This window comes from Pongo pygmaeus, chromosome 18, assembly GCF_028885625.2.
Source record: "Pongo pygmaeus isolate AG05252 chromosome 18, NHGRI_mPonPyg2-v2.0_pri, whole genome shotgun sequence".
NCBI lineage: Eukaryota > Metazoa > Chordata > Mammalia > Primates > Hominidae > Pongo > Pongo pygmaeus.
Window position 1 is genome coordinate 65,354,250 of NC_072391.2, and position 543,273 is coordinate 65,897,522.

Below are 543,273 nucleotides of genomic sequence, written 5' to 3' on the forward strand. Positions count from 1 at the left end.
TAAATAAAAAGAGATGAGCTACTCAGAGGGAACATGGAATAGGGTCCACCTCCTGCCACCGGATTCACCAGCTTTCGTCCAGTGCTGAGCCCAACCACCTGGGTCACCTCGGGCTCCTGTCAACAGTCTTTCCTTGAACAACTGGTGGCTGAAATGAAGGATCCCCCACCAACCACCAGCATTGGGAGACGATGCCACCAGTCCCCACTGCAGAGAAGGAAACTCAGGTCTGGTTCTATGTCCAAAACATTTATTTTCAGGAAATATTTGTGCCTGCACAACAAGGGGAACTTTGTGGGGTGTCTGTGGCTTGCTACAGTGACATCTGGCAGGACTAACTGGGTCATGAGAGCCACAGAATAAGGACTGGGAAGGTGGCCACAACTGCAAGAACTGGGGCCGTGTAGGGGGAGGACTCTGAGAGTGACCAGTTGGCTGATAACTTGGGTGTCCAGTGTATGGGAATCTCAGTGAGTTTCTGGCCTGAAGTCAAATTCTCTCTCTGACGCAGACGTGAGAGGTCAGAGTGGCAGGAACTGCTCAGCTGCTTATCTGGGAACTTGTCCTCCAAGGGGCTTTGCCATTTGTTTTCTTCCTGTACCTAGAGGTGGCAGTCGGTGCTCAGCTTCCACAGCTGTCCTCGACACACCTGTTCAGACCCCTCGGCTACTCTCTTGCCCAGCCCAGAGTACCTTTTCCACTTGTCTGAAGACCCGCAGCAGGTTTCTGCGAAGGACACCCTGAAGCTCTTCCTCACTCCAGCCACGACTCAGCAACTCCTCTATCAGGACCGGGTATGTGGACACGTCTTCCAGCCCCTGAGGGAATCTGTGTGGCCACCAGCCAGTGGGTTTCAGACCTGATTCCCTGATCATGACTCAGAACCACAGTCCAGAGTCTATGAAACCCCAGCCCTGGTCAGGTATGGGAAGTGGAGAGTTGGAGAGTAGGTGATCCTCCTCTGCTCTTCATCCTTCAGAAGGATGCCTCAAAACCTCCTTGAATATTTATCAAAACTTATTGAATCATACTATTAAGATCTATGCGTTTTACTGAATGCAAATGATCCCCCCTACCAACCAGAATTAAAAAGAAGAAAATGGCCAGGTGCAGTGGCTCACGCCTGTAATCCCTGCACTTTGGGAGGCCAAGGTGGGCGGATCACTTGAGGTCAGGAGTTTGAGACCAGCCTGGCCAACATGGTGAAACCCAATCTCTACTAAAAATACAAAAAAAGAAAGAAAGAGGGAGGGAGAGAGAGAGAGAGAAGAAAGAGAAAGAAAAAGAAAGAATGAATGAATTAGCTGGGCATCAGGGCACACACCTGTAATCCCAGCTACTTGGGAAGCTGAGGCAGGAGAATCGCTTGAACTCAGGAAGCAAAGGTTGCAGTGAGCCGAGATCGCGCCACTGCACTCCAGGCTGGGTGACAGGGTGAGACTCTGTCTCAAAAAAAAAAAAAAAAAAAAAAAAGGCCCAGTGAGGTGGCTCAGGCCTGTAATCCCACACTTTAGGAGGCCAAGGCAGGAGAATCACTTGAGTCCAGGAGTTCAAGACCAGCCTGGGCAACATAATGAGACCCCATCTCTGCAAAAAATAAAATTATCTGGGCATGGTGGCACATGCCTGTAGCCCCAGCTACTTGCAGGCTGAGATGGCAGGATTGCTTGAGCCCAGAAAGTCAAGGCTGCAGTGAGCCAAGATTGCGCCACTGCACACCAGCCTGGCCAACAGAGCAAGACCCTGAGAAGAAGAAGAAAAGGAAGGAAGGAGAAGGAGAAGAAGAAAGAAGGAGGAGGAGGAGACAAAGAAGAAGAAGGAGGAGGAGGAAGAGAAGGAGACGGAAAAGAGCTTCTTCAGAAAACAGTGGTTGCAAACACAGCCACTGTGCACAGGGTGGAGAAGATGGTCAGCTCACACCAGACCTTGCTGATGGTCTGCTCAGAGAGAGTGGGTCTATTGGGCCTGGGTGTACATGCAGTGCTGGGCAGATGAGCTCTGTCTGGTGGTTTGGCCAAGTATAATGTCTTAGAGTGGGGTCACTGGGATGAAGACAAACAGGAGAGCCCAGGGAACTGATCCCGGGAGTGTGGTCAAGGCCTAAAGCACATGATGGCTATGGTGACCGTGAAGGCCCCACTGCTGTACAGCTAGCCCAAGACAAGCCACAGGGAAGCACTCACTTGCCGGCCCCATCATAATCTCCACCAATCCCGATGAACTTGGATCCGATGACTGCCTTGATGTGGTCAAAGTGATCTGGGGAGGGGGCAGGTGGAGAGTCGGCTGCGTAGGGCTTCCAGGGCAGGGGGTGCCACTGGGGCTGGATGGCACTGAGTCTCCTTCTTGCAGCCTGTGGGCCAGGCAGGCTAATTCCTTCATGGCCTGCCACATAGCTTGGCAACCTGAGAACCCTGAGGTTTGACCTGAATGGATTCAGCTGGTTCTGGCCTGGATTTCAGGTTTGGAGTGGATCCACAGAGCCACCTGTCTGGGCCATTTCCCATCTAGGATTAAACCTGCCTGTAATCTCTTTGAGAACCTGGTAGGAACCCTTTTCTATGGTTGTGGGAAATGACAGAGGGACAGAGTACAACTGACAAAGACCCCAGAGACCTAAGGGGCCTTCCAGTCTCTTGGCCAGAGGCCGAGGAAGGGTGCTTTGGGGATCCCCTGCAGAGGCGCAGATAGCTAGCACTCTGGTTCTATGTGTGGCTTCCTCCCTTATACCCATCAGGACCGCAGCACTGACTCTGGCTGCAGCTCCGTGTGACCAATGTGCTATGTACTGTCCATCATTGCATTTTTTTCAGTGAAACCACCGGGACAGTCCTGGGGCCCTCCCAAGTCTTCAGGTGCAAATCAGAACTGTTCAGAGAGCCCGGGAGAGGGGGTTACCTGCCACAGTGGACACATTGGCTGATGGGTTGCACTGTATTACTCCCATGGACAAAGACACCATCACAACGCCACCGTTCTTCTTCTGCAGGGGCAGGCAAGTGGACACTCAGCCTGGCCCCTCAGCAAACTGCATTCCCGCCCTGCCACCCTCTGGATCCCTGGAGAGGGTGTTCAGCTCTGGCTTCAGGAGTCAGAGGAAACTTCACCTCTCTGGTTTTGTGTGAATGGAGGAGTCTAGGCCCTGGTCTGGCATAGGTGTCTTGGTACTTGCTTTGAGGAGTAGAGGAATATACATATTTACCATCTAGAACCCCCCACTCCTGGATGTGGACTGTGGGGTTGTGGGGCAAAAGATGTTCAGCCTGAAGTTGGAGGAAGTGGAGGGAGCAGGGCCTCGGGTTCGAAGGCTCCTGTTTTTTTGTTTTTGTTTTCTGTGGCAGGGTCCCACTCTGTCACCCAGGCTGGAGTGCTGTGGCACGATCTTGGCTCACTGCAACTTCCGCCTCCCAGGTTCCAGAGATTCTCCTGCCTCAGCCTCCCAAGTAGCTGGGATTACAGGAATATGCCACCACACCCGGCTAATTTTTGTATTTTTAGTAGAGACGGGGTTTCCCCATGTTGGCCAGGCTGGTCTTGAACTCCTGACCTCAAGTGATCAGCCCATCTCAGCCTCCCAAAGTGCTGGGATTACAGGTGTAAGTCACCGTGCCTGGCCAAAGGGCTCCTGGTTTGAACCTCTTGCTTTAGGTTCCTGGGCTGGGCAGTTTCTCACCAGAAGCTGCAGGATGTCATCAGGAACATTCCGAGCACTGTTGCACACACCCCGGGCAGCTGAGTGGGAGAAGATCACAGGTGCCTTTGACACTTCCAGGGCCCGCCGTGCCACAGCATCTGAGACGTGGGACAAGTCTACCATCATGCCCAGGCGGTTCATTTCTGCCACCACCTTCTGCAGGGACATGTTGGGAGAAGGGTATCAGGGGTGCACATGTGTATACATTTATTTGTAAGAAACAGCTGGGGTGTGCACATTTGTTTGGGGTGGAGTGTGAACCAGGGTCCTCACCTCACCAAAGTCAGTCAGCCCGCTGATGTTGTTGTAGAAGGAGTGGACGCCCTTAGCGGAGCTCTCTGCCCTGCAGGGTGGCCAGGAAGCAGTCTGACTGGTAGCTGTTCCCTGGCCTCAAGAGCCTAGAGGCCCTACCCACCCTCCATCCCTGCAACCCCCTGAAACAAAAACAGGGATCCAAAATGGGCCCTGCAAATGGGCCATGCCTGGCAGCAGGAGGGCCCTGCTGGGTCCAGTCTTTTTTTTCGTTTTCTTTCTTTTTTTTTTTTTTTGCGATAGAGTCTTGCTCTGTCACCCAGGCAGGAGTGCAGTGGTGCAGTGGTGCCATCTCAGCTCACTGCAACCTGCACCTCCTGGGTTCAAGAGATTCTCATGCCTCAGCCTCCCGAATATCTGGGATTACAGGCACGCACCATCACACCTGGCTAATTTTTGTATTTTTCGTCAAGATAGGGTTTCACCATCTTGGCCAGGCTGGTCTCGAACTCCTGGCCTTAAGTTATCTGTCCGCTTCAGCCTTCCAAAGTTTTGGGATTACAGGCATGAGCCACCGCGTCTGGCCAGGGGTCAAGTCGTATTCTGAAAACCAGAATCCCAGCTCCCCTCCCCACTCCAGAGTCAGTGCCAGATCCCATGGGTAAAGCTTGTTCTGGGCCCACAGTGACCTCAGGCAGATCTCTGCCCCTGCCTCAGCGGTCCCACACCATCTGCACAAGGCTCACCAGGGTGTGTTGCAGGTGTGGGTGAGCGTCAGGTAGCGCACTCCCAGCATGTAGAAGGTACGTAAGATGGAGAGGCTATTGTCCAGCGAGTGGCCACCCTCCACACCGATGAGGCAGGCCAATTTCTGAGTGTCGTTCAGAGCTGGGGGCAGGTAGGTCAGGTGATTACTTTCGAGGGCTGGAGTAGCTCAATCAAGTTCCTAACACTTCCCATCAACTTGCCTACCTTTAGCCGAGGTCACAAGTTCCAGCTCAGAATAGGAGGCACACATGCGGCGTATGAGGTCAATCTGCTCCAGGGTGAGGCGTAGGGCATCCCGGTCCTGGGTCTGGCATGGCACATAGGCTGACCAGAACTGGGGGGAAGGCCCAGGGTTTGGCTTGGACAGGGGCTGCTTTGGAGGACCCTGGACTGCTCACAGCCTCCACAGCTGACAGAGCACCCAGTGGGCCAGGAGGCCACATGTAATGTACTGCTTCTTCCATGGGGTCTTTCTGGCTCACTGTAGCCTCTGCAGCCCCTAGCATCCATATCATGACACTTTTTGGGTCACTATGGTAACTGAGTTCTCATGTGACTAACTTGTGATCTCTGGGGTCCCCACTCTCCCCATCATCCCCCAGTAGCCATGCTGTGGCACCTCGTGTATCCCTGTGGTACCTGGGCGCCCACGAGGCCATCTCTAAGCCTGTCCAGGCTGGTCTGGCCGTAGCTGAAATTGCGCAGGTTAACATCCTGTAGCCCTTTCCGGTAAACCTGCCTTAGGACCAGGGGCAGGTCGTTGTGGCTGGAGGGATGTCAAGGCAGGGTCAGGTGGAGAACAGACAGATGGGACTCTTAGCCCTCCAGTTCAGGAAGGACACATCTGGGGATCCCCATCCCTCATTGTCACATGACTATACTGAGACCCCCCTGAGGCCCGGGCTAGGAGTGCCCACCCAAGAGGGGAAGACAGAGGGGAAAGGGTACTCATGCATGGCGGGAGAGAGGGCATCCAGGGGTGGTGTGAGGGAGGCTCCTCCACAGCCCTGCATACTCTGGGACCCTCCCTTGCCCAGGAGTGTGCTCAGCTCCCATCGCCCCCTTGCAGCAATTACGCACCCGTCCACGAGCGGGAAGTCCCGCATCAGGGCCCGTGCCTGCTCTCGCAGGCCCTGGGTTCTGGGACTACTGAGTGTGGTCGAGGGAGCGTAGGTGCCCGGCATGGTGTGGGCTCTGGGGGCGCCCAGCGTGGTGAGGGCTCTGGGGGGGCCTGGCGTGGTGTAGGCGCAGGTTACAGGCTGGAGCAGCAGCAGCAGGAGCAGAAGCAGCAGACTCAGCAGAGGCCACCGACCAAACGTGCCGGCACCCTCGAGGCCCGAGGGCTGCATGTTGTGCAGGGCCGGGCAGGCAGGCAGGGGTGGCAGAGAGCCTGAGAGGGGCGGGCGAGGGGCAGAGCGCGACGATGGAGTCCTGACCCTCGATTCAGGCCACCCGGCGGCGTGGCCTCAAGAGGAGGGTAACGAAGTCACAGGGTCCCGCGAAGGATGTGTGGCGAGCGGCGGCGCCGCCCAGTGCGGCCACCAGGGGGCGCCCAGCCCTCCCGTCGTCATCCCCAAGGGCGCTCCCGCCGGAAGGGAGGATCCCTGTCCTGGGCGCCCACTGGCGGCCTGTCTCAGGCCCCTCCACCCTCCCTTTTACCCCTCCCACTGTCCCCAGGGGGCCGACCCAGGTGGATCCTCTGCTGCCCCTAGGCTCCCTAAGAGAGAGGGCCTGGGGTGCTTCTCCCAAACAGTGACCCTCTGCCCTGCTGTGGGAGATCTGCGGACCACGTCATGTCCCCAACCGCCTGCAATGTGTCCCGGCCACACCCAGGGCCACATGTGTCCCTGTGACCACAGTGCTCTGGGCTCTGGATTTCCTGGTGCTGGGTTGTGTGGGTGGGTGTGGGGGAGGAGATAGGCTCTGGAAATGAGGGGTTAACCCTGTGGACTGGATTCAGGAAGGGTCCCCCTGGCCCTGACCTTCTCTCTCCCGTAACTTAGGCCCTCAAGCCTATACCCTGGGGACTGTCCCAGCTACTAGGACCTGTCAGGAGCACTCCTCCGCCCCCCGCCCCGACCCCACATTCTCCAATCAGCCTTAGGAAAGAGCTCCTTCCTAAGGAGCTGCCACACCTCCCCAGGACCCCAGTGGAGGGATGAGAGCGGAGCAAGCATCTGGCCACTGCCAGGGAACATTCACTCAACAGAGCAGGAACCCACACAGCCATCTGCGTGGAAGGAAATGAAGTCTTGTCTAGGGCAGCAGAGTCCCTGACCGCAGCACCTTCCTCCTAGAGCTTCTGGCTGACCTGCTGGCCAGGATACGTCCTACCTCCTTGAGGAAGCCCCAGCCTCGTCCAGGTCAGGAGTAAGGGGCCTGAGGAAAGGCCTGCCACCTGGGTTCTGCAGCCACACTCCTCTTATCTTGTGGCTCCTGTGGCTTGAGCTCTCACAGAAACCTCCAGGGCTGAGTCCCTTCCTTGACGACAGGCCCCACCCCATTTCTGGCCTGGGGCCCTCAACCTAGGTGCCTCCTCCAGGAAGGACCCCCAACCACACAAGCACACAATCACACATGCACAGGGGATGTGGCTGCTCACAGAAGCCCCACCACCTGAGAGCTTCCGGGACTGTGGCCAAACCCCTTCGTCCTCAGAGACCTTTGCCTCTTCCTGCCCCTCGAGCTCTCAAGACTCTGCTCTGAACCTTGGCACCTCTGGAGCCGCTTCATTTTTGGAGCCTCCCCCACGTGGCAGGGCTGATCAGTGAAGGGGCAGTGTGACCTAAGCCTGATGATGACTAGAGATTCAAGAAGGCCTCCTAAAAAGAAAATGAGCCAACTCTTCCAAAGGGACTGGAGGTCCCAAGCTACCCAGGAGGGGAAGTGATCCCAGCTTTGATGTATTTTAGGGACTGCACACTTGATGTTGCCCAGTGCCTGCTGTCCAGGAGGAAGGCAGATTGATGGCCAAGTGCTCGAGGTGGGTTAACTCTCACGTCTACTGCTGCCGAAAGGGGGCCTTTTTTTGTTTGTTTGTTTTGAGACAGAGTCTCACTTTGTTGCCCAGGCTAGAGTGTAGTGGCACAATCTTGGCTCACTGCAATCTCCGCCTCCTGGGTTCAAGCGATTGTTGTGCCTTAACTTCCCGAGTAGCTGGGACTACAGGCATGCGCCACCACGCCTGGCTAAATTTTGTATGTTTAGTAGAGATGGGGTTTTGCCGTGTTGCCCAGGCTGATCTCGAACTCCTGGTCTCAAGCAATCTGCCTTCCTCAGCCTCCCAAAATGCTGGGATTACTGGAGTGAGCTAGCGCACCTGGGCTTTTTTTTTTTTTTTTTTTTTTTTAAATTAAAGACTGTCTTGCCTTCTTGCCCAGGCTGGTCTCAAACTTCTGGCTTCAAGTAATGATCTCACCTTGGCCTCCCAAAGTGCTGGGAGTATAGATGTGAGCCACTGTGCCCAGCCCTGCTGGAGGGTTCTATAGGGAGGCCCACTGCAGACGGTGAGTCCTCTTGGGCTCTGCTTCAGAGAACAGTAGGGCGTGTCCCAGATCTGGGTGGTTTGGGTACTCCAACACAGGCTTCCCTCCTTCTCTCCATCATCCACTGCTGGTCAGCAGCCCCCCACACCCACTGGAATAGTGAGAGGGAGGAGAAGCTCTTGGATTTGCTGGTCTCCAGGTCAAAGATGTGGGTTTGGGGATAAACAGTTTATTCTCCTGAGAGCCCCAAGAGGTAAGGGGCATAAAGAATGAGGAACTGAATCTGATCATTATGTGTTATATGTATTGAAACATCACTATGGGTGGGGCGCAGTGGCTCACACCTGTGATCCCAGCACTTTGGGAGGCCGAGGTGGGCGGGTCATCTGAGGTCAGGAGTCCGAGACCAGCTTGGCCAGCATGGGGAAACCCCATCTCTATTAAAAATACAAACATTAGCCGGGCTTGGTGGCGCGCGCCTGTACTCCCAACTACCTGGGAGGCTGAGGTGGGAGAATCGTTTCAACTCAGGAGGCAGAGGTTGCAGTGAGCTGAGATCGGGCCACTGTACTTCAGTCTGGATGACAGAGCGAGACCCTGTCTCCCCCCACCAAAAAAAAAAAAAACAAACAACAACAACAAAAATCACTATGTACCCCATGAGTATGTGCAAATTATTATTATTATTGTTTTTGAGATAAGGTCTTGCTCTGTCATCCAGGCTGGAGTGCAGTGGTGCAGTCTCAGCTCACTGCAGCCTTAACCTCTCAGGTTCAATCAGTCCTCCCACTTCAGCATTCCGAGTCTGGGACTACAGGTACTCGCCACCACACTCGGCTAATTTTTTTTTTTTTTTTTTTTTTTAGAGACAGGGTCTCACTATATTGCCTGGTCAATTATTGTCAGTTTGAAAAATTTAAAAATAAGGAAGGGGTAGGTAGGAATAAATAACAGCTAACAGAGTAGGTGGGGAGAATTCAACTTTTGGAATTTTTTTTCTTTTTTTTTGAGACAGAGTTTTGTTCCTGTTGCCCAGGCTGGAGTGCAATGGTGCGATCTTGGCTCACTGCAACCTCCACCTCCTGGGTCCAAGTGATTCTCCTGCCTCAGCCTCCTGAGTTGCTGTAATTACAGGCGTGCGCCACCACGCCTGGCTAATTTTGTCTTTTTTAGTAGAGACGGGGTTTCTCCATTTTGGTCAGGCTGGTCTTGAACACCCAACCTCAGGTAATCCACCCACCTCGGCCTCCCAAAGTGCTGGGATTATAGGCGTGAGCCACCGCACCTGGCCAACTTTTTGAATTTTTTTTTTTTTTTTTTTGAGATGGAGTCTCACTCTGTCACCAGGCTGGAGTACAGTGGTGTGATCTCGGCTCACTGCAACCTCTGCCTCCTGGGTTCAAGCGATTCTCCTGCCTCAGCCTCCCGAGTAGCTGGGACTACAGGCGTCCACCACCATGCTCAGCTAACTTCTTTTTGTATTTTTAGTAGAGATGGGGTTTCACCTTGTTGGCCAGGATGGTCTCGATCTCCTGCCCTTATGATCCACCCACCTCGGCCTCCCAAGGTGCTGGGATTACAGGCGTGAGCCACCGCGCCCGGCCTTGAATTTTTTTTAAGCTTCTCTCCAGAGCCCAAATGTCTGACCTCCTGGGACTTGGGGTACCTGCTAGCTCAGCAGAGGCAGGCTGAGTTGAGCCAGTAAAGGTGAGCACTGTCTCTGTAGGAGATAAGCCAGACAACACAATTTTCCATAATATGCAACTTCAGTCCTCAAACTTGGCCTTGAGGGGACCATACAAAGCGAATCACAGAAACACAAACACACCCAGACTTGTAGTTGCAGTGAGCACTATGATGACACCATAGTATTCCAGCCTGGGTGACAGGGCAAGACCCTGTCTGTAAAAAAATAGATAATGATATTATTATTATTATTATTTTCTGAGACAGAGTTTCATTCTTGTTGCCCAGGCTGGAGTGCAATGGTGCAATCTTGGCTCACTGCAATCTCCGCCTCCTGGGTTCAAGTGATTCTCCTGCCTCAGCCTCCCGAGTAGCTGAGATTACGGGCGCATGCCACCACTCCCGGCTAATTTTTGTATTTTTAGTAGAGATGGGGTTTTGCCATGTTGGCCAGGCTGGTCTCGAACTCCTGACCTCAGGTGATCCGCCTGCCTTGACTTCCCAAAATGCCGGGATTACAGGCGTGAGCCACCCCCGACCCTTGGCCAAATTTTTAATTTTTATATTTATTTATTTTGGGATGGAATCTCGCTCTGTCACCCAGGCTGGAGTGCAGTGGCACAATCTTGGCTCACTGCAAGCTCCGCCTCCCGGGTTCGCGCCATTCTCTTGCCTCAGCCTCCTGAGTAGCTGGGGCTATAGGTGCCCGCCAACACGCCCAGCTAATTTTTTGTATTTTTAGTAGAGACGGGGTTTCACCGTGTTAGCCAGGATGGTCTTGATCTCTCGACCTCATGATCCACTCACCTTGGCCTCCCAAAGTGCTAGGATTACAGGCATGAGCCACCGTGCCCAGCCCAAATTTTTTAAAATGGAAGAAATAGGTATGGCTTTTCTGTAGGGAATGAGCTGGAGGCCAGGAGATCAGGAGGGGATAAGGAATGAAGGGCCTTTACGGGGGAGAAGCAGTGGAAACAGGAAGGAGACATTCCTGGGAGATGTTTGGGGGTTGAACCCACAGGATTTGGAGATGCTTTGAAGCAGGGTTGGTGGGAGACAGTAAGGAGGAATCAGCGGTGACACTTAGGGTCGACTCTGGAGTCAGGCCCTGAGTTTCCCTGCCTCTGCCTTGTTTCCACTCTGCCCACTGCCAGCATCTAGCTAACTTAGACTGTAGCCTCTGACCCCCAAATTATCCCTGTGCTCAGGTCTGTGCCACTGATATTGGCAGCTCCTAAGACAAGACTTCACTAGTGTGTGCTGTTTCCCCTGCAAGGGGGCGGGCACAGAGATGGCTTTGGGTGAGGTTATGGGGAGGATAGGCCACCTCGTTGGCTAACACTTATTTACCTCTGGGGCATGAGTGTTCATGTGAGCCACCATGCCTGGCCTGTTCCTCTTTTAACAAAATCTGGTAGGACACGGTGGCTCATGCCTGTAATCTCAGTAATTTGGAAGGTCGAGGTGAGAGGATGTCTTGAAGCCGGAGGTTTGAGACCAGTCTAGGCAACATAATGAGAACTCTCTCTAAGAAAAAAAAAAAAAGGTGGTGCATGCCTGTGTTTCCAGGTACTTAGGAGGCTGAGGTGGGAGGTTCGCCTGATCCCAGGAGTTTAAGGTTGCAGTGAGATATGATTGTACCACTGCTCCCTAGCCTGGGCAACAGAGTGAGACCCAATCTCTAACAAAACAAAAACAAAATCCAATGCATCCTCCTGCCTAAAGTTCTTCTGTGGCTTCTCATTGCAGAAATCTACCAAATTTCTTTCTTTGGCTTTCAACTCCTGGAGAGTCTGCTCTCACCAGCCTCTCCAGTCTCAGCAAATAGCACAAACCTTCCTGTCCTCCAAAATCTGGCCACCTCGGTGATGCTACGTCCCACCATAGAGCCTTGGCACAACCTCAGCCTCCAACTGGTGGGGCTGTTGAGGCAAGGCCAGGATAGGAAATCTTGCTACCAGGAAGGAGTAGGTGGGTGAACAGCTTTTCCCTCTACTTCCTCTTCTATGCAGTGTTTGCATAAATCAAGACCTGCAGAGGAGGCAGCAGTAGAAACAGTTTGCTCCAAGGACCAAACTTATTCTGGTGTGCAGCTCACTCGTCCCTGCTCATCTCCAGTGTATTTCAAGAGTATGCAGGGAAGGAAAAAGTCAGGCTGAGTTATAGCTGCACAGGCTGCCTCCCATGCTCAGAGGGCAGGGGTGGGGTGCAGCTGGGGCTTACTCAGTATCCAGCAGTGCCCAGATGATGATCATCTGCATCCAAGCCCCTCTGGTCCTGGAGACTCATGCTTCCCTTTGATAGAGCCCTGGATCTGCTCCCATGATGTCTGATACAGACAATTCCCAAGAAACAATAGTCTTCCAAGCCAGAAAACAGCCTGGCCACCGTAGACAAACATCCTCCAATCACCAAGTTGAAGCCACCCTTCCTGAAATGGCAAAGAGCTAACATAACATTTTTCTTCCACAAAAGGAAGTCAATGTTTATCTTTCTAGGAGAAGTGCAATAACCCCAAATGCATCTTTATCTCCTGAATGCATCTAGAACCTTCTCCTCAACCCCTACCAACCCCTACCCCACCAGCCTCTCTGTCCAACATTCCTACATTACTGGGGTGCTTTTTTTTTTTTGGAGTGCGATGGCACGATCTCGGCTCACCGCAACCTCCACCTTCCAGGTTCAAGCGATTCTCCTGCCTCAGCCTCCCAAGTAGCTGGGATTACAGGCATGCACCACCAGGCTGGCTAATTTTTGTATTTTTTTTTTTTTTAGTAGAGATCAGGTTTCACCATGTTGATCAGGCTGGATTGTCTCGAACTCCTGACCTCGGGTGATCCACCAGCCTTGGCCTCTGAAAGTGCTGGGATTACAGGTGTGAGCCACTGCGCCCGGCCTTTTTTCTTTTCTTTTCTTTTCTTTTTTTTTTCTAGACAGGATCTTGCTCTGTTGCCCAGGCTGGAGTGCAGTGGTGCCATCTTGGCTCACTGCAACCTCTGCCTCCCAGGTTCAAGCAATTCTCCAACCCCAGCCTCCCTAGTAGCTGGGGCTACAGGCATGCACCACCATGTCCAGCAAATTTTTGTATTTTTAGTAGAGATGGGATTTCACTACATTGGCCTTGAACTCCTGGCCTCAGGTGATCCACCCACCTTGAACTCCCAAAGTGCTGGGATTACAGGCCTGAGCCACTGTGCCTGGCCCTGGGTTGCTTTTTGATGGAGATGATTGATGACTTGGGTCCCATGTGTACCACTGAGTTCCTCTTGCAGCTGGGCTCTGCCTGATTTCAGGCAGTACAGAGGATCTGGGACACAAGATTGCATGCTATCCCATGTCCTTGAGGTAGTGCCATCAGCTGAGGGTGGGGAGGAGGCTGGAGGGCCCTGGGGTGCAGGAGCTGGATCCAGCAAGGCCTTTAAAAGTATCTCAGGGGACAGGAGGTGGTGGCTCATGCCTGTAATCCTAGCACTTTGGGAGGCCAAGGCATGAGGATCGCTTGAGGCCAGGAGTTCAAGACCAGCCTGGGAAACATGGTGAGACCCCTTCTCTACAAAAAAATTTTTAAAAAGTAGCTGGGCATGGTGGCACATGCCTGTAGTCTCAGCTACACAGGAGGCTGAGGTGGGAGAATTGCTTGAGCCCAGAAGTTAGAGACCACAGTGAGCTATGGTCACTCCACTGCATTCCAGCCTTTGGGAAAGAGCAAGACCCTGTCTAAAAATAAAATACCTTTTCTGAAACATTTTTCGTAAGATTAAAAAAAGAGAAAAAGAAAAAGAAAGGAAGGAAGGAAAGAAGGAAGGAAGAAAGAAAAGAAAAGAAAAATTTTAAAATGTTGGGTATGGTGGCTCACGCCTGTAATCCCAGCACTTTGGGAGGCCAAGGCAGGTGAATTGCTTGAGCTCAGGAGTTCGAGAGCAGCCTGGGCAACATCATGAAGCCCCGTCTTTATAAAAAATACAAAAATTAGCCAGGCGTGGCGGTGCACGCCTGTAATCCCAGCTACTTGGGAAGCTGAAGCAGGAGAATCACTTGAACCAGGGAGGCAGAGGTTGCAGTGAGCTGAGATCGTGCCACTGCACTCTAGCCTGGGCAACAAGAGCGAAACTCTGTCTCAAAAAAAAAAATTCCTTTTAGAGACAGGGTCTCACTGTGTTGTTCACTGAAACTTCAAACTCCTGGGCTCAGGCAATCCTCCTGCCTCAGCCTTCCGAGCTGCTGGTGGAATCTGTGAGAAACATGGTGACTCAGTCAATACCCATGCCCCAGGCAGTTGTGGGGGACAGCCTGTATTCCATGGCGGCACAGAAGTTTTCATCTATGAACATGGCCTCATCATCACCTGCGACCTTAGCCTGTTCTTCAAAAAGCTGCCGCTGCTGCATAGGATCATTTAGATCAGTGTAGGCATTGCTTATCGCTTTCTTTATGACAAATAGCTTAAAGCGCTGGGTCAGACCTTCTTTTGAGTAGTGCCATTTAGCCAAAGGGCTCATTATCTGGGGGTGATCACAGATGAATGTAGAATTGTTGCAAATCACTTCCAGGAACTCCCCCTGCAAGCTTGTCAAGGAGCCTGGCTGTGGTCCTAGGTGGAGGGCACGCAATAGCATTTGCACACAGATATTATCAAGAATTTTGCCAATTGCTTCAGTTTCAAATAGGTTATTTTCTGGCAGCTTCACCCCCAGGGCTTTCTCAAGCTCTTCTATTATGCTGATTCTCCGGAAGGGTAGGGTGAAGTCAATATTGCAGGCTTATCCCTCTGGGACATCTGGGTAGTAGGTGACCTTGTAACTACCTGTATTATGCTTCCCCATCCCTGGAACCATCTTCCCCGCAATTTCCATGAGATTGTGATAGTCTAGGCCATGTATAACTCAGGGGTGCTGAACTCAGGATTTTATGTCAAATCAGTTCCTTCATTCCAGAACTGGAATGCAATTTCATAAATCTGGTCAATGCCACCAACCACTAGCATCTTATGGTAGAGTTCTGGAGCAGTTCATGTGCAGCTTGTTGTGATAAGTGATGAAAGGCTTGGTCATAGCTCCCATGGGATGACGTTCATTCATGGGAGTTTCAATCTCTAGGAATCCCAGCTCATCCAAGAAACTTTTTTTTTTATTTTTTTGAAATGGAGTTTTCCTCTTGTTGCTCAGGCTGGAGTATAGTGGTGCAATCTTGACTTACTGCAACCTCCACCTCCTGGGTTCAAGTAATTCTTCTGCTTCAGCCTCCTGAGTAGCTAGGATTATGGGCACCTGCCACCACGCTCATCTAATTTTTGTATTTTTAGTAGAGGTGGGGTTTTACCATGTTGTCCAGACTGGTCTCGAACTCCTGACCTCAGGCGATCTGCCTGCCTTGGCCTCCCAAAGTGCTGGGATTACAGGCGTGAGCCACTGCGCCTGGCCTAAGAAACTTATTATACATGTGATGATCTTACAGCAGATGATAAATTTCTGCCTCATTCATTCAGGATCAAGTCCAAGTATCTCTGACCGTACCTTATTTCCTTGCCTTTGAGGCCAAAGTGAAGATGAGGTAACATATGCAAGCGAGGCCACAGCAGTGTGATCTCATAGGAAATGAAGCTCAGCGCATCCTTCTTGGTTTTTCCCAGGATTCCCCTAAATTCCAATTATGTTTCCCCAACGCAGTTTGTTATTAATATGAATAAATTATTCTTCCTGAAATTATAATTCCTGAAATTGGCCATGACTTGCAACTTGACCCCTTCTGCTCAAAGATCACAGAAGTTCATGGCCGGGCACTGTGTCTCATGCCTATAATCCCAGCACTTTAGGAGGCCAAGGCAGGCAGATCACCTGAGGTTGGGAGTTCGAGATCAGCCTGACCAACGTGGAGAAACCTCGTCTCTACTAAAAATACAAAATTAACCGGGCGTGGTGGCGCACGCCTGTAATCCCAGCTACTAGGGAGGCTGAAGCAGGAGAATTGCTTAAATCTAAGGTGGAGGAGGTTGCAGTAAGCTGAGATTGTGCCATTGCATACTATCCTGGGCAACAAGAGTGAAATTCCATCTCAAAAAAAAAAAAAAAAAAGATCATAGAAGTTCAGCTTTCCTCCAAAAGCTTTTTTGGCATGGATCCTATCTGCCACATTTAAGGTGATATCAGTCAGGAGATCCCCAGTTTGCAGGTGACAACATTCTGGGATGAAGTCAGTGAGGGAGATGTCTACATGGATCTCGTTGGGGTATGGGTCTTTCCCATTGACCTACCTGACTGCAAATCTTTTTTTTTTTTTTTTTGAGACAGAGTCACGCTCTGTTGCCCAGGCTGGAGTGCAGTGGCTCAATCTCAGCTCACTGCAACCTCCACCTCCCAGATTCAAGCGATTCTCCTGCCTCAGCCTCCCAAGTAGCTGGAATTACAGGCATGTGCCACCATGCCCAGCTAATTTTTGTATTTTTAGTAGAGATGGGGTTTCATCATGTTGGCCAGGCTGGCTTCGAACCCCTGACTTCAAGTGATCTGCCTGCCTCAGCCTCCCAAAGTGCTAGGATTACAGGAGTGAACCACCGGGCCTGGCCTTGGCTGTGGATCTTGTAGTACTGATTTGGGTCCAGGCTCTCCTCCTCAGGACCCACACCATTGTCAGTGGTGTGGTTGGTGGCAGCAGCAGTGACCTGGGCTTAGCTGTTTCTCACTGAGCTCTTACTGCTTGGCTGCCTTCTCTGCCACTTTCTTCTCGGCTTTCAGGTATCTCTTCAGCTTGTTCTTGCTCAGTTTTGACTCACCACCATCCACTTTAACCTTGGCCCCTTGTACTGCAGTCATCTTCCCGGAGGGCCTGACCCAAAAGTCTGTTTTTTTTCTTTTTCTTTTTTTTTTTTTGAGATGAAGTCTTGCTCTGTTGCTCAGGCTGGAGTGCAGTGGCGCAATCTCGGCTCACTGCAACTTCTGCCTCCAGGGTTCAAGCGATTCTCGTACCTCATCCTCCAGAGTAACCAGGACTACAGGCACCCACCACCACTCCCGGCTAAATATTCACATTTTTAGTAGGGACGGGGTTTTGTTATGTTGGCCAGGCTGGTCTTGAACTCCGGGCCTCAAGTGATCCTCCCACATCAGCCTCCCAAAGTGCTGGAATATAGGCGTGAGCTGCTGCGCCTGGCCCTGTTTTTTGTTTTTTTATGTGGCTGTGTACTTAAGGAACCAGCCTTATTGTGTAGGTGAGAAAATTGAGCAGCTGGTCAGATGAGGGGTTCCTTCAATCCCTCCACTTCCAGCTGCTGCCTCTAGGAAAGGCCTCAAATTCCTTACCTCAGCCTCCTGGGATTACAGGTGCACGCCACCATGCCTGGCTAATTTTTTTATTTTTAGTAGAGACGGGGCTTTCTCCATATTGGCCAGGCTGGTCTCAAACTCATGACCTCAAGTGATCTGCCCACCTCAGTCTCCCAAAGTGCTAGGATTACAGGCGTGAGCCACTGCGCCCAGCCTCAAATTCCTTACATCTATCAGTTTGTCCGGGCATCCTTTCCTGATCACCCACTGGTGCTGGCCATTTGCTGGGGTGTGCAGTGAGGTGGCTGGATAAGTCTCCAGCTATCACATGTGCTGGCATAAGCACATGGGGGTGGAGGGTGGGCTCTGTAGGGGCCCCAGGATCCAGGAGCCAGTGCTGACCAAACATCTAGACAACATGTGTGATTTCACATTTAACCTCAAATTCAGACTTGCTGTCTCTTTTGCTTAACCTAGTCTGCCATCCCCGAGGGCTATCAGACCTGTTTCTGCAAAAACACAGTGAAGTCACAGCACACCCTGCCCCGGAGCTCTCTAAGCTTCCTGTTTTTATGCGGAAAGCCTGCTCTCCTGTGAAGCTGACCATGTAAGATCTCACTGACTCCGCATCTGGGTGAATCTGAGAAGCTTAGTTAAAAACAACAACACAAAACTTTTTTTTTGAAACTGTATCTCACTCTGTGGCCTAGGCTGGAGTGCAGTGGTGCCGTCATGGCTCACTGCAGCCTCAAATTTGGGGCTCAGGTGATCCTCTCACCTCAGCTTCCCGAGTAGCAGGGACTACAGGGTGGTGCCACCACACCCAGCTAATTTTTTTTTTTTTTTTTTTTTTTTTGGTAAAGATGGGATTTCACCATGTTGCCCAGGCTGGTCTCAAACTCCTGGTCTCAAGTGATCCTCCCACCTTAGCCTCCCACAGTGTTGGGATTACTGGCATGAGCCACTGTGCCCAGACCAAAAAACTTTTTATAGGGAAAATTGCAAATACATGAGAAAGGAGAGTGAAAAGTGTATTAACTCCCATGTAGCCATCACCCAGTTTCAAAGATTATCAACTGATGGCTCATCTTATTTCATTTATGCTCTCACTCACCCCTTTCTACAGATTATTTTAAAGCAAATCATAGACATCTATTTCATCCATTTTTAAGTATGCCTCTCTAAAAGGTAAGGGCTCTTTTTAGGCTGGGCGCGTGGCTGTTGCCTGAAATCACAGCACTTTGGAAGATTGAGGTGGGTGGATCACCTGAGGTCAGGAGTTGGAGACCAGCCTGGCCAATGTAGCGAACACCATCTCTGCTAAAAATACAGAAATTAGCCGGTTGTCGTGGAGGGCGCCTATAATCCCAGCTACTCAGGAGTCTGAGACAGGAGAACTGCTTGAACCCAGGAAGCAGAGATTGCAGTGAGCTGAGATGGTGCCACTGTACTCCAGCCTGGGCAACAGAGAAAGACTCTGTCTCTAAATAAATAAATAAATAAATGGTAATGGCTCTTTTTAAAAGACAACTATAAGCCAGGTGCACTGGGCCATTCCTGTAGTCCTAGCTATTTGGGAGGCTGAAACAGGAGGATTGCTTGAGCCCAGGAATTTGAGGCCAGCCTGGGCAACATACTAAAACCCTGTTTCTGAAAAATAAAATAAAATAAATAAATATATAAATAAATGGCAATTACCATACCATTATGACCCTTATAAAAGCTAACAGTACTTTTCTTTTAAAATTTGTAGAGACAGGGTCTTTTTTTTTTTTTTTTGAGACGGAGTCTCCCTCTGTTGCCCAGGCTGGAGTGCAGTGGGGCAATCTCGGCTTACTGCAAGCTCTGCCTCCTGGGTTCACACCATTCTCCTGCCTCAGCCTTCCGAGTAGCTGGGACTACAGGCACCCGCCACCATGCCCAGCTAATTTTTTTGTATTTTCAGTAGAGACAGGGTTTCACCCTGTTAGCCAGGATGGTCTCGATCTCCTAACCTCGTGATGCGCCCGCCTCGGCCTCCCAAAGTGCTGGGATTACAGGCGTGAGCCACTGCGCCTGGCCGAGACAGGGTCTTGTTTTATTCCCCAGGCTGGTCTCAAACTCCTGGGCTCAAGCAATCCTCCCACTTTGGCCTCCCAAAGTGCTGTGAGTACAGGCATGAGCCACCACACCCAACCACTTTTTTTTTTTTTTTTTTTTGAGATGGAGTCTCGCTCTGTTGCCCAGGCTGGAGTACAGTGGCGCCATCTCGGCTCACTGCAAGCTCCGCCTCTCGGGTTTATGCCATTCTCCTGCCTCAGCCTCCCGAGTAGCTGGGACTACAGGTGCCTGCCACCACGCCTGGCTAATTTTTTATATTTTTAGTAGAGATGGGGTTTCACCATGTTAGCCAGGATGGTCTCGATCTCCTGACCTTGTGATCCGCCCACCTCGGCCTCCCAAAGTGCTGGGATTACAGGCGTGAGCCAACACGCCTGGCCTTTTTTTTTTTTTTTTGAGACGGAGTTTTGTTTTTGTTGCCCAGGCTGGAGTGCAATGGCGTGGTCTTGGCTTTCTGCAACTTCTCCCTCCCGGGTTCAAGGGATTCTTCTGCCTCAGCCTCCCAAGTAGCTGGGATTACAGGCACGCATTAACACACCTGGCTAATTTTTTTGTATTTTTAGTAGTGACGGGGTTTCATTATGTTGGTCAAGCCGGTCTTGAATTCCTGACTTCATGTCATCCACCCACCTCTGCCTCCCAAAGTGCTGGGATTACAGGCATAAGCCACCATGCCCAGCCCAATTCTTTAGTATCATAAATTATCTATCATGTTCAAATTTATCTGATTGTCCAATTTTTAAATAATTTGTTGGTTTGAACTGTAATGGAGCTCAGACCGCCCACATTGTAAATGGTTGTTATGACTCAATCCGCAGGTTCTTCTTTTTTTTGTCTTCCTTGCAATTTCTTTGTTGAAAAAATCACGTCCTTGTCCGTTAGAGTTTTCCATGTTGTAGAGTTTTCTGATTGCATCTCGTGGTGTCATTTAACATGTTCCTGTGTCCTTGTGTTTTCTATAAACTGGTAGTTAAGGCAAGCTTTTATTTATTTAAAAATTTTTTTTCTAATTCTTTACTTTTAATATTTTTTGTAGAGATGGAGTGCTGCTGTGTTGCCCAGGCTGGTCTCGAACACTTGGGCTCAAGCAGTCCTCCCACCTCAGCCTCCCAAAGTGCTGGGATTACAGCCATGAGCCACCACGGCCAGCTGAGGGGAAGCTTTTAATACTGTGGATTTCTAGGCCGCTACCCTAAAACTTTAGACTGGTGTGGGTGCTGGGGATCACTTTTTTTTTTTTTTTTAAGACCGAGTCTCGCTCTGTCACCCAGGCTGGAGTGCAATGGCGCGATCTCAGCTCACTGCAAGCTCCGCCTCCCGGGTTCATGCCATTTTCCTGCCTCAGCTTCCCGAGTAGCTGGGACAACAGGCACCCGCCACCACACCTGGCTAATTTTTTTTTTTTTGTATTTTTTAGTAGAGACGGAGTTTCACCGTGTTAGCCAGGATGGTCTCGATCTCCTGACCTCGTGATCCGCCCGCCTTGGCCTCCCAAAGTGCTGGGATTACAGGTGTGAGCCACCGTGCCTGACCGGGATCACTCTTTTTTAAGAGCCCCAGATGAGTCTGTTTGTTTCAGCTTTGGGAACTGCCAACCTATCCAGGCCATCCAGGAACCACAAATCTGCTTCAGTCACACCACGGATGAGAGACTCTGGGGGGTTAATGGAGACTCTCACTGGGGACTTTCTGGGAGCCCAGGGCCTGTGCCTCCTTCCTCTAACCCAAGTTAGGAAAACCTATCGGGACCTTTCCTGGCCTCCACAGTATGGGTGTTGGGGGGAGGAGCAACAGTCTTGCTGCTGGGACCCCTAAGGACAAGTGAGTTGCTGACAGTGCCAGCTTTTTCTGGGCTGCTGATACAGGCGGACTTGGGACAAACGTCATGGTGTTTCTTCTCTGCTGACTGCTCCTCTACCCCCCAATCCCCAGCACCAGCTGTCCCAACTGCAGAGAGAGACAGTCCCCCTGGTAACAGCCAGCACCTCACTACCATGGCACACAGCAGTCAGAGGGATCTTTTTAGCATCTACATCAGATTACTTCCCTACCTTATTCAGATTCCTCCATGACTTCCCATTATACTTAAAACAAGATCCACTGTCCTTACCATGGCTGGCAAGGCCCATTATGGTCTGGCCCATGCTTACTTGCTTACTTCCTTACTTCTCCAACCACCTTTTTCTTTTCTTTTTTTTTTTGAGACAAGTCTCACTCTTATCCCTCAGGCTTGAGTGCAATGGCTCGATCTCGGCTCACTGCAAACTTCGCCTCCTGGGTTCAAATGATTCTCCTGCCTCTGCCTCCCAAGTAGCTGGGATTAAGGCGCTTGCCACCATACCCGGCTAATTTTTGTATTTTTTAGTAGAGACAGGGTTTCACCATGTTGGCAAGGCTAGTCTCGAACTCCTGACCTCAGGTGCTCCGCCCGCCTTGGCCTACCAAATTGCTGGGATTACAGGCATGAGCCACCGCGCCTGGCCTCCAACCATCTTTTTTTTTTTTTTTTTTCCTTCCTTCCTTCCTTCCTTCCATCTTTCCATCTTTCCTTCCTTCCTTTCTTTCTTTCTTTCCGACAGAGTCTCACTCTGTTGCCCAGGCTGGAGTGCAGTGGCAGGATCATGGCTCACTGCAGCCTATACCTCCTAAGCTCAAGCAATCCTCCTACCTCAGCCTCCTGAGTAGCTGGGGACCACAGGCATGCACCACCACACCCAGCTGATTTTTTGATTTTTTGTAGAAAGGGCACCTCCCTATGTTGCTAGGCTGGTCTCAAACTCCTGGGCTCAAGTGACCCTCTCTCCTTGGCCTCCCAGCAACCACATCTTTCAGTCTTCTGTATCTTTCTTCCCTGGCCACACTGGCCTTTCTGCTGGCCCTCAAATTGGTCAGTCTTGCAGGCCGGGTGTGTTGGCTCACACCTGTAATCCTAGCACCCTGGGAGGCCAACGCTGGCAGATTACCTGAGGTCTGGTAATCTGAAGACCAGCCTGGCCAACATAGTGAAACCCCATCTCTACTAAAAACACAAAAATTAGCCGAGTGTAGTGGCGTGTGCCTCTAGTCCCAGCTACTCGGGAGGCTGAGGCAGGAGAATCACTTGAACTTGAGAGGCAGAGGTTGAAGTAAGCCAAGATTGCATCATTGTACTCCATCCTGGGAGACAGAGTGAGACCTCACCTCAAAAAAAGAAATAATGGATCAGTCTCATTCTTACCATTATACTTGAAATTTCCTCCAGTAATGCTCTCCCTTCAACTCCTCACGATTCCCTCACATCTCAGCCACAATGTCATCATCTCAGAGAAGCCTTCCCTAACCACCTTGTGTAACACAGCACACCTCATCACTGTATTCTCTTATCCAGTTTCATTTTTCTTTATAGCAGTTATAGTTATCTAAAATTATAGTTTGGGGAGGCTGAGGCAGGAGAATGGCGTGAACCCGGGAGGCAGAGCTTACAGTGAGCCGAGATCGCGCCACTCCAGACTTGGGTGACAGAGTGAGACTCCGTCTCAAGAAAAACAACAACAACAACAACAAAAATTATATTGTTTCTGTAAACAAATTATATTGTTTATGGGTGCCTTGAGGGGAGGGGTTTCCCATTCACCAATATATGCCAAGCAACCAGCACAGTGGCTGGTATGTAAGAGATGCTCAATAGGCCGGGTGCGGTGGCTCATGACTGTAATCCCAGCACTTTGGGAAGCCGAGGCGGGTGGATTGCCTAAGGTTAGGAGTTCGAGACCAGCCTGACCGATATGGTGAAACCCCATCTCTACTAAAAATACAAAAATTAGCCAGGTGTGGTGGCGTGCCCCTGTAGTACCGGCTACTCAGGAGGCTGAGGCAGGAGAATCGCTTGAACTCAGAAGGCGGAGGTTGCAGTGAGCCGAGATCGTGCCACAGCACTCTAGCCTGGGCAACAGGAGAGAAAACTCCATCTCAAAAAAAAAAAAAGTGCCCAATAAATACTTGTTGAATAAATAATGGATGGATGGGTGGATAGATGGAACAGCATCTTCTTAGTCATTTCATCCCTCTCCTAACACTCTCTCAAACACACATGCACACACGGAAACACTCATTGGGCTCTACATTTTTTTGGCTTTTCTTTTTTTTTTTCTTTTTTGAGACAGGGTCTCATTGTGTCACCCAGTCACCCAGACTGCTGAAATGCAGTGGTATGATCATAGCTTACTGCAGCCTTCAACTCCTGGCTTTAAGCGATCCTCACGCCTCAGCCCCCCAAATGGCTAGGACTATAGGTGCACCCCACCATACCTAACTAATTATTTTTATTTTTGTAGAGACAGGATCTCACTAGTTGCCCAAGCTTGTCTTGAACTCCTGGCTTCAAGCAATTCTCCCATCTTGGCCTCCCAAAGTATTGGGATTACAGGTGTGAGCCACTGTGGCCGGCCAGGCTCTGCGTTTCTTTTTTAAATTTTTATTTATTTGGGAGGCCGAGGCAGATGGGTCACTTGAGCCCAGGAGTTCAAGACCAGCCTGGACAACACGGCAAGACCCCATCTTTTTTTTTTTTTTTTTTTGAGATGGAGTCTCGCTCTGTCACCCAGGCTGGAGTGCAGTGGCACGATCTTGGCTCACTGCAAGCTCCACCTCCTGGGTTCATGCCATTCTCCTGCCTCAGCCTCTCAAGTAGTTGAGACGACAGATGCCTGCCACCACACCCGACTAATTTTTTGTATTTTTAGTAGGGATGGGGTTTCACCATGTTAGGATGGTCTCGATCTCCTGACCTTGTGATCTGCCTGCCTCTGCCTCCCAAAGTGTTAGGATTACACGCGTGAGCCACCGCACCTGGCTTTTTTTTTTTTTTTTTCCTTTTTTTTTAGACAGAGTTTCACTCTTGTTGCCCAGACTGGAGTGCAGTGGCATGATCTTGGCTCACTGCAACCTTAGCCTCCCAGGTTCAAGCGATTCTCCTGCCTCAGGTTCCTGAGTAGCTGGGATTATAAGTGCCCATCACCATGCCCGGTTAATTTTTTGTATTTTTTTTTTTTTTTTTGATACGGATGTCGCCCAGGTTCGAGTGCAGTGGTGCTATCTCGGCTCACTGCAAGCTCTGCCTCCCGGGTTCATGCCATTCTCCTGCCTCAGCCTCCCAAGTAGCTGGGACTACAGGCACCCGCCACCACGCTTGGCTAATTTTTTGTATTTTTTAGTAGAGATGGGGTTTCACCGTGTTAGTCAGGATGGTCTCAATCTCCTAACCTCGTGATCCGCCCGCCTCGGCCTCCCAAAGTGCTGGGATTACAGGCGTGAGCCACCAGGCCTGGCCAATTTTTTGTATTTTTAGTAAGATGGGGTTTCATTGTGCTGGCCAGGCTGGGCTCAAACTCCTGACCTCAGGTGATCCGCTGCCTCAGCCTCCCAAAGTGCAGGGATTACATGAGTGAGCCACTGTGTCTGGCTGAGACCCCATCTAAGAAAGAGAGAGAGAGAAAAGAGGAAGAAGAAGGAGGAGAAGGAGAAGGAGAAGAAGAAGGAAGAAGAAAGAAGAAAGAAGAAGAAGAGAAAGAAAGAGGCTGGGCGCGGTGGCTCACGCCTGTAATCCCAGCACCTTGGGAGGCCAAAGCGGGCAGATCTTGAGGTCAGGAGATCGAGACCATCCTGGCCAACATGGTGAAACCCTGTCTCTACTAAAAATACAAAAATTAGCTGGGCGTGGTGGCGGGCGCCTGTAGTCCCAGCTACCGGGGAGGCTGAGGCAGGAGAATGACGTGAACCCGGGAGGTGGAGCCTACAGTGAGCCGAGATCGTGCCACTGCACGCCAGCCTGGGTGACAGAGCGAGACTCCGTCAAAAAAAAAGAAAGATGATCAAGTCAAACACTGTTATGGAAAAATAATTTTTTTAATCTTTTTTTTTTTTCAATTTCAAGTATTCTTTATTCAGAGTTGAAAAAATGTACCATACTGCATTACTGCAAAAATTCACTGGTACAAACCACTTTGCAGCTGGTGAGAAGGCAATAAAATCTTTTTTTTTTAATTGAGCAGTAGGGACCTCACTGGGGCCATAATGGGCAGGAAATAAAGGAACACGTGAGCTTCAGGGGGATGTTGCTCAACTTCCTCCTTATTGTTCTTGCTGTAGGTGGCAGGTCTCCCCAGGTCTCTTTCTTCTACCTCCTGAGATGCCAAGCAGGAGGCTTTCTCCTGTTGTGACTAGCCATGGGCTGCTGCTTCCAGTTTCAGCAAGTCCTGGCCCTCCTGCTTTGTGCTAGTAGTTGCTGGCAGTGACTCAAAGCAAAAGCCCATCTGGTAGACCAGGCCCTTACTGGGCTATGCTGCACTCCTCTGCACTTGACTCCTTGGCTAGCAGAGTGCAGACTATTTCTTTCTTCTCCCCAAAAAGGGACTCTGGAGAGTTGAGTAGAGGAACATCAGGTTTTCTTCCAGGCCGGCTTCAGCCTTGGGACGTTCAAAGCAACCTCTCATTTGAAACCACAGTTTCTGAGGCTCCTTGGCCATGGGTAGTTAGCATGGAAGGGGGCTTCTGGATGAGGAAGGCTTAGGCAGAATGACTCAGGCTCTATCTGCAGTGGTGGGTAGGGGAGGTCACCGCAGAAGAGGCATTAGCTGTCTTAGACAGCTAAACATTTGTCCTTTCTCCCAAATGGCTCAGCCAGCAAGCTTCTGTGGGGTCAGTCTCCTGCCACTATGCTCCAAGCGCCGAATTTTGGGGCTAGAGCAACCCAGGTCTTTATCTGACTCTATCATAGCTTGACGTCTCTTGGGAGCACGGCTAGGGGCTGGCTTCTCTGCTTCAGCCTTTGTTGGGGTGGCCAAAGGAGCATCCCCATAGGCCCGGTAGCCACCAACCAGGCAGTACGTCTCCCCATGCCAGCCTACCTGAGTTTCTCCACACCCTCGGTAGAGAACATGGTAGTGTCCAGGTGTGGGAGGAGAAGTGGCAGGCACTGCAGCTGGAAAGAAAACCAGAATTAGTCACTTTTACCTTATACATTGTGCTGTTACAGTCTCCCCTCTCTTGCGACTCTTCCTAAGAAGTCCTTTCATCTTCTTCGCATCCCAGACACAGCCTTGGCCTATCACCTCTATGTGTCCCTGAGACAGGATGCTGGCTGTGAAAGCAGTTATGTGGAGCCTGTGTCAGCAGCAGGAGACCAGGAGATCCTCCTCATCCCTTCCATGACCAAAAAATACTTAAGGTCTTTCTTAAGGTCTGTCACATCTCAGGCTTTAATGGAAATTATTTTCAAGTTTTGTAAAAAATGATCTACTGTCAGCCAGGTGGGGTGGTTCACGCTTGTAATCTCAGCACTTTGGGAAACTGAGGAGGGAGGATCACTTGAGTCCAGGAGTACTAGCCTGGCCAACATGGTGAAACCCCATCTCTACTAAAAATACAAAAAATTAGTCAGGCATGGTGGCACGCACCTGTAGTCCCAGCTGCTTGGGAGGCTGAGGCAGGAGAATCGCTTGAACCTGGGAGGCGGAGGTTGCAGTGAGCCAATATCGCACCACTGCATTCCAGCCTGGGTGACAGAGCGAGACATTGTCTCAAAAAAAAAAAAAAAAAAAAAAAGGATCTAATATTGTGCCACTGCACTCCAGCCTGGGTGACAGAGCGAGACTAAAATAAAAAGATCTAATACAAATTGGTGGGCCGGGCCAGGCACAGTGCCTCACGCCCGTAATTCTAGCACTTTGGGAGCCTGAGGTGGGCTGATCGCTTGAGCTCAGGAGTTCAAGACCAGCCTAGGCAACATGGTGAAACCCTGTCACTACTAAAAATAGAAAAAATTAGCTGGGTGTGGTGGCGCGTGCCTGTAGTCCCAGCTACTAGGGAGACTGAGTTGGGAGAATCCCCTGAGCCCAGGAAGTTGAGGTTTCAGTGAGCTGTGATTATGCCAGTGTGCTCCAACCTGGACGACAGAGAACCTGTCTCAAAAAAAAAAAAAAAAAAAAAAATTCAGACCAGCCCCGGCAACACAGCAAGACCCCGTCTCAATTAAAAAAAAAAAAAAAAAAAAAAAAAGATGAGAACCTTTCTGAACACCTGCTCAGATGACATTTCACTTGCCCTTAGCAGTGAACAGGAACACTGTGGGTCCCTGAGTGGCCACGCCCTCGATATTACTTATGGCTGGGAAAGCTCTGAGGTGTGGTGGGCCAGCCCAAAAGGAACGTGTCAGCCAGGTGAAGCTGTGGGTACAGCAACGCCTCCTGTATAGATGCCCCCTGTACGCCTACCTGTTGTGCTGCCCTCCCAGGGGACAGAGGACATGTTAGAGAGAATATAGAGGATCCGGTCAGACATTCTCTCTCAGCCAACCAAACAGATTGGTATCTCACAGAGAAATGGTAGGGAGGTTTCCCTAGGACGCAGGTGTGTAGTCACGCTGCCATGGAAACTTTGGAAGCTTGTGAGGTCATCACTACCCTGTGAAGTCACATAAGGAATCTGCGACCTAAGGGGCAGGCTTCGGGCCTTCAGGGTTTTGTGGAGGAGAGCAGGGCAGAGATAGAGAGGAATCCTGCCTGGGCCCTCCCATCCAGCCCTCCCTACAAATGCCTAGTAGCCACTCTGTGGGGCACATCTGTCGGCTGGTACAAGCCCCAGTGACCACAGGAGGGCAAGAGAAACCTAAATTCTGAGATGAGCTGGAGAGGCAAGATTAATCTAAGAGACAGATAGGTAGCCACGCACTGGTGCTAAGCAATCAACAGCAGGAGAGGCAGAGATTGGGATGGACAAAGGGATCATGGAAGGCTCCTTCGAGCTGGACTTGAAGGACTAGTGAGATCTGGACACACGCAAAGTGTAACTCACCAACGGGTTCCCCTTGCCACTGCCTAGACAAAGCTGATTTATCAACACAGGGAAATCGCAATAGAGAAAGAGTAATTTGCGCAGAGCTAGCTGTGCGGGAGACTGGAGTTTTATTACTCAAATCAGTCTCCCTAAGCATTCAGGGATCAGAGTTTTTAAAGATAATTTGGTGGGTGGTGGGCAGTGAGTCCGGAAAGCTGATTGGTTGGGTCAGAGATGAAATCATAGGGAGTCGGCTTGGGCGTGGCAGCTCATGCTTGTAATCCCAGCACTCTGGGAGGCTGACCAGCCTGGCCAACATGGTGAAACCCCTAAAAAAAAAAAAATTAGGCTGGACGCGGTGGCTCATGCCTGTAATCCCAGCACTTTCGGAGGCCAAGGTGGGCGGATCATGAGGTCAAGAGATCGAGACCATCCTGGCCAATATGGTGAAACCCTGTCTCTACTAAAAATACAAAAATTAGCTGGGTGTGGTGGCATGTGCCTGTAGTCCCAGCTACTTGGGAGGCTGAGGCAGGAGAATCCTGAACCTGGGAGGTGTGGGTTGCAGTGAGCTGAGATCCAGCCATTGCATTCCAGCCTAGTGACAGAGCGAGACTGTCTCAACAACAACAACAACAACAACAAAAACAAAAGATAGCCGGGCATGGTGGCGCTGTCTGTAACCCCAGCTAGCTACCTGGGAGGCTGAAGCACTGAAACCCAGCAGGCAGAGATTGCAGTGAGCCAAGATCATGCCACTGCACTCCAGCCTAGGCAACAGAGTGAGACTCCATCTCAAAGAAAAAAAAAAAAAGAAATCATAGGTAGTCGAAGGTATCCTCTTGCCGAGTCAGTTCCTGGGTGGCGGAGCCACAAGATTGATCTGGGTGGTGTCAGCTGATCCATCAAGTGCAAGGTCTTTTTTATTTTATTTATATTTTTTGAGACACAGTCTCACTCTGCTGCCCAGGCTGGAGTACAGTGGTGCAATGATCTTGACTCACCGCAACCTCCCCCTCAAGGGATTCTCGTGTCTCAGCCTCCTGAGAAGCTGGGACTACAGGCGCCTGCCACCACGCCCAGCTAATTTTTGTATTTTTAGTAGAGACAGGTTTTGCCATGTTGGCCAGTCTGCTCTCAAACTCCCCCGTCCTCAAGGGATCCGCCCACCTTGGCCTTCCAAAGGTTGGGATTACAGGCATGAGCCACTGCGCCCAGCCAATCAAGTGTAGGGTCTGCAAAATATCCCAAACACTGATACTATGTCATATATATATAACATATATATGACACACATGTATGTATATATGTGTGTATACACACACACACACATTTTTTTTTTTTGAGACAGATGCCTCAGCTTCCCAAAGTTCTGATTACAGGCATGAGCCACCACACCCAGCCTATGTATATCATTTTAAAAAATTAAAAAATTAAAAAATATGGAATGCTTCATGGATTTGCATGTCATCCCTGCACAAGGGGCCGTGCTCATCTTCTCTGTATAGTTCCAATTTTAGTATATGTGTTGCTGAAGCGAGCATGATCTTAGGTTTTATATAGTGATGTTAACCCCAAGAGCAATTTGGGGAATGGTCAGAATCTTGTAGCCTTGGCCGGGCACAGTGGCTCACGCCTGTAATAACAGCACTTTGGGAGGCAGAGGTGGGTGGATCACCTGAGGTCAAGAGTTCAGGACCAGCCTGGCTAACATGGTGAAACCCGTCTCTACTAAAAATACAAAAAATTAGCCGGGCGTGGTGGTGGGTGCCTGTAATCCCAGCTACTCAGGAGGCTGAGGCAGGAGAATTGCTTGAACCTGGGAGGCGGAGGTTGCAGTGAGTCAAGATAGCACCTCTGCACTCCAGCCTGGGCAACAAGAGTGAGACTCCATCTCAAAATAAAGAAAATGTTATATGGTTATATGGTTATTTAAACTGTTTTTTTGTAAAACAGTTTAATCGTCTCTCCTCTTTCTCGGCTACCGAGTTGGGATAGAAGGCAGAGCCTGAAAATGTACAAGCAAAACTTCTGTTAGTCTACCCTTACTTTTCTGCCAGTACCTTCCAGAGATTTCGCCAAGATGCCCGTTTGTCTTGGGCATTGTTAGTGAGTAACTCTGTCTACTGCTAGTCACATTTCCTTTCCTTTCCCTGGGGGCTTAATGGATACCTTTTTGGGGGCAGGAAATAAAAACTAAATGTTTATAAATTAAAACATCAACTGAAAGAGCCTTTGTCCTAGATGTGGCAGTTTGGGGTATAAGTCCTCAGAAACTACTGAATTCCACCCCAGTGCTAATTATTCTTAGGGGAGGCACATAAAAACATCATTTATTCTTAGAAATCATGACATGATACAAAGTCAAAATCCACTTGTGTCTTGCAAAAGACTACAGAAAGCCATGTTCAGCAGCTGCTTCTCCAATGCTGGCCAGCAGCTTACCTTTCCAAGTCACAAAGCAGTTCATCCCGCCCTCAAGGAGCTGACAGGGCAGCCCAGAGCCTCCCACTGACAAGTGTGGTCACCCACCCAAGATACTGGGAAAGATCCCTGTTCTAGCATCACATTTTAATCAGATTTGTCAAAATCAGGTTGCTGCGGCAAAGGCTCTTTCACCGAGGATGCTAGTCCTGGAAGACTTCTCCTTCGGCGAGCCGCCAGCTCAATCTTCTGAACCAGGCTCACATCCCAGGGATGGGTCACAAAACTGATGACGGTGCCCGGAACCTCGCTCCCCACACGGCCCACCCTCCCTGCTCTGTGGATGTAATCTTGCAGCGTTGGGGGGAAATCATAATTGACAACCAGCTCCACACCAGTGCTGTCCAGGCCCCGAGAGGCTATGTCTGTGCAGAGAAGTATGTCTCGGGAGCTCTTCTGGAAGGACTGGAAGATTCCTACTCTCATCAAGGCTGGCATTTGCCCCTGCAACCTTAGGTGTTGGATTTTGTGGTCATCCAGAATATATCCCAGCCAGTTCACAGTGCTGGAGCTATTACAGAACACCAGAATAGTTCCTGAGGGGCCAGTCCTTTCTGCTCTGTCATGATGCTTGAGGATGTGCACCAGCTCGGCCACCTTATCTGCTCCCTTCAGTCTCAGAAATGTCTGTTTCACATGAGGCATGATACAGTGGAGCTTGGAGCTGGTGATGGTGGTGACAGCATCTGGGCTGGCGACTTTATTCAGCAACTGGCCTACACCTTCGGGAAATGTGGCTCCTACCAGCACTAACTGAGCTTTGGGATTGAAGGGGTCTTCCAAGTCAGCTGGGCCTTCTGCTATGTGGCTCTTCTCTAAGATGTAGTCCACCAGTTCCAGGAAGCTTTCATCCAGCAGTGTGTCTGCCTCATCCAACACCAAGAAGGAGAGTTGCTCCAGACTGATCAGTCGACTTTTCAGGGCCTTCCACACAGCCCCTGGAGTGGCCACAAGCACATCTGCTGAAGGTTGTCTGGACAGTTGCAGCCTGATCCTACGCATGCCGTGGCCTCCCTCCAAGTCCCGCACCAGCAGGCCCAAGGAGCGGCCCAAGGGTTGGGCCACAGCCCGCACCTGTTGGGCCAATTCTCGGGAAGGAACAAGGACCAGGCCTCGGGGCGCGGGGATAGGAAGGGAGTCCAGGCTTGGCTGGCCCAAGAGCCGTTGAAGCAGCGGCAGGAGGTAGCTGAGAGTCTTGCCACTGCCGGTTTCTGCGGCGCAAAGGACGTGGCGGCCGCGAAGTAGTGGGGGGATGGTGCTAGACTGCACGGTTGTGGGCTGAACGACTTCAGGCGCAGCCTCCTGTAGTGCGTGCAGCACACGGGTCTCCAGGCCCAAGTCAGCAAAGCTGCCCTTAGACGAGAGCTTTCGCACCGCTGGCGCCTCCTGTTGCGCGCGCTCGATGGAGAAGTGGTCCCGACGCGCGCGTCGACTCTTCCAGCCTTGAGAGGCTAGCGGCGCGCGCTCCCAACGGCCCAGTGTGAGGCGCGCCGGCTGGTTCAACTCCGGCCGCCGCGCCGAAACCAGCAGCGGTCCGGGTCGAACCAGCACCGGCCTCGGGAGGTTCCGCCGCCTACTCTGCCGCTGTTCCAACTGCCGCTGTAGAGCCACTGGGATGCGCACCACCGGCAGGGGTTCGTCGGGACTGCGGACCGTGAGGCCCCGTCGGGGCGCCAGGAGCAACCGAGCCACGAGGGAAAAGAGCCGCACCGGCCGCGCTAGAGCCATGTTTCCCTTAGGGCGGGAGAGGCGCACATCAGTGACGTCACGGACGCGCCGCGGCCTAGCGTACGGTGGCTGGCGAGGCTCAGTACGGTGTGTGGAGCTGGAGCACCGTGAGGAAGAAGCGAGGTTCTCTTTAAGAGTTCAGCTGCGAGGTCTGTAGCTCCGAATAGGGGATGGCGACATCCAGACCCGGCCATCCTTGGGGAAGGGCGCGTCGTGGAGGCAGGACTGGAGGCTGGCGATACGAGGCGGCAGTGGGGCCTTGACCCAATGGACCATGAGGGCGGAGGGCTTCTGGCGATTGGTTACCTGGTTCCTGGGATTCTATTTAGTTGTTCCTCATTGCCCTGAGATAGCTTGTGCCGTGCTGGTCTCCGAGGTTGCACCTGTTTTCCCAGATGTGTTCCCTGCGCAGGGTCTGGTAATCCGTGTTTATTGAGAGTTTGAATGAATGATCAGGCCTAGGGGCCGAGACAGGGGTCTGAAGTCATAGATCTGGGCTCAACCCCTCACCCTCTCTGTCTGTGAGCCCAGAGTGCAAGCTGATGGCTTTCAGCTTCTTCTCTCTCTCAAGTGGGAGATAAGGTCTTCAGGCTTTATTTCAAGTTGGGTCATCTCTTCTTCACAGTTATTTTCCTTCCTTTTCAGCCAAGGTTCACTCTCTACTCCCTCGTCACTCGTCCCAACTTCTCATCCTGAACCCACCCCTCTTGCAGCCCGCTCAGCTCCACTGGCTTCCCCGTCAGAAACCTGAATTACCTAAATAGTAGTAAGAAGGGTGCTGCGACCCTACAAAGTGATCAAGTACGTGGCTTATCATGTAGCCCTGGTCAGGCAGAATGTTTTACCTGAATTCAGATATTCGGGTTGTAAAAACAAGAACTATACGAGTCACCCTTTTTTTTTTTTTTTTTTTTCTGAGACACGGTCTCGTTCCGTCACCCAGGCTGGACTGCAGTGGCGCAATCTCGGCTCACTGCAACCTCCACCTCCTGGGTTCAAGTGATTCTCCTGCCTCTGCCTCCCGAGTAGCTGAGACTACAGCCGCACACCACCCACGCCCGGCTAATTTTTTCTGTTTTTAGTAGAGACAGGGTTTCACTATGTAGGCCTGGCTGGTCTCGAACTCCTGGCCTCAAGCGATCTTCCCACCTCGGCCTCCCAAAGTGATGGGATTACAAGCGTGAGCCACCATGCCCAACAGATACTTCTTGAACAGATCTGGAAAATGAGTGTCAGATCTTTTCTGTAGTTTGCAGTGCCAGGGGTGGGAGATAAGGTAAATATTTATGGATTAACTCTCTGGGAGGTTCGTAACATCTGGAGAAAACGTTTTAGTTTCATGAAATACCACTGAAAAGATAAAAACTTTGCTTTTTTTGGAATAGTATGAGGAAGAACTTTCACAATTTTAAGTACACTCTACCCTTGTGCTACACAATTAGACTTTCTGGAGCATTACCAGATAAATCAGAGGAAGAGAGGCTTTTTTTCTCCACAAGAAAACATCTGGAAGTAGGAAGAGAAAGTTTTGAGTAGTGATGGGTGAATGAACAGTCATTGGATAGGGTAGTGGTTCTAAAACAAGGGTGATTTTGCCCTTTCCCTCCCACCATATTTGACAATGGCTGGATACTTTTTTTTTTTTTTTTTTTTTGAGACAGTCTCACTCTGTTGCCCAGGCTGGAGTGCAGTGGTGCGATCTCAGCTCACCGTAGCCTCTGCCTTCTGGGTTCAAGGGATTCTCCTGCATCAGCCATCTGAGTAGCTGGGATTACAGGCATGCGCTACCATGCCCAGCTAATTTTTGTATTTTTAATAGAGACAGGGTTTCACTATGTTGGGCAGGCTGGTCTCAAACTCCTGACCTCATGATTTGCCCACCTTGGTCTCCCAAAGTGCTGAGATTACAGGTGTGAGCCGCTGTGCCCGGCCCAATTCTATGCTACTTTTATGATTCTTTCCAAACTCAGGGCTCCTCCTTATCCAAATAGTTCCTTGGGGCCAGGCTCATGCCTGTAATCCCAGCTACTTGGGAGGCTGAGGCAGGATAATCGTTTGAACCCGGGAGGCAGAGGTTGTTGCAGTGAGCTGAGATCGCATCATTTCACTCCAGCCTGGGCGACAGGGCGAGACTCTGTCTCAAAAAAAAAAAAAAAAAAAAAACAAAGGTCCCTTGGATGTTTGTCCCAACAGGTTTCATCCATTTCCATGTGCCACTGTTTTTCAGATATCAAACAAAGAATTACTCTGTACAAGGCCAGAACAAATATATCAAAGTAATCCTCAAGTATCAGAACAAAATAATAGGTATGTATATGCATTTGGGTTTTTGGGTTTTGTTCAAATATCCAGGGTAGGGTAGCTGGTTAATATATAGTTGTTTTCTCATTATGCTTGAGTCCTTACAATATGATTACCTCAAAATTTCACAGGAGTTAGAGCTTGCCTAAGCCTGTCTGCCCATGGCCACTAATTTCTTCTTGTCACATCTCTAGACACTGCCTACCTTTTTTCCCCCTCACTCACAGAAGACATTGATTAACTTCTAATTGTGTTCTTGAGATATTTTTATAAGTAGTGCTTTAGAAATAGGAAAGGTGTCCTTATTGTGAAAAAAATCTAAGCTCCTGAGATCAGGAGCTTGGTGTGTTCCTTGGATCTCAGTTAGTAATGGTACATTCATTCATTCATTCAATCATTCATTCAACAAATACTTCGTGAGCACCATGCATGTGCCAGGCACTGACAGTGAGGAAAACAGCCAAAATCCCTGCCCTTGTGGAGTTTACATTCTGATTTAATTGATTTGGGGTAAGGCCTAGACAGGGTCTTGCTCTGTCACCCAGGCTAGACTTCAGTGGCGCAATCTCGACTCACTGTAACCTCTGCCTCCCAGGTTCAAGTGATTCTTCTGCCTCAGCCACCCCAGTAGGTGGGATTACAGGCATGTGCTACCAAACCCGGCTAATTTCTGTATTTTTAGTAGAGACGAGGTTTTGCCATTTTGATAAGGCTGATCTCAAACTCCTGACCTCAGTTGATCCGCCTGCCTGGGCCTCCCGAAGTGCTGGGATTACAGATGTGAGTCATTGTGCCCAGCTGAGAAATTGGTATTTTTAAAAACCTCTCCAGATGTAACTAGGCTTGAGAATCACAGTTATAAATGAAGCACTTTGGCAATTGCAAAGCATTACAGCAACAAAAAGTGCTATTGGTATTCCTTTATTGTTCCTCCATTTTCCCACCTGTAGCAGGACTGTGCGCAGGTAATCATATTTTCAGTCATTGTCACTATAGTATTCCTGGACCCTTTGACCTTCCTTCTCATCCAGCTCCCTAGCTGCTCCTTGTCTTTTACTCTCTGGTCTACCTTCTGTGTCCCGAGTGATGTTATTAAAGCACAGCTAGGCCTGGTGCGGGGGCTCACGCCTGTAATCCCAGCACTTTGAGAGGCCAAGGCGGGCAGATCACGAGGTCAGGAGTTCAAGACCAGTCTGGCAAACGTGGTGAAACCCCATCTCTACAAAAATACAAAAATTAGCCGGGCATGGTGGCAGGCGCCTGTAATCCCAGCTACTCGGGAGGCTGAGGTGGAAGAATCACTTGAACTCAGGAGGCGGAGGTTGCAGTGAGCTGAGATTGTGCCATTGCATTCCAGCCTGGGTGATAGAGCAAGAGTCTATCTGAAAAAAAAAAAAAGCACAGCTATGGCCATGTTACCCTTTGACTCAAAAGCCATTCATGAATCCCTATTGCCTGCAGATTATTTCCTAATCAGTATCCAGAATTGGGCTCAACCTCTTCTCCTGTTGCTTCCTTATCTGAATCTTGTTCACTCAAGTGATGGCTCCATGCAAGTTGGCCAAAGGGCTTGTAGTCCTTTACTGGGTAAGCCAGAGATTGGAGTAGTCATTCGTCTCCTCTAAAACCAAACTTGAGTGATAACAAAGCACTTTAAATGCACTTTGGCTGGGATAGAGTTCTTCTGTGACCGAAGCATGGACTGGATCATAGCTCTTGTTGCACTTGGTCCATTAACTTCTTGGTTTTTTTTTTGGAGATGGAGTTTCGCTCTTGTTGCCCAGGCTAGAGTGCAGTGGCACGATCTCAGCTCACTGTGACCTCCGCCTCCCGGGTTCAAGTGATTCTCTTGCCTCAGCCTCCCGAGTAACTGGGATTACAGGCATGCACCACCACACCCGGCTAATTTTGTATTTTTAGTAGAGATGGGGTTTCTCCATGTTGCTCAGGCTGGTCTGGTCTCGAACTCCCGACCTCAGGTAATCCGCCTGCCTTGGCCTCACAAAGTGCTGGGATTACAGGTGTGAGCCACCTCACCCGGCTGCCATTAATTTATTTTTACAGCAAGCACTAAGCATGTACCATATGCCAGATTGTATGCTCTCTGATGAGTATCTGGTGATGAACAAGCCACAGTGCCTGTTTTCACCTTACAGTGAAGAAGGCATATTGACAGATAGTTGCTCTTCTATTAATAGTTGCCAGGATAGCTCCATGCCAGGACAGGAATGAGCTCAGAGGTGCCTTTACCCTGTTTTTGGAGGTGTTGGTCAGAGAAGGCTTCCAGGAGGAGGTGATGAGGTTCTAAAAGTCTACAGAGAGTCAGCCAGGTGGAAGAATAGGGACGTGGCCCCTGGGCAGGGGCAGCTTGTTCAGAGACCCCATACTGAGAGAGAGCAGGCCAGGCTGGGGAACTAGAAATATTTCAGAATAGCTGAAGCTTAGCATGGGGGAGTTCTGAGGGCAGGAGGCAAGTGATGAAAGAGGCTTCTATGGAAGGTGGAGACCAGACCTTATATTTACTGTGTTAAAGAGTGTAGACTTAATTTTACAGGCGGTAGGGAAGGCGTCCAGAAATGGAACTGTCATGTTTTGCGTATCATATCTTTGCGTTTGGAAAGAGCCCTTTGGCTGGAAGGAGTATGGATTGGAAGTGATAAGCCTGGAAGCGGAGAGACTGGTTTGGAAACTGTTGTCATGGTTCAGTTGATAGATGATGGCAGTTGTAGAGCTGAGAAGCTCTTAGAGGTTAAGAGCTTAGTGCTTTCCATGTCTTTATACCTCACACACTGCCTTGATCTTAAAAGAGCTAGCAGATGTTTGTCGATATAACAACATACTAATAGACGTTAGAGGCCAGGTGCGGTGGCTCACACCTGTAATCCCAGCACTTTGGGAGGCCGAGGCAGGTGAATCACGAAGTCAGGAGTTTGAGACCAGCCTGGCCAACATGGTGAAACCCCATCCCTACTAAAAAAAAATACAAAAAATTAGCTGGGTGTGGTGGTGGGCACCTGTAATTCCAGCTACTCGAGAGGCTGAGGCAAGAGAATTGCTTGAACCCGGGAGGCGGAGGTTGCAGTGAGCCGAGATCACGCCACTGCACTCCAGCCTGGGAGACAGTACGAGACTCCGTCTCAAAACAAACAAACAAACAAACAAAAAATAGAGTGTTGAAACTGTGAGAGCATGATGAGAGTGGCTAACATTTATTAAGCCTTTACTATGTGCTGAGAACTGTGGTACACCGTGGAATTCACTCTTCACAGCATTTCCTTTGATTCCTATAGTGGAGCCTCATATTCCACAAGGAGAAGCTGAGGCTCAGCTGGGTTAATTAATGTGCCGGAGGCACAGCTGGGATTCAAATGAAGGTCTGTCCAATTCCAGAGCTCAGGATCTTAACTGTGAAATGCTATATCAGGGCTGGGCACAGTGGGTCACACCTGATTCCAGCACTTCAGAAGGTTAGGCAGGAGGATCGCTAGAGGCCAGGAGTTGGAGACTAGCCTGAGCAACATAGCAAGACCGTATCGCTACAGAAAAATTTAAACACAAAATTAGCTAGATGTGGTGGAACATGCCTGTAGTCCCAGTTACTCCTGACGCTGAGATGGGAGGATCACTAGAGCCCAGGAGTTTGGGACTGCAGTGAGCCATGATTGTGCCGCTGCACTCCAGCCTGGGCAACACAGCAAGGTCCCATCTCTAAAAAAAAAAAAAGCTATATCACCTCTTTCTCCTCAAATCTAACAAATCATTTTTACTTTTTGTCATGTGCATATATTTTGTTTTTTGTTTTTAATTTTTATTTTTAATAGAGATGGGGTCTTACTATGTTGCCCTGACTGGTCTTGAACTCTTGGGCTCAAATGATCCTCTTGCCTCAACCTCTCAGTGTTAGGATTACAGGTGTGAGCTACCACACCTGGTGTATTTACACTTTTTTAATTTTTTTGAGGCAGAATCTTGCTCCAGTTTCCAGGCTGAAGTGCAGTGATACGATCTTGGCTCACTGCAGCCTCCACCTCACAAGTTCAAGTGATTCTCCTGCCTCAGCCCCCCAGGTAGGTGGGATCACAGGCCTGCACCTGTGATCCACCATACCCGGCTAATTTTTGTATTTTTTGGTAGAGATGGGGTTTGCCATGTTGCCCAGGCTGGTCTCGAACTACTGAGCTCAGGTAATCTGCCCACCTTGGCCTCCCAAAGTGTTGGGATTATAGGCATGAGCCACTGGACCCAGCCACATGTTCAGATTAGGAAATAGGATAATTCTCTAAATACTTGATTCTAGTTGACTTTCCAAATTTGTATTTTAGAGCTGGATGCAGTGGCTCATGCCTGTAATCCCAACACTTTGGCAGGCTGAGGCAGATGGAGTAGCTAGGACCACAGGTGTGCACCACCATGCCCAGCTAATTTTTTGTAGAGGTGGTGTCTTATTATGTTGCCTGGGCTGGTCTTGAACTCCTGGCCTCAAACGATCCTCCCGCCTCAGCCTCCCAAAGTGCTGGGATTACAGGTGTGAACCACCATGCCTGGCCAGAAATTGCTTTTTAAGCAAGCTTTGTCTTTGGGGAAAATTGACAGGGAAGGGAATGGTAAAGTTTGTTTATACCCATTGTTTTCCCTGAATAGTGTTAGGTTCAATCTGAAAACACTATAATTAATGGGATTATGAAAGTTGCAGATACCAGGATGAAACCGCTTTTGTCAAAATAGGACAAGGAAGGTGTGAAGTAGAGGGAGCTCATGCTTACATGTCCGAGATAAGAACTGTTTCCAAGGATTTTCTAAAAACCCCACTAGAGGCCAGGAGTGGTGACTCACATCTGCAATCCCGGCACTTTGGGAGGCTGAGGCAGGTGGATCACTTGAGGTCAGGAGTTCGAGACCAGTCTGGCCAACATGGTGAAACCCCGTCTCTACTGAAAACACAAAAATTGGCCGGGCATGGTGGTTAATTTTTGTCCCAGCTAGTCAGGAGGCTGAGGCAGGAGAATTACTCGAACCTTGGAGGTGGAGATTGCAGTGAGCCAAGATCACGCCACTGCACTCTAGCCTGGGCGACAGAATGAGACTCCATCTCAAAAAAAAAAATAAATAAATAAATAAATAAATGAATAAAAACCCACTAGAAATCCCTTCATGTTTTTCTTGAATCACCTGCTTTGCATGGCTTGCATGTTTTGCATATGTATATATATTTCTATGACAAAGTTTATCAGTAGACATTTTGTTTTTCTTTTTCTTTTTTTTGGAGACAGGGCCTTGCTCTGTCACCCAGGCTGGAGTACAGTTGCACAATCGTGGCTCACTGCTACATCGAACTCTTGGACTCCAAATGATTCTCCTGCTTAAGCCTCCCAGAGTGGCTGGGACTGCAGTCACCTTCCATCACTCCTGGCTAGTTAAAAAAAAAATATATATATATTTTTGGTAGAGATGGGATCTTGCTATGTTGCCCAGGCTGGTCCCAAACTCCTGGCCTCAAGTGATCCTCTTGCCTTGGCCTCCCAAAGTGATAGGATTACAGGTGTGAGCCACCTTGCCTGGCATAGACATTTTTTAGGACTATCATAATTCAGATAAAATGCTCTGGAAAGAATACTTGCCCAGTAATGGCATCTCCACCAATGAACTGAAGACAGCTCTGGCTTTGATCCTCTAGGAAACTCATGAACTCTTTTTTTTTCTTTTTTTTGAGATGAGGCTCGCTGTGTCACCAGGCTGGAATGCAGTGGTGTGATCTCTCACTGCAACCTCTGCCTCCCAGGTTCAAGCGATTCTCCTGCCTCAGCTTCCTGAGTAGCTGTGACTACAGGCATGCGCCGCCACACCCAGCTAATTTTTGTATTTTTAGTAGAGACGGGTTTCACCATGTTGGCCAGGATGGTCTCGATCTCTTCACCTCGTGATCTGCCTGCCTTGGCCTCCCAAAGTGCTAGGATTACAGGCATGAGCCACTGTGTCTGGCCATGAACTCTGTTTCTAAGCAACTTATATAAATCTCTCCCTTTCTGCCAATAAAAGCTTCCTTTTCCCCTTCTGTCACCAGATGTACTTGTGGCTTGCCCTTCTGTGCATCCTGGATTATAATCTTTTTCTCTCATTCTCAAATAAACTCAACATGTTTGGAGATATTTTTCTTTAATGTCTTTTTTTTTTTTTAAGGTTAACAGGATATTATGTCCATGTAACTGAAGTTAAGGTTACTATTTTTTATTTTTTGAGATGGAGTCTCACTCTCTTGCCCAGGCTGGAGGGCAGTGGTGCGATCTTGGCTAACTGCAACCTCTGCCTCCCTGGTTTGAGCGATTCTCCTGCTTCAGCCTCCCGAGTAGCTGGGATTACAGGTGCACACCACCATGCCTGGCTAATTTTTTTATTTTTAGTAGAGACAGGGTTTCACCATGTTGGCCAGGCTGGTCTGGAACTCCTGATCTCAGGTGATCCTCCTGGCTTGGCCTCCCAAAGTGCTGGGATTATAGGCATGAGCCACCTCACCCAGCCAAGGTTACTGTCTAAGAAATTGGGAGTAATAGAGGAGACCAGCCCTTAAAAGGAAGGGTAGAAGAGATTGGAAATGAGTGACTAAAGTGGTGATGTGGGTGTGATCTCAGGGTGGGGTGAGTGGTAGTGGCAGTAACTGGGAAAGGCGTGGGGGCTGCCTAGTTTTTCTCAGAGCAGAGGAGCCTGCTTAGAGGCAGGGTGTGTCAGGCACCTCTGACTGAGTGCCAGAGGAAGTTGCTAGACCAACCACCCTACAAGAGGCTGTCCTCTCGGCTACCACAGTAGTGAGTATTCAGTCACACCTTATGAAGCAGTCTCTAAAGGCCAGGTACCTGGCTCAGTGCTAGAAATCTGGCAGTGAACTAAGCAGCCACACACCTGTTCTTGTAGAGCTTGTTGTCCTGGTGGTCTCCAGGAGGAGCTAAGGATTGAACAAGAAACTATAGCAGTCAGTGTGGACACATGGAGTGTAACTGAGCTGCAGAGAAATGTAGGGTGTTTGGAAAGCATGGGACCAGGGACCTGAATTTGATTTTCTGTAGGGACGTATCTTCACAAAGGGGGCATTCAAGGACAAGGGGACCTTAGCATGGGCATGCATGACTGAGTTGGGGGAGTATTCCAGACAGAACTGCAAGTGGGCAGGCCCCAGGGCAGCAGACAGTTTGGTGTGGGAGATTTTAAAGGAAGGCCAGGGTGGCCGGGCACAGTGGCTCACACCTGTAATCCCAGCGCTTTGGAAGGCCAAAGTGGGTGGATCACCTGAGGTCAGGAGTTAGCTTGGTGTGGTGGTGGGTGCATGTAATCCCAGCTACTCGGGAGGCTGAGGCAGGAGTCTGAACCTGGGAAGTGGAGGTTGCAGTGAGCTGAGATTGCGCCACTGCACTCCAGCCTGGGCAACAGAGTGAGACTCCATCTCAAAAAAAAAAAAAAAAAAAGGCAATGCCAGGATGGCCAGGGCAGAGAGGGAGGGTGAGAGAGACACAGGTGAGGGTGAGGCTGGAGAGGTACGTAGGGACTGATGATGCAGGGCCTTGCGGGCCATTAGAAAGGTTTAGGATTTTCCTAAAGTCAGTGGGAAGCCATTGAAAGGTATAAACGGGGGAGTGGTATTATCAGAATTGCCTTTTTAGGATTCCATGCTGGCAGAATGGATAGGGAGGGGCAAGTGTAGATTTTGGGAGATCATTTGGGGGCTGTGCTAAAGTCCTGGCAACAGATGAGCGGAGGGTTTTTGGTGTGCAGTGGTGGCCATTGGGATGTAGTAAAGCATGTGGGTTAGAGTTATATTTTGAAGGTTATTTCAATAGAAGTCAATGATGGATTGAATGTGGGGAATGTGGGTTAAGAATGAGTAATTGGGAGACTGGAGATGCTATTAATGAAATGGGAAAGATTTTCTTTCCATGTATTGGACTGGTTAACATGTTCTCTTCCTTTAGACCTTGGATCAGAGATTATTTCTTTTTAAAATTAGTTTTATTTAAAAATTAAAAAAAAATTTTTTTTGAGACAGGGTCTTGCTCTGTCACCCAGGCTGGAGTGCAGTGGCATGATCATGGCTCACTGCAGCCTCAACCTCCCAAGCCCAAGCGATCCTCCAACTTCATCCTCCCAAGTAGCTGAGACTACAGGTGCTAATTTTTTTTTTTTTTTAGTTAGAGTCTTGCTCTGTCACCTAGGCTGGAGTGCAGTGGCATAATCTCAGCTCACTTCGTCTCCTGGGTTCAAGTGATTCTCTTGCCTCAGCCTTCTGAGTAGCTGGGATTACAGGTGCGAGCCACCACGTCTGACTAATTTTTGTATTTTTAGTAGAGATGGGGTTTCACCACATTGGCCAGGCTAGCCTTGAACTCCTGACCTCAAGTGATCCACCTGCCTTGGCCTCCCAAAGCACTAGGATTACAGACGTGAACCACCGTGCCCAGCCCAATTTTTGTATTTTTTGTAGAGATGGGGTTTCACCATGTTGCCCAGGCTGGTCTTGAACTCCTGAGTTCAAGCAATCTGTCCACCTTGGCCTCCCAAAGTGTTGGGATTATAGGCGTGAGGCACCTTGCCTGGCCTAGTTTTATTTTAATTTTCAAACAGTGTCTCACTGTCACCCAGGCTGGAGTGCAGTGGTATGATCTCAGCTCAGCTCGGCAACCTCTGCCTCCCAGGCTCAAGTGGTCTCACCTCAGCCTCCCGAGGAGCTGTTACTACAGGCATGCACTACCACTCCTGGCTAATTTTTATGTTTCTGTAGAGATGAGGTCTTGCCATGTTACCCAGACTAATCTCCAACTCCAAGCTGATCTCCATCTCCAACTCAAGCGATCTCCCCACCATGGCCTCCTTAGTGCAGAGATAACTGGCGTGAGCCATTGCCTGGCTTTTTATTATTTTTATTTTTCTGTAGAGACGGGATTTTGCTATGTTGGCCAGACTGGTGTTGAACTCATGGCCTCAAGCAATCCGCCCACCTCAGCCTCCCAAGTAACTGGGACTATAGGCATGTGCCACCACCCCCAGCTAATTTTATTTTATTTTTTATTATTTTTGGGTAGAGATGGAGTTTTGCCGTGTTGTCCAGGCTTCTCTCGAACTCCTGAGCTCAAGCAATCCAGCTGTCTCATCCTCCCAAAGCACTGGAATTATAGCATGAGCTACCATGCCTGGCCTCTTTGTGACTGTTTAGAGGAGACCATATTTGGTTAGAATAAATCATATTAGGCTGGGCACAGTGGCTCATGCCTGTAATCCCAGCACTTTGGGAGGCCGAGGTGGGCAGATCACGAGGTCAGGAGTTCAAGACCAGCCTGGCCAATATGTTAAAGCCCCATTTCTACTAAAAATACAAAAATTAGCTGGGCGTGGTGGCGCGTACCTGTAGTCCCAGCTACTCGGGAGGCTGAGGCAGAAGAATTGGTTGAACCCAGGAGGTGGAGGTTGCAGTGAGCCAAGATTGCACCACTGCACTCTAGCCTGGGCAACAGAGCGAGACTCTGTCTCAAAAAAAAAAAAAAAAAAGAATACATAATATTAGCAGTAGTTTTCTTTGGGACGTGAGATTCTGATTTTCTTCTTTTTCCTCCTGTTGGCTCTCCCTTCAGAGTATTTCTAGAATGTGACCACTTCTCACCACCTTCACTATCAGCTCCATGGTCTGATGGAGCCACCATCATCTTTCACGTTGATTACAGAATCGCCTTCTCTCTGGTCTTCCTGCATCTGTGCCCCCAGATAGTCCATTCTTAGTGCAGCAGTCATAACGATCATGTAAAAATACGAGACAGTTCATGCAGAGCTAACGAAGTTCTCAGAGTATCCTACAAGGCTCTACATGATCTGACCGTCGTATCCTGTTTTCTTACTGCTGTTAACATTGTGTATCTGACTCTGTTTTCCCTTTTTTTTTTTCTTCCTTTTTCCTTGCTCTGTTGCCTAGACTGGAGTTTAGTGGTATTGTCATATTTCACTGTAACCTGAAACTCCTGGGCTCATGTCATCATTCTGCCTCAGCTTTCCAAATTGCTCTGACCATAGGCACATGCCACCATGTCTGGGTAATTAAATAATTTTGTTTTTGTTTTTGGTAGAGACTGAGTTTATGTCGCCCAGGCTGGTCTCAAACTCCTGGCCTCAAGCAGTCCTCCTGCCTTGGCCTCCCAAAGTGCTGGGATTATAGGCATGAACCACCGTGACTGGTCTCTCTTCTTCATTCTATATATATATATATATTTTTTTTTTTTGAGACATTTTCCCTCTGTTACCCAGGCTGGAGTGCAGGGGTGCAATCTCAGCTCAGTGCAGCCTGTGCCTCCTAGGTTCAAGCAATTCTCGTGCCACAGCTTCCCGAGTAGCTAGGATTACAGGTGTGTACCACCACATCCAGCTAATTTTATACATATATATATATATATATTTATTTATTTTTAAACGGAGTCTTCCTCTGTTGCTCAGGCTAGAGTGCAATGGCGCGATCTTGGCTTATTGCAACCTCCACCTCCTGGGTTCAAGCAATTCTCTTGCCTCAGCCTCCAGAGTAGCTGGGACTACAGGTGTGCATCACCACAGCTGGCTAATTTTTTTTTTTTTCGAGCCAGAGTCTTGCTCTGTCGTCACCCAGGCTGGAGTGCGGTGGCATGATCTTGACTCACTGCAATCTTCCGCCTCCTGGGTTCAAGAGATTCTTTGCCTGAGCCTCCCGAGTAGCTAGGATTACAGGTGCTTGTCACCACGCCCAGCTAATTTTTGTATTTTGAGTAGAGACGGGGTTTCACCATCTTGGCCAGGCTGGTCTTGAACTCCTGACCTCAGGTGATCCACCTGCCTCTGCCTCCCCAAAGTGCTGGGATTACAGGCATGAGCCACTTCACCCGGCCCAGCTGGCTAATTTTTGTATTTTTAGTAGAGACGGTTTCACCTTGTTAGTCAGGCTGGTCTGGAACTCCTGACCTTGTGATCCACCCACCTCAGCCTCCCAAAGTGCTAGGATTACAGGCGCGAGCCACAGTGCCCAGCCTAATTTTTTATATTTTAAGTAGAGATGAGGTTTTGCCATGTTGGCCAGGCTGGTCTCAAACTCCTGACTTCAAGTGATCCACCCACCTTGGCCTCCCAAAGTACTGAGATTATAGGTGTGAGCCACTGCACCTGACCACATTCTATGCTTTAATCACATTGACTTTCTTGCTGTTCCTCTAACACAGTAGGCAATCTCTTGCCTCAGGACCTTTGCATTGGTTATTTCCTCTGCTGTGCATTCTTCTTGAGTAACTCAAATCTTTGCTCAATTTTTTTTTTCTTCTCAGGGGTCTTCATTGATCAAATCTTATCTTCTCATTGAAGCCCATGTTGACTTCTCTATTTCAAATTGCAACCCATCCCCAGCACTTTCAATCTCCCTTCTCTCTGCTCTAGCATTACCAGTTTTCCAACATACTATATAGTTTACTTATTTGTTATGCTTTTTGTTTTTTCGCCTATACTCTCTGGCTAGAATGAAAACTCTGCTTCAGATACTCCAGTGCAGGTATCTGAGTAAAAAAAAAATGATTGAAAACTGCCAGAGCAGGGATTTTTGTCTGTTTTTTTTTCTCTAATGTATCCCGGGAGACTGGGTCAGCGACTGGCACAGACTAGGCACTTAATAAATATTTGTTAGATGAATGTATGTGCATGTATACTAATTTTTATGTTCAGGGAAAAGGAAAACAGGCCAGGTGCAGTGGCTCATGCCTGTAGTCCAGCACTCTGAGAGGCCAAGGTGGGCAGATCACTTGAGGTCTGGAGTTCAAGGCCAGCCTGGCCAATGTGGTGAAACTCCATCTTTTTTTTTTTTTTTTTTTTGAGATGGAGTCTTGCTCTTGTTGCCCAGGCTGGGGTACAATGGTGCCATGTTCTCTCACTGCAACCTCCGCCTCCCAGGTTCAAACAATTCTCCTGCCTCAGCCTCCTGAGTAGCTGGGATTACAGGTGCCCGCCACCATGCCCAGCTAATTTTTGTATTTTTTAGTAGAGATAGGGTTTCACCATGTTGGCCAGGCTGGTCTCAAACTCCTGACCTCAGGTGATCTGCCTGCCTTGGCCTCCCAAAGTGCTGGGATTACAGGTGTGAACCATCGTGCCCAGCTGTAAAACTCCATCTTTACTAAAAATACAAAAATTAGCCGGTCGTGGTGGCAGATGCCCATAATCCCAGTTACTTGGGTGGCAGTGAGCCCTGCCCTGCACTGCACTCCAGCCTGAGTGACAAAGCAAGACTGTCTCAAAAACAAAAACAATCAAACATAAACAACCAACCAAAAGAAAATGAAAACAAACTACTGTGTGCTAGAACCTTGAAGAAGGGAAGCCTGCTCTTGATAACAGGAGAGATTTTTTTCATTTGAATTTCTGACTCTTATTTCCTCTTTTTTTCCAGGCTGTAACAGAGGAGGAAATGATTTTGAATAGCCTCTCTCTGTGTTACCATAATAAGCTAATCCTGGCCCCAATGGTTCGGGTAGGGACTCTTCCAATGAGGCTGCTGGCCCTGGATTATGGAGCGGACATTGTTTACTGTGAGGTAAGGGGCTCTGATTTTCTGGGTGGGCTTCTCCGTAAGTGCAGACTCCTCTTCATTTGTGTGTGGGAGTGGTCAGGAGTTAGTGGGGACAGAATGGGAATTGACTTTATAGGTGTTCACCAAAGGCTGGAGGAGACGAACGTGTGTGATACTGATGAGTCTTGTGAACACCTGCCAAGGTCCAGGAGCCTGCTAGCACAGAAGCGTTCTGGGATGCCCTAGGCCGGGTGGATAGAGAAGTCGCCTGACATGTCTGGGCAACATAGTGGGACCTCATCTCTATTTTAAAAAATAAAAGAGGCCTGGCACAGTGGCTCATGGCTGTAATCCCAGCACTTTGGGAGGCCAAGGCGGGCAGATCACCTGAGGTCAGGAGTTCGAGACCAGTCTGGCCAACACGGTGAAACCTTATCTCTACTAAAAATAGAAAAATTAGCTGGGCGTAGTGGTATGTGCCTGTAGTCCCAGCTACTCGGGAGGGTGAGGCAGGAGAATTGCTTGAACCTGGGAAGTGGAGGTTGCAGTGAGCAAAGATCATGCCACTGCACTCCAGCCTGGGCAACAAAGCAAGACTCCATCTCAAAAAAAAAAGATAAAAATAAAAAATAAAAAGAGGCTAGGCTTGGTAGCTCATGCTGTAATACTAGCACTTTGGGAGGCCAAGGCAGGAGGATCACTGGAGCCTAGGAGTTTGAGACTAGCTTGGGCAATGTAGTGAGACTCCATCTCTTTTTTTTAAAAAATTTATATATTTAAAAAAATAAGCCCGGTGTGGTGGCTCACACCTGTAATCCCAGCACTTTGGGAGGCTGAGGCAGGAGGATTACTTGAGTCCAGGAGTTCGAGACCAGCCTGGGCAACATAGTGAGACCCTGTCTCTACCAAAAAATAAAAAAATAAAAAATATACAAAAGAAAAAGAAAACCACTATATAGAGAGAATGGAAGACTTAAGAGGAGATTGGTGGAAAACATACCCTTATGTACTGGGTATGTGTGTTGGCACATAGGAATTAATGACAGAAGTGGTAAAAGAATGAGAAAAATAGGCAAATTAAAAAGAGTGTAGTGTCAGGGAAGGCAAAAGTCAGGTTTGTTAACCATGTCAGATAATGCAGAGAAATCTAGCTGCAAAAAGACCAAGCAGGTGTTTGACTTGAAAATTAGGCTGAGCAGAGTGGCTCACGCCTGTGGGGGGCTAGGCAGGAGGATCGCTTGAGCCCAGGTATTCAAAACCAGCCTTGGCAACATAGCGAGACCCTGTTTCTTTTTTTTTTTTTCTTGAGACAGAGTCTCGCTCTGTCGCCCAGGCTGGAGTACAGTGGTGCGATCTCGGCTCACTGCAAGCTCCGCCTCCCAGGTTCACGCCATTTTCCTGCCTCAGCCTCCCGAGTAGCTGGGACTACAGGCGTCCACCACCATGCCCAGCTAACTTCTTTTTGTATTTTTAGTAGAGACGGGGTTTCACTATGTTAGCCAGGATGGTCTCGATCTCCTGACCTTGTGATCCCCACGTCTCCGCCTTCCAAAGTGCTGGGATTACAGGCGTGAGCCACCGCGCCTGGCCCCTGTTTCTTGAAAAAAAGCAAGGAAGGAAGGAAGGGAGGAAGGAATGAAGGAGGGAGGGAGGGAAAAGAAAATTAGACTACTGGAGGACAGCTCTAGCACATAGACATGAACACTCATGGAGTTAATGGCTTGAGGAATGAATAGCAGATGAGGGAATAGAAACAGGGCTGCTGACTACCCCTTCGGTTAAGGGAGGTACAGGCAGGCAGCTTGAGGTGGAGGAAGTAGGGTGAAGGGAGTTGTTTCTAGATGACTTGCATGTTTGTAGTATAAGAGGAAGGAAGGCATTAGAAGGAGGCCTGAAGATTCATTTGGGGGATTTGGCGTGATGAGTAAGTAAGGTCAGGGCTTGGAGAGGACAGGAATCTTTTTTTTTTTTTTTTTTTAAGACAGTTTCTCAGTTTGCCTTCCCAGGCTGGAGTGCAGTGGTGCAATCTTGGCTCACTGCAACCTCTGCTTCCCAGGTTCAAGCGATTCTCCCACCTCAGCCTCCTGAGTAGCTAGGATCACAGGTGCCCGCCTCCACGTCCAGCTAATTTTTGTATTTTTAGTAGAGATGGGGTTTTGCCATGTTGGCCAGGCTGGTCTTGAACCCTTGACCTCAGGCGATCCACCTGCCTTGGCCTCCCACAAGTGCTGGGATTATAGGCGTGAGACATTGCACCTGGCCTTAGGATTGTTTTCAAGCCTTTTGGAAGTTTAGGGCCCACGATTTATTTGATTACTTCAGTATGTGACCTTCCTAATTGGGGAAGACTTGGTTTTCCTAGTAAATGTGCGCATTCCTTTCTTCCAGGGTCCTGCTCCTGTAGGGAGCAGAGGAAATATGAATTAAAATGTGTTAGCATTGTTTGATGTGCTCTTCCCTGAGAGAGTCAGTATAACTTACAAATAAACAAAGGGGTATCTACCTAGGCAGAGACCTAAGCCTTCCACCCAGATCTGCCACCTGTGGAGAGCAGACAGGCAGGCAGGTCAACCTGGGTTGCGTAGGTGGCTGGGACTGGGCCCCTGGGCATGGCTGAGTGTGGTGTCTGGTGCCCCCTGGTGGATCCATGGTTGTTTTGCCAGTGAGCTTTGGAGTACCAGTTGCTTGGATGTTCTTAGTGGGGGTGGGAGGGGAGTTGATGTGAGGTGGCCCATCTGTGGGATTAGATAATCAAATGACCTCACCCAGCTCACAGGACCTCGTGCATATCAAGCATGTAGGCACCTCCTTAAAAACCCCACAAAGTCGCCGGGCATGGTGGCTCACACCTGTAATCCCCAGCACTTTGGAAGGCCAAGACAGGTGGATCACCTGAGGTCAGGAGTTCGAGACCAGCCTGAACAACATGGTGAAACCCCATCTCTACAAAAATACAAAAAATTAGCTGGACGCGGTGGTGCACGCCTGTAGTCCCAGCTACTCGGGAGGCTGAGACAGGAGAAACACTTGAACCTGGGAGGCAGAGGTTGTAGTGAGCTGAGATTGCGCCAACTGCACTCCAGCCTGGGCGACAGAATGAGACTCTATCTCAAAACAACACAAAACAAAACAAAACACAACCCACAAAGTCCTCAGCCTCTGGAGGATGAGCCAGTCTGTAAAAGTCAAGGGAGCAGTAGTCTTTCCACATCAGGGTCTGCCAGGAATTTTTGAGGAGTGATGACAGTTTTTGGGAGGTGCTGCAGAGGCCGCATTCCTGTTTCCTTTTATAAGAATGGTGGGATTCTGGTGTTCCGGTCTGTGAAGAGACACTGACCTGCTAGATTTAAACTTCTTATTAAGTAGGATCAAGGGACAAGGCAATGTTCTTAAGAGGCCCAGAGTCCCACAGCCCAGAGGCCCACAGGGGATTGATTTAGGCCAGGCACAGTGGCTCATGCCTGTAATCCCAGCACTTTGGGAGGCCGAGGCAGGTGGATCACCTGAGGTCAGGAGTTCGAGACTAGCCTGGCCAGCATAGTGAAACCCCGTCTCTACTAAAAATACAAATTTAGCCAAGCCTGGTGGTGCACACCTGTAATCCCAGCTGCTTGGGAGGTTGAGGCAAGAGAATTGCTTGAACCCATGAGGCAGAGGTTGCAATGTGCCCAGTGTGCCCTTGCACTCCAGCCTGGGTGACGAGAGCGAAACTCTGTGTCAAAAAAAAAAAAAAAAGAGAGAAATGAATGATTTTTAAAAGTTTTCTTTTCTTATTGTGACAAAAAACATACAAGATTTACTGTCTTAACCATTTGTAAGTGTACTGTTCAGTAGTGTTATAGATATTGACGTTGTTGTGAAACAGATCTCTGGAACTTTTTCATCTTGTGAAACAGAAACCCTGCACCCATTAAACAGCAACTCCCCAGTTCCCCTTCTCCCAGCCACTGGTAACTACCATTCTACTTTCTATTTCTATGAATTTGACTACTTTAGATACCTTATATAAGTGGAATCATGCAGTATTTATTGTTTGTGACTGGCTTATTTCCCTTAGCATAATGTCTTCAAGGCTTACCTATGTTATAGCATGTGACAAGATTTCTTTCCTTTTTAAGGCTGAATAATACGCTATTGTATGTATATATCACATTTGGTTTATCCATCCGTTAATGGCCATTGGGTTGCTTCTATCTCTTTCAATTGTGAATAATGCTGCTGTGAACATGGGTGTGCAAATAATCTCTTTGAGACCCTGCTTTTAATTCTTTTGATTATATATCCAGAAGTGGGATTGCTAGATCATATGGTAGTTTTTAATTTTTTGAGGACCCTCCATTCTGTTTCCCATAACCATAATGGCTGCATCATTTTACAATCCCACTAACAGCACACAAAGCTTCCGGTTTCTCTACATCCTCAAAAATGCTTGTTTGATTGTTGTTTTTTAGACAGAGTCTTATCCTGTCGCCCAGGCTGGAGTGCAGTGATGTGATCATAGTTCATACCAGTCTGGAGCTCCTGGGCTCAAGGGATCCTCCTGCTTCAGCCTCCTGAGTAGCTGGGACTACAGGCTTATGCCACCACACCTGGCTAATTTTATTTTATTTAATTAATTAATTAATTTATTTTTATTTTTATTTTATTTTTATTTTTTTTTGAGACAGAGTCTCGCTCTATCGCCCAGACTGGAGTGCCATGGCGTGATCTCAGTTCACTATAACCTCTGCTTCCTGGGTTCAAGCAATTCTTGTGCCTCAGCCTCCTGAGTAGCTGGGATTACAGGCATGCACCACTACACCTGGCTAATTTTTATATTTTTGGTAGAGATGGGGTTTTTCCATGTTGGCCAGACTGGTCTCGAACTCCTGGCCTCAGATGATCTGCCCACCTCAGCCTCCCAAAGTGCTGGGATTACAGGCATGAGCCACCATGCCCAGCCACATTTGGCTAATTTTAAAATCTTTTGTAGAGACAAGATTTCGCTACGTTGCCCATGCTGGTCCCAAACAGGTGGCCTCAAGTGATCCTCTTGCCTGGGCCTCTCAAAGTGCTGGGATTGGCTGGGCGTGATGGCTCACACTTGTAATCCCAGAACTTTGGGAGGCTGACTCAGGCAGATCACGAGGTCAGGAGTTTGAGACCAGCCTGGGCAACATGGTGAAACCCCGTCTCTACACAAATACAAAAATTAGTCGGGTGTGGTGGTGCCCATCTGTAATCCCAGCTACTGGAGAGGCCGAGACAGGAGAATTGCTTGAATCCATGAGGCAGAGGTTGTAGTGAACTGAGATCACGCCATTGCACTCCAGCTCTGGGTGTCAGAGCAAGACTCCGTCTCAGGGAGAAAAAAAAAAAGTGCTGGGATTACAGGTGTGAGCCACCGTGCCTGGCTCACTTATTGTTTTTTTGGTGGTAGCCATCCTAATGGGTATGAGGTGATATTTCATTGTGGTTTATTTCTCTGATTAGTGATGATTAGTGATGGTGAACATCTTTTTATATGCTTTTTTGGCCATTTGTAGGTCATATTCACCCAGAATAGGTAATTTTTTAAAAACAACAAATTAAAAATTATGTTTTTAAAAATAAATAATTTCTTTTCTTTTTTTTTGAGATGGAGTCTTGCTCTGTTGCCCACGCAGGAGTGCAGTGGCACCATCTCAGCTCACTGCAACCTCCACCTCCCGGGTTCAAGCAATTCTTCTGCCTCGGCCTCCCAAGGAGCTGGGACTACAGGTGCATGCTCCCACGCCTGCTTAATTTAGGTATTTTTGGTAGAGACAGGGTTTTGGCATGTTGGCCGGGCTTGTATTGAACTCCTGGCCTCAAGTGATCCTCCTGCTTGGGCCTCCCAAAGTGCTGGGATTACAGGCTTGAGCCACTGCACCAGGTCTGTGCTCTTGTAAAAAATCAATTAATCATAGATGTTTTGATTTGATTTATATCTGGACTCTCATTTCTGTTACGCTGGTCTGTATGTCTACCTGTATGCCAGTACCGCAGCCTTTTTTTTTCTTTCTTCTTACTGGTGAATTGAGGACACAACACAGTCTTGATTATTGTAGCTTGGTAGGTTTTAAGATTGGGAAGTATAAATTCTCCAACTTTTTCTTCTCTTTCAAGATTGTTTTGTGTAATCTGGGTTCTTTGCAGTGCTATATGAATTTTAGGATCAGCTGGTCAATTCTGCCAGAAAGGCAGCTGGGATTTTGATGGAGTTTGCATTGAATCTGTAGATTAGTTTAGGGATTATTGCTGTCATAACAATATTTAGTATTCCAATCCATGAACATGAGATGTCTTTATTTAGGTCTTCTTTAATTTCTTTTTTTTTTTTTTGAGATGAGGTCTCACTCTGTTACCCAGGCTCAAGTACAGTGACATGATCTCAGCTCACTGCAACCTCTGCCTTCTGGGCTCAAGCCATCCTCCTACCTCAGCCTCCTGAGTAGCTGGGACTATAGCCATGCTCCACCCCACATGGCTAATTTTTGTATTTTTTTTGTAGAGCTAGGGTTTCACCATGTTGCCCAGGCTGGTCTCAAACTCCTGATCTCAAAGTGATCCACCTGCCTAGGCCTCCCAAAGTGCTGGGATTAAAAGCATGAGCCATTGGGCCGGGTCAGGTCTTCTTTAATTTCTTTCAACAGTGTTTCGTAGTTTTCAGTATATGAGTCTCATACCTCTTTTTTTGAATTATTTCCTATGTGTTTTATTTTTGTTTATTTTTATTTTTTGAGACAGAGTCCTGCTTAGTTGCCCAGGCTGCAGTGCAGTGGCACAATCTCGGCTCACTCCAACCTCTGCCTCCTGGGCTCAAGCCATTCTACTGCCTCAGCCTCCCGAGTAGCTGGGATTACAGGTGCCCGCCACCATGCCTGGGTAATTTTTGTATTTTTAATAGAAGTGGGGTTTCACCATGTTGGCCAGGCTGGTCTTGAACTCCTGACCTCAGGCAATCCGCCCAGCTCGGCCTCCCAAAGTGCTGGGATTACAGGCGTGAGCCACTGTGCCCGGCCGTTTTATTCTTTTAGATGTTATTACAAATGGAATTTCTTAATTTCATTTTTGGATTGTTCATTACTAGTGTATAAAATATAATTGATTTTTGTGTATTGATCTTGTGTCCTTGACCTTGCTGAACTTGTTTATTAGCATGTATGTTCTCTTTCTGTCTCTCTCTGTCTCTAGTATGTGTATATGTATGGGTGGGGGAAACTTCCATAGGCTTTCTATATACAAGATCACATTGGCCCGGTATGGTGGCTCACACCTGTAATCCCAGCACTTTGGGAGACCGAGGCGGGTGGATCACCCATGGTTGGGAGTTTGAGACCAGCCTGGCCAACACGATGAAACCCCATCTCTATTAAAAAAAATACAAAAAATTAGCTGGGCATTGTGGTGGACACCTGTAATCCCAGCTACTAGGGAGACTGAGGCAGGAGAATCGCTTGAACCCAGGAGATGGAGGTTGCAGTGAGCTGAGATCATGCCACTGCACTCCAGCCTGGGCAACAAGAGCAAAACTCTGTCTGAAAAAAAAAAAAAATCACATCATCTGCAAATATAGTTTTACTTTTTCCTTTCTAATATGGATACCTTTTATTTTTTTTTCTGCCTAATTGTCCTGGCTGGAACTTTCTTTTCTTTTTTTTTTTTTGAGACAGAGTTTTGCTCTTGTTGCCCAGGCCCTGGAGTGGAGTGAAGTGGCATGATCTTGGCTCACTGTGACGTCTGCCTCCCATGTTCAAGTGATTCTCCTGCCTCAGATTCCCAAGTGGCTGAGATTACGGGCATGAGTGGCTAATTTTTGTATTTTTAGTAGATACGGGGTTTCACCATGTTAGTCAGGCTGGTCTCGAACTCCTGACCTCAGGTGATCCACCCTCCTCGCCCTCCCGAAGTGCTGGGATTACAGGCGTGAGCCACTGTCCCTGGCCTGGGAAACTTTTTAATTTTAAAATTTATTCTTATTTTCAAAATTTTATATTCAGGGGTATATATGCGGATTTGTTACAAGGGTACCATGTGTGATGCTGAGGGTTTGGGCTTCTATTGATCCTGTCACCCAGATAGTGAACATGATACCCAATAGGATCTTTTTTAGCCCTTGCCCCCTCTCTGCTTCCTGCCTTTTGAAGTCTCCAGTGTCTATTGTTCCCATGTTTATGTTCGTGTGTACCCAATGCTTAGCTCCCGCTTATAAGTGAGAACATATGTTATTTGGGTTTGTTTCTGTGTTAATTTGCTTAGGATAATGGCCATCAGCTGCATCAATGTTGCTGTAAAGTACATGATTTCATTCATTTTTTTTTTTTTTTTTTTTTTGAAATGGAGTCTCCCTCTGTTGCTCAGGCTGGAGTGCAGTGGCACCATCTCAGCTCCCTGTAGCCTCCACCTCCCAGGTTCAAGCGATTCTCCTGTCTTAGCCTCCCCAGTAGCTGGGATTACAGGCCTGTGCCATCACACTCGGCTAATTTTTGTTGGTATAAGCCAACTGTGCCTGGCCTTAATTTCTTGTTTTAGGTCTATTCCCATTTTTTATTTCTTGAGTCAGATTCAGTAGTGCGTGTCCATTTCATGTAGGTTATCTAATTTTTTGGCATACAATGGTTTATATTATTTCCTTACAATCCTTTTTATTTCTTTAAGGTCAGAAGTAACGTTTTCTCTCTCATTCTGATTTTTTTTTTTTTGAGACGAAGTCTCGCTCTGTCACCGAGGCTGGAGTGCAGTGGCACCATCTTGGCTCACTGCAAGTTCTGCCTGCCGGATTCACGCCATTCTCCTGCCTCAGCCTCCGGAGCAGCTGGGACTACAGGCGTCCACCACCACACCTGGCTAATTTTGTTTTTGTATTTTTAGTAGAGACGGGGTTTCACTGTGTTAGCCAGGATGGTCTTGATCTCCTGACCTCGTTATCCCCCCGCGTTGGCTTCCCAAAGTGCTGGGATTACAGGCGTGAGCCACCACTCCTGGCCTTTTTTTTTTTTTTTTTCTTTTTTTTTTGAGATGGAGTCTTGCTCTGTTGCCAGGCTGGAGTGCAGTGGTGCGGTCTTGGCTCACTGCAACCTCCGCCTCCTGGGTTCAAGCGATTCTGCTGCCTCAGCCTCCCAAGTGGCTGGGATTACAGGCACGCGCCACCATGCCTGACTAATTTTTGTATTTTTAGTAGAGATGGAGTTTCACCATGTTGGCCAGGCTGGCCTTGAACTCCTGACCTTGCGATCCGCCCGCCTCGGCCTCCCAAAGTGCTGGGATTACAGGCGTGAGCTGCCGCGTCTGGCCTCTCTCATTCTGATTTTAATAATTTTTGTCTTCCCTCTTTTTTTCCACTGGTAGTCTAGCTAAAAGTTTGTCAATTTTGAAATGTTATTGACATTTTCAAATAACAAAGTTTTTGTTGTTGTCATTGTTGTTTTTTCCTGAGATGGAGTCTTGATCTGTTGCCCAGGCTCTGGAGTGCAATGGCGCAATCTCGACTCACTGAAACCTCCGCCTCCCTGGTTCAAGCAATTCTCCTGCCTCAGCCTCCTGAGTAGCTGGGATTGCGGGCATGTACCACCATGGCCAGCTAATTTTTGTATTTTAGTAGAGATGGGGTTTCACCATGTTGGCCAGGATGGTCTTGAACTCCTGACCTCAAGTGATCTGCCTGACTTGGCCTCCCAGAGTGCTGGGATTATAGGCATGAGCCACCGTGCCCGGCGTGTTTTTTTTTTTTTTTTTGAGACAGGTATCACTCTGTTGCCCAGGGTGGCATGCAGTGGCGCAATCACAGCTCACTGCAACCTCAACCATCTGGGCTTAAGCGATTCTCCTGCCTCAGCATCCCATGTAGCTGGGACCACAGGCACATGCCACCATGCCCGGCTAATTTTTAAAAGTTTTTTGTAGAGACAAGATCTCACTTTGTTGCCCAGGCTGGTCTTGAACTCCTGAGCTCAAGTGATCCTCCCACTTCGGTTTTCTAAAGCGTAGGGATTACAGACATAAGCCATCATATCTGGCCAGGGTTTGTTGTTGTTTGTTTGCTTAGTGACTATTCTGAACTAATTTTGTAAGGCCTGTGTTCTTTGCCATGTGTGGCCTATAAAGTTCTCCTGGGTTAGCTTAATTGTTAGCTAATATTTGGATGGAGATTTCCATAAATACTTGGAAACAATAAACTTCCCAATCTTTGATGTGGTACGTGTCTTACTTTTTACTGTTCTAGTCCCTACCAAAGCTCAGTATGGCTACTGAATTTCTTTTTATAAGCACAGGCCATTCAGTGCTTCCTACTTGTCCACTTGCCTTCTTGCCCGTCCCTGCAACTAGGATCACTGGCTACTGGGGCTCTGAGTTGGGCTCTGCCCATCCCTTGGGATGCCACACTGATTCTTGGGGGTTGGATGTCAACCATGTCCATACTGCTTAGTTGTGGTGATTTGTTTGTTCAGGCCTAGTGGTCATCAGATATTTGATGACCTGAATACTGCATGGAGAGAATGGCCACAGAAACACCTAGAGCATTTGTTAATCTGATGGTGGGTATGCTGGGGGAAGTCCCATGGATACTATGAGGATTCTTTGGCCATTGTCCCTAGGTACTCCGATGAGTGAATAGGAGGTCATTGTGCCCACTTGGCTGGGGTTGTGACTTGCTGGGGCTCATAGGGAGTCAGTATGGGGGTTAGTACCAGGAGTAAGCACCTCTTCTTTTCTTTTCTGGACCCCCAGAATCCATGCACATGAACTTCTGGGCAGTGTGACAGGTGTCTGCTGAGACTATGATGGAACAAAGCAGAACAGTCTTGTCTCCAACTAAGAATTAGAGAATCTCAGTCCTCCAGCAGATAGGAGGTTTTCCTCCATTTTTATGATGTGATTTTGAAGAACCCCCCTTTTTCTTTCTTTCCTTAGTCTGTTTGAGTATCTCCAAAGTTGGGGACCTCACCCTTTTCATTTCCACATAGTGTGGCCCATGTTGGATAGGGGTTTTAGACTTTTCTTTCCTGTGTTCATTTCAGATCTTCTTCCCTTTGCTTCTATTCACTGGTTCCAGTTTTGTCCTTGGATATTTCTTGGGAGCCCTTCACTGCCTGCCCTTTGCTTAGGGATAGGTGGGATATTCTTTGATGGGGTGGGCTTCTGCTGAGACCAGTAGGTGAGGAAATTTTCCAAGTGAATACATCCTGGATGATTATTGTCTTTCTGGCTAAATGGTTCATTCATTCTAGGCCCCAAACATCTCCAAGTTTCCTGGGAAGAACAGCTAATTGAGAGTAGCTCACTCTGGCTCCTGCTTGCCATGCTTGGGTGGGGAGGATAGCACTACATGTCCCAAAAGCCGTGGTTTGTTGTTGGTAGTAGGGTGACTGGCCAAGCGATCCTCATTAGGTGTGTGATGAAAATCTTTCATGCCCAGAGCCTACATATTCAGGACTGACAAGCGTCCTCTGATTCCTCTGCAGGAGCTGATCGACCTCAAGATGATTCAGTGCAAGAGAGTTGTCAATGGTGAGTACAGATCTGGCTCCAGAATTACGCATATGCTCTGCTGGGCTCAAGCAGCACTACCACTGCTCTTGCCTGGGGTGACAGTGTCTTGCCTGGCTTCATTGAGTAATTCTGTAGATCACATGCTCCCTTGAGAGCAGTCACTGATCTCCAGAGGCCATGACAAAAAGCCTGAGGTGAAACAGGCTAAGAGTGCCTTTCATTCACAGGCTTGCTGGCATAGAAATCACCATGTATCATAGCATAGGAGGGACTCTAGGAGCCTTGGAGTCAGGGTGGCTTTAGCATTGGCCCTGGCTTGGCCACTTGCTAGGTGTGTGACCTTGGGCAGGTCACATGACCTCTGTCTGCCTTAGTTCCTTTATCTGTAAAATGAAATCATAGTCTTTGCTTTACTTAAATCATAGGGTTGGAATGAGGACTAAATAAGATAAGGTACATGTAAGTACTGTGGACGCCCTATGCTCTGTGCAAATGTGATTGTGATGAATTGTAGTTTTGCTGATACTTTATTGATGAGGCTGATTCTGCTTTGATTAGAGTTGTGGTATATTCCTTGAGGTTTTTGATACATACGTATATGCTTGTGAAATCTTTTTTTTTTTTTGAGATGGAATCTCCCTCTGTTGCCTAGGCTTGAGTGCAATGGCACAGTCTTGGTTCACTGCAAACTCTGCCTCCCAGATTCAAGCAATTCTCCTGCCTCAGCCTCGCGAGTAGCTGGGACTACAGGTGCATGCCACCACACCCGGCTAATTTTTGTATTTTTAGTAGAGAAGGGGTTTCACCATGGTGGCCAGGCTGGCCTTGAAGTCTTGACCTTGTGATCCACCTGCCTTGGCCTCCCAAAGTGCTGGAATTACAGGTGTGAGCCACCATGCCTGGCCGAACTATTTTAAATGTGTATATTTTTTTCCGTGTGATAAAAAATTCAATATTATAGATCTGTGTAACCTAGAAAATGAAAATCCTCCATAATCCTACACCTAAAGAGGTAATCAGAAAGAGGAATAATGTATGTTTTTCTATACATACAGTAAATAATGTATGTGTACAAAATATGACATGTTTATATATATCCCTCTTCTAGGTTGAAGATAAGGAGAAAAAAATGTATCTATATATCTATATCTATATCTATATCTATATTTATCTATCTCCCCACCCCATGAGATCATACAACACGTGTTGTTTTGCCATTTACTTATCTACTAGGTCATTTGCCCATGTCAGTACCTAGGGGCAACTATGTCAGAATTGATTTTACCAGAGCCTTAACAGGGGTTCCCAGTATTTTGCTGTTATAAACAGAGTTGCATTATAAACGCACAAATATTTTGTGGTTCTTCTCTCATACTTCTTCCTGCCAGTCATGAGCTGTCTCTGTCAGTGATCACTTTGATTACCTCTCTCAACATGTCATCACCTTTATCCCACCCTAAAAACCTTCTCATCTGTTTAGTGCTGGATGATAATAACACCGTCCATGTATGGAAATGCTTTAAGTGCATCAAAGATCTCATTTATTTCTCAAGACAGCCTTTGAGGTAGGCATATTCTCCCATCTGCCACATTCAGTCTTTTTCATGTATAGTGGTCTTTGAAAGCTAATAATGGTAGCGCCTATTGTGGAGCTTCTTTAGGAAGCTGACAGGTAAAATACAGTTGCTTCTCATTATGCACAGTTGTTGTTTCTATAAAGTTGCTTTAAACATCAAATGAGCAGATACTGAACCATTGACCCTGGGGGAAACAAAGGGTTAGGTTTGTGCAAGCCTCTGGTCATATTTTCATCAACTCGTCAGTCCATAACTTTGTTTTATGTGTGTTTCTTTGTTTTTGTTTGGTTTCCTTTTTGTGACCAGGTCTCACTCTGTTGCTCAGGCCAGAGTGTAGTGGTGTGACCATAGCTCGCTGCAACCTCAAACTCCTGGGCTCAAATGATCATCCTGCCTCAGCCTTCCAAGTAGCTGGGATTTCAGGTGCACACCTCCATGCCCAGCCAATTTTTTTTTTTGTAGAGATGGGGGTCTTGCTATGTTCCCCGGCTGGTCTCAAACTCCTGGCCTCAAGTGATCCCCCTGCCTCAGCCTCCCAAAATACTGGGATTACAGGACTGAGCCATCACACCGGCCATGTGTTTCTGTTTAAAGGCATATTATTTAATATATACCATTGATTCACTTAACATTGAACCCACTAACATGGGTAATAGTGCTATAATTTCATGCCTAAACAAAGCTTATTAAAGATGTGTATTTTCTCTGTAAGGCCCATGACAGTTTTTTTGTGCTTAGGAACATTAGACAGCATTTCAGCAGTATGGTTGGGACCATTTTATTTTATTTATTTATTTTTTTTGAGATGGAGTCTCACTGTGTAGCCCAAGCTAGAGTGCAGTGGCGTGATCTTGGCTCACTGCAACCTCCGCCTTCCCGGCTCAGGAGATTCTTGTGCCTCAGCCTTCCAAGTTGTGGCGACTACAGGTGTGTGCCACCACACCCGGCTAATTTTTTTTTTTTTGTATTTTAGTAGAGACTGAGTTTCACCAGGTTGCCCAGGGTGGTCTCGAACTCCCTGACCTCAGGTAACCCACCCACCTTGGCCTCCCAAAGTGCTGGGATTACAGGTGTGAGCCACTGCACCCGGACACTTGGGACCATTTTAAACAGTGAGATCACCAACAAAAAGCATAGACATGCAGAAATATGGCATGAAATATACCACAAAAGGGACACTTGTTGACAGTATGAGAGCTGAAAGGAGAAGACAGAGCATCACCTTGTTTGATCTCAGCTGGGAACATGCACATCAGGCAACTCAAAACTTTCACCACTCTGTTCCTGTCCTTGGATGACCGTGAAAACATCACAAGTATTGATTTTGGGGTCGCAAATAAATGTTAGCAAATAGGCACATTTGCAAATATGCAACTATGAATAGTATAGGAGATTGATTGTTATATAGTAACCTTCCACTCATAGCACCTGTCTCACTGTAAGTAAATAGTAAATTTGCTGAACTTCAGAGTGATGTTTTCTGGGAAAATTTGGGCCAAATCTGAAACATAGACAAACTTCCATGTATGGACTTTTTTTTTTTTTTGAGACAGAGCCTCCCTCTGTTGCCTAGGCTGGAGTGCAGTGGCGCGATCTCAGCTCACTGCAATCTCCACCTCCCAGGTTCAAGAGATTCTCCTGCCTCAGCCTCTTGAGTAGCTGGTATTACAGGCACCCTCCACCACGCCCAGCTAGTTTTTTGTATTTTTAGTAGAGATGGGGTTTTGCCATGTTGTGTAGGCTGGTCTTAAACTCCTAACCTCACGTGATCCACCTGCTTTGGCCTTCCAAAGTGCTAGGATTACAGGCGTGAGCCACTGCGCCTGGCTATGTATGTACATTTTGTTTCAACATTTTTTTTTTTTTCGAGATGGAGTCTTGCTCTGTTGCCCAGGCTGGAGTGCAATGGCGCGATCTCGGCTCACTGCAACCTCCGCCTCCCAGGTTCGAGCGATTCTCCTGCCTCAGCCTCTCGAGTAGCTAGGATTACAGGCACACCCCACCACGTCTGGCTAATTTTTGTATTCTTATTAGAGACGGTGTTTCACCATGTTGGCCAGGCTGGTCTCGAACTCTTGACCTCATGATCTGCCCACCTCGACCTCCCAAGGTGCTGGGATTACAGGCGTGAGCCACCATACCTGGCCCTGTTTTAACATTTTAAACATTGCAAAATGTTAACCACCATTCAGAAAAAGTGCATTAAACACAAACATGCGGTTTCACAAGTAATTGCAAAATGAACAACCATCACCCAGGTCAGGAAATAGACCATCCTCATCATCACAGAAGCCTCCCATGTGCATAGTTATTTTTGGTAAGAATAGTATACATTTAGGATCTCTTTCCCCTCGAAGCTTATACTCTGGCTGTGTTTTCTTCCAGGGCTTAGGCTAGGGTTGAACTTGCATCTTCATTGAGTGACCCTATGTGTTTGGGTTTTCTTGCAGAGGTGCTCAGCACAGTGGACTTTGTCGCCCCTGATGATCGAGTTGTATTCCGCACCTGTGAAAGAGAGCAGAACAGGGTAGTCTTCCAGATGGTGAGTGACCCCATTGCTGCATGCCCTCCTGAGGCTCACCATCCCCTGATATTTCCCAACTCATGCCCTGTGCCAGGCCAGTATTGAATACCTGGGGTACATTGTACAACGATGACTTCCTGAAGATTCCGCTTTAATGTTTTCCAAAGAGCCAGTCATGAGTAATTATACTATTGGAGACAGTTTATGGAAATCAAGCTATCACAGTCTTATATGTCTCTAGTTTCAAATTTAATTTACTTACTTGTAGGAATTGTCTGTTTGGCATGATTTCTCTATTTTTTTGTCCCTAGCATTGATTACTCAGATCATAGTCTTTGTTTTTATGTAGTGCGTATTTATTTCTAATAGAAAAAAATTAGGATTTTTCAAGAGTAGTTAAGATTTGTATTTGAGTTGTGATGACTCTATAGTGCTCTTCTCTCGCTTTGGGCATTTCTTGGTGCTTTTTCAGAAACATCCTGAATGATGTTTAGGTTTCTAAAAAATTGATAACAATGGGTAACCATGTGATAAAGCAAATCTAGCAAAATGTTAATTGTAGAATCTAAATGGTGAGTGTTTGAATGGTCACTATAAAATGTTTTCAAGTTTTTTATATGTTTGAGTGTAATCATAGTATAGATAACATTTTCTAGACCTTCCAAGTCCACCTTTTTCTGCTGGCAGTGAGCTAGTCTAGTGGGCTGGCCGTTTAAGAGAAAGCCAGCCTGACTCTGTTGGTGTGTGGGGGGTGTGTGTGTATGTGTGTGCTGCATGGGTGTGTTTGTCAGTGCATGTGTATCTGTGTCAGGGCAGTGGTTGATGCAGCCTCTTGTGTTCCCAGGGAACTTCAGACGCAGAGCGAGCCCTTGCTGTGGCCAGGCTTGTGTAAGTTCCTCCTCTGTCTTTAGCACTGCCTTTACCTCTCCTTTGAGCTGTGAGGGTTTAATGTCCTGGTGACTTTGGAGGTGACTCACCCTTCTGCCTTCTAGCCCATTACCTTCTGTTTCCAGGTTAAGAGTGTCTGGTTTCCGGCCAGGCACGGTGGCTCATGCCTGTAATCCCAGCATTTTGGAAGGCAGAGGCAGGTGGATCATGAGGTCAAGAGATCGAGACTATCTTGGCCAACATGGTGAAACCCTGTTTCTACTAAAAATACAAAAATTAGCTGGGTGTGGTGGCGCGTGCCTGTAGTTCCAGCTACTCAGGAGGCTGAGGCAGAAGAATCTCTTGAACCCGGGAGGCAGAGGTTGCAGTGAGCCGAGATTGCGCCATTGCACTCCAGCCTGGTGACCGAGTGAGACTCTGTCTTTAAAAAAAAAAAAAAAAAAAAAGAGTGTCTAGTTTCCTTCTCTTTGTGGCATCCAAGGGCTGGCCTGGGACTCATGTGTACCCACAGTGCCTAGATCTCAGAGACCCTCTATGCGTATTGGGGGGAGCTGTTTTTTTGTATTTATTCATGAAACTTCCTTTCCAGGGACTCCCATGACTATGAGTCCTGAAGCTTTAAGTATCAAAGTATAGGTAAGACATATTGCTTCCTGAATTAACATAGACAGGAAGCCTGGGGAACATAGGCAGAGCTCATCTCTACAAAAATGGTGGTGCATGCCAGTGGTCCCAACTACTTGGAAGACTAACGTGGAAGGATCACTTGGGCCCAGGAGGTCGAGGCTGCAGTGAGCCTCCATTGTGCCACTGGACTCCAGCCTGGGGAACACAGTGAGACCCTGTCTCAAGAACAAAAACAAAGGCAGGAGAGTGCTATAGTTAATGTGATAGGTTTTGAAGTTAAGACAGACCTGGTTTGGAATTCTGGTTTTGCTACTTGTTAACTGTGTGACCTGAGATAAGTTACTTAACCTCAATGAGAACCTAGTTTTCTCACCTATAAAATAGTGCTACCAACCTCTGGCATAGGGAAGGGTAAATGAAATAATGCATGTAAATGTCTTTGCAGCATGTGGCACATAATGAGATCTTAGTAAGTGTTAGCTATTGTTATAATTACAAAGAGAGTGAGTGGGAACTCAGGCAGTTATTGCTGCTGATCATGGACTATTAACTATGTATTACTATTTAGGTTGGTACAAAAGTAATTGTGGTTTTTGCCATTGAAAGTAATGGCAAAAACCGCAATTACTTTTGCACCAACCTAATACATACCAGAGGACGGAGTGAGGATTCTTTTTACATCTAAGAATTGTTTGGATTAAACCAGTTGTGCAGCCCAGCCAACAAAGGCAGTGCTAGAACTTCCACCAGAAGCTGTCATCTGGCAAAGGGCTCTTAGGCTCATGTCACTTTTCTGCATTGACAAATGGCTTTTACTATTTCAGCCGAGTTCAGTGTGCCCATCTGAGTTACCTGATACAACTCCAAAGTAGCAAAGCCCTCTTCATCTAGCCCTTTATAGATGTGTGCACACATTATGTCTTTTCTCTGGATTTCTGCTCAGATGAGGCAGGTGCACATTTTAGGGATGGGTTTCTTTCCCATTTTTCAACTTCTGTCATTGGGGGTTGGTGTGTTTCATAGAGTCAGGGGCAGGGTAAGAGGTTCATGAGCACAGGCCCATTCATGCCTTTAATTTCACCTTCTTTGCTCTAATTCAATACTTATTACCTTTACTCCTTCATCCTTTTCCAGAGAAAATGATGTGGCTGGTATTGATGTCAACATGGGCTGTCCAAAACAATATTCCACCAAGGTAAACTGGTTTCTTTATACTCCTCATAAATGTAGGATGCAGATTAAGAGGCTGACAAGACATAACTAAGCATAGTACCTAACTCTGGACTGGATTCTGTACTAGATGGGGAAAATGCTCAAAAAGATATTGTTAGATGAACTGACAACATTAGAATAGGGACCATAATATATTAGCTAAATATACTGTATCAATGTAAACTTATGAAGATAACTCTTCTGTGGTTATGTGACAGAATATCCCTATTCTTAGAGAATACACACTGAAATATTTAGGAGTAAGGGGCTATGATATATGTAACTTACCCTCAAGTGGTTTATACATATACACACACACTCATATATCACACACACATACATATATAGATTCATACATAGATTATATATATTTTATTATATATTATATATAAATAATGTTATATATTATTTATATATTATATAATATATAGGTATATTATATTACATATGATATATATTTATTCTATATAATATAATATATAATATATAAAATAAATAGATAATAAATATATATTACATATATAAATGTATATAATTGTGTGTGTGTGTAGAGAGAGATATATATATATAGAGAGAGAGAGAGAGAGAGAGAGAGAGAGAACTCATGCCCAAGTAATAAAGCAATGCAAAGGTACAGAGAAAAATAGAGGGGACAGGGCTGTGTCTTTTCATGAATAAAACTGAGACACATATCCCAGAAAGCCCAGAGGAGGATTATAAAAAAAAAAAAGGGAAAACAACTGAGACATACATTTAAAAAAAAGAGAGGAGGCCAGGAGTGGTGGCCCACACATGTAATCCTAGCACTTTGGGAGGCTGATGCAGGAGTATCACTTGATCCCAGGAGATTGAGATGAGCCTGGGCAACAGAGTGAAACCCTGTCTCTATAAAAATTTTTAAAAGTTTAAAAAAAAAAAAGGCCAGGCATGGTGGCTCATGCCTGTAATCCCAGCACTTTGGGAGGCTGAGGTGGTCAGATCACCTGAGGTCAGGAGTTTGAGACCAGCCTGACCAGCATGGTGAAACCTTGTCTCTACTAAAATTACAAGCAATTAGCTGGGCATGGTGGTGTGTGCCTGTAATCCCAGCTACTTGGGAGGCTAAGGCAGGAGAATCGCTTGAACCTGGGAGATGGAGGTTGCAGTGAGCCAAGATCATGTCACTGCACTGCAGCCTGGGTGACAAGAGCGAAAATCTGTCTCAAAAAAAAAAAAAAAAAAAAGTGGATGCAGTGTAAATGTTCCCATTGTCGTATCAGAAGAGATCAGACTATGGTAGCCCAGAGAAGGGAGTGGAAAGGCAGCCTTTAAACTTGGAATTTGATAGGGAAATATTGTCCTTGGGCTGAGATTTAGGACCCTGTAAGCAGAGGGTGTGGTATAAGCAGGGGCCTGGGGATGAATATGAGGTAGACACAGGGAGGCCTGAGTAGCTCGATTTGACCAGAGGTTTGTCGAGTGGGAGATGATGAAGAAGAAGCAGACTGCAGGATCGAAAACCTTGGTTGGTAAAAGATCAGCTGGACTTGGACTTTAGGTATCTTTGGGCTTTTTTTTTTTTTTTTTTGAGATGGAGTCTCGCTCTTGTCGTGCAGGCTGGAGTGCAGCAGTGTAATCTCGGCTGACTGCAACCTCCGTCTCCTGGGTTCAAGTGATTCTCCTGCCTCAGCCTCCCGAGTAGCTGGGACTACAGGTGCCCGCCACCACACCCAACTAATTTTTTTTGTATTTTTAGTAGAGACGGGGTTTTGCCATGTTAGCCAGGCTGGTCTTGAATGCCTGACCTCGTGATCCACCTGCCTTGGCCTCCCAAAGTGCAGGGATTACAGGCATGAGCCACTGTGCCTGGCGGTTTTGCTGTTTTCTGATTACTTCTTTGTGTTCCTAAATTATGTGAGGAGCAGAGTTAAAATGATCTGGAGGCAGGGTAAGGTGGTATATGCCATTTATATAAGGAGGATAGGGAATGATTATATATATATTTTGTTTATTCAGGGAAGATTTTTGGAGAGACACAGAAGAAACTAGTAACATTGATTTCCTCTGGGGAAGGAAACTTAAGTTTTTATTTGGTTATGCATAGGTAGTAAATTCCCATTACAGGGGTGCTACTGAAAATAATTAACTGGCACAGCACTGGCACTGATCAGTCAGAAGAGATACCAATCAATATGCCACACATGTACATACTAGCTGAATATCTGCTGTGCTCTCATGGTTCAAAAATTGAAGCCAGATAAAAAGCATAGATTGAGGCTGGGCGTGGTGGCCCATGCCTGTAATCCCAGCACTTTGGGAGGCTGAGGCGGGCAGATCACCTGAGGTCAGGAGTTCAAGACCAGTCTGGCCAAAAGAATGAAACCGCATGTCTACCAAAAAATATAAAAATTAGCCAGGTATGGTGGCACACACCTGTAGTCCCAGCTACTTGGGAGGCTGAGGCAGGAGAATCGCATGAACCCCAGAGGCAGAGGTCGCAGTGAGCCAAGATTACGCCACTGCACTCCGCCCTGGGCCACAGAGTGAGACCCTGTATCAGAAACAAAAGAAAAAAAAAAAAGTATAGATTGAAACATTTCCCATTCCTTAGGCAGGGAGACTTCTTACTCGTTACCCATTTGAATCTCTCAAATTTTGAATGTTTTATCTATTCAAAAAAGCAAGTAAGTTTAATAGAAACGAAGGAAGGAAGGAAATTCCATTGGTGAGAAAGCTATTACTGTGGAAGGGGCAGTGAAACTGAATTTTAGGTCCTGTGATTCTATAAGGAAGGGCTGGATACATGTGAGTGGAAGGACAGATGGAGCCAGGGGGAGTGCTGGGACTTCCTCAAGGCCTTCAAGGTTTCTTTTATGACCAATGTAGTCCAGGCTTGGTGGATTTTCCAGTCTACCCATTCTTCTCTAAAATCCAGGCTCAGCCTGGCGGAGTCTGTGGTGGTTTGACGTTCTCTCTGATTCCAATTTGTCATCCTTAAACATGAAATTAAAGTGTAATAACTGAACTTACACCTTCTGAGCACATTCTGTGAGCATTCATTAGTATGTAGTCTTTATACTGGCAGCATATATTTATTGGAATTTTTTTTTTTGCCTTCATCTCACTCTTAATGGATTCAGATTTTTAAAGATCCCCCTCCTCCATTATTAAAGTAATTAATACCATTGTCTAGAAGTTGGAAAATATAGACAAGTACAGAAAAGAGCAGGAAAGTCACCAGTAACTCACAATAAAGAGCTACCACCATTACTATTATCAAGATTCAAGTGGTTGTTTGGGTTGGTAGTTTCCATTTCCTGGGGCTTTTGCTAGAGTTGGGCATGGGTCTGGGCTGGGACATTGTTGCTGGCAGAAGAGAAGGGCCTAGATAAGGTTTGTAAGTTGTGTGCACCTTAGTAGCTTTGCTGGTGGTGTTGATGCCTATGCAAGCATTGAGTATGATAGGAAGAAGGCGCATTTGATCTTACTTCAAATGAAGGATGATTCATTGTTTTTTAAGGGCTTGGGAGATGGTGGGATTTAGTTTATTAAGACACTGAGACCTGGGTTAGGGAGTGGGCAGTCTTGAAAAATAAGTTTTATATAGCCCACTTCTAGATAGATTTGTGGGATTTACCAAGGGGATCAGAATGATGACTTTTTTTTTGTTTGTTTGAGTTGGAGTCTTGCCCTGTCAACCAGGCTAGGGTACAGTGGTGCAATCTCGGCTCACTGCAACCTCCGCCTCCTGGGTTCAAGCAATTCTTCTGCCTCAGCCTCCTGAATAGCTGGGACTACAGGCACACACCTCCACGCTTGGCTAATTTTTGTATTTTTGGTAGAGACCGGATTTCACCATGTTAGCCAGGCTGGTCTCGAACTCCTGACCTCAGGTAATCCACCTGACTCAGCTTCCCAAAGTGCTGGAATTACAGGTGTGAGCCACCACACCCAGCCTATACGTTTTAAAAGTCACCACTCTGATCCGGCCAGCCTGGCCAACATGGTGAAACCCTGTCTCTACTAAAAATATATAAAAAAATTAGCTAGGGGTGGTGGTGCATGCCTGCAATCCTGGCTACTCAGGAGGCAGAGGAAGGAGAATCACTTGAACTGGGGAGATGGAGGTTGCAGTGAGCCGAGATTGCGTCACTGCACTCCAGCCTAGGTGACAGAGCGAGAATCTGTCTCAAAAAAAAAGGAAAAAAAAATTATCACACTTCAGTCCCAGATGTTATGGGCACAGATACTGCTGCCCTCCTACTTGTTTAAAAGAAGTACTGGTTGCCAGTGGGCCTTGGTCCCTTGGAAGTGAGTGCCGGGGTGGCGCTCAGTTGCCAGACCCCATCCCATGGAGAGGGCCATACTGTCTCCCACATGTAAGAAGACCTTTTGTGTGTTTCTTCTTAGGGAGGAATGGGAGCTGCCCTGCTGTCAGACCCTGACAAGATTGAGAAGGTAAGTCCTCCATGAGTGAAAGCAGGGGTCCTCAAATACAGCTCCAAACTAGAATTGTCTAGAACGCCTCCTTCCACCAATACCAGATTTACTGATGTCCACCCAGTTTCTCTCCCTGAGGCCTAGCGATTTCCAAAAAATCTTCCCAGTGATTTTGACATGCAGCCAAGTTTGGGAACCCCTGAGCCAGCCTACAGCAGCCTTGATGTTCCTAAAAAGCCCAGATCCAGAGACATGTCAATGAAGAGCCAGGGGTCCTGAGGACTCACAGAGAACCTCCTCTGTATTTCCTGTCTCCCTTCTGGGAAGGTCTTGAGAGCAGAGGCCAGGCTACCTGTGGTGAGGACGGGCTCAGTGGCCATATGTGTTTGTATGTGTGTGGGTGGATTGGCCTCTCCCAGGGGGCTTGATGAGAGCAGCAGTGGGTCCCCCTATGTCCTGAAAGAGTCTACTCCAGCCCTTGGGCCAGGGTCAGAGGAGGCAAGCTGAAGTTAGTCTCTCTCTGTTCCCCTTTCTTTGGTGATTCTGTAGGCTAGCTTAATGAGGCCCTGGGGACAGGTTTGTGTTCCTCTCCCAGTCTGCCAGCTCTTTCCTTTTAGCTCCTTTGTTTTCCTTTTCATTCTCTATCGCTACTTCCCTGTCTGGGCTTTAAGCCTCATCCTGCTTCCCAGAGGCTAGAGCGACTCGGGACTCAGGCATCACCAATGAGAGCTGCCATCATTGCCAATAAGAGCTGCATGGTTGCTGTGCCAGCAGCCTAACCCTGCATGTTCCTCCAGCCCTGCTGTCTCTGGGACATAGGAAGACCACTGTGCTTGCTGGCTATGTGCCTTCTCGTTTTTCCCATGTGCAGCCAGAGATACTCTATCTATAGTGCACCTGTATAATGTACCTTTCTTTTTTTTGAGACAGAGTCTTGCTCTGTCACCCAGGCTGGAGTGCAGTGGCACAATCTCGGCTCACTGCAACCTCTGCCTCCAGGGTTCAAGTGATTTTTCTGCCTCAGCCTCCTGAGTAGCTGGGATTACAGGCGCCTACCACGACGCCTGGCTAATTTTTGTATTTTTAGTAGAGATGGGGTTTCGTCATGTTGGCCACGCTGGTCTTGAACTCCTGACCTCAGGTGATCCGCCCCCCTTGGCCTCCCAAAGTGCTAGGATTGCAGATGTGAGCCACTGTGCCCAGCCATAATGTGCCTTTCATTTGATCCTGAAACCCCTTGAAGTAGACAGGATTGGCAGTTATCTCCATTTGATCAAGGACAATAATAATGCACAGAGAGAGAAAATAATTTGCTTAAGATCATATAGTAGGCCGGGCGCAGTGGCTCATGCCTGTAATCCCAGCACTTTGGGAGGCTGAGGCGGGCAGATCACGAGGTCAGGAGATCGAGACCATCTTGGCTAACATGGTGAAACCCCGTCTCTACTAAAAATACAAAAAATTAGCCGGGCGTGGTGGCGGGTGCCTGTGGTCCCAGCTACTCGGGAGGCTGAGGCAGGAGAATGGCATGAACCCGGGAGGCGGAGGTTGCAGTGAGCAGAGATTGCGCCACTGCACTCCAGCCTGGGCGACAGAGCAAGACTCCGTCTCAAAAATAAAAAAAAAGATCACATAGTAAATAAGTGGCAGGCAGGGCCAGCTTGTGAGCTGTAGTCTCTTCTGACTCCTAGTGTCAGCACCCTCTCCAGTAGCATCTCAGGTTCAAGGTGCCTGGGTATAGTTTATAAGTGTCAGGTCAATAGGCACCTCAACTTGGAAATCTCCAGTTAAGACACTTGTGTGCAGGGTGGAGTGGAAGTAGACATCTTGGATGTCAAATTGGTTTCCACACCTAGGAGAGGGGCCCCAGCAGGGAGGATGTGGTTCACAACACGAGCACACAGGCATTTTTGTTATCCTCCAGCCTCCTCTCTTCTCAGACCCAGGCTGTTGGCTCTGTCCTCTCTACTGCCCCTCTTTGAATGAGGCAGATTTCATCCATGAGGCAGCAGAGATACACTCAACCTCAGAAGCTTAGTTCATTCCACTACTTCTCTGGTTGGGTACTTAGATGGGCCAGGTTGGACTGATAGATGGGGTTTGCTCCATGGTGGGGAGGTTGCAGGCTTCCACAACAAAGCCAGATGTGGCTTAGGTATAGGGGCTGGATTCAGTTCGGGTCCAGACTGTGCTGGCAAGCTGGGTGACCTGGGTGAGACCTTTGCGGGTCCTTCCAGGCTTGGCGTTTTAGGCCTGTGGTTCCATCTGTGGTACTATCTCAAGACCACCTCTAGAAATTTTCTCAAAATTCTTGTTTGGGGTTATGAAAAACCTTGGAAATACATAACAGTGGTGGTTGTACAACATTGTGAATGTAATTAATGCCACTGAATTATACACTTAAAAATGTTTAAGATGGCAAATTTCATGTTATATATATTTTACCCCAGTTAGAAATAAAGGATGCTGGCCGGGCGCGGTGGCTCACACCTGTAATCCCAGCACTTTGGGAGGCCGAGGCGGGCGGATCACGAGGTCAGGAGATCGAGACCATCCTGGCTAACACAGTGAAACCCCGTCTCTAATCAATAAAAAAAAAAAAAAAAAAAAAAAAAAGAAATAAAGGATGCTATCCGTTGAGAATTCTGCAGACCCTTGGGGTGAGTAGGGGTGGAGAGTGGGATATCAATCTCTTTGAGAAAGCTTCTACCAGGTAACTCTGGTATACGCTCCCTGGATTAAGAACCTCAGTTTTATTTTATTTTTTAAAATATTAATTTATTTATTTTGAAAGGGAGTCTCGCTCTGCTGCCCAGGTTGGAGTGCAGTGGTGAGATCTCAGCTCACTGCAACTTCCACCTCCTGGGTTCAAGTGATTCTCGTGCCTCAGCCTCTGAATAGCTGAGATTACAGGCATGCACCACAACACCCGGCTAATTTTTGTATTTTTAGTAGGTACAGGGTTTCACCATGTTGTTCAGGCTGGCCTCGAACTCCTAACCTCAGGTGATCTGGCCTCCCAAAGTGCTGGGATTGCAGGTGTGCACAGGGCATCCCCCTTGTGTACACTGTACTTGGGCCATGGCTGACAATTGGCAGGGCCAGGACTTGAACTCAGGTCTCACTGCTTTCCAGGCCTATGCTTTCCTATCCTCGTCTGCTGCCTCCCAGAAACCAGGGGAGTGAAGGAGCCTGCTTTTCTTCAGTTGGCCAGTTGGGTCTATTGAGGCAAGCCTGCTTGTAGGTAGATGTGCTGTTCCTCTGCTCAAATATGGACTTGTCTCTCGTTCTTTCTCCCCAAAGACTTGGATCTGGAGAGTTGGTGTCAAGGAGAGTTTCGTGCTAGAGCCTGGCCAGAAGACAATCTCTAGTTGCCATTTCCCCTCAGTGTGACCCTTGCAAGTGCCTAGGGTTTTTGGTTACCTAATTTCCTTCCTAGTCCTTAACACACACATGAAACACACAGAAATACTGAAGAAAGTACTGAGAGCTACTTGGATAAAACATAGCAAAAGGAAGTTCTACAAGACAGAGAATTGGATCAGACCAGCTGGTGTTGCTTAAATCACCAAATGTCAGAGTATTCTAAGTGAGCACTTGTAATGGAACCTTTTAGAGCTGTTGCTTTGAGCATGAAGGATGGGACTAGAGTGAGAATTTTTATTGTATTTCTTGATGAACCTGTCAGGCACCCCCTTAAAATGTAAGTGCCTCTTTAAGGCCTGCCAGGGTGACCTTAAGATCTCAGGCCAAGTCTGCCTCCTGGAGCAGCACCTAGAGACTGTTCCTTCCTGCCAGTCCCTGGCAGTTGGGCCAGCAAGTCCTGTCTTGCTCATGAACTGTCCACCTGTCTGTCAGTCCAGCCTCTTGATCTGATGTCTTCTGGAATGGCCTGCTTCATCCTGTCCCTGATAGGCCTCCGCTACTGGTTTTTGCAACCTGGCTCTCTGCTGCCCCCACCTGTCTAGACTCAAGACTGGCAGCAGCCACCTAGATAGCCCCCTGCTCTGCTAGGCAGAGATCCAGTTCTTGGAAGAGGGTTCTTGGGATCGTCTTTCCTCCAGCTTGCCTGGCCTGAAATTTCTGATGAGGGAAGAAGATAGCAATGACACAGACATGCAGTGTCATCTACACCTCTCTATCTCTGATTCTTGTGTGATCTGGTCTTGCTACCTCCCTGTCACTTTCCTGCGTGACTTCTTGATCTTTCTTTGAAATCTTTTGCAATTGCTATGTGATAAGCACTTTTAAATATGTTGAGTACGTTGTCTTTTCCTTTGCCAGTTTCACTCATATATATCTGACTCCCCTAAAGAGGAATGCAGACCCTTAAGAGGCTTCCTGTTCCCTCACCCTGCAAGTCTTGGAACAACACTCAGGGAAATTCCCTTCACCCAGGAAAGAAGCTGTCCGCCCCCCCGCCCCTCCCCGCTTTTTTTTTTTTTTTTTTTTTAATAGAAACAGGGATGGGCTAGGTGCAGTGGCTCAAGCCTGTAATCCCAGGACTTTGGGAGGCTGAAGCAGGTGGATTGCTTGAGCTCAGGAGTTCGAGACCAGCCTGGCCAACATAGTGGTCCCAGCTACTCTGGAGGCTGAAGTGGGAGGATGGCTTGAGCTAGGGAGGCAGAGGTTACAGTGAGCCAAGATTGTGCCACTGCACTCTAGCCTGGGAAACAGAGCCAGACCCTGTCTCAAAACAAAACAAACAAACAAACAAAAAGGAAACAGGGTCCTGCTGTGTTGCCCAGGCTGGTCTCAAACTCCTGGCTTCAAGCAATCTTCCCACCTCAGCTTCTCAAAGTGTTGGGATTACAGGCATGAACCACCACACCCAGTTAGCAATATGTTCTTTTTTTCTTACTTTTTTTTTTTTTTTTAGCCATGTGTTCTTAACCAAGGCTAGGCCTCAGAATGATACTGAGGACAGGCTGGAGTGTGTTGGGCAGCGCCTTTTGAAAACACACATTCCTAAGCCCTGCCCCTAGAGACTGACTTAGGAAATGATAGTGTGGAATTCAAGAGTTTGTATTTCTTCAGTTCTCCAGATAATTCTGGTATTTGTCCTGGCAAAGGCTCAGTGAGCTGCACACAGGTGTGCACGCATACCCGTTCACTCACTCATTCATTCAGTATATTTGACAAATATGTATACACCACTAGGTGCCAGGCAGGTGCTGGGGCTCCAGTATAGAACAAACGCAGGTCCCTTGCCTCATGGAGCTTATGTGTGTATATGTGTAACAGACACACACATGCATTCACACACACACAAACTGTTCATGCCACCAGAATGCACAGCCTGTAGTGGAGTTAATTAGTACAGGCAGTGTGATGGTTTGTTCCAGAAGACATAGGTGCTCTTGTGTTTTCGTTTCTGCAGATCCTCAGCACTCTTGTTAAAGGGACACGCAGACCTGTGACCTGCAAGATTCGCATCCTGCCGTCGGTAAGGAGGGTGTGTTACATATGAAGGTCCATTCTCTCTGGTGATGTTGGATTTAGGTTTGTGAATGATTCTTGAGGTGCTAAATTAGGCTTGGAGGAGAGAGTAGAGCTGAGCCTACTTTAGAAGCCAGCAGCTGCTCCTTCTGGAGCTTCAGTAACCATCCTGTGTGGTCTTCTTCCTCAGCTAGAAGATACCCTGAGCCTTGTGAAGCGGATAGAGAGGACTGGCATTGCTGCCATCACAGTTCATGGGAGGTGAGTGGTCACCTTTCTAGTGACTGACTGGCAGGGAGGTCCTAACCCATCTTAGGGATCCTTCCTTAATTGATCTGTCACCCCAAGTGACAGCCAATCTCTCTTCTACATATTCAGCCTACCTCTGCCTAGCTCTTTGATATCCTATGAGTCTGGAGGGCAGGCAGACCCTGAATGGGCTTTTGCATTTGCCTTTCTTTCATTCAAGGAGCGCCTACTGAGGGTAGGTACTGAGGTTTAGAGACGCAGAGAGACTAAGAAAGGAGAAACACCTCTACTATCAGGATGTGTAAATGCTAGCGATTGAGTAATTTGCTCAAAATCGTACCATGCAGCCAGTATCTGGTGGAATTCTGACCCTCATGAGAAAAATCTCATTTATTTCCTTCCCTTCCTCCCTCCCTCCCTCCCTCCCTCCCTTCCTTCCTTCCTTCCTTCCCTCCCTCCTTCCTTCCCTCCTTCCTTCCTTTCCTTCCTCTCCTTCCTCCCCTCCCCTCCCCCTCCCCTCTTCTCCCCTTCCCCTCCCCTCTTCTCCCCTCTCCCACCTCCCCTCTCCCCTCCCATCTCCTCCCCTCTCCCCTCCCATCTCCTCCCCTCTCCCCTCCCATCTCCTCCCCTCTCCCCTGCCATCTCCTCCCCTCTCCCCTCGCATCTCCTCCCCCTCCCTTCCCATCTCCTCCCCTCCCCCCTACCCTCTCCTCTCCCCTCCTTTCCTCTCCTCCTCTTTGTCATTCTGTCACCCAGGCTGGAGTGCAGTAGCGCAGTCTTGGCTCACTGCAATCTCCATCTCCTGGGTTCAAGTGATTCTCCTGCCTCAACCTCTCGAGTAGCTGAGATTACAGGTGTGCTCCACCATGCCCAGCTAATTTTTATATTTTTAGTAGAGACAGGGTTTCACCACGTTGGCCAGGCTGGTTTCAAACTCTTGATCTCAGGTGATCCGCCCACCTTGGCCTCCCAAAGTACTGGGATTACAGGCATAAGCCACCAAGCCCAGCCTCATTTTCTTTCTATTATATTGAGCAACGACTTCTCCCTTGAATAATCCCAGACAGACTGCTTTGTTTATTTGTTTTTCATTGTTGTTGTTTTTTGAGACAGTCTTGCTCTGTTACCCAGGCTGGAGTGAAGTGGCACAATCATAGCTCACTGCAGCCTCAAACTCCTGGGCTCAAGCGATCCTCCTGCCTCAGCCTCCTGAGTAGCTGAAACTACAGGCACATGCCACCACACCTGGCTAATTTTTTATTTTTTTGTAGTGACGGGATTTCCTTATGTTGCCCAGGCTGGTCTCAAACTCCTGGGCTTAAGTGATCCTCCTGCCTCAGCCCCTCAAAGTTCTGGGATTACAGGCTTGAGCCACCATACCCGGCCTATTCTTTTAAAGGCTCTGCCTCTCTTGTCTGCATTTGTTGGACTGCCAGCTGTCACAATGACTAAACAAGCCTTCTAGCTGTAGCTAATGTACTCTATCCTGAGAGCTGAGGTTCTGAAGGCCACCCTTGGCTTACCAGTCACACTTGTTCCCTGTGTCCAGGATGTGCTTTTGTACAGCATCTCAGGTCAGTAGACTTGGGCCAGAGGGACCTCTCTTCTCTGAGTGATGTTCCTTTGGGCTTAGGGGTCTTATAGGCAGAGCCCAAGTTGTTGATTGTGCTCTTACAACATTTTCAGAGAAGGGAACCCAGAACTCCCTTCATACAAAGCAGAGCAAAGCAGAGTTGCTTGGGTTGAAGCCAGGAGGGAGGAGTACACACTTGTACACATATGCGCCTTCCCAAGGCAGCAGGCTTTGAATTCAGACTGCCTGGTTTGAGATCCCGGCTCTGCTGCTTGTTAGCTGTATATCCTTGGGAAATCACTTAACCTTTCTGAGCACAATATTCCTTGTTTAGAAATTAAGATAATTTCTACTTTATAGAGTTGTCCCAACGCTTTTATGAGATTGTGAATATAAATTCTTGGCACAGTGCCTGGCATGTAGTATTCTTTCTCTCTTTTTTTTTGTTTTTTGTTTTTTTTTGAGACGGAGTCTTGCTCTGTTGCCCAGGCTGGAGTGCAGTGGCATGATCTGGGCTCACTGCAACTTGCGCCTCCTGGGTTCAAGCAATTCTCCTGCCTCAGCCTCCTGAGTAGCTGGGATTACAGGTGCCTGCCACCATGCCTGGCTATTTTTATTTTTATTTATTTTTTATTTTTTTGTATTTTTAGTAGAGATGGGGTTTCACCATGTTGGCCAGGCTGGTCTCAAACTCCTAACCTTAAGTGATCCACCCACCTTGGCCTCCCAAAGTGCAGGGATTACAGGCGTGAGCCACCATGCCCAGCCAGTATTCTCTTAATAAAGGAAGCTATTATTTTTTACCAGTAGTTGGGAACACTCGGAAGACAGATTTGGGTGAGTTTGAAGAAGCCCTTTGTGACCATCAAAGCTGTTGAGATGGGCTAAAAGTGACCACTGGAGATGTAGGGAGACAGAGGTAGAGGCTAGGTTGACAGGACCCTCTGAGGCCCTGTGGCCCTTGACCCTTTTGTTGAAGAGTATAGCAGAGGGGCCCGGGCACGGTGGCTAATGCCTAGAATCCCAGCACTTTAGGAGGCCGAGGCGGGTGGATCACATGAGGTCAGGAGTTCAAGACCAGCCTGACCAACATGGTGAAACCCCGTTTCTACTACAAAAAATACAGAATTAGCCAGGCATGGTAGCTCATGTCTGTAATCCCAGCTACTTAGGAGGCTGAGGCAGAATTGCCTGAACCCAGGAGGTGGAGGTTGCAGTGAGCCAAGATTGCGCCATTGCACTCCAGCCTGGGCAACAAGAACGAAACACCATATCAAAAATAAAAGAACAAGAGTATAGCAGAGGGGACATACTCAGACAAGAGCTGGACAAGGGCTATCTGGTTGACCGTCTTGCCTGCTTTGTCTCTGAGCACAGCTCAGGTCAGGCCTCACGTCAGCAGCCCTAAAACTCATGCACAAGAACTTGCAGTTGACTTTGGAAGGAGGGGCCCCAGCTTGTGGTCCTGCCTCCTTTGTGCCGTGGTGTGGCAGCCATGGTCCGTGACCTTCCCTGGGTGTGGGGCCTAGCCATTGTCAGGTGCCTCTCCCTAGGATCAGCTGTGCAACTTGGCTTTGGCATTGGCAGCTGTGTGGGAGTGGCCAGTCTGAGCAGCAGCAGCTGTTCCCAGTCCCTTGGAGAGGGCAGGACTGGGACAGTAGGGGCAGCACTCTTATGGCCCTGTCCCTCATCTCTGGCAGAGGCAAAGGGAAGGTAGGGAAAAGCAGCATGACCTTGGGAGCCAGGCCACCCACCTTGCCCCCCTGCAGCCAGGCCTCCCCTGCAGGCCTCCAAGAGCTGGACTTGCCGTCTCAGCATGGATCTGTGCTGCCCCTGCCCCTCACAGTTCTTCTCCAGAGGGCAGGGAGAGCCATTCCCTGGCACCTGTCCTTGATCGCCATATGGCCACCTGACCTTCCTGAGGTTCAGTGGGGAGGACAGTAAGGTTTGGCTGAGGTAACCCTGTGTGAGTGGTGACGTGGCTTTTGGTGCTCAGCCCTCAGCCCCATCTTTCTATCTCCAAGGAAGCAGGAGGAGCGACCTCAGCATCCTGTCAGCTGTGAAGTCATCAAAGCCATTGCTGATACCGTCTCCATTCCTGTCATAGCCAAGTAAGCCTCCTGTCTTCATCATGTACTCTGTGTCCCACAGAGCTAAGGGCTGGGTGGTAGCCAGGCCCAGCCTTCCCTAGAGTGAAAAGTTTTAGGGGTGGCTTGAAAAGGGCAGGGCTTTCCACAAGACCCCAGACCTGTTCCTTCTGCTGCCACCTGAGACCCTCCCCTCTGCATGCCTGTCTCAGGACTGAGGCTGCCGCCTGACTCGTGATGAAATGTATAGAGACAGAGCAGGGGGTCCTTGGAGCAGCAGGCTGCAGGGAGGGGAAAGTATGACCTAACTGGGCCTCCTTCCCTCCTCTTGTCATCACCAGGGTGTCTGTTCCTCTCGCCAGGGTTTTGACTTAGCCCTCAGTGAACATATAAGTGGCTCATTCAGCTTGGGGGTTTTCCTGTAGCCCCAGTAGCTCAGTTATGGACCCATGTCTCCAGATATGGGCTGGCTGTAGCCACTGTTTTAGATTAGGGGCAAGGAAAGTAAATTTCCTGGATTACCTATTAAGTGCCAGGCACTTTACATGTATTATCTCAGTTAGTGCTCCTAACTTCGTAATGGGATATAGATTCTAATATCCACTTTACTGAAGCTCTGATAGCTGAAGGGACTTGGCCAAATTCACATTGTTAATCAGTGGCAGATTTGAGAGCTGACTTTTTCTGAAAATGCTGATAGCTTCCATGATGGGGACACCCCTAACCCTCTGGTTGCTTTTTAGTGGAGGATCTCATGACCACATCCAACGGTATTCGGACATAGAGGACTTTCGACGAGCCACGGCAGCCTCTTCCGTGATGGTGGCCCGAGCAGCCATGTGGAACCCATCTATCTTCCTCAAGGAGGGTCTGCGGCCCCTGGAGGAGGTCATGCAGAAATACATCAGATATGTACGTCTCTGTACTTTTTCAAAACAAGCATTTCTCACTGTCTACCACACTCCTGCAGAGAGCACTTTGTGTGAGCCCCCAGCTGCCCGCCGTGCTTGCTGTTCCTCTCCTTTTCTTTTTAGCTCATGTAGTGTAGCTGCACTAGCTCACTGCTGTATTGGGTCTCCCCAGCTGCAATCCTAAGAGAGGATGCTGGGGGGCATGCCCCTACCATCTCCTAAAGCTTCCAGAGGTTTGCAGGTCATAGCAAGAACCTTCTAGATCCAGGATGCTGTTGGAACCCCAAACACATGATATGTATCTTTCTTTTTCTCACACGCTGCACATACAGAGGCACATGCACATGGACTGTGGGTTCTGCATCATCAAAGGTATATGTGCCTATAGGTTGGCTCAGGAGCAGCCACAGCCAAGAGGAGCAATTGAGAAATTTCTCACCTGATTTGACTCATCAGTCAAAATCACTTCTAAAACTTTTCTATTGCTAATTCCAGAATGCTTTAACCATAACCCTCTACTTAGGATAGCTTACTTAGGGAATAGCTTTCTTTTTTTTTGAGACAGGGTCTCGCTCTGTTGCCCAGGTGTGAGCATAGTGGCATAATCATGACTCACTGCAGTCTTGACCTCCTGGGCTCAAGTGATCCTCCTGCCTCAGCCTCCCAAGTAGCTGGGACTACAGGCATGTGCCACCACACTCAGCTAATTTTTTATTTTTTAATAGAGATGAGGTCTCCCTATGTTGCCCAGGCTAGGAATGGCCTTTTCTAAACCAGTTTCTTCTCATTGAGAGGTTGATGGTAGTGCCAAGGGCATATCCCTATAAAAGAAAATGAAGAGTTCACTTGCCTTATCTCTTTGGCACAACCCTGGAACTCTGTGGGACTCTGATCAGCTGCACATGTCTACAGGGAGAGACAGTGAGTGGTCCTCAAATTCTTCAGTGAATTGGGTCTGAACAGAGGGTGCAGTCCTTGCTCAGAGCAGAGTTCTGCCCTCCTCTTCAGTCCTAGGGTTCATACCTGCCTAGGAGTGCCTGTGGCTGCCATGGAGTGTTTCCATGGCTGTGCAAGCTGGGATGGTAAGATGCCCTGAGGTCTGTGTCCAGAGCTGGGCAGCCTTTGTCCTATTTCCTGTTCAATGCTGCAGCCCTCATCCCCTGGTTCTGGTGTCCTGCTGGGCAAGTTGGTGACCACCAGCTCTCCAGTCATCTGGGATAGCTCCATGGCAAGGGAGGGCTTGCCCCAGCCCAGGTCAGCTGTCCAGCTTTTTGGCCAGCTGGCAAGTCTGTGGCCAAGAAAACGTGCTGAACAGTGCTGAGCTTGCTCACTGGGTGAAAGGTGATGTTATCATTCCTGCTGAGCCATCCCTGGCAGCTCCTCAAGAGGGTGTGCTATCACAGAGAAAGGGAGCGGCTTTCAAGCATAGGCAGGGCTGCTTCTGGTCCAGCCAGGTGCCCTCTTCCCAGACAAGGTGAATCAAGGACTTGCCACCAGTCGGGGCTCCCCGACTTTCTTCCCACTTTGTCCCGAGCGTGCCGTGGCACTTTCCCAGGCACTGAAGTCATAGGCCCATGTGGAGTTACTAGAGCAGCATAGGGGGTGGGGGATGGGAGGGTGTCCTGGAGGGCTGGGGAAGGCCACCTTCACCCACTACTGCTCTCCTGCACTACCTCCAGCCAGCCGACTTCCACTGGGTGTCCCTGGCAGTCGTCTTGCCTCCCTGAGCCTTCATTTCGCAGTCTGTGGAGTGATGGTGACAGTTGCACCTCACACTTTTATAGATAAATGTAGTGATGAGTAACACATGTGAACTAAATGATGCTGTGTTTTACCCATGTAGGGGGAAGTTAGAGGCTATTCAAGATGTGGGAAGGGAAGGTGCCCATTCTCGTTAGAAGGAATAGAAGAATCTCACCCCTTTCCTGGCACTGGACCTGCCATGCCAGAATTTGGTGTGTTTCCCCTCCCTGCCCTGGAAGATACTTGGCAGTAGGTCCTCTGTGGTGGCTGAAGCAGGAAGGGGCTCCCGCACTTCGAGACCTCAGTCAGGCTGTCCAGGAGAGTGTGTTTCTGACCGTGGTCCTTGGCTGTGACCCTCAAGCTTTGTACCACTAGCTGGAGGAGTAGATGACCAAGGTCGAAGTGGCTTTTTTATTTATTTTTATATATTTTTAAATTTTAGATAGGGTCTCACTCTGTTGCCCAGGCTGGAGTGCAGTGGCATGATCATAGCTCACTATAGCCACAACTCCTGGGTGCAAGCAATCCTCTTGCCTTAGCCTCCCTAGTAGCTATGGCTACAGGTGTGTGCCAACATGCCTGGCTAATTTTCTTTTTCTTTTTCTTTTTTTTTTTTTTTTGAGACAGAGTTTTGCTGTTGTCGCCCAGGCTGGAGTGCAATGGCACGATCTTGGCTCATTGCAACCTTCGCCTCTGGGGTTCAAGTGATTCTCCTGCCTCAGCCTCCCGAGTAGCTGGGATTACAGGCACCTGCCACCACGTCCAGCTAATTTTGTATTTTTAGTAGAGACGTGGCTTCACCATGTTGGTCAGGCTGGTCTTGAACTCCCGACCTCAGGTGATCCACCCGCCTTGGCCTCCCAAGGTGCTGTCATTACAGGAGTGAGCCACCGCGCCCAGCCGATAATTTTCTTTTTTTAATTTTTGTAGAGTTGAGTCTTATGTTGCCCAGGCTGCTCTTGAACTCCTAGCCTCAAGCAATCCTCCTGCATTGGCCTCTCAGAGTGCTGGGATTACAGATGTGAGCCACTGCTCCTGGCTAGTGGTGGTTCTTCTTATGGGGGTCACATTGCCTTGGCTGCAGATACATCTCTGGTTCCTTCTTGGAGCCCCTTTCCCTGCCATCAGAGCATAGCCCAGGACTTAGAGCCTGCCTGGGCATCAGGCGAGTTATTTCTTTTCTCAGGCGGTGCAGTATGACAACCACTACACCAACACCAAGTACTGCTTGTGCCAGATGCTACGAGAACAGCTGGAGTCACCCCAGGGAAGGTTGCTCCATGCTGCCCAGTCTTCCCAGGAAATTTGGTAAGAGGCACAATAAGATGTCCATCTGTCCTTGTACGCATTGCCCAAGTTTGACTTTGAGCCCTAAGCTGACTCCACTAGGGGACCAGGGACACAGCTTCTGGATGTAGATGTAGAAGAGTGGAGTGATGGTACAGCTTTGCCTCCCAGAAGGGGATTCTTTGAAAGCTTTGAAACGTCCCATCCCTGGATGGATCAGCAGAGCTCTAGGATCTAGGGTACTAGAAGGATAGAGGAATGCAAAGGAAGGGGGTTTTCCATAAATGGGATGGTCACAGGCCAGGCCCCCAGGAACCAGTGGTCAGGAGAATTGGGCTGTAGCATGGAGCCTCTACCTTGAGCGTGCACTCACATCCATCACCCTGCAGTTTGAGAGACCACCTGTTGATTCTCTAGATCAGGTGCAGCTCTAGCTCAGATGGTTGACAGTTGAGGCCCTTCACAAGCTGGCCTAGCCACTGCCCCCACAGCTCCCTGTCTACCTGTCTGCTTCCAGAACTCCATACCTGTGCTTGTAATGGGTCCTCTGCCTGGAAGGCTCTCTCCCTCTCACGTGAGCTATCTGTAGCCTCCCTCTTTCATAGATGCCTTTCTGAACCACTTTTGCCATTGGGGATCTATCTTCATTTGAGTCTTCCAGCCTTTAAGATGTTTCCTAGAAGGGAAAAACCCTTGCCAGAGCCCTCTTCCCACCCTTGGCTTGTGGCATTGGTTCAGTCCCTACACCACATAACTCTGTAGCTCTGGGTGGTGCCTCAGTGTCAGCTGAGACCCATGTATAACTGCCTGTGGCTGGGCGGGAAGTGGGGAACCACTTAGTGGTCAGGCCTCTGTCTCTTCCTCCCATGGGCCCATGTGCTTGATCAGCATTGGTCAACTCAGTCATGGCTGGCTGGGGACACCATCTGTGTGCTCCCCCTCAGGAGAGAGGCTGCAGGTGGTGGGGGTGACCTTTACAACCTTTGCCACCCAGCCCAGCCTCCCTCCAGTGTCCACGCTTGGGTTCATATTCACTTTCCATCTTCCAGTCCACAGTAATCCCAGGGCTGGGCAGGAGGCACATTCTGATGGCCAGGCCCCGGTGGTGTTTTGGTGTATGTGGTAGAGGAGTTTCTCAGTGGTGGGGCCCTGGGGTCCTGCAGTACCCCGGATGCTGGCTCTGCTAAAGTGTTTGCCCTGATCTGCTGCTTCCTCCTTAGCGAGGCCTTTGGCCTTGGTGCCTTCTATGAGGAGACCACACAGGAGCTGGATGCCCAGCGGGCCAGGCTCTCAGCCAAGACTTCAGAGGAGACAGGGGAGCCAGCTGAAGATACCTCTGGTGTCATTAAGATGGCTGTCAAGTTTGACCGGTAGGTCTCCAGCTTGGCCTCAGCTTGGGCTGGGGCCAGCACCCTTGGGGACCCACTGGGCCAGCAAACTGGCTGCTGTACGTGCTTAATGTCAAACATAGGGACCACAGGTCTTGTTGGTTTGGAAACTTGTTCTAAATTTTCAGCATCCCATAGAAGGTGCTTTCAGGGAAGATAGTTCCTGAAAGGCTGTCCCAGTGGTAACTGAACTCTACTTTTTCCCTGACTTACCGCCTCCCACAACTCAGGGCAGGGGGGGACTTGTCTCCTGTTCCTGAAAGTCTGTGCTTCTCCAAGGCCCTGAGGAGCTGGCTGCTTGCATGAAGCTCCTCAGACAACAGCAGGACCCTAGCCCTCATTTGTCTCTGCAGCCCCCACCCACACCCAGTGCCCCTCACCAGCCCTGTGGTGCCCTCTCAAGCTGCTTATGCCTCAGATTGTGACTCAGCTTTGAATGGTGCCCTCCTGTGGGATCTGAGCCTTTCTCCAGTCCCCAGGACCAGACAGGAGCCAGTCTTGTCTGGCAGAGGTGTGGAGAGGGGGAGCAGGGTGGTGGAGAATAGCTGTTGGGCAGTCAGATGCCAGGGAGAGTTCCAGTTGGGAAGTTGGAATATGACCCCTCCCACCCTGTCACTGTGTCACCCTGTCACAGGCTGACTCTGAAACCAGATTCCAAGTGTCCATGGCTGCAGCAGATGATCATGACACTTGGCAGGCGGAATCAGGGTGGGCGCTGAGCTAGATCCCCAAGACCATTGTCTGGCTACTTCCATTGCCCACCTCCACCCACTCCCTACTGATCTTGAGTGGCAAGCTTCCTTCTTGGATGTTGAAGATTGTTTTTCCAGTCTGGACCTCAGAGTACTGGGAGTTCATTCCCCCTTCTGCTACAATTTCCTGAGCATGCCAAAATTCATCTTCCCTTTAGGGAGAACCCAGGTCCAAGCTGCTGGTAGGACAAGAATGGGAACCTAGGGGAGCAAGTACAGAAGCCTTAAGGCGGCAGCTCGGTGTCTCAGTTCCTCTCATTTCTGCAGCTCCTTTCAGGAGCTGAGTAGTGCCCTGGCTGAGGGAGGGAGTGGTGATGGTGGGTAACCCCAACTGCTTCCCTTCCTTTCCCCAGGAGAGCATACCCAGCCCAGATCACCCCTAAGATGTGCCTACTAGAGTGGTGCCGGAGGGAGAAGTTGGCACAGCCTGTGTATGAAACGGTGAGTTCCTGGCTGTGGCCTGCCCTGCAGCCAGTCACAGCACTCCCATGGCTTATACTGTCAACTCTAGACTGCCAGGCTGGAGCCTGGCCTTGACCTCTGTAGGCATGGCGAAGCTGCTGGTGGCCAGGTCAGTTGCTGATAGCCCCTCCCCTCTTACAGTGGCCTGTTGTCCAGTTCAGCCAGACATCTCTCTTTTTTTTTTTTTTTTTTTTTTGAAACAGAGTCTAATTTTTATTTTTTATTTTTTAGAAATGTGGTCTTGGCTGGGCATGGTGGCTCATGCCTGTAATCCCAGCACTTTGGGAGGCCGAGGCAGGTGGAACACGAGGTCAGGAGTTCAAGACCAGCCTGGCTAAGATGGTGAAACCCCGTTTCTCCTAAAAATACAAAAATTAGCTGGACGTGGTGGTGGGTGCCTGTAATCCCAGCTACTTGGGAGGCTGAGGCAGAGAACTGCTTAAACCTGGAGGCGGAGGTTGCAGTTAGCTGAGATCATGCCACTACACTCCAGCCTGGGTGGCAGAGCAAGACTCTGTCTCAAAAAAAAAATAATAATAAATAAATAAATGGGGTCTTGCTTTGTTGTCCAGGCAGGCTGGTCTCAAACTCCTGTGCTCAAGTAGTCCTTCTTCCTCAGCCTCCCAAAGTGCTGGGATTATAGGTCATGAGCCTTTTTAAAAAATTTTATTCAATTATTATTATTATTTATTTATTTATTTATTTTTTGAGACGGAGTCTCGCTCTGTTTTTTTTTTTTGGAGACAGAGTCTCACTCTGTTGCCTAGGCTGCAGTGCAGTGGCACGATCTTGGCTCACTGCAACCTCCACCTCCAGGTTCAAGCCATTCTCCTGCATCAGCCTCCCGAGTAGCTGGGATTACAGGTGGGTACCACCATGCCTGGCTAACTTTTTTGTATTTTTAGTAGAGGTGGAGTTTCACCATCTTGGTCTCGAACTCCTGACCTCAGATGATCCCCTGACCTCGGCCTCCCAGAGTACTAGGATTACAGGCGTGAGCCACCGCACCTGGCCCAGACATGTTTTTGGATCAAGCCTCAGCCAATGGGGCACAGAATTGAGCCCCAGATGTGGTGCCCCTGGGGTGGAAACCGTGAGATAGGCTTGCTTCACTTCCTTTGGTCCTTGCGGCCATGCCTTCCTTAGGCTGCTCTGCCTCATCTGGACTGGTCTTCCGGCCTTGAGGCTTATACCTTCTGGGGGTTGTGTCTGTGTCCCCACTCCCCCCTACCCCCACTACAGTGACTTTTCCAAAACAAATCTAACTTCTGTCTCCTCAAGTTAGCAGCTCCCCAGTGTCTGAAGGATCAAGCCAGCACCTCAGCATAGAGCCTCAGACCCTTCCACGTGCCTCGCTCCTTCCAGTTTCATCCCTGCAGCCCTTTGCTCCAGCCAAGTCACCTGGTCCCTCTGCCAGGTGTGCCTTCTCTGCTCCTAGCTTGTCCCTTCTCACCCTTTTGGCATCTGGTGACTCCTCATTTTGGGGACCTGGCCTATCCAGATGTCAGCAGGAGGCTCCATAGTCATGTGCAGCTAAGGGCTCTGCTGCGCTTTGCTTAGGTCCGTGACAGCTCCAGACACTTGAGGTCATTGTGTATTTGTGCATCTGCCTTTCTCCACTGGGCACTTTTGCTTGGGAGGAGCATGTGATACAGGCAGCCTTCATTTGACTTAGGTTGGAAATACTTCCTTTTATCTGCCTTTGATTTGACCCCAGCAGGTTGGCCTACAGGGCTCATTTCTCTGGCCATGTGTTTCCTTTTCTCTTTGTACCAGGTTCAACGCCCTGTAGATCGCCTGTTCTCCTCTATTGTCACTGTTGCTGAACAAAAGTATCAGTCTACCTTGTGGTAAGTTTCCTCATCATAGGAGAGTAGGCTTGGGGTGGGGCGGAGAGTGGGCATTCTGCCCACGCATCCAGCATTGTCCTAGGAGGGTTGGGTAGATGGTATATGTGGGCAGTGGCATCCCTGGATGGTGACCCCTTACTCAGTTTTGTCAGAATCTGCCAAGGGTGTGTAGAGTCAGGCCTCACAGCCCTGCACCCTGCCCCTCACCTTATTGCCCTCTGTCTGCCCAGGGACAAATCCAAGAAACTGGCGGAGCAGGCTGCAGCCATCGTCTGTCTGCGGAGCCAGGGCCTCCCTGAGGGTCGACTGGGTGAGGAGAGCCCTTCCTTGCACAAGCGAAAGAGGGAGGCTCCTGACCAAGACCCTGGGGGCCCCAGAGCTCAGGAGCTAGCACAACCTGGGGATCTGTGCAAGAAGCCCTTTTTGGCCTTGGGAAGTGGTGAAGAAAGCCCCTTGGAAGGCTGGTGACTACTCTTCCTGCCCTAGTCACCCCCTCCATGGGCCTGGTGCTAAGGTGGCTCTGGATGCCACAGCATGAACCAGATGCCATTGAACAATTTGCTGGTCTTGACTGGCAGGAGTTAGATGTCCTGGCAGGGGCCATCAGCCTAGAGCATGGACCAGGGGCCGCCCAGGGGTGGATCCTGGCCCCTTTGGTGGATCTGAGTGACAGGGTCAAGTTCTCTTTGAAAACAGGAGCTTTTCAGATGGTAACTCCCCAACCTGACATTGGTACTGTGCAATAAAGACACCCCCTACCCTCACCCATGGCTGGCTGCTTCAGCCTTGGGCATCTTCATAAATGGGCTTGTGTCCTGGCATGATTATTCTACTCCCACCCTCTGTGCAGAGCTAGAGCTTTCCAAAGTGGATCTCCTGCCTATCTCTGTGGGTCTGGTAGAGGTGGGGAATAGGGTATCACTGGACTTGGGCCAAGTTAGGAAGGCCCAAGAAGCCCATTCTACTGATGGTACACCTGACGCACAGGGCATCAATTGTCTGTCCTGATGAGAGGTGATATGGAATCTGGAAGAAAGACTAGGGTAACTGGTGCCCCAGTAAGGGACTAGTCCAGTGGGGTGGGGAGTGTTGGTCTGATCCCCAGAGTCTCCAAGCCTGACAGCTGCCTGGAGTCTCAGACCTGATGAGGTGCCTGCTTTGGGCAGTGGGGCACTGGAGGCGGCCGATGACAGCAATTTGGGGCCCTTATGTTTGGCAGATCACACCACACAGTCCCTCCCGTCCCCCGCCTTCCTCATCCCACTTGGGGCGGAAGGAAGTGGCAGATTCTCTTTAATTTCCTCCTGGCAGTGAGAAGCAAACAAACGGCTACCGCATCTCATGGGGCCTCCCCCGCTTACTGGGAGGGGCGTTCTGACCAAAGGTCCCTGCCCTATCCTGCCCCCGCTTCCTCAGCTGTAAACATGCTGCTTCTCCTCCCTTTTTCCAGGCCCTACTGGGGCAGTGGGGAGGGGAGGAGTCCCTTCTGTGTCAAAGCCGTATTTCCCACATCTCCCCTGTGTCAGAGCCTTACTGTTTTGTGGCATCTTTAACACAGGGTCAGGCACCTGTGCCAGCCAGCAGCCTCTGGCCCTGCTGGCCTCTGAGTCTAGGGTTTGGTGGGTGAGGCCTCTGTCTCAGTTCCAGCACTGCCCACCTCCCCCCTGCCACCCACGCTTGCTTTTCCGTGTGCAGATAAGGATACCGCACTACCCACTGCCTCCCAGAGCTCATTGCTGTTTGACCTTGGGCAACTCACTTCTAGTCCTCTCTGTCCTGAGGTCCCTCCTCTTAGAGGAGATCAGCTGTCCTCTGCCTGTGTGAGGCTGGCCGGAGGACCATAGGCTGGCCCTTTGATAGGACTCTGCTTGGCTAATGGGGTCACTCCATGCCAGGCTGCCCTGACTTCCCAGACCAGTGCTCCCAGAGAAAGGGCTCCACTCAGGAGAAAGACTGAGGCTTGGTCCAGTCTCAGACACCAAGCTTTAGGCACAATTTATTTCTGATTTTTCTTCTTTTTTTTTTTCATAGAGATAGGGTCTTGCTATGTTGGCCAGGTTGATCTTGAACCCTTGGCCTCAAGCAGTCCTCCCGCCTCACCCTCCCAAAGTGCTGGGATTACAGGCATGAGCTACTGCCCCTGGCCTATTTCTGATTTTTCGTACTAAAAACAATCTCAATCAAAGTGCCTCCTTTGGCTGGGCACGGTGGCTCACACCTGTAATCCCCCAGCACTTTGGGAGGCTGAGGTGGGCAGATCACTTGAGCTTGGGAGTTCAAGACCAGCCTGCTGGGCAATGTGCCAAAACCCTGTCTACAAAAAAATATAAAAATTAGCCAGGTGTGGCCAGGTGCGGTGGCTCACGCCTGTAATCCCAGCACTTTGGGAGGCCGAGACGGGCGGATCACGAGGTCAGGAGATCGAGACCATCCTGGCTAACATGGTGAAACCCTGTCTCTACTAAAATTACAAAAAATTAGCTGGGCTTGGTGGCGGGCACCTGTAGTCCCAGCTACTTGGGAGACTGGGGCAGGAGAATGGCGTGAACCCGGGAGGCGGAGCTTTCAGTGAGCCAAGATAATGCCACTGCACTCCAGCCTGGGTGACAAAGTGAGACTCTTGTCTCAAAAAAAAAAAATTAGCCGGGTGTGGTGGTACATGCCTATAGACCTGGCTACTCAGGAGGCTGAGGTGGGTGGATCACTTGAGCCCAGGAGGTTGAAGCTGCAGTGAGCCATGATGGCACTACTGTGGTTCAGCCTGGGCAACAGAGCAAGACCCTGTCTCAAAAAAACAACAACAACAAACAAAAATGCCCTCTTTGCCTTTTCTTATACTCCAACTGGAACTGGTCAGACAGAGGCTGCAGTGGTCCCCGCCCCCACCAAGTCACCGAGTCCTAAGATCTACCTCCCCAGTGGAACTGGGCTTTGATCTCAGGCCACTTCTCCCACCAGTATGGTTTCCCTGGGGAAGCCCCTCCTCTGGCAGGGTCAGGTTCATTTCTGGGCTCTGAGGAAGGAGAGGCAGGGATGCAGGCCTGCTATTAAGATAGAGGCTGTAATGTGGGGGCTTTGAGGGCCCTGGGAAGCACTGGGGAGAGAATCCTTTACAGGGGAGGAAGGTGGGGTGGGTCTACTATATATTCTGTGACTGAGGATGTCTGGCAGAGATCCTGGTTGGATATGTTAGTCCTCAAATGATCTTACTTTAGCATACCTCAGTGTTGCCTTTCCTGGTCTCAAAGTGACCTGCCCAAGGATGGGACTGACTGGGGGGTGGAGGGGGACAGTCAGGCCTGAAAGCTCTGCCCATTGTTCTCACCATGTCCACCTTAAACTAGGCCACTTAGACTCCCAAACCTCTCCCTGGGCTAGTAGCCACAACACTTATCCATCCATTCCAGCCAGCCTGATTGAGGATTTCCCCTTAGCTCATCACATTTGGGGGACAAATGGTTTTGATATGAGCATGAGAGGAAGGGATGAGTAAGGCTGGAGAGGGTGGCAGGTCTCTCAAAGGCCACAGCAAGAAGACTGGGCTGTGTGCAAAGAATCTCTTCCACCATCAGTTCTGGATACTTGGGTCCTTCCAGGTGTTACTCTGCTCAGAACTGTTCCATGGGTCTCTTAAGTCTGCTCTCTGGACCAAGTCCAAACTCCTCAGCCTGGCATTTGAGGACAAAGTGCTGACCCTGTCTTCTCAGCACCCTGTGCTGACTTCAGCAACTAACTTTCTGAGATTGTAGTTGGCTGGTCTTATCCTCTTCTCCCAGATTGGGAGCTGCTCAAGGGCAGTCCTTGTGTCCCCTGTGGCTACCTTGGCATGGGTCTGGGGACTAGGCACAGAAGAATCAAACCAGAGCTTGGGATGAGGGGGATGTTTGGCATGGAGAGGAAGAACTTTTCTAAACTCTGAATTTCCTCAGAGGCTCCTGTTTTGCCTAATGGGGAACAAGGGACTGGGGTAGGCTAAACTGTACCATCCCATGGCTCAGAGGGCACTGAAGAACTTCAACAATGGGTGCTTGGGAACAGTCCTGTGGCAGCTGATGATAATGATGGCTTTCCCTAATTCCCAGTCTTGGGTGGCATTCATACAGGAGACAGTGGTTGTACAGTGACCCACATAGCCCTTGTCCACCCTGGGGTTCCACCTACTGCACTGGTCCTGTGGGCCTCCTGGTTTCACAGGTCTCTCAGAGGGCTGGAGGTGGGCCCAGATGACCTGCAGGAGCTTTGGAACTGCCTGAAGAAGAGCTCACGGGGGGACATCCTGGCCCTAGCTGGGGAAAAGGGCTGAAAGAGTATGTACATATCGGTGTGTGTGTGTGGTCAGGCCCCTTCACAGGCTGCAGTTCCCAGCCGTTGCTGACTTTCTTACACACGTGGTGACTCTCTTCCTGCAGCTGGTGCCCGTCCCTGTCCCAGCCCTCACCATTCCTTGGTAGCTTTTCAGCTTACCCCAGATCAGAAACCCTCCCTAAAATGTAATCTGTTCTAAGTGTTCTCCAGGTGCTCAGTGGCTGGGAACACAGATGCATAGCTGAGCATTTGATGAGTGGTTGAATTTTTCAAGCCATCTACAGCTTCTTTGTGGTCCCTTCCCAGTGGAGGGGCTGACCAGCCCAGGGTCTCCCTCCTGCCTGCCGTCTGGTCTGACTATGGCTGATCCCATGGTTTAGGTGAAGTCATGTCTGGAGGGACTTCATATGAGCTGGCCAAGCCTCTGGGACCTTATACTGTATCAGGATCCTGTTACATGTGGTACAAATAGGTGGGCCAGCAACCTGCCTGAGGCAGAGGGCTCTAGAGCTGATGTGGCATTTGGGCCCCAAGTTCCACACTCAGGCCCTCAAGGTTGGAGATTTGCAGACAGGACAGGTTATTGGGAAGGATAGTCCACCCATCTAATGCCAGTTGTTCCCTCTCCTTGACCACATTATCTTCTCCCTCTAATTTCATTCACCCCTGTCCCAGTTGAATCTAGTGATCCATCCAGAATTCTGACCATGTAAATCCCCTGCTCTAAGTCCTTCCACTGCTCCCTACTGCCGTCAGGATAAAGTCCAGACACTTTGCAGTGGCCTGCAGCATTCTGCCCACTCATCCGGCCCCACCTTAGGCTTCTGCCCACTGCAAGTACTTTCTGGTTATCAAGTCTTTGGAAATCTGTTCTCTGCCTGGAATGAAACTTGCTCACTTCTTGCCTGTCACTCCAGTTCCTACTAACCCGTCAAGGCCCTGCAGCTAGCAGGCTTATGAACTGTCTCTGAGCTCCTGGCATAACCCTCATCTCTTTGTACAGTAATTATAGATTTGCTGGTCCCCTCTCCCCTACCCCTGAAGGGAGACTTTCTCTCTGAATCCCCAGGAACAGCACAGGTACCGGTACAAAACACTGGGCAGAAATGAACCAATACAAGATGAACGTCTTGGATGCTCTGGACATTCCCTGTCTTCCTGACCCAAGGTCTAGTTTGGCTCCCTCTAGGGCTCCCTGGTAGCTCAAGTGTCAGTCCAGACATTGAGACCTCTGCAAAGAGCTTCCCTTTACTCTCTCTTCCCACTGGCCTTTGTGGGCGGTGTGGAATGTGCTGTAGGCCTTGTGAGAGTGGCATTTCTTTTTTTTCTTTTCTCTCTCTCTGTTTTTTTTTTTAAAACAACCTATTGTAGCCTCTGAGAGGGCAGCATTTTTGGGCGCACCTGCACCCAAGCCTCTGACAGCGCCCTAGGTTCCTCCAGCAACGCGCATCTAGGGATGCTATGCCCTGTGGGCCCTGTGCCCGGGGCACGGAGCTAGGGGAGGCGGTCACCCTACTTCTCTCACCTCCCTGTCCACCTTGCGCCTCAGCGGAGCCTTAGGTAAACAAGCCAGGCTCCCAGTCCCCAAGGACGGCCTTCACCCCAGACCCCAGGAGGAGGCGTCTTGGGCCATCTCGGGAAGGCTAGCTTGCTCGGGAGGGGCAGATCACGAAAACGGTTCTTTGGGCGGTGTCACTTCCTCTCCACTGCCAGCCACCCAATTTGGGCGGCTCCATCCCTCCCGCTTTCATGGATATGCACCAGGATGCAGAGAGCACAGAGCTGTGATTGGCACGAGCTCACAACGGGCTTTCCCGCTCAATCTACTCAACTTCCAGCAAGGGACAGGCCCTGCCCATTGGGCTTCGCCGAGGCCTCAAACGCGCACGCTGTCAAGGGAGCAGCTGCGGGGGCCCGCTAGTGGGGACAAAGGCGCAGCCACCGGGGCGCAAGCTCCGTCCCGCAGAGGGTGGGCCTGCGGCGACCGCGAGCTCGGAGTCTGGACTTGTCGCGCAACCTGTCTCCTTCGGTTCCACCCCAACCTAGCTGGACTCTCGGTCCGGTCCCCGCCCTCTGGAGACTCAGCCATTAAAGTTGAGGTGGGGGGATGAGGATGTGGGCGGCGTCCAGGTAACCCTGCGAAGCCCTGATGAGCCTTCCCTAGAGCCAGCCATCAGGAGTAACACGATGCGCCCCCACATCACCGAACCCAGAACCTCAGTGCTTAGGCACCCGTTCCTCGACATGAGCTCCGCCCAATGAGGAAAAGGGTCTTCTCCACTGGCCGGTGGTTGTCCCCTATCCAATTAGAGAGGCTATCGGCCTTCTCTCGTCTGGTTTAGAAGGAATCGCAGGGGGAATACAGGCCAAACTACAACTCCCGAGAGGTAGCTGGGGGCTGGGCTCTTCGGGGCGGGGGATGGTGGTGGTGGTGGTGTTGGTAGTGCTGCGTGTTCACGTGACTTCCTTCTCGCGGAGACCTAGTTACGCGATAGGCCTGTGAGGGGGCGGGGCCCGGCGCCTGTTCGCCGAGTTATAGTGGCCAATCGGCAGCCAGGCGGGGGGGGCGCGCGTAGGGGGCGGGGCCGGGCGCGCTGCAGGGCGCGAGAGCGCGCCCGCGGCGGCGGTGGCGGCGACTGTGGGGGGGGTGTGGGGAATATTGGCTAAGGCGACAGTGGAGGCTTAGGCACCGGTGGCGGGCGGCTGCGGTTCCTGGTGCTGCTCGGCGCGCGGCCAGCTTTCTAGTTCGGAACGGAACGCTCGGCGTCGCGGGCTCCGCCCGGAAAGTTTGCCGTGGAGTCGCGACCTTTTGGCCCGCGCGGCCCGGCATGAAGCGGCGTTGAGGAGCTGCTGCCGCCGCTTGCCGCTGCCGCCGCCGCCGCCGCCGCCGCCGCCGCCGCCTGAGGAGGAGCCGCAGCACCCTGGGCCACGCCGATGACTACTGCAAACTGTGGCGCCCACGACGAGCTCGACTTCAAACTCGTCTTTGGCGAGGACGGGGCGCCGGCACCGCCGCCCCCGGGCTCGCGGCCTGCAGGTGGGTGCCGGGCCAGGCGGGACCGTGGAGCGACCCCGCTTCTCGCTCGCAGGATCTCTCGCCCCCTCCCTGTTTCCTTGGATGACCGGAGACCGATAACCCTGTGTGTGTGCGCGCGCGTGTGTGTGTGGTGAGTTAAAAACGGATTTAAATCGCTGAGGAGGCGTGTGGATCGCTGCGACGTGAAAGTGGTGGCGGGCTTGGATGGAAGCAAACTAGTGGGGAACTCGACTCCGGGACGATCGGGGTTTGGAGGCCCAGGGTCCGGGCTGCTGCCCAAGTGGCGTCTGGTTGTCGCTGCTTTGCCAGTGTGTTGCAAGGAAAATGTTGTCCCTGTGAATTGTTAGCGCACTGGATTTTTCATCTATTCTAGGTCGTTTCTTGAAATTTTCATTTGAAAGATGCTTGTTTTTCAACGGTAGGACCCATCTAAAAATCACGCACATTTTTTTAAGTCTACTTTGCTAGAAGAGTAATGCTTTCGAGTTAACGTCCACTCGTGCGAGTTTATGACCCACAATTAATTAGAAGTGTAACTGTAACGGGACTTTTCTGGAAACTGGATTTCCTTACTTGAATAAAATGTTCCGGAAGATTTTTTTTTTTTTTAAATAGTGGGTTGCTTTTTTCATAATTTTCCTAGAAAGTTCTAGAAGTCGCTTTTTATTTAAAGAAAAACCTCTCCTTGGAAGATATTTTAAAGGAAATCTTGAATTCGGAAAGCTGGGCACCATCATGCTGGCAGGTCAGACCAATCAGGAAATAGAGACAGGATGACTGGGGACTTAGAGCTCTTTTGTGACCTGGTTTGGAATACTGTGGTTCATTAAGTTCAGTTTCCCTGTTACATATGCATACGAACTTCAAAAAGGAAATGGGTAAGAGTAATCCCTATTTTTTCTTGCCTGGTGTGAGGTGAATTTCTTAATGTTCATATTTGATGTTCAATAGACTGTTCTGTAGAGTTGCATTGAAAAACATACCTGAACGTGAGGCATGAGGATTCTCTAGGCGGTACTTATTTTATCGGTCCTTTTAATCTTCATATGCTAGATGTCTTTTTCACTGTAGTACATAATTTATAATAGTTATGTGTTGGCTGCGTTTATTTTCAATTCCATTAACATAATTTGAGCACCTATTACGTCGAACCACTCTTACGGACCTTGTAGTGTTATGATGATGCAGAGGACTGAGGCTTCTCAAGGAGTTTGGGAAATAGTTGGAGGAGACACATAGTCCAAGTAATAACTGTACTACTAGGAAGTCTGTGAATGGTGATGCATTTTATAGTAGAGGAAGAAACAGGAAAAGTGGTATTTGTGGAGAGTTGTAGCATTGAATTGTACCTAGATTATCGGGACTTGAAAGAAAAACAGCTTGTTTGAATGAGTATTTTTATTGTAAAAGAGATAAACAGTTGATGATGTCAGCAAATTTTATTGGGCACAACTTGATTAGAGCATATATACAAATATATGATCGATAAGGGTGTTAACCAAACATATGAATAATAAAGGAATTGTGTGACTACATAAGTAGGAATTGTATATACAACCAAAATACTGAATAACATTTCAAAGCTATGAAAAATTTTTTAATGATCTTTACTATACCTTTTAAAATAGGTCTAAAAGGAGTTATCTGTAACTTGATTTATAACTGAAATTTCAAAAGGTAAACATCAGCAGTTTTATTTGTCACAAGAAGTCCGCTTTAAAATATTTTAAGCAGGTAATTTTTTAAAAGTTTTTTTAATATTAAGGCAAAATACATATGAAAAAACAAACCTTCTTAAAGTGAACAATTGAGTGCATTCAGTGTTGTGCAGCTACTGCGTCTGTCTGCTTCTAAAACATTTTCTTCATCCAAAAGAAAACTCAGTACCCATTAAACAGTTGCCCCATATTTTCCCTTCCCTCCTCCCAAACCCTAGCAGCCACCAGTGTGGGATCTGTCTCTATGGTACCTCTTCTAGATATTTTATATAAATAGGATAATATAATATGTGACCTTTTGTGTCGGACTACCTCATTCCTTTCTATGGCTGAATAATGTTCCATCGTGTGTGTGTGTGTATAAAGGAACACAATTTGTTCACCAATTGATGGACATTTGGGCTTTTTCTGCCTTTTGGCTATTGTGAATAGTGCTGCTATGAACACATAGCAATTAATTTTAAATTCCGTTGAGAATGTGTTATATATTCACAGCTAAGTTTTCAGAATTATTTGTTCACAAAGTAAGTTTTCATTTTACTAAGCATAATTATGAGTATGTAGTTTGAAGGAACAAAGTGGATTCACTGAAATGATTTTAGGATAATATATGCAGTAAAGTGGAAAATAAGAATAAAATTGTTGGTAGAATTCAGATCCTTGCTGGGTTATATCAGTGTGTTTGCCAAATGTATTTTTGGATTCTCTTCCTCACTGGAATGGAAGTTCCTTGAGGTCGGAGATAGTGTCTGTATCTTTTTCAGTTATATTATCAGTGCCTAGCACAGTGCCTTTACATAGTAGGCACTATATATATAATATATAACATATATTATATATAACACATATATATTTACATATATAATGTATATTTCATATATAATATATAATGTATTATATACATTATATACTCATATACAATATAATATATATTATATATAAAATGCATATAATTATATATAATATATGTAATGTATATAATATGTATTTATATATAATGTATATAATATGTATTATATATAATGTATATAATATGTATTTTACATATATAATGTATATAATATGTATTTTACATATAATGTATATAATATGTATTTTACATATAATGTATATAATATGTATTTTACATATATAATGTATATATGTATTTTACATATATAATGTATATAATATGTATTTTACATATATAATGTATATAATATGTATTTTACATATATAATGTATATGATATGTATTTTACATATATAATGTATATGATATGTATTTTACATATATAATGTATATGATATGTATTTTACATATATAATGTATATGATATGTATTTTATATATAATACATAATGTGTATATAATATATTTTATATATTATATATAATGCTTATTATATAGATTATATATATTTTTTCTTTTTTGAGGCAGGGTCTCGCCCTGTCGCCCAGGCTGGGGTGCAGTGGCATGATTTCAGCTCACTGCAGCCTCGACCTCTGGGGTTCAAGCGATTCTCCCGCCTCTGCCTCCTGAGTAGTTGGGATTACAGTCGTGCGCCGCCACAGCTGGCTACCTTTTGTGTTTTTAGTAGAGACGGAGTTTCACCATGTTGGCCAGGCTGGTCTCGAACTCCTGACCTCAAGGGATCCTCCTGCCTCAGCCTCCCAAAGTGGTGGGATTACAGGCGTGGGCCACCACACCCTGCCCAATATATATATTTTTAAATAGAGATAGAGGTCTCACTATGTTGCCCAGGCTAGTCTGGAACTCCTGGGCTCTCCTGCGTTGGCTTCCCAAAATGCTGGGATTACAGGTGTGAGCCACTGCACATAGCCCCAATATTTTGTTAAATAAGTGAATAAATAACACCTAAGTTTTGAATCATTGCTCACTGCTCTTTTGTGGTAGAGGAAATTGATGAGAATTGTTTCAGTTCTTTGGCTTTTATTGATGAGTTCCATAAATTAGATCTTGGTAATTTGGGGCTGCAGTGGTTTTACATCTCTGAAGGTTTGGAAGTACTTGTATCACAACTAAATTTCCATACAATGAGAAGATTTTTGAAAAATAGTGAGGTGAGTGGATAGAGAGTGAGGACAAGCCAAGGGCTGAATTTAGTGAATGTCCTAAGCAAGCTTGTTAAAGTGCAAATTAGAAGATGTGAGATGGACTTGATAACGCTTGATAATGTTGTATGTTGTATACATTTGTGACTGACGACTGACTTTTTAAGACTACTGTTTGCTGGGTATTTTGAGATTTTTTTCCATTAAAGAAAATTTAAGACCCTAGAGTCTTTAGCTTTCTTATTTATTTATTTTTTTAGACAGTCACATTTAGTAGTGGGGGGTTGTATACCAACTTTAGTGACGCTAATGTTAATACGTTATAATAACTCTCTACCATCAGACCAGCCTACCTTGTTTTTTTTAAATATAAGGTGACAGTGCTATCTCTGATTTCTGCAGTTAAAAATGAACTAAACTTTTTTTAACATTCTTTTACTTAATATCTAACTCTAAATAGATGATATACCTCAGTAGTAAATAGGAAATTTAAAATAGGTACATGTTTAATGTATTCCATTGTTTGCCATTATAAAGGGCAGCCTCTGGTACTCTATTTTAGTGTAGTGATTGTATATCTCTAAGTTTGATGTTATAATAATCTGTACTTTGCAAATTCAGGGTTTCATTTTCAGGGTTCATTACTAAATATTGACTTTCTAGTCCTGAATGAGAGTTACTGGAAGGAATGTGCTATATACTATGTGTAGTATCTTATCTACTACTGTTTTTTCAAAGGGGAGAAATATCTTAGATGCAATATGTATTTTTATAAGAAGTTTACCCGATGATAAGATATGTGTAATTTTTTTCAGATATTCCTTTAATACACAACTTTTTCATATGTCAAGTTGAGGAACTTTTCCTAGAAATTGTCTTAGAATTTAATCTACAATGTTTTTACTTTGTTTAGTGCTTGGAGATCTGATCCAATTTACTGTCTCTTAGATAATTTTATTTTCTCATTTTTCAGTTTTTATTGATCATTTTTAGTCAAGGTTTTTGTTTTGTCTTGTGTAAATGAGATAATGTATTTAAAGCACTTAGCACAGTCCTGGCCCTATTTAAGTGGTGGTAACTAAAATTTTTTTAAACATGCACCCCCCTCCCCCAACATTTCTTTAAACACACACACACACACACACGACACACACACACACACACACGACACACACACACACACACGAATAGGCTAGTTTTTACTTCCTTCTCTTTCCTAGACCCTTCTCCACATGCTAAATTAAAACATTGAGAGGTAGTAGGGCATTTACAAACAGTAACAGTTTAAAAAGAAGAAAAAAAGAGATCAGGGCAGATGAGAGATTCAGCAATTTAAACCTTGCATGAGTTAGAATATTTGGTCTTAAGACATTTTTATCTGTTTAATTCTAGTCTTTTAAATGTTACTTACCTCTTATATTTTATCAAATACTGAAAGTAATACACTTTTAATTATATTTTTCCACTTTCTTGAATTAAGTTCTTAGTACAGTGTGAAAGTTGGTTGATTTGTCGAACATTTAAGTATGTAATTGGATATTTAAATCAGTATGAAAAGGAGGAAGTTGGTTGGTTTCTTGTAGAAATTTAATGGTGTGTTTGTACAGCCCATTAGGAACTGTAAAGGAGGTTTTGGATGCTGCTTAGTAGCTTTATTTTCTTACCTTAGGTCAACGTTTTCTGTAGAGTTGAATGTATTGAGAATATGTATTAGACGACTGAGTTGATGATAAATATTTTAACATTTCATTTGGAAGAATACTACTCTGTTTCTTTGACACATTTCCTGATGTTGAAGGATGCTTCTAGGGGTAACTGGCAGAATTTTGTGGTCTAGATTAGTGAAAAAATGTGTTTCAGCAAGTATGGGGAAAAATCGAGGAAAAATTTCAGCGTCGTGTTTTTGTTAAAAACATTCATCATTGCAAGAGCTATTCCTCTACTTTCTTAGGTGTTCCTATTTGCCAATCCAGAAAGGATACTTTGGCATATATTCTTAACTATTAGTAGAAGTAATACTGTAGTAGTTTTATTAGGTGTTATAAAAGTTAAAACTTGGGTATTATATACATAGCCAAGAAGTTGTGGGGGTTAAGTAAGGCCTGTATCTTAAGTGTTCAAGATAATAATTTAGAGTAAGCTGTAGAATCAACTTATAATAATGACTTGCCTTTCTTTGGCAACCAGTAAACTTTGCCTAAAGTTGTATTTGTTTTTATTGAAGGCATAGTCCAAATTCTGCTTTTGAGGTTTGCTCTATATTTATTTTTTAAATGAAATGGAATCGTAAGGACATTTTTGGTGAGAAAACGTAGTATTATTTTTTCTTCAGAGAAAGTCATAAATAGTGATATATAAAATGGGGACCTTTTAAGAGAAGTTAATGAGTTGTATCACTGATTTCCCTCTCATTATTGCTAGTTGAGTAGTAGATAATTCAGTATGGTAATGTTTTGTTTTAAATAAGAGGTGAGGTTGAAGAAGCCATAATATAGTGAAGGCAGTCACATTACTCTTAAAAGGTAGGAAACCTGAGTAGGTTGAGCATCATTTGATAGTAAGCAGTAGTTTGCTCACAGCAGTAACATAAATAAGGAAGGTGTTGTCTAAAGCTGTCCTGGTGGGTCAGGGGAGTAGACACAGCAGACTTGGCAGTAGGCCTGGCTTCTAAAACAAAATCCAAGTCATCAAATTTGCCCAGGCATGCCATATGAGGTTCAAGTAACAGTGGAATTTAAGAGGAGTGAGTTTGTTCAGAGAGGCTTAGGAGAGTTACAAGCAGGAGCAAGCTTTTTTAAGAGCCATCATTTAAACTCAAACATAATGTGGGTCTGCATATATTTTGGCATTTCTAGTAATGTTTACATAATTATATTGTATGACTTTGACCTGTTGGCAATTGGAGCTCTAAGATTTAAGTAACAGCCTATGAATTGCTAGTTTACCAACAGCTGAAATTTAATCTTTGGGACAGTTCTAGTTAATATTAGTTAATATTCATGTGTGAGGCTGGGCGCGGTGGCTCACACCTGTAATCCCAGCACTTTGGGAGGCCGAGGCGGGTGGATCACCTGAGGTCAGGAGTTCGAGACCAGCCTGGCCAACATGGTGAAACCCCGTCTTTACTAAAAATACAAAAAATTAGCCAGATGTGGTGGCAGGCGCCTGTAATCCCAGCTACTTGGGAGGCTGAGGCAGAATTGCTTGAACCTGGGAGGTGGAGGTTGCAGTGAGCTGAGATGGTACCATTGCACTCCAGCCTGGGGGACAGAGTAAAACTCTCTCAAAAAAAAAAAAATAAATAAAAGGCTGGGCACGGTGGCTTACGCCTGTAATCCCAGCACTTTGGGTCGCTGAGGCAGGCGGATCACGAGGTCAGGAGTTCGAGACCAGCCTGACCAACGTGGAGAAACCCCGCCTCTACTAAAAATACAAAATTAGCCGGGTGTAATGGTGCATGCCTGTTGTAATCCCAGCTACTCAGGAAGCTGAGGCAGGAGAATCACTTGAACCTGGCAGGCGGAGGTTGCAGTGAGCTTAGATCGCGCCATCGCACTCCAGCATGGGCAACAAGAGCGAAACTCTGTCTCAAAAAAAAAAAAAAAAAAAGTGTAAAAAGGAACTACAAGTCTATGAAAGCCTGAACATCCCAGGTGTACCAGAGAGAAGTGACCTGAAGGCTTCATTTTCTTTTCTTTTTTCTTTTTTTTTTTTTTTTTTTTGAGATGGAGTCTTGCTCTGTCTCCCAGGCTGGAGTGCAGTGGCACATTCTCGGCTCACTGCAACCTCCGCCTCCTGGGTTCACGCCATTCTCCTGCCTCAGCCTCCCGAGTAGCTGGGACTACAGGCGCCCGCCACCATGTCCAGCTACTTTTTTTGTATTTTTAGTAGAGGCGGGGTTTCACTGTGTTAGCCAGGTTGGTCTCGATCTCCTGACCTCGTGATCCGCGTGTCTTGGCCTCCCAAAGTGCTGGGATTACAGGCGTGAGCCATCGCTCCCAGCCCGTCATTTCCCTGCATAATGTACAGTTTCAGAATGTCTTATGTTACAGCAGCAGGTGAGAATTTTGCATTTTAAAATATGTTTTTCAGTGTCTTAACATTTTGTGTTAATTTTGTATTTATTAATTTTCATCAGCTTTGCTGTTTAATTAGAAAATAGGTAGGATTATTTGACCTCTGAAATTGGATTACATTCAGGTTAATTCTTTTCTCCTAAAACTTTTTCAGTAAGTTGATTTGTATTAAATGTAAAAATGTTTCTAAAAGCATTTTTTTCTCATCAAGGTAATCACTGACTAGAACACTTTAATGGACTGTTTGTGAGTTGTACTTAAATGTAAATATTTTTCAGTATTGCTTTAAAAAAATCTTTCAGTAAAAATTGTTAAAAATGGCATTTAGAAAAAAATGACATTCAGAAATTGTTGAAGCTAGATGATGGGTATGTGGGGGTTCACAATAATATTCTCTGTTCTTTATATATGTTCTTAAATTTCCATAATAAAAACTTTAAAAAATGACATTCGAAAGCTCTTCAAATTCTTTAAGGTACTAGATTAGGATAGGAAAAATATTCACTTTTAAAAATAGCATTATGAAGGCTATAGGATTTGTTGTGTGTAGTTAAAAAAACTGGCTTAACAAATTAACAGAAAATAAAAATTAGCATGATATGTCTGATTTACAAAAGTCATTTCTCCCTTTGATTATGTAGTGTTAACAGTGAGATGGTGGGTGAGTTAGTGGCGCACATAAATAGGAAGCAGACTGATCTTATGCTTTTGAGTAGGTGCTTTAACATTTTAAAAATATTTTCTAATTAACTATATGACGCTAGAAAAATCCATTTATTATCTAGTAATTTAAGGGCTTGAAATTGTTTTAAAAATTTTAATGTTTGATCATGTTGCTTGTATCTGTCAGTCTGATGTTAAGTGTTTGTAATTTCTATGAACTTTTCAGTTTACTCATGATGAAAAGAAGCTAGATAACTTGTTCATGATTTTAAGACTACATTTTTTTATCATTTTTAATTTTTAATCTGCATTTTTAATAATTGGTAGGAACTCACAAAAATAATAGACATGTTTTTTTTATTTGTGAACATTTTAGAACGAACAAGGTCTGAAATTTGTATTCCACATCTTGTCATTTGTGAGATCATATTGAATACTAAAGTTTTTTTTTTTTTTGAGACTGAGTTTCGCTCTTGTTGCCCAGGCTGGGGTGCAATGGTGGGATCTCGGCTCACCGCAACCTCTGCCTCCCGGGTTCAAGCGATTCTCCTGCCTCAGCCTCCTGAGTAGCTGGGATTACAGGCATGCGCCACCACACCTGGCTAATTTTGTATTTTTAGTAGAGGCAGGGTTTCTCCATGTTAGTCAGGCTGATCTCAAACTCCCAACCTCAGATGATCCTCCCAGCTTGGCCTCCCATAATGCTGAGATTACAGGCATGAGCCACTGCGCCTGGCCGAATAATAAAGTTTTAATCTTGTCCTTTACATAAAAGATATCTTTGGGGAAAATATGGAAAGTTTAATCTAAATTTTACTTATTTTTTATTGCACATGAAAGGTTTAAGGAAATTTGATAGCTTCTCTGCTATCAACACTTCTTTATAGTTTTCACTTTCTTTCAGTAAAGGTAGTTCAAATAACACTCAAGAAAAAAGATGGTCAGAAGTTGTTGAGGCAAGATGATAGGTATATGGAGACTCTGTACTTTAGGTATATTTGAAAACTTCCATTATACAAAGTTTTGAGGACTTTTTTTTTTTTTTTTTTTTTGAGACAGAGTCTCGCTCTGTTGCCCAGGCTGGAGTGCAATGGCGCGATCTCGGCTCAACGCAACCTCCGCCTCCTGGGTTCAAGCGATTCTCCTGCCTCAGCTTCCCGAGTAGCTGGGATTACAGGCGCCTGCCACCACGCCCGGCTAATTTTTGTGTCTTTATTAGAGACAGGGTTTCACCGTGCTGGCCAGGCTGGTCTCGAACTCCCGACCTCAGGCGATCCACCCGCCTCGGCCTCCCAAAGTGCTGGGATTACAGGCGTGAGCTGCCGTGCCTAGCCTGAGGACTTTTTTTTTTTTTTTTTTTTTTTTTTTTTTGAGATAGGTTCTTTCTCTGTTGCCCACGCTGGAGTGCAGTGTTGTGATCACAGCTTACTGCAGCCTCAACCTCCTGGGCTCAATTGATCCACCCACTTCAGTTTCTTGAGTAGCTGGGACCACAGGTGCGCCACCATGCCTGGCTAATTTTTAAAATTTTTTGTAGAGGTGAGGTCTCACTGTGTTGCCCAAGGTGGTCTCAAACTCCTGGATTCAAGCGATCCTCTCAGTCTTGGCCTCCTGAAGTGATGGCATTAACAGGCTTGAGCTACCGCACCCGGCCTTTGAGTCCTCTTAACCATGAGCCAGAGCAAGAAATACATTTTGTTTCAACCCAACACATACATACATGTTTATACACACAAACTGAGATAGATGTTTCATGTAAAACAGTGTTTAGCTTTACTGCATGGCATTACTCTGACATTTTCATTACACTAAAAAATTTGTCACAGCTCACTAATAGATCACTTACTGCCTTCAGTTTGAAAAACCGAGCTCTGGGAGATGGTTTCATGGTTCTGATTAAAACTGTTAGTACATCAAAGCTGGGTGCAGTGCCCTGTGCCTGTAGTCCCAGCTACTTGGAAGTATCTCTTGAGCCTAGGGATTCTAGACCAGTCTGGACAACATAAGGATACCCTGTTTCTTAAAAACAAAAACAAACTGTTAGAGCATCGAGTTGTTCTTATTATTCAAACCATATTTCCCATGTCTGTAGTTCTTTAGTATGTTAAACTTCAAAAATTGACTTAGCTTATTGCTATCCTTTTATTGGGTTAGTTGGCTGGTAAATTTTGCCACTTCCTGAAAATGACTTTTGTTTCCCCCCTTCTCTCTGCCCTGTGGCCAAAGTCTTTGTCTCCTTCCATTTGGATTTGTGTATTAATAGTTTTCTCTTTATATTTTCTCCTAATTCAGTTCTGAAAGTCATAGTTGAGGTTATCTTCAATTCCCATTCCTTTTTGTCTGTAACCTGCCTTTCCTCGTAGTTTTTCATTGTGCTCCACCATTTTATATCTGTTACTTCGGATATCAAGCTCATCACCTTTATTCATCTCTTTTCAGTCCCATTGTGAAACCTTTCCTTCCATCCATTTTCCTGATCTGCCGTCAACGTGTTCACCAAAGACTTTCTCTTTTGTGAGACAACTTAACAGATATTTTGATGTAGTACTGAGCTAGATCTGGATTCTAGATTCATTTCTGTTGCTAATTGTGTGATACTGCTAAAAAGCATAGAGTTTCAAGCTAATTCAGTCCTTCCATTTTACAGGAGAGGAAATTGAGACTCAAATTGACCTGCCCAAGGTCATTTAACTGGTTAATATCAAAACAGAGACCCAGTACTTCTGACTCCTAGTCCTTTGGTCTTCTCCAGTAAGTTGCTTAATTTTTGCTTGAAAATCCTACAGTTCCTTCTTGTGGATTAAAAACAACAACAACAACAAAGAAAATCCTACAGTTCTTTTTGCACAACCTATAATTTTGATCATTTTGTAACTTTTTGTTTGTGATACATTAGATAAATATTTAATCCAGTGTTGTTGAGTACCTATTATGTGCAAGGTATTTTTATGTGCATTATCTCATGATAACCTAGAGAGAGGTATTATTTCCATTTAGCGCATGAGGAAACAGAAATGCAGATGGATTTGACCATTTAGAAAGTGGAATTAGCTGGGATTTGAACCTTGGTTTTCTGACCTCAGATTTTGGGCCCTTTCTGCTATGCCTACCTCTTGCCTTGCTATTTTCAGAAAGAGTTTAAGTACAGAAATACTCAGTTTTTCCTATGGTGAAAGCAAGGGTCATGTTGGGCATATGGAATCAAACATATATGAGTCATGTCTTACAAATTACATGTGTTCCTGTGACTAGATTTTCTGCTTTGGGCTCAAAATAGCTACTTGAGGGATGCTTCTTATTCCTGCCTGCTCTAGAAAATTTTAAAGGGTAGCAGCGATACAGTTAGACCAATAGAGGGTACTGTATCGCTATATCGCTAACTGTGCTAGGCCCAAATTTAGCTCTTTTGGGCCTTTTCTCTGCTGCTTTGTGGATCTGGAGGTCAAGAGGTGATATCATTTTAGGTTTTAAGGCAGTTTACTCTAAGGAGGAATTGGCCTTTGTCTTTGGCAGCCCCCCTCTCCGCCCATGTTGTCTTGATTAGGGTCTGATTTGTCATCTTGCAGGCTGCTTTTAAAGTTTAAGGCGTTTAGATCTGTTATCAAAATTGCCCTAAACCTGAATGAGGAAAAATTCAGAATTTTAAAAATGCTCAATTGTCAGGGTAGTTTCATTTTTCAAGGTTAACATTTTGCTTTCACATGTTCAAAAAAAAATGAGTACTATTTATTTGATTGAATTTAGAATGCGAGGAAAACTATTCTACCTTCTATAGCCACTAGGACTGATACACATTTTTTTCCTTGATATTTTGACCAATTTGCCATTTGCCATTTATTCTTATCTCTCAAGATCAGTACTCTTTTGGATTTTCTCTCTCTTTTGTACATACCCAGTTGTCTCTGAGTTTTACCAGAACTCTCCCTTTGAGAGCAAAGGCAAGAAAGCTCTTTTGTCATACATGTTACTTAGTAAATGTTGGCTGATCATGGTTTTAGAACTTCTGTTGACTTTTTAATCATCTGATTACTATTTGAAATAAATAGTAAAATACTCTTAATCTTCTAGTTTAAATATATGCAAAATAGTTATATTTGGATTGATATTTGCTGAGGGGAAGGAATGAGACACAGATGCTGGCTTCACACAGCTCTTTTGTTTTTAAGAGTGATGAAGGACTTTTCCAGAAGCCTTCAGCAAACTTAACCTTGCGTTTCATTGACCAAAACTGGGTTACATTCCCTTTTCTAAATTAGTTACTGGTAAAGATGAGTGGAATTATTCTTAGCCAATCAGGCCTATGCCTTGGCCTGAGGATATGGTTGGCTTCCCCAAAACACAAGGCTGCATGGGAGAGGAGTGGATACAAGGTAGAAAATCTGTTAGGGAGGAAGAAAGAGAAAATGGATGCTGGGAGGGGGTCAATCAAAAGAATTGTCTGTGCTTAGTATCCACAGTATTCTAGCAATTGAGGGACTTAAAAAATTTTTTTTTTTGAGAGAGAATCTCACTCTATTGCCCAGGCTGGAGTGCAACCTCTGCCTCCTGGGTTCAGGTGATTCTCATGCCTCAGCCTCTCAAGTAGCTGAAGTAGCTGGGATTACAGGTGTGCACCACATGCCCGGCTAATTTTTTTTTCTTTTCTGAGACAGTCTCGCTCTGTCACCCAGGCTGGAGCACAGTGGCACAATCTCTGCTCACTACAACTTCCACCTCCCACGTTCAAGTGATTTTCCTGCCTCATGCCTCCCGAGTAGCTGGGATTACAGATGTGTGTTACCGTGCCTGGCTAATTTTTGTATTTTTAATAGAGACAGGGTTTCACCATGTTGGACACGCTGGTCTTGAACTCCCTACCTCAGGTGATCCTCCCGCCTTGGCCTCCCAAAGTGCTGGGATTATAGGCATGAGCCCCTGTGCCCAGCCAGTTGAGGGACTTTATAATGTAAACCTGACTTTTGCTATGCAGTTACTTTTTCTGGCACTTGCTTTTCCGTTTGCTCTGTCAAAGTCCTTGGGGATGGGCATGGGAGTTGATAGAGGTGCCAAGAAAGAGAAGTATGGCTATTGATCTGGATTAATAACAGTGGGATTGGTGTCTGATGGGTGGGAGATCTGGGACACAAAATTCATTTTTGTTGTGTGGTTCAGGTGGAACCTGATGATTATGCAGACATACAGAAGCATAAAGACAATGTCAAATCCTGATTTGTCAAAATTGAGATAGTAAAGTGTTTTTTAAATGCTTATTTTATTTTATTTCTTAAAATTTATTTTGAGACAGGGTCTCACTTTGTTGCCCAGGCTGGAGTTCAGTGGCTCAATCACAGATCACTGCAGCCTTAACTCAGCCTCCCAAGTAGTTCAAACCACAAGTGCTTGCCACCATGCCCAGCTAATTTAAAAAAATTGTTTTTGATAGAGACAGAATCTTTCTGTGTTGCCCAGGCCAGTCTCAAACTCCTGGGCTCGAGCAATCCTCCCACTTCGGCCTCCCAATGTACTGGGATTACAGGTGTGAGCCACCATGCCCACCCTAAAAATTCTTTTTAAAGTGCTTTGTTTCACTCTTTCGAAGGCTAATCTGTAAGAAACTAGCTGTTGTTAAAGGATAAAATAGAAGAATATGTAGAAGAAGAGAAAGTAGTAACCAGAGGGGAACATTGTATGAGATCTTCGAGTAACTGAGCTGGAAGGGACCTCAAGAAAGTCCCCTTCCATTAAGTGGGTAAATATACTAAATAATTTAATCTTTTAATTAAGTTTTGTTAAGTGTCAGTATTATTATGTGCCAAATACTGGTAATACAAATTAAATATAATTCAGTCTATTGGAGTAGACATATAAATGACTACAACAATATTAATATAATAGAGGTACAGAGAAGAGCCTCCGAGCGTATAATGACACAGATTAACTCTGAGTAGAGAGGTCAGAGAAGAGTACAGTTGAGCAGAATCCAGTGAGATGAGTTCACCAGGTGGCTAAGGGAGGACATAACATTTCAGGCCAGTTGATTTTCCCACCCAAAGACAGGTTAAAGAGCATGGTCCTTTAATTTGGAAAGTGGAAGATCAGGATTCTGTCGTGTCCAGATGTGGCTGGAGAGGGACAGACTATTATACTGTATTGAAGAGTTTGGATTTTAGTTTGAAGACAGCAGGGAGCCACTGAAGGATTTCAAATTGGGCAGAAATGTCAGATTTGTAGCTCCATCACTCTACTATACTGTGGGTAATAGATTGACGAAGACAGGAATGGAGGTGGGGACACATGTATTTGAGAAATGATAAGGGTAGAGCAGTGAAGACGACAAAGTGGGAATAGTGCTCAGATAGATTTACAGGAAAGACATCAGTAGGACCTGATATCCATTGAGTAAGGAAAGGGAAGGAGGCAGGATTATTTCTGTTTTTCTAGTTTGAGTCAGTTGTGGTAGGAGAATCAGCTTTGGAGATGGGGAGGGAGAAAGGTGATTCATTTTAATAAAATGTGCTATTACGAAATATCTGTGGAAATAGTGGTGAACAAGACATGGCCCTTACCCTCATGAAGTGCATAGTCTAGTAATTATTAATGTAACTAGTGTCATGAAAGTATAAAGTGCAAAGTATAAAGTGCAATGAGAGTATATAGTAAAAAGGAGTTCAGTTTTGTGCATGTCTAGTTTGAAGCATCTGTAGATTTATTAGGCAATTGGAAATATAAATGTAGAGCTCAAAAGAGAAACTTGCACAAAGGAGATTTAAAAGTTACTGGTCTATAGATATTGATGATAGTTGAAGTCATGGGCATGGATGAAGTCACTGCAAGGGAGTGTGGATTAGAATGTGCAAAGGAGGCTGAGAACAGAACTCCGGAAACAACAGTATTGCAAGGATGGCAAGGAGAGGAGAAGTCTGAGAAGATGCTGTCAGAGAGTTAAATTAGACAATCAAGAGAATGGTGTAGGGAAAGCCAAGGTAGAAGAGGGTTTTATCTATTTCAACAGCTTTATTGAGGTAAAATTGACATTTAATAAACAACATATTTAAAGTGCACAGCTTAAGTTTTGACACATGTAGAGACCCATGAAACTTTTACCAGATTCAATATAGTGAACATATCCACCACCCCCAAAAGAAGTTTGTTTGTGTATCTTTGTAATCACTCCCTCCCACACACCTTTCTCCCTTTCCCAGACAACCGCTGAACTCACTAGAACATTTATATAAGTGGAATTGTAAAGCATGTACTCTTTTTTTTTGGGGGGGGGGTGCTAACTTCTTGTCATTGCTGTTTTGAGATATGTCCATGTTATTGAGTGTATCAGTAGGTCATTAATTTTTATTGGGGAGTAGTTGCCATTATGTATGTATAGTACAATTTATTTTATCCATTCACCTATTGATGGACTTTTGGATTGTTTCCAGGTTTTGGCTGTTACAAATAAAGCAGCGATGAATATTCATGTATTGTCTTTGTATGGACACATCTTTCTCTTTCCCATTCTTACCATACCTAAGAATGTAATGGTTGGGTAATTTGGTAGATGTACATGTAACTTTTTGTTTATTATTATTATTATTATTATTATTATTATTATTATTATTTTTGAGATGGAGTCTCACTCTGTCGCCAGGCTGAAGTGCTGTGATACATATCTCGGCTCACTGCAACCTCCCAACTCCCTCGTTCAAGTTGTTCTCCTGCCTCAGCCTCCTGAGTAGCTGGGATTGCAGGCACACGCCACCATGCCCAGCTAATTTTTGTATTTTTGGTAGAGACAGAGTTTCACCATGTTGACCAGGATGGTCTCGATCTCCTGACCTCGTGATCCACCCGCCTCGGCCTCCCAAAGTGTTGGGATTACAGGTGTCAACCACTGTGCCCAGCACATTTAACTTTTTAAGAAACTGCCAAACTGTTTTCCAAAGTGGTTATATCATTTTAAATTCCCACTAGCAGTGGAAATACATATTTTGACATCCTAACCAACATCAGGTTTAGATAGTCTTTTTAATTTTAGCCATTCTAACAGGTGTGTAGTGGTATCTTCTGTAGGTTTAGTTTATATTTCCCAAATAACTAATGCTCTTGAACATCTTTTTATGTGCTTATTTGCTGTCTATCTTTTTTGGTTAAGTGTCTGTTTAAGCTTTTTACCCATTTAAAAAAGCTTCTTACTTTGAAATAATTAATAGATCCACAGGAAGTTGTAAATAAAATGTAAAGAGGTTCTGGGTACCCTTTACTCAGTTTCTCCCAACGATAGATAGCATCTTGCATAACTATAGTACAATGTTGAGACCAGGAAAATGACATTGGTACAATCCACCGAACTAACTCAGATGTGACCAATTTTACATGCACTGATTTGTGTGTGTTTATGTGTGTAGTTCTCTGCAGTTTTATCATATGTAGATTAGTGTAACTACTACCATGATCAAGATACAGAACTGGGCCAGGCGCGGTGGCTCACGCCTGTAATCCCAGCACTTTGGGAGGATCACCTGAGGTCAGGAGTTCGAGAGCAGCCTGACCAACATGGTGAAACCCTGTCTCTACTAAAAATACAAAAAATTAGCTGGGCGTGGTGATGGGTGCCTGTAGTCCCAGCTACTCGGGAGGCTGAGGCAGGAGAATGACATGAACCCGGGAGGCGGAGCTTGCAGTGAGCGGAGATTGCGCCACTGCATTCCAGCCTGGGCGACAGAGCGAGACTCCATCTCAAAAAAAAAAAAAAAAAAAAAAAAATTAGCCAGGCGTGGTGATGGGCGCCTGTAATCTCAGCTACTGGGAAGGCTGAGACAGGAGAATCGCTTGAACCTGGGAGGCGAGGGTTGCAGTGAGCTGAGATTGGGCCATTTCACTCCAGCCCAGGTGACAGAGTGAGACTCTGTCTCAAAGTAAAATAATAATAATAATAATAATAATAATAATAAATATAGAACTGTTTCATCTCACTAACTTCTTTATAAGCACATACTTTTCCCTCCCTCTTCCCCAACCCAGTCTCAAATTCCTGGCAACCACTAATCTATTCTACATCTCCAAAGAGACCAGCCTGGGCAACATGGCGAAACCCCATCTCTACTAAAAATACAAAAATTAGGCATGATGATGCATGGCTATAGTCCCAGCTATTTGGAAGGCTGAGGCATGAGAAATCGCTTGAACCCTGGAGGCGGGGGTTGCAATGCGCCAAGATTGTGCACTCCAGCCTGAGCAACAGAGCAAGGCTCTGTTTCAAAAAACAAAAAAACAAAAAAAACCCTGCCAAATGTTTTCATTCCCCCCAGCAGGTGTATGAGTTAGCCAGTTTCTCTGCATCTTGGGCAGCATTTGGTATTAACACCTTTTTTTTTTTTAATCATTCTCATGGGTGGGTAGTGATCCCTCATTGTGTTTTTAATTATATTCTTCTCATGACTAATACTGTTGACCATTGTTTTATGTGATTTTTGCCATCCATATATTATTTTTGGTCTGGTGTCTAAGTCTTTGCCCCTTTTTAGATTGGGTTGTTTTCTTATTGTTGAATTTTGAGAGTTCTGTGTGTGTGTGTGTGTGTGTGTGTGTGTGTGTGTGTATGAAACAAGTCTATCAAATATATGCTTTGCAGAGAGTTTCTCTCAATCTGTGGTTTGTTTTTTAATTCTATTAATAGTATCTTTTGTAGAAGTTGTACATTTTGATGAAGTTTGCCTTACCAATTTGTTCTTTCATGGATTGCACTTTTGGTGTTACAGCTAAGAAATCTTTGCCTAACCCATGCTCACAAAGATTTTCTCCTGGATTTTCTTTTCTTTTCTTTTTTTTGAGCCACGGTCTTGCTCATGTTGCCCAGGATGGAGTGCAGTGGCATGATTATGGCTCGCTGCAGCATCAACCTCCTGGGCTCAAGCTATTCCTCCTGCCTGAGCCTCTGTAATAGCTGGAACCACAGGTGTGCGCCACCATGCCCCACCAATTTTTAAATTTTTCGTAGAGATATGGTTCCACTGCATTGGCCAGGTTTGTCTCAAACTGTAGGGCTCAAGTGATCCTTCCTCCTTGGCCTCCCAAAGTGTTGGGATTACAGGAGTGAGCCACTGTGCCTGGCTGCTAGGTTTCCTTTTGGAAGTTTTATAGTTTTAGGTTTTTTTTTTTTTTGAAACGGAGTCTTGCTCCGTCGCCCAGGCTGGAGTGCAGTGGTGTGATCTTGGCTCACTGGAATCTCCACCCTCCTGGGTTCAAGTGATTCTCCTGCCTCAGCCTCCTGAGTAGCTGGGATTACAGGTGCGCACCATCATGCCTGGCTAATTTTTGTATTTTTAGTAGAGACGGGGTTTCGCCATGTTGGCCAGGCTGGTCTCGAACTCCTGACCTCAGGTGATCCACCGCCTCAGCCTCCCAAAGTGCTGGGATTATAGGTGTGAGCCACGGCACCAGGCCTAGTTTTAGGTTTTACATTTAAGTTGATGATCTATTTTGAGTTAATTTTTGTGTATAGTGTGAGGTATGGATCCCCAAGTTCATTGTTTTTACATCTAATTTTTCCAGCCCCTTTGTTGAAAGGCTATCCTTTTTCCACTGCATTGCTTTTGTACCTTTGTAAAAAATCAGTAGACCATATATATGTGAGTGTATTTTTGGACTCTGTTCTGTTCCATTGAGCTATGTGTCTGTCCTTTACTGATGCCATGCTATCATGATTACCGTACCTTTAGAGTAACTATTGAAACCAGATAGTATGATTCTTCCAACTGTGTTTTTCTTTTTGTTCATGTTGTTCTGGCTATTCTAAATGCTTTGAGTTTCCATATAAATTGTAGAATTAGGCCAGCAATGTGGCTCATACCTGTAATCCCAGCACTTTGGGAGGCCGAGGCCAATGGATCACTTCAGGTCAGGAGGATTCCCCCCACGTCCAGCTTTTTATGGTCATTTTGAATTTTGTCCTCCATAGTAACAGCCATTACATATAATTAATACAAATAGTATAATAATTGGAAATGTGGATATATATTGGAAATTTTTACGTTGTTTATTCATAAATAACTTGAAAAGGACAATATCTAAATGTTATCTATGGGTCATTGTTTTCAAAACTACAGTGTACCTACCTAATTGCTACCTCATTTTCCTTGCCAGTTGGTGTGAATATTACATGGCATGAACTCAAAGGCTTATATAAAGGTAGTCGAATGTGATTTTTTCCTAATTGTTTCCCCTTATAGACCACTATAATGGCTATCTTAGGAGAAAAATAAATTATTTTGGCTTTTTATTCTTTTACAGAATTATACTAGTACATATTCTGTGTTCTCTCAATTGACCTTATATATTTTTTCTTACATGTGGATGTTAAACTGTGATTGCAACACCATTTCTATGCTGTTAGTTTTGCACCTATAATTAAGCATAGTTGTGGTTGCTGAATGATTTTCCCGACTTTTTTTTCTGTTTGTAGTGATAATTTATTTGAACAACTGTTCATTATGACTATTTTTCAGCAATGATAGAACCTAAAGTCAGTAGAATTCTTCGCTTTTTAAAAAGCTTGTCTCAGGAAATATTTTCTTTCTGCTTTGTGGGTATATAGTAATTGATCGAGTGTATAATTGAGTACCTGTCTAAAATTCCACATTCATTCTACCACAGTGCTTTTCAGTCTGTTATTGAGTGAAGTGAATTTTGTTGCTTAATGAATTTAAGGTATACATTTAGTTCACTTTCTCCCTTTTTTTGAAAGAGGGTCTCACTCTGTCACCCAGGGAGTGCAGTGGGCGTTATCTGGGCGCACCACAATGCCCGGCTTTTTTTTTTGTATTTTTGGTAGAGTCGGGGTCTCGCCATGTTGTCCAGGCTGGTCTCCAACTCCTGAGCTCAAGTGATCTGCCTACCTTGGCCTCCCAAAGTGCTGGGATTACAGGCATGAGCCACTGAGCCCAGCCTCTCGGCCTCTCTTTGTTTCTTTGTTGCATTATTTTTTTACACTCTAGCTATACTAATAATCTAATTATTAGATTATGCTAATAATCTCATTTTCAACATAGTTTTTTTTTCTTGTATTGTTCTCATTTTCCTTTCTAATTTTCTGAAGAATTTGGGGTTTAGTCAATTGATAGCTTAACTCATTTTCTTACAAAAGTACTATTTTTTTAGTTTTATTGCAAGTATTATCAAAGTTATACATGAACTTTGTTTAAAGTATCAAATAGATCAATAAAGCTTATTGTGAAAAAAGTAGTCCTGTGACTCCAACTCTGTCTTACCTTCCTTTCTCTGCTGCCTAGAGGCAGCTGCTTTCAAATTCTTTTAGCAGTTTCTTTTGGTATTTGCCTTCATCTCTAGATAACTTGCTTATACTGCTGTAGCTATTATTTATTGACTTCTCATTATGAAAAATGACATTTAGCAGACTCTAAACTCTCAACTCTACACAGGCATCGTTCTCATTCCCTAATATGGTTATATCATAATAGGTTTAATGTCAATTTGTTTATATTATTGTCGCATATTGTGTTATTCATAACACACGTAGTATGTTTATATTATTATCGCATATTGTGTTATTCATAAGCCACGTAGTATACTGTACTACTATTTTTCCTTCCTTGTACAATTTAATATTGTTTTAAGAATGAATGATTGTTGTTGTTGTTCTATGTATTTATGAGAATTCGTTTTTTTTTTTTTTGACGGAGTCTCGCTTTGTCGCCCAGGCTGGAGTGCAGTGGCGCGATCTTGGCTCACTGCAAGCTCCACCTTCCGGGTTCACGCCATTCTCTTGTCTCAGCCTCCCAAGTAGCTGGGACTACAGGCGCCTGCCACCACGCCCGGCTAATTTTTTGTATTTTTGGTAGAGACGGGGTTTCACCATATTAGCCAGGATGGTCTTGATCTCCTGACCTCGTGATCCGCCCGCCTCAGCCTCCCAAAGTGTTGGGATTACAGGCATGAGCCACCGCACCCGGTCCCAAAGTATCTTTTAGGTGCCTGAGTCTCAGCATTTTTGACACATCAATTCATGTGTCAATTTTATTTTCTTGGAGACTTTCCTTTCTCTCAGAGCCTTCTAAACTAATCTGGATTAGTGGATACGTAGCATGTTGTACATCTGTCATTGTGAGACCTCACTTCTCTGTCATCTTGAGTTCTTTGCATTTCTGTTATTGTGTTGAGTCATTTGTTCCTTTGCAACTTATTTTGGTGGAGTACTTCCTTCAGTAGCTTACTGATGGTAATAGGAGGTAAATTTTTGTGACCTTATATATTTAAAGGTCTTCACCAGGCGCAGTGGCTCACGCCTGTAATCCTAGCACTTTGGGAGGCTGAGGCAGGCGAATCACAAGCTCAGGAGTTAAAGACTAGCCTGGCCAACATGATGAAACCCCGTCTCTACTAAAAATACAGAAAAATTAGCTGGGTGTGGTGGTGCGTGGCTGTAATCCCAGCTACTTGGGAGACTGAGGCAGGAGAATCGCTTGAACCCAGGAGGCAGAGGTTGCAGTGAGCCGAGATTGCACCACTGCACTCCAGCCCGGGTGACAGTGTGAGACTCCATCTCAGAAAAAAAAAAAAAAAAAAAAGTCTTCATTCTCCCCTCACTCTTAATTTTGGCTGGTTGTAGAATTCTAAGTTAGATATCATTTTCTCTCATAAATTTGAAGGCATTGCTCTCCATTTTCTCCATTTTATTCTATTGTTGTTGAAAAGTCTGATGCCATTCTGATTCTTGATTCTTCATGTGTAACCTGTTACCCTCCTCTGAGTCTTTTAGGTTCTTCTCTTTGTTCTTTGTGTTCTGATTTTTTCAGTTCCGTTGTAATCTCAGGGGACCATTTTCACATACGTGGTCTGTCGTTGACCAAAACATCATTAAGCAGTACCTGACTACCTACAAATGGAATTGCTCGTCATATGGTAATTCTATATTTAAATTTTTGAGGCACCGTCAAACTCTCTTCTACAGCAACTCAGCTGTATCACTTTACATTGCCATTAGTAATATTTGAGGGTTCTTATTTATCTGTATCCACACTTACACTTGTTTTCTCTTTTTGTTTATTTTTTTAAATTAAAGCCATCCTGGGAGTGTGAAATGGTATCTCTCTGTGGTTTTTATTTGCATTACCTAATGACCAGTGATGTTGAACATCTTTTCATGTGCATGTTGGTCATTTGTATATCTTCTTTGGAGAAATGCCTATTCATGTGCTTTGCCCATTTTTTAATTGAGCTGTTTGACTTTTTGCTGTTCAGTTATAAAAACTCTATATATATTCTGGATATTAAAGCCTTATCAGATCTAAGATTTACAGATTTTTTTCCCATTCTGTAGGTTGTCTTTTCACTTTTCTTTTTTCTTCTTCTTCTTTTTAATTAATTAATTTATTACTATTATTATTATTTTTTGAGACAAGGTCTCACTCTGTTGCCCAGGCTGGAATGCCATGGTGTGTGATGTCGGCTCATGGCAGGCAGCCTTGACCTCCTCGGCTCAAGTTAGCTTCCCACCTCAACCTTCCAAGTAGCTGGGACTACAGGTGCACGCCACCATGCCCAGCTAAGTTTTGTATTATTTTGTGGAGATGAGATTTCACCCTGTTGCCCAGGTTGGTCTCAAACTCCTGGGCTCAAATGATCTGCCTGCCTCAGCCTCCCAAAGGGTTGGGATTACAGGTATGAGCCACTGGGCTTGGCCTCACTTTCTTGATGGTGCCCTTTGGTGCACAAAAGTTTTTAATTTTAACAAGTTGTATTAATTGAGTTCTTTTGTTGCTTGTGCTTTTACTATTAAGAATCCATCGCCAAATCTGAAGTCATGACAGTGTACTCCTATTTTTGCTTTTAAGAGTTTTATACTTTTAGCTCTCATATTTAGGTTGTTGATCATTTTTGAGTTAATTTTTGTATATGGTATGAGGAAGGGGTTCAACTTCATTCTTTTGCATGTGATAATCCAGTTTTTCCAGTACCATTTGTTGAAGGAACTATTCTTTTTCCATTTAAAGTCTTAGCACCCTTGTAAAAAATCAATTGGCCATAGATATTTGGGTTTATTTCTGAACTCTCATTTCCATTCTGTTGGTTAATACATCTCTTCTTATGCTAACACCACACTGTTTTGATTGCTGTGCCTTTGTAGTAAGTTTCGGAGTGTTAGTCCTACTTTGTTTTCTTTTTCAATGTTATTTTGGCTGTTCAGAGAATATTCTGGGCCCCTTGCATTTCTGTATAAGTTTGAGGATTGGCTTTTCCGTTTCTCTAGTAAAGCCCGTGAAATTTTGGTAGGGATTGCATTGTACATCACTTTGGAGAGTATTGCATGTTAACATTGTTTTTCAATCCATTTACACAAGAAGTCTTACCACTTATTTAGGTCTTCTTTAATTTATTTCAGCAATGTTTTATAGTTTTTAGTGTGTAAGTTTTTCACATCCTTGGTTAAATTTATTCCTATTATTTCTTTTGGAGGTTATTGTAAATAGAATTTTCTTAATTTCCTTTTCAGATTGTTTATTGCTTGTATATAGAAACAACAGAATTTTATGTGTTGATGTTTTACCCTGCACCTTTAATGAATTCATTTATTAGCTGTAGTTTTTTGTAGATCTTATGGGTTTTACTTTATATAGAATCATGTCTTCTGCAAGCAGAAATAGTTTTACTTCTTCCTTTCCAATTTGGATGTCTTTTAATTCCTTGATTGCCCTGGGTAGGACTCCTAGTACAATGTTGAATGGCAGTGGTGAAAGCATGCATCCTTATCTTGCTTCTCATCTTGGGGGGAAGGCTTTGTTTTACACCACTATGATGTTAGCTGTGGGCTTTTCACAAATGGTTTTTTTGTTTTTGTTTTTTTCTTTTTTGAGATAGAGTCTGGCTCTGTCGCCCAGGCTAGAGTGCAGTGGCATGATCTCTGCTCACTGCAAGCTCCGCCTCCCAGGTTCACGCCATTCTCCTACCTCAGCCTCCCAAGTAGCTGGGATTACAGGCGCCCACCACCACGCTCAGCTAATTTTTTGTATTTTTAGTAGAGACGGGGCTTCACCATGTTAGCCAGGATGGTCTTGATCTCCTGACCTCATGATCCGTCCCTCTTGGCCTCCCAAAATGCTGGGATTACAGGCATGAGCCACCGCATCTGGCCTCACAAATGCTCTTGATCATGTTAAGGAAGTTTACTTCTATTCCTAGTTTGCTGAGGTTTTTGTTTGTTTCAGTCTTAAAAAGATGTTGAATTCTGTCAAATGCTTTTTCTGTCGGTTGAGGTGACTGTGTGGGTTTTTTTTTTTTTGGCTCACTGCAATCTTCACCTCCCAGAGTCAAATGATTCTCCTGCCTCAGCCTCCCAAGTAGCTGGGGTTACAGGCGCCTGCCACCATGCCTGGCTAAGTTTTGTATTTTTAGTAGAGACAGGGTTTCACCATGTATGCCAGGCTGGTCTCGAACTCCTGACCTCAAGTGATCCACCCGCCTCAGCCTCCCAGAGTACAGGCATGAACCAGTACGCCCGACCCCTGACTGTGTGGATTTTTTTTTCTTCACTCTATTAATACGGTATATTGTATCAGTTGATTTTCACATGTTGAATCACCCTTGCATTCCTGGGATAAATCACGTTTGGTCTTTTTTAATGTGCTCTTGGATTCAGTTTGCTAGTGTGTATTTTGTTGAGGATTTTTGTGTTTATATTCATACGGGATATTGGTCTGTAGTGTCTTGCTTTGGTATCAGGAAAATACTGGCCTCATAGAATGTGTTAGGAAGCATTCCCTCTATTTTTTGGAAGAATGTGAGAAGTAGTGCTGTTAATTCTTGTCTAAGTGTTCGTTAGAACTGACCAGTGAAGCCATCTGTTCCTGGGAGAATTTTGACTATGATTCAATCTCTTTACTTGTTAGAGGTCTGAGATTTTCTTTTTCTTTTGAGTCAGTTTTGGTAATCTCTGTATATCTAGAAGTTTGCTCATTCCTTCTAGATTGTCTAATTTGTTGGTGTACGATTGTTCATAGTATTCTTCTTCTTTTTTTTTGAGACAGAGTCTCACTCTGTTGCTCAGACTAGAGTGCAGTGGAGCAGTCTCGGCTCACTGCAGCCTCCGCCTCCTGGGTTCAGGCGATTCTCCTGTCTCAGCCTCCCTAGTAGCTGGGATTACTACCATGCCAGGCTAATTTTTGTATATTTTAGTAGAAATGGGGTTTCACCATGTTGGCCAGGCTGGTCTTGAACTCTTGACCTCAAGTGATCCACCTGCCTCGGCCTCCCAGAGTGCTGGGATTATAGGTGTGAGCCACCGCGCCCGATCCTGTTCATAGTATTCTTATTATCATAGTATTCTTACACATATTTTTGCAAACACCAGTTGTAATACATTCTAACAAAATCCACTTACGTTGTGCTAAAGTAGTGTTTTCTTTTTTCTTTTCTTTCTTTTTTTTTTTTTTTTGAGATGGCGTTTCACTCTAGTTGCCCAGGTTGGAGTGCAATGGCGTGATCTTGGCTCACTGCACCTCCACCTCCTGGGCTCAAGTGATTCGCCTGCCTCAGCCTCCTGACTAGCTGAGAATACAGATGTGCACCATCACGCCTGGCTAATTTTTGTATGTTTAGTAGAGACGGGGTTTCTCCCTGTTGGCCAGGCTGTTCTCAAACTCCTGACCTCGTGATCTGCCTGCCTCGGCCTCCCAAAGTGCAGGGATTACAGGTGTGAGCCACCACACCCAGCCTCTTTTTTGTATTTTTAGTAGAGATGGGGTTTCACCATGTTGGCTGGGCTGGTCTTGAACTTCTGACCTCAGGTGATCTGTCCGCCTCAGCCTCCCAAAGAGCTGGGATTACAGACGTGGGCCACCGCGCCCGGCCGCCTTTTTTTTTTTTTAAATTTAATTTAATTTTAAGTTCTTGGATACATGTGCAGGATATGGAGGTTTGTTACATAGCAAAAATGTGTGCCATGGTAGTTTGCCATACCTATCAAGCCATTACCTAAGTGTTAATTAAGCCCAGCATGCATTAGGTATTTTTCCTGATGCTCTCCCTCTCTCGTGACCCCCACCCCTGGACAGGTCCCAGTGTGTGTTGTTCCCCTCCCTGTATCCATGGGTTCTCATTGTTCACCTACTATTTATAAGTGAGAACATGTGGTGTTTGGTTTTCTGTTCCTGCATTAGTTTGCTGAGGATGATGGCTTCCAGCTCCATCCATGATCTCATTCTTTTTATGGCTGCACAGTATTCCATGGTGTATGTGTACTACATTTTCTTTATCTTGTCTGTCATTGGTGGGCATTTGGGTTGATTCTATGTCTTTGCTATTGTGAATAGTGCTGCAGTAAATATACACATGCATGTATCTTTATAATAGAATGATTTATATTCCTTTGGGTATATACCCAGTAATGGGATTGCTAGGTAAAATGGTATTTTTGGTTCTAGGTCTTTGGGAGAATAATTGCTACACTGTCTTCCACAATGTTTGAACTAATTTACATCCCTACCAACAGTGTAAAAGCCTTTCTATCTCAGCCTCGCCAACATCTGTTGTTTCTTGACTTTTTAATAACTGCCATTCTGGGCCGGGCGTGGTGGCTTACGCCTGTAATCCCAGCACTTTGAGGGGCCAGGGCAGGCGGATCAGTTGAGGTCAGGAGTTCAAGACCAGCCTGGCCAACATGATGAAACCTCATCTCTACTAAAAATAATAAAATTAGCTGGGCGTTGTGGTGCATGCCTGTAGTCCCAGCTACTTGGGAGGCTGAGACAGAAGAATCACTTGAACCTAGGAAACAGAGGTTGCAGTGAGCCGAGATCATGCCACTGCACTCCAGCCTAGGCGACAGAGTGAGACACTGTATCAAAAAATATATATAATAATAATAATAATAATTGCCTTTCTGACTGGTTTGAGATGGTGTCTCATTGTGGTTTTGATTTGCATTTCTCTGATCATCAGAATGTTGAGCTTTTTTTCATGTTTGTTGGGCTGCATAAATGTCTTCTTTTGAGAAATGTCTGTTCATGTCCTTTGTCTACTTTTTAATGGGGTGTTTTTTTTTTTTTTGTAAATGTATTTAAGTTTCTTGTAGACTCTGGATATTAGACCTTAGTCAGATGGATAAATTGCAAAAGTTTTCTCCCATTCTGTCGGCTGCCTGTTCACTGTGATGATAGTTTCTTTTGCTGTGCAGAAGCTCTTTAGTTTAATTAGATCCCATTTGTCAGTTTTTGCTTTTGTTGGCAATTGCTTTTGCCGTTTTCATCAAGAAATCTTTGCCCATGCCTATGTCCTGAATGGTATTTATTGCCTAGGTTTTCTTCTAGGGTTTTTGTAGTTTGGGGTTTTACGTTTAAGTCTTTAATCCATCTTGAGTTAATTTTTGTATAAGGTGTAAGGAAGGGATCCAGTTTCAGTTTTCTGCATATGGCTAGCCAGTTCTCCCAACACTACTTGTTAAATAGAGAATCCTTTCCCCATTGCTTGTTTTTGTCAGGTTTGTCAAAGATCAGATGGTTGTACATGTGTGGTCTTATTTCTGAGTTCTCTGTTCTGTTTCATTGGTCTATGTGTCTGTTTTTGTACCAGTACCATGCTGTTTTGGTTACTGTAGCCTTGTAGTATAGTTTGAAGTCGGGTAACGTGATGCCTCTAGCTGTGTTCTTTTTGCTTAGGATTGTTTTAGCTATACGGGCTCTCTTTTGGTTCCATATGAATTTTAAAATAGTTTTTTCTAATTCTGTGAAGAATGTCAATAGTATTTTAATGGGAGTAGCATTGAATCTATAAATTGCTTTGGGCAGTGTGGCTGTTTTCACAATATTGATTCTTCCTATCCATGAGCATGGAATGTTTTTCCATGTTTGTGTCCTCTCTGATTTCCTTGAGCAGTGGTTTGTAGTTGTCCTTGAAGAGGTCCTTCACTTCCCTTGTTAGCTGTGTTCCTAGGTGTTTTATTCTCTTTGTAGCAATTGTGAATGGGAGTTCATTCTTGATTTGGCTCTTTGCTTGTCTGTTGTTGGCTTAAAGGAATGCTTGTGACTTTCGCACATTGATTTTGTATCCTGAGACTTCGCTGAAGTTGCTTATCAGCTTAAGCTTTTGGGCTGAGGCTAGGGGGTTTTCTAGATAGAGGATCATGCCATCTGCAAACAAAGACAATTTGACTCCCTCTCTTCCTATGCGAATACCCTGTATTTCTTTCTCTTGCCTCATTGCCCTGGCCAGAATTTCCATTACTATGTTGAATAGGAGTGGTGAGATAGGGGCATCTTTGTCTTGTGTCAATATTCAAGGGGAACACTGTCAGCTTTTGCGTATCCAATGTGACATTGGATGTGGGTTTGTCTTAAATGGCTCTTATTATTTCGAGGTTTGTTCCTCCGATACCGAGTTTATTGAGAGTTTTTAACATGAAGCGATGTTGAATTTTATCGAAGGCCTTTTCTGCATCTATTGAGATAATCATGTGATTTTTGTCTTTAGTTCTGTTTATGTGATGGATTACATCTATTGATTTGAATATGTTGAACCAGCCTTGCATTCTGGGAATGAAGCTGACTTGATCCTGGTGGGTAAGCTTTTTGATGTGCTGCTGGATTCGGTTTACCAGTATTTATTTGAGGATTTTTGGATCAATGTTCATCAGTGATATTGGCCTGTAGTTTTCTTTTTTTGTTATATCTCTTTCAGGTTTTGGTATCAGGATAATGCTGGCCTCATAAAATGAGTTAGGGAGTAGTCCTTCCTTTTTGGTTGTTTGGAATAGTTTCGGAAGAAATGGTACCAGCTTCTCTTTGTACCTCTGGTAGAATTCAGCTGTAAATCTGTCTGGTCCTGGGCTTATTTTGGTTGGTAGGCTATGTATTACTGCCTCAATTTCATAACTCATTATTGGTCTATTCAGGTATTCAGCTTCTTTCTGGTTCAGTCTTAGGAAGGTGTATGTGTCCAGGAATTTATCAGTTTCTTCTAAATTTTCTAGTTTATTTGCATGAAGGTGTTCATAGTATTCTCTATGGTGGTTTGTATTTCTGTGGGGTCAGTGGTGACATCCACTTTATCATTTTTTATTGTGTCGATTTGATTCTTGTCTCTTTTCTTCATTAGCCTAGCCAAGCTCCTGGATGAATTGTTTTTTTTGTTTGTTTGTTTTTTGAGACGGAGTCTCGCTCTGTTGCTCAGGTTGGAGTGCAGTGATACGATCTCGGCTCACTGCAACCTCCACCTCCTGGGTTCAAGCAATTCTCCTGCCTCAGCCTCTTGAGTAGCTGGGATTACAGGCACCCACCACCACACTGGGCTAATTTTTGTATTTTTAGTAGAGACAGGGTTTTACCACGTTAGCCAGGCTGGTCTTGAGCTCCTGACCTCAAGTGATCTGCCTGCCTCAGCCTCCCAAAGTGCTAGGATTACAGGTGTGAGCCACCGTGCCTGGCCTGAATTTTTTTTTTTTTTTGAGACGAAGTCTCGCTCTGTCACCCAGGCTGGAGTGCAGTGGCCTGATCTCGGCTCACTGCAAGCTCTGCCTCCCGGGTTCATGCCATTCTTCTGCCTCAGCCTTCCGAGTAGCTGGGACTACAGGTGCCCGCCACCACACCCGGCTAATTTTTTTTGTATTTTTTTTAGTAGAGACGGGGTTTCACTGTGTTAGCCAGGATGGTCTCGATCTCCTGACCTTGTGATCTGCCTGCCTTGGCCTCCCAAAGTGCTGGGATTACAGGCATGAGCCACCATGCCCAGCCTGATTTTTTTTTTTTTTTAAGGGTTTTTTTGTGTCTCTATCACCTTCAGTTCTGCTCTGATCTTGGTTATGTCTTGTCTTCTGCTAGATTTGAGGTTTGTTTACTCTTGGTTCTCTGGTCTTTTAGTTGTGATGTTAGGATGTCGATTTGAGTTTTTTCTGGCTTTTTGATGTGGGCACTTAGTGCTATAAATTTTCCTCTTAACACTGCTTTAGCTATATCCCAGAGATTCTGGTACATTGTCTCTTTGTTCTCATTGGTTTCAAATAACTTCTTGATTTCTGCCTTAATTTCATTATTTACCCAGGAGTCATTCAGGGGCAGGTTGTTCAATTTCCATGTAGTTGTGTGGGTTTGAGTGAGTTTCTTAGAGTTCTAATTTGATTGTGCTATGGTCTGAGAGACTGTTATGATTTCATTTCTTTTGCATTTGCTGAGGAGTGTTGTACTTCCAAGTATGTGATCGAATCTAGAGTAAGTGCCATGTGGCACGGAGAAGAATGTATATTCTGTTTTTGGGTAAGTCTACTTGATCAGAGCTGAATTCAAGTCCTGAATATCTTTGTTAATTTTTTGTCTCAGTGATCTGTCTGATATTGACAGTGGGGTGTTGAGTCTCCCACTATTGTTGTGTGGGAGTCTAAGTCTCTTTGTAGGTCTCTAAAAACTTGTTTTATGAAACTGAGTGTGCCTGTATTGGGTGCATATATATTTAGGATAGTTAGCTCTTCTTGTTGAATTGAACCCTTTACCATGCTGTATGCCCTTCTTTGTCTTTTTTTGATCTTGTTGGTTTAAAATCTGTTTTGTCAGAAAGTAGGATTGCAACCTCTGCTTTTTTCCTGCCTTCCATTTGCTTTGTAAATTTTCCTCCATCTCTTTATTTTGAGCCTGTGCATGTCTTTGCATGTTAGATGGGTCTCTTGAATACAGCACACCAATGGTTCTTGTCTTTTTAGCCAGACACATTTTGTGTCTTTTAATTGGGGTATTTAGTCTATTTACATTTAAGGTTAATATTGTTATGTGTGAATTTGGTCCTGTCATCATGATGCTGGCTGGTTATTTTGCAGACCTGTTAATGTAGTTGCTTCATAGTGTCATTGGTCTGTGTACTTGAGTGTGTTTTTGTAGTGGCTGGTAATGGTTTTTACTTTCCATATTTAGTGCTTCCTTCAGGAATTCTTGTAAAGCAGACCTGGTGGTGCTGAATTCCCTCATTATTTGCTTGTCTGAAAAGGACTTTATTTCTCTTTCGCTTATGAAGCTTAATTTGTCCAGATATGACATTTGGGTTGGAAATTCTTTTCTAAGAATGTTGAATATTGGCCTCCAATCTCTTCTGGCTTGTAGGATTTCTGCTGAGAGGTCCACTGTTAGTTTGATGGGCTTACCTTTGTGGTGACCTGTCCTCTCTCTCTTCCTGCCCTTAACATTTTTTCCTTCATTTCAACCTTGGAGAATCTGATGATGATATGTTTTGGGATTGATCTTCTCATGGAGTATCTTACTGGGTTTCTCTGAATTTCCTGAATTTGAATGTTGGCCTATCTTGCTAGGTTGGGGAAGTTCTCGTGGATGATACCGTGAAATATGTTTTCCAACTTGGTTCCGTTCTCCCCGTCTCTTTCAGGTACTCCAGTCGTAGGTTTGGTCTTTTTTTTTATTTTTTTATTTTGAGATGGAATCTTGCTCTGTCACCCAGGCTGGAGTGCAGTGGCATGATCTTGGCTCACTGCAACCTCCACCCCTCCTGGGTTCAAGTGATCCTTCTGCCTCAGCCTCCCGAGTAGCTGGGACTACAGGCACACACCACCACGCCCGGCTGATTTTTGTAGTTTTAGTAGACATGGGGTTTCACCATCTTGACCAGGCTGGTCTTGAACTCCTGGTCTCGTGATACACCTGCCTTGGCCTCCCAAAGTGCTGGGATTACAGGCGTGAGCCACCGTGCCCGGCCAGGTTCATTCTTTTAAATAATCCCATAGTTCTTGGAGGTTTTGTTCACTTCTTTTTCTCTAACCTTGTTTGCCTGTCTTATTTTAGCAAGATAGTCTTCAAGCTCTGATATCCTTTACTCTGCCTGGTCTGTCCAGCTGTTGATACTTGTGGTTGTATCGTGAAGCTCTCGTGTTGTGTTTTTCAGCTCAATCAGGTCATTTATGTTCCTCTCAAAACTAGCCATTCTGGTTAACAGCTCCTGTAATGTTTTATCATGGTTTTTCGCTTCTTTGCATTGGGTTAAAACATACTCCTTTAGCTCAGCGAAGTTTGTTATTACCTACCTTTTGAAGCCTACTTCTGTCAATTCATTCTTCTCTGCCTCAGCCCAGTTCTCTGCCCTAGATGGAGAAGTGTTGCAATCATTTAGAGAAGAGACACTCTGGCTCTTTGAGATTTCAGCGTTCTTGCATTGATTCTTTCTCATCTTTGTGGATTTATCTGCCTTTGATCTTTGAGGCTGCTGACCTTTGGATAGGGTTTTTGTGGGATCTTTTTTGTTGATGTTGTTGTTGTTGTTGCTTTCTGTTTGTTTTTCTTTTAATAGTAAGGCCCCTCTTCCATAGGGTAGGGCTGCTGCAGTTTACTACGGGACCACTCACAACCTAATTCATCTGCCCCCTCCTGCACCTGGAGGTATAAGCAGTGGAGGCTGCAGAACAGCAAAGATGGCTGCCTACTCCTCTGGGAGCTCCATCCCAGAGGGCACCGAGCTGATGCTGGCTGGAACGCTCCTGTATCAGGTGCCTGGCGACCCCAGTTGGGAGGTCTCACCCAGTCAGGAGGGATGGGATCAGGTACCTGCTTAAAGAAGCAGTCTGACTGCCCCTTGGCTGAGCAGGTTCGGCTGTGCTGGGGAGAATTCCCCTCATCTGGACTGCCAACAGGCAGTAAAGACTAGGTCAGCTGAACCATGAGACCATGACCACCCCTACCCGCAGAGGCTCCTTCCCAGGGGTATCAGAATTCTGTCCATAAACTCCTGGCTAGAGTTACTGCAGTTCCTGCAAGGAGGTTCTGCCTGGTGAAGAGAGAAGGATCTGGGTCCCACCTAAGGAAACAATCTGGCCACGATCTGCCACCGCCACTGTGTTGTGCTGTGGGGAATTCCTCTTTGTCCAAACCGCCAAGTCTCCCCAACACCAGCAGGGGAAAACGGCAGACTGGAGCCACAGTGATGGCGACTGCCCCTTTCCCTGGGAACTTGGTAGTCTTAGGCGGTGTCCAGCCTGCTGCTGCTGGCCACAACCTGAGCAGGTTGCACAGCTCTGTGCTTGGGTCCCAAGGCCCTGGTGGCGTGGGCTCACGAGGGGATCTCCTGATCCATAGGATGTACAGATCTGTGGAAAAAGTCTGGTTTGCCGCGCAGGGTAGCACAGTTACCACCTCCCTTGGTTGGGTGTGGGAGTTCGCCTTTGTGGCTACCAGGTCAGGTTGTCGCTCTACCCTACTTTTCCTAGCTCTGTGTGGATCACACCAATCACATAGTCAGTCCCAGTGAGAGAACCTGGATACCTCAGTTGACGGAGCAGGATTCACTGGCCGTTTTTGCTCTTCTTAGTGGGAGCCGCAGACTGGAGTGGCTTCTAATCAGTCATCTTGGCTCCTCCTGCCTAAACTAGTGTTTTCTTAACTTCTTTGAAAATGTTTTTTCTTGAAGTTGTTTCTTTCACACTATTCATGGAAGCTAATTGTTTAGTCACTTTAAACTCTGCATTGACTCTTTAATAAATAACTGAGCAGATGTTGGTAACATCTGGCAGCACATCAGGGGCCAAGGAAAACCACTTTTTTTTTTTTTTTGAGATGGAGTCTTGCTTTGTTGCCAGGCTGGAGTGCTGTGGTGCGATCTTGGCTCACTGCAACCTCCTACTCCCTGGTTCAAATGATTCTCCTACCTCAGCCTCCCAAGTAGCTGGGATTACAGGCACGTGCCACCACACCCAGATAATTTTTGTATTTTTAGTAGAGTCAGGGTTTCACCATGTTGGCCAGGGTGGTCTCGAACCCCTGATCTCATGATCCGCCTGCCTCTGCCTCCCAAAGTGCTGGGATTACAGGCCTGAGCCACCGCACCTGGCCGGAAAACCACTTTTTAAGGAAATCGTTTGTCTTATTTTGTAATTAACCTATTAATGTTGCTACCATCATCCTCAGTTTTTCTACCAGTTGTTCTTGCTGAAAGGCTAATAGTCTTGTAAGTTTTTCTCTGAACATATTTCCTTGGTTTCTCCAGTGAAACACAATTTAAATAACTCACCATCAGTAAATGACTTTCTTTTTTTTTTTTTTTTTGAGACTGAGTCTCACTCTGTCACCGAGGCTGGAATGCAGTGGCGCAATCTCAGCTCACTGCAACCTCCGCCTCCCAGGTTGAAGTGATTCTCCTTGCCTCAGCCTCCCAAGTAGCTGGGATTACAGGCGCCTGCCACTATGCCTGGCTAAATTTTGTATTTTAGTAGAGACGAGGTTTTGCCATGTTGTCCAGGCTGGTCTCGAACTTCTGACCTCGTGATCTGCCCTGCCTCAGCCTCCCAAATTGCTGGGATTATAGGCGTGAGCCACTGCGCCCGGTCCCAGTAAATGACTTTCTTTACTTTGCTAGCAAATGAGCCATTTTATTTTCTCTTTTTTTTTTTTGAGAGACGGAGTCTTGCTCTTGTCACCCAGGCTGGAGTGCAGTAGTAGCGCAATCTCGGCTTACTGCGACCTCCGCCTCCTGGGTTCAACTGATTCCTCTGCCCCAGCCTCCCAAGTAGCTGGGATTACAGGTGCGCGGCACCGTGCCCAGCTAATTTTTGTATTTTTAGTAGAGACAGGGTTTCACCATGTTGGCCAGGCTGGTCTTGGACTCCCGACCTCAAGTGATCTGCCCCCCTTGGCCTCCCAAAGTGCTGGAATTACAGGCGTGAGCCACCATACCTGGCCGATTGTTTTTTTGTGTGTGTTTTTTTTTTTTTAAATTTTTTTTCTTTTCCTGTGAGTTGGGAGTATTATGATGAATGCATTACTGTGATAATGCATATATATGGCCATAATGTTATTGCACATCTAATTTGATAACAGTATAACCACACTCCACTGTGCTTTAAAAGGGCAACATTCAAAGTCTACTTTTCTTTTTGTGTTATGCACTAGTAAAAAATTTTTTAAAGTCACAGTATATACGTATGCATTGCACTTTTTAGAACTTTGTCACTGCAATTTGTGTCCATCAAGCAGCAATGTGAAGGAATAGGGGTAGTACATGTGGTCCCTTTGACAGTTACTCAGCTCTACCCTTGTGTGAAAATAACCATAGATAGTATATAAATGAATGAGCATGGCTGTGTTTCAATAAAACTTTATTTATGGATACCAGAATTTGAATCATAATTTTTTTTTGTCATGACACAGTTAAAAATAATTTTTTGAAACCATTTGAAACCATTAGTTTGTAGGCTATAGAAAGACAAACTATTGTCTGTAGGCTTTCTATAGCCTACAAACTAATGATTTTAAATGTGGCCTACCACTTGTTGGTGGGCCAAACTTGGCACTTGGACTGTATTTTGCCAACCTCTGCTTCATACTATACATAAAAACATTCATAAGACAACTTGGGTTGTCCAGATTACTGTATGCTTGCATAGGTCCCTCTGGTGGTTGAAGGAACTTGGAACAAGTAATTCTTGAGATGGTGAAATTTCTGAAGCACCTTGAATTTGAGAATTCTAGACTTGGAAATCTGGACCTAGGACTGTTGGTCATAGTTAGATTGTAGTAGCTGCTTATATCATTTCCAGAGGTTGGATACTTGGGAAAAAGATAAAGCAGCATTCCCACAAATTTTGTGTGCAGGTCTCTGCAGCACTTTAAGACATCATTCTGATGTAGAATATGTTTGCTTCATCTACAGTTTATTTGGGAGAAGGGTGTGGTTTTCAGCATTAGTCAACAACTGAAATGGGCTGGTACAATAATTTCATTTGAATAAACTGTAAAATCTTCCATGGGTGACTTTCTGTCCTTTTTTTTTTTTTTTTTCTCAAAGGGTTGGGATTTAATTAATTTTTTCTGTTTAATCAAGTACATTCTTAAGTAAAGGAAAAAGGCAGTTTGAAAATAAGCAATACGATTAGATGAAATTAGTAAAGAACAAGTTGTTCTGGATGACTTCAAGGTGCTATACCCTTTGAACTGTTTGCTTGTTTTTCTTGTCTCTTTCCTTTTCTTTGCAGCCATCTTCTCTCATTTTAGATTTCCTGCTTCTAATCTGTGGACTAGATAAGCATAGAATATTATGGGATCTAAAATTGAGTAGAGAGAATCTGAACAAGGGGCCAAGGAAAATTTCTGTGAGTTAAACACATGAGCTTTTATGCTGTATATTTTGAGTGTTCAGAGGCTTGTTTTACTTCTGTCTGCTTGAGTACCATTTAGATAGGTGACATTGTGAGCTAAGTTTTAGAAAGTTTTAGCTATCATCATAATTCAACAGGCTGATAGCATTGCCAAGAAACATGGTTCAAAAATTCCTAATTGAGGATTTTGCTCCTAAATTTATATCAGATCATACATATCAAATGATGATACTTTTCTGTTTAGAATGCTCCAGTGGTTTCCCATCTCTCAAGGCCTTACTTGACTAGCCTCTCCCTGACCACCCCTAGCTCTCATTATTCTGCCTCCTTACTCAGGAGTAACAGATTCTCTAAGGGAAGCAATTCCAACAACCTTATTTATTTATTTAGACGGTGTCTTTGCTCTGTCACTGAGGCTGGAGTGCAATGGCGCTATCTTGGCTTACAGCAACCTCTGAATCTCAGGCTCAAACGACCCTCCTGCCTCAGCCTCTCAGGTAGCTGGGACTACAGTATAGGCATGTGCCACCATGCCTGGCTACTTTTTGTATTTTTATTTTTGTAGAAATGGGTTTTTGCCACATCGTCCAGGCTGGTCTCGAACTCCTGAACTCAAGCCATTTGCCTGCCTCGGCCTCCCAAAGTTCTGGGATTACAGGTGTGAGCCACCATGTCTGGCCCCAACAACTTGAACAAATGATTTATTATAGACCTAATAAATGTCAGGGACTTACTTGGTAGGTACTGGAGATACAGCAGTTGAAGTTGTTCTCAAATATAATAGAAATCATGTCATTCCCCTTTTTAAAACTCTTACATGGTTTCCATTATTCTTTGAATAAAATCCAAAGCCCTTACTACAGTTCTTCTATGTCTTGGCCTCTTCTACCCCTACCCTTTCAGTTGTTAACTCTAGCCATCTTGGGCGTTTCTTAAAGAAACCAAGGCATTATTTGACTCAGACTGTTTATGCCTATTCTCCTGTGTTGGAACCATCACCTTCTCTCCCCAGCCCCGCTGACTCTCTTTCTTTGCTTGCTGGTTCCTATTTATCTTTCAGGTTTTAGCTTACATGCTACCTTCTCAAAAAGGCCATCTCTGTAATCTCTGTAAAATGAGTTCCTTCTCTAATTCTCTCTTCTACCACTTAGTAGCACTTACCATTTTTAATTTGTGTTTTTGTCAGTCTCTCCTGAGACTGAGACTGCTTAATGAGGGCAGGGACCATATGTGTCTTATTTACTTTTTATGTACCTACCATCTAGAACAGTTTCTATAAAATATTAATCACATTATTAATAGTTGGTGAATGAATGAGCACCTTCTTCACTTGGCTTCTGGGATGCTGCATTCTTTTGGTTATTCTTCCATTTCACTGATGTCTCTTCTAACCTCTTAACTCATTCTTCTTTTTCTCCCTAATCCTAAACTTTGGAGTTCCTTGTGCCTCAGTTGCCTACTTTCTTCTCTATTTATACTAATTTCTTAGTGATCTTTTGGTCTTATGGCTTTAAATTTCATGTATACATTAATGACTCCCACATTTACATAGCTAGCTTGTGTTCTTATGTACGAATATCTACTTGACATTTCCACTTGGAAAGCTTAGTGGACTCTCATATTTAATACATACAAAGTAGAAGTTTTGGTTTCTTATCTCAAGTCTGTCTCACTTTCTTTATTTCAGTAATTGCTGTTCTTTCAGAAATTCAGAAAATTTCAGAAATACTGTGTTGCTTTTGTTATTGTTTTTTGAGACAGTCTCGCTCTGTTGCTGAGGCTGGAGTGCAATGGCATGATCTTGGCTCACTGCAAGCTCTGCCTCCCGGGTTCACACCATTCTCCCACCTCAGCCTCCTGAGCAGCTGGGACCATAGGCACCTGCCACCACGCCCGGCTAATTTTTTGTATTTTCAGTAGAGACGGGGTTTCACCGTGTTAGCCAGGATGGTCTTGATCTCCTGACTTCGTGATCCGCCCGCCTCGGCCTCTCAAAGTGCTGGGATTACAGGTGAGAGCCACCGCGCCTGTCCAATACTGTGTTTTTAATAATAGTTCAAGGCTTTAAACCTTGGTGTCACCCTTGACTGTTCTTTCACATCCAGTCAACAAGTTCTGTCAGCACTACCTTAATCTAAAATCTGACTTCTTAATGCTGCTTCTACTTTTACAGCTCACTACCACTTAGGTCCTGTGTTCCATCTTTTCTCACCTGGATGATTACAGTAGCCTCCTAAATTTATATCAGATCATATATATGAAATGATGATACTTTTCTGTTTAGAATGCTCCAGTGGTTTCCCATCTCGCAAGACCTTACTTGACTAGCCTCTCCCTGACCACCCCTAGCTCTCATTATTCTGCCTCCTTACTCAGTTCAAGTCCCACTGGCCTTGTTGTTTCTCATACAGTACACTTCAACAATGCTCTGCCTCGGGTCTTTGCACTTACTATTATCCTCTGCCTGCATTATGCCCCTAAATTTTTGTATAGCTCAGTTACATTAATATTCTTCTGCTATTTCCTCAAATATTAGAGAAGGCTTTCCAGACTTTCCTGTTAAATTAACATCTTTGCCTCCTCTATATTTTTTCCCGTTTTATTTTCTCTTACAGCAAATATCACTACCTGACATATTTTACTAGAATGTAAGCTCCATGAGGAGAGGACTTTGTTTTGTTTACCATGGTGTTTTTAGTATTCAGAACATGCCTGCTTACATAGTAGTTGCTAAAAAAATTTTTTTGTTAAATGAATAAGTTGAATCATGTTGTTTCCAGTGTAGACAGAATAGGCATATGTGGTTGAAAAATGAACAGCACAAAGTTAGCTCCCCAAAAATGGCAAAGTGAAATAAAGAAACATTTCTGAAGGACATTGTTGAACTGTAATCCCAGCACTTTGGGAGGCTGGGGCAGTTGGATTGCCTGAGCCCAGGAGTTCAAGATTAGCCTGGGCAACAAAACGAGACCCTGTCTCTACAAAAAAAAAAAAAAAAAAATTTGCTGGGAGTGGGTGGCATGCACCTGTGGTCTTGGCTACTTGAAAGGTTGAGGTGGGAGGATCGCTTGACACAGGAGTTTGAGGCAACAGTGAGCTATGAGTGCACCACTGCACTCCAGCCTGGGTCACAAAGCGAGATCTAGTCTCAAAAAAAAAAAAAAAAAAGTCCGGGTGTGGTGGCTCACGCTTGTAATCCCTGCACTTTGGGAGGCAAAGGAGGGTAGATCGCTTGAGGTCAGGAGTTTGAGACCAGCCTGGACAACATGGCAAAACCCTGTCTCTACTAAAAATACAAAAATTAGCCGAGTGTCGTGGCAGGCGCCTGTAATTCCAGCTACTTGGGAGGCTGAGGCTTGAGAATCACCTGAACTTGGGAGGCAGAGGTTGCAGTGAGCCAAGATCGCACCACTGCATTCCAGCCAGAGTGAGACTCCGTCTCAAGGAAAAAAAAAAAAAAAATTAGCTAGGCATGGTGGCGAGTGCCTGTAGTCCCAGCTACTCAGGAGGCTGAGACAGGAGGCAGGAGAATTGCTTGAATCCAGGAGGCAAGATTGCGCCACAGCACTGCAGCGTGGGTGACAGAGCAAGACTCTATCTCAAAAAAACAAACAAACAAACAAAAAAAAAAACAAAGAAAAACCCACTTTTGGAGCTCTCCTACATTGACTTCTTGTTATGTTGGATAATATATACAGGTTGAGAATGCAGATTGTTATGTTGGATAATATATACAGGTCATATTCAAAATCTGGAATGTTCCAATATCCTATACTTTTTAGCTCTGACATGATACCACAAGTGGAGAATTCTTAACACAGACTTTTTTTCATTCACCAAATTATTAAAAAATATTGTCCAAAATTACCTTTCAGGCTACATAAATAAGGTATATATGAAACATAAGTGTATTTCATGTTTAGACTTGGGTCCCATATCAAGTTATCTCATTGTGTATTTGTAAATGGGCCAAAAAAAAAAAAATCCAAAATCCCAAACACTTCTGGCCTCAAGCATTTTGGATAAGGGATATTCAGCCTGTGTCCCCTCCCCCTTTTTCAGCTACGTTGAGTTGGATTCTCTGTTCTTTGCAGCCTAGGAATATCTCATTTCTTTTCTTTTTTTTTTTTCCGAGACGGAGTCTTGCTGTGTCACCCAGGCTGGAGTACAGTGGCATGATCTGAGCTCATTGCTGCCTGTATGCTATGAGTATTTTTTAGAATTATGGATGTGATTTTTTTTTTTTAAATACATTTATTGAGCTGGGCACAGAGGCTCCCTCATACCTGTAATCCCAGCACTTTGGGAGGCTAGGGTGGGAGGATAGCTTGAGCCCAGCCTTGGCAACAAAGAAAGGCCCTGTGTCTACCAAAAATGACAATAAAAAGTAACCAGGAGTGTGGCATGTACCTGTGTCCCAGCTACTCCAGAGGCTGAGGAAAGGATCACTTGAGCCTAGGATGGGAGGTTGAGGCTGCAGTGAGCTATGATCACACCATTGCACTCCAGTCTAGGTGACAGAGTGAGACCCTGTCTCAAAAAAAAAAAAAAAAAAAATCTTTTTCAGAGCATAATGTTTCCTGATTATCTTTTTAGAAAATGTGGACATAAAAAGGAAAAATTACATATGTAATTGTATATGTAATAATCACACATATCTGTGGAAATAACCAGATGCATTGAAAAAACACACACATGCCACCTCTTTAGTGGAGCTAATGACATACATTTTATATCCCACTTTTTTCTCTCAAGATGGTTATTATTTACTTTCTCATCTAGTAATTTATACATCTGAATTTTCTAATTTCTTGTTTTGTTGGGTTTTTTTTTTTGCCTTCCTCCCCATAGATCTTGAGCCAGATGATTGTGCATCCATTTACATCTTTAATATAGATCCACCTCCATCTACTTTAAACACACCACTTTGCTTACCACATCATGGATTACCGTCTCACTCTTCTGTTCTGTCACCATCGTTTCAGCTCCAAAGTCACAAAAACTATGAAGGAACTTGTGAGATTCCTGAATCTAAATATAGCCCATTAGGTGGTCCCAAACCCTTTGAGTGCCCAAGTATTCAAATTACATCTATCTCTCCTAACTGTCATCAAGAAATAGATGCACATGAAGATGACCTACAGATAAATGACCCAGAACGGGAATTTTTGGAAAGGCCTTCTAGAGATCATCTCTATCTTCCTCTTGAGCCATCCTACCGGGAGTCTTCTCTTAGTCCTAGTCCTGCCAGCAGCATCTCTTCTAGGAGCTGGTTCTCTGATGCATCTTCTTGTGAATCACTTTCACATATTTATGATGATGTGGACTCAGAGTTGAATGAAGCTGCAGCCCGATTTACCCTTGGATCCCCTCTGACTTCTCCTGGTGGCTCTCCAGGGGGCTGCCCTGGAGAAGAAACTTGGCATCAACAGTATGGACTTGGACACTCATTATCACCCAGGCAATCTCCTTGCCACTCTCCTAGATCCAGTGTCACTGATGAGAATTGGCTGAGCCCCAGGCCAGCCTCAGGACCCTCATCAAGGCCCACATCCCCCTGTGGGAAACGGAGGCACTCCAGTGCTGAAGTTTGTTATGCTGGGTCCCTTTCACCCCATCACTCACCTGTTCCTTCTCCTGGTCACTCCCCCAGGGGAAGTGTGACAGAAGATACCTGGCTCAATGCTTCTGTCCATGGTGGGTCAGGCCTTGGCCCTGCAGTTTTTCCATTTCAGTACTGTGTAGAGACTGACATCCCTCTCAAAACAAGGAAAACTTCTGAAGATCAAGCTGCCATACTACCAGGAAAATTAGAGCTGTGTTCAGATGACCAAGGGAGTTTATCACCATCCCGGGAGACTTCAATAGATGATGGCCTTGGATCTCAGTATCCTTTAAAGAAAGATTCATGTGGTGATCAGTTTCTTTCAGTTCCTTCACCCTTTACCTGGAGCAAACCAAAGCCTGGCCACACCCCTATATTTCGGTGAGTTGATGGAAATGGCTGCTGGTCATTTTTCATGTTTATGGGTCATTGGTGGCATATAACTACATTATCAGTATATAATGGTTATATAATGGTTTGACCATTTCTCCTCTTCCTATTTTTTAAAAAAATTCTGCCAAATAACTTAATGTTTATTTTCATTTGCATCTTAAAAGTATTTTTAGATAGGTTAAATATAATTTTAAAATATATAGCTAATGAATTGTTGATAATAATAAATTACATTTAAAAATCCTTGCTGGGTTTGGAGGCTTATGCTTTGTATTCCCAGCACTTGGGAGGCTGAGGCAGGAGGATTGCTTGAGCCCAGGAGTTTGAGACTAGCCTGGGCAACATAGCAAAATCCTGTCTCTACAAAAAAAAAAAAAAAAAAATTAACCAGGCATAGTGATATGTGCCTGTAGTCCTACCTAGCTGCTTGGGAGGCTGAGGTGGAAGGATTGCTTGAGCCCAGAACTTCAAGGCTGTAGTGAAACATGATTATGCCATTGTACTCCATCCTGTTTCTACCAAAAAAAAAAGTTTATTGTAAAACTTGGATTATAATATGAATTTAATTACTAAGAAAACTATTTGGGGGCCAGGTGTGGTGTCTCATGCATGTAATCCCAACACTTTGGGAGGCCCTTGAGCCCCGGAGTTCAAGACCAGCCTGGGTGACATGGCAAAACCGTGTGTCTACAAAAAATACAAAAATTAGCCAGGTGTGGTGGCACACACCTGTAGTCCCAGGTACTAGGGAGGCTGAGGCGGGAGCATCGCCTGAGATGGGAGATGGAGGCTGCAGTGAGCTGAGATCGTGCCACTGCACTGCAGCCTGGGTGAAAGCAAGACCCTGTCTGCACCACCCCCCACAAAAAAAAAAAAAAAAAAAAAGAACCTATTAATTACATTTACAGAATCAGTCTAGTCTATAATTGATTAGAAAAGACAACTTTTATGTATTAAATTCCCACATGGAGTTGTGCCTGTTAGGATTTTTGTTTTGTTTTTTGAGACAACATCTTGTTGCCCAGGCTGGAGTGCAGTGGTGCAATCATAGCTCATTGCAGGTTCGACCTCCTAAGCTCAAGCAATCCTTATACCTCAGGCTCCTGAGTGGCTGGGACTATAGGCGTATACCACTACACTCAATTATTTAAAAAAAATTTTTTTTTTTTTTTTTTTTTTTTGGTAGAGACGGGGTCTTGCTTTGTTGCCTAGGCTGATCTCACTCCTGGCCTCAAGTGATCTTCCTGCCTCAGTTTGCAAAGTGCCAGGATTACAGGCAGGAGCCACTGTGCTCAGCCAGGGGTTTTTCTTTTCTTTTTTCTTTCTTTTTTTTTTTTTTTAAGAGATGGAGTCTCGCTCTGTCGCCCAGGATGGAGTGCAGTGGCACGATCTCGACTCACTGCAAGCTCCGCCTCCTGGGTTCACCCACCATTCTCCTGCCTCAGCCTCCTGAGTAGCTGGGACTACAGGCGCCCTCCACCACGCCCGGCTAATTTTTATATTTTTAGTAGAGACGGGGTTTCACCGTGTTAGCCAGGATGGTCTCCATCTCCTGACCTCGTGATCCTCCCACCTCAGCCTCCCAAAGTGCTGGGATTACAGGCATGAGCCACCGCGCCCGGCCTTCTCTTTTTTTTTTTTGAGATGGAATCTCACTGTCGCCCAGGCTCAAGTGCAGTGGTGCGATCTCAGCTCACTGCCATCTCTGCCTTCCAGGTTAAGCGATTCTCCTGCCTCAGCCTCCCGAGTAGCTGGGATTCCAGGCACCTGCCACCATGCCTGGCTAATTTTTTTGTATTTTTAGTAGAGATGGGGTTTCACCATGTTGGCCAGGCTGGTCTTGAACTCCTGACCCCAGGTGATCTGCCCGCCTCGGCCTCCCAAAGTGCTGGGATTACAGGCGTGAGCCACTGCGCCCAGCCAATGCTTTTTTCATTTGTGTGAATCTTTATTTCTCAATCCTGATCTTTAGAAAAATAGAATTATGGTAATGAAGACACCTTTGAACCCATCCCTTTGCTTCTGAAATTCATCTTAATTTTTCTAGTGGTTTGCTTAAGGCTGCAAAACAAATACAGAAGTAACTGAGAGTTGAAGTTGGATTTTTTCAAACTAATAAAAATTAATATCCTTGAATTCACAAGAGTAGGACTTAAAGCTAGGCTGAGGACATGGAAGGAAACAATGAATAATTTAGAAATTGTACTTGACCTGTAGACATATGAAGTTTTTCTTTTATAATCCATGTTTTAATATTAATATATCAAAATGATCCTTTGGGCCTTTAAGCAATTTAAATTGTCTTACTGATAAAAAAAAGTAACATTTAGAGATGCTAGAGTGACGGGCTGTTTTCCAACCAAGCATGTACCGAAATTAAATTTTTACTTCAAATTGCAGTATATTGCTGAACGGAAGCAATTTTTCAGAGAGACAGGGAAAGGCGCAGTAGGAAGGAAGTAGGGAAAGGAGCAATATGGAGGAAGTGCGGGAAGTGATAACTTCAGTAGGTTGACATCCACAGATATGTACCAGGGAGGGAGATAGACATTCTGACACAGAGAGAGATGTTTGGATATGTGGAGAGATACAGATACACATAAACAGAAATGTGCCTCTTTGTTTTAAAAAATCGAATTATTATTTTTTGGTTATTTTTGTTAAGTTCATACACACAGTTGAGAAAAGTTTACAGTTTTATAAATTATAAGAATTTGTCTTTTTCAAAAAAATATGGGAAACCAAAATGAAGATAAGATAGATTTTTAAATTTTATTTTATTTTATTATCATTATTATTATTTTTTGAGACAGAGTCTCGCTCTGTTGGCCAGGCTGGAGTGCAATGGTGCAAGCTTGGCTCATTGCAGCCTCCGTCTCCTGGGCTCAAGCAGTTCTCTTGCCTTAGCTTCCCTAGTAGCTGGGATTACAGGCGAGTTCCACCGTGCCCAGCTAATTTTAGTAGAGATGGGGTTTCACCTTGCTGGCAAGGCTGGTCTCGAACTCCAGACCTCAGGTAATCTGCCCACCTCGGCCTCCCAAAGTGCTGGGATTACAGGCGTGAGCCACCGCACCTGGCCTTTATTTTTATTTTCTAAAATTTATTTATCTTTAAGCATGTACCACCTTTGGGAAATAAAATAGATTTTATTCTAAAGGTGAAATAATTATTTATTAAGCACTCACCATAACCAGAATTATAACTTACTAAATGAAATTTTATTTTGTAATACATTGTTTCAAAGATCAAAGGAAGAAATGTTGGTGCTGGCAAAGAAGCCATTTGAATCATTGCTTGGCAATAATAGCATGGTGACATGCATCTTTGTGTGTTTTGTTTGTAGCACATCTTCATTACCTCCGCTAGACTGGCCTTTACCAGCTCATTTTGGACAATGTGAACTGAAAATAGAAGTGCAGCCTAAAGCTCATCATCGAGCCCATTATGAAACTGAAGGTAGCCGAGGGGCAGTAAAAGCATCTACTGGGGGACATCCTGTTGTGAAGGTATGAGACTTTTGGGACTTGTTTAGCAGATACCATACACCTAGTGATGATTAGACAAGTCTATTCAGTTAGGTACTAGAGAGTACAAAGAGCATAAACTCAAAACTAGAGAGCCTCTGTTGTTTTGGGGGCTTGTTGATGTGACTACACTTCTGCATTGAGTTATATTTGCTAGGCTAAAAGATGTTCTTTCTGGACTGACTTTCCTTCTGGGGAGACTCTGGAGAAAGATCACAGTGGCCAAATAGCTGTTTTTCTGACCAAAAAAATGGCCGTATTATATTTATGAATAAAATATATGCTCATTTAAAATTTAATACAGGCCGAGGCAGGTGGATCACGAGCTCAGGAGTTCGAGACCAGCCTGGCCAACACAGTGAAATCCCGTCTCTACTAAAAATACAAAAATTAGCAGGGCGTGGTGGCGGGCGCCTGTAATCCCAGCTCCGCGGCAGGCTGAGGCAGGAGAATTGCTTGAACCTGGGGGGCAGAGGTTGCAGTGAGCCGAGATTGTGTCACTGCACTCCAGCCTGGGTGACAGAACTAGACTCTGTCTCTAAATAAATAAATAAATAAATAAATAAATAAATAAAATTTAATCAGAAAAATAGGAAGAATAAAGCAACAAATTACCCAAAATCTAACCCTCTCTGAAATAAGCAGTGTTAACATTTGATTAACATTCCAGATAACTCTCTGTGTATATATTTAGTGGGAGACTGAATGGATAGCTAGAAAAATGAATGGATTTTTTTAAGGAAAGAATTTTTTAAGGAAAGAGATTACACCTGTAATCCCAGTACTTTGTGATGCTGAGGCAAGTGGATCACTTGAGCCCAGGAATTTGAAGCCAGCCTGGACAATATAGTGAGACCCAGCCTCTACAAAAAAATACAAAAATTAACTGGGCATGGTGTTGTGTGCCTATAGTCCCAGCCATTCCAGAGGCTAAGATGGGAAGATCAATTGAACCTGGGAGATTGAGGCTGTAGTGAGCCATGATCATGCCACTGCACTCCAGCCTGGGGAACAGAATGAGACCCTGTCTCAAAAAAAAAAAAAAAAAGGAATTCCTAAAATACCTTTCTAAGGTCAAAAAAAGAGATTAAATACATTATTGAGAGATGAAGTTATTGTTTCAGATTTACATGGCATAGATTGACTTCTACTCTGAAAAGTAAGGTAATTGTCTCTCTTAAACTTCCTTCCCCTTTTCTACTCTTTACCTCCTGAATTTTCTTGCTTATGCTATTTTTCCTTTCAAATTTACATCCTCCCTAACTTCTCCCCCAATTAGTTCTCCCCCTTAGTTCTATTTCTAGTTAGATTCAATGCTCACTACTACTATTTTTTTTATTTATTTCATTGTTAAGTTTTTTTTTGTTTTTATGTAAGGAGGGCTTTGGATTCTATGTTCCATGGGTTCTTTCATGTTTGAAAATGTGTTTGTTGCCTTTATATACTAAAATATAGAAATGGCTATAGATAATAATCTCTTAGAACTGTGTAGATATTTTTCCCTCTTGTCTTAATGGTATTTATTGAATACTGTAGTGGAAAAACTAATTACACTGAAGTGATTTTCAACAAAATCTACGAACTGTCATCTCTTTTATGAGCTGTGCTTTATGATTATTATCTGATCATGTTTTATAGTTCTTTACGTATAAAGGTTTACATTTTAGATGGTTTTTTTTAATGATTTGTTATTAAGAAACGCCAGGAAAACAAAACATAAGAATTTTGTCATTTTGTTCGTAAGAGTCATATTTTGTTGTTAAATGAATTTATTTCATTTTGATAAAGTAAGCAGATTTATTGCTTAGTTTTCTATATCTTTTAGTTTTCACAGCAATAAACTAATTATTTACAAGTGTACAAATGAACAAGTCTTTTGGGAGGGTACATGGTTTGTTTCCACAGTTTTCCTTTAATGAAAAAACCGATGCATGTGCTGTGGTCAAAAGAAAAAAAAATGTTAAAAAACATAATTTTAAAAGATTAAAAAAACAAAAAAACTGAGCCAGGAACAGTGGTGTGTGCTTGTAGTCCCAGCTACTGGGGAGGCTGAGGCTTAAGGATCGCTTGAGGCCAGGAATTCAGGGCTGTGGCGTATGATGATTGTGGCTGTAAATAGCCACTGCACTCCAGCCTGGGCAACATGTCTCTTTAAAAAACAAAAGCAGAACTGGTGCTGTGGCACATGCCTGTAATCCAGGTGACATGGTGGGCTGGGATGCTGAGGTGAGAGGATTGCCTGAGGCCAGGAGTTTGAGACTGGGCAACAAATAAATAAATAACATTAGCTGGACATTGTGGCACACACTTGTAGTCCCAGCTACTCCAGAGGCTGAGGCAGTAGGATTGCTGGAGCCGGGAGTTTGAGGCTGCTGTGAGCTACGATTGTGCCACTGCACTCCAGCCTGGGCAACAGAGACCAACCCAGTTTCTACAAAAAATTTGAAAAATAGCCAAGTACAATAAGTAGCATGCGCCTGTAGTCCCAGCTCTTTCAGAAGCTGAGGTGGAAGGATCATTTGAGCCCAGGAATTTGAGGCTGCAGTGAGCTATGATCACACCACTGCACTCCAGATTGGGTGACAGAGCAAGGCACTTCTCAAAAACAAAGACAAAACAGCTGAGTCTCTCCTTAAGGGGAGACTACAACTTCTGGTACCAGCAGTTTTTATTTTTTTCTTGTAAATGACTTTTTGTTTTCTAACTTACTGATTGAAGAATTATTTCATTATACATGAAATAGTTGACTTAACCAGAGTGTGTCGTAGACATACTCTGAAATATTTGACTTAACCAGAGTATGAAATAGTTGACTTAACCAGAGAATGTTAATAGTTCTTTATCAGTCTTTCCCAGTACTTTTGATGCTCCCTTTCAATCTGAGATTCTTTCTTGCTTCATGCCAGAAAAATGTATATATTTCCTTTCCCACTTATTTTGTTGTTTACTTAAGTGACTCTAATTATTACGCAAATGTTGGCTTATCTTAGTTCTTGTTATGTTGCCCAGGCTGTTCTTGAACTCTTGGCCTCAAATGATCCTCCCACCTTGCTCCCCACTCCCCACCTTTTTTTTTTTTTTTTTTTTTTTTAAGAGCTAGGCTCTTGCTCTGTCGCCTAGGCTGGAGTTCAGTGGCATGATCATACCTAACTGCAGCCTCAAATTCCTAGGCTCAGGGCATTCTCCTGCCTCAGCCTCCCGAGTAGCTGGGACTGCAGATGCATGCCACTGCATCTGGCTAATTTTTTAATGTTTTTGTGGAGACAGTCTTGATTTGTTGCCTGGGCTGGTCTCAAAACTCCTGGCTTCAAGTGATCCTCCTGCCTTGGCCTCCCAAAGTACTGGGATTATAGGTGTGAGCTGCCAGGCCTGGCTGATTTCTCTCTTTTCTTGTGGTGGGATAGTATTCAATTGTGTATGTATACCACATTTTAGAAATCCATTCATCCATTGACGAACACTTATTTTGGTTCCATATCTTGGCCGTTATGAATAATGCTGAAAGAAACATAGGAGCACAAATATCTTTTTAACCTACTGATTTCATTTCTTTTGGATATATACCCTGTAGTGGAATTGCTGGATCATATGGTAGTTCTGTTTTTAATTTTTTGAGTAACTCCATACTGTTTTCTGTAATGGCTGTACTCACTCACATTTCCATAACAGTGTGCCAGTATTCCCTTTTCTCCTTATCCCAGCCAGAATTTTCCTTTTTTTTGCATTTTGATAAATAGCCATGCTAACCGGAGTGATATTATATCTCATTGTGGTTTTGATTTGCATTTCCCTGATGATTAGTGAAGTTGAGCATTTTTTCATATACCTGTTTGCCATTTGTATGTCTCCTTTTGAGAAATGTCATTTTAGATCCTTTGCCCACTTTTTGGATTATTTGGGGTTCTTTGGCTGTTGAGTTGTTTGAGTACCTTGTACATTCTTAGTATTAGTCCTTTGTTAGATGAATAGTTTGAAGATATTTTCTCCCATTCTACGGGTTGTCTCCTCGTTCTGTTATTTCCTTTGCTGTACAGAAGCTATTTAGTTGATAGAGTTCTATTTCTCTGTTTTTGTTGGCTGTGATTTTGTAGCATTACTCATAAAATCTTTGCTTAGATCAGTGTTATGGAGCTTTCCCCCTGTGTTTTCTTCTAGTAGTTTTATAGTTTTGGATCTTAAATTTAAGTCTTTAATCCATTTTGAGTTGATTTTTTTGTATATGATGAAAGATGGGTTTCTAATTTCATTCTTCTGCGTGTGGATATCCAGTGTTCCCAGCATATTTATTGAAGAGGGTATCCTTTCCCCAATGTATGTTCTTATTAGCACCTTTGTCGAAAATGAGTTAGCTGTAGATACAGGAATTTATTTCTGTGTTCTCTATTCTGTCACATGGGTCTGTGTGTCTGTTTTTATATCAATACTGTGCTGTTCTTGTTCCTGTCATTTTGTAATATATTTTGAAGTCAAGTAGTGTAATGCCTCCAGTTTTGTTCTTTTTGTTCAGTTAAGCTTTGGCTCTTTGGGGTCTTTGGTGGTTCAATTTAAATTTTAAGATTGTTTTTTCTATTTCTGTGAAGAATGTCCTTGGTATTTTGACAGAGATTGCATTGAATCTGTAGAATGTTTTTGGTAGTATTTATTGATACATTCTTATACAACAACAACTTTTTTTGTTTGTTTTTGTTTTTGTTTTTTTGAGACAGAGTCTCACTCTGTTACACCAGCTGGAGTGCAGTGGTGCGATATTGGCTCACTGCAGCCTCTGCCTTCTGGGTTCAGGTGATTCTCCTGCCTCAGCCTCCCGAGTGCCTACAGGCACGCACTACCATGCCTGGCTAATTTTTTGTATTTTAGTAGAGACGAGGTTTTACCATGTTGTCCAGGCTGGTCTTGAACTCCTGACCTCAAGTGATCCACCTACATCGGCCTCCCAGAGTGCTGGGATTAGAGGCGTGAGCCACTGTGCCCGGCCAACAAAACTTTTAAAAGACAAAACAAAATTGTAAAAGAAACGAGCCAGTAGATACCGAGCACAATCAAGGTACTTTTTTTTTTTTTTTTTAAGTAGAAACAGAGTCTCGCTATATTGCCCAGTTTGGTTTTGAACTCCTGGGGTCAAGCATTCGTCTTGCCTCAGTCTTCCAAAGTGCTGGGATTACAGGTCTGAGTCACTGCACCTGGCCTAAACATACCACATTTATGTGTGAGGCTCAGACCAGTCTGGAATAACTGATGCCTTTCTCTCTCTCTCTGAGAATTTAAAATCCTCAGAATAGTGGAGAAATCTACCAACTCTTCTCAATTGCTGGAGAAGAACCACCTCTGTTAATGGGAAAAAATGTGGTCTCAGAAGTGGGCATATACTGGTATAGTGTTCCATACATTGCACAACTCTACAAATATGTTGGAGTATATAGAATCAGGTATCACTTCCACTTTCCCTTTTAAATGATGTGCTCTCATGTGTACTGCTTATTTTTCTCTCAATATTAGAAAAAATAACTTTTAGATAGAGAGTAAAATGAAGTAGTATCACAATCTTCCCCCAATAATTAACAAAATAAACAAAATGTATGTGTGTGTAGGATGTGAGGAAACAGCCAAAAATCTATGGGTAACACCCAAACAAGCAAAAAAGAACACAAACTTTGATCTATAAACTTCAAAGGGTGGTGATAGAGGATGGAGGGTGGGGTAGGGTGAGGAATGTGTAATAGAAGAGATTCTGGTATAGTATATAGCAGAGCTGCTAACCCACACATACTTTCATCCATCAGGAAGAGTAATAAGTCAAGGAAAAACCCTCAAGAATAAAAGAATGAAAGATCCTTTACACTGCTAGTGGGAATGTAAATTAGTATAGCCATGATGGAAAACAGTCTAAAGGTTGCTCAAAAAATTTAAAAATAGAACTACCATATGATCCAGCAGTTCCACTGTTGGGAATTCATCCACAGAAGAGGAAATCAGTATATCGAAGAGATCACAGTAGCCAAGATATGGAATCAACCTAAATGTCCATCAGCTGATGAATGAATAAAGAAAATGTGACATATATGCACAATACAATACTATTGAGGCATAAAAAAGAATGAAATCCTGTCATTTGTGGCAACATGGATGAACCTGGAGGACATTGTATTAAATGAAATAAGTCAGGCACAGAAAGATAAATACTGCATGTTTTCACTTATATGAAGGGGCTAAAAAATTTGAGCTCATAGAAATAGAATTTTGGTTATTAGAGGTTGAGAAAGGATTGCGGGAAGTAAGAATGGGGAGAAGCTGGTCAATGGATACAAAATTACAGCTAGAGGGGAAGAATAAAACTTGTATTATGTAGCACTGTAGGGTGAATATAGTTAACAAAAATTTATTGTGGCGGGGCGCAGTGGCTCACACCTGTAATCCCAGCACTTTGGGAGGCTGAGGCAGGTAGATCACTTGAGGTCGGGAGTTCGAGACCAGCCTGGCCAACATGGTGAAACCCTGTCTCTATTAAAAATACAAAAATTAGCTGGGCGTGGTAGCACATGCCTGTAATCTCAGCTACTCAGGAGGCTGAGGCAGGAGAATCGCATGAACCCGTGGGTGGAGGTTGCAGTGAGCTGAGATTGCGCCACTGTACTCCAGCCTGGGCAACAGAGTGAGACTCTGTCTAAAAATAAAATTATTGTGTATGTTCACAAAGCTAGAAAGGATTTTGAATGTTAACACAAATGATAAATGTTTGAGGTGATAGATATCTTAATCAACCTGATTTGATTATTATACATTATATACATGTATCAAAATATCACTGTTTACTCCACAAATATGTATAATTATTACATGTCAACTAAAAAGAGGAACAAATATATCAATAAAATATACAAACCTTAAGTTGTACAACACAATGAATATTTAACACGCAAGTATAAATACTCAGAAAAATACCACACAGGTTAACATATAGAATATTTTAAGCACTTCATGAGTCTCCCTTGTACCCCTTCCCAGTTTATACCCCCAACCAAAGATAATCATGCTTCTCAACTCTCATCATCATATATTAGTTTTCTTATTTCTGCATTTTATATAAATGGATGTCCTGCTGTGTATCTAACATCATGTATTCAACATTACAATTGTGGGATTCATCAAATTTTTGTTGTTTATTTTTTTCATTGCTTTGTGTTATTCTAGTGTATGAATTTGCAAGTGTTTATCTGTTATCTTTTCATGGACATTTGATTTGTGTCTAGTGTTGGACAATTAGGAATAAAGCTGCTTTGTGCCCTTTTTTAAAAAAAAAAAACATGACTTTCGATGGACAAAGCATTCATTTACTTGGGTATATGTCTGGGAGTGTAGTTACTGATTTTCCAAAGTGGCTGTACCAATTTATACTCCCAGTCAGCCATATATAAAAGTTCTTGTTTCTCCACATCATCACCAAGTGTTACACTTGTTAGTCTTTTAATTTTAACTATTATTATGAAGACATAATGGTATCTGGCTGTGGTTTTAATTTGTGATTTCTTGATGACCAATGATATTGAACATCTTATATATTTATTGGACATTTGGATATCTTTCATGAAGTGTTTGTTCACATCTTTTGAACTTTTTGTGACAGTGGCACAGTCACGACCCATTGCAACCTCAAACTCATGGGCTCAAGCGATTTTCCCACCTTGGCCTCCCAAGTAGCTGGGACTACAGGCATGTACCACCACGCTTGGCTAATTTTTTAAATCTTTCTCATAGACAGGGCCTCGCTATGTTACCCAGGCCCAGTGTCTGCCACTTCCTTGTTTTCTTGTCTGAAACTCTTGGCTTCAAGTGATTGATCCTCCCACCTCAGCCTCCCAAAGTCCTGGAATTACAGACGTGAGCCACTAGGCCCAGCCAGCTCATCTTCGAATAATAATAGTTTTACTTCTTCCTTCTTAATTTTTATACTTTTCCCCCCCTTTTTCTTGCTTCATTGTATTGACTAGGACTTCTGATACATTGTTGATTAGAGGTGGTGATGGAGGACATCCTTGTCTTTTTCCCAAACTCAGGGCAAAAAAGGATTCATAGTTGTGCCATTAAGTAATTTGCTAGGGTTTGTTTTGGGGGTTTTTTTGGGGGGTGGGGGATACCTTTTATCAGACTAAGGATATTCTTTTATTCTAATTTGTTGGGAAGTTTCTATTTTTATTTTTTGAATTCATGAGTAGGTGTTGAGTGTTGTCAACTGCTTTTCTTGCAGACTTGTTTTCTATTTTAAGAATACAAGAAGCAAACCATGCAGCCAGTATCTGCCACTTGCTTGTTTTCTGTAATGTGGTAACTTAATATTAAAGTAAAATAGAGATAATGTTCTTTTATTATTAAATTGGACTGATACAGTCTCTTTTTTTTATCGTTTATGGTTAGGAAGTATAGAATTATGTAACACTGTTAAGAATCTCCCTCCAAGTTTCCCTTTTTTTGGGGTTTTACATATCCACAATATCTTCGTGTTGGTGGTGGGGGACTTCATAGTGCCCTCAGAGTGCACAAGTGAGAAATAGATGCAATTTAATCTCAGATGAAACTGAATTGTGGCCGGGCGTGGTGGCTTATGCCTGTAATCCCAGCACTTTGGGAGGCCGAGACGGGCGGATCACGAGGTCAGGAGATCGACACCATCTTGGCTAACACGGTGAAACCCCGTTTCCACTAAAAATACAAAAAATTATCCGGGCGTGTTGGTGGGCACCTGTAGTCTCAGCTACTCGGGAGGCTGAGGCAGATTGGTGTGAACCCGGGAGGCGGAGCTTGCAGTGAGCTGAGATCGCGCCACTGCACTCCAACCTGGGGGACACAGCGAGACTCCGTCTCAAAGAAAAAGAAAAAGAAAAAAAAAAAAAGAAACTGAATTGTGTACTTGTTGCTGGGAAACTAATCTTTAATAAATTTAAAATAGTCTTTAATGAATATTTAATCAGATTATTTTACTTTTTAGTTCTTATCTAAATATGGAAGAACTGTCTGTTTAATTAAAGCCAATACCTTTTATTGGAATTACCTGGTGAAAATGCACATTTTCAGTTATTAGAATTGGAAGAGACTTTAGTAGGTCTTAATTTTCTGAATTTTTTTAGATGATTTAATATAGATTATCTGTATGTTTTAAAATGATGTTTGGGTTTTAGAAAAATAGTTTAGGCTGGGTGCGGTGGCTCACGCCTGTAATCCCAGCACTTTGGGAGGCTGAGGCAGGTGGATCACCTGAGGTCAGGAGTTCGAGACCAGCCTGGGCAACACCGTGAAATCCCACTCTACTAAAAATACAAAAATTAGCTGGGCATGGTGGTGCATGCCTGTAATCCCAGCTACTCAGGAGGCTGAGGCGAGAGTATCACTTGAACTCTGGAGGCAGAGGTTGCAGTGAGCCGAGATCGCGCCATTGCACTCCAGCCTGGGCAACAAGAGTGAAACATTCCATCTCAAAAAAAAAAATAAAGAAAGAAAAATAGTTTGAAAGAATTTGCTTTACTGTGAACATTTGTCTAAAAAGTGCTTGAAGACAAAATGCTACTTAAATGACTAATTTCAATGGCATTTTGTAGGTTCGTGCTGCTATTAATTGTAATAATTTACTTTTTGTAGTGTTTTGTAGTTTACAAAATGTTTTCCCAGAGTTTACCTTTTTTTTTTCTTTTTTCTTTTATGAGACAGTGTCTCACTCTGTTGCCGAGGCTGGAGTGCGGTAGTGCAATGTCAGCTCGCTGCAACCTACACTTCCTGGGCTCAAGCAATCCTCTCCACCTCAACTTCTCCCATGGCTGGGACTACAGGGGGACACCACCATGCCTGGCTAATTTTTGTATTTTTTGTAGAGATAAGGTTTTGCCATGTTGGGCAGGCTGGTCTCGAACCCCTAGGCTCAAGTGATCCGCCTGACTTGGCTTCTCAAAATGCTAGGATTATAGGTGTGAGCCACCACGCCTGGCCTCAGAGTTTACATTTAATCTTTACAAAAGTTCTTTGAAAAGGACAAAGCAAGTACAGTCATATGTCACTTAACACCAGGGATATGTTCCGAGAAATGCATCACTGGGCGATTTCCTCGTTGTATGAACACCATAGAGTGTAGTTATACAAACCTAGATGGTATACCCTAATATGTGGTATAACCAATCACAGTGGCACCATGCTTGCAGTCCCAGCTACTTAGGAGGGTGAGGCAGGAGGATTGCTTGAATCCAGGATTTAGAATTAGCCTGGGCAACATGTTGAGAGCTTGTCTCTTAAAAAACAACAACAACAAAGATTTACTTAAGAATATATGGTATAAAATATTAAAAATAGTATACCTGAATAGAGCACTTACCATTAATGGAGCATGTAGGACTGGAAGTTGCTTTGGGTGAATCAGTGAGTGAATAGTGAATGAATGTGAAGGCCTAGGACATTACTGTACACTGCTGTAGACTTTTTTAGCACAGTACTCTTAGGCTGTACTATGTTTATAAAAAATTTTTTTCTTTAATAATTAACTTTTTCACTTTATAAGTGTGAATTTTTAAAAAATCTTTTGTCTTTTGTAGTAACACTTAGTTTAAAACACAGACACGTTGTGCAGCTGTACAAAGATATTTTATTTCTTTATATCCTTATTCCATAAATTTTTTCTATGTTCAAATTTTTTATTTTTATTTTTATTTTTTACTTTTAAAACTTTTTTGTTTAAAATGCTGACACACACACACACACATTAGCCTAGGCCTTCACAGGGTCAGGAACATCAAGATGTCACTAGGCAATAGGACTTATTCAGCTCCGTTGTTATCTGTGGGACCACCATTATATACGGTCTGTCATTTACTGAACCACTGTTATGTAGCTCATGACTGTACATTTTACAGGTGATCTGAGGTTATGTATGTTGTAATTGGCAGAGAGATCTTAAGCCCAGGTCTTTTGACTGTCGTTTCTCTTTCTGTTTTACCATATTACTTCTTACACTGTAATTATCTCATAATTTCTTAGTATATTTCATTTTCTTTTCTTTTCTTTTCTTTTTTTTTTTTTTGAAACAGAGTCTCACTCAATCACCCAGGCTGGAGTGCAGTGGCTCGATCTCCGCTCACTGCAAGCTCCACCTCCTGGATTCACGCCATTCTCCTGCCTCAGCCTGCCGAGTAGCTGGGACTACAGGCGCCCGCCACCACGCCCAGCTAATTTTTTTGTATTTTTTTAGTAGAGATGGGGTTTCACCGTGTTAGCCAGAATGGTTGCGATCTTCTGACCTCATGATCTGCCCTCCTCGGCCTCCCAAAGTGCTGGGATTACAGGCGTGAGCCACCGCGCCCGGCCATATGTTTCATTTTCTAAAACACTTTCACATTATCTCATTTAATTCTCCAAATAAACTCTTTTAGAAAGCCTAGTCTTTGACTTAAAGTCAGATACTCTTTCTCTTACTTTAAAAAAAATTTTTTTTTCTTTGAGACGGAGTCTCATGCTGTTGCCCAGGCTAGAGTGCAGTGGCACACATCTCAGTTCACTGCAACCCCTGCCTCCCGGGATCAAGTGATTCTCCTGCCTCAAACTCCCAAGTAGCTAGGATTACAGGCAGCCACCAACACACCCACCCAGTTAATTTTTGTATTTTTAGTAGAGATGGGGTTTCATCATGTTGGCCAGGCTAGTCTCGAACTCCTGACCTCAAGTAATACACCACCTCAGCCTCCCAAAGTGCTGGGATTACAGGTGTAAGCCACCATGCCTGGCCCCTGATAAAAATCTTAATGCTTGTTTACTATTATTATAGTTCAAGCTCTCCTTCCTTGGATTAATCATGGTAGCCTAACTACTATAACAAATAATCCCCAATTCTCAGTGGTTTAAGACCAAAAAAATTTAAAAAAAGTTTATTTTGCATTTTCTTTCAAATTGTTGCTCAGGAATCCAAGATATATTCATCTTTTGATGTCGTCTTTGATGCACAGCTTCTACTGTCCCTGGGAAAGAAGAAGGTATATGGAAAGCACTCAAGATACTTAACTACATTAACCTGGAAATTACTATCAATTATCACCACTTACAATTTTTTGGCTAGAAGTAGTCACATGGCCCTACTTACATGCAGAAGTACTGGGAAAAGTAGTCCCTGGCTGGGCAGGCTTTCCTCATCAAAACTCTGTATTCTGTGGTATAATATAGAACTCTATACTTAAATCTTTGGTGGTTAGCGTGCCTTCTATGCCACATGCTCCACACAGGAATAAATCATGGCTAAGTCACTAATATGGGCTCTAGAGCCAGACTGTTTCGGTTGAATCCTGGATTTTACTGTATCTTTGACCAAGTAACTTAACCTTTCTTTCTAGACCTTTTATTTAATCGTTCATTGCTTAATTTATTCACTTATCTATCCATTTACTTATTCGATATGTATTTTTTGATTGCTCACTATGTTATAGACAATATTATAGGTGCTAGGGATGCAGAGATGAACAAGACAGACAAAACTCCTGTCCTCAAGGGCCTTTCTCACTTTATACTGAGAGAGACAATGAGTAAATAAACAAAACATTAGAATATAGTAAGTGCTATATTGGAAATTAGTATGTGATGCAATAGGGGTTAATATGAAGAGAACTTTACCTTGGGATTTTTTCTTTATAAAATGAGAATAATGTATAATAATATCACCTACCTAAGAGCTGTTGTGAGGAGTAAATGAAACATTGTGAGGAACATGGCATGGTACCTTGCACATTGTAAATGCTCAGTAAAAGTTAGCTAGTATTATTACTTAGGTTTCATTGAACAGTTTGACCAACACTTCAGCACTGATGAAGAGTATGTAGCAGAATAAGATATCTACATTGACATCCTAGAATTAAGCTAGGTTTGTTACTGACATTTTAAAGAGTTGTGAATTAATGGGCTAGTGATATGTGAAAATGGAAAGTAGAAGGGTACTTAAACATCAGTTATAAAGATCTTCCTGTTATTCTGCAAAGGACAATTTCAAAAGAGCTAAGAAATTTCTGAAATACATATTTTTTGAAATGATGAAGGAATGCAAACTGTGGTGCTATTGGAAAATACCACCTACCTTGTAGCCAACTGACAAATTAACTTTTTCTTTTCTTCAAAATAATTTATCTGATTCATTAATGTGGTCACCAAATAATACATTCAAAGCAGTTTGCTAATGTAGCTGGAGATTCACTGAGGGAAATCAGACATGTTGCCTACTCCCATGAACTTTATTGTCCATTGAGACTTGCAAATAAGATAGTACCAATAAAGTATGATAAACATTTAATGGAGGAAATTCAGATCTTTGTGAGAGCAAATAGAGACCTGAAATTTGATGGAGTTGAATCAGGTACTTATTTTTTATTTCCACAAGAAAGAAGAGGGATTTTTATTTTAAAATTTTTATTATTATTTTTTTTTGAGACAGAGTCTCACTCTGTCACCCAGGCTGGAGTACAGTGGTGCAATCTTGGCTCACTGCAACTTCTGCCTCCCAGGTTTAAGCGATTCTCATGCCTCAGCCTTCCAAGTAGTTGGGACTACAAGGCTCATGCCACCACGCCCGGCTAGTTTTTTTGTATTTTTAGTAGAGTCAGGGTTTCATCATGTTGGTCCGGCTGGTCTCGGAACTCCTGGCCTCAGGTGATCCGCCCACGTTGGGATTACTGGCATGAGCCACTGCGCCTGGCCAGAAAGGGGACTTCTTATTTGAAGATAGTGTCTAGCTAATTAATAAGCAGACATCTAGGGAAAAGGTAGATACTAAGGAGGGAAAAGTATTAAGTAGAGGGAAGGGTTTAGAGCTGCACTGTCCAAAAGTGGAATCCAGAAGCCACTAGCTACACGTGGCTATTTCAATTTAAGTTAAACTGAAATTAAAAATTCAGTTATTCAGTTGCATTGACAACATTCCAAGGTTTAGTAGCCACATGTGGATACTGACTATATTTTCTTTTCAACAGATGATGTCAGAGCAACTGGATATCCATAGACAAGAAAATAAGCCTTGACCTAAACCTTATATCTTATAAAATTAATACAAAATGATCATGGATTTTTAAAAAAAATTTGGATATAGAGTATTTTACCCAAAAGTGTTGAAATAAAAAAAAAAAGGAGTATTTTAGTGACTGCAGAAAGTTGTCTTGGACAGTGCTGGTTTAGAAGCCCATAAGACAGAGAGACTATAGTATGTTAATGAATTATTTATATATTTTATTTCAGTAGCTTTTGGGGTACAAGTGGTTTTTTGTTAAATGGATGAATTGTGTAGTGGTGAAGTCTGAGATTTAAGTGCACCTCTCACCCAAGTAGTGTACATTGTACTCAATATGTAGTTTTCTGTCCTTCACCCCCTCCTATCCTACCCTCTTCTGAGTCTACACTATCCATTATAGCACTCTTTATGCCTTTGTGTACCCATAGCTTTGTTCCCACTTATAAGTGAAAACATACTGATTTTCCAGTGGTATTTGGTTTTCCATTCTACTTCACTTTGAATAATGGCCTTCAGCACCATCCAAGTTGCTGCAAAAGACATTATCTCGTTCTTTTTATGTCTGAGTAGCATTCCATGGTGTAGATATACCACATTTTCTTCATCTACTCGTGGCTGATGGGCGTTTAGGTTGGTTCCATATCTTTGCAGTTGTTAATTGTGCTGTGAATAATGTATGTGTGCAGGTGTCTTTTTGATATAATGACTTCTTTTCCTTTGTATAGATACCTGGTAGTGGGATTGTCGGATTGAATGGTAGGTAGATCTACTTTTATTTTTTTGAGAAATCTCCATACTGTTTTCCATAATTGTATTAATTTATAATTTACATTCCCACCAGCAGTGGACAAGTGTTCCCTTTTCATCACATCAATGCCAACATCTATTGTTTTCTTGACTTTTTAATAATGGCCATTCTGGCTGGAGGAAGGCGGTATCTCATTGTGGTTTTAATTTGCATTTACCTGATGATTAGTGATGTTGAGCATTTTTTTCATACGTTTGTGGGCCATTTGTATTTCTTCTTTTGAGAAGTGTCTGTTCATGTCATTTGCCTACTTTTTGATGGGATTATTTGTTTTTTTCTTGCTGATTTGAGTTCCTTGTAGATTCTGGGTATTAGTCCTTTACTGGATGTATAGTTTGCTAATATTTTCTCCCGTTCTGTGGGTTGTCTGTTTATTGCGATGATTATTTCTTTTGCAGTGCAGAATCTTTTTAGTTTAATTAGGCCCCATTTATTTATTTTTGGTTTTGTTACATTTGTTTTTGGGGTCTTAATCATAAATTCTTTGCCTAGGGTGATGTCCAGAAGTTTTTCCTAGGTTTTCCTCTAGGATTTTTATGGTTTTGGGTCTTTTAAGTCTTTAATCCATCTTGAGTTGATTTTTGTATGTGGTGAGAGATAGGGATCCAGTTTCATTCTTCTACGTGTGGCTGTCCTGTTTTCCCAGAACCATTTATTGAATAGGGTATCCTTTTTTCAATTTATGTTTTTGTATGCTTTGTCAAAGATCAGCTGGTTGTAAGTAGTTGGCTTTATTCCTAGGTTGTCTGTTCTGTTCTATTAATCTACATATCTACTTTTATACCAGTACCATGCTGTTTTGGTTACTATAGCCTTGTATAATTTGAAGTCAGATAATGCGATGGTTCCAGATTTTTTTTTTTTTTGCTTAGGATTGCTTTGGCTATGCAGACTCTTTTTTGGTTCCATATGAATTTTAGAATTTTTTTTTTCCTAATTCTGTGAAAGATGATGTTGGTATTTTGATAGGAATTGCGTTGAATCTGTAGATTGCTTTGGGTAGTGTGGTCATTTTCACGATACTGAGTCTTCCAGTCTGTGAGCATGGGATGTGTTTCCATTTGTTTGTGTCATCTGTGATTTTTTTCAGCAGTGTTTTGTAGTTCTTCTTGTAAAGATCTTTTACCTCTTTGTGTAAGTACACTTCTAGGTATTTTATTACTTTTGTTATAGCTATTGTAAAAGGGATTGAGTTCTTGATTTGATTCTTAGCTTGGTTGTTGTTGGTGGCGGTATGTAGCAGTGCTACCGATTTGTGTACATTGCTTTTGTAACCTGAGGCTGCTGATTAGTTTATCAAATCTAGGAGTCGGCCTGGCATGGTGACTCACGCCTATAATCCTAACATTGGGAGGCGAGGTGGGTGGATCACTTCAGGTCAGGAGGAGTTAGAGACCAGCCTGGCCAACATGGTAAAACCCTGTCTCTACTGAAAATACAAAAATTAGCTGGGCGTGGTGGTGGGTGCCTGTAATCCCAGCTACTTGGGAGGCTGAGGCATGAGAATCATTTGAACCTGGAAGGCAGAGGTTGCAGTGAGCTGAGATCATGCCATTGCACTTCATCCTGGGTGACAGAGTGAGAGTGTCTCCAGAAAAGAAAAAAAAAAAAATCTAGAAGTCTTTTGGGTAAGTCTTTAGGGTTTCCTAGGTATATAATCATATCTTTGGCAGATAGAGATAGTTTGACTTCTTCTTTTCCAACTTAAATGCCCTTTACTTCTTTCTCTTGTCTGCTTGTTCTGGCTAGGATTTCCTATATTAATAAATTACAAGAAATACGTAGTAGCCACATGAAGTGGCTCACACCTGTAATCCCAGTACCTTGTGGGGGCTGAGGAGGGAGGATCACTTGAGGCCAGGAGTTGGAGACCAGCCTGAGCAATAGTGTGAGAACCTGTCTCTACCAAAAAATAAAAATAAAAAATTTAGCCAGGCATGGTGGTACCCACCTTGAGTCTCAGCTACTTGGGAGGATTGCTTGAGCCCAGGAGGTTGAGGCTGCAGTGAGTTATACACTGTAGCCTGGGAAACAGAGCAAGACCTCGCTAAAAAAAAAAAAAAGAAGGGCTATATAGTTATAAAATTGGGTTTTATTTATCTAAAAAATATTAGCATTGTAGGAATTACTTGAGATACATTACTTTTTTCAAAATGTGAAAATCAGCTGGAATTGTCAATTTTTAATTTAAAATAGGTAATAGTAACTCTATGTAACATACTGTTTATAGACAAAGATGAGTATTCTTTAAGAGGTTTTACATTGTCTTTTTAGTAAATAGTGCTGGAGCAATTGGACACCCATAAGGCAAAAGAATAAACCTTAACCCAAACCTCACATCTTTCTCAAAAATTAATTCAAAATGGGTTGTGGATTTAATTGTAAAACATAGGTCAGGAGCGGTGGCTCACACATGTGACCCCAGCATTCTGGGAGACTGAGGTGGGCAGATGACCTGAGGTCAGGAGTTCAAGGCCAACCTGGCCAATATAATGAAGTCCCATCTCTACTAAAAAATAACAAAAATTAGCTGGGCGTGGTGGTGCTCACCTCTAGACCCAGCTAGTCTGGAGGCTGAGGCAGGAGAATTGCTTGAACCCGGGAGGTGGAGGCTGCAGTAAGTTGCTATCACACCACTGTACTCCATCCTGGGCAACAGAGCGAGACTCCATCTCAAAAAATAACGTAAAAAATAAAGCATAAAAGTATAAAACTTTTAGAAGAAAACAGTAGAAAATCTTTAAGATCTCAGGCTAAGCAAAGATCTCTAAAACATGATACCAAAAGCACCATACCTAAAAGAAAAAAATTGATAAATTGGATTTCATCAAAATTAAAAACTTTAGCTCCGTGAAAGATGCTATTACAAGGATGAAAAGACAAGCTACAGACAGGGAGAAAACATGTGCAAAGCATATATCTGTCAAAGATCATGGAATGTATAAAGAACTCTCAAAACTCAACAATAAAAACAATTCAGTTAGAAAATATGCCAAAGACATGAACAGACATCACCAGCCATTAGGGAAATGCAAATTAAAACCACAGTGAGTTATCATTACATACCTATTAGAACAGCTAAAATAAAAAATAGAATACTAAATGTTGTCAAGGATGCACAGAAACTGGATGCTTCATAAACTGCTAGTGAGAGTTAAAATGATACAGCCACTCTGGAATATAGTTTGTTAGGTTCTTAAAAAACTAAGCTTCCCTTATGCCCCACCAATCTCACTCTTGGGCATTTATAACAGAAAAAAAAAATACCTTATGTTTACACAATAACAGGTATACTAATAATATTCGTAACAACTATGTATTATTATCATCATCATTATTTTTTTTTGTAGACACAGTGTTTTACCATGTTACCCAGACTGGTCTTGAACTCCTGAGCTCAAGTGATCCACCCACCTTGCCCTCCTAAAGTGCTGAGATTACAGGCGTGAGCCACTGCGCCTAGCCTCAACTTCATTTTTTTTTTTTTTTAATTTTTTAGATGGAGTCATGCTCTGTCACCTATCCTGGAGTGCAGTGACTCCATCTCAGCTCACTGCAACCTCCGCCTCCCAGGTTCAAGAGATTCTCCTGCCTCAGTCTTACGAGTAGCTGGGATTACAGGTGCCTGCCACCACGCCCAGCTAATTTTTACATTTTTAGTAGAAACGGAGTTTCACCACGTTGGCCAGGCTGGTCTGGAACTCTTGACCTTGGGTGAGGCACCCGCCTCGGCCTCCCAAAGTGCTGGGATTACAGGTGTGAGCCATGGCTGCCTCAACCTGATTAAAAAAATTTTTTTTTCTAGAGATGGCAATCTCACTGTGTTGCCCATGCTGGTCTACAACTCCTAGCCTCAAGTGATCCTCCCACCTTGGCCTCCCTGCCGTGGGATCACAAGCTTGACCCACTATGCCTGGCCTAACAACCAACTTTTCTTTCTCTCTCTTTTTTTTTTTTTTTTTTTTTTGGTGTTGGGGTCTGGCTCTGCAGATTGCAGATCACCCAGGCTGGAGTGCAGTGATGCGATCTCAGCTCACTGCAACCTCAAACTCCCAGGCCCAAGCCGTCCTCCCATCTCAGTCTTCCTAGTGTATGGGACTACAGGTGTGCACCACCATGCCCAGCTATTTTTACGTTTTTTGTAGAGATGGGGTTTCACCATCTTGCCCAGGCAGGCTGGTTTTGAACTCCTGAGCTCAAGCGATTCATCCACTTCAGCCTTCCAAAGTGCTAGGATTACAGGCGTGAGCCTCCACGCCCTGCCACACTTTATTTTTAATAGCCCAAGGTTAGAAACAAACCAAATACATGAATAACTCTGGTATATCCATACAATGTACTACCACTCAGCAATATAAAAGAATAAACTGTTGATACATGCAACAACTTGGACAGTTCTCCATAGACTTACGCTGAGTGGAAAAAAGTCAATATACTATATGATTCTATTGATGTAATATTTTCAAAATGACAGAACTGTAGAGATGGAGAATAGATTGGTGCCAGGAAACAGGTTGTGGGGTGCAAATATGAAGGGGTGGCCCAAGAGAATTTCTTCATATCTTGACTGGAGTAGTAGTTACTTGAATCTGTATATGGGATAAAATTGCATAAAACTATATACACACATACAAATGAATGCATGTAGAACAATGACAACTGAATAAGATCTGTAGTCTAGTTAGCAGTATTGTATCAGTGTCAATGTCCTGGTTTTGATATTGTACTAACTACAGTTCAATATTGTGGGTATATGTACTGTATTATAGTTGGGGGAAGCTAGGTGCAGGGTACATGGGGCTATAGTATCCCTTGTCTGCTTGGGATCAGAAGTCAGAAGTGTCTTAGATTTTGGATTTTTTCAAATTTTGGAATATTTCCAGAATACATACTGGTTGAGCATCCCTGATTCAAAAATTTGAATTCCAAAATGTTCCAGTGAGCATTTACTTTGGGTGTCATATCAGCGCTCAGAAAGTTTCAAATTTTGGAGCATTTTGGATTTTCATATTAGGGATATTCAACTTATAGTACATATACATACTATTTTTGCAACTTCCTATGAGTCTAATTATTTAAGAAGAATAAAAGTTTTAGCCAGGTGTAGTGATGTGATTCTGTAATCCCAGTTACTTGGGAGACTGAGGCAAGAGGATCACTACTTGAGCCCAGGAGTTTAAGGCCAGCCTGGGCAACATAGCAAGACCTTGTCTCCCAAAAGAAAAAAAAAAGGATTTTTTTTAAAAAGCTGATATATTATACAGTGATAAGTTTTATTAAGGTATACATATTTTGAATCTTATCCCAAAAGTTACTGAAATTTGAAAAATGAAGTTTGTATTATTTTTTTCATTTTTATGCATACTTTCATTTTAAGCAATTTATATTATAGAAATTTAATTTTGTATTTTTAGTATTTCTGCAATGTGTTGTCATGGGTCTAATATATTTAGAGCCCATCCCCCCCAACTAATTAGCAGAACTGATAATGGAACTGCTCTTATTGAAGTTGCTGTAGTCTGTCCTGTAGTGACCTTCAGGCTTTAACCCTCCAGCTTTAGTTAAATTAAGCAGGCACAGACCTTTGCTATGGAAACGATACAGAAACATAACAAACAACTTGGCTTACTTTTTTCTGCGAAGCAGAGGGTGGACTGAAGAGAATACCGATACTGGTGAAAGTTTTTAGAGACTAGTGTTAACAGTAGTAGTAATTTATTTATTGCCTACAACATAAATGCTTCTCTGGAAATCAGATGGGATAATAGTCTAATTAGTTTATTTGATCTTCCTTTAAAAATCTCAGATAGAAAGGCATAGCCCTATTTTTCTTATGGTAGTATACATCTGGAACAGATGTTGGTCAAAATATGTGTTATGAAATATATTCCCTTTGAAATCTTATATGAGTGATTACCTTCCCCCAACATCAGTTTATTTTATCAAAGTATAAAAAAGCAAGTGGCTTATGACTTTGCGAAGCTGTTATACATGTCCGCCATCTAATATGACTAGGCTTCTTTGGTATAGAGTACTTGCCAGTATGTTATTTGATATCTGGATAACTTAATAGGTAATAGCAAAATTTTTTATTTGTATTCTCTATTTTAGATTTAACTACCACGTTTTGACCAGCTACTTTAATGCCTATAATTTTTTTGTTTGTTTTGTTTTTTCTTTTTCTATATAAAAGTAAATTGCCTACAGTTCTTTTAAAAATAATGTATTGACTAACTTCATGAGTTATTTTGCTTCACCAAATTGTACTCTGTTATTCTAAAATTTATTCTTTCAACAATGATTGAATGCCTGTAATGTGCTAGGTGCTCTGCTAGGCTCTGGAGATAACAAGATGGGTACTGTCCTCTTCACAGTGCTCACAGGCAAGTGGTAAAGTTGTTGCTGTTTATTTCTCCACTTGATGAACAGTTGGTCATGTAGAATAATTTGTTAAATTTATGATTAAACATGAAAGAGCAACAGGTATACCAAAAAAGAATGACTAATCACTTAATAGAGGAATGTGAGGAAGTTGCCTAATTATTGTTAGCTTCAGATTCTTTATCTGTGAACTGAAAAAACAAAACAAAACAAAAAAAGACATATAGTCCACAGGAGTTTTAGGGTGCAGTGAACTATAACCACTCTCTACCTTCATTTTTTTTACCTCTGGGTATAAATCTGGATGAATCTCATGTGGCATTATTACTTACCCCATCTGCCGCCACATAAACCAAAAGTGTAATGGCTGAAATTTGTTTTTGCACAGATACACATAAAATATATGCCCAAACTTTTCCAATTTCTTTTTAGTTATTGATTTATTTAGGATTTATTTATTTGTTTGTTTATTTAGAGACGGAGTTTTGCTCTTGTTGCCCAGGCTGGAGTGCAATGGCACGATCTCGGCTCACTGCAAGCTCCGCCTCCTGGGTTCAAGCGATTCTCCTGCCTCAGTCTTCCTGAGTAGCTGGGATTACAGGCATTCGCCACCATGCCCGGCTAATTTTGTATTTTTAGTAGAGATGGGGTTTCTCCATGTTGGTCAGGCTGGTCTTGAACTCCCGACCTCGGGTGATCCACCTGCCTTGGCCTCCCAAAGTGCCGGGATTACAGGTGTGAGCCACCGCGCCTGACCTAGGCTTTATTTTTGTTATTGTGATCATATTGGCATTTTATAGTTTTATGGAATAGTTTCCATTAATTAAAGCTTTGAAATTTATAATTTTACACTAAAATGTGTAAAAAAATTACAAATGAGAATACTGATAGATTTCTTGACTACATAAAAATTAAAATATTTACAGAAAATGGAAACATAAATGCAATAAATTGAACATGTTTACTTTCACTAAACATAAGACAGCTGTAGCTTAAGCCTGCTGGCAGGTGAGAAGGAACCAATAAGTAAGCAGCACAAGTCATTTTGCATCTGAGAACTCTGGAAAGGTTCAGGAATTTGACGTACTGGATATCTCTGAAAGTGGGATGTGAGGTGAGACTGAAAACAAGAAGATTGGATAAAAAGTCTATAAAAGAAGGAGTTAAGATTGGGCACGGTGGTTCACACCTGTAATCCTAGCACCTTAGGAGGCTGAGGCGGGTGGATCACTTGAGGACAGGAGTTTGGGACCAGCTGGCCAACATGGTGAAACCCTGTGTCTACTAAAAATACAAAAAAATTAGCCGGGCGTGGTGGCTCATGCCTGTAGTTCCAGCTACTCAGGAGGCTAAAGTAGGAGAATTGCTTGAACCTGGGAGGTGGAGGTTGCAGCGCCACTGCACTCCAGCCTGGGCAACACAGCGAGACTCCATCTCAAAAAGAAAAAAAAATTAAATTGAATTTTAAAAGGACTTAAATTTCCCAGATGTTTCTTTCCTGTGTGGTACAGCCTGGTGATAATGCCTGTCTTACCCTGAGAGAATCTGGTGATTCTATAGAGAGAATGAAGTGGAGGTTCTAGATTCTAGAAGAGCTAAAGGCAAGGCTTAATGATCTGTTCTTAAAATGGGGTCGGGGTGGAAGGGAAGGCATAATGGAAGTCTGCATACTGAATAGTGAGACCTCTGACCATTTTATTAGTTCCCACAATGCTTGCAATAGGTTTATTATGCTCCCTAGGCAGAAGACTGCAGGATGTGTTTTAGGCAAACTCACTGGTCCAGTAGAAGAGACCTGTAGATTCTAAGAAATAAACTTTACTTTTAACATGCTTAAATTACTGTTACTTTGGATTTTTGTTTATGCAGCCAAACTTAATCCTAATATAAAAGGCAATTATTAACTGTAACCAAATAAGTTATATGAAAAAGGAAATATAATTAAAATACACTACATGGCTGAGCTGCAAGTAACATGTATACAGTTATAATGCAAACATTGAAAGTTCAAAAGATAATATATCTAACTTTGAAAAACATTAGGAAATAGCAGTGTTAACATGTTCCTTAGAAATATGGAAGTAAATTCCAAAAGAAACAGTGAAAAGGGTTACAAATGGTTCCCTTTTGAGGGGCAGAAATTGATCCAGAATTGGTGATAAATGGAAAACAAAACCATATTTATAACTTGTAAGGCAGACAAAGGGTTAATATGCTTATTATATCTAAAGGGCTTGTAAAATTGATAATACTAAAATAGAAACAGAAAATGAGCAAATCATATAAACAGCCGCAAAGGGGAAAAGTTGTCTGTGTAGACTATTACCACTTCTCTGTTCTTTGCTTTTTTGATAGGTTAAAAGTGATTTTCTTATTTATTTGATATTTAATAAGATTGAGCATTTTTCAATTTATTTATTAGCTATTTTTTCCTGCTTTATATGCTCTACTTATATCCTTTGAGAAGGGTAGTTGGAATTACGATTTGTCATCTTCCTTGAATCTGGAATTGTTTCTGCAGTATGAATTATAATAAAGAATCTTGCCTGTTGCAAAACATTATTATAAACCTTTGGTGGTTATATCCTGAAGTCTTTGTGCCTCTTTGGTTACAAGTCTTCTAGATCAGTGTTTCTCAGCTCTATCAGACCCAGCCCCACTCTCAAAAAAAGCCCCACATCCATTTTGTAATGCTACTTTATTAACTTGAAATGGAAATTTAAAGATAATACAATTAGGCCAGGCACAGTGGCTCATGCCCGTAATACCAGCATTTTGGAAGGCCAAGGCAGGAGGATCACTTGAAACCAAGAGTTTAAGACCAGCCAGGGCAAACTAGTGGGACTTCTATATCTACAAAAAAAAAATAATAATAATAAGCTAGGTTTGGAGGCACACTCCTGACGTCCTAGCTACTCTAGAGACTGAAGTGGAAGGATCCTTTGAGCCCAGAAACTCAGGGTTGTGTTGAGCTATGATTGTGCCATTGCACTGTAGCTTAGGTGACATGAGACCCTGAATCAAAAAAAAAAAGTGATATAATTGACTACACGTATAATTTTATCAATTATAATGCAGTACTATTAAGAGAAAAATAAATATATAAACTAAATTATAGTTGATGTGGTTTGGCTATGTCTCCACCCAAAATCTCATCTTGAATTGTAATCCCCATAATTCCCACGTGTGAAGGGAGGGCCAGATGGGGGTAATTGAATCATTGGGGGCGGTTTCCCCATGCTCTTCTCTTGATAGTGAGTTCTCATGAGATCTGATGGCTTTGTAAGTGTTTGGTAGTTTTTCCTGTATTCATTCTCCCTCCTGCCACCTTGTGAAGAAGGTGCCTTGGTTCCCATTTACCTTCCACCATGACTGTAAATTTCCTGAGGCCCCCCTAGCCATGGGGGACTGTGAGTTAATTAAACCTCTTTCCTTTATAAATTACCCAGTCTCGGGCAGTTTCTTATAGCAGTATGAGAATGGACTAATACAGTAGTTTAAAAGTATGGCTGGGCATTGTAGCTCACGCCTGTAATCACAGCTACTTGGGTGGCTGAGGCAGGAGGACGTTTGAGTCAAGGAGTTCGAGACCAGCTTAAGCAAAATAGTGGGACCCTATCTTAAAAAAAAAAGTTTCAAAGTGAAAAGGCTTGATAATGACTATAGAAGACACAGTGAAGTAGTTGGACACTTACACCTGCTTGATAATGACTATAGAAGACACAGTGAAGTAGTTGGACACTTACACCTGCATTATCAGTGTGAGCGTTGCCAGGTACAAAGGCAGGTGTGTTGATCATCACCCTAAATTCCCTGAGTGGCATTACTGACAATGACATGATTTTTTGAAATGATGAACTCTTTACATGGTAAGTTGTACTCATGAAAAATTCATGTATCTTAAAATTGCATCATTTGGGGGTATTAATATATACTAAGGAGTTCTAAGTTTATAAACATTTTCCTTATACATGAATGTCTGATGGGATATTCTCAAATTCTGTGAGATGTAGACTATTCACTTTGAAGAACTATAGTTATCCCATGTATTGAGATAAAGTTGAATCTCTGGCCCTTTCTCCTTAAGTACCTGTAGTGCACCCCGCTTATCATGTTGACAACTAAACGCATCTTCACAACATTTAAAAAATGCGTCTGCTCCACCACCACCCTCCCCTGCAGAGGGTGATACTGTCCAAGTTAAGAAATACCATTCAAAGCCGGGTACAGTGGCTCACGCCTGTAATCCCAGCACTTTGGGAGGCCAAGGCGGGTGGATCACCGGAGGCCAGGAGTTCGAGAAGAGCCTGGCCAACATGGTGAAACCCCGTCTCTACTAAAAATACGAAAATTAGCTGGGCGTGGTGGCAGGCACCTGTAATCCCAGTTACTCGGAAGGCTGAGGCAGGAGAATCACTTGAACCCGGGAGGCGGAGGTTCCAGTGAGCCTGGATGGCACCACTGCACTCTAACCTGACTGACAAAGTAAGTGAGGCTCCATTTCCAAAAAAAAAAAAAAAAGGCCGGGCGCAGTGGCTCGCGCCTATAATCCCAGCACTTTGGGAGGCCAAGGTGGACGGATCACTTGAGGTCAGGAGTTCAAGACCAGCCTGGCCAACGTGGTGAAACGCCATCTCTACTAAAGATACAAAAAAAAAAAAAAAAATTAGCTGGGCATGGTAGTATGTGCCTGCAGTCCCAGCTACTAGGGAGGCTGAGGCAGGAGAATCACTTGAACTGGGGAAGCAAATATTGCAGTGAGCCAAGATCACGCCACAGCACTCCAGCCTGGGCAACAGAGCGAGACTCTGTCTCAAAAAAAAAAAAAAAAGAAAAAAGTACCATTCTACTGGATGTTAAAGCATTTGCTTGGAAGAAAAAGAAATACCATTCTAGACCAGGGATTATCAAACTATGGCTTTTATAGGCCAAAATGGGCCCTACACCTGGTGTTTTGTTTTTAAAGAGAAGGAGCCTTACTCTGTCGCCCAGGCTGGAGTGTAGTCGTGCAATCATAGCTCACTGCAGCCTTGAACTGGCCTCAGAGGCAGGAATGATCCTCCTGCCTCAGTCTTTGAGGTAGCTGGGACTACAGGTACACCTTCACATCTGGCTCTACCTGTTTTTGTACAGCTTGTGAACTAGGAGGGGTTTTTATACATTTTTACATGGTTGGAGAAAAAAATCAAAAGAATACTATTTTCTGATGTGAAACCTATGTGGAATTCCAAAGTAACCATCCATAACGATTGTTTTTCATTTATGTATTGACTGATTACTTTTGTGTTACAATGACAGAGTTGAGTAAGACAGAGAACATAAGTGGCACTCTAATCACTTCACACTACCGCTCAGGGCAGTACAAATCACAGTGATGCAGTTAAAACTCAATAGTGTTTCAAGTGCCACAAGTATTGCTGCATTTGGACTTTAAAAAAATAATAGTACATACTCATCATGTCAAAACAAGAAAAAGCAGATATAGAATGTCATTCTTTTGAGCCACAGTGGACTGTGTGTTATCTTGTTATCAAATTAGATAGCAAGCTGGGTACAGTGGCTCACGCCTGTAATCTAAGCACTTTGGGAGGCCAAGGCAGGTGGATCACCTGAGGCCAGGAGTTCAAGACCAGCATGGCCAGCATGGTGAAACCCCATCTCTACTAAAAATACAAAAATTTAGCCGGGCATGGTGGTGCATACCTGTAGTCCCAGCTACTTGGAAGGCTGAGTCAGGAGAATTGCTTGAACCCAGGAGGCAGAGGTTGCAGTGAGCCAGAATTGCGCCATTGCACTCCAGCCTGGGTGACAGAGTGAGACTCTATCCCCCCACAAAAAAAAAAAGTTAGATAGCAAAGCATTGTGTTTATTGTGCCATAGCATTATGGCTGGGCTAAAAGCTTATACATCTTATGTAGCCTCACATTTCCTTATAGATGTCTCACTGTTACCTCGACTACAGTGTGACCAGCATTGACAACATTAATCTTTTTCCAAAATCAGTGACTTCTTCACATTATTATTATTATTTTTTTTTGAGACAGAATCTCGCTCTGTCACCCAAGCTGGAGTACAGTGGCCCGATCTCGGCTCACTGCAAGCTCCACCTCCTGGGTTCACTCCATTCTCCTGCCTCAGTCTCCCAAGTAGCTGGGACTACAGGCACCTGCCACCATGACTGGCTAATTTTTTGTATTTTTAGTAGAGATGGGGTTTCACCGTGTTAGCCAGGATGGTCTCGATCTCCTGACCTCGTGATCTGCCCGCCTCGGCCTCCGAAAGTGCTGGGATTACAGGTGTGAGCCACCGCGCCCGGCCCACATTATTATTTTTTTAAGAGACAATGTCTCACACTCTGTCACCCAGGCTGGAGTTTAGTGGCATAATCATAGCTTACTGTAACCTTGAACTCCTGGGATCAGGCAGCCCTCCCACCTCAGCCTTCTAAGTAGCTAGGACTACAGGAGCACACCACCATGCTCAGCTAGTGTGTGTATGTGTGTGTGTGTGTGTAATGTGGAGATGGGGGTCTCATTGTGTTGCTGGTCTTGAACTCCTGGCCTCAAGCGGTCCTCCTGCCTCAGCCTCCCAAAGTGTTGATACTGGTGTGAGCCATGATGGCCAGCCTTATACTTTGTTTCCTAGTGATACCATCATTCTCCTGGGTACTGAAGCTCAGATCTGACTTATTTGATCCCTCTATTATTCTGTGTTTAGTTAGTTACGAAAATCTCTTTAGGGCCTTCTAGGAAAGATTTATTGCATTCATCCCTTTCCATTTCTATTTTCTATTTATGATCCTGCCTCCACCCTAGTTTAAACTTTCAGCACACATGATTTAAGTGCCTCAGCCCTCTTAACTTGTTTCCATGATTTCATCCGTTCTCTTTCATAGAGGCTTAATTGATTTTTATCATATGCTTACCTGAAGCTCCTGAAAGGGCAATAATTTATTCTTAATATAGGATGTAGGCAAGCACAAGATAAGGAGACTCAGATATTATATTTTAAATATTGTAGTCTCCTCTCAGGGAACTGACCTTTACGTATCTGAATCAAGTCAAGTAACATGAAGATCAGAGGGAATGATGTTTCAGAGGGATAAAATATTAAGTGTGAAAGCCCTGACATTAGGAGTGAGCTTGAGTGGTTCATGCAATAAGGCCAGCAAGGCTAGAGCAGACTGTGGAAAGGGTAAGGCCAACAGTTCAGCCAGGGCCCTAATCACCTTATGCTGTGTAAACCATCATAGGGAATTTGGATTAGTTCTAAATGTGGAGGGAAGCCATTAGAGAGTTCTGAGCAGGGGAGCCAAAGTTATCCAATTCATGTTAACAAGTTTGTTCTGACTCTTGGATAGAGAATGGGCTATAGGGCAACAAGAGGGAAGACAGAGCGCAGTTATGACTATTGCAATAGTCGAGGCTTTAATTGCTTCTTTATAAATGTTACAGGACTGAAAACTATCCTGGGTAAAATTGTATTACCTAATAATAGGCAAAAGTCTTAATGTCTTCTTCTGGGTACAGGGAGGATAACCAATAAATTATGAAGTTGCCTGGTTACAGGTTCTACTGTAAAGCCAACGCCGGGCAAGTAGGCGGGAATAAAACTCACCTGTAAGACTCCACCAAATACAAGGAGGCTATCATCCCAAGGAGGAGGAGGCATGGCAGGAGAACTGAGACCCCCTCACTTCATAGTTTTACCTACTGAAGGCAGAAACCCTTAGGCACTTAGGCTGTCATTTACAAAGACTGAAGTATTATCAGGAGAGCTGAAAGAAGTCTCTCCAAGCCAATCTCAAAAGACCCAAGATCTAGTAACATAGCTGAAGAGAGACCCTGAGGCTCAGAAATAAAGAGCAAGACTGAAGAGCATAGAGAACTCCTCATAGATTAAAAAATCATCAGCCAGGTGGTAAATCAGAGGAAGGTCTTCCAACAGTTTCAAGGACCGGAGACTTGGTTGTGAAGCATAGGTAGATCTCTGGAATCTGGCCAGCTCTCAGATTCCCTCGCCAGGCAGAAGAGAGAGACATTCCACCCGCCAGGCCTTTAAAGCCAGTGCTATACTTAATCAGACTATAGCTTCAGTTAAAGTCCAGACACAGTTTAAGAGCTGTGACCTTACAAAAGAAATAGCGTGCCACTTTCTGTAGGTAAATATTTTCTGCTTGAATCTCTAGACTTTTTTAATACTAAATGTCCATTAAAACAATAAACAACCATACACACACACACAAGAAAATGTGGCCCACATTAAAGAGAGAAAACACTCAATGGTAGCAGACTGAGAGAAGGCTTAGATTAGATATTGGAAAGATACTTTAGAATTACTATAATAAAATTCCTGAATTTTATTCAGGAATTTTAATTCAGGAATAAGGTAATTCCTGAATTACCTTGAGGAAAAGGTGGATTCCGGATACATGAAGAGATGGAGGAATTTCAGTAGGGCAGAGACAGTTTTTTATTTTAAGTCAAATGGATTGGCTGGGTGCATTGACTCATGCCTGTAATCCCAGCACTTTGGGAGAGGGGTGGATCGCCTGAGGTCAGGAGTTTGAGACCAGCCTGGCCAACATGGTGAAATCTCGTCTCTACTAAAAATACAAAAATTAGCCGAGTGTGGTGGCAGGCACCTGTAATCAATCCCAGCTTCTCGGGAGGCTGAGGCAGGAGAATCGCTTGAACCTGGGGGGCAGAGGTTGCAGTGGGCTGAGATCATGTCACTGCACTCCAGCCTGGGGGACAAGAGCAAGACTTCGTCTCAAAAACAACAACAACAACAACAAAAACAAAAACAAATGGATAATGATGGGGACAAAGATACAAGAGAAGAAAACTGCAAACCAATATCCTTCATGAATATACATGCAACAGTCTTCAACAAAATGCTCAGCAACCAAATCTATCAGCACACCGCAAAAGCTTATACACCATGATCAAGTGGGATCTATCCCAGGAAAGCAAGAGTGGTTCAACATATGAAAATTAATCTATTTAATATACCACATTAGTAGAATGAAGAGAAAAACCATGTGGTCACCTCAGTTGATAGAGAAAAAAACCTTTGACAAAATTCAGCAGCCTTTCATGATTTAAAAAAAAGCAAAACAGCCGGGCACAGTCACTCACACCTGTAGTCTCAGCACTTTGGGAGGTCGAGGCGGGCAGATCACCTGAGGTCAGGAGTTCAGATCGGCCTGGCCAACATGGTGAAACCCCATCTGTACTAAAAATACAAAAATTAGCCGGGCATGTTGGTGGGTGCCTGTAATCCCCGCTACTCAGGAGGCTGAGGCAGGAAAATCGCTTGAACCCAGGAGGCAGAGGTTGCACTGAGCAGAGATCGTACCACTATACTCCAGCCTGGGCGACAGAGCGAGACTCCGTCTCAAAAAAAAAAAAGGCAAAACAAAGCAAACTGAAAATAGAGGGGAACTTAGTGTGATTAAGAGGATTCTTGAAAAACTCACACCTAATATTATACTTAATGGTTAAAGACTGAAAGGTTTCCCTCTAACATCAGGAACAAGACAAGGATGCCTGCTTTCACTACTGCAATTCAGCCTTATGCTAGAAGTCCTAGCCAGAGCAACTAGGCAATATAAAAGAAAAAAAAAAGGCATAGAAAACAAAGGCACAGACACATTCTCTCTCTCCTCCTTCTCTCCCTCTCTCTTTCCCGAAGATTGTTGAAATTGTTTGCTTAAGTAGGCATTTAACTTGGTTGGAGTCAGCCTGGAAAACTTGTCTCCCTGTGGTTGGTGGCAGCTCAAAATCTCATTTCAGTTTTAGCTTTAGCTAGGCTGCTTGGACTCTGTAAGTTTATACTTAAAAAATTGTAAGTTTATAATATATGGAATAGGGGTTTTCAGACTCTTTCTACTAAAACAAAGTGTCTCCGATTTAACAGTCTATTAGAGGACCTTCCTATATACCCAAATCTTTAGGTCCGGTCTGAATGGTTAATGTTGCCCAGAGTATAGAATCAGTATTTCTTTGTGTTTTCTACAACAGAGTCAGAAAGCTTTGTACAGTTTTGGTCGATCTAGATATTTATCTTAAAAAAACGAAACCAAACCCACATTCCTTTATGTAACATATTCCAGTGTTTTACTTCTTAAACTAATTTTAAAATTTGGAGGGCTGCTCACTGGTTACTTTTGGTTGTATTTTTTGAAATAACATTTTGTGTATCAATAGTATATGATAGAGATATAATAGACTTACTATTGTTGGCATATTGTAAAATGCATGGATAATGAATTGTGCTTTTCTGTGTTTCTTTTTCCTGATTAGCTCCTGGGCTATAACGAAAAGCCGATAAATCTACAAATGTTTATTGGGACAGCAGATGATCGATATTTACGACCTCATGCATTTTACCAGGTGCATCGAATCACTGGGAAGACAGTCGCTACTGCAAGCCAAGAGATAATAATTGCCAGTACAAAAGTTCTGGAAATTCCACTTCTTCCTGAAAACAATATGTCAGCCAGGTATTTTGAAATATACCTAAAATGTGCAGTTCTTTTTTTCTCTATACTTTCAGAAGAAAAGTAAATATATTTTTGAAAATAAATATAAAATATTGTTCTAAATGGCATTATGTAAATAATGTACATTTAGTACATTTTCTAAGAGTGGTAGCATATTTCCAGAAGGAAAATTCAATTCAGTAAGTGTTTTTATACTATATATTACCAGCCAAGCCATTATCCTAGGTGATAGGGATATAAATACTGTATCTGGACTTTCATCAAATGGCTCACAGTCTATCTAATAGGGTAGACAATAAATAAACAATTATGACACAATTATGATTGTTTTATTTCCTTAAGGAAAACTTTGACTTTACCTCCAGGCATCCACTTGACCCATTTCCAAATAAGATGAGGTGGCCAACATCTGAATGAGAATGCAATAGAGTTTTGTACAAAAGGATTAGTTAGGATTATATATAGTTGCCTGTAATAGAAACCTGATATGCAGTGGCTTGAACAGTTAGAGGTTTAGTGTTTTATCACATAAAAGAAATATACAGATAGATGTTTTAGGGCAAGCACAGTAGCTGCATAAGTCATTAGGGCCCCAAGCAAGTTTTTTCTTCTTTGCCATCTTTAGCATGTGGTTTCCATCCTAAAGATTGTCTTATGATCTAAAATGGCTGCTGGAGCTCTAGCCATGACATCCTTATTACCAGAAGATAATAAGGAGAAAGGTGTGGAGGAAGGGTAAAAGGGAACTTCCATTGGAGTCAAATCCTCTTTTAAGAGCCTTTTCCTAAAACCTTCTTAACAACTTTACATCTCATTGATCATGCTTATATGTAAGGAACACATGGTTATGTTTACCAGAACATTGTCACCTCAAATAATTTAGGGAGGCCGAGCACCATGGCTCATGCCTGTAATCCCAGTACTTTGAGAGGCCAAGGCAGGCGAATCGCCTGAGCTCAGGAGTTTCAGACCAGCCTGAGCAACGTGGCGAAACCTTGTCTCTACTAAAATTACAAAAATTAGCCGGGTGCGGTGGCGCCTGTCTGTAGTCCCAGCTACTTAGGAGACTGAGGTAGGAGGATCACTTGCCCAGGAGGCGGAGGTTGCAGTTAGTCGAGATAGTGCCACTACATTCCAGCCTGGGCAAGAGTGAGATCCTGTCTTTAAAAACAGAAAACAAACAAAGCAATGTAGGGGCCTGTTACTGAGGAAGAAGAAAAGAAAAGGATATTGAGTAGGCACCTATCAGTGGGTGGTAGGCACAACCAGACATGGGAAACTTAGATTTTTATTACAGAAATTGTTTCAAACTACACTACAGACCCTTCTTCTTTTTTTTTTTTTTTTTAATATTTATTTTTTTCGAGATGAAGTCTCACTCTGTGGCCCAGGTTGGAGTGCAGTGGTGCATTCTCGGCTCACGCAAGCTCTGCCTCCTGGATTGATGCCATTCTCCTGCCCCAGCCTCCTGAGTAGCTGGGACTAGAGGCACCCACCACCACGCCCGGCTAATTTTTTTGTATTTTTAGTAGAGGTGGGGTTTCAACGTGTTAGCCAGGATGGTCTTGGTCTCCTGACCTCATGATCCACCCCTCTCGGCCTCCCAAAGTGCTGGGATTACAGGAGTGAGCCACTGTGCCTGGCCCACAGACCTTTCTTAAGGCAGGAATAACATCCATCCCAGGCTATTGCAAGAACTGTCCTATAAAACAGATTTCACTGGGCACAGTGGCTCACACCTATTATCCCAGCACTTTGGGAGGCCGAGGTGGGCGGATTACCTGAGGCCAGGAGTTTGAGACCAGCCTGGCCAACATGGTGAAGCCCCATCTCTGCTAAAAATACAAAAAATTAGCTGGGTGTGGTGGCGGGTGTCTGTAATCCCAGCTACTCGGGAGGCTGAGGCAGGAGAATTGCTTGAACCCCGGAGGTGGAGGCTGCAGTGAGCTGAGATCACTCCATTGCAACAAGAGCGAAACTCCTACTCAAAAAGAAAAACTCCAAAAAATCGGATTTCAGTCTTGAGCTCTCTTCATTTAAATTTATATTTAAATAAACTTTTTAGATGAGCTGAGTGTACCCCCTGAGGACATAGAAACTGATATGTTTCTATTAGGTAAAATAAGAATTGCCTCAATACATAACTTATTTTGGGCGGATCACTTGAGGTCAGGAGTCGAGACCAGCCTGGCCAGTATGGTGAAACCCCAACTCTACTAAAAAATAGAAAAATTAGCTGGGCATAGTGGTCCTGTCTGTAGTCCCAGCTGCTCAGGAGGCTGAGGCTTGAGAATCGCTTGAACCCAGGAGGCAGAGGTTGTAGTGACCCCAGATTGCACCATTGCACTCCAGCCTGGGCGACAGAGTGAGACTTGGTCTCAAAAAAAAAAAAAACAACAAGAAACCTTATTCTGTTAATTACTACCAAAAAATAAAAGTTAATATAAATTTAAATAAAATCTTATTTTTGCATGCTTTGGTTCAGATGGACAGTACTCAAGAACCTAACCCAGCAAATCATTGCATAGGGGCTATGACAGAGTTTTTTCACAGCAAAGGCAGGCAGCTAGCTGATAATCTCTACTCTTAAATTTTTTTTTTAAGACTGTCTAAATCTGTTGCCCAGGCTGGAGTGCAGTGGCACCATCTTAGCTTACTACAACCTCTGCCTCCCAGGCTCAAGTGATTCTTGTGCTTCAGCCACCCAAGTAGCTGAAATTGCACACGTGCACCACCACTCCTGGCTAATTTTTGTATTTTTAGTAGAGACAGGGTTTTGCCATGTTAACCAGGCTGGTCTCGACCTCCTGGCCTCAAGAAGTCCACCCACTTTAGCCTCCCAAAGTGCTGGGATTACAGATGTGAGCCACTGCACCGGCCTTAAACATTCGTGTTCTATAATGTAGAAAGAACTTTGGAATCTCAGCATGTATTTATTCAGATACTCGACCAAAACTTTCTTGAGAAAAATATTGACACCAGGCATCCTATTGGACACATTTTCAAATAAGGTAAGATGCCCAACCTCTGAATGAGAATACAAGTAGGCTTCTTCCCTTTTGTTCTGGGATCTTAATTTTTTATATAGCATCAGAAACATGTGATATGTGATTAGTCAGCTGTAGAGGGAAATTTAAAAATCACCTTTGAACTATCTTTTTCCAAAAACTCAGGAAATTGATCCCTAGATGATAGTTTGCAGGCCATGTTTGCATTCATTCCTCTGGATATTCAAAGCACGATATTCGAATCAAGTTAAAAGAAAAATCACAAGTTTATTCTGTTTCTTAACTTGGCTTGAGGCACAGTATGAGAAATAGCCATAAACATACTTCATAATCTGAAAAACCACTATTAAAGACAGTTTCTCTTAGGTTGATCACTATTACATGCATATGTGCATGCACACACAAACACAGTCCTTTCAACTTAAAGGAAAAAAGTTAGTGTTTCCCGATGGCATGGTAGATTTTGCTTTACCATACAACAAGCGGCCTATAACAACTTTATCACATTTACTTTTTACCTTGGCTTCCAGGAACTTCATAGTCAAGCCCATTTGCAGTAATTATAGTAATTTGTACAACTCTAGACTTGGAGTTTACTTCCTATTGTGTTTTAAAATTTTTTCTATTTATTTTTTCTTGGCTTTATTTGTATGTATATTGTAAAATGCCTCATATCCTTTCTGAAAATAATATATAAACCAATAAATAGAAAAGAGCACATTAATTTATATGAAAAATTATCAAGAAATTGGGAAAGGCTCATATCCCAAATAATATGAAAGAATTGGAGCAGTAGGATCTAAATTAACCTGTCTCCTCCATCATCTTCCATTTACTAGCACATGGAACAAGGGTAATAGTCATAATTTATGTCCCTTCCTCAACCAGATCTAGCATATACTGTGTATTTTAGACCAGAAAGGACCAGGCTGCAGAAATACCACTATGACTAGTAACATACAGCTAGTCCTCCTCCTGCAATCCTACCACACACATACCTAAAACTTCTTAACCATTCTGTCTGCTCTGTACTGGTAGATTGTGGAACAGGAGTTCTGTAGGACCCAAGCGTTATGTATGTTGGAGAAAGGATTAAATAAGGGGCAAGTAGGATGTTACTAAACCTAAGAAACTTTTTTTAGGTACTGTAGTTAACAGGGTAGCTAATGATGAATGAGCCTGTTTACTCAGTAGCTAATTGCTAGGATAAACTAGTATCCTAGTAGCTTATTGAATGTAACTATATTCTTCAGTACAGTGGTTGAATATAATATAGTTTCAGAAAATGGTAGGTTTAAAATTCCCAGGTGATAGATAAGACCATGGTTCAAAATAATTTATGCATAAGTGAGCCTTAAGTATGTATTAAGTGTCTTTACTCTTCTCTTAAGGCAATAAGGTGTGGAAAAATTCGTAGATATTCCCTTGGTTTTGCCTACTAAGCCACGGGCTTGGTTATTTCAAGCCTAATCTCTTTTTTAAGACCATTACACTAACCCATAAGCCACAGAGCTACCCTACAAGATGCTTTAAATCTAGGATGCCAGTATTTATTGCCTTAGCTCTTTGCAGCTCCTCTGTTTTTTAACATTGGATTGATATTGATGTAGCAGTGCTACACTTTGATTTAAAATGGCATGGTGGCTCATGCCTGTAATCCCAGCTCTTTGGGAGGCTGAGGTGGGTGGATCATGAGATCAGGAGATCGAGACCATCCTGGCCAACATGGTGAAACCCCATCTCTACTGAAAATACAAAAAAATTAGCCGGGTGTGATGGTGCACACCTGTAATCCCAGCTACTTGGGAGGCTGAGGCAGGAGAATCCCTTGAACCCGGGAGGTGGAGGTTGCAGTGAGCCAAGATGGCGCCACTGCACTCCACCCTGGCGACAGAGCAAGACTCTGTCTCAAAAAAATTTAAAAAAAATTTAAAAAATAAATAAATGTAGTTTTAAGGATAATTTAATACTTATTTTTACCGCTACATAAGGGTTTTTTTCTTGTTTTATTTTGCTTGCTTTTTTGTTTTTTGCATTTAAGAGTTTTCAGATGTACTTTCTGGTACTGTTATTTCACATCTATTAGGAACTTAGCTTGCTGCTAGAATGCCTTTGCTCAGTACTTAATAACACAGATGATCTCTGCTATTTCCCCTGAAGACCCATGTTGGCATGTTAACATGAATAATCACTAATTTGATATAACTTGATCAATACTGCTTTGAGCTAAAGTGCAGTTGTTCAATATCAGTTATATAATTTGTTATCTATAAATGGCAAATGCTTTTTTAGTTTTCGAAATTGTTGCATTTAAAAAAAAATTCTTCTCCTGTGTCTTTCTGAAGATGAAAAATTTTGAGTGGCTTAATTCCTTTTGGGATTCTGCCTTCTGTTTTACTGGTTGTCTTTTTTTTTTTCTTTTTCTTTTTCTTTTTTTTTTTTTTTTTTTTTGGTGTGGATAGAGTCTTGCTCTGTTGCCCAGGCTGGAGTGCAGTGGCGTGATCTCAGCTCATTGCAACCTCTGCCTTCTGGGCTCAAGCAGTTTTCCTGCCTCAGCCTCCCAAGTAGCTGAGACTACAGGCACGCACCACCATGCCTGGCTAATTTTTGTATTTTAGCAGAGACAGGGTTTCACTGTGTTGGCTAGGCTGGTCTCGAAATACTGACCTCAGGTGATCCACTCACCTTGGCCTCCCAAAGTGCTGGGATTACAAGCATGAGCTACTGCGCCCAGCCGGTTCTTGTCTTGCTATCCTAGTTCTGTAATACATTGTCCTTCAAAGTGACTTCTGCAGCCTCTGTGCAATAAGCATTAGGGTTGGAACTGTTGATAGATCCAGTAAGAGGACAGATAACAAGGAATGCCTTATTAGCAAGGTTAACTAGTATATTTGATCATAATTAGTTATCCATTTGCTTTATTCTTCCAATATGTGAATAACAAAGGTATTTTGTAGCTTCTGTTGTTTCCTGCCACAATAGTGTGTTAAACAGTCATACTTAAAGTTAGCAGATGATGAAACGTTATACCTTAAATGCAGAACCTTCATCTTATATGTGCATTCCTTAGAAATTCAAGAATTTTAGCCTGATGGATTGTTTTTATTAATAAATACATCACTATAAAAGTCTAAATATGCTGTTGATGAATTATTTGTTGTTCTGACCTAGTTACATGTATAGAATTAAAGAGTCTTTATTTCAGCTGTCTAGTTCTAACACTCCAAAAATTTAATGGCTTATAGTCATCACTATTATTTTGCATGATTCTTTGGGTTGACTGAGCTCAGCTAGTCCATTCACATGGTGTCAGCTGGGGTCACTTAAGTACCTGGATTAAGGGGAAGCTCAGCTAGGGTTGAACATCCAAAATGGCTAGGGTGGCTGGAGTGGTTAGGGATTGTCTGGGCCTTTCTCTGCACCATGCTAGTTGGACTTCTTACTCAGGACTCCAAGATAACAAAAGTGGAAGTTACCAGCCTTCTTCAGTGCTAGGCTTATAACTTGCATATTGTCACTTGGCCACACTCCATTTGTCAAAGCAAGTCATAGGCCAGTTCTCAAGGAGAGCAGGCATAGATACTCTACGTCTTAATGGCCGGAGGAAAGGCATGCAAGTACTGGAATGAAGAGGAATTATTAACTTTGCAGACAATCTACTATACTTAGTTTTGCACTTTTATCGTACAAAAATATTTTTAATGCCTAAACTTCAGTTTAGCAGAGAATAACAATCATACATATCTTTCTTTTTTGACCTAATTTTGGGTAGTTTTTTTCTGACAAATTAATTTCTATGTAGTTGAGTTGTTTATAACCATGATTATCAATAAACAAATTAAATTTTTATATTTTTCTCTTTAGTATTGATTGTGCAGGTATTTTGAAACTCCGCAATTCAGATATAGAACTTCGAAAAGGAGAAACTGATATTGGCAGAAAGAATACTAGAGTACGACTTGTGTTTCGTGTACACATCCCACAGCCCAGTGGAAAAGTCCTTTCTCTGCAGATAGCCTCTATACCCGTTGAGTGCTGTAAGTGAGCTTGTGATGATGTTTTAAGATCTTGTGTATAATAGCTTATTTTCTGTTTTACTTATAATGTAATGTATGCGTCTGAAGTGCAAACTGAGGCATACAGTCTGGGTTGCTGGTTTGATTTTCTCATGTGGAAATGAGCTAACATGTTTGGGTGGAAGAGTACTGATCTTGGAATTAGAAAATGGTTTCTCATGATAGTTTGACTAGGTAGCTCTGTGAACTACAGACAAACTCTCTTGACCACAGTTTTCTTGTCTGTAAATGAGAATGGGGGGCTTGATGCCATCTGAGGACCAAATCATGAAGCTATGATTCAGATGCTTTTAAGTATCACTTGGTCATCTTTATTTCATTAAAATGTCAGCCTTCATGCTAGGAGGTACTTCTGTAAGCTGATACTTTAGCTAAATAAGACTTAACAGAGCTTTTGTTCAAATTATTTACAACATCTGATTGAGATAGTGAATGTTTTTTCCTAACATATACAAAACCAAGATAAAAGAAAAGACCCTGCAGCCTGACATGTACTCAATCCTGGGGAACTGTGGATCTTGGGCAGGTTAGCTGGTATGACTTGAAATATTGAGACTAATCCTTGATCTTTAGGACATAATTTAGAATATTCTGATTCCATGTTTTATTTGCATAGGAGGAAACTGAGGAACAAGTATCTCTAGTACTCATTCAGGATTATTTGCTTTTTGGTGATAGAGCTGTGCTGCCTAGAAAACAGGTTTTCTTATACTCTTTTGATTATATAATAATGTTTTATTTCTGTTAACCACATGTGTTTTTTTTTGTTTTTGTTTTTTTTTTGAGATGGAGATTTACTCTTCTCGCCCAGGTTGGAGTGCAGTGGTGTGATCTTGGCTCACTGCAACCTCCACCTCCTAGGTTCAAGCGATTCTCCTGCCTCAGCCTCCCAAGTAGCTGGGATTACAGGCACCTGCCACCATATCTGGCTAAGTTTTTGTATTTTTAGTAGAGGCGGGGTTTCATCATGTTGGCCAGGCTGGCCTCGAAATCCTGACCTCAGGTGATCCACCCATGTTGGCCTCCCAAGTGCAGAGATTACAGGCGTGAGCCACCGCGCCTGGCCAAACACATGTATTCTTTTTTTCGGGTGAGGGGGTTGGGTGTTTTTCGAGACGGAGTCTCAGTCTCTTGCCCAGGCTGGAATGTGGTGGCACAATCTCAGCTCACTGCATCCTCCACCTCCAGGGTTTAAGCGATTTTCTCCTGCCTCAGCCTCCTGAGTAGCTGGGGCTACAGGGGCATGCCACCATACCTGGCTAATTTTTGTATTTTTAGTAGAGACGAGGTTTCACCATGTTGGCCATGCTGGTCTCGAACTTCTGACCTGAAGTGATCTGCCCACCTCAGCCTCCCAAAGTGCTGGGATTACAGGTGTGAGCCACTGCACCCAGCTTGTATTCTTTTATTATTATTATTATTATTATTTTTTAGACGGAGCCTCCCTCTTTCATCCAGGCTCGAGTGCAATGGCGTGATCTCGGCTCACTGCAACCTCCACCTCCCGTGTTCAAGTGATTCTCCTGCCTCAGCCTCCTGAGTAGCTGAGATTATAGGCGTGTGCCACCACACCCAGCTAATTTTTGTGTTTTTAGTAGAGACGGGGTTTCACCATATTCACCAGGCTAGTCTCAAACTCCTGACCTCATGATCTGCCCACCTTGCCCTCCCAAAGTGCTGAGATTACAGGCGTGAGCCACCACATCCAGCCCTGTATTCTTAATTTGGGGCCACATCTGCTATAAAATCTTTCATGCCTTCTTTTGCTGTTTGCTGAATTGGAGTGTTACTTTATCATTTGCCAGTTGACTGTGGGAATCACTGAGTAAATCTGTGGTGAATTAGCTGTAGAACTAATTTTTGTATTTTTAAAATTAAAAAAATATATTCTTTGTATGGATAGAGTCTCACTGTGTTTCTCAAGCTGGTCTCGAACTCCTGGGCACAAGTGATCCTCCCATCTCAGCCTCCCAAAGTTCTGGGATTATAGGCATGAGCTACCACATTCAGCCTATATTAACTTTTTAATGGATAATATAGGTATATGCTACAAAATTCAGAAATATGAAGTACAAGATAAATTTCCAAGTCAACCAGTTCTCTTGCTTAGAAACAGCCACCATTGCCAGCTTCTTAATTATCCTGCTGGAGGGTTCTATGCCCATGTAAGCACAGATCACTCTATTTTAAAGTAAAGTTATTAATTCATTTATTTGAGCAGGGTCTCACTCTTTTGCCCAGGCTGGAGTGCAATGGCATGATCTCGGTTCACTGCAGCCTCCTCCTCCCAGGCTCAAGCAATCCTCCCACCTCCGCCTCCCAAGTAGCTGGGACTACAGGTGTGGCACAAGCCACAACAACTGACTGATTTTTGCATTTTTCCCCATGTTGCCCAGGTTGATCTTGAACTCCTGGACTTAAGTGATCTGCCCACCTTGGCCTCTCAAAGTGCTGGGATTACAGGCGTGAGCCACCATGCTCGGCTGGCAAAGTAATTTAAATAATTTAAGTTCATAGAGTAGTTTGAGTGTTTGAGATGAAGTTACGCTAAAATGATTCTTAATTTTTTTTCTTTTTTAAAAAATAAAATTGGCTAGGCACCGTGGCTCATAACTGTAATCCCAGCACTTTGGGAGGCCAAGGCAGGTGGATCACCTGAGGTCAGGAGTTTGAGACCAGCCTGGCCAACATGGTGAAACCCCGTCTCTGCGAAAAATACAAAAATTAGCTGGGCGTGGTAGCACGTGCCTGTAATCCCAGCTACTCCAGAGGCTGAAGCAGGAGAATCGCTTGAACCCAGGAGGCGGAGGTTGCAGTGAGCCGAGATCACGCCATTGCACTCCAGACTGGGCAACGAGCGAAACTCCATCTCAAAAGAAAGAAAGGAAATGGATGGAGTGGGGAGAAAGGTGGGATGTAGAGAAATTCTAGGAACACCACTGCACTCCAGCCTGGGCGACAGAGTGAGACTCCATCTCAAAAATAAATAATAAAAAATAAAAATAAAATTAACGTGATTATTGAGAATATAGAAAACACAAAATGGGGCTGGGCATGGTGGCTCACGCCTGTAATCCCAGCACTTTGGGAGGCCGAGGTGGGCAGATCACGAGGTCAAGAGATCGACACCATCCTGGCCAACATGATGAAACCCCATCTCTACTAAAAATACAAAAATTAGATTGGCGTGGTGGCGTGTGCCTGTAATCCCAGCTACTTGGGAGGCTGAGGCAAAGGAATCACTTGAACCTGGGAGGCGGGGTTGCAGTGAGCCGAGATCATGCCGTTGTACTCCATCCCTCCATCCTGGCAACAGAACGAGATTCTGTCTCAAAAAAAAAAAAAAAAGCACAAAATGGTACAAAGAATAGTATAATATTAAATTATTTTGTAATATTACTATTTATATGTAGTCAGTATTAACCTTTTCTGGCTCTTCTTTTTTTTTTTTTTTTGAGACGGAGTCTCCCTGTGTGGTCCAGGCTTGAGTGCAGTGGCGCAATCTCGGCTGACTGCAACCTCTGCCTCCCAGGTTCAAGTAATTCTTGTGCCTCAGCCTCCCAAGTAGCTGGGATTACAGGTGCCCGCCACCACACGCAGCTGATTTTTGTATTTTTAGTAGAGATGGGGTTTTACCATGTTGGTCACACTGGTCTTGAACTCCTGACTTAAAGTAATCTGCCCACCTCATCCTCCCAAAGTGCTGGGATTACAGGCGTAAGCCACTGCGCCTGGCCTGGATTTTCTTTTATTGTATTTGTATGTCTTTTTGTAAACACATATACACATACAATGTTTTTTAATTGGGCTTATCTGATACAGTTTTATATCTTGTTTTGCAGTTTTCACTATACTATCATAGACGTTTTCTTCTGTTATTAAATATTCTTCAAAAATATTATTTTCATCACACAAGTAGTTTTTTGGCATGTTTATGCCATCTGTTGAACACATTTTTATTTTTTTTTTGAGATGGAGTCTTGCCCTGTCGCCCAGGCTGGAGTACAGTGGCACGATCTCAGCTCACTGCAACCTCCGCCTCCTGGGTTCAAACAGTTCCCCCGGCTCAGCCTCCCGAGTAGCTGTGATTACAGGTGCCTACCACCACGCCTGGCTAATTTTTGTATTTTTCAATAGAGATGGGGTTTCACCATGTTGGCCAGGTTGATCTTGAACTCCTGACCTCAGATGATCTGCCGGCCTTGGTCTCCTAAAGTGCTGGGATTACAGGTGTGAGCCAACGCGCCCAGCCTGAACACACTTTTGCTGTTACTTAGAATGTACCTGTAATCAGTGTTTGTTTTCAGGCCCCTTCTCCGTGACCTATTTAGAACAGGAGAGACATGAGTATTTTCTGAGATCTAGGTTGGTGCTTGGTACATCCCAAGTAATAATTGATCCTAAATCCCATACCTGTCTTTTTTTTTTTTTTCTTGAGACAGAGTCTCACTCTGTTGCTCAGGCTGGAGTGCAATGGCATGATCTTGGCTAGCTGCAATCTTCGCCTCCCAGGTTCAAGAGATTCTCCTGCCTCAGCCTCCCAAATAGCTGAGATTACAGGCATGCACCACTGCGCTCAACTAATTTTTTTATTTTTAAATAAAGATGGGATTTCACCATGTTGGCCAGGCTAGTCTCAAACTCCTGACCTCAGGTGATCCACCTGCCTCTGCCTCCCAAAGTGCTGGGATTACAGGTGTGAGCCACTACGCCTGGCTGCATACACATCTTTTTTCTTTTCTTTTCTTTTCTTTTTTTAAGATGGAGTCTCGCTATTGCGCCCAGGGGTGGAGTGCAGTGGCGTGATCTCGGCTCACTGCAACCTCCACCTCCCGGGTTCAAGTGATTCTTCTACCTCAGCCTCCAGAGTAGCTAGGATTACAGGCGTGCACCACCACACCTGGCTAATTTTTGTATTTTTAGTAGAGACGAGTTTTCACCATGTTGGTGATTACAGGTACGTTCTAAGCAGCAGCAAAAGTGTGTTCAGGCTGGGCGCATTGGCTCGAACTCCTGACCTCGTGATCCGCCCACCTTGGCCTCCCAAAGTGCTAGGATTACAGGCGTGAGCCACCGCGCCTGGCTCACATAGGCATCTTCTATGAAAGGATTGATTATAATACTCTCTTTGAATCGGGCTGGGGTCCCAATTTATGTACTTTTGTGGCTAGATATTAAATACTTGAGAGCTGTTGTGAGCTGGGAATGGATGCTTTCCTAATGGCATTGCATTTTAAATTTCCTTAAAATACTCTGCTAGCCAAAGAAAACACAGCTGATCTTCAAACCCACTAGTTTTCCCACCCGCATACTAGGAGTAAAAGTGGACCTGTTTTCCAAATGTGAAGAGATATAATTAACACTTTTAAAATTTGTTTTAATTCAGAGAGAAACCTAGGTATCTAGGTATTTGGCAAGAAAAAACCATTAGAGGCCACGTGTGCCGACTCACACCTGTAATCCCAACCCTTTGGGAGGCCTAGGCAGGAGTACTGCTTATGTCCAGAAGGACTGCTTGAGCCCAGGAGTTGGAGACCAGCGTGGGTAACATAATAAGACCCTGTCTCTACAAAAAAAAATTTTTTTTAGTTGTGTATGGTAATGCATTCCAATAGTCCTAGCTCCTAGGAAGGGTGAGATCTGAGGATCACTTGAGCACAGAAGGTTGAGGCTGCAGAGCTGTGATCACGCCATTGCACTTCATCCTTGGTGACAGTGCATGACCGTTTCTGAAATCCAACAAACAAAAACAACCATTAGAGAACCTACACAATGAGAAGAAGTATAATCTACAGTTTGAAACTCAAGCAATTAAAGAAATGCCAGAAATAGAATCTCCAGAAAATGTAGCAAGTTGGAACCAGTCATTATCAGAGAAAGGTGGCACCATAAACACTGTTTATAAAAGTTGATAATGTAAATAGCTGGTCACAGTGGCTCACACCTGTGATCCCAGCACTTTGGGAGGCCAATGTGGGAGGATCACTTGAGCCCAGGAGTTCGAGAACAGCCTGGGCAACAAAGTGAGACCCTATCTCTACAAAAATAAAATATTAAAAATCGGCTAGGCATGGTGGCACATGCTTGTAGTCCCAGCTACTTGGGAGGCTGAGGTGGGAGTGCTTGAGCCTAGGAGTTTGATGCTGCAGTGAGCTGTGATCATGCCACACTGGGCAATGAATAACCTGGGCAACAGAGCAAGACTCTGTCTTTAAAAAAAATAAAAATACAGGCCGGGTGCGGTGGCTCACGCCTGTAATCCCAGCACTTTGGGAGGCTGAGGCGGGCAGATCACCTGAAGTCAGGAGTTTGAGACCAGCCTGACCAACATGGTGAAACCCCGTCTCTACTAGAAATAAAAAAATTAGCCGAGCATGATGGCGCATGCCTGTAATCCCAGCTACTCAGGAGGCTGAGGCAGGAGAATCACTTGAACCTGGGAGGCAGAGGTTGCGGCGAGCCGAGATCACGCCACTGCACTCCAGCCTGGGCGACAGAGCGAGACTCTGTCTCAAAAAAAAAATAATAATAATAAAATGCATTTAAAAAGAAAGGCTTACTTGGTGTTTGTCTAGTAGTAGTTTCCTAGAACTTCTCTTCATTGCACGCAATATAATTATACATCTTTGGACTTACATGCTTTTTGTAATTAGATTTATAGATTTTAACAGATAGTTGCATAGAAGAAACATATTAAGCATTTAAGCAAAAAAGAAAAGCAGATGAGGTAAATGTGTTGGAGTCAGTATGAAGTTGAAGATATTAATGAAGTTTTATTAGTTTCTTTATAGTTGTAGTCTAAGAAAATAATTGGCTGGGTGTGGTGGCTCAAGCCTATAATCCCAGCACTTTGGGAGGCCAAGGCAGGAGGATTGTTTGAAGCCAGGAGTTTGAGACCAGGCTGGACAACAAAGTGAGACCATGTTGCTATTAAAAAAAAAAAAAAAAAGTTTTTTTTTGTTTTTTTTTTTTTTAACAGAGCATGGTGGCATGCATCTGTAACCCCAGCTACTTGGGAGACTGAGATGGGAACATCACTTGAGCCCAGGAACTGGAGGCTGCAGGAAGCTAGGATCACATCACTGTGCTCCAGTTTGGGCAACAGAGCAAGACCCTTTCTTAAATAAATATACTTAGAAATCACATTAATATATCTATTTTGTTTTATAAACAACTTAGTTCTTTTAGTGTGTTTTGTTGCCATTGTCTTGAATTTTAAAAGCCTAAATGAATCCCAAAATTTGCTTCTCTTTATTTTCTTTTTGTAGCTTGAGTTTGTCATTTATGTATCAAAGATTTTTAACTAATATTTTGTTTTTTCTCAACTCTTTAAAAAAATTTAAAACAGCCCAGCGGTCTGCTCAAGAACTTCCTCATATTGAGAAGTACAGTATCAACAGTTGTTCTGTAAATGGAGGTCATGAAATGATTGTGACTGGATCTAATTTTCTTCCAGAATCCAAAATCATTTTTCTTGAAAAAGGACAAGGTAAGTAATATATGAGTTGATTGACTTCAAACTAAGGGGCAAAGGGTAAAATAAATTATTTAGATGTTTCTGTAACAAAAATTACAAAGTAGTTTTCATAAAGCTATGGGTGTCATTTTGCACTCGATTTTATCTTAAACCAAACATTTTTTAAATTTTCATATAGATGTTAAATTATCTTTAAGGAGCTGGGCATGGTGGCATGTGCCTTTAGTTCCAGCTACTCAGAAGGCTGAGGCAGGAGGATCACTTGAGCCCAGAAGTTCTAGGTTACAGTGAGCTCTGATTGTGGCACTTCACTTCTCAGCCTGGGCAACAGAGTGAAACCTTGTTTCTAAATAATAATATAATAATAATAATTTAAGATGTCTGAAAAGTAGAATTCCCCCAGCAACTCTACTCCTAAGTATATACTTGAAAGGGTTAGAAATACATGTCCGTACATGAACTTAGAGACAAATATTTATAGCAACTTTATTTATAATTGCCAAAAAATGGAAACAACCTGAATGCTCACCAGCTGATGAATGGATAAACAAAATGTGATATATCCATACAATGGAATATTATTTGGTCATAAAAATTAATGAAGTACTCATACATGCTACAGCGTGGATAAACCCTGAAAATAGGCTAAGTGAAGGAAGCCAGCATAAAAGGACACATAGTATATGACTCCATTTATATAAAATGTCCAGTATAGGCAATCCAGAAACCAAAAGTAGATTAGTGCTTACCAGTGGTTGGAGGAAGTTGTCAGTAGTGAGTGACTGCTGATGGGAACTGGGTTTCCTTTTGGAGTGATGGAAATGTTCTGGAATTAGATGGTGGTGATGGTTGTACTGCTCTGTGAATATCCCCCAACCCTCTGAGTAGTATACTTTAAAAGGATGGATTTTATAGTAAGTGAATTATACCTCAATTATTTTTAAAGTAGAAGAATTCAATGTTTATCAGGGTGCTTGATTTTGTTCCTTCTTGTGCATATTTAAAACACTTTTATATCAGTTATTTCCTCTCAGTTTTAAAAACATTTAAAACTTATGAAAGACTTTTTTTTTTGAGACAGTGACTTGCTCTGTTGGCTAGGCTGGAGTGCAATGGCACAATCTTGGCTCACTGCAACCTCCTCCTCCTAGGTTAAAGCAATTCTCCTGCCTCAGCCTCCCAAGTAGCTGGGATTACAGGCACACGCCACCACACTCAGCTAATTTTTGTATTTTTGGTAGACACGGGATTTTGCCACGTTGGCTAGGCTGGTTCTTGAACTCTTGACCTCAAGTGATCTGCCCACCTCAGCCTCCCAAAGTGCTAGGATCTATGAGCCAGTCATGAAAGACTTTTTATAAGAATAATATAATATAACAAATACTTAAACCTACTGCCAAGTTTAAGAAATACATTTACCTTTGAAGGCCCCTGGGTCCCCCTTCTCAAATGGAACCATCATCCGAATCCACCCTTGCTTTTATTTTTTTTGAGATGGAGCCTCACTCTGTTACCCAGGCTGGAGTGCAGTGGCACTATCTCAGCTCACTGCAACCTCCACCTCCCGTGTTCAAGCGATTCTCCTGCCTCAGCCTCCCGAGTAGCTGGGATTACAGGCGCCCATCACCATGCCCAGCTAATTTTTGGATTTTTAGTAGAGATGGGGTTTCACCATATTGGCCAGGCTGGTCTCTAACTCCTGACCTCGTGATCCACCCGCCTCGGCCTCCCAAAGTGCTGGAATTAGAGGCGTGAGCCACCGCACCCAGCTGTAACCCTTGCTTTTCAACCATATAAAACTATAATTGCCAAAAAATGGAAACAACCTAAATGCGCAACATCTTTTTTTTTTTTCCGTTTTTGGACTTTGTATGATATTGCCTGTATTCTTTGAAAAATTGTATTTTCAGAGGTCTTAATGTTTTAAGACTGATCCATGTAACTGAAGACCTTTCACTACTATAAAGTTTTTCGTTGTATGAATGTACCACAATTTATTATCCTTTCTCTTACTGGATATTTCAATATTGTCCAGTTTTTGGCACTGCTGTACCTGGTAGGCATAGGCAAGAATATTAAAATTCTTAAATTTTTTTAATCCAATAGTGGTGAAATGGTATTTTGAAATTTGGGTTTGAATTTCCCTGATAACTGTTGAGGTTGTTACGGACCATTCATATTTCATTTGCTGTGCAGTAACTGTGTCTTTGCCTGTTTTCTCCATTGGATCATTTTTCATTTTCTTAGTGACTTAAGGAATTCTTTATATATTCTGGATATCAGAGTGATTTGGGGGAAGTGCCTCTTCTTTTTCCATTCATTAACAGTATCTGTTGAGTACTCTCATGTTCCCTTGCACATGTGACAGAGCTCACCTCCAAAACCTTCTGGACAGGGGACTGTCTTTGTGGGGAGCCATTAACTTGTGATATATTTCTATTTGTGGTTGTAGGACTAGTCAAATTTGTTTCTTCTTGAGTTTGTTCTGGTCGTATATATTTTTCTTTCTTTCTTTTCTTTTCTTTTTTTTTTTTTTTTTTTTTTTAATTTTGAGATGGAGTTTTGCTCTTGTTTCCCAGGCTGCAATGCCGTGGTGCAGTCTTGGCTCACTGCAGCGTCTGCCTCCCGAGTTCAAGTGATTCTCCTGCCTCAGTCTCCCAAGTAGCTGGGATTACAGGCACCTGCCTCTACGCCCGGCCAATTTTTGTATTTTTTTAAATAGAGATGGGGTTTCACCATGTTGGCCAGGCTGGTCTTGAACTCCTGATCTCAGGTGATCTGCCCGTCTTGGCCTCCCAAAGTGCTTGGATTACAGGTGTGAGCCTATGTGCCTGCCTGGTCATATATATTTTTCTAGGACTTTATTCCTTTCCCCTACGTTTTCAAATCTAAGTATTAAAGGCTATACGGTGCCCCCATCACCTCTTTTATAATTTCTCTACCTTTTTCTACTGGATCCTTCTTCTTGGAGTTTAATTATGTTTGTCTTCTCATCCTAAATATTCCCTTTCTCTTAAATCTGTCATCCTCTTAAGCTTTTGTTTCATTTCTCTATCGCTTAGCATCCACCCTCTCAAAAAAGTAGTATCATATGCTTTCATTTCCTTACCTGCTACTCTTTAATCTTTTGTCTTTCGCTTCATTGAAATCATAATACCTAAAAATTTGACAGCCAGCTACTTACTCTCCTTCTTAACACTTTTCCCCTTTGGCTTTGTTGTTATCTGGTTCTCACACATCTTTATTCTTGTTCTTTTTTTATATGAATTTTTCTGGCTCTTAAATATAGATGTTTTCTAAGGTTTTCTATGTGTTTTTCTTCTCATTATTTTCCTTCTTTTTGAGAAATTCTATTAGCTCCCAAATCTCTGTCTGTAGCAACATGTTTCTCTTAAACTTTAATCTGAAATTTAAAATACCCACCGGATATTGCTTCATAAATGTCTCACTGATACTTAAAATATGAAAACATACCTGACTTCACAAACTAGTTTGTCTCTCTGGGTTTCTTAACTTGATTAATAATATCAGCATCTTTGAGCTGGAAGTATGTGGCTGTCTGTCTTCTTCTCCTTTAAAATTAACTTCCCTTCAACCCTGACCCATACCCTGCCTGTCTTCAAAAAACATCAGTTCTGTTTCATAATTTATTAATTCATCAATTATTTATGTAGCAGTGCTATGTGATATAGACACTAGTCTAGGCATTGGGGATATAATGTTGAATACAACCTTCAGGTTGCGTGCTCTGATAGAGCTTACATTGTAGTGGGGGAAGCACCTATAAACAAATAAATGAACAAAATTATTCCAGATAAAATTGTATGAAGAGGTTATAGTGATAGAGACTGAATTGTGAACTGTTTATATCAAGTCATCAAGGAACGTCTTTCTGTAGGTGTCACGTTTTCGGTGAATAAGGAGCATGAGGAAGAGACGGTATCTCAGAGCTGTCCCTTCCTTTCCACTGTAAAAATTCATCTGTGCATGAATACAATTAATAGGTATTATTGAATTCATTTATTTGGCCCAGAGCTTCACATTTAAAAGCTTTTGATTGAAGTTGAATCATGTTAAATGGTGGCAGTTACTGGTTTTAGAGGAGATTGCAGTTGTAAACATGTAACTCCCATTTTAAAAGCACCTTCAGTGATCCCCTTCATTTTCTAGGCTCCTTATTATGGCATTTAGGCCATAATCTGCTGCCAGTCTTTCCAACCCTCTTTCTTACTGCTCGTTGCCTCATACTTTATACAGCATCACAGCTGCTTGTAAGTCTCTATATCTTAGGGGTTCTTGTCATCTTGCCTTTGCTCATGCTGTCTCTTCTGTCTATAATTACCCTTTCCTCATATTATGAGTTCTGTCTCATGTTAAGTCTCAGTTCAAGAGCTCTTCCAGGAAGCCTTCCTTGTCTCACTACCCCTCCCCAAGATTAGGTTAAAGACCCTGATCCCTGTGTTCTTGGTTTATTCAGAGTGTACCTTTATTAATTATTGTACCCAACACATTTTATTATAATGAACTGTTTGCATTTGCCTTTCATCCACAGGCTGAAGGCAGGGCATCCTGTCTCAGTTATCTCAGTAACATGAAGTGTCTGGCACATAAGGATCCAGCAAATGATTGCTGAACTGAGCTGTAATTCTAAGTAGGTGTAGCACTTGCCTGTAGTATCTCTTGTGCAGCAGAAGTAACCATTGTCTAGTTACTGGACTGGAAAATGATGGTTACAACCTGTAAAGCATTTGATGAAATATCTCTTGATAACTTCACAGACCAGATGAAGAAGTGATGCAAGCTGTGTGTGGCTTAGTCACTGGGTGAATGCCCGTGACACAAAAAGAATGCTTTGGAATAATTGTACATCAGTCGGAGAGCTTTAGTAGCAGATAAGGCTGTCTCCAAATGAGTAGTTCACTTAGGATGAAGAGACAGAAAATGTGTTGGCCAAATCTTCAGGTGACAGAAATCTGGAAAGCCTAGGAAACGTTTTTTAGGACCATCAGTATCTGAAAAATATTTTGACAAGTCAAGGGATCCAACAAAATGAAGTCTCCCTGCTGGGAGTAAGTAATGTTCCAAAGGGTTGGGAGAAAAATACCAACTCAGCTGTATAAGTGCACAGTATGGGAACATGGCAGTAGAAAATGTATAGACCCTTGGTCACATACTTAGTGTGAGAGTCAGCATGTGGTGCTCCCAAGAAAGCTTCCCCGCCTGCACCCCAAGAAAGCTTTCATTAACAATGACACAGCATTTCCATGTATGGTGGTTAGAGCCTTAGTCATTCTGTACCATGCTTGGTCATTTCTCACCTAGGTTATTCAGTCCTGGGCTTTTTGAATTTGGAGGAGCATGTTTAAGCAGAGACCGTGAAGTCTAAAGTATTATATAAGGAATAGGCACAGAACTGGGGATGCTAGCCAGTAGGAGAGGAGACACAAGCAGATATAACAACTTTTCAGCATCTGAAATATAATCTCACAGAGAAGCAATCAAATTTTATTTTGTGATGGCAAGGAATAATGTTTAGCCTAGTTGTTGGATACCATAAAGAGACATTTCATTTATCACGAGGAGCTTTCTAGCAGTAATTATTATCCAAGATGGAATGAGTTACCTGGTGAGGAAGTGAGTTTCCTGTCATTTTAGTTGTACAAGCAAAAGTTGGCCACCACTTGATGGGGGTGTTCTCAGAGGGCTTTTATTTATTTTTTATTTTTATTTTTTTTAAATTATGCTTTAAGTTCTAGGGTACATATGCACAACGTGCAGGTTTGTTACATATGTGTAGATGTGCCATGTTGGTGTGCTGCACCCATTAACTTGTCATTTACATTAGGTATATCTCCTAATGCTATCCCTTCCCCTTTCCCCCACCCCACGACAGGCCCCAGTGTGTGATGTTCCCCATCCTGTGTCTCAAGTGTGTTCTCATTGTTCAATTCCCACCTATGAGTGAGAACATGCGGTGTTTGGTTTTCTGTCCTTGCGATAGTTTGCTCAGAATGATGGTTTCCAGCTTCATCCATGTCCCTACAAAGGACATGAACTCATCATTTTTTATGGCTGCATCGTATTCCATGGTGTATATGTGCCACATTTTCTTAATCCAGTCTATCATTCATGGACATTTGGGTTGGTTCCAAGTCTTTGCTATTGTGAATAGTGCCACAATAAACATATGTGTGCATGTGTCTTTATAGCAGCATGATTTATAATCCTTTGGGTATATACCCAGCAATGGGATGGCTGGGTCAAATGGTATTTCTAGTTCTAGATCTTTGAGGAATCGCCACACTGTCTTCCACAATGGTTGAAGTAGTTTACAGTCCCACCAACAGTGTGAAAGTGTTCCTATTTCTCCACATCCTCTCCAGCACCTGTTGTTTCCTGACTTTTTAATGATCGCCATTCTAACCAGTGTGAGATGGTATCTCTCAGAGGGCTTTTAAACATCACTTGGGTAGATGGTTAGAATGAACTCAGTGGGATCTGCTAACCTGGGCAGCCCAAGATCTTTCTCCTTATTTTTTCCCCATTTGTACATATTTACATTTTATTTTCATAATGGAAGTCAGTGGAAAAAAGATCCCCTTTGTTAATAAATTTGTGATACTACATGCATTAGATTTTGTCTGTATACTTTCTGATATGAATTGCTTTTAACTATAAACTCTTTCTTTCAATAGATGGACGACCTCAGTGGGAGGTAGAAGGGAAGATAATCAGGGAAAAATGTCAAGGGGTAAGAAATTTACCTTAATTCTTAAGAAATATTTAAGACACTGAATAGAAAATTGAATAATGCTGCTTTATGGTATGGATGACTCTTTTGTATATTGATTAATAAAAAAGTAAAATTAGGCTGGGCATGGTGGCTCATGCCTATAATCCCAGCACTTTGGGAGGCTGAGGCAGGAGTATTGTTTGAGCCCAGGAGTTCGAGACAAGCCCGAGCAACATGGTAAAACCCTGTCTCTAAAATACAAAAAATTAGCCATGAGTGGTGACGTGTGCCTGTAGTGCCGGCCACTTGGGAGGCTGAGGTGGGAGGATCACCTGAGTCTGGGAGGTCAAGGCTGCAGTGAGCCATGATCATGCCACTGCACTCCAGCCTGAGTGACAGAGTGAGACCCTGTCTAAAAAAGTAAAATTTCTAGCGGTTTGGAAGTAAAATACTTACCTAGTATTAAAGTAAATTAAATTAAAGTTTAGAAAAGATAACCAGTTGGTGTCTTCTTTTCTCCTTATTGTATGTAGGGAAGGAGAAACTAGAAATGAAAGATCATCAGAAGGTTCTTATTGAAATTATCATTAATTTCTCTGAACTCATTTAGGAATAAAAACAAATTCAATAAAGAACATATGTATAGGCCTTCATGGAGAAATAAAAAAGAGAAAGAACATATGTAGTGGGTAAAAGATAGGAGCAAGACAAGTCCTTAGGGAATTGTGTACTTAACACACTATTTCTAACTCTTCAGCTATTTAGTTAAGTCTTCTAGGATTCTACATTGAAAGTTTTGGTCTTGTTATGGTGGTTGGAATGGAGAGACAGAGCATTTTCTGGGCTAGGGAATACCACTTCCCACAGTGCTTTCCAAAGATCTGGAGCAGTTAGGTTGAGGATTGTATTTGGTTTGGGGCTAAAGATTTTCACCTTGGTTTTGTAAAATTATTTTTGATATAGATATACATTTTGTTTAATGCCAGTTTAGAACATTTGGATTATTATTTTTTTAATTTTTATTTATTTATTTTTAGATGGAGTCTAGCTCTGTCGTGCAGGCTGGAGTGCAATGGTGTAGTCTCGGCTCACTGCAGCCTCTGCCTCCCGGGTTCAAGCGATTCTCCTGCCTCAGACTCCTGAGTAGCTGGGACTACAGGCGTGCAATATCATGCCTGGCTAATTTGTATTTTTAGTAGAGATGAGGTTTTAACATGTTGGCCAGGCTGGTCTCAAACTCCTGACCTCAAGTGATCCACCCACCTCAGCCTCCCAAAGTGCTGGGATTACAGGTGTCAGCTATCGCACCTGGCTCCAGTTTAGAACATTTTGAATATAAAATTTAAAATAAGAAATCTAAACTATAATGCAACTTGGGAACCATTAAACCTAATTAAAAATCAGAATGAATTTACTGTTAAGATACATAGTAACATGTAATATTCAGTAGAGTAAAACATCTCACTACATAGTATGTAAGACTTTTTACTTCTGCTACAACCAGAAACCCAATTGGGTGAGTAAAAAGCAATTTCTCTTTTATTGATTAAAGGACTTATCTCTTTCAAGACTGAAGTATCCCTTTAGTAAATCTCCAGATGATGTATATGACTAGCTGATGTGCATAATTATCTATGCTGGAGCCTTGTAGTTAAGACTCATGAGTTGTGATGTGTTTAACAGGTGCATTTCATTTTTAGTTCTGAGTGTAACACAATCTTGCTTTCCATCCTTAGGCTCACATTGTCCTTGAAGTTCCTCCATATCATAACCCAGCAGTTACAGCTGCAGTGCAGGTGCACTTTTATCTTTGCAATGGCAAGAGGAAAAAAAGCCAGTCTCAACGTTTTACTTATACACCAGGTACGAGGAGTCATGATGGTTTACTATAGAGCTTTCTTTCCTAATGAATAAAAAGTTATTTAATGAATCCTATATTACAATGTTTAAGGTAGAGTGCTTATAAACAATGAAAACACCAACAGATGCCCAATCTAAAGTTTTTGTTGACTTTAAATATTAGATGTGGTCTCAGTTGTTATTTTGTAATGATTTATTATAAGGAAATTAGAAGATGGATGGTAGGTTTAAGGTCTTTTTTCAGAAGAGTTTTTATCAAAAATTCCCAGCATTACAGAGGGGCAGGTGTTTGTGAATATGTGTGTGCTTCTGGGTCATGAACTCTCCTTGTACCCTTAGCACCATAAAAAGGCAGTGTGGCCAGGTGCAGTGGCTCATGCCTGTAATCCCAGCACTTTGGGAGGCCGGGGCAGGAGGATCACTTGAGGTTGGGAGTTTGAGACCAGCCTGACCAACATGGAGAAACTTCATCTTTACTAAAAATACAAAAATTATCTGGGTGTGGTGGTGCATGCCTGTCGTCCCAGCTACTCAGGAGGCTGAGGCAGGAGAATTGCTTGAACCCAGGAGTGGAGGTTGCAGTGAGCCGAGATCGCACCATTGCACTCCAGCCTGGGAAACGAGCAAAACTCCGTCACAAAAAAAAAAAAAAAAAAAAAAAAAGAAATGAGCTTTAACAGAAAGGTAACATGATCAGACTTGTGTTTCAAAATCATTTTCCTCATATTTCTTTTCTTTATAAAGTGTCAAGAACCAGTTTAATCTTTTCTGAAATTAGTGACTCTGAGGAGTGAGATTTACATGAGATAAATCCAAGAAGGTGATTCAAACACCAAGAGTGTTTTGAATATACAGACAGAACATCAGTGATGATAAAGAATATCAGGTTTTGGGGACAGATGAGAGGGGATAGGATTTAAAATGGGCCTTAGAGGGGAGAAGGAACAGAAGAGAAAGAAGATAAAGAAGATGGATTAAGATGGATGTAGATGAAAAAAGTTTGTAGATTTAGTAATGGAGAGTTTAGGAGCTTCCATATGATAGCTTTAGGTTTTTTTCGCAAAAAATGACATGAAGTGTCCTGTTGTGAGCGGAGGGAAGTTTGGGTGATTTCACAGTTGGACAATCATGGAGAATGTTTGAAATAGTTTTTGTAGGCCGGGTGCTGTGGCTCACGCCCGTAATCCCAGCACTTTGGGAGGCCAAGGCGGGTGGATCACGAGGTCAGGAGATCAAGACCATCCTGGCTAACATGGTGAAACCCCATCTCTACTAAAAAAATACAAAAAATTAGCCGGGCGTGGTGGCGGGCGCCTGTAGTCCCAGCTACTCAGGAGGCTGAGGCAGGAGAATGGCGTGAACCCAGGAGGCGGAGCTTGCAGTGAGCCAAGATTGCGCCACTGCACTCCAGCCTGGGCGACAGAGCGAGACTCTGCCTCAAAAAAAAGAAATAGTTTTTGTAAAGAGAGAGAAAGTTCTCTACAGAAACCAAGTAGCATTCTAGACTTGATTGAAGGGTACCATTGATGTTGATCATCAATTTACAGATACTATTATAATTAATCCTATAATTAGGGGTTTAATTTTTTTTTTTTTTTTTTTTTTGAGATAGAGTCTTACCCTGTTGCGCAGGCTTGAGTACAGTGGTGCGATCTTGGCTCACTGCAACCTCCGCCTCCAGGGTTCAAGTTCATATTATTTTCCTGCCTCAGCCTCCCAAGTAGCTGGGGTTAGAGGTACCCTGGCTAATTTTTGTATTTTTAGTAGAGACAGGGTTTCACCACGTTGGCCAGGCTGGTCTCGAACTCCTGACCTCAGGCAATCCGCTTGCCTCGGCCTTCCAAAGCGCTGGGATTGCAGGTGTGAGCCACTGCGCCTGGCCCAGGGGTTTAATTTTCTTTTTCCTCCCTTTTTGTTTTTCATACCACTTGGTAACAAGTTGACCTGCTGTTAAACTTTCTTAAGTAGCACTCAAATTCTTCAGGGCGGGTGGTAAGGTATGCATCTCCTCCAGAACGGGGTACGTCCTGTCCAAAGAGGTTATCAAATACTGTTGAGGGATTGTAGACTCTAACCTGAATGAGAAAGAAGAGGGCTTTCCAGATTGCAATAAGGAAAAGCAAAATCAGTCAAGCAGATTAGGGGGTTTGATTACTTACTACCTTATAATGGTAGTAATTGAAAGGCAAACCAGGAGAGTTTGCTGCCTTTCAGCCCATGAGTTGGGAGGACAATAAAAAGGCAGAATCCTAGAGGATATTACATTTGGGAATGGAAATCAGTAGAGCTCTGGAATGGAAAGAAAACATTGGGTTGCACTGTAACTCATCACTAGCCTTATGGTTGATAGATGACAAATCAGGTGGCATACACTAACAGAAGAATAGACACACAGGAATGTTTGTATAGTACTTGTTCTGGTTGGTTACTATCTCTGTAGCATTTAGCTTTTTTCATTTTTTTCTAAAATGACATTTTGAATAAAATTTTTACAAAAGCCAGTACATTACTGTAATTTTTTAAAAAAAAAAAAAGACAGGTGGAAGGACTATATTAAAACATTCAAATTCTTGGCCGGGCACGGTAGCTCATGCCTGTAATCCCAGCACTTTGGGAGGCCGAGGCGGGTGGATCACGAGGTCAGGAGATCAAGACCATCCTGGCTAACACGGTGAAACCCCGTCTCTACTAAAAATGCAAAAAGATGAGCCGGGCGTGGCATCGTGAGCCTGTAGTCCCAGCTGCTGGGGAGGCTGAGGCAGGAGAATGGCGTGAACCCAGGAGGCGGAGCTTGCAGTGAGCTGAGATCGCGCCACTGCACTCCAGCCTGGGTGACAGAACAAGACTCCATCTCAAAACAAAAACAAAACAACAACAAAAAAAACATTCAAATTCTCTTCTATTCTGCAACGATCATTCCAGATTCCTTTGATCCACATATAAACAAAATTAAAAAAAAATGGAAATGGGACTAGCCCATATATAGTTTTGTAACTGAACATTTTTTCTTCATCAACAGACAGAGTTTTACAGAATTGTAATAACTTCTTAGTATTCTGTTGTATGACCTGATCTCTGTTATGTTAGTGTTATTTTGTTTGTTTCATTAATTTGTATGAATACTTTATTTAGAGATTTTATTTTGTTTATGGCAAATAATTCCTTTTAAAATTTTACTTATACAATTTTTAGATAGTCATATTGTTACGGGATCCTTGAGGTGTCACTTTGCCAGTTGAAAACCCCTGTGGCTAGTGGCACCTTTGCCCACAGCCCTTTGGGCCCACTTGGCCTGGCAAGCTGCATTCGGCTCGTGCAACTGGCCTGGATCCCCTGCCTGCCAAGGGTGAGCAGAGTGGGAATGGATGTGTGAGTGAGTGAGCGTGGGGTCCAGCCACTGCTCACAGCCAGGCACGCTGGCTATGGAGGGGCCGGCAGCTCTAGGCGCCAGCATGGGTGGTGGCTCCCTGTGAGGCTGCAGCTGGACCAGGGATACTGCAGGCAGCTTCCATGGCTGGCACTGGGGAACATGGTGGCTCCCAGAAACTTGGAGATGCCAGGAACCTCAGAGCCCCAAAGAGGGTGTCACAGCCCTGGCTCAGGGAGCTCCTAGGTCTGGGCTCCCTGAAGGCCGCAGCTCTTCTCTCCTTGTTGCTGCCAACATAGCGAGCAGGGGGCCTGTTTCAATCCTGTTTGTATTACAACTCTTTCAGCCCCAGTGAGTTCTTGTCGTGTGCCCAGGAAGAATGAGGTACACGGACAAATAGAGGGTGAGCGGGACGAAGAGGAGCTTTTTTGAGCAATAGAAGAGCTCAGAGAAGACCCACAGAGAGTAGCTCCTCTCTACAGCGACGATGTCCCAAGTGTTCAGCCCTCAGCAGAGAGGAAACTCTAGAATGGGTAGCTCCTCTCCACAGGCAGGTTGTCCTGTTGTCTTCTCAGCCCTCAGCAGAGAGGAGACCCTGGGGTGGGTAGCTCCTCTCCCCAGCTGGTTGTCCTGTTTTCTCTTTTTGAGTATGGCTGAGTCCAGGTTTTATATGGGCTTCAGAGGAGAGAAAGTGCATGCTGACTGGTCCATGGGGTGGCCATGGGTGGGCCCGGAAAAAGCACCATAAGTTCGCACCCTGGTCTGTGGGACTGACAGCCCAGCCCCCAGGCTTCAGTCCTTCTCCACCCTGAAGGTGGGGCTTCACTGGCAACCCACCCCTTTCCGCCCAGGAACCTGTCTGCCTCCTGTTGCTGTTCATGGTGCCCAGGTTGTTTCTGTCAAGGGGCGCCTGCAAACCAGGGCTGAGCTGCCCTCAGCCCTACCTCGACCTCCCTCCCATGCTCATCAGTGCCCAAAGTCTGGAGGGGGCTGAGGCGGCAGGGGGCTGGTGTGTCAGCACTGCCCCAAGCATACACACACCCGGCTGGGTTGCAGCGTCACCCAGACTCGGCCTCAACCTCGCTCCAAGATTGAAATGGGCACCAGGAGCAGGGAGGGGCCAGACACCGGGAGCAAGCACCTCTGAGCCTGTTGCGGGAGGGGGGCTTCCTGGGTCTCTCTTCCTAGGCAGAGATGCCTAGGTCAGCAGCCATTGTTTGAGTGGCTGTAGCTGCACCCAGGATGGTGGAGCTTCTTCCTGCTACCGCCCCTCTTCCCCTGCCAAGAGCACAGGGATACCCGGGTCAGCAGCCGCAGCTGGGTGGCCACAACTGCACCCAGGAAGTGCAAGGCTCCCGTCCTGCCAACTCAGAAGGTGGCGGGGCTTCCACCTGTTCTCAGCTCCCACCAGCTCTGTGGAGCACGCAGTCTTGGCTGCACCTCGCCCACTGCAGCCAGTGTCATGGCAGTGGCCACTCTAGATGGGCAACCACTGCCATCAATAGTTGCTTGTTTTTTATTAAGGTATTTCTGAATTTATTACCTTTTTGGCAATCCCCTTGCAATAGGGATCCAACCAATATCAATATCCAGTGGAGGGATGATCATTAATTGCAAATGGCTGGTTCTTTTAGGGTTTTTAAATTTTATTTTTGTTTGAGAGAGAATTTCACTCTTGTTGCCCAGGCTGGAGTACAATGGTGCTATCTCGTTTCACTGCAACCTCTGCCTCCCAGGTTCAAGTGATTCTCCTGCCTCAGCCTCCCAAGTAGCTGGGATTACAGGCGTGCACCACCACGCCTGGCTAATTTTGTGTTTTTAGTAGAGACGGGGTTTCATCATGTTGGCCAGGCTGGTCTCGAATTCCTGACCTCAAGTGATCCTCCCACCTCAGCCTCCTAAAGTGCTGGGATTACAGGTGTGAGCCACTGCGCCCGGCCCCAACTTCATTCTATTACATCTAGTTTTCTCAGCACCATTTGTTGAAAAGACTGTTCTCTCCCCAATTGAGTGGTTTTGGCACCCTTGTTTTTGAAGATTAGTTGACAAATATGTGAGGATTTATTTCTGGACTCTATTCCATCACATTGATTATGTCTATCCTTACGTTAATATCACACTGTTTTAATTATTGTAGCTTTGTGTAGTAAGTTTTTAAATCAGGAAGTCCTGATTTCCTCCACCTCTGTTCTTTTTCAAGATGATGTTGATTGTCCTTGACTCGGGTAGAGTGATGTCTGATTGGTGCTGCCTATCTCGTATAAGCCAGGGACAAATCAATGCCTTATTTATCCCGGCTTGGCTTTTGGTCTGTGCCCATACCTGGTTTATGCCTTGGACACATGGGAAAAAAGATTGTGTTGGCTATTTGAGATCTCTTGAGATTCCATATGTATTTTAGAATGAGTTTTTCTATTTCTGCAAAAACTGTCACTGAGACTTTGATAGGGATTACATTGAATCTGAAGATCACTTTATATGACTCAAGGACTTTTTTTTAAAAAAAAGATCACTTTGGAGAGTGTTGTCATCTTAGCAATATTAAGTCTTCAATCCATGAACCTGGAAAGTCTTTCCATTTATTTAGGGCTTCTTCAATTTCTTTCAGCAGTGTTTTGTAGTTTTCAGTTATAAGTCCTGCCTTCCATGGTTAAATCATTTCTGAGTATTTTATTATTTTTTGATGTTATTATAAATGAAATTGTTGGCTATGCACAGTGGCTTATGCCTATAATCCCAGCACTTTGGGGGGTTGAGGTGGGAGGATTGCTTGAGTGTGGGAGTCCGAGACCAGCCTGGGCAACACAGTAAGACTTTGTCTCTACAAAAAATAAACATGAGCATGGTGGCGCACGCTTGTATTCCAGCTACTCAGGAGGCTGAGGTGGGAGGATCACTTGTTGCAGTACGCCGAGATTGCATGATGGCACTCCAGCCTGGCCGACAGAGTGAGACCCTGTTTCCCAAAAACAAAAAAAATAAATTGTTTTCTGAATTCAGATGTTTATTGCTAGCTTATAGAAATACAACTTATTATTTTTGTATGTTGATTTTGTGTCCTGCAACTTTGCAGAATGTATTTATTAGTTTTTTTGTGGATTTTAGTACTTTTTTTGATCCCCACATGATGGCAGAGGATCAAGTGAGATGCATGTGAGAACCATTGTAAAGCAGAAGTTCTATGAATGTCAGAGTCATGATTTCTGGTATATGATGCAACATGTAAAACCAGATGACTGGTAGGCTTCGGATCAGGGATCCCAAATTCAATACTTAATTAGGCCCTAGGGCTTTGTTTTTTGTTTTAGTTACTTAATTTTGAATAGGTAATAAATACACAGTGAACAACATTCAAAAGACATTAAAAAGTGTATAGTAAAAAGTAAACTTCCTAATTCTGTCCCTTAGTCACCTAGTTTTCCTTCCCAGCAGTGACTCTAGCATAGTTTCTTGTGCCTCTTCCCAAAGATATTCATATTATACAGAAGCAAAACGTGTATGTGTATACATATATATACATCTGCACATACACACAGACATACATGATATTTTATATGAACTGCCTTCCTTGGCATTTGAGTTTGCCCCTCAGCTTATGCTGTAGTTGTGTAACCTAGCATGAAGGCCTGTCATAATAATTTTATGTATTGTATAATAATATTTGGTTTAATCATTTTCTTTTCAGTTTTGATGAAGCAAGAACACGGAGAAGAGATTGATTTGTCTTCAGTTCCATCTTTGCCTGTGCCTCATCCTGCTCAGACCCAGAGGCCTTCCTCTGATTCAGGGTGTTCACATGACAGTGTACTATCAGGACAGAGAAGTTTGGTTTGTTCCATCCCACAAACATATGCATCCATGGTGACCTCATCCCATCTGCCACAGTTGCAGTGTGGAGATGAGAGTGTTAGTAAAGAACGGCATATGATTCCTTCTCCAGTTGTACACCATCCTTTTCAAGTCACACCAACACCTCCTTTGGGGTCTTCCTATCAGCCTATGCAAACTAACGTTGTGTACAATGGACCAACTTGTCTTCCTGTTAATGCTGCCTCTAGTCAAGAATTTGATTCAGTTTTGTTTCAGCAGGATGCAACTCTTCCTAGTTTAGTGAATCTTGGCTGTCAACCATTGTCATCCATACCATTTCATTCTTCAAATTCAGGCTCAACAGGACATCTCTTAGCCCATACACCTCATTCTGTACATACCCTGCCTCATCTGCAATCAATGGGATATCATTGTTCAAATACAGGACAAAGATCTCTTTCTTCTCCAGTGGCTGACCAGATTACAGGTCAGCCTTCTTCTCAGTTACAACCTATTACATATGGTCCTTCACATTCAGGGTCTGCTACAACAGCTTCCCCAGCAGCTTCTCATCCCTTGGCTAGTTCACCGCTTTCTGGGCCACCATCTCCTCAGCTTCAGCCTATGCCTTACCAATCTCCTAGCTCAGGAACTGCCTCATCACCGTCTCCAGCCACCAGAATGCATTCTGGACAGCACTCAACTCAAGCACAAAGTACAGGCCAGGGGGGTCTTTCTGCACCGTCATCCTTAATATGTCACAGTTTGTGTGATCCAGCTTCATTTCCACCTGATGGGGCAACTGTGAGCATTAAACCTGAACCAGAAGATCGGGAGCCTAACTTTGCAACCATTGGTCTGCAGGACATCACTTTAGATGATGGTAAGTTCATCTGTGATATGTTCTTGAAGTAGTGAAGATTCAGGAACTTTATTCTCCCAAGTGTCATGAAAAAGTTTCTATGGATTGCTTATTGGCATATGGTTGGGCTTTTAAATAAGTTGTTATTAGAAATATATGTTAATATATAACTTTGCCAGGCACCACGGCTCACGCCTGTATCCCAGCACTTTGGAAGGCTGAGGCTGGTGGATCACAAGGTCAGGAGTTCGAGACCAGCCTGGCCAACATGGTGGAACGCTGTCTCTACTAAAAATACAAAAAATTAGCCGGGCGTGGTGGTGTGTGCCTATAATCCCAGCTACTCAGGAGGCTGAGACAGGAGAATCGCTTGAACCCGGGAGGTGGCAGTTGCAGGGAGCCAAGATCACACCATTGCACTGCAGCCTGGGCGACAGAGCAAGACTCCATTTCGAGAAAAAAAAAAAAAAAAAATATATATATATATATATATTTTCTTATCTATCCTCAAAGTTCTATATATATATATATATATAGAACTTTGAGGATAGATACGAAAATCCATGCCTTAGCATCTGTTTTACCACTAATATCTGTTGCTGAATATGGGATCTTTTCTTCCAGAATATATAATGAGATCACAGTGTCTAGAGAATGGAATTCAAGGCCATTAGTTCCATAAATATTGCTGAATGCTGTCCTTTTGCAAGATAAAGCTAGATGCTGGGAATGCGAAGAATGAAGATAGAATTCTCGGCCAGGCTCAGTGGCTCACACCTGTAATCCCAGCACTTTGGAAGGCTGAGGCGGGTAGATCGCTTGAGCCTAGAACTTCAAGACCAGCCTGGGCAACATGGCAGAACCCCATGTCTACAAAACAAAATACAGAAAATTAGCCAGGCATAGTGATGTGGGCCTGTAGTCCTAGCTAACCAGGAGGCTGAGGTGGGAGGATCACCTGAGCCGGAGAGGTTGAGGCTGCAGTGAGCTGTGATCATGCCACTGCACTCCAGCTTGGGTGACAGAGTGAGATCCTGCCTCAAATTTAAAAAAAAGATCAGCAGAGATATGTAACAGATTTCACGGGAAGGATTCAGCAAGTCTTCTGTGAGTAGGTGACATTTGAGCCAAGTTTTGGAGGATGAGTACAGTTGGCTTTCTGTATGCATGGGTTCCACACCTTGGATTCAACCATCTGTGGATTGAAAATATCTGGGGGGAAGAAAATGGATGGTTGCATCTGTATTGAACATGTACAAACAGACTTTTTTTTTCTTGTCATTATTCCCTAAACAGTATAATATTACAACTGTTCCCATAGCATTTACATTGTATTTGGTATTATAAATAATGTAGATATGATTTAAAGGGGGGATGTGGATAGATTATGTGCAAATAGTACACTGTTTTATATAAGGGACTTGCGCATTCATGGATTTTGGTATGGGGGAGTTGTATGGTATGGACATAGTCATTTCTCAGTGTACTCAGTGGATTTTAGGACCGCCTGTGTACAACCAAATCATGCATGCTCAAGTTTCACGATCACCCTGTGGAACCCACATGTAAGAAAAGCAGCTGTGGTCTCAGTGCTTTGGGAGGCCAAGGTAGGAGGATTACTTGAGACTAGGAGTTTGAGACCAGCCTGGACAACATAATGAGACCTCATTTCTACCACAAAACCCTACAAAAATTAGCTGGGTGTGGTGGTGTGTGCCTGTAGTCCTAGCTACCAGGAAGACTGAAGTGGGAGGATTGCTTGAGTCCAGGAGTTCAAGGCTGCAGTGAGCTGATCGCATACTATTGCACTCCAGCCTGGGTAGCAGCAAAGTGAGACCCTGTCTCTAAAAAAAATTAAAAAACCCTCCACATATGCAGATTTCACATTCGAGAATATTCTTTTTTAGATCCATGTTTGGTTGAAAAAAGCTGTGTATAAGTGGACCCAGACAGCTCAATGCTGTGTTGTTCAAGGACCACCTGAGTATGTTTTCAGTAAATGAACATCAGAGGCAAGTCAGATAATATAGCAGAAATAGAGAAGAAGGGTATGTTTGTCAGGGAAGGATATGTCTGTGGTGGGGTGAGGTATGGGGTCCAGGGTGGGGGATGGGGGTGATTGGTATGGTACAGGATGGTTTTAAAGCCATGAGGGGACATGCCAGGTCATTTGTGTGTAAACAGGTATATGTGTAAACTAGAGCAACACCTAAAATTGCATAGCATTTTTCTATTTATTATCTTATCTGTTACCATTCCTCAAACTCTGAGGTAGATAGTGACATTTATAGAGTTGGACTTTTGAAAAATCACACAACTAGTAAGCAGCAGAACTGAGACTGGTTCAATCCAGTCTTTTTCTTGTGGCACTACAACTGCCTCCCAGAAACAGCAGGCCATGGTGGTTAGAATAGAACTCTCTACTAAACGGAATCCCACAAGGTTTTTCTAATTCCTGGAGAATATTCTCCAGAAATGCATGTGCACAATTTCACTGCATTAACCCATGTTCACAACTGCATCTGATCTGTCACACTGTTTGGTGTACTTGAGCACTCTGGTATTTAAGCATTTTGCTGTTCTCTGTGCACAGCTGGCATAAGTGTCACTCCCTACTAAATGATGAAACCAAAAGGTAGAGAGCAGGCTGCTACTTTTATGCAAAACAGATTTGAAATAAAGGCTTATGCAAATATTGGCTTTAAAAATGTTGCCTGTTTCTTTTAGCAGTTTTAGACTAACTCTTCTCATTGCTTTTTACCCTGAAACAAGGAGTGAGACCTTGAGTCACTCATTTGTGATATAATTGAAGATAGGAGATTTATTGAGTGAGTCTTTAAGGGCACTTCAGCTCATTTTTTTTAACCAATGAAGATATTTTTTCCTTCTAAAAAGAGCCCAAAGCTAGAACCTTCTCTTTCTAATTTACCACAGGTTGAGAGATTTGGGGGTAGAGGGTCGGATAGGCAACAAATCAGATCTCTAGAAAGATTTTGGGAAAATATATTTCATTATTTGAATATATTAAGATTTGTTGCAAAAACAGAAGATCTGGAAAGGTGAGGGCTGTGAGGGCAACTGTAAAAGCAATTTTATTTTGCTTCCTTTATTATGGTAGGGCATACAAGCAAAAAAGGGGCCAGGTGCCGTGGCTCATGCCTATAAACTCAGCACTTTTGGAGGCTGAGGTGGGTGGATCACCTAAGGTCAGGAGTTGGAGACCAGCCTGGTCAACATGGTGAAACCCTGTCTCTACTACAAATACAAAAAAAAAAGCCAGCATGGTGGTGGGCGCCTGTAATCCCAGCTACTTGGGAGGCTGAGACAAGAGAATTGCTTGAACCTGGGAGGCGGAGGTTGCAGTGAGCTGAGATCGCACCATTGTACTCCAGCTTGGGCGACAAGAACGAAACTCTGTCTCAAAGAAAAGCAAGAAAAAATGTTCCCAGATTGTAGCCCCCCAGAGACTAGCTGTCACATTTGCTCATTGCCACCCCTCAGGGGACTTAATAGAAGCTCAGTGCTGCCAAGCAGTAATTACAGAGGGGGAAGAGCAGGACACAATGGTGTGCACCTGTAGTCCTGACCACTTGGGAATATGAGATGGAAGGATCACTTGGGCTCAGGAGTTCGAGTCCAGTCTTGCCAATATAGTGAGACCCTGTCTCTAAAATTAAAAAAAAAATGGACAGAAAAAACTGAAACGCACTCTTTTTATTTTTTTTGTGATGGTGGTCTCACCCTGTCATCTGGGCTGAAGTGCAGTAGTGCAATCTTGGCTCACTGCAGCCTCGATTTCCTTGGCTAAAGGGATCAATCCTCCCACTTCAGCCTCCTGAGTAGCTGGGACTACAGGCATGTGCCACCACACCTGACCAATTTTTGTTAAAATGCACTTTTGAAAACCTTAGATTATTGGCTGTATAATTTTTGCAAATTGAATTTTGATGCTTAATTTAAGCTCCAAAATGAATTTATTTTTATTTTTATTTTTATTTTTATTTTTTGAGATGGAGTCTCTATCACCCAGGCTGGAGTGCAGTGGTACAATCATGGCTCACTGCAACCTCCACCTACCAGGTTCAAGAGATTCTCCTCCTTCAGCCCCCCGAGTAGCTGGGACTACAGGCGTGTGCCACCATACCCAGCTAATTTTTGTATTTTTTAGTAGAGACGGGGTTTCGCCATGTTGGCCAGGCTGGTCTCGAACTCTTGACCTCAGGTGATCTGCCTGCCTCAGCCTCCCAAAGTGCTGGGATTACAGGCATGAGCCACCATGCCCAGCCTAAAATGAATTTTTGATGTTTCTAATTTGACTCATTTATTATGATATTTGGATTTGCCTTTGAAGGTAGAATTTTTAGATGCTTAGAAAAAAAAGTTCTGCGAACTTTTAATGTAAATTCAAATTAGCTGGGCGTGGTGGTGGGAGCAAATAATCTCAGCTATTCGAGAGGCTGAGGCAGGGAGAATTGCTTGAACCTGGGAGGTGGAGGTTGCAGTGAGCCGAGATCGCACCACTGCGCTCCAGCCTGGGTGACAGAGTGAGAGACTCCATCTCAAAAAAAGAAAAAAAAAAACCTTTTAATGTAAATCCATACAATAAAAATTAAAATGGCTGGGCGCAGTGGCTCACTCCTGTATCTCAGCACTTTGGGAGGCCGAGGCGGGCAGATCACCTGAGGTCAGGAGTTCTTGACCAGCCTGACCAACATGGAGAAACCCCGTCTCTACCAAAAATACAAAATTAGTCTGGTGTGGTGGCGCATCCCTGTAATCCCAGCTACTTGGGAGGCTGAGGCAGGAGAATCGCTTGAACCTGGGAGGCTGAGGCAGGAGAATCGCTTGAACCTGGGAGGCTGAGGTTACGGTGAGCCAAGATCGCGCCATTGCACTCCAGCCTGGGCAACAAGAGTGAAAGTCCATCTCAAAAAATAAGTAAATAAATTTTAAAAACCCCATAAACCTTGAACTCCATAGCACTGGAATATCTCGTTTTTAAATTTTTTTTTTATTTTTTGTAGAGATGAAATCTTGCTAAACTGCTCAGGCTGGTCTAGAACTCATGGCCTCAGGTAATTCTCCCACCTTGGCCTCTCAAAGTTCTGGGAGCCATCATATCTGGCCAAATGTCCCCTTTCTGGTTAGCTTTATTTTATTTTATTTTACTTTATTTCATTTTATTATTCTTGAAGATGGCATCTCACTCTGTCATCCAGGCTGGAGTGCGGTGCTGTGAACACAGCTCACTGCATCCTCAACCTCCTGGGCTGAAGCATTCCTCCTGCTTCAGCCTCCTGAGTAACTGGGACCACAGGCACATGCCACCATGCCCTGCTAATAGTTAACTTTAAAAGTCATAGAGTTGAGCATGGTGGTGTGTGCTTATAATCCCAGCTACTGAGGAAGGCTAAGGCAGGAAGATCACTTGAGCCCAGTTTGAGGCTAGCCTGGACAACATAGCAAGACCCTGTCTCTGAATATTTTAAGTGAGTCATAGAACATACCAGAAAGGATTGAAAGTGACTAAAGTGAACTTTGTAGTTAGCCGAAGCTCAGTTTGTTTTAACTTTTTCATATTATGTTAACTGTTAAGTCCAAAGTAATTTCCACTCTACAACCACAAGACACAGTAATTTAAAAAAATTTTTGCTATACTACTTAAAGATACTTATCCTAATAACTTTTGTTAATTCTGTTTTATATTCAAATTTATATATCCTCTTTTAACCAAATCAAAGATAAAAACACACTTTCTTTAATTTTTGAAGTTTTTAAGTAAGATGGAATCTCTTAGGAATCATTCATGTGTTAGTTGACTGTTACTTTTAGAAATGTGGACATTAACATCAATTTTTTATTATAAATTCAATGACATTTACTAGAGAAGATAGTAATGTAACTCAGCTCAGAATTTCGAGAGTTATAGACTGAGCATGGTGGCTCACGCTTGTAGTCCCACCACTTTGGGAGGCCCAGGCAGGCAGATCAGTTGAGCCCGGGAGTTTGAAAATAGCCCGGACAACATGGCAAAACCCTGTCTGGAAAAGTTACAAAAGTTACCTGGGCATGGTAGCATGTGCCTGTAGTCCCAGCTACTTGGGAGACTGAAGTGGGAAGATTGCTTGAGCCCAGGAGGTTGAGGCTTCAGTGAGCGGTGATCATGCTACTACACTCCAGCCCAGGTGACAGAATGAGACCCTTGTCTCAAAAATAAAGTAGTTATAGAGCTGGAAAATATTCTAATATAGCTCTCATTTTATGGATAAAGCATCTGAATTTTACACAGAGCCTAAGGTATTCATCCAGGATAACACACTTGAATTATGGCAGAATAAAGACTAAAACCTATTTTCTGACTCTAGGAGTTTTTCTAGAATCTGTAATCAAGTTTCTAGTCAGTGTGTTGAGGTTTTAGAATTGGTGTCAAACAAAGAATACATGAAAGAAAATGCCATTTTCTCCATAGAGCCTTGATTGTGAGAGGGACCAGGGTAATCTTAAGATTATAGATTCTAGCCAGGTACAGTGGCTCATGCCTTGTAATCCCAGCACTTCGTGAGGCCAAGATGGGAGGATCGCTTGAGCCCAGGAGTTCTAGACCAGCCTGGGCAATATACCCTGTCTCTACTAAAAATTTAAAAATTAGCTGAGCATAGCTGGGTGTGTTGGCTCACGCCTGTAATCCCAGCACTATGGGAGGCCCAGGCGGGCAGATCATGAGGTCAGGAGGTCGAGACCATCCTAGCCAACATGGTAAAACCCCGTCTCTACTAAAATACAAAAAAATTAGCCAGGCATGGTGGTGCGTGCCTGTAGTCCCAGCTACTCAGGAGTCTGAGGCAGGGGAATCGCTTGAACCCAGGAGGCGGAGATTGCAGTTAGCCAAGATCATGCCACTCACTCCAGCCTGGCGACAGAGCGAGAGTCCATCTCAAAAAGAAAAAGAAAAAAAATTAGCTGATCATGGTGTTGTGTGCCTATAGTCCCATCTACTCAGGAGGCTGAAGTGGGAGGATTGCTTGAACCCAGGAGGCGGAGGTTACAGTGAGCCGAGAATGTGCCACTGCACTGCAGCCTAGGCAACAGAGCAAGACCCTGTTTAAAAAAAAAAACCAAAAAACAAAACAAAAAAAAACTATTATTGATTCTCAGTATTAGATGAAGTGTTTTTTGTTTTGTTTTGTTTGTTTGTTTTTGAGACGGAGTCTCACTCTGTTGCCCAGGCTGGAGTGCAGTGGTGATCTCAGCTCACTGCAAGCTCCGCCTCCCGGGTTCATGCCATTCTCCTGCCTCAGCCTCCTGAGTAGCTGGAACTACAGGCACCTGCCACCACGCCCGGCTAACTTTTTGTATTTTTAGTAGAGACAGGGTCTCACCGTATTAGCCAGGATGGTCTTGGTCTCCTGACCTTGTGATCCACCCGCCTCAGCCTCCCAAAGTGCTGGGATTACAAGCGTGAGCCATTGCGCCCGGCCTAGATGAAGTTTTAAAGGCTCTTCATTCTCTTTCTCGCTGGAGTTCACACTTTGGTATTCTTAATGATAATTATATTCCTCTGTGTCTCTTCCCTAGCTTCTTTGGGACATCTCAGGGCCTTTTGAGTTCTAGCTGCTCTTCTTGTTTCATGTGGGCTCTAATACCTCTAGAATAATTCAGAACATATTTAATCCTTCTTGTATAATAGCCTTCACATGTGTGAAAGCTTGATCTCTTTCCCAGTCTTAAAAACTCTCCAGCAACTTCATCCTTCCCTCGCCAAAATGCAAATTTCCTTCTGCTTGAACCGTGATGTTTAAGTTACCTTTCATAGTGGAGTATCCAGAAGGGAACACACTCTAGCTAGCTTGTTGTAGGTTAAGACTGTCACTTTCCCTGTTCAAAAGACTTTATCAGTATGGCCTGAGGTCAGGGGATTTTCTTAGCTCTGATATGCTGTTGATTTAGTGAGTCATAATTATGCAAAGTTGTGTCCTTTCCCTACATAGGTTCATATATATATATAGAGAGAGAGAGTTATATATATTTTTATTTATATATTTATATATATTTATTTATATATATATTTATATATTTTTATATATTTATATATTTATATATTTATTTATATATTTATATATATTTATATTTATATATTTATATATTTATATATTTATATTTATATATTTATATATTTATTTATATTTATATATTTATATATATTTTATATATATTTATATATATATATGGGGGTTTTTTGGACCAAAGACTAAACTTTATAATTATCCTTGTTCTGTTTCATTGAGATGATTTTGGTGCTTCATATCAACTTTCCAAGCTCAGAAGAATCCCAGAACCATTTCTCAGTCTCAGGCTTCCTGGGGCAAGGCAGATATTCCTTTGGGGGTTACAACAGCAGCACAGTACCGACGTTTCACCAAGTTCTCTTTCAAGTAGTCCCCCTGGAAGGCTGTAATATAAACTTACGCAAACAATTAAGGCATAGTTCATGACTATTTTGCTTCTTGTCTTTATATTTTCTTCACTACCTCCATATATCATCGCACCTCCTTGAAAAGCATGTTCTACGGCTGTCCAATTATCACTGAATTTTACTCATATTTACAATTTGTATGCCTGGAAACGTAATTTTCCATAAACATTTATGTTCATTATGGGTTTTTATGCCGCAGATTTTGGACCAGACAATAAACATTAAAACAATTGATTTTATAACAGATATGGAAACTGTCAAGCTGTTTTTCATTTATTTATTTTTTGAAATGGAGTTTCCCTTGTCACCCAGGCTGGAGTGCAGTGGCGCGATATCAGCTCATTGCAACCTCTGCCTATGGGGTTCAAACAATCCTCATGCCTCAGCCTCCCGAGTAGCTGGGATTACAGGTGCCCACTGCCATGCCCAACTGATTTTTGTATTTTTAGTAGAGACAGGGTTATGTTGGCCAGGCTGGTCTTGAACTCCTGACCTCAAGCGATCTGCCTGCCTCAGCCTCCTAAAGTGCTGGGATTACAGGCATGAGCCAGTGCACTTGGCCTTTTTAAAATTTATTTTGAGACAGGGTCTCACTCTGTTGCACAGGCTGGAGTGCAGTGGCATGATCATGGCTTGTTGCAGCCTTGACCTCCCGGGACTCAGGTGATCCTCCCACTTTAGCCCCCCAAGTAGCAGGGACTACAGGCACACACCACCATGCCTGGCTAATTTTGGGGGGTTTTTGTTTTTGTTTTTTTATTATTTTTTGTTTTTGGTAGAGATGGAGTTTCGCCGTGTTGCCCAGGCTGGTCTCAAACTCCTGGGCTCAAGTGATCTGCCCTCCTTGGCCTCCTAAAGTGCTGGGATTACAAGTGTGAGCCACGGTGCCCGTTTGTCAAGCTGTTTTAAACATTTTAATTAAGAGTTGATTCAGTGTGGTAATTGATACTGTTTTTTTGTTTGTTTGTTTTAAAAAAAAGAAAGATTATAGCGGCCAGACACAGTGGCTCATGCCTGTAATCCCAGCACTTTGGGAGGCTGAGGTGGGTGGATCACCTGAGGTCAGGAGTTCGAGTCCAGCCTGGCCAACATGGCAAAACCCCATCTCTACCAAAAAGAAAAAAAAGAAAAATTAGCTGGGCATGATGGTGCACGCCTGTAGTCCCAGCTACTTGGGAGGCTGGGATAGGAGAATCACTTGAATCCAGGAGGTGGAGGTTGCAGTGAGCTGAGATGGCACCACTGTACTCCAGCCTGGGCAACAGAGTGAGACTCCATCTCAAAAAAAAAAAAAAAAAGATTATAGTATTGTAAAACTAGACTATCTTAGACCTTTAAATACAGGCCCATTTAATTTATGATTGAGTTAACCAAATCCTGTTACAACTTTCCATTAAAGTCCCTCAGTTCCCACTTGTCCTCCTCCTTGTTCACAGACTAACAGAGCCACAGCTGCAGCTCTTCAGCAGAGAAGAGGATGCGTGTTAAATATAGCCTGACCTGATGCTGTGGTGAAAACTGACACTGCCACTTGCAGGCTCTGTGCAGTAACATGCTGATCCTGAATGTAGGGCATTTGGTAGTTCAGCAGTAAACAGGGACTCTAGTCATGACCTCAGCTGCTTCAGTTCTGTATGTAAAAGACAAGCAGAAGAGCCTGCTTTCAAAAAGCAGGTGCTTTTTAAAATCAAGGGAATGATAAACACAACATTCAGGTGGTTACTTGGATGTGGGAAGCAGGAGACTGGTATGGAGGAGGAACAGGAACAGAGAGGTTAATATTGTCAGTGTTCTCTTGCACCTGTTGGTTAGTGGTTTCACTGGTGTCTATTTTATTAAAATAAATAAAACATGGCAAGGCACGGTGGCTCACGCCTGTAATCCCAGCACTTTGGGAGGCTGAGGCGGGTAGATTGCCTGAGGTCAAGAGCTTGAGACCAGCCTGGCCAATATAGTGAAACCCCGTCTCTACTAAAAATACAAAAATTAGCTGGGCGTGGTGGTGGGCACCTGTAATCCCAGCTACTTGGAGGCTGAGGCAGGAGAATCGCTTGAACCTAAGAGGCGGAGGTTGCAGTGAGCCAAGATCGTGCCATTGCACTCCAGCCTGGGCAACAGGAGCAAAACTCCATCTCAAAACAAATAAATAAATAAATAATAAAACTTAAATAAATAAATTAATTAATTAAATTAAATAAAAGACATGCACAGCCAGTGGTGAGAGTGTGTCATCTATGAGGTATAATCACTGGGCACTGGAGTGGAGGGAAGTAGATAATGCTGAAATTTCTCTTTTAACTTGGACACTGGATAACTCATGAATCCTCTTTTGGGAAGCATACATGTGCTATACAGCCTCAAACATGTTTAGGATGAATGATTCCAGAAGCTGAAAGGTCTAGTAAATAATGCCCATGTAGGCTTTAAATCATGGCTTATGCGAGATGGACCACGATGGGGATTCAAGACCTTAGACACAACCACCCTGGGACATACAATAAGAAAAATTGAGTTTTAGGCCTAATGAAGAAAGAACAACAAACATTTGAGAAGATTTTTTATTTTTTATATCAAATGCATCTGTGTATTTCCATGGACATAAATAAGTTGTACCTTTTTTTTTAATGAATGTATTATTTCTGAACAAAAAATTTATTTTAATCAACCTACGTTAAGATTTATACATGACCAGGTACTGTGGCTCATGCCTGTAATCCCAGCACTTTGGGAGGCCAGAGCCGGCGGATCACTTGAGCTCAGGAGTTTGAGACCAGCTTGGGCAACATGGTGAAACCCTGTCTCTATAAAAAAATGCCAAAATTAGGCCAGGTGTGGTGGCATGTGCCTATAGTCCCAGCTACTCGAGAGGCTGAGGTGGGAGGATCGCTGGAGCCTGGAAGGCAGAGGTTGAAATTAGCAGAGATCATGCCACTGCACTTCAGCCTGGGCGACAGAGTGAGACCCTGTCTCAAAATAAATAAATAAAATGCAATTAAAAATATAATTTATGCATAAGCTAGGAAAAGTCCAAGAGAGGCTACCACTAAAGCAGCATATCAGAAGTCTTCAAACTAAGTTCCCCTCAAAATGTGTATTTAAAAATAGTTAATGGCTGGGCGCGGTGGCTCATGCCTGTAATCCCAGCACTTTGAAAGGCCGAGATGGGAGGATCATTTGACATCAGGAGGGAGTTCAAGACCAGCTTAACCAACATGGTGAAACTTCGTCTCTACTAAAAATAGTAAAAATTGGGCCAGGCACAATGGCTTATGACTGCAATCCCAGCACTTTGGGAGGCCGAGGTGGGCGGATCACTGGAGGCCAGGAGTTTGAGACCAGGCTAGCCAACATGGTGAAACCCTGTCTCTACTAAAAATACAAAAATTAGCCGGGTGTGGTGGCACACACCTGTAATCTCAGCTACTTGGGAGGCTAAGGCAGGAGAATCGCTTGAACCTGGGAGGCAGAGGTTGCAGTGAGCTGAGATGGTGCCACTGCACACCAGCCTGGGCGACAGAGCAAGACTCCATCTCCAAAAAAAAGAAAATAGTAAAAATTAGCCACTCGTGGTGGTGAGTGCCTGTAATTTCGGCTACTCATGAGGCTGAGGCAGGAGAATCACTTGAACCTGGGAAGCAGAGGTTGCAGTGAGCTGAGATCAGGCCACTGCACTCCAGCCTGGGCAACAGAGTGATACTCTGTCTCAAAAATACAAAAAAAGGTAATGAATTATGGTTACTGTTTCTTGATAAACTCATTTTTTTTAACACTGTGCTAGGCACTTTGCTAGTAGCTCATTAATTCTTCCCAACCATGTATGAAATGTGAATTATTAGTCTTAATTGTGTATAGATGTGGCTCAGAGACCTTAAGCACATCCCAGTGTTATATGGCCACAAATAATTGGGGCAGGCATTTGAATCCAGATTTGTCTGAAATGTAGATTTTCTCACATGTGTTTTTAGTGGCTTCTAAAATAGCTATAATTGATCACTTATATAATCTCGCTTCTGTAAAGACAATAGCATTGTAACTTTCTAACGTGCTGCCATGTGTAAGATAGCAAAACCTGTCTTAAAGATGTATTCTGTTTTAAAACTGATATCCTTTTTTTGAGTTCCTTCGAAGGCAGATTATTCACAGGAACAAAAAAATTTTTTAATGAGAGATAAATTGTTTAATTTTAGGTTCAGCAGTTAAACAAGCTTTTTGTGGTTTGGTGGCAGTTTTCTGCCTTGGCATTACAAGATTACGTCTTGCTAACAATCATAGCTTTTGATAGACTTAGATAAATGTGCTCAAACAGCTTTTCTCTGTTTGAAGATGCCTGGCTCTTTTTTTTTTTTTTTTTTTTTTTAAGACATTTCCAAAGCCTACGGTTAGCCTCTCTATCTGGGCAAGAGAAAAAGTGTGAAAGTCTCATTTATGCTGGAAGATAGGGTAGGGTTGAGAGTGATAGAGCATTTTAACTTTACATCTACAAGAATGTGGTATAGATTAAGTCCTTGATAATCATGTTGTATATTTAAAAACATCTATAGATGATTTTATGTAGAATGGGAATTTTAACATTTTATTTGTGTTTATTTCTTTGGTGGGGGAACGGAGAAAGGAGTTTGCTGTGTTGATCAGGCTGGAGTGCAGTGGGACCATCATGGCTCACTGCAGCCTCGACCTCTCAGGCTCCAGCAATTCTCCCACCTCAGCCTCCCGAGTAGCTGGGACTACAGGTGCCTGCCACCACATCCGACTAATTTTTAAATTTTTTTGTAGAGGCAGGCTTTCACTACGTTGCTCAGGTTGGTCTCGGCCTCCCAAAGTGCTAGGATTACAGGCGTGAGCCACCATGCCTGGCCTGTGTTTCTTAATATAATTTTTTGAACAAGTAATACGTTCATATGGTTTAAAATGCTAAAGTTACAACATTATACATAGTTAAAAAAAATCTGTCTTCTAGGTAGATACTCCATTGTCCTCTGTAGGGAGAATTGGAGTTACTAGTTTCTTGGCGTCATTGTATGCATTTATAAACAGTTGCATTTTTTTTTCCTTATTTTTACTAGCATATTATGTGTACTAGTTTATACTTTGCATTTCCCATGTAATATAGAATCTTGGGAGATTATTCTATACTGTAACATAAAAGAGCTTCCTTGAAAGATATTCTTAGAATATTCCATAAAATATTCTATAAAATACTGCTTTGAATATTTGTACCACTATCTTTTTTTTTTTTTTTTTTTTTGAGATGGATTCTCGCTCTGCTGCTCAGGCTGGAGTACATTGGCACCATCTCGGCTCACTACAACCCCCACCTCCCAAATCTATGATCTCTGTTCATATTTGCTTACTTTTCTATTAGATTGTTGATCCTTCCTCTTACTGATTTGTAAAAGCCCTTTGTTAGGTTCATTAGCTCATTGAGGTATGAGTTGAATGTACCCAGATTTATAAATTTTAAAAGAGGGATTTACAAAAGTCCTCTAAGTCTTGCTTTTTAAGTTAATGGTTAGAGCTGTGAAAACCTAATTAAGTCATTTCACACAATGTTCTCCCATGAGAAAATCCAAAGTTTGTTTAAAATTTAAAATTTACCATTTTAATCACTTTAAGTATATAGTTAAGTGGCATTAATACATTCACAATATTGTATAACCACCACCACTATCTATTTCCAGAACTTTTTCATCACCCAAACATTACAACTCTATTAAAGTAATAACTACTCATTTCCTTCCCGTCCTTCTAGCCCCTGGTAACCTCTACTCTGCTGTCTCTATGAATTTCCCTACTCTAGATACTTCATAGAAGTGGGATTACACAGTGCTTTTCTTTTTTTGTCTGGCTTATTTCACTTAGCATAATGTTTTCAAGGCTCATCCATATTGTAAGCATATGGAGGAATAATCTATTGGAATATTTTTATATAGCATATTATTTACATATAATATTCTATATGGAGGAATAATATTCAATTTTGTGTGTACACCACATCTTGTTTATCCATTCATCTGGCGAAAAATAATTTGGGGCTAGGCACAGTAGCTCACATCTCTAATCCCAGCACATTGGGAAGCTGAGGTGGGTGGATTGCCTGAGCCCAGAAGATCAGGACCAGCCTGGGCAACATGGCGAGACCCCATGTCTATAAAAAATTTAAAAATTAGCTGGGCGTGGTGGTGTGTGCCTGTAGTTCTAGCTACTCAGGAGGCTGAGATGAGAGGATCACCTGAGCTTAGGAGATGGAGGTTGCAGTGAGCTGAGATTGCACCATGCACTCCAACCTGGGCAACGGAGACCCTGTCTCAAAAAAAGTTGATGAACACATAACATATTAAAAAAAAAAAAAAAATATGGACGAGGCTCGGTGGCTCACGCCTGTAATCCCAGCACCTGGGAGGCTGAGGCAGGTGGATCACCTCAGGTCAGGAGTTCGAGAGCAGCCTGACCAACATGGTGAAACCCCATCTCTACTACAAATACAAAAATTAGTTGGGCATGGTGGTGGTCGCCTATAATCTCAGCTACTCGGGAGACTGAGGCAGGAGAATCACTTGAGCCTGGGAGGCAAAGGTTGCAGTGAGCTGAGACCATGCCATTGCACTCCAGCCTAGGCAACAAGAGCAAAATTCCATCTCAAAAAAAAAAAAAGATAATTTGTGTTGTTTGCCTCTTGGCTGTTGTGAATAATGCTGCTGTGAACACTGGCATACATACTGTTTGAGTCCCTCTTTTCAGTACTTTTGAGTGTTTACCTAAGAGTGGAATTGCTGGGTCCTTTGGTAATTCTGTGTTCAACTTTCTTTTTGAGATGGAGTCTCACTGTGTCACCCAGGCTGGAGTGCAGTGGTGCGATCTGGGCTCACTGAAGTCTCCGCCTCCCGGGTTCAAGCGATTCTCATGCCTCAGCCTCCTGAGTAGCTGGGATTACAGGCATGTGCCATCACGCCCAGTTAATTTTTGTATTTTTAGTAAAAACGGGGTTTCACCATGTTGGCCAAGCTGATCTCAATCTTCTGACCTCAGGTCACCCGCCCTCCTCAGCCTCCCAAAGTGCTGGGATTGCAGGCGTGAGCCACCAAGCCCAGCCTCCATGTTCAACTTTTTGAGGAACCACTATTTTTTTTTTAATCCTACAGCAGCCACACCATTTTACATTTACAATGTATAAGGCTTTCAGTTTCTTTATACCCTTGCCAACACATGTTATTTTCCATTTTAAAAATAATAGGCATCCTACTGGGTATTAAGTGATATCTCATTATAATTTTGATTTGCATTTCTCTACTGACTAATGATGTTGAGCATCTTTTCATGTGCCTGTTGTCCATTTGTATATTTTCTTGTCTATCCAAATCCTTTATTTTATTTATTTATTTATTTTTGAGACGGAGTCTGGCTGTGTCACCCAAGCTGGAGTGTAGTGGCATGACGTTGGCTCACTGCAGCCTCCACCTCCCGAGTTCAAACGATTCTCCTGCCTCAGCCTCTTGAGTAGCCAGGTTTACAGGTGCACATCACCATGCCTGGCTAATTTTTTGCATTTTTATTAGAGATGGGGTTTCTCCATATTAGTCAGGCTGGTCTCAAACTCCTGACCTCAGGTGAGCCACCCGCCTTAGCCTCCCAAAGTGCAGGGATTACAGGCATGAGCCACCATGCCTGGCCTAGTTTTCAGTGTAGAAATCTTATGCCTCTTTGGTTAATTCCTAAGTATTTTATTCTTTTTGATGCTACTGTAAATAGAATTGTTTTTCTTAAGGTTGGGCATGCGGCTCACACTTGTAATCCCAGCACTTTGGGAGGTCGAGGCAGGCGGGTCAGGAGTTCAAGACCAACCTGGCTAACGTGGGCCCACCTGGCCAACATGGGGAAACCCTGTCTCTACTAAAAATACAAAAATTAGTTGGGTGTGTTGGCATATGCCTGTAATCCCAGCTATTCGGGGGGCTGAGGCAGGAGAATCGCTTGAACCCGGGAGACAGAAGTTGCGGTGAACCAAGATCATGCCACTGCACTCCAGCCTGAGACTCCGTCTCAAAAACAAACAAACCAAAAAAAAAAAAAAAAAAACCCAAAACAAGAATTGTTTTCTTAATTTTTTTTGGACCTTTCATTCCAAGTATATAGAAGTACAGCTGAATATTGTGTGTTGATTCTATATTCTGCCACTTTAGTGACTTTATTTGTTAGTGCTAGCATTTTTTTTCTGTGTGGATTCTTTAGAGTTTTATGTTTATACTATCATGCCATTCGTGAATAGAGATAATTTTCTCTCTTCCTTTTTAATTTGGATGGTCTTTATGTATTTATTTATTTTTCTAACCTAATTGCTCTGGCTAGAACTTCTAGTGGTAGGCTGGTAGAAGTGGTGAAAGAGTGGGCATCTTTGCTTTGTTTGTGATCTTAGGGGGAAAGCTTTTGTTCTTTGTTGATAATGATAGGAACTAAGGGTTTCTCATATATGGCCTTTTTCATATTGAGGAAATTCCTTCTATTCTTTTTTTATTGAATGTTTTCATCTTGAAAGAGCATTGAATTTTGATAAATGGGTTGGGCGCGGTGGCTCACGCCTGTGATACCAGCACTTTGGGAGGCTGAGGCGGGCAGATGGCTAGAACCCAGGAGGTGGAGGCTGCAGTGAGCCGTGATTGGGATGCTACTGCACTCCAGCCTGGGCAACAGAGTGAGACCGTCTCAAAGAAAAAGAGTTCTTTCCCTGCCACTGCCGAGTCGAGTGGAGGCAGAGGCTTGGGTGCGTTCAAGATTCAGCTTCACCTGTAGACCACCACCATGGCCAAGGAAGGCGTTGCTGCTGGAGGTGTGGTGGCTGTTAATACTGCTTTACAAGAGGTGTTGAAAACTGTCCTCACCCATGATGGCCTAGCATGTGGAATTCGCAAAGCTGCTGAAGTATCAGGCCCATCTTTTGTGTGTTTGCATCCAACTGTGATGAGCCTATGTCAAGTTCATAGAGGTTCTTTGTGCTGAACACCAAATCAACCTAATTAAGGTTGATGACAAGAAGCTAGGGGGAATGGTTAGGTCTCTGTAAAATTGACAGAGAGGGGAAACCCCGTAAAGTGGTTCGTTGCAGTTGTGTAGTAGTTGAAGTACTTCAAATGCAAGAAATGAACAAATAAAACTCTGGCTTACCCCCCTGCCCCCCAACACACACACACTCACACACTCACAGTCACACTCACTCTGGGCATGATGGCTCAATCCTGTAGTACTAGCACTTTGGGAGGCCGAGGTGGGCAGATTGCTCGAGCCCAAGAGTTCAGGACCAGCTTGGGCAACATGATGAAATCCCATCTCTACTAAGAATACAAAAAATGGCCAGGCATGGTGGCTCGCACCTGTAATCCCAGCACTTTGGGAGGCCGAGGCGGGCGGATCACGAGGTCGGGACATTGAGACCATCCTGGCTAACACAGTGAAACCCCATCTCTACTGAAAATACAAAAAAATTAGCTGGGTGTGGTGGCGGGCACCTGTAGTCCCAGTTACTCAGGAGGCTGAGGCAGGAGAATGGCGTGAACCCAGGAGGTGGAGCTTGCAGTGAGCCAAGATCGTGCCACTGCACTCCAGCCTGGGCGACAGAGTGAGATTCTGTCTCAAAAAAAAAAAAAAAAATACAAAAAATTAGCTAGGTGCTGTGGTCCCAAATACTTGGGAAGCTGAAGTGGGAGGACTGCTTGAGCCTGGGAGGTAGAGGCTGCAGCGAGCCATTATTGTGCCACTGCACACCAGCCTTGGTGACAGAGTGACACCTTGTCTCCAAAACAAAAAAAAAAAGAATTTTTACAAATGCTTTTCTGCATCTATCGAGATGATCATGTGGTTTTTAAATTAATTTTTGTAGAGGTAGGGTCTTGCCATGTTGCCCATGCCAGTCAGGAGTCTGTTTTTTTTTCTTTTGTTCAACTAATTTGGCATATTACTTTAATTGATTTTCATTTGTTGAATCATCTTTGCATTCTGGGAATAAAACTCACTTGGTCTTAATGTATCATCCTTTTAATATGCTGCTGGATTGTGTTAGTGTTTTGTTGATTTTTGCATCTATATTAATAACGAATATTCTGTAGTTTTCTTTTTTTTGTTGTTTTTGTTTTTGTTTGTTTGTTTGTTTGTTTTTTTGAGATGGAGTCTTGGTCTGTTGCCCAGGCAGGAATGCAGTGGTGTGATCTCGGCTCACTGCAACCTCTGCCTCCCTAGTTCAAGCGATTCTTCTGCTTCAGCCTCCTGAGTAGCTGGGACTACAAGCGCGCACCACCATGCCCGGCTAATTTTTTTGTATTTTTAGTAGAGATGGAGTTTCACCATATTGGCCAGGCTGGTCTCAAACTCCTGACCTCGTGATCCATCCACCTTAGCCTCCCAGGTGTAAGCCACTGTGCCTAGCCTTTTCTTTTCTTATAGTATCTTTTTCTGGCTTTGGTGTCAGAGTAAATTCTGGCCTCATAATGAGTTGGGAAGTGTTTCCTGCTCTTTAATCTTTTTGAGTTTCAAAAGAATTGAAACTCTTTTTTCTTTGTTTTGTTTTGAGATGGAGTCTCACTCTGTCGCCAGGCTGGAGTGCAGTGGCGCGATCTCAGCTCACTGCAACCTCCGCCTCCCGGGTTCACGCCATTCTCCTGCCTCAGCCTCCTGAGTAACTGGGATTACAGGCACTCACCACTACGCCCAGCTAGTTTCTGTATTTTTAGTAGAGACGGGGTTTCACCATGTTGGCCAGGATGGTCTCTATATCCTGACCTTGTGATCCTCCCGCCTCGGCCTCCCAAAGTGCTGGGATTACAGGCGTGAGCCACTGTGCCCAGCTGAAACTCTTCTTCTGTAAATGTTTTTGTTGTTGTTGTTGTTGTTGTTTGAGTCAGAGTCTCGCCCTGTTGCCCAGTCTGGAGTGTAATGGCATGATCTCAGCTCACTGCAACTTCTGCCTCCGAGGTTCAAGCAATTCTCCTGCCTCAGCTTCCTGAGTAGCTGGGATTAACAGGCATCTACCACACGCCCAGCTAATTTTTGTGTTTTTAGTAGAGACAGGGTTTCACCATGCTGGCCAGGCTGGTCTCGAACTCCTGACCTCAGGTGATCTACTCACCTTGGCCTCCCAAAGTGCTGGGATTACAGGCATGAGGCACCGTGCCCGGCACGCTTTTGTAAATGTTTGGTCAAAGTTCTTGTGATCAGGAGAGATGAATGAGGTATATTTTGGAGCTCACAAAAATGCTTCAAGGAACTAGAAGGATTTCTGGAGCACTGCAAGTTTTTGTAAAGCACAATCTGAAAGTACCACTGAATTCATCCACTCACAAAAGCTCCCATAGTGTGTGTTGGCCTCTTGCTTTGTTCCTGGGCTGCTTTCTTATGATTTTTATGCTGCTCTACCTGTAATCACATGTTCTATACCTTCAAGTCTGTTTTGGAGGATTCAGTTGTGGAGACTGGGAACCCCCAAAAAGAGTATTTTGATATTTTCGTATTTAAAATACTTTGCACACACTGTAATCTTTAAATCACCTCTGAAAACTAGGTGAGTGATCTCAAATAATAAACAAGCTTAAGTCAGAAAAATTTTGCTTAAGCAAAGGATTTCTGGATTTTGTTTTGTTTTGACCCGTGTAGTGAGGGTGCATTTTGTACAGATTGACTCTTCCTTTATTTTTCTTCTTTTATCTGCTTAAAAGGAAGGTATTAGTGTTCATAGGGACTACATGCAGATTTTTCCCTTCTAAGTAGGTTAGGTCCTTTTACTTGAAGTTGTACAACAGAGGCCAAGAATAATTCCTTATAGGCAAAAAGATGAGAGTTTGCCTATTTCGTTATTGTGTTTTTGACTCTTGGGGCATCTGAATGCTTTAGCCAGTACTGCAAAACTGACCAGTGGTGACTCTTCTTTTGTGCAGTGACTTTCAAACATTTTTGACAGCTTCCTACAATAAAATACAAGGATTATGTTGTGACCCAGTACAGAAAAAATATATACATATACAACTAATGTTAAAGTCTCACAAACCAATTCTTAACCTTTATTAGAGGGAATGCAGCCTGCTATCTTCTATTTTGTTCTATTTCTTTCTCTCTTTTTTTTTTTTTTTGAGACGGAGTCTCGCTCTGTCGCCCAGGCTGGAGTGCAGTGGCATGATCTCGGCTCACTGCAAGCTCTGCCTCCCAGGTTCATGCCATTCTTCTGCCTCAGCCTCCCAAGTAGCTGGGACTACAGGTGCCCGCCACCACGCCTGGCTAATTTTTATTTTTTATTTTTATTAGAGATGGGGTTTCACCATGTTAGCCAGGATAGTCTCGGTGTCCTGACCTCGTGATCCACCCGCCTCAGCCTCCCAAAGTGCTGGGATTACAGGCATGAGCCACCGTGTCCGGCCTATTTCTCTTTTTTAAAATACTAGTTTCAGGGGCCAGGTACGGTGGCTCACGCCTATAATCCCAGCACTTTGGGAGGCCAAGGTGGGTGGATCACAAGGTCAGGAGATCGAGATCATGCTGGCTAACAAGGTGAAACCCCGTCTCTACTAAAAATACAAAAAATTAGCCGGGCGTGGTGGCGGGCACCTGTGGTCCCAGCTACTAGGGAAGCTGAGGCAGGAGAATGGCGTGAACCCGGGAGGTGGAGCTTGCAGTGAGCCAAGATGGTGCCACTGCACTCCAGCCTGGGCGACAGAGCAAGACTGCATCTCAAAAAATAAATAAATAAATAAAAATAAAAAAAATAAAAATTAAAAAAATAAAAATACTAGTTTCAACTTGCTGAATTGATTTCATACATTTCTAATGGATGTGAACTTTAGTTTAAAAAATACTCCTCCAGGCGGGCATGGTGGCTCACGCCTGTAATCCTAGCACTTTGGGAGGCCTAGGCAGGTGGATAACATGAGGCCAGGAGTTTGAGACCCACCTGGCCAACATGGTTGAAACCCCATCTCTACTAAAAATACAAAAAGTAGCCAGGCATGGTGACGGGTGCCTGTAGTCCCAGCTACTAGGGAGCCTGAGGCAGGAGAATCACTTGAACCCGCAAGGCAGAGATTGCAGTGGAAAGAGATTGTGCCACTGCGCTCCAGCCTGGGTGACAGAGTGAGACTCCATCTCAAAAAAAAATACTCTTCCATGACTCCCAGATTTGGCTGTACATATAGTTTTCTAGGCTGCTACCCTTAAAGATTTTGATTTTGTGGTTTGAGTTTATATTTTTATAAAGCATTCAGGAGTTTATATTTTTATCAGTTGCCCAGATAATTTTGATGTAGCCTTAGCCAAGTATTTGGGAACTACTAATAGATGTAATGTAATAAAAACTAGGTTTTTAAAAGCTGAATTTATCCCTTAAAACCACTGAAAACCATAATTGTAACTCTTAAAGTTATTGCCCTTCACATTTTTAAAAGAATCACTTAGTACCTGAGCTATCTGAACTCCAGTATTTATTTTATCTAATAAAATGTGGAGAGCCATTTTATGCAGTGATTGAAAAGTAAAAGACAGTTAAATTCCTTTTGATTATAGAAAAAAAACAGGCTGGGCACTGTAGTAGATTAAGTTCACCCTCTGGTTTGTTCCATTCAGTAGTGATGTTGTCTTCTTTGACACAGACCAATTTATATCTGACTTGGAACACCAGCCATCAGGTTCAGCAGAGAAATGGCCTAACCACAGTGTGCTCTCATGTCCAGCTCCTTTCTGGAGAATCTAGAGGGTGAGTGTTGATTGAAATGTGTCATTGTTTTTGTGCCCAAGTCTGGTATTTGCATGCAGTGGCTGGATTTGCATGTGCTACAGAGGAGGGGGTATGCACGGGCATTTTCTGGTAGGCCCACTCATTATCTTTGGAACTACACTTTGACTAAAAGACTCTGCTTTTTAAACTTAACCACACTCAGGCTCTTACACTTGTGCTTATGATTTTATTCTTGAATGAAAGGCAAGTGTTTACTTAGATTTATTAGAACAAAGCAGAAAGAGGTTTTGTATCTATGAATTCTGTATGGTTTGGGTTGCTGAATAAATTTGGTCGCTTATCAGTTATGTAAGCCTACTCATTCCTGGTCAAGTACTCTTAAGTTTTGATGTGAATGAAATCAGGAAATTTTGTTCGTTTTTCAGAGGCAACCCAGAATATTTATCCCTAGCCTCCCCTGTGGGCCCATGTTTGCACTTCTGGTAGTCCTCTGGGGCTCTACTTGGAAGAAAGCTGTAGTAGTACTAGAGCCAGTGTCTGTGTCTAGGCTTAGGCTTCTAGACCCAGCAGCCAAGGAGGAACGAAGCTTTTCCTTGCTGTCATGTTGGCTCCTTTCTTCAAATACTATCAAAGCCACTTAAGAAAATATGTGGTAGAAATTATAAATACACAGATTATAACTTCCTAAATGCCATTTGAATTTTATTTTAAAATGAATCTGGATTTGGAAGGGGCCTTGGAAATCATGTTCACTACCCAAACCTTTATATTTAGGTTTCTGCAGCCTCCTGATGACCTATCAGACAAGATACCAAAACCCTAACTTCTCCCAGAACTGGGCCTACCCTGGTCTCACATCATTCTTGTCCAACCATGAGAGGAGTGGTGACTTAATTCCTGCATTGAATGTGTATAAAACTCTCAGGAGAGTTATAACCAGAGGATTTAAAATAATTTCCTCATATTGGGGTGAGAAAATAAGTTGCAGAAGGATTAGTTAAGTCACCTGAGTCACATCACAGCCAAACCAAGGCTAAAGCTTACTTCTTCCAGTGTTTAGCCCAATGTGCTTCCCATGTGTGAAGCAACAAGTTGGTCACTAATGATCTTGGTAAGAAGGAAGTATTATGTGGAGTGAAGGGATCGATGGATGACTGAGTGAATAAGAGGTGAGAACATAGAAGAAACAGCAATGTAGACAACTCCTTTAAGATGTTAAGCCATGAAAGAAAGAATTAGATACAGAGGGGAACGTGGGGTTGAGTGTTTTTATTTGCTTGTTTGCTTGCTTGCTTTTTTGAGATAGAGAGATTTGCACTTTTTTTTGGTTTTTTTTTTTTGAGATGGAGTCTCGCTCTGTCGCTCAGGCTGGAGTGCAGTGGTGCGATCTCCGGTCACTGCAAGCTCTGCCTCCTGGGTTGACACCATTCTCCTGCCTCAGCCTCCTGAGTAGCTGGGACTACAGGTGCCCGCCACCACGCCCAGCTAATTTTTTGTGTTTTTACTAGAGATGGGGTTTCACTGTGTTAGGATGGTCTCGATGTCCTGACCTCGTGATCCGCCCGCCTCGGCCTCCCAAAGTGCCGGGATTACAGGCATGAGCCACTGCGCTGGCCGAGATTTACACATATTAAGTGCTGATGAGAAGGATCTGGGGAGACGAGTTGATAGAGACAAAGAAGTGAAGAAAATTGATGCAGCAAGGTGTTGAAGAGGTTCCAGAGCACAGGTAGTGGAATGGGTCCTGTGGATTTTTGGGTCTGGAGCTCAGGTTTGGCCCTTAGAGATAGATTTGGGAGTCAACAATGGACAAGATTATTCAGAGGAAAATGTACAAAATGAGAAAACAAAATAGGGATAAAGGATTCTTCTGATAATTTTAAAATGCTTCTGAGTCCCACATCTTAAGCCAAACTGAGAGAAGTTGTTTATTTTTTTCACATTTCAGCTTTTGCTGATAGAAAAGAGTACATGCTGGTACTTGAATATACTTTCAAGTACCTGTGTACTGTTTACTCAGCTGGAGATTTAATGTTTGTCTTTGTGGAATGTTTTCAGTTAAAAACATTCCTAGAGGAAACATTGTTATGGTATTGATTATAGCATCACATATAGAAGAGGTTTTCTTTTTTTTTTTCTTTTTGAGACAGAGTCTCCCTCTGTCGCCCAGGCTGGAGTGCATTGGCACCATACTGGCTCATTGCAACCTCCACCTCCCAGGTTCAAACAATTCTCCTGCTTCAGCCTCCCAAGTAGCTGAAATTACAGGCACCTGCCACCACACCTGGCTAATATTTTGTATTTTTAGTAGAGATGGGATTTCACAATGTTGGCCAGGCTGGTTTTGAACTCCTGACCTCAAGCGATCTGCCAACCTTGGCCTCTCAAAGTGCTAGGATTACAGGCGTGAGCCACCACACCCGGCCAAGAAGAGGCTTCTTAAAAAGGAAGAAGTCTTAAAAGGACTGATTTTCCCCCTTAGTCCGTTGGGTGGGGAAAAAAGGTATAATAATTTTCCTTTACTAGTATTAGAGCTAATGTTAAAAGTGAATCTCTGATCTATTGCTGGTGAAATTTTTTATATTAAAAAAAGTGAAGGATATCTTCAAATCATTGTGCATGTATTTTTAATCTGTTCAATGGTAGAAAGCTGTCTAGAATTCAGGGTGAAATTTAAGATAACTTAGTTAAAAATCTATCAGTCCACCCCATTGTATAAGGTAAAAAGAAGAAAAAAAATAATTAGGCTTGGATGCAGTAGCTCATGCCTGTAATGCCAACACTTTCGGAGGCCGAGGTAGGCGGATTGCTTGAGCCCAGGAGTTTGAGACCAGCCTGGGCAACATGGGGAAACCTCGTCTTTACAAAAAATACAAAAATTAGCTGGGAATGGTGGCTCATGCCTATAGTCCCAGCTACTTGGGAGGCTGAGGCAGGAGGATCCCTTGAGCATGGGAGGTGAGGTTGCAGTGAGCCAAGATCATGCCACTGCACCCCAGCTTTCAAGATGACGCCACTGCACTCCAGCCTGGGCAACACAGCAAGACTCTAGTCTCTGTCTCAAAAAAAAAAAAAAAAAAATTATTGCATGAAAGAGCTCAAGCTGGTTTTCTTGCTTACAGTACTTAAATATTCTTCCTGTGTTATAATTATGGTGGTAAGTTTTATTTTTGTTAATAGTATTAGCTAAGTTAGTATAATGGAGATCCCAGAGAAATTTCCACATAGGAAATTTCTCTCACACCTCATGATAATTCAGAGATCAAGATTCCTTTCAATTTGTTGTTCCTCTTTCTCCTTAGGTTTTGTCAAAGCAGAGAAACCACTTAGTCATGACTGAGTCTTAGCCCGAGGAAGGGATGGGAAAAGGGGAGGAAGAAGGAAGCCAAGCAAGTGTTGAGGAAGATACATACATCGCTTTTGCTCACATTTCATTGAAGAAAACGAATTGCGTGGGCCATACCTAGCTACAATGGGGAAGCCAGGAAATATACTCTGTAGCTGGGTGTCAGTGTGACTAACTAAACCTCGATTACTGTGGAAGAATGAATTAAGATAATTAGCAGCCTACCATAGATACCTTCTAAATTTTCAGGAACTTATTTCTGTCTGTAGCTTGAAAAATCAAATTAATTTTTTTTGGTTTTTCCCTTTTTTTTGTTTTATTTGGAGACAGGGTCTCGCACTGTTGCCTAGGCTGGAGCTCAGTGGTGCACGATCATAGCTTACTGCAGCCTGGAACTCCCTGGGTAAGTGATCCTCTTGCCTCAACCTCCCAAAGTGCTGGGATTACAAGCGTGAGCCACCACACCTGGCCAAATTAATCAGATTTTGATAAATCCAAATTAATTCCTCAACTCATGCCATAAATAGGTGAATTCAGGCCAGGCATGGTGGCTCATGCCTGTTATCCCAGCACTTTGGAAGGCCGAGGCAGACAGATCACTTGAGTTCAGGAGTTTGAGACCAGCCTGGGCAACATGGCAAACCCTGTTTCTACAAAAAATTTAAGAAAAAATTAGCCAGGTTTGGTGCTGTGCAGGTTGCAGTGAGCCAAGATCGTGTCACTGCACTCCAGCCTGGGCGACAGAATGAGAGCCTCTCAAAAAAAAAAAAAAAAAAAAAAAAAGCTGAATTCAGTATTTTTTCCTGTATTTAGTTTAGATGGTGCTTTTTTTTAATTTTGAGATGGAGTCTCACTCTGTCGCCCAGGCTGGAGTGCAGCGGTGCGATCTTGGCTCACTGCGAGCTCTGCCTCATGGGTTCACTCCATTCTCCTGCCTCAGCCTCCTGAGTAGCTGGGACTACAGGCGCCTGCCACCACGCCCGGCTAATTTTTTGTATTTTTAATAGAGACGGGGTTTCACCGTGTTAGCCAGGATGGTCCCGATCTCCTGACCTCATGATCCGCCCGCCTCGGCCTCCCAAAGTGCTGGGATTACAGGCATGAGCCACCACGCCCAGCCTAGATGGTGCTTTTATAACAATTGCATACATGTAAGCTTCATTTTAAAAATACATTTAGTATTTATTTTATAAAAACAACATCTCGGCTGGGCACGGTGATTCATGCCTGTAATGCCAGCGCTTTAGGAGGCCGAGGCGAGGTGGGAGGATCAACTGAGGCCAGAAGTTCGAGACCAGCCTGGGCAACATAAGACCCTGTCTCTATCCTCCCCAAAAATAAATTAGCTGGGCCAGGCGCAGTGGCTCATGCCTGTAATCCCAGCACTTTGGGAGGCTGAGGCGGGCACATCACAAGGTCAGGAGTTTGAGACCAGCCTGAACGTGGTGAAACCCCGCCTCTACTAAAATATAAAAATATTAGCTGGGCAGGTACCTGTAATCGCAGCTACTTGGGAGGCTGGGGCAGGAGAATTGCTTGAACCCGGGAGGCGGAGGTTGCGGTGAGCTGAGATCATGCCACTGCACTCCAGCCTGGGTGACAGAGCAAGACTGTGTCTCAAAAAAAAATAAATAAAAATAAAAATAAAATTAGCTGGGCATGGTGGCACATGCCTGTAGTCCCAGCTACTTGGGGCAGGGCTCTGAAGCGGGAGGATCACTTGAGCCTAGGAGTTCACAGCTGTAGTGAGCTATGATCACACTACTTCACTCCAGCCTGGGTGGCAGACTAAGACGCTGTCTCCTAAAATAATAATAGTAATAATAATAAATTAACACCTTCATAAAATTGTTTACCCAGGGGATGAATACCTTTAATCTTCAGGTTCAGGAAAAGAATAATGTGACCAAACTTTGGTGAATGTTCATTGCAGCTTCAAGAGGAAATAACATATAAATGGAGTCTAAAAATACCCCGAAATCCTTTACAAAACTGCAAATTAGAAAGGCCCGTTGGGATTTTGTGTATGTGGCAATGTGTATCTACTCCCTTCAAAGAGGGAGCACCCTGGGTTACCTTGTCCCACTCTACCTGGTTGTGAGGTTCCATACTATATACTTGTCAGTTCTAACTTTGAATTCTTAAGCATGGGAAATAGCTCTAAATAAGAGGCCTATTGGTACTCAAGCACCTCATTCTTGTGTGTAGAAATAGCATTCCAGTGGACTGCCAATTTGAACATTTCTTGAATACAAACATTTTTTCTTACAGCAAACATTATTGATAGCTGTGACTCTACTTTTGTTGTGGTGGCACAGGCAAATTCAGGTGTTGGGGTAGTGGAAGTCACAGATGGTGGCTGCCAAAAGTGTGCCAGATCTTGTGACCTACATAACCTGTTAGCACCCTTATTGAGGACTGTTCACTCTTGTTCTAGGCTTTTAATTCACTTTGCTCTTTAAAGGGAGGAAAATGAGGGCCGGATGCAGTGACTCACGCCTGTAATCCCAGCATTTTGAGAGGCCGAGGTGGTCAGATCATGTGAGGTCAGGAGTTTGAGACCAGCCTGGCCAATATGGCAGAAACCTCGTTTCTACCAAAAATACAAAAATTAGCTGGGTGGGAGGCAGCGGTTGCAGTGAGCCAAGATTACACCACTGCACTCTAGCCTGGGCGACAGAGTAAGACTCTTATCTCAAAAAAAATTGGGGGGAAGAAAAATGATAAAATTGTACATTAGGGGCATAAACAATTCCTTACACTCTTATCTTAAATTGGTGAAAAAATAGGAAGCCACCTCACATACTTAGTGGACTAGAGTTTATTTTTCCTTTTTTTTTTTTTAGAGACAAATTGTCCTGGCCGGGCGGGGTGGCTTACGCCTGTAATCCCAGCACTTTGGGAGGTCGAGGCGAGTGGATCACGAGGTCAGGAGATTGAGACCATCCTGGCTAACACGGTGAAACCCCGTCTCTACTAAAAAAAAAAAAAATACAAGAAAAATAATAATAACCAGACGTTGTGGCGGGCGCCTATAGTCCCAGCTACTGAGACAAGAGAATGGCTGAGACAAGAGAATGGCATGAACTTGGGAGGCGGAGCTTGCAGTGAGCTGAGATTGCACCACTGCACTCCAGCCTGGGAGACAGAGGGAGACTGTCTCAAAAAAAAAAAAAAATTGTCACTTTGTTTGTTGACCAGGCTATTCTTGAACTTCTGGCCTCAAACAATCTTCCTGCCTTGGCTTCCCCTAGTGTTGGGATAACAGGCATGAGCCATGGCACCTGGCCTGGATTACAGTTTAAATAAGTCAGCGAATTCATGCATATATCCATTCAAGATGACTTGAAAAATTAAATTGCAAGCATTAGTATTTTTAACAACTTAAAAATTGTGCTTATCAAGATTGCTAATGACTTACATTTACATTACATCATAGATTTGTTTACCAGTAATAATTTTGACTTGCTTCAGTTGAGACCTACGTTTTGGCCAGTCTCAGCAGGAAGATATCTGAGGAATCTAGAGGTGAGAGCCTGAACCCAGAGCCCCCAGCCCGAGGGAGAAGTGAGGGAGAAGGAAAGCAGAGGACTTGCATGATTAACACTCGGCTCAAGTTATTGCTAAAGGTCTGTGAAAGCACTTTGTTGCAGTTCTGACTCACTAGCCTAAAAGTCATATTCAGTGCTCACCTGTAGCAATTACTTGAGCATGATTTTTGTTGTCATTGTTCCAAGTCCCCAAATTGTATTAAAGATTCAGTTGGCAAGTAATTTTATTTAGTACTCAATATATGTAAGCACTAGGGATTCAGGGGAAAACAAAATAGAGAAAGTCTCCCCCATTGGAACTTAAATCTCCTGACTGCTGGTGAATTTATAAATAAGTGAATCCTGTAGTATAATGTATAGTTGAGTATAGTCCGCTTGAGCACTACTTTGTGGAAAATCTTCTGACTTTAACATAGTCTTAAAATCCTGAACTGTCAGGAACTTTCCAGGTTCCTTCAGCTAAGTAAGGTGAGGCACACCAGGCAAAGGAACAGCAGAGCTTTGGTAAGGGGGAGCAGAAATAACACAGCATTGAGCAGGCTTCCATTATAAACAATACCACATGTCTACTTTAGAAAATGGTGGTTTCATCCTTACATAAGTGTACTTGGTAAGCGGACGGACAGTGCTAGATATGGACCCTCATCGTCAGGAAAATATAAGCATTGACTTCTTATAAGACATAGAAGAACAACACCTCGGCTGGGTGCAGTGGGTCACGCCTGTAATCCTAGTACTTTAGGAGGCTGAGGCGGGAGAATCACTTGAGTCCAGGAGTTTGAGACTAGCTTGGGCAACATGGCGAGACCTCATCTCTGCAGAAAAAAAAAAAAAAATCCAAAAATTAGCCAGGCATAGGCGTGGTAGCACATGCCTGTAGGCCCAGCTACTCAGGAGGCTGAGGTGGGAAGATCACCTAAGCCCAGGAATTCAAGGCTGCACTGAGCCGTGATTGTGCCCCCTGCACTCCAGCCTGGGCAACAGAGTGAGACCCCATTGCAAAAAAAAAAAATAGAAAAAAGAAAAAAAGAGAAAGCACATCAGGTGGTTTTTGATGATAAAACGCCATTTAAAATCAGTTTGTAGTTTTAAAACTTGAACAGTGAAATACAGATTGTTAAAAGTGTTTTTCATAGCAGCTTGGAACATCTTTGAAATTATTGCCTTTGGAAGTGATAAATGATAAGAAAAGATGATTTGATTGTGAGCCAGGTGCTTGCTTATATATTTGGCTTTTTGCCACTGCTGTAACGCCTGCCTAAAATACACACTGTGAAAATCAAATAACATGCATTAGTCTTAACATTCTCTGGTCCCCTTCTACCTACCACCTAATGAACTTTCACTGTGCTTGTTCTAAATAGCTTCCAAGTGATTGTATTGAATTAGGGTCCATTTATTTAGTCATCAGGAATGGATGTTTCCTCAGTGGCAAGGTTCTTGCCTTTTGGGAGCTCATAGCCTATTTGGGAGACATAATGATGATGCCTGATGATAATCTAATATGAAGAGGAGGAATGTTAGAAGTCATGCACAGAGATTTGTGGGCCATCCTTGTGCTCCCTCTTAGCACAAGACTAGTTCGTAGAACCCCCAGAATCTACACAGAAAACACTGTTCCTTATATTTTTTGTGGCTTGAAATAACGGGTGCCAAGGGCTGCCTTGCGCTCTTATGCCCACTTTATATTCCCTCTCTATGTACTATATAAGAGGTATTTTTCTTCTCCATTGTACTGATGAGGAAACTGAAGAGAAAAATATATCCTTATGCAAAGCATCCTCACAACTTTTCATTTACAAAGAAATTATTCCAGTGAGTTATTTTTAGAAAGTCAGGAGTAAGTTTAGTTTATATTCTATTATTCTTTGCAGCATCCATTATGAATGGTTAATAAATCCTAGCCTGGCAAATTTACTTAAATATCATCTGACAGGTCAGGCACAATGGCTCATGCCTGTAATCCCAGCACTGTGGGAGGATTGCTTGAGGCCAGGAGTTAGAGATCAGCTTTGGCAACATAGCAAGACCCTATCTCTACAAAAAAAATGTTAAAATCAGCCAGGTGTGGTGGTGTGTGCCTATAGTCCCAGCTATTAGGTTGGTGCAGAAGTAATCACGGTTCTTGCCATTAGAAGTAATGCCAAAAACCACCATTACTTTTACACCAACTGAATACTTCGGAGGCTGAGGTGGGAGAATGGCTTGAGCCCAGGAGTTCAAGTTTGAACTATGATTGCACCACTGCACTCCAGTGTGGGTAACAGAGCGAGACCCTGTCTCTTAAAAAACAAAACACCAGGCATGGTGGCTCACACCTGTAATCCCAGCACTTTGGGAGGCTGAGGCAGGTGGATCATGAGGTCAGGAGTTCAAGACCAGCCTGGCCAAGATGGTGAAACCCTGTCTCTACTAAAAATACAAAAATTAGCCGGGCACGATGGCAGGCACCTATAATCCCAGCTACTTGGGAGGCTGAGGCAGGAGAACCACTTGAACCCGGGAGACAGAGGTTGCAGTGAGCCAAGATTGTGCCACTGCGCTCTAGCCTGGGTGACAGAGCAAGACTCTATCTCAGGAAAAAAAAAAAAAAAAATCTGACAAAGTACTTTATTAATCTATACCTTAAAAAATTGCTTATCACTGGCCAGGCGCGGGGGCTCACGCCTGTAATCCCAGCACTTTGGGAGGCTGAGGTGGGTGGATCATGAGGTTAGGAGATCGAGACCATCCTGGCTAACATAGTGAAACCCCGTCTCTACTAAAAATACAAAAAATTAGCCGGGCACGGTGGCATGCGCCAGTAAAAAAATAAATAAATAAATAAAATAAAATAAAAGCTTATCACTTAGTAATTATTAGCTCACCAGTATTGATTAATCTTCACTGTTTTGTAGAGTCCTTTGGCTTCAAGTCCCTACTTCTTTACTGTTCTATGTTCAGTACTAACCACAGCCAAGCCAAATCTTTTTTTTTTTTTGAGACAGAGTCTCACTCTGTTGCCCAGGCTGGAGTGCAGTGGCACGATCTTGGCTCACTGCAACCTCCGCCCCCCGGGCTCAAGCGATTCTCCTGCCTCAGCCTCATGAGTAGCTGGGATTACAGGCACCTGCCACCGTGCCCGGCTAATTTTTGTATTATTAGTAGAGACAGGGTTTCACCATCTTGGCCAGGCTGGTCTTGAACTCCTGACCTTGTGATCCACCCGCCTCGGCCTCCCAGAGTGCTGGGTTTATAGGCGTGAGCCACTGCACCTGGCCTTTTTTTTTTTTTTTTTTTTTGAGATGGAGTCTTGCTCTGTCTTCCAGGCTGGACTGCAGTGGCACAATCTCGGCTCACTGCAACCTCCACATCCCAGGTTCAAGCAGCTGAATTAGTAAATATTAGTTCCGTCTCCTTATGGCCATATGAGTTTGAGAAATTTTTGTTCTGAACTGTGTAAACTAGAAAAAGATTAGATGTTAATACTTGGAAGATTTTTAAAATGTTTGTTAGTGTTTCTTTGCTGTATGATCACATCAAATTCTAAGTATAGAAAACTTTTTGTTTTGATCTGTTTTTGTTGATAACAGCTGTAATGAGATATAATTCACATACCATAAAATTTATCCTTAAAAGTATACAACTCAGTGGTTTTTAGTATAATCAGAGTTTTGCAACTATTACTAGTATCTACTTTTATTTTATTTATTTATTTATTTATTTATTTATTTATTTTTTGAGACAGAGGCTCGCTCTTGTTTCCCAGGCTGGAGTGCATGGTGCAATCTCGGCTCACCGCAACCTCCGCCTCCTGGGTTCAAGTGATTCTCCTGTCTCACCCTCCCAAGTAGCTGGGATTACAGGCATGCGCCACCATGCCCGGCTAATTTTGTATTTTTAGTAGAGATGGGGTTTCTCCATATTGGTCAGGCTGGTCTCAAACTCCCGACCTCAGGTGATCCGCCTGCCTCAGCCTCCCAAAGTGCTGAGATTACAGGCATGAGCCACCGCACCTGGCTACTAGTATCTAATTTTATAACTCCATTACTCTGAAAAGAAACTCCATACTCATTAGTAATCACTCCCTGTTTCTCCCTTTCCACAACCTGTAATCTATTTTCTGTCTCTATGGATTGGCCTGTTCTGGACATTTCATATAAATGGAATCATATATGACCTTTTGTGTCTGGCCTGTTTCACTTAGCAGACTGTTTTCAAGGCTCATCCATGTTGTAGCATGTATCAGAACTTCATTACATTTCAAGGCTGAATATTCCATTTTATGAATAGAGACAACTTAGGACCGTTTATCCATTCAACACTTGGTAGACATTTGGATTGTTTCCACTTTTTGGCTATTATTAATAATGCTGCTGTGAACATTTGAAAGTTTTTAATGTGGACATATGTTTTCACCTCTCTTGTAAATATGCCTAGGAGTGGAATTAGCGTAGACTCTTTAGTTGATAAGGCAAGGAATGAAATGATGTGAGAACTAAAGGTTCTCATTTGGGGGATTTGGGATGTTCCCTTCTGTGTTAGTTCCGTAAGATGGAAATTCTTTGCTCTGGACCTCACAGAGCACTGTACCTCCCTGAGGTGCTTAGGACATCAGAGAAATTAACAGAAAAGCTAGAGCCTCCAATCAGAAAAGATCACAAACAACAGAAATGCCCCCACATAATAAAGAGTGCTTGTATTAGGATAGAGTAGCAAAATCACCACCACATCACAGTGGTTTATTCTGACCAAAGCATTTATTTTCATTCCATTTACATAGGAGGTGGCATTGTAGAAAATAAAAACTTTCTCAAAGAGATACGAATTAAAGAAAAGTTAGAGTAAGGTGAATGCTTATTTAAACATACCTTTAGAGTGAGGGTAAGCCCCCTTCCCAACCCAAAATGAACTGAATGAGAGGGAGAGAAAAAGAGGTCCAGAGCAGTTTGTGGAGTGATGTTTCCATCTCTAATGCCACTCAGCTCAGGAGCAGGCTTCAGACACTGCCTTTATCTTTACAGAAAGCCATGGGAAGGGAAATGTCTGAGGTAGAGCTCAGCGTTGGGCATCATATGCCTAGTCACTCAGAGGTCACTAATCACTCTCCCTTTTCTTGTTTTTCAGTGAACGAGATAATTGGGAGAGACATGTCCCAGATTTCTGTTTCCCAAGGAGCAGGGGTGAGCAGGCAGGCTCCCCTCCTGAGTCCTGAGTCCCTGGATTTAGGAAGATCTGACGGGCTCTAACAGTGCTCACTGCAGCCTTGTGTCCACCACCAACTTCTCAGCATGTTTCTCTCCTTGGACCTTGGGTTTCCAACTCTGCAGCCTTCAGGTCTGGAGCCGGGAGTGGGACCCACCATTTGTGGGGAAAGTAGCATTCCTCCACCTCAGGCCTTGGGTAGATTTGGCAAAAGAACAGGAGCAGCATAGGCTGTTTGAGCTTTGGGGAAATGAACTTTGCTTTTTATATTTAACTAGGATACTTTTATATGATGGGTGCTTTGAGTGTGAATGCAGCAGGCTCTCTTGTTTCCGAGGTGCTGCTTTTGCAGGTGACCTGGTTACTTAGCTAGGATTGGTGATTTGTACTGCTTTATGGTCATTTGAAGGGCCCTTTAGTTTTTATGATAATTTTTAAAATAGGAACTTTTGATAAGACCTTCCAGAAGCAAAAAAAAAAAAAAAAAAAAAAAAAAAGAAAAGAAAGAAAAAGAAAAAAATATCCCAAGCCCACACCTATGCCTCAGAAAGTCAGCATGTGTCCTGAAGACTTTCATAGATTTATAGGAAATAAAGCCAAATGTAGCTCATACCTCTTTATAAAACTAAACTTTTGTTAAATAAAATGAGAAGAGACCATTCCATCATTGAAGTGTTGGAATATAAAAAGACATTCCAGAGCATAGCCTTTTGGTAACTTTCTAGGTAATCTTGCAATCTCTCCATACTGGCTCCATGTTGAAATTGCTTTTTCCCTCAGGACCTTGGGTAAGATGGCTACATTTAAGGTGACTCTGAATGGTGGGGTTGTAGCTTGGTCACTATTTCTTGCCATCATAAAAACTAGTAGGCTGTGGAGTGCTCTTCCTGTTTGTGTCATCTGGTCCTAGAACCTTTTCCAAACAGAAGCATCTGCCTTTGGCTGTTCTGTGACCTTTGAAGCCAGTCTCACAGTGGTTTAGGCAGCTTTGCAGTTCTAACTCTTCTCTAGAGGCCAGGCTGTGTGCAGAGCTAAAGCACAAATGAGCAGTACATCAGCATGGGCAGAGAAAATACAAGACTCCAGATGGGAAGGTTTTAAGAGTCACACTGGCATGGAAGGCTTATCTGCCATTCTTTTTATAGCCTGAAATGATTCTGGCCTACCCTGTCCTGTCTGTATGATCTAAAAACCAGCCTTTTCCCCAGAAGGCTCTGAGCACATCCAGAAATGATAACCTGACCCTCCACACCAAAGACACCCTGGTGCTGCTGCTGGTGAGACTGGTGTCCAAGGCAGGGCCCAGCAGAAACTGCAGCCTGCTGTCTACCAAAGGAGGTACCCGAGTTGGGTACTTTAAAAAAAAAAAAAAAACCTGCCCTTACTCCTCTCCCTAATGGGATTTTTTTACCTGTTCCTGGGCCCATTACAGAGCCTCTGAAGTTTGCAGTATGCTTTCAAATGAAATAATGTACTTCCATTGATTCAGGAAGATTTTTTGAGTGCCTATATGTGAGACAGTGTGCTGGTTGAAGGCCTGATGCTGTTATTCCAGGAGACTGCAGGCCCTTGATGCCAGGACTCTCTCTACTGAGGCCAGTTCAAGTCTGGGAAAGGGAGCTGGCCTATTGCCCACCACCTGTTGTCAGTAGGGTAGGAGCTGTTGACTCAGAATGAGGAAGTATGGTCTTTAAAAAAAACAAAATATATTTTAGATTTCTCCCCTAAAGTTAGAGAAAAAGGTCTATCCTTCAGCAGATCACTGTGGCCCCTCTTGGAGCTGGGTGTTTTCAAATTTTCTTGAAAAGTGAGTTGTGTCACAGAATGTGGATAGTGAGATTTGCTTCTGGGCCTGTGGTTGGAAGCCCACAGCTTCCTTTGGAGGGGCAAGAAGTTGGCCTCTCAGTTGACATTCCAGAGAAATGGCCAGACTTGCCTCTACCCTTTTGCCCCTGGTGTAGCTGCCTCACATGAGGTTATTGCAAGAGTTCCCCTTGCAATACCCTTTGGGGGCTGCTTTGCTGCCCTCAAGAATTAAAAGCCTCTATGATCCAGAGTTGCTATGCACCAAATTTTGATGCCTTCTAAATACCTTGATGCCTGTAGCACTAGAAATGCTTTCCTATTTAAAATAAACATTAAATTTTAAAATAGAGCTTTGTATACTATGTAAGCAGTTTTATATCAGCTTTGTAAAAGCTTTGGTGTTAAGAGTCAATATTTTTTGGTTTTGTAGATAAAGACTTAAATTTTTGTGCAACATAGTGGTGTTAAAGCACACATCCATTGGACTATGCAAATCAATTTCTAGTAGCAGCACTGAGCAACTGGGCACGTGCTAGTACGCACCCCCTCCTACTCTAACTGTGCTAGCTCTTGGGTTGAGGAATGGAATGAGTAGCCTTCTGCTTACTGGAGATGCACAGAGAAACATGGCTGAAAACAGCTTTAAAAAGAACATGTCTTTGGGTTCATGTGTGGTGCTGCTGCCCGGGTGTAAACTATCCCCACCCAGGGCCAGCCATTATCACCAGACCTCTTCTGCGCCTGGCTGTGAAGCCCTGTTTTTGGTATTCAGAATGGATCTTTAAGGCTCAGATGGGCTCAAATTGAAACCTTGTATTTTATAAAATGGATGTTTAGTAAAGGAACTGGTTCTCAGTTATGTTTACAGCACTTGGAATTGTGTGTTCTTGTACATTTTGTATTTTAAAACCTTTATGGGAGTGCAGTGCTCCTTATACAAATACAAAGGGAAGAAGAGCCAGCAGTTGAGGCTCCTCAGTTTTAGTGCTGAAATAATAAACAGTGACAGGTCAACAGTATCCTTAATCTGTCTGAGTGTTCCTCCGCCTGGGGTTGATGTGGAGCCCCTCACTTTGGGGCAAAGTTAAGGGTCCTGTGTCTTTTAAAAAGTCCATTTGGTCAATAACTTTTCATTTAAGGAAGAGAAGATCGAGTTCCAAATTGCTTCCGAGGCTTCAGTTCTGTACCATTTAATGCGTGCAAAGGACATTCCATGGTGTCTGCTGGGTTCAGGGCAACTGGCTTTCCCAAGGCGTACAAGAAAAGTTGGCAGAAAGTCCCCTTTAAAATTCAAGCCTGAAGGTTTTGTGTGGGGGCCTCCTGCCCCCTAATGTCTTCTGGTGATACTGCAGCACAGTCCATCAAAATAGTTTGTGGTTTTGCCATCTGTTACTCCTTATGCCCACCTGGAGAGGGGCTAGCATCTTTAGGTGGGACCACCCCTGGCACAACATGGTCTCTGAGGTCCAGATATTCTGAGGGTAGGGGCTGGCTCTCTCTGCCTCCCTATCCCCCACCAGAGGGACAGGGGGAGATAGAACATTGGGATCTTTACTCAGAGGCTCAGATGGACCCTTGGTTCTCCCAGGAGTCATACATTGAAGGTACCAGAGCTTCCATTTTATAAAAGCAAGCAAGCCTGCCGTGGACCTGTCAGCCCCACGATATCTGTTGGCATGGGCCACAGCCAGGACAGACTAAAGGGCTCTGCAGGTGTCAGTCAAGATGCCTGGCTCCGGCCATCAGGAGCTGGTTAGCCCCATTCCACCCCCAGCCCTGCATGCAGGGTCCAGCCATTGTCTTTGGGGGAAACAGGCAGAAGAATAAGTGGAGGATGGAGCTGGGGCTTGGGCTCCTCTAGGTACCTTCTGAGAGCTTTGACAAGCCAGAAAGAAGCTACCAGGTTGAGGGTGCTGGTCTTCTGGACTCAGGAGAGACATGTTCGCTGAGGATATCAGCTGGCTCTTACCTCCTGGCTTTCTCTCCTACAAACACACCCATTCCTTGGGGGCTTGTAATACAGTGCGAGGTGGGTCACCAACAGGCATCAGACTGGTGTAGTCATCAGCGGGTAGCTACAGAAGGGACACAGATTTAGGGCAGAGAGCTCAGCCAGACCCGCCAGGCCCTCCGGCCACACAATCTCACCTGGTAGGCCTGGAAGATGCTGAGCAGATCCTTCATACCAGCCGTGTATGGGACACCCTGCATGCGGACCAAGGCTCCTGACTGGGACAACACTGAGGTGGGAGCAGAGGCCAGGGCAGCAGTGGGTGTAGTGAGGTAGCCCACAGTGGTGGGGGAGACTGGGGGGCTAAGGTGGGAGAGACAAGGTTTAGTCATGCGTGCCACCTGTGGCCTAGACCGAGACCTGTTTCCCTCCTCCCTTGTTTCTGCCTTGTGCTTAATTCAGTTCCTCCTCCCTGAAGCCCCAGCCTCTACAGAGTCATCTTCTATCTGTTTTGTAGATGGCATTAGCCAGCTGCCACCTTACTCCCTTGTCATCTCAAGGGAGGAGTTATCTGGTCCAGAAAGGGGATCGTGACCTTTCCCCAGATTGGGACAGGGAGTGGGACTGTGATGTTCTCTTAGCTGCAGGGTACCTTGGGTAGTAGGCTGTGTAGTTCAGGTAGAGTTGAGTGGCTGGCCCTGGATAGTAGGCAACAGGGGTGGGGGCAGCAGGCACCCTGGCAGCTGGGAGCAGTGCTGAAGAGGGGTATAGGGCTGCCGTCTCCGTGGGAATGAGCGTTGGGGTGGCTTGGAAGGTGGTGTAGGTAGGTGGTGAGAGGCCTAGAGACAGAAGTAGAAAGTGCATGTGCACGGAGCCCAGCACTGCCCTGGGTGGGGTAGCCAGAAAGGAGTCCCCGCTATAGAAGGTAGGGGCTTACAACAGCCTGGCTCCCACAGGCCTCCTTCTTCCCTAGCCCCTAGGGCACTCACAGGGCAGCTTGCAGGGCGGAGGGGACATGCCACTGCGGCCCAAGGTGCCCCCCATCAGCACACGGCTCATCTCCTCTGTGGAACAGGGGACCACCTCCACGTAGCGCTCCTTCATCACCTTCTTATGGCAACGCTGAGCAGCAGCTAGGGCTCGCTCTGCTGATGTCATCTGAATGAAGGCATCGCCCGATGGCCGGCCCTGTGCACACCATCTTGTGAGCAGTTTGTCATGTGTAAGAGTGCCTTACCCCTAACACACACCCCTTCCTATTTATGTGTTCCCCCTACCAAGCAGTGGCCTCACCTGCTGGTTGAGCACCATGTGCACACCATGGGGCCGAATGTCAGCTGCTGCCTCCCCCAGAAAGCTCAGGATGTCTTCAATGGTGGCCGTGTAGGGCAGGCCTCGGAGGCGTACACAGTCCCTCCCAGTCCCAGGTGCCAGTGGGAAGGGGATGGGCAGCAGTGGGGCAGTCAGTGTGGGAAGGACTGGGCCGGATGCATAGCGATTCAAGACCTAGTAAGGAAGGCAGCAACAGGCTGGTCATGCCAAGTAGGGCAGGGACACAGAGGGCCGCCCTGGAGTAACAGTACATCTGTGGGTGGGGAGCCCTGGGCGCTCACCTGCTGCACCTCGGCTGCAGTGCTCCGGAAGAGTTCAATGTATCGCTTACCCAGCATGCCCTTGTGCCTGCGCAGTGCAGCCTGTGCCAGCTCCTCACAAGCAAAGAGGGCGAAGGCATCACCAGTCGGCCGGCCGTCAGGATGGCGCACAAAGAGCAGCCCCTCGGCACCCCCAGTCACTGGGCACTCTGGCCCCAGGAAGCCTAGCACGTCCGTTGGCCCAGCCGAGAAGGGCAGTCCCCGCAGCCGCAGGATCACTTGGTCTTCCCGTGACAAGAAACGAGCCACCTCTAGTGATGTGCCTGTGTGGGGGACATGAGAGTTGCCTGCTGACTTCACTCATGCTCCTCCAGACACCCATGCAGGGGAGCAGGCAGGCAAGGGGTGGTGGGGAAGTGAGATGGATCAATAACCAGGGGAGCCAGGCCCTGTTTGCGGTATACTCACCCCCTGCAATCTTTACAAACTCCTCCCCTGTCGCTTTATACACCTGTGGGTACAGAGAGCAGCAGCCCATGGGTCTCAGGCCTGACTCAGATTGGCCCTGCTCCGCTCCCAGCCCAAAGCCCCACCTCAATATAGCGGACGCCCATGTGGTGCTTGTGTCTCTGCAGCGCTAGGTCCCGCTGCTCGCTGTCCACAAAGCGGATGAGGGCCTCGCCATTTCTGCGGCCCTGGGCGTTGAGGCAGAGTGCTACACCACCCCTGTGGAGCCAGTGCTGTTAGTGCCTCCTGGGTAGGCTTGTCCAATTGGGCCCACCCACCCTGCCACACCCACCTGGCCACGTTGAGCCCTTTGAAGAAGCGAGCCACGTCCTGGTCTGATGACTGCCAGGGCAACCCACGAGCCCGTACCACAGTCTCACTGTCCACCACATCAGCCTTACTGCTGTAGGGGCAGGGCACAGTGCTGTCAGAGCTATTCAGCTGTTGTCACCCCCAGCCCCTGCTCCCACACTCACCAAGGCCCCGTCTCGTATTTCTGCTTTATCACCTCGGGCTTCGAAAACAATTGACCTGAGAAAAGATGGCCTGGGGGTCAGCAGGGTCTGGTGGAGAGGGGTCTCCCCACCAAGTTCTGCAAAAAGAGGACAGTTGAGAGAGATGAAGAAATGACAGGCCGAGCACAGTGGCTCACGCCTATAATCCCAGCACTTTGGGAGGCCAAGGTGGGTGGATCATTGAGGTCAGGAGTTCCAGACCAGCCTGGCCAACATGGTGAAACCCCATCTCTACTAAAAATACAAAAATTAGCCGGGCGTGGTGGCAGGTGCCTATAATCCCAGCTACTCTGGAGGCTTAGGCAGGAGAATCGCTTGAACCCGGAAAGTGGAGGTTGCAGTGAGCTGAGATTGTGCCACTGCACTCTAGCCTAGGCTACAGAGGGAGACTCTGTCTAAAAAAAAAAGAAATGACAAAGAGGCTTCCCCCGTGGTCTCTTAGAGAAGGTCACAGTGGGGAGGAGTAATAGGCAGGCATTTGTCATCCCTGAGAGCAGGTGACAGGCAGTGAGGGAAACCTTACTGCTGGGCTCTTTGAGTAGGTGGAGGATAACAGCTACCATTGTCTTGACTTCCCAGACCCCAAAGTCATCCTCTGTGGCATCTGTCTCCAGTCCTAAATCTATGGGCAGAGAAGTGACAGTGAAGACATCTTAGTGTAAGCACTAATCCTGTTTACCCCTGGGCCCAACTTCCCTCCATAGACACATGCTGGAGACCAGCATATACACATTTGTTTTGGCCCAGTTCATGTGTGCACTTACAGATTCCCAGTCCAGACATAGATAGACACATACCCCACATTCCAAACTCATCCTAGCACAGACACAAAGACACGGGTACACTCAGGGACTTCGCAGATAATGCAGTCTTGCATGTGTCCATATTACCCACCCACAGCATGCACATACTCAGACACATATACCCACAGTGGCTTCTCCACCCTAACCCTGCTGGGTCACAGATACCCTGTGCCATGGTGGCCACAGTGAGGTCCCTGGCAGGGCAAGTGCTTGGATGCTGCGTATGGAATTCTCTTCGGAGGTCATAGAAGGAGAAGAACATGTCGGGGAGCACCAGGTTCTGGGGGCACATAGGATTGGGGATGAGTGCCCTGCCCACCCTCAGGACAACAGGGGTCCTGGGAACCTTACTGACCACCCCACCCAGCCCTGTTTTCCTTCAGGAGCATACCTTCCTGGAGGCCTCGGGGTGCAGGACCTGTCGCAATAGCTGCTGCCCATCAGTGCAGAGCATGTAGAGGCCCCCGCCCAGCAGAGCCACATCCCCGTTCACCAGCTGTGAGAACTGGGGATAGGGAATGGGGAGAGAGAAACACACAGATTCACAGCTGGGCAGGCAGGAAGTGAGGCTAGGAGGAGGAAGGAGGCAGGCTGCAAAGCTGGTTCAGCCAGATGTTCAGCCCTATCCTGCCTGGGAAGAAGAGGCCACGCCTGTTGAGCCTAGCCCTATGTCCCTTCCCCTCACCCCCCAACCCTGTTCCAGTCCACTGTCACCTCCTCCAGGCCAAATGAGGGCAATCACACATAACCCAAGCCCTCAACACACACACTCCAGGAGTTTGGAGTGGGGCCAGAGCAAACACCTGGAGTGGGACAAGCAGGTGGGAAGGGGCGGGGCAAAGCAGGTTAAACCTGTCTCTGACCAGGCACCACCCTCAGACAGGTGGGGGAGGCCCAGGCCTGCCTGAGGCCCAGAAGGCTCATGGTCAATGGCAGCCCCGCCTCCAGGTCTGACCAACCGAGGGGCAGAGAAACTCCAAGGACAGAGCTCCACACTTGGACATCAGGGGCAGCATGAGCTTTGACCCACATCCTATTGACCGGCTGGCACTGAGCTGTTTGCTCATAGAGGGGGTGGCACTCCTGAGGCTGCCCAGCCCTCCCCCAGCCTCCATCCCCGCTGGAGAAGTATAAACACTAATCACTGACCCACGAACCCTCCCTGCCAATTCTGTGACACTTGAGGCTGACAGAGCAAGGCAACCCAACTCTCCAGCAAACTCCCCAAGTGAAGGGCCGGGAGCCTTTCTGGAACAGACAAGGAATCATCATCGTGGTGCCTCATCAGGAACCACAAGAGTTGTTTGAAGATGAAAGAATGTGAGCGTATAAAAAGGACTTACACTAATTACATTCAAGAGTCAGACACAGAGTGAGCGCCATGGTGAAGATAAGGAAAAGAAAACAGCAATGGAAACCACCTCCCACTTCAGCTAGGGCAGGAGGCACCCCAGGCCTTTGCACTCAGCAGGCAGATAGTCCCCCAGGACAGCGCCCACGCCTGGCCAGCCGGCCGGGACAGGCCTAGACGAGCAGTTTACACCTGGCGGCGTCTACCTCTAGGGCCGACACCGCCCTACGCCTCCGCTCCAGCAGCTCCCAAGCAGGCCGAAGACGCGGGCGGCGAGGACCGGTGACCTATATGGGCCCCTCGACCCCTTTCGCTTCCGGCTGCGACTCAGGGAGACCTGACCCAGCAGGTCTCCCAAAGGCGTCTCGGCCTCGCTCCCCGGGCGGGAACTGGGGATGGATCCCAAAGCCTGCGTCCCGATCCCTTCGGTAGGAGTAGGTTCCTGCAATGGTTGAAAAGTAAGGCGCCCAGGGGAATGGCCGGCACGCGCGGATGAAAGGGACACGCACACGCGAGAGTCGCTCAAAGTTTCAAACAAGACCCCAGTCCTGCCGCCTGGGCCGGTTGGTTGCGGCACGCCAGGCCTAGCCTCCGGCCGCCACTCCCGCCCAGAAATGTCCTCACGTCCAGGCCATGCCGCCACCCACCCCGGCGCTCACCTGCTGCAGCACCTTGTCCAGCGGCTCTGCCCGCGCCAGGCTGTCGGCGCTCAGGCCGCTCGCCTCACGGCACTGCGTACTCAGTGCGGCCGCCTCGGCACGAACCAGCGATTTGTGCAGCGTCCCCACCTGTGAGCGGCGGGGGAAACCGATCAGCCGCGCCCCTCGACCACGGAAGCTCCCTGGGGACCTCACCGCCTCCTTTCCACCCTACCTGGCGGCTCCGCGGCTCAACCACTTGCCAAACTAGGAGGATTAAGTCGGTCTCGTCCGAGCCCAGGTCCCGTCCCAGCGCACCCGCCGTAGCCCCGAAGAGGACGACCAGTGATCCGGGCCAGGGGCACGGGTCCGCGGTGGGGTCGGCCGCGGGGTCAGGGCCTGGGGGCGGGGGCGGCGGCGGCGGCGGAGTCATGGCCGCAGAGGAAGGGGGCGCTGGGCCAGACACACGCGGACCGACGAGGCGCACGCACGCACCGACCGACCGCAGACGCGGATCAGCTTGGGCGGGACACCGTGTATCGGGGGCGGCACCTGCGGCCCGGCTGGCTCAGTGGGCGCTGCCGAGACCCGCCCGTGGCGCCCCGCGGGGCGGGGCGGCTACCGGCCCACGCCCTCTCCAGGCGAGTTACCTGCCGGCCCCGCCGGCCACGTGACCGGGGCGGCCCCGGGAACCTTGGGGGAGGGCCGTCAGAACCCAACCCAGGACGCAAGAACTCACGCTCCCGGCCTGGGCGCACGCTCAGGATCCGGATTCCTACTTCCAGGGCTGGTCCTGCCTGATTTTGGGGGCTAACCCATTCTTCCGCTCTCTCCCCACTCTTCCCCAGGGGCCGTCAGGCCTCTGCAAAGGAGCGTGCAAGACAGAGGCCTTCTCCAGTATGGAAGTCACCAGGAGGCAGTCTAGGGGCTGTGGGGGTCAACACGGCAGGTCTGGGGTTGATGGAAGTCAAAGGGTCAAGGGGGCGGTGAGAGTTGCCGGGTATCACCCTGTGGGGGGATCACCAGAAGTCAGCTGGGAAAGGGGAGGGGGGCGGGAACATCAGGGTTGTTAGAGCTGTGGGGTGGTCACCAGGGATCACAGGGAAGGGCTTGTCCACGCAGATGCTAGGGCCGAGCGGTAACCTGGCACTGAGAAGTGCCAGAGCGCAGTCGTTGTGGGTTGGAAGTGGGCAGGCCTCAATGTTGGGGAAAGGAACCCCCCAAACCCCAGAGAGCTGCACCCTAGACGAGGCTGAGAGGGGTAGAACGGGCCTGGAGCCTCACTCCTACCCCACGTGTGGGGGCCTGCCTGCTTTCGTCCCTTTCTCGACGATGGAGAAGCTGCCTGGAGATTGCGAGCGCTCTGGCCGATGGGGGGCTAGCGTTGAGCTTGTGTGCGCGCATGCGGGCTGCAGATCCTCCCTTTTCCACCCACACCTACAACCCAATTGACAGTCCCGCACTGGGGGCTCCCATTCCTCCCTTCGCCCAGTGGAGCTTGGTGAGGCTCCTTTATGGCGCGTTTCCCGGCCGTTCCTTACTTTCCCAAACTCTCCCAGGGAGGTGACTGAGAAACTGAATAATCCAGCAGGAAAGAGGGGGCTCCAGCTTGGCGGGAACTGAGTCACGCGGTTGCCTAGCCCGACTCGAGACTGAGACGGGAGCCGCACCAGGCGCTTTCGGACAAGGAGGGTGCTGCGGCCCGGCCCTGGACAATGGAGAGAGCGGGGCACCCGGGCGCATCACCAGAGTTCATGCCCGGGAAAGGGGCGAAGCCCGCGGGGAGAGAGCTCAGCGTAGCTCCATTTGGCAGCTAAAGAAACAGGCGCCCGGGACGGAAATGACTCGCGCCCGGACACGGCGACAGGGAAAGAATGGAAAGTGCTTCCTTCGCCCGGCGGGTTCGAGCGACTAGCACTTTACTTTCTCTACAGGTGGAGGCGGGCCTTAGTGCGCGGCTGTCCATCTCCGGACCGCCCACCCGGGCACTGGCCCATGTGTCTCCTCCCCCGGAAGCGGTAAGCGAATCAGGCGCGGGGGAAGGGAGAACGCTGCTCCTCGGGCCCCCTCCTCCCGATAAGCCTGGAATGTCAAATATTTGTTCGCGGGGCGGGGCGCTACCGCGAGTAAAGCTCCTCCCCCTCCCGCCCGGTAGCGCGCCTGCGCCTGGTGGAGGCGGCCCTACCTCCGGCCACGCCCTTCCAGCCAACTCCCTTAAACCAGTGTCCCTAACCGCCGCATTCCTAAAGCTCTACAGAAGTACTTCGCGTCCTCCTTGGCTCCTGTCTGGGTTCCACTTTTACAGCACAGGGTCACAGCGTCCCCGCCCGGAGATCCGGGCGCTACTCGGTCTCCTTCTCGCCCCTCCTGGCGACCTTATCTGTGCAGCCTCTAGGCCCTTTTTCCTCTTCATCGTGAGTCTCGACACCCGCTCTTCCCGGAAGCCACCTTCGCGAGGTGACTGCTCCATTGTGGCGTCTCTGGCAGTCCTGAGCACTTGCCCATGGAAGACGCGCTTATGCGTGTCCAAGTCGCCCCTGGGTCGTGAACCTGAGGCACGGGCTGGTAGCACAGTGCGGCTCCCCTAAACTACCCCAGGTGCCCATCCGGCTGCCCCCATAGCAAGACAACTCCTGCAACTTAAATTCTTTTATTTTATTTTATTTTTAAATTTTTATTATTCTTTTCTTTGAGACGGAGTTTCGCTCTTGTTGCTCAGACTGGAGTGCAATGGCGCAATCTCTGCTTACCGCAACCTCCGCCTCCTGGGTTCAAGCGATTCTCCTGCTACAGCCTCCCAAGTAGCTGGGATTACAGGCGTGCACCACCACGCCTGTATTTTTTTAGTAGAGACGGGGTTTCACCATGTTGATCAGGCTGGATGGTCTCGAACTCCTGACCTCAGGTGATCCACCCGCCTCGGCCTCCCAAAGTGCTGGGATTACGGGCGTGAGCCACCACGCCCGGCTAATTTTTGTATTTTTTGCAGAGACGGGGTTGCATGTTGACCAGGCTGGTCTCGAACTCCGCCCACCTTGGCCTCCCGAAGGGCTAGAATTACAGGCGTGAGCTACCGTGCACTCAACTCCAACCCTTGGATTCTTCTTTAAAAACCAAGTTCATTTAAATACTGGGCAGGAGGGTGGGGTCCTGTTTTGCTGAGATCCCTTACTCATCTTCAGATGAGTCCTTCCAGATCACCCCATTATTACTAAACAACCCGCACTCCTGACCCCAACCGTCCGTCATTGCTTCTTTCTGCCCCCCCGACCCCCCAACTTAACCAACTTATAACACGATTTATTAATCCTGTATTGTCTCTCCGCTCCATCATCCTATCCTCGAAGATAGAGGCTAACCCCCAACGCCTGTCACTGAATGAATGAACTGTTGTCTAAGGCTAGCTTCTTCTGCCATAGGGTATTTCAGCAATGGTAAGACACAGGCCTTTGCAGTAGGGTCTCATCTGTGCCCTTTCCTCCTCTCCAGACCTTCTCTATCTAGTTAACCCCAGCTCTTCCTCCAGAATTTTTTTTTTTTTTTTTTTTGAGACAGAGTCTCGCTCTGTCACCCAGGCTGGAGTGCAATGGCATGATTGATCCTGGCTCACTGCAACCTCCGCCTCCTGGGTTGACGCGATTCCTCTGCCTCAGCCTCCCGAGTACCTGGGACTACAGGCGCGCGCCACCATGCCCGGTTAATTTTTGTATTTTTAATAAAGATGGGATTTCCCCATATTGACCAGGCTGGTCTCGAACTCCTGACCTCGTGATGCGCCCGCCTCGGCCTCTCAAAATGCTGGGATTACAGGCATGAGCCACTGCTCCCGGCCTCCCTCCAGATTTTCTACCTTCCGCAGGGGTCCCTTCTGTAGTTTGAGATTTCTGTACTTCTCTGAAAATTGTCCCCCACCCCCACCCCACTCCTCGCTCCCCTGGGGTTCATGAATTAATGAATAGGAGATTGGTACGGCAGAGAAGTAAGCAAGGCCCCGACGGCCCAGGCCGCCCGAGGTCAGACGCCTTTCTCAAAACCGCGTGCCAGATATTTGGAAGAAAGAACTGGGTTCCGTGGGCCTCATACTCGCGAAATTTTACCCTCACCTTGGCCCTCAGGCCTGCCTGAGCTGGACTCCTAAAGGCAGCCGGCGCTGTTGCCTCGGGGACATGAAAGCCCGGGCAGATACAGAGTGGAAGGCGGGAAGCGTGGCGGGTTTCCCGGAACCTCCAGGGCGTCTAGGAGTGGTGCGAAAACGCCCTCCCTCCTTCCCTTCGCTGCCACGAAAGATCTCTCAGTGGAAGAGGATTCGACGCTGGGGATCACCGCGGAGATCCACACTCGCCTGCCCAGACCCGTCCCCGCTCTCAGCGACCCTCCTTATGTCCCGGGCCACCCCACTAGCCAGCTCGTTGGGCCCCACCTCCCAGGCTGGGATGCCCGCACCTGTGCAGAGTGGCTGCGGAGCACCCGCCAGAGGGCGCGCTGACTCCGTTGCCAGAACCAGAGTGGGAGGGGCGTGCGCCCGAGGTCGAGCAAAGCACCAGTACAGTGGTGAAAAGGGGGTCCCCTCGATGCCCCCATCAGGCCAATACCCTCTGGCTTTATTTTTATTTTATTTTATTTTATTTTAATTTTATTTTGAGACGGAGTTTTGCTCTTGTCTCCCAGGCTGGAGTGCAATGGTGCGATCTCGGCCTACTGCAACTTCCGCCTCCTGAGTTCAAGCCGTTCTCCTGCCTCAGCCTCCTGAGTAGCTGGGATTACAAGTGCCCGCCACCATGCCCGGCTAATTTTTGTATTTTTAGTAGAGACGGGGTTTCACCATGTTAGCCAGGCAGATCTCAAACTCCTGACCTCAAGTGATCTGCCTGCCTTGGCCTCCCAAAGTGCTGGGATTACAGGCGTGAGCCACTGCGCCTGGCCTATTTTGTTTTATTTTATTTTATTTTTTTGAGACAGAGTCTTGCTCTGTCGCCCAGGCTGGAGTGCAGTGGCACGATCTTGGCTCTCTGCAACCTCCACCTCCCAGGTTCAAGTGATTCTTGTGCCTCAGCCTCCTGAGTAACTGAGATTACAGGCCTGCACCACCACACCTGGCTAATTTTTTGTATTTTTAGTAGAGACGGGGTTTCGCCACGTTGTGCAGGCTGGTCTTGAACTTCTGAACTCAGGCAATCTGCCCGCCTCGGCCTCCCAAAGTGCTAGGATTACAGGTATGAGCCACCACGCCTGGCCTTTTATTTTATTTTTTAAAATTTTATCGAAACGGAGTTTCCCTCTGTCGCCCAGGCTGGAGTGCAGTGGCATGATCTCTGTTCTGGGCCCTTTGCCTCCAGGGTTCTGTTGTGGCTGGATCAGTGTTAGGCATCTCGGGGCTGCAGGGAGACTGGCTGCAGAGGAATGGGGGACTGCTGAGCCATGAGCTTTAGGGAGATTCCAGCGACCTCTAAATGGACTCAGCTCTGGCCACCAAATCAGCCCGGAAACCCTGATCTTAGTTTGGTTGCCTCAAGCCCAGGATCCACCTAGTTCAGGTAGGGGAGCTTGGAGCTTAGGCCAGCGAGAGGGAGTGCAAAGGGCCAGGTAGCAGGAGGGGTGAAGGCTGTTGGCTGTGTGCTCACCCAAGGAAGATACCACAACTGGACTGGCTCCTCAGGCTCTGGATTTATTCTGTTGATGAAAAGAGTCAAACTCTGTAAAATATTTGGACAATTTTTTTTTTTTTGAGACAAGAGTCTTGTTCTGTCTGTCACCCAGGCTGGAGTGCAGTGGCACGATCTCGGCTCACTGCAAGCTCCGCCTCCCAGGTTCACGCCATTCTCCTGCCTCAGGCTCCCGAGTAGCTGGGACTACAGGCACCTGCCTGGCTAATTTTTCGTATTTTTAGTGGAGACAAGGTTTCATCGTGTTAGCCAGGATGGTCTCGATCTCCTGACCTCGTGAACCACCCGCCTCGGCCTCCCAAAAGTGCTGGGATTACAGGCGTGAGCCACCATTCCCGGCCTGGACACTTTTTTTAGATGGAGTCTTGCTCTGTCTCCCAGGCTGGAGTGCGGTGACATGATCTTGGCTCACTGCAACCTCCGCCTCCTGGGTTCAAGTGATTCTCCTGCCTCAGCCTCCTGAGTAGCTGGGACTACAGGTGCCCGCCACCACGGCCAGCTAATTTTTCTAATTTTGTAGAGATGGGTTTCGCCTTATTGGCCAGGCTAGTACAAACTCCTGACCTCAGGTGATCCACCCGCCTCGGCCTCCCAAAGTGTTGGGATTACAGGCGTGAACCACCGCGCCCAGCCCTATTCAGACCTGTGAAAGGTGCTAGATTCTTAACTCTTCAGGTTTGGGAGGGCCTGGAAGAAAATCTAGCTATGTTAATAGAGATTCTTTACAGATGCAAATTTTCCTCCACAAAGGACAGTTTTGCAGGGCCATTTCAAAGTATGGCAAAGAAACATTGTTTTGGAATATTTTGACTTTCTTGTCACCTAATGTTATGCCAGAGTCAGATTGCAAAGTAAGTCCCGATATATAGGATTAAATAAAACCCATCTAATGAGAATTTATGGCTTGTAGGGCAAACCATACAGTTTGAGATAGTAATTTGAGCAAGATAAAAAAAAAAAAATCAGGGCCGGGTGTGGTAGCTCATACCTGTAATCCCAGCACTTTGGGAGACCTAGGTGGGTGGATCACCTGAGGTCAGGAGTTCAAGACCAGCCTGGCCAACATGGCGAAACCCCGTCTCTACTAAAAAATACAAAAATTAGCTGGGCGTGGTGGCTGGCGCCTGTAATCCCAGCTATTCAGGAGGCTGAGGCAGGAGAATCGCTTGAACCCAGTAGGCAGAGGTTGCAGTGAGCCGGGATCACGCCACTGCACTCCAGCCTGGGTGACAGAGCAAAACTCTGTCTCAAAAAAAAAAAAAAAGTGGTGACAGCCTGGTATGTGGAGAACGACCCACAGGAACGAGGGCGTGCATTGGGACATCAGTGACGAGGCTGTTGTGGGAATAGGGGAGTGTGGTTTGGGGAGTGTAGAGCTGGCAAGCCCTTATGACCACCTGAGTTGTGGTTCTGAGAAGCATGGAGGCATCCAGAGCTCAGGATGATGCCAAGACTGCAGCCTGGGGGATCAGGTGGATGGCAGAGTCATTGTGAAAAGGGAGGACCCTCACCTTCTGACCCTTCTCCACAGTGCCAGCATGGGTCATTGCTGACCAGGCCTTGCCACCCTGCCCCTAATGGCTGTGGTTCCTAACACATGCAGGGCCTGTGGGGTTGAAGCACCAGGGAATCCCTCTTGAGGACAGGGCTACCCTTCCAGGGGCCCACGGTCACCTGATGCTGCTGGGCTGGCAAGACATTTAGACCTCGGCCAGAGTCCAAGGTGGCCCAGCACCTCTTGATCCTTCCCTTCCTCCACATAAACTTTGACTGGACTTCTGCCCGTCCCTAGGCCTGCAGAAGAGTCTCTATGGTCTCCCACGCTGGGTTTTCACCAGATGGGTCTTCCCTGATCTTCTGTTGGGTCACGGGTGAAGGTGGGAGAGGCAGGGGCTTTGGGAGTGGGAGTTCTGAGCCAGGGCCTTAGCGGGAGATGGCTGGACCTTAAGAGAGGGTGGGGCTGGTCACAGTGGTACACATCTGTAATCTCAGCACTTTGGGAGGCTGAGGCTGGTGGATCACTTAAGGCCAGGAGTTCAAGACTGGCCTAGGTAACATAGTGAGACCCCAACTCTACAAAAAATAAAAAACTAGCTGAGCGTGGGGGTGTACACCTGTATTCCCAGCTACTCAGGAGGCTGAGGTGGGAAGGATCGCTTGAGCCTGAGAGGTCAAGGATGCAGTGAGCCGTGATTGCGCCACTGCACTTGGGTGACAGAGAGACCTTGTCTCAAAAAAAAAAAAAAAAAAAAGGAAAGAAAAGAAAGAGGGGCCAGGCGCGGTGGCTCATGCCTGTAATCCCAGCACTTTGGGAGGCTGAGGCAGGTGGATCACCTGAGGTTGGGAGTTCAAGTCCAGCCTGACTAACATGGAGAAACCCTGTCTCTACTAAAAATACAAAATTAGCCGGGTGGTGGCGCATGCCTGTAATCCCAGCTACTTGGGAGGCTGAGGCAGGAGAATTGCTTGAACCCGGGAGACGTAGGTTACGGTGAGCCAAGATTGCACCATTGCACTCCAGCCTGGGCAACAAGAGCGAAACTCTGTCTCAAACAAAAAAAAAAAAAAAAAAAAGAGGGAGGGTGGTGGTAGCCCAGTCACCAACATGTTTCACTATAAGAATTCCAGAAGGGCAGGGCAAGATAGTGGCTTCATAGCCAGGTCAGCTGCTTACCAAGAAGAAGGAAGGAAGGGGCAGGACAAATTTCTTGGGACCAGGTGGGATGACCAGGGTGCAGCTGCCCCTTCGAAGGGGTGTGTGTGTGGAGGATCAAGACCTCTATTTCCCAAATACTCTCGTCCCTCTATCCCACAGTGACCTATGGTGCTGGCATATAACCAGCTGTCAGGTCTTTGCCCACTCTGTTCGCCCCTGTTTCCTGGCGCAGGGAGTCCATGTCCTCTCTGGTTCCCCAGGTTTGCGAGAGTGGAGAGGGATCACGAGCTCCCGATGCCTCTCCTGCTCTGCGGGGGAACATGCAGATGGCCCATGGCGCACTGTCGAGACTCAAGCCCACTCCCAACCCCGCGCCCGAACTGCCTGGACTGGCGGGGTGACGCTGCACTCTGCGCCCCTAAAACGAACAGATTAACCCCTCTCTTGGGAACTGAACATGCTGACCTGGCCTCTCCCGGTTCCCCCCGCATCTGTAACCCCGGGGCAGAGTTACAGGGGCTGACTGGCCGAACCCAGGTGCCCTCGGGGCAGGGTGTGCTAAGAATTGGTGTGGGGGCTGCACAAAGGTCCTGGTCAGCTCCTGGTCACCTGAGGCCCAATAAGTGTCCGGGACTCACTTCCTCTCTTCCTGCTTTAACCGGTGTCGCTCAGCAGCGGCGAGCGCTGCACCCCTTATCCTCTCCCGGTCTTGTCCGTTCCAGATCCTCCAGGTCAGGGGGTCGCCAGGTGAGGGCTGCGCAGCGTGGATTTCGGGTACCCAGGGCTGGGCGGGGTACAGCAGCGGCGAGCTAGGTTCCCGGGTGGGCGACTGACAGCCCGGAGCCAGGCGGTACCTCGATCCATCGATGCGCTCGGCGCTCAGCGTGGGCCAGGGAGCAAGGGGTTGAGCAAGGGCGGGGCGGCGAGCTCCTACTGGGAGGGGCATATATGGCGGCGAGTCCCTATTGGTCGGCCATTTGCGGGAGGCGGGCCCTGATTGGCCGGGGGGATGCGGGGGATGCGGGCGGCGGGGTTAAGCGCGTCTCCACCGCCCCCGCCTAGGCGAGAGCCCAGGGAGCTGAACCAGCATCCCGGACCAGCGGCGACCGTCGTACACCATGGGCCTCCACCTCCGCCCCTACCGTGTGGGGCTGCTCCCGGATGGCCTCCTGTTCCTCTTGCTGCTGCTAATGCTGCTCGCGGACCCAGCGCTCCCGGCCGGACGTCACCCCCCAGTGGTGCTGGGTGAGGCTCGGGTCTCGTGGTGGATCTGTCGGTCGGGCGGGACGGGCCGCGGGCGGGGCTACCTTCCCGGTCTGCTTCTGTTCCAGTCACGAAATGGGGGAGCGTATTGGTATCTGTCTTGTCACTTAGGTGATCTAGATCTACCGGCTCTACCGCCATGCTGGGCGCGGGTGTGGTCAGCTCCCCACCTCCTGTCCTGGTAGAAAATGGGGGTGAGTGGGAGAGTTACCATCTGGTTATTCATAGTTCCACCTGTCCGCATCATTCCCAAGCCTTGCCTCCCTTTATCCCATTTTTAAGCTGGAAAGACAGGTGCTTCAGCCCCACTCCTGAGGGATGGTGGGGGTGTGTAGAGTGGCTCCTGAGTTGACCTCTCCATCGACCTGGGCCTGGCTAGGAGGCTGTCACCCTCGACCCCTCCAATGCCACATATGCCAGAAGGCATTGCTGAAAGGAACCTCCTTAGGGAAAGGATTGCTGTCCTAGCTGGCCACCAACTCCCACAACTTATCAGATGTGTGGCATTGCCTGAGGGAAAAGCCTAAGGGAAACTGAAGACAACTGAAGTCAGGGGAAAGGGTTGTGACAATGGCCATGAACCTGTGTCAGGCAACATGCTTGTACTCTTACCCTGCCACACATGCTTGGACTAGACTATGTGGAGGCTAGGTGACCTCCCCTGCCCTCCCCGCTCCTTGATCACAACCCTGGCAACTCTACAACGGCCACAGTATTTCCTTGCAGGGATGGGCAGGAATGAGACCTCTGTCTGGGGGGCCTTGGGTGCCTCATTGAGGCGGTCACTCCCATCCAGAGCTGGCGTGTCCGTGGCCAGCCAGGATTCCCGAAGGCAGAGGCATCTGAGGCATGAGTTACACGTGGAGTCTAGTGCAGTGTGATCTCCGTGCTCTTTCTGCTGAGAGTACTTTAAATGGGGACGATGCAAATCACAGAAGGGTAGAGTTGGCAGGCAGGGTGGTGCCAGGCAGGCCCCACCAGGAGTTCCCAGCCAGGAAATGCTCCAGGGGGATACTAGGCCCAGGTTCACCATGGGATTTGGGCAGACTTGGCCCTGCCTCCCCAAAGCTTGCAGGATAGGAGTGACAGTGATCCCCAGAGAGGAAGTCTGTGTGGGGCAAGCACAGAGAATCCACCAGCCCAGCCTGGATGGGTGGGTGTCAAGTAAGGCTTCCTGGAGTATATAGCTGGAGCTAAGGCCAGGAGAGAGTAATGGGCCGGGGAGAGAGATGAGCATCTCAGGCTGCCTGGGATCGAGTCACAGGAGGAGTGGACTGCACAGGACTTGTGACTGGTTGGGTCATCTGAACTTTATCTTGAGGGCCTCAGGGAGTCCTGGGTGGGCCTGCAGAGTTCTAAGTCTGAGGGGCGTGGCATTAGGAAGCATGTGGTCTGTGGCTGGCACACAGCCATCTTGCCTGGATTAATGCTAACCGCACTCATCAATTCAGTCAGTCTGTTTATCCTTGGTCACAGCAGAAGAGCCTCAGACCCCACCCAGAATCACAGAGCAGCAGGAGTCCTAACGTGCCCAGCTTCTCAGGGAGTGAGGCTGCTGGCCTTAGCCCTGGGAAACCTCACGGTGGGCAGTTGGATAAGCAGCTCCTGGGCACAGAGCAGGGATCTGACCTTGACTGTCAGAGGATCAGAATCCTCTAGGGGTGGGTCCTGAAATGGTGGTGGAGGAAAGAGAGACCAGAGATGTGATACAGAAGACCCTGGGCAAGGGGAAGGGACCATAGACAAGGCCATTTCCACCTCTTGCAGCCTCAGTCTCCCCATCTGTTAAGTGGAAATAGTAAGGCTGTCCCCTCCCAGTGTTACTTGAGGTGAAAGGCATGCGGATGGCTCTTGTCCTAGTTCCAGGCGCAGAGGGGCTCAGGAAGTGGCCACTGGTATTTTTAGAGGCCACACAGCCTGACCAGGACAAGGAGCATCTGAGCAAAGCAGATCTGGTGACTTCCTCTTTTACCATTTCCCTTTTGGTGGAGACAGTGACCAGGGTCTCAGCCCTGCCCTGCCCAGTCCACAGACATGTCATCCAGAGGCTGTCGTGACGGGGACTCCCCCACTCTGCACCCATACCATGAAGGGAGGTGAAGGCATGTGCCACCCCTGCCTCTCATGGCACCCTGAAGACACTGGGATGGTGCCCAGGGAGGGCGTGCCCTGTTCAGGGCTGGATTTACAGTCAGTTCCCAGTGAATGTCCAGGAGAGCCAAGTGCTGGTTTTTCACTCGATGATCATGGACCCTAAACAGGGATGTGTTTGGGAAGTGGCGAGAGCATGGCATGTGGGGGCAGGTGAGGCCCGAAAGGTCAATGGGAGTAACGAGACTGTGAAGGGCTTTGACGCAGTGAGGAGGGATTTGGGTGTCACCAGGGCCCCAGAGTTCTGAGTAGACTGAATAGGATGGCTGGGATGGAGAGAAGTCACCCTAGGGCCCGGACTGTGGTGATAATGGTGCTGGTTCAGGGTGGCTGTTTCCAACACGGGCTCCCAGCCATGCTAGGGCCCTCCAGATGATCTGCTCTCTGGCACCTTACTGGCCTCTGGCGTTTAGTAAGGCCTGGGCCCTTGGTAGGCTGGCGGGTGCCAATGTAAGCTTCTCTCAGCTGTGTTTCTGTTCATTTCCCTCCCACAAGCCTGTCCTGCATACTTTGTCTGGTTGAATTTTAGCTGAGTGGCCCAGGGCTCTGTTCTGTTTCCTTCCTCCTCTCTCAGGGCGAACGGGGCCCTGTCTTCTATGTAGCCTGGGATGGCTATGGGTGGAAGACTTTTGGGTTCAAGCCTCCAGGGTATATATCTTTTTTTTTTTTTGAGACTGGGTCTTGCTCTGTCACCCAGGCTGGAGTGCAATGGCATGATTTTGGCTCACTGCAACCTCTGCCTCCCAGGTTCAAGCAACTCTCCCGTCTCAGCCTCCCGAGTAGCTGGGGTTACAGGTGTGTGCCACCACGCCAAGGTAATTTTTTGTATTTTTAGTAGAGATGGGCTTTCACCACATTGGCCAGGCTGGTCTTGAACTCCTGACCGCAAGTGATCCACTCACCTTGGCCTCCCAAAGTGCTGGGATTACAGGCATGAGCCACTGCGCCCCGCCTCGAAGGTATATATCTAATGACAGGGCCTTGGCCAAACTTTGGAGGTTCTGGAATGCAAAGGGGTCTCCAAGCCCCTCCTCCCAGGCAGAGCTCCCATCAGGGTCCATTAACCACAGAAACCATGTGTAGAGGTGTGTCTGTGTTTGCTGGGGGTGATTCAGACCAAGATCTCATTTAACAGATATGGAAACTGAGGCCTAGCGTGGGGAGTGACTTCAACCTGAACCCCCTTCCAATAATCTGAATGGCCCAGGAGGATGTTCCAGTGAAAATCCAGGAGACTTACTTTATCTGGAGTTGGAGACAATGTTAGGGCCCTTCCCCAAACATGTCAGGCCTCTCCCAAGCCCCCCACAGGCATCTCTGCACCACACAGCAGTAGCAGCTTTTCTGCACAAATATGGTTCCCTGGCCTTTGGGTCAAGGTCCCTGCTCTCTGAATTTCCTGCCACCGGCACTGTGCTTTAATTTGAGGTGTGGAACTGCACGGGTCTGCCATAGTATCTGTGGCTCTTCAGGGTGTCTGCTGCAGACATCAAAGTTCTTTGGAGTCTTGAACCTGCCAGGCCAAGGGCTCACACATGTCCTGTGCCCCCTGCAGTCCCTGGTGATTTGGGTAACCAACTGGAAGCCAAGCTGGACAAGCCAACAGTGGTGCACTACCTCTGCTCCAAGAAGACTGAAAGCTACTTCACAATTTGGCTGAACCTGGAACTGCTGCTGCCTGTCATCATTGACTGCTGGATTGACAATATCAGGTGGGGGCTGGTGCACACAGAGTGGGTGCTGCTCAACAACAGTGCCTGAGAGGCCTCCAGAGCCTGTTCCTTCTATCCTCATCTCGAGGTCACTGACCTCTCTCCTTCCCCAGGTCCTCGGTCTGGTCTGGTCGGCACCACCTCTGCACTCCCAGGCAGAACTAACTTTCCCTTCCTGCTGCCCTTGTTCCTCTACTCTCCAGCCCTGGCCTCTCATGCCTACACACAATTTTTTTTTTCTTTTATTTTGGGACGGAGTCTTGCTGTGTCACTCAGGCTGGCGCCATCTCGGCTCACTGCAACCTCCATCTCCCAGGTTCAAGTGATTCTTGTGCCTCAGCCTCCTGAGTAGCTGGGATTACAGGCGCCCGCCACCATGCCTGGCTAATTTTTTGCATTTTTAGTGGAGATGGTGTTTCACCATGTTGGCCATGCTGGTCTCGAACTCCTGAGCTCAAGTGGTCTGCCCACCTTGGCCTCCCAAAGTGCTGGGATTACAGGCGTGAGCCACTGCGCCTGCCTACACAAAATTTCTGTGCCCCAGCCCCTATTCAGAGCCTCGGCATGGCCCCCACCCCTTTCCTTGTCTGTGCCTCGGCCTCCCCTACCTCTCCAGCTGCTTATTCTTCTTGGACACACCATGTCTTTGCACCTGCTGTTCTTTTGGCCTGGAATCTGTTTCTACACCCTTTGCCTGATAAATGTGCTTCCATTCACTTTTTTTTTTGGAGACGGAGTCTTGCTCTGTTGCCCAGGCTGGGTGCAGTGGCACGATCTCAGCTCACTGCAAGCTCCGCCTCCCGGGTTCACACCATTCTCCTGCCTCAGCCTCCCGAGTAGCTGGGACTACAGGTGCCCGCCACAGCACCTGGCTAATTTTTTGTATTTTTTAGTAGAGACGGTTTCACCACGTTAGCCAGGATGGTCTCCATCTACTGACCTCGTGATCCGCCCGCCTCAGCCTCCCAAAGTGCTGGGATTACAGGTGTGAGCCACCACGCCCAGCCCCATTCACTCTTTAAAACATGACCCTAGGCCAGGCATGGTGGCTCTCCTATAATCCCATCACTTTGGGAGGCTGAGGCAGTCAGATCACCTGAGCTCAGGAGTTGAAGACCAGCCTGGGCAACATGGTGAAACGCCATCTCTACCAAAAATACAAAAAAATTAGCTGCGCATGGTGGCATGCACCTGTAGTCCCAGCTACTTAGGGGGCTGAGGCAGGAGAATTGCTTGAGCCAGGGAAGCAGAGGTTGCAGTGAGCAGAGATCACACCACTATACTCCAGCCTGGGTGGCAGAGCAAGACCCTGTCTCAAAACAACAACAACAAATCAAAAACCTGACCCTGGTCCCTTTGTGACATCTCCCTTTTGACTCCCCAGAGCGGTTTGCCTCTCCTCCTCCCAGGCCCCATGCTTGCTTCCTCTAAACGTCATCACGTGCCCAAATTTGTCTCCAGGCATGTTTCCCCAAATTGCACAGGCACTGTACATTTTATATACTTTCTTTCACTTAATCTTACATCAACCCCATTTTGAAATAGGTGCTGTTTTCTCTTTTTTTTTTACCAGTGTTACTTGCCAACAGGTGGTTTTTAAACCTGCTTTACAACTGCGAAATCTGGAGGCTCAATGAGGTTACAAAATCGCCTGTGCTCACTCAGCTAATAAGTGGTAGAATCAGAATTCAAACCCGGAATGTATGGCTGTGAGCTGAGGTTCCCTCCCAGGCTGAGCTCCATGAAGGGAGGGAGTGTGTGTCTGTTTTATCTTTATAGCAGTAGAACCAGAAACACAGTTGGTGCCTGATAAATGTTTGAGCTGAATGGAGTCTCCCAAATTAAGTTTTTCCCGGTCGGGTGCGGTGGCTCATGCCTGTAATCCCAGCACTTTGGGAGGCTAAGGTGGGCAGATCATGAGGTCAGGAGTTCGAGACTAGTCGGACCAACACAGTGAAATCCTGTCTCTACTAAAAATACAAAAATTAAGGCCGGGCATGGTGGCTCACGCCTGTAATCCCAGCTACTCAGGAGGCTGAGGCAGGAAAATCGCTTGAACCTGGGAGGTGGAAGTTGCAGTGAGCTGAGATCATGCCATTGTACTCCAGCCCAGGTGACAGTACAAGACTCCATCTCAAAAAAAAAAAGAAAATACAAAAATACAAAAATTAGCCGGGCGTGGTGGCACACGCCTCCCAGCTACTCAGGAGGCTGAGACAGGAGAATCACTTGAACCTGGGAGGCAGAGGTTGCAGTGAGCAGAGATTGGGGCACTGCACTCTAGCCTGGGTGACAGAGGGAGACTGTCTCAAAAAAAAAAAAAAAAAAAAAGTTTTTCCCAGAGACTCGCCAGCTGCTCCTCCAGGCGCCCTGGCCTGCCAGCTGTTTGTGATACCCGTTTTGATGACTCCTTCCTCCTCTGTGTGTTGTGTGACCGGGGTTATTTCTGGGCTATTGATGTGCATTTCTATTTTTATACTGGGGACACGGCCTCAGGTGCTGCCAGTTGGAGGTGCCAGCTGATACCAAGAGGGGCCTGTCTGCCTTCACTGCTTCTCTGACCCGTTTAGATTTTCACCCAGTGCAGAACTGCTTTGGTTTTCCAGAACAGTTTTCTGCATTTTGCTATTTGATAATTTATTTATTAGTAGCAACAAGCTACTTTGCTGTGTGGTCATTGGGATAATCTACAAATTGCCCTGGAGAGAATGGGCCTCCAGGACCTGTTATCCGGGTCAGTTGTGGGGATCCTGTCAGCTTTCTGTGGCTGATATCTAAGTGGGAAGGTGGGACTCAGGACCACCAGAAACTCCAGGTTCCTGTGTTTTGGGGGGCACATTTGCTTCTTCAGTGTGAGATGAGGCCAAAGCAAGGCTCCCGGCCTAGCACAAAGCCACGAGGCTTTTCTTCTGGTATAAGGTGTCTCCCCTGGCCCATCACCCTGTTCCCATCATTTCTTCAGGCCTTGACAACCCTCTTCCCACAGGAGATGGTGCAGCAGCCGTGTACTGAGCCCTGAGGCGGGGTCTGTCCTGTCTGGTTCTGTTTGGCACTGCAGCTACAGAAACTATGAGATAACATGTGTGGTGTTAGAAGCTGCTGCGTCTGTGGTAATTTATTACACAGTTCTAGAAAACTAATAGGCTGGGCGCGGTGGCTCACGCCTGTAATCCCAGCACTTTGGGAGGCTAAGGCAGGAGGATCGCTTGAGCCCAGGAGTTTGAGACCAGCATGAGCACATAGTGTGGCCTTGTCCCTACAAAATAAACAAACAAATAAATAAATAAATTAGCCAGGCATGGTGGTGCCTGCCTAGCTATTCAGGAGGGTGAGGTAAGAGGATCACTTAAGCCCAGGAGGTTATGGCTACAGTGAGCTATGATCTCCTCACTGCGCTGCAGCCTGGGTAACAGAGTGAGACCCTGTCTCAAAAAAGAAGAAAGAAAACTAAGAAAGGGCTGTTAGGGGTCTTAAGTCAGTAGCTGGTGGTCCATGTCCTATGTCATGGCGCTTAGGAATTTGCTGGGTAAGCCCTGAGCCTTGTGGTTGCAGTCTGACAAGTGATACAGCCCTGGGGTACTGGGAGGTCATAGGAGCGTGGTTCATTCCCTTCCTCCGTGGAGGATGTGTTTGGAGGTTGGCTGGCTGCTGTGTCCAATGCCCAGAGGAAGTGGGACCCAATTATACCTACCTGGGGCCACACAAGGCCTTCCTCCTGTCTCTCCCCACCAGCTCCCATCATTTCTCTGGGCCTTGCTCCTCCTCCTACCTGCCTCCCCACCCATACAGCAGCCCTGATGCGTGGTGCCTCTCTAGGGTTTGTTTTTGTTTGTTTGTTTGCTTTTTTGAGACAGAGTTTCACTCTTATTGCCTAGGCTGGAGTGCAGTGGTGCGATCTCGGCTCACTACACCTCTGCCTCCCAGGCTCGAGCAATTCTCCTGCCTCAGCCTCCCGATAACTGGGATTACAGGTACACGTCACCATGCCTGGTTAATTTTTGTGTTTTTAGTAGAGATGGGGTTTCACCATGTTAGCCAGGCTGGTCTCGAACTCCTGACCTCAAGTGATCCACGTGCCTCAGCCTTCCAAAGTGCTGAGATTATAGGTGTGAGCCCCTGTGCCTGGCCTAGTGTGTTTTTTTTTTTTTTTTTGAGACAGGGTCTTACCTTGCTTCCCAGGCTGGTGTGTAGTGGCATGATCACGGCTCACTGCAGCCTCAATATCCCAGGTACAAGTCATCCTCCTGCCTCAGCCTTCCAAGTAGCTGGGACCACAGGCCTGCACCACCATGCCTGGCTAATTTTTTATTTTTAGTAGCAACAAGGCCTCACTATATTGCCCAGGCTGGCCTTGAACTCCTGCCCTCAAGCATTCCTCCCACCTAGGCCTTGCAAATTGTTGGAACTACAGGTGTCAGCCACTGCACCCGGCCCCTGTCAGGTTCTGTTGTGTACTGCACTCACCACCTCCTTCACCTGGGATATGTTGGGTGGCAGGAGCTGGATGCAAGGAGATGGAGTGATGGAAAGCTGAAAGAGGGTAGACTGCTTCTTGGGGTCCAGTGTGAAGTTCACGGCAGAATTAGGACTGGCACCTCCTTCTCCCAACCAGGTCCAAGACCCTCATTCTAGAGTAGGGTCACAGGGGAGAGAGGAACGTTGCTTTGACAGGGGTCCTGGGGTCAGTGTTTGGAGTAAGTATGCCTTGGTGGGGTCCTCATTTGGATGTAATTACTCTGATCTGTGCTTTTTATTTTTATTTATTTATTTATTTATTTTTTTGAGACAGAGTCTTGCTCCGTCGCCCAGGCTGGAGTGCAATGGTGTGATCTCAGCTCACTACAACCTCTGCCTCATGGGTTCAAGCGATTCTCCTGACTCAGCCTCCTGAGTAGCTGGGATTACAGTCGCCTGCTGCTACACACGGCTGATTTTGTATCTTTAGTAGAGACAGGGTTTCGCCATGTTGGTCAGGCTGGTCTCAAACTCCTCACTCAGGTGACCTGCCAGCCTCAGCCTCCCAAAGTGCTGGGATTAACAGGCGTGAGCCACTGCACCCGGGCAATTTTTGTATTTTTAGTAGAGACGGGGTTTCACCACATTGGCCAGGCTGGTTTCAAACTCCTGACCTCAAGTGATCCTCCTGCCTCAGCCTCCCTAAGTGCTGGGATTACAGGTGATCTGTGCTTTATCAACCTGCTTTGTTACTTTTGGTCTCTCCTATCCATCTGACCAAACCTGGGCATGAGAAGGGAGTATGACTCAGGACATGATACATTGTTGGGACACACCAAGCTCAGTGTCCCCTGTGGGTCACTGGCTCAATATCCTCTCACAACAGGCTGGTTTACAACAAAACATCCAGGGCCACCCAGTTTCCCGATGGTGTGGATGTACGTGTCCCTGGCTTTGGGAAGACCTTCTCACTGGAGTTCCTGGACCCCAGCAAAAGCAGCGTGGGTATGTAGCCCTTATTCAAGGCCTCCAGGAGCTGGGATGGGGGTTCTGCCGGACTGGAGGTGGAGCTGGAGGAACTCTGCTGGTTTGTAGGGACAGCCTGTGAGCTGTCTCTGATCAGCGTGGGCACAGAGCCCTGTAGCATTCTTCCAGGGACCTGCTAGCTGTCACAGTCTCCATGCTGGGCATAGTGTAGGTGGCCGGCACTAGCTGTATCTTTTCTTATCCTCTGTATTTCTGTCTACAGGTTCCTATTTCCACACCATGGTGGAGAGCCTTGTGGGCTGGGGCTACACACGGGGTGAGGATGTCCGAGGGGCTCCCTATGACTGGCGCCGAGCCCCAAGTAAGCAGGCACTCTCATTCCCTCCCTGAAGTCTCGGGAGGTAGGGGCAAGGTGATCATGGGCACCACAGGCCTTGGGCTCTCCCCTTGTCCTTGGCTGTCTCCTGTCCCTGGGCCTCTGGCATCCAGTCTAGTGGTCACAGCCACCACCTTTGGTCAGTCTTATCCTGTCTTCCATTTCCCACCCTGGGACCTCTGGGCCTCTGAGCCCTGGGGAGAAATATAAGGCTTCCTCCCTTCATGGAAGGCGGGGGGGACCCAGACCACTCTGTTTGAATGTGAGCACCCTCCCCTCCCCCTCTCGTCTTGTGTCTGGCCTGAGAAAAGCTCAGTGGTTCCGGCTCCAGGACCCTTCCCACCTGACCCCTGCCTGGCTCTGGCCTGCAGATGAAAACGGGCCCTACTTCCTGGCCCTCCGCGAGATGATCGAGGAGATGTACCAGCTGTATGGGGGCCCCGTGGTGCTGGTTGCCCACAGTATGGGCAACATGTACACGCTCTACTTTCTGCAGCGGCAGCCGCAGGCCTGGAAGGACAAGTATATCCAGGCCTTCGTGTCACTGGGTGCGCCCTGGGGGGGCGTGGCCAAGACCCTGCGCGTCCTGGCTTCAGGTAAGACCCTACCTGGCCCAGTGTGGGGGGCTGTTGCCAGGAATTCTGCCCTCTCTTCCCTTCCGAAGTGTCCTCCTGGGCCAGCATGCCTCATGTCTGTCCCACGGTGTGTGGGGTCTATGCAAATCTACCCCTAAAAGTCCAAGGAAGAAAGAGGCTGACAAATCTAGTTTCTCAGAGAAAAACAGTTAATAGGGACATACGAATAGAAGCCACGTCTGTGTCTCAGGTGGTGGCAAGACAAGATGGTGGATCCCCACACCATTAGCCCCCAGACCCAGAGCTTATATTCTGTAGGGAAAGGGCAACTCCAATGCGATGTGTTGAATATTGAAGGATGACAACACAGAGGCTGTTTTGATTTATGGTAAGTATGTGCACAAGGAACAGTAGATAAAGTGGAAATCTCAGTGGCCTTCCTGGATCTGGGGTTAATCAGAAGCCAACATGGTGGATTAGTATCCAAAATGGAGTTGCTTTGGTCTCCACAATGACTCTTTTCTTGGGTCAGCCTTCTTTTTTTTTATTTTTATTTTTTGAGACAGAGTCTGGTTCTGTCACCCAGACTGGAATGCAGTGGTACAATCTTGGCTCACTGCAACCTCTGCCTCCTGGGTTCAAGCTATTCTCCTGCCTCAGCCTCCTGAGTAGCTGGGATTTCAGGTGCCTGCCGCCATGCCTGGCTAAGTTTTGTGTTTTAGTAGAGACGAGGTTTCATCATGTTGGACAGGCTGGTCTTGAACTCCTGACCTCAGGTGATCCACTCCCTTCGGCCTCCCAAAGTGCTGGGATTACAAGCGTGAGCCACTGTCCCTGGCCATCCCTCCCTCTTACCCCCATCCTTACTTCTTCATCCCCACCTTCACCGCAGAGGAGGAAGGCTAGAGCATTTTTTTTTTTTTTTTTTGGAGGCAGGGTCTTTCTCACTCTGCCACCCAGGTTGGAGTAGCGTGATTTTGGTTCATGCAACCTCCACTTTCCAGGTTCAAGTGATTCTCCTGCCTCAGCCTCCTGGGTAACTGGAACTACAGGCGCGTACCACCATACCCGGCTAATTTTTGTATTTTTATTAGAGACTGGGTTTCACTATGTTGGCCAGGCTAGTCTCTAAGTCCAGACCTCAAGTCAGGAGGATCTGCCTGCCTCAGCCTCCCAAAGTGCTGGGATTACAAGCATGAACCACCGTACCCGGCCAGATTTTTTTGTATTTTTAGTAGAGATGGGGTTTCACCATTTTGGTCAGGCTGGTCTTGAACTCCTGACCTCAAATGATCTGCCCACCTTGACCTCCCAAAGTTCTGGGATTACAAGGCTGAGCCACTGCACCTGGCCTCTAGACTACAGTTTTTTATTTATGAGTTGCGCCTCCATCTGTGGGCAGCACGGAGCCTCTGTAGGCAACACAGGGAGGAAGCAGGTGCAGATCTGGCTGGGCCTGCTTGCCTGGCAATTGGGAAAGCCACCCATTTTCTGGCCCCTCCCCCGTCTTTTCATGACTGTTGCAGGTCACCAGCTGCAGCTGTAGAGTAGAGCTTCCTCCTCTAGAAGGGAGCTTTCCTCCCTCTGCTAGGACTGGGGGCAGGCTTATGGACCCTCACTTTAGGAGCTATGAGCCAGGGCTGTGCCAAGCATCTCATGAGCTCAAGTCCCTGCCACTGCTTGACCTGCTTGGTCTACTGGCATTGTGATGGGGTCAGGCTCAGTGACTCTGAATTGGCTGGAAGACACTCAGATTTAGTGAGGACTCATTATAGCCACCCCTTCTGTCTAGCCTGGGCCTGGAGGGACGGATGTGGGCATACCCCGAGTTTAGACAGGTAGCCCCGGCCCCTTTCAGAGTTTCTCTGTGAGACCCCTTAGAGCTTTGTTTCAAAGGCTGGAAAGCTGTTCTGTCCTGCCTTGGCAGTCCAGGACTGGGGGTGTGGTGCGGGGAGGTGGAAGTCCGTGCACCCCTACGGGCTTTCCTTGCCTCAGGGGTCCCCCAGCCAGGCCACAGCAGGCAGAGCTGAGGCCCTACAGTCAGTCCGAGAGGCCTCCCTGCTTTCAGATACAGGGTGGGGTGATGGGTGACCATGGATCCTGAACAGGCCAGAGGCCCCTGTTCCCAAGTTGCAATTTTTACTTCCTGGAGGCCTCCCTGGCTGCCGGGTGTTTGTGTTGTTCACATTCCTGTGTACAGGGACTCCGCCTCCATCTGCAGCCTCCCCTCGTGCCCCGTCTCCAGCACGCCTGGCTGCCCAGGTCAGCGCACATGCAAGTGGGTGGAATGAGGCCACGGCTGGCTGAACGCTGGTCTGAGCTTAGGAAAAGAAAAACTGGTACACAGTTCAGTGTCATAAAAGGGAAAGCAGAACATGTCATCCCGAGTTGCCAACCTGCTGACTCACTTTAGACTAGGTCAGTGCCCACAGGCCTGATCAGCACGTGGAGGATGGTAGAGTTTACAGACAAGGAAGCATCATAAATCACCCTGTGGGTATGTGCCGCCTTACTCCCTGGTGAGGAAAGCAAAAGAAACAAAACATATCTTGGATGTGTGGTTCCCAGATGTAGCAAAAATAAAGAGAAACAGTAAAAGCCAAGGCAAGCAACCTTGGCAACATAGCAAGACCCCATCTGTATAAAAAGTGGAAACATTTTTAGCCCGGGCGTGGTGGGACGTGCTTGTAGTTCTAGCTACGCAGGAGGCTGACATAGGAGGATCACTTGAACCCAGGAGGTGGAGGTTGTAGTGAGCCAAGACTGTACCACTGCACTCCAGCCTGGGTGACAGAAAGAGACCCTACCTCAAAAAAAAAAAAAAGGAAAAATTTGCCAGGCATGATGCATGGTGGCACATACCTGTAGTCCCAGCTACTCGGAAGGCTGAGGCGGGAGGATTGGTTGAGCCTGAGAGGTTGAGGCTGCCGTGAGCCGTGATCATGCCATTATACTCCAGCCTGGGCAACAGAGTGAGACCCTGTCTCAAAAAGAAAAAAAAAAGCCAAGGCAGGGATGGGAGTCACAGTGATTACAATGATGACAACAGGGTAGAGATGGGGGACTGTGGACTGGGCCCCTGGCTGGGGTCTGGCAGGGGCCTCGTGGTGAACATGCTGCCCAACCAGCTGGCATTCCTAAGCACAGACTGACCAGAGCCTTCTCCCTGCAGGAGACAACAACCGGATCCCAGTCATCGGGCCCCTGAAGATCCGGGAGCAGCAGCGGTCAGCTGTCTCCACCAGCTGGCTACTGCCCTACAACTACACATGGTCACCTGAGAAGGTGTTCGTGCAGACACCCACGATCAACTACACACTACGGGACTACCGCAAGTTCTTCCAGGACATTGGCTTTGAAGATGGCTGGCTTATGCGGCAGGACACAGAAGGGCTGGTGGAAGCCACGATGCCACCTGGCGTGCAGCTGCACTGCCTCTATGGCACTGGTGTCCCCACACCAGACTCCTTCTACTATGAGAGCTTCCCTGACCGTGACCCTAAAATCTGCTTTGGTGACGGCGATGGTACTGTGAACTTGAAGAGTGCCCTGCAGTGCCAGGCCTGGCAGAGCCGCCAGGAGCACCAAGTGTTGCTGCAGGAGTTGCCAGGCAGCGAGCACATCGAGATGCTGGCCAACGCCACCACCCTGGCCTATCTGAAACGTGTGCTCCTTGGGCCCTGACTCCTGTGCCACAGGACTCCTGTGGCTCGGCCGTGGACCTGCTGTTGGCCTCTGGGGCTGTCATGGCCCACGCGTTTTGCAAAGTTTGTGACTGACCATTCAAGGCCCCGAGTCTTGGACTGTGAAGCATCTGCCATGGGGAAGTGCTGTTTGTTATCCTTTCTCTGTGGCAGTGAAGAAGGAAGAAATGAGAGTCTAGACTCAAGGGACACTGGATGGCAAGAATGCTGCTGATAGTGGAACTGCTGTGACCTCAGGACTGGCTCCACAGGGTGGACTGGCTGGGCCCTGGTCCCAATCCCTACCTGGGGCCATGTGTCCCCCCGACTCCTGTGGGCTTTTCATACTTGCCTGGGCCCTGGCCCTGCAGCCTTCCTATGAGGGATGTTACTGGGCTGTGGTCCTGTACCCAGAGGTCCCAGGGATGGGCTCCTGGCCCCTCCGGTGACCCTTCCCACACACCAGCCACAGAAAGGCCTGCCACTGGTCATGGGTAGCTAGAGCTGCTGGCTTCCCTATGGCTTAGCTGGTGGCCAGCCTGACTGGCTTCCTGGGTGAGCCCAGTAGCTCCTGCAGGCAGGGGCAGTTTGTTGCATTCTTCATGGTTCCCAGGCCCTGGGACATTTCACTCCACTCCTACCTCCCTTACCGCCAGGAGCAGTCAAGCTCTGGATTGGGCAGCAGATGTGCCCCCAGTCCTGCAGGCTGTGTTCCAGGGGCCCTGATTTCCTTGGATGTGCTGTTGGCCCCAGGACTGAAGCTGCCTCCCTTCACCCTGGGACTGTGGTTCCAAGGATGAGAGCAGGGGTTGGAGCCATGGCCTTCTAGGAACCTATGGAGAAAGGGAATCCAAGGAAGCAGCCAAGGCTGCTCGCAGCTTCCCTGAGCTGCACCTCTTGCTAACCCCACCATCACACTGCCACCCTGCCCTAGGGTCTCACTATTACCAAGTGGGTCAGCACAGGGCTGAGGATGGGGCTCCTATCCACCCTGGCCAGCACCCAGCTTAGTGCTGGGACTAGCCCAGAAACTTGAATGGGACCCTGAGAGAGCCAGGGGTCCCCTGAGGCCCCCCAGGGGCTTTCTGTCCGCCCCAGGGTGCTCCATGGATCTCCCTGTGGCAGCAGGCATGGAGAGTCAGGGCTGCCTTCATGGCAGTAGGCTCTAAGTGGGTGACTGGCCACAGGCCGAGAAAAGGGTACAGCTTCTAGGTGGGGTTCCCAAAGACGCCTTCAGGCTGGACTGAGCTGTTCTCCCACAGGGTTTCTGTGCAGCTGGATTTTCTCTGTTGCATACGTGCCTGGCATCTGTCTCCCCTTGTTCCTGAGTGGCTCCACATGGGGCTCTGAGCAGGCTGTATCTGGATTCTGGCAATAAAAGTACTCTGGATGCTGTAAGGTGCCCTGGCCTACACTGTGCTCTGAGCATGAGGGGAGGGAGGTGGTGGAGGTACAAGGTGGCTAGAGAGTTAGGAAATCAGGGGCTGGGCCTTTACAGGAACCTTGACAGGTTGTCTCAGTATCAAAGCATGGTTCCTGTGCCCTTCTGTGGACCTCATCCTCCTGTCCTCTCTCCTGGAATCCAGTTCCCCTCCTGGGACTAAGAACCAGAACCTGAAACATTCCTGTGGAAATGGGGTCCTGTCCTCCCCCTGCTCCTGCCTGGTCAGCAGGCCCTACATGCCACCCAGGAGCTGGGAGCAAGGACAGTCCTGCAGGTCACCCTGGCTACACCCTCCTTCCCAGCCTCTGTCCTCCCTCAGCTTGCAAGTGTCAGCATCCTTTGAACCTAGAGTTCTTTTTAGGATGCCACCCTTCTTTGCGTCTTCAGCTCATCAGCCTGCCATCTGTACCCCTGGGGAGGTACAGATGAGAGACATCAAGGGAGGAAAAGAGACTACTAGGCTGAGACTGGTATGGACAAAGACAGAAACAGAGACAGAGACAGGGAAACATGGATAGGGGATAGGGTCCCAGCCTGAATTTTGTAGTGCAGAGCCCAGCCGGTACCCAGTTCTGTCTTCACTCAGCCCCCACAAGCTGGGGCGCCAGGCTTTGATACACCAGAGGCCACAAGAGGGCGCCCTGAACCCTCTCACTGAACCACCTGTTAGCCAAACCTGGAAGGACGGGGTGACCCAGAGTGGGGTTAAAAATGCCTGTGGTAAAAATACTGGGGTCCAGCTGCAGCTCTGGCCTCAGTAAAAGGATGACAACATGAAAGGGAGCTTCGCCCCAGGCCCTGCCCAACCTGACTCCCTGCTTGGCCCTGATACCCCCCTACTCATGGCACCCCACTCACCCCTGACCCATTTTAGCTTCACCGTCACCCTCAGTTTCATAGCTGCAGAGAGAAAGGACATGGAATCAGAGGAGGCTTTAGGACCAGCAAAATAGGGTTCAAATCTCAGCTCTACTAGCTCCAGCCAAGTTGTCTGGGGAGCCTCCTGACCCTCAGTTTCCTCATCCAAAGAATGGGGACATCTGGGTGCATTGGCTCACACTTATAGTTCCACCTACTCAGGAGGCTAAGGCGGGAGGATCGCTTGAGCCCAGGAGTTTGAGACCAGCCTGGGCAAGACTTTATCTCTAAAGGTGAAATAGGCCGGGCGCCGTGGTTCACGCCTGTGATCCCAGCACTTTGGGAGGCCAAGGAGGGTGGATCACCTGAGGTCAGGAGTTCAAGACCAGCCTGGCCAACATGGTGAAACCCCATATCTACTAAAAATACAAAATTAGTCAGGTGTGGTGGCACATGCCTTGTAGTCCTAGCTACTCTGGAGGCCGAGACAGGAGAATTGCTGCAACCTGGGAGGCGGAGGCTACAGTGAGCCAAGTTGGCGCCACTGCACTCCAGCCTGAGCAAAACAGAGTGAGATACATCTCAAAAAAAAAAAAAAAAAAAAAGGATGAAATAAATCTGTAGTCCCAAGTAGGAAGCTGAAGCAGGAAGATCGCTTGAAACCAGGAGTTCGAGGCTGCAGTGAGCTATGATCACACCTGTGAATAGCCATTGCACTCCAGCCTGGGCAACAGCAGGATCTCTAAAAGCAAAAGAAAAGAATGGTTACAAATAAATGTATCCTGCAGGGTAGTCCTGAGGAACACTGATGGTGTTGGAGAACATCTGATTCAGGGTGTGGTGTACATGGGGCTTTCAGCTGATGGGCTATGTAACTGGGTGTGAGACTGCAAAGCCAGAGGGAGCTGGCATATGTTTTTTTTTTTTTTTTTTTTTTTTTTTTTGAGATGTAGTTTCGCTCTTATCGCCCAGGCTGGAGTGCAATGGCACGATCTCGGCTTACTGCAACCTCTGCCTCCCGGGTTAAAGCGATTCTCCTGCCTCAGCCTCCTGAGTAGCTGCGATTACAGGCATGTGCCACCACACTTGGCTAATTTTGTATTTTTAGTAGAGACGGGGTTTCTCCATGTTGGTCAGGCTGGTCTCGAACTCCCGACCTCAGGTGATCTGCCTGCCTCAGCCTCCCAAAGTTGTAGGATTACAGGTGTGAGCCACCAGGCCCGGCTGAGCCGGCATACCTTATATGAAGCTGTGGCAGGGACAAATGGGCTGGGTGCTGACACAAGTGTCCAGAGCTGTCCTTCTGCCTAGCCAGGGAGGCCGGAGGAACTGATCTGGGAGGCAAAGGGTGCAACTCGATTGATCCAAATATGTAAGTCCACTCACTGACACTTAGGGGAGGTGTTCCAAGCAGAGGGCAGGAGGGCAGCACCAGCGAGGGTTCCTCAAGTATTGTCATCCCAGGCCTGCAGAGAGGAGAATGGAAGGGTTTTAGGCAGAGGAGATACAAAGTCATCGCAATCTGTATTTTAGGAGCATCCCCTACTCTGTGGAGATGGGTTAAGGGGAGCAGGATAGGGATTGGGAAGCCGTTGTGGCTGGGGAGAAGAAAACGAGGTACAGGCCGTGGGAGGAGTGGGGAGGAAGGGTCTGAGGTGCTACCCATCTGACAGGAGCTGGGTCCCTGTCACTGGGTGGCAGGGAGCAGGGTCCTGGGTATGGTCTGGAACCAGAGGACGTGCACTTGTGGTCATAAGGCTGGGGGAAAAGATTCCAGAGCCCTGGAGAAAGTCAGTGCTTGAGGTGTGGACAGGAAATTTCGGAGGAGGGCTCAGACGCCCATGAGGTCAGGAGGCTCTAGACAGAGAGCCCCAGAGCCACCAGAGGAAAAGGAACTTGAGAGAAAGATGGAGGAGTAAACAGAGGGAGGGGAAGGGAGCAGGAAGTGCAGCTCCCCCAAGAGGGGTGGCAGCCCTCTTGGGAAGATGAGGACAGAGCCCCAGGGAGGCCTGGGGTTGGCAAAGGGGGCCTGCAGTTTCTTTGTGGGTGCGGGGGCCTCAAGGGCTGCGAGTCTGAGCTGTGCGTGTGTTTGGACAAGTCCCCAGAGTGTGTGTCTTCCTGGGGTTCCTAGACTGAGAGTGGCAGTGGCCCGGCGGCGGAGGCCGTTTGGATCCCTGTGTGAGCTGTAGGGGGCGCCCTGGGCGTCGGGCCCAGGTCAAGCGCGAGATAGGAACGGGGTGCGGGGGCCGATGAGAGCTCCCCACGGGAATGTCCGGTGTGGACGCCCTCGGAGGCCCCATCTAACTCAAGGGCGGCGAGCGTGGCCAGGCCCAGTTCACGGGCTGCTCGGGCCCTGACGAGGCAGCTGGGGGCTGTCAGGCGTCCACGCTCACGTTTTGGGCCGGCGGACCCCGTACCGGCCAGGCAGTGGCGGCCACGGGGGCCCGGAAGCGCCGCCGCCAGCTGGCCCCGCACGGAACTGTGTCCCGACGCGGCGCGCGCTGTCGCGATCCGGCGGCGGGTGACGTGGCGGGGCGGGGCCTGAGCTGCCGCCGCGGCGGCGGCGCGACCGAGCATCCTGGCGGCGCCGGGCCACTGGGAGGTAACGGGCTGGGCCATGGGCGGGCGCGCTGGGAGCGGGGCCGGGGCTGGGCCGCGTTCTCTGGGAGCCGAACCCTGTGGGTCTTCGCTGCCGCAGTCGGGAGCGGGATGCGGCCCAGAAACAGCGCGGGGCTGGCCGATCGGGGCCGCGCGAGAGGCGCTGCGGGTGAGGGGGGGCGCCACGAGGAGAGCGGAACCTCGAACATGAGGGCCGAGTGTGGGAGAAACGCTGTATGGGTGCGAGCCCCGGAGGCTGATGGTGACCGCGAGGGAGCCAGTCTTGGGGTGTGCTGGCGACGCGGCGAGTGTGAGGGAGACCGGGGATGTGTGTGGAGAGGGAAACCCCAGGTGCGAGGGTGACCGGGACGCTGAGTGCGCGGGCCGCGCCGCGAGCGTGAGACTGTGCGACGGTGACCCTGAGTGGGACTGTGACTGCGCCTCCGACTGCAGGTCGGAGAACCTGTGCTGTGTGGCGGCCGCCGTGGGGCGGAGAAAGACGCGGGCTCAGGACCGCAGGAACCAGGCTTCCTGGGGCTGTCGCAAGAATGACGATTATCATTTTAAAATCAGTCCTTTTACTTTAGAGAATGCCGCAAGGTTTTGTGGCGTGCTGGAGCCTGGAGCGTTGGGCTGCTGGCGCTGGGGAACCCGCGTGCTCCTGGTGATTATGGCTCTTTTGAGCGTCCCTATAGCCTGTCATCTTGTGTGACTATCTCTCCTGAATGTGGGGAGATAGACGTGAAACATTCTGAAAATTCTTCGCTGGGCTCTAAGCAAACATGTTGTGTAATGGTCAGTATAAATAGGAATCAGGGTGTCGGCGAACACGTTTTTGAGTACCTCTTGTATGCCCTGGGCTTGGTGACACAGTTAAAAAGAATTCAGTCTCTGCCCTTGATAGGGGAAAAAGCCAGGGCCAGCTCATCTCGCAGGGCAGCAGTTCAGTGCCCAGCCATCCGGAGCTTATCTCTCAGAGCTGCTCCCAGATTTCATATCTGGGAGGAGCAGACTTGAAAGACTGTGAGTGCTTCCTTATATCAGTTCCACCTCTTTTTGGTGGCGGTGAGGCCCTTTGGGGACCTGCCCAGGCTGCCTGCATTACTCAGGTCCCATGTGTGCTGCCCAGACGGCTTTTGCTTCCCAACTTTGATCTCAGATCGTCATTCAAGTTGTTTCACTGTAGTTTATTTTCCTGGCAAGTGTGTGGAAAACCACTAGCCTGATTTATTTTCCTGGCAAGTGTGTGGAAAACCACCAGCCTGATTTTCTCCTCTCTTCCTCTCTCTCCTTGTCCTCCTTCCCTATTTGGCCATGGATGTATTTTTATTGCATATACCGGTTTTATGATCCCCATCTCCCTGGAAATTCTTAGTAGAAGAAATTTCCTGACCTTTGTGCTTCTTGCTGTAATCTCTTGGATGTATATTAGTTTCTAAAAAAGTTACGCAGGCCGGGTGCGGTGGCTCAGGCCTGTAATCCCAGCACTTTGGGAGGCCGAGGCAGGCGGATCACGAGGTCAGGAGATCGAGACCATCCTGGCTAACACGGTGAAATCCCATCTCTACTAAAAAAATGAGCTGGGTGTGGTGGTGGGCACTTGTAGTCCCACCTACTCCGGAGGCTGAGGCAGGAGAATGGCTTGAACCCGGGAGGTGGAGGTTGCAGTGAGCCAAGATTGCGCCATTGCACTCTAGCCTGGGTGACAGAGCGAGACTCTGTCTCCAAAAAAAAAAAGAAAAAAAGTTATGTAAACGGTGCCCACGGGACCTGGGGCCCCAGAGCTGCCTAGACATGCATGATTTAATGTGACAAGGCCAGTTCTCTGACAGGTTTGGGCTGGCTGCTTCAGTTATACCCACCCTGTGGGTGTCATGGAACCTGCCAGTAATTAGGACTGCCCCTGCCGGGCATGTAAAATTTAGATTTTACAAGCAAATATCATTTTGCTGCTTTCTTGGTTAATTTAAAAAAAATTACATATATATATTTTTATATCAGTTTTCTCAGGTTAAAAGGGTTCATTTTTTGATCAGTTCCCTCCCACTCTTTGTTGCAGAGTTTATGTGGCCAAGGCAGACAAGTGGAATTAGGCCTTGCTGCAGGGGACTTCATTTCCTTCTCAGTACTGGACCCATTTATGAGGAGGTGGCTTATGAAAGTGTGATGTTCACGTATTTCTTGACAGGTGAATATTGTTGCGCTGTCTTTTCTTTTGTTTGTGTGATTTACAAAGAGTTTTTACTTACTTGTATACAGTGTGAATACAATACTGGTAAAGAGAATGGCTTACACATAATTAACAACTCTTTAGTATTACATATTAAGTAACACTGTAATTTATTATAAAAATAAATTATACATTTATTTATATTACAACTCTTTCTAAAGAGTAATTGTGGTGGGTTTTTTCTTTTTTTTTTTTGGAGACATAGTCTTACTCTGTCACCCAGGCTGGGGTGTGGTGGCGCGATCTCTGTTCACTGCAACCTCTGCCTCCTGGATTCAAGCGATTCTCCTGCCTCAGCCTCCCAAGTAGCTGGGATTACAGGCGCCCGCCACCATGCCCAGCTAATTATTGTATTTTTAGTAGAGACGGGGCTTTACCATGTTGGCCAGGCTGGTCATGAACTCCTGAGCTCAGGCAATCTGCCCGTCTCGGCCTCCCAATTGTGGTGGAATTTTTTTTTTTTTTTTTTTTGAGACGGAGTTTCGCTCTCATTGCCCAGGCTGGAGTGCAATGGTGCGATCTCAGCTCACTGTAACCTCCATCTCCCGGGTTCAAGTGATTCTCATGCCTCAGCCTCTCGAGTAACTGGGATTACAGGCGCCCACCACCATGCCCGGACAATTTTTTGTATTTTTAGCAGAGATGGGGTTTCACTATGTTGGCCAGGCTGGTCCCGAACTTCTGACCTCAGGCTATCCACCCGCCTCAGCCTCCCAAAATGCTGCGATTACATGTGTGAGACACTGCGCCTGGCCGTAACTCAGAGAGTTTTATAAGAAAAAGTCTTCTGTGTTTTCACCATAGTTAAGATTTTGATTCAACCAGAGGGGGGAATACAAAGATTTTGATGTATTTCTCTGTGATATAGCAAAATATTTTTTGGTCTTCAGCCCGTTTCCTAGCATACAACTCCTAAAATACTTAGAAAGGTCAAAAGTAATGTCTTTTTGTATGCTGATAACTGGTGGCTGGCAGCCCCTAGAAAGCTTCAGGATGGGGGCTGGTCACTGGAAAGACCAAGTCAGGATTAGAGGGTTGGGACTTTGAGCCCTACCCCCAACCTCCGGGGAGGGGAGAAAGGAGGAGGGTGAGGTTAAGTTGATCACCAATGGCCAGTGGCTTAATCACTCATGCCTATGTAATGAAGCCTCCATAAAAACCCAAGAGGCCGGGGGTTTGGGGAGCTTCCGGATAGCTGGACACGTGGAGGTTCCTGGATGGTACTTCTCCCTGGGAGGACAAGGAAAGTCTGTGACCCTTCCCCCATACGTGGCTCTGCAAACCTCTTCATCTGTATCCTTTGTAATATCCTTTATAATATACCAGTAAACGTAAGTAAGTGTTTCTCTGACTTCTGTGAGCCCCTCTAGCAAATTAATTGAACCCAAAGAGGAGTCTTGGGAGCCCCAACTTGAAACAGTTCGGTCAGAAGTTCAGGAGGCCTGGATTTGTGCCAGGTATCCTGTGGGGGAGGGGCAGTCTTGTGGAACTGAGCCCTTCCGCTGTGGGATCTGATGCTGTCTCCAGGTAGATAGTGTTGGGATTGAACTGGAGGACACTCAGCTGGTGTCCCTGGGGAGAAATGATTGCTTGTTAGTGGGGAACCCTCCGCACCCCCCCACCCCCCCCCCACCCGCCATTTGGTCACAGAACTCTTCTGTGTTGATTGTTGTGAGAGTACACAGTAAAAATGTTTTTGAGTTTTTCCAAACATTCTCAATAGCATTTTTCCTTTAGTCATTACAAAAATTTTGGTTTCAAATCCACTTTGTAAAACTTCCTTTGTAATTGAGCTTTTCCCCCCTTTCATCCCGTTTTCTGATGTAATTGAATTGTGATAAATTCATTTATTCCAAAAATTCTGATGTAATTGAATTGTGATAAATTCATTTATTCCAAAATTTTTTGGAATAAATAAAAAAATTTATTCCAAAAAATGGCAGTCTCGTGGTTAAATTTTCATGGGGAAATTTTAGTAGTCTGTTAAATTCCTTTATTACCTGCTGCAGGAGACTGCAGGAATTTAAAATTTTTTAAAATTTTTTTGTTGGCTGGGTGTGGTGGCTCACTCCTGTAATCCCAGCACTTTGGGAAGCCGAGGCAGGCGGAACACCTGAGGTCCCAGGAGTCCGAGACCAGCCTGAGCAACATGGTGAAACCCCGTCTCTACTAAATACAAAAAATTAGCTGGGTGTGGTGCATGCCTGTAATCCCAGCTACTCGGAAAGCTGAGGCAGGAGAATCGCTTGAACCCAGGAGGTGGAGGTTGCAGTGAGCCAAGATCACGTCATTGCACTCCAGCCTGGGCAACAAGAGTGGAACTCTGTCTCAAAAAAAAAAATTTTTTTTTGCCATGTTGCCCAGGTTGGTCTCAAACTCCTGGCCTCAAGCCATCTTCTTACCTTGGCCTCTCAAAAGTGCTGGGATTACAGGCTTGAGCCACTGCACCCAGCCTAATTTTTTGTATTTTTTTTTTGTAGAGATGGGGTTTTGCCATGTTACCCAGGCTGAGAGAGATTGATATTGTGTGTGATCCTCACATACCAATTTCTCTCTTTTTTTTCTTCGTGGCACCTGTAACTAATTGGAAGTAGCAATTTCTCTTATGAATTGGATAAAAATTGAGGGAAAAGGATAGCCAATTCAGGAGGGTGATCTGGTAGAATTTTGATGACCCTCTCATAATGCCTAGCTGGAGGTAATGTCTTAATAATCGACCTCTTGAATCAACGATTTTCATTCCATTGTTGCAGAGGGTCTACAGATCTACTCTGGGGACAGGATAGACAACACGTCTCACACAGGTACGCACTGCTGTTTTTGGAATGTATGTAACTACTGTTGTGATTAATTAAATGCAAATTCCTTCAAAACCGAGTCTTAGTAGCTTTTTGCCATGATTTATTCTTCTTTATCAATTGTTACCTGAAGAATAAGTACTGTGTCAGAAAATGTCTGATGTTAATACAGCTAGTTCACCTACCTTCCTTCCTCTCTCCTTCCCTCCTTCCCTCTTCCCTCCTTCCCTCCTTCCTTCCTTCTTTCCTTCCTTCCTTCCCTCCTTCTTTCTTTCCTTCCTTTTGTAGAGACAGAGGTCTCCCTATGTTGCCCAGGCTGGTCTTGAACTCGGCCTCAAGTGATCCTCCGTCCCTTCTTGGCTTCCCACTGTGACTGGCCAGACATTTTACTTGTTTTTTTGGAGACACTTTCAGTCTCACTGAAGTGCCCAGGCTGGAGTGCAGTGGTGCGATCTCTCAGCTCACTGCAACCTCTGACTCCCAGGTTCAAGGGATCATCCTGTCTTAGCCTCCTGAGTAGCTGGGACTACAGGCATGCATCACTATGCCTGGCTAATTTTTATATTTTTTGTAGAGACAGGGTCTTGCTGTGTTGCCCGGGCTGGTCTCAAACTCCTGGGCTCAAGTGATTCCCCCTGCCTCAGCCTCCCAAAGTGCAGGGATTATAGGTGTGGGCCACCATGCCCGGCTTGACATTTTTACGTTTAAATATGCTATAATCCCATAATACATTACTACTATTTTTGTTTTGGGTAGTCAGTTATATTCTAAAGTTATTAAAAGTGAGCAAAAATGTGGTTGGATGCGGTGGCTCACACCTGTAATCCCAGCACTTTGGGAGGCGGAGGTGGGCGGATTACCTGAGGTCGGGAGTTCGAGACCAGCCTCACTAACATGGAGAAACCCCATCTCTACTAAAAATACAAAATTAGCTGGGGCCGAGCGTCGTGGCTCACACCTGTAATCCTAGCACTTTGGGAGGCCGAGGCGGGCGGATCATGAGGTCAAGAGATCAAGACCATCCTGGCCAACATGGTGAAACCCCGTCTCTACTAAAAATAAAAAAATTAGCTGGGTGTGGGGGCATGTGCCTGTAATCCCAGCTACTCATGAGGCTGAGGCAGGAGAATTGTTTGAACTTGGGAGGCAGAGGTTGTGGTGAGCTGAGATCGAGCCACTGCACTCCAGCGTGGGCAACGAGCGAAACTCCGTCTAAAAAAAAAAAAGAGCAAAAATATGTATTTAAAAAATATTTACCTACGCTATTTGATATTGTCCCACAGGTTGATGTTCTGTTCTATTTTTTCACTTTTTCCATTTTGACCCTTTTGGTTTTCATCTCACTGCTAAAGTTCCACATTTGTTCTGCATGCTGTTCAACTTTTTCAGTAGAGCCTTAAATGTATCAAACACAATTATTTTAAATTCCTTGTTTGATGTTTCCATTATCTGGGTCATCTCTCAGTATGGTCCTATTGATTACTTTACCTCTTGATAGTGAGTTGTTTTTCTTGCTTTTTTTGTGTTGCTTGTAACTTGTTACTGATTGCCAGATACCGTATGTGGAACAGTAGATACTGAGGTATACAGTATTTATTTTGGGAACTGGGTACAGCTCTTCTTTGCTAGACTGTTTGTATGGGAGTTTGAACTCCTAGTCAGGAGACAGTTGTGTTTGGGTGTTATTGTTGCTATGGTTACGTTAGGTGCACCAATGGCTTCAAATTCTTCTCATGTTTCCTTGCCAGCTTACGGTTGGTTTGCTGGAGGGAGGCTTTTTCTCAGTGGTTATCCTCCATCCATACCCTCAGCTTATTAGCCGGGCATGGTAGTGCACACCTGTAGTCCCAGCTACTCGGGAGGCTGAGGCAGGAGAATCCCTCGAACCCAGGAGGCAGAGGTTACAGTGAGCCAAGATTGTACCACTGCACTCCAGCCTGCGTGACAAAGCAAGACTGTCTCAAAAAGAAAAAAAAGAAAGAAAAAAGGTCTCACTCGGTCATCTCACTCTGTCACCGAGGCTGGAGTGCCAGTAGTGCCATCATGGTTCACTGCAGCCTCCAAACTCCTGAGCTCAAGCTTACCTCTTAGCTTTCTGAGTAAATAGCTGGGGCTATAGGCGTGTGCCATCATGCCTTGCTACTTTTAAATTTTTTTTTGTAGAGATGGGGTCTTGCTATGTTGCCCAGGCTGGTCTCGAACTCTTGGCCTCAAGTTCCTCCAGCCTTAGCCTCCAGAGTAGCTGAGATTACAGGTGTAAGCCACTGCGTCCAGCCACCCTTAGCTTTAGGATTTCTCTGTGCACCTATGCCTCAGTGCACAGTCTCAGTGGTAGACTACTGTTGCTTGTTCTTGGGTGCTTGCTAACCTGGTGGTAGGGAGTAGGGATTTCTCTGTTGTCTGGTTCAGCCTCAGTCTTAGGCAGGCCCTGTTTGTTTCCCTGGGTCTTGGGAGTGGATCTTTCTGGGTGCTCCTGCCCTTTTCCCAGGAGAAAGACACCTCCAGTGGTCTTGCCCAGAATTTCCTGCCCCTCCTCCAGGCATAGAGTTTTTTTTTCTTTTATCCTGCCCCAGCTGCCTCAGGAGTGACAGAGTTTGCTGCCCTTTCCCAGGGGTTTATGGTTTTTATTCTTTAGAGGAGAAAGGTATAGGTTGGCCTTTGTATTTTCCCTCCCATAAGCCAGCACTACCAAGAGAGGTTTTCTCAGGTTACTTGCCCAGTATTTCTTTTGAGTAACCACTGAGGTCTATGGAAAAAACCTGAGTGTCTGTGGCTCTCACTAACCCACACTTGACATTTGGTAATTTTTAAAAAAATTTACTTGAATTCTTCTGACTCACCTAAATGGTGGTCTTATCTTTCTCCCACTGCCACAGGTGAGCCAGACCTTGTATCTCTCTATCTCCTTGGAGGTGGCCATCTTTCCATCAGTTTCAATCTAGTTGGTTGCCCTGTAACTTCAGCTTTCTGATGGCTCCAAGAAAAATTGTTGTCACTGGAGTGAGAATGTGCTATCCATCCTGAGTGGAAGCTGGAAGTTGAGGACTTTCCATTTTATATTAGATTTTTTTTTTTTTTTTGAAAGAGTCTTGCTGTGTCGCCCAGGCTGGAATGCAGTGGCATGATAATGGCTCACCGCAGCCCCGACCTCCTTGGCTCAAGAGATACTCCCACCTTGGCCTCCCAAGTAGCTGGCATGTGCCACCGTGCCCGGCTAATTTTTATATTTTTTGTAGAGATGGGGTCTTGCTGTGTTGTCCAGGCTGGTCTCGGACTCCTGGGCTCAAGCAATCCTCTTGCCTCAGCCTCCCAAAGTGCTGGATTACAGGTGTGGACCACTGTGCCTGGCCTCGTTTTTTCTTATTTCATTTTTTTGTAGAGACGGAGCCTCCCTATGTTGCCCAGGCTACTCCTGAACTCCTGGCTTCAGGCGATCCTCCAGCCTTGGTCTCCCAAAGTACTAGGATTATAGGTGTGAGTCATCATGTCTGGTCCCATTTTATTTGTGCTTTTTGTTGTTTGTTTTTTGAGACAGGGTCTCTGTCACCCAGGCAGGAGTGCAATAGTGTGATCATGGCTCACTGCAGCCTCAACCTTCTTGGGCTCAGGTGATCCTCCCACTTCAGCCTCCTGAGTAACTAAGACTACAGGTGTGTGCCACCATGCCCAGCTAACTTTTGTAGTTTTTTGGTGTAGACAGGGTTTTGCCATTGCCCAGGCTGGTCTCCTGGGCTCAAGTGATCCACCTGCTTTGGCCTCCCAAAGTGCTGGGATTACAGGTGTGCACCACTGTGCCCTGCCAAGGTGAAGTTTAGATATGGACAGAAGGTAAGGGATGGTCTTGGGGTTGTATGTGTAGCTAAGCCAGCCTGGGACTTAGTCATGTGCTCTTGGGAGCTGCTAGGGTTACATCACAATTTTGCTCATAGGTGTTTAGCAAAGAGGTAGGAACTTTAATTACTTTTGCCAAGGACAGGCTCTTGATAACAATTGCATTTTTCTTTTCTTTTCTTTTTTTTTTTTGAGACAGAGTCTTGCTCTGTCACCAGACTAGAGTGCAGTGGCGCTATCTTGGCTCACTGCAACCTCCGCCTCCCAGGTTCAGGTGATTCTCCTGCCTCAGCCTCCTGAGTAGCTGAGACTACAAGTGCATGCCACCACGCCCAGCTAAATTTTTTTGTATTTTTATTAGAGATGGGGTTTCACCATGTTGGCCAGGATGGTCTCAATCTCTTGGCATTGTGATCTGCCCGCCTCAGCCTCCCAAAGTGCTGGGATTACAGGCGTGAGCCACTGCGCCCAGCATGCATTATGTTACTGAATGAAGATAAAGAAGCCTGGCATGGTGGCTCACACCTGTAATTTCAGCACTTCAGGAGGCCAAGGTAGGAGGATCAGTGGAGGCCAGGAGTTCAAGACCAGCTTGGGCAACATAGTGAAACACTGTCTCTACAAACAAATTTAAAAAATAAATACATACATACATACATAAATAAATAGCTGGGCATGGTGGCGAGCACCTTTAGTCCTAGCTACTCATGAGGCTAAGATAGAGGACTGATTGAGCCTAGGAGTTGGAGGCTGCAGTGAGCTATGATTGCATGATTGTACTCCAGCCTGGGTGACAAACTGAGACCTTGTCTCTTGAATAAAAAAGAGAGAGAGAGACTGAAAGAGAAAGAAGTCTTATCTGCCTTCAGTTGTGTGTGATTCTGCTACTCTCCTTGGCTGAAGGAATCCTTAACCTTCCAGCAGGAACCTTATCTTTCATTCAGGTGCTGCGACTGAAATCCTAGGCATGAGGTCTTGTGGGGCTGTGACTGTGCCCCACCTCTCTAAATAAGGCCACTGGGTAGTTTCACCAGTGTATTTGACAAACCTGATAAAGCCATATCAGCGACACCAGTGCCAGGTTTTATGAATACAAAGGGAATACCTAGTAACCCCAATACCTCCTCCCAGCTAGAGTCTGATAGAATAGGGGGAGCTGTATTGGTCACTGGGGTCAGATTTCTCTGCTTGTCTCCGTGTTGACTTGGGTAGAAAAGGCATCCTAGGTCTCTTTGCACCTGGCTCTTATGTGAGACTATAGGCTCCCCAGCTGTATACTGGTTTTGTTCTAATGGATGCCTGGGCTTACCTGACAGGCACATGAAAACAAATATGTTTCCAGGTGCCTGCGCAGGAAACCTGCATGGCTTGGTGCCAGAGTGAGAGCAAAAGTGGTGCTGCCTTAAAGCTCAGCCTCACTGAAGCAGAGGTAGGCTGCCTCCACTCCTGGGACTTGAGAAAGGCTTCACTAGGGCCTGGGAGGAGCTTTTTTACTTGGGCTCAGGTCCGGACTTGAAGGGGTTTGGGACAGGGAAGGCAGGAGTTTTGGGTGGGGACTGTGGAGATCAGCATTTTCCCTAAGAACTACTCACTCTTGACTCTCTGTGGTTTCCTTGCTCTGAGCTCCATGAGGCCAGGTTCGGGCACATCACATACACATTTGTTGAACAGATAAGAGACTTCTGGAAAGATGATGTGCTTGCCGATCCTGTTCCTATTGCTGATTCTTGGAGGTTATCTCTGTGACCTTAAAGGACTAACTGGTGGATTGGAATCAGATGGGCCACCAGATTTCTTCTGAAGATGAGATGGGATCAAGGGATTGGAAGTGTGACTGGCACAGGAGTTGAGGGAGGGAGAAGATCACGCTGGGTGCAGGGTCAGGAAGGTGCTTATTTTCCTTTGATAGATTCTGGGTCCTTCATAGGTAGGTTAATGTGGAATCCAACATGAGGGGCATGCTGGGGGAGAAAGCAAATACGCCAATGGCAAATTAGCCCTGGGTTAGGATGCCCCTGGATGTCCTCTCTCCACCCTGTCTTATTACATAACCCTTCTCTTTTGGGTACTTTGGAAAAAGAAAGATGTGGAATGGGCAAGCAGCAACATGGGAGAGTAAAGTAGGTGTTGCAGACACAGTGATACACAGACGTGTATTTTTTTTTTTTTTTTGAGACCGAGTCTCGCTCTGTCGCCAGGCTGTAGTGTAGTGGCGTGATCTTGGTTCACTGCAACCTCCGACTCCCTGGTTCAAGTGATTCTCCTGCCTCAGCCTCCTGAGTGGGGATTACAGGTATGTGTCACCACGCCCAGCTAATTTTTGTAGGTTTAGTAGAGATGGGGGTTTCACCATTTTGGCTAGGATGGTCTCGATCTCCTGACCTTGTGATCCGCCCGCCTCGGCCTCTCAACATGCTGGGATTACAGGTGGGAGCCATTGCGCCCGGCCAGGTGTGTATTTTCATTAGGGACTTCCCCTTGGTTTAGTCACTACAATGATGATATGCCCCTGTCTTAGCATAATTCCTCACCCTTCCCATCACCTCCTCATGTTCTGTACTGGCCTGAGAGTAGCTGCAGATGTCTCCATGTCTCGCTGGACATTGCAGAAGTCCCAGTTTACGTTTGGGTAGAGGTGAGTGGGCAGGATTACCTGAGTATGGACAGTGAGAAGCCTTTTAGCTGGTGATGACTGTGTACCAGGTGCAGGGACTCTGGTCTTCTCTGCAGGGCAGGTTTGTGGATTTTAAGCTGGTGAGAACAGAGCAGAAATCTATAACTCAAGGAGAATCCAATCGTTGGACAAATTTAATGCTAGCCTACTCTGGGCTGCAAGACAGGTATTTGTCATCGGAAGTCATCATCACATCATGCGTGAGCTCTCATGGCATCTTTCTTGGGAGCAGTGAAGGTCTACCCACTTCAATTTCCCTGTGTCCTATGGTGGGAACTGAGACAGGCCTATTGTCATTAGTGCTGTGTGCATGGCATGCTGTCCCTAAATAGGAAGAGGGCAGAGCCTCACCAGCTCCTGCCCTAGACTGACATACTTGTATTCTTTGCCAGGCCACAGTAAACACAGGTGTGCAGGAACCGTTTGTCATGGAAGCCAGGCAGCCTGGGAGGCCCACACCCACCTACCATCTTGTCCCTAACACCAGCCAGTCCCAGGTGGAAGAAGATGTCAGCTCGCCACCTCAAAGGTCCTCTGAAACTATGCAGCTGAAGAAGGAGATCTCCCTGCTGAATGGGGTCAGCCTGGTGGTGGGCAACATGATCGGCTCAGGGATCTTTGTCTCACCCAAGGGTGTGCTGGTACACACTGCCTCCTATGGGATGTCGCTGATTGTGTGGGCCATTGGTGGGCTCTTCTCTGTTGTGGGTGCCCTTTGTTATGCAGAGCTGGGGACCACCATCACCAAGTCGGGAGCCAGCTACGCTTATATTCTAGAGGCCTTTGGGGGCTTCATTGCCTTCATCCGCCTGTGGGTCTCACTGCTAGTTGTTGAGCCCACCAGTCAGGCCATCATCGCCATCACCTTCGCCAACTACATCATCCAGCCGTCCTTCCCCAGCTGTGATCCCCCATACCTGGCCTGCCGTCTCCTCGCTGCTGCTTGCATATGTAAGTAGGGGCTGAGATTGAGAGGATGTTGGGGGGTGGGGGGGTACCATAATAATGGTACTTTAGGCCAGGCGCGGTGGCTCATGCCTATAATCCCGGCACTTTGGGAGGCTGAGGTGTGGGTTGGGAGCCTCGAGGCTCCCAATTACCTGAGGTTGGGAGCTCGAGACCAGCCTGACCACCATGGAGAAACCCCGTCTCTACTAAAAAAACAAACATAGCTGGGCGTGGTGGCGCATGCCTGTAATCCCAGCTACTTGGGAGGCTGAGGCAGGAGAATTGCTTGAACCCGGGAGGCGGAGGTTGTGGGGAGCGGAGATCATGCCATTGTACTCCAGCCTGGGCAACAAGAGCAAAACTCTGTCTCCAAAAAAAAAAAAAAAAAAAAAAAAGATACTTTATATTTGAATAGCATATTTTGCATTTTGGAGGGGAGGGAGGTTTCTTACCTTTTGAGGAAGTAATTTTACCAGTCATTTGGTCCTGAGAGATAAGTAAGCACAACGGATGGGGATGGGAGAAGTTTGAATCTGTTCATGGCTTTTGGTGCCTCATATTCCTCCTCTCTTGGCTGCCCTTGTTCTGTATTGTGGTCTGTGTGACAGGTTGGGGCATGTCTTTTATTTGTCTCGACAGCTGTTTTGATTGAAGTCAACATCGCTAGTTGTAAGCCCAGAAAAAAACCCCACCAGTGTTGAGGCCTTTATTCTGTTGCTAAAGGAAAAAAAAAAAAAAGAGTTATTTTATTTCCCAGATTTTTATCTTAAACCAGTTAAAGTCATCAGTGAGAAAATAGGCTTCACTAGACTGTGGGAGTCCTACGGTGGTAAACCTCAGGCCCACAGGACCCTTTCCTGTCTGCCGTTGCTGCTCTTTGTGGCTTGCTCTGAGCAGCAGGTACAACAACAAAACACCTTTTCTTCCTAGTGTATCAGACTTCTTTACACTGACTTTGTAAACAAGCTCTGCCTGCGGCCACATTTGAGTTTCTGCAGATAGAACCTGAGAGATCTCAGTTGATCCCTCTTTATTTTCCTTTTTCTCTTACAGGGTAGTAAGAGAAAAGATTGCTGTGAATTTACCCAGCCTTGCAGAACTAGTGTTTTAAATGAGAAAGGCCCAGAATTCTATGTTCCTTAGCACTGTACTGCCAGAGGTACTTAATAATATTCTGTTCTTTCCACATCTCTGCTTGCAAAAGCATTGGCAGTATATGCAGTTTATCCAGTGTTAAAAATAGCCTGAGAGTACCTTGGAGTTAGCAATAAAGGACTGTAGAATACCCATGCCTCTTGACTTTATGGAAATTGTTAAAGACAAATTAAAGGGAAAACCCTCCATATTCCTTGGGATAGTGAGGGGGAAACAGATACCCTTAGGATTAGGGAAGGCGGCTGCTCAGCTATATGTCTGATAGGCTTTGGCTAGGGAGACTCTGGTCTGACTGAGCTTTCTAAAAAAGGGAATAATTTTCTGATTATAAAATATGTTTATTAGGCCAGGCATGGTGGCTCACGCCTGTAATCCCAGCACTTTGGGAGGCTGAGGTAGGAGGATTGCTTGAGCTCAGGAATTTTGAGACCAACCTGGGCAACATGGTGAGACCCTGTCTCTATAAAAAATCAAATTAGCTGGGCATGTTGGTGTGTGCCTGTGGTCCCAGCAATTCAGGAGGCTGAGATGGGAGGATCTCTTGAGCCCGGGAGGTCGAGGCTACAGTGAGCTATGATCACGCCACTGCACTCCAGCCTGAGTGACAGAGCAAGACCCTGTCTCCAAAAAAACAAAACAAAACAAAAAAACCTCACAAAGCATGTTTATTTAGAAAATTAAATTACTCTTAAGTCATCCAAAATCTATCACCAAAAGAAGAGTACTTTTTTTTTTGAGATGGAGTCTTGCTCTGTCACCCAGGCTGGAGTACAATGGCATGATCTCAGCTCACTGAAACCTCTGCCTCCTGGGTTCAAACGATTCTCTTGCCTCAGCCTCCCGAGTAACCGGGATTACAGGCGCCCGCCACCACGCCCAGCTAATTTTTGTATTTTTAGTAGAGAGGGGGTTTCACCATGTTGGTCAAGCTGGTCAAGAAGAGTACTTTTATTTAATTATTTATTTTTGTGAGACGGAGTCTCGCTCTGTCGCCCAGGCTGGAATGCAGTGGCGCTATCTCGGCTCACTGCAAGCTCCGCCTCACTGGCTCACACCATTCTCCTGCTTCAGCCTCCCGAGTAGCCGGGACTACAGGCGCCCGTCACCACGCCCGGCTAATTTTTTGTATTTTTAGTAGAGACGGGGTTTCACCGTGTTAGCCAGGATAGTCTCGATGTCCTGACCTCATGATCCGCCCGCCTTGGCCTCCCAAAGTGCTGGGATTACAGGTGTGAGCCACTGTGCCCGGCCTTGTATTATTTTTTAATTAAAAAAAATTTTTTTTTCAGATGGAGTTTCGCTCTTGCTGCCCAGGCTAGAGTGCAATGGCATGATCTCAGCTCATTGCAACCTCCGCCTCCTGGGTTCAAGCGATTCTCTTGACTCAGCCTCCCGAATAGCTGGGATTTCAGGCATGTGCCACCACACCTGGCTAATTTTGTATTTTTAGTAGAGACAGGGTTTCTCCATGTTGGTCAGGCTGGTCTTGAACTCCTGACCTCAGGTGATCTGCACACCCGGCCTCCCAAAGTGCTGGGATTATAGGTGTGAGCCCCTACGCCTGGCCTATTATTATTATTATTATTATTATTATTTTATTTTTTTTTTTTTTGAGACTGAGTCTTGCTCTGTCGCCTAGGCTGGAGTACAGTGGTGCGATCTCTGCTCACTGCAACCTCTGGCTCACTGCATCCTCTGCCTGCCGGGTTCAAGAGATTCTCCTGCCTCAGCCTCCCGAGTAGCTGGGAATATAGGTGCGCACCACTATGCCCAGCTAATTTTTGTATTTTTAGTAGAGATGGGGTTTCACCATGTTGGTCAGGATGGTCTTGATCTCTTGACCTCGTGATCTGCCTGCTTTGGCCTCCCAAAGTGCTGGGATTACAGGCGTGAGCCACCATGCCCAGCCATAAGTACCTTTTGAGGTCATCTTTTCTTGTAAGTTGTACACTGCTTTATAAAATTAAAAAAAAAAATTAATATTGGCTGGGCATGGTAGCTCATGCCTTTTGTAATTCCAGCACTTTGGGAGGCTGAGGAGGGAGGATCACTTGAGCACAGGAGTTTGAGACCAGCCTGGGCAACAAAGCAAGACCCCACCTCTAAAAAAAAAATAATTAGCCAGGCATGGTGGCGGTGGCAGTGGTGTGCATCTGTAATCCTAGCTACTCGGGAGCCTGAGGAGGGAGGATCCCTTGAGCCCAGAAATTCAAGGTTGCAGTGAGCTATGATCATGCCACTGCACTCCAGCCTAGGTGACGGAATGAGACTTTGTCTCAAAAAAAATTTCATATTTAATCTCTTTCATCAAATACTCTTAGAAAACATGGTTTGAAGATACATAAGCAATCTCCAGGCAGTATAGTATAGTGGTTGGGACTGCAGGCCTCCATGCCAGACTGGATTTAATTTTCAGCTTTATCATTGACCAACTGTTGATCTTGGGGAGTTAACTAATTGCTGCCTCGATTTTCTCTTTTATTTTTATTTTTTGAGACAGAGTCTTGCTTTGTTGCCCAGGCTGGAGGGCAGTGGCTCAATCTTGGCTCACTGCAACCTCCGCCTCCCAGGTTCAAGTGATCCTCCTGCCTCAGCCTCCCAAATAGCTGGGATTACAGGTGCGAGCTACCATGCCTGGCTAATTTTTATATTTTTAGTAGAGATGGGGTTTTACCATGTTGGCCACACTGTTCTCGAACTCCTGAGCTCAAGTGATCTGCCCACCTTGGCCTCCCAGAGTGCTGGGATCATAGGTGTAAGCCTGTAAGTGTGGGCCGGCCAGCCTCTTTCATTCAACATGTACTTTCATCCAGATTCCTCGGGATCTGAATTCCTGCAGGCTTTCTATCCTAGAAGCACTGGCTTTTCCAGAATCCAGGCCTGAGGGCAAGAACTTGCTTGTCATAGTAATGGCTAAGTCATAAAACCATATTCTCTTCCGACTAGGGTAGGCTTTAGGGTTCAGCTTACTTCCCTTCTTGGAACTTAGGTTGCAGTATCAGGCTTTCAACAGAGCTAGGATATGCTGAGAGAGTCTTCTTGAGTAGAGGCGGCAGTGGGAACAACATGGTTTCAGGAGACATAAATTGCATGAAACCAATTAGGTTATTTAGGGGGAAAAAAACGAAAGGTCTGCACTGAATCTAGGGTAAGACTTTGGTAGGATAGGAGAATTAAGTTAGTCTTGAAACTGAGGCATGAGAGGGGTCCGGCTTGTTGGTTGGGAGACTGCGTAAACAAGTTATAGCCATGCCATTCTAGACACTTCCATCCTAGAAGGGATGGCCCAGGAAGTCTGTATATAACCAACTCTAGGGCAGAGGCTGCAAGCTGGTGACCTGTGAGCCAGACTTGGGCCCCAGAGATAGATTTGTTTGGTTTGTGGTGTTGTAAATAATTTTGAATTAGTTGCCAACATTTGAAAATCAGGACTTGCCTTTTCTCTTGAAAAATCAAAAGTTCGGGCATCGTTGGACCCAAATTCCTGCCCAGTAAAATAAGCTGGATTTCAGTAGTCGTAGCTCCTTTAAAAAAAAAAATTTTTTTTTTTGTTTATTTAAAAGGAGTATCCCTATGTTGCCCAGGCTGGTCTCAAACTCCTGGCTCAAGTGATGCTCCCGCCTCAGCCTCTCCAAGTGTTGGGATTACAGGTGTGAGCCGCTGTGGAGGGCTATGGCTTTTTTTTTTTTTTTTTTTTTGAGATGGAGTCTCGCTCTGTCACGCAGGCTGGAGTGCAGTGGTGCGATCTCGGCTCACTGCAAGCTCCGCCTCCCAGGTTCACGCCATTCTCCTGCGTCAGCCTCCTGAGTAGCTGGGACAACAGGTGCCTGCCACCATGCCTGGCTAATTTTTTGTATTTTTAGTGGAGACGGGGTTTCACCATGTTAGCCAGGATGGTCTCGATGTCCTGACCTCGTGATCCGCCCACCTCGGCCTCCCAAAGTGCTGGGATTACAGGTGTGAGCCACCGGGCCCGGCCGGCTGTGGCTCCTTTTAAATGGAGTATGGAATCCCCAATCCACTGTAGTTCTCCACTTCTTGTATTATACCCAGACTTTTTTGCCTTTGCTCACTCATATTACTTTCCTGGCCTCTGAAGGCACTGCACTTTCAGATCCTGGCTTTCTGGCTATACCCCATCCCATTCCCAGGTTATACTGGCAAGGAGATCCAAGCAGCTTTTTGCAGATTTCAGGCTATTTTATTTCACCTACTAATTATCCTAGTACAGTGATTCTCAGCCAGAGGGAAGTTTATCTTCCAGGAGACATTTAGCAATATCTGGAGACACTTTTGGTTGTCACAACTCCTGGGAGGGGGTGCTTTTTGCTTCTAATGGTAGAGGTCAGGGGTGCTGCTGAACATACCACCATGCACAGAACAGCTTCTCACAATAAAGACTTACTTGGCCTAAAATGTCAATAGTGCTGAGGTTGAGAAACTCTGTCTTAAGGGTGCACTCTGTTCATATGTGTCCTGGGGTTTTGGAATCTTATGTGGTGAGGCAGGGCCACAGGCTGCTGACTGAACTCAGTAAGTTTAGGGGCTCATACTCACTTGTGGGACTAATGGGGAGAAATGTTGGTTCTTGAGGTAGGTACATAGGGTCTCCTCTGCCTAGGTGACCAGCAGGATTCACAGTAACCCAGGTGCCCGTATTATAAGAGTACTTGATTTGACTGCAGAAGGGTGATGTTTCTGCCTTGGGTGTTGTCAGCCCATTTAGCTTTGTGGGCTTTGACCTTGGGATCCTCCCTCTTGTGTAGGCTCATACACATCAATGGAAAATATTTGCTTTGAAGATTTCAACATGGAAGTAGTTCATTGCTGACACAGCAGCATCAAAGCCCAGCGCCTGCTCACAGCTGAGACTCCATTCCCCCTGAGTTTGTTTGGCAAGGGTGACAGTGAGCAGGAGGAAGAGAAGGAGGGAGACTGGGAAGGATGAGACTGGAGAGAAGAAGAAACACTGTATGATCCCTGAGTATCCATTGTTTCCATGCTTTCCTGCTCTCTTGGACCCAGGCCTGGTCAGAGTTCTCAGTAGAAAAGATACGCTCCTCATTTTGGCTAGTTGCTATGGACAGACAGCTTTCTTGTTCTGAGAGTGATACGGGGCTAGGGAGGACTGGGTCTTGATCATAGTTGTTTCAAGACTCCAACCCTATATATAGTTTGAATGCTTTCATAATGGGACTAAATGTATTTGTGTAATTAAAAACAAAGACACTGGCCAGGCTCAGTGGCTCATGCCTGTAATCTCAGCAGTTTGGGAGGCCAAGGCAGGAGGATCACTTGAGCCCAGGAGTTCATGACCAGTCTGGGCAACATAGCAAGAACTCGTCTCTTAAAAAACAAAATAAAACAAAAAACCACAAAAAAAAAAAACAAGGATACTTTAAAAAAAGACACATACATTACATATTTATATACATCCTAGGAGGTAGCTACTGATTCTGGGATCCCCATTTGGAAGGGTTTACCTCCTCTGGAGTGTTGGAGAGCATTTCACTCCTGAATGTCTTGTTGTCCCCTCCCTACCCTGCCTTTCTTCCTTTCTTCCTTCCACATTTTTTTTTTTAGATGGAGTCTCACTCTGTTGCCCAGGCTGGAGTCCAGTGGCGTGATCTTGGCTCACTGCAACCTCTGCCTCCCGTGTTCAAGTGATTCTTCTGCCTCAGCCTGCCGATTAGCTGGGACTACAGGCACACGCCACTATGCCCAGCTAATTATTTTGTATTTTTAGTAGAGACGGGGTTTCACCATATTGGCCAGGCTAGTCTCAAACCCTTGACCTTGTGATTTGCCTGCCTCGACCTCCCAAAGTGCTGGGATTACAGGTGTGAGCCACCGCGCCCGACCTTTCTTCCACATTTTTGTTGTTATTTTTTGTTTACAGTTGCATTCCTTTGTCCTTGAATGCCCCTTTATAACATTCAGCATGTCTGGGAGGAATTGGAAGGTTTCCCTCTGCTCTCTGTTGCCTGTGGGAAAAGAGAGTTGTGACTACTGTCAGTGTAGCTGGGAGTACAGCTTCAGATTGCCAGGCCATCTCCTCATCAGAAAGAGAGTATGAAAGGCACAGTTCTGCCAGAGGGTGCATATGTTATTCACTATTAACTTGGGTTTCAGACAACAGAAAACCTTTAGTAGCATGGCTCAAACATGTTGATGTTTGTTTCTCTCACATGTTAAAAGGAGGCAGTGTGGGTTGGATGACTTCAGTTCTTCAGGGAGCCAGGTTTATTCCTTCTTCTGTCTTCCTGCCATCCTCAGCCTGTGACTTCTAGCTGGTAGTCCAGGATGGTTACTGAAGCTCTAGCTGTCATGTCTGCACTGTAACTGACAGAAAGGACAAAGACACTGCCTGCCCCATTTAAAGACACTTTCTGAGGTCTTATGTGAAATATTAGCATACATCCCGGGAGAAAACCTGGTTGCATAGCCATACCTACCTGCAGGAGAGGCTGGGAAATGTCAGCTTTATTTTGGACAGCCATGCCTTCAGCTAAAATTTCTATTACGAAGGAAAAAGGGAAGAACAGATAGAGGAAGATAACTAGCCGTGTCTGCCACAGAGACTTTGGGGATTTGTTTCTGCTTTGGCTTTCAGTCTGGATCTGCCATTTGAGTACTCCTTTCTCAGCAATAAGCTCCCACAGAGCCTTGAAGACCCTCACATGGGTCCCACGCTCATTGGTGCAGGCTTGTCCAGCAAGGAAATGAGATCAGAAGAAGAGGGAAGGCTTGGATGTTTTAACTGTGGTAGCTGAATCTTAGCATCTGGCTTTAAGGCCCAGTTGTTGACTTTGTTTGAACTCTGATAGTTTATGGTAAGCTAGGGGGGCTGGGAGTTCTGGGAAGCAATAGAGGAGTAAGGATCAGATGGTGAAATTTTGTTTCTTAATTAGAATCAGGAGAACAGTCAAGGGACTTGGCTTCTGCTTGACTGTTCTAGGAGCTCTCTGTTCTCTGGCAGGGCTGAGAGTAGGGTGAGGCAAGCGAGGTGCCTGGGGTCAGCGTTGAAGGGCGTACTCACTCTCAGGTTCCGGCGTGTGGTTCCCTGAGAGTGAGTGCCTCCTTAAATTTTGTGCCCTAGGTGCCTCCTAGCTTCACACTGCCCTGGCTCTGCCTTCTGGTGCTACATTGTTGCTAATGAACTACTTTTATTTTTAAACAAATTCTTTTAAAATTTTTCAGGGGCCATGCTAATCTTCTTTGCATCGTTCCAATTTTAGTATATGTGCTGCTGAAGTGAGCACGAACTATTTTTATTTTTATCTAGAAAGAGGTGTATGTTCACAGTAAACCATGGTAAACCACAGAGTGGAAAAAGTCTCCCTCCCTCTCCACAGCTTTAGTCTTTCTCCCCAGAGGAGCCACTCTGACCAGGTGCTTTTGTATCCTTCCAGCTGGTCTATTGGAATGGACTCTGCAGGCATTTCCACAAGCAGCCTTCTTTATTCATTAGTTTAGCACATAGTTGAATTTCCACTGTGTGTAATATTTACCTGTGCACAGGGAGGACCAAACCTGTAGGACATTTATGGCAGGAGAGGAGGAAGGAGAAGGATCAGAAGTGAGACCCAGTGCTTGTTAGTGGGTCTGAGGAGTGTATCAGCTTCTCTTTCCCTGGGAGCTGCAAACCAGAAGCACAGTTAGTACTGCCAGGATATTGTCAGACAGTCTCTTTCTCCATGTTTATTTCCACCTTTTTGTGTTTCTCTCCTTTTGTCCTCCTCTCTCTGTCTCTGCCTCCTTGTCTCTTATCTCTCACCCCTCTGTCTCTGTCTTCTGTGTGTTTTCTCGTCTTTCTTTTTTTTCTTTTTCTTTTTTTTTTTTTAGAGACAAGTTCTCACTCTGTTGCCCTGGCTGGAGTGCAGTGACTATTCACAGATGCTATTACAATGCACTATAGGCCCGGACTCCTGGGTTCAGCAGTTCTCCCACCTCAGCCTCCCACACAGTTGGGACTCCAGGTGTGCACCGCTGCCCCGGCCCCTGTCTGTCTTTTTGTCTAAGCTGCATGCCCTCCCACTTCTGCTTCTTTTTGTGTTCTGCTTCCTTCCTCTACTTACGGTTTCTGTCCCTTTGTTACTAAGGGCTTGTATGTGACTTTGACTTGCTGTAGCTCCTGACCCTTCTGCCCATTACTGTTGGATTCAGTTTCTTGGTATTCCAACTCTGTGTTTCTGGGAGAGGCAATATAACAGGCTCAACTTGGGTCCAGTGTCTGGCTCCATCAGTCATGATAGGGAAGGGGGAGCAATTCCCAAGAAGGAGCTGGGCAGGTACTTCAAAACATGGCTACTGTACTGTATAGGGGCCTATGGATTACTGGCACCTATTAACTAGGTAATCCTTATGTTAGCTGATTGAGGCTTAACCCCATACAGGTAGCTTTGATCATCAGGGTAGGTCCCTGGGAAGACCTGCCAGCAGCATGCATTTCTTTGGGCTGCTTCTTCCCTCCCATTTGACCACTGTCCCCCTACTCCCACATCATGATTGACTAGTAAGCACCTGTGTTAACTTGCCAGTGTACTGAGTGAAAGCTCTTTGAAGCCATTGAGCCTGCCACCTGCCACCTGTGTTCATTTTCACAGGCTGGCCGTAGGCACTTCTCTCCATTTGAATGGAAGAATATCCAACTTTCTGACAATTTGCCTTGCCCCAGGGAATTGGAAGTTAGAGTGAAAATCTTACCACCTTGGTTCCAACCAGGGTTTATCAGTGCCCCTCTTTGCTTGGTGATGAGCTTAAGAAAACAACATGGCCAGGCGCAGTAGCTCATGCCTGTAATCCTAATACTTTGGGAGGCTGAGGCAGGAGGATTGCTTGAGCCCGGGAGTTCCAGACCAGCCTGGGCAACATAGCAAGACCCCTGTCTCTACAAAATATTTTTTTTTTAATTAGCTGGGTGTGGTGGTGTGCACCTGTGGTCCCAGCTAATAGGAGGTTGAGGTGGGAAGATCACTTGAGCCCTGGACATCGAGGCTGCAGTGAGCTGTGATCGCACCCACTCCAGCCTGGGTGACAGAGCAAGACCCTGTCTCAAAAAAAAAAAAGAAGAAGGAGAGAAAGAAAATAAAATGATATACTGCTGTTACCTTCTGAGAATTTGTGATCTTGGGAGAAGCATGACCCAATCACCTGAGGGAGAGACTTGAGACAGGTGTCTACATCACAATAGCATAGACACTAACCTGTGCTAAGAAGCAGGAATGCCATGTGGTTCAGGAGAGAAAGAGCTCAGAGAGGGGCTGGGTGGTGTATTCAGAGAAGGTTTTACAGAGGAAGAGGAAGCGGGGGCTGAACTAGACCTTGAAAGTGGGAGTTGCTGTTGGCTATGGCAGGAAGAGGAGGGGAGGACATTTCTTTTTATGTGTGCGTACGGTGCGAATAAGAGAGAGAGTCTGGCTGAAGGAGAGAGTGCAAAGTGGGTAGGAGTAAGTGGAGTTGGCCTAGAGGATGGGCCCAAAAGATTTTGTAGTAAGATTTGAGGTGCACCTAAAAGTTCTATTTTTGGATGCTAGAGACAGTACTCACAGATGTCACTGCGTTCCTTCCTGCTGGATATTGCTCTTATGTCGTCCCCATGGATCAGTCATTGTTTAGCAGGAGCAAAGTGCCGGGGCTCTCAGCACAGGGCCCAGATGTCACTGAGGTGTGTGAGGAGCTAGAACTTAAGGCCACGTGAGCCTAGGGAGTACTCGAGTGGGTGCACTTCTCCATGGACTTCATTGAGAATTGGGAGGTATAGGTAGGAATGAGGGTGGAAGCGATCAGTGGGCTTGGGAATGTGAACTTAGAAATGGTAGTTAGCTTCTCTCAGCCTCAGTTTCCTCATCCATAAAATGGGAATAGGAATATCTGTATTTTGGAGTCGTGAGAATTGATGGAGAGGTGTATGTGAAATTGTCAGGCATATAACAGACTTTTCTTTTTCTTTTTTTTTTTTTTTTTTTTGAGACAGGGTCTTACTCTGTCATCAGGCTGGAGTGCATGGCTCACTGCTGCCTCAATCTCCTAGGCTCAAGTGACCCTCCCTCCTCAGCCTCCTGAGTAGCTGGGACTACAGGTGTGCACCACCACGCCCAGCTAATTTTTATATTTTTTGTAGGGACAGAGTTTCTCCATGTTGCCCAGGCTGGTCTATAACTCCTAGGCTCACATGATCCATCTGCCTCAGTTTCCCAAAGTGCTGGGATTACAGGTGTGAGCCACTGCACCTGGCCTCATTTTTACACTTAATGCAAAACACTGTCTCTCTAATTTCTTAGATAACCTGCCATCTACATTCAAATTTACCTCACTTACTGATGAATTTCTTTTGGCCATGAAGAGGTCTTGTGTCTCCTGTGGTTTGGAACCTTGGGAGTCTGGGTGGGAAAGAGTGGGTGAAATCACCCATCCCTGGGCCTGGGGGGAATTCCCAGAAATGCTGTTGGCCATCAGGATGTATAAGTATGGGTTCACGCATGCCTTCATATCCTTGAGCGCCAGTAGTGATGGAAGTGCCTGTATGCTGTCAGCTGGGGTGGGTGCAGGGTGTCCCCTCACTTGCCAGTTCGCCTTGTTCTGACTGGTCCATTGGCCCCTTTGCCTTAGGCAGGAAGGGCAGAAAGAGTGCTCTCTGTAAAGGGGGGTTGGGCCCCTGTGCCCTCAACTCAAGCCTGCCAGTGACTTTGTGGTTTTCCTCCTAGGTCTGCTGACATTTGTGAACTGTGCCTATGTCAAGTGGGGCACACGTGTGCAGGACACGTTCACTTATGCCAAGGTCGTAGCACTCATTGCCATCATTGTCATGGGCCTTGTTAAACTGTGCCAGGGTAAGTGGTGGGAAGGGGGGTACCACCAAGAGTTCCTCTGGATTCCCTGAGGAGGACATGGGGACTCTGTTAGCTTCACTGCTCAGCTGTTTCTATGTACATGCTAGCATGTGTCAGTGAGTGCAAGAGATGGGAGTAGATTTCTTTCTGGGCTTTCTGGGCCAGGCTGGCTTGGCCAAGTGGACATGAGTCAGCCTCTCCCTCAGGGCTGGTTTCCTTTGGTGGAGGCTGGGAGCATTGCAGGAAGCCAGCCAAGGGCCTAGGAGCTCCTGAAGCTTGGGTCATGATTGGGTCATAAAAGTAATCTGTGGGGATAGAGTGGCTCCTGTTTGTGGTCTGTGACTGCCAAGCTACAAGTAGGAAGACTGGGCCCTCCTTGAGACAGGTGGCAGGGTATATGGAGCTGGAAGTGGGGTATGGAAATGGGTGGTTATTTTGCAGCCTTTACTTTTCATCTGGGCTTGTGTTCAGCAATCCCTCCTCAAGTCAGCTCTCAGAAAAATATTAAAATATTGTGAAATTGGCAGTGTCTTTCCTAAATGTTGGCTTTAGAAAGCTTTTCATTCCTGGAGCAGAGAGGACTGGCAGTGAGGGTAACAGGCCTACCAAGATCTCATGAGCCCTAGAGAGGTCTTGAGGTGTCTTTAGCCACAGATATCTCAATCATTTCACAGCCCAGTTCTCTAGGTCATCAGTCCCTAAATGTGGCTGTGTACAGTCACCCGGGGAGCTGAGACCCTAATCTCAAATCTATTGGGTCACATTCTGGTTGGTTTGGAGTCTAAAAAGCTGTGCTTTTAAGAATTACCCTTGGCCCGGCGCGGTGGCTCACGCCTGTAATCCCAACACTTTGTGAGGCTGAGGCGGGCGAATCAGCGGGTCAGGAGTTCAAGACCAGTCTGACCAACGTGGAGAAACCCTGTCTCTACTAAAAATACAAAAATTGGCTGGGCATGGTGGTGCACGCCTGTAATCCCAGCTACTTAGGAGGCTGAGGCAGGAGAATGGCTTGAAAACAGGAGGCGGAAGTTGCAGTAAGCCGAGATTGTGCCACTGCCCTCCAGCCTAGGTGACAGAGCAAGACTCCGTCTCAAAAAAAAAAGAAAGAAAAGAATTGCCCTTATTGGGCTGGGCGCAGTGGCTCATGCCTGTAATCTCAGCACTCTGGGAGGCCGGGAGGCTGAGGCAGATGGATCACCTCAGGTCAGGAGTTTGAGACCAGCCTGGCCAACATGGAGAAACCCTGTCTCTACCAAAAATACAAAAAATTAGCCGGGCATGGTGGCGGGTGCCTGTAATCCCAGGTACTTGGGAGGCTGAGGCAGGAGAATCGCTTGAACCTGGGAGGCAGAGGTTGCAGTGAGCCGAGATCTTGCCATTGCACTCCAGCCTGGGCAACAAGAGCGAAACTCTGTCTCAAAAAACAGAAAAAGGAAAAGAAAAAATTGCCCTTGTTGATTCTTAGGCTGCTGGTCTAGCCCGTGTACTTATATCAAGTTAGTAGAGCTAGACACGTGGATGTCCCTGGAGGCTCGGGAGCATCCTGGGGTCAAATTGGGTTTTGAGTAATCCTCCCCTGAAGATCTGTTCCTTAGGGAACCACTGCTGTGTATGAGGATGGACACCCCTGAGGACAGGGGTCTCTATTTTCTCTTCTCTTGCTGCATAGCCAGCTCTTTTTACCACATGAGAGCTGGGTCTAGGCTTTCTTCAGGGTATGACAATGGGGTTCCTTAGAAGTCTGGGTCTTGTTAAAGACCCCAGTGTGTCCAGAGGGGTCTCTGTCCTGGGTAGCTGGGTGCTGTCCCCTGGGCTTTTGTGTCCGCAGTCTCTGAGGCCTCTGAGGAGAATGACAGGCTGGGCTGGCTCCCCAAAGGGTGGGGGTGGCTCAGGCCTAGTGAAAGATAAGGTCTCAGTTCCTCTATAGCATGTGATCTCCCCCATGCAACCATAGCTACCGCAAGTAGAGCAGCAGAGAGTCCTTCCCATGAGGCTGATAAACCGATTGACCAAATTGTGCAGTAGTCTGGTCCAAGAGAGGTAGTTCACAGGAAGGTCTAATTTTCAATGAAAAATGACTCCTTCATGTGAAACGGGGTTCTTGACATAAATAGGTAGAAGAGCTGGGGCTTGCTGTGAGATCATTTGCAGGAAATGGAAATTCTTTAGGGTTTTGGAAGAAGTATTGTCACATCAGAGGGCAGCCAGGAATGTCTTTGGTTTTTTATTGTCTAGTTTTATTAAAGGAATGTGAGCTTTCCTGAGGAAGTGGGTGGGGTGGTAAAGTGTAGGGAGCTAGTGGTTGTTGATCTTTTGGTGTTAAATTATGTTTTTTTTTTCTTTCCCCTACCTTCTTGTTTTTTCTTTCTTGTTCCTCCCCATTCCTCCTTTTTTTCATCTTCCCTTTCTCTTTCCTATTCTCCTTTTGTATCTTTCTCTTACACCTCCCATCTCCTCCTCCTTTCTCCTTTGGCCTGCTCCTTCTCTCTGAACCCCTCACCTGCCTTTGCCCCCACAGGACACTCTGAGCACTTTCAGGACACCTTTGAGGGTTCCTCCTGGGACATGGGAAACCTCTCTCTTGCCCTCTACTCTGCCCTCTTCTCTTACTCAGGTTGGGACACCCTTAATTTTGTAACAGAAGAAATCAAAAACCCAGAAAGGTAAAGGTGGGATCACACTCTCACTCCCCAGCTTGGCTGGAACTCCTGCTGATAGTGGGCGTGCCTGCCCTCATCCTTCTCCTCCTCCCTCCGACTCTCCTCCCCTCTTCTCCCTACTTCCCCCTTCTCCAGCTAGGAGGGGCTGAGGGCTAGAATGGGAGTGAGTGAAGGTAGGAAAGCCTTTGGCTCCCTGTCCTCATGTTCGCACTGGAGGATACACAGGGTCCTTCCTAGAGGAGAGGCCCTTCAGTGGGGAGCAGCAGACCCAGATGGGGTTAAGGGATTAGGAGCTTGCACCTTCAGTGGGGAGCAGCAGGCCCAGCTGGGGCAAAGGAATTAGGACCTCGGACTCTGGTGCTGACACTACAGCCCACAGAACCAAAACTTATTCTGGCCAGCTGGGTCCCCAGCCTGGCATCTAGTCCCCAGGACACTGTTCCTTGCACTGTTCCTCTGAGATCACAGATGCACGAGGATTATGAAACACAGTAGGACCCATTGGTCCTACTGTGGCAAAGATTAAATATTGATCATGCGCTGTCTTCACAGAGAAAGTTGTGTCTTTCTCAATAGAAAGAACCCAGGGTCAAGGGGAAGGTGAGCCTGCCTCAAAGACTTGGAGGCTAGTGAACTGTTAAATGTTCAGAAAATCCCAGTGGAGACTTGATAAACTTTGTTCCCAAGGAGAGGTTGGTTCTAGGTAGTCCTTTCTCACTTGTCCTGACAGAAATTTGCCCTTGGCCATTGGGATTTCTATGCCAATTGTGACGCTCATCTACATCCTGACCAATGTGGCCTATTACACAGTGCTGAACATTTCAGATGTCCTTAGCAGTGATGCCGTGGCTGTGGTGAGTCTCTTGGGATCCCCATTTGTTCATCATCTCCTGATGCTGAGCCACCCTGCACAGCTCAGTCTATCTTACTGCACCCTCCTCAGCTCTGCAGGATGAGGTCATGAGTCTAGGCCAGAGGGTGGGCTGCTTAGCAGTGATTGCATTTGTTCCGAGATTATAGTTGCAGGAGGATTATGAAACCCTGTCCATTTAAGTGCCTTTTCTGTGCCCTGCCCCCAGACATTTGCTGACCAGACGTTTGGCATGTTCAGCTGGACCATCCCCATTGCTGTTGCCCTGTCCTGCTTTGGGGGCCTCAATGCATCCATCTTTGCTTCATCAAGGTACCGTGTCTCTGTGTCACTGATAATAGACCACAATATTTCATTCTCTGGGGCTTAGGCATAAGAGTTCCTTTTTTCTCTCCTTTTCATGGGCATATAGGGGGTGTGTGTGTGTGTGTGTGTGTGTTTGGTATGTGGGCATGTACTTGCCTTTGTGCAAGTAGCACATTTGTATGCTGGTAGCTCATGTTTCCATCTGAGATGAGGACAGATTGTGTGCTGATAGCTCATGTTATGTGTTGATAGCTCATATTTATGTGCTGGTAGATCATATTTTGTGTGCTGGTAGCTCATATTTGCGTGCTGGTAGCTCATATTTATGTGCTGGTAGCTCATATTTTGTGTGCTGGTAGCTCATGTTTTGTGTGCTGGTAGCTCATGTTTATGTACTGGTAGCTCATGTTTCCATCTGAGATGAGGACAGATTGATGAAAGGTATAGGGGAGAAAGGCAACAGCTTGGAGTGGTGACTTGGGCAGGGACCAGATTCTAGGCTCCTTGTGGGTTATGCTGTAGCCCCAGGATTCATTCCTTCAGTAAATGATAACAGCACTTGCTGTGTACCAGGTATTGGTGCTATGTACAGAAAGACTTTCCCCCTCACTTCCCAGAAAACGCCGAGGCCATCAGGTCTCCTGATCTTCTCTCTGCAGACATCAGTAAGTGTGCTGGTCCTTCCTGTTGTTGCAGAGGAAGGAGCGGGTGTGCCTTTCCTGGCAGACTCTGCTACCTGGGCTCGGGGTTCCAGCACTTCCCTTCTTCTTCAGCAGTTTGCTCCATCAGTTGGCCCTTCTCTTTGGTGGGTGCTTACTTGGAGCCAGCTCTCCAATAGCTTCTCTCCTCTCCACTTAGGAGAGTCACAAAATAGCGTTTCGCGTCTCTCCTCTTCCCACTTACTGGATGTACTACTTTTTATTTTTTAAATATTTTTTTTTAGAGATTGGGGTCTCACTATGTTGTCCAGGCTGGTCTCAAACTCCTGGTCTCAAGTGATCCTCCCACCTTAGCCTCCCGAGTAGCTGGGATTAAAGGTGTGCGCCACCATGCCTGGCCCTGGATGCACTTGTGAGACAGCAGTCTGGGCTTCAACTTTCATTTATTTTCCCATCTGTTAAGTTTGGCTTCTACTACCTGAAAAATATTCTTATTAAGGCTATCTCTTTCTTAGCCTATCTTTAGTCCTCATCCTATTGGACCTCTGAAGCAAGTGATGCTGACCACTTTCCAATTTTGAAACAATTCCCATGGCTTCTATGACATAAGATACCCGAGAAGAAAGTTTCTTTCCTGATTTCTCTTCCACTCACCCTATAACTGGTGTTGTCCCCAGGGCCGGGGGTATAATAGTCATCCAATAAATATTTGCCATGTGAACAAACAGAAGCATGAAAAATAAAAGAGAGTTTTGTCACGTTCATTCTTTTTACTGGTTTTCACACACCAGTCCATGTATTGTGCCTCCCTGGGGCAACCAAAGAATTAGAGAAGTCAAGGCCTTGTAAAAGAACATAGTGTCCAGCTGGGCATGGGGCTCACGCCTGTAATCCCAGCACTTTGGGAAGCTGAGGCGAGAAGATCACCTTAGGTCAGGAGTTCGAGACCAGCCTGACCAATATGTTGAAACCCTGTCTCTACTAAAAATACAAAAAAAAAAAAAAATTAGCCGGGCATGGTGGCATGTGCTTATAGTCCCAGCCACTCGGGAGGGTGAGGCAGGAGAATTGCCTGAACCCAGGAGGTTGCAGTGAGCCGAGATCGCGCCATTGCACTCCAGCCTGGGCTACAGAGCGAGACTCCATCTCAAAAATAAAAAACGTAGTGTCATCTTCCCTCTGCTCAGCTTAGTTGTGATAGATGGACTTCTTGTCTAGCCTTTCCGTGACACCCTAGCCTCCCCCTGCTCTAGTTTGCCCTCCAGTCTGGTGTCAAATCCTGTCAGGCCCTTACCTCAAAGCCACAGCTGACTCTCTGTGTTTGTTCAGACTCCACAGTGTGGCCTTGTATGCAGGTTCTTCCCAGCACCCTCTTCTCACACAGCTTGCCCTGGGGCCCTAGGCATTCTACATCAACCTCCAAAGAGGCCACGCTCTTTCATACCTCCACACATTTTGCCTATGCACATGCTCGTTTTCTCCACCTACCGACTTGCTTCTGGAAACTCTTCTTTGCATCTCTTCTCTTGCAAAGCATTTTGGCACAAGCCTCAAGCCTAGCGAGTGAGTGTCGTGTACTCCAAGGTGATGCTGACCATGCTGGGGGGCAGTTCATTTCTGCGCCAGTCTTTTTTTGTTTGTTTTTGAGATAGAGTTTTACTCTTGTTGCCCAGGCTGGAGTGCAATGGTGCAATCTCGGCTCACTGCAACCTCCGCCTCCCGGATCCAAGTGATTCTCCTGCCTCAGCCTCTCGAGTAGCTGGGATTACAGGCATGTGCTACCATGCCCGGCTAATTTTGTATTAGTAGAGACGGGGTTTATCCATGTTGGTCAGGCTGGTCTCAAACTCCCGACCTCAGGTGATCCACCTGCCTCGGCCTCCCAAAGTGCTGGGATTATAGGCATGAGCCACCACGCCTGACCGCTGTACCAGTCTTTTTCCCAGTCGGTAGAGCTCTTTAGGTGTAGAAAGGAAGCCTGGGTTGTCTCTCTGACCCTCAGTCTTGCCTTACATCAGCTCAGGGAAAATATATGGAGGGCATGAACAGAAATCTGGCTGCCCTTTAAAAGCTATTATGTTAGCTATGAATCTGGCATGGATTGGGTGAGCCTGTTAGTGGGTGACAGCAGGGTGAGGCATCTGTTTGATGTTGGTGAGGTATCTGTGGCTGAGAGAAGAGTGGGTGTCTGGGTGATGGTGGGTGGGGCATCTGGGTAGTGGTGAGGTGCCCGGGGATGAAGAGGGAGGGAAAATCTGTAGGGAAGCGGGGGAGCGGGGAGGTTGGACTGGTGATGCACTAAGGACCTGGGATGCTCCTCGGAGGCTGCATCCTGCTTTCCTCGGGGGCTCTGAGCTGAGTTTGTCCAAGTGAGGAGTGTGGCCGTATGGCTGAGTAAAAGGAGTAAAGGATCCTGCTGACACATTTCTCATCCTTCTAGGTTGTTCTTCGTGGGCTCCCGGGAGGGCCACCTACCGGACCTTCTGTCCATGATCCACATTGAGCGTTTTACACCTATCCCTGCTTTACTGTTCAATGTAAGCTTTGCTGGGACCACGGGGCTCGGGAGGATCTGTGCGTTGCTCCTTCTGATTTGTGCTAAGTTGTTAAATAAGAGGGACCCTGAGAAAGGCCTTACTCTAAGATTCGAAAAACAGTTCATTTTTTGTTGTCATTTAGTTCTTTTATGGTTTTATTACGTTTAATTTTGGATTAATCTGGAATTTATATTATAGCATAGTATTGAGAAAGGTGGGGATTCACTTAATTTTTTCTCGAATGGCAGCCAGCTATACCAATATTGCTTACTCAACAATCCATTTTCCCAGTTTTCAAACTTTTATTATAGAAAATTAATAATAGCTAATTTTTTAGGGTCCTTAATGTATGTGCCAATTATTATTGTATGCTCCTTAAATGTGCCATCTCAACTAATCCTCCCCATCAGCACCAAGTCTCCTTGGTTTAGCTTTATACTGACTATCTGAAAACTAAAGAGGGACCAAGGGTACTTCTTTGGTTCCCCCGCCCTTGGAATTTTCCTAGCAATTCTCACATTCGTTTATTTGTCTTGATGAACTTTTCTATCATTTCATCAAAGTAAGAGAAAAATTCTCTTGATATTTTGACAGGGCCAGCATTGAATTTATAAATTTAGGAGGTTATCTGACTATAGGCACATACCACCAGGCCTGGCTAATTTATTTTTTGTAGAGATGAGGTCTCACTATGTTGCCCAGGCTGGTCTTGAGCTCCTGGGCTCCAGTGAGCTGCCACTTCAGTCTCCCAAAGTGCTGGGATTATAGGCACGAACCACCACGCCCAGCCTTCTCTTCTTAATACAGGGTTCTCCCTTATCTCCACAGAATGAGCTATTTTGTTTTAAATCCTTTGTTGATAATTTGTAATGAAAAGATTATTGAAGTTTAAACACATTTGACCTTGTCCCAGGACTCTAGACCCTGATCCTTGTCTTCTAGGATTCTTTTGTTCCAGAGGCTAATGCTGTCATATGTCTGGATGGATCCATTTTGCTAGTTTCCAGGTCCAACACCTGACTTCAGAGGCCTGAAATGTTACAATTTCTCCCTCTGGCTCAAAATTCTTCCATGGGGAGAGAGTTATATTCCATTATTTATTGACATTATTTAGTCCGGATGGGTAGGGATCCATTTTGCTAGTTAGCATTTCTCAGGCCCGAGGACAGTAAGATGATTCTGAAGGCGTTTCCCCCATTTGTATGCCAGGTAGTTGCGACCCAGGTCTAACCCCTCTCTAGGACACCATGTAATCCATGTTAAGGTTGGTGCACTGAAGTGAGGAGGGCCTCAGCGTCTGCCTTTTTCTAAAGTGCTTGCAACAAGGGGGAGGCATTGAGTGGAGGAAGGGCTGCAACAGAAGAGGGAAAGATGCTACCCTGAGGGTTAATGTACCTCAGGGTACATCAAGGAATGGACCTATCTGATGCCAAGGGGTCAATGAAGAGCCAGAGGTAATCTGGTGAAGTAGCATCAGATCTAGTACTGACTGCTGGGTGGGGGAGTCTCCTGGGGGCGCAGGTGGTGACGATGCTCACCTGTCTCCCCACCCCTTTCCCACAGTGCACCATGGCACTCATCTACCTCATCGTGGAGGATGTTTTCCAGCTTATCAACTACTTCAGCTTCAGCTACTGGTTCTTCGTGGGCCTGTCTGTTGTTGGACAGCTCTACCTCCGCTGGAAGGAGCCCAAGCGGCCCCGGCCTCTCAAGGTCAGCAGCTCTGGGCAGACTAGGAGGGGTGGGCCATCTCCCTAAGGTGGCTTCTTGCCCATGAGCTGTTTCCTCTTCCCACGTTACTTAATCTCTCACCCCCTCTATTTCAGCTGAGCATGTTTTTCCCCATCGTGTTCTGCATATGCTCCGTGTTTCTGGTGATAGTGCCCCTCTTCACTGACACCATTAATTCCCTCATTGGCATCGGGATTGCCCTTTCTGGAGTCCCTTTCTACTTCATGGGTGTTTACCTGCCAGAGTCCCGGAGGCCACTGTTTATTCGGAATGTCCTGGGTGAGCTTCTCTGCGCCCCACTACTCCCTGGCGGCTGTGTGTGCATGCGCATGCAGAGGTGGGGGGTGGCTAACAGCTTCCCCATACTCAGAATTTGCTGGAGGCCATGAGACCCAGCTGTCCACGACTTCCCTTTTGATTTTGACATGATCACTTTAGTTCTAATTTTAGTGTCCTATTTTGGGGCTAAAACATTACCTCCTGACAACACAAATCACCTGGGAAGATGAGTTGTGCATCAGACTCTGGTTGGGCATGGGACAGAGGATGATGAGGCTTGTTGGGAGATGGGGGTAAAGCCTGATATAGGGTACTCAAGGGGCAGGTGGGGAGGGAGCCATAGATGTTGTCAGCCTTGTTCAGGTTAAGGCTGTAGCTAGATGTTGTACTAAATCCTGTGCTTGCTGTATTTTCATTTAGCTGCTATCACCAGAGGCACCCAGCAGCTTTGCTTTTGTGTCCTGACTGAGCTTGATGTAGCCGAAGAGAAAGAGGATGAGAGGAAAACTGACTAGAGGTCAGAGATGGCTTTCCGAGGCCTGGAAGGCTGGCCAACCAGCAAAATCCTGATAACAAGACTCTGTGGGCCCAACTCTCCTGAATTAAAGGAGCCTTTTGACCCACGTCATATAGCGGGGCTCAGGGCCAGTGCTCTTATTGGTAAGCTATAGGAGGAGACTCAGGATCTGGGCCAGCCTCAAGGTGGGGGCTTCTGAGGGTGGGGGGAAGATTGGGGAACAGGGGAATGGTCATTTAGTTTTACTCCTGATAGGTAGATGCAGCTCTTACAGATATTTACTTGGTAAAGTGCAGTGGGGAAGAGGGAATGCTAGGTTGATAGGGCTGGTGGCTTCTGAATTTGGTATTTGAAGTAGGAATCCCTATAGAGGGGCTGCTTTATGGGAAGTTTTCCTCTGACCAGGTCCAACACCTGACTTAAAGGCCTGAAATGCTACCATTTCTTCCTCTGGCTCTAAAGTCTTCCCTGGGGAGAGAGTTATATTCCCTTATTTATTTCGTCCAGAACACCAGTTCTAACGAAGCATGCATGTTTCTTCATCTACAGGATGCAATAGGCTGATTGTATTTAAAATTCAAAGTACCCAAAACTGAGTCCCTTTGGGCTCAGAAATGTCTGTGGTATTGGGTCAGACTCTGACCACAGATTTTATGCTGTTTAGCACAATCTTCTATTGAGTCTTACCTGCAACAATGAACCTTAAAGATTTTTTTACTCACGTACCTGTTACACTTTAGCATACAGATAGATCATAGATCATGTTACAAGCACTTGGCTCAGGTCCAGCAAGGACAGATGAACAAAGTCATGAGTCAGAAGTCTGTTAATATTGCTGTTTTGAAGGATAATCCTTTATTTTACTTGAGACCTTACATCTTTGCTCTAGCCGACAGTAAATCTCTGAGATTCTGTTACGAACTCTAAGAAGGCTGAAACTTCTGAAATTCAGGTGGATCACCTGAATTCTCTCAGCTGTCAATGGCTTGGAGAACATCTCATGGGCCCAAGTCATCAAATAACCTGTTCCTCTCTGTAAGGGCAGTGTGAGGGACTGCTGTGCAGACCCAAGCAAGCCCACCCTGGTGCTAGGTCATTTCACTTTTCTGAAAACCTCACATCAGGCTGCATCCTCTTCTGTCCCTGGCACCAGGCTTTGTTTACACTTGGAGCCGCCTTGGTGTGGGTCATCGGGACAGTGTACTCCTCTCCTGCCAGCCTCCCCTTCCCCGAGGTGTGGTGGCTGCAGTCTCAGGAAGAGCTTGGTACTTGTGGGGACTTCTGTTTTCTCCCTGTGGAGATCAGTGAAGACTGGGAGGAAAGCTGCTTCAACCTGAGTCCGGCTCTTCAGCAGGCTGCACAAGTGGAAGCAACTAATTCTGGTGCTCAGGCTGGGCTCTCCACCCAAGTTAGGCCTGCTCTGGCCTAATGGATCTTACTGTATGAGCAGGACGGCTGCACTGGATTGTACAACTGTTTTGTGATGCCCCCAGACACTGTCCATCCTGGGCCGAGAAGAACCTGCTAGCTTGACATGCTCCATGGGCTTCTTATCCTTAGGTTTTGGAATTGGTCAACAGTGAGCAGTCTCCCTTCCTGACCATTCTCCACCCAGTCACAGATAAGGGAATAACCTTGGCCATGTATTTGCTCAATAAAGATTGAAGGAAGCACGGTCACAGTTGCCTTGGGTTCAGAGCATAATGCATATGTGAAGCATGGGGTGACATTCCTACTGTCATGGGTTTGGGATTTGTATGGCAAATTCCTGCCCGACGACAGGGTGTCTCGTGCAAAGGCTGACTTGCCTGAACGCTAAGAACATGGCTTCTGTCTGAGCCAAGCTGGCACCCATCCCAGGGCTCCTCTGGAGCTAATCCTTTAAGCAAAATGTGCTTGCCTTTTAAAGATCCCTGACCCCAGCTTTAGCTTTCTCCACCAGGTAACCAGCTAATCCCAGGAATTTGCTGCATTCCCCTCCCCCCGCCCCCACCAGTGGCTTCTAGGGAAAGCAAGGACCTCACATGTCAGGTATCCTAGTACTTGCTTAGTGAGCCATGTCATCCTCCTTTCATTTTTGGATGGTGACAGCATTTTCCCCCTCTGTGCTGGATACAGATTTCTCCCAGGATCCCCTCTTTGGGAGCGAAGCCAGAGGATCCCTACAGCGCTCAAGCTTCATGGTGGAATTAATTTCTGCCAGCTCTTTGTTGTCTGTCTCCTTAAATCCTTCTCCTGGTGTGCTTATTATCCCTTTTGCAGTGAGTACAGTTTATTAAGTTGTCAGCCCTTTAATATTGGGGAAACTTAATGAGTATAAATAGCAGGGAGCACACTGTAACAGCACAGTGTTTTGTTTTTTCACCCGGTTGCTGTATGGCTTTCAATCCTTTGTTTCTATGCCTACAGACAGAAAGCAAGATGTCTAACATTAGACATACAAGTTGCTGTCTGTTATAACGGTGAATTATACCTTTGTGCATACCTAGGATGTTTGTTGTTTTAATTAGCTGCAATATATACGGCCTGTGTACCCAGAATTTAATCACTTTGGCAGGTTGAACAACTCCATGTAGATAAGAGCTAGTGTAGGTAAAGGTTTAGAAAACAGACATAAAGTCAAAGAATGATGGCAGGTAGGATGAAGGAGAGATACTTAGGAAATCCTAAAAGAGGCGGCAAGAAGGTATCTCCCTGTGTAACTCACCTTCCCCCACGACAGTGAGTCAGAGACACTCACAGGCTATGAGGGTACACCCCTAGCTGAATGTTCTGCGTTGTTTCCTTAGACCTGTGTTGTCCACTACAACAGCTACTAGCCACGTGTAGCTAATTACATTAAAATGAAATAAAATTAAAAGCTCAGTTTTTCAGTTGCGCTAATCACACTTCAAGTGCTCAGCAGCCACCCGTGTCTACTACTACATAACGCAGACACAGAACATATCGTCACTGCAGATAGTTCTACTGGACAATGTTATGCTAGAATAAACACCAAGGCAGTCAGTTAAGGCAGCTACGGTTTGGAAAGGCATAGGGACAGAGTCTGCTTAGAAGAGATACAAGTTGTAATAAAATTGATCTTGTTGATAGTAGTTTGTTTTTGTGGTGGGTGCTGTGAAGAGTAAACATTACTCAGTGGAAAGCTAAGTTCAGAAGGTACTTTGTTTTTCCTCCCTTGCCTTAAGTCCTTGATATTTATAATCAATGCTGAAACTTCTATCTCACTACCGCTCCCTGTTTTAGATATTCAGATTTAAAAGGTTTTCAAAGAATTACTTTCTTCCATGTTCAAAGCTAGATTTTACTAAACACATGTATCACATTCATATATATTGTTTCTTGGCCCCACTGCCAAAGGAAGTCAGTCAGTAATTTCACAACCGTTATCAGAGTTTGGAAGCAGAAATAACTTAACTAAAATCTCCCACTGCTCAGACAGACTACTTTCTGCCCTAATGGCCATTACTATCCAGTCTGTATTGCTACAAGGGACCCACTGGTACCCCTTTTAGATTCTGTCTATCAAAAGGAACAGGGTTTTCCTAGAGGCAGGCAGCCTGGTGGTATGGCAGAGCAGAAGCTTCCTGCCAATGAAATGGGAACCTCCCCCTCCCTTGTGGTTTCAGCACAGAATCTGAATGCCAGGAAAAATTCCTGGGCCAAGAAGCTAAAGCTAAAGAAACCTTCCTTTTTTCAACATTTTTTTTTCTTTCAAACTGTAGGGTCACTTTTGATTGAGGCAAAGGGGCCCTACTGTAAGTGGAAAAGACTCACTCCCCTAACATAAGTTTTCACTGTGGTGGGATGGTGCCGCCCGATATGCTTGATATGCTTTTCCTTCCACATGTTAAGCTAGGAAACCTAAGAGATGTCAGCAGGGCAGGTAACTCTGGACTCAGAGCGCTCACGGGCATGTGGCAGAACCTCATGGACATCACAAGACCATCAGTCTGAATCCAGGTCGTGGGGGCTGTCATAGCCGAACTCCTTCTGCACATCCAGAGGGTACTTGCTCCACATCTGCTGTCTGCTGCTGCTGCCTCTTTCCTCCTCACTCAGGCTGTCGTAGTCAGCAGAGCCTAGAATGACATCCCGGGAATGGATTCTAAATGTGATTTTCCTAGGCTACTGCAGGAGCCCCTTCTCTTCTCAGAAAGGTCTGTTTTTGTCCCCGATTGTAATGCAAAATGCTTGCTCAATAAATAAAATAAAGAGTATAGAATTTTTTTTTTTTTTTTTTTTTAAAGAAGGAATCACTTTCCTATCATCTAAACCAAGTCCCTTCACACTGGAGTATTTTGTCACTTCTCCCCTCCGTGGAGTATTTTGTCACTTCTCCCCTCTGTATAGGATTTTTTTTGTTGTAAGAGTTGTAGTCATATTGTAAATATTTTTGTACCTTTCTCCTTTTAACGTGTTATTGACAAACCTCCCCAATAGAATATGCAATTGTTTGATTCATTTCTCTGTTATCAGACACCAATAAATTCTTTTTGTTGGGCCTTCTTCTATCTTCTTTAACACAGTTACCACGGGAATTATGTTGTCAGAGCGTCTTTCTTTTTCCCCCAGGTATTATGTCTGTGTTGCATCTTTCTCAAAACAGTTGTACATGCAGCAGTTTTTTGAGAAGTTAGATAACTGATTTGTGAAAACTCTGGGCTTATTCCTACTGGCAAACCTCTCTCTTCATTGGTTTCTTGACTGGGGCAGGGGAAGAGACAATGAGCTACATATTTTACATAATCTCAACCACTAAAATTCATGCAGAACCATCTCATCGGGAGAGAAAATGAGGCTCAGTGAGGTGAAGTAACTACCCAAGAGCCACAGCAAAGTAATGACAACTACAGATTTGAACCCAGGCCTGATGGATTATTACACCCCCAGGAGGACCCTAGAAACACTGGTCTTTGGGTCTCCTACAGCACCGCTTAGTTGCGGCTGAGCTGCTGGCGCTCAGTGGCAGAGAAGGAAAGGCAATTAAGATGCACCTGTCAACTATGCCTGCACCTCAGTCTCAGATCCTACCCAGTCCCTCCCGGTCTGGGGCTGCCACCTACCTCTGGAATCCTCATCTCCATCACTGCTCTCCTCCTCTGGGTACTCATTGCGCCAGTTATTCTCACTGTTCTCGTCATCTTCATCGTCGTAAATGTCCTCTGGTTCTTGATCATCATTCACCTACGCATCTCAACACAAACATGAGTCCAAGTCAAAACCTCTAAGGTTATGCTCTGGGGGAAGTTGTTAGCATACCAGCTTGAAGAGATATCATGTAAAAGTGCCATGTGAAAAAACCGCAGACTAGTAGTTTGACTCCGTTGCACAAGAGGCTATGAGAGGGAGATAATAGCCCCCTTCCACTCAGAGCCCAGCTCCACAATGATAGGACACACTGAACTCCATGAGAAGGGAACACAGGGAAAAGAGGAGTAATGGCTCTGAGCGATTCCTTCAAATTCCAAAGGTCGAAACCAAAACCCAAGCATAAGAGGTGCAGAAAGGCAGGAGGAAGGGCCATGCAGTGGTCCAAGGTGGGTACCTGACTGCAAATCTGTCCTAATGCAGGTGCAGGATGCAGTGCTTCTTGATTACAGTCTGAGCATGACCATTAGGTGCCACCTTAAGTTTTCTTGTTAATCATTTTAGAATTTGAGAATAGGCTGGGCGCGGTGGCTCACACCTGTAATCCCAGCACTTTGGGAGGCCGAGGTGGGTGGATCACTTGAGGTCAGAAGTTTGAGACCAGCCTGGGCAACATGGTAAAACCCTGTCTCTACTAAAAATACAAAAATTAGCCGGGCATGGTGGCACTCACCTGTAGACCCAGCTACTTGGGAGGCTGAGGCAGGAGAATTGCTTGAACCCAGGAGGCAGAGGTTGCAACGAGCCAAGTTTGCACCATTGCACTCCAGCCTGGGTGACAGAGCGAGACTCCATCTCCAAAAAAAAAAAAAAAAAAAAGATAATGGTGTCAGCTAGGTGTGGTGGCTCACACCTGTAATCCCAACACTTTGGGAGGCCAAGGTGGGAGGATCACTTGAGCCCAGGAGTTCAAGACCATAAGACCAGCCTGGACAACATAGTGAGACCCTGCCTCTACAAAAAAATCAACAAAAATTGGGCATCATGGTGCATGCCTGTACTCCTGGCTGGCTGCTTGGGAGGCTGAGATGGGAGGATCGCTTGAGCCTAGGAGATAGAGGCTGCAGTGAGCTCAGATAGCACCACTACACTCCAGCCTGGGTGACAGTGTGAGACCTTGTCTCAAAAAAGAAAAAAAAAAAAGAATAATGTCAGGATGTTAGCTTTCTTCATCCGAGGTTTCTCTACTTCTAAAGTACGAATTAAAAAATAGGTTTTGTTGTCACTCATGTTAAGAATTTCTGGTTTTATCGTCTTTATCTTATCATAAGCCCCATATACATATTTCCCCCCTAAGAATGGATAGCTATAAACAATAAAGGTGATGTTGCAAACCTTGTAAAATATTCATTAATGTAAAAATTATCAATCTAAGATGATCTTTCCCAAAATTCCCTGTACTATAAAGTCCAGTTCCTAAAAGGCACTTAGAATAAGTTCTTTTAAGGAGGAAAAGAACTTAAGGACAATGTTATTCAGGAGTGGAGCCCAGGGAAGCAAAGCATTCTGATTAGGTAAAGAGCTTAGGATGCCTCATGCCCCGTCTCCTTATGGGCCCCCTTACCAGCTCCCATTCTTGACTGTAGGGCTGCACAGAGAGGATGTTCTCAATCCAGCCTGGAGTGGCCGTCTCCAAGTAGTAAATGTCATACACATAGTCATCGTGTTTTTGTTCTTCCTGGTGCCTGACTCCTGGTCCATCCTCAGACACAGTCAATCGCTCACGGATCAACTCTACAGAATTGCAGAGGATCACATCTGGGTCAGATGTCTGTAAAGAAACCACAGATTACACACACACGCATGACCCAAAACATGATGTTCCATGAGGAAGAACCTATAAGTTGGGTGAAGGAAGACTCCCTACAGTTTTTGTTTTTGTTTTTGTTTTTTTTTGAGACGGAGTCTCACTCTGTCACCCAGGCTGGAGTGCAGTGGGGTGATCTTGGCTCACTGCAACCTCCGCCTCCCAGGTTCAAGCGTTTCTTCTATCTCAGCCTCCCAAGTAGCTGGGACTACAGGTGCGTGCCACCATGCCCGGCTAATTTTTTATATTCTTAGTAGAGATGGGGTTTCACTGTGTTAGCCAGGATGGTTTCGATCTCCTGACCTCAAGTAATCTGCCCGCCCCGGCCTCCCAAAGTGCTGGGATTACAGGCGTGAGCCGAACCACCTTGCCCAGCTACAGTTCCATAGTGTTGTGGTCAAGATTCTTATCCCCATGAATTCCTAGTCTTTTAATTAATTATTACATTAAAAAATCAAGAATCTCTGTAAAATTAATGTGTAGTTCTTATTTTAAGATAGAAACGTACAAGATAGCCTTCTGCTCTTTTGTGCTCGGCTCTCACACCTATAATCCCAGTGCTTCGGGAAGCCAAGGTGGACAGGTTGCTTGAGCCCAGAAATGGTAAAATGGGAGATTTTCCTCCTTTGCTATATTTTTTCAAATTTCCTATAATGAGCATAAATTATTTTCTTTTTCTTTTTTGAGATGGAGTTTCGCTCTTGTTACCCAGGCTTGAGTGCAATGGCGTGATCTCGGCTCACTGCAACCTCTGCCTCCCGGGTTCAAGCGATTCTCCTGTCTCAGCCTCCTGAGTAGCTGGGATTAGAGGTGTGCACCACCATGCCTGGCCAATTTTTGTATTTTTAGTAGAGACAGGGTTTCACTATGTTGGTCAGGCTGGTCTCGAACTCCTGACCTCATGATCCACCCACCTTGGCCTCCCAAAGTGCTGGCATCATAGGCATGAGCCACTGCGCCCGGCCTATTATTGCTTAAAGAGGCGGTTTTCATTATGTTGCCCAAACTGGCCTCGAACTCCTAGCCTTAGGTGATCTTTCTGTCTCAACCTCCTGAGTAGCTGGGACTAAAGGTGTGCACCACTCCTCCTAGCTAGAAGAAAAATAATAATTATTATTTCTGTAGAGATGGAGTCTTGCTATGTTGCTCAGGATTGTCTCGAACTTCAGGCCTCAAGCAATCCTCCTGCCTTAGCCTCCCAAAGTGCTAGGATTATAGGAGTAACCCACTGTACCCTTGCTGAAAATTATTTTAAAGTCTATGTCCATGTGTATTCATTCATTCATTCATTCATTCATTCACTCACTCGGAATCAGGGTCTTGCTCTGTTGCCCAGGCTGGAGGGCAGCAGTATGATCATAGCTCACTGCAGTCTTGAACTCCTGGGCTCAAGTGCTCCTTTCTTGGCCTCCCAAAGTGTTGGGATTACAGGTGTGAACCACTGAGCCCAGCCCATATTTTCAGTTTCACTACATGCAGCATTTTGTACTGTTAAACATATATATTTTCCCCTACAATCAGTCTTCATGGTTATCAGTTCTAAGAGTCCAGACAGTTGTATGTGTCAACCTCTTGGATATAATTTTTAACCTCCATGTATAGTGTTGCAATGAACGTGCCATTTCCTGCCTTTGAAAATGGGGATGAAAGTATCTAACTCATAAGGTTTTTGTGAGGATTAAATGAGTTAAATTAAAAGGAAATATAACAAGTACCTAGCACGCTATTTGACATAATTACTTAGTCAATCAACAGTAGCATTTGTTAATATCATAGCTTAGCTTAGCTGTTTGCTTCTGCTGAATTATCTCCCTAGGATAAATCTTGGAGGTGAGACTACTAGTTAAAAGGAACTGAAGTCCTTTAATTTTTAAATTTCCTATTAAATTTATCTAATAGGAATTTATTTGCTTAAAATGTAAATTATGTCAATTTAAGGAGAAATTCATTGTAACATAACATAGAAATGCTGTCATTTTTAAATTTCCTTAGAAATTTTTAATTTTAAAATTTTCCTAGATTATGCATGGCTTTAGATCCAAACAATAATAAATTTACATATGTAAAACATGGCTCCCATGCCATGCTGTTTTCCAAAAGGCTTGCATCAATTTTATTCCTACAATTGTGTACGCTTTCAATCATTGCCTTGCCAGCATTGCTATCAACTACTTTTTTCCTGCTAGTCTAGTATGCATAAAACCTCAAGCATAAATTCATTTTTCCCCTATAATTACTTTGTGCAAACATTTTTGGTACGTTTAGAGTCGGTATTGCTTTACTGGAAAAATCTCTGTTCACATCCGTCATCAGTTTATCTCCTAGTTTTCTTTACAAAATTAAATTAGCTATTTACTCTTGTTTTTTGAGATGGAGTTTTGCTTTTCTCGCCCAGGCTGGAGTGCAGTGGTGCAATCTTGGCTCACTGCAACCTCTGCCTGCTGCGTTCAGGTGATTCTCCTGCCTCAACCTCCCGAGTAGAAGGGATTACAGGCACCTGCCACCACGCCCGGCTGATTTTTGTATTTTTAGTAGAAATGGGGCTTTGCCATATTGGCCAGGCTGGTCTTGAACTCCTGACCTCAAGTGATCCACCTGCCTCGGCCTCCCAAAGTGCTGGGATTACAGGCATGAGCCACTGTGCCCGGCTTAGTGAACTATTTACTTGATTCAATTCCACTGAGCATTGGTCTACTTTACACATTTTATAAGTCATGCATTAGTCTGGAATGTTTTGGTGAAAGATGTAGCTATGGACAACATACACAAATTGCTATCCAGTTACACTAGCACCAGCTGGGCATGGTGGCTCACGCCTGTAATCCCAGCACTTTGGGAGGCCGATGCGGGTGGCTCACTTGAGGTCAGGAGTTCAAGACCAGCCTGGCCAACATGGCGAAACCCCGTCTCTACTAAAAATACAAAATTAGCCAGGTGTGGTGGCTCATGCCTGTAATCCCAACTACTAGCGAGGCTGAGGCACGAGAACTGCTTGAATCCAGGAGGCGGAGGCCGCAGTGAGCCGAGATCGCGCCACTGCACTACAGCCTGGGCGACAAGGGTGAGACTCCATCTCAAACAAAACAAAAACAACAATAAACAATTACACTAGTACCATTTGCTTGTTGCTTGTGGATTCATTTTGAATTATAATTTTCAAAAATGATTAAAATGAGTTCTATAAAAATGTTTATCAAGAGAGGGCATATTGGCTAGGCGCAGCGGCTCATGCCTGTAATCCCAGCACTTTGGGAGGTTGAGGTGGGCGGATCACTTGAGGCCAGGAGTTTGAAACCAGACTGGCCAACATAGCGAAACCCCGTCTCTACTAAAAATACAAAAATTAGCCGGGTGTGGTGGCTCACGCTTGTAATCCCAGCTATTTGGGAGGCTGAGGCAGGAGAATTGCTTGAACCCGGGAGTCAGAGGTTGCAGTGAGCCAGCATCACGCCAATGCACTCTAGCCTGGGCAACAGAGTGAGATTCTGACTCAAAAAAAAAAAAAGAGAGGGCACACCTTATGTTGAGAATTTTCTGTTTTTTTTTAGAGACAGTATCTTGCTCTGTTGCTCAAACCAGAGGGCAGTGACTTGATCACAGCTCACTGCAATCTCTAATTCCTGAGTTTAAGTGATCCTCCTGCCCCAGCCTCCCCAGTAGCTAGGACTACCAGCGCGTGCCACAATGCCCAGCTAATTTCCTTTCCTTTTTGTAGTGACAAGGTCTTGCTTTGTTGCCCAGGCTGGCCTCAAGCGACCCTCCTGCCTCAGCCTCCCAAAGCGCTGGGATTACAAAGAGTATTTTTTTTTTTTTGAGACAGGGTCTCACTGTCACCTAGGCTGAAATGTCACTGCCGCACAATCATGGCTCACTGTAGCCTTGACCTCCCCAGGCTCAGGTGATCCTCCCGCCTGGGCCTCCCTACGTGCTAGGATTAGGCGTCAGCTACTGTGCCCAGCCTCAAGGAGAATTTTCCATTTCTGTAGTTTTGCTGCATGTAGTAGACTTTTTTTGGAAGTGATTGCAAATGAAGTTAGCAAATGTAATATAAAGAAAAGCACTGGATTAAATGTGAGAAGACTTGCATTCTAGACCTAAATCTACCTCAAACTTGATATGCTACTCAGGACTATTCCTTTAACCTCTCTGTTCAATTTTCCTACCTGCTCTATCTCTACTTTGCTCCAGTGATCCCCATCTCAGTCAGGGTGAAAGGCAATGTCCTTACAAGTACCTAGAGGGTCTAGCAGGCATCCTCCCCTCAAATTCCTTACTGCTCTCCTCTAGCTCACCGGGCTCCAGGCACCTTGCAAGGAGCAGACAAACGGCTTCAGAGCCTCTTTACTTTCAGGTTCTCTGCCTAGAAGTCCTCTTGATATGTGGAATGCCCTGCCATTCACCTTCTGCAAGTCTTTACTCAAATGTCATTTTCTCAGTGACACTCTCACTGAAGTGGCACCACTCTTCCTGCTTTGTCTCCCCGCCTCCTTACATCCCTTATCATCTGACAGTGAATTGACTTGTTTACTGTTTCTGTCTACTTGCATGTTAGGTCCTCACTGCTGTATCCACAGAATCTAAAAAAAATACTTGGCATGTAGTAGGCACGTAGTAAACACATGTTGGATGAATAACCAAATCTGTAAAATGAGGCCGTCACGCCGGATGGATCATCCGTCCCCTTAAGATGAAACTGTGCTGAGACTGGGCCCAGTCTTCTGGCATTACCGTCCTGAGAAGCCCAGCGACCACCTTCAGGGGCATACTCACTTTGCAGGAGCTTGCGGCGGCGGCTTCAGGTTCTCCCTCCTCGTGGACAAGGTCTAACAACTGAAAGCCCGAGTCCTCGGCGACTTCTGGGTTCCCCAGCGTGTACTCGGACTCCTGGCAGCTCGAGGTAGTCCCCAAGGATCGGCGGCTGGAAACCACCCGGTAGCGGCCCTCCTGCCGGATCTCCCGAGCCGAGGCGCGGAGATTGCGGCGGACACGCTGCTGGCTGTTCCGTGACGGGCGCAGAACTTCCCGCAGGAGAGGCTGGACTGGTTCCTCCTAGGGGGCAACAGGGGATGGAGGCCAGCGTAAGCAAGAGTTCGCGAGCGGGTCAGGGATCGGGTTTCGTACCGGCTGCACCCGAAGATGCCCTCCACACCAGCTGCACCACGCCCAATACCTGGGAGCACACAGTGGCCACCAAGTGGAAAACATTATTCTCCGCCGCTCTCTCCAAACCCTCCGACGTCTTCTGTGCCGCTAACTCGACCGCGTCGCTCCGGAGGCGTTTACAAGCCAGCACAAGAGCCTCGGCCGGCTCCGCACTGCGCTTCCGCTTCACCCGCAGCACAGCGGTCCTGGCGGCCTCCATAGTGGCTGCCGCTGAGCACTGTGGGAGCGCGCGGGGTGTGATGGGATAGCCTTCCACTTCTGCTTTGGGACCCGCCCTCCAGCACGCTCCTCGGCGCTGCGAGGTCCCGCCCCGCGTGCTGGCCGTGGTAAAAGTGGTAGCAGTGGAGGCGAGCGGAGGATTTGCCGCGGCGGGTGAGGCGCTGGGTATGCTGGGAAGGTGGGGTCGCTTTGGGGTTCGGTGTGCAGCCAGCATGGTGTCCTCGGCACCAGGGTTTCGGCAGAGGAGTCTAGCGTGGGCCTACTTGGACTCCCCCGCGTGGGGCAGCTCGGGACACCCTGGCCTGCAGGGGAGCGGGGTTCTAGGCTGGCCGCGGCTCTGCAGTGCAGCCGGGTGCCTGCCGCTCGCGGGGCTGTGTCGCAGTATTCGTGCCTGGCGCCTCCCCTCAGCCACAGAGACCGCAGTAGCTCCAACCATCTCACCCTTAACTGGGCCACGAGTTCTCTGATTGCCAGACCTGCTGTTGTCTTTGCCACTCACTGTGTTCTGAGTAATTGGAGAGTCGTGTATTCACTACACGCCAGCCAGAGTGGTCCTGTAAAAGCGTACGCCTAGTGTAGATATGCTTCTGCTTAAAACTCCTGAGTGGCTCCCACTGCTTTTAGAACAAAATCCAAACGCCTTTCCAAAGTCGACAAGGCCCAGCTTGATTGAGCAGAAGATGTGATAGGCGATGAGGAGTGGGGGGCTTCTGCAAAAGTGCTTCGGTCGTTCAGGCTTTTGGCACATTTTGCTTATGCAACCTACTTCTTTCTACCTTAGGGCCTTTTCTTGGGAAAGTTGGGGTAAGGATTCCTGACCTGTAAAAACTCTTCCCCAACTTTTATCCCGGTCTGTCTTGTAGGTCTCAAATGCTAGTTTCCTCAAGGAGTCCTTCTGTAACCTTGGTTTTCTCTTTCTACAACGCTCTGTGTATTTCTTGCATTCATGTAGTCTGTAATTTGTATTACTCTCTCATTAGAGTCTAAGCTCTTGGAGGGCAAGGGTCTTCTCTAGCTTGTGGTGGTGGTTCCAATCCCTAATATAGTGCCTGGCACATAGAACGTATTTAATAAATTTTGTTATTTTATTTTTTCGAGACAGAGTCTCACTCTGCTGCCTAGGCTGAGTGCAGTGGTGTGATCAAGGCGCGCTGCAGCCTTGACCTCTTGGGCTCAAGCGATCCTCTCACCTCAGCCTACCGAGTAGCTGGGACTACAGGCACGCGCCACTACACTCGGGTAATTGTTAATTTTAATATATGTATATTTAATTTATATATATATGTATATATATATTTTTTAAAAAGACAGGGTCTCACTCTGTCACCCAGGCTGGAGTTCAGTGGCGCCATCTCGGCTCACTGCAACCTCCCCCTCCCGGGCTCAAGTGATTCCCCTACCTCAGCCTCCCGAGTAGGTGGGAGTAACTGGGACTACAGGCACAGGCCACTGCGCCCGGCTAATTTTTTTTAAAATTTTTTGTAGAGAACGGGGTCTCACTATGTTGCGCAGGCTGGTCTGGAACTCCCAGACTCGATATCCTTGCGTCTCGGCCCCTCAAAGTGCTGGGATCACAGGTGTGAGCCACCACCGCCTAGCAAATACATTTTGAATGAATGTAGTGGACCATCTGCTCTGCAGTCTGACGGGTAATGCAGTTAGGGCTTGGCCTGGTGGTTTCTGTTTCCTCCTTGTAAATGGCCATGCGAGTTTACAACTCTTGGAGAATGAGGAGGGGGTCAGAGAATATCTCCTGAATCTGTAGTGTAGACTACTTCTGGGAGAGAACAAATAATAATGGATGAGGGCATTTAGCCAGAGAAGGTGTGTAGTGCCCACCAGAAGAGGTTCATGCCGTCATAAAATTGTTAACACAAGACATAGTTCCAGGTGTGTTTGTTTTTTTGAGATACTGTCTTGCTCTGTTGCCCAGGCTGGAGTGCAGTGGCGCGATCTTGGCTCACTGCAACCTCTGCCTCCCAGGTTCAAGCAATTCTCCTGCCTCAGCCTCCCAAGTAGCAGGGCTTACAGGCACCTGCCACCATGCCCGCTAATTTTTGGTATTTTTAGTAGAGACGGGGTTTCGCCATGTTGGCCAGGCTGGTCTCGAACTCCTGACCTCAGGTGATCCGCCTGCCTTGGTCTCCCAAAGTGCTGGGATTATAGGCATGTCACCGCGCCCAGGCTGTTCCAGGTTTTGAAAAGACACTGTGGTCCTGGTTTTAGACTCAGCAACATCACAGACAAGAAAGGAATCCTATGGATAAAAGTTCTTCACTATAAGTTTTTTTTTTTTTTTTCTCCAGTTCAAATGGGTAACGTGCCAATGTAGCAAAGGTTTGAGGGAGGCATGTCTGACACAGGCACATGAACACCTAGTCGTCACGCTTATGAACTACAAAAGGATGACTCTTAACCTTGAAGTGACTTCAGAATTGATTCCACATGGACCACAGGATTAGTATGTCAGGACTCTACCATATGGATCCTATTGATATGTTTGACACCTGGTCCAGTGTTACGTCACTAAACTGATTTAATGTGCATGATTGTCTAAGCCTTTCTAATTGGATGAAATGCCTTCTCCCTCCACAACCCCCCCTTCTCCTCCTGCCTCAGCTGAATCCACCTTTTAAGCCTTCCCTGAACATTCAGTCAGATATGGCCATTTCTTTCTCTACTCCAGCGTTTGTTGGACACAGTTTTCTAATGCACATTACAGATTCTGATAGTTCTAGGTATTCTATCTGTAAAATAAATGTTAGTACATGAGATAAAGTGGATTATAGCAATGCTGTTAAACTGCTGGTTGCAACCCATTGATGGGTCCTGACCAGCAAGTAAAAGTGCAGCTGGGTGCCGTGGTGCTTGCCGGTAGTCTGGCTACTTGGGAGGCTGACGTAGGAGGATCCCTTGAGTCCGGGAGTTTAAGGCTGTAGAGTGTAATGATCATGCCTGTGAATAGCCACTGTGATCCAATCTGGACAGCAGGGAGATCCCATCTCTTAAAAACAGTAAAAATGAAATAGAGCATATCAGAGGGCTTTGTTCGTAGGAAGTCAGTATTGTTTTGTGGAACATTTAGTTGTATGCGTATATGCAGGTATGTGTATTGAGTCTCATTGTAAAGTATATTTCTTACTGGGGTTATCAGAAAGTTTTAAAACCATTAGACTAGGGGATAGGTGTGCTGGGATTTTAGAAGTAGAGTTTTACCTGGACAAATTGTCTACTTTGAACCTGACTGCCTGCCTGAGTTTGTTCAGGGAAGATTGTTTCTAATCTATTTGCTTTTTGTTTGTTTTGGCGACGGAGTCTTACTCTGTTGCCCAGGCTGGAGTGCAGTGGTGCGGTCTCAGCTCACTGCAACCTCCGCCTCCCGAGTTCAAGTGATTCTCCTGCCTCAGCCTCCCGAGTAGCTGGGAATACAGATGTGCGCCACCATGCCTGGCTAATTTTTGTATTTTTAGTAGAGACGGGGGTTTCGCCATGTTGGCAAGGCTGGTCTTGAACTCCTGACCTCAGGTGATCTGCCTGCCTTGGCCTCCCAAAGTGCTGGGATTACAGGTGTGAGCCACCGTGCCCGGCCTGTTTCTCATCTATTTGTGTAAGAATTCCATGTTTACTTACTCTAGATAACTTCAAAAGAAAAAAAACTCTGGCCAATAAAATGCCATAGGAATGTTTAGGGATATGTGGAGTAGGCATTCTTTGTAAGGTTTCCTGAAGATGCACCAATGTTTAACAAGAAAGGAAGGGCAGTGTAGAACACCTGTTGCTTTCTGCATGGTAAGAGGGATGGGTATTGGGAGAGCCCACACCTGCTAAGGAGTGCCTTTAGATTTTGAGCGGTGGTGTTTCTCTGCTTCCCAGAAATAGATCTCTTTGGGGAGACAGGCCATACAAGACGTGAATCTGGTGACATTTTACTTATTTGAAGCAAAATTTTTTTAGATGATGGTTTTTAAAAATTGCTTTTAAAATTAAAATTTGAATAGATAAGAAGTAATCACTATAAAAAATAATGAAGCATAAGGAATGCTAGTATTAGCTGGGTGTGGGGCACTCACTTGTAGTCCCGACTACTGGAGAGGTTGAGGCAGGAGGAATGCTTGAGCCCAGGAGTTTGAGTCCAGCCTGGGCAACATAACGAGACCCCGTCTTTTTAAAAAAAAATAAAAAGAATGCTAATATCGTGAACATTTATGTTCCTACGACCCAATTCAAGAAAAAGAACAATACTTTTGAAGTCCACTGCATACCCCTCCTTGATCCCATCTCTTTCTCTTCTCTTTTAGAAGTGAACTATCCTGATTCCTTGCTATGCTTTTTAGTGTGATCCCTGAAGAATGTATCGTTCCATTTTGCATAGCTATAAATTTCATAGAAATGGAATCGTATTGCATGTGTTGTGTGATTTGCTGTTTTTACTCATCATTATATTCCTGGGATTATCCATTTTTAGGTTTATGTGTGGCTGTGATTTATTGTTTAGATGAAAGTTTTCCTGGTTTGACTTGCTCTATCTTCATATTTTTCCTTAAGCTAAGGGTTCAGTATACGAAGGCAGTATTGGTGGCACTTCTTTACCAGCACCCCATCTCTTCTCCTTCTCCTAGCCTTGAGGGCTGCACCTAGATGAACCTGTGAGGCTCATTTGACCCTTTTGGAAGCACCGAAGCCTGCTGAAGTTTCCAGACATCTGTATGAATCTGTTGTAGTTTTTTAATGTTATATGCTGAATATAAAACCAAGTAACTCCTGCTGGAAACATTTACAATATTGATAAATACTGTCAGTGGCTTTGACATTTTTGTCAGTTTCTTGATTTTTTTCACCCCTTTTGTCTCCCCTTCCCCCCTCCACATTTTGGGGCATTATGCTGTTAATAGATTTTTTTCTGTTCGTTTGTTTATATACCTCCTGTTTCCTTCTGGTATTAATAGGTTTCTGACAGTCAGACTTGTCCACAGGAACTCAACTGGCAAGGCTGCTTTTTTGTGCTAAAACTGGGGAGCTAGTGGGCACCATGAAGATCTTCTGCAGTCGGGCCAATCCGACCACGGGGTCTGTGGAGTGGCTGGAGGAGGATGAACACTATGATTTCCACCAGGAGATTGCAAGGTACTGGGTTGGTTTATGGCAGGCTGTAGCTGGGTGGGGCACTTGATCTCAAAACAGATGCCTTGGGATCCAGTCTGAGCATGGGCTAGGCTGTCACCCAGTGCTTATGATGAGGGCTGGTGTTGGTCCTGAGCAGGTCTGCTCAGCCAGGTAGGTATATGTGGCAGTTAGGCAAAGTCATGCCTGTTTGGAGAGTCAGACATTATGTAGCAGCCTTAGCAGAGCCTCAGCATCTGTTTAATGGAGCAAAGAAAACCCAAGCCTCAGTAGTGTTGATGAAGTTGAATCATTTACTTGCCTTACTGAAATGGTGACATGTTCATCATATGGTTAAATTCTTTTGAATGAAAAAAATGAAAATTTTTTTTTCCCCTTAGAAGAAATATTTAAAAGTATGTGAGTTGTTGGCCAGGTGCAGTGGCTCACGCCTCTAATCCTAGCACTTTGGGAGGCCGAGGTGGCCAGATCACCTGAGGTTGGGAGTTCGAGACCAGCCTAACATGGAGAAACCCTGTTTCTACTGAAAATACAAAATTAGCCGGGCATGGTGGCTCATGCCTGTAATCCCAGCTTACTTGGAAGGCTGAGGCAGGAGAATCACTTGAGCCTGGGAGGCAGAGGTTGTATTGAGCCGAGATCGTGCCATTGCACTCCAGCCTGGGCAACAAGAGCGAAACTCTGTCTCAAAAAAAAAGTATGTGAGTTGTTATGTAGCAATCGTTAAGTGCATTCAGTGTGCCAGCATTGTGCTAAGGCTGTGGATACCAGATGAAGAAGATCCTGTTCTCATCTTGAAGGACCATGCAGTTTTGTGGAAGAGACAGGCACATACAAAATTACAGCACAAACGCTGGGCACGGTGGCTCACGCCCGTAATCCCAGCACTTTAGGAGTCAAAGGGTGGGTGGGGGCTAATCACCTGAGGGTCAGGAGTTCGAGACCAGCCTGGCCAACATGGTGAAACCCTGTCTCTACAAAAAAAAATTAGCTGGGAGTGGTGGTGGGCGCCTGTAATCCCAGGTACTCGGGAGGCTGAGGCAGGAAAATCACTTGAACTCGAGAGGTGGAGGTTGCAATGAGCCAAGGTTGTGCCACTGCACTCCGGCCTGGGTAACAGAGTGAGACTCTGTCTCAAAAAAAAAAAAAAAAAAAAAAAATTACAGCACAGTGAGATAAAGGCACAAGAGGTCACGGAAGCAGCAAGAACCAGCTGGATTTGAGGTGGGAGGTAATGTTTGAATAATTTCTCAGTTCTAAAGGAAGAGAAGGTGAAGTCTGAGCAGCAGGGATTACATGTAAGCTTTCAGGTGAGCAAGTTTATGGCTGGGTGCAGTGGCTCACACCTGTAGTCCCAGCTACTTGGGAGGCCAAGGCAGGAGGATTGCTTGTGCCCACAAGTTCAACATAGTAAAACGCTGTCTCACAAACAAAAAAGACCAAAAACAGGCCGGGCACGGTGGCTCATGTCTGTAATCCCAGCACTTTGGGAGGCCAAGGAGGGCAGATCACCTGAGGTTGGGAGTTCCAGACCAGCCTGACAAACATGGAGAAACCCCGTCTCTACTAAAAACACAAAATTAGCCAGGTGTGGTGGCGCATGCCTGTAGTCCCAGCTGCTTGGGAGGCTGAGGCAGGAGAATCACTTGAACCTGGGAGGCGGAGGTTGCCGTGAGCCGAGATCACGCCATTGCACTCCAGCCTGGGCAACAAGAGCTAAACTCTGTCTCAAAAAAAAAAAACAAAAAAAAACACACACACACACAGATGGGCTAGTTTGGGGAGCAGCTAGCAGTTTACTGCAGCTGGAGTGTGGTACAAAAGTACTATGGTAAGAGAGGCTGCCGAAAGCATAGGCGGGGTCATTTTGTAAAGGATGGTAGCAAAATGCAGGAAGAGGAACATGAGTTTAAGTCCAAGCTCTGCCACTTCTTTACTCTCTTGGCCAAGTTACTTCTCTGAGCCTTAATATAAAATAATATATACTTCAGTATAATAATATATTATCTCACAGTATAATACAGTTATCTTAGAATTGTTTGATGATTAAATGTAATACAGTATCTGGTGCAGAATTAGGGTTTAAAATATTTATTTATTTATTTTTTTTTTTTTTGAGACGGAGTCTCGCTCTGTTTCCCAGGCTAGAGTGCAGTGGCACGATCTCCGCTCACTGCAAGCTCCGCCTCCTGGGTTCATGCCATTCTCCCGCCTCAGCCTCCCGAGTAGCTGGGACTACAGGCGCCCGCCGCCATGCCCGGCTAATTTTTTGTATTTTTAATAGAGACAGGGTTTCACCGTGTTAGCCAGGATTATCTTGAGCTCCTGACCTTGTGATCCACCCGCCTCAGCCTCCCAAAGTGCTGGGATTACAGGTGTGAGCCACCGCACCCGGCCAGGGCTTAAAATATTTCTAAACATTTTGGACATTATTTTCTTGTTTTGTTGTTGTTGAGACGGAGTCTTACTCTGTTGCCTTGGCTGGAGTGCAGTGGCACAGTCTCGGCTCACTGCAATCTCTGCCTCCCAGGTTCAAGCGATTCTCTTGCCTCAGCCTCTTAGGTAGCTGGGATTACAGGCACCTGCCACCACACCTGGCTAATTTTTGTATTTTTAGTAGAGACGAGGTTTCACCTGTTGGCCAGGCTGGTCTTGAACTCTTGACCTCAGGTGATCCACCCGCCTCTGCTTCCCAAAGTGCTGGGATTACAGGTGTGAGCCACTGCGTCAGGCCTGGATGTTATTTTCTGAGTGATCTATTAAACAGGAGAGAAAGAGGATTGGATTGCATTTTGGAACACTCACTGAGAGCGGTGTGGAGAGGAGAGCATTTGGGGATATTGTAGTCCCAGAGCTGCATAGTCCCAGAGGAGACAGCTCGGGGGAGCTTGAGTTTGGTAACTCACTGGATATGATGGAGGGAGAGAGAAGATTCAAGAAGCACCAAGACTTCTGGTTAGAATGACAAAGTGGATGGGGCCTGCAAGGAAGGAATGGGTGGTGTGGGGAGAGGAACACGATGGAGATTAGGTGTTTAGGTTTGGACATCCACATAGAGATGCCAATGGCAGATAGAATTTTGGGTCTGGAGACAGAATTTGTAGTTGTTGGAACTGAAACTGGGAGAGGTTGCAGTCTCTCAAGGGGGTGTGGAATGCGAAAGGTAGAGGGCTGAAGAAGGAATCCCGGAATAGCTGAGGAGGCAAAAGGAGAAGGGCGAGGGAGATAGCCAGCATGGAAAGGAAGAAAGAGGAGTGTCTAGCAAGGTCAGAGGCACCGGGAAGTCCCAGATCCTGAAGACTGACATCAGCTGCAGGAGTGAGCTGGTGGTGGTTACTGAGAGTGATGTCAGTGGAATGGTGGGCAGTAAGTGTGTGAAGAGGCCAGGAAGGTGGTGAGTGAGATGCCTTTTAAATAGTAAGCAGAGGTAGAAAGGACTGCATTTCAGCTAAGCATCCATAGCTGGCTTCAGATATAAAACCTTGATGTGCCCTTAAAAAAAAACAAAAAAAAAACCCCTTCTTTCAGTGCACTGCTCTTCAAAGTGTGGAATGTGGACCACCTGTGGTACAATTGCCTGGAGCACATTAGCCCAGCTTTCTCAATAAGGGGGAGAGAGAGAGAGAGAGAGAGAGAGAGAGAGATGAGAAGTGTGAGTTCTGGGACTCTGCATTTCAAGTAACCTTTCCAGTGATTCTAGTGTTGACCCAAGGCTGGAGGGCCTCTGTTTTAATGTGAGCTCCTTAGCTGTCCCCTTGAATTCCCAGAAAGCGTGGGAGGGCCTGCCTAGTTCTGGGTGCTCATCCTGACCCCACCTGAGGGTTTTCAGTGTGTGAATTACTGCAGTAGGAAATATGGAGAAGTGACTCTCCTCCCTTTAGTACAGTATTGGTGAACTCTTTAGTTTTCCCTGATGACGTTAAGTGAACATGCCCAGTGGGGTACCTGTCACATACACAGTGGGTGTATGTGAGTGCTACTCTTTCCCCGGCTGCTCTCCCTAATACTACATCAGTGGTTATCCCCAGGCACAGATGTACGCAAGGTTAGGTCGAGTATTAGGCAGATTGAGTCTGAGTTTTTCCTGAGGAGGAAAATGTATAGCATATAGCAAGATCAAGATGCTAGTGGCTGTGGAATTACTGTGACAGGGCTAACTGCCGAGACCAGCTGGGTCATGGAGACCCTAACCCAGCGGCGCTAGAGGAATTAAAGACACACACACAGAAATATAGAGTGCAGAGTGGGAATTGGGGGGCTGACAGCCTTCAGAGCTGATAGCCATGAACAGAACTTTGCCTACATATTTATTGACAGCAAGCCAGTGATAAACATTGTTCCTATAGATTATAGATTAAAACAGGAAACAAGGGGATGGGCTCTGGCTAGTTATCTGCAGCAGGAACATGTCCTTAAGGCACAGATCACTCATGCTGTTGTTTGTGGTTCAGGAACGCCTTAAGCGAAAACCGCCCTGGGTGGGCCAGGTATTCCTTGCCCTCATTCTGGTAAACCCACGACCTTCAGTGTGGGCGTCATAGCTGTCACGAGCATGTCACAGTGCTGCAGAGATTTTGTTTATGGCCAGTTTTGGGGCCTGTTTTTGGCCAGATTTGGGGGCCTGTTCCTAGCAGCTAACTACTGGAGCATTTTTAGGTCTGAGAACATCTTTCTGAGACTTTTTTTCTGCAGCACTAGAGAATAACAGCTTGAAACTCTATTAAAATAAAGTGGCCAGGTGCAGCGACGGATGCTTGTAGTTCTGCTGAGGCAAGAGGATCTCTTGAGCTAAGGAGTTCAAGGCTGCAGTGCCCAATGATTGAGGCTGTTCATAGCCACTGCACTACAGCCTGGGTGACATAGCAAGACCCTGTTTCTAAAAATAAACAAAAAAATAGGCCAGGCGCGGTGGCTCACACCTGTAATCCCAGCACTTTAGGAGGCCAAGGTGGGTGGATCACTTGAGGTCAGGATTTCGAGACCAGCCTGGTCAACAGGGTGAAACCCCATCTCTAATGAAAATACAAAAATTAGCCAGGCATGGTGGTGAGCGCCAGTAATCCCAGCTACCTGGGAGGCTGAGGCATGAGAATCACTTGAACTTGGGCGGCAGAGGTTGCAGTGAGCCGAGATTGCACCACTGTACTCCAGCCTGGGTGATGGGGTGAGACCCTGTCTCAAAAAAATAAATAAAAATAAAAGACAACCAAAAAATAGTTTAAAATAGGTGACACATTTGTTCTATCTGTTTAGGAACGTGTTTATATATGTGAATACTCTTGTGTGTTGATGTGTATCTTGCAAAGGTTACTGACTGTCTTTTGTTTTTTAGGTCATCCTATGCAGATATGCTACATGACAAAGACAGAGTAAGTGTAAAAGGAAACTATTATCTTGATGTGGGGTGTTTTGAAGTCTTGGATTACAAGAAGGTTAAAAATCCCTGGGGGTCATGATGTTAAATGATACTGAGAGGCATGTGGTGTAGAAGTCAGGAAATCAGTTGGGAGGCTGGGTCCTACTTCTGGCTCTGTTTTTGTTGTTTAATCTCCCAGCTTTATCAAGATAGAACTGACAAATAAAAATGGTCTACGTTTATAGTATACAATGTGATGAATATATGTATATGGTGTAAAATGACTGAATCAAGCTAATTAACATATCTACCACCTCATACTTTTTTGTGTGTGGTGAGAACATTTAAGATCTACTCGCTTGGTAATTTTTAAGTGTACATTATTAACTATAGCTCACAATGCCGTACAGCAGATCTCCAGAACTTATTCATCCTGTCTGACTGAAACATCAGTTCCTCTCCCTCAGCAGGTACCATTCTCTGGGCTTCTGAGTTCAACATTTTTTTTTTTTTTTTTGAGACAGAGTCTCACTCTGTCACCCAGGCTAGAGTGCAGTGGTGAGATCTCGGCTCACTGCAGCCTCAGTCTCCTGAGTTCAAGCGATTCTCCTGCCTCAACCTGCCTAAGTATTGGGATTACACCTAGTATTGGGATTATACCTAGTATTGGGATAATACTATTATTATACTATTATACCTAGTATTGGGATTATAATCTGGGATTACAGGTGCGTGCCATGACGCCTGGCCTTCACTGTAGTTTTAATTTCCATTTTTAATTTTAATTTTATTTTTTTGAGACCGGGTCTCTGTTGCCCAGTGCAGTGGTGTGATCTCGGCTCCACTGCAGCCTCGACTTCTCGGGCTTAAGCGATCCCCCAACCTCAGCCTTCCCAGTAGCTGGGACTACAGGCATGCCACCATGCCCGACTAATTTTTGTATGTTTTGTAGAGACGGAGTTTCACTGTATTGCCCAGGCTGGTCTTGATCCCCTGAGGTCAAGTGATCCACCCGCCTCGGCCTCCCAAAGTGCTGGGATTATGGGCATGAGCCACCGCGCCCGGCCATCATGTGCTTGTTTACCATGTGTATGTCTTTGTTCTAGTCTAGGGTTATGAACATAGATGTGATTCTTGATAGACACTGCCACATTGCCTTCAAAAAGGGTTCCAGATTCACTGTAGTATCTTCAAAACTGGGTCATTAAAAAGTGACAGCTAATTTAATGGCGTTGTTAAAGTGAAGGCTGTGCCATCCCTGGTTTGCAATTGAGGACGCTGTTCATCAGTTTTTTTTAACTTAAAAAATAAATAAAACAAGGCCAGGCACAGTGGCTCATGCCTGTAATCCCAGCACTTTGGGAAGCCGAGGCAGGCGGATCACGAGGTCAGGAGATCGAGACCATCCTGGCTAACATGGTGAAACCCCGTCTCTACTAAAAATACAAAAAAAAACCAGGCGTGATGGCAGGCAGGGCCTGTAATCCCAGCTACTCAGGAGGCTGATGCAGGAGAATGGCGTGAACCTGGGAGGCGGAGCTTACAGTGAGCCGAGATTGCACCACTGCACTCCAGCCTGGGCGACAGAGGGAGACTCTGTCTCAAAAAAAAAAAAAAATTGTGGTAAAAACACATAAACAGTCATACTGATTGTATGTAAGACATAAATGCACTTACTTTAACAGTGAAATAGTTCTATATTTCTGTGAAAAATTATTTCACCCAGACTAAACATTTTTGTGCTTTACCTCAGAGGCAATGTCATTTCTTCTTCTTCTTCTTCTTCTTTTTTTTTTTTTTTAACAAGAATGAGTCTCCCTCTGTTGCCAGGCTTTAGTGCAGTAGCGTGATCTCAGCTCACTGCAACCTCCACCTCCCGAGTTCAAGTGATTCTCCTGCCTTAGCCTCCTGAGTAGCTGGGGTTACAGGCATGCGCCATCATGCCCAACTAATTTTTTGTATCTTTAGTGGAGATGGGGTTTCACCATGTTGGCCAGGTTGGTCTCCAACTCCTGACCTCAGGTGATCCACCCGCCTCAGCCTCCCAAAGTGCTGGGATTACAGACGTGAGTCACTGCACCTGGCCTGGTAATTCTAAAGAATATTCAGTTCTAGATATTTTCTAATTCCAGTCTGATTTAGTCTTTTGCCCATCAGTTTAGAAGTGTGTTTCTTAATGTTCGAAAAATTTTTTTTCTTTAGTTGTGTTTCTGGTATTAAGATTTCTGACTTGTTTTGCATTGCGGTCAGAGGATATCACCCTTTTGATGCCAGTTCTGTATTAGCTGTCTACTGTTATTTAACAAATTACCTTAAATTTTAATAATCTCTTAATATTTCTTACTAACTTAGCAGGTCATCAGTCTATTTAAAAGATTTGCACGTATTTTTTCCATCATCTTTAGTTATTTTCAACAGAAGGGTCACTATGCCTATTGAGTCAGACCGTTATAGATGAAAGATGTATCTGTTTACTAAAGACCAGAAGTAAAAATCTTCAAGATGTAAAGAAGTTATTTTCTGATGGGGAAAATAGTTTTTAGTGAAGCTCTCTGAGTTAGAGTCGGTAAAGGAAAACAAGCCATACAAATTGCAGCAGAGTGGCTTTAACACAAGGAGCTGGCTACCCAGCTGTGGGAGGGCTAGAAAGCAAATGGGAACGCTGAGTAACCTAGCAGTAGAGATTGCAGGGAGCAGTTACCTTGCTTAGGGCTGAGAAACTAAACGAGAAGATTAGGATTTCCAGAAGCCACAAGCATTGAGGAGAGATCCTGTGGACCACTGTCCAAGTACGGCTGCAGCTCTGAGGGGCCCAAGGAGCTGGTTATGGGATCACTGGGAGAAGCTGGAGTCTGCAATCAAACTGCCCCTACCGAGAGGACCCTGATGAGAGCAGCAGCATGCAGAAAGGAGCAAGCCTGCTCTGTCCTCCTACTTTCCAGTCGCCCTCTTGGTCCCCCTTTTGGCTGTACCTAACAGTTAGAAAAAGGAGAACATGGTTTGCAGGGCTCTGGCATCACTTAATAGAGGATAGAAGAGTGAGTGTGGAGCAGGGACAGTTGCTTAATAAAGGGCAAGGGGCTGATTCACAAGACCTGCCCAACTCAGCCAGAGCTGTTCTGCCAGGGGCCAGAAAGGCCATAGGGCCCTGACTTGCACTGCCACTGCCATCTGTGACTCTAGAACTTTGCAAAGCACCTTTCCACTTACTTATAATAACTGGTAGTAAGTGACAGCCGTGTCTTCCTTAGAATGTAAAATACTACCAAGGTATCCGGGCTGCTGTGAGCAGGGTGAAGGACAGAGGACAGAAGGCCTTGGTTCTCGACATTGGCACTGGCACGGGACTCTTGTCAATGATGGCGGTCACAGCAGGCGCCGACTTCTGCTATGCCATCGAGGTAAGCCATTCCCTTCAGGTGTGTGTCGTGCATCTTGCATGGGAAATCCCCTGTGCTCTTGCACTTTCCCCATCTGTTCCTTCACAAACATTCATGGAGTGCTCACTCTGCCAAGCACAGAGCCAGGCTCTGAGCATATAGAGATGAGTCAGACACAGTTCCTTCCTCCAGGAGCTAATTTTCTCCTCTGTCAGCCTAGGCTGCACATCAGAATTACTAGGAGCTTTAGAAAATACTTACAGGCTGGGCACAGTGGCTCACGCCTGTAATCCCAGTACTTCGGGAGGCTGAGGCAAGAGAATTGCTTGAGCCCAGGGGTTTGAGACCAGCCTGGGCAACATAGTGAGATCCCATCTCCACAGAAAAACTTTTAAATATTAGCTGGGCATGGTGGCACGTGCCTGTGTTCCAGCTATTCTTGAGGCTGAGGTGGGAAGATCTCTTGAGCCCAGAAAGTCAAGGCTGCAGTGAGCCATGATTTGGACTTCATGTGAGAAAGCAAAAAATTACTTCTACCTTGTTTAAGCCAGTTATTGTGGGACTTTGTTGTTTCCAACTAATCAGTATATGAACTCAGTTTTGTAGGGGAAAGTATTTAAATACATGCCCCCACACCACCACACTCCAGCCTGGGTGACAGAGTGAGACTTTATCTCAAAAAAATCAAAACGAAACAAAGGCTGGGCACAGTGTCTCACCCCTGTAATCCCAGCACTTTGGGAGGCTGAGGCTAGTGGATCATGAGGTCAGGAATTCAAGACCGGCCTGACCAACATGGTGAAACTCCATCTTTACTAAAAACACAAAAATTAGCCGGGTGTGGTGATGCGCGCATGTAATCCCAGCTACTCAGGAGGCTGAGGCAAGAGAATCGCTTAAACCCAGGAGGCAGAGGTTACAGTGAGCGGAGATCGCGCCACTGTACTCCAGCCTGGGCGACAGAGTGAGACTCCATCTCAAAACAAAACAAAGCAAAAAAAACCTTATGCCTAGTCCCCACCCCTAACAGATTTTGATTTAACTTTTCTGGGGTGAGGCCTGAGCCTTGGGACTTCGGAATGTGCGGCAAGGTTGAGAACCACTACCTTAAATGTCCCTACGGAGCCAGCTCTCTTATGTTTACCAATTTGTCATTTCTTTAATAAAACATTAAACAGCTTGAGCCCACAGAGCAAGAAAAATTAAAAACCAAACAAAATTAAAAATTAAACGTTATTTTTCTCATAAAACAAATAATGCGTATTGTAGGAAATTTGGTAAATACCAAATACAAATAGTATGTTGACCCAAAGTTAAGTACTGTTAACATTTTGGTGTATATTCTTCCAAGTTTTGGGGGCAGGCAGGCAGCATGTATATAAATACTTTCCCTACAAAACTGGGTTCATGTAGTGATTGAGTTGGAAATAACAAAGCCTCAAAATCACAGTGGCTTAAGGTAGAGTAGTTTTTTGCTATCTTTTTAGTGGCCGCACATTCTGCACAACCTTGCCGCACATTCTGAAGTCCCAAGGCTCAGGCCTCACCCCAGAAAAGTTAAATCAAAATCTGTTAGGGGTGGGGACTTAGGCATAAGGTTTTTTTGCTTTGTTTTGTTTTGAGATGGAGTCTCACTCTGCCTTCTGGGTTCAAGCAATTCTCTTGTCTCAGCCTCCCAAATAGCTGGGATTACAGGTGTGTACCACTGCACCTGGCTAATTTTTGTATTTTTAGTAGAGATAGGGTTTCGCCATGTTGGCCAGGCTGGTCTTGAATTCCTGATCTCAAGTGATCCCCCCACCTCAGCCTCCCAAAGTGCTGGGATTACAGGTGTGAACCACCGCGCCCTGCCTTGTTTCTCTTTTTTAAAAGTAAGAATAACTTTCCCAGGAATTTCTATTGTAGCAAACCTCTCCTTGGGTACCATCAGCTAGAATGAGGTTAAATCTCATTTCTTAACTCATCTCTGGCAAGAGGGATTCAGTTACTCTTAGCTCTGACAAGTGCACCGCTGCAAAGGTCTGTTCCCCACGCTGCACCCTCACCTGATTTCAGGGGAGAGGGAGGACACAGAATGGATGTCAGGAAGTCATCTTCAGTGGCCACTACTGGTAGTGTTTTGGGTGAGATCTTGAGCTTCTTGATGGGCTGAGGAGAAGGAGGTGTGAAGGTACCAGCCTGCAGGTTCAGGGAGAGGTGACTGATGAGTCAGAAGGCAGCAGGGGTGAGGGATGACACTGGCTTTGGATATTGTCAGGGTGGAGGCACAGTGATTGGTGAGAACTAGGGTTTAAGGCCCTCAAACCATATCCAAAAACATCAAGGCAAATCCTAGAAATAATTTGAAATAGATTATGAAGATTTTTCTAGCAGAACATATGTGTGTATTCCATGTAAGTACCACGCGCTAATCAATTGCACAACTGGAGCTGCTCACATATGTACTCTTTACGAAAGGATACAGCATTTGTCCCTCAATTATAGTAAAAAATACAGTATTCATGGTAGAAAATGTGGGAAATAGAGAACAGGATTTAGAAAAAATGAAAATCTTATCAGGATCAGTCTCGTTATCATTTTGTTGTTCCCACTTCATGTGTAGGGCCACCCGTGAGTCTGTTTGTTTTACATGCTAGAGCTCTTGGGGCTGTGGAATCTAGACTGGATAAGTTGAAAACAAAGAGTTGGAGGTGCTTATTTATGTTCAGGGAAACTCGAAGTGTTCAGGTAAGACTTGTGGACAGGAGATTCGTGCTGCCCTGGGAAGTGGGGTTTGATTTGGCAGGTGGGGCTAGGACAGGGAAGGCTCAGGCTTGCCTAGTGATCATGAGATCATTGTGGCTGGAGTGTTGTTGTTGGGGGAATGGGGGAGGAAGACTGGGAAGGTAAGGGAGGGCCTCCAAAGCAGTAGTTCCCCCTTATCTATGGTTTCACTTTTTGTGATTTCAGTTACCTGTGGTCAACTGAGGTCCAAAAATACTAAACGGAGCCAGGTGCGGTGGCTCATGCCTGTAATCCCAGCACTTTGGGTGGCCGAGACAGGTGGAAACCTTGAGTCCCAGAGTTGGAGACCAGCCTGGGCAACATGGCAAAACCCCGCCTCTACAAAAAGTAGCTGGGCATGGTGGTCTACGCCTGTAGTCCCAGCTACTCGGGAGGTTGAGGTGGGAAATTGCTTTAGCCTGGGAGGTGGAAGCTGCAGTGAACTGTGATCATGCCACTGGACTCCAGCCTGGACAACAGAGTGAGACCCTTCTCAAAAAAAAAAAATTAAATGGAAAATTCCAGAAATTATTTATAAGTTGTAAGTTGTGTACCATTCTGAGTATTATTACATAATTGTTCTATTTTTAGTTATTGTTAATTTATAAATTATTATTTATATTTATTATTGTGCCTAATTTATAAATTAAACCTGGTCATAGGTAAGCTTGGAGGCTGAAGCAGCTCCACTGTGAATGCTAATCCTCCGTGCTGACTTCTGACCAACCCCAGCTTCAGGAATGCCTCTAAAATTTCCGCTCTCATGCACTTTGATGTAAATCCTGCCCTCAGGTCAGAACAACTTTGATGTTATCATAAATACATACTTACCATAAATCCTGCCCTTAGTCAAATTCCCTGTGGTATGTAAGCCCTGCGTCTGAGCCGTAACAGTGTGGGGGCCCAGTGTCTCACTGCCCGAGACAAGGCTTCTGTTTGTACGTCTCTATAAAATATGTCTTTCTGAGAAGCTGGATTTGCCAGTCTCTTTCCTCAACCTCTCAGCTCCCATGGCCTGTTGGGGTAGGTTTGCATAGAGTTGCCCACCACGGAACAGTATGTATGTATAGCAAAAAAAAAAAAGGGTATATATAAGGGTCAGTACTATCTGAGGTTTCAGGCATCCACCAAGGGTCTTAAAATGTATCCCCCATGAACAAGAGGCACTGCTGCACCATAAGAAAATAGAAGCTGTGTTCTGCCAACAGTGGGGATTTGGGACAATTTTGAGCCCAGAGGATGACCTGCTTGCTCACACCTACAGTCTCGCTCTCCTCTGGAGGGCACAGCATGCCTCCCAGGTTCACGAGGCAAGTCCCTTTCCTGGCTTTTTGGAGTCCTCTTGTGTGGTACTGACACCTACTGCTCTTACTAAGTAGTGCAGCCTCCTCGGGATCCCTGGCATCCCCGCTGTGCCTGGCACGGAATGAGAGTCCCTAATCACAAGTTAAAGCCAACTGAATCTCAGCCCTTTTTCATGATGCACATTTGGAGAATAAAGTATTTAAGTTACATATTTTAGGACCAGAATCAACGAATAGCTTGCTCACCTTAAAGGTCAGACTACTGTTTAATTTATTGCTCATTTTTCCTTGGGTTTCGGCTCTATTTTCTAGGTTTTCAAGCCTATGGCTGATGCTGCTGTGAAGATTGTGGAGAAAAATGGCTTTAGTGATAAGATTAAGGTTATCAACAAGCATTCCACCGAGGTGACTGTAGGTCCAGGTGAGATTTACACACCCTGTGTTGAAAGCTTTGCTTGCTCTTGTGTGAGAGAGGAAAAGGGTTATTCCAGTTACCTGGAACAAATCCAGGTCATAGCATAGAAATGGGGCCTCTCTGTGTGGAGCTCTGACAATAAGGACTTGGTTTCTCTTGATGTTTATTTTCCTGCTAGTTAAAACTAGTCAGCAAGCAGTAGACTACAGCTAGTCAGGTCCAGCAATGGAGACGCAAACAAAGCCTACATTTGCTTTAAGCAAGTTGGAATTCTTATGGGGCTCAACTCTTGAGTTTCAACTACCAGTAGTCACACCTTGGATGAACCTCATTGGCTACGATACTGCCACTGCTCAAAGCTCAACTCTGAGTTTCATCAGGCAGAGAGTACTTAGTTCTTTTATTTATTTATTTATTTTTGAGACGGAGTCTCGCGCTGTCGCCCAGGCTGGAGTGCAGTGGCGCTATCTCGCCTCACTGAAAGCTCTGCCTCCTGGGTTCACCCATCCTGGCTAACACGGTGAAACTCTATCTCTACTAAAAATACAAAAAAATTAGCCAGGCATGGTGGCAGGCGCCTGTACTCCCAGCTACTGGGGAGGCTGAGGCAGGAGAATGGCGAGAGTACTTAGTTCTGACATCCTGCCTCTGCATACAACATGAATGATTTTCCTGTGTAGCATTGTCTCTTAAGGTTTCCAGAATATGTATATGTACACACACACACACACACACATATATTTTTTTGAGACGGAATCTCACTGTGTCACCCAGGCTGCATTGCAGTGGTGCAATCTTGGCTCACTGCATCCTCCACCTCTCGGATACAAGTGATTCTCCTGCCTCAGCCTCCCAGTTAGCTGTGATTACAGGTGCCTGCCACCACACCTGGCTAATTTTTGTATTTTTAGTAGAGACAAGATTTCACCACGTTGGCCAGGCTAGGCTTGAACCCCTGACCTCAGGTGATCCGCCTGCCTCAGCCTCCCAAAGTGCTAGGATTATAGGCATGAGCCACCATGCCTGGCCTCCAGAATATTTTTTTATAGTCTAGAACTTTGTTTCAGTCTTTGAAAATTTCACATGCCACTGACACTTAGAGAACATAGTTGAAAGATTTGCAGAGGAAAAACTTCTGTGGTGAAGTTATGGATAACACCATGGGTTTTTTCTAATTTTTTTGTGGAGATAGGGTCTTACTATGTTGCCCAGGGTGGACTCAAACTCTTATGCTAAAGTGATCCTCCCATCTCAGCCACCCAAGTACCTGGGACTACAGGTGTGCACTACTGCGCCTGGCTTTTTCACCACGGTTTTGGAGAATGCAGTATCATTCTGAATTGAAGCTTCTACCTAAGGTCAACATTATTCTCCCGTTTAACAATTTTTTTTTTTTAATGGAGAATCTGAAACATGTACAAAAGAAGTGGATACTGTCTTATTTATTTATTTATTTGAGACAGAGTCTCACTCTGTTGCCCAGGCTGGAGTACAATGGCAGGATCTCAGCTCACTGCAACCTCTGCCTCCCATGTTCAAGCAATTCTCCTGCTTCAGCCTCACGAGTAGCTGGGATTACAGGTGTGTACCACCATGCCCGGCTAATTTTTGTATCTTTAGTGGAGACAGGGTTTCACCATGTTGGCCAGGCTAGTCCCGAACTCCTGACTTCAGGTGACCAGCCTGCCTCGGCCTCCGAAAGTGCTCGGATTACAGGTGTGAGCCACCATGCCCGGCCTTTTTTATTTTTAAAATACACAAAAAATTGCACAAATCGTTCCATTTACAGTCAACATTATTGAAGTATGATTTACATTAAATGAATATCCGTTTTCATTAGTTTGATGAGTTTTGACAAATATAAACACACTTGTAACCACCATCACCACAATCAAGGTAATAGAGTATCTCTATCATCCCCAAAGGGATTCCTCGTGACCCTTTCTAGTCAGTCCCCCCATATCTTGGTCCTAGGCACCCACTCAGACTTCTTCATTATAGATTAGATTTGCCTGTCTAGGATTTCAAGGAAGTGGAATCATAGAAGTGTGGACTCTTCTGTGTGTGTGCTCTCTTTTATATAGCGTGATGCTGGTAAGACTCTTCCACACTGTTCGTGTCTTGGAGGTTCGTTCTTTTGTGTTACCGAGCAGCACTCTATTAGATAGATGTACCGTAACTTGTTTATCCCTCTACCTGTTGATGGACAGGGATTTCTTGGATAGGTCTTTAGATTCACTGATTTTTTTTGCAGCGTCTAATATGCTATTAAGTATATCTAGTAAACTTCATTTCTCTTTGTTTTTTTTTTTTGAGACAGGGTATTCACCTGTCCCCCAGGCTGGAGTGCAGGGGTGTGAGCATGGCTTATTGCAGCTTTGACCTCCTGGGCTCAAGCAGTCCTCCTGCTTCAGCCTCCTGTGTAGCTGGGACCACAGGCTCATGCCACCATGCCTGGCTAACTTAAAAAAATTTTTTTTTGTAGAGATGGGATCTCAGTTTGTTGCCTAGGCTGGTCTCAAACTCCTGGGCTCAAGCGATTCTCCCACCTTAGCATCCCAAAGTCCTAGGATTACAGGTGTGAGCCTCTGTGCATGGCCTCATTTTTGGTATTGTATTTTTTATGTCTGAAAGTTCCACTTGATTCTTTTTCATAACTTCCGTTTTTCTCATGTTCATAGTTTTCTATAAGCACATTTATTTTAGCTTTTTGAACATCCTTATCTTCTGTTCCCACCATCTTTGTTTTTTCTGGGTTTGTTCTCTTGACTCATTTTTATCCTTATTCTGGGTCACATTTTCCTTCTTCGCATGTCTAATCATTTTTGTTTGGATGCTGTGGCTATTGGGAATTCCCCATTGTTGAGTGCTAGACTTTGTTGTTTTTGCTTTTTAAACTTTGGCATGCAGTTGGGTTACTTGCAGTTCAGATTGATTCAGGGCTTGTTTAAGCTTTCTTTGGGGCAGGGTTAGAGTAGCTTTAAGTCAGGCCTTCTCAACAGTAGTGCTGTGACATTTTGGCATTCTCCAACTATGTGACATTTTGATAATTCTTTGTTGTGGACCCTGTCCTTTGCATTGTAGGATGTTTAGCAGCGTCCCTGGCCTCTTCCCAGTGGATGTCAGTAGCACTCCCCTACTCCCACCATTCTTGCCAACTAAAAATGTCTCCAGACTGCCACATGTCTTCGTTGGTCTCGAGTGTGTAAAATTGCCGCCTGTTGAGAACCACTGCTCTAAGGCTGTTTAGCCAGACAGTTACTGTGACCTTTCTGGAGTGTCTGCTGAGAGCTCTAGGTGCTCAGCAGGGATTCCCTTGTCTGGCTGATCAGAACTTGAATGTTTCCCAGGCCTCTGAGAGCTCCGGAGATTGTTATCGCTCATGCACCCTTTGCTCGGCTTCACAGAGTATTACCCTCTGTGTGTGTGAATGTATTAACACAGACCCTAGAGGAACCCTGTGCAGCATTCTGAAGGCTTTTTTCTGTGTAACTTCCTCTCTGATTTTCCACCTGGCAAGTTCCAGCCGCTTCCACTTCCCTGAACTCATTTCCTGTCTGTTTAACTCAGCAAGACTGCCGTGCTCTGCGTGACCTCTTACCCTGTACTGTGGTCTGGAAAGGGTCTCCTGGCTGATAGCCAGAGCAGGGTAAGGGTTACTTGGTTTGTTTCCCTTCTTAGGGAGCAAACTGTGTTGCCTCTTGCTCAACATCTGAAAACACTTGTTTCGTACATTTTGCCCAGTTTTCTAGTTGATAACAGCCGGAGGGGTAAGCCTGATTCCACTTATTCCACTATGGCCAAGAGTGGAGATTGATTCCTTTATATTTTTTTGAGACAGTCTCACTCTGTTGCCTAAGCTGGAGTACAGTGCTGTGAACACAGCTCACTGCAGCCTCGACTTCCTGGACTCAAGTGATCCTCCTGCCTCAGCCTCCTGAGTAGCTGGGACCACAGGCAGGCGCCACCATACCCAACTAATTTTTTTGTTTTTAAAAATTGTTATTAGAAACTAAGTCTTGCGGCTGGGTGCAGTGGCTCACGCCTGTAATCCGAGCACTTTGGGAGGCTGAGGCAGGCGGATCACCTGAGGTCGGGAGTTCGCAACCAGCCTGACCAACATGGAGAAACCCCATCTCTACTAAAAATACAAAATTAGTCAGGTGTGGTGGTTGCATGCCTGTAATCCCAGCTACTCAGGAGGCTGAGGCAGGAGAATTGCTTGAACCTGCGAGGCAAAGGTTGCGGTCAGCCAAGATTACGCTATTGCACTTCAGCCTGGGCAACGAGAGCAAAACTCTGTCTCAAAAAAAAAAAAAAAAAAAAAAGAAACTAGGTCTCGCTTTGTTTCGCAGGCTGGTCTTGAACACCAGGCCTCAAGCAGTCCTCCTGCCTCAGCCTCCCAAAGTGCTGGGATCACAGATGGGAGCCACTGCGCCTGGCGAGATCATTTATTCTTGAAAATGTATCCATTTTGACGGCAGGGACACTGACCGGCAGTGTGCTCACTCTGCCTCCAGGCAGCATTGTTCACACGCACCTCAGCTTAGGTCAGGCCCCTCATATGATTTCTTATTTTAAAAAAAAAAAAAATTTTTTTTTTTTTTAGACAGAGTGGCTCTGTCGCCCAGGCTGGAGTGCAGTGGCATGACCTCAGCTCACTGCAACCTCCACCTCCCAGATTCAAGTGATCCTTCCACGTCAGCCTCCTAAGTAGCTGATATTACAGGCATGCACCACCACCCAGCTAATTTTTGTATTTTTAGTAGAGATGGGGGTTTCACTGTGTTGGCCAGGCTGGTCTTGAACTCCTGACCTCAAGCGATCCGCCTGCCTTGGCCTCCCAAAATGCTGGGATTACAGGCATGAACTACCATGCCTGGCCAATTTCTTAATATTCTTTCTTCATAGCTCTTACCACTGCAATCATTAAATCATTATGTAGTTATGTATTTAATGTCTGTATCCCCACCCAGCTGAGGCATCCTGAGGTCATGCACTGCGTGGGTTGTATTAACTATTCCATTCCGTTATTTGCTCAGGGCCTGTCATGTAAAGGAGTTAGGTAATTTTTGTTAAGTGAGTAGATTGTCAGTTGTGCTTCATCCATAATCCCTTGTAAATGTGACTTTGTTTCTGATCCTCAGCCTGACAAGTGGCTTCCTCATTGCCAAGTTGGGTGGTCTTTCCTCTGCTTTTCCTCTCTAACCACTGCAGCTTTGGTACTTCTGCCATTCCTTCCTTCTTGAAACTCTCTCCCTGGACCTCAGTGACATCTCTTCATCTTGGTTCTCCTGTGTTGCTTTCTTTCTGCTCCAAATATGTGCTTTCCAAGGTTCTGCTCTCAGCCCTTTTTAAAAGTGGCATCTGAAGTTGCCTGTTCCCCAGAGCTGGATTACATGCTGAGGCTTGTGGAGAGCCAACCCAGGGAGCAGCGTGTGTTCATCCGTCCATTTCGTTCATTTGGAAAGGGCTTAGCTTAGGAAGCTCCTGGGGTGGCTGCCTGCTTCAGACTCCCCCACCCCGTGCCCTTATACATTAGCAGTCACACTCAAAATACCAGGCCCTCAAGAAGTACTTGTTAAAATGCACTGGACCATAAAGCTTGATTTTTATTTTTTTTATTTTTATTATTTTTTTGAGACAATCTCACTGTATCGCCCAAGATGGAATATGGTGGGGCAATTTCAGCTCACTACAACATCTGCCTCCCAGGTTCAGGCAATTCTCGTGCCTCAGCCTCCTGAGTAGCTGGGACTACAGGCGTGTGCCACTACACCCGGCTAATTTTTGTATTTTTAGTAGAGACAAGGTTTCACCACATTGGCCAGGCTGGTATCGAACTCCTGGCCTCAAGTGATCCACCCACCTTGGCCTCTCAAAGTGCTGGAATTACAGGTGTGAGTCACTGTGCCTGGCTCTTTTTATTTTAATGGAGCAATTTGGACTATAAAGCATTTTAAGTTATATAATTGGTTTAAACATTCAGGAGATAGAATTGGCAGAGTAGGTGATCAGTGGGTTGTAGGGTGACAGAAATCAGTAATTTATCTAGTGTGTGTTGACTGTTACAGGGCACTAGACCTTGGTGTGGGCGCTGGGGTACAGTAGTGGACAGGCAGTCAGCGGTTCTGCTGTCCTGGAGCTAGTAAATGATGCCCAGATTTCTGGACTATGTGACTCATTGATTGAGGCAGAAACCCTGGAGAGAGGAGCAGGCATGTTAGGTGGGGTGGGTGGGATGAGTTTTGGACAGTGTATTCCAGTTGGAGTTTGACATGACATCAGAGAGGATGGGCAGGGCTGCTCGGGAGGGTGGTCTCTGTGGCAGAAGACAGAAGTTTCTTAAGCTCCTCCACGTGATACGGTCATGGAGCACAGGTGAGCTTCATAAGAAGTGTGCGTTTTTTTTTTTTTTTATCTTCATCATCCCAACCACCACCACATGAGACAGAGCCCATTCACCCGTTTTACTGATGAGGCAACTGATGATCAGAACTGAGGGCTCAGGGATAGGAAGTGAGATTCAGGCCAGGCTCCAGCCTCGAGCTCGAGGTTCACGCTGTCTCTGTTGTGCTCTTCTATCAGCTGCTTGCTTGCTTGCTTTTTTTTTTTTGAAATGGAGTCTCTGGCCCAGATTGGAGTGCAATGGCGCGATCTCGGCTCACTGCAACCTCTGCCTCCCAGGTTCAAGTGATTCTCCTGCCTCAGCCTCTCAAGTAACTGGGATTACAGGCACCCATCACCACGCCTGGCTAATTTTTGTATTTTTAGTAGAGACAGGGTTTCACCACGTTGCCCAGGTTGGTTTCAAACTTCTGACCTCAGGTGATCTGCCCATCTCGGCCTCCCAAAGTGCTGGGATTACAGGCGGGAGCCACCGCGCCCAGCCCCTGTCAGCTGCTTTCATGCTTCTCTTTTCCTTGTGTCATCTGTGAGACTTGTGCTCTGTGCAGGGGAAATGAGTGGGCTTTGTCAGATTATAATTCATGAGGCATTAAAAGTGTTTACAGTTAATTCTCCCTGACGAATAGCCCCTTCCAAAGTCTATTTTGGCTCTTGGCTCATTAAAAATTATAATTGTAGAAGTAGCAGTACATTACTGAGGTTTAGAAAACAGTTAACAGAAGAACCCTCCCAAATCCTACTCTTCTCTAAAATCCTACTGTCCTAAAACAACTGTTATTTAAGAGATTGTTTGGTGACAAGGAGCTTTCATTAAGGGAATTTACCATAGTGATCTGAGGATTCTAAGTCATGGATCTCAATTTTGGCTGCCAGAGCCGAACTCACAGTAGCTGGAAGATCGTCAGAGAACCTCGCTGTCTTGCTTTGGCTTTCCCTCCCTCTCCCTGCAACCTAGAAGTATTTGATGTACCAGCATTCGGTTTTTGCTTTTCAAATAATTTTTCTAATTTAGTGGTTAATAGTTTAATTGTTAATTTATATGTCTCTAATTGCTAATAGGGATGAAAAAGTTTCCATATGTTTGATTTATGTTTTGAATTTCCTGTTTATATTTTTACCTGGTTTCTTTTTGGGCATGTATTTTGTTTGTTTGTTTGTTTGTTTGAGACAGAGTCTCACTCTGTCGCCCAGGCTGGAGTACAGTGGCACAATCTCGGCTCACTGCAACCTCTGCCTCCCAGGTTCAAGTGATTCTCACGCCTCAGCCTCCTGGGTAGCTGGGGTTACAGGCGTGCGCCATCACATCTGGCTAATTTTTGTATTTTTAGTAGAGATGGGGTTTCGCCATGATGGCCAGGCTGGTCTTGAACTCCTGGCCTCAAGTGATCTTCCTGCCTTGGCCTCCCAAAGTGCTAGGATTACAGGCGTGAGCCACCGCACCTGGCTAATTTTTGTATTTTTTGTGGGAATGGGGTTTTGTTATGTTTCCCAGGCTGATCTCAAACTCCTGAACTCAAGCAATCCATTGGGTGTTTATAGTTTTCTTATCATTTTTTCCACGTCTCCCTCCCAATATTAAGCATACGGAATAGCTGTAAGAGCAGTACAGTAAACACTTACGATCCCTTACCCTAGATCTATCAGTTAGCATTTTGTCATACATTTACATATGGATTTTTTTTTTTTTTTTTTTTTTTTTGCTGAACCATTGGCAAGTCAGTCACAGACATCCTGACACTTCTGAATACCTCAGCGTGTATAGGAGCTTTTAGCGTGATGGCCCCTTAACTACTTATCTTTCCCATATTTGCTGTAAATATTTTTCCTAGTCTGTTGCTTATGTCCGACTCTGTTTTCTTGTGTTTTTCAGAGGGTGACATGCCATGCCGTGCCAACATCCTGGTCACAGAGTTGTTTGACACAGAGCTGATCGGGGAGGGGGCGCTACCCTCCTATGAGCACGCACACAGGCATCTCGTGGAGGTAGTGGACGGAGGGCTCCCTCAGACGTGTCTGTGGTCTCAGCCAGCTCACATAGCCGTCACTCATGCACCATGTCCCACACAGCCCAAGCCCTCACCACCTCTGATGCACCTGGGACACCCCTCCATTCCTGGGGGGCTCTGGTTCTCCTCACTTATGACTTTCATGTCCCTTGAATGCCAAATCTTAATAGGTTAGAGTTGAAAAGCAAGAAACTATATTCAAATTCAGTTCAGTTCAGCAAATATTCTCAGGAAGGCGATGCTTGAGCTGTCAGTCTTGAGAAGTGATCAGGTATTGGCCTGGCAGATGGAATATCTCTGGTAGAGGAGAGCAGCACGTGCGAGACGTGAGACTGAATTGGTGCGGTGGCTCCAGAGCCTGCTTTGGATTTGGTGCTGTGTGGGAGGCAGGAGAGATGGGCTTAGCAACTGAGGCTAGAGAGCTGGGCAGGGGCTAGATGGAGCAGGGCTTGGGGGCCATGCCCAGAGGGTAGCTGTCAACTAGAAGGTGGGGTGGCATCGCAGGAGGGTTTGAAGCAGAGGATTGACAGCAGATTTATGCAGGCAGATGTGTGGAGGGCAGTTGGGGTATAGGGCTGGAGGTTGCGGGTAGGTTAAAAGGCTGTGGAGTCGTCCAGACACTGTGGTGCAGTGGGCCTCAGCCAAGGCTGTAGACATGGGCCTGATAGGTGGTCCCAGGAGTTAGTGGTCCCTTAGGTGTAGAGGTATCCATGCCAGGGTTTGGGTACCTGTATTGGATGGTGGTGCTTCCTGTTGACTGGGAGCGCAGGAAGAGGGGTAGCCTTGGGAAGATTGGGAAGTGGTGAGGGCGATTCTTCTGGTTTAGACAGAGTTTGAGCTCTCTAAAGGTCAGCCAAGTAGAGAGGCCCATGAGGCCCAGAGATGCATGGATTTAGTCAGTGAAGAGGGCGTGGTTGAGGTCACTCTGGAGAGTGTGGAGGGAGACAGTCCGGACCAGGGAGTCCCCTTGTGAGGCGGGGCAGAGGAAGCACAGCCTGGGGAAGGCAGCAGGAGCGAGTCCAGTTAGAGCAGCATTTCTCTACCAGAGCAAGGTTGGGAGACGCCTCGCAGGGAGGCCAGTTATGCTGCTAACCTTGTACCATGCCCGGAGCAACCCCCGCAGCAGAGAATCATTTGGCCCAAGAGGCCAGTGATGTCCTGGTGGTGAAAGCCACGTGGGTAGCAGCTGTGAGTGTGCTCTTGCCGGGTCCCTATTGCCTGGTGCATGGAGGACGTGGAGTGGATGCATGAGGTAGGAGGAAAGCTGGACAAGGAGCCGGAGCTGCAGCTCTAGGGACTGAGTGTACAGGAATGCCCAGCGGCACCAGAGGGCTGGGCAGCTGAGGGGCAGCATGGTCCACAGGGCTTTGCCACAAGGAGGCTCTTGTTTTGGTGTTGGGCAGGAGCGGCACTGAAGGGACGCTGAGCCCAGAGCCAGGATCACCACCCAGCAGCAGGACGTGAAGCATTGAAGAGTGCCAGGTAGCCAGGAACTTAGCTGACAGAAGTCATTTTAGGCACAGTGTGTATTCTTTTTGAAATGTAGTACCTTTTTTTTTCCCTTTTCCAAGGGCATAGGGCTGAAAACAGTTCACTGTTCTAATAGTATAAGGTGTTGGGCATTATGGAACCAACCTAATGTTAAGGAATAAACCTCTTTTGATCAATGGGAATTACTGTGGGTCTAAGCACCTGGTTTTTGTCTGGTTTTGTTTTTTAATATAAACTTAGGAAAATTGTGAGGCCGTGCCCCACAGAGCCACCGTCTATGCACAGCTGGTGGAGTCCAGGAGGATGTGGTCGTGGAACAAGCTGTTTCCCATCCGCGTGCAGACCAGCCTCGGAGAGCAGGTCATCGTCCCTCCCGTGGACCTGGAGAGCTGCCCTGGCGCACCCTCTGTCTGTGACATTCAGCTGAACCAGGTGTCACCAGCGGACTTTACAGTCCTCAGCGATGTGCTGCCCATGTTCAGGTACCAAGGAGCCACCATAGGTGATGGCGCTTTGAGACATTTGATGGAAGTTGGGTATTAGGAGGTTCTTTTTGAGTGGGAAGGAAATCTAGCTGCTGTCACCTGCCTCGAAGGCAAGAGTCCTTTGCAGCCAAATGTCATTGCCAGTGAGGTCACTGTAAAAGCTTAAAAAATGGAGTGTGTGAGGTTAAACTCTGCTTACATTCTTGAATATTATTCCTCAGCATAGACTTCAGCAAGCAAGTCAGTAGCTCAGCAGCCTGCCATAGCAGGCAGTTTGAACCTTGGACATCTGGCCGAGCTCAGGTGGTTCTCTCATGGTGGGACATTGAAATGGACCCTGAGGGGAAGATCAAGTGCACCATGGCCCCCTTCTGGGCACACTCAGACCCAGAGGAGATGCAGGTAAGAGGTGGGAGCCGAGCATGTGCCCTGTCAGGAAACTTGTCCACTGCTGTTCATGGGAAAGTAACAATTGAACCTTAGACCCAGGAGAATTTAGAGACCAGGAGGGCTGTGTCAGAATCAAAGACAAATAAAAGTTTTTAAAAAGCAAGCAAAGGTACTACCTTACCTAGCTGTAGTAAGGTAGCCTTCCCAGGGTGAGCTCATGGTCAGCACCCGTGGACACAGTGAGCAACAGAGAAGTTGGCTTTCCTCTCCCGCCTCCTCATGATGCAGCCACCCTTAGATACCACCCCTCATCCCCTGAGTAATCCCAGGGGGCTCCCATCAGCTTGGAATAGAGAACTACAGCCTCACCTTCTGTGGCCTCAAAATCTCCTTTCTCCACCCTGATAGAAAGTAGGCAGAGGACATGAAAGACAGAAAAGGAAATACAGATGATGGGGATAGTTGCACACTGTCCCTCATAATAAGAGAAATGCAGTATTAGCTGTTCACAGCACCTGTGCTCCCAGCCTCTCAGGAGACTGAGGCAGGAGGATTGCTTGAACCCAGGAAGTTGAGGCTGCAGTGAGTTGTGATTGCATTACTGCACTCCAGCCTGGGCAATAAGATGAGACCCTGTCTCTTAAAAAAAAAAGAGAGAGAGAAATGCAACTTTAAACTGCAATGAGATATCATTTTCACCTATTAGTGAATAAAGTTTAAACAGTTTGCAAGCACACTGTTGGTGAAGCTCAGGGAAAAAGCAGGAAAGCGAGTCGTCAGAACGTCTCAGGTAGAAAGCAATGTTGCTTCCAGATGTGGGGCTGTGGCTGGATTTGCGTCTGTGCAGAATAGATGTGTGCAGCCCTGGTTTAGTAGAAAAAGGCCAACCTAAAGGCCACTAGCAGGGATCAAGTCCATTATCCTTTCAGTGGGTGAGGCAGCTCTGTGTGCACTGATGTGGGACAAGCTTCAGGGTGGATTATTACCTGACACAAAAATAAAGGTGCAGAATGGTGTGTTGTATGGCAGCACTGGTGTTAGTAAAAATAGGAATATATGTGTTTGTGAGTGGATAGTCATGTGTGGTGTACATATAAGGACGTCTTTGGAAGAATTCCCAGAAATTCGTAAGACTGACTGCATCTGGGAATGGGGACTGGAGGTTAGGGGTGGAAAGGAAACATGTTTTTCACTATGCGTCCTTGTATACCTTTTGAATTTTCTCTCATGTGCTTGTGTTATTTACACCCCCATCCACCCTCCTTCACTCTCACACTCAAAGGAAAAGAAAGTGGGAAAGGTGTGTTGGAATTGCCTGATGGGTTCTTCCATCAGGCAATTGTCTGTTTTTGTCTGTTCAGACAAAACCAATTTGCTGACACCATGGCATTGCAATAAAGAGTTTAATTGACACGAAGCCAGCCACACCACGTGGGAGACAGAGTTGTTGCTCAAATCAGTCTCCCTGAAAATTCACAGGCTACAGTTTTTTGTTTGTTTTGAGATGGAGTTTCGTTCTTGTTGCCCAGGCTGGAGTGCAATGGCGCGATCTCAGCTCACTGCAACCTCCACCTCCTGGGTTCAAGCAATTCTCCTGCCTCAGCCGCCTCCCCGAGTAGCTGGGATTACAGGCATGCGCCACCACGCCTGGCTAATTTTATATTTTTAGTAGAGACGGGGTTTCTCCATGTTGGCCAGGCTGGTCTCAAATTCCCGACCTCAGGTGACATGCCTCACCGGCCTCCCAAAGTGCTGGGATTACAGGCGTGAGCCACTACGCCCGGCCCAGGCTAGGGTTTTTCAAGGATAGTTTGGCAGGCAAGGGAGTCGACTTCTGGGTGGAGTCATCAGACAGAAACGTAGAAACCCGAGAAGACATTTCAAAGGGTCAATCTTAGTTTCTACAAGTGGTGGTATCTGCAGGAGGAATCAGGGAAGGTTGCAGATCTTGTGACCTAATAATGGCTTCACCTTAGCGAAATTCAGCCTCCTCTCATCCTCCTAACCTGATGATCTTTCATTCAGTTTAAGTTTAATTTTGGGGAAGGGCGGTTATCATTTAAAGTATTAACCAGCTGGGTGTGGTGGCTCACGCCTGTAATCCCAACACTTTGGGAGCTCCGGGTGGGCGGATCATTTGAGGTCAGGAGTTCGAGACCAGCCTGGCCAACATGGAGAAACCCCACTTCTACTAAAAATACAAAAATTAGCCGGATGTGGTGGTGCGTGCCTGTAATTCCAGCTACTCGGGAGGCTGAGGCAGGAGAATTGCTTGAACCCAGGAGGTGGAAGTTGAAGTGAGCTGAGGTCACGCCACTGCACTTAAACCTGGGTGGCAGAGTGAGACTCTGTCTCAAAAAATAATAAGAATAAAAAATAAACTATTAACCAAATGTCTCCCAAAGTTAGCTTGGCCCAGACCCAGGAATGATTAAGGGCAGTTTGGACATTAAAGCAAAATGGGGGTTGGTTAGATGAGATCTCTTTCACTGTCATAATTCTCTCACTGTTTTTCACAAACACAGTTTTGGTTTCAGGGCCAAGAAATAGAACCTGTCTCTACCCAGGAGCACCTCAGGAACCATCCTTTGTCCATGGTCCAGCCTGCCTGGCCTTAACCCGTGGCTTTGTTTTGAATGCTCACCTGCTGGTTCTAGGTGTCCACAACATTGTGGAAGGCCTTAGCAGCTTCACCTACCCCATTCCCAGAGTTACTGTTTAGGCCGAAGGGTCGTGACTGCTGGGGGATTGCTGTCAATCAGCGTACCCATACCGACAGCAGCATGTGAGACTAAGAAGTATATGAGCTTCCTAGTCTCCCCTCCACCTTCCAGGTGCCTGGCCGCAGGTGGGTGTGTGTCCAGCCAGGGCCTGCCAGCTTCCCTCTGCAGGCTGTGTGTGTGTCACTCTGAATTCACCCACAGAGTTGAGACTGGCACTGCGCCACATTCTTCCTAAGACTGTGTTGCAGAGTTAACATAAGAATAGCATTAACATGTTAGTACTTTTGGCTGGTGGCTCACTCCTATAATCCCAGCACTTTGGGAGGCCAAGGCAGGTGGATCACCTGAGGTCAGGAGTTCAAGCCCAGCCTGGCCAACGTGTTGAAACCCCGTCTCTACTAAAAATATAAAGAAAATTAGCCAGGCATGGTGGCAGGCACCTGTAATCCCAGCTACTTGGGAGGCTGAGGCAGGAGAATCGCTTCAACCTGGGAGGTGGAGGTTGCAGTGAGCCGAGACTACACCATTGCACTCCAGCCTGGGCAACAAGAGCGAAACTCTGTCTCAAAAAAAAAAAAAGTTAGTACTTTTAATTTGCATATCTTCAGAGCACTACTATGTATTTTTTCTCCTTGATTCCTCTTAGTAGACAAACCAGGTAACCACAACCATAGCCAACCCGGGACTCAGCAGGCTCCAGGGATTGGAGCAGGGCCTTGTGTCCAGGAGCAGTAGAGTGGGTCCTGCCCCTGGTCTCTTGACTGTGGGTCTTGTGTTGTTTCTCTACCAGCGTTGACTTTTGGATTGGAAATTTGAAAGCTGCTAATGAATCTCCCTCGTGAATTCATGTAACTGCTTTGATCCTAAGTATATTTAGTCTGTCTCACCTTGGCACAGTGGGTTCTATCACCAGCTCCTCAACATTAGGACCCAGGAGGTCCCTGTGGTGGGAGTATGGGAAGGACATGATGACAGGGCAGTGCCATGGGAGCCTAGGAGGGGTCGGGAAAGGGTTCTCCTGTCTTCTTCACATACATTTGCATAGTGTGGGAATGAATAAAAGGTTTAAAAGAACCTGTGTTATTCCTCTTACTATTTATTTTTCCAGAACATATCTGGTCAGATTTTCATTTTCTAGTTTTTATGTTCAAGTAAGCATCTTAAATGTGTGGGAATGTCATTCTCCTGCCTTTTTGTTAAATGCAAGACCAGGTGGGTGGGCCCGTTCCTTACCTGTGCTCTTGGAGTCCCACAGGGCCAAATTTTTCTTAGTTCCTGAAGGTGACAGAATGAGCAGGCATTCGTCTCATCAGAGTTGAGCCAGGCATCTCCTGTTTTTGTTTGTTAGAGACAGGGTCTTGCTCTGTTGCTCAGGTTGGATTGTGGTGGCACCTCTTAGCTCACTGCAACTGTGAACTCCCGGGCACAAGCAATCCTCCCACCTCAGCCTCCTGAGTAGTTGGGACTACAGGCACTTGCCACTATGCATGGCTAATCTTGTGTTTTTTGTAGAAATGGGGGTCACTGGTATGTTACCCAGGCTGGTCCCCTACACCTGGCCTCAAGCAATTCACCAGCCTCGGCCTCCCAAATTGTTGGGATTACAGGCGTGAGCCACTGCGTCCAGCTGGCATCTACTTTTTAGGGCAGTTCTTCCTTTTTCAAAAAGAAGCTTAACAATTATGAGAGAAATAAACCTCATTATATAAAATAAAAATATCACTCATGGTCCTCCCTTTCACTCAAAATAGCTCCCTTTGTTTGGTCTCTCTCCAAACGCGTGGGTGTCATCGGTGCTCATCTCTGTTCCGGGCCCTGTAGCCTTCAGCAGCAGCGTTTAAGATGTCTGTCCGTATTCTGCACGAGGGTTTATATCCCATTCTGAGTGCTGGCCATTTGGGTGGGTTCCAGTTTTTGCTGGTATAAATAATTCTGTGATTTGCATTTTTATGTGAATATAACTCTTCATTTTTTTTGGGGGGGGGGGTGTGTGGTTTTCTTAGGCTAGAATCCTGTATGTGGGGTTTGTAGTAAGGACTAGCACAGCTTATTAAAAATTGACTGTGGATCATTGTCAACCATGTTTCACAATTTAGAATATTCAGTTATTTAAATACTTCAATTTAATTCAAAGAATAAGCCAAAACCTTTTTGTATTTTCCCCTTTTTATTTTGAAAAATTATATATCCACAGAATAAGTGAAAATGAACACTGATAGTCCCTTTATTAATTTAAATTTACCAGTTGTTAACGTTTGCCACACCTGCTTTGTCTTTGTCTTTCTGCCTCTCTCCCTGCATCTCTACACACACACACACACACACACACACACACACACACACACACACACACACGCATGTGTGCACGCACGGGCGCGCGCTTTTTTTTTTTTTGCTAAATCATTTGAAAGTAAGTTGCAGACATCTGACACTTTACTTTTAAATACTGCAACACTTACCTCCCAAGAATGAAAACACTCTGCAACATAAACGAAACACATGATCACACCTAAGAAAAACAGTGGTTCCATAGTATTGTCTAACATATGGTTCAAAATAAAATTTGTCTCCAGAAGTCCTTGATAGCTTTTGTTTCCTCAGTCTACGATCCAGTTAGGTTTAGTGCATTGAGTTTGACTGTTTTGTAAATTCCGAGTATGTTAAAGCTTTTGGAATGCGTGCCATGGGACTATTCTGAAAAGGTTCCCCACAAACCACTAGTTTTAAACCATTGTTTTTTCCTTCAAAGGAAACATTCAGCACAGCTCTACCTGTTGAAGAGAGAGCTTTGGTGCTACTCTGATGGGGTGGGGACTGGAGCCTGCACTTGTCCCCTCCCCTGAGCCACTCTGGCAGATTGCTGCTCTTGGCCACATTGTGTCTTCCTAAAGCTAGCAGGGTTCCTGCAAACTTTTGGGCCACTGGCCTCTGAGTTTAGAGTTTATTTATCTCCTTGGCCACAATAGCCAGCTGCAGTCTACATTGTGGACGTCCTGAAAACTGGCAGTTCTCTGGCATTTGGCTTCTGGATTAGAAGCATTGCTCATACTGCAGCTTGTTGACAGCTGACTCTGTTCTCCGTTTCAGTGGCGGGACCACTGGATGCAGTGTGTGTACTTCCTGCCACAAGAGGAGCCTGTGGTGCAGGGCTCAGCGCTCTTTCTGGTAGCCCACCACGATGACTACTGCGTATGGTACAGCCTGCAGAGGACCAGGTACGTCGAGCCTCGTGGGGGTGGAGGATGAGCCTCTGAGACTTGTATGTAAATTCCCCATTTACAGATCCTCTGGAGGTGCCAGTGGGTCGATTTGTGTCCGGACAGAATGATATAAGAACAAAGATTTGTGACCGATGTGTCAGTGCCCATTCATGTGTACCCAGGAGAGGCTGTCATGGGTTGCTGGAGTCTGTTTAGAGCAGATGCATAGGAAAAGTCTGGAATTAGCGGGTGCTCTAAGCTGTCATGCCTACTGGAGACCAGTGTCCAGATTCATGCCCTCTAGAGACCTGTGGAGGCGCTCACAGCCCATGTCTGTTTGTTCATCTCCTGGCCTAGCCCTGAAAAGAATGAGAGAGTCCACCAGATGCGCCCCGTGTGCGACTGCCAGGCTCACCTGCTCTGGAACCGGCCTCGGTTTGGAGAGATCAATGACCAGGACAGAACTGATCGATATGTCCAGGCTCTGAGGACTGTAAGTGTCCAGCCTCTTGGCTGCTTGTGGGGAAAAGGGAAAAAGAAGTTTGCCCCATGAACCCCAGCACTCTGCTTATGATTTGCTGTTTCTTTCCTGTGTCCTCTTGTCTATGAGTGGCTTCAGCGAGCGCCTCCTGGGGTGGGCACTGGAGCAGAAAGCGGGAGAGCCTGGGGCTGGACTTCCTGAGGGCTTGTTCTCTGCTCTACTGGGAGAGCCTCTGGCTGGGCTCCTGCTGGACGCCTTTGCCTTGTCAGACACAGTCATTGCTGTGGGTTAGGCCACCCCTCTCTTTTCATGTGTTGTCGCCTTTCTAAAATTTTCTAAGATGTAAATCTGATCATGTCGTTCTCCTGCCTGAAAACCTTTGCTCCCTGCTACCTGTAGCAGGGGACTCGGCCTGGGGATTACAGATGGGGCTTAGAGGGAGGGTCTCTTGAGGCCTTTGGGGGTGTGTACAGAAATAAGTGTGAATGTGTGCATTTTGGGGGATGGGGGGAGGATCCAAGCCATCCTGAGTTTCTCTCAGGAGGGGTCTGTCACCCAGAAAGGCATCCTTGCCTTTGGGGAGTCAGTTGTGAACACTCGAGCCTTGGAGGCTATCAGCTGTCTGTGCTCTCATCAGACAGGGAAGAAGCCTGTTGTCATGGACTGGGAGGTGGCCTGCACGTGGGGCAGGCCTTCAGCGGGGTCTCTAGGCTGGGTTGAGGAGTGTCTTTTCTGACATTGGGGACAGGTGGGGAGACGTGAGCAAGGCGGGCATGTTTGTGGCTGGGGATGGTTGCTGCATGAGGATGCAGGGGGATGGTCCGAGGTCTGGGCAAGTGGGGTGAGAAGGGAAGCATTTCTGACAGCTTGCCAGCAGGAATCTTCTGGCAAACTGGTGGAAGCCCTGTGCTGAGGTTGCCCGTTCCCTGCAGGTGCTGAAGCCAGACAGCGTGTGCCTGTGTGTCAGCGATGGCAGCCTGCTCTCCGTGCTGGCCCATCACCTGGGGGTGGAGCAGGTACTGACGTGCACCCTTGTCAGCCTCCTGATGTGTGCTCGTGAGTTAGGGCATTGTGTGGTCCGGGTGCACCATTCTGTGATCAAGGTGCTTTGCAAAGGCCACTGTCGTGGGCACAGCATGCTCGGGTCAGGGGCTGGGGGTTGCCTGTGCGTGCAGGCAGGCGTCAGGCCTCAGAGCTGGTGTTCAGGCTGCTCAGGGAGGGAATGAGTGCAGGGAGGGTTGTTCAGGTGTGTCCTCTGTCTTAGGATGGTCTTGTCGCATTTTAATCTTTAATTTCTTCTCTGTTAAGTGAATATCTTACAACTAATAGCGTGGTGTTCCCTCTAGGTGTTTACAGTGGAGAGCTCAGCAGCTTCTCACAAACTGTTGAGAAAAGTAAGTGAGAATTGTTGTTGCTGAAATAGTGAGAGGACCTGTGGGGTCTGGGTTGATGGCTTTGAAGTGGCATTGGCCCCGGGGGAACGAAGGAGTGGCAGCTCGCTTGCACCCCTGTGTTGTCTTGGTTGCTGCCTGGAGAGCAGCCAGAAGCCTTGGGGGCTGTCACTGAAATAGAGGCAGGCATTTGCACTCTGCTTTGTGTTTTTGTGTCTGAAGAAGTTTAGGCTTTTCTCCTCACTTCACATAAAGCTACTGTTGCGGTAGAATTGAATGTAGGATGTGTTTCTGGGACATCACTGCTGAGGGAGCCAGTGCTCACAGCCTGATGGGAGATGGCATTTCTCTCCCTGGCCAGTAACTGGTTTGATTTCCTCTCCAAAGGGGAGCTCCCTTCACCAGAACTGCAGGCTCTCACTGAGTCCTGGTGTGCACCTGCAGGAGAAATTTCTTTTGCTTTTATCACATTCTGCTCCTGATCTCATCCATGGTCTATAGGATGCCCCCCAAGGAGAGGATTTCCACAAAGCAGATAAAAGTGGTGTTCCAGAACTATTTGCCAGAAAATTCAAAGCGGAGAATTACTGTATGAATACAGTAATTTTATGGTTTTTTTTCTAAGATCTTCAAGGCTAACCACTTGGAAGATAAAATTAACATCATAGAGAAACGGCCGGAATTATTAACAAATGAGGACCTGCAGGGCAGAAAGGTGAGTAGCAGGAGCCTTTCGGTCACACTGGGCTGTGTTAGCGTGGGCAGCACGGCACTGAAGTAGCCCAGGCCCCACCCTGTCCCTGGGGTCTCACAGTGGGTCCTCCACGTAACCTTACCTCCTAGGAGCTCCCACCATCAAGGGTGTGGTGAAGCTTTCATGGAGCTGCCCGGTGAGCAGATGGGTGCACTGCTCTTTTTTTTTTTTGAAAAATGGGGTCTCGTGCTGTCGCCCAGGCTGGAGTGCAGTGGCACGATCTTGGCTTACTGCAGTCTCGACCTTCCAGCCTCAAGCGATCCTCCCACCTCTCCCGAGTAGCTGGGACTGTAGGCATGTGCCATTATGCCTGGCTAATTTTTGTATTTTTTGTAGAGTCAGCATTTCATCATGTGGCCCAGGCTGTTCTTGAACTCCTGGGTTCATGCAATCTGCCAGCCTCAGCCTCTCAAAGTGCTGAGATTACAGGCATGAGCCACCACACCTGGCTGTAATGCTCTTAGCTCAGCCTCATCTCTGCTCCTTCAGGTCAGGACAGAGCAGCTCTCTTGGGGTTCCTAGGAGCAGAGCGTGTCCTTTCCTCTCCACCGCACTCCTGTCTTCATTCCCCGTCCACGACTTCCTGCTGCAGTCAGGCTTCCAGGCCCTGAGACTGCTTCTGCCAGCAACCTCGTCGTTACTCTTACGGTCTCCCTGCAGGCTTCATCTGCTCTACCCGCTTGTCCTTGTGACCCGGGACTTCTGCCTGTGCTGGGGAGGTCGCTTTCCCCTCACCTTCCTGGCTGCTCCTTCCCTTGCGCTGCTCCGTGGCACTCTCCCCGTGTCCCCCTCTTGCCCCTACTGCATCCTCTCTAGTAATCATGTTCCTTCTCATGTGTGAATCAGTGACCGTCAGAGCTGGCCTTCACTCTTTACTATTTTGGATTCAGATCTCATTTCCAGCTGCCATCCTGTCACCTTTCCTTGAATATCCCACAAACTGGACTCACCCAACGTGGAGCTGTCATCTTTCATCTTTCCTGCCAGTCTTTCTTTAAATAACAGCTTTACTGAGCTGTAGTTGACATACCACAAAATTAATGCATTTCAAGTGTACAGTTCAGTGATTTTTTAAGTAAATGTATGGAGTTAACCGTCACCCAGTCTCATTTAGAACATTTCCAGGCCAGACATGGTGGCACATGTCTGTAATCACAGAACTTCGGGAGGCCAAGGTGAGAGGATCGCTTGGACCCAGGAGTTCAAGACCAATCTGGGTAACATAGGGAGACCCTGTCTCTATAAAAACAAAAAAAATTCACCGAGTATGGTGGCACGTGCCTGTAGTCCCAGGAGGCTGAGGTGGGTGAGGTGGGAGGATCGCCTGAGCCCAGGAGTTGGAGGCTGCAGTGAGCCGTGCTTGTGGCAGAGCACTACAGCATGGCTGACAGAGTGATATCTCGTCTCTAAAAAAAATGGGAATGAAAAGAGAATATTTCTGTTGCCTCCCAAATTCCTGGGAGCCTGTTGATAGTCAGCATTCCCATGCTCCAGGCCTGGCAGCCACTGGTCTGGTTTGTGTCTCCAGTATGTGCCTCTTCTGGCATTTCTCAAAAGTGAGATACACAGTGTGTGATCTTGCGAGTCTGGCTCCTTTCACTGAGCATAATGTCTTTGAGGTTCACGCATTTCGTTCTTTTTAAGGCTGTGTAGCATTCCACGGTGTGGCTATCCATTCACCTGCTTATGGACATTTGGATTGTGTCCAGTTTTTGGCCACTTTGAATAAGGCTTCTGTGAACATGGGTTCACCGGTCTTAGAGAGGATGTATGTCCTCAGTCTGTTATGCAGATGCCTTGGTGTGGATTGCTGGGTCGTGTGGTAGTTACGGTCAACTTTTTAAGAAGCTGCTGAACTGTTGTTTGAAGTGGGCTGTCCCTTTGACATCCCCATCGGTAACATCTGAGGGTCCAGGTTCTCGGATCCTCACCAGCACCTGGCATTGGCTTTTTTTTAGCATAACCATTTTAATGGGAGTGTGGTGATGTCTCCACATAGTTTTAATTTGTATTTGCCCAGTGACTGATGATGGTGAACATTAGTTCGTGTGCTTATGTCTTGCTTGGTGAAATGTCTATTCAAGCCTTTTGCCCATTTAAAAAATAACAGTTTTATTGAGATTTAATTCGCATACCTTATGATTCACTTAGTGATTTTTGCATATTCATAAGGTCGTGTAACCATCACCACATCAGTTTAAGAACCCTTTCATTACCCATTGGCGGTCACGCACCATTTGTCCGCGGTCCCCCAGCCCTGGGCACCCACTCTTCTCCTTTCTGTCTTTAGCTTGCCCATTCTGGGCGTCTTGTGTGAATGGAATCAGACAGTGTGTGGTCTTTCATGGCTGGCCTCTCATGTGACTTCGTGTTTTCAGGGCTCATCCATGTCGTAGCCTGAATCAATACCTCATTTCTCTTTCTTGCTGAATAAGATTCCATTGTGTGGATAGACCATGTTATTTATCTGTTTATCAGCTGATGGACATTTGGGGGGCTCCTACTTTTGGGCTGTTGTGAGTAATGCTGCTATAAATATTCATCCACAAGTTGCCTTTTTTCTCCCTCATAGATGAGGGCATAGGAGATGATTCTGAAAGCCAGTGTGTGGTGTACCGGTAGACCGGGGTCATGTTGAATTGGAGTGGTGGGAGCGGGCGTTCTTGCCCTGTTCCTGATGCTGTGTGAGGAGGCCAGGAAGCACTCAGGGCAGCCCTTTCTGTCTGCCAGCATTTCCTGCTGCATCTCCATCATCTCTGACTGGCCCTGCTTTGGTGCCTGTCTGCTTGGGCCCGCCCAGGGTCGGCTGCCTCCTTACCCTCTGCCACTCCTTCCTCTCCTCCCGCCCTGCAGTCTCCAGGACTCTTTCTGCACTCTCCCAGGTCGCCTCCGTCCCCAGCACCTGCAGGTTCCCTTCTACACTTCATGGTCCTCAGCAGCATCTTCTAAATCACATTCCTTCTGATTTTGAACCCCTGATGAAAGCTTTTAGTGACACCCACTACCCCCACCGCTGCCTCCAGGATGAGTCCAGCCCCTTACCCTGTCCTGGCTGCCTTGGGCTGGGCTGGCTCCTGGCCAGCTCCACACCCTCACCTTGGGGGGCCTTGCTGTCTCCCGGCCTCACTCTTGCCCCTGCTGCCCCTCCCTCGGCCGTTCAGGCTCCTTGCCATGCATGTGTTCATTTACTCACAAGTGTTCACAGAACATCTGGTCACGGCACTGGCTCACTGCTGGGGATGCTGGGCCGCCAGTCCCTGCTCTTGTGGTGCTCGGAGCCTGGGGAGGGAGACGGAGACAAGCCCTGGTAAGTCCTGAGATAAAGCGTCCAGTGGGGGTTGACAGGATGCCACTCTGGAAGCCCCATCTGGCACGTTTATTTCTGGGCTCCCTCCATGACACCCTTCCTTGCTTTTTTCTGTCACATGGGGTCAGCCCCACTTTGTTTGCTTCCCTCTTCCGCTCTGCTCTGCTGAGCACGGGACTCATATCTGGTTGTAATCTTTACAGCCTCCAGGGCAGGTACAGAGCGCCCTGCTGCCTTGCTTGTTTGTTGACTGAGGGAGGGAGGGACTGATGAGGGAGGGGAGGGAATGAGTGACTGAATGAGTGAGTGACTGAGTGAGGGAGGGAGAGGGAGTGAGGGAGTGACTTGAGTGACTGAGTGGCCTGTTGCTTCCGTGTTCCTGTTAACACTCCTGGGCCGAGCCCTCCTGACGCCTGGGCCCTGCTTCTTGCCCTGCTCACCAGGTCTCTCTCCTCCTGGGTGAGCCGTTCTTCACTACCAGCCTGCTGCCGTGGCACAACCTCTACTTCTGGTACGTGCGGACCGCTGTGGACCAGCACCTGGGGCCAGGCGCTGTGGTGATGCCCCAGGCAGCCTCGCTGCACGCTGTGGTTGTGGAGTTCAGGGTAGGCCACCCGGGGGATGTTGCAGAAAAAAGCAGAGGAGGCGGGTGGGAACCTTGTTTTCTTGCAGGAACCTTGGGTTTCTGTAGAGCGGCTCGGGCCTTGATGATTTGAGCTTGTGTTTTCTTTCTGTGTCAGCACACTGTGGGGTTGAATAGAAGATGCTTGCCTTTTTAAAAATGCGATAATTTGACATACGAAATGGAAATGGCTGAGTGTTGTCATTTTACAATTGTGGCTTATCAGAATAATTTAAAAATTTAAATTAAGCGTTTCAGAAGCCATGCCGTGCGACCTGCTCTGCTCTCATTAATAGCCGAAGCTTCAATTGTTAAAAGCATTTTGAGATGGGAGAGTCCGCTGCTTTATGCAAGAAAAAACGGAAAAGCTTCCTTTTAATTTTCCCATCAAAGCAGAACCATAGTCACAAAGTCATTTTGGGAAGGGCATTTTTATTAATAGGATTTAAAAAGCTTTACCCTGGATGGAGAGTGTATCTCATTTGATGAGAGTGGTTTTCTCTCCTAGCCTAGTGGCTCCATCACTGAAATTCTGGGCATTTCTCCTGTGTTACTTGTTTACCTAGTCAGATTTCCACATGAATTCTGGTTTTCATGGCCAAAGAGGGGATGTCACGATCCATGCGTGCGTGTGACCAGGAGGAAGGGAGGGAAGGCCGTGTGGCCTGAGTGTCCTCTGGATTCCTCTTGGCAGGGCCTTTTTCTCTCCCCAGCATCCTCATGAACTGGAGATGATGCTGGGGAGAGAACTGGCTTACAGATTTCTTCCCGAAGAAATGATGTTCAGGATGGCCCGGATAGGAGTGTGCAGCCCCCAGCCTGGTAGCTCTGGCTGACTGTCCCTTATAGGAGAGGACTCAGGTGTCTCGTCAGAGCTTGCAGGTTCCCGCCCAACCCAGTCTGTTACAGAAACCGCTGTGGATCTTTGTTCTCTCTGAGCCCCTTCATACTTGGGGGTCTCTTTCAGGTTTGCAGGGAACAGCAAGATGCGCCTCTTGTTCTTGCTGCCACACTTCCCTGTGTCCTGGCGGGCGGGTGTGGACGGGGCTGCTCCTTCCTCACAGGACCTGTGGCGGATCCGGAGCCCCTGTGGTGACTGCGAAGGCTTCGACGTGCACATCATGGATGACATGATTAAGGTAGGCAGGGCCACACTCTGCGTAGTCCCCCCCGCCTGCTCCTGTGGCGCAGGCCTCTGACAGGGTCCCGGCTTGGGCAGCACAGGCTCTTCTGTTGGGGGCAGTGAGGTCAGGTGCTGCCATTTTGTGTGGTTCACCATGAGCATTGCTTGGTACCAGCTCTGTTCTTGGCTCTGTGCTGTCACCCTGTGTCAGAATCTCCACTGGGCCCGCACATCCTGTCATTGCAACCGCCCCCACCAGTGCCCGCAGCTTGTTTTCTAGTGGGGCAGCCTTTCCAGAGGCCATCTGGGAACCTTCTTAGGCAGCCATTTCCACGGCGGGGGCTCCGTTTCTGGGAGGGGTACCTGAGGAGTGTCCCACAGGTTATTTACATGGTAGGGGTTAGCAACTGGGCCTGCGTTCTCCAGAACCATGGGCTGTCCTGACAGCACCAGTGGTCCTTGGATTCATGAGGACTGAAGCTGAGGGTCCTGTTCCATCCACATGAGAGGGGCAGGGTGAGGAGCATGGGCCGTGCTGTGTATTAAGGAAATGCACGTGGCTCCTGCTTGTCATCCCAGCACTCTGGGAACCTGAGGCAGGTGGATTGCTTGAGCCCAGACGTTTGAGACCAGCCTGGGCAATATAGCAAGACCCTGTCTCAACAGAAAATACAAAAAATTAGCCGGGCATGGTAGTGCACACCTGTTTTCCCAGCTACTCAGGAGGCTGAGGTGGGAGGATGGCTTTAGCCTGGGAGGTCGAGGCTGCAGTGAGCTGCGTTTGTGCCACTGCCTCCAGGCTGGGTGACAGAGCAAGACCCTGTCTCAAAAAAAGACATCTCATGGACACCAGAGGAGCGGGAAGCAGCTGTGGCCCCGCAGCAGCAGCTGTGCATCGGGAGGTGGGGCTTTTCTGCTTCTGCTCACCTTTCTGCTCACATTTTCCCATAGCGAACATGGATTTCCTGTGTGTGAACACTTTTTTAAGTAAATTAAACCTTGTGGATATTTTCAGTTTGCATCTTACCTGCCCCTCACAGCAGACCATTGACTGTTAGATGCTTTTAGAAATCTCCTTCGTGCTGAGCCCTGCGTGCTCTGGATCCATGCGCTCTACGCCTCCCGTGGGTCCCTGCTCATGGCCTGCCCACCCTGGCTGTCCCTGTCCCCTCTTGGTGATACGGTTCTGCCACTCTGGTCCTGGGCCAATGTCTGTCTCTCGTGTGCTAAGGCGGATGGCCGAGGGTGGTGGGTATCCCACAGTGGGGTGCCAGGCATTTTTACTTCTATGCTTTCCAAATCCACCTGCCCTTCCTCACCCTCAGCCTGGCCCTTCCAGTGCCCTGTCTTAGACCTGGCGCCACTTCATACGACCAGCCAGGCCCAGGGCCCCGGGCATCCTCCCTGGCAAGTCCTCCCATCCCCTGCCATTGGTCTTCGTGCTCCCAGTGAGCCTCCGACCCAGGCTGTCCCCTGACTGCTGCCGTCCTGGTTTGGGCCCCTCCTGCTCTGGCCATCCTCCACACGGAGCCCACATGAACTTATAGATCTGAGTCTGGCCACATCCCCACTGCAGGAATGCCCTAGCTGGCTCCCCATACCACCCCTGCAGAGTGGCCCGGCTGGCCTGGGTGCCCTGGCCTGCTCTCCTGGCTTAGCTCTATCCTCAAGGGCCCCTCTGGCCCTTCTCCTGCCAGCTCCCATTTGACCGTCCGCTCCCCTCCTCCAGGCAGCTTTCTGCATCCCTCCTGGATGCAGGTGCCCCCAGCCTGCCGCCAGGCACTAGGGCTGTACTGTCACGCATTTATCCCTCCCTGTGGTCTGGGGCCCACCTGTCAGGGCCACACAGCTGTGGTGGTCACCAAGTTTCTAGGTGCTGGGTGTTCTCTCCAGTGATGTAGACATGTGGTCCTCAGAACAGCTTGAGACAGGCGGTACCACCCCATCTTAAAAATCCGGAGAGCGAGGCTCAGAGCCAGCGGTGCCTGGGGAGCCACTGATGAGAGAGAAGTGGCAGAGAGGGGGAGCCGCTGGTCTGCTGGGCGCTCGGCATCTTTATGGGAGAACGCACACCCCTTGTGACTGCAGTCAGTGGGAGCCAAGCCGGGGAGGGGTCCCTCTGTCTGGCTGCTGGCCTGTCTCTGCAGCCCCCAGGCCCCCTTCTGTTCGCAGCATGCCCTGGACTTCAGGGAGAGCAGGGAGGCTGAGCCCCACCCGCTGTGGGAGTACCCATGCCGCAGCCTCTCCGAGCCCTGGCAGATCCTGACCTTTGACTTCCAGCAGCCGGTGCCCCTGCAACCCCTGTGTGCCGAGGGCACCGTGGAACTCAGGAGGTGGGTGCAGGGAGGGCTGGGGTGCAGGGAGGGCTGGGGGGCAGGGAGGGACTGCTGCTTCCCCTTGGAGTTCTCACCCCCGTGGTGAGTACAGCTGGCCTGGGAGACGCTGACACGTGGAGGGGTATTAGTCCTCCCCACAACCTTGCCCTTCCCTGTCAGAGTGGCCCTGCGCGTGTGGTGGTTCCCACGGTCCTGTGTGTGCCAGTAGTGGGGGAGCCAGGAAGGGCTCTGCTCACCCCCTACAGCTGAGGCTCCCTTGTTGGATCACAGCTCAGGAAGATGGGAGCTTAGTTCCTGTGGTCACCGATGCACCGTTTTCCTGAACCCTCCTGGGAGCTGAAGCAGGTCAGGGTCAGCAAGTGCTGCTTGCATCCAGGCACGGGCAGCCCTGTCCCGCTCCAGCCCTCACCCCATCCTCGCCCAAGGAGTGACTGCTTCCCCTGGAAGCACCTCCAACTCAGGGCAGGCAGCCAGGCAGGGCAGGCGCCATCACCTGAGCTCCCGGGGTTGCTGTCTGGGGTATCAGAGGGGCCTTCCAGCCTTCAGTGCCAGGCTGTGCCTCAAGCCCCCCGGACCCTGCAGCCACACCGGCCCTGCCCCATGTGTGGCCCGGCTGCAGGGCTCGGGTTGGCTCAGGTGGGGGCTCGGCTGCAGCTGTTCTGGCTGGGGTTTTTCTGAGGAACGTTTATGTAGCTGCAGCACTACAAGCTCCCGGCAGGGCAGGGCAGGAAGTGGGGAAGACCACAGGTTTCTGGAAAGCCGCAGGAGCTGCAGCTGTGCCCCCCTGCCTCTTGTGTGACTACTTCTGCTGGGCCCCCCTCTCCTTGGCAGGCCCGGGCGGAGCCACGCAGCGGTGCTATGGATGGAGTACCACCTGACTCCAGAGTGCACACTCAGCACTGGCCTCCTGGAGCCTGCAGACCCCGAGGTAGTGCCTGCGTGCCGGGCCCAGTGTGCGTGCAGACCCTGAGAGCAGGCGCCGCCTGGGGAGGCCTCCCTGCCCCCATGCCCTGGGTGTTTCTGTCACAAGTTCTTCTGGCCAGATGATGACCCCCCAGTGGTCCTGGGCCATCTGGCCCCTGAGCAGCTTCTCTCTGCTGTGAGCTGCCTGGGCTGGAGGCAGGCTAGGAAGGAGGCTTAGGTGCCAGGGAGCCCTCACCGCCTTCCTGCTCTTCTTCCTACAGGGGGGCTGCTGCTGGAACCCCCACTGCAAGCAGGCTGTCTACTTCTTCAGCCCTGCCCCAGATCCCAGAGCACCGCTGGGTGGCCCGCGGACTGTCAGCTATGCGGTGGAGTTTCACCCCGACACAGGCGACATCGCCATGGAGTTCAGGCTTGCAGATACCCCAGACCACCCTTGAACAATAAAGTGGCCTGAGGGCTGGGGTTCTGAGTGGCTTATGGCTTTCTAGGGGGGAAGGCTGAAGGCCCTCGTCTCCTCTCTGGGAGCTGCTCGGCCTCAGGGATGGGAAAGACTGTGCCTTGTTGCGTCTTTGCACTGCTGGCCTCTGGCTCCAGCTGTGGCAGGGAGCATGAGAGGGTGACTGAATTTGGAGCCCTGGAGGGGCTAGGGAGACCCCTCTGCTTGTGCTTCTGAGGTGCTGAGAAAGCTCCAATGCAGAGACATCTCTCCCCAGCTGGGGAGGGAGTGGAAGCACGGGGAGCTTGTGGGGCTGGCCGGCGGGGTTGTCCACGTCGCCCTTGGCGAGCAGTCCCCATGGCAGGAGCCTGTCCTGCCTGTCCCACTCTCGAGGATCTCCGGGTCCCTGCTCTTCTGGCTTCTGCTAGGAGGGTGGAGATTTCTGGCCCTCTAGTGGGTGGAGATTTCTGGCCCTCTAGTGGGTGGAGATGCTGAGTTGTGGCTGGGTCTCTGGGGCTTGAAGACTCTGGCTGGGCCTGGGCTGAGAGGCCTGGGTTCTGGCCCTTTCACCTGACAGGTAACTTCAAACCACATCCATAGGTGTCTGGCCTCAGTGCTGCACCAGCTGGTGGCCTGCCAGGACCTGAGACTGGACACAAGGCAGCTGTCCCAGAGCAGTTCCTGAGATGCAGGCCCAGGAAAGCGACTGTCAGGGGAGCTAGGAGGCAGCCCTGTTCCCTGCACCTCCCTCAGGTTGGAAAGCCCCTCCTGCAGGTGGGGTATGGCAGGGAGCAGCCCCTGCCCAGCGCCGCTTCACCAGGGAGGCCAGTAGGCGCTGTGGCCTTGCTTCTCTCACACACTAACCCCCCTTTGGTTATGTCCCAGCTCTCAGAGGTAACAGCAGACACCACGTGAGAGAACCCAGTGGCCTCTGGCTTGCAGCTCAGGAGGTGAGGCTTGTGCCAGGCCAGCCGAGCTGCCTGTATGAGCAGAGTTCCGGTGTCCTCGGATTCAGGGCAGACTTGGGCAGCGCCTGTCCTGCAGTTGGGGGCAGGAACTCCCTCCCCTGCCCCCAGGCATGCCCCTGAGGCCTGGCCCCAGCTTGTCGCTGAAATAAGTGGAGAACACCAGCCTTGAGCCTCACAGTTTTATTTTCTCCTCGTTATCCATCCTTCCTTTCAGCACCAATAAGGAAAAAGAACACCTCTCTTTGCAAAATATTTTATCAGGTGTAAAGATTTGTTTTTCTTCTAGGGAAGAACCGTCTGGATATATATTTGATAATGTTTTTACCAAAACCGTAGGTGTGCTTACCATAGAAAACCCCTAATGTCCCATGAAGATACAATACAGAAAAAAATACAGAAATTAAAAAAGTTTTTCTTTTTATAACAGTATTTCTAAATCTCAGCAAGTTAAAAAGCAATAGTTAAAAAGCATCAAGATTAATATACTTAAAACTTAAGGTGGTTTTGGACAAATGAAAATGAACATTTCCTTCCTCAGCGGCCCCTGCGCCTCGTGGCTTCCTTTGAGACTGGGCCTAGGGCAGGAACAGAGTCTTGGTATGGGCCTCGGGTGACCCATGTGCCCACCCCTGCTAGGCCTTAGATGCCACAGAATCTGAGATCCAGCAATGGTTCACTTTTAAAAATCAGTGGAAGGGCCTGGCCTGTACACAAGGCCCAGGAGTCCACAAGCAGCCACAATGAGACACTTGGTTGGGGGTGGGGGGTCCCGGCCTTGGTGCTGAGGGAGGTGTGCGGGGGCCTGGGGGCTGCACGTCCTTACTCTGGATGCCAGGACCTGACTAGGCAGAGGCGACCTTGTGTTGACAGAAAATGACTTGCCTAAGGCCGCCTGTGAGGTGGGAGGGGAGGAGCGTGCAGCCCTGACTCCCACGCCTGCTGCCCCGGGAAGGGGGTTGCCTGGGTGGGGAAGCTATGTTGGGGTCTGGTGTGCGGGCCCTGCCCAGGCCTCAGCTGCTCTCCCTGTGCAGGCAGTCTGCAGGCGGCTCGGGGTCTAGGGGTCCAGGGCCGGTTGGCCCAGTCGCTTGTGTGAGCAGAGTCCCAGCTGCTTCTGGGAGTTGGGGGCCTCCACAGCATGAAGCCCAGTCAAGGCTCTCAGGCCAGACCCTTGGAGGGGTGGGCCAAGCAGAGAACCCAGCAGGACGCTCGCCCTCAGCAGCCTCTTCGTGGCTCTGGACTCTGGAGGGGCAGGGCTTGGGCCCGGGCAGACGGTACTTCCCAGGCCAGGTGAGTTCAGACAGGCCAGTGTCACAAGGATGCACGTCCTAGCGCCAGGCTCCCCAGGCTCCGCAGCATCGTCTGCCCCAGCACAGGGCCAGGCGTCTGGCTGGCCGCGTGGCCCCCTCTTGGTCCCTCTTGCAGCTCAATGGGTGACAAGGCACAGCATCAGGGCACCAGCACCAGGAGGGGCTGACAGCAGACAGCAGGTCCTGGTGCTCCCTCCAGCCTCACCAGGCAAAGCCGGCCCTGGGCCAGGCTGGGTGCAGGGCCAGGGCGCCACGAGGAGCGGAGGTCAGCGGGGATTGTCAAAAACAGTCCCTCAAGTTAAGTCTCAAACTTTGAAACAGACAAAACCTTCGCTGCATGACAGGAGCAGCCTGGAGTCTGTTAAAGGCAGGTGGGCAGAGGCAGTGCTGCCGAAGGGGCCTGGGGGCTGGAGGCAGATCGGGGACCACGGGCTGTTGGCCAGCTCTGCCATGCTGAACTTGGGTGCCAGTACCACACCCCTGCCCTGGGCATGTGGCAACTGTCAGCCTTGCTGCCCCAGCCCGCTCACTGGTGAGGGCCAGGCTGCTCTCTGCACCTTGGCTTCCTGCTTCCTAGGCTGGGGTCCCCTTGTGGCCTTGGTGTTGGCTAGGGTAGCAGTTAAGGATGGGCCTGGGAGGCCAGAGCCACAGCCCCACCCGGGGGGCAGGCAGGGGTTCCTGAGCTCAGCCGGCACGCAGGTGGGGCACGTCCCCAGGGAGGGATTGGTCCCGAACCAGAGAGGTGTCCGGTGGGGGAGAGGATTGGCAGAAAGAAGAGGATGTGTTGGTTTTGACAGAAGAGAAGCTACAAATAGATTATTTTCAAAATCAGGATCCCCCCACCCCCCTTTATGCTGAGTCCCTTCTTCCTGTAAAAAAAAAAAAAAAAAAAAAGTGGATGCTCTCTTCTTGGATCCCCGTTTATGGCTCCACTGCCCAGATGGGAGGCTCGCAGAGGAGACCCGGGGCACCAGAGCCTGCCAGACCCTGTTGTGCCTGAGCTGGGGAAGGGACCCTGTCTCGGGAAGAGCAAAGTTCTGTGAATGACTTACAGACCCTGTGAAGTGAGGGTTGGTTTTGTAATTAACCTTTTTCTGTTTTTCTTTTTAAAATGTAATCGCCCTTGAATGCGAGACCCTGGGAAGAGTCCTGGGCTGGCTGGTAGAGATGCAGCCCTTGGACCCTGCGAGAGCTGGACCACACTGGAGGCGGGAGAGCTGGTGGCCGTGCCCAGGAAGTGCTTCTTTGGCTGGTTCTGATTGTGTTTGGAGTTTGGCCTTGGGTGAGGCCCGAGCAAGGGGTCTGTGGCTACGGCGTGGCACGTGGCATGCGGGCAGCGTGCATGCGAGGGTGCAGGCATGCGAGACGACATTGGCAGCAGACAAAAATAAAGAACCCTGGACGAAGCTTAAGAAGAGATACAGAGAGTACATGAACCCGGTCCTCATACTAACCCACGGGTTACAAACTCAGTTGTGCTGTAGATTTGTAGAAAATCGTGTTGTGAAAGAATGGCACTGGTTAGGCAGCTGGAGGCTCCCGGGGCGGGCCTGACTCCTCTGTCCACAGTGAGGCCCAGAGGCGCAGAGCAGCGCAGCTTCCAGGTTCCCGGGCACTGACTGTGGCTCCCTCCCTGTCCCTGCCCTCCTCCTCCAAGCACCGGGCACTCGATGGAGGGGACATGGCCCAGGGATGGGCTGTAGCTCCAAGGGCTGGCAGAGGCCCCGTTGCTCCGGACGATCTATGCCTCCTCCTCCCCCGAAGACACCATCAGTCGCATGGCTACTGGCAGGTGGTCCGTCAGGCCGGACAGCTGGGTGATAAAACTGAATTCTTCCACCTCCTGGGGCGAGTGGGAGAGGGGAGAAACAGCCTGGTCAGATTCCAAGGGCATCTTGCAGGGAGCGGCCTGTGGATCCCCGAAGTGAGGCCCCGGGGCTGGGGTGGGCTGAGACCTTCCTGCAGTCAGAGGGATGGGGCCTGGAGGACCTGGGGCCCTAAGGGTCTGAGGGAGTGATGGGTGTCATTGTAAGAGTGGCCTGGGGCGTGGGGTCTCAGGGAGTCGGCTGTCGAGAGCTGCAGGGCCCGGGCCCTGCTCTCTCTTTACATGGCCCTGGTTGCTGGGCCCGCCTGACTCACGGCCTTCCAGTCTGGGCACAGCCCCTCCTCTGCATGCAGCATGTAGTCGATGCGCCGGCCGTTGCCCTTCAGCAGCTCCTTCCGCCCCTTCTGGCCCGAGCTCTTGCTGGTGGGAAACGCCAGGTACTCCCTGCGGCCCTCCTCGCTCTCCAGGACCCTGTCCACACATGCAGGAGGCAGGTGAGCCCCTATGCCTGCCCCGGGGCCTAGCAAGGGCTGTGTGTGGAGCCATGGTCTCCTCCCAGAGTGGGAGCAGGTAGGTGGGACCAAAGCGCTGGGTTTAAGATCTCTCCCTTGCAGGTCCAAAAAGGGCCTCAGCTGGGGGCAGGCCGAGTCGCCTGTGGGGTCCTGGCTGAATCTGGGCTCCGGAGCCTGTTGAGGTGTTCCGTCCACCCCAGCCTGGCCAGCACTCACTTTCCCTTTCTGAACTCGGACAGAACTGATCCCATGCATTCCCCAGAATGGGCTTCTGCCCTGAGCCAACAGGGGGCCTGTTTTGGGGAGCTTGGTCTTTGCCATGAGTCTCGAGGACCCCTGTGACTCTTGTTCCCAGGTTGATGGGCTGAGGGAACCAGGAGAGCACTTCCAAGGAGTCTCATGTGGGGCTGTCCCTACGTGGCTGTGTGACTCTGCTTATGTCACCGAGCCTCCAAGCCTCTGTTTCCTCCTCTGAAACGAGAATGGTTGCTGTGGGCCCCAAGACGCTTCAGGGAACAGGCTGTCATCCCGCTTCTGAGTGAGGAAACCCATGATGGTGCTAGGGGATCCACAGGGAGGGCAGGGCACTGGAGCAGGGGGATGTGACATCTGGAATCCCTTTCTGTCACTGTTGCCCTGAGACAAGCAGTATGCCTGTCTGCTTCCTGCCAGCCTGTCCCCTGGGGCCTCAGCACCAGTGGGCCAGAGGCTTAGGACCCCCTCCTGGGAGCCCCCATCGCAGAGGGCAGGCTGGGGCCAGGGCCTGGGATGGCAAGTGCAGTGGTGAGAGACCCTGCACAGGCCGCCAGTTCAGTGAGTGCCTGGACGGTTGGAAAAGGGGCACCCGGCAAGGCAGGGCCTGCAAACATAGGCTTCCACAAGGTTTTCATCAGCCTTAAGATAAATACACTAATGACATTCAGAACATTGTTACAGCTCAGAAATGGAATCCATCACTGTCCTTTGCCCTTGATAATTAATTCCAGCATCAATGATCTGAGAGTTACTGGTAGTCATTTTTTAATCATCATCTCATAAAAAGAATTTTCTCAGCATAGGATGATGTTTCCAATTTAGTCTATAATCTAATTAATTGGCTCAAATTAGCTGCAAGGAACCATCGCCATGACTGCAGTCTCGGGCTGTGAATTATAAATTGGTTCTGCTGTTAGCCTCTCAGATGTGTTCTTTATGGACATCTCACTGGGGCTCAAGAATGAATTTTGGCAGGGATGGAACTGTCTCTACTTTGAAAATGGTCGGCTGTGTTATTGCTGCTGGTGTCTGCATTTGCCTGATTGGTGCTGCAAGCTGCCATGCTGCCTTCAGCAGGTGCCGTACCCAGCAGCTCTTTCACAGGGGTCGACCCGTGGCCTGGCCCAGGGAAATTCCAGGCCTTTTCCTGTACCCAGCAGGCAGGGGCCCCGGGGCAGGGCTAGCTCCTGAAAACAGGTTTGGGAAATACCCCTAGAGATTTAGCAAGGCCAGTCCCCCTGGGCGTGAGGGCGTGAGGTCCACCTGCCTGGCCCAGCTCCCAGCTCTTAAAAGCTCTCAAAGGTGAGATGAGGAACAGGTTTCTGCCCAACAAAACCCCTCATGAGCCCGAGCTGAGCTCTCCCACGTGGGTCCTGCCCAGTCCCTGTCTCCACCTTAGTCAGGGCCTCAGTGCCTCGTCCCCAGCTTGGGAGTGCAGTGCTTACTTCTGCAGGTTGTCGGGGGTGCACACATCCTCATCGTACAGGCCGTTCGTGTCCAGCAGAGTACCTGGGGGGGACGAGGGGGTGACAGTGGTCACTGCAGGCAGGGCCCAGGCAGCCTCTAGGGGGTGGCCGCTGTGGGTGGGCACAGGCTTCTGCTACCCAGGGGCAGCTGAATGGGGCCCTTCCCCAGCAGTGGGGTCTTGGGGGTAGGTCCTGGTGATCTTTGAGGGAAGTCTGTGGGGAGCCCAGCTCCCATCCTCCTCCCCCAGCCCCAGCTCACCGATGGCCCACGGCTTCTCCTCCCCGGGCCCCAGGCGGCAGGGGTCCCTGTAGTGGGTGAACAGGGAGTGTTGCTGCTCCAGCTTGTCGTCTGTGCGGGTAGGGAGGAAACGCTGAGGCATCAGGGGGCGTTGCTGTCCCACAGGGCCTGTGCCCCTGCTTCCCATCAGTTACCCCTCATGTGCTGCCAGGCCCCCGTCCCTTAGGCCACTGCCCCTGGGTGGGATCTCAGTCCCAGTCAGGTGCCCCGTGCTTCATTTGTCGCTGCTTGTCTGTGTCCTTGAGAACACCTCCCCCAGCACACGCCCTGGTCTTCAGCATTCCCTCTGAGGACAGTGACAGTGACCACTGTCCTCGGACAGAGGAAAGAAGGTCCCCACAAGGTCCATATGGTCATTGGATCCACAGATCAGTTATTTACAGCAAGTGTTTGCTGTTTCACTGATGATGAGCTTTTAGTCTTTCACCCTAATGGTTTAAGGCGCAATTCCCAGGGTTCAGATCCCAGTTGCAATCACTGCCTGGCTATGTGACCTTGGGCTGGTTCTCCAGCCTCTCTGAGTCTCAGCTTCCTCCACCACACCACGTGGAGACATGCAATGCTTGCCTCTCAGGGTTGTTAAGACACTTAAGTGAAACAGCGATAGAATGGCAGCTGGCTCGAAGCGAGAGCGCAGCACCCCATTGATGAGTGTTACTAGTGGACTCATCCTTTGTCCGCTTCAGAGGCCCCCAGCCTTCCTTGTCAGAGGTTCGTTTTTAGGGCATCTCTGTCTCCAGCTTTCTAGGCAGAGCGTGGGCTCTTCCTGTTCTAGGATTTCTAGGGGGCAGAGAAATCAGTCTTGCTAAATACCCCGCCCACATGCTCTCGAGGAGCAGGAATTCTTTGCGCTGCCTAACGAAGTCTGTCTAGCTGTGACTGAGCCCACAGCCTCCCCAGAGCTGGAGACCTGAGTGGGGAGGAGCCCGGCCTCACCAGAGGAGCAGTTATCAAAGTTGAAATCTCCGCAGACGACGTCAAATGCCACTAGCTCCTCGGGGTTGGCTGCGCTGGACGAGGAGGTAGATTTTCGGAAATCAGCCAGCCAGTCCTGAAGCAGGTCCAGCTGCCCACACCGGATGGCGCTGTCCTCTGCAGGGCAGAAGTACAGAGACTGGATGATGAAGCTCGCCCCAGACCCCAGCTAGGCCCCAGGCGCTGATCCCATGCCTAGAAAATCACAGGTGGGCGGCAACCCTACCTTGCGGGGCATGCAGGTGTGTGCAGGCGATGTACCCGACGATTCTTTGGTCCTGAGGTGTGCTTCCAACCTGCACCTGGGGGAGGAGGGGGTCAGTGCCGCCACCTGCCAGTCACTGTGGCCCTGAGAGCACAGTGCCCACCCACCCATGAGGTCAGACCCTCACAAGCCAGGCTCCTGGCTGGATTCTGGGGCCCGAGTAGGGACAGGACGTGTCCTGCTTCTAGGAGCTTACGGATCTGGGCTGGAGGCGGATCCTGAAAGAAACTATCGGCCTGTGGCGTGGGGAGTGCTGGCGGCCATCTGTGCAAAGCGTGGGGGAAGTACCGAACCGCAGCAAGGCTCCCCCGAGGCCCAGGCTCTGCCATCTCCCAGTGACCAGCGTGGCCATGGCTCTCAGTTCCTTGTCCACTCCTGTCTGTGGCTCTTTCCTCCCTCCCTCGGTTACACCCTAGACCTGGTCACGCCCTGGTGCTTTCTCCCTCTGAAATCTCAGGGGTTGCCCCTGTGCCATGGCGTGGCCTCAGAGCCCACCCCACACGGTAGGAGGCCCAGACCCTGCCCCTCCTGGCCTCGTCGCCTTCTGGCTGCATGGTGAGTCATCTGCTTTATAGGCCATAGTCCCGTTGTCCCCCGTCTTGGATGAGAGCTCCCTGGCCTGTGTCCTAGGCTGGCCCCTGCACACCCCTGGCTCCATCCTGAGCCCACTGTGGCAGCATCCTCTTCAGGCCTCCCCTCCGCCCCAACCTCCTGCTTACCTCCTTTACCCAAGACGGAGCCTTCCACCCGCCAGGTGGCAGGTGACCCTGGCAGGACCCCAAAGCCTGGCTTAATACAAATGAGCATCTCCACTGTACCCTGCAGGCAACTCATAACTGCCCTACCCCAGGTGGGGGTGAGATGGAGCCCTTGTCAGTGCTCAGCCCAGGAGAGGTGAGGGATGGCCACGGAGATGCCCCGCACAGAGAGGCCGCTCACCGGCTCCTCATCCCCTGCCCCTGGGATTCCTTCCCTCCTGTGCCTCTGTGCCCTCCCCAAGCCATGCAAATCCATTCCAGACTGGGTTTCCCACGATGAAGAGACCCCAGACCCAAAAAGCACTCCAGGGAGGTGGCTGGGCAGGACACGCTGCCTTTCCCAGTTGTTGGCTGAGGGCAGAGGGCTGCAGGGTGGGTGCCCCACATCTGTGGAGCTCACAGCAGCCCAAACGTCACAGCCCATCTGCTCCAACAGCCTCAGCAGGCTCTGTCCTTCCTTCACTGCTGCAGTCGGTTGGGCTGGTATTATCTCCTCCATCTGGACATGCTCAGCAGCAGGTGCCCCTGGCTTTCTACAGCTCTTCATCCCCTTCCCAGCCCTAATGCACAGCCTTCCTTCCCCAGCACCTGGGGGTATGAACGTCTGGCTGTTCAGCCCCACAGGTTCACCATTCACTTCTTGCTCACAGACAGACCCAAACCTTAGCCTAACAGCATCCCTGCCCCCAGAATGGCTCTGTGAGATCACGCAGCATTGATGGTTCTGCTGCAAAAACAGAACATTTATGAAGCCGCCATGCTCAAAAGGCCACATGAGGCTGAGCACGGTGGCTCACACTTGTAATCCCAGTACTTTGGGAGGCTGAGGTGAGTGGATCACCTAAGTTCAGGAGTTCGAGACCAGCCTGGCCAACATGGTGAAATCCCATCTCGACTAAGAATACAAAAATTAGCCGGGTGTGCCAGGCACAGTGGCTCACACCTGTAATCCCAGCACTTTGGGAGGTTGAGGCGGGCAGATCACGAGGTTAGGAGTTCGAGACCAGCCTGACCAACATGGTGAAATGCTGTCTCTACTAAAAATACAAAAATTAGCCGGGTGTGGTGATACGTGCCTGTAATCCCAGCTATTCAGGAGGGTGAGGCAGAAGAACCGCTTGAACCTTGGAGGCAGAGGTCACGGTGAGCCAGGATCATGCCACTGCACTCTAGCCTGGGCAACAGAGTGAGACTCTGTCTCAAAAAACAAAAAAAAATTAGCTGGGTGCGCATGCCTGTAATCCCAGCTATTCAGGAGGCTGAGGCAGGAGAATCCCTTGGACCTGGGGGGCGGAAGTTGCAGTGAGCCAAGATCGCCCCATTGCACCACTCTGGCCTGGGCGATAGAACGAGACTCTGTCTTAAAATAAATAAATAAATAAAAGACCACACAGGGGCGCCGTCTTCAGGCAACAACTGCTTCTCCTCCATGAGGATCATCTCAGGCCCGGTGGGCTCGTGCTGGGGTGGGGTGGCGGCGCATGGACGTTACTTTGCTGGGTCCTTACAACGGCTCAGGCATATGGTAAAGTGATGCTGCTTTCACCGTTGAACACACTGAGGCCAGAAGTTGAGTTGTGGGCCGGGGTCACAGGCTCACATGGTCTAGGCAGCTTCCAGTCGGATCTGTTTGTCTTGTGCTGCTCTGCGCTGCTTTCTGAGGGGCTGGTGTCTTTGTGGTTTCTCCCCGGCTGCCTGTTTGTTGGTCTTAAGGCGTCAGCCTCTCACTCATCCAGCACTTGGTGTCACCTGCCCCGTGCTGTGTCCCAGGCAGGGTTGGACACTCGCAGGGAGGCCTCAGACTGGGCCCTGCATGACGAGAACCCGCCGGCCGGAGGAGTGGCGAGGCCCTGCTCCCTCCCGCCCTGCTTCTCCCTCCTCATCGGCCGTGTGATCTCGCCAAGATCCACTTGATTATTTGCTGGGCCTTATTGATTCCTGGCTCGTGGCCTTGGGAGCCGCAGAGCCTTGTGTTTCTCTTGTGAAAACAAACAATCACACGAGAGGCTGTGCCTTTGAGTCCTGGCGGGCAAAGACCATCAACAGAAGAGGCGTCCAGAATAAGGCTCTATTGTAGGCGAGGAAAAAGGGATTCCAGTCCCTTCCTTCACAGAGCCACATTTCCCTGAAGGCTCTGAAGTCCCACATGGGAAACCACGAGGGCCTTCCGGGGAGGAGGGGACCACTGGCTTTTGCAGCGAGTCCCTCCAGCGTCCCAGCCCCTCTCCAGCTGGGCCTGTCCCCAAGGCAGCCCCACGTACTTCACTTCTCCGTGCTGGGATCCGCGTGTGCCGGGCACACCACAGCTCTGCTGTCCTGGTGCTCTGTCTGATGGACAGACAAGACCCTGGGCACGAGGGCAGAAGAGCCCATGAAGGGAAGAGAGGATTGTGTGGCCGGCTGCTGAGGGAGCTCCATGAGGTGGTGTGGCCACACCCAGTGTGGGACCAAGACAAGCAGGGGCCAGGGGTACAGGGGCCCCTCATCGGGGTTGTGGCTGGGGCAGAGCTGGAGCTAAGGGTGGTGGGGGCAGGGGGGCGGGAGGTGGTACAAGGTGAAGGTCAGACTTTTCCTGAGGCAGTGGAGGGCATAAGAGGAGTCACACCTGGCCTCAGACGAGGAGGAGGGTGGCCGGCTGGAGAGGGAGGGTGACCAAAACCACAGCAGGACTGATGCAGAGGAGGGGGCCTGGGCCAAGGGAGCTGGAGATGTGGAGTGCACCCAGGGCCGTCTGGAAAGTGAGCTAGGGGCCTCAGATGGATGGGTCGGGCACAGGACAGAGCAGCCAAGGTGGTCCTTCTGGCTTCAGGATGGCAGAACACGGGAGAGGAGCAGCCCGGGGCAGAGGCTGAGTCTGGTTCGCGAGTGAATGGGGATGTGTCCTGGAGGCAGCCAGATGCAGGGCTAGGGGGAGAGGTCTGGGCCAGGACAAAGCAGGGGGGCCTCAGAAAGGACAGAAATGGAAGCTGCAGAGTCTCACTCCCAGGCAGGTGTCATGGTGGTTGCTGGGAAACCCCACTGCGGGGCAGCCAACCACAGCTCCAGCTCACTGCAGCCGCGTGGGGTGCGGAATGTGGCAGGCCTGGGGCTGCTGAGAGAACCTGCAAACTGGGTTTTCTGTGAAATATCTTGATTTTAACATATTGGTCAAGGCTGGGTGTGGTGGCTCAAGCCTGTAATTCTAGCACTTTAGGAGGCCGAGGTGGGCGGATCACCTGAGGTTGGGAGTTTGAGATCAGGCTGACCAACATGGTGAAACTCCGTCTCTACTAAAAATAAAAAATTAGCCAGGCTGGTGGTGCATGCCTGTAATCCCAGCTACTTGGGAGGCCAAGGCAGGAGAATCGCTTGAACCCGGGAGGCAGAGGTTGTGGTGAACCGAGATCGCGCCATTGCACCCCAGCCTGGGCAACAAGAGTGAAACTCGGTCTCAAAAAAAAAAAAAAAAAAAAAAAAAAAAAAAAATTCGTCAATACAAAAAATGTTTGAATGTCATAGATCAGGTTACAGTTTGAGTCCCAGGAGGTAGAGAAAGATGAAAAGAACTTTCAGGACAGAACCTGGGAGGAGGGGCTGTCCCAGGCAGACACTGTTGGCCTCGTTGGGAACAGTGAGGGTGCCTCATGGAGAAGGGAGGTGGGGACAGGATGTGTGGATTGATCTGTGCAGAAGTGGGCTGGGGTAGGGGCGGGGGAAGGCCCGGCCTCTGACCCACCTGTAGTAGGGTAGGAGTGAGGGGTGGGAGGGGCACATCCTCCCACCCTGGGCCTGACAACACATCCCCTTCCTCCCCAGAAAGTCACTCTAGCTGCCGAGACAAAAATATATCCAGGGAACAGAACACCAACGAACCATATGCCAAAATGGGAAGGTTGGATCTATCTGTCAGGAGTTGCTTCAATTTCAGCATCCCTTGCTGTGAGTGAAGAGCAGAGGACCCAAACTCTGGGCCTGGCAGAGCCGCACAAGAGCCATCGGGGAACCAGAAGTGGGGGCCAGGGCCCTTGCTGCCTGCCCTGGCTCCCATAGGGCTTGAAGACAAGCACCGCCACTCCTGGCAGGCGCCAGGTTGCGCACCAGTGTTTCCCTGGGCAGGCGGAGCGTGGTTGCTTCTGAAGGCGAACTGGGAAGTGAGGAAACCCGCCCTAGGCAGGCCTCTGAGCCGCAGCCCTCCCTGCAAAGCCACCACTTTTTCCTGTCTCACCCTAAAGGGACAGAACCCACATCTGAAACAGCTGCTGCCTCTTGGGGCAGAAAGCCCTGTGCTGCATCCACTGGCCAAATGACGCTTCAGAAAACCCTGGAAGCACCATGAGCGGCTTTTGGATAGAGAACAAAAGTCGACACTCTGAGCGTCTCAGGCACAGTAGAAGATAATGTATAATGACCAAATTACCACAGCCTAAAAACTCCTCCAATCGAATCCAAATTAGCAGAAATAATTATGATTCACTTTAATTAGTGACTATGGAAGTGAAACCATGGCTGGTGGGCAGACAGCCTGGCAGGGCAGCTGCACGACAGCCAGGAGGGAGGGGTGTCCAGGCCAGGGAAGCTAGTGGCCTCAGTGAGCCAGGCGGTGTCACAGCGCGGAGACCTGAGGGTCCCGTCTGCCTGCCTGATGCGCTTGGTCTGGGCTGGTCTCTCTGCCTCATAGGAACCGACAGAGCCCCTGCCTCCTGTTCTTCCTCGCTTTATCACTGCCACCATCTCCACGGCCACCACCGCCACTCTTGCGCCGGCTCGGAACCCTTCCCAGGCCTTACTGCTGTTCCACTCCCACCCTCTCCCCGCTTTACAGTTGGGGAAATGGTGGCTCAGAGATCTGAGGAAAGGGCCCAAGATCACCCAGATGGGTCTGTCTGAGCCCAGAGCCTCGGTGCTCATCCCTGCATTGGTCTTGACCCTGTCCCCGAGCCAGGGCCCTGCTGTTTGGCTCCAGGAAAGACCGCGTCTGCCTCCCACTCCAACCTCCCACTCCAGCTCCCATGACGATGAAGACTCCCCGCTGCAGCCCCCCTGCCTGCGTGGCTCTAGGACCGGCTGGCACGTGGTCCTCAGGCTGGGCTGAGGTCTCCTACCTTGAGAAACAGAGCTCCCTTAGAGGCCAGGGCATCGTCGTTACACTTGTTGGGGTAACAGTGATAGGCCACGTCCATGATGGGGTAGCGGCTGGCAAAGAGGAGACCGCTGTTGAGACACTTGAAGCTGCAGCAGCCCTGGCAGCCGTAGACCCCAACGTCGTACAGGATGTACTCGAAGTAGCCGTGCAGCTGCTCTTTCAATTTGGTGGCTGCTCGCTTGTCAAACACCTCCTGCAGGCATAGGAAGTCCAGGTTGGCGGGGAAGAAGGCGGAGACCTCATGGTCGAAGGCCTCGTCGGGGTGCCGCCTCCTGCGCGCAGCCGCCTTCTTCACCACCGAGGCCTTGTACAGGAGCTTGCTGTTGGCACCTGGCTCCCCGCCGGCACTGGTGTCTGGCCCAGCTCGCCCCTTCACCAGGGACTCCCTGGAGGCCGAGGGGCTGCCCAGGCTCCCTGAATCCCCGTCCTGCTGATTGTGGTTGGGCGTCTGGCCCCTCGGGCCCCCGCCAGCTCCGTTCCTGGCCTGGCCCCCAGGCGCAGGGTCATCAGCTTCAGGTGGCCGGCTGCCCTCCTCGCCACCGATGCGCACGATGCAGGCGTCCTCTGGGCTGCTGCTGTCGACAGGGTCCCCAGAGGCTGGGCCGTTGGCAGCCTCGTCACTGGGGTGCCGCCCGCCGTCACCCTTGTACTCCACAGAGGCTGTCCTCTTAATGCTCCCGGGAACAGCCCGGGCCACCCCATCGCCGCCCTGTGGTGACACCAGGCTGCTGAAGCTAGCGGCGCTGATGGAGGTATTGGTGGGGGAGTCGATGTAAATTTTGATCTGGGGCCGGGCGGCCCCATTGCGGATTCTCTGCCCGATCTCCTTGGCCCGCGCTTGGGTGTTAAAAAGGTTGTTGATCCTGGCGAGTGAGTCGGGCAGGAGGCAGACGTTGGCAGTGGCGAAGCAGAAGCTTTTGCCAGGCCCTGTGCCCTTCCATTCACTGAGCAGGGCTGCCCCACCGGCCAGGCCCTTATCTTCCAGCCGTGAATAGATGTAGGGCCGGCGGGCCGACTGCAGTGGGGACCAGAAGAGAAAGCCGAGAAACGCAAAGGGCAGCGAGGCTACCAGGAGGGCCAGGTAGATGGGCGTGAAGAGGGCGGTGCAGAGCAGCTGCAGGCAGCACGGGTCGTCTGCCCGCTGGCGCTTCTCGTAGGTGGTGGGTATGAAGGAGGCAGCGAGCCGGTCCACCAGCCAGTAGCATGGGAAGATAAGGGCCCAGGACACACAGTGCAGGGCGGACAGACAGCTGTTAGGAAAGGGGGTCGTGTACAAAACCATCGCAGCTCACTGGGCGCCGCAGCCGGCCCTACTACATGGTGTCCGTGGCAGCCGCGGGCACTTTCCTGGGCGAGGGTGGGCGAGTTGGGGGCAGCTGGAGGAGGGGTCACCTCCTGGCGAGATGCAACTCCGGCTGGTCAATGGCGAGTGTTGGCCAGCCGGTCATGGTTCACCTCGGTGGGCCATGCGGAGGCCTACTGCAGACCCTGCAGAGACAAAAGTAGGGGGACTGTTTTTAGTGATCTTCAGGGGAGAGGGTCAGATATGGGGCCGTCTCCCCAGCTCATCCCACTCCTGCTTCCCCTGGTGTGAGTGGGACGGTTCTGAGAACCAGGCTGGAGCTGGCAGGCTCAGCAGGTGGCTGGGAGACAGATCCTGCACACGGCTTCCTCCATGTGTGCTGTTCTCTTGGAGCAAATAGCTTGGTGACGTGACTGCCCCTAACTAACGTTCTTGACCTTGTAACCCAATTGCTTGAAAAATGGTCCTGGTTTTCAGAGAGGTACAGATTTGTGGATGCAAAGGGAGCAGGCAGGGCATCCTAGAGGACGCCTGGGCCCACCCTGGCCGGGAGCCGCTGGAAGCCCATCAGGAGCCAGGGCAGTTTTTAGAATGAGTGGGCAGCTGACCCTGGGTCAGAGGAGCCACAAACATGGCCACTTGTCATGGAGTGCCTGCCAGCTAAGGACAGAGCAGGAACAAACAGCAGAGCAAAGGGGCCAGAGACTCCTGGAGCAGAGGGCAGTATGGCCAGCAGGGCCGCAGGGGAGGGCGGTCCCCCTCAATGCACAACTGGGCTGTCACTGTGGCCCCAGCCTGCAGGATCACACCAAGCCCAGTGCTTCCACTCCACTGACCACGGGAGAAACCCCCCAGCAATGAGGATCCAAGCACAGCCTGGGTCTTACCAACTTCCAGAACCATCAGAGTTCCCCAACAGTCCCTGTGACTTTTGGAGAAGCTCCCTGGGGCTGTGTGGGTCTGGCCCAAGCCTTAACCGCTGTCCCTCATGTCCTCCGAGATGCAGCCCAGTCAAGACCCACAGCCACCTGAATAAGCCCACCCTGGGTCCCCTGTGGGAGCCACAAGTGGGTCTCGGAGCAGACTCAGAGCTCTGCCTAGGCAAGGCTGCCAGGTGCATCTATTGTGCTGAATGTAAAATCAATAAAGACAAGCGTCTGGAGTGTTTGCCCAGCCTCCAGGGACCCAGTGTGATCACCTCGTGGGGGAGCCTGTAGAAGTATAACCCAGACTTTTCATGACTGGAGCAGTTGGGCCACTCTTTTCCCACCCGCTGTCTTGCTGACTCAGCCCAGCTCCTGCCCTGGCACTTTGGGGGGTCTGAGCCCACGGTGCCATCCATCCGGGCCCCACACCCTCTCCTCCTCCTGAATCCCTGGTCACCCAAGCCAGGGACCTAGGTGTCACTGGACTCTGCCCTCCCTCAGTCCCCATCAGTCCCTGCCACTCCTGCTGGACCCCCTGCACCAGCCCGGGACTGCATCACGGTTCCCCAACTTTATCAGCCTCCACAAGGGCTACAGGGATGCCCTCTATATAGTCCGCTGTGTCACAGCTGCCTCACACCTATTGGAACTCCCTTGGCCCTTAGTGGGGAGCTCAGCCCCTCCGTCAGGCCTGCGGGTCTCTGCAGCCCCCTCCCCTGGACGCCTGCCTCTCACTTGTGTCCTGTCCCTGCCTGCCATTCCCCATCCCTCTGCCCCTCGCCTTGCTCACTCTTTCTAAGACTCAACTTAGAAATTCCCTCCTTAGAAGACTTTTGGACCCCTTGCCCCGGTGGCTTAGGTGTTTCCACCGGTGGCTCTCATCCCCGCCACGTGTGGCCCGGTCTCTGCAGTTCTGTATCACAAATGCTCTGGGATGTGGCCACCTGCCCAGCAGACCGCAAGCTTCAGGAAAGAATAGGCTGCACAGGGGCGCCCTAGAGTCCCAGGCTTGCACCAGCAGGTATGCAGGACATGGGGGATGAGGGGAGGTTCAGCTGGATGCCTCCAGCCAGAGAGGGGGCAGCTGTTTTCCCGCCAGCCCGAGGTGTGCGGAGGGGGTTTCTATGGGGCATGTCAGCGGCCTCAGGGCAAGTCTGCAGCCACCATCTCCAGGGCTTAGTGTCTAAAGGTGAACTTGAGCTGGGGCTGTATCTGGTTCTGATAAGCAGCTTCACAAGGCTGTCACTCTCCTCAGGGGAAATGCCTTTGAAGCCAACACTGGAAGGGTGCAGTTCGGAGCAGCATGTGTGTCTGTGCAGACCACAGCCGGGCAACCCAGAGCTTTGGGAAACCAGCTCTGTGCTGGGCCTCGGTGAAATCTGGGACATGGGCATCTCACTCTGTGGACAGTGCTCGTGGCTCAGTGCTCAGCAGGACTGGTGGGTGTCCAGGTCCACCCCCGCCTGCCATCTGGCTTGGGAGACTCCAGGATGTACTCCCTCATTCTTTCTCTAAAATCCCAGCAATTGCTGCAAGATGAATCAAACCTGCAGAGGGAGCGACAGGCCACTCACTCTCCCTCCCAGGCTGGAGGGCTCCCCCCGGCAAACCTGCAGCCCTCATTGTGTGGAGCCGGCTGTCTTCACATTGGCTGGACTGATCCACAGGAGGGGACACAGAGCCACCCACAGGCACCTGTCTCTGTTGGACCAGCTGGGGCCAGAGGGAGAGCTTGCAGGTCCTGTCCCTGTGGGGACAATGGGGGTGGGATGGGGTCTCTCAAGGCTCTCCAGCCACCAGTAGTCCCTGCAGTTGGCACTAAGGCCTCAGGTTAAGGGTCCAGGCCAGATTCTTGGGGCCACCTGGACATCGCCCCAATGTCATGAAGCAGGCCCATTCCCGAGTCTCCCTCATCTCTGTGGCCTGAGGTTACCAGTCCAGCCTGGCCAGCACCATCCTCACCTGAGCTCCTGCCTCACCCTGGCACTGTCCTGCTGCCCTCAGCCTCAGCCACAGCCCCAAGCCCACCACCAGTGTGCAGAGGGTCCTCCTGGACACAGCCGATTCTCTCTCTCCCCTTGGTGGTCTCACTGTCTTGGGGGACAAAGTCCAGTCTCCCAGTCTCTATCTAGGGGCCCTTTGTGCTTCTGCCCCCACCAGCTTTTCTCTCATCCACCCCCACCCTGGGCTCCACCAGCAGGAAGGGCTGTGCAGGCTGAGCCCTGGCGTGAGGACACTTTTGCAGAAGGATTCGGGAGGAGAAGGTCTATCCTGTCTGTGCCATGCTGCCCTCCTGGCAGAACTGGCTGCTATTCCACAGTGTGGCCACAGCTCCCTTATGGGTCAGAGGAGGGTGCAGACTCACTTCATCAAAGGGTTCCTAAGGGAATTCTGCAAACCTGCTCTCCCGTGTGGCGCATCCCTGACACTGGCCCATCAGGGCTGGGATCTGCTATTGGCTGAGATGGGGCTATGGAGGGTGTAGAGGAGAGAGACTCTCTCCTCAGCTGCCCTGGGCCCCCCTTTCTCCTGCTATGATCCCAGAAACCCTCTGGGCCAGCTTCCCACGGCCCTGCCAGCAATGGTAGTGAGTGGCCAGTCCTGATCTTTACGCTTCTCCTGGGCTGGCCAGAGGAATGTCTTTGGTCCTTATTCAGGAATTGATGGGATTTGAGGTGACTGGCAGCTGGTGGGCAGGAGTGGCCCAAGATCATTCCTCTAGGAAGTGGCAGAGCCAAGCATGCCAGCCCTTCCCGCTGCCCTTCCAGGCCCCTCCTAGTGATTCCAGGTCCCCCGTCCACAGCCCCTCGCCAGCCTCCCAGCTGCTGCCCCCTGCCCTGCTCCTGTGTGTGGCCCCTGCCTCTGCACAGAAGCCGCTGGCGCAGGAGACACAAAAGGGATTGCCACCCATGGAGAAACCACGGAGCTGGTTTCTAAGGCTCTGTGGTTAATTATCTTGTCTCAGGGAAATGAAAGAAGGGTAAATAAGCAACAACACATTAATTAGTCTGATCTACACTTTCCCATGTAAGTGGAGAACTACAGTTAAACATTAGAGGCTGGTAACTTTTCAGAGAAACCCCCGAGTCCTCAGAGAGGTGGCCAAGGCAGGACCTGCTCCCTGGCATGGGCCTGCTGCGTGGTGGTGCTCAGCCGCACTGGTGCCTGTCCCCTTCCTGTTGCCTGCGCTCCTTTGGCCTAGTTGGGCCATTGAGCAGGCCCAGGCCAGGCTCTGTCTCCAGGTGGGGGACTCCATGCCCCCGCTGTCTGCTTCCATGTCCCTGGACTGGCAAGTTTGCCAAGTAGAGTCCGCTGTGGGCCCCTCTGAGGGGGACTGGCAGGACCCCCAAAGGCCTTGAGGGCTGAGTTTTTGCAGTTCAACCTCAGACAGCATCATCCCCCCAGGGCTCCTTATTTTGAAGTCCACAGTCATCCGTGGGTTTGTCCCCTTTGCGAATCCTGGTGTGTGGCTTCCGAGATTGCCCAGAATGACACCCCCCAACATCATGCTCTCCAGACCTGAGTTGGAGTCCCGATGTCTCCAGGTCGTCATGGGTCCTGGCAGGCCCCATGGTCACTCCTGAGCGCTGGGGTCAGTGTGGGAGGCCACACGGTACCCCAAGGCTGGGCTCCTGGGAGTCAGCCCCCACCTAGAAAAGGAGACTTTAGACCTGCCCCTGGCCCTCAGCTTCACTGGCCACTGCTTAGCTTGGGCTTGGGACTCAGGCTGACCTGAGTGCAACCCTGCACTAGTCAGGACTTCCTACCTCCCAGGATGATCATGAGGACAGAAAGGGACCAGGCTAGTGACCTGGCCAGGCCCTGCTTCCTTCCCTACCCGCTGTGCCCCTCCTGTAGGACCTCCCAACCACTCTTCCCCTGAGGTCGGCCCCTGTGTGCCCTGTTTGCTCTCCCCAGCCTGTGGTCCTGGGCATGGTTCTGGGGGTCACCGGAACCCACCCACAGAAGTCCCAGGACCCTGACTGTCCCAGAGTGCCTTCAGGAGCCTCAGAGACATCAGCCACACTGCCTAGGCTGGAGCTGCTGGACTTCACTAGCTTGTTGCTGTTCCCTGCAGTGAGGACTGGGCTGCAGGGAGCAGAGAGCTCCATGGTTTGCAGGTTGACCCGAGTAGGAGGGGAACTTGCCCTGGGAGTTTGGGAGCCCAGACAACCCCAAGTCCAGATGTGAGGAGATGAAGGGAAGAAGTGAACAAGTCCTGGGCAGGACCCAGGAGGCCACAGCCCCAGCCACTCCTGGTGGGTGTGTGGCATTGACAGCAGGTAGCCCCACACTGCGGCTGCTCCTGTGAGTGACTGATGATCTGCAGTCAATCTGCAGCCCTGAGACCCCTGTTGCTGACATGTGACCTGAGGCATCACGGCACGGACAGTGGGAGACTATGGCTGCTCAGAGGCCTGCACTGAGCCAGAGCCCCGCTCCCTAGACACTGGCCTGAGGGCTCAGGGGGCAGCTGATCTGCCATCACCAGCGGAGGGTGATCCCAGGAATAAGGCCTGGCCAGGCTGGTCCTGTCTGGACAAGCCATGGTGGCTAGGACCTCTGCTACTGGACGTCAAATACCACCAGCACCAAGACAGTCATCCCATTCCCTAGCTCCCTGGCAATAGACTTGCAGGTGTAATGGCACAGGCTCTGCCTGCACAGTGGTGCAAAGGGTCCTAGGTGGATCCTGGCTTTGAATTTGAATTTCTCTGGTGGTGGGAAAGTGAACAAGCCAGACCAGTTCTGCTGGTAAGGCAAGCCCTGGCCCCTGTGAGGAAGCCTACACCATTTTCTAAGGATCTCTGAGCCTGGTGGGGTCTTCTGGAAAATTGAGGAGGTTTGGGAGTTGCCCCACCTTGGCGCTAGGATGAGGCCTGTCTCCCCTCCACTGCCCTTTCCTCTGGCTCATGTGTTTGCTGACACTGCTCTTCTCAGCAGCAGGGCTGGGAGTCCCAGAGCAGAGAGGCCTCCTCTGAGTCCCTGTTGTGTCCACAAGCTCATGTCTAAACAGGAGCTACGCCAAGCCCCTGGTTTCCGCAGGAAAAGCCACGTGGATTGCTCCAATCCAATTACCCAAGGTGCCTGCATCCGCCTGCGGCACTGAGCTCAGGCCGGGCCATTTCTGCCTGGATGCCTGCTGCAGAGGAGTTGGCATGGCAACATGAGCTCTGAGCTGCTGAAACTTAAGTCAACTCATGGCTGGGAGGACAGAAAGACAGAAGCGGATGCCTTTGTGAGTGATGCAGGTCGGACACATCCACACTAATTCCCGAAAGCCACATCCCAGGTAGAACTGGGGTCTGGGGTCTGGCAAGGATGTGTGTGCTGTGGCAGCAGCTCCTACAGACACAGGTGTGCCAGGTAAATGTCTGTTCATCCATCTAGATCCAAAGCACCTGCCTCCTTCTCCCTGAAGTCCTCCCTGACCTGCACATCCCCCCACCCCCTCTGTCTGTCACTCTAATCAGGCATGTGTCTGTCTGCACGTCCTGGATGGAGCTCCAAGTCTCAGCACCACCACAAGCCTGAAGCCCACCCTGCTGCACTCCACAGGGAGGGCAGTGAGCCAGCCAGGCCACTCAGCACCAGCCCTCCTGACCCGGAAGGTCACACAACCCAGCTAGACTACCCCAAGCTCTCCCTGGAACTCTTACTGGGCCCTTTAGGAAAGAGGCCTACATTTTATCTGAGATGGAAGGCTAGGAACCTGAAGCTTCTGGAACCTTCTTTGAGAATGAATCCAATTCAGAGGAAAACAGACCTTAGGGCTGGAAGGAAAGAGACCAAGTCCTAGAGACATCATTGAGCTCTGATCTCCCTGCACCCGAAGCCAGCACAACCCGCAGACTTTCCAATCAATGATTCAGCAGTTCCCCTTTTCCTTGCTCTAGTCCCTTTGAGTTGGTTTCTGGCATTTGCCACCAAATAGATCCTGTCTCAGATACAGCTATGTGATCTTTCTAAAATGCGATTCTGTCAGGTCCTCTCCTGTGCAAGCCTCCTGTGGCTCCCCATTGACGTCCCACTGGGCAAAGTGGAGGCTCCGCTGAGTCCTGGGAGGCCCTGCAGAACCTGGTACCTCTGGCCTGTGCCTTATCAGCATCCCTGGGAGACCACAGTGGAGCAGATGCTGGGAGCACAAACTCGTGTTGGACATGTGGGGCCAGGTCGACCTGCTGGATATTGGACAGGCTGCTCAACTGACTGTGCCTTAGTTTCCTCACATGTTAAGCTTTGGTAATAACCGTCTCTCAGGGTAGTTGCAGATGGTGCACGTGCAGCACCGAGTGTGGTGCCTGCCTCATCTCTAGGATGCTTATTTTTATCATTTTGCTATCACTGTTAATTCCCTTGCTTCAAAGGCCTGAAGATACAGCCAGAGCCTTCAAAGTCTCCTCCTCATGAGGCTGGCTTGCCTTACAAAGAGGGTTCTCTGCTCTCCCAGGTGCATGGCGAGGACAGTGCAGGGGACGACGTCAGGGCCTCCGTCTCCTCGCAGGAGGTGATCAGAGCCATCTGTTATGGGCTGCTTGTGCGAGCCCGAGGCACAGGCTTCTGCAGAAGCCAGGTGCAGGCAAAGGGGCCATACAATTTTCAAAAAGAAACTTTTCACAGGAGGTATTACTGCACCGTGTGATTTCTGAGAATAGGAACACGCTGTGAGCAGCTCTGGGGCACTCCTTCAATCAGCCAGCCTCGGCATTTCCCCGGCGAAGTCAGAAAGCCCAGATGAAACCAACTCGGACGTGATTGGAAAGCAAATCTCAAGCCAGGTGAGTGGTGCACGTCCTAGAGGTGCAAGAGCCAACGTGATGTTTCAAAGAGCAGGACCCCTGGGCCTGGGCCCTTGTGCCACGGTGAAATGGGCAGTTGCCCTGGAGGCATGGGCCCCATCCTAGGGGGACAGCTGAGTTTGAAGACCTGACTGCCCACTCTCTACCACCTGCCACTCCAAAGTCATCTATTAGTGACCACAAAGGGTGCCAGCAAGGAGAAGGCTGGATGGAGGCTGGCACCTAGACCCACGTCTGAGCCACACCAGACAGCACCTCCTCTCATTCCTGTGTTCTGCTCACAAACCCGCCTGGCGACCAGACTTATCTGCCAGAGTTTGCAAGGGCAGAAGCCCGCAGGGCTCCCGCCAGTCCTATGCCCTCATGGGGGCTGAGCCCAAGACAGGGAGGAGGCCAGGGGCAAAGGCTTGCTTCAGGATGAAGATGGGGAAACTCCTCCACCTGAGGCAGCTCCGGGGCCGAACTGGAGCAGTCCCGAATCAGGAGGCCACAGGCCACAGCTGAGCATCTAGCCAGGCAAGGCCTCCAACCTCAAGTGCTCTGAGCCTGCCTGGGTGCTGAGGCCTGTGCCTGGGCTGGGCCTTGCAAGTCGCCAAAGCAAGGGATCCTGGAACACCAAAGCAGGTCACGTCACCTGGTCCTGGCTGACCAGCGCCACCTGCATCCTCAGGAGGCCCTCTGCCCTCAGCGCCACCTCTGCCCTTCACAAGAAGGAGACCAGGAGGGCCTTGCTTCTCTCAGGTTCTGCTGTTGAGGTTTCTGTCCCAGCCAAGTCCCTACTTCCCTAACATGAAGGCTGATGTTAATGGTTCATGAGCCGAACAAGGCTTGGAATATGCTTTACTTAAGAGGGGATGACAGCATACTTTCTGTGGGAGTAGAATTTTAAACACAAGTCCACACAAATGTTAGGATTTAGGCAGACCCTGTGTCGGCTGCATTTCAAGTACAGCATTTCCTTCTGGAACGGATTGGCCGACTGCATGATGTGTAGGCATTTCAAGGCACCAGAGAACACAGATTAAGACGACAAACCTTCCTAAAACAGAACAGACGGGCTAACATTCTTCGGAAGGGAATCATTTCACATTCAGTCTAAAGTTTTCTATGCAAAGAACATTTAACAAACTGAGTCCTAGAGGAAAATTTATGCAGAGCTTAAAAAGCAAGTGAGTGAGAATGAGTAAATAAAATCAGGTGTCAGCATTTCACTCACCCTCCCAGGCGGCTGGGCTTTTTGGACTGAGGCAAGGCCTCACTGCTGAGGGTTGAGGCCCCATCCTGGACCCTTTTGGAGACCTCTAACCCCAGGCCACTGTTCTACACATGGCACCATGAAAGCCCTTGGCTTCAAGAGAACCAGCCAGAACACCCTCCCCTTTGAGAGAGGATGCCCCAGCTCAGGCCCAACCAAGGGCTGCTGTACATCTGAAAGGGGAGACCAGAGCTCTTTTCCCTTTAGTTTACCTCTGCTTCCAAGCCCGAGACAGGACTCTTGCCTCACTTCCTCTGGCCCCTGGAGCACCTGGAACCTGATGTCCAGCCAAGAGGTAGGACTGCACTTCCTGATCCTCTGGTGGTTGGGTGGGATCACGTGATGAGTTCTGACCAATGAGCTGTGAGTGAAAGTGATCTCGGGTATTGCTGCGCTTAAGTACTCAAACAGTAGATGTGGAACCTTCCAGAGCTCTCTCCCTCTGCCACATTGACCTGCAGTGTTGGAGATGGTGGCTGCTCCGTCAGCCTCAGTCCAGGGTGAAGAGACACGGAGCAGGGCCCCAGCTAACCCACATGTAGTGTGGGCAAGAAGAAAACCTTTGATTATAACCACCGCACGACCCATCCCATCCTGACCAATAGAGGACAGCTTCTGATTGGCTGTGTAATTAGTCCACTTACTTGATGCTGAAAACAAGCCTCATTACGGACAGCTCGCCGTTTCTCAAGAATACAGCCAGATCTACCCTCCAATCCAATCCAACTCTTCCTGCTCTCAAGGATAATGAAGAATAATGATGTTCCTTTGTCCTGAATCCAGGCCAGGCGGAAGGCTCACTCCTCACCCCCTCAGAGTGGCCTAAAAAAGTCCATTCCTACCTGCCCAAGTTCCTGTAGCACCATGAAGCATCAGGGGAGCTGGGTCTTAATCTTTAATTTGTAGTGGAAACTTTCTGCTCAGAGAAGCAGTTGCTTTGGTGACACAGGTAGCACAGTAAATCCGTAGACGTGGAGAAGTAAATCCACCGGAAACCTCTGCCAGGGGTCAGGGTATGGGTTGGTCACAGGGGCCAAGTCAGCCCTGTAGGGGAGGGGCAGGAGGCAACACTGGGGGTCCTTTAAGGTGGGCTCAGATAGAGACAAAGCCCAGAGGCCCAGCTTGGCAAAACACTGCCAGATCTGGCTGGCTGACAGTGCACCCAGGGCTGGCAGGGGCAGGGCTGGGCAGCAGCTGTTAAGCAGGGAGGCTGGGGGCACTGGGCGAGTCAGATGCAGCACAGTGGCTGCTCAGGGTATTGCACGGCAAGGGCCTAGGGTTTCCGGCAGCAGAGGCTTTACCTCCTAGTTGTGTATAGTTGAGGGTGGGGCGTCCCCTAGGGAGGGTGTGGACATAGGAAGGTGGTGGGTATTGGGTGGAGCAAGCCGTGAGGAAGGGAGGAACAGGTGTGGTAGTGGGACAGAAAGGGAACTGAGAGTGGACTCAGGGAGGTGGAGCCACTTAGGGAATCCTGCCTTGACAGGGCCATGCCTTTGAAGACCGTAATGACTACCAGATCACTGACTGCAGACAAGGAGGCGTCCTCCAGGAGGGGCAGCTGAGGAACACGGGCCTGAGGGGAGGATCCCCTGCATTCACTTAGTTTGCCCCCAGTTAGTTTTTTGTTTGTTTGTTTTGTTTTGTTTTGTTTTGTTTTTTGTTTTGGAGATGGAGTCTCGCTCTGTCACCCAGGCTGGAGTGCAATGGTGCAATCTCTGCTCAAGCGCAACCTCCACCTCCCAGGCTCAAGTGATTCTCCTGCCTTGGCCTCCCAAGTATCCGGGATTACAGGCATGTGCCAGCTAATTTTTTTTTGTATTTTTAGTAGAGATGGGGTTTCACCATGTTGGCCAGGCTGGTCTCGAATTCCTGACCTCAGGTGATCCACCCGCCTCAGCCTCCCAAAGTGCTGGGATTACAGGCTTGAGCCACCGCGCCCAGCCAGGTTTGTTTAACTTCAATGCTTAGCCTGTCCGGATAGCATCCGACCTACACTGTGCAGAGCAAGCTGGCTCAAGTCATCCCTTCTGCTCAGAGCATGCGGGCTGCATCTGTGTCCTGCACTCCAGGAGGGCTGAGTGGCCCTCTGGCTGTTTGGGGGTCTGGGTGGCAACCCACCTGAGGCTGCCTGCCCTCCCTCGCACACCACAAGAGAAAAGGAAGACAGAGTGTCTCACTAGACTTTCTTGGTAAAGTTTTGGAAAGAAAATGTCCAGAACAGAGGTCAGCACCTCTGAGAAAACAGTCCATGCAGTTTCAACCAGATTGGCCTTAGGAAATAGGCCCAACCGGAGGTGTAAGAGGCTCGTTCCTCATCTGTTCTCCACTTGCTGTCCCTTGGTCCTGGCACCGTCCTCTTGCTCCCCGCACCATGGGACTGCTCCTTCTCAGGGCCCTTGGAGGATCCCTCAGAGCCCCTCCCCTGCCCACTCCTTAGGATCTGGACTTTCTCTTGCCTTTTCCCTCCCTTCTCGGCTGATCCCTTGTGGGTCACCTGTTTCCAGGTGACAGCCAGCCCAGGTATCTCCTGATCTCTGACCACATGTATTTGATTGACAACTCTACATCTTCCTCTAGAAGTTTATTACTCCTCCCCCCCCCACTTTCCCATACACAGTTCTGTCTCCCAAGTAGTTCTGGGCCCTGGACCTCCTCCATACCCTGTCTCCTCTTCCCAGCTCACAATTCTGCCCCCTAGTCCCCTGGATCCATTCCCACAGCCATATCCCAGTTCAGGCCTCGCCCTCTCCAACCTAGACACTGCAACAGATTCCACCTCGTCTCCCTCCTCTGGCCCACCTGGCAGCTGGTGGGGTCTTTCTAAACTACACATCATACCACACTGCTCCCCTATGGCCCTTCTGTAGTGCCTGCGGACTCCAGGAGGTTGCCCAGGCACCTAGGCAGGGAAGGGCAGGCTATATCTGGTGGCCTGATTCCTCTGTCTCCTCTTGCTCCTGGAGCTCCAGGGACCCTGACCCGAGCAGTCCCCCACTGTGCCCTTCCAGGCCTCCACACTTCTGTTGGGGCTGTTCCCTGACAGCCATCATCTGTGTGAAGGAACGTGGCCTCAGCAGAGGAGCTCAAGGTTCAAGATTCACAGAGAAGATCCCTTCATCAAAACTCAGCCAGTCCACCCATGGCCCCTGGGATAACTAGAGGACCTTAGGATGAGGCCAAACAGGCCCTTTCTCTCTTGATAACTGAGTGTTTCTGTGCATGTATTGCACAAACTTGCAGGCTGCATACTAGAAAGGGAGGTAACCAGCCCCTGATAGATCTGATACCTTCAGATCTATCAAGCTAAAAACAGAACTGAGAGACAGGAGACTCAAGCTATGTCAGCAAACTCCATCCTTCAAAGCAGAAGGAGGGACAGCCTTGTGTGTGTGGCTCTGTGGGTTGTCTCTGCAGGACCAGGGACCCTGCCCATGTGGAGCCCTGGGGTTGGGGGGTAAGGTGCTCCCCCACCATCCCAACTTCCAGTCCCAGGGAATGAGGGTTCTGTTTTCTAACTCTGAGGCCAGATGAAGAGAACAAAGCTTGTGCCCCCCGACTCCCCTCGCAAGCACTCAGTATTTTATTCCATCACCTGACCCTAGCTGTGTGTAGAGTAGGCAGGTAATAGGAACCCCTGCCGACCGAGAACAAGTGGCAGCCCTGCCCCCTGCTGACCTGGAGCTGCAGCCAGAATGGGCTCATCTGAGGCCACCTGCAGCCTGCTTGGGACCTCAAACTCATTCCCTCCCTTCCATCCTTTCTCTTTCTCTCCTGAAGCAGGGACACAGCTATGAGCCAGTCCATGGCAAAGACAAGAGGGAGATTGGACATGAGCATCAGAAATGCAGGAGTAACAGCCACCTCTTGGGGACATCAGAGAAGGCGTCACCCAGCACACACCTCAAAAAATATGCTTTTCACACTGGGGGTGCATCTATACTGCACAACTACCCCAAATGGGTACAGCTGGCCCCACTTACAGATGAGGAAACGGAGACTCAGAGAAGTAAATGGCAGTCCCTGAGAGGTGCAGCCAAGTCACCTGACTCCAATTTCCTTTTTCTCTCTACTTTTCTTGCCAAGGCTGAATATAAGTGATATGCAAACATATCCAGGAATATGTAAATGAGCAGCATCCAGCACCACCCTTACTTCTAGGACAAGTTCTGGGGGAAGAGTAACATTCCCTACACTGTCCTTCTTGTCTTTCCCTCCTCGATTCCCACAAAACAAGACCTTTGCCTCTTTTTTCAGTCCCCTGAAGGTTACATTTGTCACCCACCCCCACTGAGCCATTGGTGAAAACGCCAGTGATCTTCTTCCTCCCTCCCTGCGAGCTGCTGGTCTCATCTATTTCCCTTTTTTTTCTTCCATCCAGTCACCACCACCTTGGATCCCCAAATCTCCCTGCCCCCAGCCTGGTGACCACCCTGGCAACCCTGAAAACACTTATTATGTCAATATTTGAGAAGGAGTGGGTTCTTACAGTGGTCTTGTTTTGGCTCCTAGTCTGAGGCTCCTGACTGTCAGGGGTCACCAGTTTCTGCTTTTATTCCTGAGAATGGGCCAGCAGTCTGAATTACTTCTTTGGGTTGGATTCAACAGTAGAATTACTCAGTAAACTTTAAAGCTTCTGATACATATTGCCAAACTGCTTTCTACCAAGGTTCTGTCAATTTACTGATTGTTTGAGAATATGTGTTTCACAACATCCTTACCAACTCTGGGTTTTAACATTAAAAAATGTGATTTTGGCTGGGCACAGTGGCTCATGCCTGTAATCCTAGCACATTGGGAGGCCAAGGCGGGCAGATCGCTTGAGCCCAGGAGTTGGAGACCAGCTAAGGCAACATGGCGAAACCAGTCTCTGCAAAAAAACACAAAAATTAGCCGGGCGTGGTGGCGTGTACTTGTAGTTCCAGCTACTCAGGAGGCTGAGGTGAGAGGAACACTTGAGCCCAGGAAGTAGAGGTTGCAGTGAGCTGAGATCGCACAATTGCACTCCAGCCCCAGAGACAGAGAGGTCTCAAAAAAAATAATAATAATAATAAAGTTTTTGATAGTTTAGTGGGCAGTGGTATCTGGTTACATTTTTCAGGATGCTTAATTTCTATTTCTTTTATGAAGTGCTGCTTCAAATCCTTTTCCCATATATGGAGGGAGTTAGTATTTTCTCCATAGATTGGGTGTATTGCACTCCACTTGAGTCAGGTTCAGGATGGGACCTGGATGGCCAGCTCCAGATTGCTTACCCCAGAGCTGTGGTTTTCAAACATTTTAACAAGCAGGAGAGCCTTTTCTTAATCTCACACAGCATCTCTTTATAAAAATACTAACAAGTAGCCCATGAGGAAAGGCTTGGAGCACTCCCTTACCCACCCCCACCCCACCCTCTGGTTCCAGAAACCTTGGTTTTACCTGAGGAGGGGCCACTGGGACCTTGTTGTCCTTCTCTCTGAAGAAGAGCTGTCACTGCAGACCTGAAAGGAGATGATCAGTTCACAGGGGTGCCCGGAACAATCTCCAGAGCTCACCTGACAGCCACCAAGCAGCCCAGAACAGGTGAGCCAGGTACAAAGGCCAAGGGGCCTCACCTGCGGCCAGAGGCACTGCCACACCCTCCACATCGCCAGGGCGAGGGTGTGTGCCCGGCAGTTCCAGTGGACGAAGTGCAGCCCCAGTGGGTGGGGCCCGAGGTTTGTGTGACGGATTTTCAGGGAGGAGGGTTGCCAAGAGGAGAGGACTCTGAGGGTGGGATGGATGAGCGCTCCACATCGACACTGGGACCCAGGCCAGGCCCAGGGGGTGCGGGGTGAAGGTGGAGGGTGGGGAAGAGGTGAATTCAAAAGCTCCAGCCGCAGGGCCCAGGTTTAATCTGATAGTTAGAACCAGAACAATCAGAGCTTTGGGAGCTTTGTGCAATCCCTGCTTCCCTAAGATACCGAGGGTAGGGGAGAGCTGAACCCAGGCCAGGGAAGAGGGACAGTGGCCACCAGGATGGGGTGGATTAGGGGAGGAAGAGCAACATCGAGAGGAACCAAAGGATTTGGTGGCTCCCCCCTTATCTAAGGGGGAGCAGGTCAGTGGAAGGGAGGCTCAGCAGGACACTTTGTGAACACAGCGGGGTCTTTGGAGGGGACAGCTGGGAGGGAACTCATGTGACCCTAGGCCTTTGGACACGATGTCACTGGCTCCTCTTGCTGACTGAGGTGAGGGATCCTGGCACTGTGCTCTGGGGACACTGCCCTCCACACTTGGGCCCCAGTCCCAGTTTGTAGTCCCCGCCCTTGCCCGCTAGTCCCGCCCCTGTCCTCAGGTGCTGGCCCTGCCCCTGATCCCTGTCCCTAGGCAGCTCTCTGAGCATGTTGGCCCAGTCCCAGGCCTCGTCCCTACTAACCTGCCGAATCCTTGGCTCCAGGGCCCACCGCCTGTCTCAGGCCCAGTCTCTGCTTTCAAGTTCAGCAGCCCCCGCCCAATGCCTAGCACAGCCAGGGCTGTCCTTGCGTGCTCCACCTTCTTAAGCCAGTCCCATGGCCCGGCCCAAAGCCCTCTTACCACCCCTCCATCCAGAGTAGGGTGACCCATCACTCTTCACACCCCATCCCTTAGGTACACTTATTTTGCAAATCACCCAAACTAAGTGTTTCAGAAGAATCTGAAAGCTGAGGCCCCGTCCATTCTCTGTCCTCTAGCTGAAGATGTAGCAGCAGTGCTGGCAGGAGCATCTCCTTCACAGCAAACAGTTGGCTCCCTTCTCACTAGGAATTTGCACAGAAAAGGCTTGGGCTCCAATGAGACCCGGTTCTGGTCTAGGCCACTGGTCTTGCGCAAGTCATTTAACCTCTGAGCCTCAGAGGCTCCCTCCTCTGTAACATTAGGGGCCACTGCAAGATCTTGGATGGCCACGGCCAGGACCAAATGAGCACCGGCACTTGATATTGCCAGATCAGAGTGGGAAGAAGGAAGCCAGAGCCCCCCAGGTCTACGCTCTGCACGCGGTGACCTGGCTTCCCCAGGAGCCCTTATGTTCGTGTGGACACCCTGGCTTTTGCCCTCAGAGCCAAGTACCTGACAGGATCCCTCCCCACCCATAGCCTGGGGAGTCCAGCCTGCCAGGAAGCAGAGGGTGACCTGCTGTCCCGGCCTGTCCTCTGTCCCTAGGACTCCTGCCTCTTCACCCACAGTTGGCTGACAACCTGCATGCACCTCTGTCCTTCACCCTCTTGCTGGGCTGACCTGACCCAGGCCACAGGCTCGCAAGCATCTGGCATTAACATAAAGGAGGCAGGCCACTCCTGAGCCATTTGGGCCTGTGTGACTCCCAGCCCCCACTGTCCTCTCTCTAAGTGGGGAGGAGCTCACCTCTCATCCCTGAGTGAGAAGTTTGTCAGGCAGGATCTTTGGCCTCTGACATTTCCCAAACTGTCCCCCACCAGCTGCACAGCCCCCTCCCCACTCTCCACCCCACTCCCATGCCTCACCAACTCTTCTGAAAAATCCCTGCATGTTTTTTTTCAAAATAGAATTAAATGACAAGAACTGACTATTTAGGGAGGGGTTCCTGAGGGGAAATGGAATCTCGACAACCTTGAAATTATAGGCCCTTCTCTTTTCTCAAAGAAAAGAGAAACATGTCAGATCGTTGATATTCTGAGCCAGGCCTTGTTTTGAAATATGCTCTCCCCCTATCCTTTCACGAACCACAGACTTTTTCCCTCTTTGAGAATAAGATCACATCAAGTCAGGGATTAGAAATGGGAAAAATTCAATCAGAGCCTCCCTCTGTCAGCTACCCATCTCAATATACTCCCAGGCGAGCAGAATCAGCTCCTGCTCCAACCCTGCTCAGCGTCATCATTCAAAACGCACCGGTAGGAAATGGTGAAACAGAAGAACCTTTCATCCCGGCTGAGCAGGGCCTGCAGTGCTGCTCTCCTGGCTCCAGCAGCTGGCTTGTGCCTGGGTCGAATCAGGCCTCTGGCTTAAATAGGCAGTGGGAGCAGAGCAGGGAGGGCCTGGGGGGCGGGTGTGGAAAGTGGGCCGTTTACCTAGCACAGCAAGGCAGTGTCTGGAGCCAGCAGTGGTCCCAAGCATGCTCCTGCCTGCCTGCCTGTCCACCAGGAGGCCTCAATCCCACAGGCCCCAAGACCACAGACCAGCACCTGGGGTGACCCCTGATGGATGTGCAGCTCCACGGGAGACGTCCCTAGATGCACTGAGCTTGATCAGTTTCCTGGATACCTCCACCTCTCCTTTGTAGCAGAATCAGCTGTGGAGATGGATGGACCTGTTCCCTGGGGCCTCTCTCCAAGCCTCAGTTTCTGCCTTCTTAAAATGAGGATAACACTGACTTCACAGGTGGAGAAATAATGTTTGCTAAGGGCCTGGCACCTAGGAGGTTGATTTATTTACCCACATGGTGATACTGGGGCCAGGTACCTTCGATGAGGCTGGAGCCTAGAGGTTTAGTAATGTACCCAAAGTCACACAGCCTTCCATCTGACTGTCAGTGTCAGACCTCATGCAGACCTGGGGCCTCCCAGCCTCATGCTACAGTTGAAGTTTGGGGTGAGTGAGAGTGAAGAGCAGCTGCTCACCTTGGGGAAAAATCTTGACTGAACCCTAGTAAAGGGGTTACCTTTAAGCCCCCAGTGTTATGGGAAAGGGGTCCTGATCCAGACCTCAAGAAAGGGTTCTGGGACCTTGCACAGGAGAGTTCAGAGTTCTCCCTTGCACAGGAGAGTCCACACAGTAAAGTGAAAGCAAGTTCATTAGAGAAGAAACCAAAGAATGGCTACCTCATTGACAGAGCAGCCCAGAGGGTGCTGGTTGGCTATTTTTATGGTTATTTCTTGATCGTGTGCTAAACGAGGGGTGGATTATTTATGAGTTTTCCAGGAAGGGGGAGGGCAATTCCTGAAACTGAGGGTTCCTCTCCTTTTTAGGCCATATAAAACCCAGGATGACTTCTGGAACATTGCCCTGGCATTTGTAAACTGTCACGGTGCTGGTGGGAGTGTCTTTTGGCATGCTAATGCATTATAATTAGCATATAATGAGCAGTGAGGACAAGCAGAGGTTGTTTTGGTCACCATCTTGCTTTTGGCAGGTTTTGGCTAGCTTCTTTACTGCATCCTGTTTTCATCAGCGGAGTCTTTGTGACCTGTATCTTGTGCTCACCTCCTATCTCATCCTGTGACTAAGAATGCCTAACCTAGGCTGGATGTGGTGGCTCACGCCTGTGATCCCAGCACTTTGGAGGCTTAGGCAGGCAGATCTCTTGAGCGCAGGAATTTGAGACCAGCCTGGGTAACATGGTGAAACCCTGTCTCTAAAAAATATACAAAAACTAGCTGAGTGTGGTGGTGCATGCCTGTAGTCCCAGCTACTTGAGCTGCTGAAGTGGGAAGATCGCTGGAGCCCAGGAGTTCGAGGCTGCAGTGAGCTGTGACGGCACCACTGCACTCCAGCTTGGGTGACAAAGTGAGACCCTGTCTCAAAATAAACAAACAAAGAATAAGAATTCCTAACCTTCTGGGAATGCAGCCCAGCACGTCTCAGCCTCATTTTACCCAGCACCTATTCAAGATGGAGTTGCCCCAGTTCAAACACCTCTGACAACACCACCAAGGCAAGGGGGGGGTGGCATGGTTGGACAGGCATGGTCAGGCAGCCTGTCTGCATTTGGGTGAGACCCTGGGGGAGAGGTGCAGAAGCATCCCGGAGTAGCTGCTAGTGATGGCTGGTGAGAGGAGCTGCCCTTCAGACCTCCTAGGTCTCCGAGTAACACTATAGGGTGGTGAGTGTCTCACCTGGTTGGTTCGACTTGATATTCCAGTGAGTGGGACAGTGCCCCCACCTCAGTGAACAAAGATTAGGACATAAGCTAATGGGGAATTAAGACAAAGCAGTAGTTCGTCATTTTGTGCTTAAAAAAGTTCTGCCCTTAAAAGTGCAAATAACTGTGCTAGTAAATAATTGAAGTCACATGAGGGAGTTGTCTTTAACAGGAAAGTACACATTTTGATTTTGATTAACAAAATGTTAACTCCTCATTTCCCCCAAAGAAGCAGCAAAACAGAGGGCCTGGATCTCTGTTAGTTGGACTCAGAAGGGAGATCAACTTGACTATAAATTCTGAAGAAGATGAAGTTGAAGTTATGATTACATATGAAGCCCATTCATCTGCCAGTCATTAATTGTTGTGTATATTGTGGACCTGACATCCTTTCAGAAGTTTGGACTACAAAGGTGGAAGATACACTTGGAAAGACTGTGTACTTCAGAGTCCAATCTAGGTTCAAATCTGGACCTGGGCAACACTGGGCCTTCACTTAGTCTCTTTGAGCCTTGGGTTTCTACTACTTTGCAAGGCTGTTGGGAGAATTAGATGAGATGATATTGGTGACAACTCTTTTTAGGCATTCAGTGACCAGTTATCCATTTGGAAAGATAATTCTACAGGGAGCATGGGGTGGGCAGGAGGGGAGACAAGCAGGAAGGCCAGTGCAGTAGGCAAAGCAGGGAGATGGCAGGGCCAAGGCAGTGAGAAGAGAGAAGGGTCATATATCTGGGGGACATCTAAGAGGGTAGAATGGTGTTATGAACTGAATGTTTGTGTCCCCAACAAATTTATATGTTGAGGCCCTAAACCCACTGTGTGGCTGCATTTGCAGATGGAGGCTCTAAGGAAGTATAGATGGTCTCTGACTTACGATGGTGCGACTTAAGAATTTTCAACTTTCTTCTTTCTTTGTTGAGACAGAGTCTCACTCTGTTACCCATACTGGAGTGCAGTGGCGCCATCTTGGCTCACTGCAACCTCCACCTCCCAGGTTCAAGTGATTCTCGTGCCTCAGCCTCCCGAGTAGGTGGGATTACAGGTGCCCACCACCATGTCCAGCTAATTGTTGTATTTTTAGTAGAGACAGGGTTTCACCACATGGGCCAGGCCGGCCTCAAAATTCTGACCTCAGGTGATCTGCCCGCCTTGGCCTTCCAGAGTGCTGGGATTACAAGCATAAGCCACTGTGCCTGGCCAAGATTTTTCAACTTTTCAATGGTGCAAAAGTAATAAGACATTCCATAGAAATTGTACTTTGAATTTTGACCTTTTCTTTTTATTATTTTAATTTTTTATTATAAAATGTTAGTAGTTATTATAAAACAGACTTTGTTAGATGATTTTGACCAACTGTAAGCTAATGTGAGTGTTTTGAACATGTTTAATATAGGCTAGGTTAAGCTATAATGTTTGCTAGTTTAGGTGTATTAAATGCATTTTCAAGGAACTGTATTTTCAACATACGATGGGCATATAGGGATGTAACCCTGATAAGTTGAGGAGCATTTGTAATCAAGTTTAAAGGTGGTCATAAGGATGGGCCCCGATCTGATAACATTAGCGTTCTTATAAGAAGAGATGCCAGGCCAGGTGCAGTGGCTCACGCCTGTAATCCTAACACTTTGGGAGGCCAAGGTAGGAGGATCACCTGAGGCCAAGAGTTAGAGACCAGCCTGGCCAACATGCGAAACCCTGTCTCTACTAAAAAGACAAAAATTAGCCGGGTATGGTGATGTGCGCTTGTAGTCCCAGTTACTCAGGAGGCTGAGGCACGCTTGAGTCCGGGAGGTGGAGGTTGCAGTGAGCTGAGATTGCGTGACAGAATGAGACGCTGTCTGAAAAAAAAAAAAAAAAAAGGATGCCAAAGTGCTCACACGAACCGAGGAAAAGCCATATGCGGACTTAGTGAGAGGGCAGCTGTCTACAAGCCCGGAAGAAAGCCCTTACCAGAAACTGAATCAGCCAGAACATTGATCTCAGACTTCTAGCCTCTAACCTGTAAGAAACTAAATTTCGGTTGTTTAAGCCACACAGTCTATGGTATTTTGTTATGGTAGCCCAAACAGACTTATACAAATGGATGGGGACCAAGGGGTACCTGGGTAACATGAAAATGGACCAGGAGGCTGGCCATGGTAGCTCATGCCTGTAATCCCAGAACTTTGGGAGGCCGAGGCAGGCAGATCACTTGAGGTCAGGAGTTCAAGACCAGCATGGCCAACATGGTAAAACCCCATCTCTAGTAAAAACACAAGAATTAGCCGGGTGTGGTGGTGCGAGCCTGTAGTCTCAGCTACTCAGGAGGCTAAGCCAGGGGAATTGCTTGAACCCAGGAGGTCAAGGTTGCAGTGAGCTGAGATAGCACCACTGTACTCCAGCCTGGGCGATACAGCACGAGATTCTGTCTCAAAAACAAAAAAAAAAAAACAAAAAGGAAAATGGACCAGGAATTTATTCAGAGGTCTTCTGGTTCAGGTAACTGTGTGGCTAGTGAAGTTGCTCACTGGCAGTGGGGGTGGGTGAATGGGTAAAGGCAGGGTTTGTGGTGTTGGGTGACATTTGCATAGACATGTCCAGACAGAACTGGGATCTTCAGACCCAGAACTCAGAGTTGAGGTCTGGATTGGAGCAGGTTTGAGAATATTAGAGTGTAGGCGGACTCTTGGGAGTGACTACATTTTGTCAGATCACTTATTCTTTCTTTCTTCTTCAATTGGTCCATGCTAATTCTAATTTCTTGTTATATAAGATAGCTTTTCTCTTTTATATTTTTGTAAAAATCAGATATTCTCCTTTGCTTTAAAAAAGTACAATTGTGCACAACTTTCCCCTAATTTTTACAAGACTTTGTTTTCCCCTACTTGTAGAGAACACGTCTTGTTTAGGAGCATAACTGATGTGGTTAGAATCTACTTGTGCAGTCAGAATTGCACATTTTTTTGAGGCTCATCTTGTCTTCAATATTTGTGATGTCAGTTCTCTTGTCATTCTTACCCAATGTCAGAAGAACATATCTCCCTTCACTTCAACTTGTTGGATAATTTATAATTCAAAATTTACACTAGCAAATGCTTATTTCTTTCCCTCAGTGTTGAACTTGAAAGGCACAATGTGTTTTCTTTAGTTCTAGGCTGAGCTGTTTTTTCATTTCTGGAAACTTTTCTTATATTATTTCTTTCTGATGTCCCCTTTATGTGTTCCTCATCCATTCATCTCTCTCTTTTAGGCCTACTTCAGGGCTGTGATACCATTTTCCATTTTCCAAATCAGTTATTTTCTCCTCTGTTTTCTTTGTCTACATTTTAGGTTTCGTGTCTTACCTTATCCTCAACATCACTAATTTCTTTGTTCTATTTGTTTCTGTTAATGCCAATTACTACTTCCAGGTGTTTTCTAATTCTTTGATAATTTTCACCATGGAATTACAGCTATTATTTTTTCTGATCGGTTTCTGTTAGTATTTTGTTGTTGTAGTCATTTATTTCTTTCAAAGTAGTTATTATCCAGTTCATCTTATTTGTTCCTTCAGATTCCATCATTTAAAAAACAAATTAATTGACATTTATTGGGCACCTACTGCATGCAGACACTGCTGCTCATCATTTAGCACTTGTAGATGTCTGCTTTCCTTCTAAGTTTAGTGCAGCAGGATTCAGAATTCTTCAGTCACAGCTGCTTTGGGCAGGTTCTGATTAATTAATTCATTTATTTTCTCTTGTTCCCCAAAAGATTTAAGATAACTTAAACTGTATCCTATGTACAATATGAGACTTTTTTTGTTTGTTTGTTTAAATAGGGAATTAGAGCTAAGGGAAAACAGAAAAACAAGAGGCCGTCAGGCAGAGTTGGAGACACAGAGTGAGTGAGGTGAAGTCTCATTCCAGTGGTGGCCTCAGGTGGGCACAGAGATGTGTTTTATGACTGAGGCTTGTCCGATTGATTTTTGTTGGTGGTGTTGAATGACGCTTTATTTTAAATTCTTGCTTGAATGGCTACAGTGCAGAAGAGGCCCCCATGGCATCACTCCCTTGGCTAGCCCCCCTGGGTGGGACAGGCTTATATATATATATATATATCTTTCCCAAGGGGGCTGGAATTGAAAAGAAAAAAAAAAAAAGAGGCAGGATTATAGGTGATAGTGTGGACTGGGGGCACATAAACAGTGTAACAGTGACCCCCAGCCCCATGGCTCACCTTCCAAAAGTCAGTATTGATTGAGCAACTAATTAGCTGTGTATTTCCTGTGCTCAGAATCAGAGATTTTCCCTGTGTTGGGTGGCAACTGCAATCTGGTCGAGAGGAAGGCTTTTCAGGGGCTCTCTGTTCCCACAGAACTCCAGAGTGGCCTCATTTCACACTTCTTGGGAACTAGTTTTTCGAGTGACAGATTGATTGGTGTATGGGTGGTTACCAAAAAAGATTCTATTTTATTAGCTGTTTGTCTTGCAAAGTGAAATAGTTTTTTAAACTTTATCAAAATGTCATCATCTCCAGGGTTTAAAGCGTGCCCTCTGGCTTTGAGGGAAGATCTCAGTCCTATAGCTGTCATGTCCCAGTTCACCTCAAGCCATTGAGCAATGAGGCTGAGACGGGCCAGGTGAGCTCAGGCCTGTGGCCGCCCTAGTCTGGGCCCACTTAGGGGGTGACCCTGAGTGGCAGCTAGCTGAGCACCAAGGTGACAGACAGCTCTAAATTTCATCCCGGTGCCTAAACTGTCTTAAAAAAATACATCAAGGGAAAAGGAAAATCTAGACATTCCTATACATGAGAGACTATGTGTATAGGTAATATTGCTTTTCTGTTTGAGAAGGAAATAGAAAACATTTCACTTACTCTTTTTTTAAAATTAAAAATGAGGAATATATCAAACAATAAAAAAGACCTTGGTTTCCTATTGTGGCAGTTAAAGAAGAGAGAAAAACAGACCGAAAGTGGTTGAGGGAAGGCAGGGAGCAGAGTCCCTGTCCCATGGGTGCCTCAGCTCAGTGTGCCTTGCCTGAGCAGCCCAGCCCTGCCCTTCCAGCCTCAGCGGGTGTAGCCGCTAGTTGTCTACTCTGTCCTTGGCCCCTCTCTCAGCCCCAAGTGTCCTGTCCAGAGTCAAGGCCAATTACTCCTAGTTCCTGAGTCCATTTCTAGTTCCTACTCCCAACCCCTCCCTGGCTGTCACCTCCACCAGGGCCTCCTCCTGTCTTGCTTGCTTTGAGCCTCTTCCCTCCTAATCGGGCTGAAGCCTGTGATCCCCACCACCAGCAGCTCTGAGCTCATTCTGCCCTTGTCCAGCATCTCCAGATCTCCCTCTACCCCCAGGATCAATCCTTCTACCTGGCCTGGCTTGAGGACCCCAGTGACCAGGCCCTGCCCTCCTCAGCCTCATTTCTGCCCCTCTTTCTCCCACTGATTTGATCTGACATCCCCGACCTCTAGCTTTCACTGTTCCTGAAACATACCATGCTCTTTCATGCCTCCATGCCTTTGCACATGCTGTACCCTGTGTCTGGAACACCCTGGTGGTCCACCTGACACCCCTCCTCCAAGGCTCAGCTCTAAAGCTTCCAAACCCTCCCCTCAGTCTCACACCGTGGGGCTTTGTACTGGCAGCCTAGAGCCCCCTGAGCTTCAAGCACAGGGCCCAGTCCCTGACAGGCATCCCGGGAACCTTGGTGGAATCAATAAAGTGATTTCTAGCCAGGCGGGCATGTCCATCACCAGAAGGCTCGATTCCCTTTGTACATACCAGGAGGCACAGCAGGAGCTGTGAGAAACTGCTCCCAATTGTTTGAATTATTGCCTCAATGAGGCTACTTTGTCGTAAAACAAAAGAAAACAAAACAAAAATGCAACATGGAGACTTGAAATTTAAAAGCTGTGTGAACTCACGTGTGTGTTGTGAGTGCCTATAGCTTACTGGAATCATCATCTTCATCAACATGATTATATAAAAAATGTTTTGGGGCACCCACTGTGTGCCAGGCACTGTGTTCAGAGCATTCCCTTCACAACGTCTTGTTTCATCCCCTAAGCAGCCTGGGGAGGGTAGGTATTATTGATCCCGTACTCAGAGATGAAAACTGAGGCTTGGAGGGGCATAAGTGACTTGCTCAGTCACACAGCTAGAGGGTGGCACAGATTCTGTGAGCAAGACTTATCTACAGCCCTATCCTGGTTAGCATTTTGACCGATGGGGCTCTCTAATACACAGGAGGCGCCCATAGGTAAGGGAGGAACACCCCAGGGGTTGGGAAGTCTTGCTAGCCACCACCCTTCCCTCTTACCTGCCTCCTCCTCTGTCCCAGAGGGATTCAAGGTGGATGCTGCCATGATTTGTTCTTAACACTTGAGTGTGAATTCATCCATCAACTGTTGTCCTGGATATCTGAATGGTCAGAGAGCTGGTGGGGATTCGGAGGTATAAACCCAGCAGGAACCATGTAGAGTTCTGCTGTGGGGCTGAGGGATGATGGGGAACACCCCGGTTAAGCCCATTGTCTCTCCCTGGTGTCCTTCAGCCTTGCGCCCTCCATTTGTTCTCCATACAGAAGCCAGAGTGATCTTTCTAGGTACACACCTGGGTACCCTCCCAGCTGAGAACTCTTTCATGGCCCCCAGGATAAAATCCATGCCCCACGTCTGCCTCCTCTCCTGTCGCACTTCTTGCCAATCCTGTCCTTAGAGTTCTCCTCTTTCCTTCTTGGTCCCGGTCTCTCTCCAGGAGGGCCTTTCCCCAGCCTGGAATTCCACGCCTCGCTTGGTTAGCTCCTCCTTATCTTCTGGCCTTTTGCAGGGAGGGGGGGTCTCTTCAGGAAGCCTTCCCCCCTCCCCTGGTAGCAGTGCTTCGTCTTAGGGCCCCCTACAGTGAGCCCCCACTGCTCCTGGCACCACCCTAGAGGTGGCCTCTAGAGGGTCTGGGACCTGGGTCACATGTCAAACAGTCCTGGCTACCTGCAGACAGGCAAGGCCAGGGGATGACAATCACGGGAGGAATATGCCCCAAAGACAGCCTTCCAGAGGGACATTCAGAATCTGGTTCTGGGATGTTGGGGCTTCGTCAGGGAGGGAGGGAGGGAGGGAGTCCAAGAGGTGGGTGGGTGTCTGGAATGTGCTAGGGCTTTGGCCACCTGGGCCCCTGCTAGAGCTGCAGCTGTGGATGTTGTTCTCAGGGAGAGCAGGCGGAGGGAAAAAGGGGGTCAAGGACAGAAGCTTGGGGCTTATCCCATTTTTGGCTTGGTGAGGAAAGAAGAGCCAACAAGAGCACTTGGGAAAGGAGGAAGATCACAGAAAAGGTGCTTAAAATATAGCACTGTTTTTATTTAGTTCTCAAATAATCTTACTTTTTTCTTTTTCCCTTAGAATAGCTGGAAAAGGAGGGCCCTACGTGGCAGTCCCTGGGATGAGAAAACCATGTGTCAGAAAGCTGGTGCCGAATCCCTCGTGCTATTTTTACCTTCCTGACACTACCTCTTTGAGCCCCGAGGAGGATCCTGGCCTGAGGTGGCCGAGCTGGAGTCTTCCAGGCTGATGTGGCCAACCTTCACCTTGTTCTCCAGAAACCACCAAAAAGCTGGCTATTCACTTTTCTTGACCAGAAATAAATGCATCAGACAAGTGTTCTCAAGTAATCTTGAGGGATGTGAACACAAAATTATCCCATAAATTGCTTTTGTTTCCTTTCCTCAGTTCAAAGTTGGTTTTGGGTTTGCATTAGTTACATTAAAATTGGACAGTAATTCATGCTCTTAAAATAGATCTCCATGTTCCCAAGTTTAGAAAGAAAAGCCACCTAGGAATGAGAAAAACGTGGACCTATGTGAAATGCCATTCCATTAGCCACAGAATCTTTTGTGGGCCTTGGTGGGAGCACCCATCAGGCGGGATTTGTGGCAGAGCACACCGAAGTGGAGTGTGTCTGTGGTCACTTTTCATTCTGTTCCCCGCTTCAGGTCAAGGAAGCCTTTGACATCGTGGCCAGGAGCTCTGGGGGCTCACTAACCTCTAATTACATTTCTTATTTAAAATAGTGATAAACAGTCCCTCTGTTGATTCAAACATTTAAAAACACTGAGCCTGTAGTTGTTGGCTCTGAACAAAGAGAGCAAATCCTCCTGGCCTCCTCAGGCCTGCCCAGCCTCTGCCTACACCTCTGGGTTCTCAGACTCTCATTCAAATGCTGAATCCAGAAAATGTCCCTGTGGGTGGCCTTGCGGGGAGGTCACTTCAGGATTCAAAATCAGGACTGGCTAGGCTGTGCAGTGAGGTCCCATCTTCCCCACATGGGGACTTCTGGCTCCTGCTCTGGGTTCAAGGTGAAGGTCAGGAGGTGCGAAGAAGGAGCCACCATCTTACCCCCATTGCCCCATGGTCTGGTGCCCCATAGCATGTCCACTCACCACTGTGCTTCATTTATGAATGTCAGCCCCTGGTCCCACAGGCCTTGGATGTAAAGAGAACAACTCTGCTGTCCCCACACCCCCAGTACATCTGCTGCCTGGAATGGAGGGAAGTAGGGACCGCTTCTAGGCCTGTGGGGTCACCTTCAAGAGCCAAGTACCATCCATCCCATCTTGTGGACACCCACAAAGAAGGAGCCTTGAGGCCCAGGCTCCCTAGAGGCAGCTGATGCAATGTAGGGGCGGGTGGGTGGGGAGGAATGAAGAACGATGGTCAGACCCCCCACTGGCCATTCTTCCTGGATGACTTGGAACCCAATCAGCGGCTGCTCGCCTGGACTGCCAGGTTGCCTCGTCCTCATCATTTGGAAGACTGCACCAGTGGCCAGGTATGGACTTTGCTTCTGTAGCAACCATGTCCAGAGAGGAGCCCCTTGTTATAAACACAGTACATCAGCGACATCCACGATAAACCCAAAGCCCTGCCTTGTCTCAGGGCTAAGGCCAAGTTGGCCTGGGCCCAGCTTCTCTCCGTAGCCTCATGCTTCCCCAGGCACCAGTGTGGATGTCACCACACCTCTCCACTCTACTCCATAGCAGGGCAGCTACTATTGTAGTCACCCTTTTACAGATGAGGAAACTGAGGCCCAGGGTAAAGCATGCTACCAAGATCACAGTGAACCCAGGTCTGTCTGACTCTAAAACCAGTGCTCTTCTCAATCCATCCTGCCACAGAGCCTCCTAGTCCCACTTCCTGCCTCTGCCGAGTGGCCTCTAGAAGGAACCACCCTCAAATATGTGTCGGGGGTGATGTGGTCCTGGGTAAGGATTAAGGGCTTTGTGGAGGTGCTGGAAGCTGTGATGTGTCTTGTTGAGTCCAGCCCAGCTCTGCTAGGGTGTCCCCCTGACCTTGCCAGCATGACCCATTTGGGCTGTAATTTTAAACGATAATTATGGATTAGCTTGGTGACCATCAGGCCCTTCTGCTATATCCCAGGAAATGGACCTAACCCTGTTACAGGGCAAATCAGATATAATCAGCTCCTAATTCAATATGGTTGTTCTAAGTCACATTTATCAAGGGACAGAAGCTGGCCCATGGGTTAGACTACAGTAGTTGTTGGATTAGACTCAGACAAGAATCCTCAACTTGCACTTTCTGACAGTTTTCTAAAAATTAAGTGGAAGAGATGAACTTTTTTAGTACCATGTGCTACAAGTACACAGACTTGTATGTCCCACACACAGATGGGGGCATGTTTCAGACTGGCCATGTGTCCCTGCAGCCTTGATCTGTCATGGTTGTGCCTCTCAAGCCCCGACAAAGGTGCCTAGACACCTGGAACACTGCTCTGTTCAAAACCAAACCTGGGCAATCACCCAGCGTGCAGGGCCGGTCATACCAGCCCCTTCTGTGGCTGAGGAGTGTAACTGGGTTCAGGTACATGGCAACTTCCGGCCAGCTCTGAGTGAGAGAGGATTTCTCTTCTAAGTGGTGGTTTGTGGGATCACAGAGGCCAAATAGTAATCAGATTATTGGATGCTTGTGATTGGATCTGTTAGTTTTGCACTGGATTGAACTTTTTTCTCCCAACCCCCACCCCTCACCTTCAGAGCACTGCCAGTGCCACCCTCTGTGAGGTGCTGGCCTCAGAGCTCAGACAGTGAAACAGAAGTACAGAGTCTTGAATGAACCACCCAGGCCAGCATCAGTGAGTGTCAGAACTGGGACTTGAGCTCCGATTTGTCGTGCTCCAAAGTCTGGGCACTTTCCACAGCATCCCTGCGTCTCACCCTTTTTCTGCCCCAGTCCACCTGAGGGAAACATAGTGGCTGAGGGGAGGGGCATGCCATATCCTGTTGCAGGGAGCACTTCAACATGTAGCTGACACATTTGGACCTGATGTCACTGGCACTGGAGGTTTTCTGAGCCAATTTTTTAGGTTTTTGCCACCCGGCTCAGTGGTGATGCCCAGTAGGGAGTAGAAAATGCAAGACTTGAGTTTGGGCAGTTGGGGCTGGAAGTGGAATTGGGGGTGATAGGGGTATAGGAGGCAGCAGGGGCTGGGGCGTAAGTGGGATGTTACAGGGGGTGAGTTTGAAGACAGGGCCCTGTCTTTGGAGCATGCTTTAGAGTCAGGGTGGAGGTGGGACAGGACATGTCCAAGAATCTCCCTGAATCCTGGCCTCCCCTAAAAGGTAATTGTCTGAGATCCCCACACCAATAGCCTGGTTCCAGGAACTTCAATCTTCTTATTGCAAGGGGAAGTTTCAGGGCACTGTGCTGGCCAGAACAGGAGAATTTCATAGGTACAAGGCAGGCTGTCATACCAGGTTTTCTGGAAGCCTTCTTAAAGCACCTAGAACCATATAAATGCCTTCCTCGCAGATCTTTAGAATCCCAGCAAGGCAAACATGCCAAATGGCTAAGAAGACAGCAGCTTCCAGTTTATCCTCACTTGTCATGGCTTTATGTTCGGCTCTCCTTCCCGACTGCCAGCCCAGATGACCAACAGCGACCCCAGGCCCACACCAGACAATTCTCTGAAAACTCAAAGAGGCGGTAGCCACAAAGAGGCAACAAGGTTCTACAGAATCCGACCCAGCCTTCCTTAGCAGGACCTCCCTGCAAGCTCCGACTCTCCTTCACCCACGCCACGACTGGCTAGTGACCTTCCTCTGAGTCACATCTCTCTCCCTTTTAGACTGTCATTTCCCTGGCTCTTCCTACAATTAATAAGGTCTAATTCTTAGAATAAATTTCTGATGCCATTATACTTGCAGTATTCTGCCTCCCTGATTGAACCGTGAGTGATACAGCACCTCACCTCTGCAGGCCTCCGTTTCTCTCCTCTATAAAATGGAGATGGTATGTGACATACTGCCCTAGGAAGGAGACTGCATCTGAGTGCTGAGGGCCAGGAGGCAGGGATTGATTCTGTGTGCACATTTGTCATAATCTGAGGACAAGCAATAAGCCAGAGTCATGACTCAACTCAGTGTGCCTTTTCATCTTGCACAAGCTGTAGGAGTCCCACAGAGCAGGGCCCACATGAGGTCAGTGGGTACATTTATGCTGGTGGTGGAAGGCGTGGTGACTCCTTCCAGTGGTCTGTTTGTTTGGTAGTGATTTGTTATATAACATGGTGGGTGCTGTGCCTGAGTATTCAAGTTTATCCTCACTTGTCATGGCTTTATGTTCAGCACTCCTTCCCGACTGCCAGCCCCGATGACCAACAGCGACCCCAGGCCCACACCAGACAATTCTCTGAAAACTCAAAGAGGCGGTAGCCACAAAGAGGCAACAAGGTTCTACAGAATCAAGGTTCAAGGTGACAGCAGGTCAGTGCCTTTCCTGATTGGATGCTGGAATGCATTCAATAGTCAGGAATTCTTAGGAACACAACCTCCAACTGGAATGTCATTTCCCCGGAAAACAAGGGCTTGTTGGGCCTGAGATGTGCTCTGCTGACTTGCTGGAGGGGAAGCTTTGTTTCTATAATGATGATGAGCTAGTCTTGCCTCTGGAGTATGTAGAGTGGATTTGTACATTGTGTCAGGGTACAGCACAGAGTGTCATGCTCCCTCTGGCCCCAGGGCCTTTGTTCCTACAGTAACGCTCTGATTTTAGATGTGAAGTGGCTCCCTCCTCCACTTTGTTCAGGTCCCTGTTTCAAACATCGCCCCCTTGGGATAGCTTTCCCTGACCATCCCATACAAATACTGCCTCCTGTCACCCTCTATTCCCTTCCCTGCTTCATTTTTCTTTCCAAAACATCACCACGTAACTCATTATGCATTTCTATGTTTTCTTTCTGCTTCCACTGAAACACGAGCTCCCTGAGGACAGGGATTCTGTCTGTTGTGTTCACTCTTGGATCTGTGACACCCAGAACAGTGCCAGGCTCAGAGTAGATGCTAATACAAATTTGTTACAGGTCAGAACTGACCTCTGCATAAAGACAAGTGGCCCGGCCTGGTCTAACCTCTATTTCTGCCTTCATTCACGCCTGAAAACAACAAATACAGTTTTCCTAGTCCTGGAAGAAGGCTACTTCTTGAAGTCAGGAAGGCTGGTTTGACCAATTCAGTACCAAACATGAGTTCTCAATATCCAGGGATTTTTATTCTTTTTTTGTAATCATTACTCTTGATCCTGGGATCTGTAACCATTTTAGAAGTGGATTTGATGTGATTAAATTCTTTCCTAGCCTAATCCTTTATGGAAAACAAAAGTTTTAAATGAAATGAATTAGAATGGATTTGCTGAGATTTGATTGTTTGCACAATAATTTTACCCCAGCTCATTTCAAAACCAGGGCTGGGCCTCATGCGTTGAAGAATACCCTGACAAATATTCCATAGTGAAGAGGAACAGCTCCCCACTCTTGCATGACAGCACTTACTGAGTGCCTGTGACTGGAGGGGTGACCACACACACAGGAGTCAGAGGGGCCAGCTGTCAGAAAGCCCATGCACTTTCTTTTGCAGGAACGCCAGGTCCCAGGGAGGCTGAGGTGCAGCTGGGACGCTGGGCAGGATGACAACCCTGCTATTGTTTCTCTGTTTTCTTTCTTTTTTTTTTTTTTTTCACAGGGTCTCATTCTGTGCAGTGGTGCCATCATGGCTCACTGCAGCCTCTGCCTCTCGGGCTCAAGCGATCCTCCCACCTCAGCCTCCCGAGTAGCTGGGACTACACAGTGCACACCACCACGCCCGGCTAACTTTTTTTTTTTTTTTTTTGAGGCGGAGTTTCACTCTTGTTGCCCAGGCTGGAGATTACAGGCATGTGCCACCATGCCTGGCTAATTTTGTATTTTTAGTAGAGATGGGGTTTCTCCATGTCGGTCAGGCTGGTCTCGAACTCCCAACCTCAGGTGATCTGCCCGCCTCAGCCTCCCAAAGTGCTGAGATTACAGGCGTGAGCCACCGTGACAGGGTTTCATCATGTTGCCCAGGCTGGTCTTGAACTCCTGGGCTCAAGGGATTCGCTTGCCTTGGCCTCCCAGGCATGAGCCACCACGCCCAGCTGTTTTCTCTGTTTTATCCTGGAATCTCCATGGGCCTCAGCTTAGCAATTGTGAGGGTGGGTATGCAGGAGGTGGGGTGTGAGGAGGGGCTGGCAAGCAACCTTTAGAAGCAGGTCTGAAGGGACTTGTCAGGGGTTCCCCAGGTAGGAGATAGGGGTCACCTGTGCCCTCAGCCCACCTGCCATTGAGGCGCTAGCCCCCAGAGGCTGTTATCTTTGTTTAGATGCTGGGGGCATCAGGACAGCCTGAAACACTGTTTCCAGGAGTACAGCGTAGAAAAGAAAAGTCTTTCCATCCAAATTGGAAATGAAAAGGCCCTGGTACTTGACAGATCTACTCCAGTGACTTGGAACACTGTGTAGGAGACTTGTCCTTGGCAGCAGTAGAAATGGGGCGGCTCTGAACTTTCTCTCTGTAACCCCAGGCACATGTGTGCAGACTTGCCAGGCCCTGTGGGCCAAGCGGATGTAGGACCTGGCTCTTATCCAGGCATTTGGTAACTCGAGGAAAATGGACTTTTCCTCTTCTGCTGCTTTTGTTTTTAACTTTGGGGCCTTATCATTTGTGGCATCCGCCCTCTAGGACCTATAGCTTCTGGGACCGCTGGTAGACACCTATTCTACTAGCAGAGTTTCTTCCCCCAAGGCAGGTGTTTTGATGAGGGCTTGGGGTCACAGCCTCAGGACTCATGGCTACTCTGTATCTTCCATCCTGCTGGCCTGGACCACATGGTTCCGTGACTTTGCCGGCTTCCTTGGCAGTTTTCATTAAGAGAGATGCACAGGCCGCATGTGGTTGCTCACACCTGTAATCCCAGCACTTTGGGAGGCTGAAGCAATCAGATCTCTTGAGTTCAGGAGTTCGAGACCAGCCTGGGCAACATGGCAAAACCCCAGCTCTACAAAAAATACAAAAATTAGCCCACGTGGTGGCACACACCTGTGGTCCCAGCTACTCGGGAGGCTGAGGTAGGAGGATTGCTTAAGCCCTAGGGTTTGAGGCTGCAGGAAGCCATGATAGTGCCCCTGCACACTTCAGCCTGGGTGACAGAGCAAGACCCTGTCTCAAAAAAAAAAAAGAAAATACAAAGAGAATAATTTTGTCTGGGAGGCCTTGTGTTCTGCCCCCATCATGGGCCTCACTATACTCAGATGAAAATAGTGACTTCTTGGTGTAAAAGTCTCAGCCTGAAAGTCCTTTTCCTCTTTCAGAAATGTAAGTTAACACAGCTTGGGCTCTGAAGAAATGCCCGCCTGGCCACAGGATGGCATGCCACAGTCACTGCCCCTTCACAGTGAAGCCCCCTCGTCACTGGGTACAATTCAGAGACTGATGTGGGTGCATGCACCTCTCAGCTGGGCCTGACCCCTGGAGTGGAAATCCAGAGCTGTTGTCTGCCCTCAACCCCAGACTTAGTACTAGCAAACACAGGTGGAGCACATTCCTGATGCTGAACATTTTCAAGTGGTTTATCTCACTTGATCATCAACCTTGTCCCCTCTGAAACACCCTTATCACTCCCTGCTTTTGCTGTTGGTCAACAGCAGGGCGGGGAGTTGAACCCCCAAGGGTCTGATGCTAGAGCCTATGCTCTTAACCAGTCTGCCAGTCTTTCCCGTGGAGCTGTTTGATGATTCATTTTATTCTATACCCAGAAACAATGAGGCATAAACCAGAATAAAAGGGGGCTATTATATCACTATTTGCCATTTATCTAAATTAGATAATAAATCATGAAGCTACTTGAAATAATATACATGTCAACCTTCTGGACATTTAGTTATCACTTAGTACCATTTGATGGTGTCTGTGGTATAATTAACACTTTCTTGTAGAAAATATGATATTTGTGTGAAATAAAAAAGTGAGTGAGAAAATCAATTTAACCTGGCCGTCCTCTTCCTTGGGGATGGGGCAGCAGATCTTGTGGCAGTGGCTGGTTGGGATGGCCGGGGCTAGTGGTGGATGAGCAGAAGTTTCCAGCCCTCTGAAGGCCAGGATGGTGCCTGGAAAGAGGGAAGCCTGTCGCCCTCGGTAGCAGCAGGTCCAGCTGAGGATTGCTGCTGAGCCCCAAATAGCTCCCTGCCCATTCATCAGACTCAGCATAATTGGGCATCTGCCACTGGCATCTCCAGATGTTTGCCTTTATCAGACGCCGATGTGGTTCAGAGTTTTCACTGAGAGCCTCGTAAAAGCTCTAGCTGGTTGGGGACGCTTATTGTTCATTTTATGTGAATTCTTTATCATGTGCAAAATGTTCCAGGCACCATTAGGAGACACAAAAGACTCAGAAAACACAGTTTCAGGGGGCGGAAGCTCACCGTAGCGTGGAGGAGACACGGCCACAGACATTTACAAACATTTGCTGAACACAATCAGCTGGCAGGAATGAAAAATCCGCTCTCAGCAGCACATCGGGGCATGGGGGTAGGGCAGTAGAGACTGAGGATTTAATGCTTGCCTGGGGGAGTCTTGTAAAATCGGATGGCTGTTCTGGGCTGTTTGCTCATTAATGTGGTCTTTAGATTCCTGCTCAGTAGGATTGGGACGTGGTGGCCAGAAATAGAGCAGAAGCTTGATCAGGAGAATATTGAAGGGAGACTCATCTTGCTTGAGGTGAACATTTGAGGGCTCTGTCCAGGCACACTATAATTACTGCTTAACCATAAGTGTAGCTTGGCAAGATGCATGGATTTATACATAGGTTGCTAAGGGCATTTAGGGAAAACCAAAAGTAGGCGAGGAGAACTGTCTCCATCAATTTATAACATTCATGTCTGAGACAGCATCATGGAAGGGCAGACAACCCTGCTCTTAGGCATAAATTAAAGCTATCTTTCCTGGAAAAGAATAATTTAAATGATCAGTAACCTCTTTTGAAAAACTATTTTAAGAGTATTTTTTTGTTTTATGTAATTTAAAATTCCTGATTGGTAGGTATTCAAAATGACATTCAACTTTAATGTTAGACTTTCGAGTCTATTGTTGTATTTTTAATTTTTAATTTTTTTTAAGAGATGGGGTCTTTGCTATGTTGGCTAAGTTGGTTTCAAACTTCAGGCCTCAAAGGATCCTCCCATCTCAGCCTCCCAAAGTGCTGGGATTACAGGCGTGAGCTACTATAGGAGCCTATTGTTGTATTTTTAAAAATTGTTTTTAATTTTTATTCTAAAATCTTTATTATCACCTCTTAGAATATGTAGCATATTGTTGTATTTTTAACCTGTGATCTTAAATGCTTCTTATGCCTTATTGTTTGGGCTGGTGTGCGAACTCTAACTTGCTGACTGTGAAGTTCTGGTATTGATAATATTGTAATATGTGTTTGCCTACTTATAAAAAACAGTGAAAATAAAAGTTTCTACTGGCAGAAGAAAAAGAAGTGTTTAAAAAAGTACTTTCTTTTAAAAATCAACTTCATTTATTTCCCTTTTACCAAACAAGAATTGGTGAAGCTTATAACAAAAGATATAACAGAGAGTTTATTAAGATAGAAATAGGAAATTGGAACCCAGGCAGAAAAGAATACAAATTTTCTAGCCACCAAAATTTTCTAATCTTACTTCTGTGACCAAGCTCCAAATTTATCTTTGAGCTTCCTAGAATCCAAGGAAAAAAGGAAACATAATTAATTACATAGCCCCAGCTACTAAAATGAACAAAGTATGCCAATTCATGGATTTTTAAAACATTTTTCTTATTAAATAAAAGATAATTGCATAAATAAAACTTCAATCTGCAAAGGGACAATTGTTTTCTCAACTTCATTTCATGGAAAGACAATGAAAAATCTAGTAAAATTTGTTGTAGCCACACATAAAGCTGCCTATGGAATTAATGTGACCGCTGTTACCTTTGAGCTGTGAGGAATATTCTGCCCATATGGGTATTTAATTATTTGTGAATTTATACAAGTAAGAGAGTCAGGAGTAACTTCTGGGAAAATGGGGGAGATATTTTAAGAATATTTAGAAAAGAAAAGATTGATTTAGAAATTTTTTTGGTGAGAAGCAAAGCCTGGGCAATGTTGACAGACATGCCCGCTAAGATCTGGGTGACTCTGGGATGGCTCCCATTCAATCAGCGTATTGCTGAATGAATCATTTCAGGTCAAGGCCAGGGACCTGGACCTAGGCATTTGGCAGTGTCTCGCCTGTCCTTAGGTAGAGGCTGTGTTCTGTTTCTCTGGTCTGCCCAGACAGTGCCTGGTACATTTTGCACATAAATAACTCAACCATGGTTCTGTCTCTCCTGGGTTGAGAACTCCAGGAGGGCAAAGACACATTCCCAGCATCCCTGAGGTTTCTGCCTGGTACTGGTAGCTGATACCACTACTGCCAGTGTTGGACGATAATAGCTCACAAACTAAAAACAGGAAAGGTGGGCAGTTATGAAGTGTTGGATGAGTGGGCACAATCCCGAAGTGGGCTTTGCTTTAGAAGGATCTGTTGTGCACCCCCACTCCCCACCGCTATGGAGTGCACACCAAGAGGCTCCACCTAGGTCGCCGAGGTCTCACAAGGGCCCTGCACTGCAGGTGACTGGGGTGTGTGTGTGTGGGGAGGACCCTCGCTGACAATGCTGACCTGTCTCTATCTATTCTCCCAGCAGGCTTTAAGGGTGGAATTCCAGCAGGCACTGCATTTTCCCAGCTTTTGTACTCAGTTACTCAGAGCTCATTCCTTTGCAGCTCTAAAGCTCTTTTGTGTTTCATCATCTTGCTCGAAACCTTGCCCGGAGGGCTCACTTTGGCCCCAGCAGAGAGTGCCTTTCCTGAGAGGTGGGGGATGCAGGGAGGGGGTGCAGTGAGGGGAGAGGCATATCTGTAAGCAGGACACACCTGTGGTCACGGCACAGCAGTGTGAGTCTTGCATGCCTGACTCGGGCTGGGTCTGTGTTATGGGCAGCAGCTCTAATGCCTGCCAGAGTTGGGGGGATTTGGGTAAGTCAGATTTCCTCTCTAGGATTCCGTTTTTCCATCTCTGAAGTGGGAATTTTAACAGTACCTAAGTAACGTGAGGTGAAGGTGTCGTGAGGGTAAACGGCACACAAAATCCTGTCCCAGTGCCCGACTCAGATGCACTTGGTGCGTGGTCATGACGATTGGTTTTTTTTTTTTTTGAGATGTAGTTTCACTCTGTTCCCCAGGCTGGAGTGCAGTGGCGCAATCTCGGCTCACTACAAGCTCCGCCTCCCGGGTTCATGCCATTCTCCTGCCTCAGCCTCCTGAGTAGCTGGGATTACAGGCGCCCGCCACCACACCTAGCTAATTTTTTGTATTTTTAGTAGAGACGGGGTTTCACTGTGTTAGCTAGGATGGTCTCGACTCCTGACCTCGTGATCTGCCCGCCTCAGCCTCCCAAAGTGCTGGGATTATAGGCGTGAGCCACCGCGCCCGGCCAATGATTGGTTATTATCCTGTCCTGGGGGTGAGAAGAGCCACCAGCTCCTTCCCTCAGACCATCACCTACCTGACAGATGTTTCACACCTCATGGGAGAGGAGGCTGAGGTTAGTCACCCGTGTGGGCAAGCCCCAGGGCCTCTCTGACCCTAATGAGGCAGAGACAAGACCTGCCTGTCCCCCGAGGGCTGTAAGAATCACATGCAGGCCCTGGTGGGGCAGTTCCTTGCCCCAGCTCCACCACAAGAGGACTGAAGACAGTACTCAGAGGACCTGCAGCCAGTACCCGGCACACACGAATGCCCCGTAGGTGCTGGGGCTGGTGTCACAAACTGTGGTTACTCCACAGGTGTCAGGAAGCACAGGGCTCAGGCTCCAGATGCTCCCAGGGGAGGGAGGAGGTGAGGGCAGAGGCGATGAGCCATGCCATCCACAGACCAGGGGTGGCCCCACCAACATGAACATTGTTGGTGTTGTCATCTTGGATGCCACTCTGAGGTCCAGGCACAAACACACATGAATCTCCTCCCCATTCCCCCAGGCATCAGCACTGTCACCCCCAGCCTCAGGCTATTTGGGCAGTGGGGCTAGGAGTGTCCTCTATTTCTATGTGCTAAATCTGGCAACCCAGGTGTTAAAAATCATAGTAGATACTACTGGATTTAAATCAGCCCAACTTTGGACACCTAAGGCTCATTAAAAAGCTGTAAGTACAGAGCCTTCCTGACTATAAATCCTCGCTTTCTTGCAGAGTTTGACTGAGAGTCATTTTATCTGTTTCTCCACCATCAAGGATGGAAATACTCCAGCATCCCGAGTTTTTTGGTTTGTTTGTTTTTAATTCAAAAGTTTCCCAGACACAGAGAAGGACTTAAATCGTAGGCCAATCGAAGGGCCCAGTGTTCCTGTTACAAGTAATTTAGGTAAAACAAAGAGTAACAGGAACACCTGCAGTATTGAGGCGCCTTGCATCTGTGAATTCGGGCAGAGTGAAGACTCCTAATGACCGGCCATGGCATCTGCACAGTGAGATCAGGAATCGCTCAGACTTCGCAGCAGATGCCAGTGAGTTCTGCCTAAGCAGGGAATGGGTGGGCATCATCAGCTGCCAGTGTTGGAGTGTGGGGGTGATCACACCTTGATGACAGAGAAGTCCAGAGTTTAAGGAGCCAGCAGGAAGAGGCCATGTGGCTGCACTCCTCTATGACCAGAATGTCCCTGTGGGCATGAGGGAGGGCAGCCTCCCGGCAAAGCAGGCCGGGGTCAGGAGAGATCTTCGGGGAGTGTCAGCACAGTGCCCTCCCCCAACCTCAGGCCCAGGCCTGTTCTCCTGCCAGGACCACCTCAGTCCAGTGATCACAGAGGGGCACAAACTCTTTGGGCACTTGGCACTTGGGTGCTGTTGCAGTGTTGGAGTGGGGAGCTCCAGGTGTGGTGGCCACACTGCCTGGTCAGATAGGAGCCCAGAGCTGGTGTCTGAGGACAACCACCATCCCCTACAAGGTCACCACTATAGTTCAGGCTAGAGACCTGGTCTTGTGGGGTGCAAATGAGCACCTACCCATCTTGATTCCTGCTTAGGGCCTCTCCCACCCTCCCACTGCAGGCATGGGTGGAGGCTGGTGAGTGAGGGATGGGAGGGTGATGGAGGGAGGAGAGACTGAGCATGAGCTGATGGCCAGCAGGGCTGCCCACAGGACTTGAGACTGGGCAGGTGGAAGTGATAATGGATAACGATCAAAGATGAGGCCCACACCCAGCAGTGGAGGAACAGCAGCCATGTAGAGCATCCTTGTAGAACAAGCTGGGTCACTCAAGCAAGCCCCATGCATTAACCTTGATGTTTTATTCTGTAAAGTGGAGCTCCTAATGCCTTCTCTGCCTTGCCCTGGTAGCAGCCAGAGGAAGTGGCTGTGACACCTTGGGGATCCTAGGGCAGTGGGACAGCATCAGAAAGTGCTGAGGACTGGGAGGAAGCTCAGAATTGGGGGCAGGAATGAAAATGATAGACAGGAGAAATCCAGGGGTCTGGATCAGCACCTGGCCACCCCCTCGGCCAGAGGGGAGAGGCTGGGGTGGGGGAGCTTTTGAGACATGGTGGCTGGGAGGCCAGCATGCCTGGAACAGAAATGAGGGCATGGGGGAAGGAAGAAGGAGGCAGGAGGTGCTCTGGGAAAGTGCAATGCACGGGGCCAGGGAGGCAGAGGCAGTTGCTAGGCAGAGCTGTGCCTGGGAGGCCAGAGGAGGCTGGGGAAGGCCTGGGGCAACTTCCTAGGAAAAGCCTAAGGAGGGGAGGGCATGAAGATGATGAGGAACGAGCGGCTGGTGGGGACTCAGAAGAAAATCTCACTGCCTGTCAAGGTACGCCCACAGCAGCCCAAGCCCTGTGCCAACACGCACTGCCATTCCTCGTTGCCAGATACAACCCTTGGGAGTGGGCAGGGAGGAAACCCACAGCCGGGATGATAGCCCCCAAGACTCACAAGTGACCAAACCACCTAACATCAAACATATAAAGGGTCCAGATCAGGAAATCCAACAGATTTCCAGCCACACCTATCTCCCAAAACATAGCTGGTGAATCCAAAAGTAAGTAGAAAGCAGCTCTGAGGAGTCAAAATGGTGGCCACAGCACCTCCAGTCCCTGCATGCTCACCTGTAGGCAGAGGCCCTCATTCAGAGCCTACCCGCTTCATTTAATACACAGTTCTGATAGACATTGGTACCTGGTTTCAATTACAAAGAAGATCAAGCCCAAAAGAAAAACTATAAGGCTCTGCAAATCTTGAATGTGCGAGATCATCACAGTGAGGAATCAGCCTGGAAAGGCTGCCAATTCCCACTCAAGATAGAAATTCTATGATTCCCATATTTTCATAATGAGGCTCCCCAAGTTATCAAGACATTGTAAAATAATATTCCGACTTCATTGCTTAAGAAGGCAGGGTAGTGTATAGTAGATGTTAGAAGAATATGCTGTGCTTTTAAAAGTTAGGCATTTGAAGAGGGGATGGAAGAACATTTTTTGTGTACCTACTACATACACACTATCGTAAACATGTTAATCTCCTAACAATCCTACAAGTAACTATTATCTATGTCATTTTATAGAAAAGAAAACACAGAGAGCTGAAGTGATGTATCCCAGCTCATGCCGCTAATGCTTTTTTCTTTTCACCCTTGGCGTGGCTCAAGTCCCTGGCCTGGGGCCTATGTGGAATGCCTGCTCTTTGACACCAGGTGAATGAGGCTTTGCTGGATGCACAGGGCCTGAGTTTGGGTGATGTTTTCCAGGGTGGTGGTGATGGCTGTCACTGTCCCATCAGCTCACTGTGGGGACCGATTTCCTGCCCTGGCCTCCATAACTTTGGCCACTCTGAGAGGTGAAGGCCCTGCTTCTGCCTCTGCTCCAGGATAAAGCTCCCCTCTCCACATGGGAAAGCATGAGCTGTGAAGCCTTGCAGCCGGAAGATAGTCCAATAGCTGGTCTATCCAACAGGAGGTCTCCTTCATGAGGAAGGGATTGGCTCACCTGGAAGATAGTTTTGTGAACCCTGTCCTCCAGAGAAAATTATCCGTGAAGGCCTTTGATGATGAGAGGCTCTGTTTTTTCATTCCTTAATCATTCAGAAAACATAGAAAATCATTCAGCTTATTCAAAATAGTGGAAAATCATTGAGGTTTTTTCCTGTGTAAAGGTCAAACTATAAAAAGATATATGGACTCAGAACTCCAGGCTAGTCATGAAAACGTGGCAGTGCATTGAAATGGATCCAAAAAATGGTTTAATCCTCCTCTGGAAACAGCTCATAATAATCCCCTCTCCACTCTCCCCTCTGTGTGTTAAATTCCTGTTTGTAGGTTCAAGGACATGAAGTCAGTGGTTTTTAGTGGGTAGAGCATGGGCTGTACAGAGCAGGAGTCCTGGATCAGAATCCCTGACCAGCTGCTACACACCAAGTATAAAACCTGGCATGCTCTGGTGCTGTTCTGGTGCTCTCCTGAAGGGCCTGGGGCACTTCCTGTCAAGGTCTGAGTGGGTGGACACTCTGAACCTTCTCACCATCCTAGCTGTGACTTTCCACCTAAGGTGTGGACAGATGAAGGTTGGCCCGCTGGCTATACAGAGTCTGAGGATGGCGCTGCCAGACTATGGTAGAGACAGATTCCCTGCTTTGGTCTCTGTCCCCACCTCAGCCACCCAACTCTGTTCCCATAGTCTAACAGGGCTAGGCTGAGTATAGGCTTGGGTGACCTGTGAAGTCCTTCCAGCTGGAAGATAAATAACTTCAAGATGGCTATTTCGACATTTTAAAAGGGCACTTGGAATTTCACTGCTTTTGTGAAGCTGAGCAAGAGAAGGGAGGACAATAGGATATTTTGAAAACAGCCTGGAGAGTAAAAGCCTCACTTTCCTCTTTATTAATTCAGAACTTGGAGGAAATTTGTGAAAGTATCTTTCGGAATATAAGAAATGTCTGTGACCCTTCTTTAGCAAGGCTTGACCCGGGCTCAATTATGTGCAGTCCCACCTGTGGGGTAGGCTCAGCCTGGTCTCTCCCACACTGGGCCACCCACTGGTGGATGGAGGAGGGGGTTTGGGAGATGGAGTCAGTCCTAATGCTAGGTCTGGCAGTCAGATTTCCTGCTGGGAGACTCTGGGCCTGGGAGGCCTGTAAGCCCCACAGGTAGGAGCCAGTCTTCATGTCCTGGTTTGTGTTTAAGCAGGAACAGAAGGAATGGCATGCACAAAGACTTGTAGGGGAAAGTGCTGGCTCTTGGCTCTGGCCAACAGGGCATGGCATGAGATGAGGAAGGCTGGCAGCAGCCAGATCCTGCAGACATCAGATTGAGTGACATGCTCTGATTTGTGTTCTACAAAGGCCACATGGGCTACCGGGAGGGGAAGGCTCAGAGGCAGCAGGGCTAGGTAGGAGGTGGCCTTGGTCACCCAGGGACATGGTGACAGAAGGCAGGAGATGATGAATCTGGAAGACTGATGGACCAATGACTGGTGTGACAGTGACAGTGAGAGCGAGTGGGCCTGGCAGGGGGTCTTTCAGGCCTCTGGCCTATGCATTGGGTGGATGCTGAGGCCTCATCCGAGACAGAATGGGTCTGTGGGTTTGGGCATCTATGATGAGTCGGAGATGGGCAGGTGACAACTAAGGTGGCTGGCGGACGTCCAGGTGGATCCATGAGAACATGGGCCATAAACTGTGCCATTAGGGAGAAACTCAAGCCAGAGACTGAAAAGTAGGCAAGGGCATCCCACAGGTAACGCCCAGAGAGTGGATAAAATCCCATGGGGAGAGTTCAGAGTGAGACCCAAAGAGGGCCAGGAAGAAGCTCCTGGAGTCCCTGACATTTGGGTTTGTGGAGAAACCTAAGGAGTGGGCACAGGGGTGGCTAGAGAGCATGGAGTGGGTCCCTGAGGGAAGAGTCCTTGGGGGTCAGGCAGTAAGGGGATGCCTGAGAGGCCGGGCTCATCACTGGGTCGGACTCTGAGGAATTCTGCCTGTTCAGCAATGCTGAGGGTCTAGCTGCAGTTTGAGCCAACTCTGCAGTTTTGCAGATGGTTTGTTTTCCTGGACAGAAGGTTCAAAGCAGGCTTCCCAGGCATTTTCAGGAGATCTGTCTACGGAAACGTTAACCTACGGCTTAAAATTTCTTTCTTCCAGTACCTTTTAAATTTAGGTAACCTGAAAAGTGTAACCATGACTACTGTGTTTGTATTATTTTAATATTGACTTTTAAAAATATAGCAAAAATATATATAGCAGATGCTTATTTTAAATGTTAACATGAGGTTCTATTTTACTATTCATTATACTCTTCAGATGAAGAATCTAATTTAAAAAGATCTACAAATTTCGTATGTAATTTCCAGACTCTTGAAGAGTCTACCTCTTCAGCTTTTTTTTTTTTAGGTTACAAGAGACTTGTCCTAGACTCTTAGGTATTTAATGTGACATACTCTGCCTCACAAAGTAAAAGAGAAAGGGCAGTTTTTGGCTCTGTTACAAACAGCTTTGCCCCCAAATGTGTCCAACGGCCTGATTTAGTATTAAAGCTCTGAAATGATTGATTATCCATTAGGGTAGCTATTTAAAGAGTTCATCACATCAGATTCAAACCGACAACATCTGTGCTGCAAGGGCTGCTGGGAGAGCCGGGCAGAACCAAATGGAACCTGGATGGAACTGTGGAATCTGCCTTCTGCAAGACTCTGAGACCAGACCTCTACGAAGGACAGTAACAGGTTGCTGCTGCCACTGTGCCCGTAATCAGGTGTGTGCCAGCGCTTCCTGCTGGGCCCAGGCCAGGGAGAACTCCTGTGAATGAAAACTGACATGGGTCATGGCTCAGAGCCCGACCCTTTCCCCTGCTCTAGGCCTCGCCCTCTTCCCTGGTCTCCCCATTGTCCCCTGTCAGCCCCTTCCCATCTCCCTCTCTCTGGGGCCTCAGACCCTGAGTTGTCCCAGGCTTCTACTTCCCGTCCCACTCTTCCGTCCACAAATCATTGCCACCGCCCAGCTGGGTTTGTCCCTAATCCCTCCTGACCCTCCTGTCCAGAATGTTACTGGCAAACCTTACACAATCTAAGGCCGTTGTCTTCTAACCCTGGCAGTTTCCCTCTTAACAGCAACATCAAACTTGTTCCCTTACTCTGCCTTGTCCTTGTATGCTTAGCAAACAGTTTACCTTGGCAGGTTCACCAGGAAGTAACAATACTGCTAAAGCCAGGTGCTTTGTGGCGCTTTTATTTCTGAAGCTGTGTGAATGTAGGTAGGTGTGCCTTAGGTGAGTGTTTAATAGTTTCCAGGCTGAAGTTATTGTCACCCATGCAGCCACTGGGGCTTCAAGCCCTATCTGTCTGGTGGGTCAGAGCACAGGTGTGTCACAGCATAGGCCATGCTATATTCCAGGGGCAACTTGGCTGGTCCTGAGGCCTGTCAGGTCCAGGTGGGAGGCCTGTGTCGCTGGAAGATGCCTCAGTCCCAGGAGAGCTCTGTGGCTGGAAAGCTGCTTCCTGATTGCCAGGGCACTCAGTCACAAAAGCTGTACCCAAGGGCTCTTTGGGGTGGCTGCCGTGGTTTCCACTTAGACCCTGTCTTCAGGGCTGGTGCACCCATCCCCTGGGCACTGGGGACATCTCACAGCTGTGTCCCTCCCTGGGCATTGCCCTCAGCCGAGGCAAACTGCCTCACTCAAAATTAAGTCCTTTCCGAATGATTGGCAGATGGGGAGGGGGTACCAAGGCCAGGTCCCTTGGCCCCCATCTGGGACAACTCTGAGGGGCTATCTCAGCTCCTGAGTTCCCTGTAGAACTGCTGAGGTCTCATTTGCACCCACAGTCTGGGTCTGTTTCTCCATCTGCCTGATCCTGCCTTCTTCACTTCCCTGAACTCATCAACAGATCTGCACACACTCAGGGAAACCAGGCTATGACAGCTGTCACGGCTCAGCTAAGAGGGGCTGGGTTGATTGATAGCCTCTTACCCCACACCAGAGCCACTCTGGCCCTGCTGTGCTGGGGCTGCTGACAAAGCCCCCTCACTTGTTCTACTGTTACTCTTTTATTGCATTCAAGCCTCCCTAAGGAGCCACTTGAGAGACATTTGTTTATTTTTGAACTTGGACTTAGGAAACATTGTGCTTCTTTAGGCCTTTGGTCTGTGTTTGAATTGTGTTTATGATACAAACACAAACAACTGGGGAAGAGATTGGGCTTTCTTTGCTTTGGCTGCTAGGAAGCTTGGAGACCAGTCCTAGACCTACGCACTACTAGACAAAGATGCTGGTACCTTCAGAGTTCCCTTAATGTGCCTTCCTTGCTATTGTTCTTTGTGTTGTTTTGCTATATCACACAGCTCCCTCTGAGCTGCCTCAAACCCTGCATGGAATGAAGTAGGGTATAAATGAGTAAACACATACATACAGCCATGGGGGTGTGGTGTCAGACAGACCTGTCTACCGGTTACCAGCTCTGGGACATTTGCCAAGTTACAACTTCTCTAAGCCCTAGTTTATTCAGCCAAGGAGTGGGCCTGATGCCTGCATCACATAATTATTCTGAAGAAAAATACAACAAGCACATGCCTGGTACATATCAAGTGCTCAATAAATGGTACACATTCATAACAACTTTTTATAAAATCATGTGCTCTCAAGAAGGTGCCCTATCATGTTGCCGGATCTGCCCCCACTCCCTTCCTATTGTGTGCGGGCTGTCAGCCAAGGTGCATTTCTGGCTTGTTGGGTTTCACTTTCTCATGGGAGAAAGATGCCTACCCAGGCACCTGCAGCTCACAGCAGACGGTGTGCAGCAGCAGAAGGTCCCGTGTAGATGCCCACTGAGTTCATCCAGGCAGGTAGATACATGACCCAAATACCCACGAGAGAAATGAGCACCTACTTGGCTGGAGGAAACCTAAGTTTCTTTATGTAAATGAAGCCTTCATAAAATGAAAAAAAAAAAAAAAGGTTGTAGATGAGAGATGGGTGATGAGTAATTTAACTAAGACGATGCAAATCTAGGCCTTTGAATACTTTAAATATAACCATCTGATATAAAAAGAATTGCACTAAATTTTTTAAAGTAGAGAGCTTTCCTAGGGTGAGAGACTCACTTTCCTGATAGGGACATATTCCCCAAAAGGCAAATGGGGAAGGCAAAGAACAACATCCATGTTGACATCACATCCACCTGCAGGCAGCAGAGGAGGATTCAATGCATTTTATAGCCTACACTAGCACCCCATATACCACACTTTACCTTGCAAACCAGTTTGGATCCCATATGAGAACAGAGAAGCCCATTTCAAAGGGGAGGTAGCTTGGGAAACTCTTTTGTTCATTTCTAAAGTAAGCCTGCCCCTGGCTCTGTCTCCTTGTAAATGTCAGGTGGGCCTGAACCATAGTCTTGAGCTTGTCTAAAGATGGGTCTGGACTTCCTTGTCCTTTTGGGTGATGAGAAGGCCAGAGCAGGGAACCTTCTGTATGCTGGGTCTAGAATGGGTCTGCTAGGTGTATCCTCCTAGAGGGGAGAGAGGGATGGTGTGAATGCAGGTGCTGAGGAAGGGGACAAGGACAGGATGGAGAGAGTGTGGCATGAGGGCAAAGCTGGGTACAGGGCAGGCCCCAGTATGGTCTGTTTGTAGAAATAGGCCTCAGGAGGGGTGAGAGGGATGAAGAAGTAGTGGCTAGGGGCCACAGCTAGTATCTGGCTGGGCTGTCTAGTCCTGGAGGGGTAAGGGATGCTGGACCATAGCCTCTGAGGCTGGTTTAGGAGGGTCGGGGGGTCTTGGAGGAAGCTGCCCCAGAGCAGCTATGGCCACCAATGAGACAGAAAGAAGTCAAGGTTGATGGCCCTTGAGCCAGGGTCCCACTGCAGGGACTGGCTGAAGTTCTGGAACATGGATTGAGCACATTAACAAGACTGAGGATTTTGGGTCAGGTCTCTGGAACCTTCCTTTGGGGGATCAGCCAGTGCAGGGGAAACAGGTGATGGCTGGGTGACCAGGAATCTACTGCCCTATCACCCACAGGCAGCTCATTGTATATCACATATGGGGACAATGTCCCCCTCAATGCCTAGCCTGAGGGACGGGGCAGGATGGGGATGCAGCATCCAACATCTGTTGACTGTTTTTCCTCAAATCCTGTTACACATTTCCTTGCATCTCCAGAGTTTTGGTGAGTGAGAAAATCCATGTACTTCACCTCTATCTTGACAACAATAACTTTCTTCCCTTCCTATGGAAGATAGAGAGAACCCTCCTCACCTCCAACATAGCACAGATGCCCCAGGGCCCAGCTTCCATGAACCCCATGTAATGATGATGATGAAGACGACAACCATAATGAAGCCTTACTCCTAAAATGAGTATAATGACACTAATGATAAAGGCAGCATCAGAGAGTGGGGGAGAGAACAGACTTTGAAGCCAGACTGCCTGAGTTCCAGCTCCACCTCTCACTAATTGTGGGAACTTGGAGGTCACTTTGTTCTTGGGCTCCCTCATCTGTAAAATGGGGATCAGAGTAGCTGATTATTGGAACATGTAGTATCCCGAATAGCTATTGCTTTTTTTTTTTTTTTTTTTTTTTTTTTTTATTTAAGAGATAGGGTCTTTCTTGTCACACGGCCTGGAGTGCAGTGGTGTGATCTTGGCTCACTGCAGCCTCAACCTCCTAGGCTCAAGCAATCCTCCCACCTGTCTCCCAAGTAGCTGAGACCACAGGCATGCACAGGTTTTGCCATGTTGGTCAGGCTGGTACCGAACTCCTGACCTCAGGTGATCCAACTGCCTCAGCCTCCCAAAGTGCTGAGATTATAGGTGTGAGCCACCACACCCGGCCATTATTCTTATTACTAATATCATTACTATAGGCACCTTTCATATCCATTTCATTTGAACCTCGCAATCCTCTAAGGAAAATGGTATGATTGTTATTGTCCCACTTTGCAGATGAGGAAATTGAGGTTCAGAGAAGTTGAGGGACTTGTCCAAAGACACTCAGCCTGGTACGGAGCCTATATGATCTTCCAGTTGGCTCCCTGTGGCAAGGCTAACAGCCTGGTTATCCAGGCTTAAAAGGGATGCTTCACCATTACCTGACAGTCCTCCCATTATCCCTGCCCAGCAGGGAGGGGCGTTTTATTGCCTCAACCTAATGCATGGGGGATAAGGGCCAGGTGAGTTAAGTGGCTCCGAGGCAGGTCTGCCTCCTCCAGCTAAGCTGCTTTTGAACCAGCTGATCAGGACTACTCTTCAAAATCGCAATTTAACTGCTGGGCTGCATCCATTGTTCTGTGTGTGGAGGCAGCTGCCCCATAGGCCACCTCACTTGGTGCTGTCACAGTGATTAATAAGGATATTCTGTGTTCACATGAGGCCTCTCAGTCAAGGCCTCAGAGCACTTTGTAAGCATTAATTAAGCTTCATGGTGGTGACTCAGGTAGGTGGGGGCCCTGAACCCACTTCAACATGTCTTCAGCTAATGCAGAGAGAGACCAAATCGCTCCCTCAGCAAGCTATGGCCTTCAGCTCATCCAGGTCCTAGTGGGCATTCTCCATCCCTGGGGTTTGGCCAAAATCATTTGTGGAGAAAAGACTCCCCCTCTTGTCCTTCCAGACTTCAGAACAATAACCAGCACTCAGAAGCCATTCCCATTTGAGTCAGGACCAGGCCAACAGCTCTGATGGGCTGGGCTCTACCTGATGCTCATTCACTGGCCCACCTGGGTTCACAGCCAGAGACCACCAGCATGTCGGCACCGACTGCCTCTGTACACAGGGGTCCCTGGAGTCAGGTCCGTCCCTGCAACACCGTCTGCACAGTATCCCCATCCTCCCTCATCTGCTTCACCCCCATTCCCAGCTCTGCCCTCGCACATCTGCCACCTGCTTGCTGTGGCTCTGTCTCGCACTTGTAGGGAATGGCAGAGACTGTAACTCAAGGTAAAGAGCTTGAACCTCCACCCAAGGATGAGGGCGAGCCACAAAAGGGAGAGATGTGGTTATATGTGTGCTTTGGAATGACAGCACAGGAAGATAGATATGTGGCGTGGGAGATGAAGAGACCAGACGCAATGGGGCCAAAGCTGGCATGGCAATGAGCCAGGGGGACAGACTTATGACCAACCTGGCAGTGTTTGTGCAAACCACTCCCCCAGTACACCTGAAGAAGCCATGTCCGGTAAAACAATTAAGTCCAAGCCTCACTCCCTCACTCTACCACCTCCCAGACACATCTCTCTGACTTGGCTAGGGAATGAGGCCTGATACTCATAGCTTGGCCTCCATTCCTAGCCATTGACAATCCAGGGCACCATTGAGTTAGAACCATTAAAGAGTCTAGGGGTGGGCATTGTTTTTCTTCCCTACTTGCTCGATGAAACCGAGGCTTAGGGGTCCAGTGGCCTGCCTATGGTAGACTTGATAGTAGCCCCTGAAAGATGTCCATATCCTAATCTCCAGAACTGGTAAATATGCTACTGTATGTGGCAAAAGGAACTTTGCAGGTGTGATTAAGTCAAGCATCTCGAGATGGGGAGAGAAGCCTGCATTATCCAGATGGGCCCAACGTAATGACAAGGATCCTTATGAGAGGGAAGCAAGACCGCTGAAGCTGGAAGAAGAGGATGACAAGGAAGCAGAGGCTGAAGCTTTGAAGATGGAGGAAAGAGCAAGGAGCAGAGGAATATAGGCAGGCTCTAGAAGTTAGAAGGAAACAGATTCTCCCCTAGAGCTTTCCGAAGGAACACCAGCCTGCTGACGCTTTGATTTTAGCTCAGTGAAATTGATTTTAGGTTTCTAACCTCCAAAACTGTAGGATAACATATTCCTCAGCATCACCAAACTACAGCAGAAATCCTCAGAAGGAGGTGGAATTTATCCTAGGTGAGGAAATATTGTGATTCTGCAGAGGCCCTCATGGAATCTGAATTAACCTCTTCCCTTGCCCAGAACTGGGAAAGCCATGGATGTTGGGGCTGGTTCTTATTTGAGCTGTGATCTGGGCAGGTGCTTGGACAAGATAGACGTATAAGGCCCCTGAGCAAGAAGCTGGAAGAATGTGCAGGAAACAGAGTATAGTAAAGCGCTCAGAGGAGGAAAAGAACATTTTGCTGTTGTTGAAATAAAAAACAGTACAGGCCCAGCTGCTTGGAGGCCTCCAGTCAGGTGAGAACTGGTGGTGAAGAATTCCACCTCCCACTGAGGGATTGTTTAGTTTGATGATGCTGAGGGTTTGGAGAAAAGGGGAGGGAATTTTCTCCTTAGCCACAGATCTGAGATGACTGCAAATTGCTTCCCATGCAGTCTCCTTATTTTAACCTCCAGGGAATAGTGGGCGAGTTTCTGCCTCCCCTGGGTGTACCTGCTGCAGAGAAAGAGGTGGCGTGTAGGCTGCTGGGAGATTCTGGGCTGGGCTGCACTGTTTCCTTCGTTAAAGTGAGGAGGTTAATGTGAGGATCTCTGAGGTCCTTTTCAGCTAAAATGTTGGAGTCTCCTTGAAAAGCACCAGTTTCTTTAACCATTGTACATATATACAGCCCCAGCCTGATTTAGAGGATTTTAGTTGTAATGGTAAAACTTCCCACAGTCCTCAGCGGGGGCTTCACAGTCATTTTCAGTTATTAGCTCACTGATCTTCACAACAACCTAAGAGACAGGCACTGGTATCACCTTATTTTACAGTTGAGGAAACTAAGGCTTAAAGAGGTGAAGTAATTGGTTCAAGTTAGCATCAGAGTCAGGATTTTGACCAAGGTTTTCTGACCTCCTTGTCACCTCCTTTATGGCACAAAAGGGATCTCAAAGATCATTCCCTTCTTGTGACCTTGCTGTGAGTAGCTGAAGATGCTTCCTGGGATTCCTCAGAGAGTTACTTAACTAGCTGCTATGGTTTGAATGTGTCCCCCAAATTTCTTGTGTTAGAAACCTTATCTCCAAATTCATATATTGATGGCATTTGGAGGTGAGGCCTTTGGGTGGTAATTAGGATTAGTTAAGGTAGTTAGGGTGGGGCTCCATGATGGGACTGGCGGCTTTATAAGAGGAAGAGAGATCTGAGCTGGCATACTCTCTATCTCTCCATCTTCTACCATATTATGACACATCAAGAAGACCCTCATCAGATGCGACCCCCTTGACCTTGGACTTCCCAGCCTCCAGAACTGTAAGAAATACATTTCTTGTCTTTCTAAATTACCCAGTCTCAGGTGTTCTGTTACAGCAACAGAAAATGAACTAAGACAGCAGCAAACTGGGTTGAGTCTTTTTCTTCCGAGTGGTCTTGTTCCTGAACCCCAGATCTCTGCTTCAGGCTTAGCCAAGGAGCCTAGGACCACCTCATTTTTTACCCACCAGCAGGTACTTCCTAAGCTTGGCACTATTCCAGACCCCATGGGGCACTCTGAGCATGAAAGAACAGACTGGCACAAATGAAGCAAGTTATGGAGGCCGATGTGGGTGGTTCTGGACCCCAGCAGTGGCTGAGGAGGGGGGTGATGTCACCCAGCAGAGCAGTGCTGGGGAGATGGAAGGTCTAGAGGCCTCAGTGGGGGTGAACAGTCCACACTGAGGGTGGCCATGGCCCAAGGTGACCAAGGGCTTGGCCTGGGGACGTCACCTGCCCAGTCTAGGCCCTCCCTGCACAAAGCCCAAGGAGTTAGCCAATGGCCAGGGCAGGCTTAGCCAGGGGGCCTAGGTGGTCCTAGGGTGTCAGCGGTTCCTAGGCCCCCTGGCTAAGCCTGCCCTGGTCATTGGCTGTGGGAACAACAGTTTCTCCTGAATCCTCTCTTTGGCCAGGAGTACTGCCATGTCCTTACTCCTGTGTATACATGGCAGGATGTAATTATCCTAAAGATACCATCTTGAAGCTTTGAATCCTGAACTCCCAGCCCCAGCATTAAGTCTGCCTTTCTGCCTTCTTCACTTGCCCCTCCACAATGGAGCTGCAGGGGCCGCAGGGGGAATGAGCATCAGCAGAGACCCTTGTGACTCCTGGGCACTGCCTGCAGAGCTTCGGTCCTGTGTGCGAGGGCCTGTGGATCATGGTCAAACAGTCAGGCCCTCAAGTCATGTTGGGCATGACTCCACAGTGACATGGGAAAAGTAATTTTACTTCTGAACCCCAATTCTCACATCTGTAAAATGGATGTAATCATAGTAGCTGCATCATACGACAGCTGAGGGGATGAAATGGGAGAATCCACACAGAATGGTTCAGTGCCATGCCAGGCATCAGCAAAGTTACTGTCTTGATGACTCTATTATAAACCAGAAGAATGTTCTCTCTCTTTTTTGAGATGGGGGTCTCACTCTGTGACCCAGGCTGGAGTGCAGTGGCATGATCTCGGTTCACTGCAACCTCCGCCTCCTGGGCTCAAGTGATCCTCCCACCTCAGCTTCCTGAGTAGCTGGGATTACAGGTGCACATCACCATGCCTGGCTAATTTTTTGTATTTTTGGTAGAGACAGGGTTTCACCAAGTTGCTCAGGCTGGTCTCAAATTCCTGGTCTCAAGTGATCTGCCCGCCTTGGCCTCCCAAAATGCTGGGATTGCTGGTATGAGCCACTGCACCTGGCTATATTATAAACCAGAAGAATGTTCTTAAGAAAACAGTCCCTAATAAAAGATGCAGAAACCTCCTCCCAGGAAGATGTGGAAGAGACGCCTGGGCCTCAGCTGATGGGATGGTGCCTGTGGGTTGGTAGTCATGGCACTCACTCCCACTTATCAGATAGTAGGGCTTACAAGGGCCAGAATTAGAACCTCTGGCTTTAGACCTTTGGTTGTCAATTCTCTGTATATGGGAAATCAAAACGGAACTGCATGGATGTCTCTGGAGGTGCACTGAAGTGAAGGCTGGAACTGGTGAGGGAGAATCTTTCCTATTCAAAAGAAATAGACTGCTTGGGGTGGGTGAAGGCAGGGGCAAGAGCCCGGCATGCCAAGAGGGTCTCCTCCAGCTGGATGGTTCCAAGGTTTCACATGAATAATCAGTGGGAGAGAGCGAAGGGGCCCAGCTTCCTCATCTCTTGGAGAGGGTCTTTGGCTTTTGCAGAGTGACAGCCACAGGAGGCAAACTCCACTGGATGCCATGAGGACAATGGGTGGAGGGACAGGGCCTAAGGAGCCAGAGTCAGAAGAAAGATGGGCAGAAACCAAGGAGGCTGTGATGACAGGGGCAGGGAGGTGGCAGCCCCATGGGACGCATCAATGCTGACCCTAAGCTCTTCAGATTGTTGTTAGCACTGCGAGGCAATGAGGATGGGTGAATCTGCAGGCTGGGAGGCTGGTGGGATACTCAGCAAGATATCTGGCCTCGGCCCAGCCCAGGCTGGGGCTGGGTGGTGGGGATCTGGAGAACAAGCACTCCCTGCTGAAAGAGAGGGAGAGGTGTGCCACCCAGAAGGAACAACACCTGGGTTTGCCAGCCCTCCTCCCTTGCACTATGCTGCGGGGAAGTCAATCACATGTGTGTCTCTGAGGTAACAATGTACCCCCAGCACAGAGGCTTCCATGTGGAGGATGCTAAGGGAGCACTGAGAGTGGATTTGCTTAAAAAGAAGCAGGGATCCCTAGTGCTGATGATGGGCTAGATTCTCCTCAAGGAAAATAAACTTCAGACTTAAGACACAACAAAGGTGAAAATAAAATAGAGGCTCTATTTTAGCCATCTTATCAATAATCCTGTTCCACTTTTGCAAGATGCATAGCATAGTTCTAAACAGGACGTTTACATGATCAGGTATCTAGTCAACATTTGAACGGAGAATCTACTAAGGCTTAATGCAGAACCAAGCCCCATGGATGTCAGACACAGGTGTACCCACAAGGAAATGAATGTTGATTCAATAACCTTATTTGATCTTTGACAACCCCATTTATTATGTCATTATGGGGACTGGAGACTGGAGGAAGAGAAAACAAAAAGTGGTGAGCTGGCTGACCCTGGTCACACTGACAACCAGTTCATGACCATGTCAAGAAGCTTCTGTGGGTCTCCCCACAGCGGCCTGGAGCTGACTCCTGGCTGACCTAGTAGCTTGTCCCTACTGCTTGGCCTCCATACAAGTGACTCATTGATGAAAGTTGCCAGGGGGAGCTACTGAATATCTGAGGGAGAGACATGCTTCTGAAAACTGTGAAACAATGAAAAGCTCTTAACAATTGATTTAAAATCAATATGGTGTGGAAATAGCACCCAAAATAGAAATATCCCCAAGAGGCCAAGGGATAGATGTACATTCGTCATTGCTGTTTCTGTCACTGCACTCATTTTCCAACCCTGACTGTGTGTACACATGTAAATATTTCACACGGACTCGGCCTCACACTGGGCTGTTCAACTTTTTATTAATAACAATAATAATAATAACCTCATTTGTGGAGTGCTTCTTTCTGCCAGCTACTTTAAATTTACTCATTTAATCCTCCCATCAATCCACGTAGGTCAATATGGTTATTCCCATTTTACAGATGAGAAGGCTGAGGCTTCCTAGGTCCACTCAGCAGCCTATTTTAAATCAGAGATTTAAACTCAGGTATATATATATATATATATATCTTTTTTTTTTTTTTTGAGACAGAGTCTTGCTGTGTCACCCAGGCTGGAGTGCAGTGGTGAGATCTCGGCTCACTGCAACCTCCACCTCTGGGGTTCGAGCGGTTCTCCTGCCTCAGCCTCCCGAGTAGCTGGGATTACAGGAGTGTGCCACCATGCTTGGCTAATTTTTATATTTTCAGATACAAAAGAGACAGGGTTTCACCACATTGGCCAGGCTTGTCTCAAACTCCTGACCTCAAGTGATCCACCTGCCTCAGCCTCCCAAAGTGCCGGGATTAAGGCGTGAGCCACCATGCCCAGCCTTAAACTAAGGTCTATCTGATTTCAAGGATGATCTTACCACTTTTCTGTATCATCAAACTTGCCAGACAGCAAGGAAGAACTGGGAGGAATAATGAATGCATCCAGTGAAAGAATTGGGACCCTAAGACATCTGGAGGCTCTGGTAGCAACTGTCCAACAGAACTTTCTGCAGTGATGGAAATGTTTTGTTTCGACACTGTCCAATATGGTAGCCTGTAGCCACACATGGTTATCAGGCACTTGAAATGTGGCTTGGATGACTGAGAAACTGAATGTTTAATTTAATCTTATTTATTTATATTTAAATAGTTACACATTGCTAGAGGCTCCCATACCGGACAGCACAACCCTAGTGCTATGGGCAGAAGTCAACAAGATGATTCTGGGTTGAGAACTGTGTAACATCTAACATTTGGGTCACAGGAGTGGGATGGGGAGTTAAAAATGACTGGGGGGGGGGGGTGCTGATGCATTGTGAGCAGTCACCTCCAAATGTGGGAGCTGAAACATCGAATCAGAGAAAGGAAGGAGGAAGGGAGTGGGCAGGACAGAGGGGACGGGAGGAGCTTGGCAAGCGGGGGCAGGTACAAGACAGGTTCACCTGAGGATCCAGTCCCTTGTTCCCTGTGCTCGAGACCCAGAAATGCAAAGGAAAGATGAAGACTTCAGAGAGGGGAGGGTCCCATGCCACTTAGTGGATCTACCCACAGGGAAGCATCTTCCTGTGCCTCTATCAGCGTCTTAGACTTCCCATGAGCTATGTCCACCTTCATCCACACCCCATTTCTATGTTTGCTTTGGAGTATCTGAGCAGCCAAGGCCTCATCCTTGGAGCAGGGAAATAAACATCATGGAGACAAACTCACTTGACTTCACTTACAGAGGCTAATGGCCCAAGATTTTCCAGCTCAAAGGCCCTGTGAGCATCTCCCAAGAAGATATGGCCATGGTAAAAAGACATTAGGAAGCAGAGGGCAATAAACCGTGTATGATCAGAAAGAGTAGGACAAATCCTTGACTAGTGTGCCAGAGGTAACGCTTTGAACAGAAGAGCCACACAGGCTGCCTCAAACAGCCACTCCACCCTGGTTTACAAATTGAATGCATCCTTCACCCCACTCCCACCCCATTCTGCAGATTTGTGGGGAGCAGGAGCAGCAGCAGAAGGACCTGGGCAGCTTGCTCCAGAAGGGACTCCTCATCCTGAATTTTCAAAGGGGAGGGTGGGTTTATCCCTTTGTCCTCTTACTGTCTTGGGTCTGGACTTCAAAACATAAGAGGTAAATAGCAGAACCGGTCACAGAGAGAAAAGGGCTTCCCAGGAAGTCATGCTGGGAACTGGAACATCTAACCCCCTGTTTTCCATGTCTGATAAAGAAAGAGAAAAAGTGAGCTTGGGATGTTTGCAAGAGGCAGTCCCTAAGGTCCCCACATCACAGAACCCTCCACTGATACCTGAACTAGGGGCTGGAGGAGGTCACACTTGGTCTCTGCCTTAGAGGAGGGAGGCCGACCTGGACACAGATGGTCATGCACAGCAGTGTGTGCAGAGAGCCCAGAGGAGACTAGACCCAGTTGGGTTCTGCTGTCTAGGAACTATGGTCACATAAAAAATCCCAGCAGACAATGGTGACTGTGGTCAGAGCAGGTCAGCCTAGTCAAGCCAGGGGAAGGTCAGTCTCAGTGATGTAACTATATCTGGCTGCCCTGTGGGAGATTACCCCTCTCTGCTGGCTATACGTTGGATGCCATAGACAGGGCAGGCATGGGCTGTGGGCTAGGCCATTGCAGGGTTATAGACTCGAAGTTGGCCCCAGCCTACCAGGTACCCTGAGGTGGGGTGTATGGAAGCCCCAGGGCTGGATTGCAAGTGGTCCAATCTCCATTGTGGGCAAAGCCAAGGCCTGCCTGCTTTCTTGCTGGATACAGTGGGCTCCATTCCAGTCTAGCTGTCTGCCAGATCCTGCAAAGCTCAGTGTAATAGGGGCTGCCAGAGCCAGGCACCAGTCAATGCTGCATGAGGGCTGGTTAGTGCTCTGTGCTTGAGAAGGGTTGTTCTGAAAATCTCAGTTAGCCTCTGTGCCCAGTGATAAGGGCACTCTGACTGCTATGGAAACCTTGGTGCTGGGCTGGATTTCCTGAGAAGGATCTGGGTAGGTTTGGGGGCACAGCGCTTCAAGGCTCCTGTATTGATTCCAGGAGTATAATTGTTTCTGCTCTCAGCAAGACCTTGAGGGCAGAAAAAAAGGAGCTTGGGGCGCATGCAATGGGCACCACAGGCCCTTACTCCTGCAGGGTAGCGTGATCAGTTGCAGCCCAGCTGGGGAGGGGTGGGGCTGTGTAGCCCAGGGCAGACACTAGCCTGTCCTAGTTACTCTTGTCAGCAATGAGTATGAGCCCTTTGGGCTGTGCCCTTCTCTGTGCTTTTCAAAATGAAGGACTTGAGGACAAAGGGAGGGACCCGTTCCTGGGACCAAGCAGTGTGTCCTTCTTTAGGAGAGGGTAGTGAAGTCTGGGTCAGCAGCAAGGAAAGGAAGGGGTTAGATGTTACAATTCCCAGGATGGCTTCCTGGAAAGCCCTTTTCTCCCTGAGACCAGTTCTGCTATTTACCTCCTGCCCTTTGAAGTCCAGACTCGAGACAGTATGAGGACAAAGGGATAAACCCACTCCCCTCTTTGAAAGTTTAGGATGAGGAGTCCCCTCTGGAGCAAGCCGTCCAGGCCCTTCTGCTGCGGCACCTGTTACCCCCAAATCTGCAGGGTGGGGTTGGAGTGGGGTTAGGAGCACATTCAATTAAAGTGGGGCCAGGCTTCCAGCATGAGTGTAGAGGAGGTGGTACCCAAGGTCAGCTTTGACTTGACAGCAGCAAAAGCTGCCCTCCCTCCCCCAGCCACTAACATACTCCCCTCTTCCCTCTATGCCCCCTCCCTCCACCAAAGTTTCTCTTTCTCCCTAATAATGCATAGGATAACACACAGGCCTTAGGAAAGCCCACCACGGTGCCCCTCTGTGAATATTGGGTGCAGATGCTTCCTACCTCCTCCCCAGTCATGCTTTATCGACTGCAATGCTAGGGCCATGGGTTGTGATTCTGTGGTGAGAATCAATTTCATAGATGTCAATAAACTAAGAGGAGGATTAATTTAGACTCCGAGGCTGAGCATGACAGCTATTTTGGGTCAAGTCCACACTTCATTCCTAAATGGACTCTAGCTGACCCATCCTTTCCCCTGGTCTGGCTCCTTACCCTTCATTCTGAGTTCAGCACATTGAGTTTGGCTACATGCCTATGAAGAAGCCCTGGGCTAATTTCCAGTCTTGGGGCCTTCTCCCTCCCCCTGCCCCATCACCCCACTGTTCATTATAAAAGCCAAAAAACATGGAAGAGAATTTGGAAACACATCATGCAGAGTCACGCCCCTCTCATAGCAAGAAATACTGTTTGGCCTTCCTCTTCTGCCTGGATCCATGCGTGTGACGGCTGAACTGGGACACTCTCTTTATGGTCTATTTATTCAATTAATGTTAGATCCATCTCCCTGTGGCCTTTGAGTCTTCGAGAGCATCATTTACAGTGGCTGCAGAATGTCGTGTCAAGTAGATAGACATGCACTATTGAATCATTTGCCTTCTGTGCACATTGTTGCTGGAAGCCAGGTCATCTGACCTGATTTTGGCCCATAATGCATATTTGCCAGTCCCTGTGCAGGGAGTGGGGGCAGAATTCAGATATATTTCTTCATTAAACATTTAGGAACTGTTAGCTAAAGGCAGGGCACCATACCAGTGGGAGGACAGGGATTGAGGGAGTAAGAAAATGTGGCCTTAGATTTTCAGTTACTTGAGATTGTAACTGAGGCAAGGAGCCAGGCCACCAAGTCTCACATAATAAAGGGGGCTGCCGACTCCCAGGGAAGTGATGACATGCCTGGTTCTGAGAAAACAGCCTCTCAGACAATTGGAACTTGTCTTGTAGACATTAGTGCATGGCCTTTAATTTGTTACTAATGATAAGACAATAAGGTTTGGGACTAATTTACTTAAAAATAAAAGTAAAGAGTCTAGGGACTTTTTCTGTATTAGCTTCAGTTGCAGTCAGAATCAGTGCCTTCTGATGTTTCTTGAGTGAGAGGAGAAGGGATGTGGAGTTAAAGCTGTCCTGCTGGCAATTGTATCAGACCTGGGAGTTTTTCCCACATGGATTCCCATTTATAATGTGCATGGGGCAGGAGTGGGGAGCCTGAAAACCACTGTTTGACATGAGAATAATAATAACAACTGCTATGTTTACTGAGCTTGTACTGCAAGACTGTACTAGACACTTTACTTAAGAAACAGGATTTTGGCCGGGTGTCGTGGCTCACGCCTGTAATCCCAACACTTTGGGAGGCCAAGGCAGGCGGATCACTTGAGGTCAGGAGTTCGAGACCAGCCTGGTCAACAAGATGAAAACTTGTCTCTACTAAAAATACAAATATTAGCCAGGCATAGTGGCGGGCACCTGTAATCCCAGCTACTTGGGAGGCTGGGGCAGGAGAATGACTTGAACCCGGCAGGTGGAGTTTGCAGTGAGCTGAGATCCTACCACTGCACTCCAGCCTGGGCAACAGAGCAAGACTCTGTCTGAAAAAAAACAAAAACAAAAACACCCAAAACCGAAAATTAGCTGGGTGTGGTGGTGTGGGCCTGTAATCCCAACTACTCAGGAGGCTGAGGCACGAGAATCACTTGAACCCGGAAGGCAGAGGTGCACTGAGCTGAGATTGTGCCACTGCACTCCAGCCTGGGTGGCACAGCAAGACTCTGTCTCACAAAAAAAAAAAAAAAAAAAAAAAAAAAAGGAAGAAAAGAAACAGAATTTTCTTTACAATAATCCTTTATGGTAGATATTATTTTCTTCACTTTTGAAAAGAGGAGACTGCAAATTACAAAAGTTACGTGACTTGTTAGAGGACTCACTTCTTCCTTCTCCAAAGCCACTCTTTCCAGAGTGGTCTCATGCACATTTGCCTTTTAAAATAAAATGGTAACTGGAGAGCAATCCAGACCTAGGATTCTTATATAAGAGAAATTATATGTAATAATTTTAGAAAGCTCTCTTAAAGTAATTTACTTTCCAATGAGAGTATGTACTTAGAGCTGAAATTGATAAGAATATATGTTTCTAAAAAGTACTTAAGTTTATTTTTGTCCTTTTCAAAAGAGACAGTACCTTGTAGTTATAAAAGCCTTTAAATTAACATACCACATCAGTGGGCTAAGAACCTCATCTCATCCTTACTTGTTTTACTGGTAGATTAAAAACTTCAGGAAATTTACAGACTTTCTGCTCTGGCCTGAGAAGTAAGGAGACCAGACCAGAAACCACTGACCAGCAAATCTCAGTGGGGGTGCAGAGTCTGTCTGGCAGCTAAATGTATGAGGTGGACAGAAGAAAATTTGAGGGGTCCAGAGTGAGCATTCCAAGTGCCAGGGCAGCCTGCGTCTGGTTTTAAAAATTTGACTTTGTTTTTCTTTTCTTTTCTTTTTTCTCTTTTTCCGAGACAGGGTCAGCCAGGCTGGAGTACAGTGGCGCGATCATGGCTCACTACATCTCAACCCCCCAGGCTCAAGTGATCCTCTCACCTCAGCCTCCAGAGCAGCTGGGACTACAGGTGTGTGCCATCATGCCCAGCTAATGTTTTTTGTTCTGGTAGAGATGAGGTCTCACTATGTTGCCCAGGTTGGTCTTGAACTCCTGGGCTCAAATGACTCTCCTGCCTTGGCCTCCTAAAGTGCTGGGATTACAGGCATGAGCCACCGTGCCTGGCTGTTGTTTTTCTGGATTACTGCAATAAGCACAGTTCATAATCATGTAAGTCAGAGAGAGCCATTGGTTTTATTTTTGGATGGCATAGAGTAGGCCATACCCAAGGTGATGATTTATTCTGATTCTTTCGTAAGAACCTTCTACTGCATCTGACTGTGGATGTTTAAATGCTCTCATCACCAGCCTCTGTGGCATCCCTGCCTCACACTCAATCCCTTTGCCCCACCCTCATGTGCTCAGAGGGACTGACTGCAGGCACATCTACCTGCATCTACCATTCCTTGCCCACATATATGGAGTGATGTCCAGTCAACAGGCTTATGTACACCTTTGATATTCTGTGTTGAGTTTGGGGCTAGAGATGAATTCAGGAGTCCATAGCACATAAGGGGGAGCTACATCCCTGTACAAGAGTGGGTGAGATCACCAGGGCATGGCAGATGGAGTATGCAAGGAGACTGGGCTATGTCTTGAGACAACCACGTTGGAGCTGCCAGTGGAGTATGGAAGGGTGGAAAGGATGAGATAGGAGGAGTGGGAGCTGAGTTAGGAGAATGCAGTGCCCTGGGGCAAATAGAGGATTTCAAGTAGGCAATGAGCTAGGAGGACCTGGAGGAGCAAGGAAGCCCAGGCTGTGTGGGGCCTGCTGGGATTCCTATCTGCTGCCCTTGCTTGTTAATTTTTACCCAAACCCCATGAATATATGGCCTCAAATCTTGGAAATTCTAAACCCTATCTATGAGAATGAGTCTTACTCTTTTTTTTCTAGTTTTTTTTTTTTTTTTTTTAGGTCATGGAATATTATTTGATCATTAAAGAACACGGGAAGAAAAAGTGAAAAAAAGAAAAATTAAAAATGCCTAAATTTCAACCTTTCTAAACATACCATATGTTAACATTTTGGTCTATTTTCTTTCAGTGGCTTTTCAGTGGTTTAGGATTTTGAAAACTGCTATTATAATTATATTGTATACATAAATGTGTACTAAATTTAACACATGTCGCAGGCATGAATTTATGGCTTTTAAAACATGGCAAACATCATTCAGACTGGTACAAAGTTCAGTACCCACCTTTTAATTAAATTTTCATTATATTACTCCTTTCTGTTGTTATATATGTTTTGGTTATTTGAGGTCAGGTACTGAGAGAAGAATGTAAATTTATGCCCACAACTGTCATTTGGCCAGCTTCTTGTATTTCTAACGGTAACAAATTTTGCCTCATGTATTTCGATGCTAAAGTACTGAGTGTACAAATGTTCAGAACAGTTATGCTTTCACAATTGCTCCTATGAATATAAAATTACCCTTTTTATCCTGCTTGACACTGCTTATTGCCTTAAATTGTGCTTTGTCTGATATAGCCACTCACGCTTTTTCTTTTGTTTGCATTTACCTGGGATAGCTTTGCCTATCCTGGAGCCATTTAATTTTAGGTGAGTCTCCTGTATGAATTTAATCTAGAACCTTTGTCTTCTTACAAGGGAATGTTAAATGCTTACATTTATTGTCATAACCATTCCAGGTGGCCCCCTGTCATCTTGTTGTATGTTTTCTGCATTTCCTTTCTTTTTTGACTTTTGAGCCATAGCTGATGATTTCTTTTCTCTTTTGCAGTGATTTGGAAGGGAGACATCTTGTTTCTCACTCCACTGATCCGCGTTCTATTGCCTCCAATGAATGTTTTAATTTGACTCTGTGTTCGGTTTCTAAGCAGCTCTGCTTATCTCACCCTGCCCTTCTCATCTCCTTTGGTGGAGGCGACATCCTCTGCAGAGTGGTTTTAAAGGCCCTATGTTAGTTTTTCTTTGTTTGCTAGCTCCAGGAAGGGAGTCCTGCATGCCTGGAGCAGCAGAGTGGCAGGCCACTCCTAGGAGGTGCCCCAGTGCTTCCTGCAAGATGAAGGGATTGTCCAGGCCACAGGGTGTGTGTGTTTGGCAATGGTGGGTGGGAGGCATGGCAGAAAGTGTCATCACTACCACCTGTGTTTGGAAGCCCTTCTTTCTGGCTCCACTGGCCCTTGTTTGAGAAAGGCAGCCCGAGCAGATCTGGTCCCTGCTGGCAGGGATGAACTCTTTGCAGAGAGAGGGTTCTAGGGCTGAGGGACCAGAGTGAGAGTAGGTTGGGGGAAAGGGACCTGAGCTGGCCCTGGCCTAGAAAGGTGGGTCAGGGCCTATTGGTCTCAGCTGGGAAATTTCCTGGGCATACAAACCGTTTTAAAAAATCCTTTTAAAGACTTGTAAATGGAATTTCAGTGAGGGCTTTTTCAGTGCCTCCATTTGTCTACTCTCTTAACCAGGTATTGCTCTAATATATTGCATATTAAAACTCTCTACAGGGCAATTAGCAGCTTTAAGTGGTTTGTTTAAAATTAAACACTCTGGCTTTTTTTTTTCATTTATTCAAGTTGGTTGCTCCCCTGTATCCCCTAACACAGAGGTGCCAGTTCTGCCGAGGGCCACAGACAGGGAGGGCTGGGGCCTGGGAAAGGCAGGGTGGGGGCTGGCTGGGGTGGGAGGGACATCCTGCCAGGGCCCAAGTTCTCCAGAGGGAGACACAGGCCAAGAAGGGCCTCATCTGCTTCATCTTCTGGGGGGCCTGAGGGGCAGGAGTGGGACTGGCCTGCTGTCAGCGATCCTCTGCCTGACTCGGACAAAGCTTTCCCAACAGTGGCCTCAGGGACAGGCCACAGGTCAGAAGACCACTGGTGAGAAGGAGGCAGGCAGTGTGTGCAGTGGTCAGTGCTATGGCAGGGCCAGCCTGGCTACTGGGGAGGGTGGTGAAGCCAATGGCACCTCAGGAGATCTAGACCATTTCCACTCTACACCAAAGTCTGCACCCCACAAACACCAAGTTCCTCTGGAACCAGAATCTTAGCTAATCCTCTGCGATCCCTTGGAACATTTCAGCTGGAATCAAGTGGTGGCATCACCAGGGTCCCAACAAACAAGTGTCGAGGAGGTCTCAGGGCAAGGACAATTCCAGGCTTGGTCACTGGAGATCAAAGTCATTACTCTAACCTCCATGCTGCTCCACCCACATAGTCAAGATAGCCACTGCCAAACCCTCAGAACATCAGATTAGGAAACTGAGGTCCAGAGACATAGGTGATATGTCCAAGTTCATGCAATAGAACAATCTGAATTCCTTACAGCATCTAAAAGTATTCCAGTACATTGGCTTTTCCCCCTTCTATGTGTGTTGATATAAACCCTGTGACCCAGGTGCTACTGTCTGGACCCAACACACAAGAGTGTGCATGTGTGTGTGTGGTGTGTGTTCCCCCTAGTAGAATTATTCACTCCTCCCCCTGTAGAATTATGCTCCCAGTGCTCTCTGCTCCTCCTTCCACATTACCACTTATCTTATCTCACTGCACTGTAATTATCTATCTCTGTCTTCCTTCTAGGACTTGAGTACCAAGCAGGGACTTTGTGCTTTTCTTTGCACATAGTAGTAGGCACACAATGGATTTTGTTAAATGAATGTTGATGAATTCACAACGCTCCACTCACTACATATAGGTTACTATGGCTTGGTCTTATTAAATGTGCAATCCCATTATAATCAATTAATTTAAAATTGTATTCTTCTGAAGGTTAACAGTGGAAAAACTGTACTTTGCTCAGCATACCATGCCGGTGGGACGGACACATGGCTGCTTGGACCACACTAATTCATGGTGCCCCTTGTGGCAGCGTGCTCTAATTGCAGGCAAAGGGTCTCAAGAGCTTGTCTTTCAAATAAGGAATACAAAGGCAAATCATCCTGGCCGACTGTATACAAGCTTCTGAAATACACCAGCCTTTGCCTCTACTCTGCTACCCCAGGTTCCACATACCAGGTCTGCTTAGACCTGATGTGAGATAAGGTTGGCAGTATTTATAAGATCCCAACTTGCCTCACCTGTTGGGCTACATTAATTCCAGAGGCGTGAGGAAGCACATAGAAGGGAACGTCATGAAGTGGCCATGTTCATTTGCACATTTTCTACACTGCATCTCTTGTTCTGTTTTAGAATTGACTACCTCCCTGAGGACAGGGACGGTGTCTCATTCACTTCCATCTCTCCAGTGTCTGGCACAGGGTTCAACACAAAGTAGGAGCCAGTTGTGTGAGCAGGGCGTGAACACTTGGTCCTGGTTGATGAAGTTGCTCTGATGTAACCAAACAGCCCTACTTTCTGATGCACAGCCATTCCAAACATCCGTGCCTTTATTGTTATCATTCTGATTTCCCAACTTGATTTTGTTTCCCAGAAGTCACCATTCAACCCTGTCGAGTTCAGCATGTGCTGACACACATTGTTACTGGGGTCAATGGCCAGATGAGCCCTTAACATTTCATTTCCAAGTGTTTGTCATTTCTCATTAGTTATATGTTTATAATCACTAAGGTCTTATCCCTGGACAACTTGTCAAAATTGTTGTGGCCTTGCCCACACTTGTACTCATCCTTCCAGAACTGTGGAGAGCATCTGGAATCCTAGCATGACTTTTCAAAGAAAACACAGTGATCTCTTTCATCCTCTATCATCTTGCACATCAAAACTGTTTACTCATCAAGAGACTCTCTCATAGCTGTGAAAGTTACCTCCTCACTGCCTTGCATCCTCCACAGAACTGCAGGTGCCTCTTGGAAGAAGTGCTGCATCTGTGCCCCTCTCCCTTCCTGCCTTTGTTTTCCATTGTCATTAGAAGCGTAGCCATGGAGAGAAATCTGGCGCAGAGTGCAACTGCAGCCATTAGAAAAGACAGATTTTCCTTCTAACCAGCCTAAGGAGGATGGGGTTTAGTTTTCAGCCCCTGCAGCCTACAGAGAAATAAGCAGAATGAATTCAAGATGGCAGGTCCAAAAAAATCTCCTTTTGTAAAACAAGCTGTTTGCACAGGAGTGGGTGACTGATGGGTGCCGCCACGAAAAAGGGCTGTGGAATTTGCAATGACCCCAACTCAGGCCCTCCCAGCAGCCACCCTGGGAGGCAGCTGCTCAGGAGTGTCACTGGGAATCATGAACCAAAGGATACTATTGCCTGCCTCCCAGAGCACAGGGGGCAAATCTTCTGCCTCCTCCCTCACAGAGAAAGCCTCTCCTAAGCTTTGTGCTTGAGTTTGGGCACTGCAGCTGTTCTTGGCATCTGTGCTTCATGGCAGCCATTACTGCCTGCGGCTTGACACAGGCAGGAATCCTTGTGGCAGACCTGCTACCCTTCTCCTGCCCAGGGCTTTTGTGAAGACCAAATGAGAGAAATAATGTAATTTATTTGAAAACCAAATAGTACTGGTAGGAATGCTCAACTGTAGTGCTACCTGGTAATACCCTCCAGAAGCTCTGGCTTTGAGACACTTGGTGAGCACACTCAACACTGCAACAAATTACCCAGATTCAGTGAGATGCTTCAAACTGATGGCTTCAGATTTCATATCCCTTTCTTTGCCTATGAGCTTTTTTGGTTCTCTAACACTTGTTAGTCTGACATTCAAGGCTTTCTCAACTCTTCTTTCCAAACATCTATTTCATACGGAAACTCTTCTCCATTTCAGTGCTCCCAGAACATACCGTTGTCATTCCTACCCCTGTTCATTTGATCACAACTTTCCCTTGCCTTCCTTCCGCATCCCACTCACCCCTCAGTGATTATCCATATTGTACCCATGCTTGAAGACCAAGCATAAGACTTCTCCACAAGTTGACCCACAAATCACCCTCCCTCCTTCAAAATAATAGTTATTGGGTTCTTGCTGATCTTGAACCAGAGAAGCAGTGGTCTCAGTAGCTAAGAACAGGCTCTGCAGTCAGATTGCCTGGGTTGGGGTCCTGGTCCTCTTACTATCTGCTTTGACCTTGAGCAAGTTACTTAAAGTCCCTGAGCATTGCTTTCCTCAGCCGTAAAGTAGGGATAATAATGGTATTCTTTTACACATATGTATTGCTGAGCACAATGCCTGACCCGCTGTAAACACTTGAACGAGGGTTAGTATTGTCTCTAAGCATTTTCATATATGTTGCCATGTAATTGCCGTGGCAGGAAAAGTTAGTTTTATTGCCCCAGAGGAGAAAGATGAAGTTTGGAAAGGTTAAAGCACTTGCACAAGGCCACACGTTTGGTGGTAAAAATGTGATTCAGACTCAAGTTTGGTTGGCATCCCTAGCTTTTCCACTGCCATAGCCAGCTTGCTTTAATCAGGACTCCTGTGGTTACTCTAGCCCCTGTTCCTTGGTTCACTCTGCCTATGAGCATCTCTCCTCTCCCCAGCCAGACCCTGGTCTCCTCCTGGGGAAGGGTTCTCAAAACACCCCACTCTAGCTATCCATCATTTGGCATTTGTTGAATGAATAAAAGAAAGAATGAGTAGGAAAATGTGCATATTAACACCAGACTATCCCCAAATAACTTAGCACTGGTACTTGGTACCTGGAAGTCAGGGGCATCCCAACAGAACCAGAGGTGAGCCTCCCTCCACCTCAATTCACCCACTACACTTTGAGTCAGGAAATCTGTGTTGCTCTCCTGCTAAAACCTTTGAAGGGATCCTCACTTTTCCTGTAGGACTAATCTGAGTACTTTCTTTACAGTTCAACGTACTCTGTTAACATAAGCCTTCACTGAGCTTAATACATATTTCTTTGGCCGTCTTCCTCCAGAAGGCAAACTTTTGGAAGAAGAGGAGATGGTTGAGAACAGCAACAATATGTGTTCCCTCAGAGCTATGCAGTGAATGGACCCATGGCCTGCCACAGGAGTCAGGAGAAATGGCTCTGGGCTCTGGTTTCCAGATTTATGTTCTCTCTTTTTTAAAGCAAAGCTACTTGTAAAGTGCTCTAAACACTGAGGTCAGAACTTCAGGGTAAACATGACGGAGAACAATGCCCATTTTGCTACTTGCCTCATTATCCCAGGAAAGAGCCTCATGTGTGTTAATTGGACAGAGAAGAACATGAAAGATTGTGTAGAGTGTGCCCAAAGTTACTGAGATCCTACGTTTTGGTATAGACACACTTAATCAGGTGAAACTGTCCTTTCAATCTCCTCAGGGACTGAATGAGGATGGGGAATGATGCAGTAGAGTTGTAGAAAAGGCACTGAAGATTCTGAACAGCAAATTCTCTCTTTTTTTTTTTTAATTGTTTTTTTGAGACGGTCTCATTCCGGTAGCCCAAGCTGGAGTACAGTGGTGCAATGTTGGCTCACTGCAGCCTCTACCTCCCATGCTCAGGTGATCCTCCCACCTCAGCCTCCTCCTGAGTAGCTGGGGCTACAGGTGCACACCACCATGCCTGGCAAATATTTTGTATTTTTAGTAGAGATGGGGTTTCACCATGTTGCCCAGGCTGGTCTTGAACTCCTAGACTAAAGAAATCCACTCGCCTCGACCTCTGAAAGTGCTGGGATTATAGGCGTGAGCCACTGCGCTTGGCCTGAACTGCAAATTCTATATTAAATAACAAAAAGTTATCTATTAAAGAATACCTGAAATCCCATTTAGTCACAGCTATCATTTGTTGAGTGCCTACTATGTACCTGATGTTTTATTTGTATAATCTAATTTAATCCTCACTACAACCTGCAACAGAGTTGGTACTATCTCCATTTTACAGAAGAGAAAACTGAGACTCAGTGTCTTGACCAAGGCCAATAAGTGGCAGAGTAGCTTTGACCTTGGGTATGACTGATTCCTGTCCAGAATTTTTCTCCCAGCGCACAAGGTTGTCATTCCCCTGATTCCCCTGAGGAATCTGGGAGTCCAAGAGACTTAGAGCTTTTGAGTCATCTGGTACAATCATCCTCTTCCTCAACTCATTAGCTGAAGTCAAGACCTGTGCATAATGCAGTTAGCTAATTTGTTTATTCATTGTATGCTTATGTAAATGGCTTGAAATCTTTCCTCAACATCATTATCTGCCAGAAAATAGGGGCCACATACTTAGCAAGTGTTTTCAATCATGTTTTAACTAGTAATAAATCTTTTGCTTGATTTATCTGAAAATTGTCTGCTTGCTCTCCTTCCTGTTGCCCTTATCTTGTAACACTTCATAAGCTTCCTCCAATAGTAATAACAATAGTTAATATTAAGTGAACACTCACTCTGGACTTGTCAGTCACTGTTCTAAGTGATTTAGCTCAAAACCTAGGAGGCAGGCTTTATTATCACCTCATTCTGCAGGTGAGGAAACTAAGGCACAACTTGCTCAAGGTTACACAGCCCAAATAGCAGAGCCAGGATTCAAATCCCAGGCTAATTGATTACAGACCTACTTTGCTAAATGCCTCAGTTTATAAAGAAAATATGTTCCTAAATGGAAGCAGTCTAGAACAACATTGCCCAGTAGAAATATAATGTGAGTTACAAATGCAAGCCACATATGTAATATAAATTTTCTAGTGGCCACATTACAAAAGTAAAAAGAAACCAGTGAAATTAATTTAAATATATTTTACTTAATATATGTAAAATATTATTTTAACCTGTAATCAATATTACTATTACTAATGCAACATTTTACATTTTTTATACAAATTTTTCGAAAGCTGGTGTATGTTTTATACTTACAGCACATCTTAATTGCCACTAGACATATTTCAAGTGCTTATGGCCCCATATTGACAACAGATATATAGACAGACATTCCACTTTTCCTATTTTCTCTGTTATTTGTTTCTATTTCAACTTTATTTTTAAAATTTTTTAAATTAAAAAAAATTTTAGAATCTTGCTCTGTTGCCCAGGCTAGGGTGTGGTGGTACAATCATAGCTCATTGCAGCCTCGAACTCTTGGGCTCAAGCAATCCTCCCAACTCAGCCTCCCAAGTACTTGGGACTACAAGCATTCACCACCATGCCTAGCTAATGTTTTTATTTTTTATGGAGACGGGGTCTCACTATGTTACCCAGGCTAGTCTTGATCTCTTGGCCTCAAGCAAGCCTCCTGCCTCAGCCTCCCAAAGTGTTGGGATTATAGGCATGAGCAACTGTGCCTGGGCTATTTCAACTTAAAATTTGGGTTTTGCATTGATAGTGGATCAAAGAAGCCTATGTTAATGGAAATGTGCCCTTTGGATAATTAAATGAACAGAGCAACAGTTTAGGACAGTGGAAAGAACATGCTTTAGGCATTAAAAAATCTGGGTTCTAAGCCCCATCTTAGAACCACTAACCAGGGCTGTGGCCAGAGCAACCCTCAACTTCCCTCGCTCTCTTTCCTCATGTTAAAAAGACATGATGATTTATGATTATTAATATCCTTTCCATTTCTAAAGCTCTTTCTGCTTACAGCACACATTATTTCAGGGTTTCTGTGTCTGTTTCCTTGTTCCATTCAAGATTTCTATAAGAAAGGACTTATCTCACATTGTGGTTGTGTTCCCTGTGCCCAGCTCTGTGGCTGACACATTTTTGTAGGCACAAGGAACATCTGTTGAATGAATGGAAATCCAGTCCTCCTTTGAGGGACTCCTGGGCCTCCCAGTTTTTGCCAGAATGATCACAACAGCCTTAGCAATTAATTGCACTTTCTCATATTGGCCTAAAATCTTAACAATCTAAGCTTTCTGAAGGGTTATAGCCAGGATTAGAAACCATTTCCTGATCCTGTGTGCAAAGGAGATGGTACTCAGCCCTAGGCGTGGCTGCCTAGAGACCCCCACAAATGGCCTCCTTCTTATTACATGCTGTTCTGATGCTGAGGAGAGTTAATTAATGACTCTAAATAAGAAAACAATCAAATCTGTCTGCAGTCATATGAGTCAGAGCAGACCCAGATGGGGTGCCGGGTCCTTGGCTTCCAAGTGCCCTCGGGAAAAGCAATAGCAGCCTTTGCTCCTTTCATCAGAGCTCTGCGAAGCCCCAGCTTGGAAGGGGAAGGAATCACTCAAAATGGAATGAGACTCAGCTTGATATGAAGAATTTTTCTTAAAAGGCTAACCCCCTATCTGAGTGTTGTACAGACTGAGGCCCAGGGAGAGGAGAAAAAACATAAGTTCATTCCTTTCTACCCTCTTTAGACATCCAAACCGAGCGGGGAGTTCTCAGAAACCAGCCCCTGTGTGTGTTGCAAGATTGGAGCAGTTGGAACTGCCACTTTAGGAGGACCAGACTTGTGGTCTGAAATTCACCAAACCCCAAACCTGCCCACCTTCTGGAGTCTTGCAGCCACATATGGAGGTAGAGCTTTGGTTGGGTGGCATAAGGACAGGAATGTGATGCTTCCCTGAGATTGGCTGAGGCCTACACAGTGAAAATTTTATTTAGGTGTTAGAGGCTTTGCTATGAAAATCTGAGAGTGCGAATAGGTGGAAGGAATCTCTTAACAATATCTGAGTGTCTTCAGCTTTGGAACAGAATGCTAGGAAATAAAGATAAGCTCTATTTCTTTGGCTGTATGTGTACTCTTTGTCAAATAACAGCTTCCTCATGTTTTTTTTTTTCCTTCTTTTCTTAAAAAGGAAAAACAATGACAATACTTTGTTGCCATCTACGCTTGGCTTCCTGTGAAAATTTTCCACGCTGGAAAGAAACCCCTGGGCTACTGGTCATGAGGGTCATTATACTGCCCTTTCCCCATTCTTTGGTAACCAAGTTCAGTTAACAAAGCTGGATAAGATATAAAATAAGTGGCACTATCCTTGCTGAACTTGGAAAGACTGATTTGTGTCTAAATCCTAGTGGGTCCCCAATCCTATTCCTCTGGCATTTGATTATAAACTTACATAGGATAATCCAATAGTTCAGTTTTATTTCTGTAATAGCAATAGGGAAAAAACAGTGGTAAGGAGGAACTTCCAGAGTTTGAGATCCAGGATAGAACCTAAATTCTTCCCCTTCTGTGTAACCTTGGGAAAGCCCTCAAAGCTTAGTTTCCTCACCTTGAAAGTGGGAATTATGCCACCACCTACCTCATAGGACTGTGAGGATTAAATACATTCTTACATGTGAAGAGCCTGAGTCAGAAAATGTTTCCTCTTATTAGCTCATAATTCTTTAAACAGGAATTGCTGATGAGTTTGTTCAAAGTAATGCAGTAATATCCTCCACAGCTCCGTTTCCTCCTATTCCATTCTGTAATCAGCTTTGGGGAAATCCTCTTGGAGGCCATGGCCCTCAGCTCTTGCTTCTGGTCCACACCCTGAAGTCCTCCCTTCCCACCAGGTGGGTGAGGCCAGCACTCCAGAACCTTGGACAGCTCTCCTCCATAATGATCCAGCCGGCTGCCCCAGGGAGCAAGAGGGTCTTGGGAAATTTTCCGAGAAAGGCTGCATTAGTGCAGTGATTTAGGAATGCCAGGGCTGCAGTCTCATTTCCAGCATGCATGCTGCCACTTGCATGCATGTTCAGATTCTTCAACATGACCAGCCCTTCTGGAAATTTCTAAGGAGCCTCTCAGAAGTGCTCACAAGATTTACCAAATCTTAGGGCCTTTTCCTTCTTTTCTATGAACTCCAAGAATTTTTTTGAGCCCAAAAAGAACAGAAACACCACCCACATCTTCCTGAATCTCCTGATATTTAATTTGTTTGGCTTCAGTACAAGGATTAAACATTCTTGATTAACTTCAAGTGAAAGTAATAATGTATGAGCATGAGGAAATGTTTTACAAGACAAAGATACAGGTATAAATTAAAAGAAACATAAAATAACGTTATTGCCTGTAGGTGATGTTAAGCACCATTCTAATCAGGATAAGCAGGTGGTTCAATTTATGAGGCAATTTAGCTTTTCACTCTCCAATGCAGAACACAACACACCATATGCAGTCACCTTCCAAACAGGCAAGGAAGAGATTAAGTCCTATTTTTACTTTATGATACTGAGTCACGTAGTTCAATGCAAATCACATGGATGCCAAAGTAAGAACAATACCAGGTATTAAAATACCTTCTTTCCTTTGCAGAGCTCTTAAGATTTTGTGACTGCATGAAATTCCTTCAGAGTAACTCCAGGAGAAGAGACACATGTCACCAGATGGGTATTTAGGATTGAGCATGTCTCATCTCTCTCCCCCACTTCTGTCATTAGGCCTGGAAGAGCTGTATTTGCAGCTTTTTGCATTTAGTAATAGTCTCCAGATGCCTTCATTTTCTGGGCTACATTGTTTTTGAGGAAAAGAGGGCTTGCCTTTGAAAAATGTTATTGACTAATTTAATAATGACAGAAGACGATAAATGTGGAACAGGGAAAGAGGAGAAAAGAGTAGTAGAGGTAGAGGTAGAGACAGGAGATGCCTAAACCTCTTTGACCTTGATAAGTGTTTTCCATGCATTGTCCTTATAAATGGGTTTGATGCCCACCTTCCACTGGTCAGAAACTTGAACAAAGACCTTCAAGCCCTCTTTAAACATTTCCATAGAGGTGAAGACAGCAGCAATTCTATGGTTTGAACTAGCTTGAAAGAACTTCAGACAAGAACATCAACTTGACACTCTGAAGGTAGGAGGGAGCCCCCCAATAGAAAGGTTTGTGATTTTACCTAACAATGCTCACACCCACTCTGAGCCTCTACACCATGGGGGAGTGTTAGTTGCCAAATTGTGTCTGGTTTAACCTCTTTCCAGCAGAGGTCGCTGTGGACACTGGGAGTGGATACTTGTGGGAACTGTTATCAGGCAGCCTGGGCTAGATAGATGGTGGCTACATTGTGTGGTACTTGCTCTTTCTGTTGTTCTGCTGGCCATCATCTGGTCTCTCATCCTATGGGAAGTAGATCTCTGTGAAGATTATCTCAAAGCTGCACAGTACCTTTGCTATGCAAGTGCTGTGAAATCGGGGTCACTTATTGGGAAGGGCAGGTCTGGGAGGGCCATGTTTATCCTCTAGGGGTAACATCTTGTAGTGTATGTCTGTGTTACCCTTGTTTCCTCTCTGAGTGTAGCTAGTATTTCTGAGACACCACCTGTGACTGACCAGCAACATCAGCGCCATGCCCTTCCAGACATGGAGGCCAAAGTGGCAAAAGTTGCCTTGCCACGTAGTCTTGCACCCACATCATAAGTGACTCTGTTGATCAGTCCCCTGCCAAGCCTCACTTGGAAACACATGGTGGTGGTGAGGGGGCAGAATTCTGGTCTTTGGAGCAGCCTATTACAGTAGGATAAAGCTTCTGATAAAATGGGAAGGGGGCAGGGCACTGGTGAGTATGTTAGGGTCAGACCTGAGACCTCAGAAGGACTGAAGAAGGCTCCACATAGTTGTGAATTCCCCACCTACTCGGCCTTAGGCAGGCCAGGCAGGCTAGGCACAAAGCAACCTGAAGCTGCCTTCACCCTGAGGGCATCCACTCGGACCCTAGGTCATTGCTGTGGCTTGAGAGTTAAAGATGTGACTACCCTGCTCCCCACCCCCACAACATCCAAGCCCAGCGGTAAATGAGTAAGTGGTTCATCTACACACACACACACACACACACAGCCAGAAGCACAAGCTCTGGCCGTGCCACACACATGAAGACTGAAACACACATGGGTACATTCACCTAGTCACACACATTCACACTCACACTCTGACCCACACCATCATCCATGCAAACCCTCACACACTTAAACACATCCCCTCCCCAGAACCAAATCTGACCTAACATGGCTGATGGGGCGTGGGAGGGTCCAGTCAGGATGTCCCTCTGGACCCTGGCCCACTCCCGCCCCGTGAACTCCAGGCCCCTTGCTCAAGGTGGAGCCCCCACCTGTCCCTGTCCTAGTGGTCACAGGTCCTGAACGCCCCCGCTCTCGGCCCCCGAAGGGGCCCTGGTCACCACCGTGTGCACAGAATCCTGGGTGCCTGGCTGGCCTTAGGGTAGGGGGTATGGGAAAAGAGAAAGATGTGGGGGCATAGTGCCCTGCCCTGGCTCAGCCGCCTCCTCCCTCGGGATTTTCCATCCCGGCTCGCGCGGGCCCGCTAGAAGCCGGTGCGCTTTGTCTCCCGCCCCGCTCCTGGCACGTTTCCGTGGAAGCTGCCCGCGCCGCGCCCGAAGCCCCCCCTCCGCGGCCGCGCCCCCCGCCCAGCCCGCGGCGCAGGCCTGCCAGTGCGGCGACTGCCGCTTTGTCCTCTCGAGGATGCCTGGGCCGAGCGCGAAAGCCCCGTGCCTGGGAACAGCCACCGCGCGTCCTGGAAGCAGGTCCCCGAGCCTCGGGTTGGGGTGCGCCCTGCATCGGAGCGGAGCAGCCCCCAAAGATTCGCGGGCACGTGGTTGGGGGTAGCGTCTACCTGGAGCTCTTGAGTGCTTGAGGGGAGACCCGCCCCGTCCCGCTCTGTACATACCCATCTGGGGTTGGCCCCCAGCTGCGGTGCCAGAGGCTCAGTCCCCGGGGCGTGGTGGGCTAGGGCGGGGCGTCTCGACTTAGAGCCCCAGGCCTGGATCCAGGTAGGGAGGGCCTGGGAGATAAGGCCCAGGTGGGGAGAGGCGGGGAGGGGTCCCTCGTCTCCTCGTACATCCCCCCACACCACCTCCCACACCCAGGCCACCCAACCCTCGGCGCGGGCCCGAGCGCGGGGGATTCCGAGTGTCAGTGCTTTCGTCCACCCGCGACTCCGAGAAGGATGGGGAGGGGTCTCCCAGCCTTTCCCTGCCACATCCCAACTCCACCCCTCACCAATAACCTAGGAGGGTCCAAGTGGGAAGGGTAAGAGTCCTCTGTCTCTTCCACATCCTCGATCCTCCACTTTACAAAACCCTAGGGCCTGGGGAGGAGGGGGGGATAGGGAGGGGGGCGAGTGTGGAGGAAGGGGCCTGGGCATGGGTCTTCCCTGCATCCGAAGCAGCCCTTCTTTAATAACGCTGGGAGGGTCTGGGCTGGGGGAGCGGTCCGCGATCTCATCCATCACCACCAGACTCCTTTGTAACCTCGAGCAGCCGAAGTGTTGCGGGGAGGGGTCCCCCTGCCTCCAGTCCCTTCATCCCACAATACCCCCTCCTCCCGTCCTGAGTAATCCGAGCAGCCCCGTCGCCAGGCACAGCGGCAGGGAGGGTCCAAACCTCCTTGCTCTCCCAAGAGAGATGGGGGCGGGGGTGACCCCCAGCCCTCGCCCCTCATACCCAAGAGCCTTCTCCATGATAAAACGAAAACTAACCCAAGCTGCTCCGACCTCCGGCGCCAGGCCACGGGAGGCCCCTAGTCAGTCGGCGGCTCTCCGGGACCCGCGGTCCTGAGAGCAGCGAGAACACGTCCCGTCAACTCCCCAGCCCCTCACGCCTCGGTTCGCCCCCTCCCCAAGAAAACAAAAGCGAATTCAGCAGCACTGACCTCTGACGGCGGGCGGGAGGGCGGTCAGCGCCCGACAGCGCACCCCGCTCCCCTCGGCTCCTCACAGCCCGGGCTCCCGGCCGCAGATCTGGCGGCGGCGGCAGCGGCGGCGGCTCTCGCAGCTCTCGGGTCCGGAGCCTCCCTCAGACTCAGCACCTGGAGCGGCGAACAGCTCCGCGCTTCATTCCTCTGACCCCGCCTCCCTCGCGCCGCCGGAGCCAATGGTGACCCGGACCCCGCCCAGAAGTCTGCCCATTGGGGGCGTCCTCCCCTCTCCCTCCGGCCCCGCCCTCAGGTTCCTGGGTCTCTCCTTCAAGACCACATCCCCCAGAGACCGGCGGAGTTTCGCACAGCCTTCTGGGACTTATAGTTCTTTAAGGACGCGGAGTGGGCTCACGCCGCGGGCAGGCAAACAGAGCGGGACTGCATTTCCCAGAGCGCACTGAAGACACGGAGGCGCGGAGCAGGGCGGGAGGACCGTTTCCATAGCAAAGACAACCCGCCGAGGATGGCTGGCGGAGGCGTGGGGCAGGCCGCAGGACCCTCGAAGGATCGTGTGAGACCCCGGGCAGCCTCTTGGGAGGCCATTTCGAGGAGAAAACCTTGATTTCTGCCTCAGGACCCTGGGCCTCAGTTTTCCTATCTGAGAAGAAGGGCGAAGAGCTGTGCCCCCGACCACACCCGTCGGTGATGGGGCAAACCGAGGGCAAGCAGCTTTGGTTCCTGCCCAGCAAAGGTGAGGGAGGACGGAGGAGACTCTCCCACCGCGTTCAGAACTTTATTCCTTTATTTTTGTCTCAATCTTGTCATAGAGGAGCGCTTCACTTTTGGTCATCCCTTGGGCCACCAGGGCCTTCCCGTCTCCGTCTTCCCATCGCAGGTCCTGGCCTCCTTCACACCACTCCCGGATACCGCAGCATCTCCCCCAGCGCAGCAGACGGAGGGCGCTTCGCATGCTCCGGGACCTAAGCCCACTCTCCCCTTCAAGATCTGGACTCCACCTTTTTTCAACACTCAACTTCTTTGGAAGCTGGGAAGCCTCCTACTCCCTTAGGCCCCTCCACCCTGCCCTCAGCTAATTCGTTGGCAAGCCCCAGCCTAGACACTGCCTGTTTTGTAAAGACATCTAGATGCTGGGCTGTCTGTTGAGTGCCCCACCCTGTGTTTGAGCAGCACCCTCTACTTCCTCTGTTCTACTTGCATGTTTATGTACTCGTCTTCCTCATTATAAGATCCACAGGGGAGTGAGTGGCCATGTCTACATTATTCATACTTACAGTCCAGTGTCTAGTATCTGGCACGTAGTAGGCACTCACTAGCTATTGAGATATAAATATAGATATTTGTTGAACTGAAAATGAATTGGGCTGGGCGTGGTGGCTCACGCCTGTAATCCCAGCACTTTGGAAGGTCGAGGCGGGGGGATCACCTAAAGCCAGGAGTTCGAGACCAGTCTGGCCAACATGGTGAAACCCTGCCTCTACTAAAAATATAAAAATTAGCTGGGCATGGTGGCACGTGCCTGTAATCCCAGCTATTCAGGAGGCTGAGGTGGGAGAATCGCTTGAACCCTGGGAGGCAGAGGTTGCAGTGAGCCGAGATTGCACCACTGCACTCCAGCCTGGACAACAGAGTGAGACCCTGTCTAAAAAAAAAAAAAAAAAAAAAAAGAAAAGGAAAGAAAAAAAGAATAAAATTTAAGAAAAGAAAATAAAGGAACCTCATTCACATACACCTCCAAAATTCTGATTTCCTGAAGTTGGGCATTTCTCATTGCTGGAGGTGTTCAATTAGAGGCATGCCGCCCCCATGAAGAAATGTTTATTTCATTTGTACAGTGGGTTGGAATTTTACCTGAATGCTTTGAGTACCCTTTTAATCCTATGATGCTAGAGATTGATAGACCCATGCCTATTATTCCTGTCAGTTCTCCCTGAAATGTCATCAGTTCTTCATGTTCCGCTATTTCTAGCTGTTGGCCCTACTCCTTTCTGTGCCTAAATGCCCTACCTCCCACTCCTTTTCTGAGAAAGATCTTCTGCCCTGTCAGTTATGAAGTAAAGACATCCTGAGATTCCTGCTCTTTCTTTTTTCTTTCTTTCTTTCTCTCTCTTTTTTTTTTTTGATGGAGTTTTGCTCTTGTTGCCCAGGCTGGAGTGCAATGGCGCAATCTCAACTCACTGCAGCCTCCGCCACCCAGGCCCACCTCGGTCTCCCAAAGTGCTGGCATTACAGGTGTGAGCCACCATGCCCGGCCTCCTGCTCTTCTTTCAACCCTCTGCTCAGCATCTTAGGCCTCATTGGTGATGTCCCACCTTGCTAGGTAGCATCTTTCGTGAATATTTCTCCACCAAACATTCTGTTGTTGGCTAGATGGCCTAGTTAATCTACACATTTCATTTTATCACCTTCTCCAGATGTTTTTTTGTGTATGCCAGCCAATACATTCTGGGGAGAATGCCTTAATATATGGGAATAATTAACTCGTGGCCAAGAAGGAAATAACCAAGGGGACTTTTACTCTGAACCTAATTCAAACCAAAGAGACAGCCTGAGAGAAAGCAGCTCTGTCATCCTTGAGTTAGGAACATCCAGGAAGGGAAGGCTAGGGTGGGGGAGTGAGTAAAACAGATGGCATTTAGGGAAGAACCAACAGGACTTTAAGAGGCATGGCAGAGGGGCTTTGATCCTGGCTAAACCATCAGGGAAGGCAATTGGAGCTGGGTGAACAGATGGGGCCTTGTTACTGAAGAGAAAACGGTAAGGAGGCAGGGGGAAATGGGACGTGTGCTATAGCAGAGTGCCTCATTCAGTGGATGCAGTGAGAGCAGAGGCTGTTGGAAAAGTGGATCAGGGGAGGACCATGCCACCAGGTGGGCATCAGCAGAGTATCACCCGAGTATTGCAGAGGGATACCAAATAAGTCCACATGGAGCCAGAACTGAAACCCTTTGGAGGTCAGTTTACCCCTTCAGAAGTAGTGTACCACCATCCATCTACCACTGGAATCCAATTTCAGTTTTGGCAAATTGTTATAAATAGGAAAAAGTCAGGGTTCCACAATTCTGGCAGCACCCAGAGACTATAACAGCATCTGCACAGCCAAGCAGTTAGGAAACCTGGATCCTAATCCTGACTTTGCCTCTGATTAGATGTGTGACCCTGGGCTGGAGCTGTTTCTTCAGTTGTAAAATGCTGTTTATTGATGTTAGGTAGCAGCTAATAAGGATGGAGGTGGAGCTGGGTACAGTGGCTCACACCTGTAATCTCAGCAGTTTGACAGGCCAAGGCAGGAGGATTGCTTGAGGCCAGGGATTTGAGACCAGCTTGGGCTACACAGTGAGACTCTGCCTCTACTAAAAAGTAAAAAAAAAAATAACTCAGTGCAGTGATGCATGCCTGTAGTTCCAGCTACTCAGGAGGTTGGGGTAGGAGGGTTGCTTGAGCCCAGGAGTTTGAGGCTGCAGTGAACTATGATCAATCACACCACTGCATTCTAGTAGCCTGAGTGACAGAGCAAGACCTGTCTCTAAAAAAAAAGAAATTTTTTTTTTAAGGGTGGAGGTAGGGAAATTCAAAGCTACTTACTAGCTGTGTGACCTTGCCTAAACTACCTTCTTGGATTTGCAGTCTGTTTATTTGAAAATGTCATAAGGGATAAATGAGATTCCTTATGTAAAGTACTTTATAAACATTAAGCACTTACCAAATGTTAGTCTGTTTTCACATTATTCTTCTTGGATTACCAGAAATTGGTTTGACTATGAATAAACAGGAGATAATTTCTTGGGTAATCTGAGTTTGAATCCCCCTTCTCTCTCTTACTAATTGTATGACTTTGATTAGGTTATTTAATATTTAATTGTTCTGGGTCTCAGTTTTCTCATCTGTGAAATTAAAATGATGTGTTCTTCAGAATTGTGAGGGTTAAATGTGATAAAAGTCCTGACTCGTGAGAAAATGCTCAATATATTTGTTTTGTCATTTTTAAGGGGTGGTTTTAGGGCACAGAACCCTAAAGGAATGAATGGAATTCTAAATGCTTCGAAGCTAGAGTTGTGAAAGATTCCAGGGGAACACTGTGCTGGCCTTCTCCCTTCTTCCTGGGGAAGAAAAGATCTCAGTGAAGTTCCATGGGTCTTCTCAGTAAGTAAAGAGGAGATTAACTAGAATGCTGAATCTCAGACACTGAGGGGTTAGAGTGATTGACCAGGGCTGGGTCCTGAAGAGCTTGGTATTCTAGGCTGAGAATATAATTTTATTCTAAAGCTAATGAAGGTTTTTAAGGAGATGTGCATTTTGAAAAGGTCTAGGGGCTGCTTGGAGAATGGCCAGGAGAAGATGAGGCTGGGATGTGGATCAGGAAGGTGCTGCGGTGATCCAGCATGGTGAGTGGAAAAGAGGGGGTAGATCTGAGAGATATTTTTATTTATTTGTTTATTTGTTTGTTTTTTTAAGTATTAATAGTTCATCAAGTTTCCCATCTTTTTAAAGTAGCTCATCACAGAGTTATTAAGAAGGTAAATATTCAGAGGACTTTGTGAATGAGAGCTGAGGGCATGGAGGAAACTGGTAAAAGTCAAAGATGATGCTCAGGTGTCTGCCCTGGGTAACTAGCGGGATGGATGGAGGTGCTATCCCCTGAGATGTGACACAGTAAAGGAGCAAGTTTAGGCAGGAAGAGGAGTAGGCAAGTTTGAATTGGGTGTGATATGTCCAAACAAGATGTCTAGGAGGTGGTTCGGAGCTTATGAGAGGGATCTGGTTAAGGGATAGAGTCATAAATTATCAAATTATCACCATATAGATAATAATTGAAGCCATGGGAATGAATGAAATCCTTCAGTAGAGAGGGTCAAAGAAAAGAACAAAATTCCTTGGGAAATACCAACATTTAGGGGGCAAGTAGAGAAAGAGGAGCCCAGAGGAAAAGGTGAGACCAGTCAGAGAGATTGGAAGAAAATCACAGGGTGGGGTGCCACAGAAGCCACAGGGAGGAAGTGGGGTGACATGGTACCTTCAGATAAGCCAAGGTCTGAAAAAATAAATACCAAATTTAGCAACAAAAAGGTCACTGGTGACCTTGGAGAGAGGGGGTGCAGGGGAGTAGCAGGGACAGAAGTCTCCGTGAATGGGAGTACATGTAGACAACTGTGGGGAATGGATTGCTTTGGAAGGGGAGAAGAGAGAAAACCAGAAGGAATATAGGTTGATGAACAATTTTGTTTTGAGTTGGGAGCAATTAGGACGTTTACCAATAATAAACATGTAGGTAGGTAGTTGAGAGGTGGGCTCTGGAAATTGAGGGAGTTCATATTCCATGGCCATTACTTCTCTGATGCTGGAAGCAAGGATATGTGCTCAGTGTGAGGAGGTGTGGTGGGGTGGGAAACTTGGAGAAAGAAGAAAAGATTCAAGATGGCTGCTGTGGAAAACAGGAGGGAAAGCTAATGGCAATCCACAGAGGCTGCAGGGTAGTGGTGGGGCCTGCTGAAGTTGGAGACCATGGGTGTGGAAGCACTAATCCATGCAGTTATGGGCTTTCTCCAGCATCTTGTTGGCCCTGAGATAGCCTCGGTGAGGCTGGTCCAGGCTGGGGTTTGCTGGACAAGGGAAACAAGAAAGGAAGGGATTTGGAGATACTGACAAGAGAGGTGGAAATGGTAGTCCACCAAGAGGAAGGTGAAGCCTGGATGGAGAGGGCAGATGGGGGTAGTGAGATTCTTGGGGTAGTGAGATTCTTGGCGGAGTGAGAGGACAGATGCCGTGGGTGGCAGGGAAGAGCAGGGAGGGCAAGCAATGCTGGTCAGAGATGGAGGAGCTCTGGGCAGGGATGAGGGGGCAGGGTGGCTGGGGTGGACAGAGAAGATCATGAGATTGAAAGGCCAGTTTGTTATATGGGTTATTGGCAAGTCTCCTGGAAAGATGGCCGGTTTGAAGGAGACAGGAACCCTGGTAGCTCCATGCCAATGTACAGTGAGTGGTGTGCTCGATGATGGCAAGGTGGAGAGGTGGAGTACAGAGCCCTCTGACATGAGAGTCACACAACCCAAGATAGTGGGTGCTAAGAAGAAGTCCTCTTGCCCAAGATAGGTGGGGTGAGGAGGAAGTGAGGCGATGAGCTTTCTCATACATTTTCTTTTCTTTCTTTTTTTTTTTTTTTGAGATGGGGTCTTGCTCTGTCACCCAGGCTGGAGTGCAGTGGTACAATCTTAGCTCACTGCAGCCTCTGTCTCTTGGGTTCAAGCAATTCTCCCACCTCAGCCTCCCGAGTAGCTGGGATTACAGGCATGCGCCACCACGCCTGGCTAATTTTTGTATTTTTAGTAGAGACAGGGAATCACCATGTTGGCCAGGCTGGTCTTGAACTCCTGGCCTGATCCACCCACCTCGGCTTCCCAAAGTGCTGAGATTACAGGCGCGAGCACCACATCTGGCCTCTTATACATTTTCACAGAAGTCTTGTGTCAACATCAATACACATGATCAGTTTTATACACACCTAAAAGGCAGAATGTCGGAATAAAATTAACCAAACCAAAAAGTGACTTCGGATTTCATGGTGAAATTATATCAACCAAGTTCAACAGTTGATTCCTGTAATTTATATTTTGGTATAGTTTGTAGATTTAAGTATGTGCATATCAACTAGAAAATGTGTTTCAGAAACAAATTTGAATATTTTTTGCAAATTCTATTTCTTAGCAACGATTTGTTTTCTCAGTTTAGAACATAAATTAGAGAACTTGTGTTGATTTATTTTTTTCCAAATGTAGAGCTTAGAGCTTAATTCATGCCTTTGAAATGCCATGAATTTGAAATGCAGCCATATTCCTCTCTGCATCCTTGAAAGGGATTACAAGGATTTTATTAGTTTTTCAAATAATCTTGCCAGCACATTTAGACTTCCCACGAGGGTCTCCTATCAATAATGCCGGATTGTGAGTGATGTTGCCGAAGTGCTGTGCGTGATGTTGCCGAAGTGCTGTGCGTGGGATATTTAAGACAAGTCAAATAAGCAGCCAACTTTAGGATTTCCCAAGCAGGAGCTCAGTTTGCAATTACAGGACTTGGTATAGAATATGAAACGTGCATCTAAATGTTAATTAAGTAAAACAATCTCCGTAATGTCTAAAGAAAAAAGGACAAAATCAGTTAATTGCTTTGAGCAATCCCTATCTTTGAAAAAAAGAATGTTATATTAAAACATTTTCGTATGGTTGATAGTCTTTGTAATCTTGAAATAGGCCTGCTATTCCAGCCCCTCGAAGTGGGGTTGGGGGCAGCTCAGAATATATTTTGTGAATCAATTCATGAATGTTATGATAATCTGGCCAATGTTTAAAATTCTTCTTTTTTATCCTAAACTTCCATAAAATATTTTTACAAGAGGAGTGACTGTTTTAAAACCCAAGTCAGATCATATCACACCTCTGCTCTTAGCGGCTTTTCTGTGTCATTGAGAGCAAACCCTAAAGTCCTTAAGATAGCCTACATGGCATGAACTTTGACTCCTGTAGCCTCACTGACCCCTCCCCTAGACTCTGTGCTCCAGTACCTTAACCTTCTTTAATTGTACCAAACACTGTGGCCTCAGCGCCTTCGTAGCCTTTGAACTTGCTGTTTTCTTCGCTTGGAAGCTCTTTCTCTAAATATGCTCATGGTCATCCTATAAAATGGCACCCTTTTCTCTCTTGACACTTTCTATCACCCTTGCTTGCTATTTTTTTTTTTCGTCAATAGCACTTATCACCATCTAACATATACATTCTCTCTCTTTTTTTTTTTTTATTGTCTGTCTATACCCACTCCCAACTCTCCAGTGACCAAGTAGAATAAGCTCTCCATCAGGGTAGAGACTTTGTCTATTTTGTTCACTGCTATGCTCACAGCATATAGAACAGTATCTGGTACATAATAAGTACTCAGCAAAATGCTTTGAATGAATAAGAATAACAGCACATCCTCCGTAATACATAAACCTAACTTTTTTTTTTTTTTTTTTTTTGGAGACAGAGTCTCCCTCTGTTGCCCAGGCTGGAGTGCAGCAGTCTATCTCGGCTCACTGCAACCTCCACCTCCTGGGTTCAAGCGGTTCTTGTGCTTCAGCCTCCCGAGGAGCTGGGACTACAGGTGCCTGCCACCACACCCAGCTAACTTTTGTATTTTCAGTAGAGACAGGTTTCACCGTTTGGGCCAGACTGCTCTCGAACTCCTGATCTCAAGTGATCCACCCACCTTGACCTCCCAAAGTGCTGGGATTACAGGCATGAGCCACCATGCCTGACCTATTTTTAATTTTTTTAATTTTTCCATATTACAGTCCACATCTAGGACATATGTATATATAATCTTTCATATTCTGGAAATCATAGCTTAGGAATAATTTTTGGTTCTTTTACAAAATATATAACATATAATAAGCATTTTCCTTTGCTTGGATTCATTTGTTCAATTGTCCATTCACTCATTCATTCAATAAATCTTTAATGAAATGTTTCTATGTTCTAAACAGTGCTGGGACTATAGTGGTGAACAAGATGCAGGACTCGCCTTTTAGAAACAGTGGTTCTTTATAAACGCCATTTGTAATGATGGCCCAGTATTCTATCATATACCATACCACACTTAACTTCTCCCCTAGTTAAGACTTTTTGTCTATTAATAATAATGTAATGAATATCTTCAAGTTTATAGCAATTACCTTTCATTCTTAAGGTAAGTTCCCAAGCAGTTTTTGGGTTGTAGGATTAAATATAGTTTTGGTTTTTTTGATACCATCTGCCACATTGCTTTTTTTTTTATTTTTTTGAGATGGAGTCTCACTCTGTTGCCCAGGCTAGAGTGCAGTGGCATGATCTCAGCTCACTGCAGCCTCTGCCTCCTGGGTTCAAACAATTCTCCTTCCTCAACCTCCTGAGCAACTGGGATTACAGGCATGCGCCACCACACCCAGCTAATTTTTGTATTTTTAGTAGAGATGGGGTTTTGCCATGTTGGCCAGGCTGGTCTCAAACTCCTGACCTCAGGTGATCTGCCCACCTCAGCCTCCCAACGTGCTGGGATTACAGGCGTGAGCCACTGCACCCTACATTGCTTATAAAAAGGGTAGTACCCATTTTACCTAAACACCAATATGAATGAATGTTTCAGCTTTATTGCAGCCTTACCAACATTAGGCATTACTTTCAGGTTTTCCTAATGTAGAGTATAAAATGATCCTTCCTTTTATTTTTATGTGTAATTAATGTCTAGTAAGGATGCACCTTTTTGCTTTTCTTTTTTGTTTCTTTTTTTTTTTTTCTTGGTCATTGGCTAGTTCAGTAGGTCCCCAGGAGGCTCTTGGAGGGCCGATGTCCTACCTTGTAGATTGTGCCCAATATTTAGCACACAAAGGAAGCTTATCATAGCATCTTAGAGTTGCAAGGGACTGCATTCATCATGTAGTTCAACTAAAATTTTGGACAGATGGCTTTCTGTCCTCTGCTTACACATCCCTGGTAATGAGGACCTTGCCGCCTCATGGGACAGCCTGTCCAGTTTTTGACCTGCACTTCAAGTGTTGAGCTGGCATTTTCCCCCTGTGGCTTTCGTTCTTTTTTTTTTTTTTTCCCAGACGGAGTCTCATTCTGTCGCCCAGGCTGAAGTGCAATGGCACCATCTCTGCTCACTGCAATCTCTGCCTCCCGGGTTCAAGTGATTCTCCCGCCTCAGCCTCCCAAGTAGCTGGGATTACAGGCATGCACCACCATGCCTGGCTAATTTTTGTATTTTTAGTAGAGACAGGGTTTCACCATGTTGGCCATGCTGGTCTCAAACTTCTGGCCTCAGGTGACCCACCTGCCTCAGCCTCCCAAAGTGCTGGCATTACAGGCATGAGCCACTGCACTCGGCCTACCCCTGTGGCTTTCATGTGACCCAGTTCTGCCCTCAGGAGCAGCACGGCCCACATACCAAGTGTTACAGAACCTCCTCCTCCATGACTGCCTATCTCAGCAAATATGTTGCCAGACTAGAATGTTCAATCCCAGGTGAAGTCTGGCAGGCCCAGAGGCCAGGACCCTGTCCCGGCCATAAGTCTTCGCAGTGGCCAAGTCAGCAGCCTTTCCAACTGGGTTCATGTGAAGCTTATGGTAAGCTGAGATGCTGGGATCTTTATGTGACCTGCAGCCAAACCTAGTTCCTCTTATCCTACACTCCTGCAGTTTTTGTTGTTGTTGTTGTTTTTTCTTTTTGAAACCTGAAAGCAAGAGTTTGGTTTTCTCCCTGTTTTATTTCAACCTGCTTGTAGAGAAGCTGTCCTGGTCCCACTCCTCCTATCTGAAAAGGAAATAAGAATCATCCTGACAACTTCACGTGTAGGTGTGATGGTTGATTGTGAGATGCAGGGTTAGATGTGTGTCACTCATTTTGGTTGCCTGACATCTGAGCTTCCTTTCTGTCCTTGAGGAGTTCCATGTGTCATGAGGTAGAGCCATATTCCTTTGCACCTAGGGCATGGGCACTGGCCTGAGGCTCAGGCTTCTCTGGCCAGACAAACCATACCCACTGTTGGCTCCCTCCATCAATTTTTAATTGGAAGCAAAAGACAGCAAAGGGGAAGGGCCTGCTTAGCAGCCCTTTTAGTGATTCGATGGGTATGATCTCAGTTACCAGTGACAACAGTTTTATGGGCAGCATCCAGCATGGGGTTGTCTGTGGTGTGGGTCGGGGGGCAGTATTCCAGCCTTGGTGGTCACAATAATGTCTTCTTAGACCAGTGCTGAGTTGGGATTTGGGGCATTGTTCCTGACTGTGTGCTTCCAAGCCTGGTTCTCCTAGCCTCCTGGAGATTTTATGAGCTACTCGCTATCTTTTTTTTTTCTCTCTTTTTTCTTTTTTTTCTACTCACTATCTTTTAAATAAATTCCTTTGCCGTACATGACAGCCAAAGATAGTTACTTTTGCTTGCAACTAAAAATCCTAATCAATATATACAGGTTATGAAAAGTGCATTGAAAAGTGCTAAGCACCACAAGTGTAGAAGATATTGTTGTTTGAGATTTTCATTCTTAAGTAGTTGGGGGTGAGGGCATTGGGAGGGGATAGGCCTGAGCGCTGTACCTGCTGAGAGTTCAGACAAGTCTAGCATGCCCAGAGAGCTGGTCGGTGGGAGGGTGGGATAGAAAGAACTTGGGGACTGGACATTGGCTTGACATTTAAAGGCTGGTCATTGATCCTAAAGCAGGTGTGAGCAGAGTCACACCAGCTTGATGTAGGGATAGCAGAGGCCAGAGGGCTTACCGGGCACACATGAGCAGATTGACTGCCTGCCTCTCTGACCCTTGGACCATTACCAACCGTCAGGGCTGGGAAGTGGGGCTAGGATGTAAGCAGGTCACCTGGGGCTTTGTAGCTGCCTGTAGGGCGTTCTCACAGGGGGTGGAAGAGGACACCTGCTTGGATTTGCCCTCTGCCCTTGGAACCCAGAAACCGTCGTGGGTGAGTTGGGATTCCATCCTTTGCTGCCCTCAGACTGACACCTGGGTCCATCAGCCCTGGGGCTGAGGCTGGCACTGTTGCTCTGGTCAGGAGAGTAATGGGCTCTTTGTAGCATTGTCACGACGAGCACAGCCTCTCTGGGGTCTTCCTCTCATGAAGCCCAGATTGTCCCCAAGTCAGTCCTGCTGGGGAGTGTGTGTTTGGGCTGGGGGGTATTCCTGCCTTAGGGTGTTCCCTGATCCCAGTGTACACTGGACACTGGTATGGCTGGATGCCTGTCTTTGCCCAGTAGCCTGGCACACCTTCAAGGAGGCCTGAGATCACATGTGTCCAAAGCAGCCAGGGGTCATGTATTGGGGTTGGACCACAGTCATATCAGAAATATGATAGCATCATTCAGAGGGATCCTCACAGGGAACTGTAGATTCTGTTTGGTTTTTGTGACTGATTGGTTTTTGCTATGTTAAGATCACCACTACAGACTTTAATTTTCTTGCCAGATATGACTATATATAATACTGTTTTGATACCAGTTAAAATAAAATCCATTACAAAAACAACATAGAGTATACGTTCTTAAGCATCATCTGATCTAGACAGCCTTTCAATGCCTAAGTTACTTTGTGTCAGGCAGTGCTCCAACATTTTACATGCTTTCTATTATTTAATCTTAACCACAACACTATGAACTAGGTTCTATTATATAAGAATTCCCCATTTTACAGCCAAGGAAATGGATGCCCAGAGGGTTACAGGACTAGCCCAAGGTTACATAGCCATGAAATGTCTGTTTACCCACCCCCAGAGACTGAGAACTGCCCTTCCATCAGCCCATTCCACTGGGGGGAGGCTCTAGTTTTTGAAATGCTTTTCCTCACATGGAACTAAACTTTGCTTCTCCCTGTCAATCCCACTCCTGTTTCTGCTTATCCTAGTAGCCCATCATGGTGGCTCCTGGTCTCCCACTCTTCTGGCTCAGTTCCCTACCGTATTTGTTCCTGGGGGCACTTCAAGTTCCTCCTCTAGGAACCTCTGAACCATTTTGTATCAGCTAAGTCCTTGGAAGAATCACTGCAGGTAGCTCTCCAATTCTTTGTTTACTTTGACTCCAAAGGTTCTGGTATCCAGTTTGTCTTACTCCTGGCAGGGGCATGGCAAGAAATCATAAACATGACCACAAACTTTAGAAGGGGATTGGTAGAACATGCTCTTTCCCCAAGAAAAATGGCAAGAAAACGAAACAGCAGAAACAGCACTACTACTACACTAAGAATTGTATTACTGAACGGGAATATTCTGTCTGCTCCTCGGACTAGAATGCAAGCTTCCTGAGAGCAGAAAGTTTTGCTACTTTTATTTACTGCTGAGTTCCCAGTGCCTAGAATGGTGCCTGGAGCATAGTAAATATTGAACTATTTGTTGAATGAATTAACAGTACAATTCCACATCTGGTGCTGCTTTCTTGTGTTATTAAATTGTTTGAGGGGAATAATGTGATTTCCCAAGTCCGTGGCTTTGAATTTTGTTTTCCCTTATCTTACTAGCAGTTTTTCTAATTTTTGTGTGATTTTGATTCATAAGAAGATAGCCTTAACAATATGTAAAGTACAGTGAATAAATAACTCTGCCTCTAAAGCAATTTTTTTTTTTTTGGGGGGGGCAGAGTTTTCCTCTTGTTGCCCAGGCTGGAGTGCAATGGTGTGATCTCGGCTCACTGCAACCTCTGCCTCCCTGGTTCAAGTGATTCTCCTGTCTCAGCCTCCTGACAAGCTAGGATTACATGCGCATGACACCATGCCCGGCTAATTTTTGTATTTTTAGTAGAGACGGGGTTTCATCATATTGGTCAGGCTGGTCTCGAACTCCTGACCTCAGGTGATCCGCCCACCTTGGCCTCCCAAAGTGCTGGGATTACAGGTGTGAGCCACTGCACCCAGCCTCTCTAAAGCAATTTCATCTGATCATGTAACCCTAAGTATAAATCTGAATTTGATTCAGCCTGATAAAGAGCAATATGTATGAGGTATTGGCTTTCTAGCCTCCTATCCTATGGAAAAACATTCTGTGACTTTCTGCTTTGAATTTAGAATTTGAATGCAGAATGTAAAATCATTAGGAAACAGCTAGGCAAGAGGAACATTAGTCTTTACATTCTTTTTTCTTTTTTTTTTTTTTTTTTTTGAGACAGACTCTCATTCTGTCGCTCAGGCTGGAGTGCAGTGGCATGATCTCGGCTCACTGCAACCTCTGCCTCCGGAATTCAAGTGATTCTCCTGCCTCAGCCTCCTGAGTAGCTGGGATTACAGGCGTGTGCCACCACACCAGGCTAATTTTTGTATTTTTAGTAGAAATGGGGTTTCACCATGTTGGCCAGGCTGGTCTCGAACTCCTGACCACAGATGATCCACCTGCCTTGGCCTCCCAAAGTGCTGGGATTACAGGCGTGAGCCACCACGTCTGGCCCAGAATATTCATCTTAATATCAAAATAATTATTTTCAAGAAAAATCTTTAAGTGAAGTTGATGTCCAGGGTGCTCAGTGCAAAGGGACTTTGTGAAAATGTTGGTTGAAAGAATGTTGTTCACTCCCATCTCCTGGATGCCCTTGCTCAGGTCCTAGCAGGTCTGAAAAGGCATAGTGAGCCCTCTAGGCTGAGAGGTAAATATGTTAATATTCACTGGGTAGCACCTATATACCAGGTAAGGTGCCAGGTGTTTTACCTGCGTAACCTCAGTTTAATCTTTATACCCTGCAAGGATCCTTATTTTATAAGCTAGAAATGGGGGAATCATAGAAATTAGGGAACTTTCTTAAGGTCTGGAATAGGATAGAACCAAGATAGGAATCCTTCCTGGGTCTGTCTGAGGCTCTGCTCTCCATATATACCATGTAACCCCCTGAGGCCAGTTTACTCACAATTTTCTTAGAGACTGCAGGGGGAATATGGCCCACTTCTGTGTCCTGGGGGCATGAAAGAAACGCCTCATGTCTGTCTTCCTTGTTGAAGGCTGAAAGGGAAAGGATTGCAGGACTCAATGGTGGGCACAGGAAGGCAGTATCTTGGAGGGTCTGGAGCATCTCCTCATTCCCCAAGTGGGTCAAGCAGGCAGAGGAAGAGGAATGAACTCTGGTGAGCAAGAGTAGGTTGTCCCCTCCAAAATTCATGTTGAAACTTAATCTGCAATGTAACAATATTAAGAAGTGGAGGCTTTAAGGATGATTGGGTCATGAGGGCTCTGAATAAATGGGTTAACAGATTAATGGATTAATGTTATAAAAGCCAGTTTGGCTCTCAGTGCACCGCTCTTGCCCTGTGATGCCTTCTGCCAGTTATGACACAGCACAAGGCCCTCACCAGAAGGTGACCAGATGTGGCTTCCTGTTCTTGGACTTCCCAGCCTCCAGAACTGTAAGAAATACATTCTTTTCTTTATAAGTTACCCAGGTTCAGGTATTCAGTTATAGCAATAGAAAATAGGACTAAGACAGAGCCCTGTCCCCCTCTCAGGCAGGAAGTTTCCTGCTAGAGGCTGGAGCCTAAGCCAATGGACTGGAACCTCAAGTGAAGCTGGAATGGGGGCTGAGATTGCCCTGATTGTCCTCTGCCTTGCAAGTCAGGAAATCAGCCTGTCCTCTTTGAGCCTTGGCCTCCAGCACTGCCTGGATGATGGAGTCAGCCTAGCTCCACCCCAGCTGTGCATCTTAAGCTCCTAGGCACATGCAGACCTCTACCCAGTTGGCCCAGCAAATCAGGGGTGATGAGCTCAGCTCCCACCCTGAGAACCAGAGCTTTGGAAGGTGGCTTCATTATTCCCTACCTTACCATTAAAGTGCCTATCCCATCATGGTCTGGTGGAGCTGAAGCCTCTCTCCCTTCTACTGCCACCCATGCCTCTTCCTGGAACTCCCTCAGCCCCCTTTCCCCTGGATCTCTTGGGCAATGAGTTTCTTCATCTGTTGAGTAAGGAGTGGATAGAGGTGGGGGCTGCATCATCCTCATTCCTGCAAGTCTCAAATCTCATCTTTCTTGGCCATTTGTGGACCAGATTCTCCTGGAGGACTCACAGCTCATTGAAACCTCTTAAGATCCCTATCCTCAAATTTTCAAGCTGTCCAGTTCCCAGGACCTTGTGAGGCCAAATCTGTGGTCCTGTCTGCAGTTTGCATGCCCCCTCTGGCCTGGCCTTCCCAGGGCCTCTGTCTTGGCCCTTTTCTGGGCCACACTCCAGTTTGCTTCTGGAGAACTTTCCAACCCTTCTGCCCCAGCAGGCCTTGCAGCTAGGCATGTAGGCATAAAGTGTAATGTTGTCCCTCCCAAGCCCAAGCAGACCCTTACTTTTCATTGTATAAGGGGTATGTGACTTTTTTTGTCCCCAAACAGTGTTTTCTGGGTTGTAAGACTCTAAGGTACACTGGTCTTAAGACATGTCTGCTGATTTGACCCCAATCTGTGGTGCCACAACTGTGCCCACCTTGGTTCTGTTCTTCGTCACTGCTGTCCAGCCATGGTGCAGCCCTGTGGGCTGAGCAGCTGCTGGTTTAGATGTTCTTCACTGACCTTTGTTCAGTTCTTGTCCCAGAATCTTCAGGGGCAGCTGGACCCCCACACTATTACTGCTGGGGGCACCTTGGCATGCTCCGTGAGGAGAGGGATGGCCTTACCATGTTATCACAGGATAACAACCATTTAGGATGGTTGTTGATACTTCTGCTTGTTTTATCTTTCAAACTTTGCTCCTCCTCTGTTTATGGTTCAAGTTCAAGTTTCACTAGCTCCTCTCAGCCATAAGTTGAGTGACTCTGGTTGAGGGAGCCACCACGGCTTTGTCAAACTCTCCAAAAACACAAAATTATAAGGTTCCAGATTATTCACAGATGTCCAGGAGTGGTTGTTAGCATGGTTATTCAGCGACAGCATTGCAATTCCTGAAGCAGATGTGGCCACTTCACCTTCCAAAGGGAGCCCACGATGTCTGTCTCTGTCTTATGCTATCCTCACAGCACCCTCAACTCTCGCTTCCAACACCCCTTTCTTAGGGCACAGAGCAGGTGGGTGGGTGGTGGGAACTTGAGCCCTGGAGAACTGGATTCCTTAAAGCAATTATAAATGGTTGCAAAAAGTAAATATGATGTGAACTCATTATATACAGGCTTAGCAAAGGAGCTAGAAGATGTGTTTCTCGGTGTTAACTAACAATGGTCACCTCTGAGGAGTAATACACGCATCCTTCATTTCTCCTTTTGCTTCTCTGCTTTTTTTTTTTTCTTTTGAGATGGAGTCTTGCTCTGTTGCCCAGGCTGGAGTGCAGTGGCATGATCTCGGCTCACTGCAACCTTTGCCTCCCAGGTTCAAGCGATTCTCCTGCCTCAGCCTCCCAAGTAGCTGTAATTACAGGCACCCACCACCACTCCCAGCTAATTTTTTGTATTTTTAGTAGAGACTGGGTTTCACCATGTTGGCCAGGCTGATCTTGAATTCCTGACCTCAAGTGATCTGCCTGTCTCAGCCTCTCAAAGTGCTGGGATTATAGGCATGAGCCACTGTGCCCGGCCGCTTGTCTGCTTTTTAATTTTTTTTGTCATGAATACACATTTCTTTCCTTTTTTTTTTTTTTTTTTTTTTTAGAGACAGGGTCTCACTCACCCAGGCTGGAGTGCAGTGGCATGAGCATGGCTCAGTGCAGCTTCAACCTCCTGGGCTCAAACGATCCTCTCACCTCAGCCTCCTGAGTAGCTGGGACTACAGGCATGCACCACCATGACTGGCTAACTTTAAAATATTTTGTAGAGACAGGCTCTCACTACGTTGCCCAGGCTGGTCTCAAACTCCTGGCTTCAAGAGATCCTCCTGCCTAAAGCTCCCAAAGTGTTGGGATTGTAGGTATGAGCCACCGCACCTGGCCAAAATTCTGCTTTTCTAATAAGAAAAAAAGAAAGGGAACTATGAACAGACCCTGTCATTGGATATTTAAATAATTCTTTTTATAAGTATAAACAGTGCCAAGCAGAAATAATTGGCCAAAAATGACTTAAAAGTTATAAAACACACAAACTAAAAATAGACCCATAAATAAAATTCTGAAAAACTGACAAAATTCCTTAGAGATGTTTACCAGGGTTAGAAAACTGCTGGTGTCCAGCAGTATGTTCCGTATTCAAAAAGCAGTGGCGAGGCTGGGCGCGGTGGCTCACACCTGTAATCCCAGCACTTTGGGAGGCCGAGGTGAGTGGATCACCTGAGGTCAGGAGTTTGAGACCAGCCTGGCCAATATGGTGAAACCCCATCTCTACTAAAAATACAAAATTAGCTGGGTGTGGTGGCAGGCGCCTGTAGTCCCAGCTACTTGGGAGGCTGAGACAGGAGAATTGCTTGAACCCAGGGGCGGAGGCTGCAGTGAGCCGAGATCACGCCACTGCACTCCAGTCTGGGTAACAGAGCCAGACTGCACCTCAACAAAAACAACAACAAAAAAGCAGTGGCTGGACATAATAGTTTTCAATCCAGTCAATTTTTTCAGTAGGTCAATAGGTTAACCCAAATGCCACGTTTGAGGAACTTACAAACTTTTCTTCTTAAGCACCTGCAGCAGCAGTTGCCTGCAGGGGCTGGGGTGGAAGTAAAGATAAGAATCTCATCCTGCTATGACTGACCTCTGGGTTTGCAGGGCAGACCCGATGCCAAGAGCTGAATATTGGCAAGGCCATGTGCCCATAGAAGGCACTTGACCCTGGTCAGTGACTCAGAGCAAGGTGGGGTGCAGGTTGCTACTTCAATGTTGAAAACATCAACTCCAGCCATTCTAAGTGCTTTTCTATTTAATGTTTTTAAAGTTATAACAGATAGTGATCTCTGTTAGAAAAGAAAACTGGCAAAGTCTCTTTTGTTTGTCAACCCCAGCTGTCCCCGAGCTGCTATTGTCTAACCAGAGCTCTCAGTGGCCATAAGCCTCATGTCCAGCTGTACCTTCCCTGCCTACCCCAGCAAGGAATAATCCAGCCTTCCAGCTTCTCTGTGGGGCTTCAGGGCTGTCAAGTTCTACTGGGACAGAAGAAAATTAACACCAGTACAGAGACATGGTTTCCAACTCAGCCAGCTCTTTGCTGGTGCTTTTATTTACACCTGGCTAGACTCTAATTCCATTCCCCCATGATGGCTGTTTCCTGTGTGTCCAACTCTCCTCCAATTGTTCACCCCACTCCTATCTCTGTCTCCGATGACTTTAACGTCTCCCTCCCTGGGAGAGTGAAGCATGTCAGGTTCACTGCTCTTCTCTTCTTTGCTTCTAACAGGATCCACATGGTATTTCCAAGACCAGTCTTCTCCCAAGCTCTCCCTCCCCTCCCACACTCTCTAGCCTCCTCCAGGATTCGGTTCAATAAATTACCCCTCTTTCTTTGATTCTCTAATCCTTCCCTTGTGTGGTTCCTTTCCTTCACCCCACAAGCATAATTCTTTCTCATTCTAGAAAACCTTCACCTTCTCTCTCCTTAGAGTTCCCACCCTGCCCCTCACAAACTTCTTGAAAGGAGCCCGAATTTTGTGCCTGTATTTCCTTAGCTTATTTTACTACCCACCAAGTCTGGATTCCACCCCCATCAGTCTACTGAAACCGTCCCCACTAAGGTTACCAGTGACTTCTTGTTGGATTATTAAATGACATATTTTTTATCTTCACCTGAATTGACCTACCTCCTGATATTTGACCAGTTTCTGCAACTCCTTCTTAAAATTCTTGTAATTTCATAGGCATTTCTGTTTCCTGATGCTTTCCAGCTGCCTCCTCTGACCTCTTGTCATCGGACCCATCCTTAAATACCACTGTGCTTTGAATTTAGCCCCAACCCTGCTGCTTAGCCTTCCTGCCCATCAGCTTCCTTCCGTGAGCTTTTTAGTGAGAGGAGGTATGAGTGTGACCCATAGCTGCTCAGCAGAGCTCTGCAGAATGAAACCACTGGTCTCTCTAATTGCCTACAGAGCACATAGCCTTGACCCAAGGGAACAGATTTCTAATGGTGGAAACTCAGGCATTGGGCCCTTGGTGGATTGGATGTAGGTAGGTCTTGTAGGTGATTCCCACATTACTCCACAGGAGACCAGGCGTTTCCCTGCTCCAAGACTCAGCCAACTTGGGGGACGTAGAACTGTGGCCTGTAAAGGCTGGGTGCCCACAGGGCTGCTCCATATTACATTCCAGAGTCTTCCATGCTGACACATGGAGCTCTGATTGATTTGTCTTCACAGTTCTATGGTTTCCTGCTGCATGGATATGCTCCCATCTCCATTCTCTTGATGAACATTAAGATTGTTTCCAGTTTTGAGGTATTTCCCATACTGCTGCCGTAACACTCTCATGCTGGTCTCCTCATGCACACGTGCAGGGATTTCTCCAGGGTCTATGTGCATCTTGAATTTTACTAGTTAATGCCAAGTTGCTCCCAAAGGTTGTACATTCCTACTGGCATGCAACATTGTCCCCAACATTCTAGCCAAAAGAAAAGGCACAAGCCCCGCCTGCCTCAATTCAGATACTTACTTCCTTTTCTTTGCTACCAGGTTGCTAGGTGATGGTTGAACCCTCCACATGACTATGTGGAAATGATACTAGACCCCCGTGCCTGGTTCCACCCTCACCTGGGCCCTCAGTGCTATTTATCAGCCTTCTTGCTTGAGCGCTGCTGGGAGAAGTCCCCATACCCTACAGTGAGGCTATTTCTACCTTTTCCAGGATTGGCACTTTCCCTCTAAGTGCCTGCTTCCAAGGGCCAGCTACATAATTTGTGGAACCCAGTGCACATGTAAATGCAGTGCCCCTTGAAAATGTAAATGTAGTGCCCCTTGTTCACAAAGCAGGATAAAGCTTTTTCCTTTTCTCCCAGTCTGTCTCTCTACTTGTAATGGTGTTTTTTTATTTGCTATTTAATGTTGCTCTTCCTAGGGCACAAGATATCCTTACAGCTCAAGTGCAGACCCTCTCAGTGCCTGAGGCTCTGCCCTCTGCTGAGCAGCCACTGGTCACATTCACACCTCGTCTCACTAAAAAGCTCACAGAGGGAAGCTGATGGGCAGGAAGGCTGAGCAGCATCACTTGACACAGATGCCCAACCCTGATCCTTTCCGTACCTGCACCCAGACCCATGCCAGGATGGGTGCAGTCACTGGGTGGGAGGGCAGGTGGCCCAGAACTTGTCCCAAGGAGGTGGGGAGGTGGAGGGAGGTAGGACCTCAAGTGAATGGAGGCTCCCAGCTCCTGACACGTGAATTTTACTAATTAATGCCAAGTTGCTGCTAAAGGCTGTACATTCCTACCAGCATACAACATATTTCTAACCAAAGGAAAAGGCACAAGCCACGCCTGCCTCAATTCAGATACCTACTTCCTTTTCTTTGCTCCCAGGTTGCTAGGTGTTGTCCCATAAGATATCACTTAGAAAACACAAACTCAATGATAGAATTATTAAGGATTTCCAGATGGTGACTGCAGAGCATTAAACTTCAAGCTCAGGGCCCTGTGCAGCTTCCTGATTCACTCCTCAGACCCAGTGCCCAAGACCCCCTCACCTGTCATAGCCTGGATTCGCTGGAGGCCCTGGTGCATGTGTATTGAGTTTCACTGGCACAGGTGTCTTGGTTTCTGCAAAAAGATCCCCGAATAATTGTTTTTTGTCTATTTGGAGTTTGTATTTGTCCCTTTCTCCTCAGTGGCCTCAGCCATTTAACGTAATTGTTCTCTATGTTTCTGTAGTGTAATAATATTTTTGTTCGTGATGGTTACAGTCATGTCACTAAGGCTTCGGGTACCAAAATAATGTTTAAAGCGATTTGATAGAAAAGTACAGAAATTCCACTAGAGATGAAGCCAGCTAAAGCTGTTTGGCTGATCCATCATGTGGCTCCTTGTCTAATGTAGTGAAACATGAAGTGAGCCTGATAATCACCAGTAAAAGTAAAGGTGATTTTTGACTAATGAAACTATACTCCAATCAAAATAATAATGTCATATTAAGAAATAGTGTGAAGCTACTTTTGAAATATTTCCAGATTTGTTTTTAAAACTATAAGACTATTTTCTCAACAAATATTATTGAGAATAGAAAAATCAATTTCATATTGTTTTATATGAGTAGAAGGCAATCTCTTCTTAAAGTAAACTGAAATTGGCTTTGTGTCAGAATGGAAAACTTGAAAATAACTCCAGGATTTCCTGAGATTCAGCAGCTAAAGATTTTGTAAGAGAAATCCTGTTTAGTGTGTGTGTAAATATTCTTGCTGTTTTAAAATCAATATTTGCGCAAAGAACGGCATTTCTAAAAATAAATTTGGTTTCAGTTTTGTTTTCTTTTTCTTTTCTTCATCTTTTAAAGTAATTGGGGCTGACATAGGGTTTTTTTTTTTTTTTTTTTTTTTTTTTTTTGCTACTCCTAGCCACTAAAACTTTCCAAAATGCTGCGTTCTGTGCAGTTAGTGGTAGCGTTTGCCAGAAAAAAATAATAGATTGTAAAGGAAGCAACACGGAACACCCACGTTTTTGTTACTCGAAACGCAGCTACACGTGTTTACAGTCCTTAACCATTTCATCTGACAGCCTGGGGAGACAGACTTCTAATTTGTGTTTTGATAAACTGAGAGCGACAGAGCGGTTGCTGGCCCTGCTTGGAGGTGGAGTGATGGTGTGGTCACAAGGGAAGCCGGAGGGAAGTTACAGTTGTGGGGTGTGTGTTATGTGACCTTGTTTAATACGCGTTCTTATTTGATCCTCACAACCATGCCACTTGGCAGGTGGGGAAGCTGAGGTGCAGGGCAGGGTAGTCACTTGGCCAGAGCCACAAAGGGGAGAAGCTGCAGGGCCCGTCCAGCTTACACCACTCTGTCCCTCTCGAGAACAGCAGGGAATCGGGTGCTGCTGAGCCCTGCGGTCTGGGGGAGGAAGCTGCATGTTCTGTGGGGGCATGTATGCCTCTAGTCTGGTTCTCCTTTCTCTGTTCTCCTTTCGGTTGTCCTCAGTCACTCCACTTGGTCACGTGGAGAGAATTGGCAGCTTTCGGAGGCAGTCTCTGAGTGCTCTGTGATGGCTGAGGCTCCCCCAGCTGCAGAGCTTTAGGGGAAGTTCAGTTTATCTGGTGGAAGAAGGTGAATGGCCCTGACAGCCTCTCCCCAGAGCTCAGCCCTGGGGGAGTGAGCCGTGTTCAGTGGATGAGGCTCCCCATGCAGCCTGACAAGAGCTGCAAGTGTTCTGCTGATCAGGAACCCGAGGCCGGGGAGAAGTGATCTGCCCAGGACCCCACAGCAGACTGTGTGGCAGAGTGTGGCTCCCGCACTGGGCTTCTGGCAGCCTTTGCTCCAGTCAGCATGGGCCATGCAGCTGCAAATGGTTGTAGATGCCACTTGTAGGACTGCTGGGTGTTGGTATCTTGGCGTCATTCCCATTTGTTAGGAGCCTTGGAGCCATGTTTTCCTTGGGAATTGATTGTATGTTTCCCCAAACTAAATTAACTCATTGATATTTGAGAGCTTGGGATCTTGAGTATGTGTCTTATGTCTCACCCCAACTTTGTTCTAGATTTGGGGTGAATAGGTGGGAGCAGTTCACCTGAAATTCCTTAGAACAAGACTTACTAACTGTGTCTTTGTGGCCTGTAGGAGCTAAGGGACTTTCTGAAGACCCTAGGGCTGACATGCCCTGGGGATGATCTTGTCCAGCCAGGGCTAAAAGGCGAGCACCCACGGTCACTGTGGCTCTTCCCCCTGCCAGCCTCTCCCACCTCTCTGGCTTGCTTGGCCCCGACCCTTCAGGGATCAGCAGCATTTCTGAGATGCCGAGGGACAGGAAGACAGTGAGCCCAGGTAAGGAAGATGCCAAATTTGACAGTTGTCCCCAGCTACTTGCCTAGTTCCCTTCAGTCTCTCAGATTCCTGGCCCCAACCTCAGCTTAGACACTCTCAACACCTCTCATTCAGCTCCTGGGGTCTCTAGGAGGCTCCCCAGCCCCAGCCTTGATTGACCTCAGAAATCTGTCTCTTGAATCTGGAGCCAAACCTGCTTCCAGCTCATGCCTGCCCGGTAGACCTGGGGCGCCTCCAGACCCAGCTCCTGAGTGGTCCCTGGTTTCTCACCGAAGTGTCAACCTTCTGATTTCCTGCATTTTGCCCTCTTCTCTAGAGCCACATACTCCTTGTTCCTGTCTGGACCATCCTACATCAAATGGGGTCGAGGCCCGAGAGCAATGGCTCTCACCTGTAATCCCAGCACTTAGGGAAGCTGAGGTGGGAGGATTGCTTGCGCCCAGGAGGTAGAGGCTGTAGTGAGCTATGATCACACAGAGTGAGGCCCTGTCTCAAATAATAATAATAGGGCCAGGCGCAGTGGCTCACACATGTAATCCTAGCACTTTGGGAGACTGAGGCAGGTGGATCACCTGAGCTCAGGAGTTCGAGACCAGTCTGGGAAACATAGCAAAACCCTGTCTCTACTAAAAATACAAAAATTAGCCGGGCGTGGTGCACGCCTGTAGTCCTAGCTACTTGGGAGGCTGAGGTGGGATAATCGCTTGAACCCAGGAGGTGGAAGTTGCAGTGAGCCAAGATCGCGCCACTACACTCCAGCCTGGGGGATAGAGCGAGACTTTGTCTCAAAAATAATAATAAAAATAATAATTTAAAAAGTGGGATCATGGAAAGCCTTTTCAGGAACCACCAGCGAACCTCATACTTTGTCAGGTAGGTGTAGGGTGGGGCCAGAGTTGGGTCAGGTAGGACCCCAATAGACAGAAGAAGAGAAAGACAGCTGGACATGGGGCTACCCCAGAGCCAAACCAAGGAAGCCCAACCCTGATGTAGGGTCCACAGCCTGGACACAGGTGACATGGCCAAGAAGGCTGAAGCCTATGAAGGGTGGCTAGGAGGGAGGTGGTTAGTGAAAAGCAGTAACCAGAGGCCAGCTGGAGCAGCTGAGGGACTCTGGCTTCCGAGCATCTCAGATGGGGACTTGTGGGAAGGTAGTGTGGAGCCACAGTCCTGACTAGGGTCTGCCCCCTGGGCTGTGATGCACAGCATGGCCCCATCCTTTGCTGTCACCTCTATGTCCACTAGGGTTGCTCCTCCTCTGCCACCTCTCAGGCCACCTTCCGAACCTCTCCGCTCACTTGTGCACTCTTGCTCTTCCCGGCAATCCCAGCCTTTGCTCCCAGCCCAGGCTGCTTCACCTCTGGCGCCAGGCTGCTATAGGAGCTGCCCTTTTAGAAGAAGCTCTGATGTGACCTGCGACTTGGTTCAGGCCCTCTTGAAGCTTGGCCAGCCTTGGCTGCTTTCTGATCCCGGCCAGAATTCACACACATGTCCCTGTTTGGTTTTGGCCAAGGTCTCAGCGGCTTCAGTTGAGAATGTCTGGCCCTGCCCTGTCCTATCCTGAGCTCTCTCTCCCTTCACTAAGAGATGGAGTTCTGCAGTTCTACCTGGGCCACTTTTGGCACCCAATCTGGCCAGCCCTGTTCTTGCTTCATATTTCAGGGCTGATGCCACAGAGATGAGGCTGTGAAAACTTGAGGGCAAAGGCTTGTCCTTGTTTACCACTGAGTCCACAGTGTCAGCACTTAGTGGGCACACCGTAACTATCTGGATAGGTGCCTGAGCTCCCATCAAGGAGGTGGGTGCTCTCAGGGTCAGAGCCTTGATTCCCCTCCACCCAGTGCCACTTAGATGCACATACCAGTGTGAGATGCATGGCTTGCCTCAGGGCTCCAAGGATAGGTCTTAGATCTCAGATGCCTATGTCCTCCTCCATCTGACTCTGCAGTTGGCCTTAGTGACCTGCTCATTTTCACACCCTTGTGTCCCCACGTGCAGTGGCCATGAGAGCTCTTCTGTTAAGATACAAGTGCATTTGGACTGGGGAGACACGTGCTGTGGCAATGTGCTGTGCCCTGTGTAGGTGCTCATCCTGGAGAGAGGCCACTTCATTTTGCCTTGCTCACTGGGGTGGCCATTCTGGGCACATGGTTTCAATTCAAATGCATCAGCAGGATTTGCCAGATTACTTGGCCAAGTGGTGTCACCTGATGTCTAGTGGATGAGAGATCTAAACAGCAGAACTTTCCCACCATTTGAGGGGCTGAGCTTGGTTAGGAGTGCCTGGGAGCATGGGAGGTGAGCTCAAAGTCTACGGAGCCACTGTGCCAGGCTTGAGAGCAGGGCAAGGTCTGTGGAGTCAATGGAGGTGAGCGGGGCACCAAGAATGGCCTAGAGAGGAAGTGCAGACTCTCCGCCACACACACCCTTCTCCTCCCTCTGCAGCTTGGCCCCTTTCAAAGTCAGGGGAACTTCCTGAGGAAATGGAGCCCTAGCAGGGCCCAGAGGAAAGGAAGGCTCTCGCTAGACGCTAGACGTATCACCTTACTTCCCAGGCACATTTGAAAATCCCCCTGCAGGCAATTTCCACAAACCAGATTATTTTGTGAATGCCCATGAGAGACTGTGTGATTAATTAATTAATTTATTATTTTTTGAGATGGAGTCTCATTCTTTTGCCCAGGCTGGAGTGCAGTGGCACCATCTTGGCTCATTGCACCCTCCACCTTCCAGGTTCAAGCGATTTTTCTGCCTCAGCCTCCTGAGTACCTGGGATTACAGGTGCTGCTACCACGCCCAGCTAATTTTTGTATTTTTCGTAGAGACGGGGTTTCACCATATTGGCCGGGCTGGTCTCAAACTCTTGACCTCAGGTGATACAACTGCCTCGGCCTCCCAAAGTGCTGGGATTACAGACCTAAGCCACTGTGCCTTGCTCCAGTGTCTGATTTAAAGGAACACCCAGGACACTTATTCATCAAATGACTTATTCCTTTGCCATATAATTGTCATATAACCCAACACATATGTCCATTTTATGATTGGATATTTTTTTAAACTAGTCAAGTGCAGTGGCAAGAAGGGGGACAGAGTAGAACAAGGAGTTCAACCTGTAACTGACAGTGAGCAATCAACTGAAATAACACACTACCTTCGAACCAGCCCATGTGGTTGGATTTTTGAATCAAGCTTTTCTTTAGTAAGACTAATGCTATCAAGGAAAATCCACAGGGGTGAGGGCAGATCATAGATGTTGGTAGGACCAGCATCAAAGTGAAGGACTGCATGCATAGCCTAGTCCATACTTTGGTTTACACAAACCTATGGGAACCATCACTACTGAAGGCCCTCACGGTAGTTGAATGCAACAGAAATGAGCTTCATCATGTTGAATCAAGTGTTTGGCCTCAGAAAGTCAAGACTTGGTGGCCACGCAGAATTCTGGCCTGGCTTCTAGAAGGGAGAGAGCTCCAGCTTTGGCTTAGCAAGGATGTCAGCCTTGGGGTGCCTCAACCAGAATGATTGTGACCACAGATCACAGAGACTTCAATCAGGTCAGTGTGGTAAAGATTGGAATCAAGGTTCAGCAGGCTCGGAGGAGCACCTTGCACACAGCATTGGCTTCCTCGCTCCAGAAGTAAATGGTTCTCTGTAGATTACATAAGGATCGTCTTGTCCAACAGTCCCAACCTGAAGGGTGAGCCCTGGGGGTTCATTTCCTTCAGAGCCAAGTGTGGCTCACCATCTCACCTCTGCCTTATCCTGTTCCTCAGCAATGTTGGGAGTCTTCCTGGAGTGAGTCACCATGCATTCCACAAACAAGACAGAAATGACAGTGGTGTTATTGCCCCACAGTTGGGTGGACTCCCCCAAGATCCAGGTGTGATCAGCCCTGGTCCTAGTGATAGACCAGCCCCTCTCCTACTACCCACGGAAGCTGCCTCATCATTGCCGTCATCCGCTTTCTCAACAGGAGAGACTTGATACAGAAGGCACAGTCCCTGCCCTCAAAGAACCTGGGACAAGTTGGAGAGGTGCAGCTGAGTTGATAAAGAACCCCTGGGTGGTAGAGGAGAGTGAATTAGTAGATTCTGTAGACAAACACCATACCCATACTTGGAAGAGTTGAGGAGTGACTGGTTGTCCCCCTGGGGCCAAGAGCTGCTGCCTCCCTCCCCTCCTCCTTCTTTTGCACAGCTTTTTTGAGCATAATTGATATACAGTAAACTGCACACTTTGATGGATTTTTGACATACGTCTGCCCCTGTGAAACCAACACCACAATCGACAATGACCATCTCCATCACTCATTTCCTTGTACCCATGGAAATCCCCCCTTGCTGCCCTCCTGCCCCACTCCCAGTCAACAACTGACCTGCTGTCAGTCACTATGGATTAGTTCACATATTCTAGAATCGTATGCATGTAGAATCATACAGTATGTGCACTTTTTTGGGTCTGTCTTCTTTCACTCAATGTCATGGTTTTAAGGTTCATCCACGTCATTGTATAAACGGTTTGTTCCTTTCTGTTGCTGAGTAGTATTCCATTATATGAATATGCTACAATTTGTTTATCTATTCGTCAATGGACTTTGAGTTCTTTCTAGTTTGGGGGCTATTACAAATAAAGTTGCTATGACTGTTCACATATAAGTGTTTGTGTGAATATATGCTTTTATTTCTCTTGGCAAAGTACCCAGAAATCGAATGACTGGCATATGTTCAACTTTTTTTTTTTTTTGAGATGGAGTCTTGCTCTGTGGCCCAGGCTGGAGTGCAGTGGCGCCATCTCAGCTCACTGCAAGCTCCACCTTCCGGGTTCACGTCATTCTCCTGCCTCAGCCTTCCGAGTAGCTGAGACTACAGGCGCCTGCCACCACGCCTGGCTAATTTTTGTATTTTTAGTAGAGACGGGGTTTCACCGTATTAGCCAGGATGGTCTCGATCTCCTGACCTCGTGATCCACCCGCTTCGGCTTCCCAAAGTGCTGGGATTACAGGCGTGAGCCACTGCGCCCGGCCATATGTTCAACTTTTAAAGAAACTGTCAACTGTTTTCCAAAGTGGTTGAACCATTTTCTATCCACACCAGCTGTTTATGAGAGTTGCAGCTGCTCTTTATCCTTGTCAACACTAGGTATGGCCAGTCTTTTTAATTTTAGCCATTCTAGTGGGTGTGTAGTAGTATCTCATTGTAATTTTAATTTGTACTTCTCTAATGACTAATGATGTTGAGCATCTTTTCATATGCTTACTTGCCATCCAAACATCTTGTTTGGTGAAGTGTCTCTTCAAAATTTTTACCCTTTTTATTGGTTTTGTTTTTGTATTTTGAGACAGTTTCGCTCTGTCACCCAGGCTGGGGTGCAGTGGTGCCATCTCAGCTCACTGCAACCTCTGCCTCTGGGTTCAAGCGATTCTCGTGCCTCAGCCTCCCAAGTAGCTGGGATTACAGGTGCCCACCACCACACCTGGCTAATTTTTGTATTTTTGGCAGAGACGGGGTTTCACCATGTTGGCCAGGCTGGTCGTGAACTCCTGACCTCAAGTGATCTACCCACCTCGGACTCCCAAAGTGCTGGGACTACAGGTGTGAGCTACTGCACTTGGTCCATATTTCTTCATTTTTGTAGCAGTGCATTTTGAAGCACAGAAGTTTTAAATCTTTTTTATTTTTATTTTATTTATTTTTTACAAGAGCACAAATCCATGTATATTTATTGACTTTTCATTAGTTTAAATCCTTGAGGGGTACAGCATCACTCGGATTCTGTGTCCCCATGACAGGCTTCCTGCCTTAGCAGGAAGATTCCTTTGGAACTTGGCATGAAACATGCCACTGTTTCCATGGGCCTGAGTTAGCTTTCCCCAGATTACTCTGGTTTTGTTTTGTTTGCCGCCTGGAGTCACTGTGTTGTTCTTTGCTTTGTATACATAAGTGCATCTCTTGCCCAAATAGAATTCTGTTTCATCTGGGGCATAATCACCTTCAATTTTAAGAAGAGCTGTGTGCTCCCTTTGGTTCTGGAGACCCCGCTTATACCCAGCAAAAATGGCCTTGGACCACAGCCTTCCAGACATGTTTTCTTTTAGAAGTCCTGTTCCCAGCAGGCCTCCACAGGATCCAAGATGGCGGAAAGATATATATATTTTTTTTTTTGAGAAGGAGTCTTACTCTATTGCCCAGGCTGGAGTGCAGTGGCATGATCTCAGCTCCAGAGTTCACTTAATTCTTGTGCCTCAGCTGCCCGAGTAGCTGAGATTACACATGCCTGCCACCACGCCCAGCTAATTTTTGTATTTTTAGTAGAGACAGGGTTTCACCATTTTGGCCAGGTTGGTCTTGAACTCCTGACCTCAAGTGATCTGCCCACTCAGCCACCCAAAATGCTGGGATTACAGGCATGAGCCACTGTACCCAGCCCACAAAATTTTAAATCTTGATGAAGATTGTATTGATTATCTTTACAGCTTGTGCTTTTTGTGTACTAGTTAGGAAATCTTTGCCAAATCCAAGGCCACAAAGAGTTTCTCCTATGTTCGCTTCTGGTTGTTTTATAGTTTTAGTTCTTACATTTAGGTCCATGATTCATTTTGAGTTAATTGTTGTCTATGGTGTGAGGTAAGGGTCTAGGTTCAGCCATTTTCTTTTAAGATTCCTGGTGCTCTGAGTTAGTATTCTGCCCTCTCCCCACTACACCTCTGTCTCCACCACTTCATGAAGCTGCCATCTATTCCAGTCTCTGATGTCTCCTATAATATATTCTTCAGCCTCTGACCTCCTGCTGTACACTCAAGCACCTGGTGGGGACAGAGACCCTTCTCACCCTGCTCTGGATGTCATGGAGCCTCATTTGGTATTGGTCACAGAGGCAAAGACTAGATGGCATACCTTTGAGGCCATTCTACTCTTGACGGCTGTTTATTTCTGGTGACAATTTGCCATCCCATGTATTCATCTGCAGCAGTAACAGCCAAAGGATATGGAAGTTCCCACAGGGAGAGAAAACTAACCAAATGTCAACTGGCCTGATACCTTGTTGGCACATGCAGAGAACCCTGTGCATGAAAGGTATGCAGCCTTCCAGAGTGAGGGCAGATGTTATCTTCATTTTAGGAGTGAGAAAACTGGGGTTTCACAAGATCCAGTGGCCTGCTTAAGGTCACTCAACTGGCTTATCACAGAGGACCTGACTCCAGAACATGCCTCGACCTCTGGGCTGCACTGCCAGGCCCCTGGCTGTCACTGTTGTGGAAAGGCCTGGGCTCAGACCTCCTGCTCCCAGGCCAGAAGTCTCCACCCTGTAAATGCTGCAAGTTGCATGTGGAATTTTCCTACCACCAAGGCAAAATGCAGCCCCACATTCTTTTATGGTTTCAAAGGAAAGGAACTTCAATGGATGAAGAGTTTCAAAGGGTGTATTTAAGTGTTGGGTGCAAGTCAAAGAACTGGGTTTGGGAGGGGCTGGTTGGCCCCTTTTCAAATGGATCCAGGCTTTATTTTTTTCTTCTGCCCTTTGTTGGGTCTAGAAAGGAAGTGCTCCTGGAGGGTTTGGGTGTCAGTTCACAGCACCAAGGCTGTGGAGGAGAGGAAGTAAACGCTGCCTGGATGTACCGTCCTTCAGTTCTGCCTGCAGCAGGCCCTCCACAATGCCTTGCTGACCCCTTCAGGACCCAAGTTGCTCAACCTGGCCAATTTCCAACCCTTTTCCCAGCCTTTCCATTTGGGCCTCTGTCCACCCAGCCAGGGTGGACACCCACACCCTTTACCAGGTGCATACCCTTCTCCTAGCCCTCAGCTCTGCATGCATGAATGCCCTTCCTCTCAGGGGACCAAGACCCAGCTTGGATCCCAGTTTCTGTGAGGTGGGCAGGCCTGTTTCCTGCCCTGTCACCCCTCAGGCTTGGCCACCCTTCCATGTGCTAAGCCTGTCTCCAAGGCTCAGTCTTGCAAAACATCTTCACTTGTGGCCTGAAACTGGTAATTAAGCATCATCTCATTTCCCTCTGCATAGCTTTCCCACGTGTCTTATCTTCCCACTTAAATTGTAAACTCCTCCTGGGCACAGACAGGTCTGACTCTTCCTCATTCCATCATATCTCCTCTGCATCTGGCATCCTCCACACTGCCCAAATCTATATGGATTGTTGTTGTTGTTTTCGAGACAGAGTCTTGCTCTGTCACCCAGGCTGGAGTGCAGTGATGTGATCTTGGCTTACTGCAACCTCTGCCTCCCGGGTTCAAGTGACTCTCACGCCTCAGCCTCCCAAGTAGCTGGGACAACCGGTGAGCACCATCACGCCTGGCTAATTTTTTGTATTTTTAGTACAGATGGGATTTTGCCATGTTGCCCGGGCTGATCTCGAACTCCTGAGCTCAGACAATCCACCTGCCTTGACCTCCCAAAGTGCCGGGATTGCAGGTGTGAGCCACTGCGTCCAGCCAGTGTGGATTGTTTCAGTGTGATTTGCCCAGGTCCAAGTTTTGGCAGGAGAAGGTGGGAGGTTTGCAAGCTGCAGTTTACAGTTTTCCTATAAGTTCTGGGAGGAACACTGGCAGTGAGATGCATGCCCTGTCAGAGATGGAGGCTTGGGGTTAATAAAACTGGCGTTCATTTCTGAAGGTAAGAGAAATAAGAACATCCACCAAAAAGAGGTCCTGAGCTCAGAGCTTACACCTCCTGGGAGCACCTCTGCCCATGAGAATGTCTCCATTGCACCATAGACAGAAAGGGTATGTGGCTGGGATGATTACACAGCACATGCACAAATGCCCCACATGCCAAGCTCCGTAAAACATGCCACATCCTCCAAGCTGTACTGCTCTGGAAAGGATCTATTTGTGTGCAGCTTCTACCTATATGTGTGAACTGGATTGAAAGAATTCAGAAAACATGCATGCCATGCACAGTACGGGGCACTTCTGAGGAGCTGAGAATGAACCAGGCTTGGTCTTGGCTCCCAGTTAACTTGCTGCCCACTAGAGAAGGTGACACACGAACACGCTTGAGTGTGATGCAAGGCTCTGACAATCATTAAAGGAAGGAGATCTTCCCTGGGGAGGAGACATTTAGGACAAGACTTCTGGAAGGGTAGAGATGAGAGAAGGAAATTTCAGGAGGAGGAATGTGTGTGAGCAAAGGTAGGGAGTGCGGATCAAGCAGGGCATGCTCAGGGGACAACAAATGGCCTGCGTTGCCTAATATAGGTGAATATAGGGATGGTGAGGCTAAGATATTGGCTTGGGACCAATTTGTCAACATCCTTGAAAGCCAGCTTAATGCTTTATGGGCATGACCTCTCTGAGTCAGACACGTAGATCTAGCTTTGCTGCTTCATAGATGGGCAACCTTGGGCAAGTTGATTCCTCTCCCAAAGCCTCAGTCTCCTCATCAGTAAAACCAACTCGAGGGGTAGCTGTAAGGAGCAAGTGAAGATATTGCCTGTGATGTGCACAGTAGGTGCCTGCATACAGTAAGTGCCCAACAGATAATCATTGTTAATGTTGTCTGTTCAGACTCTGTTGGCCTTCTCACAGGATGGGTCATTTCTGAGCCAAATAGCAGCAATGCCTCAGCAGCCTTAAAGGGTGGATCAGAAGAGTCAGGTGGCGTCAGAAAGACCAGGTGTGAGGCTGTTGCAAAGGCCCAGGTGAGAGCTTAAAAGTTCAGAACCCAGGCACCAGCAGAACTGGGGTAAAGAGGAAAGGAGATGTGGGTCAACAGTACTAACAGGTATCAAACTTCAAGACAGGGTTAGGCAAAACCCAGGTGACTGTGACAGAAGTACAGACACTTAAGAGGGCCACACATAGCCATTAGCTCCTTCCCCAGGATAAGCCCCTGCCGTAGTCTGAGTCTCTGGCCTCAGGGATCTCAGCATCGTGGGGGGAGCAGAGGAAGGGGTGGGTGTGAAGCCTGGTGGTGCTTGGACAGGCACAGTAGACAAGTAGTGCTGGGGGCTGTGTCAGGAGATAGTTGGGGTACTCTAGGGCTAGGAGACAGTTGGGGTACTCTAGGGGTAGCGGACAACTTTCCAAAGCTCCATGGAACAGGGAACAAGGCCCAGCTCTGTTACACACACACTATGTGATCCTGAATCCACTATCCTATTTTGTGCCATTTTTCTCTCTTTTTCTTGTTTATTTTTCTTTTGCATTATTTTTTTTTTGATTATCTTTTTTTCTCCTCTACAAATTGAAAGTTATACATAGTGTTTCTTTTTCTTTCTTTTTTTTTTTTTTAGTGGCTGCCCTGGAAATTACCACATGCATACTTATCAAAGTCTAAAGTTATTCAATCACTTTACCTTCCTCTTCAGTAATGCAAGACCTTAAAGCATTTTAACTGTTTCCCCCCGGTCTTGACTCTATGTACTTTCATTCTCTCTCGTTTTGTTGTAACTTCAGAAAACCTTAGAATGATTATTATATTATATAGTCCATGTTTGCCTAGCTCTGCCCACGTATTTACCAGTTTTGTAGCTCCTCATACCTTCTTGCGTCCTAGATCTTCCATCTGGGATCACTTTCCTTCCACCTAATGTACATCCTTTAGAATATCGTTTAATAAGAGTTCCCTAATTATAAATTCTCAGTTTTTGTTTTTCTGACAATGTGTTTGTTTGGTGCTCATTTGTGGAAGATATTTTCACTGGATAAAGAATTCTAGGGTGTCAGGTCATCCCTCCCTACCTTTCTATGTGGAGGTTGACAAATCAGCTATTAGTCTAAGGTATACTGACATTTTCCCTCTGGTTTTCTCTCTCTCTCTCTGTCTCTCATATGTGAGTGATGTGTGTGTATTCTGCAATTTACGATACACATTTAAATATGTATTTCTTTCTTTTCTTCTTTTTTAAAAATCCTGCTAGGAATTCCTTAGGATTCTTAACATCTATGAATGGTGTGTCTTATCAATTCTGGAAAAATTCTCAGCCAATATCTCTTCACATATTGCCTCTCTCCATTCTCCCTCTCCTTTCCTCCTAAAACTCCTACTAATCATAGGCTGATCTCTTCCACGTCTCTTAACTTTTCTTCCATATATTTTGTCTTTTGGTCTCTCTGTGCTGTTTTCCATTGCTTTTTTCTTTTTGAGACAGAGTCTCGCTCTGTTGTCCAGGCTGGAGTGCAGTGGCGTGATCTTGGTTCACTGCAACCTCTGCCTCTCAGGTTCAAGTGATTCTCATGCCTCAGCCTCCCTAGTAGCTGGAATTACAAGCCCACACCACCATGCCTGGCTAATTTTTTTTTTTTTTTTTGAGACAAATTCTCTGTCTCCCAGGCTGGAATGCAGTGGTGCAGTCTCAGCTCACTGCAACCTCCGCCTCCCAGGTTCAAGTCATTCTCCTGCCTCAGCCTCCCAAGTAGCTGGGATTACAGGTGCCCGCCACCACACCCAGCTAATTTTTGTATTTTTAGTGGAGACGGAGTTTCACCACGTTGGCCAGGCTGGTCTCAAACTCCTGACCTCAAGTGGCCTGCCTACCTTGTGCTCCCAAAGTGCTGGGATTACAGGCGTGAGCCACCACACCTGGCCTCCACTGCTTTTTTCTAAACCATCTGCCAGCTCACAAACTGTCTTCCACTGCGTTTTAAAATTTCATTTATGATATATTTTTCACCTCTGAAAAATATACCCCTTTCTCAAGTCTGCTGAAAATTTGCTTCCTTCTCAAATCTGTTAGGTCACTCTTTATAGTTTCCTACTCCCTACAGGTATTTTCAAGCTTGTCTTTTATTTTGTTACACATGTTAAGTATGTTTTCTAATTGATGTTGGATAATTCCATGATCTGAAGTTGTTGTAGGTCTATGTCTGCTGTCTGTTGTTTCTGCTGATTCTCAGTGTTTCCTTGTGTAGCTGGCTTATTTGGGGCTTATATACCACTGAGTATATTTGAAAACTTATTGGTGGGTACTTGTTGAGGCCTAGGATGAATATGCCTCTCTCCAGAGAGGATTGATGGGTCCCTCTGCCAGGTGACAGGGGCATTAGCAGTCCAGGGGTACTTTATTTTTTTATTTTATTTTGTTTTGTTTTATTTTTTGAGACAGGGTCTTGCTCTGTTGCCCAGGCTGCAGTGCAGTGGCACGATCTCAGCTCACTGCAGCCTCTGCCTCCTGGGTTCAAACGATTCTTCTACCTCAGCCTCCTGAGTAGCTGGGATTACAGACACATGCCACTACGCCCGACTAGTTTTTATATTTTTGGTAAAGACGGAGTTTCACCATGTTGGCCAGGCTGCTTGAACTTCTGGCCTCAAATGATCTGCCCGCCTCGGCCTCCCAAAGTGCTGGGATTACAGGCATGAACCACCACACCCGGTCCCAGGGGTACTTTAAATTCATGAGTAGAGGTTTTATGAATCACCCAAATGATGTGAACTTGGGCCGCCAATCTAAGTGATGGGCCGCCAATCTAAGTGATGGCCAGCTTGTGGTTACACCTCAGTGACATCTCCTCCCCTCTTCTCTTGCATTCCCAAGGTAGGGAGACCTGTTAGGGTGCCAGCTGAAACTAAGAGAGCCTCCTGATAGATTCCCCACTGGGGACAGGCCCTGAGTTTTGACATTTGTCACACTGGCCCACAAGATCATTAATACTGACGTTCTTGGTTGGGCGCGGTGGCTCACGCCTGTAATCCTAGCACTTTGGGAGACCGAGGTGGGTGGATCACTTGAGACCAGGAGTTCGAGACCAGCCTGGGCAGTATGGTGAAACTCTGTCTCTACTAAAAATACAAAGCCGGGCGTGGTGGCATGTGCCTGTAATCCAAGCTACTCAGGAGGCTGAGGCATGAGAATTGTTTGAACCTGGGAGGTGGAGGTTGCAGTGAACTGAGATCGTGCCACTGCACTCCAGCCTGAGCAACAGAGCAAGACTCTATATCAAAAAACAACAACAACAACAACAACAACAACAAACCTGAGGTTCTCACTTATATATCAGCAAACATCCACAGAGCCAAAATGACTTCAGTGCTTCCTACTTGTCTAGGTTCTTACCTCTCCTTAGATTCTAACCTTATTCCTTTTTCTCTTGCCAGTTCTTCATTGCTTTTAACAAGATGTTTTTCATGTTTTATCCAGCATTTTTGGTTGTTTTCAACAATTATATCCCGTAAAACAGAGCTTGGCAGATCTTGCTGTGTGACCTCGAATAGGTCACTTCCCCTTTCTGGACCCCAGCCTTGCCTGCCTCATGGCATGGTTGGGAGGATTAAATGAGAAAATGAAGGTAAAGGGGCTAGCACAGTGCTCAGCACATAGGGCATTCAATGAACATGAGTTCTCTTCCCTCTTACTGCCTGGTGGGGCTGGGTCCTTGGGATAAAACAGAAACCTAGTCATCCAATCCGGCCTAAGGTCTAGGTTACAGCAGCAGCTGAGGTTCGAGTGCCAATGCCCAGAGTTCTTTATCCTTTTTCAACTCCTGAGGTAGCAGCTAAATGTTTGCTCCTGGAGATGGGAGTCCTGTAGCTAAACCAAGCTGGGCCAGATGCCAACGGCAGGGGAGGCATATGACCACAGTACCAGTGCCGGGGAGCATGAAGGGCCCCTGGGGGAGCCTAGACCCATGGCCTCTGGGAGGAGCATGCATCCTGGGAGGGCCGCCATTTGGCTTGTGAGGGTGGCTTAACTGCAAGTGGCTTGGGGTAGCCTGGCTTGTGAGCCAGGCCTCTAGGGAAAACCCTCCTGCTTGGATCTAGAAGCCAGTGGTACGTGTCCATCCTGGAGGGACCAGCTTCCCAGACCAGAAAGCTAGGGTGCTCTTCTGCACTGTGGGGAGCTAGAATAAGAGTCTCCTGGGGACAGTGCAGGCTTTTCCCAGAGTCAGTTCTAACCTCTCCATCTCCTCCATTACAGTCCCTCACCTGGCCACCCACCACCTGGCCAGGGTCACCATAGCCCTCCCTGACACCAGAGGGTTTTGTTTGTTTGTTTGTTTGTTTGTTTTTGAGATGGAGTCTCACTCTGTTGCCCAGGCTGAGGTGCAGTGGCACAATCTCGGCTTACTGCAACTTCTGCCTCCTCCCTCAGCCTCCTGAGTAGCTGGGATTACAGGCGCAGGCCACCACGCCCAGCTAATTTTTGTATTTTAGTAGGGACGGGGTTCCACCATGTTGGCCAGGCTGGTCTCGAACTCCTAACCTCAAGTGATCTGCCCGTCTCGGCCTCCCAAAGTGTTGGGATTACAGGCATGAGCCACCACACCTGACCCACCAGAGGGTTTTATTGAGAGAATGTGGATGCCATTCTCTCCCCAGCAAGAGTTCCCTACACTCAGGGTCAGCTGGCACTGCAGCCTCCTGTCCCCTCAGCCTCATTTGGTATTGGTTAGGGAGCCTCCTGTCCTTCCCTGAGCTTACTGCAGTCATTTCTGTCCCCATGGCCCTTACACCAGATCCCTGGAAGGTGAGGTCTGGTCAGGTAGGCTGGGCATGTCCACCCTAACAGTGTACATCGGAAGGTCCCAGCCCAGAGAAGCCCTTCTAGATTTCAGAATCAGGTTGGGACGAGGAGCAGGTTGGAAAACACTGTATTTGGCCACAGAGCAGCCCAGGTCTGGAAGACTGAAAAGTCCTCTGATCCTAAATCATTAAATAATATATTATAGAATGAAGCCATTTTCCAATCAAATGCAGCACTTGGCCATTTTACTTGTATACATGCATAGATGAATTTTTTTTTTTTTTTTTTTGGGACAGAGTTTCGCTCTTGTTGCCCAGGCTGGAGTGCAATGGCACGATCTCGGCTCACTGCAACCTCTGCCTCCCGGGTTCAAGTGATTCTTCTGCCCCAGCCTCCAAGTAGCTGGGATTACAGGTGCTCACCACCACGCCCAGCTAATTTTTGTGTGTGTGTGTGTGTATTTTTAGTAGAGATGGGGTTTCACCATGTTGGCCAGGCTGGTCTTGAACTCCTGACCTCAGGTGATCTGCCCTCCTCGGCCGCATAGATGAATTTTTAAACAAGCTCATCCAGATGGTGAAAAAAGGCACATGCCCTTGCCAAATGAAAAATGAGATTCAAATGTGGATTAAATATATCAATTAAGAAGTCCCAGTCCTGGGCCTGCTGCAGTTATATCCTTCAGAGACCACAACCATTCTGGGAAGATTCAACTACATCCTAATTACCCAGTGGGAAATCAGTGTGTCTTCGGAGGAAAATATTTCTAAGGGCTTTTAGCATGAGCTGTCTCCTCCCTACAGAGGCAGAGGGAGGAGAATTAGGCCAGTGACAGACTCAGAGGCACACATTTAGGTATCAAGAGGCAAACATCACTGCATCTTTTTTAAATCTGGGAATTTCTCTGGAATTCTTTGAATTCCCATAGCAAAGTTGGTATTTCTTTTAAGGCACTTCTTATCTTACATCATAAGATGTTTTCTGAGATTCACTCATGTTGTTTTTTTGCCCCGGACTTCCCCTCCTCCCTTTGTCAGCCAGGCAAAGCTTTGTTTATTATTCAAGAGACTGTTCAAATGGCGCCTCCCCACAAAGCCTGCCCTGACCCTTGGCACTCCCAACGGAAAGACCAGCTCATTGAATTCTGCTGAAGAGTCAGCTATGAATGAGAATCAGATAAAACAGGTGCTATTCTCACCTTCTTCCTGTACACCTGTTCTGGAACATTCTTCCAGCAGTGCATAAAGCACTCTGCATTGTGTCTGCCTCTTTGCGCCTCTATGGGGCTGTGAGCTCTTTGAGAGAAGTCCTGAGACCTCCACTCCTTACACTCACTCCACCCACTCTCCATGTCCCCAGGGACCCTTGCTGGGCTTGGCCCTGCAGGCTGTGGCAGTCAGTGAGCATCTGAGCAAGCCTCCCTCAGGTAGGGTATTCATCTGCCCTCCACAAGGCATCTAGTACAGGGCTCTGCATGCAGCAGCTACCTTAAACACACTGAAATGCAAAAAGAAAATGGACTTCATTTTAGATCCTTTGCAATGGAGGATGCCGAGAGCCTGAGCAACTTTCCTAAGCTAAAATCTGTGGGCTTCAAAGTGAGTTTCTAGGACTTCACTTTGGGGTGCCACCTTGAGAAATTTTAAGGCAATGTGACATTAGGGGGCCTATCCCCCAAAAAGGCGCCAAGAGGTACCTTCTAGAAGAGGCTGAACTTTGAGGAGCCCTTTGGTGGGAAACAAGTTACTAACCCAGCTGGGAAGAGATCGGAGAACAACCAGCTCACAGGCTGGCTCTGCTCAAGAATAAACAAGACAAAGAGACCCCGTGGGTGTCACCTGGGTTTTGAAAGAAGTGTTGCATAAATGATTGCCTGCCTGTGGCATCAGGAAATCATTTGACCATCAATGGACAGCGCATCTACCTCCAGCCCAGGCCTATTCCCCTGGGACAGTGCCTCTGGCTCTTGGCTGCTCCTCCCCGCAAATACGCTGGTATGTGCAAAGACTTTTGGCCCTTGGTACACATGTGCCTCTAGCTACCAACACAGCAGCTTGGGGGGCATTATTTTGGGGCATTATTCTCCTAGATTTGATCCCCAAAGACTGATTACCCCCGGGCTTCCTATACTTGTCCTCTGCACTGTTCCCTGATTGATCTAGGCAGAGTAGGAGTTCTCACCCGCCTGTATGACCCAGCTCCCCCAAGAAAGACCAGCTCATCTAAGGCTGGAGCTGAACGGGAAGGACAAGGCCATGGGGCCGGGTAGGGAAAGAGTCTCCCTTGCACAGTTATCAGGCCAGGGACCTGCTCAGGACCCCTAAACAGCGTCTCATGTGTGTAACGTCAGCACTTTGGGAGGCTGAGCGGGGAGGATCAGGCCAGGAGTTCTAGACCAGCCTGGGCAACAAAACGAGACCCCATCTCTACAAAACTTCACAAAAGTAGGCGTGGTGGCACACGCCTGTAGTCCCAGCTACTCAGGATGCTGAGGTGAGAGGATCGCTTGAGCTCAGGAGTTTGAGGCTGCAGTGAGCTATGATCACCCCACCGCACTGTAGCCTGGGCAACAGAACAAGATCCCGTCTCAAAAAACAAAAACAAAAACAGCTTTATTAAGGTATAGTTGAAATATGTAAACAGCACATACTTAAAACGTACAATCTGATGAATTTCAACATATGTATGCATACACCTGTGAAACCGCTACCACCGTCAAGATAATGAACACATCTATCAACTCTAGAAGTTTCCTCCTGTCCCTTTGTGATCTCTCCCTCCCATCTCCACCGTCTCCAGGCAACCACCCATCTGCTGCTCTCTGTTACTGTAGATGAGTTAGCATTTTCTGAATTTGAAATAAATGGAATTATCTACTATGTACTATTTTTGTTTGTTCTTTCATTCAGTGTAATTATTTTGAGATTCATCCTTGTTGTGTATGTTAATAGTTAATTTCTTCTCATTGCTAAGTAGTATTCCATTGTATAGATTATACCATAATTTGTTAACTCTTCACTTGTTGATGGATATTTGGGTTGATTCCAGTTTGGGGTTATTACAAATAAAGTTGCTATGAATGTTCGTATGCGAGGGTCTGTGTGAATATATGCTTTTATTTCCCTTGGGTAAATACCTAGTAGTGAAGGCTGGGAGCAGTAGCTCATGTCTATAATCCCAGCACTTTGGGAGGCAGAGGTGGAAGGATCTCTTGAGGCCAGGAGTTCCAGACCAGCCTGGGCAACACAGTGAGACCACTTCTCTACAAAATATTTAAAAATTAGCTGTACATGGTGGCATGAGCCTGTAGTCCTAGCTGCTCAGGAGGCTGAGGCAGGAGGATTGCTTGAGCCCAGGAGTTCGAGGCTGTAGTAAGTTATGATTGCACCACTGCACTGTAGCCTGGGCGGCAGAGCAAGACCCTGTCTCAGTCAGTCAGTTAATTAATCAATCAGTCAGTACCTAGGAGTGGAATGGCTGGGTCATGTAATAGCTACATGTTTAATGTTTTGTTGTTGTTGTTCTTTAGGCCAATACAGCAGAATAGAAATATTTAACTTTTTTTTTTTTTTTGAGACGGAGTCTCGCTCTGTCACCCAGGTTGGAGTGCAATGGGACGACCTCGGCTCACTGCAACCTCCACCTCCCGGGTTCAAGCGATTCTCCTGCCTCAGCCTCCTGAGTAGCTGAGATTACAGGCGTGTGCCACCACGTCCGGGAAAATATTTAACTTTTAAAGAAACTGCTGAAGTATCTTCTAAAGCAGTCAATTTGCCATTCCCATCAGCACGTATGAGGCATCCGCATAGCCTTTCTTGGCTGGCCACAAACTACTGCGGAAGCTTCAGAACTGAGTCTCCCATTGGGTTTACCTGGCTGGTGACTACAACCAAAGCCCTGAGGCCTGCACTCCCTGGGCCCCAGACAAAGAGGGAGAGGTGTCCTAGAAATACTTCCTGAAGACAGTGTCAGGAATCTGCATTCTCTAAGGAAGCTTCATGGCCCCAGGACTGCCCCAGGGATGGGAAATATTGAGCAGGACCCAAGGGGCCCTCTAGCTCAGCATTGGAAAAAAATTCCTCTGCGCCTAAAGAGGCCACAGTCCCATAGTACAGCTCAACCCTCATGAAATTCACTTTTGCATACTAAGTATCTGAGCTGGTGTCAGGGCCCCCAAAAGCAGTCATGGTCGCTGGCTCGGAGACCTGTTCCAGGGAGGTGGTCCCCTAGCAGACTGCCCAGGAAGGACCCGCAGAACTGAGGGCCCTAGAGTCCTGAGGACCCTCCTGGGTGGAAGGATACTGATCTAGGCCCATTCCCCACTGGAAGGAGCTATGGGGCAGTGCCCAGGACTAGAGGACAATGTCAACGTCCATGTACCTACCCATTACTGCTGGGGCCTGGCCTTTCCAGCTGGCCCTGCTTGTGGCCCAGGATCCCTGATGTTAGGAGGTGCTACAATCTTTAGGGTGTGAGCCCCTCCAGAGTTTGGGGTGTGCTATGCATTTATCCATCCATTCATTCATCAACATTTATCAATGTCTCCTAGGAGCCAGAGATGACTCAGGCAGGTTGGATCCAGTTGTGAAGCCTCCCATCCCTTCCAAGGGATTTAGACAGTATTTAACAAGAGGGACACTTGTTAAATACCGTCCAGGGTTTTTCTTTTTTCTTTTGCTTTCTTTTTTTTTTTTTTTTTTTTTTAAAGAGACAGGGTCTTATGTTGCCCAGGCTGGTCTGGAACTCCTGGCCTCAAACAATCTTCCTGCCTCGCCCTCCCAAAGGGCTGGGATTATAGGTGTGAGCCACCATCTATGCCCGCCAAGGTTTGTGTTTTAGAAAGATCCCTGGCAGGCAATATGGAGAGTGGTTTAGAGCCCAGAGAGCTTATTAGGAGGAGGTGAGGGAGGGTCTACCTGGGCAGCGTGTCACGAGGACAGGGAAGGACAGATGTGGGGTGAGGGCAGAGGACAGTCAGCACATCGGTGCTGCCAACCCTTTCCTCTCATGGCTTCAGCAATGCTGCTCTCACCGGTTCCCACCACACACTGTGTGCGTAAATAGATGGAGGGGTGGTGGGAGGGATGGGGGATGGGTGTTTGGACTCAGGGGCCTAGCTTGGAACGAGCACTGTGAGGTGGCGGTGGGGCCAAGGCATGCATCTCCCCACCCACCCGTCCACTGCCATTGTGGAGCAGCCAGTGTGGAACAGCCAGTGTGAAGCAGCCAGGTGCGGGTGGGGACTGCAGGTGTCCTCCCCAGTCCAGCAGGAAACCACTGACTCATGTCTGACAGCTCTCAGCCTGGACAGGCTCCCAGAGGCTGTTAGTCACCTGTGAAACAAGGGCACGTGATCCCTTCTTGCCCTGAATTCCTCGGGCTGTGGACTCCCTGGGACCACAACTTTGAACTTCTAGGAAAGAAGACCCTCAGGTTTTTTTGGAGACCCCCATCCTCAGGAGCAGGAGGGGAGGGGAGAGGAAACCCGAGCCTGGTGAGGAGGTTAAAAGTTTCAACTTGATCCCTGCCAAGGAGGAGTTGGATCTCAGCTGTGATCACTGAGCCTTTGCATCCTGTAACCTTTTTCTGGTTACGCATGGCGAGTACAGCACTGGCCAGGCACGTTTCTGTCGTTTACGCTGATCCACAGAAGCCTCCATCCACAGATGACCTCAAAATGGCATTCACCGTAAGCAGAGTTCACCTTCAAAACACTGTGAGGCCAGGGGGCAGCGAAGAAGAGGCCGAAGGAGCAGTGGGGCAGTGGGGTCATGGGTCTCTGTGGTGTGGAGGGGGCAGCGCCGGGAATGTGCGGGGAAGCCTGGAGGCCTGGGTCCCAAGCCCCTGTGCCAATTACTGGGGGCCCATGAGACTCACTCCACCTTGCTGAGCTGATTCTGGACCCTGATCACAAGGGACTGCAAATCCGCGTTCTCGTGCCTTCAATCTGGGCCTGCCAGGGTTGAGACACGGCACAGACCCTCTGAGTTGGCTTTGGGAAGATAGATGGAAGCCATTCCCTCTTGCTTCTCCGGTGCAGGCTGCAACTCGTCGGCCAGTTGATACCAAGTGTTTACAGTGCATGAACCTCGACCCGAGATCTACAACAGGCCAGCTGGGAGAATTTCATTTGATTGTGAGGAATGTGATTATTTGGCCATTGGCTCCTGGCCCGTGAGCCACTCATGAGTCTTTTGAACCATCTGGGGTTTCAGTCTCAGTGTTTCCAAAAGCTGGGAGGGCACTTAGACACGTACACCGAAACCTTTATTTGATATATGAAATGGAGATCCGGAGGGGAGGAACAGCCACCGAGGCCCTGGCTAGAAGTGGTCAAGCTTGTCCGCATGGGCTCCGAGGGCTCCCAGGGACCTCAACGCTTCAGCCTTCTAGGCTGCACTGCAGGGTACACCCAGTGGTCACTGCCCTGGTCACTGCCACCGCCTTGGCCTGTTCCTTGCCCTGTGGCACCACCAGTGGGGCCCTCCTCCCCTTGCCCATAAAATTCCTGAAAGAAGAGAGCCTGCCCAGTCAGGCCTGGTAGGTGGACAAGGCCTTCATGTTAGCCAGGCTCCCGCAGCAGTAGCAGCCACAGGATTGGAGTGGGGGGAACTGTCCAGGTGCAGGAGTCCAGGCTCAGATAAAAAAGGTGGGGAGTCCAAGGCCAGAGTGGAGGCAGAGGCCTTGGCTGTGCCCCAGTGCCAGGAGATAAGGTTTGTGAGGAGCTGGGCTGTGCCTGGCACAGGGTGGGGGAGCTGTGGGTGTAGCTGCTATTCTCAGTCCAGGGCACTCCCCTGGGGCTTTGACAGTAAAGACTGGAGCCAGGCACTGAATGGGGGGCAGCCTGAGGAATCTGGGGTGGAGGCTCAGCGAGGAGGTATTTGGCCACAGGCCAGATGGTCAGGCTGGGGATCCCTGCACCTGGAGTACAGAGTCCTGCCAGCAACTCAGGTGGAGCCAGTGGGGTGCCCCTCATACCTCCTGCAGCCCTGCTGGGAGGTCCCCCTGGGATGGCTGCCACCTGCCTCAGGGGCAGAGGAATGCGGGGGAACTGGGTGAGGTGTGCCCTGAGGAGGGAGGCTGTGATCTTTTTGTGTATTTGTGCAGCAAACACTCCCCCAGACCCCTGGCACCACCTGGGAGTTGCAGATGGGGGGTGCACGGCCCAGGGGTGGTGTGGCCCTTCCCTGAGGCTCAGTCACCTCAGGGATCCTCAAAGATCCTCTGGGCTTTCCTCTGTGTCCTCCAGGTGCTACCTGGGCCCTGTATGGAGGGCTACATGCCCCTACAGAGCCATGGAAAGTGGCCAGACAGATGGGCCCTCAGACCCCAGGCCTCCGCTGGCCCACAGCAGAGGGAGGGTGTCCTGGGGTTCCAGTGTGTCAGGGAAAGGAGCAGATTGAATGAGCCACTGCCCCTGGCCTTCTTGATGGCCACCAAGCACTTCCAGCGTCAAACCTGGGTGAAGCTGGGGCCTCACTGGAGTACCGCTCAGGGCTGTGGTCAATGTCAGACACAGGACAATGGGGGAAGGGTGAGAAACCTGAATATGGCCCTCTCTGGATGGTGGGGTGAAGCCTGGGACCCAACTACCTGCAGCCTCCCTTGGGGCTCTTGCCAGCAGGAGCTGGGAGGTGGGACAGGGTTACGGAACCTGATAGTGAGTCACTGAGGAGCCCACACTGGGTGCAGAGGCAGACACTCCCCCTTTTTGTGAAGCCCCAGCCATTCAATGGGGCAGCACCCCTCTCCTGACAGGTGTGGAGTAGAGCTCGTGGGAGGCAGCACGCACCTTTGGCATGGGCCTTTAGCATGGGCAGCTCCACCCAATCGCTTGCTATAGAAGAAGGCCCACTCCTGGTACGACAAGTGGATCTGTGCCCCAAGAGGGGCCACTATGGATGGTCAGAGGAATTCTCAGCACCTGGTACTGCCTGAACCAGGTGTCACCCAGCAGCTGGCCCATCACAGGTGAGGGACTGAGCGTGGAGGGGTGGTGGGCACCACTCATGCTGAGCACAGTGGGGGTCCTGGGACAGCCCTGGGCCTGCAGCCTGCCCTCACAGAGGTCTCATGGTGGCCTGGGAGCTCCCAGCATCCCAGGGGATGGGCATCTGTATCTGGACCACTTGCCACAGGATTAACTGGTACTAAAACACAGCCATTCAACATCATTAGTCATTGGGGAAATTGAAATGAAAACCACGAGGTGCTGTCCCTACACCAGATGTGCCCCTCACAGCTCTGATCACAGAGCTGGGTGGTGGTGGAGGAGTCAAAGTCCTGGGCTCACTTATGTGTTCAACTTCTTGCTAGGTGGCTCTTCCTCTGCTCAGGAGGTGTCTGTGTCTGCCCAGGTGAGACAGGAGTCACCTTATGTATTAGTCCGTTCTCATGCTGTTAAATTAATAAAGACATACTGCTATGAGGAAATACCTGAGACTGGGTAATTTATAAAGAAAAAGAGGTTTAATGGACTCACAGTTCCACATGGCTGGTGAGGCCTCACAATCATGGTGAAAGGCGAAGGAGGAACAAAGGCACGTTTTACATGGCAGCATGCAAGAGACCGTGGGCAGGGGAACTGCCCTTTGTAAAACTATTAGATCTCATGAGACTTGTTCACTATCATAAGAACAGCACAGGAAAAACCTGTCCCCATGATTTAATTACCTCCCACCGGGTCTCTCCCATGACACATGGGATCATGAGAACTACAATTCAAGATGAGATTTGGGTGGGGACACAGCCAAACCGTACCACCATGGTTTTCCTGGTGAGAATTCAGAAGTGAGAAATCCCAGGATAAATTCCATGTTACATAGGATGTGTAATCCCATGTTACATAGGACATATAATTATTGATCACACATAGTCAAATCATGTCCTGCAGGAAAAACAAACAGACCAGAGCTATGTGTGTCAAGATGGGCACATCTCAAAATACAACGTCAAGAGAACAAGTGACAAGATGAACATATATGACACCATTTGTATATGTTTTAAAAACACAAAATAGTACTGTATGGGATTATGGATATAAACTTAGGTTGTAAAACAAAAAAACAGGAACAAGAAACATATATACTAACTTCTCAGTTAATAGGGTATCTAAGAAAAATTTTTTAAAAAAAAGAAAACAGAAAGATAAATGCTAACTTTAGAACTTGGTTAGCTCTGGGGAGGACATTAGCAAAACAAAACAAAACAAACAAAAACAAAAAACCAAAAAGCAAATATTATGGCAAAATGTTAACACTTGTTAAGTCTGAGATGTCTGAGTTAAATTATGGGCGTGTATTGTATATTGTTTTCTATAATTTTGCTTGAAGTATTTCATATCTTAAAAACAGGCCAAAATGAACCTTAAGAACATTATGCCAAGTGTGTAATCTCAGCTACTTGGGAGGCTGAGGCAGGAGAACTGATTGAACCTGGGAGGCGAAGGTTGCAGTGAGCCAAGATCACGCCATTGCACTCTAGCCTGGGCAGCAAGAGTGAAACTCCGTCTCAAAAAACAAAACAAACAAAACAAAACAAAAAACAAAAAAAGGCTGGGCATGGTGGCTCACGCCTGTAATCCCAGCACTTTGGGAGGCCGAGGTGGGTGGATCACCTGTGGTCAGGAGTTCGAGACCAGCATGACCAACATGGTGAAACCCCATCTCTACTAAAAATACAAAAATTAGGCAGGACTTGGTGGCTCATGCCTGTAATTTTAGCACTTTGGGAGGCTGAGGTGGGCGGATCACAAGGTCAGGAGATCAAGACCATCCTGGCTAACATGGTGAAACCCTGTCTCTACTAAAAAATACAAAAAAAAATTAGCTGGGTGTGGTGGTGGGCACCTGTAGTCCCAGCTACTTGGGAGGCTGAGGCAGGAGAATGACGTGAACCTGGAAGGTGGACCTTGCAGTGAGCCGAGATTGCGCCACTGCATTCCAGCCTGGGCGACAGAGCAAGACTCCATCTAAAAAAAAAAAAAAAAATTAGCTGGGCATGGTGATGCATGCCTGTAGTCCCAGCTACTCAGGAGGCTGAGGCAGGAGAATTGCTTGAACCTGGGGGGGCAGAGGTTGCAGTGAGCTGAGATCATGCCATTGCACTCCAGCCTGGGCAAAAAGAGCTAAACTCTGTCTCAAAAAAACAAACAAAAAAAGAACATTATGCCAAGTGAAATAAGCCAGACACAAAAGAACAAATACTATATGATTCCACTAATACGAGGTCCTAGAGTAGTCAAATTCATAAAGACAGAAAGTAGCATGATGGTTGCCAGGGGCGGGGGGAATGGGGAGTTGATCTTTAATGCCACAGAGTTTCAGCTGGGGGAGATGAAAAAGCTCTGGAGATGAATGGTCATGACGGTTGAACAATAAGGTGAATGTACTTAATGCCTCTGAATTGGACACTTGCAAATGGTTAAAGTGGAAGGTTATATGTTATGGATATTTTACCACAACAAAAATAAATAAAAACAAACCAAAATAGGCAAATCTCTAGAGACAGAAAGTAGATCCATGGCTGCCTAGGGCTGGGGAAGATGCCAGGAAAATGGCCAAGGGATGTAGGGTTTCTTTCTGGGTTAATGAAATGTTCTAAAATTGATCGTGGTGATGGATGCACAGCTCTGTGAATACGCTAAAAGCCACTGGATGGAACTCACTCAATAGGTGCAGAGTGCGGTATATAACTTAGATCTCAATAAAGCCCAAAGGGAGCGGGGATCCTTTCTGTGTCAGCTACTCTAATAGAAGCCTGTGATCTGTCTGGTCTGAACTGAGCTCTGTCATGAGCATCACAGAGCTATTAGGAGCCCCAAAGCCTTCCTGACCTCCGCCATCCCATAACGTAGGGTGGGAACTCTGCCTGCCGGGCTCCCAGGGCTGCAGCCATGCTACATCCACGGGGCTCTGGCAGGGAAGCAGAGTCATAGCCTCTGCCGAATGAGGTTAATGAGAATCTGCTCCAGGCTCCAGGGGTTTTGAGGCTTAATTAATACTTGCAAGGCCCTTGGTGATTGTGAAATCAAAGGATCTGTAAATGTGTACAACGCTGGCCTTATTAACACCAGTGCATTACGCAGGAGAAAGAAGCTAGCCTTCTTATCACTCACTTAGCTCCCTGGAGGGGCTGGTCCCAGGGAGTCCAAGCCAGACTGCCACTGGCTGTTGTGGCCCTTGTCTTGCTTTCCAGGCCACTCCTAGGGTCGGGAGCTCCAGGGCAGCCACCCTGAGTGGCAGGGGTGGCTGGACTCTTAGTGGACAGTGAATAGAAGACCTCCACTTTGGGGATCTGGTGAGGCAATAGGGCAGACCATCTGCAGCAGTCTTGGTGATTGTCCCTCCAGACCTAAAGAAGGACTCCCAGTGAGGGTGCCTGTCACCTTCCCAGATGGCCGGTCCTTCCTGTGTTAGATGTGCCTCCTTGGACTAAGCACCACCAGGCTCTCTGGAGCCCTGCAGGGAGGACTCGCACTGCCCCTTAGCCCAGGGCAGCCTGGGGCAGGGAGCCATTCCATCTTGCCTTAGCTCCAGTCTTTCCTGCCTGCTGCCTCCTTTCTGCTCTGGTCAAGAACCACCCCTCTCCAGCACCCCCTACAGAAGTATCCTGCTCTCCCCAGGCCACAGGGCACAGCCCCTCTCCTTTGTTCTGACACCCCTCCCAGAGATGGAGCCTCAGACTCCATCTCAGACCCTGGAAAGGGGGTCCCGATCCAGACCCCAAGAGACGGTTCTTGGATCTCGCACAGGAAAGAATTCAGGGTGAGTCCATACAGTAAAGTGAAAGCAAGTTTTTAAGAAAGCAAGTAATGGCTAGGTGTGGCGGCTCATGCCTGTAATCCCAACACTTTGGGAAGCCGAGGCGGGTGGATCACTTGAGGTCAGGAGTTCGAGACCAGCCTGGCCAATATGGAGAAACTTTGTCTCTACTAAAAATACAAAAATTAGCCAGGTGTGGTGACACATGCCTGTAATCCCAGCTCCTCAGGGGCTGAGACACCAGAATCACTTGAACCCGGGAGGCAGAGGTTGCAGTGAGCCGAGATGGCACCACTGCACTTCATCCAAAAAAAAAAAAGAAAAGAAAGTCAAGTAATGAAAGAATGGCTACTCCATAGACAGAGCAGCCGGCTGGTTGCCCATTTATATGGTTATTTCTTGATGATATGCTAAACAAGGGGTGGATTATTCATGTCTCCCCTTTTTAGACCATATAGGGTAACTTCCTGACACTGCCATGGCAGTTGTAAATTGTCATAGCGCTGGTGGGAGTGTAGCAGCGAAGACGACCAGAGGTCACTCTCGTCGCCATCTTGGTTTTGGTGGGTTTTGGCTGACTTCTTTACTGCAACCTGTTTTAGCAAGGTCTTTATGGCCTGTATCTTGTGCTGTATCCTGTGACTTAGAATGCCTTAACCATCTGGGAATGCAGCCCACTAGGCCTCAGGCTTATTTTACCCAGCCCGTACTCAAGATGGAGTTGCTCTGGTTCAAAGGCCTCTGACAAGACCACATCATCCTGTAAGCCACCCACCCAGGAGCATCTCATGCCATCCTCAGGGGCCCCTGTTGATGGCAAGAGTGTCTGGATTCCATATGGAACCCTCCCCGCTCTAACAGAGCCTCGCTGCCCTCGGATACTGGCCACAAACCCATTTGTAACCACTGGGGAAGTTCTCTGGCTAGGGGAGTAGAAGCTAGAAGGAGACATGGGCCAGAAGCCAGCATCTGTGGCCCTGGGTCTCCTCAGCTCTAGGGCCGATAACCCTGAGAATCCTTCAATTTAGGAACCCTCGAGGCCCATGAACTTGAGGATCTGCAACCCAAAGGATGTGTGGCTCTGGGTGTCCTCAACTCAGGGGAAAGGATGTGTGGCTCTGGGTGTCCTCAACTCAGGGGACCCATATCCCCAACCCCTGCTGATCCTGGAGCCTGTGCCCCCTGGCCAGCTTCTGGTATGTTGGCTTTTCTAACCAACCCCCTTTGATGGGTACCAGTTGTGTGCACTGCTGCTAAGACATGGTGCAGCCTCCCCCATGTCGGATCCTGTTTCTGGGGACTAGTCCCAGCTGTCCCCGTTTCCCCTAGGTATGCTGCATCTTAATGGATGTAACTCGTCACTTCTGCCAGGAGGCTCTGAAGATCGTGAACATCGTCCTCCACGTCAGCTGTCCCTCCCTCCCTCTTCCCCTACTGGCTTCCTCTCTTCCTCAAACATAGCCAGCCATTATTTATTTCTTCCCATATCCGGGGCCTGTCAAACCAGATGGGGCTGAGCCCAGAGCCTGCTGGCTCCCTGCCAGAGACTTCCCTCCATAGGTCTCTTCCCCAGCCCTCTGGGGTAAGCAGTGTAGTGTTGTGGTTACACCAACAGGCACAAGAGACAGGTTCTAGGTTCAATCTCTCTCTGCCTCTTACCTGCTGTATGACCCTGGGCAAGTTGCTAAACCTCTCTGTGTGCCATCTGTACAATAAGGACAATCCTAATACTATTGTACATCGTTATTGAGAGGATTTAATGGGACCATGATGGAAAATGCTTAGCGTCGGGCTGGCGTATAGTAAGTAGCCAAGGAAGGTCAGCTGACGATGGTGCTGAACTGCCTGCCTCTGGATCTCCCAGAACATCCATCATCCATGTCTAAGAATCTGTCCTAAGAGGGCAGCCAGGCATTTTGCCAAAGCCCAGGTGATCCCTGTCCACCACTTGACCCCAGTCCTGCCCCAGCCCCCTGCCCCCTGCCCCAACAGAGGAAATGTTGTCCACAATAGAAGGATGCTGAAACTCCCTCCTCAAAACTTTATGCGACGTGCCTGGCAAGTGCCCCGGCCCAGCCCTGCTAACAACCTCACCCAAACCCCACACCCCACCCAACTGCCTCCCAGGGCCCAAGGGAGGGCTGTGAGGCTGCTTAATGAGAGGGTGCAGGCCCTGCCTGAGCAGACCATCCCAGGGGCAGCTTGGAGAAGGCCAGCATTCTTCTATCTATAGTTCAACTTCTCTGCCATTATGGTCCATCTCTAATTCAGGAAGCCTCTTATTATGTTTTCTTTAAGTTCTCTTCATGCTGATCAGTGGGAAAACAAATGAAAGGGAAAATCATGGGTGTTGTGGTTAGGGAAAACTACTGAGGGGAATAGCGGGCTTTGTGTTCTCTGCCTCGATGGCATGTCTAGGGTGTCCCAGGGCATCAGAAACAGAAATGGCTTTTCCTGGGCATGTTATGAGGGTCTCATGGGGCAGGGCACCCACTGCTACAGGAACAGACTGAAGCCTGAATCCTGGCTTTGCCATTGGCTCTCTGGGTGCCCTTGAGCTGGTCCTACCTCTCCAGACCTCACCAGCCTTGTCTTTAAAGTGAGAATAATGGGGCTGGATGGGGTCACTCATGCCTGTAATGCCAGGACTTTGGGAGACCGAGATGTTTGGATCACTGGAGCCCAGGAGTTTGAGGCCAGCCTGGGCAACATGGCAAAATCCCATCTCTACCAAAACAAACAAAAAAAAAACAATAACAAAGACTGGCACGGCGGCTCACGCTTGTAATCCCAGCACTTTGGGAGGCCGAGGCGGGCGGATCACAAGGTCAGGAGTTCGAGGCCAGCCTGACCAACATGGTGAAACCTCGTCTCAACTAGAAATACAAAAATTAGCCGGGCATGGTGGTGCGTGCCTGTAATCCCAGCTACTCAGGAGGCTGAGGCAGGAGAATTGCTTGAACCCAGGAGGCAGAGGTTGCAGTGAGCCGAGACCACACAACTGCACTCCAGCCTGGGCGACAGTCCATCTCAGAAAAAAGAAAAAAAAAAAAATTAGCCAGATGTAGTGGTGCATGCCTGTAGTCCCAGATACTCAGGAGGTTGAGGTGGGAGGATCGCTTGAACCCAGGAGTTGGAGGCTGCAGCGAGCTATGGTCATGCCACTGCACTCCAGCATGAATGACAGAGCAAGACTCATCTCAAAATGAATAAAGAATAAAATAAAACGAGAAGAATGGGCTGGCTCAGCCTCCTGGTGGGCTGGGATGCAAAGTCCCCACGGCAATGACAAAGAACAGTTGAGCAGCAGGAGTGGGAGAGGCTGAGGCCCAGTCTGGCCTGTCCTTTGGGCCCAAGACCCCATCCTCATGCCTTTTGGGGCCCAGGGAACAGCTGCCCCTCCCTCCATTTCTGTTCAACAGTGACCACTGGTCTGGGAGGCAGGAGAGCCCGGAATGACCAGGCCAAGATGAGAAAAGCAATGGTGTCAGAAATGGGGGCTACCCTGCAGCCTCCCATGGAGGCCACCCTGAAGCTAGTAGCGGGAGAGGTAGGGAGGGACAGCTGACGTGGTTTAATGTGGTCACAGTGGGTCACCAAGTTGCATGCCTAGATCTTCTTGCACATTTCAGGAGGGTGGCCTGACATTTTAAACTGGGTGGAACAAAGGGCTCCGTGTCTTTGTGGTCTGTGGTCTGTGCACATGGCGAGGCTGTCGTGGCTGGGACTCATGGGCCTAGCTCTCAGCCCTCATCTGAACTCCTGTGGGCCAGCCTGCGTGCAGGGTGCCCGTTCTTCACCCCAGAGATCTGGCTTGACTCCTCTCAAGCCAGGTGGGCAGGGCAGAGCAGACACTAGGGGTAGGTGGGTAGCCAAGGTCATGTCCAGAAGTCATGGCTAGGTCAAGGTCACCCAGCCCTGGTCAGTACCCAGGTCCTTACTCCATGGGTGTGGAAGCATCTTTTGAGATGGGAAAGGTGGGGAGGGGGTACAGAAAGGGGAAGGCTGAGGAGGGGTAGGTGGGAGGAATAGGTGGGTGCAGGTGTACAGTGGTTGTGCTGGATCCTGACTGCCTGGGTTCAAGCCCCAGCCTGGTCAGTGTCCAGGTGTGGTATAACCTTGGGCAGGCTGCTGAACCTCTCTGTTTCTCCATCTGCCCATCTGTAAAATGGGGATAATAACAGTCACTTCTACCAAGGATCACTGAGAAGGGTAACCTCACCATGCTGCCCAGGCTGGCCTCAAACTCCTGGGCTCAAGCGATCCACATGCCTCAGCCTCCCAGAGTCCTGGGATTACAGGTATGAGCCCAGAACCATGCCTGGCACTTTGCAGCCCCTTGTAGCCCAGCCCTGGCTGGCCCCGCTCTGTGCCTCAGCGAGTAGATGAAGGACAGTTAGTCACCTGCAACCCTACCACAAAGGGCAGGGAAGGAAGAGTCCCAGCACCGGAGACTGGCAGTGAGGCAGTTTAGGCTGCCAGCTGCTGTGGTTCTGCCTGGTTAGGATGGTGGGTACATGTAGGATTCCAGCCCCCCCTCGCCTTCTGCTGACGTCTCTGCCCACTTTCCTCTGCTCAGGAAGGGGCTCTGGCCAAGTTGTCAGCTTCCCCCACGACCTTGCTCTCAGGGTCCCTGTCAGTGTGCACCACGTCTGGTGCCCTGCTGTGTTGTTTGGGACCCCCAATGACCCTCTGGCACTTTGGCTGTTTCTCTGAACGTCCCTGGTGAGGGAGTACCTGGATATCCACGGAGCCACACACGGTGCCCTCCACATGAGATGCTGCCCCAGCTATTGGCAGATGTGTTGGTCTGCAGACTCACGACCGTGCCTCTGCCCCAGGGCAGACTTGGATTCCAGTCCTGGCAGCATCACTGCCCAGAGGGGTGTGCCTCTGACAAGTAACTGGGCTTCTCTGAGGCCATCTCCTCACTGACTGTGTGGGGATGATAATTCCTGTCTCAAGGATTATTTGAGGGTTATTTGGGAGAACAAGTTGGGAGACCCAGAATGGGGCCTGGTGTGCAGTAGGTGCTCAGCTCCTCCCCCAGGCCTCAGTGACTCACTGGGGCAGCAAGGGGCCCTGAGACTAGTATATAGCATGGCCTGCCAGTTTCAGTTCCTTAATTTTGCACCAGCTCATCCCCTCTTTGCCAACCCCGTCACCTCTGTCCTGGTTCAGGCCTCTCCAGGCTGTTCTGGCCTCTCCGCCCCACTCTCCATACTTACAGCTGGAACGAACTTTTAGAGCACATGAATTGGATCATGACACTCCCTGCCTACAACTGTCTATGGCTCTCCATTGCCCTCAGGGTAAGGTCCATGTTCCTTGACCTGGCAAATAAGGCCAATGTGATCCATTCTTGCCAGCTACTCATCATCACCCTCTAGCCTCCCCCAGCATATTCCACCTAAGAGGTGCACAGAGGCTTGTTCCTTGGACAGGCCTTGCACCCTTCTATCTCCAACTTTCCTGTACCTAGTGTATGGAATAAGTTGAACTTGGCATCTGCAAACCCGCTGTTCCTCCAACTCTCAGCTCCACATATTGGAAAAACTCCCGGGCAGGCTCCATAGCTTTTCCAGCCACCATCACATCATCAAAAATCTATCCTATTTAGAATCACGTCCTGCAGTGGGGAGAGGAGGTTGTGGCGGGTCTCTTCTTCCCTGTTGCAACTCATCCCCCATGAGACAGCTGGAGTGCTGTCCATCTCTTCAGGGATGGACTAGAGTTGGGGAGAGGGAGAAAGAGAAGCAAGGGCCTGAGAAAGGCTTTCTGTACACTGGAGCTGGGATCTGACACCCTGGCTTTCTCCACGGCAGATGTGCAACTTCTGAGCCAGGCGCGGTGGCTCATGCCTGTAATCCCAGCACTTTGGGAAGCCAAGGCGGGCGGATCACCTGAGGTCTGGAGTTTGAGAACAGCCTGGCCAACATGGTGAAACCCTGTCTCTATTAAAAACATTACAAAAACTAGCCAAGTGTGGTGGCACGCACCTGTAATCCCAGCTACTCCGGGGGCTGGGTGGCTGTGGTCTCTTTAGCCTTGTCTTGCCAGGTTCATCCTGGAGACGGCCACAACGGTAGGGAGTGAGGAGGCCTCCTTCTTTCTCTCTCCTCTCGCTTTTCATTCTTACTGTAGGAATGATGATCTCTGTCATCATGCTGATGGCTGTAGCATCCCCAGAGGGACTCCACAGACATGGTAAACACGCTTGGTGCCCCTTGGCACCCGAAAGAAAGAGCAACAGTAGTCAACCAGGCCATGGAGACCAACGTGGTTGAAGGAGCAAGCAGCCGAGCGCTGGATAGAGGGGATCTGTTGGCCAATGGCCGGGGTTCAAATCCCAGGGCCAGCTCTTACCAGCTGGGTGACCTCAGCAAGCCCCTTAGCATCTTGAGGGCTCAGTTCATCCTGCAAAATGGGGATGATAATAGTATTTATCCCCTGGGGCTATTGTGAGAAATGAAGATGCTCTTTCACATGCAGCACTTAGCATAGTGCTTCAAACTGTAGGCACCCAGTGGATATCGGGTATATGGCCTGTATCAGGCAGGCAGGCATGGGAGCAAGTGGCCTTGCTGGGCTGGTAAAGCTCAAGCTGTTTCCTCCCTCCCTAAGTTGGGGTCCTCAAGGGATCACATTCCCAGAGCTTTGTGTAGGTCAAACTTGAGTCCCGGCAGCCGAGTGGGGGACCCTCCCCTTCACAAATACTTCCAGGGAAGATGATTTCACAACTCCTCAGGGTCCGTTTTAGTCCGCACAGCCTCCACCCTCCAAGTGTGTTCCTGGGGTTGCACCCAAGTCCTGATGTCACAGTTGAGCCCTTTTCTATCTTCAGAGTAAAAGGGAGGTGAGCTCAGCGTGGTCCGCCACCCCCAGACTTTCTCTTCAACTTGTATGGGGTCCTGGTGCCTTCTCAAAATCTGATGAGTGCCTTAGACTCTCTTCCCAGAAAAAAAAAGGTTTCCCAAATACATTGTTCACACATCAAATGTTGCAAGATTCCTTATCTTTTAGGAAGGGTCCCTATTATAAGTTGGTGGTTATGCTGGTGGCCTCTGGAGTTGAATTTCCTGGGTCCCCAAATCTGCTTCTACTATTTTCTGGCTACAAGACCATAAACAAATCACAAACATCTTTAAACCTTGGTTTTCTGGCTGAGTGCGGTGGCTCATGCCTGTAATCCCAGCGCTTTGGGAGGCCGAGGTGGGTGGATCACTTGAGGCCATGTGTCCAAGACCAGCCTGGCCAACACAGCAAAACCCTATCTCTACTAAAAACACAAGAAATTAGCCGGGCGTGGTGGTGCGCGCCTGTAGTCCCAGCTACTCAGGAGGCTGAGGCATGAGAATCACTTGAACCCTGGAGGCTGCAGGGAGCCAAGAACCCACCATGGCACTCCAGCCTGGGGGACAGGGCGAGAATGTAAGTGGCACCATGCATGCATTTTCCTGCTGAACGTGTCTACAAGCAGAGCCGACTCGTGTGTTAACAACACAGCCTGCCCAGGGAGAAGCTTGAATTGGAAACTTCATTTGTACCTTGATGGGTCCAGCTTGATGACCTAGGGCTGGGATTTATTTGGCTTGTAGGCAACTTTAACCAAGGAGTAAGGGGCAAAGCAAAGACATTCTTCCCCAGCTGCAGGGACAGGCCTTGATAGACTGACATTCACTGATGTCCCTGTGTTTTCATAAGGTTAGGAGATGGCTCTGGAAATGAGTGTTCCGTGGAGAAATGGAGGTTGTTCACAGGAAAGCCTTTCCCTTGAAGAGGGGCAAAGGTTGCTTCTTCTCAAGGGCCAGGTGGAATTTAGGTTTTAACTTTCTTTGTAAGACCCACCCCAACATTCAGATTTCAAGTCAAGTCGGGTATCCCAGTAGGAAATAACTGGGGCTTCCTCCCAAGAATTGGAGTTTGTAAGTCCTGAGGGCATGAGTCATAGGTTACCAGCCTCCTCTTGCCTGCAGGCTCTAGAACAGCACTGGACATAGAGAAGATGCTCAGTAATAGCTCTGCCTCACCCTGTCTTTCCCAGGCACTTCACAGCCTCTTGAGTTGCCAGCAGTAGGCTCTGTTAACAGGGACTGCTTCACATTAGCTCTAATAAGGGGTGATACCCAGAGCGGGGTTCCCCAGATGCCGGGGCGTGGACTCCTCTCAGATTATTTGATGATCGAGGGGCAGTTGCCCCAGAGACAAATAATTTCCTTAGACAACTGTCTTAGAAGTGATTACCCTTGGGAACAGAAGGAGGATACTGGTAACGGAAGAGACTTCTTTTATCTCTGCAGATGCTTGAGAGACCTCTGGATTCTGAGATGTGTGATCAACTACCCCATTGAAAGTTTTAGCATTGAAAGTCTCGCATCCCAGGAAACCCCGCAGACTCAGGCAAAGCAAGACCATTGGGCTACCCCATGAGGGGTTGCCTGGGTGGTTCCAGTGTGGGGATCCAGCAGCCCACATTGAGGCCGAAGGAGCAGGGGACTAGATAATAGGGTTGGCTGCTATTGGCTGGGAGGGGTTGGTGGCAACAACTCAGGGGCGATCACAACAGTGGCCAAAGGCAAGCCGTTTCTGGGGTTCTGACTTTGAAAAGCCCTGACATCTGCCAACAAGGGCTGTCAGGACTTATCTCTCGGCCCCAAGCAGAGAGAATCCTTTCTGGAAGCCAGAAAGGGGCCTCAGGGGTGGTGGCTAGAGAGGCTGACCATGCTGACCTGAGCAACACCTCAGGGTCACAGGCAGCAGAGGTTGCATTGTGGCTGGAGAAATGGCAGATGTGTCTGACACTCAGGTGAGGCCCCCAGAATGTCCCAGACACTGCTGGGGCATTTGCTTGCATGGGGTGCTAAACACAGCCTGGTCCTGATGGGGGCTGGTGCCTCTGGAATTGGGCACAGAGGTTGAAGCAAAATATTAAACCAATTTTCAAAAATTTGGAGAAATAGATTTTTTTAGTGAAGAAAGAATTTACTCCACTTACTAAGAAGAGTCCTCAAGGAAGGAGAACATTGTCTCCAAGTCACCAACTTCCTCAAAAGGAAAATTCAGGAGAGGCTCTTCCCTCTAAACCTTGGTGTAATGGGAAGCTCATAATTTACATATTATCATAGACATACCAAAGAAACAGAACACCATGACTGATATAAGGCTTAGCGGTAACCAAGGAGAGATTATCTGGGCATCTCTGAGTCTCCAATTTGGGAAAAATTCCCTCTATGCCTTTTAGTGTCCTATTATGCAAGTTGGGGTCGACTTGTCACAAATCATATGTGTATAAAAGAATACTGCCTGGCACATCTCACAGCTATGTGAGGGCACCTGGGGGCTCATTCTGGCTGCTGAGAGAAAGGCTGGCAGAGGTGCCGAGGGGGCCATGGGGTGGCTCTCCCCACCTCTGATGACAGGGTTCCCATTGTTTTTCTCCTGGCTTTGTGGGGACCTGATTTTGCCAGGTGTGCCCTTGCAGGGCAGAGACTAGCTATGCCTTGTCCACTTGTTGTGGGCTCTGCAGTGCCCATGCCCAGGCCTGGCATGAATAGATGTCCCATGAATGCTTCTAGAATCTTACTGAATGATTCCCGCAGCCCCGTGCGGTGAAATACTTAAGTGACAGGCATCCACACTTCTGTTGGTAACAGCTCTCTTCCTGGCCACCTTAGAGGCCTGTGGAAGAAGACATGTGTCACTCTGGGTCCTGGGCCCCTCATTCAGACGGTTCCATGGATCCCAGGGCTGTCTGTATCTACCCAGAGCCCCAAAGCCACCTGCGGGCAAGCATGCCTATTTCTTCTTCTCTTGGGTTCCTTCCGTCCGCTCATCCTGGTGGAGCACCTCATTGGCCAGTCGGTGTCCTCGGTGCTGGGGACACAGCAAGTCCACAAGACAGGCAAGGACTCTGCTTAGAAAACTGCCTCTTGAGGTGCAAAAAGAAAGAGGTTGGTCTTTGCTTCTCAAAGGCAGAAGGTGAGGGGACTCAACTGCAAGTTACACAGAGAAGTGAACATTCACTTCCAAGATCTTCTGCTGTCCATTCCCACTTCCGTTGGTCCAATATTCCACATTTGATTTGGGTGTCCGTTCTTCCCCCATGCAGCTCAGGGACTTCCCACTCTCTCCCAGCTTCAGGGACAGGCCTTGATAGACTGACATTCATCAGCACGTCCCAGCCACCTGGCCACAGTGGTTGGCTAAGGGACGGGCACCAGACCCAACTGGGACCAATAAGACCCACAGGACTTTTGATGGGCACCTGGGAAGATACTTTCTTATTTATTTGTTTAGAGACAGAGTCTCACTCTGTTACCCAGGTTGGAGTGCAGTGGCACGATCTCGGCTCACTGCAACCTCTGCCTCCGAGGTTCAAGCAATTCTCCTGCCTCATCCTCCCAAGCAGCTGGGATTATAGGTGCCTGCCACCAAGTCCAAATGATTTGTGTCTGTTTAGTAGAGATGGGGTTTCACCATGTTGGTCAGGCTGGTCTCAAATTCCTGACCTTAAGTGATGCACCGGCCTCAGCCTCCCAAAATGCTGGGATTATAGGTGTAAGCCACCACACCCAGCAAGGGAAGATGCTTTCTTGATAATTTGTAGAAGCCACCTGGAGAAGGAACTGCTGGCTCTTCCAGGCAGTCAGAGCGTGAACCAGGGTTTGGCACATCTTTGACCCCTTTGCTGTGTTGGGCATGGCTGGCCTGGAGATGAAGCCCATAGCCCAAGGCAGGCAGGTGGAAAGAATTCCAGAGCAGCAGTGACAGTGCCCCGCCTGAACCTCAGCTGGGGCTTCAAGACTGTTTGGTTCTATGGGACAGCCCATTCTCTTTAGCTTGTGCTAGTTTGGGTCTAGTGTTCTGAAAGCTACAACTGAGAAGATGCTAGCTGATCTCACTAAAGAGGAATTTCCTTTCAGGTCACAGAGTCAGGACTGAGGCAGCCTGGGCTTGGGAGAAGGAGGACCAGGCAGTTGGTTAGTGACAGTCATTCAGGAACCAATAGATTTGTGCCCCAGGGACTGTGGGAAGGAGGACCTCAATGCAGACAGGGGAGCCGCAGGTCTGGTGCAGGGAGGGATGATCATGCCTAGGGCCCTCACTCTCAGCCTCGGCTGGAGGCTCCCTTCATAGAATTCCACCTGCCTGGTAAATGCAGAATGCAGTCCACTTAAAGAAATCAGAGCAGCTGCCACGTCAAAGCCGAAAAGATGTGTGGAGGTGGGTGGAGAGGAGGCGGGTAATTATGCAGGAAAAATAGTTTTCTTGATATTCTTCTGGAAATATGCGTGGAACAGAGGGAGCAGCAGGAGAGATGACAGGCAAGGAGAAAATGTATGAATAGCGGAATGCATGGTGCCTCTCCAAAGGCAGACAGAGGCAGTGCTGCTTTGACCACAGCATCCTTTTGTGGGGAGCATCTGGGACTCCATGAGACACTTCCGCACGGACTCTTCAATGCAGGACTTTATTCATGGGTCCATTACAGAATTTTCTGGGAATGACTGAGCCTTTCTTCACCCTGTAATCCCAGCACTTTGGGAGGCTGAGGTGGGAGGATTGCTTGAGGCCAGGAGTTCAAGACCAGCCTAGGCAACAAAGTGAGATCTCGTCTCTACAAAAAAAAAAATTTTTTTTAATTAGTCAGGAAAAAAAATGGGTAGGAGAGGGGTGAGGGATAAAAGACTACACATTGGGTACAGTGTAGACTGCTTGGGTGATGGGTGCATCAAAATCTCAGAAATCACCACTAAAGAACATATCCTTGTAACCAAACATTACCTGTTCCCCCAAAACCTATTGAAATTAAAAAAAATAATAACCAAGTGTGGTGGCATGCATCTGTGGTCCCAGCTACTCGGGAGGCTGAGGTGGGAGGACTGCTTGAGCCCAGGAGTTCGAGGCTACCATGAGCAATGATTGTACCACTGCACTCCAGCCTGTACCACAGAGCAGGACTCTTGAGAGAGAGAGAGAGCATGCTGGGATCTCCCCATGCCACTTCTATGCCCCTTAGGAATCTGCCCACAGAACCCACGTACTCTGCATGCCCAAGTGGCAGAGAGGCACCCCAAACTCTGAGAAGCAGCTCTGAGGTTGTGAACATTGAATGTAGATAATTATCCAGCTGTGAAGAAGCTGAACATTTCTTTGGGCTATTTCTGCCTAATTATAAATATTTGAGAATATTAAACTCCCAGGTTACACATTGAGGGTATTGTCTGAGTAGCAGTTGGCTGCAGAGCTGGAAATGCAAACATATTTTCATTCCTCCCTCCTGGTGTACTCAGGATATTTTATGGGATTCAAAAGAAAAAGTTACAGTCGAGAAAAAAAAGCACCGACAACCTGGAGGCAAAGTCAGTTGCTAATATTTCTAAATAGCTTTAAATCAAAGAAGAGGAATGTGACCACTTTAGTTAATTGTGCTGGGTTTGTGATGCATTTTTCTCTATGGTTTAGAAAAGCAATTACCATGAAACAACCTACTTGTGCCTTCGTGTGATAAAATGTTCCCTCTAATAGGGCCAATATGCCCAGCAGTAGGTCTTTACAAGCACTCAATGTTTCTGGAAGCATTTTCACATGTAGGGCTCCTTGGTGTGCAGTGAGAGCCCATGACTCACTCCTTAAGGACCTGTCATGGTGCAGAGTTGTTGGTTTTGTTTTGTATTTTTGAGACGGAGTTTCGCTCTTGTCGACCAGGCTAGAGTGCAATGGCACGATCTTGGCTCACTGCAACCGGCACCTCCCAGGTTCCAGGTTCAAGTGATTCTCCAGCCTCAGCCTCCCGTGTAGCTGGGATTACAGGCGCCCAGAACACCCGGCTAATTTTTGCATTTTTAGTAGAGACAGGGTTTTACCATGTTAGCCAGGCTGGTCTTGAACTCCTGACCTCAGGTGATCCGCCCACCTCGGCCTCCCAAAGTGCTGGGATTACAGGCATGAGCCACTGTGCCACGGGGTTCTTAATAGGAGATGGGTCCTTCCAAGGAGAGGCTGGTGTCCGGGCTGTGAGTGGAGGCTCTGCTGCCTTGGTTCTGCCCGGAGGCCCATGTGATGAGCCCAGGGTCCTGTCCAGACTTCCACCCTCATGCTCTTGGTCACCCCATCTTGTCCTCCCACCCACTGAAGTCTCCTATCTTCTCACCCACTCCCCAAGTGCTGTCCTCCACGTCCTGGAAAGCAGGGGCCATCTGTTACAGACACATCCTCAGCCTTCCATCTCCTGCTTTGCAGGTGTCCCCTGCTGGCCACAGCTTCCCCATATCTCCTGGGAGTTGCTGTCCCTTCTCCAGACCCCCCAGTATCCCTGGAAACCATTGCTCCTGTGCCTTTGAACAATCCCACGCCCTTCACACCCCCCGTCCCCACCGCCCCAGTTTTTGAGGCTCCTGCTTGTTCTCCCTTCCCAGCCTTTGCTCTGGGGCTTGGCTCACTTTTTCTCTCCCCACTTTTTCCCAGGCTGGAGTGCAATGGGCGATCTTAGCTCACTGCAACCTCTGCCTCCCAGGCCCGAACCATCCTCCTGCCTCAGCTTCTCAAGTAGCTGGGACCACAGGTGCACACCACTACACCCGGCTCATTTTTGCATTTTTTGTAGAGACAGTCTCACTATGTTGCCCAGGCTGGTTTTGAACTCCTGGGCTTAAGCCATCTGCCAGCCTTGGCCTCCCAAAGGGTTGGGATTACAGGCTGGAGCCACCACGCCCAGTCTGTTTTTTTTTTCTCTTCTTTTTTTTTTTTTTTAGAGACAGAGTCTCACTCTGTGACTCAGGCTGGAGTACAGTGGTGTGATCATGGCTCCACTGCAGCCTTGAACTCCTGGCCTCCCACCTCGGCCCCCCAAAGCACTGGGATTACAGGCACCCAGCCCCTTTCTCAGCTCAAGGACCTCCCTTCATCTTGGGTAACTGTGATGGGTAAGAACGACCTATGTCACCATCCAGGTCACAAACTTCCTTGGTCCCTCTCCGGGTGCTGCCAGGTCCAGCCCTGTACAGTCTTGGTCTTTAGGGTGACACCTCTGCCATACCTAGCCCCCTGTGTCTCCCTCACCCTTGGCCACCACAGAGGCCACTGGTCCACAGCCCCAAGGATTTCTTTGTCCCTTCATTTCTGGCTGGATTCTGTGGCCATCCCATTGCCTCCCTCTCAGGCCCCTGAATCCCATGGTCTCCGTCCGTCGCCCATGATGCTGCTGTCTAAGGCCTCTGCTTGATGGGGAGCTGTTGCCTGGTGACCCCACCAACCGATCCCAGTGGGAACTCCCGCCCCACAGCCTCTGGCCCCCCAACTCCCACCCCTAGCCTCCATCTCCAGTTTCTAGGTCACAGTGAGACGCCAGTGTAGGCCAGTAAATGTGCAAAACCAGAACTTCATTTCCCACCCCAAACGCCGTCCCTCTCCCCCAGATGCTGGCAGCTGGCAGGGGGCGTCCTCCGAGATCCTCCGGAGATCAGCCCGGCTTGGCTCTGCAAGTTTGCGGTGGGCGGTGAAAGTATCCGCTGACAAACCATCCAACGTCGGTTTGGAAGCCCAAGGTCCCATAAAAAGTGGGACGAAAAAAGACCCGTTGCGAAGGCTGCTTTACGCGTCCAGCCGCCCGCGCTCCAGCTCACTGTCCTTGGGTAAGGGAGAGGGAGGAGGCTCAGGGACTAAGAGGACGCACTCGGATCTGGAGTTCTCCGGCCCGGACACCCACGGGCCACCGCGTCGAGGCAGCGCGAGCCCCGGGCGCCCCCTGGAGGTTGTACGGGCCTCAGCCGCGCAGCGCAGACGGAGGAGGGCGCTGGCGTTAAGAACTACTTGTCAACTAGAAAAACATCCACCATAAAAAAAAAACAGTCAAAGGGCCGGGACAGAAGCATTTGAAATGAAACACAAAGGCCGGGCGCGGTGGCTCATGCCTGTAATCCCAGCACTATGGGAAGCTGAGGTGGGCGGATCACGAGGTCAGGAGTTTGAGACCAGCCTGGCCAACATGGTGAAACCCCGTCTCTACTAAAAATACAAAAATTAGCTGGATGTGGTGGCGGGCGCCTGTAATCCCAGCTACTCAGGAGGCAGAGGCAGGAGAATCGCTTGAACCTACGAGGCGGAGGTTGAGGTTGCAGTGAGCTAAGATCATGCCATTGCACTCCAGCCTGGGCAACAATAGCAAAACCCTGTCTCAAAAAAAAAAAAAAAAGAAAAAAGAAAAAAGAAAAGAAACACAAATGTCCAATAAAACGTCAAGCTGGTATTGACATGGGCAGGATCTGTTGCAAGCCCTTTCACAGGACAGACAGCTCCTTTAATCTCACAAACAATGACACTAGGGAGGGGGAGATTGTTCCCATTCTACAGATGAGTAAACTGAGGCACTGAGTGGCTAAGTGACTAGGTCACGGCCACACAGTAAGTAGCAGGGCCAGAAACTCACCCAACAGCCTGGCACCAAGGCCTATGGCCTTATTCACTACATGAGACCAATTCTTAACATAATGAAAAATATACACTGGCTAAAACCAAAGTGTAAATGGAAACAAATTCATTCAATAAACCGAGGGAATCCCAGATGAGGGATCCTGCACCTATCGATGGGCCAAGTTGGAGCCTCGGTGTGTTTCCATTTGTGCTCCCTTCCAAGGTCCGAGGTCATGCTGTCTTACCAGACCTTGAAGGTACTTGGAGTTCGAAGCAAGCTTCCCTTCTGGGAGCCCCCTTGTCTGTTGACCTGGGGTAGGAGGGCCAGGCTGTGGCATCCTTTCCTCCAGAGACAGAAGCCTAGAGGCGAGGTTAGTGGGAGGTGGCCACAGGGAGGTGAGCCCCATTCTTCCCCAGGGCCTGCCATCCTCCTCCTTGCTTTGGCCAAAGGGCCATTTCCTGCCCCATGGTCTGGCCTCATGATACCCGTTGTAGATTACACAACTCACTCTCCAAAAGCCGCTGTGTTTTATATGGTGGTGAACTGCTCTGTGGTTCCTGCTGAAAATCTTCTATTGATTCCTGGGGTCAACTGGGCTCCTTTGAGTCCTGCTTAGGCCACCTTAAGAAGGGCTGCAGGCTGGGAACAGTGGCTCACACCTGTAATCCCAGCACTTTGGGAGGCCGAAGTGGGAGGATCACTTGAGACCAGGAGTTGGAGATCAGCCTGGCCAACTTGGCAAAGCTTCATCTCTACTACAAATACAGACATTAGCCAGGCCTGGTCATGCGCGGCTGAAGTCCCAGCTACTCACCTGGGAGGCAGGAGAATCGCTTGAGCCTGGGAGGCAGAGGTTGCAGTGAGCAGAGGTGGTGCCACTGCACTCCAGCCTGGGTGACAGAGTGAAACCCTATTTCAGAAAAAAATAAAATAAATTTTAAAATAAGCAAATAAAAATCAGCTGAGCACGGTGGTACGTGCCTATGGTCCCAGCTACTTGGGAGGCTGAGGTGGGAGGATCCCTTGAACCCAGGAAGTTGAGGCTGCAGAGAGCTTTGTTAGTGCCACTGCACTCCAGCCTGAGTGACAGAGCAAGACCCTGTCTCAAAAAAAAGTAAAGAAATAAAATTTTTTTAAAAAAGAAGAAGGGCTGAGCTTGCTTTCAAGATGAGTGCAACAAACTGGTCCAGACAGAGCCTGGACCAGAGTAAGGCCCACTCTAGGGGCCAGCTGGTTACTCCAGCACTCTCCCAGAGTCACGTGGTCTCTCTGACCTCTCTCCCTCCCCCTTTCAATGCCTGCATCAGCTGCTAACCTCCTCATCGCTAGAGTTCCTCATTCATGTTCCTAAGCCAGCTCATCTGTTTTCTGCCAGGGCACATGATACATCTCTGGATTGGCCGCCTTGGTTCCTGGTTCCCTTGGGGTCTAATCAGCAAGGCCAAGAAGGGAGGGCACGGAGGTGGCCGGCATGAGACTGTCCCTTCAGTGGGTACCATGGGTGATGCACTGCACCATTAGATGGTCGGCTACAATCCTAGACTCTTCTTCCTGTTTATTCATGCTTGAGTTTCATTTGTTGACCTTTGTTATGGTTGCCTAGAGGTCTTTTAAGGGTACTTAAAAATGTCTTAGGTACCCACCCTGGTTCACTGTAGAGGCTGCTACCCAGACACCTGGCAAGAGAGAATCATTCATAGTTAAACAAACAGGAAGTCATTTCTTCCTCCTTCTTTAGTCTCACCTTTCATTTAGAAAAAAGTAGGGAGATCATATTTAATAACCACCATCCATTAGATTAGATCAATGAGCTCCAAATAGTGCATTTCTTCTAGAAACAGTATCTCCTGGTCTCACAGGAGAGCATGTGGTCAGGAGGAAATTGAATAAAGCCTTTTAATCAGCCACAGTAGTATTTGAATCATTTAATTTAGAATCTGACAACCACAAATTACTTTATTTTTCTGGCCAATTTTAGCCAACCAGGAGAGCTAAGCCAGTCCAACTGATGCTTAATAAATCACCCTCTTGCCTTATGGTGGCTAGTTTGGGGAAGAGGTTTTTCTGAGGCTTTTCAGAAATAATCAACAACAGGCTGTGCGTCTGTAATCCCAGCACTTTGGGAGGCTGAGGCGGGTGGATCACCTGAGGTCAGAAGTTCGAGACAAGCCTGGCCCTCAAGGTGGAACCATGTCTCTACTAAAAGCACAAAAATTAGTCAGGCGTGGTGGTGCACACCTGTAATCTCAGCTACAAGGGAGGCTGAGGCTGGAGAATCTCTTGAACCCAGGAGGCAGAGCTTGCAGTGAGCTGAGATTGCACCACTGCACTTCAGCCTGGATGACACAGCAAGACTCTGTCTCACAAAAAACAAACAAACAAACAAACAAACAAGTAATCAAAAACAATCTCCCACTCCATGTGTGTCTGACATGAATTCTTTGACACATTTCTTTCCCATCTCTCTGTGCCTATAGAGTGAACCCTTGGGGTGGAGAGAGGCGGGACATGTGGCAAGGAGCTGTCATCTCTGCCGCTTGTGCTTTTTATTCCTATCTCCAAGTTCTCATGGACACGAAAACATGTCAAATCAAATTAGACACCAGACATACACTGTCTCATGGCAGCTCAGCCATTGCCGCCTCAGACTTCTCAACACCTGCTGAAACTCGTTCACTGGAAAAAATGAAAGAGGAGCTTCAAAAAATAACACCCATTGGACACCCCAGATGTGGCCTCTATTGGAGTCACATTAAATCACCTGTGAAGTCTTGTTAAAGGGCAAAATGCAAGACTCTTCCTTCAGAAGTAGTCCAATGTCAGCTGGGTGTGGTGGCTTATGCCTGTAATCTTAGCACTTTGGGAGGCTGAGGCAGGCGGATCAGTTGAGGTCAGGAGTTCGAGACCAGCCTAGCCAACGTGGCGAAACCCCATCTCTACTAAAAATACAAAAGTTAGCCAGGCATGATGGCGCATGTCCATAATCCCAGCTACTTGGGAGGCTGAGGCAGGAGAATCTATTGAACCTGGGAGGCAGAGGTTGCAGTGAGCCGAGATTGCGCCACTGCACTCCAGTCTGGGTGACAAAGCAAGACTCTGTCTCAAAAATAAAAGGAAAAGAAAAAAGAAATAGGCCAATGTCAGCTGCATCTAAGCCTCTGGCAGACGTTTCTTCTGACCTCCAGGCACATGTGGCTGGGCTCAGAAAAACCCGTGAAACTTCAGTCCATCCCTACTGCAAATGACAGCCATGTGTCTGCACTAGGCAGGTGCTTGTAGGCTGGCCTGCCCATTTTCATCCATCTATTCCAAGGGAACGAAATGGCAGAAAGGAGGCTGGGGACACAAGCCAGGACCTGTGGTCTTCTTGGGGGCCCGTTGCATTCTTGAAGGTACAGTACCCATAAGTAAGTGGCATTAAGAAAGGAAGAATCCAGTTCATACAAGAAATTTTAAATTTTTCAAGAAATCTAGGTTTTTAGAATTTCTATCTTGCTTAGGGATGTGTTAATGTGAAACCAGAACCACCCACAGCCAAGTTTACAAAGGGAATGGTGTCCCTGCAGAGACCCAGAGGAATCTCTGGGAGGGAGCCAGAGGTAAGAGCCTTGCCAGGCCTCCTGGGAACTGTCCAGTTGCAGGTAGCATCCCCCTGGCACCAGGCCTGGAAGTGCTCGCCTGTCTCCTGGCCCTGGGCACCCCCTCTTCCTTGCAGACAGACTCTTGGTTCTTGCTCCCCACAAAACTCGAGCTCACTCAAACAAGGCTCTGAGTTTATCAGTTCTGGTCATGACACTTGACCCAGTGTTCAAGGGGGTCTTCAAGAGACAGAGTAGCTGGGTGTGGTGGATGCCTGTAGTCCCAGCTAACCTAGGAGGCCAAGGCAGGAGAATAACTTGAGCCCAAGAGTTCAAGGCCAGCCTAGGCAACATAGTGAGAAATCTTCTCAAAAAGAGAGAGTGAAGGCCGGGCGTGGTGGCACACACACACCTGTAATCCCAGCACTTTGGGAGACCAAGGTGAGTAGACCACCTGAGGTCAGGAGCTTGAGACCAGCCTGGCCAACATGGCGAAACCCTGTCTCTACTAAAAGTACAAAGATTAGCCTGGCATGGTGGCATGTGACTATATTCCCAGCTACTCAGGAGTCTGAGGCAGGAAAATCGCTTGAACCTGGGATGCGGAAGTTGCAGTGAGCTGAGATCGCGCCACTGCAACTCCAGCCTCTGGGTAACAGAGCGAGACCCCCTCTCAAAAAACAAAACAAAACAAACAACCAACAACAAAAACAAAACAAAAAACCACACACACACACACAGACAGAAAGACAGAGAGCCTCATGCACCCTTGTGGAAGTCCCGGTTGCCACAGTGCCACTGTCCTAGAGGCATCTATCAAAAGGCCCCACCCAGAACCTCCTCAGAGGGCATCTAAGCAACTGCCTATACTTAAGAATAGAGGTGTGACTGAGATCTGAGGGAGGGCTGCTGTCTTAGTCTGTTTTGGTTGCTATAACAAAATAACCATAAACTGGGCAGCTTATATGCAACAAAAATTGACTTCTCGCAGTTCTGGAGGCTGGGAAGCCCACAATCATGGTATCAGCAGAGTGGGTGTCTAGTGAGGGTCTGCTTTCCAGTTCATAGATGGCACCTTCTCCTTGTGTCCTCATGTGGTGGAAGGGGTGAGCTAGCTCTCTGGAACCTTTTTTATAAGGGCGCTAATCCCCAGCATGAGCGCGCTCCAACCCTATGACCTAATTACCTCCCAAAGACTCCCACCTCCTAATACAATCACATTGGTGAATTGTGGAGGGACATAAACATTCAGCCCATGGCAGCTGCTGATGCCTGCTCCTAAAGCCCCTTGACACCACCTGTTGGCACCACCACTGCCTACACCCCCCAAATGCCAGGCCTGACTTTTCCAATCAACCTTGACTCTTGTCACTTACTCCTTGGACCCCTTTCTTAATTTCTGGTCCTGAGACATAGAACACAAAGAACAAGAGCTCTTCTCTCTCAGGGTTGTTGTGAAAATTAAATGAAATAAGAGTTTAAGAGCATAAACTGGGAAATAATAAAGATAATAGATTGTTTGACTTAGATGCAATTGGACATCATAGAAAATATAGATGAATGTAGACTGGAGATAGGATCTTGTTCTAGAAAGAAGCATACGTTTTGAATTGACACAAGAATAAAGTACATTTTAGGCCAGGCACAGTGGCTCACACCTCTAATCCCTACACTTTGAGAGGCGGAGGTGGGAGGATCACATGAGATCAGTTGTTCAAGACCAGCCTGGGCAACATAGTGAGATCCCATCTCTACAAAAAACCTTATAAAAAATTAGCAAGGTGGGGCGTTGCACACTCATAGTCCCATCTACTCAAGAGGCTGAGGCAGGAGGATCATTTGAGCCCAGGAGTTTGAGGCTACAGTGAGGTATGATTGTACCACTGCACTCCAGCCTGGGTGACAGAGGGACATCCGTATCTCTTTAAAAAAAGAAAGAAAGAAAACAAATTAGCTGGGCATGGTGGCACCCGCCTGTAGTCCCAGCTTCTCAGGAGGCTGAGGTGGGAAGATCTCTTGAGCCTAGGAGGTTGAGGTTGCAGTGAGCTCTGATCGTGCCACTTCACTCAGCCTGGGCAACAGAGTGAGGCCCTGTCTCAAAAAATAAATTAATTAAATAAAGCACATTTATTTAAAGAAAGAAATTAAATGAGATAATACATGTATAGTCCTACAAACGTGACTCATAAAATATAACTATGAAACAATTTCTATTTGTCTCACTTTGTCCTTTAAACTGACCCTATGGAGTTTCTTTTCCCTTTGTCTCTCAGTGAAATTTAGGCTAAGTCCCCTGACAACCCCTTCTTCACCCCTTGGCCCAGGAGTAACCTTCAGCTTCTTTCTGCCAATGTCTTTTTGTTCCTCCCAGGAGGCTTTTTTTTTTCTTTTTTTTTTTTTTTTTCTGAGACAGAGTCTTGCTCTTTTGCCCAGGCTGGAGTGTAGTGGCACGATCTTGGCACACTGCAGCCTCCGCCTCTGGGTTCAAGTGATTCTCCTGCCTCGGCCTCCTAGGTAGCTGGGGTAACAGGCGCCCGCCACAGTGCCTGGATAATTTTTGTATTTTTAGTAGAGATGGGGTTTCACCATGTTGGCCAGGCTGGTCTCAAACACCTGACCTGATGTGATCCGCCCGCCTCAGCCTCCCAAAGTGCTGGGATTACAGACATGAGCCACTGCACCCAGCCAAAATGTGCCTTTCTGATCTCCACCAACTACCTCCAGGGAGAATAATGTTCCCCTGGCTACACTGTGAGAATGGGTACGCCAGAGAGGAGAAGGGTACCCCAGCCAGCTCTGGGAATGTGGCGGGTCTGGCAGTGTCCCAAGCAGGCACTGAACAATTCCCACATTGGCTACTCTGCTAGATATTTTGTCCCTTTAAGGATTTACTCATTGATCCCACTGAGAGAAGAATTATGAGGCCACTTGCTCAGTGTGACCAAAGGGGCTACAGAAGTGCCAGGTCAGGAGGCAGAATGAAAACCATACCCCAGAAAACAGAAGAGGAGGAGGCTGGGGAGGAATGCGGTGGGTGGGTTGGGGGCAGGGAGGACTCTGAAGTCAGTTGCCTTGGGGAGAAACCCAGGTTCTGAAGGTAACCCAGACACTCTGTCCCCGGGGGGAGGGGTCTGCATCCCATTCTCCGAGTGGCCTGGGAGGAGACAGATGGTCTGGGAAGGCGAGGCAGTGCCCTGGAACAGCCACACCAGCAAGCTTATCTCAGATGATTAAATGGCAGCAGATAAATTTAACTAAACGTGAGTAATGGGGACACAAAGGGGAAGTGAAGAGAAATAGAATATTTTAGCAACATAAGGAAATGAGAAGAAAATGACTTTGCAATGAAATGTCAAACTTCTGTGCCTGGAGGAGATGTAATCTGGTCATTGCAGGCCCAGGAGAGCGGGGGAGTCTGCAGTTATTTCAAGCAAATTTTAATTCACTTTAATTTAATAACATATGACCAAATACCTTTGAGACAGTGGCAGGGGACAGAACTGGAAATCAGAGAGTGCCAGCCCTGTGAACTGAGGTGTTTCTTATTTGTTTTTTGCAAGGAGAAGCTGTACTTATATTCATTCATTCATTAACCCATTCATTCAGGGCATGAATATTAAAGGCTGAGGATTAATAAAATATACAACTCAGCTTCCCCCGGCTCATAGGAGATCCTGGCCAGCTAGGAAGACCAACAAATGAACAGAAAGTTGCAATATAGGGGCCGGGTGCGGTGGCTTATATCTGTAATCCCAACATTTTGGGAGGCCAGTGTGAGAGGATAACATGAGGCCAGTTAAAGACCAGCCTGGGAAACAAGCAAGATCCCATCTCTACAAAAAATACAAAAATTAACCGGGCACAGTGGGACACGCCTGTTGTCCTAGCTACATGGGAGGCTGAGGCAGGAGGATTGGTTGAGCCCAGGAATTCAAGGCTGCAGTGAGTTATGATTTCACCACTGCACCACAGCCTGAGCAACAGAGTGAGGCCCTGTCTCAAAAAAAAAAAAAAAAAAAAAAAAAAAAAGTTGCAATGTAAGGCCACATCCTGGGCCTAATACCTGGTGTTCAGTAGAAGTTTGTGGAATAAATACAGGATTGAAACGGTGGTTTTGGGAAGGTGCCAGAAAGAGTGAACATCTAGCTGGGTCTTTTTCTTTTTGAGAGAGAGCCTCGCTGTGTCGCCCAGGCTGGAGTGCAGTGGTGCAATCTTGCTCACTGCAACCTTGGCTCCTGGCTGGGTTCAAGCGATTCTCCTGCCTCTGCCTCCCAAGTAGCTGGGATTATGAGCACCCGCCACCACACCTGGCTAATTTTTGTATTTTTGGTAGAGATGGGGTTTCACCATGTTGGCCAGGCTGGTCTCAAACTCCTGACCTCAAGTGATTCGCCTGCCTCAGCCTCCCAAAGTGCTGGGATTACAGGCATAAGCCACTGCGCCCAGCCTTCTAGCTGGGTCTTGAAGGATGAATAAACTCACCAGGAAGACAAGTAAGTCCAGGGCACATCCAGGGACTGCCTGTGACAAGGGGAAAAGGATCACATGTAACAAGGGGATGCTGGTTACATTTGTTGGTCTGGGGAAGGTTGCCCAGGGAATGGGGACCGGGTGAGAAGAGGCAAAGGGCAAGGAGGGGCCCTGATGAGGAGTGACACTCAGGAAGGCAGACTCTGAAGAGAAGTCCTCCCCCACCCCTCAAGCCATCACTGAGATCTCTACCCCAGCCCAGCACTTACTCATCCTTCAAGGCTCAAGCATCACTTCCTCCAGGAAGCCTGTCTGCCCAGCTCAGGCTGTGGTCCTCCCCCTTCCATGTGGTGCTCCCAGCACACTGCACCACCAACCTCGTGACCGCCCACCTCCAGTCCTGTATTGGGTTGGCTTGTCTGCATGCTTGCCTGTCTCCCAACTGAGGCTGTATGCCCAGTTCTGGTGATGCTGCCACACCCCATGCACTAGTGGCTCCCTGGATTCCGGCTGGGCTGTGCTGCCTATGGGATTCCATCACGCAGACGCACAAGGCCTATAAGGAACAGTGGATCCCAAAGCTAGAGTCTGAGTCAAGGGTTGCTGGGGGTGGGGTGTGGAGCGGGGGTTGGCCGAGGGAAGGGTATTTTACTCCACATCACATAAGATTTTTACACTCATTGCCAGGCGCAATGGCTCACGCCTGTAATCCCAGCACTTTGGGAGGCCGAGGCGGGTGGATCACTTGAGGTCAGGAGTTCGAGATCAGCCTGGCCAATATGGTGAAATTCCAGCTCTATTAAAAATACAAAAATTAGCCAGGCCTGGTGGTGCACCCCTGTAGCCCAGCTACTCTGGAGGCTGAGGCAGGAGAATCGCTTGAACCCGGGAGGCGGAAGTTGCAGTGAGCCAAGATAGTGCCACTGCACTCCAACCTGGGCGACAGAGCGAGACTCTGTCTCAGAAAAAAATAATAATCAATTGCACTCTCTCTTCTTTGTTTTGTTTTGTTTTGTTTTTTGTTTTGAGACAGTCTCTCTGTCGCCCAGGCTGGAGTGCAGTGGCATGATCTCGGCTCACTGCAGCCTCCGCCTCCCGGGTTCAAGCGATTCTCCTGCCTCAGCCTCTCAAGTAACTGGTATTACAGCGCCCACCACTACGCCCGGCTAATTTTTGTATTTTTAGTAGAGACTGGGTTTCACCATGTTGGCCAGGCTGGATAATCCACCCACCTAGGCCTCCCAAAGTGCTGGGATTACAGGCGTGAGCCACCGCACCCGGCCAGACTTTTACACTCTCGAGAGGGACTTTGGAAGTGCTGTGGGTGACAGCCCTTCTGAAGTCCCCAGGACCCTGGCTAGAAGGGATGGGTAATTAGAGCTGTTGTGCCTGGGTGACAAAGCCAGAGAAGCCTGGTCCCTGGCGGAGAAATCGAAATGGCTGGAGAGGTGGGGCAGGTGGCCAGGCTCAGGATAGTGAGAAGCAACACAGAGGCCAGGTAAGAGAGCCGCCCGGTCTCTGGACAGGGCTGCGGGTGAAATACGCCGCCCGAGGGAAAGGAAAGAACTGCAGGTTCCATAAGTGTCCGCTAGGGAGCTACCGAGGCTACACCAGCTGGGTCGCCATGGTAACAGCGGAGCTGCCGCTGTGTTGTCCCCACGCGGTGTCGGAGAGGTACCAAGAACGCCCTAGGCGCGGCGTATCAGACGCTGGGGCGGTGGGGGGGCGGGGGTCTGTGGCCGTGAGCCCAGGCCAAGGTCCAGGCAGAGATGAAGGACCCAGCTGACTTTCCCCTTCGTGTTTTCTCACCTCTACTCAGGTCACACCGTCACTGGTTGAACCGGACTTAGCAGTTGTGGTAGAAAAAATTAAAATGGTGTTTCAGATCAGCCAAAACAGCTCCTGCATTTTACAGATGAAATAGCAACCCAGAGAGGGAAAGGCACTTGGAGATCACACAACAGCAGACCTGGAAACAGAGCGAAGAGAAAATGGAAGAGAATGGAAGAAAGCAAAGCAAATGAGCAAAGCCCAGTCAAGCAATGTGTTCACTTTATTATTATTATTATTATTATTTTGAGACAGGGTCTCACTCTGTCGCCCAGGCTAGAGTGCTGTGGTGCAATCATAGCTCACTGCAGCCTCAAACCTCGAACTCCTGGGCTCAAGCTGTCCTTTCACCTTAGCCTTCCTCCTGTAGCTGAGACCACAGGCTCATGCTACCATGCCCAGCTAATTTTTGTATTTTTTGTAGAGACAGGCTCTCGCTTTGTTGCCCAGGCTGGTCTCGAACTCCTGACTTCATGTGATCCTCCGGACTCAGCTTCCCAAAGTGCTGGGATTAAAGGTTTGAGCCACTTCACTCAGCATTCTATTTTTTAAATTACCACTTTTGAACTTAAATAGTTTTAAGCATAAGCTTTTACCTGGTGTATTTAAGAAGACATAATGCTACAATGTAACTTAAGAATCCCTCCAGCAGATGACAGGCATTTTTTCCTTCCTATACCACATTCTTCCTCCTCCAACTAGTGTCTTTCTCTCTCTGGGCTTTAGTTTCATCTATACAATGAAGGAGCTGTCTTAGCTCTTCTCAAAACCCATTACTCTTTATAATAAAGCAAAGACTTCTGTGGTCCTACACTTTGGGAGGCCGAGGCGGGTGGATCACGAGGTCAGGAGTTTGAGATCAGCCTGGCCAACATGGTGAAACCCCCATCTCTACTAAAAATACAAAATTAGCTGGGCGTGGTGGTGGGCACCTGTAATCCCAGCTACTTGGGAGGCTGAGGCAGGAAAATCACTTGAAACCAGAAGGCGGAGGTTGCAGTGAGTGAGCCGAGATTGCGCCACTGCACTCCAACCTGGGTGAAAGAGTGAAACTTCATCTCAAAATAAATAAATAAATAAATAAATAAATAAATAAATAAAGCCAAGGCGTTATGTCATAAGCTTAGCTCAGTTAACTCAGCACACATTTCGTGGGCACACAAGTGGGTAAGTTCCTCTTACAGACAGAACCTGCTTGGCTGTCAAATGTCTCTGTAACTGGGCCCCTGGCAGGCCCAGCCTCAGGACAATCTAGACCAGGTTCTTGGATCCATGTATCTGGTTGCAATGTTGGAGGACATCAGCCATGAACAAAAACTATCTCGGCTATAGTATTTAGAAGTTAATTAATTTGCAAGTTTATTTAAAAATTCAGATACAAGGCCGGGTGCCGTGGCTCATGCCTGTAATCCCAGCACTTTGGGAGGCCAAGGTGAGCGGATGACTTGAGTTCAGGAGTTTGAGACCAACCTGGCCGACATGGTGAAACCCCACCTCTACTAAAAATACAAAAATTAGCCAGGTGTGGTGGTGGGCACCTGTAATCCCAGCTACTCGGGAGGCTGAGACAGAGGAATCGATTGAACCCAGGAGGCAGAGGTGGCAGTGAGCTCAGATCGTGCCACTGCACTCCAGCCTGGTGACAGAGCAAGACTCCATCTCCAATAAATAAATAAATTCAGATACAAACATAATTCAATAAATATAGCATGAGAATAATCTTGTTTAATTTTTAATTATTTATTTTTTTTTGGAGACAAGGTCTCACTCTGTGGCCCAGGCTGGAGTGCACTGGTGCGATCTCGGCTCACTGCAACCTCTGCCTCCTGGGTTCAAGTGATTCTTGTGCCTCAGCCTCCCAAGTAGCTGGGACTACAGGTGTATACCACAAGGCCCGGTTAATTTTTGTAGTTTTAGTAGAGATAGGGTTTCGCCATGTTGGCCAGGCTGGTCTCAAACTCCTGGGCTCAAGCAATCTGTCCGCCTCAGCCTCCCAAAGTGCTGGGATTACAGGCATGAGCCACCGCACCTGGCCCAGTTTTGTTTAATTTCGAGTCCCTCGCTCTTTCTCTGTTCTCTTTCTCTATCCTGTCCTTGGCTCATTTTGTCCACTTTCTTTCTTTCTTTTTTTGAGATGGAGTCTTGCTCTGTTGCCCAGGCTGGAGTGCAGTGGCATGACTTCAAACAGCCACCGGGCCAGGCTATTTTTTTATATTTTTAGTAGAGATGGGGTTTTGCCATGTTGGCCAGGCTTGTCTTGAACTCCTGGCCTCAAGCGATCTGCCCGCCTCGGCTTCTCAAAGTGCTGGGATTACAGACATGAGCCACCATGCCCGGCCTTGTCCACTTTTTTGTCTCTAAGCACAGTCCTCTGCTTGGCTGCAAAAAACCCTCAGATGCCATCTGTGTCTTGAATGGCTGTGTGGGATCAGTCCCCTTCCCACAACCAGCCACATCCCAGGGTCATTGAATATCCTCGTCTCGGGGGCACAGAGGTATCTGGGGAAAGCCTTACCTGGGTGGACATTCATGACTTCAAGCCCATGAGAAAAGCCTGGGATAAAAGAGACCAGGCCACAGGGTGAGGGCAAACATGGGATGCTAGGGTGTCCGGAGTTGGTTCCCACTGGTGGGTTCGTGGTCTCACTGACTTCAAGAATGGAGCTGTAGACCTTCGCAGTGAGTGTTACAACTCTTAAAGATAGCATGGACTCAAAGAGTGAGCAGTACCAAGGTTTATTGTTAAGAGCAAAAGGACAAAGCTTCCATGGTGTTGAAGGGGACCACCTCTGCTGGCTGTAGGGGGTGGCCGGCTTTTATTCCCTTATTTGTCTTCTCCCATGTTCCGTTTTTGTCCTATCAGAGTGCCCTTTTCTTAATCCTCCCTGTGATTGGCTACTTTTAGGATCCTGCTGATTGGTGCGTTTTACAGAGTGCTGATTGGTGCATTTTACAGAGCACTGATTGGTGCATTTTACAATCCTCTTGCTAGCTACAGAGCACTGATTGGTGCGTTTTTACAGAGCACTGATTGGTGTATTTTACCATCCACTTGCTAGCTACAGAGTGCTGATTGGTGCATTTTACAATCCTCTTGTAAGAAAAGTTCTCCAAGTCCCCACTCGATCCAGGAAGTCCAGCTGGCTTCACCTCTCACTCAGGTACTCCTGGGGCCCATCCATCAACTGACAAAGGGACAAGTGACTGGCCTGAGCAGGACCTCTCTGGGATAGCCAGGTGGCTGAACTGGAGCCCAGTGTGAGGTCTCCTGACTGCTTACCCTTGTTACCCACAGGGACTACATCTCCTTGAGGTGACACCAGTTGGCTCTGGCCTGAGTCACCCCAGTTGAGATGAATCAAGTGTGTGTGGAAGGTTGGGTACAGCAGCTGATGCCTGTAATCCCAGCACTTTGGGAGGCAGAGGCAGGAGGATCACTTGAGCCCAGGAGTTCAAGACCAGCCTGGGCAATATAACGAGACCCCATTTCTATATAAATGAAAATATATAAAAAATAAAGGGTTTGTAGAGCCCTTCAGATTGGCCCAGGGTGGCAGAACACCAGAGGAACTCAGACAGCTGGGGCTACTGGTGCTCAGTGAACTTTTGTTGAACTGAAAGTCATCTTCTGGGGCTTATGGTGGTGTCAGTAACCTAAGATCAGACCTATCAGACGTCACCATAGGGTGTCTGTGATAAGGCACCAGATGCTCACAGCTCACTGTGTGGGTCTGGGGGACTGAGTGCCCGGTTTGTTTGTTTTTTGTTATCTGTCCTCCCCGACATATATCTGAATAAGAAACTTTAATTAGACTGAACTAATGACAAACTGTGGTACAGTTTTCCATACAATGCAATTGTATTCCATACAATAGCATAGTCTTCAGCAATAAAAGGGAATCAATTAATACACGTGATGACTTAGATGGACTTCAAGGGTGTTATTCTGAGTAAAAAGTAAATACAATCTTAAATGCTCATATACTGCATGATTTTATTTATATAACATTTAAAAGTAATAGAGATTTTAAAAGTATAGAGATGGAGAGTAAAGATGTCATGGATTAGAGAAGGAGCTAGAAAGGGTATCACCATAAGAGAGTAGCCCAGGCTGGGCGCAGTGGCTCACACCTGTAATCCCAGCACTTTGGGAGGCCGAGGTGGCCGGATCACAAGGTCAGGAGATCGAGACCATTTTGACCAACATGGTAAAACCCCATCTCTACTAAAATACAAAAAATTAGCCGGTCATGGTGGGGTGCACCTGTAGTCCCAGCTATTCAAGAGGCTGAGGCAGGGGAATAGCTTGAACCCGGGAGGTGGAGGTTGCAGTGAGCTGAGATCGTGCCATTGCACTCCAGCTTGGGCGACAGGGCAAGACCCCATCTCAAAAAAAAAAAAAAAAAAAGAGAGAGAATAGCCCAAAGGGAGTTTCTCTGTGGTAATAGGAGTTTTGTATCTTAAATTTACAATGGTTCCATTAATATATACATATGATAAGATGCCATATAATTATAAACAAAGACATAAAAAATATATGCAAAGCAGATAAAAATCCAAGTAAGGTCTTTAGATAAGTATATTGTGCCAATATCAGTTTCCCGATTTTGAGAATGTGCTAGAGTTATGTAAGGTGCCACCATCGAGGGAAACTGGGTGATGGGTACACGGGACCTCTTCATTCTACTTTTGCACTTCTTGTGAGTCTGTCATTAACTCAAAATCAAAAGTGTAACAAAATCTGTACTAGCTTTATTCTGTTTTGAGTATTTTCAGTTCGGGGGTGGCTAGTGTCATGGAATATTATCCAGGACTCTGGTTGCAGCAGTCATAGAACCCATTTTATTTATTTATTTATTTGTTGACTTTATTTATTTATTTGTAGTTGAGACAGAGTCTCCCTCTGTTGCCCAGGCTGGAGTGCAGTGGCACGATCTCGGCTCACTGCAGCCTCTGCCTCTCAAAGCGATTCCCCTGCCTCAGCCTCCTGAGTAGCTGGGATTACAGGTGCACACCACCACGTCAGGCTAATTTTTTGTATTTTTAGTAGAGTCCGGGTTTCACCATGTTGACCAGGCTGGTCTCTAACTCCTGACCTCAGGTGATCCACCCGCCTCGGCCTCCCAAAGTGCTGGGATTACAGATGTGAGCCACCACGCCCAGGCAGAGAACCCATTTTAAACTGGCATAGGACAAAACAGGAAGAAATTATTGGTGCATATAATTAAACTGTGAAACTAGCAGGGCTAGAGCTGCACGCAGGACCAGCTAACTTGTGACTGGCACATAAAGAACTCTCTCTCTCTCTCTGCCGCCTCCTCTCCCTTCCCTCCTCCCTTCCCCCTCTCCCATCTCCTCCTCTCCCATCCCTCATCTCTTCCTCCCTGCTCTCTTTCTCAACCTGCACTCTGGACTCCTCTCTGTGTGTTGGCTTCCAATTCTCACAGCCCTGCTAACAATCTAGGGGGAAAGGCTTCCTTCTATAGAGTATCTACATAAAACATCCAGAGGGAAGCATCTGATGGGTCTGCTTTGGGTCACATGGAATCTGTGATTGACCCCGTCACCCGAACTTCATACAGGAGGAAGAAGAACTGCCCCTAAAGGAAGAGGGTGCTCTTACTGAGAGATTAGGGAAGGGATGCTGGGTGGGTGGGTGGGGTAGTGAGAGGTGACAGCGTGCTGGCAGCCCTCGCAGCCCTCGCTCGCTCTCCGTGCCTCCTCGGCCTTGGCGCCCACTCTGGCCCAGCTTGAGGAGCCCTTCAGCCCACCGCTGCACTGTGGGAGCCCCTTTCTGGGCTGGCCAAGGCCAGAGCCAGCTCCCTCAGCTTGCGGGGAGGTGTGCAGGGAGAGGCGCAGGCAGGAACCGGGGCTGCGCTTGTGGGCCAGCGCGAGTTCCGGGTGGGCGTGGGCTCGGCGGGCCCCAGGCAGTGAGGGGCTTAGCACCTGGGCCAACAGCTGCTGTGCTCAATTTCTCGCCCGGCCTTAGCTATCTCCCCACAGGGCAGGCTTGGGACCTGCAGCCCGCCATGCCTGAGCCTCCCCCCGCCCCCTGCCATGGGCTCCTGCGCGGCCCGAGCTTCCCCGACGAGCGCCTCTCCCTGTTCCAGGGCACCCAGTCCCATCGACCGCTCAAGGGCTCAGGAGTGCGGGCGCAGGGCGCGGAACTGGCAGACAGCTCCAAGGGCAGCCCCACTGCGGGATCCACTGGGTGAAGCCAGCTGGGCTCCTGAGTCTGGTGGGAATTTGGAGAATCTTTGTGTCTAGCTAAGGGATTGTAAATACACCAATCAGCACTCTGTATCTAGCTCAAGGTTTAGTAAACACACCAATCAGCACCCTGTGTCTACCTCAGGGTTTGTGAATGCACCAATCGGCACTCTGTGTCTAGTTAATCTGAGGGTACTTGGAGAATCTTTATGTCTAGCTAAAGGATTGTAAATACACCAATCAGCACGCTATCTAGCTCAAGGTTTGTAAACACACCAATCAGCACCCTGTGTCTAGCTCAGGGTTTGTGAATGCACCAATCGGCACTCTGTATCTAGTTACTCTGGTGGGGATTTGGAGAACCTTTATGTCTAGCCAAGGGATTGTGAATGCACCAATCTGCACTCTGTATCTAGCTCAAGGTTTGTAAATGCACCAATCAGCACTCTGTGTCTAGCTCAGGGTTTGTAAATACACCAATTAACGCTCTGTATCTAGCTAATCTAGTGGGAATCTGGAGAACTTTTCTGTCTAGCTCAGGGATTGTAAACGCACTAATCAGCACCCTGTCAAAACGGACCAATCAACTCTCTGTAAAACAGACCAATTGGCTCTCTGTAAAATGGACCAATCAGCAGGATGTGGGTGGGGCCAGATAAGAGAATAAAAGCAGGCTGTCCGCGGCACTGGTAGTAACCCGTTCCCGTCCTGTTTCATGCTGTGGTTGCTTTATTCTTTTGCTCTTTGCAATAACTCTTGCTACTGCTCGTTCTTTGGCCCTATACTGCCTTTGTGAGGTGTAACACTCATCACCAGGGTCTGCAGCTTCCCTCGTGAAGCCAGCGAGATCACGAACCCACCAGGAGGAACAAACAACTCAGAACAAACAACTCCAGACGCGCGGCCTTAAGACCTGTAACACTCACCGCAAAGGTCTGCAGCTTTACTCCTAAGCCAGTGAGAGAGTGAACCCACCAGAAGGAAGAAACTCTGAACACATCCCAACATCAGAAGAAACAAACTCCGGACATGCCGCCTTTAAGAACTATAACACTCACCGTGAGGGTCTGCAGCTTTATTCTTGAAGTCAGTGAGACCAAGAATCCATGTATTCTGGACACAGTAGGGGGGGAGATCCCCATTACAACATATAAAATAGGTAAATGTACATATTGCTTAACAGAAATGTACATATTAATATAAAATTAGTTCCTAAATCTATTGCGTATAAGAAAACAATTTTCTAATGCAGTTCAGGTTTGGGTGTGGTGGCTTGTACACACAGTGTTGGTCATCAGACCAGCGCCAGCCAGTCTCTCAACCACAGAGGGGCATGATAAGCCCTGGAGAAGAAAGATGCTGAGCCTACAGGGTCAGAGGCAGGCGAGAAGGGACCCTGTAGGGCCCTTGAAGACAAAATCGCCAGAGGCTCAACTGTGACATGGGAGGGTATACAGCTCTGGGGACAGTGGTTTCTTGGATCCTGGATGACACTTCGTGTCAGAGTGGGCTTGGCAAGTTTCTTAAATTCTCTGAACCTGTTACCCCAGGTGTCAAATGGGGATGAGAATATCTACCTCACAGGTTGTTAAATTCAGCTGAGATAATGTGAAGTGCCTCGCCCGGTCCCCTGCCGGTGTTGCTGCTTGGTTGGCTTTACAGCAGTAGTGCGTCGCAGAGGACGGCAGGTGGCGCTGGAGCCCAGCAATTTTGAGATGCACGCCCGGGAAGGTCGAGGCAAAGCAGGCGCCTGGTGTCAGTAGAGGAAAGGTAGCTGGGGTGCTGGGACACGCTTTCGCGAGGTCGAAAAGCGGGTGGGCGCGCATTTCGGCCTCAAACGCTGCAGAGGGGGGTCAGAAGCTACCCAGGTCCAACTTAGCGGTTCAGCCTTGTTTTCCCGTCAGGGCACCCGGGTTCCCTGTTGCTCTGGGACTCGCAGGTTCTCCGGCTTAACAGAAGTGGATCTGGCTACATTCGCTGAGTCCCATCTCTTCTCACCGTTTTCGTGGAAACCAGAGGGTGGGGCACTTTAATGAACGTTTTAAGTTACTGGAAGTTGGATATCCAGAAGGCTAGACCCACGCCGGGCCGAGTGAGGAACTGGAGGTCCAATCCACGTGGATGTTAATGGTTTTTGTTTTTTGTTTTTTGAGACAGAGTCTCTCTGGGTCACCCAGGCTGGAATGCTGTGGCACGACCATAGCTCACTGCAACCTCGATCTCCTGGATTCAAGCGATACTCCTGCCTCAGCCTCACAAGTAGCTGGGCCACCAAGCCTGGCTAATTTTTGTTTGCTTATGGTTTTTGTTGTTGTTGTTGTTGTAGAGAAGGGGGGGTGGTCTCACTGTGTTCCCCAGGCTGGTCTCAAACTCCTGGGCTCAAGCGATCCCCACGCCTCGGCCTCTCAGTGTTGGGATTACAGGTGTGAGCCACCAAGCCCGGTCCCTCGTAGATGTTTTTGTTTTTGTTTTTTAATTTGTATGGGTACACAGTAGGTGTATATATTTATGGGGTCTATGAGATGTTTTGATACAGACATGCAACGTGAAATAAGCACATCATGGAGAATGGGGTCCTTGTGGATATGAAAGATAGAGCAG

At 47.3% G+C, this 543,273-nt stretch overlaps 12 protein-coding genes, 5 non-coding genes and 1 pseudogene across 107 annotated transcripts; 6 read left to right on the plus strand and 12 right to left on the minus strand.

Moving 5' to 3' along the window:
* Window positions 1–233: 233 nt before the first annotated feature.
* On the minus strand, window positions 234–7,165 carry DPEP2 (dipeptidase 2). Of its 3 annotated transcripts, XM_054454022.2 has the most exons (11): window positions 7,049–7,165; window positions 5,795–6,104; window positions 5,354–5,480; window positions 4,919–5,048; window positions 4,693–4,834; window positions 3,968–4,037; window positions 3,674–3,850; window positions 2,899–2,983; window positions 2,184–2,259; window positions 693–828; window positions 234–601 (listed from the first exon to the last, which is right to left on the minus strand). In XM_054454022.2, the coding sequence occupies exons 2-11, from the start codon at window positions 6,061–6,063 to the stop codon at window positions 344–346; spliced, it is 1,470 nt and encodes a 489-aa protein (XP_054309997.2). In that variant the 5' UTR covers window positions 6,064–6,104; window positions 7,049–7,165; the 3' UTR covers window positions 234–343. The 3 variants fall into 3 exon arrangements, with proteins under 3 accessions (XP_054309997.2, XP_054309998.1, XP_054309999.1); XM_054454023.2 differs by lacking the exon at window positions 5,795–6,104; XM_054454024.2 differs by lacking the exons at window positions 5,354–5,480; window positions 5,795–6,104.
* A 6,925-nt stretch (window positions 7,166–14,090) lies between these two features.
* LOC129015176 (lysine--tRNA ligase-like) lies at window positions 14,091–16,694 on the minus strand (annotated as a pseudogene).
* An 8,424-nt stretch (window positions 16,695–25,118) lies between these two features.
* DPEP2NB (DPEP2 neighbor) lies at window positions 25,119–28,101 on the minus strand. Its single transcript, XM_054454034.2, has 2 exons — window positions 27,494–28,101; window positions 25,119–26,202 (listed from the first exon to the last, which is right to left on the minus strand). The coding sequence occupies exons 1-2, from the start codon at window positions 27,558–27,560 to the stop codon at window positions 25,898–25,900; spliced, it is 372 nt and encodes a 123-aa protein (XP_054310009.1). The 5' UTR covers window positions 27,561–28,101; the 3' UTR covers window positions 25,119–25,897.
* Window positions 28,102–29,491: 1,390 nt separating this feature from the next.
* LOC129016461 (U6 spliceosomal RNA) lies at window positions 29,492–29,599 on the minus strand. The gene has a single exon (XR_008494849.1). It is a non-coding gene; the product is annotated as a U6 spliceosomal RNA (small nuclear RNA).
* Window positions 29,600–30,362: 763 nt separating this feature from the next.
* On the minus strand, window positions 30,363–32,302 carry DDX28 (DEAD-box helicase 28). Its single transcript, XM_054454025.2, has one exon. The coding sequence runs from the start codon at window positions 32,265–32,267 to the stop codon at window positions 30,627–30,629; it is 1,641 nt and encodes a 546-aa protein (XP_054310000.2). The 5' UTR covers window positions 32,268–32,302; the 3' UTR covers window positions 30,363–30,626.
* DUS2 (dihydrouridine synthase 2) lies at window positions 32,017–88,393 on the plus strand. 8 transcript variants are annotated; one of them, XM_063654410.1, is made up of 20 exons: window positions 32,304–32,416; window positions 32,913–33,068; window positions 34,495–34,574; window positions 46,993–47,136; window positions 50,978–51,062; window positions 52,730–52,851; window positions 58,575–58,620; window positions 62,630–62,721; window positions 63,548–63,591; window positions 65,353–65,413; window positions 69,820–69,867; window positions 75,230–75,295; window positions 75,479–75,549; window positions 79,135–79,221; window positions 79,941–80,109; window positions 83,038–83,159; window positions 84,359–84,508; window positions 85,632–85,719; window positions 87,517–87,590; window positions 87,821–88,393. In XM_063654410.1, the coding sequence occupies exons 4-20, from the start codon at window positions 47,011–47,013 to the stop codon at window positions 88,056–88,058; spliced, it is 1,689 nt and encodes a 562-aa protein (XP_063510480.1). In that variant the 5' UTR covers window positions 32,304–32,416; window positions 32,913–33,068; window positions 34,495–34,574; window positions 46,993–47,010; the 3' UTR covers window positions 88,059–88,393. The 8 variants fall into 8 exon arrangements, with proteins under 8 accessions (XP_054310002.2, XP_054310003.2, XP_063510480.1 ...); XM_063654408.1 differs by lacking the exon at window positions 32,913–33,068; XM_054454027.2 differs by lacking the exons at window positions 50,978–51,062; window positions 52,730–52,851 and having other exon boundaries at window positions 32,017–32,416.
* Window positions 88,394–94,465: 6,072 nt separating this feature from the next.
* On the plus strand, window positions 94,466–240,998 carry NFATC3 (nuclear factor of activated T cells 3). 6 transcript variants are annotated; one of them, XM_063654412.1, is made up of 11 exons: window positions 94,477–94,932; window positions 136,348–137,482; window positions 140,838–141,000; window positions 172,526–172,725; window positions 179,598–179,770; window positions 187,158–187,298; window positions 193,982–194,037; window positions 195,756–195,882; window positions 202,932–203,939; window positions 232,914–232,967; window positions 238,097–240,998. In XM_063654412.1, the coding sequence occupies exons 1-11, from the start codon at window positions 94,830–94,832 to the stop codon at window positions 238,216–238,218; spliced, it is 3,282 nt and encodes a 1,093-aa protein (XP_063510482.1). In that variant the 5' UTR covers window positions 94,477–94,829; the 3' UTR covers window positions 238,219–240,998. The 6 variants fall into 6 exon arrangements, with proteins under 6 accessions (XP_054310011.2, XP_063510482.1, XP_054310013.2 ...); XM_054454038.2 differs by having other exon boundaries at window positions 94,493–94,932; window positions 232,879–232,967; XM_054454035.2 differs by having other exon boundaries at window positions 94,497–94,932; window positions 232,914–233,068.
* Window positions 201,458–201,592, plus strand: LOC129016405 (small nucleolar RNA SNORA48). The gene has a single exon (XR_008494807.2). It is a non-coding gene; the product is annotated as a small nucleolar RNA SNORA48 (small nucleolar RNA).
* Window positions 240,863–248,986, minus strand: ESRP2 (epithelial splicing regulatory protein 2). 2 transcript variants are annotated; one of them, XM_054454040.2, is made up of 16 exons: window positions 248,879–248,986; window positions 247,573–248,345; window positions 247,359–247,487; window positions 245,740–245,853; window positions 245,514–245,628; window positions 245,069–245,167; window positions 244,507–244,561; window positions 244,323–244,433; window positions 244,117–244,249; window positions 243,992–244,034; window positions 243,545–243,846; window positions 243,225–243,437; window positions 242,921–243,119; window positions 242,584–242,770; window positions 242,129–242,294; window positions 240,863–242,055 (listed from the first exon to the last, which is right to left on the minus strand). In XM_054454040.2, the coding sequence occupies exons 2-16, from the start codon at window positions 247,768–247,770 to the stop codon at window positions 241,966–241,968; spliced, it is 2,154 nt and encodes a 717-aa protein (XP_054310015.1). In that variant the 5' UTR covers window positions 247,771–248,345; window positions 248,879–248,986; the 3' UTR covers window positions 240,863–241,965. The 2 variants fall into 2 exon arrangements, with proteins under 2 accessions (XP_054310015.1, XP_054310016.1); XM_054454041.2 differs by lacking the exon at window positions 240,863–242,055 and having other exon boundaries at window positions 242,168–242,294; window positions 243,039–243,119.
* PLA2G15 (phospholipase A2 group XV) lies at window positions 248,777–272,256 on the plus strand. Of its 2 annotated transcripts, none has more exons than XM_054454042.2 (7): window positions 248,777–249,355; window positions 256,719–256,901; window positions 260,626–260,782; window positions 266,124–266,242; window positions 266,487–266,585; window positions 266,972–267,196; window positions 270,348–272,256. In XM_054454042.2, the coding sequence occupies exons 2-7, from the start codon at window positions 256,775–256,777 to the stop codon at window positions 270,857–270,859; spliced, it is 1,239 nt and encodes a 412-aa protein (XP_054310017.1). In that variant the 5' UTR covers window positions 248,777–249,355; window positions 256,719–256,774; the 3' UTR covers window positions 270,860–272,256. The 2 variants fall into 2 exon arrangements, with proteins under 2 accessions (XP_054310017.1, XP_063510486.1); XM_063654416.1 differs by having other exon boundaries at window positions 248,788–249,355; window positions 267,097–267,196.
* A 3,146-nt stretch (window positions 272,257–275,402) lies between these two features.
* SLC7A6 (solute carrier family 7 member 6) lies at window positions 275,403–314,291 on the plus strand. Of its 24 annotated transcripts, XR_010124306.1 has the most exons (16): window positions 277,818–277,946; window positions 279,136–279,319; window positions 280,742–280,792; window positions 285,960–286,046; window positions 286,793–287,252; window positions 287,348–287,457; window positions 287,684–288,242; window positions 300,101–300,226; window positions 302,745–302,889; window positions 303,617–303,740; window positions 303,966–304,069; window positions 307,163–307,259; window positions 308,823–308,972; window positions 309,086–309,269; window positions 309,690–309,929; window positions 310,940–314,291. XR_010124306.1 is itself a non-coding variant. In XM_063654458.1 (14 exons), the coding sequence occupies exons 6-14, from the start codon at window positions 287,720–287,722 to the stop codon at window positions 309,782–309,784; spliced, it is 1,548 nt and encodes a 515-aa protein (XP_063510528.1). In that variant the 5' UTR covers window positions 277,818–277,946; window positions 279,136–279,319; window positions 280,742–280,792; window positions 285,960–286,046; window positions 286,793–286,910; window positions 287,684–287,719; the 3' UTR covers window positions 309,785–314,291. The 24 variants fall into 24 exon arrangements, 20 of the variants coding, with proteins under 20 accessions (XP_063510541.1, XP_063510534.1, XP_063510521.1 ...); XR_010124307.1 differs by having other exon boundaries at window positions 286,793–287,457; XM_063654458.1 differs by lacking the exon at window positions 287,348–287,457 and having other exon boundaries at window positions 286,793–286,910; window positions 309,690–314,291.
* LOC129016470 (U6 spliceosomal RNA) lies at window positions 296,550–296,656 on the minus strand. Its single transcript, XR_008494856.1, has one exon. It is a non-coding gene; the product is annotated as a U6 spliceosomal RNA (small nuclear RNA).
* Window positions 310,619–322,484, minus strand: SLC7A6OS (solute carrier family 7 member 6 opposite strand). Its single transcript, XM_054454099.2, has 5 exons — window positions 321,915–322,484; window positions 321,515–321,793; window positions 316,502–316,708; window positions 314,853–314,973; window positions 310,619–313,868 (listed from the first exon to the last, which is right to left on the minus strand). The coding sequence occupies exons 1-5, from the start codon at window positions 322,338–322,340 to the stop codon at window positions 313,735–313,737; spliced, it is 1,167 nt and encodes a 388-aa protein (XP_054310074.2). The 5' UTR covers window positions 322,341–322,484; the 3' UTR covers window positions 310,619–313,734.
* PRMT7 (protein arginine methyltransferase 7) lies at window positions 322,164–368,568 on the plus strand. Of its 50 annotated transcripts, none has more exons than XM_054454048.2 (20): window positions 322,169–322,291; window positions 323,229–323,365; window positions 327,073–327,250; window positions 332,580–332,616; window positions 335,855–336,004; window positions 340,363–340,471; window positions 348,744–348,856; window positions 350,611–350,852; window positions 351,077–351,257; window positions 357,056–357,183; window positions 357,526–357,661; window positions 358,582–358,665; window positions 358,996–359,043; window positions 359,666–359,755; window positions 362,991–363,101; window positions 363,545–363,706; window positions 364,788–364,862; window positions 367,019–367,179; window positions 368,014–368,110; window positions 368,367–368,568. In XM_054454048.2, the coding sequence occupies exons 3-20, from the start codon at window positions 327,156–327,158 to the stop codon at window positions 368,541–368,543; spliced, it is 2,196 nt and encodes a 731-aa protein (XP_054310023.2). In that variant the 5' UTR covers window positions 322,169–322,291; window positions 323,229–323,365; window positions 327,073–327,155; the 3' UTR covers window positions 368,544–368,568. The 50 variants fall into 50 exon arrangements, with proteins under 50 accessions (XP_054310021.2, XP_063510498.1, XP_063510504.1 ...); XM_063654421.1 differs by having other exon boundaries at window positions 363,000–363,101; XM_063654419.1 differs by having other exon boundaries at window positions 327,100–327,250.
* Window positions 324,432–324,533, minus strand: LOC129016424 (small nucleolar RNA U13). The gene has a single exon (XR_008494819.2). It is a non-coding gene; the product is annotated as a small nucleolar RNA U13 (small nucleolar RNA).
* Window positions 340,684–340,826, minus strand: LOC129016441 (U4 spliceosomal RNA). The gene has a single exon (XR_008494830.2). It is a non-coding gene; the product is annotated as a U4 spliceosomal RNA (small nuclear RNA).
* A 3,731-nt stretch (window positions 368,569–372,299) lies between the features above and the next one.
* SMPD3 (sphingomyelin phosphodiesterase 3) lies at window positions 372,300–460,111 on the minus strand. 3 transcript variants are annotated; one of them, XM_054454078.2, is made up of 9 exons: window positions 459,671–460,111; window positions 397,996–398,057; window positions 382,253–383,781; window positions 376,375–376,450; window positions 376,110–376,265; window positions 375,135–375,224; window positions 374,855–374,918; window positions 372,957–373,113; window positions 372,300–372,660 (listed from the first exon to the last, which is right to left on the minus strand). In XM_054454078.2, the coding sequence occupies exons 3-9, from the start codon at window positions 383,573–383,575 to the stop codon at window positions 372,559–372,561; spliced, it is 1,968 nt and encodes a 655-aa protein (XP_054310053.1). In that variant the 5' UTR covers window positions 383,576–383,781; window positions 397,996–398,057; window positions 459,671–460,111; the 3' UTR covers window positions 372,300–372,558. The 3 variants fall into 3 exon arrangements, with proteins under 3 accessions (XP_054310053.1, XP_054310054.1, XP_054310055.1); XM_054454079.2 differs by lacking the exon at window positions 459,671–460,111 and adding an exon at window positions 398,172–398,212 and having other exon boundaries at window positions 372,324–372,660; XM_054454080.2 differs by lacking the exon at window positions 397,996–398,057 and having other exon boundaries at window positions 372,324–372,660; window positions 459,671–459,810.
* Window positions 460,112–488,715: 28,604 nt separating this feature from the next.
* LOC129015671 (large ribosomal subunit protein eL33-like) lies at window positions 488,716–489,076 on the minus strand. The gene has a single exon (XM_054454100.2). It carries the CDS (start codon window positions 489,074–489,076, stop codon window positions 488,732–488,734), a length of 345 nt encoding a protein of 114 aa, XP_054310075.2. The 3' UTR covers window positions 488,716–488,731.
* Between the last annotated feature and the right edge of the window lie 54,197 nt (window positions 489,077–543,273).

Excerpts from the sequence above, each read along its gene's own strand:
- DPEP2 (XM_054454022.2), bottom strand. The coding sequence starts at position 6,063 with ATGCAGCCCTCGGGCCTCGAGGGTGCCGGCACGTTTGGTCGGTGGCCT. Across the intron at positions 5,049-5,353 it reads ATGGCCTCGTGGGCGCCCAG|TTCTGGTCAGCCTATGTGCC; the intron begins GTACCACAGGGA and ends CCTTCCCCCCAG. Across the intron at positions 4,835-4,918 it reads ACTTGTGACCTCGGCTAAAG|CTCTGAACGACACTCAGAAA; the intron begins GTAGGCAAGTTG and ends ACCTGCCCCCAG.
- DPEP2NB (XM_054454034.2), bottom strand. The coding sequence starts at position 27,560 with ATGTCTGACCGGATCCTCTATATTCTCTCTAACATGTCCTCTGTCCCC. Across the intron at positions 26,203-27,493 it reads CTGGGAGGGCAGCACAACAG|CTGCAGTGCCTGCCACTTCT; the intron begins GTAGGCGTACAG and ends TTTTCTTTCCAG.
- DDX28 (XM_054454025.2), bottom strand. The coding sequence starts at position 32,267 with ATGGCTCTAGCGCGGCCGGTGCGGCTCTTTTCCCTCGTGGCTCGGTTG.
- DUS2 (XM_063654410.1), top strand. The coding sequence starts at position 47,011 with ATGATTTTGAATAGCCTCTCTCTGTGTTACCATAATAAGCTAATCCTG. Across the intron at positions 69,868-75,229 it reads ACCCTGACAAGATTGAGAAG|ATCCTCAGCACTCTTGTTAA; the intron begins GTAAGTCCTCCA and ends TCGTTTCTGCAG. Across the intron at positions 85,720-87,516 it reads CACAGCCTGTGTATGAAACG|GTTCAACGCCCTGTAGATCG; the intron begins GTGAGTTCCTGG and ends TCTTTGTACCAG.
- NFATC3 (XM_063654412.1), top strand. The coding sequence starts at position 94,830 with ATGACTACTGCAAACTGTGGCGCCCACGACGAGCTCGACTTCAAACTC. Across the intron at positions 172,726-179,597 it reads GAAAACAATATGTCAGCCAG|TATTGATTGTGCAGGTATTT; the intron begins GTATTTTGAAAT and ends TTTTCTCTTTAG. Across the intron at positions 232,968-238,096 it reads GATATCTGAGGAATCTAGAG|TGAACGAGATAATTGGGAGA; the intron begins GTGAGAGCCTGA and ends CTTGTTTTTCAG.
- ESRP2 (XM_054454040.2), bottom strand. The coding sequence starts at position 247,770 with ATGACTCCGCCGCCGCCGCCGCCCCCGCCCCCAGGCCCTGACCCCGCG. Across the intron at positions 247,488-247,572 it reads TTGAGCCGCGGAGCCGCCAG|GTGGGGACGCTGCACAAATC; the intron begins GTAGGGTGGAAA and ends CGCCGCTCACAG. Across the intron at positions 242,056-242,128 it reads GCATCTTCCAGGCCTACCAG|CTACCCGCTGATGACTACAC; the intron begins GTGAGATTGTGT and ends TCCCTTCTGTAG.
- PLA2G15 (XM_054454042.2), top strand. The coding sequence starts at position 256,775 with ATGGGCCTCCACCTCCGCCCCTACCGTGTGGGGCTGCTCCCGGATGGC. Across the intron at positions 260,783-266,123 it reads TGCTGGATTGACAATATCAG|GCTGGTTTACAACAAAACAT; the intron begins GTGGGGGCTGGT and ends CTCTCACAACAG. Across the intron at positions 266,243-266,486 it reads CCCCAGCAAAAGCAGCGTGG|GTTCCTATTTCCACACCATG; the intron begins GTATGTAGCCCT and ends TTCTGTCTACAG.
- SLC7A6 (XM_063654471.1), top strand. The coding sequence starts at position 287,720 with ATGGAAGCCAGGCAGCCTGGGAGGCCCACACCCACCTACCATCTTGTC. Across the intron at positions 288,243-300,100 it reads CCTCGCTGCTGCTTGCATAT|GTCTGCTGACATTTGTGAAC; the intron begins GTAAGTAGGGGC and ends TTTTCCTCCTAG. Across the intron at positions 304,070-307,162 it reads TCCATCTTTGCTTCATCAAG|GTTGTTCTTCGTGGGCTCCC; the intron begins GTACCGTGTCTC and ends TCATCCTTCTAG.
- SLC7A6OS (XM_054454099.2), bottom strand. The coding sequence starts at position 322,340 with ATGCTGGCTGCACACCGAACCCCAAAGCGACCCCACCTTCCCAGCATA. Across the intron at positions 321,794-321,914 it reads TGGCCACTGTGTGCTCCCAG|GAGGAACCAGTCCAGCCTCT; the intron begins GTATTGGGCGTG and ends GTTGCCCCCTAG. Across the intron at positions 313,869-314,852 it reads TGGAGATGAGGATTCCAGAG|GCTCTGCTGACTACGACAGC; the intron begins GTAGGTGGCAGC and ends ATGTCATTCTAG.
- PRMT7 (XM_054454046.2), top strand. The coding sequence starts at position 327,156 with ATGAAGATCTTCTGCAGTCGGGCCAATCCGACCACGGGGTCTGTGGAG. Across the intron at positions 340,472-348,743 it reads CGAGGTGACTGTAGGTCCAG|AGGGTGACATGCCATGCCGT; the intron begins GTGAGATTTACA and ends TGTGTTTTTCAG. Across the intron at positions 351,258-357,055 it reads CAGACCCAGAGGAGATGCAG|TGGCGGGACCACTGGATGCA; the intron begins GTAAGAGGTGGG and ends TCTCCGTTTCAG.
- SMPD3 (XM_054454078.2), bottom strand. The coding sequence starts at position 383,575 with ATGGTTTTGTACACGACCCCCTTTCCTAACAGCTGTCTGTCCGCCCTG. Across the intron at positions 376,266-376,374 it reads ACACCTGCATGCCCCGCAAG|AGGACAGCGCCATCCGGTGT; the intron begins GTAGGGTTGCCG and ends TCTGCCCTGCAG. Across the intron at positions 372,661-372,956 it reads TGTGCCCAGACTGGAAGGCC|GAGGTGGAAGAATTCAGTTT; the intron begins GTGAGTCAGGCG and ends CACTCGCCCCAG.
- LOC129015671 (XM_054454100.2), bottom strand. The coding sequence starts at position 489,076 with ATGTCTGGAAGGCTGTGGTCCAAGGCCATTTTTGCTGGGTATAAGCGG.